This window comes from Onychostruthus taczanowskii, unplaced genomic scaffold (assembly GCF_017590055.1).
Source record: "Onychostruthus taczanowskii isolate IOZ18803 unplaced genomic scaffold, ASM1759005v1 scaffold1, whole genome shotgun sequence".
In the NCBI taxonomy this organism is placed as follows: Eukaryota; Metazoa; Chordata; class Aves; order Passeriformes; family Passeridae; genus Onychostruthus; species Onychostruthus taczanowskii.
In genome coordinates, this window is record NW_024496525.1 from 5,719,890 (window position 1) to 6,241,903 (window position 522,014).

Consider the following 522,014-nt stretch of genomic DNA (forward strand, 5'->3'; position numbering starts at 1 on the left):
ATATATGAACTTCAAATTTCTAAAAATAAGAAATATCTGATCTTGAAATCAAAGGTTTGGTTTTGTAAAGGGTTTCCAATTATATTATTGGTTTTGGCTTTTTTAGAGTACTAGAAACTGAATGACACACTAGTATTTCTGATAAGTCAGTTTATGTACTGTAACTGGCTTCCTTAAATACATGTCTTGTAGGCTTCGTTGGTTCTACAGGCTCTAACTAAGGTGACATGTTATTTGGGACATGCACTATAAATTCTGGGTGACCCCAAATACAGGTTGTTAGTCTTTATTTAAAGATTGTCTTATGGTGAAAAAATACCAAACTTTATTTATGTCTTGTATGTTTTTCATCCTTCTCTTACCTGATTGTTCCTGACTAAAAATTTTGGCATGCAAACACTACCTTATGTGTAGGTGTTCCTCTGATCCTTTTGTTTTTCACCTGAAGCGTCATCATCATCCCTGTGAAATCAGACTTGGCTGCTGTATGAATAATATGAGTGTTACAAACAGAACTGTGATTTCAAGTGAACAGAGAAAATGCAGATAAAACACTTCAAAAAATGGCTTTCAAGGAGCATCTCTGTACCAGTAAAGCAAAGTGAAAATAACTAATAATGCTGTGTATATAGCAATGATTTTTTAAAAAGTTGTTCTCAGATGTAGATTTGAGATTGTCCCAAGGCTTCTGGAACGATTTCAAAGGTTAATTAATAGTCTGTGCATGCCAAAATGCTGAGAGGGATTGTGTATGTGTGTGTGTGTATGTAAAAATAATGGTCCAAATACAAGTCTTGAGGTGTAACCTCTTTGTCCTAGTGCTAGGGCAGGGTACACATGTATTTACAGTTCTGTGGAAAAGCAGAATGGTACACAATACTCCATCACAGCTATATATAGATATGATACTATATATACAACATATTAGAAAATGTAAATAGTAGTATAATGTCAAAGTCTAGGCCCCATACCTCCCCCCCCCAAAAAAAAAATAGGAGATGCCAGAACAAAGGTTTTCTTAGCAGCCTTAATTCCACTCCTTTGTCTGGATTACATTATAATTCATCCCAGCAACTGGAAACTGAATCCATTCTCCCACTGCCCTGCTGCCCTTGTACTTTAGCAGAGAAAATGCACAGAGCAGAAGTGTGCTGGTCTTCCCCTCCGCTACCTGCTGCAAGTGTGACTTCCGGATGAGGAACAAATACTGCAGGAATACAGGTGCAGTCCGTGGGAGCGTTTGGCTGCTGCATCCCAGCAGCTTTCTGATGCTGGGTTTTCATGACTCGGGTGTTTGCAGGTGTTTTCTGCAGAAAATTTGTAAAGCCAAATACCTCGCACCAAATTCATTGAGTTGTCAGAACTTGGAGGTCATGGAGACATAGAGTCACTCGACCTTATGACTGCTAAACTTAAGGCACTTCCGTCACTCTCCCTGCTGGAAAGGCTGGAATTGTTGGAACGCCGGAGCTTCTCTGAGGGCGCTGCCGGCAGTGCCGCGCGGGGGCGCCCGGGGCCGGGCCCAGGTGCGCGGGCGGAGCGGGGCCGGGAGGACACGGGCGGAGAGGCAGGAAAGCGCCGTGCAGGGTTCTCCGTGACCGCAAACGCCTCACGCCCAGAGGTACTCACCGCACGTAATACACATCGAGTCTTAACTCGGACACACCCGCAGTATCGTATTGTGCGTTTGGGGAGTTAACAGATAAATTAAGCAATGGCTGCGTAGCAGGAGAGTTGTATGCACGTTGCTCTTAGCAGGTTTTCTTTAAACTGTCTTTTTGTTTTTATTAAGACCATTCTTTCATGACGAATTACTGTATCTAGGCCCAATTCTGCACTTACGGATTTAAAGAAATGCTGATTCTTTTCAGGTCACGACTCTTGACACTGATGTTAGATAGTGCCCCTTTCGCCTCTGGGCTGACTTTGAGAACAGTATATGAAAATTTGCACAGAAGATCTGAATAGAAACATACATGTTTTAAAAGCTCTATATAGGCATAGAATATTTTCTGCTTTAGTTTACACCACTAAAAATGCAGAATAAATCTTACTGACAGAATAAACTGGATTTGATCATGACAGTGTTGGACAACCCTTCTTCCTGTTGAAGATGACTTTGGCAGAACCAAGCCTTTAGGTTAGAATTGCATGTTAAAAATGGGAACAGAACCTGACTGGCAGGGATTTTTCTGTTTGTTTTTAACATCTATAGCCCAAAAGTTCAGCCTTAAGGAGACTAAGCCTAGGCCCCTGAATCCAATAACTCCCAGAGTTACCTAATAGGAAACACTAGACACAGGGACCCATATATGGAATTTAGGCTATGTGAGTTGAGACTTACACAGCTATATTGCAGCACTCTAAAATACTCCACTCTGCTTTTCCAAGGTGTCCTATTGTTATGGGCTCTTAAGACTTAGTGACTTGGCATTAGTCATGCAATCCTCTGAATCTAGATAATTTATTTGTAATATCCAAATCTCAGCAGCCATTGCTTCCTAGTTATTTTCCAGTCCTGTCTGATACCTGTGTGACTTCTCTTCCCAGGCTTGTTTCCACAAGGTATTTAGCAGTATTGCTCACCTCTAGCAAATGGCTAGTATCGCTGATTATGTGTACACAAACGTCTTGGTGTTTTGCTGAACCAGGGTATGCTTTTCTTGGTATGATTTTTGAAAATGGTATAGGCCTTCCAAAAGCCTTTAAGCAGATGTTTTAGGATATTTTGGTAAGAATTGCACAGGAAACAGAGCTTTGCTAGTGGGTTAGAGTATGTCTTAGATGGGGGGGAGAGAGAGACAGTTAAATCTACAGCAGCTTTAGAATGAATGCCTATGGTTCCAGCATGTTGGGTGCTATGCTAACAAGTAGGCTAAACTTGGATGTCCCCAGCACTCCAGTTTGGAATAGCTCCCAGCTTTGGAATATAACATGCTTGCATTTGTATCTAGAATACAACTGGGATTCTCATGTTCAATAATCAGAAGAAGGGAGTGTGAGTGAGGGAAACAGCTGCATATCTCTGGCACTAGGCTTTGCATGCTGACCCTTGTTGTGTAACCTCCATGCTTCAGAAGCTTGAATTAATTTCAGGAGGTTGGCTTGCATTTAGCTGGGAAAAGTGTTAGCTAGTGAATTATTCCAATTATATAAATAGAGTAAGAGAAACCATTGCTTGTCTGATTATGAGAATGATCTTAAGCAATAAGCACCTCTCCTGTAAGAAATGCAAGCACAACTCAGACTGTTTTTGGTATCCTTCCCTTTCTCCCTAAGTGGATTTGGCCAATGCCTCTGTCTAGAAGAGTGATAAGAGTAGATGGTCATGATTGCTAGGAGAAATTGTTACTGTGTGGGGAGATAAAAGGTTTTAATAAAAAGAACTTGAAGAAGAACTAGCCAATGGCTTGGAAAGAATAAGAAGCTGTTGCAGCTCCAAAGGGGAGTGGAAAAGATTGCAGGTCAGTTATGCTTGCTATACCATTTCTGAAGTGTCATAACCTGGGTAATCAATCATAAGGCTTTATTTTGTGGCTGTTGGTTGCACAGGGTTCCTGAAAGCTGAACTCCCACTGCTTGCATTTTGTAGTGAGATACTGATGCTTGCAGGAACCAAGCAGGGAGAATCCTCCCTAAGATAATATTTTGGTAAGCTGCTCTACTTTCTGCAAGCTGGATCGTTGCAGCAGCAACTGCAGTATTCTTTGTAGATGCTTTTATTCTATCAGACTTGTTCTAGTGCTTTTAAAGAATATTGCATAAGGACCTTATGCATAGACACCAGATGAGAGGAAACATTCTGCTATGTGTGAGATCGGCAAACCCTTTGGGTTTTGCAAGGGAGTGCAGAATTCAACATATATAAGATGCTGTTCTTAGTAGGTGACTGATCTTACATGCAGCTTTACAAAGTTTTGCCCAGTTTAAAAGCTGTAGTGCTTGATCATTCCTGGGCATGACAGGTGTGAAAATATTCTAAGTGCTGTAAGGTTTCCTTTCGCAGGTTTCTTATTTTTCTGATGCTGAAGATGCTTGTGCCTTCTTTTCTCAAAAAGGCTGTACAGGCTGGCATGCTCCCAGCTGGCTGTTGACCTTTAAAACAAACTAGAAAAGCCCCATCACAAGCAGGCACTGGAAGGAATAGCAAAGCAGGGAACTTGAATTTTCTGCATGTGGCACAGTTGGCCTGATGGAGTTTTATGTGATGATTTTGTATTTATCACTCTCAGCTCTTGGGTAGGAATCCTTCCTGTCTTGTCAGCCTGGGATCTGAAGATGGGTTCAATATGTATCTGTGAGTGCTGCTTGTAGCACTGTGAGGGAAAGAGTGTATGGTTTGTGGGCATACTGGGTAGGAAGCTGGAGCCTCTATAGCCTGTCTGGGCACACTGGAAACTGGTCCATATCAGTAATACACTTGAAATATGAGAATCTGTCCCTATGTCTATATAGATGCCTGGTAAATCTGGTACTAGGAGTCTGTCTTGGAACGGCGCAAGGATTCCACAGGATAGTCTTAGAAACAGCCTAATAAACATCATCAGTGGGAGCAAAAGTCTAGGCCTTGCATCAAGCAGTATCTCGTCAGCCTTTTATGTCACTTGGGATTTCATAATAAACTTTGACAAGTTCTTCTTAGGTGCTTTCTGCTGAGGCAGCACAGAGTCCCAGTGTCAGCAAAGGCCTGTCAACTCTAGCAAAAGCCTGAGCAAGTAGAAGACTTGACACAAGGGCTTAGGTGTGAGGAGAGTGGCTGGAGCAAGACGTGTGTCACAGAGCTTCCTGTTGCAGACGTGGCTACTGCATTTGAAGGAGGTGTCCTGACAGCAAAGCTGATCTACCTTTGCTTAAAAAACAAGAGCAAACTAAAAAGCCCAACAAATAACACGTTGCCTGTGGCAGTGCTGGTTTTATGTAAAGGAAGTTACTAATGTGGTTATCTTGGTTAAAAAGTATCAGCAAAATTATACTGAATTCTGATCTGAGATCCTGTTTGGCTTGGGGAAGTTTATATCAGATTATTTCCACAGGCTCCAGTTGGGGAGACTTGGGAGCAAGTAAATCAGGGCTGGCTTCATTGTGACATTGACTGCAATAATTGACTGATGGGTTCCCAGGATCATTTTATGTTATACCAGTACTGCATTTGTTCACTGAAATTTGCAGTCATCAGCTTTTAAAGTTGACCCAAACTGGTATTTTAGGCAGGTCAATGCACAATTCTCTGTTGTTTCTCCTCTCTACCAAGGTAAAGTTGGATGGGAAATGGAAGAACAGTTTTGTGACACTTTTGAAGCTGTTTCTGTTTAGCAGGATTTAAGATATAGCTAAAATAATCTTATTTCCCCCTTACTACCATTTTCCTCTGGTTTTTGGCCAATCAATGCAATAAATGAGCTAGTGCCTTCTTACCCCCTCAGTAATTCTAAACTGCTGTTTATGTGGATGTTTTTCTTTCCAGTGCAACCATCTCATCAGATTTTATTTTTCTTACTTTACATTTTTACAAAGTGAAAAATATTTTAAGTTACAGATTGTTTTGGAAATAGTGGAACAAAATACAAGGAAAGAAAAAAAAAAAGAATGCAATACTATAATTCTTTTGTATTTATATGGAAGAGGGGGTGAAACTATTGAAGGTGTTATTAAAAATATTTTTAAATGCCTTGAAATTAAAAGCATTTCACAAAAAATATTGAACTAAAAAAAAAATTAGCCAGTGAGATATTTTTATGCTGAATCTAATTTTCCATGTAGTTAAAAAGACTGGTATTGTTGTTAGCTGATAGAACAAAATACAAGGAAAGAAAAGAAAAAGAATGCAATACTATAATTATTTTGTATTTATATGGAAGAGGGGGTGAAACTATTGAAGGTGTTATTAAAAATATTTTTAAATGCCTTGAAATTAAAAGCATTTCACAAAAAATATTGAACTAAAAAAAAAATTAGCCAGTGAGATATTTTTATGCTGAATCTAATTTTCCATGTAGTTAAAAAGACTGGTATTGTTGTTAGCTGTATAACTCCTGCATGTGCTACAAAAGCAGCCTACTTATGATAGTGTTTGTTCCAAAGACCAAAATTCACTCTGTAAACAAGAAAACTTAAAAACTGCAAGAAAACAATTGCAGTCATTACATTTAAACTGTGTCTGGACAGCTCACTTCTGCCTACTCTATTAAAAAAAAATCACCATAGTGGAGTAAGCAGATAGTCACAGCAAAATACTCATTCCTTTCTTTGAGGTGGTGTCATCAGTAAGGAAGGAAAGGTGAAGCAGTTCAACAGCAGATTCAAAGTTAGCACTTTCTTTGGATGAGTGTGGCAATTTGTTTTTCTCAGCTGTTAATTTTCTCAGGTAGGGTGCTATTCATTATGCTCAATCCAAATGTTAAACCTGTCTTAGAATCATAATTATATTGTGTGCACTGGGCTTATAAGAGATAAGATTGATTAGCAGGGTGTTATATTCCATTTTCTCATTGTGGGCAAGAGGAGGTCATGTTGTACCACATTTGAAGTTTTTGTTTAAAGGTGGTTGAAACCATAGCTTGACAGTACCCCTGAACTCCATTCAGAGTAGCAATGAGGAACTTCTCTAGGGAGGGTCAGATCATCTATTGAGTGTTCCCTAATCTATACTACCTGCTCCTGCCAAGGTTTAAGTCACCTTCGAAACTCACTTTCATCTTTGCACTGGGAATAAGAGGATGGAGACAGCATTATTTCAGATGCATCAAGGTACCACCTCTGTATCCCATTGATGGATGTAATGTAAAAACATTTCCTCCTACCTTTAATGAAGGAAAGAGTGAAAAGGACTCCCAAAGTATTTACCTTTTCTTTATTTTTAATTTTTTTTCTTTATTCTTTTATTTTATTTTTTCCCCAACTAGTTTCTCAAGAAATATGGCAGCCACACTAAATAGATTTTCAGCAGTTTATTAAACTGGGGACAGACTTGAGCCAGGCTTTGGGTACTTACATAACTTCTGTCTCCCCAAATTTTTGAAAGCTTCAGTTTGAGGCCTCCAGGTACATCTTACCAGTAGAGACTCAGCTTTAGTATTAAAATGTATTTTATCAGAACATCCCATTAAAAAATAAAGGGCTTGAGTCCAGACATCAGCATACAGGTAATTCAGGTGTACTTGATAAAAAACTGAATAGTGCATACAATAAAGAAAACTGGGTAACAGAATCAGGCCTGAAATCTAGATGCACTAAAGACATCAAGAATTGTTGCTATAGGTTTAGAGGGGAAATTTAGCTTTAAAAAAAAGCTAAAAATTTGAGATCCCTTTCGTAGATACAATTTCCCAAGTTGTGAAGAATGACTTGTTGGTGCCAATTTTTACACTGTCTAGCTCCATAGTTATCTTTGTTATGCTGACTACGTAAATTTTTTGGGGGATGTGTCTGTAGAAGGCTGGTGTTGAGTCTGAAACACTGACACTCTGATATCTTTTCCTCCTCTTTCAGCTAAGCAACTATTGGTAAAGATCAAAGAAAGGGAGGAGGAGGGCTGACAAGAAACAGTGTATGAGAGATGCCTGCACAGCTTTAATAAATAAAAAGGGGTTAAGGCTTCAAATCTCTTGCAGGATATCTGTGCATGTGGGGCCCTGTTTTGCTGTAACAAGCTGCATTACAGCACACTGTCTTATTTAGACCTATATGACTCTGATACTTTGAATATTAGTATATATTAAGAAAAGAAAATTATAAATCACTGGAAATACCTGAGAATATTAAACACTTGCTAATCTACCAGAAATTACTTATTTTTCAGCTCTGTTTTTTGTTTCCCTCCATAGCAAAATTAGATTTGTGGCTTTTAATGTGGGTGTCTAGTTTGTTTCACTTTCCAATTCACAAGAGTTGGGGAATGTATGATAAGAACCTAACTTTCCTTCCCTCCAGAAAACAGCAACTCTATGTTGAAACTCAGCAAGATAAAAAGGAAAACAGAAGATAATAAATACAAGGTAAAAATACTTTCACAGTTTGAAATATTGTCAGCTAAAATAAGGCTTTTCAGGGTGTACAGGAATATTAATGAGACCTCACAGAAGTATCAATGTGCTTGTGTTGCATAAATAGTAAAAATGTTTGAAACAGGTGGATCAGGAGAGCAGCATTATGATCCATGAGACATGACACTTCCCAATACACTGAGAAGGTATGACACTGTGTTTCTTCTTCTTGAGTAGAGACAAGCTGCAGTTCTATATGAGGGACTGGAGGTGAGGTGGACTCTCTTCTGAAACCCTGCTCACTCTGACCCTATAGATGCAGTATGCTTAGGCCTTGTGTTAATGTTGTAGATATTACCCCAACAGATTTGTGTCAAAACTTACCTTCTATTTTCAAAATTTATGTGCTGGCTGTCCAAACATTTGGCAAGCTCTTGTTAAGAATATGCCCACCTAGGGTTTTTTATGCCATATACTTTTAAATTATTTATACTTTCTTGCAGCCTCCTTGCTATGTTTCAGGTGGGCGTGAATAAAACTAACGGTAACTAAGTACAAATGTAAAGATCCTGAGGACGTGATTTAGTGTATATATAACTGAGTGTTTTTCAGCTTTGTTGGTCCTTCAGGATGTAAAACAATAGTAAAATTACTGATTAGTGACTTACGGTACACTAAAATCAGGAGAAAAATTAATCCAAAATTTAAGTCCTAAATGATCTACCAACAATGGACTGGTGTATATGTGAAAATGGAGATAACTATGGTGTGGCGTGAAATTTTTATTATACAGGTTTGTGATGTTCTCCCTGCTTGCAAGTAGTGAACATGTAAGCAAGTTCTGTAGTTCATTACAAGCAAACTGCCAGTCAGTGCTCTGTGCTTTTTCTTTCAGCTAAAATGGTAATCTAGCTCTTGTGGGATTCTACATGAAAAACACTGTGGACAAATTATATGGACACGTGAGCAAAGCCTGATGTCTTCGTTCCCGTGGGTGAGACGTCCCACTGCTCTGATATGGCAGCTCTGTCCTTGGGTGTCCTGGAGATTCCTTTGAGCAAGGCAGTGCTGCTGACTGGTTCTCCTAGCCAGGAACGTGGGGTCTGCCTGGGAAAAGGGCTATCAACAATCCAAGGTCATCTGTGCCTGTTCTCACTGTTTGTTTCTTTTGCTGGTAGCTGATAAAGGCCCAATGTCTGAGTAACAGGAGCAGCCAGGGAAGCATGTGTGGCTTCATCCCATTTTTGCAATACACTCCCTGCCAAGCTGCACCAAGAGCTCTTTGCCTGCAGAGCAGGAATGGGCCTATATATCCAACAAAACAGGACCAGAGGGACTCATTACACTTCTAAACATGACCTCAAACAGGGTTTCTTAATTATCTGAAAATGTCACCAGTTTGCATTAGAAAATCTCAGGGCTTTCTAGGGCTTGGCCAGATTTTGGTACCTTCTCTCAGTAACACAAATCTATTTCCTGTTCTGCAGTGTGATACAGTCCTAGGCTATTTTTTTTTTAATGTGCGAAGCAAAATCATTATCCCACAAGTGAATATTGCCCATCCTACAGTAAGTACTCAAGTGTTTGCCATTAAATGAATATCACAGCAACAAGTGAAGTCGAACCAGAAATCCTCGTAGTAGTGAGATGGAGTGTAGGTTGCTAGTTGGTGGTCACCAGTTCAGGTGCATGCTATGCCATTTGTTTCCTTGCAGCACACACATCAACTGTGTGCTTGTGACAAGTTGGCAGTTTGTGCTTAGCTTTTCCTGTGAGCAGTGAGAGTACTGAGCAGGGAGGGTCTGAAGTCACATTCGATGTCACCTGGACCACTACAATATTAAATAATATAATGTAATATGATAATGGAAACGTTCTTAAAGATTGCTTCCCAGAACTGTTTTGGGATAGATCTCAGCATCTTGGCAACTCTCCAGCTAGCAGAAAGCTTATTTCTCCTAAGCAGTGCCTGTAACCAAATGGCTTAGATTGCTTTGATGGAAGAGATGCTTCCCTCCAGGGATATATGCCTGGCACAGTACCGAAGCTGACCTAGTAGTTGGAATAGGCAAAGTTTTGGAAAGAGGAACCCTAGACAGATCCTAAATTTTAACTTTTTTGCAAACTTCTGATGATCTTTAATGAATGGGAAACCACTGCATTGTGTACCTGTCCTCACTGTGAGTAAAAATTATACTCTTTCTCTTCTCCATTCCTCTTCCTTTTCTCTTTTGCCCCAGTATTGGAAAGTTTTATTTTGTAAAGTAGTTGAGAAGCAAGAGAGATTTTGGTTTTCTTTGCTTTTTCAAGTTCAGCCCAGGAAGACCGCTATTTCTACTTCTGGTAACATCTCACAAACATCAGTACTTCCATTCTGTTATTCAGTAAGTTGTGAATGAATATGTTTTTCTAGTTTCCTTACTTTTACTGCTTTGAGAGTAGTGTGCTTTAATTGTCTTTAGTTGAGTTTCTTCTGGATGTATAGATGCAAAGAATGGGGATGCAGGCTTAGTTTTGGTGGTGCTGGTTTGTGTTTTTTAGAAGGATAGAGGATGCCTGAAGAGAGATGAGACCTTTGAGAGTGGGAGAAAAGTATGAGATGACAAAGCTGACTATTATCAGACAAGTAAAAAACTTTTTTGTTTGATTCTGCTCTTGTTGGCACGCAATTTACACTGGAGCAATTTTGTGAACTTCAGCGAGTTTACTTCTGAGAGTGACATCAGGATCTGAGAGTGAGATCAGGATTGACACCTCTTAAATCACTTGGGTCATGCTCCACAATTCATTCGCAAGTTCCTTTAATTAGTTGCAGGTAAACCCAGGCTTCCTGGAATTCGCTGCCTCCCCAGGAATGGGCTCTGCCTGCTGCTCCCTGCCGCGCTCCGGGGTCCAGCCTCCGCCTTCTGTCTCATCGCAGGGCTGCACGTCCGCTGAAACGCAGGTCAGGGCTCTTTCCCCCGCGGCTCCCTGTGCCGGACGGAGACGGGGCCCGGCTCCCGGCGCGCCACAAGTTGCTCCGTGGGAGAGAGGAGCGGGGCTGTGCAGGGCCGGCCGGGCGGTCCGGCCGCCGCGCGTTATGTAAGGGCGCAGGGGCTGCGGGCCGGGATGACTGACAGGGAGAGGGAAATTCCTGGGGGAGGGGGAGCGGCGCTGCCCTGAAGCCGCTGCCAGAACCGGCGGCTCACGGAGACCTGGCGGGGAGCGCGGCTGTGCAGAAAGGGAAGCAGCGCGGGAGGGACGCCGCCGGGCAGCGTGCGGACCGAGCGGGCGGCGTGGGCTCGTTCCCCCGGCGGGGCAAGCCGCCTGGGAAGCAGGGGGGCAGCAGCTGCGGAGCGAGGGGATGCGGAGCGAGCCCGGCTTCCCTTCTCCCGGCGCGGCGCGTTCGAGCTGGGGCCGGAGCGCGGCGGGGAAGTGCCGCGCTGGAGCGCGGGGTGCCCCCGGCGCGGCGGCGGCCCCGGCGGCGGCGCTGCCCCTTTAAGACCTGCTCGCCGCCAGTTCCAGGGAGAGGGAGTGACCTCTGGGCTTTGACAGCTCCCCTAATAACTAGCAGCGCCCGGGCCCCGCCCCCACCGCGCCATTGGCCGGCGGGCCGGTATGCCGCGCTGCCATTGGCTGGCCGCTTCCCCTGAGCGAACCTTTAGAACTCCGAGACACAATATTCTGTTACATTGTAGCAAAATGGCGACTGTCATTCACAACCCCCTGAAAGCGTAAGTAGGAATCAAAAATGTACATATTCCGCGTGGTTTAAATATGAAAAAAGGCGCCTTTCCGGCGCCGGCTGCCAGCCGGAGCCGGGTGCCGGCAGCCTCTCGGCGGGTCCCTCCTCCCGCCCTCCTTTCTGCCCCAGCGACTCGCTCGTTTTTTGTGCAACACATCCCCGCGGCTCGCGCCGAAATTAACGAGGAAAAAATTGTTGGGTTAATTGGCGCCCGGGCGCGGGCCGGGGGGCGGCGGGCCGGGGGGCGGCGCTGCCCCGGCGGGCTGGCCCCGCCACCGCGCTCGGCGGGGCACGGACCGGCCCGCGGGGGCGCTCGGTGCGCGGTGCCGCCGCGCTCCCACCGCGGCTCGGAGTTGCCTCCGCAAATCTTTGGGGAGTTGGGATGTCTTGGCGAAGCAACCCTCCTCGCTTCTCGGCTGGGCGGTCGGAAAGCGGGGCGGCGGGGACTCTGCCGGTGCGCCTCGGCGCTCGTGCAGGAGAGGGAGCGAGGAGGAGAGGCAGGGAAGCAGACTTGGGTGAAATGAATGACTCGCGACTGCCGGTCGCCGATTTTGGGCAGGAAGTCCGGAGATCTGTTTTGCATATGACAGGCTTTCGCTTTTCAAAGTGGCAAAGAGAGTTGATTGTGTTTCCATCTTGAGAGCGGGCACGAGCCGCCGAGGGCTGTGCGGACGGGGTCTGACCCCAGTTTGAGAGAGGGAGGGGGCAGGTACTTCTGCTGCGGAGCTATTCCGGGCTTCCCGATCTGGAAATAAGGCTGATTTCTGAGGGGCACCGCGGGAGCCGGTTGTAGTCTTCTGGATCGCGTCCTTTATTTTCCTTGTGGTCTGCAGCGCACGCCGCTAATCCCCGAAGGCATTAGGGAGAGTGGGATTTGGCACCGTATGTGGGGAGCGGAGCTATCTTAACCTTTTTCAAACGACTTCCTTGCTAACGGGGGCAGCGCTCTTGCTAGTAAAGCAGGGAAGCAGAGTACCTGGCGGTGACGCTTCGCTTGCACTTTCTGGCTGCGCTGAGTGGGTGTTTTTATACCTTTGAGTTTTGTGAGATGAAATTAGGGCTGCGAGGTTTTTTCTTTTTCTTTTATTTTTTTTTCCCCGCGATTCGAGTCTCTCCGGCTGGAGTTGGAAAAACACTTGAATGTTTTTCCAGGGATTTCTGCCGCTGTCTCTCTGCGATCCGAAGGAAAGGAAAAGCCTCGAGCTGGGAAGGGGTGCTGACATGTTTATCAGCTCTCCTGCTCTGTCCTGGCAGAAAAACCTTTTGCTTTCATTTACTCGCCCTCTCGGATATAAAAATCCGCGGCGAGAGGGGAGCGCAGTTGCAGGGGGTTAATCTAAGAAGTCCGAGTGTCCTCATGGGTGGGTGGCGAGGGACTGAGCGCGCTCTGAAAACCGCGCGGCAGAGGCAGCGTTCCCCCCCGTTCCACAGCAGGCTTGACGCTTGTGCGGGCGACAGCGATTTCTCCCCGCGCTCCTCCCGGCCGCCGGGCGGGACCGCTCGGCTTTGCACCTGGGCACGGAGCGCCGCGGATGTGCGCGCCGTTCGCCGCCGCTGCCGGCAGCGGGGAAGCCCGGGCTCGGTGGCCTCGGGGGACGGCGCGGGGGAGGCGGGGAGCTCCCAGGAGCGGCCACGGCCCCCGCCCCGCCGGCGGACGGGACCTTGCCGCCTCGCCTCGCACTTCGTGGCACCGTGGGGCTCCCGGCAGCCGCGGCAGATCCTGCCGAAGGGCTGCTCGTGCCGAAATGAATCGGGGCCCGATCCCGCTGCTGCTAAAGTCGGGAAGGACAGGATGAGGCCATTTATAATTAGCTCCCTTCTCCTCCCCTCGCCCCTGGGGGGTGTGAGAGGAGGAAACAATAGACATCAAGTGCTGGTTTCGCTTTTCTCTGTGTGCTTTTTAAATTACTAAGGCTATGTGGAGGAAGCAGAATTGGTACTGGCTGTCTGACACCATCTATAATTTTGTTGACAACTTGTTTAATAAAACATTTTATAATTTTCACTTATTCTTTAAAGTTGCTGATCGGGAAACAATACACATGTAAATAAATTATGCATGGGATAAATTAGGACAAAAGCAGTAGGACACATAATAGGGGAGGGATGCAGTGCACAGTGTTTTATCCTCATGTGTCCTTCCTGACAATGAACGGGAGCTGAATGACATTTGCATTTCCTCTGTCTGCGTTTTGATTGTATCTCAGAACCCACAAACGCCCCCTACAGAAACCGGCCACACAAAGGTTTTGCTCCGAAATGGGGGACAATGTAGGGACTGAGAAATCCGGGCTCAGGTATCAAGCAGCTCCTTGTGTGTGCTTGTGTGTTTAAGAGTGTCCAATATTCAGTTTGTCTCTGGCACTTGGACACACAAGTGGCCTTGTTCATGTTAGACTAGTCTTTCTGAATAATGTATTCCAGTACCTGAGCATCTGTGGGAATGCATTTCATAGAACAGCTCAGTGTGTGGAGTCCTTTATTAATGATTGGTTTCTCCCTACTCAACTTGCCTCTTTCTCTGTCACTTTCTGGTTCTCTTTTGTTGCTTTCTTCCCTTTGCTCTTCTCCCCTTCACTTCCTCTGGTGAACCAGCCAACCTGACATGACTGTTATTTCTGCCATTTATTAGCTTGTTTACCAACACGGTGCTACAGACAAAAATATCTGAGATCTAAGTTTAACAGATCTGCAAGGTAAAGGTAGCAGGTGTTTGGACAAGCACATGCTTCTTCATCTGTAGAAATGGCAGTATTCTGACAGCTTTGATGGGACAAAAGTAGATTCGAAGTGCTGAAGTTGTTGTTGATGAGTTTTTCCCCCACTAGTTTGTGTGTATATCTCCATATTTTTTGTTTCTGTGTTCTTCTCCTTTGGATATTTTAATATGAAGACATTTGAGTGGTGCAAGACATCACTCAAATGAAAGAAGAAACAAATGCATTTGGAAAGTATTCTGAATTACTTCAAATGTCAGTCAGAAATCTCAGTGGACTTTGTAAACATTAATTAATTAAACCTCTCAACGCCCCTGTGAAGTAAGGATTATTGCCTTTGTTTTATAGATGGCTAAACTAGGACAAAGTGGTTCAGAATCTCTCTAAAAGATGAAGTCTAGAATGCAGGCATTCAACTTCCAGCTTTAGCATTTAGTCCCATCTCCTCCATCTCTTCCTTATTAGTGATGTGCATATGGTACCATAATGCACTTAATGTAATTAAGACCTTGTAATTTACACAGTCTTGTCTAGAAGCAGAGCTGGTTTCCTCCCACCCCTTCTCTGTCTTTACTCCCACGAATGACTTTTATTTCAGGTTTTCAATTAAACACAGTAAGTGGAGCATAGGTTAGGTTGTTGCCATTTCGGCGTGTGAGGTTTCCCCCATGCCATACAGTGCTCTGCCTGGACACTCACCAGAAGGCTGTTGCCTCCCAGGAATTTCGCAGTGCCAGTGCTCTCCCTTTAGCTCAGGGAATCCTCTGGGACAAAAGAAGGTAACTCAGGCTCAGCTGCTAGGCTAGCTCACTTCTATACCAACTGCATTGTTGGATAACTTTGGCATACTTGGGATCACTTATTCTCTGCCAGGTATTTGGGGAGCAGATCATCACAGATTTGTGTGCACAGTGCTAGATCTACAACACAGAGCTGATCTACCAGGCCTGTTCTGTCTCTGCTTTCCCACTGCAAACAGCAGCAGTTGGGTTTTCAATTGCTGTACCTTCTCAGATAAAATTGCCTTGACAGCCAACTCTGACCTTTGGGCTGCAAATGACCTTCCTTGTGGTGATGAATTCATGTCATGAGACACCTGTGAAGAAGTGGTCTGTGTTTGCATTCCTGTTTCACATTGGCAAGAGACCAGTGTGGGTCTTGGGGTCTTGTATGGCAAGAGTATTTCATTAGTGATTACTCTGGCTTGAACTCAGGCTGGGGACTCTTAACTGGAAGGTCCTGTATCCCATTACACATCCCTGAAACAGCCCTATGTCCTGATTAAGTGCTGATGAAGACTGATTTTTTTTAATGGACATTGTTGCATAAGCATCTGGTTGCTGATTTTTAATATTAAAGTGAAAGTGTAATGTGCAGTGCTGCTTTCAGCAGGTGGAAGCAATAAAATAGACAGACAGGTTGCCAGTTCAGTATTTACAAGTGATGTGGAGGTGATTTTAATGTGGCCTTGCAAAAGGGAATTTTCTTTTGCTTAACAGAACAGGGTTTGTTTGGCACATTAAACCACATACCAAAATCTCCACAGCAATTCCAGTGTGGCTCTGATGTTACTTAAAAACATAAATGAGCCCTAATGCGACACACTTCAAATGAAAAACTGTTGTCCACATGAAAACTGTATTTTCTAATATCTCAGCAGCAGCTTTCAGAGAAAATGGGATGAATGTTACTGTGTTTACATGAGGAAATGTAAGCATAAAACCAAAGTCATTGGAAGGCAGAAAAGGAAAGTTAAGAAGAGCTGAGAATACACTGGTTTTGATGATGAGAGGCTCTGATAAATGGCATGTTGCTTGTTACAGTGTTATGTCTGATTCCACCAGTCACTTATGCATGATTAGTTGTTGCAGTGCTTTTGTAATTTTGTTTTGTTGGTCTTTCAGTCTTTCACAGTCTGTCTAGATGTGTGGATGGATGGAGGTTGTATCTCAAAGTTGCCACTGAAGAAAAAGTTTTTAAAACATATTATTTCTGGTGTGTGAAAGCAATATTGAACCATCTGGGTTGTGCTACAGAGGCCTAAAGGTATGATGTTTTGGAGGGTGTTATAATTTCAAGGTAAGCACTTGTCCAATGGGCTGGATGCATGATACCCATTAGATAGGATTCACAGTGTCCGAGCGGGAATACTTCAGGCAGAAGTCAGGTACGCAGAACAAAGTGGGGATCTGTGTCATTCTGAGTCATGGGGAAGGTCGTGTGGCTCATCCTTTGCGGAGCCTGATGAAAATTGATTTCCTCCTCTGCTTTCCTAAAACTGGAAGCATGGTATTTGAAGGTTGCTCTCAAGAGCAGACTTTGTCCATCTTGTATGTCTGTCTTCTACAGCTTATGACAGTTGGCTGTACATCTTCTGTCCTGAAATGAGGCATTCCAAAGCCCCCACTGGCTGTGAATAAGCCTTCTTTTAGCATTGTAATTTGCCGAATCTGGAATTTTCTCACTCTGGTTTGTCTTTCATGTCAGAGCTGAATTTCTTTGCTTAGTAGATCAATTTTACAATCTCGGTATTTATTCTGGGCTCATCAGCGTGTTGTCTGTATGTGATGTTGCCTTGAGCAAGAACCATTCCTGTAGTGTTTATCCCTGAGGACTTGTAGGAGTGGAATGAATCTGTTCCGGGAGCTGATGTTTTTTTCCCTTGGAGAGACCAACCTCTGATCTGAGGTTTCCCTGTCTGGGGTGACATACTCCCATGTGCAGACAGGCAGCACCAAGGCAGTGTTGCTTGAGGCCTGTTCTGAGGGCTTCATTAGGACTGTGCTGCTCTTCTGGCTTTGCCTGGCAATTTTGCCCAGGATGCAGAGACTGAGGAGTGTTAATCACTGCCTTAGTGCAGGTCTCAGTTTTTGCACTGGTTTGTTTCTTAAAGGGAAAGTTATCTCATCAACATGATCTAAAAGGAATCATACTTTAAGAATACTTTTCTTTTTCAAAACCAAAAATTTTCAGATGGAAGGGCTTCTTTTTTTTTAAATTTCTCTACAGTTTGTGGAACAAACCCATATACACTGGATGAGTGCATGAGAAGCAGAAAGTGGTTTTCTTCTTTCTTATTTCAAAAGAAAGAAGAGAACCGCACAGTGTGTTTTTACTGTCCCAACTGAGTGACATGTAACACAAATATCATAAGTGAATGCTTGAACACCGAAAATTTAAAATCCTTATTTATCTTTAATAGCCTAAATTATTCAAAGCATGATACTTTAAAAAAAAATTGTTATATATGGTTTATTTCCCAGCAGAGCATATTTTAACCACAGATTCCCAGCAGATGTCTCAAAAAAGAATAATGCAGTGTCTCAATGGCTGCTGGCAGATACCTTCTCACAGCAGCATCCTCTCCAGTGTGGGAATAGCAGGAGTATCTCAGCACGTGTCTCAGTTTTCAGGTTAGCTGCCTGAGCCGGGTGTGGTCAGAGAGTTACGATTCCAGCCGCATGGAAGGTTTTACTGGCACTCCAGCCTTGTCTGAGGGGAGGCTGCACAGGGAACCAGTGGAGCAGCAAGAGCAGGGGAGGGACGGGTACTGATGAGTGTGCACTAGGTGGCTGTGATCAGCAGCCTGTGCTTGCCAAATCCTGATGCATTAATTTCATTTTCTGCTGAGCTGTAGCTGGGAGAGAGTCTCCTGCTCAGGTGTTGATGGGGACACTGACTACATCAGTGTTCTCTCTGGTGAGAAAGGCTAGATGTGATATTTAATGTCACAGTCTGTTGTGACAAAACTGATCCAACAGGAGGATCATCTCTCTGTTCATACAAAACTGTGAGTTCTATTAGTCTGATAACTTTCTACTTGCTTTCTGATAATTTTCACGAATAAGTGTAAAATGCCAACTGTAACATATATGAAATTTTAGTATGCAAAAGAAAGGAACTCTATGTAACTTATAGTTTCTCTCCCTTGTTTTTGCTCGGATTCCTGCTTGCGGTACAATATACAAAGCCTTTGTTAAGACCCATTGCTGACTTTTCTACCAACACATGGTTTTATTCTTCCTGCCTTTTAGTTCTCAAAAATCTAGATAGGTTGGACCGTGCAAAGAAAATCAAGTGCAGAGCAGTGAAATAAGGCCATGCCCCGACTTGGTTAATTTCAGCCTGCCCTACCGCATCATCTGGCAGGGCTGATTTGATCTGATCAGATGCGGGCATGCTACTTCTGCCAAAATGCAAAGTACAGTGCTTATGCTGCTTTTATGCTTGGAGTTGGCTTCATGAGAGCCACAGGAAGACAGATTATGGCTGCTGGAACAAAATTCCCTCTTGTAAACGTTTTGGGTTCTTTTCATGTTTTGGAAGAGTAAGTGAACACCAGTTCAGTGCTTTGTGTCACAGGGCTGTGAAGTTTTTGGTCTGCTTCTAGGAACTTTGGAGTTTCTGGTATTCCTGTGGATCTACAACCTCATGTGACTACTCAAGAAGTTGGGAGAAAAATCATAATGGCTGGAGTTATAGCCCAGATAATTCACTATCCAGTGAACACTGTGAAAAAGAAACTTATTGTGGAGACAAAAAGTTAGTATTATTTCTTCAAGGGAAAAGTCATGTCTATATTTTCATTCCACTTCCATTTCAAGAACAGTTTTGAAGAAAGTAATCCATGGATTCGTGACTACTTAAGTATTTTGGTCTCAATATTGTTTCCTGAAAGACTGTGTTTAGTCAATGATGGGGGCAAATACATTTTATTTTTATGATTACTTTAAAACCTGTGCAGTTTGAATAAGGAATAATGGAAACAGTGGCTCATAAAGCTATTTTACTGCTAAACTCTTTTGGTGGGCATTGTGTGTGAGGCTGCACTCCTGAGTGTTCAGAAAAATCACTACCCTGTGTCCAACATCAGAAATCATATCATGAACCCACTTGTATCTACAAGCTTACCCTGATTGCTTGTGCCTTTTTTTTCTGAACTACTAAAAGCTGCTTTGAAGACTGTAGGCTTCTGTGTTTTCTAGGGATTGTTTATCCTCAAAATTTTTAGTTCATTAACATATACCTATTGATTTGAAATGTGGATTAAATAATGATCACAATTTTAATTCAGAGATTAGAACCTTTTATAGCTGGGGTAGTACAAATTAAGAGGCATGTGAGATGTGATGGATGAGGGTTGGTGATGGGAACTTCTACTGCTTCATCATATCTGACTGATCCTTTAATTTTTAGGATCTGCTTCTCCAAAAATGATGTTTCTGTTAATGCTGGTGATGTTACCCTTCAGTGATCTAATGGCATGTGGATGAAAACGATGTTAATACCTCCACAGGCAGGATGGGGCCTCAAAGGCTTCTTGCTTCTCTCTCCTCCTGTGCTGATGCAAATGAATGGGAACTCAGTCAGGTTACTGGTGTTATGTTGGTGGCAAACAGGCATTCCTGAGGTCGAAATCTAACAAAATAGTGTTGGTGGGGGAAATACATTGAAAAGTCTTCTCTGTTTTCTGTCACCAGATCCAATTTGTTTTTATCAGTAGTCTCAGCTAAATGTTTTATCTTCTCCTTGCTTTCCCCTGCCTCCCAACCTCTTTCCCCCATTGACCTCTATGAGCACAGTCCTGGCTGCTGATTTATCAGTTCAGGCTGGCTCAGCACTGTGTGGAGATTGCTTTTAATTAACTCTCTTCGTTTTGCCAACCTTCAGGGAGCAGCAACCCTTTAATGATTATAATACTTTATCTGGATTTATATCCGCCTTATGTGTTGTTTGTTGCTCTGCTTCCTCACATGTTCTTCCTGAGTCATTTCCCAAAATGAAAGGTTTGTTTCAGGTCCCTCATACAGGATGAGGAAGAGAGGCTTTAATGGCTTCTGGACTGGAAGGATGGACTCTCTATGATCTACCTGAGTGTTTTGGAGGTGGATGGGGATTATGAGGTGATGCATTTTGGGGCTGTCTGGGAGCAAGACTCATTTCAGTGACTTACCTCTATGCACAGGGAGAGGCAGCTTTGTTTTGTAGTTGCAGCATGGCAGATGGATGCCTACTAAATTAAATCTGCCCCCTGACTTGTTTTATGACATGGCTAAGTCATGAACTCATTGTCACAGTTAGGTTTAACTCTAGTGACTTCTCTTCTCAGCCTGACTAGCTGGAATGTTGCTAAAATGTAGTTAATGTCTTATATACAAACACACGTCTAAAGGAGAGTCTCTCTTTACCTGCAAAAGTCTAGCTTGGCCTTCTGTGAGTAGCTCTACCAAGTGGAGTTTCTTTAAACTGAGCAGACAGCAGCTATATGAAATCTCTCTCACATGCAATTTCCTCTTTGCATATCCTACAATGAGGATTTCAGGAGACTCCAGCATGAAATAATTAGAAAAAGTATGTTATTTGCAATGTAAAGTATGTGTCACTTTTGTGCCCAGAAAAATGCTTTATAATCATGCTTTAATTAAGCGTCATACTCCCTTTTGTGGTGTAATTTCCTCCATTTTTCTATGGGAAAAATGGCATGCACTGTCTGACTTGGTGATGGTCACACTAGTCACACCATCAACCATTGACTCAGCGTTGCTTTGCTTTTGGTGTTGAGCATAAGAGTGATGTTTTGAAGGTGAATGGGAATCCTTACTTGTTAGCACTTGCGTGACCAAACTGAGGAGTGGAAAAGTGAGTTAAGACTTCCTGCCGGGTTCTGATGGAAGAAGGTCACCAAAAATTATTGTTATACCATCCTTAATGGCAGTGATCTATGACCAGAGCTGATAAAGGCTTTTTTGGGATGCAAAAACTTTACCATGTGAATGAACCAAGTGGCAACTACTTTTGCATTTCAAAACATAAATGCTGTGCACCAGTCGGCTCAGTATGATTTCAAAGTCATCGGTGTGAGAAGTTTTACGTGGCTGCTTGTAAATATGTGTGTTTAAAGCCCCTTTGTTAAAATGGCAGAGGAAATTAAGAAGTTCCCAGATCTAGTCCTCCCTTACTGAGGAAAAAGAGACACCAGCTGAAAGGAATACAGTCGTGGGTGCTACTTATCCAAATGCTGGCAGCACATCACTGAGTAAGATCATCTGTGTCATCTGGTCTGTGGTTTGTGTTTGTGTCTTTCCTATCTTCTCCTGCAGTCAGCTTTACTTGAAAAAATGGTTGTTTGAATTTATATTTTTATGTGTTGTTGCTGCGATTCCACAGTAACTAACTCCTGGCATTCTCATCTGACCGGATTGCAAACATATCTGGTTCAGGTACTCATTCTGCTGAGATCTGAAAGTAAATTCCCTTCTCCCCTATTATTAACTTTCTTGTTTTGTTTCCACAACTAACTTATCCACAAAGTTCTAGGGTTAGAAGAGGCTGTCTCCTGACACATCTTCTGAATTCCTCACTGCAAAACACACTCACCATGCAAAGTTGAAACCTGGCTGGCCCTCAAAGGACAATGTATTTCCCAGACTGCTGTTTTCAGCTACCTTCTCCTCCATGCATCCCTCAGAACAGAAGAAGAGGAATGGATGAGGGGTGAGCACTCTGCCTTTGGGAAAGGCTCTGACCTGAAAATGGATTGCAATTCCAGCCGAATTCCTACCCTTGGTAACAGAATTGCACGCCTGGGCTCTGAGCTCTTTGCATTAATTTCATCTCTGCTAAACTTTCCCAGTCAATTAACCATGTCCATCTCCTGCTCTAGCAGCCACATGTGCCTTTTCTGCTGCAGGAGGGTTTTGAAGAAGTAACTCCCTGCAGCCTTTGCTGCAGCAGTTTTCCTTGAGCATCTTCCCTCAACATGGTTATCAATCAGGACCTGTCAGGTTTTTTCCTTCCAATGCATCTATTTTCAGAGCTGTAGGAGTTTGACCTATTGCTTTTGTCTTTATAAGTGCTGCTTTTTACAACAGGGCCCAAAGCTGCATGAAAATTTCAGTCTTAGTATGAGGAGATTCTGCTAAACCTGGATATTTCTTTTGCCTCCTGTCATTTTGCCTCCCTTGGGTTTTAATTTTGCTTGTCCAAAAGGCCTTGTTAAGCTGACCAGTAGTTCTTGTGTGGCTGTTCCAGGCAGCACCTGCAGTGCAGAGTACTCCTCTGAGTACTTGGCTAACAGGATTTAATGAAAGAGCAGTGAGTTCTCAGAGGCTGGAGCGTGTGGGAGATGCTCAGCCCTGGGGTTTGATGTAGGCTACCTTTGAAGGGAGTTCTGCACCCAGCTCTGGAAGAACGGTTTGGATGCTGGCACTAGTGGTCCCTTGGAAAAGCATCTAAGGGGCCATGAGTGTCTTGAACATGATTTCCTTGCATGTTGTGCTATGATCAGGCTGGGCTAGAGTGCCTATTAAAGCAAAAGTCTATGCTTTTTGTCTTGAGCATATGGGTGAGCCTGGTTCTGTTTCCATAGGTACCTATATCATAAAGGCTGCCATCCTAGTTGCCACTAATTGGGTCCTGTGTGGGCACTTTCAGACAAGAACACAAAGACCAAATTAGCCACAGTGGCTCAGTTAATGGAAATGTAGGTTTAAAGAAAGGGTTTCTGGGTCTTATGTCCAGTTCTCTGGTACCATGTCAGATAATCTCTTTCATAAACTGAAAAGTCCTTGTCTTAAATCCCCACTTGGACTGTTTGTTCCCATTACTCCTCTTGGGAGGGTTCCAGAACCCACTGCTCTGGTGACTGGAAATAGCATTTTAATCCCTAGCCTAGCCCTACTTGTGACCAGTTTATTCCCATTTGTTCTGGTGCCAGCATGGAGTTGTTAGTTTAAATACTATTGCTCCCTCCATGTCTTCCTCTCCACTATGACTTGTACATTTGTGCAACACTATTATAAGCCCTGTCAGTCTTTGTTTTGATATACTAGACTGTCTGTGCTATCTTTTCCTTTCCTTTGGTCACTGAAGTATTTATTGGCTTTGTTGTCTCTACCCCAGCTTGGATTACTCGCGTTCAGCTTTCTTGAGTGTGAGTAGACAGACTTGTACTTTGTTCCACGTGGTTTTGCCCTCTACAATAACTTTCTTTTTTAACCTCTTCTGGGAAAACCTTGCTTTTGCATTTGTTTGTGGTTCTATAGTGCTGCTGGTTCATAGTTATCTTGTGGTAGACTAATACTGTTATGTTTCTTCTGTTCTTTCAGCTGTCGTTGAGATGATGATCTGCAAGTTATTAAGTGAAATTTATACTGAATTCACTCCATCCAATTCTTCTTGTCTGATGCTTTTAATTTCCTTGGTGTCCCTTCAGCTTATGTAAGTGGCTAGCTTTTCTCAACACACACTTTTTGTGCCAAGGCCATTAATGGAAATACTGATTTCAGCTCCCAGAACTCCAGAAGTAACTTCTCATCAGCACTGTCTCTGTGTTCAACCCTCTTTCAGTAGTTTTTCAGTCTTCTCACCATTCTTTTAATAATTCTGATCTTCTCCATTTTCAGTAATTTCTCATATGCTACTGTATGAAACATTCTCTAGAAGTCCAAATAGCTAAGAAGTATCTTATGGAAGCAAGATGTCAAGTTACTCTGTCACAAGGTATCAATTTTGCATCTTTGTAATTTCCTTATTCAAGACTGTTCTTGATCATTTTGCCCTTAAAAAACTATGTGTTAAGAAACTCTAGTTCAGTTAGACTTACTGAAATAATTCCCAAGGCCTGTGTTCTATAACACTTAACAATGAGTATCTAATTTTGCTTGTTATACTCTGGTAATACAGTAGCAACCATGATGTGCAGTATCTGTTTAAAGAACTTGCTAGTAGATGTATGGTTTCATGTCGCAGTTCTTGGGCAGAGATGATTCAGAATTTATGCCATGACTGCACAAATGTCATTGTGGCTTCCACTGCAGTCATTCCAGTGAAGCACAGCATTCCTTTAGTTCTGTGCTTGTACCTACATTGTATTTAATCTACGTACCATTCTAACTGCAAACCAGCTGAACTTTCTTTGATTGTTTTATTTTGATGCCTGAAAAATATTGCTGGTTTTTAGTAGCTTTTGCAAGTTATAACTCTTGACTTTGGCAATTCTCCCTATACATCCTGACCTTTAAGATGCATTTTAAAAATTCTGTTACTACTGTTTTCTGCTCCTGAAGGGTGTCTGTTTAATTCTGATGTCCTTTTCCAAGGCAATTATTCAGCCAATAACTTCTCCAGTCTTTCCATATGAGTTTCAAACAATTCTTGCGTTTTTCTCTAAAAGAAATTCCTGACGTTCTGCAGTATTCTGCTGCTCTCATGCTTAAGGAACAGGTTTGAGGAACTTTGTGATGGTGATGAGTACTGTTCAATTTTGTACTTATTCTTGGACTGCAGAAGACTTAGGCCATGTGGACATAGGGAAAGGAGGGGTGATTCTGTTTAATACTAAGTTGTTTTACTTAATTTGATGATGCCTCAATGTGACTTTTAAGATTTCATCAGTGTGAAACAATGTTGCATCTTTCACCAGAGTTGCAACCATTAAGTAGAAATCCAAAAGAGCAACATAAAGTTGATTTTTTTAAAATCACTTTATTCCATTTTTCTCCAGAGTTATTGGTCTTATTCAGAGAAAACTGTGTGTAGTAAACACCTAAATACACGTATATTAGGTATAATATAAGAAAGAAGGTATGTATTTACACATGGTGTTTAGGGAAACGTGGTATTGTTCGTTAATCAAGGTCCTTGCATTTTAAACATTTCCATATGCCCCTTACTGATTTATAGCAGTACATGATTCAAGCCTTTTCTCCTGGCCAGTTTCACAAACTCATAGAAATAGGAAAAAAAGATACATATATCATTTTTTTTCCTTACTATAGGACTCTGGGAACTTTTAAAATATAACAGTCTTTGGATCAATGCATATCCCAGCAAGACCTTGCATAAGTGACCTAAAATCGTGTGATCAAACCTCTTCTCCCCTCCCCATCCCTAGAGAGATATTTGTAATTAGATAAAATGAGGACAGAATATGCATAAGTATCTGTTATGCTGGGATTCCTGCCCAGAAAGGAAACTAATGGCCTGAGCTGGCCATAATCTTTTGCACCCTGTGTACTATTGACAAGGCTATGGCTTGAGATGTTGGGAGTTCAGGGGCAGATTTTTGCTGCTGTCTTATGGTAACCTTTCTAAATTGACTGCTTTCCAAAACAAGTGGAATTACACAGCCTGTATTTTGCTCATCATTCATTGTCAGGGACATTTTGATTGTAAGAGAGGGCCTGATTCTTCAGTTTTCTGCCTAATGCAGTGGAAGTGTGTTTAAATTACTGCTTCTCTGGTTTGGAAGTGTTACACATTCACTTTGCCCAGATGTAAATGACCACATGAAATGCAAGACAGTGGAGAACTTGAAGTAGATTTGGTAATTTTTTTTCCTATTTCATCTATCAATTTGCTGCTAGTCACTGGTTCTTCAGAGTGGAGCTCTGTGAACAAATTCATCTCTCTCTAGTTAAATCAAGTAGCCCTATAAAGCCTGTGTGGCAAGTTGTCTAATACTGTGATACTACACAATGTAAGAGGATGGCAGATGGATAGCACTTCAGGAATCTGGAGGTTGCTTCATGTACTGTTGCTGTTTTCTTCTTTCTCCCAATGCATATGGTAGGTGTCAACTTGCCCCTCACAAAATTCTAGTTTTGCAGTCCTCTCCTAGGTTTGTGGGTTCTGTCTCATGACTTGGCAACAATAAAACAGAAACCCTGGGCACTTACAGTTCTGTCAGTCATCCTCAGATATCCAAGTTAGTAAATCCACTAATGAAAAGCTTTTCTTGGAGCAGGCAGGTGGTGTGCATGCTAGTTTTCCTCTCTTACTTTGCTTCAGTGTCCTTGGGGTAAATGTCAGTGAAAGTAAGAAGTATTTTGATAAAGAGGGGCAAGGACACATGAAAAGTATGCCCTCTTCCATATTCCCAAGGAAGGTATGTTCCCAGCATTTCCATTGTTTTGTCCTGCCTAGCTAAATCAGGAAAAGAGCCAAGGCTCTACTGAAATTTGATTCCGTTTTGAAATTATGTCCATTTTGGCACCTTTCTGAGCTGAGAAAGTTTGGCTTGCTCTTCTTTTCCATGCACAATATTTTGCAGAATGGGAGATTTGGGGTGAATCTCTGTTTTCTGTGCTTACAAGGCAGCAGGAGCTTCTATGGCTGGACTGGAATGTGTTGTTTCAACACACTGAATGTGAAAAAAACCCCTTCAGCTTCATACAGACTGTGGTTTTTGTTTGTACTCAGTCAGTGTGATTTCACTGAAGCCCAAAAGTTATGCCAGTGTGAGACACAAACCAAGTCTATGTTATTTCAAGACAACAGTACCACCAGAGAAAATTCCTTTTATTCTACCCACCCTCCTCCCCCCCTTAATTTTTCAGACTCTCTGTCCTTCTCAGATATTCAGTAGTGCCTGATGCTTATAATTTGGCAGCAAATGTTGACAGCAGTAGCCACCTATGAGATCCTTAGCAGAAGTCTATAGCTCAACAAACAGGACAGACAGCAGATAGCTTCTTTGTAACAGGGGTGGGCCAGAGCAAAATCCTGGATCTCAGCACTTCTTGTGAGCTTTGAAGATTGAACCTGGATCTGAAGTTAAATGTCTTTAATGGACAGGATCCAAACACCCACATGCTTTGGCAGAGCTCAGACCCAGATTCTGTCTACCTAAAGAATCAAGGTTCTGTTTTCATTCTTTTCACTTCTACCAGTGAAAAGCAAGAGAAGGGATAAGACAGAAAATATGACACATTGGCAAAATTGTTTTTCAATAATATGTTTTTCAAAGTTTTTTCCATGAGGCGTCAGCAGCTCTTAAAAAATCACAGGGAGAGCATACAGTTGTCAATGAGCCAGAACAGTTAAATGTTTTTAAATATTTGAGTTGGGTTATTCCTTCACCTTTCTTTCTCACAAACATGCCTAGTAAAACTCCAGTAATAAAAACACTTGCTTGGGGAGGGGGATAAAATCCTTTTCAGCAAATAATGATGGTGACATATTAATTGCATCATAACAACACTGTTAGCAATGGTTTAGGTTTGGCATTGAACTTATACACAACATTTGTTCTTTTATACAGTATTGGTATTGCATAGTAAAAATAGCACAATTGCAAAACTCATTTGTTACTCTTCTGCCAACTTTGTTCAGCTGACAATTGCTGTTTGAACTTTTAAAGCAATGTTTTATCCATATGTTAATACCAACTGTACAATTAATTCTCTCTGCTTTCAAATTATTCTCTTGTGCCTTAGTGGTTATTTTCCAGTTTGAGCTACCTGCAAAACTGCTTCTGTCAGATGAGCTGTGCTCATCCTGAGTAGTTCCCTACATTGAGATGATAAAGAGCAGCCACTGCCTTTAAATTTCCCAGTACATTCCTGCACAGAAGTTGTTGCAGGCACTTTGCTTCACTAAGCCATTTCAGGATGGGACTGTTCAGAATTTTTCGTATTTCTAATGTGAGATTTGGACCTACTCTGTGATACTTTGGATACCATATATCCTCAGACTATTTTCTATCTGTGAAGGATTAATTAAAAAAATCAAGAGGACAAAACCAAGACCAAGAGCATTCATAAATGAACACTATAAGTAATGGTATCTAGTACCAAGGGACAGCTGGCACTGGAAGTCTCTACTGGATCACAATTAAACTAGTTTTGGAATAAGGGAGTAAAGAAATCAACCCACTGAATAGGGAGGGGGAAGAACCCTCCCCAGGTGACATGGTGCTTCTTTGGGTAGTTTCTAGCTGGGAACAGGCTGACATGCAGCTAGACCTGCTGCTGCATCTTCATGGGAGGTTAGAATTCAGACAGAGAAGGCACAAGTAAATGTTAATTTAAAATCTTTTTAATTCTTCCTTGTTCCTACTGTTACACTTAAACTGCACTTTATTTTGGGAAGTTTTTTTTCCCCTTCATTTGTTTCTTAACAGTTTCTCATGGGTGAAACTTAAAATGGGAAAGAATCATTATAAAACAGTTTGAGTGTGGACTAGAATCTAATCCCAGAGAGGGGAATCAATGGGGTTTCACACTAGGAAGGGCATGAGAGGGGGATACACTTAGAGAGATCAGAGAGGAGCTAAAAGTGCTGTTGGTTCCTAAGAAGTGTCTCTTACTTACGGGTTAAATGGAGTGGTTTTGTTTCCTGACAGGCCTGCTCAGAGTTTCACTCAATGTTTCCTTTTACATATATATGAACATAAAATGTGATGGTGAACTTAAGTGTACTGACTGAGATTGGACCCAATCCTTATTTGCTCCAGGATATCACTAAGGAGTCCTGGAACTGGATTTGCTTAGTAGGAGTTTGAATGGTGATGAAAGTTACGCTGTAATAAAACTGTGGCTACACAGTAGGGGACAGTGGTTGTGTGGAGCATTTTGTTCTGCTTTAAGTTGGTCACACAGCTCTATAGCAATGACTCTTACAAAATCCCTCATCAGCATGCTCACGTAGGGCATCACCTACTCCAGTGGCACGGTGCTCCCTGGGGCTGCCTGTGCTCTAAGGTAATCTGGGGCTTCCTGGCAGTGCAGGCAAAGCTCCATTTTGTCTCTCCAAGGATAAGGAGTCAAGGCCTGTGCTAGTCCAGCAATGGAGAAAAAAGAAGTAGGAAGAGCAGAGACGGAGAACAAGGGGAGGATGGCTCCTGCTTCTCTTTTTCTAGCCAGGAGGGTAGGGAAAATAGGAATGGCACATGCAGCTGGGAGCTGCACTGGGAGTGCCTCCAGTGGCAGCCACTCCCTCTTGGCAGCCATCAGCATGCTCAGCTTGGTTTGCAGATGGCTTTGATGGCTTTGATAATGTTCTTCTCTTGGAGCTTTTAAAGAACCTAAGCTGCTTTGAGAAGTCCTCCTGAGGCACACTTGGTTAAAATCTTCAAAACATTGGCTAGGAGCAACTGGTCAGGTCACCTATGGAGGCTCTGTGGGATCAGTAACTGGGCCTGTGCTGCCTGATAAATGCAAATGGTCTGGGAAAGAATGTGAAGAGGAGGTGGCAAACTAAGCTGATAATACTAAGGATGCTCCATGTGGGAAGAATACACGGTTGCTGCAAAGTGTTGAAGAAGAACCCCATGAAACTGTATTATTTGGGTCATTAAAATGACTGGTTAAGTTCAGTTTAGAGAAATGTGAATTAAGACACATAGGGAAAAATATCTCAAATTAATATATACAGGAATGGGGACAGAATTAGTTAGTGGCACTGAACACAAAAATTTTGGACTTATAATAGAGCTACCAAAATATGATATTTGTGCTCAGTAATAGGTAAAGATAATAATAAGGTAATAATTAAAAGAAGAGGAGAGAGGAAGGAAGAAATACAGGCTGAATGTTAGGAGTTAGTATCAAAGGAAGGAAAACAAACATCATTACTATGAGAATATATTTGACACATTACTGATCTTTTCCATCCTAAATGATTCTATGTTTCTGTAATTCTGTATAAGTCCAAGGTTTGAAGCATGCTGGAATACTGTGAGCAGTTTGGTCTCCCTGGGTTGAAAAGGATACAATAAGCTGAAAGACATACTGAGAAAGAAACAAGGAGGATCAAAAGGAATGACTTCTGTATGAAGAATTACTGAATTGGTTTGGGTCTTCCAGTCTGTAAAAAGATTTCAGAGTGTCTCTCTATGAGAGAGGTTCCTGAGATCAGGAGCATAGTGGAAGGGGCAAATAGGGGATGGATATATGTTCATTCTCCCTCTTGAAGTCAAAAGTTAGGACATCAAACAAGATTATCAAGAGGCTGGTTCAAAAGGAACAAAAGGAGATACATTTTTGCTAAATGTTAAATAAACCTATGAAACTCTTTACAATGGGATGTATGGGATATTGAAGTTTACCTGGGCTCAAAAAACATCAGCATTACAGAAGGCAGATCCTTCAATGGCTGTTGATTTTTTGATACCTGAATCACAGTTTGCCAGAGGCTGAGATGAGATACAGGTACATTTCCTGCAGAATATCACTGTATCCATATTTTGTGTGCCTCCTTAGGGATTCCATACTGGCCTAAGTTTAAGACCATGTTAGATGGACCTTTGGTCTGACCTGATATGGCCATTTTTGTTTCAAGGTCTCTGGCAGTCACATAGTACTTAGCAGTGTTGCAAGAAAGGCCTTGAGAAGTTTCAAAATAAGAGACTCAGAAATGCAAGATGGAATTATGATTACTGGCTGAATAACCAGAGCTTTATTTTGTTCTTTGCAATGTTTGCTCCTGCATGTCAACCCTAGGGGGAAGTCGGTGTGCCAGTTCACCCAGGTCTTGCAACAACCTGAGACAACCTGTTTATTAAACATACACTTTGGCTTCTGTACAGAGGAAATGGCATGATCCAGACTGGTAATGCAGAGACTTGCATTTAGTTTCTGCCTACACCACTGACTTTCTGTATATTTTCAGACAAGTCCTGTGCTGTAGTGTTTCCCTATGGAAAGAAAATATAGAATCCTTTGTCTCTTCCTAAAGAGAAGTTTGAGATACATGGTTATAAAGTGATAAATAAGTGCTGAAACTTGAGAGTGAATGCAAAGTGTTTGATGCTGATTTTTTAAATGGGGATTACATTTAAGAAATTTACCATCTCTTATGTCTGTTCATAGGCCTCTCATTCAGACTGAGTATGAAGTAAAACCTATATTCAGATTCATTCTAGAGAAAAAAAATCTTCATTGGTTGTTCCTATATTTATTAGTCACCCATTTGTTTGGGTGTGTGTGTCAAAGCTGTCAGGGTGAACCACTGGGAAATCTGCAGTGGTCTGATCTGACTAGAGGAAACATTATTTTTATTGTCTTTTCTGTCCTCTTCCAGTTTCATTTTGCTTTTTTAAAATTTTGCTCTCACTAGGTCACTGTTTGTGGAATGAATTTTCCAGTCATGTCTCAGATTCACAATCATAGGCGACCTTTGGTCTTCCATGTGGCTCTCTTTCTGCTCCTGTGGCCATTTGCAGACATGTCTTATAAGTTAATATTTATAATGAAAGGCAACTGATGGCACTTGCACATAAGGTGGTTGTCCTCTCTTCATGCTGTGCAGTAGCAGGCCTGAATTCTGATGAGAAGACAGAGATTCTCTTGTTCAAAATTAAAGGCATTCAGTGGAATGATTAATAATTGCATGTTAGGCACTTAGCAGATATCTGTAGATGATCCCAGGACACTGTACACACTGGGGAAAAGACATAACAAAATCCATCTTTCTCAGTGTGCTAGCTAGGTGTTCACACAGCTTTCTACAGTTGGGAGGAAGCTCTGATGTGATCCTTTTATGTATCAGCATTTGAGCTCTCAGGTATCACGTTTTTGAGAAATCTTTAGAGATGAAACAAACTTTGGCAGCACGACCAAGAAGACCTACCTGATGGCCTTCACTACCGGGATTCAAGTGCTGGGGTTGCATCAGCACTCTGCCTCAAAGCTGCTGCAGGTCAGGAAGTGGGGCAGAGGACCCAGGTGCTTGTGCAAAGCTCCTCTAAGTCTCACTAATAAACTTCTAAACACTTTTCAAGTGAAATAGCTGGGACTGTGATGTTCCTTAGAGAACCTTAGCACAGCAGAAGAAATCAGCAGGTCCTATTAATGTATCTGCTTCGTGCTTCCACGTGGAATACTCCTACTGGATACGGGGGCAGTGACAATGTGAATGCAAGTCTACATTTCAAATGTAAGGCAAAAGATGTGCAATTGCTTCTTGATATTACTGCATGTTTGCAGTGCTTGCTGATGGGTTCACAGGGCCACTGCAGCTGGCTGCTAGGAAGACGTGTGGATTGTGAGGAGTGGCTGGCAGTAAAATAATTAGTATTGGTATTAATATATTTTATATTGTGCCAATTATTTAACTGTTCTTATCTGAACTCATGAGTTTTACTTTTTTTTTTTTTTTTTTTTTTTTTTTTTTTTTTTTTTTTTTTTTTACCTGATTCTATTCCCCACTGCAGGCTGTGTGTAGAGTGAGTGAGTGTTTGTGTGGTACTTAGTTGCCAGCTGGGATTAAACCATGACACCCTGGAATTTGTTTCCACTTACACTCTAAGCTGCTTGTGTGCCAGTTACAGCTACTTTTTGACTTGGAAAAAAATGGTTATTTGAATTACATCTTACTCTCAATTTTATGTCATTTTCTCTTGCTCACATGTAAATTCTGCATGAAGGCCACCATGCCCTCTTGTTCTTTGCATAAGTGCAGAGAGGCACCTAAACATGGCCTAGCAAACAGATATTCTATGCTATGCAAACAGTGGCTCCGTGCAAAGGGCATCCACCCAACCTGTGCTGCCAGGGAGTGTGCTCAGAGGGTGGTCTTGTCTCAGGCTTCCCTTGTTAATGTGATTTCTGATTTTGTCTGTGTGTTGCACTGCTTCACTCTCTGCCCAGTGACCAAAGGCATCCAGTTATGAAGCAGAATCACAGATTAAAAAAACCCAAAACAACCACAACCAAAACCCAGCACACACCACACCCAGCCCTCCAAGGAAACAAACATTCTGGTTGAAGATATGCCACTTCTTGAGTGAAGTACTGAAGGGTGTATGGAACAGCTGAATTGCCCATGAAAATGAAGCAAAATATGTTAAGCAAAATACAAACACAAACACTAATTTAGTGTTAATATTTCAGTTTAAGTGAGTATTGTGCCTTTGTTTCACTTTCCTTTATCCGTGTGCAATCCCAGTTCTAGTTAAAGATTTTCTCTGTCTTTTGGGTCTCTGAAAAACCATAATCTAGAAGTTTTAAGGCAGTTGATAACACTGTGAAAGGGTTAATTTTGGGTCCCCTCCTGCAGTTTAACCCTTCTTTTTAAGAGGACTAGTGATAGTCTCCTTGCCAATCTTCAAGCTCAATCCCAGTTTTTCCTCACCTGATGTTATTTTTAGTGGAAGAAAATAGATTTTTTTCTAGGTATTAGGATATTCTCCTTCTTTAATCCCTGGAAAGGCCAAAATGAGATGGAGAAAGATAGGCAAACCTGTGACAAAATGAAGTGATGAGTTACCACTGTTGAAGCAGGGCAACAGGTCAGGACTGAGGGAAGGATTGAAAAGAAAATGTGTGTGCATACATGTGTGTGCTACTTTGCTTTGAGAATAAGTCAAAGAAAAGGACTGCAGATAAGAAGGCATACAGTCCTTTAAAGTGTTTGCAGATTTTTGATTTGAAGAAACTGGTATGCTCATGGGTTAGGGGCATGTGTGCAGGTTTTTTCCTCACTAATCTCTTGGTTTCCCTGTAATTGCAATAGGGACTCTTCCAAAATGTAAGTTCACATGGCAGTGCTCTCGTTGTATACTAATAAAGAATAAGATAGTGGGGCAAACTCTCATGTCCTTTGGAAGGTATGAAAACAAATCCAAGGGCTGGTTACAAGGAATGGTGACACAGGAAAACTTGGAGAAGATGATTGCCTGGATTCTAAGGCAGAAGTGTTTTATTGAAGAAGAGCTGATTAGGGAAGGCCCTGTTTGGGGAAGTGACTGGCAAAAGGACATTGGGGAATGAATAGGAAGCATGGTAGAGACAAGGTAATGTATGAAAAGAGGTTTTGTAGGCCAGAAGGGAAATGAGGACACAGAAAGACAGATTGTAATACAAATTAAAGACATTTCCTTTAATTAATTCCTTTAAAAATTACTATTAACTAGAAATTAGTATTGTAAGTGGCTCCCACTAGGCTGTGATTTCCTTGTACTAATTGAGCAGTTTCTGACCCAAAGAACTTCCAGCTGGCAGCTACCACTGGTCCTGGTCCCTGAGAACTACTGGGGTGGGCATACCTTAGCAAAAGAAGAACATGAGAGCAATTAGCTGTCCACTGTGTTCCCTGGAGAGGATAGCTTGTGGGGCCTGGAGTGGTGTCCTTGGGCATAAAGTTGGGATTTTGGATGAGAAGACTCATGTCTGGAAAAACAACAAGACTTCTTTTCCAAACCCAATGTGAAAAAGTGGAAAGACAGAGTTTGGGAAGGTGCAGTGGGAACAGTGGGAGAGCTCTTATGGCAAAAGAGAGTAAAACACATCTTCAGCAGCAGGTGCCAAAGCTGGTGATAATTGTATTCTCGTTCCTGAGGGGAGGTGGGAGGCAGAAGCTCTTCTCTGCATTCAGGGTTGTATAGACTCAATGGCTCGGGGCATCTGCTTTTGTGCCCACTGGTAATGGAAGGAAATCCCTCTTCCTCCTACTCCTTCCAATGAAGAATGGGGGCAGGAAAGGACAAGAGAGTGCTAGGGATACCTCTGCACCAGGGTGTTGCAGTGTGGACACAAACTGCACAACTGTCCTGTTGAGGTTACTGCTGTGGGAGGAAGCAGAAGCAAAGAGCCTGCTGCTCTGGCTCATAGCCTTAACCCTTGGGCTGCTAAGCAGGATTTGTCATGCCGAGTTAGGCCTGTTGTCTGCTTCATCCAGAGTCTTATTCTGGCAAGATTTTTTGAAGCTGGATTTCAAATGTCTACTAGGGGTCTTAAGTGAAAGCTTTATCATGAGAGCCCCATTATTTAGGCTAAACAGACAGTGAATGCTTCTTCAGAGGTGCTGTTTGCTCTAACAGCTCTGGTGCCTTTCTCATTCCCACTTCCTTCTCTCAGGAACCGGAAGGGACTTAGAAATGTAATCCTGTTTATTTTGCTCATTGGTTCACAGGTCCTGTGCCCACTGAGTTTGGCAAGGAGATCTCGAGGGGAAGCCTGAGAGTAAATCCTTTGGGGTCTGCCTGCCTGTGAGCAGCTAAACTGACCTGACCAGATTCTGAACTGACTGACTGAACTGAACTGACTCTTCTCCCTCCCCACTTCTCTCAGACAGACTTTCTCAAAAAGATCCTGTAGGCTTTATGTCACCTGGATGCATTTAGTCCTAAATGCCCAACAACAGCTCTCAACATAATTCATCATCAAACACAACAAAGGCAACCTCCCACCCTTACCACCCATCTGTTTCTACTAGAGTAATTTGAGTTGTTCCCTACTTTGTGCTTTTTTGTATTCCAAACTGATCAGTATAAATTAGAATCTGGTAAGTGAGCTTCAGTCTCCATTGTTTTCCTGATATGGTGGTTTGTTCACCAACAGAGCATGTAAAATACTTCATTTTGAAACCTGTCACATCCTGACCAGGTGTTAACAACAGCCCAAGGTATGCCAAGGGGGGTTAGATGGGACTCAGGCTCTGTTTGTATATAAAATATTGGCATTAGAATCAACTTTCATGTTGCCCTAAATGACTGTTTCAGCCTTGCACTCTCATTTTTGCGATAATGATTAGCACACACAAGGAAAGCATATTCTTGTCTTTTACATCATACATGTAAGACAAAGGGATGGAGAAGCCCAGCCCATGAGTTACAGGTGCATAAAAGTGGAATGTAGGCATCGTGCTGTTCATCTTTAAGGGGGAAGAATAAAGCTAGTTTGTCACAGGAAAGGTTTTTCAGGAGGTTGGTATTTGCAGTGTTCCCAAGGACTTACTCTTCCAGATATGATTTGGAGGGATGCTCATCTATAATGAAAAAAAAAATTCAATTTGCTACACAATGTTCAAGTTTGCCATACAAATTTCTTGTAGAAATTTGGTGGATGACTTTACTGCCCTGTTAGTTCTGTCCCTGGTCCAGGACAGGGCTTCAAAACTGGCAGTGGACATTGTGCTGGTGATCAGGACAGCTCTGAGCAGGAAACCTCTGTACCCTGTGCAATGTGCCTCAGGGACTCCTTCCTCTGCTGCCACTATCCTAACACACCTCCTTAAGAAAGGAGCAACAATCTGCCCTATATTTTCTTCTCTTCATTGCAGACATGGTAGTAAAGAGCCACACCTTCTTACGGTCACAGCTTAAATACTACCATGCCTTTCACTACATCCACAGGAACTGTGGGTGGGAGAGTAGCTTCAAGAAAGCAACTCTGTTTTCAAGGACTGTACTGGTGAATTTTGTGCAGCCAGTGAACAGACTTACCAGGCTTTATGCTGAATCTAGTCCATGCTGTACAGGATTTTGCATGTTTAATCACTGCTGTGTGACTCTGTGTGTAGTGCAGAAATAGTCCAAAAAGTGTGTTATTATGATGCCTCTTATTGTCCACTCTTCATGCCTTGAATTAAAGTGCTCAGAGTAGCAGTTCACATCTTCAAAGCACACCACCAGTTATAATATGAAAATTATTGTGATGGAGCCATGTAATGGTATTCTGATTTTTAAAACTGGGGAATTGAAAGAGAGAGAGCAGGAAGGGTGAACTGAATTCAGAGGCCTGGGACATGAGAAAGATTTACATAGCATTTAGGAGTTGCTGGTTCCTATACTTATGTTAAGCATGATGAAACATGCCTCTCTCTGGATATTATTTATGTAATCTTATATGCATATGTATATTACAATTCCTTATGACTGCCAGTCATCTTGGAGACAGCTTGTTGAGAGCCACACTGAGGTGTTCCCATAGAGGTTCACCTAATTGCATCATTTCATCAGACCCTCTCTGAAACTGTTGTCACTGGTGTCAATAGAGATACTTTAAGTGAGTGCTGGAGGCAGTAGGTTTTGTGTGGGACAGGATGTTGTATTTGCCATTTTTGATCATGTATTCTGAAGTGGCTAGATGAATTTGAAACAGTTATTCTTGGAAAAACTGCACTGTACAGAGAAAAAGTCACAATCTAAGAAAAATATAATGCCAGAAATAAAGTGTACAGGTACAGAGTAACAACAGTTGAGTTGGATACACGGGAGGTAGCAATGCAATGATAATGGTTTGAAATTTGGAAAGAACTGCATGAAATCTTTACCATGCTTCCCTTTACCCTGTTCTGCCCCAGTTGGTATTGCTCTTTGAACATGTTGCTTAGCTGTTCCCATTTTTCTGTGAAAGCAAGGCTTTTAAACAGAAAGAGAACCTCTGACCCTCTCACATGCCTGCTAAAGTTATATAGCATGAGACTCTCCACTTACCACTGCGAAAGAGAACCTCTGACCCTCTCACCTGATGCCTGCTAAAGTTATATAGCATGAGACTCTCCACTTACCACTGAACACCTGAAGCTGTAAGAGGACAAGTCTCCTTTGCTAGGATGAGGTTCCAAAAAGCTTAGAAACCTGTCTTTCTTTTCCCTTGAGCCCAGAGAATACTATTTGGACAGAAATACTGAGGCTGAGATGTAAGTACATAAAAGATGAGCCTCCTTCCTCTTCTCTGTCTAGTCAAGTTGGACAATTCAGATTCTGTGTTTCCTGAAAACGTTAATGAACTCTGCAAGCTGCCTGGAGAAACTAGAATGAGAAGCCTAGCAGTTGGATTTCAGGCATCATGAGTCAGAACAACCAACTTGTGTTTCTTGCATCCTTAGTGTCCTTGGACAGATTATTTAACTGCTCAAGGATTCAGTTTCATTTCCTATATAAGGAAAACAATAAACCTCATATGCACTAAAGGAGTGTTTAAGGGTTAGTTGATGCATACTTGTAAAAAGCCTTAAAAGGGCCTATTGAGAGACAACCTGTAATTATCATGTGCATCATGATTACCTGAGATTGCTCCTCATGATTAGCTGAGATTGTTTCTACATGTGTATATGTACATGTATGCACCCAGCTGGTTCAGGTATACAGTCTGCTGAGGGCACCTGTGCAGCAGCAGATTCAAAAAGGAATTCTGAGATTTGGAGATGAAGTCTTCTGCTAATGTTAAATTACTTGCTTCAGTGGGAGTTGACATTTACTGAGGTATGAACTTTAGGAAAAGGAGGGGATGATGAAGGAGGAAAATAAGTACTCCTCCTTGTATTTTGGTGGTTGCAGGTTCTTTCCTTTATCTACAGCATGCTTACAGGCAAGATCTTACTAGACACCCTCACCTAGCCTTAAAAGATCAAAGGCTCCTTCATTCAAAGGAATTAGAAGATGTTTTATTCTCCACAACCCTTTTAAGCCAGTGGCTTCTCTCCAAGGGAGGTAGCTCTAATGGTGTTTCTAGTGATGTGTCTGCTTGTCCACGGGAAACTAAATTGAAGCACCTCACCTCTCCAGCTTACAAACTCTGTGCTATGCATACCATACGTGCAAGAATAGGTCACTGTCATGAGAAGCTGTGTGGAAAAGGCAAAGATGAATTTTGGTAACTCAAGCTCTACAGCAGATGTTTAATAGAAAGGTGTGGACTTTGTTTCAGTTCAGTGATATTACTGACCATGGAGAAATACAAAGAAATTAAAGGTGTGGTTGAAGGTGGAGTCTTTTAGTAGGGCAGCTTCCCCCTTTCTGGATTTCATATGTATTTTTAGCTTTCTTACTTCTAATACCTTGAAAAGAAATGGAAGACCTCAAAGAAACACTGATTTATTCTTTAACTGAAAATTTTAATGTTCACATGTCCATAATCAGAGAATGTTTAAGACACATATAAATGCAGGACTGGACCTTCTTATTGAAGAGTTACCTGAACCTTCTTTAGGGTTTGACCAAGAACAGAATGATGTGTGTTTAACTTGTGAGATAGATGGAGGCAGCAGGGAGTTTCTGAGGTGATTATTTGAAAGCTAGAGAAGACTGCGGGCTGTTTTCACTGAGTGTTTTGGAGTGGAGTATGCCAATTCATCAAAACCAATCCAATTTGCAGAACACAGTTGATTTTTGAATTAATTTCCTAATTCACATGGTTGAAGTTGTTTTTTGGAAAAGTTTTAGAACACGTAAGAACATTCCATTTTGATATTTTCTGATTTATTTCTTTTTAAGTGGAAATTACTTAATAATTCACAAGGCGCCAGAGGTTAAAATCAAAGCAAAGAACTGTAATTGACTTAAAAACATTTTTTTAATGTATTGTCAGTTTATGCCCTTTTCTAAGACTTTTAGATTCTTGTGCTGTTGTGGGAGAGGGCAACAAATCTCCAGAGGTGAGAAAATAATTTTGCAAACAGATTTAGTAAATGAGAGATGTTAAACCAAGAAGTTCTAATCATAGTTCTCTGACTATCTGTGCCATGTTGAACAGAGCAGAAGCTTGTATTATAACCAGGACTACTGCTGCTCACAGAATCACTTAGGTTGGAAAAGACCTCTAAGATCATCGAGTTCAGCCTCTGACCAATCACGCCAATCACCACCTTGTCTAACTAGACCATAGCATAGACCATAGCCATATCCACTAACGTTTGCTCACCTCTAGGGAGGGTGACTCCACCACCACCCTGGTAAGTCTGTTCCAATACTTAACAACCACTTCTGTGAAGAAGTTCTTCCTGATGTCCAACCTGACTCTCCTGTGGTGCAGGTTGCGGTCATTTCCTCTCTTTGTGTCACTTGTTGGGACAAGAGGCCGATCCCCACCTGGCTACAATCTTTCAGGGAGTTGTAGGGACTGATAAGGCAACACCTGGGACTCCTTTTTTCCAGGCTGAACAACCCAAGCTGCCTCAGCTGCTCCTCGTAGCACTTATGTTCTAGACCCTTTGCCAGCTCCATTGGACTTTTATACTTGCTCCAGCACCTCAATGCCTTTCTTGCAGTGAGGGGCTCAAAACTGGACACAGGATTCAAGGTGTGGCCTCAGCGTGCTGAGTACAGGGGGACAATCACTGCTCTGGTCCTGCTGGCCACACTATTGCTGATCCAAGGCAGAATGCCACTGGCCTTCATGGCCACCTGGGCACACTGCTAGGTCATGTTCAGATTCATTGTATAGGGTTGCAGTACTGGTCATCTGAAAATTGTGACACAGGCTGATCCTTCTCTTCGGGAAGGTTAAAAAACATTTTTTAATACTTTTTAAAATAATTTTTAAATGCTTGTCTTCACATATTGGATTTTGAGCCTGTAGGTTACAAGTTCAAGGTATTCCCTGCAAACCTGAGTTGGAAATACTTTTATACCTATGAAAGTTACAGCTGTGTTAATCATAAGACTCTGGAGCAGAACTTTGAGGAAGAACACTACATTGTGCAAAACATGAAATCAGTCCATGGCAACTGGTAAGACCTGCTTTATGCTTTTTTGATACTGAAAGTGAGTTGAGAACTGCTGATAGCTTCTGAGAATCAAGGTAGGCACTTGACCATTCCTGTTTATTGACTGACTGACTACACAGAAGGCATGTGAAAATGAATAATATTCTTCTTAATAAAGTTGCCTGGAGTTGCAAAGAGAACACGATTCATGCAGAGTTTATTGGCTGGCCCTTGTATGATGATAACCTATCTCAAACTGAAACAAAGTGAGGCTCTTTCATGCTTGCCAGAATATATTTAGCTTTCCATAACTTATTCACCTGGTTTGGAAACTAGCTTGATTGTTTTTTTTTTTTTTCAGGAAAAGTGCCTGCTTTTGCCCCATTTCTTGATCAAAATGCAAAGAAGATGAGTAGCTGATGCAAGGTCACACACTGAACTGTCTGCTTGGCTGCCTTTTGCACTGTAGACCAGTCTGACTTATGGTCAGGCAAATGAGGACCAGCAGTACTTATCTTCTTTCTCCTCTCTTTCCTCTTTCCTCACATGCAAATCAGTCCCCCTCACAGCCAGGGATTTCTTGCTTAGATTCAATGTTTTGTACAAAAGGCACCAGAAAGGACATGTCAATTCACGGGATGTCTCCTGGCATTGTGCTGGGCTGACTTCCAAACCCAAGGGAATGAATGAAGTAGAACTGGATTGGAGACTATATGAGGGACAGAGAGCTGGTCATAGGGAGATAACAATTGGGCAGAGGGCAACTTCTGCTAATCTTTCATGAATCAACAAATGATGATACAACTCTATAACAGGATCTGGGCTCACTAAAGTTTCTCAGTCAGGAAAGTTAAGCCTTTAGATATGCTTGGCAGGACAGAGGGGGGCCCTGGGGACATTCTGAAGACAGCTTTTTCCCTCTTTTACTGTTGTGTCCAAAGACAAATAATTAATGTACTATTCCTGCTGACAGGGTTCTCTTAAAAAACATACACTTCATTGTGTGTAACTTAGTTTTCAGAGTGGCTGTTAAAGATTAGGCTCACTGTGGAGGCTGGGATGGGCAACTGCTGTTGATGTAGAGTGAATAGTACTCCTGTGCCTTTTGGAGGGGCAATTTGGATCTCCTCCCTTGGTGCTTTTGTAGCATGCTCTTGGCATGGCACTTGCCTGACTGCTGCTCTCCCAGGCTGATCCCTGCTTCTTCAGGTAGGTCACCATTTCAGCTGTTTTCTGTTGGACAGATCAAACAGTATCCAGTTTTATGTGCTGTGTTTTATCTCCTGTCATGAAAATCAATTCTCCCATCCCCATGTGAGACAGACTATTCCCTCATGAAATGCCTCATGTCTTCCTCCCTCAAACTCTTATTTTAACTTGTTTATGGTTTGACCAGGTAGTTTGTTATATTGCTATGTGTGGTTTATACAGCTGGGCCTCTGAAAGGGAAAGAACCCTCCCAAACCTGTAGCTCACATACTTCTTTCTCCACCTCCTCTTCCTTCTCTCCTCCCTGCCCCCCCACACCGGAAAAAAAAATTTCAACTAATCAACGGTTGTATCTATTAAAATATTAGTCTGTGGGATACTACATGCAAGAGCAAATCCTACAGAAACCTCTTGCACCTGCAGGGGAAATGTTCCATATATGGCATCAAGGCTGGCAGAGACTTGATTCGGAATAAAATTTAAATGATTCTGGTCGTTGTGCCACATCCTGTTTCTCTCACTTATGCATGCACTATTTTGATAACCAGCAAATACTTCTCAGTTTGCTGGAGCTAAAGATAGCCTTGAATTGTAGCACTAGTACCCTGCTCCTTTAGAAGTGCTCAGGCTCTCTCCCCTTGGGGCCAGCCACAAAAACTGGGGTGAGACTAAGTTTCCTTTCTGCCATTTCTTTAGGTTTAGCATGATTTCATAACTGCTTTTGAAGTGTTTCAGAGTAACCCAAAGAGGAGGTGCTGCAGAGTTTCAATTTCTGGTTACTCAATGACCAGTGTCATCTCTGTTTCTTGTGATCCTTTTTTTTTGTATGAGATATGAAGTAGATGAAGAAAAGCAGTCGGTATGCTTCAATTTCCTGACACTGCCTGGGGGCCTTCCCATGTTAACTCTGTTTCTAGGATTAGGGCTTTTTTTGGTATGTGAACCATTATCTAGATCCCTCGGCTGAAACTTAGAGTTTACCTTGATCTGATAACACATGTTAATAGTGTAAATGCTTTGTATAGAGCTTTGACTTGGACTAGTGTTTTCCTAATGAAGAAAATATGGCATCTCTCCTGTGAAGACAGACTAAGAGAGTAGAACTTGTTCTCTATTGAGAAGAGAAGGCTCCAAGGAGACGTTACTGCACCTTCCAGTGCCTAAAGAGGACTTAAAAGAAGGCTGGAGAGGGACTTTTTACATGGGCATGTAGTGATAGGTCAAGGGGGAATGGCTATAAACTGAAAGAAAGTAGAATTAGATTGGATAAATTAGGAAAAAAATCTTTATTTTGTGGGTGGTGAGGCACTGGAACAGATTACCCAGAGAAGTTGTGGGTGCCCCATTCCTGGAAGTGTCTGAGCTGGATGGAGCTCTGAGCAACTTGGTCTAGTGGAAGGTGTCTCTGCCCATGCAGGGGGGTTGGAACGAGATGATCCTTCCAATCCAAACCATTTGATGATTCTATGAAATGAGGAGGAACACTACAAATCCAGTTGAATAACTGTCAGGAATTAAAATGGAAAATTGGCTTAATAGTGCTCCACTGCTGGAAAATCCCAGTTTGGGCTCCAGAGCAGTTTGTGTGCACACTCAGATGCTTACCTGTGCTGTTGCATTCAGCCCTAGTGAATACAGGCCTCCTCTTGAAGCTGAGATCTAGTTATAATTAATATTTTGTTACTTAAGTTTGAAGAATGACTAGGCTGGGGTTTTATGCAGTTTGTCACACATTTTGAAAACAAAGCTCTTTCTGACATTTGATGCTTTCTAGGCCTTTCATACAATCTATGTTAAGATGGCGCAGACTTTGGTCTATGCATGCTTTTGTTCTTCCCAAGAGGAATGGAGAAGTATATTTTAACTAGATACTTACAGAAGATTTTCATAGGACAAGAGTGATAAGGAGCTCCTGCTACAGGCTTATAACTTCTTCATGCTTCTTTTCTGTGGTGTATCAGGAGATGCTAGCCATCCTAATGCACTGCAGCCATTTAAGTAGCACAAAATCCTTGGCAGTGCAGTGCCCGATGGCGCAGAATGCTGCAGCTCCCATGCGGCAGCTGGGAGCCCAGCACTGGGCACATTTGCCTTTACCACCAGTCATTTGCTATCTGTGGATGATCTGGAGTGAGGATGAAGTCAGTGAGACTGTTCAGGTAAGCAAGTCCAGTATTTTGGGGTGCCTTGCTCTCAGCAATCCTGGAATTACTCAGCTAAGTGGGACTAATAACATTTGGCTCTGTGTGTGGAGAGTTGTGTTCTTTCCATTAAACAAAACGTGACCTCTACAGGTTCTCCTTTTCTGGTGTAAACATGATGTCTACACCAACTGGAGAACCTCTGTACTAGTGCTGCTGATTCCAAATAAAGTAATAGTGACAGGACCCTTCCCTGGAACTTACTCTGTTAAATTCATAATGCAGCAGTGCAAGAAAATGAACTCATTGGACCAGATCCTTACAACTGTTGTAAATCTTGGTCACCTTATGGACTTTGCTGGAAGAGTTCCAGAGTACACAAGGAAATGAATGGGATCATTCTCCTTCTTTATTCCCTATCAGGACCACCACCATGTATATTTTATTTTACTTTTTAGTATTTGTTTATTTAGTATATACGTGGCTGATGCTTCCTGTCCATGGCAGGGAAGTTGGAACTAAGTGATCCTTAAAGTGCCTTCCAACCCAAACCATTCTGTGATTCTAAAAAATATTTGCTTGCCTATTTTTTCCTCAGTGCTGCTGCTGACGTTCTATGAGCAGTTTTGCAGGGTAGAGATGCAGTTTGTTACCAAGTTTCAGCTTGTGTTGCCCATCCCTTCCCCTTTCTCCTCCTTCTCTGCTTTGTGGAGCAGATGGTGTTAATTCCCATGATGGCTCTTGATACAGCTGAAGTCTCTTCTCTGATGCCTCTACTGTACCAGGGAAACTCCCTTTGGTATTCTTGGAGAAGAGAACACACAGTTGATTATTATTTTTTGTTTATGATTTTTAAGATCCTATTAGGATTATATTTCTTTTTGCTATGCTCTTTCACTTCCCCTTCCAACATGTCCCAAAGATCTGTGGTCTGAAATTCTCTGCAACCTGGGGAATATTGCTTTTCAATACTGTTGTAAGTTACATTATTTTGCATTCCTACAGATATCTACCCACCCACTGCATGTTTACCTTTGTAAACATCCTCTCATGTTGATTGTACTTACATTTTTTTCAAGCAGAAATGCTGACTCTTTCATGTAACAAAGGTCATTCTATTGCTTTCTGTTTCAATTAAGAGGCTGAAGCGCCCGTAATTGCCATTTTTAATTAGCCCATTCTTTAGTGCCCCTTTTTTCATCCTTTGGGCCTCCCCCTCTCTTGTATTATACAAGAACAACAGGATGGTTGTTAAAACACATCTTCCTCTCCCCTGGGCTGCCAGTGTCTCCTGCCCACACCTGGCAGAGCCCCTGTGATGTTTTTTGGACTCCTCCAGCTCTAGCACCACATCCCTGTCTTCAATATACTTCACCGCTCTTGCCTGACCTTTCTGATTCTTTTCAACTATATATTTTTCTCTTTGCAGTTAAGTCAGTGCCTTTATATAGGTGAAATCAGGACTAGAATTTCACCTCCTGTATCCGAATGCTTTATTTATTGTGCCAGCTTTTTCTCCTAATTCAGCTTGCTGAGTTGCTCCAGCATTTTCCTGCCATGAAGGTTTCTATGCATTTTCATGTGTCATATAACAAAGCCTCTTCGACCCTGTGCGTTGTGCTGCTCAACTTTCCTCCAAACCATTCATAAAATCCACTCCTTTCAGGCTAGCCTGCCTTTGCTGCGCTGCACCCCAGGCTTTCATGCCACATATGAAGCCAAATCCTGATGCTACTGATTTGAAATGTTGCCATTTGCTTCTCTGAGATGAAGACTGAGTTCACTGTCTGCAGATTTAAATATTATGAATGGGGGGAAGTGGGGAGTGAAATGACAGGAGAAAAAGAATCATTAAGTTCATTACGCCTGCTGAACAGATCCTGTAAGCTCTTGCTGTTGAGGCATGTGTCCTCCCATGCTGCTGGTTTTTGTCACCTTTGCTGTGCTATGCTTAATTTAGATTGTAAATTCCTCACATTAGAGCCCTTCTGTTTCATTTGTCCTTAATGCGGCATGCCCACGGATGGAATTGTACAAATGGAGTAACTCAAGGAGAAGATGTAGTATTCTGAAAATTTTACCCAGTTTAAGCAATTTTCAAAAAATAATCATAAATAAATCACCTTTTCATAGTACCAAACAGGAAATCTCTGGGCAGTGGTCAGGATCTCAGTGGAAAGTCTGGCTTCACTGTGTGATGGTGTAATGACCACAGTAAGGTAGAGAACAGAAGCCTGTGAAGGAACATTTTGTTCATCACCTTTGTATCTGTGCCAGGTTGAGGGATAAAAATCCTTAAAATTCTTTGTATGGGCAGATGTAGTTTTCCTTTGAAAATATGCACACAGGACTAACCCCAGTATGGCCTCCAGCAAGTGTTCTCTGTGGTTCTGTGTTATTTGAGAGGACAAACAGCGATCCTGTGCTTTTTCTTACAGTACTATGCACAGTTTCCTATATCCTGTCTCAGGTGAATCCTCAAAGGCCTGAGCCATCCCAGTGACATAATGCTTTAGAGTAGCTGTGGTTTTGTGGAGAGCAGTGGGTTTGGCTCAGGCAGTCTTAATGATGTACTGAGTGGTGCTTATGGCTGAAATGAAAGAGGCAAGAATTGCTCCGTACAGCCAGAGCTCAGAGTGGAGGTGGGGGAGCAGAGCAGGATGTTTCTGGGGAGCTGCATGACTCTGCTATTCACCCACTTGTTCATTAGTAAGTGGCCTATGCCCCTTGTGGGTTACAGAGCAATGTATTCCAGTTACATCAAACTCTGATACTGCCTGATAGCAATGGCACAATGGATTCAACTTTATTTTGCAGCTATCACAAGCTAATTTCATTCTTGCTGAAGTCATTGGCTAAACAAAGCCAACATTCCTCTCTGACACATGTGAGATTATTTCCCCCGCTTCTTTTTCTTTGTCTGCTTAAGGTTCATTTTAAAACACCAAAGACCTGATTCTCCTGTTGTTCCTGGATTTCACTGGTTTAATTCCTACAACTTGCACAGTTCTCTTGGTTTAGAGAGGTGATAAAAGAAAACCAGAGTCTCTTTCATGTTATGTGACAAGCCAGTGGTGGCATGGTGCACTGGGATAGAGCTGCTTTAGCTGCCAGTGAAGGTCTGTCTGTCTTGCTGCATCTGTTGCTTTGATATTTGAACAGGACTCTTCTGAGCCAGTCTCTGTCACTCCTTAATTAGCCTGTCACTCCAGGGAGGAAAGAAGAAACTCAACAAAAAAGCCTGAGACAGGAATCTAATGTGGCTTTACTGAGTGACAGGGCACAGCACAAGGCTGGCCAAAGAAGAAGTATGTATTTAAACAAATTACTTCACATTTACACATCAGCCCTTGAGTGAGCGTCTTGCGTAATCTAAGATGGAATGCTGGGAAGCAGTTTCCAGCAGGAATCTCAGTACATCTCTTGTAAGGACCAAGGTACCCGTGAGAATAGTGGGGAAGGGAAGTCAGGGATCTGCAGCTGGAAGACCCTGTGCCACGGCTGTCCTGAATGATGCTGGTGAAAGCACTGTATGACTGGTTGGGAATTTCTGTCTCCACGTGATGGGCTCCTGTTCACCTGAAAAACAGCTTCACTCACTGTCCCTAGGATTTGCACTGGAACAAAATGTATCACAGGAGTAAGTAAAAATTTTCAACCAGGCTGGAATTCCTGCTGTGTGAGAGACCAGAGTTTAGTGAGAACGAGTCTCAGGCTCCAGAGCGTGTTTGAGCCAAGGATAAGAATGGCCATTGAGGGATTTAAAACAAATGCAGAACACAGGCTTGGTTATTGTTTCAGTCACTTCTGAACATTGAGTGGTCTGTCCATTTAATTCTTATGAACAGGTGTTGTTTTTTTTGCAAGAGGCAAGAGTTCAAGTTCTCAAGTATATAGCTCAATTAGAGTGCTCTCACCTAGTATTTTTAGCTAATACAACAAGTGTAACTCTGATATTCTGCAAAGCAAGTGCTGAAGTCTTAATATGTACCTTGATTTTCTTCCTAAGGTCAGCTGCCACTTTAATTTCTCCACAATCCTGTTTTTTCTGCTAGAAAATATACTTAACAGTTACACAGTGTGAAATCTTCTTTTGTTTTGTTCCTGTAACACGGTATTTTCTCCAAACAATATTTAACCAGGGCGTTCATCTTTGGCATTACTCTTACTTCAGTGGAACTACATCAGAAAAAAAAATTGTCCCTAGAAACCAAGTAATGGGTCAAAGATTTATCATTAGAATATCTTGTACTCTGTGACGCTGTAAATGCTTTCCACATCAGAGGCAAGGCCTTCTTTAGGACAAATGAGATAACACACTTTACTATAGTTTGTTGTAGGCTTGTTTATTTCCACATTTAAATGGATTTGACTGAAGTTAGTTCATTTATTGCTGGATTTACAGAACTGTTGGGTTAAATCTTCTTCCTGATGAGCTCGTCTAATATTGTCATCAGGAATGGAAGCTTTCCCACAGGCTACCCTGCTAATCTGTACCATTACTAGGCCTTGAATGTGTGAGCTAAGTGAATTCTTATTATTTCAGCTAGAAAGTAAATTGCTAAGCAGCTGATTTAAGGTAAATCAATGTATTACTTATCTAAAGCAAAATAAAGTCATATAGAAGACACTGAGTTAAACACTTACATGTTTTAACCAATGCAGTTAGTCCAGAAATAGACACCTTTTGATGAGTGATGTTGCAATTATAAGCGACTTGTGACTTCCTTGCTTCCAGAAATTACTGCTGCCACAGCCTCCTAGCAGAGCAGTTTGTGTGCTTTCATTTCAGGTGACATCAATCAGTTTAGTTCTGGCCACCACTTTAAACCATTCAACCTAACCCAGTTTCTTTTGCTCAAGGAAAATTGGAAACCCTCTTCAACAAAACTGGGTCAGTAACCTCTGGTATAGTGGTACCATCACCATTGCAGCTGATGCTAGATGAGGACTTCTATGCCCAGCAGAAATTGATACAGTCTCTTTAGGTAACTTGCTTTTTGGCACATGTGGTCCTGAAGAAACACGCTTACTGTAGTAAGGTGCTGATGGTATTGTAATCTGACTGCTATTGATGGGGTTTTGATTCCCAAGACACTGTGTGAGGATGCAAGTTTCATTAAATTCTCTCAATGTATTTCTTTGTGGTTTTCCCTCCTCCTCTTTATTTAAAAGTGTGGCTGAAAAACTTGAGTTTTTCAGTCTTCACTGCAGATTTAAATGGCTCAAAACTGGGGCTTTTCGTGTTTCACAAGGATGCTATTACTTGCTAGTAACTTTTTTGTTAATGGATCTTCCTAGTTAACTATGAACCACACAGAGAAAAATATGGTGGTCAAGGTGTCTGTTGACCTACACCAGTTGATGGTACTTTGGCATCTAACAGATAAAGTACAGCTCTGGGTTCACTTCTCACTTGTCCCATCAGTATAAATGACAAAAGTTAGGTACACTAGGCAGAGGCAGTTGTGCAAATTCTCATTTTTGTACTATACATCAGGGAGCCTGGGGTTGGAATAGCAAAATAAGTTCAGATATAATAAGAAAATGGAGTCTTTACTAGAATTGAAGCATCTTGGATGACAAATTTCTGAAAAGTAAAAACTACTTCCTCTATCGCTTTTACATTCCTGCTTGCAAAAAGGAGTAGCCAAAGAATAGCCAAAATAGTGTGAAAATGCTGTTGTGGGATAGTGAGCCTGCAGGAAAGGCAGATGTTTCTGCTCTCTCAGAGCAGGGCTGTGCTCAAGTGGAATCTTAGCTCAAACTAGGCAGTGCCAGACCAGGCAGTTTGCATCCAAATCACAACTGAAACGATTTGCTAGTGAGATTCCAAGGTGGCTGGCTAGAGGGCTGAAATAAAACCTCCCAAAGCAGTAAGTTAGACCTGAAACAATTAGCCACCTTTGTGTGCTTGCCTCAAATTGCTGGTGTGTGAGAGAAGGCAGTTTATTTTAGTTCACAGAGTTATCTATGGGCTAAAAATTTAGTTATTAATTTCATATATAGGATTTATTCAAGTACAAGTATATGTGCATTGTAAAATATTTATAAGGGTAGTTACAACATGGAAATATGGTGTCTGTTTCTGGCTGTACAAATTTTGGAGGAAGAAAATGGAAAAATATTCTGAACTGGAGGCATTAAAAGGGACTGCTAGCATGAAATTCAAAGTCAGAAAACTCAGGCATTACATTTGCCTTCTAGTTGTTTTAAACTATTTTTTTTCCTTCAACTCTGTATGAAAGTTGTGAAAAATGACAATATCCAGATTTAAGCAAAGAATTGTCAAAACTGCAGTGTAAGCAAACAGAGGTGCATTAGCTTTTCTTTTCCCAGTGTCTTCTGTACAGTGACCTTCAGTATGACTTCTGTTAACAGGAGGTTAAAAAGCTTTTGATAGGAACATGAACTTTGAAGTTGGTTGTATTCCTATTACTGGAAGCTTTGTTACAAGAGATTTCCACCCTTCCCACCCCACTGTAGAGGGGTTTTCTTGTGGATGGAACAGAAGACCAGTGCTTTTCCCGGGAGAGCTCACAGCCTAGCATGAATATTAAAAAATCACCACTCAGGTCCTCTTCCTTCTTCCTATAGGAGTAAGTTTTTCTTTTGTTTCCATGAGGCCAAATTCACTGATGAGTTTTAGTGGAGTGTGGTCTGCCCCCGGTGTCCCTTTTACTCATGATAATTTATACAGGATCTCAAACAATCATGGTCTGTCAGGACCTCCACCTCAGGAGCGTTTTGGGCATCTGCTCAGTGTTCCATTAACATCAAGTGTGGGCTTTGATTCAACAGTGACTCAGAACTGAGGGCAGAATGTTGCTTCATGAAATGCCAGCTATGCACTCTGTACCGCCTGGGATTTTTTATAAACTGCAGAGCATCCCAAGAGATTCTGATTTATTTCTTGAGTCAACGGGGCTTTGGTAGTTAGGGGTTGTTCTGAAATCCTTGTGCTGGTGATGTACTTGAGACATTACCAAGTACTTGATGTACAAGTACTTGGTGGTTGTACTGGAAGCAGTGTGAGCTGATCCAGAAGCAGCAGTTTTTGTCTGTTTGTTTGTTTTAACACATAACAGAAGATTGTTGAGGCTACCGAGAGCATTGGAGAGGCATATTTATTTATTTATAGACAGACTGTTTACATATCATAGCTTGATGAAAAGCTGAAGTCATTACACTTGAACCAAACATGTGACTGTAGTTATCTGCATCACGCTGCATGGCTGTAGGCCAAGGCAATATATGTATGTATTCTGAGCAGCAGTTGTGCAGCTGAAGCAGTTGTTCCTTTAGGTTGCCTTTGCTTCTCTGCTGAAAGTTAATATCCCCTTGGTGTGCCACCTAAACTCCTTTTAGATATATCTTTTAAAAGTAATTCAGATTAGCATAAGCAAATAATTTAAGCAGCAGGTCTCTTTACTTGAGTTTGTCTCAACTGATGGTTAGGGAATGCTTGCACAAGCCCCTTGGCTAGTGGCAAGGGTGGTAACTTTTGGCAAAGGCCTTGGGAATGAAGTGGGAAGTGGCAGACTCTCCATGTAATGTGATGGCACTTAGAGGACATGTGACAAAGTAATTTCCTTTCATAGTTTTTTACATAAGCCTTGTTTTGCCTATGTAGCTTCCACTGGCAGCAACATTAATTTAAATGGAATAAAATGTTCATAAGTTTTCCTTTCTGAATCACCACTGTGATTTAGTATAATGGGATTCTGCAGTGTGCAGAGGTGGAGAGAGGGGGTAAAAAGTCACAGTACATCCAGAGTCAAACTCCATATTCTACTATGGTGCATCCACTGTGAGCAATATCACAAGGGTTATGCCTGTTTCTTATGAATGGTTCTTTATGAAAGAGAGATACTTTTTTGCTGATAAGCTGACAAATGCACAAGAGTAATTGTTCTTCCTGGTGACAGGGTTGTGCAGATTATCCATTTTGAAGGAAATTTTGTTCTGTCTCTCAGGTGAACTCTCTTACTAAACACTGCCTCTTTCTTCTTTAGTGGCTCTATTGGTGCACCTTCACAATATCATCTAGGTGAATAGGGAACCACATCTGGGCTTCTGTCAAGGGTAGTCTCTTAATGAGAGATCCAGCCATGTTTTTTGTTATATTTGTTCTTGGAAGTACGTTAATGTCTTGCTTGCATGCAGAGATAAACAGGACAGAGTGGATAGATAGAAGGATGTATGGTTGGTAGTGCAGGATGAGAGAAAAGAGGGTAGACCAACAGCACTGCAAGAAAAAATAGCAGGAAAGTTGAACTTTGTGGCCTCATGGAAGGCCCAAGGTAGTGGGCACAGTAGCATTGACTGATATTCCTGGGAAGACTGTCTTGTCCTCTTCAGAGTGTCTGTATGATCCCACTTGTTTTGTGGCATGGATGGCAGAAACTGTGAAGGGGCTAATGAGTAAAATGAGGCTGAGTTAACAAGTTAATGACTTCTGAGAGTGAAGATCCTTGAAATATATTGAAACAACAGAGACAACTCCTAAAACCTCCTTGCTTCCATCTCTTTCAAAATATGAAAAAAAAAAAAAAAAAAAAAAAAAAGAAAAGCTGGATCAGTGCAGGATGTGTAGGACTTACTGACTGATGGTGTAGGTCTGTAATTGGTTTTAGTCAGGGCTGCAGTCTTGCTGCCAGCAGTTCCTGACCATATGTCCCAACCTGACACTGCCTTTCCTTGTTCCAGATGTGAAGTGGTTAAGACATGAGAACCCATTGCCCTTAAAACATTTTACTTAGTTTTTACATCATTCTTTTACATTTACTGATTGTGTGAGAGCTTGTGTGGCATAGGGGAGAAGACAGACGTGATGGGAACAGTGGGAGGAGAAGGGTAGAGGACATTTATTTCAAGGTCAGTGCAAGCTACTTCTGTCTTTAACTGATTGTGCGACTGTGGCATAGAAGGCACAGAATGGCCATGTAGTAGGCAAGGAAGCAGATAAAGCATGTCTGGTTGATTAAAATAGTGCAGGTGTTGAAGGTAATGTAGCAGGTCCTGTGCTTGCAGACAGTTCATGTCCCTGTGCCTTTAGCTCCTCTATCAGCAGAAGAGTAGATAAATCCCTCAAGGGGCTCCAGTGGGGTATAATTCAGTAAAGCCCTCAAGAGGAGAGGTTTGTAGAGATAGGCAGTGTTTGTAGATTGAAAGCAGGTGCCTGTGTTGACCAAAAAGTTTGCAGCATTTACACTTGGCTGGAAGTGAGCAAGTTTCTCTGGCCTGGTGCAGACCTTTCTTCAGGAACTGGGACTGCCACTTTGTAATGCTGAGTTTGTGCTGCACATTTTGGTCTGCAGCCTTCAGTGATGAAAAATAGAGCTCAGCAGCCTTCGGTGTTGCATATTTGTCCTCGTATGTGTGGCAGAGTGTTGACTTTCACTGAGAGTCTACCCTAAAGTAGGTTATATCAGGTAGCACCTGCAGGATAGGGAGATGCCACAAAGCAATTGATCTAGCAGCCCACAGCTGGGAGAACAAGGGCAGGATGTTGTCTGAAATGTCTCAGTAGTGAAACTGACTACTGTTTGCTTCTTTTTGGTATATATCCCTAGGCCCTGTGTAGTCTCCAGACCCTCCAGAAGGGGAAGAACAAGCCACAGTGCCAACAGGAAAAAAGTATTGATGATATGGAGGGGCATGAAGAGGTGGTGTTTAATTTTATTTCAAACAGGGACTGTTGTGATATTAATGAAAATGCACAGAGGTCTGGAGAAGGGGCCTACTTGCTTCTCTCTTGCTTCCTTGTAGCTCTGCTAAGCAGACATTTCTGCTGGCTTCTAGTTTTCCCCACTAAAAATTCCCACGTGCAATGATTTTGTTTAGACCTGTTTCTGTTAAAGAGGGCAAAGAGAGAGCATTATGAGTCCTCCAGAATGTGCTATGTTTAAAGAAAAAGCTGAGGTCTTGGTTTTACAATAAGACTGACTCTTCAGTTTGTTTCCAGTGTATTTCCAGTGCTACTAATCAGTTATGTGCTGTTTTACTATTTTAACATATTCTCAGGTCAAAAACTACTCTTGCACATAATATTGACTGTCATAAAAGCATATAGGTTGGAAATAGCCATTGAGATCATTCAGTCCAACTAGATGTGGAACTCAGCACCTGAGTTCCACATCTAAATGTCTTTTAAATACCTCTGAGGATTGTGACTCAACCACTTTTCTGGGCAGTCTGTTCCAATGCTTGATAACCCTTTTGGTGAAAAACTTTTTCCAAATATCCAACCTAGACCTGTCCTGGTCCAGCTTGAAGCCATTTCCTCTCTTCCTGACCCTTGTTAATTGGGTAAAGAAACTCACACCGTAAAGGAGCTTCCTCCAGGAAGACACATTTTATATCTTTTTATCTACCAGACATATAACAGATGCACTTTTACCTTCTCCCTTGGTGAAGTAGACCGGCCATAACAAAATTTTAAGCATGAAATTTTGTTACTTTGCAAAACTGTTCTGCTCAGTACTGTAATTTGAGTGAGTCCTGGCTTTCTGGCTGCATCTCTTTTGTTCCAGAGATGTTCCCTTTTTCCAACATTACACATGTGTGAGTGGAGTGGATGTCAAATACCATAGTATTTGGTGTACTTTTGTTTCTTGCTGTTCCTTATCACTGCAGTTTAGCACTTTTTTTTTAATATTCTCGTTCTTATAAAAATGTACGGGAACAGTGGGTGAGAAGGAAAGTTCTTACAAGAGGAGGTGTGATGAGTTGTGGGGACATCCTGCCTGGGAGTCTGCCTGGGGCTCGTGACAGGCTCCCCATGCCTTGCCAGGCTTCTCATCAGCGAGTGCCCAGCTCCCTGCTTTAGTAGGAAGGGCAAGCAGTTGGTCAGCGCTTGCAGTCCAGGAGGTTTTCCACATAACAAAGCCTGTGGTGCTTCTGGGCTGGCTTCCTCTCGGGCTCTCATCTGATCTAAGTCAAAAAAGGATGTAAAGGTAGAGTGATTTCTGCTGAAAAAAATGGAAAGCATGAGAATAAACCTGCAAGACATTGCTTTGACTGAAGTCAGAACAGGGCAAGAGGAAGGGAATTACTACTTCTAGAAAATCAAAAGACATTCATCAAAAGGCAGTGCTGTGAATCCACCTGGCAGGAACACACAAGTTTATTTTTGTCCTGGGAAGCTGTTTCTGAATCTTTGAAATATAACCCTTGTTACTGCAAGTTTGAGGAGTTTGCTGAGTATCAGACTGCTGAGCGATTCACTTTGCTACATTTTTGTCTCCTTCCTTCTTCTCCTCCCCAAGGAAAACATCTTTCCAAGCTCCTTCCCCCTCCCAAAATACCGTAGTAACCCACCAGCTTTGCCAGAAAATGCTTAGCACATTAGCGGGTTTAAGTTTCATAGTTGTAATGGTTCAGAAGGCCAAAGAGCTGCATAGATTTCATTCCAGTATCCTTTCCAGCCTTTTGACAACACTTGGTGGGCAGAGTTACAAATGAAGCCCGCAGTACAGATGAAATATGAGTTGCTGCTCTGCCCAGAGTAGCAAGTTGTGTATGTGTGGATGTGGCAGAGGGAGGAGGGCTATGAGGTCAGCTGGGTGTCTGTAGTGAGAGAAGTGTGAATGGCAGAGTAAGTTTTCCATTACATAGTGTCCAAATAAAAATGGTTGTAGTTATTGAGGTTATCTGTTCTAGAGTGAAAAGAAAGGATCAGCACTGCCCTATCCAGCATTCTCTTTAAATAAGCTGTATTTTTGCCCTGTTGTTTTGGCTGTCTTAGACGATTCCTGTAATTCTCTAAATTACTTCTGTAATTGCTTGTGTGCCGGATTCTGCTCACAGCTTCAGGAGCATGACATCAGGAACTATTCTTCCCATGTTAATGGAGTGATGCTAATTTTTTTCTTCCTAATGTGATGCAACTGAGAGCACTTCTTGGTCCCTTCTGTATTAACACCTGTTAGCAAGAACAGAGAGGCCCCCACTGCTGAATGGGGACAGAGAGTGGCTTATCTTTCTTGCAGATGTTACTGTCTTTTTGTCTGCTTGGTGTGAGGAGGCATGATGGAGCACAGGAATGTATCATATCTTTTCCATTCCTCTCCCTGCTGGTTTGGGGCAGCAAAAAATGAGAGGGGATTGGGGACCCATTAGCAAAGTGAATGGGAGAATGCTTAATAAACTCCTATTTTCTAGAGCATGGGATCTGACTTTTAGGTGGTGGCTGCAGGCAGGGCTTCAAGTGGCGTATATGCAGAGAGAATGCATACACCTACTTTCTTTTCCCAAAATTACAATACTGGAGGCCTTTGGTGTGCAAAAGCTGCTTTCAGGTTCTCTGACTGCCTGCCAAGTTCAGGCTCAGCCCCACTCTCACATCCCCTTGCAGTAGGCTGGCTCAGGAGCTGACACCCAGTTACAAAGACTGATGGTCATACAGCTGAAGGACAGGACCTCACTTCTTAAGAGTCAGTAACCCAGTCCCAAATTACATCCAGCCTGGGAGCTCATCCCTTGAGCAGGGAAAATTTAACTTTTACCTCCATGCAAAACAGTCCCTTCCAGTTCCCTTTGCCTTTTTAGCTCCACAGGAGCTTCCCTCACAAAGGTGAGGTACTGCTGATTTTCTCCTGTACTGCTGCAGGGCCACACAGTTTCTGCGAAATTTGGTCTTTGCCCCATTCTGGGCCTAGGTGGACTCAGCAGCAGCTCCGAGCCCTTCCTACAGAGGTTAAACACTATCAGCTGGCTGGTCAGAGGTGTCCTGCTTTGTGTCAAGTAGGTGTTGCTCTATTCCCTTTCCAACACTGCACAATAATGAGGTCTGAATCCATTAGGGAACAGTGCTTGAGTGCTGCCCTGCAACGTAGGCTGTCACTACAGGGCTGTAAATACCCTGAATAACTGTTTGTATTGGTATTTCCTTGCTGCAGTGCAGAACCACCCTGTAGCTCATTGGAAGTGTGTCTGACCATGCTGCAGTCAGGTGGCCTTCACAGGAACACACAGGCTTGTGTGCAGCTGAGTACAAGTTGTGTGGTAACATCCTAAAAGGGCTGATCTTCAGCATTTCAGGATTTTTTAAAAAATCTTTGCTCATTATTTGGAGACATGGTGTGCTGGAGTGATTGGACATTCTCTCTGGAGCAAGAGCTCAATCAGTAGTATCTACAGGAAGGAGCAGGGTTCACTTAGAAGGACTAAAGAAAAAGGGCTTATATTTGTCTGCTTTTTTTGCATAACCCTTCATTGTCCATGGACCAAGTGATAATTGTTTATACCAGGTGGGCATAGTTACTATTGTATTAAAAGAAAAATCAAGAAAGAACATTCAGATTTTTGCAGAATTGATAGGTTACTCCACTCTTTTTGGGTCAAGGATGTGTCTAATGTAACATACTGTCTCTTAAAAACAAACAGACAGAAGAAGAAAAAACCCACATAACTCCAAGTCTTTATTTCAGCACTTCCCTGATATTGCATAGCTTTACGAATGCAAGTGGCATGTTTTAAACAGGTGTAGAATTGTGCCTCACTGCTTCCTGTATTTCAAACCCTGCTATCTGATTGGAATGGGAGCACAGGTATTGCATGCCTGTGTGCCTTGTGCCTTGGTAACCCTGGATTATGCATTCACTGAATCGCCGGCCCCTTTGCTTTTCTGTGTCCGGAGCTGGCGCTCATCTCCATCCACTGCTCACCTCCTGCTGCTTCTGCACATGGTGCAGTCATGCACCGGCCTGAGCTCCTGCTCATGCCAAATCCACCATGCTGTTGAAGGAGGATGTTACAGTGCTGGAACCAATTGCAGCATAAAGAAGCCAAGAAATACATGAAAAAGGGAACTGTGTTTAAATCATCACATCAAATTAAAGAAAAACCCAAATAAATGTGAAGAGAACATGAAATTTTGTCGTTGGTGTTCTGTGCTGGGAAGGTTTCAATCTCTTTTTAAAGCTCCTCCACCACCCTCTTGCTTCTTATGGGATTGTATCCAATATTCCAGTGTTCATGTAATGCCTTGACTTTGCTATCATTCTTCTTGGGATAATTATAGGTTAGTATAATGTACCTATTGTTCTGTTCCACAAAGCAGCACTGTCATACAGATGGCAGGGGTGAGGTGGGGGGGATCTTTGTGTGTTCTCCTGCATCCACATTTTGTCTTTAATTAATGTTCTTCCTTGTCTTTTTTATTTTAATTTTTTTCCTTCCCATGGTACATGCTAAGTACTTCCCCTTTTCAGACTGTTGGTCTCTTTTTCCAGTTATACTGGTGCCCTGTTTTTTTGGTTTTGGCTGAGTTCATTCCCATCATAGCAGGTTTGCCTTTCAGATGAAAATAACATGAAAACCAAGTAATGAGTTACTGGTGTTTACAGAGAAAGCAGATAAATTATTCTTTCCTAAACCATATTTGTTGGGTCTTTGTTATTTTATATGATTTTTCCTAAATTCAGAGAGAAGAAGAAATCTAGCCTGTGCCCAAGGGCTCCGCTCTGCATTTGGGCCTTTCTGCAGAAGGCATTGCATAAACATGTACTAACATGGTCCCTGACTGGAGTGCTCACACGTTTTTCTGTAACAGGATTTGTCTTTGCCCTCCAGGTGCAGGTGTGGGAGACTGCTGTTGAGAGTTGTACAGTGGTTTTAGTGCTGGGTCTTCCATTGTGTTTGCTAGACAAGGTGCTGAGGATAGTATTGGGTGCTTGAGCAATGTTAAGGAGAGGCTGAAGGGCCCAGTTAATCTCAGTTGTTGTACCCAGGAGATAACGTTGGTTCCTAATTGGTGGAGAAGCTGTGTCATCAATTGCTTGCTTTCTATTGTTGCCACCTCCAAGATAATATTCAGAGCTGGGAGCTGGTGATGTATTTTAACCCATAGGTTCATCTAGATTAGGTGCTGTGTATTTTGCTGTAAACTACTTTTTAATTTTGAGTCAACTAAATGGTCTGGATGGATGGATCCTAACTAGACCATCAAAGTAAAACAGTAGTGGGCTGTTTTTTTTATTTTTCAGGACTTCACACAACTTCCTTCCCTTTGAGTAGGTTTACCAGAATGATGAAACGGGAAACCTCCAAATGATTGTGTTTTTGAAGCCTATTGTTATAAAGGAGGGGATTATAGATTTTGGAAAAATCTGGATTAAAACCTCTCTGCTAACAATGAGTGTGCCTTGAGTACATGCAGCTTCCCTTCTGTGAAAGGATACAAGTGTGTTCTGTGGTCAGAACTTAGTCTCCTCTTCTGCAGTTCCTGGGCTTCCTCTTGCTCCTGATGCACAAAGCCAAAACACTTGGTTTCAACTTGAATGTTTCTTTTAAAATGCCTTACAGGAATCTTGGAAAGATCTGAAGGCTCATCCAACTTTGTCATTGCGAAGTTCTTCTGTGACAGGGACTGACTTCTACTGTGAAGTGTTTAAAATCATCAGTGTCTGTACACCTTCACATATTTGCAAGTCTGAAAAAGAATGGTGTCCCTCTCTGAGTGTGTGGAATGGAGTAAAACAGACTTAGTGGATGGAAGTGGACTTCTTGAGAATATGATCTTTCTACGAGTAAAATTAACCTCTTTCATAACGATAATTTGTAGAATTTTATCTCCAAAACAAAAGAACCAACACAGATGTACAATTTGGCAAGCCACAAATGTTAAGCAGCCAGCCTCTTTCTCTCTGGTGTAATTCCATGGACTTCAAGGGAATTACACCAGTGGCAGCGAATCTGGCCTTTGACTAATATTTGTTGGTTTCTCTCTGGTGTCCTGAGTAATGCCAAATCAGATATGATGTTTTAGAAATGGATGAACTCTTGTGCGTTCAGTGCTGCAGGGTGAGAAACACCCCCTGGTGCAAGCACACACTCATCCACACACACATATGGAGTGCTTTCTGGGGATGTTCCCAGAACCAGGGCGCTTGCCAGGTGTGATTGCAAGCCAGCTCTGCTGTGTTGTGTGTGTTGGAGAAGCAAAGGGATGTTCCTCACAACTGCTTGCCTTGTGCTTGCTTATTGTATTTCCCCTTTGTATCCTGAAATGGAAACCACAGGTTAATCCCAGTCAGATCCTGTAAATGTTTGCCCCTTTTGGACCAGACCCAGAAAAATTCCTCCTGCTGGCTTCAGTATATTTACATACCACAGGTCATTACAAGGTGGTGCTCACCTTTGTATTCATTCCCACATGTCAAAGCAGAGATATTAGTTCATTTTTCTTTTTTCCCCCATATTTCTTCTATTTTCTAGGTTACTTTTTTTTTTTAAGAGATAAGAAAGCGAAAGGAGTGATCCCCATGGGTCCTGACATCTGCTGCAGTCATTCTTACAGACTCAAAGGAGATTTAGGGAAGGAGAGGAAACAGTCTGGCTGCAGTCTCTTATTGTTTCTCTTTCGTGGGCCCCCACCCTGCACCCTCCTGGGTCTGCAATCCACTAACTAGCTCCTCCTGACTCCAGCTGTCATTTTTCCTTTTTATCTATTCCTCTCTCAAAGCACCAAATGTCATCTCTTGTGGTTCCCTTAGCTGGGGTCAGAGACTTCTTTATGTGCATTACGCTGATCAAGGATTTTTAACTGGGAATGAGAGCGGTAATCAACTGCATGGTTGGGGAAGGGGAGAGATTAAATCTGAGAATTGCCAGTGATTGCCCCACGTGAAGAACAGCAAGCAGCTAGCACAACACATGCTATCATTATGCTCTTATGATTATTTTATTCCCTCAGTGACAGTAAAATGCTATCTATAGCAGAAAGGTAGGACAAAGTCCACCCTTGTTCAGCCCTGTGGTATTCAATGGATTTTCTGTGGGGTAGAATTGGGAGCAATTAGATTTACTATTTGGAGTGACTCATGTTTTCTGGACCCTCTACCTGGGAGATTTCAAGAAAGGGAGAAGGGAAATCAAAGGTTTGTTTGTGATCTAAATTGAGAGGCCATTTTTGTTCAGAAAAGAGCAGCCATTTTTATATCCAGTCTTGACTCTGTAGCTGTGGAGAAGTCATTGGAGGGTGTTGTGGGATGGGACTTCTGCTGTGTCCTGGCACTTCAGCTTTGTCAGTAAGTTTTGGAGCATGATGGCTGAATAAAAGTGGGATGAATAAAATATAAGAATGGTTTCTGATGCTGCTTCAAGCTCTGCCCATGGTTGATTTTTCTGTTTGTTCAATACAGAATCATGCTCCAGGGACTGCAACAGATTGCAAACTTTAAGTTTCACAGTCTGTGAAGGCATAAGTTACACAATGAGAATTACCTTTGGATTGATTAATTACTTTAATTTAGTAGCCTAAACTGTCTCCTTCAGTACACCCTTTTAAAAGTCTTGTCAGTCCCTCTAAAATGTCCTCTGTTGTAACAGAGCTTCAGGAAGAATAGTACAAAGTGTCTTGATTCTCCTTTTGCACTGATGTAAGTCAAGAGTGCGCTGAAGTACACAGAAAGTTGTTAAGTCCTCTTCTAGAAGAGCATTTTCTTCATAAGAACTGTAGTTAGAGTTTGTTTATTTGAGGGAGACCTTCCTGGTGGAGAAAGAGGTTTCCCTCAACTCAAATTGCCAGTTTTGGCTAAGATGTGTGCTAGTGTCTAACATACTAGTATTATTCTGGTTTTATTTTCTAGGCATTTGACAGTGATTCTGCTAAGCATTTAGTGATGCTTTCAAAATATGTTGCTTTCTTAGTAACTCCAGATCCTAGAAACTGGGGACTACATGAAATTTCTAGGGTTTTTTTTCCTGAAATTTCTGTTTCTGCAGACTGTAGAAATATTTACAACTAAAATAATCTACTAGTTCAGAAATAGGATCCAACTCCTGACTTTTTGAGTGGTTTGATTTGGAAATACTGTAAATACTTCACTGCTTTGAAAGATGAAAATATGAAAATAACCTGGTTTAGTGGAAGGTGTCCCTGCCCATGGCTGGGCATTGGAACTAGATTATCTTTAAGGGCCCTTCCAACAGAAATCTTTTTGTGATTCTGTTAAATGCCAGATGTGGGTTGCAGCTGGAATACAGGAAGAAAGGTGGCAATACCAGGATAAAAAAGGCTTACTTCCCATAGGTCAGGAGCTAAGCTCCTTGAACTCGGACTTAGTCCCTTTCCTGCCTACCTTTCCAGTTAGAATAGATGTGCCTGAATCTCAAGTTTAAGAGGGAACCTATTGGTAAAGATCCAATCAAATACTACATTGTGAAGCTTCCAAATCTGTCCAGATTTGGAGCTATATCTGACCTGACTTTTCCTACTTCCCTCTACCATGATGGTTCAGCTCTATCATTTGGAATGGACCTTTATATAAATTTTTGAAGTCTGATCATCTCTTGTATGCATTGTGATATGAAAAGAAGGATGAATAGGAGGAGTCCACAGTCCTAGAGATACTTAGATACTTTGTCATCTACAGTCTTCTTGGTCTTCTTCTTTGCTTTTCTCTGTAGCATGGGATGTCGATCACCTCCTGACATGAGCAGGTGATCACATTTGCCTCACAAATCCCTTGGAATTTTGCATGCCCTAGAGTACTGGTGATGCCAGCTTTGTTTTTCTTGTGCAGCTCATAGGACTTGAGGATCCTGGCAATTTATTTATTTTTTTACTATAGATCTGAAGTGTTTTTAGAATACTGGGAATTTGTACCCTGTTTTTGTGGACCTTTGTGTGCTAAATGCCTCGTACATTATTTTGTAGGGTTGGTAGAGACGGGGCTCCACTTTTCAGTTTGTAATTTCCAGTCCTTTGTTGTTCAAAGACACACAGTCCCTGCTGTGTGCTGTTCCATTTGCTGCTCCCTTTTCAGTCTTTTCTTGCCATCTTTCCTTACTTATTCAAATGTGTCATTCCCAATGGTATTGCTGTTTTGTTCAGTGGGAGCCATGATTAAAAGTTTACCCACTGGACTGATTTGATTTGATACCTGTCTTTTCAACCTCACAGTCTTTGAACAAATCCCCCAGTACATAGGCAAATACCAACACCAATGCTGTGGCCTCATTCTTCTTCCATCCTGTGCAGCTTTTTACCTTAGTAAAATGAGTGTAAATCTAGGAGAAATTGAAACACAGTCATTGCAAACTTTAATGGCAACCAAATGTACAATGGCATGGGGAAATTATGTTTCTGAAGTTCAGGCCTTAAACCCAGACTGAAGGTGAACTGTAATTTATCATAATTTACCTGTTGTTACAACATTAAATGCTTTACAAAAGCAAGTTGCATTTTTTTCTGCTTCTACCCTTTACAAATTTTTTGTACTGTTCCTCTATTCAAATGTACTGACAGTTACAATCACACGGAACAATATTACTGCAGTAGCCATTTGGTCCTTCAGGACATTATATAAATGTGTTCTTCAAGTGACTATAGAACATGCAATTCTGAAGGAAGCACATAATTGCAGAGACAAGCTATATTTTTACTGCCATTTTTGGAGGACTAACAATGCTCTAAAAAGTGGATATTGCTAGAACTTATTCCTTTCTGTAGAACCAGGTGTTCTGGGATTCTTCTCCAATATTTTATCAAGATTACCTCCTTTAAGTAGGCAGAATTAACAGAAAACAGACATCAAAGAAAACTAAGCACAAGCATGCAGCATAAAGATTCTGTAAAGTGTCAGATTTGGGATATTAAAAACAATCTCAAAACCATGTCATCCTCTAGTAAATTATAGCCATACCAGTTATCACCTCAAAATCCTCTAGGAATTTTTGCCACAGATGCTTTCCAGATGCTGCAGCAGTTTCCAGCTGTTTCTCCACTTTTGCATGCACCAGACAAAACTGAGAAACCCTATCAGCTGATGGGCAAATTTATGAAGGGTAAAATGGAGTAGGAGGTACTTAGTAGGAATAGACAGAATTTAGTCTAAGACGCCACTGGCTGAAGGCACAGATGCCAAGCATTTATCAGCTGGCTTCATACTGAAGGTTTGTTTTAGTTTAGTGTGCTCTGCACTTGGACTTGCCCTATTTCCTTCAGTCTTCTGGCTTGCTAGACCAAAAGGAGGAGAGAAAACAGAGAGCCGTGAAATTATCATTCATATAAGTGTATTGTTTTCTTATAATTGATCTTCTCTCTGGCAAGAAGTCACATGAAAATCAAGTTATGAGATTGCCCCAGCTCTGCATTACTCCCACAACAACCAAAGACCTGGAAGAGTTGTAGCTCAACACATAAAATGTCAAATGAGCACCAGGCATTCTTTGTATTGAAAACCCATATATCTCCTCTTAAGTAAAGTATTCAGAGTCATTCATGGAAGCCTTATACCCAAGAATCCACGTGGCAGTGATTAATTTATAAATATATGCAATCTGTGTAGAGGCAGTGCTGTAGATGAGTGATAGTCAAACCTGAAAAGTTTGCTTCTTGAATGGGCTGAGAGGGAGCAGCATGATCAGCAGGGCGTGGTACCTGCTGCTGTGCTGTGGTTGATGCTTTGCCATCATTGTTGTGTGTTGGTGGTGAGCTGTGAGCAGATGCTTTAGAGCACTGTCAGGCCCTCACACCGCCACTAGCTTGTACAGCAATTGTGTTTTCTTGCTGACTGCTGCAGAGAAGAGTTCCTTTCCATCTCTCCATCTTTGTGTTTCTCTCTTTGACTACATCAGAGTAAAGAACAATCACTAGTTCTTCGAAATATTGGCTAAGCCTGCTTGTTTGTTGTGCAGAGAGGTTCTGATTAAGCTACTGATTCCTTCAGAGCTCAGATGCGATGTTTTAAGGAACTCAAGCTGAGCTATGTAATACGTTCGATTGTTTCCCATTTTCTGCAAAAGCGTCCTGTGTCACATGGTGCTGTCTCCTAGTTTTTATGCTGAGAAAAATTTAGTGTGTAACTGATAGTGTATGTTACACAAAATGTCCAAAGAGGATCTCAGGGGCTTTTCTTTCATAACCCTCACTAATGATGATTAGATTTTTAGCTTTCCATGCATGTGGCTTGTGGTTATCTTTGGGGAGAAGAGGGGACATTTTGGAGAGAAAGGAGACCATCATTCTGTTGTTCAAGTGATACAGCCAACGGTGCTGCTATCAAATAATAACAGTTCCTAAGCTAACCACAAAGGAGAGCACCCCACAGAGAGCAGAGGGCATTTACCTGCCTGCTTTTGCGCAGTAGCAACTACACCAAGAGGATTCATCTATGTGTGATAGTCCTTGGAAGAAGACTTCCATGCCCTCCTTACATGTGACCTTTTTGCAGATCCTTTATTTTCATTCCCTTCTCAACTCCTGCCCATGGAGACACTCTTCCCTTCCCCCTCCCACTGCCTTGGAGCGGTTTTGTCTCTCCTGATGAATGTCAAGTGTTTTGGGCCTGCAGCCCTAATGGGTGGGGGCTAAGACTTGGATCTACCCCTGAGACACAGTGGAGCCAGCAAAGATGGAGTTTTTTTAAATTGTGTGGTGACAAGTCTTTCCCCCCTCTCCCTTTTTGTTCACAGAGGATAGCTGGGGAAGTTTGCTGTGCCAAATGGTTGGAATGTGTTTTTTCTCCTCTTCCTCCCCCTTTAAAACAAAAAGAGAAAACTTTATGCTGTGAATTCTGTTAATTGGGAAACATAAATCCAAACTGTAGTGCAGCATTGCTGGGCTTAGGCACCTATTGAAGTTTAATGAGGGAACAGCAGCTTTCTCTTGCCCTTCCCTCTTATGCTCTCCCTGCATCAAACTCTTTCTTGTGGTGCCATCCTGTTCCTATGGGAGTATGGGAATGCCTGGAAGAGTGTGTGCATTTGTCCAAAGTTCTCATGGGTCTGAATGCAATATATTACTCCTTTAAAATAATGCAGCCAGAGTGAAGCATGGACATTATTCCAGGCTGAAGTTAATTGGGTAGCCAGTGTAGGAAGAAGAAAGAAAGAGTCTTCTGGGTTCCTGCCCTAAGTGGCTGCAAGCCCACTGAGGAAAATCCACTCTGCAACAGAGATTTAATGGTTTATGTGCCCTGACCATATGTTTTGGACTGATGACAGGGTTCCATGATGAATGTTACACAACTTTTTACTTCTTGTATCAGGCCTGATATTTTCTCTGAACTTGATAATGAAGTACTTCCTTATAACTACTGACTGGCTGAAGAGATATCTCATTAAATCCAAAATACAAAATAAGAATCCTTCTCCTTGTTCTGGCTGTGATAATGGGAACAAATTGGTTCCCATCAGCTTGTACTGGATGTAATGGAGTCCCTTACACAAAAAGCCAACCTGAGAGGGCCTTGATCAGAGCATGAATGGGAGTGTAATTAAACTGAGTGTAATAACATATACTTTAGCAAAGATAGACAAGTTCATCTGAAATGGCTCTGGAGTGAATGCCAAAAGCAAAAGCTTCCCTTTGGCACTGATGTTTCAAGAAGAAAAGCAATTCACATAGTGGCGGAAAGGTAGCTTGGAAGGGTAACAGGAAGAGAGCTTAATTAGAGGGCCTTGAGAGTCCCAAAATTTATTAAAGCCAATGCTGACAGGCTCTGATATCTGCTGCAGTAAAAAAAATAAAACTTACTCTCAGGTAAAAATCCTTCTTATGGTGGTGCAAAACAATCGTTCATCTTAAGTTCTGATAATATAGTGTTACCACACAAGGTATTTTAACCTGCTGGTAATATTTTACTGCTTTTCCCTGCTAGCTCATCTATGTTTATGTAACATTAAGGATTGAAACTCTTATTTTTATCAACTTTGCCAAGCAATTTTATCAACCGCTGCTGATGCAGCACTGGAAGTCTGGGAAGGGCTGCTTGTTTTTGCTTTGAGAGATGGGATGTAAGGTTAGAGGAGGTGGATGGTGATTGCATGAGCAATGCAGGTCAGGTTACTGTTGGATTCCTCTTGCAAGATAAGTGAGAGCCCTCTGAAAGGTAATTATTGGAAAGCATAAATTCCTGAGATAACCTGTCCAAGAAGAAATACTGACAGGAGCAGAGGCCGTGTGTTAAAGGCTAGCCATTACTCCAGGGCAATGGGCAAACCTCTCTCTCTCTCTTTTTCTGTAACCTCACTTTGCTCTGACAGTTGACTCCTGCAGTTCTTTTCCTTCAGTTACTTGTCAATCTTCTTCTTGTCCTGTTTATAGACCACTGTGATGCTTGTCTCCATTCTCTGCTAATTGGGGTGCAGACAAGTGGAGACTGTATGCAGTTTAGTTCCATGTCCAAACTCTTGTTTAGTCATTGTCTTTGCTTGTCATTGTTATTGTCACTGCAGTGTTCAGGTAGCTTTTACAGGATATCTGAAAAAAAAGGAAAGGTTGCTTTTGTATTTCTGTAACAGATTTTTATATTGAAGAGCTTCAACTAGCTTTCAGCATGATCTGGTGTCAGCTTTGTCTCTGAACCAAGAAAATTACTGGATGGCAGTTGGGGAAGGAAGTCTTGCAGAGTGAGAAAACAAATTTCAGAAGATGGAGCAAAACTGGGAAATAAGAAAAGTGACTTCTCTTTCTCTATGGCTTTGTTATGCAAACTCTCTTGTCTCATCTGTAATGTAGAGATAATGATATCTACCCAGCTCCTATTTCCACTGGTTGATTGATTAATGACTGTCTCATGATCCCTAGGTTACACTTTTGCGACCTTCATCTTTAACTACTGCAGTGTATTACATACAGAAAGAAAATGGAACCAATGTGTTAGCTCTGGCTAGTTCCAGCTGGGAAAACATGATAAACTGACCTGAACAGCCTTGCCCACGTGTATCTGCTTCTAAGACCTCATTCTAAAAGTGCACTGAAGCATGTGCTCTCTGTTCAGCTGCCATCTCTGTTCAGCAAGACATTCAAGTATCTGCCTAACTTTGAGTTGAAGGGGACTTGCACTCTGAATAATGTGCTGTGCTGAACTGGGACCTGATGCTTGGTCACAGGCAGGGTTTCATCACAAGTGTTTGAAGACCTTAGTCAACACATGGGGCCAAAAGTGAATTTGAGGTCTGCCCTAGCATGATGGGGATGTGCATAAAACAACTGGAGTCTTTCAGACTTGCCGAAAGAGTAAGTTATTTGAGCAGAAGAAAGGATTGTTATTTTGCAGTGATAATTGCAGCAAAACAGTATTTCAGGCTTTGCTAATTGTTAAGTGAATTACAAAGCTTTTCTATTTAATTTAACTGTTCTACAGTAATAACCACCTCAACCTGATACTGGAATTAAGGTGGGTTGAGGAAGCAAGGCAGAAGAAAAAGAGGTGCAAGGAAAGTCCATTTGTATGGGAATGACCATCAGATATTTGAGTTTCCGAAAGCTGATTGTGGCAAGTACTTTTTCTTGACTTTATCAGAGAGTTCCTCTTGGGTGCTGCATAAATATCTACAGAAACCAGGGCACAGGTGTTTGAAACACCACTCCTCAGAATCATATGTTAGTATTTGCAATGATGGCTTGCCCTGCTCCCATGGGATGTGCTCCAGGTGCAGAAGATCCTGTGCCTAGACCTTTGAGTTAGTTCCAGTGTGCTCTCAATACAGGGCATTCTTTATGCTGGGGGAGCTGTGAGATGATGTGTTGGATGCGTCTGTTTCACCTCTTACAATTTTTATTGTTTCTCTTTGAGGAGTAATAATAAAACTTTAGCAAAGGAATGACCGTAATCTGCCCTACTTCCATTTGTGTGTAGAGCTGGGGGAAGGAGGTGAGAAAAGGAAATCTAATTCACAGTTATCTTGGGAATTCCCCTATGCAGCATGAGTCAAGTATATCCCTGCTGTATGTCTGCCAAGGCCAGCAGATTTATACAAGTACCAGAATGGTTGTTCCTGTGTATTTAAGAGAAATAATAACTCAAAGAAACATAACTTTAGTTATCGAGGCATGAGATGACTTTATAGAGAACAGAAAATATAATTTCCTCTTTTGATAATTATTGACTAGGTACAGTAAATTTTAGTGTTTTCTTACATGTGTATTCAGTTTGTCACACATAGATCGTGACCAAGGACCTGAAAGTGCTACCCATTCAAGATTAGTAACTTCAAAGTATTGGCTCTAGCTGATTTTTTTCCAAAGGCTGACTTCAGAGGTGAAGTAAACTCTAATAATTATGTGGTTTTATGTTAGATCTATGTAAATCTCTGCTTTGCTACTTGTGTGATCATTTTCACCTGTGCAAAAAGGATTGTTTCCTGGAGTGGCATTTCCTTTGCAGCAGGAGATACAAGGCTCCTACAAAAGAGACAAGCCAGCAGAAAAATGTGAGCTTACTAACCCTTTCTAGTCAAAGGACATAAAGTATCTAAAATATTAATGTAGTAACAGTTCAGTGTAGTGGGAAAGCTTGCATGCCATTTAGGAACATTTGTACTACTCTTCTACCTGCATGTTTATTTTAATATCTTTTAAATTCTGCCACCTGGATCGAATGGCACTCTATATTTGTCTACTAAATAACTGCACAAGGTGCAGGGGAAATCCCAGCCTGAGAACTTCCAAGAGGTCTAACAGAGGTCATTCAGATCAGGACCATGCTGTAGAACTTGGACAGTTGGGACTCTGACATGGCTTAAAGCATGGGGCAAAACCTCCCTGGCCTTTCCTGGCATCTCACTGCCTGTTGAGCTCTGGTGGAGATATGTAGCTTCATGAAAGATGAGATACTTAGAGACACATGAAAACAAATGCTCTTGTCAGCTTAGCTGATGTCATTTGGACCAATGATGTAACTTCCATTTGCATTTGCCGTGTCTCCCAAAAGGGCTGTGCTGGCTGTGACCTAGCTGGCACCACTGATGGTGTGGAAAGACTTTTTCCCATTGTAAGCAAACAGGTGTGCCACTTGAAGACTAACCCAAGCTGGTTGTACTGCTGGAAATACTTCTGGAGGCAGAAGGGGTTTTGTGAACTTGCCCTCAGCTCTTCCAGGCAATGTCAGCTGGGTTTGCTCGAACAGATCGAATGGCCTTGCTTGAACTGAGTCAGGGAGCGCTCACACAAACATTGCCACTGGCAGGAGGTGTGGGAGCACTAAGCTCTAGGAGACAAGCAGTGAAAAGCAGCAGGGTAGGAGGGAATGGGTGATATTTTTAGCTGGCACAGCTAGAGCTAGGAGAGGATTTCTGTTCATGATCTGAGCATCTTTTTAGTACAGACAGTGCCTGAAGTAATGCACACGATTTATTATTGAGGTAAGTGTAGGGTGTTACCGGTGTTCTGCAGGGGAACTATTAAAGCTACAAAGGAAGTCACGGCAGAGTAATTTGTAGAAGTCTGGTTTGCTGTCTTCCTGGTGCCAGCTTGGGTGATAGATTATGGTTTTTACCAGGAATGCAAAAGATAGGATCACTGTGGGAAATCAGAACCATGGGAGCTGAGTGGATAGACTTTGTCTTTGACTACATCTGGCCTGTAAGACTATTGTTGCACTGAGCCAAACAGAATTCTGGTGACCCCAGGCCCCAGCAGCTTGAGTTGCTTTTCTAGAAATATATAAAAAGAAATCCCTTAGATGTTGTCATGTCCAATCTAATGCTGTTGCTGAAGTTTTCGTTAGTTCATTCCTTTAGTAATTGGAGAGAGTTTTTGACCTTTTAGGGAAGGTTAGGACCAAGCTGAATTCTGAGTGCTGTCTTCAGACACAAAAGAGGTCTAGGTTATTACCTTTCACACCTGTTGTTCATTTAATTGGATGATGCTGCATCTCTTTAAAACAGAAACTCTGGCCTGAGAAAGAATAGATGCTCTGAGATATCCCCAAGGAGTCTGCCTCTGAGATTAACCTAATTGGTCACTGTGCTGAGTCTAATAGAGATTGTATGCAATGTCTGTCTCTGGAAACAACTTAGGTAGCCTGATGTATGACATGGAAATTGCTGCTGATGCCTCTTCATGGAAATGAAAGTAAAGTAAGAGAAGATGTGGACAGATTACCACATGCAATGTAGTATAATTGTTCACGGCCCAGTGTATTTGAATGGGGCTGGTAAATTAATCTTCTGAAATACCTGATTTCAAAAGTACATATCAGCTTGTACCATACACAGATACCACTTGTATCCAGCCAACAACTCTGCATGTTAACAGGTGAGTGAGATGGGCAGAATGATCCCACTTTTTTGGCTTTGAGAACTGGGAATGTGGCTGCAGGTCCTGAGCAGGGCCATGCACAGCTGCAGGAAGAGGAGCACCTCTTGCTCTAATCCTTATTCCTGCACAAAGAGGGCTGCAGCTCTTTACCCTGAAAGCCAGATTTTTGTCAGCAAGATACCATCATGTACCACTCTCTTCTTGGCAGTATTAACTTGTGCTGCTGTTTCTTTTCTGTAAATGGAAATGCCAGCAGAGCTCTCATACTTCTACAATACCTGTGAGGATGGGGATAATCAGATCGATTTTCCTCAAATTGTAAGTTAAGCCTACCTTTTGTCATTTTTCTTCAAAGACAGACTTTTTGCATGACATGATACCTGTAGTTTCACAGTGGATTAAATTACAGCCTAAGCCTGTTTCCAGAGCAGTGAATGTAGCTCACTCTACGAGGCTGCGCTCTCTGTTGCGAATCAGCATCACACTGTGATTCAAGCAGTGAGTACCCTGTTGATTCTGGCCACAAGTAGCCAGCAGGGATTTCCAACCCATCAGGGGAAGTCTTCCAGTAAATACCTGCAAAAGGGGATTTCTTTGCTCTTCTATGTAGAATGCTAATGCTGAGTGCTTGGAGGAGGATGCTTAAAAACCTCACATTGCTTTTACACTGATTTGAGATTCAACCCAGACTTGTAGCTGAGGGCATCTTCTTGATTGCTGTAATGTCTGGTCTGTGCCAGTGCTGACTCAGGGGCTTGTCATCAGTTCTCTGATGGCTCCTAATCCCTTGAACCACGTACAGTCTCTGCACCTGCCACAGAACAGTGAGCAAGTGCTAGAAGCTTGTCTATTTTGACCTGTCTGCATGAGTTCTTCCAGAGAAAGGCGTTAACTCTCCTGGAAAGTCTTTTGTTTATCCTTGGATCATTGCTGCTCCAGCAACACTGTCTGCTTTGTATACTGTTTAGTGGTCTGATTTGTGTAGTCTACCTACTACCAGAAGAGTCCTGCTAGCCATTGTTTCTCTGACATTGCTTCCCAGGCTGGGGAAAGTTATACAGTCTTCCTTTGTCCACCAGGTGAAATTATGTATAGAAATGAAATAGCTGTCTCAATGACTCTGCTTCTTGGAGACTGTAGATATGTGTTTAGAAAGCTGCCAAGTTTATGTTAAAAAACTGAGAGCCCAGTAAGTTTGAGTCATTCTGTAGCACATCTGGAAATCCTGTTTTGCCTTTGCTCACATTCACACCCCTTACATCATTAGAAAATGTTGTGCAGGGACAGATGCAGTGGACCACTATGAGAAAACTGAATCTGCACATTCCTGCACTTTCTGGCTTGCCATCAGATTTTGTGGTAGATTTTCGAGCAGTCTGTTATGCTTCACCTAACACCAGGAAAACGGTTCTCTATTTCTCTGGAATCTCCACGTCCTACCTTGATGCAGTTGCAAAGGGTGCATGCTTGTAGCAATTAAGCACTGCCTATAAACTAGAAATTCCAGAGAGTGCAGCCAAAGGAGGGGCCTAGCCAGCCCTTTGTTGTTTAATGCTCGATAGTTGTCTGACACTCTTGAATATGTCATATTTTATTTTGCTTGGATCTTTTGATGAATGTTATGTTAGCATCTTGCAATATAATTTGAGGATGAGCAAAGCAGAATGCTTTATCTCTTCTGGGAAGATGCTCTGGAGCTGAGGATCTGCTGTCTGAAGCTGCCACGGGAGCCTGGTGATGCTGGACTCTGCTAAGCACAGGTTTTCGGCTGCATCTTGGTGTAGAAAGGAGAAGCAGATGTTCAAGCAGCATGAACTTAGTCCACTGTGCTCTTCATGAAAATCAGTTTGGCTTTGCTTTGGCTTGCTTCATGACAGGGGAGGTACCACAGTTTTGCAACTAGCTCTGTCTTTGTTGCTTATCTAGCCTGAGGTAGAGAGTCAGAGTAGGCCAGTCCAGATGGGAGAAACACATGAGCATGGCCAGGCTTCAGCTTGAGATGACAATTATGCTGACTGGAGAGGGAGAGGAAGGCCCTTTTGGTGATTGTGTCTGTAAGATTGTCCACATTAACAATGTTAGTGCATAGTTTGTAATGCTTCCCACTTCCAGTCAATCTCATTCAGATCTCCTCTGACTTCAGCCTTTGCCAGCTATGCTGCCCTTGCTTTCAACACTGTGAGGTTTGGGAGAGTGCTGTCAGCATGAGGGGGAAAAAGATACATAAACTGCATGTCATCAATGTCATGGCTGGCATTGCTGCCTAGATACTTCATCATATTCCCTGAAGGTTTTGCACAGATATTAAACAGAAGTGGCTGAAGAATTGAGCCCTGTGGCATTCTTTGTGTCACAGGTCATAGAGAGAAGGAGCAGCTGCCTGTCAGGGGCCTCATGGGACCTGCTGGAAAGGAATAGTATAGCCAGCTCAGTGCAGCTCTCTCAACACTTGCCAAGACACATAGTTGTCCAGGATGGTGTCCTGTGTTGCAGGCAACTGATAACTCAGGTGCTGCCTTGTGTGATTTCTTAGTCTCTGTTCAACTTTGTGAGAAGGCCTAAGACCTCACTGGTGCTTTATTTCCAGATTCATTCATGAGTGTCTCCAAAAGGAGAGTAAAAAGTATTTTCTGAAGCTGCATTGCACCCTTCTCTCATACCACTTCTCAGATCTCACCCAGTTTGAAACTGGATGGCAGTGCTGCTCCAAAACAAGTTCTGATTTAAAAGGTCTTTTTTGGTTGTCCTTGCTGTACCTCACAGTGTCAAATGATCTAAAATGTAAGACTAGAGACTAAATGTATAGTAAACAAAAAGTCCATGGTCTTAAGGAAAGCAGGGCCCACATTTTTATTGTGGCTGAGGACCACTGCAAACTGTAGAAGAAAAAGTCTGTTGCTTTCTGTTACATGACTAGTTATTTCTTCCTGTGCTATCAGGTTTTTATTTGCCTAGTCATGTAGTGAGCATGGTTTTAGAGGGAAATTACTAGAATGAGGCCTGGCCTCAAGAACTGGAGACAATTTGGATTCGTACTCAGAGGTGTCTGTTGGAAATTTAAGAACTGCACTTGAGGAGGACTGGTTCTTAGTTATACAATTTTTCCCAGGGTAATGTGGACCTGTAATTATTGTTGAGCATGACTGGTTATAGGTGTTCAGCGAGTGCTCACCTTCTCTGGGTACTAACCTGAATTGTGTTAGGCACTGCAGCAGGGGCACTCTGGATTCTGCCTGTTTTGTAGCTGTTTTAAAAGGTGTAAGTGCACACAAAAATACGGGACTTTGCAGGATGGACTGCAAAGTAGTGGTGGAGAGCTGCTGTGCTGCTTTCGGGGCCCATCAGGATCCCTTGTCAGCACAGAAACATCTTGAACATCTGGAGTGAAGTCAGGCTTCTGGTCCTTGTTGCAAATTTATGGGCTTATAAGATAGGCAAGTTCTTGGGTTTCTTTTTTTTTTTTTCCCCCTTATTGAAAGCATGCCTAGACAGCAGAGTCATGGTGCTAGGTACTATAGAGAGAAGTGGTAAGTTGGAGTCTGCTCAGAAACCTTATGGTCTAGCTAGAGCAAGCAGGCAAAGATTGAGGAAAGGGAGGAATTGTTCTTCCCTGGCTTTGTTATTAGCTGACCTGATTCCATGATAGAAAACCTCAGTTTCTTAACACTTAAAAGAAAAGTGACCTCAAGGAAATCTCAGAGCCTGATCTTCCATGCTGGTGCTTGCTGTCATGGCAGTGACTACCTGCAAGGCTGCACAGAATTGCACCAGGCTCAGTGGCAGTCCCAGCACCCACAGGGCTGCTGGTGTTTTCAGAGTGCTCACCTCCCCATTCACACCGAGCTTCCAGTGCTCCCAGCCTGCTGTTTAGTTTCAGTCCCACTTTTTTTTTACCAATAAAGAGCCCCTAACCTCACAAAACATTTACACCTCCTATGCAGCTTTGGAGGAGTGTGCAATAGTATAGATTGATCTTTTCCAAGTGCAGGAGCTTTTATCAGTCAGCCAGAACTGGGTTATTTTAGTGTTCTTGGTATGTAAGTGCAAAGCCCGTGTGTATGCCAGCAGTGTCAATGGCACGCCTGTCCCAAACATCTGTGGTTTCACCTGGGGCTCTGTACTGAAGGGCTGTGTGATTTTCACAGTGTGCTAACAACTACATTCTGTATTTCCAGTTGTGCTGCCTTCAGTAAGATTTGCCTTCCTTGTCCAGCAGTTGTTCACGTCTGCTTCTTGCTTTTTCCCAGCATCCTTAAAATCCGCACATATGCTGATGATTTTGTGTCATTAATATCAATCTAGACAAGTCTGTGTGACCTTTAACTCCCCTGTCCAAAGGGAAGAATTGACCCTTGCGGTCAGTCACAGCACAGCACTGACTCATACATACTTTTCATAAAAATAATGAGGAAATTCCCCATAGTTTTTACAGATACTTTTTCAGGAGTTGAAGTGGAAGTCTTCCATAGCAACACAGTTTGGGAAAACTGTGAAGCATGTAACAGATAATTAATCTTTTTTCTGACATATGATACATTTTATAATTTTTTTTCTCTTCTTGTATCTCACTTGCTCAAACTCAACAGATCTGTTTAAGTTTCATTGGAGCTCATGTGCTTTCCAGTCTTATTCCCACCCTTGTCTGTTCTCCAGCTCCATTGTAAACCTCCTGGGAGGGGACTGGGATTTGTCCCACCTCCCTGACTCTGCAATGAGGAACACAATAGCACCGTACTTCTCCTTTTTTGCTCTGATTTTAATACACTTTCTGTTTTTTCCTGCTAAGATAAAACATGCTGTGTTTAGATATGTAGCACAAAAGAAGAAAAAAATATCTCTAAGTTTGAAGTTCCTTAAAAAAAACCTAACTGTAGTTTGGAATGAGTCAGAATACTTCCAATAAAGACTAATGGTAAAACATAACTAGGCACCCAAAAGTAATTTCAGGGGAGCTGTTTCCCACTGACATATGAGTGTCATAAGGAAATACTATTTCTTTACTTTCCTATATTTGATTATTTGTCACTTTAAAAAAAATCTATTTATAATTAAGGCCAGGGTAATTCCTCATGGTCTCAGTATCTGAATATTTCCAGTGAATTCTTAGAAAACTTCACTTTTTGACCATGCTTGTGGTAGTGGAGACAAGGCAAGCATGCTTAAAATGTGGAGATGACTGAATACTTCTAAATTGTAATTTTTCTTTAAGGCAAAAAATACATATTTAAAATCTTTAAAATAAATGTAATGAAACAGCTAGACTGCAAGATTTTGTCAAGAGTGAATTTGACCCATTAGCTTGGTTGCTTCTCTGCCATTAGGATCTCAAATGCCCTTTTCTTCCTCTTTGAAAAATCTGAAATTTGCTCTACTCGATAGTGTGATTTAAAGCCAAATATTTTATACTTGAAGACTTATAGTTATTTTCAGTCTTAGAGCAAGGTAGAAACTGAAGCAATCTCCAATCAGATCCTGTATCTGAGTTGCTGAGATGTATTGTTTTTGTTAATATTGATGCTTTGTGGTGTGCATATTCTAATGACTGAAGTGATTTTTGGCATAAGGAAGACTTGTGCAGTGGTGGCAGTTTTTTGTCACACAGCTATGCTTTTCTTCCCAGTAAACTCCTTAGAGTGAGAGAGCATCCCTGGTTTAATATAGAAGGAATCTGACATAGCTCTGAGGAAGCTCAAGTGTTTGTGGAAAGAGCTGTTAATCTTTGATCAACTGGGGTCTCCTTGTTACTGACTTTGATTACACAAGTGTACAACTTTAATTACAGCTTTTAATAAGATTTCATTTCTTCCTAGTCACATTCTTTGTATAGTAGAGCAGCTTATCTTTCCTTTCTCCCCTGCTCCCCTTCCCTTCCCCCTGCATTTTTATGGAAAAGGGTGTTTGAGGTCATTGCAGGGGATTCAGTGTCTGGAGGGATCCTGCTGTAAGCGCTCTGCCCATGCTGCACCCTCCACTTGCTTGCACAGCCCAGAGAGCTCTCTCCTTCAGCTGCCCTCCACATATCCCTGCACTGGCAGCTGCCCAGGAGCTGGTGGTCAGCAGGGGAGGACAGGTCTGGGAGGCACAATGTTCACACAGATGTTCACTGCTGCACGAAACATCTGAAAAACCCTTAGGAAGTCTCTGTAGGTGAAGGAAGTTCTGACCTCCCCATCATTGGATAACCTGAGACTTGAGTAAATTGAGTTCTGATCATCAGAATTGAGAAGGGGGAACTTGAAGTGCCTCCCTTGGTATTTGTTGTGTTTTTGCTATTCCCTAAGCCTCTGCTTTTGGCCTCTGTCAGCGATAGGATGTTGGTCCAAGATGAGAAGAGTTTGACTTCCGTGTAAATAATAAGGTACAACTGAGGAGTCACTTAAAAGATGTGAGTTACAAAAAAGATACAAAAGATGGCAAAACAGAGCAATTTGCACTGATTTGACATTCAGAGGTGTGCAAAATTTTAAAATGCCAGTTGTGCCTATGGAAGACGATAGTGGGGAAAACAACAGAAAAGGGAACTCCTTTTATCTCTGTGCATGCATCCCTTTGGCTCACTTGCTTCATGTGCTATACTCTTTTTGCACACTAATGAATATCAGAGTCAGAGCAAGTTATGCCATCTATCACTCTGCTCCTGTTTTCTAATGAACTTACCCCTAACAGGTAGCTTTCCTAGCTATTCGTGTCACGAGTGAATTTCACCTTGACAATAGATCAAGAATGAGGTTCAGCAGTGGCCCACCTACTTTGCAATACTCCAGCGTGACAGCTGCTTTGTGTCCTCAGGGTAGCTTTACTTTGATGCTTTTCCCTGTTTAGAAAAATTTGGTGGGAGGATTTTGGTAATCTCCAGCAGGCAGAGTTTTTAAACCTGTCTCAAGGGAAGATGAAGATTCTACAGAATTTTTGAACAAACAGTTATTTATGAAGTAAGTGACATTGTCTTTAGAACTGTTATTCCCACTGGGCTCCAGAGAAAAACAGCATTTGCCATGCTGGATCTGACTGGTTGCTGCTGTAGCCTGCTGCTCCTGGCACCTCAGGCTTCACTGTGGAAAACTCTGGAAGGCTTATGACAAAACATCTAGTCTGACCACTGCAGATATGGCTCTAGTTATTAAGGGGTGTGTTTTCATGCCTCAGAAGCACACAATAAGAGAGCTATGGTCTTTGCTCTTATGGGCTCTTTGGCACCAGAAATGCGGAGCGAAGTTCTTCTAAACTTGGCTGGCTTTCTGGTTGCCTAAAACATACTGCAGCAGTTGCTGTAACATGGGATTGAAACGACTGGTTTGCTGAATTGGCTGGACAAACTACAGGAGAAGAGAAACAATCAAATGAGTTCACTGTGGTGTACATGGGCCTGACCCAGGGTCATGGGGCAGTGTGATTGCATCATTTGCTCATTCAGTAGCCACGCTGCTACTGAAAAGATCTGTGTCTGGTTCCTGACAGCCTGATCTTTTGATGAATTTGCCATCACTTTCTGCATGGTCTGCTTCATCAGTGTCTCGTGTCACCAAGATTTGCATCTGTCCAGGCAAAGTTTTTCTGTTTGTCCATTTTCAAATCACCCTCACGTCCCCTTTTCCTACTCTTGTTGGAGGGGGCAGCACAATCATTCTCACTGTGCCCTGTCTCTCTTGGCAGCCTCGGGGACCAGTTCTACAAAGAAGCAATTGAGCACTGTCGCAGCTACAACTCTCGGCTCTGTGCCGAGCGCAGCGTCCGCCTTCCCTTCCTGGATTCGCAGACTGGGGTAGCTCAGAACAACTGCTACATCTGGATGGAGAAGAGGCACAGGGGACCAGGTTGGTAGTGCTGTGTCTGTGGATGCACGTGCATGTATGGAGGGCTGGCCACTGAGCCCTCATGGGGTTTAATTAATAGGAGCTCAAACCTGCTACAGGCCACACAGAAGAGAAACTGCCTAAACCTCGGTGCCTGCAGGGGATTTCCTTTGGTAACTGCAGAGAGCTCATGCTAATTACTCTCTCTCTATGCAAAGAGGTGCCTGACATGGTAGTTTCTAAGGCTGCATCATTGTAGCTCTTTTCATGCTATCAATCCCAGTCTATAGCGGAAGATTCAATGCTCTGCTCTAAGACTGGAAATACCTCAAAGACGGAGGTGGGAGTTTCTCAGATGAATGCTGAAAATAAGGAACTATATTAGGAAGGATATAAAACTGCAGTAAAATATAGGAGAGTCCATTAATTGAATGAATGTTGTTCTAATGGTTAGAAATATACCTAAAAATCCTGGTTCTGCTTTGGATAGGTTAACTGGGATATAGGTTCTGGAGCTGTGGTTCCCTAGGGTACAGAAAGAATTTGGTACATTTCCTTAAGGAGCTTTGGCTAATGCCTGTTCCATAGCTCAGTGAAACTCAAGGGAAAAGAGCACTGTTATTTTTGTAGACTTTGGTCAGTTGTTCCTTTGTTAGACTAAATCCATCAGAAATCCGTTTTTGAAAGGCAAAAGACAGTCACCAGTCACCAAAGACTGGAGATATTGCTTAGACAGAAGTCCTTCTGAACACCAAGGGGAATTTGGCTGTGTTGTAACTCAGTATCTGACCAATAATTAGCTCAGGGAACTGATTTTTAACAGCACCAAAATGTATTTCTAGCTTTTCTTCCCCCCATCACCTCCATGCAGTCCAGAGAATCCAGGCAGGAAGGGACCTGGGGTACATGGGCACTGGAAGTATGACATGCACACATGTGCATAAATATGTGCCAGTTCTCTAAACAATATTTACACTCTCCCACCTTCACCCTCCACCCCCTCAAATTCTAGATCTGAAATTATGTGAAGGTGAAGCCTGCTCTAATGTCCTCCACTGTCTGGTTTACAGGAGATGAAGTGGGAGGAACACATAGGATATTCCTTTACGCTCCTGGGGCTAAGAAAACAATTGCTGCTTCTGAAAAGTGCCTAGCTGAGTCTTAGCTGAAACTTTCCTTCTCCCTTTCTAGGATATACTAAAGGAAGGATCCTTGTGCTCCTCCTATTATAAAATATCTAAAGTAGATTTAGTGTTGTCTTGCAGTACTACCAGAAAACTGTTTATATAATAAAATGCAGCCACTTCTGGTGCAGGAGACAACAGGTCTTTTTACACTGTTAAAAATATCCAAAGAATATTTTAGCTACAAAAACTGCTGGGGTAATTCAGGACTGTTGAATGCAGTTCACAAGATGGGAGTTTTCTAAACTTCTGGACTAACCCTTCTTTGATAGGGTTGCTTCATGACCACAAGTTTTTTGTTTCAGCTGAAAATTCTCTAATCCTAAGCGATTATGCTTTGCATAAACCCTTCCCATCCCTTCCCTTCCCTTCCCTTCCCCTTGTTATGAGTAAGGTGCTGCTATTTTTATCCTTCTGAACACAGTCAGAAGATATTGATATATATATACACATATACACACACACAGAGAGGTATAAATCCATATACATCCATTGTGTTCATAAGCAGTGTTTTCTCAACAGCATCTTCCACAAAGACAGACATAGATAGTCTTGTGTGGGTCTCATTGGCATCTGTACATGTGCAAAAGGAATCATCATAACTGTGTTACAGCATCACACCAGGAACCAAGATGTCTTAATTCTTTGCCTTTCTCAGTCATAAGCTTTGTGGACTACTTTGAGCAAATTCATTCCGCAAATCTTTCTCTCCTCATTTCTAATAGTGAACTGTTTGGCAGCTGGCCCTGCAGAAGGGGATAGGTGGCATTTCTCCTGCAGGTCTGCACTGGAGACTAATGGTGGAACATTCTTCACAGAAAGTATCAAGTGAAAGGAGCCTCCTGCATCGGCGTTGGCCACCAAATCTGATGACTTTGTTGTTTTGAATTAGAATAATCAGTGTGAAATGAACCAGCCCTCCTCCTCCATATTTGCTTTGCTCTTTCTTGATTTTATTAGCCCATTTAGTGCTTCCCTGAATGTCTTTGTGTCATCTATTTCTTGTAGTATTATGGTGAGTTAAGGCATCCCTCTACAATTCTAGCATGCCTAGTTTTGGTCTGTACACAATGTGCTCGTGCCCATACTAAAGGGCTCTGAAAATTCTCTGCCAGCCTTCCCAGTATCTGTCTTGTGTGCTGTGCTCACTACCATTTACTATCCCTAACCTGAAAAACTAGATAAAGACAAATGGCAAAGCTCCAGGACAGCTTTTCACTTACACAGACTTGAAAAACACAGAAGAGTCAGGAACTCAGCATATTAACCTGAGTTCTTGCTGTTCTCTTTGTTAAAGGAGTCAGAACTCTGCATTTCATGATAAACAGTTCAGGGTTAATTTCACACAATACTGCACATAACTCCCTCCTTTTCCCCTCCTCCCCTGGCCTTTCACATGAGCTTTGAGTTATGACTCTCCTACACTAATGAGATAAACAACATAACTCACTGCAGGTTCTGCTATTTCCTCTGTAAGCAAATGGTTGGAACCTTCTCTGGTTGCCCTATAAGGTACCAGAGAGAGAGACAACCCACAGAGGGCTGAAGATGGTAATATGCATTATTTCCATATTCACTGCAGGATTGCCTGTGAAGGAGCTATATTCAGAGCATTCAGAACTGACCCTTTCCTTGTTGCCTCTCCTTTGTGTAAGATCTACACTTCATGTGAGCCAGCACAGGGACAGATGAGGAACAGGGTAGAGAAGTGAAGGTAGCATTGGTGGGTTGAATGAAGTGAAAATCTGGTACGTATTTTAAGTTCATTGGATGGCAGTATATTAATGAACAGGTGTACTACAAGTAGCAACAGAGAGTTTACCTGAAGGGTTGCAGAGGTGGATGTTGGATCATCTGTTTTTAATGATCTACCTGCCACTCTCTAAGAAAGAGGCTCTCCCAATTCTCCTTTTAAATTTCTAAATTTGGGCTTTCAGCATGTGTAGTTGGCTTTGCTGTCCTGGCTGAATCCAGAACTGCTCTTTTGTATAGGAGTGCTCACATTAGCAGATATTCCCGCAGACTAATAGATCTTTGCTCGTCTCTGTCTGGCACAAAAGCTTTGGTAATTATACCTTCAAATGGCTCCTCTGTGGAGGCCCGTGCAATGGAGAGCTGATTCTCTGTCCTATTGCTTTGATCTGGCAATTGCCATTTCAATGTTGTCTTCAAGTCCTTGCACAGAACCTGCTGAGAAAGGGTGGGGCTTCTTGCCTCCACCTCTTTAATTACTCACATCAGAGCCAGACACAATCCACCTCATCATTATAGCAATTGTTTGCAGTGGTTAATGTTTGCAAAGTGGCGTGAAGAAGGGTGCCCAAATACTGTATAAGTGCTAGTTATTCCCATTTTTATTTCCAAACCGGTCTTAGGCAACTTGTTCTGAAATGTGTTCTTCTTGGCATGTGCACAATGCCCAGCTTTCTGGGCATCAGTGAAAGAAGGGCATGAAAAGTCCAAGTCAAATAGCATTCTCTGCCCTGAAACAGCCAGAATCTCTGCAGATACTCATCACTTGGCCATACTCAGGCAGTATGCCATAGATGCTCCAAGGCCTTGGAAGTCGGTGGAAGATGCTGGGGTCTGAACTGACATTCCCAACAGTTGAAATATTTAAAACTAGGAAATTAGGTCTCACCTGCAGAATTTGATGAGCACGTTCCTTCAAGGTGAATTATGTTATTGTGTCTTCCTCCCCACCCCCAAGTAAGAGGATATTGTTTTTTTTTGAAATTATCCTCATTTGGTCTGGTGAGTTGCTTTTGTTCCCCAGCTGATATTCTCTCCTGGCTGCTTCAGAAGAGAGGAGAGAACTCTTTGGCCATCCTCCTGCCCTTCAGCTGTTCTGCTTTACTGGCACCCCCTTGATGCTGTCCAGCTGTTCACTGTCAGTACAGTTTCAGATATAGCAACACCACTCCTCTTCTCCCTCTTATGTGGTCTTACCTGGTTTTTGAGAACAATGAGTCTGGAATTGAAGTCATGCTTTGTAGCCCCTTCAAGACAACAGGAACAGCAGAAGGGCAGAGGAGCCAAACCAGAACTGGTGGACAGAGAGGGCAGAAAAAGCAGAGGAGAGAATTAAATTCCTCCAACTTTTCTTGCTGAGTATTTCTGTGTGTCATGACTATCTGGGGCAGTTGAGGACACTTTGAAGCACTTGTCAGTGTGCTTCTGTGCCCTAAGTAGCGATGCGTTCACAAAGCCCTGCTGTGTCCTGAATGCAGGAGAGAAAAGTACAGCTCAAACATTGGCTGAAGGGTGTCTGTCAGGAGAGCCAGGGCAGCTCAAAAACCCAGTGATGCCAAATGTGATTTAAGGGAACAGGCAATGATATAAACATTATTGGTGTATTTCCTCCCTCATTCAGAATATTGGCATGAGGAAGTAAGAGTCAAAATGAAGAATTAGTATTCAAACAAAAGTCCAGAATGTAAACAAAAATACAGAGTCAGACCTCTTGGGTCTTGGTTTGCTCCCGTTTGGAAGACACAAATTTCCTGACCTGCTCTGTGCATCAGGGCCTCAAGATTTGCATGTCAGAACTTCATCTCTTCTCTCTCAAGGGGCTTTCTCTGCCTGTGGAGGAGGCATCGCCCTTGTGACCCAGGAGAGTCTGAAATTCTATTTACCCTGAAGAAATCACAAATTATTTATGTGCAGCTCTGGTTTCACTGAGCTGAGTGAAGTATCTAAGTGAGACCTAGATTCTCTGTAGGCCTGATCCCAAGAGGTGCTGAAGAGCCTCAGGAGCACTGGATGCCTTGAGTGTGTAGCTCTGCCTCATGATTTGCAGGATTGAACTCTCAAACAAGAAGATGCTGGAAGGGCAAGAACAAAGATGCTAGAGACAGTGCTTGTGGTTTACAAACTGAAATGTGATTAATTTTTTGCCTTTAATCTTCAGGCCTGGCCCCAGGTCAGCTGTACACATACCCAGCACGTTGCTGGCGCAAAAAGAGGCGTTTGCATCCCCCTGAGGATTCCAGGCTGAAGCTGCTGGAAATCAAACCTGGTAAGTATTTGTTTGCCTGCCCATCCCAAGCTGCAGAGCAGCTGGCATACATGCAAACCTGGCATTTAGACCTTGGACTTTATCTTTGCTGCTTTCCAACCATCTCTCATTGCATCTGTTGCATCTTACTTGATTTGCTGTAACCATAACCACCAAACCCTCTGCATACAACTCATCCCTTACAAAAATGTGAACAACTTGTACTGAGTGCAAGGGGAGCTGAATTTACCTTCTGTAGGGCTGAATCCTGGCTTCTATTAGAAAATTAACACGGATGTAAAGAATCAATGTATTACTAACTTTTCCTCAGTGAATTACTAATACAAACTCTCACTGGTATCTGCTGCCTAATCTTTGTGAAAGGGACCACTGTGTGTGTGAAACAGTAAGTATAAGATAAGATTTTTCTTGGTGGGGCTGGTGATGAGGGCTATGACCAGATTATGAACAACAAATAATAAAAAATAGGAACCATATGCCTCATTTGTGTATTTCTGTCTGACAGTATATGTATCTTTGTCTATTATTCTTCCATTCTTCTTGTCCTTGCTACTCTTCCACAATTAAACTATGTGAAGTGATGAGTCTGGATGCTGAATGAGTGACTGTAAAGCAGATGTGGAGGAGCTGCAGCTGTGTCAGGTAGAGCCTAGTGTTGTGCATTCTTCCTTGCAGTTAGCAATAAAGGCTTGCTGTCTCTGGGGTCAGCTATTATGAGAAAGAGGAAACACATATACTCACAGCTGTATGTGGTTTTTAAGAGGTGAGACACTGTCAGTATGAAAAGTACAGGAGAAAACCCCCAAATGTAAATTAGAATATTTAAAAAACCTGTTTGACAGAAGAAGGTGCCTGGGAACTGAGCTATGCTCAGCAATACTGATGACTTTGCTTCTATGCAGTAGTTGGTGAAGAGAGAGGAAAGGGCAACAGAGACAAGTTCAAAACCCATTAAAATCAGAGGCAAAATTCCTGTTGATTCTGGTAGAACAGTTTTTCAAAACTCTCTACCTTCAGTATAGGAGACGTCAGTGGACAGCTGGAAAAGAGGAAGACATTCCTATTACCACTCAGTTGGGGTTCAAACCAAGGGCAAAATTTCAGCCAGAAAACAGAACTAGACCTCACAGCAGAGCTGCTTAGAAAGAGCTGATGAAATCAGGCACATACATTGATGAAAATGAGACTGGACTCTAGGAAGAGGGTGATGTTGGCTCATAAAAGTGCCTACCTTAGACTTTGTGATGATGCTAATACTGCTGTGCCTTGGTAATTTTGTAAGGTAAAGCAGCAGGGTAGAGTTTGACTCTTTTTTGTTTGCATTACTCTTCTTTGCTGTACTCACTGAATGCCAAATTAGTGCATCCCACATGCCACAGGGCATGAAAGGCAATTACCACAAAGTTATCAGATAAAGAGACCTCAGCATGTCTGTCTCTGCGTTGTTCTCCCTGCTGTAAACATCTCCTCTGCATCTCAGGAGTGCTACTTTTGTTGCATTGCCGGTGGCAACCAAATAAGGCGAGTTATATTGCTCTGCCATTTAAATCTATTTTCCAACCAATTTCTATCTAGTGATTAACTTTTCTTATCAGTTATACCACAAAACAGTTTCACTCCATCTGTGCATATCCAGAATAGACTCACTAGCCAAAAGTGGGATTTTCCCCTTCTCTGATTTGAATGTGTAAAACCTATGGAACACCTTGGACCTCCATTTAAAGGTAGCTTTTTAGAATTTAGGAGAAAGAGAGTATAATTTATTTGCAACATGGACAGCAGAAATACTGTAGGTTTTGGAGGGGAATACTGTTGTAAAACCTAGTGCTGAACCTAGGAAGCTACCTAATGCTGACTTCTTTGTCCTCAGTTAAACATCAGATGGTTGTGTGGGGAAAAGATGTGGAAATTTAAGATATATTAAAAAGCAGAGAGATGACAGCTGTAGGACATATAAAATAAATCTGAAAGAAATCTAATCTATATGTTCCATAGTTTCACTACACCTAGGACTTGGGCATTCTGTTAATTCCTTAGAGCTGTTCTCAGCAGCTAGAGAGTGCTTATGCTTGGTTAATATGCAAATAGTTGATTTTTATAGAGGAGGATGTGAAATTGTTAATATATTTTTATAGATTTATATAATCGTTATATGGCATGTGCAAGCAATACACTTCTACAACATCAAATTAGAGCTAAACCTTAGTTGTATTATGTTAACTGCATAGAAGTACTTCTTGTAAGACAACCACTGTAACAAACACAGAAGAGGATCTTTTATCCAAAAGTTGCTATTCCAGCAGTCAATGGGGTTGGCACCAGGGGTGTGAATACTTGCTTGGACTACACCTGGGCTTTCACAGTGGCTTATTATAGGAACAAGTTGTATTCAGAAGTTCCTGTATTCAGAAGACGCCTACATAACTCAGGAGATACACAGACCTAGGATTTTTGTTTTGGTAAGTCATAGCTAGTCATTGGCTGGTCAGTAAGTAGAATCAAACTATTGTCTTGCCAGCAGTTCAAGGGTACAATAGATCATTTAGTAATAGTATAGTATACTATTTTAGTTTATAAAATAGTATACTATATTTATTTAGTTTTTAGGTTTACAGTTATAACCTACTTTTGTAGTTTATGTAGTGCATGACACCATTCAGTGAGCAAGAGTTTCACATTTAGTAATACCAAAATCTAATGAAGAAAATAATCATGCTCCAATGGTCTGCTGTTTTTTGTAAAATGGAAGGTGCACTGTAATGTTTTTCCTGGGGTGAGTTGATGCCTGCTTCTTAAGAGAAGATGGTAGTTTTGTTGTCCTGAATGTTGGTTTTATTTGGTTTAAAATAAAGGTATTTGGTTTTAAGAATAGTTACAGTCAAAGTTGTGCAGGTGTGAACACTGGAATAGGAATTGCTGATGCAGCCTTTAAATATCTATTTTCTTCTGCCACTGTATTCAGGGTTACATGGATGCATTGCCCCCCCTAAAGTGGTTTGTTCAAAGGTCTAGCAGTGTTCATGTTTGTGCTATTTCTATGCATCTTCCCTCCCATCCACTGGCCTATCCAGTAGATATTCAGGAGAAATAAAGTATTGCCAACACTTATTTATGACAGTGCCTTTACTGACAATACAGTCAATATTACAACCAGATCTTCAGGATTTTTACTAAGTGTTCCTGACATTTACTTTCATATTCTTATCATCAAAACCAAGCATTATGGCTCAAGTGTAGCCTAGAGTTCACTGTTGTAATGGGTATGAGCTGTTACTTGAGTCATTATAGCGTAGCAGTCAAGACTCCTATGAAAATTGGTACAGATTTGAAACAAATCCTGGGCCATGGGTGATATATTATGATGTTGCCAATACTGTGATTTCATAGGTTCATAAAATAGAAGATTGAAAGGGTCCTCAAGGATCATCTGGTCCAACCTTTCTTGGCAAGAGCAAGGTCTAGACAAGATGTCCCAGCACCCTGTCCAGCCAAATCTTAAAACTGTCCAGTGTTGGGGAATCTACCACTTCCCTGGGCAGATTATTCCAATGGCTGATTGTTCTCACTGTGAAAAATTTTCCCCTTGTGTCCAACTGGAATTTCCATAGGAGTAACCTGTACCTACTAGCCCTCATACTGTTCATATAACTCTGCAAAAAGGGTGTCTCCATCTTTGTAGCCACTCTTTAAATACTGGAACATGGTTATAAAGTCTCCCTTAAGCCTTCTCTTCTCAAGTCTGAACAAACCCAGTTCTCTCAGACAGCCATATGGCAGGCTTCCCAGGACTCGGATCATCTTTGTAGCCCTTCCCTTCACCCCCTCCAGACTGTCCACACCTCTTTTGTACAGCAGGGACAAAAACTGATCACAGTATTCCAGGTGTAGCCTGACAAGCACTGATTAGGATAATTACTTATCTCGGCTGGTGATGTCCTTGCTGATGCAACTCAGCATCCTGTTGGCTTTATTTTTTTTATTGCCCCAGCAGCACACTGTTCATTCATATTGAGCTCATGGTCCACCAAGATGCTGAGGTCCCTGAGCTGCTCCCTAGCCAGGCAGATCACAGCCTGTCCTGCACTCCTGGATTATGTTTTCCCAGATACATTCCCTAAGTGCAGAATTTTAAGCTTACTAGGTGTTGATACTCATATAATATTTGTGAAACTAGACTTCTGTTCAACCAAGTACAGGAAACCTGGTTCTCTGCAGAATCGAGCTGTGGTATTTGCATGGCACTTCAGCACAGAGCAGTGGGAGGGCTGTAAGCAGCTCATGCTTCCATGTTCACCCAGCTGCCTGTTCTGCCCAGTAAAAGAGGAAGAACAGGGCTGAGCTCCTGTGCTTGAGAAGTCTGGGAATGGGTGAGGGAGAGGGTTGAGTTAGGTAGCCTGACTTCCAGTGAAGTGTAAGAAAAAGGAGAATTTTTAGCTCTACCACTACTGTGAACTGCAAGTGGTGTGAATGTGAGCAGTATGGTTCTGGCCCTTGGCAAAATCAGAGCAGTTGGAAAGAGGAGGGTTAGAAATGAGAGGGAGATCCTGGATTAGACCCAAGGCCCCTTGAAATCATAACTGATCTTGTCCTATATACTTAGTGGTTTCATGATGCTGGGTAGTATCATGATTCTGTGTTGGGTCAGCTATCAAAATTGTGGTAGTGCTATTGCCTACAGTAAACCCTGCTGACAGGCAGGTATTACCCAAGCTTTGCACCTATGCAGATGAGAACAGATACAGTGAGTGTGGCCAAAAACTCCGTGGAGTTTGAATTGGTAGTGTCCTACTTTAGTCTTACAAGATGGCTAAATATAGCACACATACATACCTACAGAGCTTTTATTTCACATGGTGTGTAAGTCTAAGGAATATGACTGTAATGCTTTTGTGTCAATTTACTGACGTCCTTTGGTTTTGGACTGAAAGCCCACAGTGAACTTTCAGAGTCGGCAGCCTTCCCACTCAGAAGGTGTGAAGTAGAGTTTGTTTATGCTACTAATGTGCTGAGAATGAGCTGGGGTCCTGTGCTAGTGTCTGTCCTCTTTCTTATATCTGGGCAGTCTGGTGTTCAGCTGAGCTACAGAAATGGGATTTTTTTACCTGTTGTTGGATAGTAAAAGCAAACAAAAGTATTTTTCATTTGCTATTATGAGCCATAGTAGTTGTCTGAAGCAAGTATTGAAAACAGATTTTTAGTTCCAGTTGCCTGATCTGTTTTTAGTCTGACATATGGGGTATACCTCGGTGAGTGTGCTTGTGGATGAATGAACTAAATCCTTACAGATAAGCTATTATCTTTTAAAAGCATCTCTATTTACTTTGTGGAGACTGTGACTGATTGTACAAGGTACTGTGTGTTTCCTGGGAAGTGAGGAATGCTCCCAACTCTTGGGGGAGATTCTCAGCATGTCTGTGGAGGTCTTTAAGATGGGGCGCTTCACCAAGATAAAGTTAAGATGACATTAAAAAGCAAAGAACATAATTTGCAGTAGTATCACTTGTACGATAGCATCTCGAGGCTCAAGCAGCATGTTAGATCATCATCCCAGGGGTTGTGAAGTCCTCTTAGCCATATACTTACTGTCCAGATACACAAAATACAGCGAATTCCAAAACCTTGATTATACTTTGATTCCAAAATGGAGAAATGAGCGACAAAGGGCATAAACTACTTCTATGATGTTTTAGCCAGAGGTTTGTGGTACAGCTGGAAATCAAACCCAAGAACACAGAAAGAACACAGTGCTGCTGAGTTCCATATTATTTTTTTCTGCTTCTGGTTGCTATGCCCAGTTTCACTCCAAGATATTGGAGCCTAAAAAAATAATTCAAAACTAATTTCATGAGAATTTTCTTTTACAGTTTTTCTCCCATATGCCAATTAATATTGACTGGTTTCACTTTTGATTTCAGCAATTTCTACACAATCACAGGTTGGTTCCTGTTCTGTACTACAAGACAGCAGTGTTGTTTCGCTATGAACACTATAAAGAGAGGCACATCTCTTCTTAACAAAAACGTTTTCTACTATTTGACAGTTTTCCTATTATTTCTGTAATTAAAGGTCATGTTATGTTATAGACATGGCTCCTTTTTAAGGTCCATTAAGACCATCTTAGGATCATAACTGGAAGAATAATTCTGGTGCCAAATAAGAGTATGTCTATAATATGCAGATGAATTGGATACAGTATTCCTGAAGGAGGCTTTATCAGCTGTTCAGACTGCTGACAGATCTCTGCAGATGTGAGTTTATCAAAGATAAACTGTGTAGAGTTTATTTTAGGTTTTTTTAAATTGTTCATGGCTTTTATTAACATTTGCCATAACGAGCCCTGCATTTAGGGTGGACCTGGCTCGAGAGGAGCAGGTTTGTTTCTCTGATGATTTGGTCTGGATTTCTCATGTAAGATGGATTTTAATAGCCTGTTAGCAAACTTCTGTGAGTTTTGCTCCTGGCTCTCCAAAATTCTGAAATTAAAATGTCATTTAAAGTCTGCGTTTAATTCAAGTCGATCTGCACTCCGAAGTACTTTGTGTTAGAAAGCAAACAGAACCCCCAGCTCTCCCCGTCCCTTGTGCTACGTTCTTTGAACTATCCCTGATTTTAGGGCGTTGGATCCCCGCGGCCGGCAGCGCCGGCGCGGCTGTGGCGGGGCCGGGAGCGGCTGCAGCGGCGCGGCGGGGCCGGCAGAGGGCGCGGCGGGCAGCGGGAGCTCCGCGCCCGGGCCGCTCCCAGCGGGAATTCCCCCGCGGCTGGAGCGGCCCGCGCTCCGAGCGGCGTGTGCTGGGAGCAGCGCCCGGGCCGCCTTAGCCGAGAGCACGTCTCATTCTCACCCGTACTCACCCGTCCTTATTCTTGTCACCTCATGTAGAGCAAAACAAAACAAAAACAACTTTAAGGTTTTTTTTGGGACGGGGAGGGTGGATGGTTTTCAGTTCCCATTCGATTTGTTGGAAAGCACATCTGCACCCTGCCCATGCTGAGTCCTGAGCTTGGTCTGTCATGTACCTATGTGTGTCACACTTCTGTAGCACTTCGGAACAAAATGAAGCTTTCCATTGTGAATCTAGTCTGGGAGTGGGGATGACAGAGGTGTTTGGTTTTTGTCTTTGCTGGGTTTTTTGTACAAGTATAAATATTGAATTCTGCTGGGCCTTTTCTTTTGGGTTTCTGGCCTAAATTTTAGTATGTGTTTACTCATCAGCTAAACTGCAGCTTACAGGTGCGTCCTTCAATGCTCCTGAATCGAAATAGTAGGCTCCAATTCTCCACTAATCTTGTGCTCACAGCAGGACATGGCACCACAGGCAAGAACTGCTGCTTTAAGGCACACATCCAGCTATGACTTGTGTGACAGAAAAAGTGACTTTCTGTCACCAAGAGAAAACTCATCAATGTTTTGTATCAGCTTGTGTATCAGCTTCTTTCTATTATACACACATTTAGCCTCTTTATTCCATCTCATCTACCACCTTTCAATTCTACCTAAAACAGGGACCTTTGCTGGTCCAGATCTCTGGCCAGATAAAGTTTTCTTTTCTTTTCTTACATGGCACTAAGAATAACAGAGAACCTGTCTGGTTTTGCATGTATTCACTGTCACAGAATCATGATATAGAAGTGCTGCAGTAAAATATGCATTTGTGCTGTTGCCAATCTGTAGTAGAGGTGCCCATCTCTGCACTTCAAGTCATACCACACCATCACATCCTTGCATCTCCTATGCCCCACACAGGACCAGGGCCAAAGGAATTTGTCTTTTTCTCTCAGCTTCTCAGTGTGTGAAATGGAGGTACTAAAACATCAGTCTCCTTTGACTCAGAAAAGTACCTAACAGATATTTAATAAATACTTTTAGAGAGATTGGAAGGGGTATGGGAGGCCTCTAAATAAAAAGAAATTAATGAATAAATCATGCCATTTACCAAGCCCTCAAAGTGCCAGTGTTAAATGTTTTGGCCATCTGCAGAAATCCTTGCAAAACTGGTATGGAAGTGTACCAGCTCTGGTGCACAGCCTGGGCTTATATGTACCAGGATGATGATGAAAAAATAAGGAATTTGTTACACACCCATATATACAAATAAAGAGACTCGCCACAGGTGAATTGTTGAGCCAGTTTTTGCAAGGCTGGCTGTGCAGTATAATTGCTGGAAAGATATCTTGAGTTTTGCACAGTGTAATTCTTCTTGCTTTGTTTTTCTGGCCAGTGGGGAGCCAGCCTTCTGTATGTCATGGCTGCCAGGGCTGCGCTAACCTTTCCTTCAAATCATGCACTGCTCTTGCTTGGTGTTGTTACATGTCATAAGCTGCAAATTCTTAGACTAACTGAGCTCAGTGACTGTAAGTAAATATGTATTTTCCCCCAAATGGAATTTCGTGATTTTGCAGTTATGGAAGTAAAACACTCATTTCTAGAAAAGCAGATAATATTCTATAAATAGTCCAGCCAAGAAATCAAAAACATTGTTTCTGCTGTTTAACTCCACAGTCATGCTGTTAGAATTTACAGGACTAACTTTGTGTAAATAGTTTCTCTTTCATTTGTAAGATCTGGAACAGGTCACTACACGTATTTTATATTCAAAGTTTTACCAGGAGAACTCTGTTGTTTAGCTGAGATGGCTTGTATGAATCACCCAGGATTACTCCTGGTTCTTGTGTGGCTGAGCCAGTTTGCATAATTAGGAGAGAGATGCATGAAAAAGCTATTGGGCTTTGGAACCCCTCTGGGTTTTGATCAAAAGCCCACTGAAGCCAAACCCTTTGGCTCTAGTCATCAGACTAAGGAAGCAGTAGCAACTGAACAAGATAAGGCAATTTTGGAAGCTGTTAAATCTAGTTTTCTGAGTTCTCTGGATCTTATCACTGGGAATGGAACATAGGCTGCATGTGTAGTGCCCCACAGACACAAGGCTGTTGTAATTTCAGAAGCAGTGCAGCCACTTACAGGTATTTTTTTCCACTGCTGTGTCATCTTAGCTGTATTTAGTATATTTGTGAAAATAGAGTTATGATGACTTCGGAGGAAGGCTGTTCTGAAAAAATGTTCTGGTCATTACAGTGGGCCATTAAATGGAAGAAATGAATTGTGCTGTTGATCTCCTTGAAGCCTCTACTTCAGTAGAGGAGTGTGACTGCAGGTCATCTCTTGGGGCTTGATCTGCAAGACATGATGGGGAGGTCTCAGGCAGCTGAGATGGCATTGGCTTGAAATACCTGGACTGTTTGAGAGAGAGCTTTCTTGTGGTGCCACCACCCTCTCTGAGCTATCCAGCCCATTATTTTGCTCTTTCATTGTTCTTGGCTACTGTGTTTGACCTACATCTGGCTGCTAGGATGTGTCTTTGGGGAAAGGTTATTCCGCATGTGCCTCTCAAGCTGCCAAGGTCTGACTGAGAGTGCTGTGTCTCCAGGAGACACATTATTCCTCCTGGAGAGGTAGAACACTGTGGGATTTATCCTCCTGCTATGAAATTAACCTCGATGTGTGTAAGCAACTATCAGGATTATTTATTTATGAAATAAACAGATTTAACCTTAAAATGAAGAGGGAGTGAAGGTAAGCTCAAAGCTTACCAGAAGAAAGGGTTATGGGAAGCACTGGGGAAGCACCAGGGGATGGTGCCTGGGGAAATGCTGGAACCTGTCAGATCCGTTTCCCTCAAGGCACAAATCACCAGCTCTCCAGCATGGGGAGGGGCAAACAGGAAGCTGTGTACCCTGTAGGAGTCTTGGAGCTAAAACTGAACCTGAACAGCTTTCCTGGCAAACCTACTGCCCCTTTTCTAAGTATAGCCGGTAAAAATGGCTGAGAAAAGATAAGCCACATCATCAAAAGGGTTTTTGCAGTGCACAGGTACTGTTCACATGCAAGTACTGGACACAAGATCCTAGGAAATGGGTATTTTTGATCTAATTCATTGCATCTATTTTGCGCGTTCATATGAGTAATTCTGGGAATTCTCTGGTAATCACATGAAAAACGGCTTATAGGATCAAGTCCCCAGGACTTAGTCTCATAAGATGCCAAGCTGTCTAACCCCAGCAAAGGAAAGCACCTGAGCCTGGGCTTTAGGAGCATGAGTGATCTTTTAGTAATTAATGGGACTTGTCACGTGCTTAAAGTTAAGTTATGTGTAAAGTACTGGGTTGGACCAGACTTGCAGGTCTGGTACTCAACATCCTGCACAGAGCCCAGTGAAGTCACTGGCCTACTAGGTCATCAGCATGGTAGTACCTATGTGCTGCTTTATAGAAGAAAATGTTAGCAAAACCCAGCAAAGATATTATGGAATATAATTACATAAAATATGGTTTTAAACTCCCTATTTATTAAATTTTATTGTTCTCATGACACACAGCAAATTAAATTGATTTGTAGCATGAAATATTCTAATATTTATAGCAGATGTTATTTTCCTGGTGCATAATATAACGGAATGAGCAATAAATGTTAATATAATGTTCAGTTTCAACTCTTACAAGCCAAGCTTTATAGAATTGCTGAGAGTAGAATGGAGAGAGTATGATGACTTCCCCTCCCACATCCCTGTACCTCCTACCAACTTTCCCTGGTGGAAATTTCCATTCTGCATTCCCATTCTCTGTAGTAAACATTTTACAGCCTCACACCCAAGAGATATTAAGTATGTTTTTACTAGATTATGATTAATTTCAGTATTCCCTGCATTTTGCATTTGATTGACTAATAGTTTATTACAGGTGTTTTATTCTTCAGGATTCTGACACCATTAGTGTTTGCAATAGCATCCGTTCCCAGTAAGAACTCCATTGGGGAAAGAGGTTTGATGCAATACACTGGAATAGGTAGATATGGCTTTTATGTGCAATGTCTTCTAGACAAATGATCTCATTTACAATGCACTTGGACCATGGTTCCCCTTAAACAAACCAGGTAATTTAGGCCTGGGACCTTGGCTGTTGTAGGTATTAGTTCTGATGAAGACAACAGCAAGCAGTGGTTTCCATCAGCTAAAGCTATGGTTCTTGGTGTAAGAGAAAGGATGAAAACTTTACCTCTCTTGATGGAAATTATGTCATTCTGAATGCATGTGATTGCCCTTGGCAAGTATGGGGTTTATGTCTTAGGAAAACACATGGTCATGATTAATATCCTATGCATGTCCTAAAGAGCTGTAGTGAAAATCCTTTTGTTGCTGGCCTAAAATAAACAGCATAGCATGATGGGAACAAAGGACAAATCTTCAAAGCTGGCTCAGATAGAGCACTAAAACTACATATAAACACTTGAAGCAAGTGACTCATTTCTTTGTGTTTTTGAGGGATGGTGAATGCTTTTATCTTCTCATGATTTCCTTGGTGCAATGTCTGTAAATGACACAGTTACAGACATGTGCTACTCTGACAAAGTGAGGTTCGTGGTTACAGGAATTTCTGCAGTGATGCTAATTTGTAAGTGATGCTATGGATACATCTGCCATGTAATGCTCACTGCCTAAGTGAGGTAGCAGCACGGCAGGAGAACTGGAAACACAGAGGCTGTATCTGTGAGCAGTGCTATAGACCAGGACAGCATCAGCAACAAAGACACTATTAACTAAATAGAAAGGACTCAGGATTAAGTGCTTTGTGCCTCTGAAGCTGCTATACCAGGGCTGGCACTATAAATATACTTACAGTATATTCTTCCAGGGAGCTTTCTGTTAATATCTGAGTGGGCAAAATAAAAAAATTAACCTCTTTCTGCTAGAGATGATGCCCCAAGTACATCTGAACTCTCAGCAAGTGCTACAGATGGAACAAGAGTGCATCCAACTTTTTTGTTTTGCCTTCCAATCCTGAATCTTAATTAGTTCCCTACTGCTTTAGTACATGCACAACATTTTAATAGTCATAAGGACTTACTCAATCCACACTGCCATTTCCACAATTCCCTCCTTCATACCAGCAGCAGTTCTGTCGTCCCCCCCCCACTCCCCCCCGTATTTAGGAATAGTGTAAAGAAAACTAAATAGCCAAGCGTGTAGCTGTAGATTGATGAGGTTGTCACGCCATTCTCTTCACCGTTTTCTTCCAACCTGCGCTGTGCTCTAATAGATGGATGATTGCCGGGGGAGAGAGAGACTTAGCAAATCCCACAGCCAGATGTTCAGGGATGGACAGAGCGACCTTCTCAAGGAACCCAGAGGACTATAGCTGTGTCCTTCTGAGGGAGAAGGACAGTCAGGTGCCTCTGGCTGCCTGTGTTTATCTATCATTTCAAAAGGAGCACAAATGGCCTCAGCATGGCTGCAAGGATGGATGTTTTTCAGTGCATCGCGGGAAATGACCAGTCATCCGTCTCTTCACTGTGGAGTCTGCCTGCAGCCATCAATCTTGAAGCCCAGCATGGCAGCTCCTTTTGGCTTAGTTTGGCTCAGTGTTAGATGAACAAAGGGAAATGAAAGCTGAGCAGAAGGAAAGGAGAGAAGAGCAGCTATTCTCTATTTCACTTTGTTTTCCCCTTGCATGGCTCTCTCTCTCTCTTCCCCATTATCATCTATTTTCACTGTATTTTGTAAGGTGTGGAAATGTATATTTTCAGGGTCTGGGAGTTTACAGTCTTTCTCTGTTAGCAGAGAGGAGAAAGGAGAGGGATATTGAAAAGACATAATTCAAGGCCCAGAGTCCATTTTTTCAGACTTTTCTGTAGCAGTTTTCAGAAAAAGCATGTTCTAGTTAGCTGCAGCAGACAGGGAGAAGGAGTATAGTACCTTTCCTCCATCTTACTGTTTTTCTTCCTTTTTTTCCTGATTCCTTCTTAACTGCCACATTAGTGTTTTCAGGTATGTCTCTCCATTCCTGTTCTATTCAAAAAGCAATCAACAGAGCCATATGATGGGACCTTCTGGATACATGTGTGTACTCATGCCTAGAGCCACTGGGCAGCTCCTGCTGCCAGCCAAGCTTGCTTGGGTCAAGCCTTCTTGATGTAACAGCACTGGGCTGTGCAGGCTTTGCGTGAGCTGCCTGACCTCATCCAGCACCTGTGGTTCCTACTGTGAAACCAGAGGTCATGGCAATATCTTCATTGGTATGCAGCCCATCAGAAGAAAACACATTCAGACATGTCTGTTTACACATCTAGCACTGAATTAGCTGGTTTCAGCACTGAACTCATATGGGCCACTTTTTGCCTGAAATACTCAGATTTGATTTACTTGGAGCCAGGCTGAAAGGAAAAAAAAGTGTGTGAATACTCTGCCTGCTGGACTCCTATAGCTAGGGTCTGCTTTTTTCCCACAGTGAGCTGTAGTGCTGTAATGTTGTTTCTTATTCTGTTTTCCCCTAATATTCTTGCCGCTGGATACCATAACAGTTCATGTTTGGCTTATTCTGTACAAGGCTTATGCAGAGATAGCATTGTTCCCCTTAGCACTGCCCCACTGTGGTGTTTGATTAAAAAAAAATGTGTGATTGCATTTACCTTTTAATTTTCCTGGCTGATCACAATGATCTAAGCATCAGGCCTGACAGAGCCAGGATTCCCTGCAGAACTGTGATAGATTTCTCTCTCCCAGTTTTTACTGTAGGCAAAGAACTGAGATCTCCCAGGCATACAGAAGGACCAACTAAGCACTGAGGCAGAGCAAGGGAACTCTGTAAATACTGGACATAGAGATCTCTGAGAAATCTTTACCTGCTTTCAACCCAAATGTGCCATCTGGAGTGAACAGACTTATGCCAAGATGGGGAAAATTTATACCATCATGGGCTTAAAGAGCTGCTTTGCAGTATGTGCTGAGGTTTTTTTTTTTTTTTTTTTTTCCTTCTTACCATAAAATTAAAGCATAAACCCTCAAGGAAAACATTTGTTTGGTGAAAACCAGTTTCTCCTCTCCCACACCTTGCCTGAGCAGGCTTTACAAGTGGGCACAAGACCTTTCTGAGTGGGGATATTCAGGGAATTCTTTTGTATTTTCTTTGCAAAATGGAAGGCATCCTTTTCCTACCTGTGCATTTAATTGTGCCACTTCTGAATGAATGGTCATATTTTCTGCCACTACCCGTATTGCCTCCCTGCAAATTCTGAAGAAGACAAATCTTGTTCCCGTTGTCATGAGACCGCCTCCCCCAGCTGGCACATCTGTGTCTCGGGATGCCCTCTGGCTGGCCTGTTGGCAGGCATTCCCGTGGCTTTGAAGGTCACCTTGTTTACACCTTGCCTTTTCCCCCCTCCCTCTTTGGAGGCTTGCTGAGCCTGCAGGCTGGGCTTCACCATCTGCATTTTCTCTGGTGCCATTAATCTTCCTGTTTACCATTCTGTTATTAATTCTAGGTTCACCTTTTTGTCTAAACCCTTTATAGGCCTCTTGAAATTGCTTGCCTTTTTGTGGCAAGAGACCTGAGCATCTCAGAGATAATTTGCTTTGTTCTTTCCCATTTTTGAAAGGCTACCTACCAGCATCTAATGCCATTTTTCTATTACAAGCCTTCCTTCTTATAATAACATTTTTCACTTATATAGCTTCATTTGTCAGATGTATCTTAACATAGGAGTAAATATTATCTTTGTCCTTTGGAATTTGTGAATTGGCCACTGAAATCTGGTATCTGTGGAAATAGTCCTACTTTTTGAGTGCTTTTCTTGGCTGTAAAGAAAATATGTTGAAATCTGTCTTTGTGAGAGCCTGTAAGACCACCTTGCATTTTTGGTGCCCTTTATTTGAATGCCTGAATGCCTATGAATATTAAACAAGCCTTACCAAACCCCAGAGGATAGGTGAAGACTATCTCCATTTGACAGATGATGGAAAAGCAGAGAGTGCCTCTGTTAGTACTTGGCTCAGCATCACTTGGTGGGACAGCAGAGATGCCGAAGGCAGCATCTGGGGTGGTTGCTTCCTATCCCAAGCTAAAATCATTGCCTTGCTGTTCTCCGTTGGTGTGTGTAGCTCAGCACTCGGTGAGCCAGGGAAGCTGCCCCAGGTGTGCGTGGCTGAGCCTCAGGCAGAGCTGTGCTGCTCCGCTGCCTTCCCGCACGTGGCAGCTCTGCAGGGGCCACGCAGGACCGGGGCTGGCACAGCTGGCATCAGGCTGAGCGCTCTCAGAAGCCCTGCCCTGCCCTGCTGAAGCCTCGGGGTGAGCGGGGGTCTCTGCCAGCTGCCCAGAACTCTGGGTGTTAGAAAGGCCTCGCTAGCGGAGCTGCCCCTCCATGCAGAGCCAGGCAGAGCTGAGCACAAACCCCCTGAGCAGGGAGCAGCAGAACGTGCAGAGCAGGTTCCCAAGGATCCCTGCAGGACTCAGATTGGCTTTGGCAGGTTTATCAGCTCTGGCTTAGTGCCGGCTCTGCTAGGCCTGGACTGAATTAATTGGGATGCTTGTGCACTGCAGCTGAGAGATAACTGCATTACAGAGATTTATCTGTTACTAAAGGTATCCCCTCCACTGTCCTCGATAAGGACGAGAAGCTATGCAGAATCTCACAGAATTTGCAGGAAGGTTGGCATGGCTGGCTCTGCACATGGTTTATGTATGAGTTTGTGTGCAGTACAAGTGTTTTTATTCAGTTCTGTCACACCTAGTGCAGTTGCTTGCGGTGGAGGTCCACTCCCTGCTACCCTTTGCAGAGTGTGCAATGTGGGCATGACTATCCCACCTGTGGGGAGGGGGACACTGGTGTTTGCTGATAACTGTCTGGTTAATTATTTAATTCTGGTGCTTTGGAGGGGTCAAAATGTCCATCAACTGTCTGTGTGAGTGATTCTATATGACCATTTACAGATAGCCCAAGTTATTATTGTACTCCCAACAGACCAGAAGCCCTGTTGGGGTGGCACAAAGCTGAAAGGAACAGCTTTTTACTTTACATTTTTCTCTAAATTGTATCAGTTATATTGCCCCTGTCCCTTGATAGTGCCTACAGTGTTGCTGCAGAAGTCGTGGTGCAGTGTGAGCCCATAAATGCAGGAGTTACCAGAACAAAAATAAGTGCTAGAAAAATCCTATTGAATGGAGATATTTCTGAATGGAGATGATTTCAGCCCTGAGGGTAGTTACTTGATCCAACATTTAGTCTGATACTGTAATTTGGCAGTCTTTGAGAAGCAGGTACAGCTTATTATATGTGACAATGATTTATATCTGTGTTGAGAAATAAATCTGTAGAAAACTTGCAAGAGACAACTGACAAGAGGGCTGTTTTGTTTTGTTTTACCTTTTTTTTTTTTTTTTTTTTTTTTTGAGAGGGATTTTATGGAGACATTCTAGTCTGCCAGAGAAATACAGCTGCTTGTAAAGACCACATTTTGGTAGCGGATTGAACTAAACAATGCTTAACCTTATGTGTAAGGGCCTCTGCAGTTTCCTGCAGCCCTATTTCTCCCTTCTGTTGTCTTGTAGCTTCCTGGGACATATTTTAACTAGGGGCTGATGGAAGCTTTCCACTGAATCCCAGTCTCAAAACTCAAGGTTGTCCTCTGATATTTCTGCAGTTATGCTCAGGCTAAAGACTGAGAGTGTACAGTCCCACCCACATAAGATCTTCCTCTGTCTTTCCTTTCTCCCCCTCCTCCAACCATCCCCTAGCCTCATCATGACACTAGCAGCTTTCCTTAAAGAGGTGCGAGGGAGACAGTGGGATTTTCCAGTCTTCCTGTGCTCCCTAGAGCAAACCTCAGTAGTGCCTATAATTTAAAACATTTGCTAAGATTGTCAGATCTTTACAGGATAGAGGGTCCTGTAAACTATTTTTTTCATTCAAAATGGTTTGTTTCTGTGGAAATAAATGCTCTAATATTTTCAAGTGGTCTTCTAGAAGTGGTTTATCATTGTCAGTTGTTGGATTCTTGTTCTCACCACAGCCCAGTTTACCTTGAGAGTGCAATAATATACATGAGGTTTAGAGTGAGATAGGTGGGAGAGACAAATAATTACTGGAGTAGCCTTACAGTCTCTAGTACAGCATGGCTATTTTGCAGCTTGGATTAAAAATAAAGTGAATTTGATGGTTACTACTCTCTAGGGACTTTTGTTTGGCTTTATGGACTCATTGTGAGAGTCTGTGTTATCAGTAATCTTTCCCAGGGGAGGGCCAGGGCTGGGCTGACAGGAGGTTCTGTGGACCATGTATGTGTAGAACTGGCAGTGACAAGTTTGCTGCAGATGGGTGCTGAATTGCAGGAGTGTTGGGAGAAAAGGGTGGGATATCAGGGGCCATGGAAGATCAGCATTAAATCATAATAGCAATAACATGAGCATCTGCCCCTGGAATAACAGGATGTGGTGTAGTGAAAGAAGGGTTTTGGAGATCTGGATCTGCAGAAGGAGTGAAGGGCTGTGCTGTGCTGTGCTGGCAGGGGCAGAGCCCTGCCTTTAGTATGCCCGGTTCTGGTCGCTGCTGTGAATATATCAGTTCCAAGGATGCTAACAAGTCACTGTGCTGGCCATGGACACAACAAGCAAGCAAGCAAACAAGCTAAGGAGAGTCTGGCCGTGCATCCACAGAAAAGCTACAGAATGCAGCTATTCACGTAAGGCATTGTCTCCCCATTCTTTCTTAAGGGATTCCATCCCCCTGCCCCCACCCTTTGCACTCTAACGCTATATTTGTGCCTTGGAGATGTAGAGATGAGCGTATGATGGATGGATGGATGCTGCTTGTCTGGGTTTTTCACCACCATTTCCCCTGGGGCACTCAGTCTGCTGGCAGAGAGCACCATCCCAAAAGATGGTATCTTTTGCAAACTCGACAGCTAACAGACAGCTTCTCTCTCTGCATATTTCCCCAAAGAAGAGCAGGCTTAATCTGGTTTTTATATGGCATATTTCATTATAATCTTTTTGACTTCCCATGTTCCCAATACACCATAATAAATAAAACGCTGGGGGTGGGAACAGCGGAGATGCTGAGGCTTCACACTCTTGTGACACTGATGGATTCTCATTTTAAACTGTCATGGGATTTAATTGCTTGCTGAGCCACTGCACTGCACTTTCAGACACATCCTGCCACATCCTCTTAATGAGCTTAGTGGCTGCATTCACTCAGCAGTAGTTCTGTTTACTGTGAATTAGGTGGCTTTTTTAGACCACCTATATGATTTTAAAGAGGTAGTGGTTATTAAGGTACTACCCTTGGATTTATCCATCCTAAACAGCACTTCATGGACTCGTAACGTATAGTTTCCTCTGACACTTTTTATGTTCCAAAAGAATGGCACCAAGAAACAAAAACGCAAGAATCTATGTGCAAAGTCAGTGTTTGTCTAAGAGTGTTTTTGGAAGCTGGATTGCTTTGGTTTGCATAGTAGCTGTCTCTGGCGTGATAGATCATGCTGGAACTCACCCAATAAGTATCTCTGTTCCCAATTATAACTGGAAATGGAGCTGCTTACGAGTGCACAGAGATGATGGTTTGGGTGGCAGCTGCTACTGTGGCGATGGAAATGATCCATTGTAAAACAAATACATTGCACTGTATAGAAAAAGGGATGATTGTTTTAAATTTATGTTTCAAAGAGACACTGAAAAGTTGCTTAGCTCTCAGTGCATTGCAAACCAAATGTAGCTTATTTAAGGACAGGAATTTGCAGCTATTTTGCTATTTTGGCAAATCGAAACTTGAAAAATCCCACCATTTTGTGGGATTTGTGAAAATGTGCTTCTTTTGGAGGCAGCATTTCAATAGAAAACAGATACAGGAATGATACTGGCATGGGTGCTTGTTCAGATTCTACCACTGCAATCTCAGGGCCTTAATAAATAGGGAGGTTGCTGCACTGAGCTGGTAAGCAGAAATAACCATGTTAATTTAATCACTATGAAAGGGACTCTGCCAAGTTAAGGAACATAAATTATAATTATATGCACACACACACATGCACATTTGAATTATAATATATGCTCAATATTTAGCTGTGACACCAAGAATATGATGGTTTACTAAAACAGGAAGAATTCTTAAATAACAGGGTTTTTTTCATTGATGATTTTTATTGATTTGACATTTCCATTTTGTATAGTTCTTACTACTTCTTGTATCTGCTATATTAACCATGTGCTATTGTATTTGTGGTACTAATCAAAAGGAAATTTATCTACAAACCTTCTTAAAATTTTCATATTAAAGAGTAAGCTTTTAATTATAGTGACTTTACTGGTAGTTATTACTTGTAATAAAGATTATGTTCCCTGAAATGCTAATGTTTGGAGAAGAGCTTGTGATACAAACTAGAAGTTACAATGAATGTAGAACAATTAGTGGGTAGCAAATGCTATTACCTATATTTAAAAAGGATTTGGATGTGATTCAGAGATTTAAAGACACATAAATTCTACATGAACATCTGAGAAATTGATTGAAACAGTAATTACATATAAGCAGTAAAGCACCTGGGAAATGATGATATAGGAGGTTCTAACCAAGTACATATTTCCTACCAAAGAAAAACATGCTTCACTACTTTCTTAAAATTCTTTACATCATATGTAAAAAACTAATAGGTAGGGGGTTGACAATTTTCTTAAACTTTCTGAAGACCTTTGGTATGTCTCCAGAGAGAAGCTAAGAATTGTCTTGGATCAAACCATTTGAAATAAAAGATAATGGAAGAAAGAACTTTCATAGTTAGATAAAGGCTTACAGCTGGTGTATCAATGTTTAGTGCTTGGCCCTGTGTTGTGTAATACAGTAATGAACAAGCTGCAGAGTGGGAATACCTTGTCAACTACAAAGATTTGCACATACTATGAAGTTATTGAGAGCAATCATGGCTGGGAAGGTTTTGCAGAGCACTCTGGGGAGATGTGAGTGTGCCTGGGGAGTGGGCAGTGGGACTGGCAGTATAATATGGTACCTGAGTGTTTGAATGTATTCCTTATGGGAAGTTCTTGTCCCCGTTACAAGATTCCTAATTCTTCTGCTTAATAAGTAACTTGGCCATTGAAAGACACAGCCTGAGGAGTAATCTAAAGAATACCATAACTCATTTGTTTAAATGGGGGATGTGGCTTCATCTGAAAATGCCAGATGCAGTATCTTGGGAAGACTGATGTATAATAAGAGAAAGGTCAGAGAGGTTTGTCAGAACCATATGGAAAACTTCCCACAGCAGAGTAATAGAAAAGATTGTGACTGTTTATCCTTGGAAGGAGAGGAATTAAAAGAAATTACAAAAGTGTTGGTCAAGAACTTCTGTTTTCCCCAGTAAGAACAAGGGGGCGGGCAACAGATAAAGTGAAACACTCCTTCTTTCGAACCATAGTTAAACTGTTGAACTCTATCAGGTGGGAAAACATCGAGGTAAAAGTGTATCAAATTCAGTAAGGGCTGGGCTATTCTGTATATTCTCAGAAGAGCCAGATTTAGGATAACTGGAGGGGATACTGTATTTATCTCTCAGGATGAAACACAGTATTAGGGTAGGTAAGTTCTTTTGCATTTCTCTCGTGGCAGACATTCATAGATTCTACAGTAACATGTGAGGTGACTGCATAGGGTGGCATGAGCAATATCAAAGTAGAGGTAAGCACAGGGTCACAGCTTAATTTCTTAAGCCCAGAAGAGTCTCCCTCTGGCCTTGTTTGAAGCTTCAGGCACTGGCTGGTACCTTTATAAGCAGGACAGTGAGTGGAACGGACCCCATCTTAGTTCCAAATAGCAGTTCCTGTAGTATGGGGAAGGCTTTGACTTTCACATGAAAACTAAATTTCAGTTTTGGGTTGATTCCTCAGTTTTCCTTAGGATACTGGTGCAAGAGTAAAAGATACTTCTCTTGCTTTTGTGGGAAAATAATGGATAGTTAAATAGGAAAGAGAAAATAAGGAATTTAGTGAAATTAATTTAATGATCCCTGGTAGTGTTTAACTATTTCTGTAGGTTAACTGAAGTATCTTTTTGATTTTAGAAGACTTTCATCTGTGGGGGTTCAAAAACTGGTTTGGAAACATAATTTCCTGTCTTCATTACTGTACCCTTTACAGACTAACCATCTTCAGGAAGAATTTGATTTATTACAGAGACTGAATTCATTATGAAGGGTTGTCTTTGGACCTCCGAAGGTTTTTATACTGTAGGCTTTACATTCTAGATAAGACAGTGTCTGCTTTTTCCCATTTTCTAGAGCTATTTAGGAATTAAAATGTGTTCATGGAAGCTACCAGTGGGGAAGAAAATGAAGGAGTTGAATGGCAGTCAGCTTAGTGGGGAAATGGGTGTCAGAGACTGAGTTTATTTTCCCCGGATGCCCAGCTCACTAACTTCTTGGTGATTCAATCTCCCCATCAACTGTGAATAAAAATATTACCTTACAACGCCTTGTCAGTGGGATGTTAAATTTAGTAATTAGAAAATGCTCTGAGAGTTTTGGATGAAAAGTCCTCCTTGAGTGTTGTTGTTGGGAAGTAGCAATGCCACACAGAACAAACATGCCTATTAAAGACAGCTGCCTGTTTTGACCTTAAAACCTACCTTTCCCTCTTTTCAAACTTAGTTTTTGCTATCTCTGGAACAAATGGAGTGTAGTTCCACCTTCATATATGTTCTACTTATGCCTCAGCCTTTCCTTTCTCGTTTCCTTTTCTAATGCATTCCTTTGCTGAATGTATTGGTATCCAGAGACAGGCATAGCCTGTCTCAGTGAGGACATGTTTGTTTCCAATGCCCTTGAGCTTGCTTGAAGTTTCTTTGCTTGCTGAATATATGATGACCCCTTGGGGTTTGCAGTCCCTCAAGGTTCTAAATACAGAGCAAATGCCCTTTTGCACCCAAGCACAGGACTTTGAACCTAAGCCAAGCCCACATCCAGAGATGATTATGGAGGTTCCTCAGTGACTACAGATTCAAGCATTGGGATTTGCACATAAATCATGTCGAAAATCTCTTCTTTCTATTGAAATGTCTGGATCCAGAGGGAGGTACTAGGCGTTCATACAGGGAAATTCAATCTGTATAATTCTCTTTTGACTTTTCTGTCTATTTTATAGCTCAAGCAAGGGAGAAGTTGGGGGAGGGGCCATAATGGGATACGTATGCAGAGCTTAATGCTGAAAACAGAGGCCTGATTGAATAGAGCTCCTTGTGATGAGAAGGGGGATCAATTCACAGTTGACCCATCCCATTGTGTGGGTTGTCCTGGGAGTTTCCTTTAAAATCCCAGTGGTTTGGTTTTTCTGCATGGTTTGTACCCAGCCTTTCCCTCCATGAATAGAATAGCTTTTTCTGGAATTTCTGCTGGATTTTCTGTGGTTATTGGCTGAGCAATGCTCTCCCACTTCAGAAGACTGGAGCAAGTACATTGTGGAAGTACAGATCAGGGATGCTGAATCATTTGATAACTGAAAATTTTTCATATAAAGAACAAACATATTCCTGGGATGCAACAGCCCCCAAGAAACAGATTATACTTTACTGTCCCAGGTGGAGGTGCTCATTCATTATTTGGTTTGCAGGAGTGATTTGGAACTTTAAAAACACACGAATTTCTGCCCTGCAGAATTTACAGCTCATTGTGATAGAAAGGCAGGGAGCTTCAGGCAGACTGGGGAACAAAACACAGTTCTTAAAGCATAAGTAGACAGAACTGTGAATTAAGGACAACAGATGCTGATTTGTAAGCACCATTCTTGTACATTATTACTTGTAAATATACCTGTCTAGAGAAAGGAATTCATTTTAGAAGGGAGGGCGTACTTCAGAAATCCATACTTGGCAGTGTCAGGTAAAGACATGTGCAGGATGTTTCCCTGCCAGGGGATTGCTCTAAATGAGCTCCTGTATGAGTGGGGTAGAGGCTAGGGTCTACAAGGAAAACTAGATTGTTTCCAGGTATATTTTAACATCTTGCTAAAGTTAACATACTGTGTTTGCCTGTCTGCTGCATTGCCTCATAATCTAGTGGCAGTATTTGAAAGGGGAATAAGGTTCTGTTCCTTCACTTCTCCAGCACGTTGCATCAAACTTCCTCATAAATCCAGTGTCTTTGGAGCTCTGTCCCCAGCCTGTTTCCAAGGCAGCCTGTGGCTCTTCCTGCAGTGACTGGGTGTTGTGCCATTTTATGAGCAAGATTCTGCACTCATAACTGGGTTTCTTTGCTGGTATTGCCAGCTAGAGCCAACCGGAGATTTTATCTAGTCAGTGTGACGGGGAAATTCAAGACACGTCTCTTTGTTTTTCAGTGTAAGGTCTCAGCATTGGCCTCCCACAAAAGCTTTCTGTTTTCCCACATGTGGAACATGCCCTGGTGTAGGAGAATGAGGATTGAAGCTGTGCTACATAAACTGTGCCAGATGCTAAATTGCATTAAACTACTTTTCTTCTTCAGGAGATCAGTCTTCATATTTGTTATATCAGTATCTTAAAAAGTCCTGGTTTTGTTCTTTATTTAAAGCATAGGGAGTTTACACATAGAAAAGGGGTTTATCCCCATTTATTTCCTCCTGATACAATATATCCAGCCTTTTTTTTCCTGTAAACAAGCACAGCAAATGAAAAGATACCAGGTTTTCAGTAGGATAGAAATCAATTGTAAGTGGAATTTCTTAGAGGTTAAATGAACTTGAAGAGCTCCCCTTCCAGACAGGAACAAGTTTAAAAGTCTGTTCATCATCTGCTTGACATCTCTGTCCTTCTTGTTAGCCTGTTGGGGGAAGACACACAGTGAGTATGTTTTGTTTTTCAGAAGTTGATCTGCCTCTGAAAAAAGATGGATTCACCTCAGAAAGTACAACTCTGGAAGCCTTGCTGCGTGGAGAGGCAATAGAGAAAAAAACAGACACTAAAGAGGAAGACACTATACAAGAAATCCAGGTAAAGGAGAGCCCCATGCCCTGACATCAGGGGTGGATTTTACAATTTGTCTCTAAGTCTAAGAGTCTTTTGTCCTGTGGCAAAACAGTGTATCTGTTGGTAGTTGTGTCATTCTACTGCCAAAATGTTGTCAAACCTTTGTGCTATGCTGTGATGCTCAAAATGATATCAGTATCTCACACGCTTCTCTTGTCACAAGAATCATTGTTGTTGACTGTTCTGCACAGGTCCTGTGTTGGAATTCATTTTGCAGCACTATGAGATAATTACATTAAAAAAAAAAGAGAAGCTGAAGTGGATCCCAACTGTAAACTGAATTTTAATGGTTCACATTTAAAGTGAATTTCATGGATTTCAATTTAGATTCACAGCTGCTGTAGATTAAAACATGTCATTGCCTTGCCTGTGTGGTTTTTTTTGTTTTTTTTTTTTTTTTTAATAGTAGGTGACCTTCTGGAGGTATATAAGAAAAACAAATATCTTAAAAAAATGTAATCTTAAATATTTCAATTATTATTAGTTATGCAGTATGAGAAATATTGCCTCTTCACATGCATTATTGTTTGAAAATTGACAAGATTTCATTTCACCAAAGATGAAACACAATTGTAGGTTTGTTATAGAAGGAATTCAGCTAATATAAGGGGTTCTTGTATAAGTCCATGTCACTTTTAAAACATCTTAAATCACTAGGAAAGTGGGCCTCTCCCACAGCAGCACATCTTTGCTGACGCTAAAACACCAGTGTGTCATGAGTCTTTTTAGGGATTTTTAGTGAGAGTTATTAGCAATGTGTCAAATTTGGTAATTTTGGGTGAGATACAAAATGTTGCATCTATACCTAAAAGTTGTAAAAATTTGAGGGGTCAGTCCCATGCAAAGTGAAACAGAAAAGCATAAACATGAAATCTGTATTTCCTGGAGTTCAGTCCTACAGCTCTATTTGTTGGACATTTAGACAGGTAAGGGCAGCACAACTAGGTCTCCCATTCCCAGTAGCACAGGTAAAAGAGCACCATCAAAGAGGAAGCATGCCATGCTTATGGACTGGGGAAAAGCTTGGCATGAGCCCTGCTCTGTGTTTGCTTCTTCAGTAGTAATATGGATCTGTTAAGCTGGGAGCCCTTACCAAAGGTCTGTTTTTACCTGCTTTCAAGGTCACAAGGAGTCATGGTGCAGCATCCTTGTGAAATTGGCAAGTGCCTTTGAATGTTGCTGTGTGATCTGAGCTCCCAAATTATCCCCAGCAGCAGTCTGAGGAAAGAGACCTCAGAAATGGTGGAAGTCACATAAATCCAGGCATTGCAGAGCAGGGAGAGGGTGCAAAAAAACCAGAACAGATTTTCAGCTAAACTGCTGTAGCTGTGACCTGTCAACTGGATGCTAGTTTCATCAGAACAGATGCAAAAGGCATGTCTTGCTGCTTTATGCAGGCATTGCTTATCTGGATTCAGTCTGTAGAAAAATGATTGCCAAAGCCTTCACTAGTAGGCAGCTTTCAGTGTGTGTACTTTGGCACCTGGCAGCTAGACTGTACCAGATGAAAATCACAATCAGTGCCTTTATCGGTATGACAAATAAGAGAATGCAAATCTCTCCTTTGTTCCTTTGCATTCTTGTCTGTGCTGTAACTCTAAAGGACCCAGCCTCAATGGTGGTGAGAGGGAGCAGGTGGGATAGACATCATTGCAATTCCCACCTCAGACCCAGCCACTTGCCACCCTCCCAAATTCATAGTATCTGTCAAGAGAAGATGACTTGGTGCTTGGCAGCACCAAAGTACATAGGGCTGGAAACTTTTAGAAAGACATAATAGGAAAAGAAGTGTTACTCTGCTAAAACATATAAGGGTTCCCCCTGCTAAACAGATGCAGGCATTGGGAGCTGATGTACAGTTGGTATGTAACAAGATTGACAATTTTACCCTACAGTAAATTAGTATTGAATGTGTATCTCCATTGTTTGATGGAGAAGAGTTAGAGTACCCTTCTAACCACACAGCAGAAAGGTTATGCCTCTTCTATCAAGGATTAAAGTAATTACTCTGGCATTGTCACCAAATTCACACTTGGTTACATATTATCTCTTTCCTAAATTGATGCTTCAGTTTTAAAGGAAGAAAGTGGTTTTTAATATTTCTCTTAACTCTTGTGTAGTATTATTGTTGTAAATTATCTTCTTTCTCTCCCACATACAATGTGGTTGCCCCTGTTTTGTTGGGGATTTTTTGAGATACTTTAAGATATGAAGCAATGGAAAAATACAAACTCATATCAGTAAGTTTGCTTATTTTCTTACATACATTCTTACAGTCTCCTCATGTACAACATTTTTCAAGCACTTCAGTCTTAAGATTAATTCAATTAATGTATGCAGTTGTATGAATTTTGAAGAAACATTTTATGTATGCAGAACTGGAACATGTTTAACTTTTACACCTTTAGTATTTAGTACCTCCAGTATTATGTGAAATTGTATTTCATGATGGTCAGAGCTCATTAATAGCCTCCTGATATTCAAAAATAGAAGAAGCAAAAATTAAATGAAGACTTGATCCTTGTCATGTGCTACAACGTGTTTGAAATGCACTGACCAGTATTAGTCTTAGAAATTTATTTGATAAAGTAAGAACAAATTTTTTAGCTGGTCTTCTAGATACAGACTTTTTGAAATGTGAAATTTCTGTTGTATTCTTTCCAACAAATTCAGAATTTGGTGCTTGAGGTACATAGAAAGGAGAGAAAGAAACTGATTTGCTCCTATTCCCCCTTTGCTGGCTCTCAAATAGTTTTTAAGTAGAAATTAGAGAGAACGGACAAATACAGTAAGACTGAAGCACATTCCTATCAGTTTAATCTGCATTGTGGCTGTAATTTAAATGAATGTTGGCATGGCAAAGGTAAGTTAGTGATTCCAGATTAGTCCCTTGCTAAATGGCACAGCACCATGAATGGCAGGAGTGTCTGGGGCCAATTTCTGTGTTTCTAGCAGACGTGCCAAGGGTTGAGGGAATTTCAATGGGACTTCTTCCCACATTAGTGTTGTGATGATTTGTCTGGCCTTTTTCCATGTGATGTCTGACTCGTGCATGTTTTCATGCAGGACAGCCAGCCTGCGTTTGGTTCTGTAGCGTTTCAAAAGATCAAGTTAAAAGATTGAAATTGTCTAGCCCAGGCATCTCACAGTTATGTGATCTGATGAATATTATTCCTAATAAATAATTAGCTGAACAAATTATTGCTGTTGGTGCTGTTAACCTCAATGAGACCTGTAATTCCTCAGCATTCTCATGCAACAAATTTCCTGCTTCCAGATTAGAGTTGTACCTGTGGTGCAGGCCCTAAAAAACATGGCTTTCTAGATCCATTCTGGAATATATGGGGAATTTTCTCTATTTTTGGTAAAGAAAGAAGATTATGAGCTACCAAGGAGAAAATGACTGGTTTTGTATGCCTGAAGTGCACTCTCAACATTAGAAGAAAACAAAACAATTTAAATTGCAACAAATGAAAATAAAAAGCCCAGGCAAACAAATTCCCAGACAGGGCCTGCAGTTATGCATACTAATATTTGTGTTGTCTTGGAATATTGGTGCTCAGTGCTGCCAGTATTTGTTCTTAGGAACCTTTTAACAATAGTTGACTGATATCAGTAGTAGTTTTTTAGTAGGAATTCCCTGGAGATCTTAGGGTGGAAAAGAGAGCAAATTTTGCTTTGGTAGAGGAAGCAGGGGTACTGGAATCTGATTTGGCTTTATATCAACTGTAATAACCCACAGTCACTGTGGTAAAGAGCAGTAGTTGGTTGTATGTGTCCTCCTTTTTTCCTCTAACCATTCATGTTTGTTGTTCAACCACAGAGGGTTTTAGAAAATGACGAAAATGCAGATGAAGTGAACGAGGAAGAAGATTTGGAAGAAGATATTCCAAAACGAAAGAACAGGCCTAGAGGACGGGTAAGTGGAGAGTTTATTGGAATGGAAAGGAAGGAAGCAAACCTCTACTTTCTAGTGTTTATTTCTTATGTGTGTTATGTATGCAAAGTATTTATTCATTAATATATGATAGTGATAACACTATAGGTAATTTTCAGTCATATCTAATAGAGTTTTAATATTTTTTCACTTTACTTTTGTGAATTGCTGTGAAAGAAAAGGACTATTTTGAGAGTAAAAATGTGGGGGAAATTTATTTTAGTATTGTATTTACAATTGTAATGTAAACTGTAATAACTATGATGACATCCTGCTATTACAATGCTCCTTAAAAAAGCCTTTACTAATTACAGAAAAGCAGCAAATTCAGTCATGACAGCCAAAAAAATATTAATAAAAGTAACTTGAACTGTGTTAATAAGTTTTGCAGCTTTCTCCAGGGTAGCATTTTGTGGCTGACACTGGCTCTCTTGAGCCCATGGCAAATCTTCCATTTGTTTGAAAAGGGAAATATTTTATCTTTAGGGGACTCTGTGTCCCTTCTCTTACCTAAGATGTCTTCACAATTCATCAGGGTACCAGTTAAGTAATGCGGCCAACATTTTAAACTTGGAATCAACTTTTTCAATTGTGGGCCCGTAAACTAGGCATCTAAATAAACGTGAACACAAGTCTCAGAAGTTTTGAGCATTTTCATCTCTCTTTGGCTCCAGTGGATGCTGCAGGGGCACAGGAGCTCCAGATGTACCTTTTGATGTGTTTATAGAAGTCAAGCAAGAAGGGCCACATTTTTGGCCAAATGAGCAGAATATAATAGCTTTGAATAAGAGACATGAAAGCACATTGAATACTTGCAATGTACTTATGCATCAGACCCTCTCTTTTGGTTTCTTCTTTGGTTGTTGTGTTGTTTCAGTTTTCTGCTCCTCTTTATTTTGGAGCTTGAGTCCTTTAATATAAGATCAAAGCACTTTAATAATTGGATAAGTATATATTTCATCTTCCTTATTCTCAAAATCACCTGAACCAGTTTCTTTCTTTCTTTCTTTCTTAGCCAAAGACCCCCACCTGGAAAAAAATTTTCCAGAAAAATGTAAGTTTCAGAAAATTTGTGTGAACCAGTAACCAAAACCAGGAGATAGAATCAATACATGCACATAAGCTTGACTGTAGCAATCAACTAATATTCCAGGCTAACAACTCTTTTCTAATAAGTTGCTCTCACGTAAATTGCACATGCTGGTTAGGGTGAGTGAAAGGGAGTGAAGAGCTACAAGAGATATACTGCTCAGGAGAAGGGGATTTGGTGTATTAATATGTCCCAGACCTGTACAAACAAAGTTCTGAAGTTAGTGTTACATGCAAGATTTTGCTTCCCTGTTCAGGAAAATGTTACAGATTTTTTTCTCTGTTACTGTAAGGAAAGAGTTGGAGCATACTAGATGTCCCATTCATTTTGAAGCATACATTTATGTTTTATTTTCTGCCCTAGAACTTGCCCCCTATTAAGTACAGGAGCATCAGGATTGCTTGCTTTTTTCTTGCAACTAACTCCTGCTCTGCTAGTGCCCTGGCTTCTTTCAGCTAAAAAGAGAAATCTGAATAATGCCACATACTTCAAGCAAATTTTAGTTTTATTTGATGGTATCAATAACCAAAGCAAAATGTGGTAGAAATTAGAATTTCAAAATTGGGGCCAGGTTATCTAGCTGCTGAAAACTGGCAAGCCTGAATTGCATCTGGTCACAAGAGCTTTGCCAGTTTCCTAAAGGCAGCCCTTTTCTAACCTGACTCAGTATAGGGAATTGAGGCTAAGGATTTAAAATTAGGTGACATGAAACCTAGGCTGCTCTTTGTTTCTGGGAAGGACTTGGTTAGGGTATTTTTAGATGGCAGAAGTGGAGAAGGACTTGCATTGGAAACAAGATCCTGTGGAGTGTGACCTTTGGGGATTCAGAGGAGTGAGAAGGACTAACAGCATAAATGCCAGATTAATGCAACAGAACTATTGCTCTGGACTTTCCAAATTGCACATGCCCCTTCCTTTCCCTGCAGCATAATTTTATTTTTAATCCTGAACTCTCCGTCTGTCTTTTTGGCTACTCTCTCTGGCTGCTTCAAGGTTGCTGGGCCATGGGTCCAGGCCTCACACATCAAGTCTTGTAGTCTTTGCTGCATCCTGTCAGGAGAATAAAGGCAGCCGTGGATGACTGAATTCAAGAGCCTGGAGCACAGACAGAAAGCATGGGGCATTCAGTTTATTGCCTCTGGGGCAGCTGCTTGGTTTCCTGTCCCCTCAGGGCTAGCCCATGAAATCATGGGGGCATAGGAAGGACACTGAAGGTTGAAGAGGTAGATCTACAGAAAGATTTTTAGTGTTTTTGCAGGACAGGGGCAATGTGGTAAGAGGTGGCAGGGTAGTTTTGTAGGAGATATGAGATGTACGCAGATGCACCTGCACAGATTGTCTGCTCATCAGCTGGATATCCCATGGGACAATTTCAAAGGCACCGAGCACACTTAGGAGCCCAAGTCCCATTGAAAGTCATTGACTTGAAAAATCTCCCCCTCTGTGTTCATTGCATGAAAAAGTGTATCTGACACGTGGTCATGCCATGCATGACTGCTGTGCCCCAGCATTTCTGTTGAGAACAGTTTGAAATGGAACAGCTGACTGTAAGACTAGCAAAATTCTGAGTAACAAACCTTAAATTAGTATCATATTCTGAAATGTACCTATGTAAAATAGTACCTTCTTACTCAACAGGTATGTTCCCAGAGTGTGAATAGAATCAGAGCTACTGACTAGTGACAAATATAAGACTTTACATCTTTTTCATAGCCCTGAAAAGCCAATGCAGCTGGTAAAATGGGGAAATTGCATCCTAATCTGGCTACCAGCAGAAATATTTATAAGGGCAAATCACTTGTCTATGTGAAGACTCCCCGATGAGTTGAGGGTTGTGGAGGAGCTGCCATGGACTAAAATGCAGCTTGCAGCACATTTAGCAGTAGTAAGGGAAGAAAAGAACTAGCCTGGGATTGATTTCATTGCCCAGAGAGGGTTTAAAGAGCTGGCAGTCAGAGAAAAAATAGTGCAGACTAGTAAAATGATTTTATATGATATGGTCAGTAAAGAAGCTTCCACCAAACAATTGTTGCTGAGGCCATTTATAGGGTGAAACTGCTTTTCGGTTCACCCTTACAAATCTTGCTCTGCACATGTGTGCTGGACTGCACAGAGGTCTTTGCAGAAGGCAGAGTTATCCTTGTCATACATAATAGTATTTACCCCATCCAGATAGCTTCAAATCCATGTCTTTCCTTTGGGACTGTGTTAAGAGTTAGACCTGAGCAATCCCAGGGAAATAACATGTGAAGTTTTTATAAATCCCTGTTTTGAAAGACTTTGTCAGGCCAGTGTAAAACTGTTCCTTATTCTCTTTAGATATCCAGTGGAATACAATTCTAATACTGCTAGTTCTGTTCCAAGCTCATAGAAGAGGGATGGAGTTTCTATGGTCCCTTTATGGCTGGGTGCAAATTTTCTCAGGATTTCCACACCTTCTTCAGCTTTACCTAACAAAGCTCTGTCCTTTTCTTATTTTCACAGGAAAAGGCTTGCAGGATTTGAGTCAGGTGGCCTTGTCTAGAGTGAGAAATATGAACAGCTAAATAAGAGGAGCAGCAGAAGTGATTGTCATTTTTTTCCAGGAATAGAGTAGTTAGCAGAATTAATAAAGAGCTATTTAGCCATCCACCTGTGATCACTTCCTCAAACAAAGATCAAGTCTAAAATTATTGTCATTTACAGACTGTACATTAGTGAACATGAAAGAATTGAAGGCCTTGGCTCAGTTCCCAGTTTCACATCACAACTGCAGCATTGGACAGATATGAGCTGTTTCCTTGTTGGCATCTCAGCTGAGAAGGATCAGGATTGAGTAGTTTTGATGCTGAATTCCACTCTCACCCCTGGAGCTCAAGACAGAGCAGTCTGTGCTGTGAAGAAACAGTTTTTCAGTTTCCATAGCTGCCAGTATGGTCCATTTTAGGAACAGAGAACTGCAGAGAGATATTTCTGGGTAATTTCTGTTATTGCAGGTAGCCACATAATCTAATATTTTCCACTAACTGACCAAAGCTCCATTTTATAATTAGCCATGGTATCTTTGTCCTAGAAGGCCATTTCAAAACACTGCTTTTCAGTTAGAAAACAAAACATAGCAACACAAACAATGCCTCTTTGAAAATACTGAAGGAAATAACTCGACCTCTCTTTTATTTGTGGCCTGTTTTCTGGCTGATTTAATGTTTGTATATATCCTTCAACACCTGTTCATCTATTCATTCGTTCATATTCAGTTCAGAAGGTATTTGAACATCTTCAGAAATGGATGTGTGATGATACTTGACTGAATATGTGCTGGCAGTGACCTACTGCTATGGATGAACAGCTTGAGCTATCTGTGGAGAGGATCTCCATTGCTTTACAAGGTCCATTAACATAGAGCACATCTTAGGAGATGGAGGGTCAAGACCACTTTGAGAAACCTGTATGGAAGCTGAGGATTTGTTTAGTTTATACTGCACATCTTTCATAGGAGGGTGTGGGGTGCAAGGAGACCTGGGGGATGATGGAAGAATGCTAACATTCCTCTTGTCCTTGCAGGCTCGGGGATCTGGAGGTGGCAGGAGACGGAATGATGCTGCCTCCCAAGATGATCATGACAAACCCTATGTTTGTGACAGTAAGTAGCAACCAGACAGCTTATTCTGCTTCCAGCCTGGTCCTACCAGCTCAGTGCACTCAGGGCTTCATATATTACAGCAAAAGATTCTGCTGCTCTCTGACTTGCATGTTTGCCACCTGCTGCTGATGCTCTTGGTGTTTTTGCATGAAGGAAATAAAATTAAGTTCTCGGCAAGACTCCACTTTCCTTTGCCCTTTAATAAATCATCTCTTTTCTTTCTCTCTCTCTTTTTCTGGCTTCTCTGCCTTTTGTATTCTTTTCACCCATGTAAGTTTCACCCTCTATTTCTTTCTCTGTTTCAGATAGTTACAAACAAAAGCATAACTCAAAAATCTCCGACAAAGGTACTTCATCCTTGTTGTGTCTCTTGATATATTTGGTGATTCTCTTCCCTTCAGTCCTTTTAAAATCTCACTGGACTAAATTCTGAAGTCTTATCCCTCACCAGATGTCTTGTGACATCATCAAAAGCTGAGCCCTTCTAAGAAACAAAATAACATCTTGAATGATTTGTTTTGGTACATATTCCCTTGAATACAGTCCTGCTGTTTGGCATCTTGCAGTTGGACAGCAGGTGAAGCAAGGCATTGTCTGAATGGAAAACTTATACTAGAGCCCAGCATCAACACTGAAGGAGGGTACCAGAGTCCCAGTATGAGCGAGGAGTCTAATATTTGTTACACAGTGGTTTGGGGTTTTTTTTACAGTCTAGTCCTTGATGCCTTCCTTCTTCTTTTGATATTCTTTTTTGCTTCATTTCTGTGAAGGGCACTTATCTTACCCACATATTTTTGAGATATCCCATCTTAAGGCTTACTCTAGAATGTACATCCAATTGTAATTTTTGCTACCAGGTGCCTTCTAGCCTGTAAGAAAATAACCTAAAAAAAGTTAATAGAAGTAGGAGAATAGCAGGTCTTCACTTCTGTGATCCAAATCAGCTGGTTTTGAGGACAACTAGAACCCCCTTTTCTATTATTTACCTATCTTGCAACATTACCAACCTTAAAAGAATAACTCTTGCTATCAATCTTTGGGGGTACTTTCTGCTGATTTTTTAAAAACCTGAGGAAATAAGGAGCTTGCATGGTGAATAAGAGCTATATTCCATGTGATGAAATCATATTCTTGTATGGTGAGACCAGGTGACTGTATGTGCTCAGAAATGGAAAGACTTGCATATGAATGGGACATGGCAGATGATAAAAACATGGTCAAGGAGGAAGAGCCCTTAAAGTTATGAAGAGTCAGAAGACCTGTCCTGTGGTTAAATAGCAGTCCTAATGCACTGGAAGAACTAAAATTTGTCTTCTAAGACCTCCGAGAGCACAAGATATATCTTGCTGAAATCCATGGGTTTCCTTTGCTGGTATCTTTGCGTATCTTTCTTTATCTCTTTTCTGGAACATCCTTCTAAATCCAAGGACACTTGTCAGTGGTGGTCATTTTGAACATGATGACTCTATATTGTCTGGGCTTGCACTGCTTTTGGGTTTTACCGAGTGCTCCCAATGTGCATAGCAGTGATTTGCAAAGAGTAGATTAACATTGAAGATATCAAAGCAGGCAGAAGAAATCTGGCCTGAAGTCAAGACTCTCATACATTGTTGTATTGACAGAATTTGCCTTGGCTTACATTTTGGAGCATAAATTTCATCTTTAGTGTTGGAAATATAAACTTTTCCTATTTAATTTGGCTGACACTTTTCACTTTTAGGAAACTTACAGTTACAGGTGAGTCATAAGGAATTTTGGACTCCAGACTTTGCACAGTGACTTCTCATTTTCCACTGTAGATAGTTGAGAAAAAGGGTTATATGAGAGCAGAACTCTTTTATCTGAGCGTAAAGCAGAAGGGAAGAACTGTCCCAGTTATAATGTCATCATTCTGAAGAATATCCTGCCCTTGTTAAATTTCTATACAAACATGACATACTATTAATTATGAGTAATTGGCCTATTATCCTGCTTGGGTGGATTCTTGGATTAATTTTTTTCTTTGAAATTATGTGATGAATATTTTTATAGATAAAACTCAATCTAATTGTGGTAGGTTAGAAATTGGTTTGCAGTACTCCTTGTGCAGATGTTTTGGGCAGATAAGTTTGTTTTACATGGAAACATGCAGGTGAAACAGTGTATGCATTTCCTGTTTGGGAAAGCATTATTCCCTCAATTGCATTATTGGTATAAATAATTAGCTTAATGGGCCAACAGTTTGCTTTTTCTGTAGTTCATTTAATTTGCCTCCTTTTCTGCAAGTATTCTGATATTCAAGTTTTGAAAATGACCAGAGAGAAGAAAGCATAAACACAGCTAATCCAAATTAATTTTCTTATAAAACTGCATGGGCACAAAAAAGATTTGTGGTCAAAAACTACTGTGCCCTTTTATCATATTTACACATTCATATTTATGGTAAACAAGAATATATCAACAGATCTCATCAGTTATAAAAAGGTTTTAGAAAAAAACTAGGCTGTGTGCCAGTAAGATGATGCAAGAGTGATGCCAAGTGGCATTGCCCCTTGTGCTGGAAAATAGCAATGTTATCTCTGAAAAGACCTGCCTTTTTCTGTAAGAGGCATTCAGACCTACATCAGTATAAAACTTGGTCCCAATATTAAAGCTGCCTGGAAACATGCAATTTCTATGTGGTAAAGGTTTTCAAAGCTCAAAATATTTTGTCCTCCTGTGTTTTTAAGGAGAGGTGGTTGGATGCCTGTTTTGTGGAATGAAATACTCTGAAATACTTCAGCTGTTTTTATTGAGCATATACTGCAGTATAAGTTCAGAAAAAAATATTTGATCAAAGCATCAATAAAATTGCTAGGATAATCATGAAATGCATTGTTTCATCACATCACCAAGTAGAAAACTTGGAGGTCAGATTTTCAGCCAATTGCACTGGATAGTGCTGTGCTTTGAGCTGCCTTGGGATAGCTTCAATAACAGCAGTGGCAGGCAAGCCTGGTGGGAGATGGGTATAAACTGCATATGGTAACATAGCCAAATGGCTTAGCAGTCCCAAAAATATCTTGAGCACCTGGCAAGGAGCGGCAGCAGGTGCCTCAAAGAAGAGTGGAAAGTAGAGTTTGGAAAGCAAAGCAAAGCCTCTAATGTCAAGCAAGAGGAAGGTAAACCACCACCACTGTTCCTGACGAACAGGGCATGTGATTTTTAAAGGAGGAACAGAGTGAATGAATGAATGAATACCTACATGTTTAATAAGAATTCATGTTATTTCACAGTCACATATTTAGCTGGGGAATCATTATTCCTACTGAGCAGTCTTTTTGAAAATCCTTCTACTATTTTAATTGTGTTTATTATATACTACTTACTACTTTTTCAAAAGTAAAACCATCTCTGAATTTGTATCTAGAAATTTGTATTCTGGTTTAAAAGTTGCAATCAGTTGTAGCACTTGAGTTCCATGATTCCAAATGTCTACTTCCTTTAGCCAGAGAAGTTAGTCTGTGCTGAATCTCTGCAAGTAATTAACTTTCCTGTTGCCCCTCCTCACTTTTATGCTTTCATTCTCAAGGTCCCATGGAGACATGGGACTATGTACACACTTCCACCTTGTTTTCTGTTCCTCTGTCTATGGAAGATTTCCCTTGCCCACCTCTAAAAGAAATTATTTCTTTTCCTTTTACCAATATGTCCTCATCTCCTTTTAGTTTTATTTCCATATAAACTCCTACTTTAGCATAGCAACTTATATTTGTATTGTATCCTTTTTTTGTATCCTTCTGAGACTGAACTGTATATTCAGATCCATTCCTTGTGCAAAATGAGCATTGAATGAAACCTTCCCAGGATCTCTGATGGATCAGTGGCTAATGCAACATTGTATGTACCCAGAGGCACTGATCTTGTAGTATTTTGTAGAAGCTGATTCTTTCCTCAAGAACTTAATTTCAAGGTTTCTCTAGTTATTTACCAAATTCTCTCTGCTGAAGTCCAAGACTAGCAGTCCTTGTACTGTTCTCAAGGGATCACAATGTCTTCTATGTCTGTAAACAGTTACTGGGACTTCTTTCAGCTGTGTTTTCTTCAGCTCTCCTACTAAGCTTGCTTCTTTCATGTGGAAAAACTCCAAAGGGCCTTTTTAAAGTAGTAGTGGCCAGAACAAAGTTTAACGTGCTTCTTCTGAGGATAGAAGTATTTCTAAAGATGAGTGGTTGATAGATTTACTTGTACTTACAATTACTTTTAGAAACTGGATTTAAGCAACTTGCTCTGTTATGTATCCGTGAGAGGCACAGAGATGGCTGACCTAACAGTCATCAGTATTACTCAGTTATTCAGGTTATTCAGTAATCATTTCCTGGTATTATCCTTTCTGGTGAATCCCTAAATAGATAAGCAGTAAGATCTAGAATAAATGCTTGTTCAGATAAACTCAACAAACAACTCTCCCACCATACCTGGTATTCTTGGCATCCATTGACTACATTATTGGTAGAAAAGACAAAATTAGATAGGTAAGGACATTTAAAAAAAAAAAAAACAACTGAATAACATAGATGTTGAATAGAGCACATGGTAAAACGGGAACAGAGTTTACTCTGGCAGTTGAACATTTTCTGCTCATGTAGGATATTTGTTTTCTCCTTTGCTCTGGCACGAACCCAGGTATTGAAATGTGCACAGCTGTATTGTTGAGCTGTACATGTTTTGGGGTTTGAACTGGGGTTCAGAGTTACTGTGATCTTAATACAGCAGCTAGATTCTGGGGTTGTCCTTGTTCCTGTGAAAGAAGGGCTATTTACCTCCCTATTCTACCTGCAGAAAATTCTCCATGGAATGGGTTAGTAAATAGCTGCTCTTATACTACAGGTGTATTGTGTGACAGTGCTGGTCAAAGAGGGATGAATGTGAAGTCTTTCCATCAGTAGAGGTCAAAAAGCTTGAAATCTCTAGATGTGCCAGAATTTGTACACAACTGTAACAGGGGAGAATATATTACCAAACCAGTGCAAAACAAGGACAGGGGGGTTGTTTGACCCTTTTTTTTTTTTTTTTTGAGTGGAGTGAATGGTAGGACAGGAAGATAACTTTGAGGAATGATTGCCTGCCAGAAGTTAACTGAAGATTTCATATTTGATACAGCGCAGATGAGAACAAGGAACAGGAGGCAACAGAGAAAAGCAAAGAAAGACAATGAGGGGGAGAAAATTCAGTGACCAAAAAAAAAAAACCCAAAAAAAAAAAACCCTCCAGTGCTCCTCCAGTTTCCTGTTTCCACTGAAAACATGGATTGTTTCCTTCTGTCTCATACTGGTGACAGATTGTGCAAAATGTACGTGGAGAGCTGGCTGGAACACAGCTCACAGGCTGCCAAGGACCAAATGTGTAACTATTTCAAAATGACAGCAACACAGCCATTAGATATTTGATGAGGAAGTCTTTTAAGTCATAGATTTCAAATCCCCCTTTTAACAGGGGAAGTATTTTATATTAATATTAATCATCAAGAAATACAAACTGAGTGAGAATTTGCTTATCCAAAGAATTGCAGGGTGCTACAGTCCAGAACATAGAAGAGATCTCTCTTTTGTGAAACACTCAGTGCTTGCAATTACACTGTTCCCCCTCATAATGCAGTTTTGTAACATCTTAATATCAGTCTTCAAATTTGAAGGAAAGTAAGGTTCATCATAGGAGACTGTTTGGTGGCCTCATAAAAAAAAAACTCTCCGTCTTCCCCATTTGTGACATTTGGTCTGCACTGCTGTATTACTACTTATTTACCCAGCTTGTTCCTCAGGCAGCATTCACATCAGCTCATAGCAAAAATATATCCTTTGAACGCAGGAGGAATTGGAGTGGGTTATGTTCTACAAACTCCCACTGTTTTTATTGAGCTTGGCCACCTAATTAAAGATCAAGTCAACTTCCCAGTGTTGAGATTCAGGATGAAATCTACCACATGCAAGGATGATGAGCCTATCCAGCAAGGGAAATTGAAGATAAAAAAGTCAAAGCTGCTGAAAGGAAGGCCACTGGACAAAGTTTATGAAAGGCACACTCTCACTTGCTATGTGTGAGCTGTATAGTGTTAAAAACTAATCAACAGCATGCATTTCAGACTGGGAGAACCAGTTCTCATTATGCTTTTGTCAGCTCTAAGAATGAGAAAGATGTGCTGTAAAGCACTAGTGTGGATGCTGTAACTCATGGATTCCAGTCCTGGTAATGAAAAAAGATCACTGTGTGGGCAACTCAGCCCCTCTGTGGTTCTCTTTTTTCATAACTGAAATGAGAATAGTATTTCCCACTCAGGAATGTGGAGGAAGATTAATTAATGTTTGAAAAGCCAGTCTGCAGTAGGAAGAGTTATATAAGAGCTAAGTGTTTATTAATGATCACCCTTTTATAGAAACTACTTCTTAGCACAGTGGTACAGTATATTAACAAAATGTGCTCTTACCTGGAAAATAAGAGATTTGGGTGAATTCAGGAAGATTCAATCTGTTGGAGAAACCATGAAGTTTTGACTTAGCTTTCATTCTAGCAAAGTCTCATTGAAGCCAATGGTTCTTTTGCCTGACTGATATCATGACCCTTTTCCCCCTGCAAAAGTCTGATTTGTTTGAGGAACGTGAAATCTCCACAGTTTCAATTCATGGCATTGCTTCGGACTCTTTTATGACACAAAGTGAATTTGAAAAATGGAAAAATCTAGACCAAGAACAAAGGCTGCTGGAACTGCAAATCTTTGGTCCTACAAAGGATCTACTAGGACAATGTAAACCAAACTTATTTGCCTCAGTTCTGGTTATAAAGTCCTCCAAATCAATTTCTCACAAGGTGTGTCTGAGACTGCTGTCACTCTTGAAGACCACCTGCAAATCCTCACAATGGAAAGGACTCAGCTGCAGAATTACTACTGCCTCAGCTCTTATTGATAATTGTTTTTTCCTGGTGAGCTGATACTTTTTTGCTGAAGAAGGACAAGTCTGCAGACCCATCTGATTTCCTATGTCATCCTTAACACCATACCTAAAATCCCTGCAGGATCCTGTAAGGAATGAAGTAAACACCACCCTTTTGGGACTTGCTGCAGGGAATGCCAGTTTCCTTTTATACATTGATCACCTGATAGTGTCCTGGAAATAATTTGGCAGAAGTCTTTAAGCAGTATTGGTAATTCATAGAAATAGAATTATTTTTTTAACTTTCTTCTTCAAACACATAAAAGTAAGTGGGATAGAGTAGGATACTTGATGAGCCTATCCAGCTCATCTAGCAGATGGTCAATCTGCTAGAAATGTAAATCTCTTTCTCCATTCTAAGTAAAGCTGCAACATTTATGTAATTAGAGGAGGTTATGATTCTAAAAGAATTTAAGCAGTGAGCTCTTTCTGGGATGATAATTACTTAAGTGTTATGCTTTTCCACTATTCAAAACATGGGGAAAGTCATACAGAACTGCTGATATCATGTTGTTTTGACTCTTGTTCAGCATCTGTTCCACTGCTTGTCCTTTGCCCTGCAGGACCACAGAGAAGGAGAAGTAGTTTCCCTCTCCAGAATGCACTGGAAGAAAACAAGGATGGTACTAGAAGAGGGAGTCTGAACTGATGTTTTGTGGAGAGCATGCATCTAACAACAGTCTAGTTCTTCAGAATGTCTGGCAATTGTGTTAGGTTTACATATGAAAAATGAAGCCAGATGCTTCAAAGAATGGATGTGCATATCTATATGAGTATTTTATTTCTCTCAATATTCCCTCTTCCCTCCTGCAGGAGGTCTCATTTCTAAATCAAGGCCATTCAAAGACTTAAAAAATCTGTGACTAAGGACAGGACATATTGCACTTCAAAGAAACTTCTGTCTTGTTATGATGATTCTGTGATCATCAACTTGCACAATGAAGAAAACTGGGAAAAAGTATCCAATATTCCAGATCACTCATACATATCATGAGCTTGTTTTCCATGTTTCTAATAAAAAAAAGCATTTTCCTTGAGGGAGTTTGTAAATCAGTTACAAGAGATTAAGAATGAAATATATTATTGTAATAAGCTTTTATTTACAACTTTTTATAATTGGTTCCAAAAGGCGGAACATCAGTTGGTGTTTTCTGAGTAGTAGCAGAAAGGAATAAAATTTTAAGTTTTATTTATATGTAAATGAATAAATGGGATGAGGGTGGTCATTGTGTGGTTTGGTTTTTTTGGTTTTTTTTTTTGGTTTTTTGTTTTTTTTTTTTTTTTTTAAATTTTTTTAAAATTTATTTGTGGAGTCTTTGACATTCCCAGACTTTGGTGTCTGGAGGAAGTAAGTATCTATATATGTTGCAGGATACATATTGGGGCTGACTTAAGTTTTTAGGAGTGGATGGTCACTGTGCAGGACAGACTGCTGGACATGACATTTATTCCTGTGTGAAATCCTTGAGGTTAATTAAGGTAATAAAGTGACTGAAAATGTCTCTGGGAGGAAAAACTTGAAAGAAGGGCACTAAGCTTTTTGTCTTTGTTTTCTAGTCTTTTAAAATGGCAGTATTTGTATTTGGTAGACAAAATAGCTGTATAAAAGAAAATGAACATTCAAAGAATGCTTTGAAGATGAAAAGTGATACATTTTTGAGACAATACTATAAATTAAAAACTCTATAGAAAATCAATTCATATGTAATGAATCTTATGAGGTTGCCTGCCCTTGCTAAGCTCCCTGTGAAAGTGTAGACCTTTCATCACCCCAAGTTGTTTGACTCTGTCCTTAATATCTGTTGACTTAATCCTAAAATAAATGAAAGTTCAGAAGCAGGATTCTCTGTCACGTATTGTATTGTTCATTGGGATGCTGAATATGGAGTTTACCTGGGCAAATAAGTATCACTGCCACATGTTTTTTTTAGCAAGAAACTGTGGATGATTTCCATCTCCTTGTCTTAACTGGGAATCTGTGAATAAAGCTATTTATTAACCTTTTAGAGAAAGTATTTAAAAAAAATCCCAGCTGTTTCCTTTTTTCAGAGATCAGTAATGAAGAAAATAATGTTGTTTCTTCTCAGTCTTGTTCCTATTGCTGTGCACTGTGCAGCACCACCACTGGAACTGGCATTTCATTTCATTTTATGTGCAGTCTTGTTAATAATCTTAGCAGAGAGGATTAGGGTCTGTGATCTGCAGGGACTGAATGCATTTGCCTAGGCCTGTGAGAAGGACTGCTGGCAGCATGGTGGGAAGAAAGCTTGTTTGGAGACCTGCAGCTGTAGGGCTGCCTCGTCACCTTTCACCAGTGCCAGCTGGAAGGATTTTGGGCAGATGCATGGAGTGCATGGTGCTGTTCTCAGGGGAAAGGGAGCATTATTAGAGAGGATGCTGCTGTGGTTGTAGATTACACTGATGTTTCCATTCTCTCTTCCCCTCCCTCATATCTCTTTTCCCTCCAGTCTGTGGCAAGCGTTACAAGAACAGGCCTGGGCTGAGCTACCACTATGCTCACACCCACCTCGCCAGTGAAGAGGGTGATGAAGCCCGTGAGCAGGAGACCCGCTCTTCCCCTGTCCACCGAAATGAAAACCACAAACGTGAGTAGGATCTTCCCTTTGCCTTTGAGATCCTTCTTTGCCCTGGGGAGGCTGGTGTTATTGCCTAGCTCAGTTGTGAGTGATTGGGACCTGGATGCTTGGAGCTAATCAGCCACAGCTCACACGGGTGCTGGCTCAGCTAGTCAGAAATTCATTTCAAACCCAGCATTATCTCTGCAGCAAGTCACTTTTCCATTACTGCTCCTGTGGGGAGGAGGTGGCAAGGAGACGGGGGAAAAGAAGAGATGCCCAACCTGCCCATCATCAAGCAGCCTCCCAGTGGCTCTTAGTAAGGATGCCAAGGAAATACACATCCAGTATTTTCAGGGGGCTGCCTTTGTTTTGCCTTTAAATAAGAGATATTTGTCAATGTCTCAGTTTTTCAGTATGAAAATAACAGTACCTTTCTCCCTTATACCTTCACCTGATGCATAAACAGATTACCCTCAACTTTGCCAAAAGCTGCTCCTTAGTTATAGTTTGACAAAAGCTATGAAAACGCATCAGTACTGCAAGGAGGAGAGCAGGAACGTGAAAGGGGAATGTGCCTCAATTTCCCACACTGGTACAGTGCTGAAGGAGATCTAAGTGGTCTGAATTTTTATGTGATGAATCACATATGCTCAGTGTGAGCATAAGGTCCATCACCCTGTTAGACTGTCCCTTCTATGCTCCTTAGGCACAGAACAGGAAGTCAAGGATACTATGTTCTATTACTGATTTTCCAAGTCACTAATCCCCTGTTCCTCACTTTTACATATTATGTGATGTTTGCTGTGACCTTGGGATTTGTGTAAATAACTTTGTTCACTTTCAAAAAGTTATTTTGGATCAGCATATGACCTGTGTTATTTTAGTTCACAGTAATAAAGCAATAAAATGCTTATAGGGAAAAATATGCAGGAAAACACTTTCTATACCTTAAAAACTGCAAGAAATATGGAAGTAGGAAAACATTTTCTTTCTAAGCAGTATAATTGATAATTGTCCTTAGGGAAGAGTGGGAGGGGGTTTCCTTCCTCCAAAGTATCTGCTACTAGCCACTGTCTGAGCTTGAAGGACTGTTTAGTGTGTTCCCATTTGGCAAGATCTACGCTTCTGTCACTTTTATGCACTACCTTTTAGTTATTCACATGTTTGGTAGATTTGCAGTAAAAGTGATTTTGACTCCTCTAGCTGTTGATAAACTTGAGCTATCAATGCACTAAGAGTGACTGCTTGGGCAGGCAGGGGAATGTCAGTGTTCACCCAGTAGCTTTTGTTTTCTTAGAATTTACATCCGTTTTGGGGCTTTTTTGGTCGGTTGGTTGGTTGGTTTTGTCCTGTGCAGTAGTCAGTAATAGTTACATACCTGAGAGGAATATTGTAAATCTGTATTAAGTTAATATTGATAATGGTCATGCAAGAGATACCCAGAAAAAGAAAGGCAGAGTCCCATACCCTGAATTCAGCTTGACATAGGTGCCAAGGGGTCTCAGTCCTTGTGTCTGGTGCTTAGGAAATGATAGAAATTAACAAGAAGAGCTAGAAGAGCTGTGGTAAGGTTGGGAGCAACTGACTTTGACCCATGATAAAAAAGGTGCATTCTACACTGTGGGAAAGAGTTGCATGATAGCTGCTTGGGTTTGTGTTCCCCCAGAGCGTGTGGCAAAGGGAAGCTGCTGATGCACAGATCCACAAGCAGGCAGAAATTTAGAACCATTGGGGTAAACCTCTCTGATGCCTGGATTCCTGAGTGGAAAGAATAACCAGCCAGGAGACAGTGAGCTATGGGCAACAGCCATGCAAATGTGCAGATCAGCCTTGGGGAAAGTCCCAGATGCTGGAAGGTAACTGTCCCAAATGGCTGAGCTGTCACAGTGGCTGTTTGTTCCTTTTTTGCCTGTTTGTTTGTTTAGAGCCTTGAGCTCAGATCTTGCATCTTTGCTCTTCCACTTGGCAATATTTAATTTATGCTGCCATTTATCTTCCATGTGAATGCTAATTGTCCACGTTGCTAATGTGCAGTCATTAAATGGTCCCTTTGTACAGAGGGATGGTGGGGACCCAGAGCATCAGATCCTTCCTCTCCCCTAAGAACTGCTAGGCTTGTGTTATGAATTAGATTTGACAGGTCTGCAGCATCATAGGTCTCGAGCTTCAAGAGTCCTCACTGCATGGGCTTGGGGGTGGGGGTAGGTGGGAGGGTTAGGGTTAGGAGATGTTAATCCAAACAGCTAATCTGCAACCCACTGAGCAGGAGGACCAGAGATATGTGTAGAGTAGGATCTGGTTATTTGCTGAGCAGTGTGTCAGAGATATGAGCAGCCTGATTTAAAAAAGGCAAGGCAAGTCAAACCAGCCATTTGGAATTTGCTGAGCTGTGGGAGGTGAGCACTAGGTCAATAAAGTTCAGGCAGGCGGCTGCAGCATGAACTTCCTTCCTTTGTACCCATGTCTCCTCTGAAGCTTCCACTCCTTGCAGAACCTGCAGTAACAGCAGCCCTGGTGACGCACAAGGGAGCAGGGCTTCTGCAGGATTCAACTGATGCCCTAACTGGTGCCAGATCAAGACCTGAAAGCCTCTTGTCTTTCTGCACATTCAGTCCCCTCTATTTCATGCACAGACCAATTTGAGTAGGCCAGAAAATTATCCAGAGATTGGAAAAGAGATGTAGATAAGAGCAACCTACCTAAAACTGAGACCCGTTGAATAGGTGTGCATCAAAGAACTGGGACTGGCCCAAGTCCCACATCTCACCTCCTCGGCACATCTGACTGTCCTTGACTGTGTAGAAGGTTTGTCTGTTTACATTTCTTTACATCTCTCTCTCCTTCTGTTTTTTCTCACATATAGATTACCTGTTGCAACATGAAAGATAGTTCACCAGTCAACACCCTAGCCTGTGTTTTGTTTGAGCTTTAGTGGCTTGCTTTTTATACTTTATCTAGCCCTTTAACACAAATAAATGTGTCCTCAGTGTCTAGTCTTGCCTCTGCCTATACAAACATTTATTTCTGATTTACTCTCTGATTTTTTTACCTGAGTATTGAACTGTGAAAAGGAAATTATAGAAAACGCTTTAAAAAGTCAACTTCCCATTTCCTCAACTCCACTGAAAAAATAAATGATCCCACACCATTTTCAGACTTCTTTTCTGCTGGCTTTTCCTCTACATGTTGGCACTGAGACCGTGAGATTTGTGAGCCCAGGCCTGCCACAAAACACCTGCTGTTTTATTCCATCTCTTTCCATGGGTACAGGCCAGCTCTAGGGGCAGCTGGTGCTCACAAATTTTGAGGCACTTCTGATATAGGAATTACATTAGACTTCTATCTATTGAAATGTCTCTGTGAATGAGTGTACTAGTATAAATGCTCTTTCTTAATTCCTGGGAGAATAGGATAGTGTATCTACATGGAGAAAAACTTCCTCTCCTTTAAAGGAGAAGAGTTCTCAGTGACATTTTGCTGTGTAAAATGTTGATTGCAGGCGGCTGTTTAGAAAGATCAACTGAACAGGATCTTATGCCCATAAGCACTTTGGCCAATGACAACCCTAAATGAAGTACATTGTGCTGAGTGCAGGTTGATCCATTGTGCAATGCATGTAGTTAAGGAGGATGCATTCCTGTGCCCTCCTGCTCTTCTGCTAGCTTAAGCATCTGCCCTGAAAAACCACCTCTGTACATTATTTCATGGCATCAGCCTGTTGTGCCCAGTTCCATCACAGATTTTATTATGTGGATAAATCTCTACTGGAGAGACCAGCCAAAGTTGTTTGTGTACTCTAAGCATAATTGGATACCCAGTCTCCAGAGATAAAAAATTAATGTGCTAACCTCAGTGTGCCTCCAAGCTGTCCTCCAGCTCCCCCACACAGTCATCTTTGAAACATTTTTATTTCCATCCAGGCAGGGGGCTGGCCATGAATAAATGAGGAGAGTCAGCCCCTCAGTTGGAGACGAGCTGTTTGTTCCTCTCCACAAGCAGCATCAATTTGAAAAGCTACATCAGGCCTACTTTTTCCCTGCCTCAGTGCTGATCCTTGCTGGGGCCATGGTGGGAGCTACTTCTGAATGCAAGGATGCATCAATGCCCTCCTTGCAACAAGATGCCCTGCAGCAGGTGCTTTTCAGTGAAAATATGTACATTACCTTGAGTTGACTTAGTCATTTAATCTGTTTGGGTTTTTTCTCTTTTCAGAGTTTGTTTTCATAAGGAAAAACACTCAAAATGCTGAAAGAAACAGTAGTGACTGGAGAGTTTGAACTGTGTAAAGATCTCCCTTAAATCCTTTTTGCAGCTGTAAATTACTGAGACTTTGTGTGTGTATTTTGCAATGCTGAATTAAAAAACAGATCAGTTGTTTAGAGTTATGGCATAGTGGAAAATCCCAAAATTGTCTCCTATGTAGATGGAGAGCTAATCTGCAACCCACTTTTTTTCTTTGTTTGTTTTGATTGGAGTCATGGGGTGGTTGTTTTGTTAGTTTGGTGTTTCTTTTCTATACTGCTTGGACAGGGACTAAAATGTTGCTGTTGATGTGGAAATGTCATTGAAGAGAAGCACCGAGTGCTTCTCAGTAGTTTATGGGAAAATATTTCCAATCTGACAAATTGGTTTTTGAAACACATGTGTTGCTTCAACAGCACATCAGGTCTTGATTTAGGATAGCATAATTAATATATTTGTAGAGTTTTTTTTTCTTTTTCTACTATCTCTCTGCTTTTTCTGCCTTTTTTCCCCCTTCTTAATGTAGAATATGAACCAAGTAAAATCCAAATGCTTTGACTGAATTTGAACTGAATAGATGCTCTCTGTCTTCTCACACTCCTCCAGTGAGTAATTTCCAGATAAAAGCCTACAATATGTTGCAGGGACCCAATTCATGGCACTGGCCATTCTCACCTGAATATTGAGGGATGCTGCCAGATGGGGCTGTATATTGGGCATTACAACACCTTCCTGAGGTGGGATATATTCCCTTAGCTGATGGGAATGATGTTCTTCAGTGGCCAGGTGCCAAGTCTCTAGAGAGGTACCCCTTAAAGTCAGGAAATCTGCATGTTAAGAAGTCAGACTCTTTTGTCTGCCTACTCTATATCTCCTATTGTTTATCCTCATGAGGCACTAGACAGTTACAATGTTTTACTCCTAGCAGTGGGCTTTTGGCTGATGCTTTAGGAGCTCCTGCAGAAGACTCTATAAGGTCAGTGCACAGAAATTCTATTAAATGCTGCCTTAAGGTGGAAGAACACTGATTCCCTAAATCTACTGAATCCAATCAGTTGATGCTGTATTTTCCTAGCTGTACCTTCCAGCTACCTAGCTCACCTTACACCTCTTTCATTAGCTGTTCAACTTAAGGGCCACACTGATTCCTGTAAAAGAGATCATCAAATTATCTTCCTTTCCCTACACTTAGAGGCTTCCTCTGGCTTTGACAGATGTACCTCCTTCTCCTAGCACTTGTAGTGCTCCTTGGCTGCGCTTCTCTGTGAGCAAGGGCTGTAGGAAAGGCAAACCTTTCAGAGTTGCTAAAAGTTGTGCAAAAGCAACAGCTTCTTCTATCCCCACACTACCAGCTAACTCAAAAAAGGAGATAAAATCCAGTTACTAGAGAGACCTGGCAATACTTTGGGTGCGTGGTTTGCACTCTCAGTAGCATATCCTGCTTCTCTGGCTGCCAGCAAAGGGCATGCCCATCCCATGCGGGGGAGTGCAGCATGGGGAGTCAGAGCTAGTGGAGGCCATAGGGCTGTGCAAGCTGATTAGCACGACTCTGGGAACAGAACAGCAGCCATTTCCCAGCGTTACACCCAAGTTCCAAGTGTGTTTGGTAGAAAAACAGCACCACATTGACACAGATGTGCCGCCTCCAGCCTGCTGCAGGGGCCTGTATCAAGTGCCCCAACACTTCCCAGTTTCGGGCCAGCCAACATGCTTATCTCTGGTGCTAACAACAGAGTAAGTGACTGGCAGTTTCCTCTCATTCAGTTTGATTTACACTTCTTCCTGAAAAATGGTAATGAAAAACCCATGCACTTAATTCACGGTGAGGAGTCTGCAGAAATGCCTGCACACATCCCTGCCTGGCTGTGTATGTGTGAGAGAGCAAGAGCCTTGAGCGCCCTTGAGCTGTGCGTGGCTTGCTCCTCACCACACCAGCAGTTGTGTTCTTTTACTGTTCCTCCCCAGGGCAGGGTCTAGCCTTGAGCACAGAAGCAGCTCCCTAGTCCACCTCTCTGCCCACCATTGCTCGCTGTACCCAGCAATAACAGGGACAGAAGGGGCTGCATGCCCAGCCAGCCATCTCCCTCCTCTTCCATCAAAGAAAGCCACAGTCCAAGCACTGCTTTTCTTTTGCCTTCTCCTTAAAGCCATGTTTTTATTTAATCATCACAGTGTAATTTCTCTCGTGAGCCTGCCTCCCCTGCACTGAAGCATTGTGAGCAGCAAGCGGAGGGGCCGCGCTGCGATTCCTTACACTGGAGAGCCGAGGCAGGCAGGTGGCAAGGCCAGCGCAGCCAGCCGGGCCCACGGTCACCATGGAGACGGGCCAGGCCTGCCAGGGAGGAGCGCTGGCAGCCGGGGGGCGAGGACAGGCACATGGAGACATGGGTTGGGATTATCTGTCACCGAGGCCTCCAAGGGGCTTGATGACTGCAAGCGCAGGCTCTTGGCTGGCGTTCTCCTGCTCAGGCAGACAGACATTGGGCTTGCTTGCCCTTTGCCAGGGAGAAAAAGGGAGGAGCTGGAAAGGAAAACTGGCCCCTTCTCAGACAAAGAGTCTTGTAAATTAAACAAAAAAACCCAACAAACTAAACACTAAAAAAAAAAAAAAAAAAAAAAAAAAAAAAAAAAAAAAAAAAAGCAAATCCACCCCTTTTCCTCCCCTCCATCGTGAAATGCTCTGGCTTGACTCAGGCCTACATGCAGGGTCCTGTGGTCTCTATTGTGTTTTGAAGATTCTTGTTGCAAACAGAGTAAATGGCCTGATTCAAAGCCCTTTGAATTGAATTGAAAACCTCTAGTGTGCTTTATTGGTTTTGGATCAAACCCAGAAGAAACAGGTAAGAGCTGGACAAAATGTGCTAGGAAAAATCCCTTTGTGAATGCCTGCATCTCTGACTGTAGCCAATTCACTGTAATCATTAAAATAAATGATGCACCCCAGCAGCAAGGCATGCACTCCATGCATTCTCCATTACCTTCCCAGCAATGTGCATATCACAAAAAACAGGGATAAAATGCTGCCAAACCTAGATGCATATCTTAAATTATGGTTCATTATTGTGCCTTATTACCCACAGGCTGAAGAAATATATGTGACAGTGATTTTTTACCAAGGAGCAGAAAACCAGTATTCCTTTTAAGCACTGGTTCCACCTCACAAGTTTTTGAAGATTGTGATCCAAATAATCAAAATAATTTCACATAGAAATCAGAAAAATTGATAGATACGGGGTTCAAATATTTATTTGGGCGTTTGTTTGTATATCTTTAAGGGTCGCATTTTGAAGAAAAACTATTTAAAATATCTGTACTGTGAGTTTTCTATTTAAAAAGCAGAGACAAGAATTCCTTCTTCTGAACTTGCCTTCCATCCAAGATATTTTCTGCAACCCTGAGAAGTAGAAAACTTCCACTTCTAGTCTCTAAAAAGAGATTTTTATTGAGTCATGTGGCTCCAGGAGGTGATGTAGAAAAGAAAATTCCTTATTTCTTGATGTTATTTCATTATAAGCAGCTTGCTCTTATTATTAAACTGAAACTATATGGAAGATAACTTACAGGGTTTTTTTGGTTTCTTGGGAGGGGCAAAGGGAAGTTAGTATTCTGTTTAGAGCCTCTGCCTTCAAAATCAAGAATGCACATAAGGTATTTTATATATTTGAACTCAGTCAACTTGTTTAGTTTTCGGGTTTTGTCTACAGAACAAAGTTACTGTGCAATATGCTACATAATTTATGTAATTTAACGAACTTACTTTGCTAAAAGACTACTGTGAATGATGAGACCATATTTTAAGTAGTTCTTTATTCTGCTCAGCTTGTTATAGCTTGAAATTAACTTGATTAGACTGAGAAGAAAAAAAAAAATTCAGAATAAGTGCATACCAAATTTATTTGGAAAGACTGACTTTATTTTCACTCTGCATCCTGTCTTCACGTGAATCACCTTTCAGGTGATTTCAGGTTCAGGGAAGCTATTATTTGAACTGTACAGATCTTTCCATGTGTCTCCTTAATCAATTTTTTAAAGTTTTTAAAGTTTTAAAGTATTTTTTAAAAATTGTATACTCAATTTTAGGGGAGATGTAGATGAAGACAGGGCTTTTGATGAAACCTGAAAACAACCCTAAGTTGAAATGGCAAGAGAAACTGACTTAAGTACACCTCCTATAAGTAAACCTTAGCTCAGGCAATACTCAAAGCTTCTCAGAGCTTTTGATCTGTTTTTGCAGTTTGCAATGTAAAAGAAAGTCAGAAGAGTTTTGAGTAAGATAGGGCAAGGCCATGGCTGGTTTTCAAGCCTTTGCTTTAAAACAGTTTCTAATATGGGTGAGTTTTTTTTTTTTTTTTTTACCAAATCCTGGGATGAAGTCACCTGATCTAAATGAGTCAACTCTCTGCTAGGGAGTTATTTCTTGGTAGTTGAGCTGTTTTGCTTAAACTTGCACCTTCTATTTGTTGATCACCTTATGCAAAAAGTGAAAACCTAGTTAATTACTATGTCTCAGATGAAAAGCAGCAACATTACTCCATAGGAAATGAATTGTTTTTTCTTGTGAATCCATAGTTTATTGTTTTTGGGGTGAGATTAGGATCGGGTTTTCCTGCACGATACCCTGTTCATGAAGATTATACGTTAAATCTTGCCATTTTTCCTTTGTTTTCTAATTCCTTCATCATTTCTTAATGACAGTAAAATAGAACCAGAAGCTCTGAGGATATATGCAAAAGAAGTTCCTTTGAAAGTAAGAACTCTGCCATCTGAAAATATCTTTGTTCTCAAACCTTCTGTGATTTAGCCTGTGACTTAATTCACTGTATGGTAGTGATCAAGAAAACAAGCTTAAGTCAGGTTTGGTTCTAATTTTTGCATGTGTTAGAATGAAAAAAAAAATTGAAGAGAATAGCATTATTGGTTTGTTTGGTTCTAGAGATACATCATTTAAGATACAATTAATGTAACTTCAGAAACTTCTATCTATGACTTTTCAGGCTTGATATCTCTCTCACACTACTGAGCCAGCTTAATAAGTGAGCACACACACTCAGATTAAAAATTAGATGAATTGGAAGAAAACTAGGAATAAAAGAAAGGGAGGGAAAAGGAAAAGAAAGAGAAAAAAGAATAAGAGAAGAGCAATCAAACCTGATGTTTATTCACTTTCCAATGGTCTGGGAGAATCCCTTCAGCTTTATCATACTCAGCACCTCCCCCTCTCTCACACACTGCAGACGAATTGAGCAGCGTATGTATTTTTGAGTCGCCCTGTCCCATTTCCAGTTTGACAGTCAGTGGATCTTATGGTCATAATCCATGTTGAAAAAATTTAAGTCAGTATATACAGAGTGTTCATTACAGCACTGTGTGCAGTGGTAGAAGTGGAGCTTTTTCCTAGGTCTGCTGGCTGGCACCCTGACTGCTTGTTTTTATTTGTGGCCTTGCCACAGGATTTTTGTGTGTTTGAGAATAAGCCAGTTTACCACTCTACCTCCAAGTCTTTCAGCTTTAAAATGCAACGCAACCTCACCATGAGACTTAATTAGGGTCCAGAACACTTTGGTTAGAATCAATGACAAAAAGAGGCTTTTGACCTCACTGAAGGTTAATAATAGGATCTTCATGTCTGTAAGGCACTGTAAGAAACTTGGATGAAAGGTGAAATAATTTAATAAGGGACATCAACAAAAAAAAGTCACTGGATTCTGAGCTTGCTGAGTTTGCATTGCATGTGGTCTGTCTGTAGATGCAGAATAATATAAAGAGGTAATTACTTAACTTTTTCAAAATGGGGCTGCAGTGGGAAATATGAATGCTAAGGAGGTCTGTTTTTTATACACAAAATATGTAGCAGCAACAACTTTATGATCATTTTGTTACAGCTCTTAAAATGAACTGGTGTGCTAGACTTCAACCTGGTTCCTGTTCTTTTTTTTTTGCTTATCTTGCATGCATATATTAAATGCCTTCCTGGAACAGACAAAATGCTAATCTAACACTGGAAGCTTCTCTTGTTTTTTGAGAGAGTTGGGAATCTGTCAACCAGGATCATTTCAGAGCAAAGTCCATTGTTTAGTAAATACTGTCAGGATCTCCATGACCACAGAGAAAGATAGGGATGTATTTGCAGCCTTATAGGTTTTAATTTTCTCCTTAATTTCACTTTACCTGGAATCCTTTAGTTACCAATCTCCAAAAGTTCAGCTGATCAACATCTGGAAATAAATGAATAACTAGATGCACTCAAACCAGAAAAGGAGATTGAACTTGGATGAAATTTTAATTTTAAGTGTATGTCTTGGACTGCTACCAGAAGCCCTTTAGAATGTCATTGTTCTTTGGGGGAAATTTGAATGTGGACAAAAAGACCATTAATAAACGCTGTCAAAACATCTGTTAAAAATCTGCAAGTTACAAAATATGCATTAAAAAGATAATTGAATAAAGATGGTACAGTTTAAAGCTCTTCATTTTCTCATTTGTAAAGTTCATGTGGTAGGTTTAGGCTAGGTATACCTACTGGCATATAGCTGGGTTTTTATGTTCAGAGAGATGGAACAAAGACAAATACCAACCATTACCTCCACTCCCTTCCCCAGGCCATATTTAGAGTGTACAGGAAGATGTTTTCCTTCTCTGGAGAGCAGAGGAGGGAAATGGCAGTTGTGAGCAAGAAAAAGAGGACATTGCTGTTCTGCTCAACTAAGAGGAATGGAGAAGACCTCTGTCTTTCTCTTCTTCCTAAGGGATCTGCATCCCCCTCTACTTAAGATCAGTGTGTGTCTTCTCCTTTCCAAGTATACCTAGCCAGAAAATAATAATATAATCTCGCTCCTTTTTTCTTGGCTGAAAAAGGTTTTAACTCTGCTGGTTGGGATGTCTGCCTCAGGCTCACTCTGCACCTGTGCTGGGTGCTGAGGTACTGTTGGATCCTTTCTGCTCATCCCAGGGAACATGACTGCTGCAGGGACCTTAAGTCTTGGGTGAAACATCCCCAGATGGCTTTGCCTGTGAATATTCAGGAACATTTGAACCAACCTTCTGGCTAAAGACACGCTGCTACTTAGAGATGTAGTCCCCTAAGCTACTTGAAATAAAACCAGTAAGGGTACCTATCCCCCATCTTCCCACTGTTGATTTTGGAGTTTTGGAGACTGTATTTTTCCTTTATGAATTGGTGTTTTGTGGGATTATGATGATGACTGCTGCCTGAAAAACCAAATTTGGCTTACTGACAGCATAGGTCTTATCCTGCCTTAGGGATTGCCTCTATGCCTGTATGTTGCCAGCCCCTGAACTGACATGCATCTCTGGAAGCATGTCCTTGAGAAGGAGCAGCCTGGCTGGGATTATAAAGGAAATAGTAAAGGGCATTTCAGGCAAAATAGATACAACCCAGAGTGTACTTAAAATGGAGGTGGTTTATGCAGTTCACTTTTTGTTGTGATTGACAATGTTTTGGGAAGACTCTGGCCTGCAAACTCACTGAGCTAACACCATATCAAGGATAAGGGGCAATGTCCAAGTGAATGCTCTTGTAGTAAATCTGATTTCTAACCCAACTACAGCCCAGAAAGGACCAGACGGGGTCATCATTCCCAATAACTACTGTGACTTCTGCCTCGGAGGCTCCAATATGAACAAAAAAAGTGGCCGGCCTGAGGAACTTGTATCATGCTCAGACTGTGGGCGCTCTGGTAGGTGACTCCTTCTTGCATCTTTCTTGTACAATGGCATTTGTGTGATTTGGTTTTTGCACCTTCTGAAAGTGTTGAAGAAAGGCAGCATATTTGAGAAGGGATAGAAGATGGAATCTTACCTCTTCTCTGTGTTTATGGGAAAGGATGACTGAAATTTTTTTTATAATATAAACCCCATTGTTGGATTCACATATTTAAGCTAATGGGGTCTTATGAAATAATGAAGTTTTAGTTTATTTATTGGCTTTTGGGAACATTGGTACATGTACTAATTGTTCTTCACATGGAAGGAGAAAATCCTATGACAATTTTACAGAATGGTCTCTGTCTTTAAATGCTGTAATTACAACTATAAATTACTTAGAAGATTTATGAAAGTTGCATGACAAGCATTCCCATTGATTACACATTTCATGCATTTCTTCATCCAAAAAAGAAAGAGGGAGAAAATTACAGGGTAGGTATGGGGCTAACTGTCAAGAATTATCCTCTTACAAGATGACTATCATTAGTTTTGTTTAAAGAGGTTTTTATTTCTCCCTTTACTTCTCTCTTTTTAAATGTAGACAATTATGTCTTTCCCTTTTTGAGTTGTCTTTATTTCTGGGCTGTTGTTTTCTTCCTTCCTTTCTTACTTTTTTTTTTTTTTTTTTTTTTTTTCCCTTTTTTTTTTTTTTTTTTTTTAATTTTATACCAGCTGAACAGTTATTTATAACTCACATAGGAGGTAGTGGTGGTGGTAGAGGGAATTGGAAAACCTTTAACAACTGCATATTCCAGCATTGGTCCAAGTTTCCACTTGTGATATTTTTGTTTTGTGGTGATACTAGTGGTAATAAGATGGTGATATAGAAATTTGAAAACCAAGGAGGCCTTGAAATTCAGTATGAATGCTGCTCCTTCTACACTGTAGTCACTGAAAGATGTCTGTTGCTTCATGGCTGAAATGTGATATGGAATGTTCTCATGCCAAGGAAATGGCTTTTTTATGCTCCTGCTAAAACTCATAGTAAGCCTATTACCACATTCATTGGGAGAACGATTAGACTCTCATTGAAATTGCCTTCTGCAGTTGTTGTGACCTCAGAAGACATTCTGAAATGATACTGGCCACCAGAGGATCAATGGCAACTCCTTTGGTTTTCTGCAGGGGCATCCTTACGAATGCTGTGCAGTCAGAGACATGGACCTTTTAGTGTACATGTGATTGCTTCTAATAACTGAAGGGGAAAGTCCATGGGGTCTGTCGTGCCATCTTGGAAGATCATTGCCCTTCGCCTTGATTGTTATATCTCAATATAACTAATTTCAGCATTGTCCTGATATGGTACAGTGAGATGGAGCCGTATTTTATTGCTACTTAAACATTGCTATGGTGGTTATATCAGATTGCAACACAAATACATTAATTCCCTTGATTCCTTAGTGCGATAGAACAAGTAGATCAGCCTGTAGCCTAAACTGTGCCAAATCAGTTCCATCAAATGCTATCCTTGTACAAATTCTGACCCACTTGGGTCATTCATAGGGTCTGCAATGCTGTGACTGATGTGTGATGAAAGTCATTAAGGTATAACCACACACTAATATCTGAACTAAAACAATGAAACCTCTTTGGTGTCTGCCATCTTTCTCTTTTATAATAACGGAGAATATTTTCATTACACTGAAAAAGAGGTCATGGAAATTATATTGCTTCTTCTGTTCACAAAGTCAGTAAAATCACATTTCTACAATATGGTTTATCTGCCAGTTATTTTGTTATATCCATTTTATTTTTTGTGAACAGGATTTACTTCTTTCTGTCTCAAGCAATGCAGTGTACTTGTTATGTGGCTGCTTCCTCTAGCTGGAGCAGGGACCCAACAGTTGGTTGCTTAATACCATGCTACTGTTTGTGAATAACAAAATAGCTGTTCCCTAAAATCTCACACTTCAATTTTGCTGGGGCACAAGAGATATCTTTTTCTCTACCATCCCTAAAGAGGGAATTTGAAGGTCATACTATTAATCACAGAAAAAGTTTGTCTGGGAGAGAAAACAAACCTCAATTTCACAGATTTCAGTATATGACTTCTCTTTTTAGGAGTCTTCTTATGGTTGTTGTTGCCATTATTGGTATTGTGTGGAGAATTTCCTGTTCCATCTTGAAAGTTGGATTGACTCACACAAATTTGAACTTTCCAGTGTTTCCCAAGACGGGTTACTTCTCTGTTGTTTTAGTCGTTGACCTGTATATATGGGGTTTTCTTTATTTTTGAAGGATGTGCCATGAAATTTGTATTAAAGTGTTGGTTTAGGTTACTTTCACTTAGTCTTCAAAATGTATTTAATTTTGTCTACAGAGGAGGTTCTGTAGCATCAGGTGAAGAACAGGGATAAAAAGTAGTCCTGAGGTTGATCAGGCTTATCTAGTGGCTTACATTTCCATAGCAGAAAATTTGTGACTGTTGATGCCGTTGTGCTTAGAGCTAACAGTGTCTCATTACTTACACGGTCTAAAAATATTTAAAATTGATCTAAGTAATCATGAGGAAATATTTTACTGTCTTTTGAAGAGAGGAAAACATGATTAACCCTTTCGCTGCTGTAGCTATGGGCACCTGTGGTGTTTGTAGATATTTTCTTGGAAAGAGAAACTGATCCTTTGTTATTTTTCTTACTGCAGTTCTACCTATGCTATGTTGTTGGGGTGCGCGGGCACATACAAGCACACACCTATGAGCTTGATAGTCTGACTTGCTTAATGATAATGAAAATGATGAAAAAAATGATGATGATGATGATGCCTGTTGCTTAACCCATGTGCTGATATATTCATCATACATGTCAGCTCATTTGGGAAGAGAAGGCAGGAGGGACGAAGCAGCGCCAGCACGCACTACGGAGGACTTGTTCGGTTCCACGTCAGAAAGCGACACCTCGACCTTTCACGGCTTTGACGAGGACGATGCAGAAGAGCCTCTCTTGAGCCGAGGAGGTGGCTGTGGTGGCAGGTCTCCCTCTGCAGACAAAAAGGGCGGCTGCTAAAATAACTAAAAAGACACAGAAACTCTGAGCTGTCCTTTTCACTACTAAGATTATTATTACATTTTTCGTTTTTCTAATTTTAGGTCCTCTTGGGTTTTTGGTTGGTTGTTTTTTTTCCCTCCTCCTTTTTTTTTTTTTTTTTTTGCCTTTTTTGGCTTTTTTTTTTTTTGTTTGTTTTATATGTTTTCCCTGTGGGGTGTACACTGAAAGCACAAGCATTCAAAACTCTTGACAACTCCTTTGAAGAGACAGAAGGTTTTTGATTTTCCTGTTTTGTTTTTTTTCTTTCTCTTTTTTTCATTTTTATTTGGTTTTATCACACCTCCCCTCCTTCTCTTTCTCTTTAGAAACATAAAAAGTGGATTTAATATTTTTTTTAATAGTGAGCAGAGTTGATTTTCTTGTCTTTTAATATATATATATCAGCAAACCACAAAAAATACAGATGGGTTGGAGAACAGAAAGTAAACCCAAATAGTTTTTTTTAATTATTATTATTATTTATATATTCTATGTATTATTAGAAAAACTACTTTTTAAATAAAAAAATAGAAAAAAAAAACAACAAAAAAGCAATGGATGTCTACTTGATAATAGAACTGTTACTAGAGAACCACTGTGGGCGGACTCTATCAGGGGATAAGAAAACCCTTGATGTGATGGCATCTGCGTCTTGAGATTTTGCACTTACTGTAGCATGTGAAGTCTGACTCTTCTCACACATCTGCTACGCTACAGCCTGAAAATACAAGCGGCACCATTGAAGACCATGGCCTTGGGGAACACATTTCCATCTCCTTTGGACACCTTTACACTCAATAAATCTCCTCTGTGCATCCCTTCATGTCTTCCCCACACCGTTCCACTTTTTTTTGCTTTTCCTTCACCTTTCACTTGATGGACAGCAATTTCCAAGCATAGGGATGGCATATGAATGGCAAGTCATAGACATCACAGAAAAAACAAAACGAGAAGCAGAATCCTGGAAGAAATGACATGGAAAAATACCTCACCTGTACTTTTCTTTCCATTTTTAAATTTCAATTCACAGCATTTTTTCCTGTGTTGCCCTGTTTTTTCTCTCAGTAGTGTCTCACGAGACACTTTATTTGCTTTTTAATGGCTTCTTTTGAAATAAACCAAAGCAATACTAATTAAAGTTCCAAGGGCAATGGAGAAGAGAGTGACTCCCTTCCCAGCGACTTTCCCAGAAAGGAGGAAACATGCAGCAAGATTTGAAAGGTATGTCTGAGCTGAAATGTCTTTCACTCAATTGTGCAATTTCTTGCCCTGGCTTTTCGGCAGACCCCTGACTGAGCTTTGTTGTAGCAGAAAGTCCCATGGATTAAATTGTATTATACGTATGTGCCACATTCGTGCCCCTGGTGAAACTAATGGAAGTTTTGTGAGAGCAGGATCCAGACTTGCGTACAGTCAGAAGTGATGCAAAAGGAGTCAGTGTGTAGTTATGTTTTGCTGTCCCAGTGCAGGCAAAAATCTCCCTGGAGCAGGGGCAAGGTTAAGTTGTAAAGATCTATTTTTACTGATGGACACAATGCAAACAGGGTGAAATCATGACCTGATTTAGAGCAAAGGCAAAAGAGACATTTCTCTGGATAGTGCCTAATCCTTAAACTGTAGGTGTGTGTTATTGATATCAGAGTAAAAGTCTTAGCCTTGCAATAAGGAATTTGGATATGTACAATGAAACAAGCCAGACCAAATGGACTCCATTTTTCCTGCTTCTTTGCTAGAATATTCTGTCTGTGAGAGCAACTTCAACTCCCTCCCCCACCTTCCAACCTTGTAGAAAAAAGAGAAACAATTCAGTCTCTTGAATTTTTATTGTTCTCTTTAGACATGGAATGAGCAGTGGCCAAATTCTCCTTTTAGGTATACAGGCATAAATCCAGAATATAAGCTAACTGATATCTAGATTACATTAATAATCTGCCTTCAGATGCTGTTAGAAAACATTACAAATACGTTTGTATATGTACATCAAAGGACAGTGCATGCCAGAGCCATGCACACTTGCCGGGGGAGAGCCTTGTTTAAGATTTCCCCATTTTGATAATTCCTTTCTGTTGCTATTGTGTTACTCCTGATTTATTATAATCAGTCAAGTGTCAAATCAATTATATTTTGACATAATGTTGTCAATGAGAGGTGTACTTTAACTGAAAAACATTCATTTCTTCCACAACCAGTCCTTTTTTTCCTCTGAAATATTGCAAGATAAATAGATAATGTTTTGGTACTCTTCTGTATTTACTAAAGCTCAGTTCTTGCAGCACCTGAATTAGGTAGCTGAAACCTATCCAAGTACATCTTCCTGAAGAACTCCTATCACTGTATAAACTGCAGAACAGGCATACTCTAAATGGAGTTTTTCCAAGTGGAGTCCTTAACATTGTCTTTTGTGAACCATGCCTAATGCATTGTGGGCTCTTTTGGAATACAAACAATAATCAGATGCCCATAACTCATTAAGTCTTGAATTAGTTTCACAAATGCAGTTACTGTAACAATGCATACAGTCTTAATCCTTTTGCAACCAAACCACCCATCTTTGTGACAACTGGGTAGCACAGTACTCTCAGAAAGAAGTCACAACAGCTCATGAAGTGCATAAAAATTGCTAGCTGACATTTATTACAGATAGCGTAGAAAATATCCTCACAGTTATCTATATCATTAATGTGTATATAGATGCTCACTCATTCAATATAGTCCTAAAAGATCAAGTAAGATAAAATTAATTCACTTTTATTTAGTGATAGTAGTTCTTGGATTCCTCAAGATGCCTTATGAGATTGAGATAACCAACATGAGTTTAGTCCAGCAGGATGAGCAGTGTGGTGCTGACCATAGGAAGGAATTGATCATAGCAAGGAAATTAGGATGTAAGTTGGTAGCTAAAAAAGTACTTCTTTAAGCTAGGTTGTAAAGTAGAGTTAATGGTGAATATGGCATGGAGTGCTAATATAGAAAGAAAATATTCTCAGCATATGTAGTGCTGGAGTGAAGGCTGGGAACAGGGAAAGAAGGTTGGTAGTTCCTGAGTTGAAGGAAGGTGAAAATAAAGCAAAGGGGCTGCTACACAAGACCCTCTCATGAGGGGAAGATGTTGATGAGGCAGAAAATATATAGGAGAATGTTTCATAAGTGCAATTAAAAAAAAAAAGAAAAAGAAAGTACGCTGACACTAGCATAACCAACTCAGAAATGAGAGAACTGCACAGTATCAATTGTATCTTAAAAGGGCACATAGGTCCCAAACCAAACTAGGGAGGCATAAAAAAAGTTTGCAATGTGAGTTCTGTTTTGTAACTAAACATTTTCTTTGAAATCAGAATGAATTGTGATGCTTTTTACTCCCCAGTGATTTCAGCAGTTTGATGAAACTTTCTGTTCTTCATAAATTCTTCAAAGTTGTAGCCCTTCAACTAATCACAACCCTGGCTATTCCAGTTCTTCTCCAGAGATGTCCTTCTTTTTACAGGAAGGTTGGCACAAGGCTTTCTAAAGGGTCTCCTGAAACACATGTTCCCAATAAACCACATACCAAAACAAGACAACCCCAATGTGAAACGTGAACAAAGGGGTGTTTCATTTCAGGCTCTCAATGCAGACTTTTCTGTGTTAAATCATACAAGCTGACTCCTCAGGCACCTTTCCACTGCTCCATACTGAAGGATCTTAGAAAACACACATAGTTTCTGAAGTTGTCCTCTGCTAAGTCTGATTCACAGATGGGAGCAGGAGAATAAAGGAAGTGGCGTGCTGCTTAAGCAGCTGATAAGGGACAAGAAAGGCTAGACGGAGTGGGCACTGATTCTTAGCCTATTCCCTTCTGAGGCATTTAATTAGTTGAAATTTTAACAGGGACAGACCTCAGCTCTTCCACAAAAACAGTATAAAATTTCAAGCATTATAATAATTGAGAAATTTTTAAGCAAATACAGGATTCTGACATAAAAGTTAAAAAGTAAAAGGAGAAACAGGCATGGTAGAAGAGGAATGGAACTGAAATCTGACTTGCTTCACTTTGCATCTCTTCCCTTCACCTAGACACCCCCCAGTTTTGTGGGCTGTATATTTATTTCTTGAATATGTAATGGTGCTTGGAATAACATGGTATGTATGTGGTAAGGTCATAAATGATGAGCCTAGGCTGCTGAAGCAAGGGCCAGAAAGAACTTTACTACTGACTTCAGAAGGATTACCACTGGGCTTTCTTAGCTATTGCTTTTATTGAGTGAAACCTCTCTGTTAATACGCTTGCTGGTATGGTGTAGACAAGCTCTGAGATGGCCATTTGTTTCAGCAGAATGTGTTATTAGAGTCCCCTCCCCGCATTGTTTTGCCTTTGAGCTTTTACATTAGTTATTCATTTTGAGTTCCAGTTTGCCATGTTACAGACCTTAGCTTAGGCTCTTGATTGAAGACAGACTCAGTTTGCTGCCTGCTGATGCATGGAGCAAACAAGAACTGCACCCAGAGAGTCAGAGTCTGGACAGTGGTGGGGCACCACTGTGTTCTCTCATGCCCGCTTTGCCTTTCTTTGGTTAATTCTTGCAATGATATTTTGAGGTAGGCCCTAAAATAATAGTTCAAATACCATAAAACTATGGATTTTTCAAAGCCTGGCTCTTCATGCAATTTGCCTCTTTCCCATGGCAAACAGTTTTACTGAATCAAATTCTCAAACAAACATTGTATTGACCCCACTGGGAGTCGTCGTATTATAAAAAGTGCAAAATATGCCCAGTGTGTTTTGTGCTGCTATATATGTAGATGTTTCCAATTAACACCCACTTTTTTTCTTATTTATATGAAATTTGTAGCTATAAGTAAAGTATGAGGCACATGCATGAGTTCATGCTCACATGGGGTTGTTTTGATAAACCTCTCAGTGCAGAATTCAGCTGGGATGAGTTTTTGCTGACTAAGCCATTACAATAACCCTACCAATCTTTGTTCTCTTTACCATATAGCTACCAGTGCTGAAAAAACCCCCAACCTGTATAAATACCATACCATACTGAAATTGAGTCAGAACTATTTTGATGTCCCTGCCTGTATTTCCATGAATGCTAACTTGCCAATTTCAGAGAAGGCAAGTGGCAATAATATTTAGGACAAAACACAGCTCTTGGGATTTCCAGGCCGGATAGCTCTGTTAAGTGGATGCTGCCAGTTCATATCTTTGACTTATTCTTTTGGTGTCTGGCAGTTCCTAAGATTTTGGACCTTCATTTATTCTAGAACTGATATGAGAGATGTGGGAAGCTATGGGAAGAGGCACTTGCATTTTGTGAAAATAAAGAAATTATTTTATTTGCTATCTAATCCTGCTCAGGATCTTAGCAGTATGTAACTTAGTTGATTCATGGAACAATTGCAATGAAAAATGCAATCTTTCATTCTTTCCAGAGGCTGTTGCATTACTGCCACCCCATGTGTATCGTTTAGACTTCTGAAAATGTCTTTTGTGCCATGCTGTATATGCTTGTGGCTCCCTACAAATAATTAGTAATAGAGGAAGGTAATTAGAGCAGGATTTCTTCAGCAAAGGTCTTAACCTCTACTGAAGAGACAGCTATCTAAGCTGAATGATGAAGGTTATTTAATAATGTTCCCAATAAGAAATATTGACAGTGTGCAGTGCCTTTCTTTTCAATATGCTTTTTTAAATCCTATTTGTTTTCTTTGTGTTCATTTGTGGCTTCCACAATCAGTTGAAACTGAGTCTGTTGAACTATATTTTCAAGGAACTAGAATGCAAGCAATGTTGGAAGTTTGGTTTGTGCTGTTTCTGATTTTTTTTCTGAATACGTGCTTTTTTTTTCTGCTTGAGTTTGTTTAGTTTTACTTTGTATTGCCTTTCCCTCTGCAGTCAGCCCTGCCCTTGTGGATTCCAGCAGCCTTCAAGCAAAACATTTCAGAAGAAGACCGAGAGAAGCCAGGATGCTTTGATACTTCTTTCCTTGCCCTGAGTCTTCTGTACCTGAGTTCCATCTGGCACAGGAGTGTGGACTATGGGAAGTTAGCTGCCAACTTTTGAGAGAAGTTTTGGGGATGCCCTAAGCTGGTGCAATACAAAGAAGTTTCTTGAAGTCTTGATTTCACTTTCTTTTAAGTGTGTGTATAAACCCAGGTCAGACTGGAATTGATCTACAGTAGAACTGACTGAAAAACAAACAAACTGAAAAAGACAACTATTTTATTTATTTTGATATTTAAGAAAGAAGTGCTGAAGTTGCACAGTATTTTTGTTTGAAATACATTTTACTTCAAATTTTAAATGCAATTTTGTGAAGACATGAAATTTTAAAAAGCACTTACTGTAAAATAAAGACTGAATATTTACTTTAAGGAAAAACCTTTTTTAAAATAATGAAAATAAAGGTCAACTCTGCTCTCTCTCTTACTTTAAAGAAGCCATTCATACATGTGCTGGGTATCTTTGTTTTTTGAAAATTGGATGTGGTAAGTGAAGATTGTTCTGGTTTATTTTCTCTTTAATAATATTATCCTGTTAGATGCTTAAAACCTACTTTGCTGTACTGTGTTAGGCACAAAAACTGTTGGAGTAGTGAAGACCAGGCTCAGTGGTTGAATATTTTTGTTACCAGATTTAGTGTCCATTTCAAAGGACTGTCTTCTCCCAGTAGGACTGATGTGTGTCTTCTGCATGGTGAAAGAGGTTTGCTCTTGAGCATCTCTGTGAAATACTTCTGCTGAGAGAGGGCTTTAAGAATTGAAAACAACTCTGATCATTTTTTGCATTATTTTTTGCTTTGGTAATTCCACAGCTGATTGTGAGTTGGTTGTAAGGGAAGTATCTAAATGTTAGGTGCTCTTGGCATGGATCTTGCTGTCAAGGGTGATGTCATGTGTAGAGACTTGTGTATTTCTCAGCCATTTCTGAAGTGGTAGTGGACTTTGAAAAGCATACAGGTGCAACCACACGTCTGCAATAAGCAACAGGGATTACTATGCAGGAGAAAAATATGAGTTCCCACAGCTGCAATCCTAAATTGTCCTGTGTGGCAGCAGGGAGGGATGGTCACATCCCAAATTCTGAATCGTTAGGCATTTTCCCAGTGAAAAAGGAGGGTTTTGTTGGCCACCAGATCTGCTTGCAGTGGATAGCACAGGTCTGCTCAGTGTCATGTGTGATGCAATCTAGTAGGGATGCAGGATAGCCTCGTGTCCTAGGAGAAGAGTATTGGACTTGGCTCTGTCTGGCATGCCTGTTACAGAGGAGAAGCAAACTGAGGGCAAAGCACACCAACAATTATTGGGATTGACCCTCAGGGTTTAGGCAGAAAAAAAGTAGTTTTATTAATGTGGCTTACCTTGTCTTTCAGAATGAAAAAACAATGTCTACAAAATTGCATGCTGACTAGGTGAAGCTGACAGAAAACCTGATACTGTCTTGTGTTTCCTGCACATCTAGAATGCAGAATCACCTCACTGAGACGTTTCCATGTGTCAATAGCAGCAGATTTTTTTACTCTTCTCCCTTTCCCTTCTCCCACTTCTTCCCAGATTAAAACATAAAGGCAAAAATAACCATGTAAGGTTGTCCTGCTCGAACTGAATTAAATGACAATTTGTGTCCTAATTGGGCTCTTTAGCAGGATGGGTTTGCTTTTCTCATGTTGTTGATTTCTAAACATGCAGTGGAGAACTGCCTCTAGAGGGAAAAAAAAAAGAAATCATTTCATCAAAATATAAGACGCACAACTGTAATGAAGATTTGAAAACTGTAGGGTCTGTGTTCAGTTTGTGTAATATTCCTTCCAAATAAAAATTCTGCTTCTAGCATCCCTACTGTATATTCCTCTGTAAATATTACTTTCCCAAAGCAATTCCACAACATCTTTTTTAGTGCAAATAATCTTCTTTTAAAAAGACATTGTTGAGTAACATATATGTACATTTACTTTTCTAAGCTCTCCATTGTTTATAATACTCTCATTGAAGCTTAAAATAAAACTTCCTCCTCTATTGGTTTTGTTTCCCTTTTCCATTTTGTTAATGATGACTTTTGTCCCTGGATTTTGTTTTGTATTTCCTAATGAACCATTACATTAACCAAGAATTATCTTAATTTTTCTCTTTTACTTTCTCTTCTGCATTCATTGGACTGCAGAAAATGGTCCTGTTTTTTGCTATAGTGAAGGTAGGCAGGAAATAAAAAAGTCTTTCTGTATAGGAGTCATTATAAGAGTGTTTTCTATCATTTGGTGGTAATAGAGGATCTTCCTAAATGTGTTTGTATTTTAACTGCCTTCTTCATGAGATTAGTAGAGTTGCATTAAGGTAGTCTGAAGTCAAAGGTGGAGTCTAAGCTATGTGATAGCTGCTTGTGTAGATTTTAGTGGCATTGCTTTAAGGAGTCCTGCCCCTGCCTATGCAGTTTCCAGTCCAGCCACTGGAGAAACTGGAAGCTGTGGTTCCCTTTGCATTTCACAGTGCTGGCATGAACCTTCCCTTTCCCCTTCCATGTATTAGATTAATGATGTGGCTGAATGAAAAGAGAAAGAGGAAATACTGTTTTAGATTAGATGCTATCTTTTTAGGAAACTCTGTGTGTGACCTCTTCCCTAATGTATTATTTTTTATAAAGCTCTGTTATACAGATGGGCTCTTACCTGCCTGACTCTTAACATCTGTGTGTGTCTTTGTGGTGGAAAGAAGGAAAGAAGGAAGGAAGGAAGGAAGGAAGGAAGGAAGGAAGGAAGGAAGGAAGGAAGGAAGGAAGGAAGGAAGGGCTTGTGGCATCAGTGCACTAAGTCATCTCCCATTCTAACATCCATTGCCATTTTCATTGTCCTCAGTGTGATGATGCACAGTGCAGAGTGAGACATTTTTCCTAAGTTAGCCAGGACTGAACATGTATGTTGAAATTGGCCTTTATGGATGTCTGTCAACACCTGGTTTAGATGAACGGGATCCTTTCCACCACAGCACAGCTCTTGTTATAGGCTGTCAGATGCCAAGGAATGTCTCTACATAAGTCTTATTACTTTGAATATTTATATGCCCTTTTCTTTTCATGTTTTCTTTCTATTTTTTTAAAGCCACAGGCATGGAATTAGAAATGTTAAAGAAAAATTTTAGTTTTGCAGAAATTATCTGAACAGATAAGCCCCTGACAGATTTATGCTGACATAAATAGATCTTCTTTTCCTGTTTGGAGAATGGCTCTTGCCAGTGAGAGTGAGGGATGGCAGCAGGAGGGACTAAAAGTGTCTTTCAGCACTGCAGCAGTTAATGGGTGCCCCCAAAGCTGTGTTTCCCTGGACTGAGACTGAGCTGAAGGCCAGCAAGTCTGAAGGCTGGAATCCTGTTTTCTCTGGGTGGAGTGAAAACAGCATCAACTAATTTGCTTTGGCCTGAACTAAAATGTTGCACTGGTTTAAGATTTATTCCAAATTTTTCCCTGCAATCAGAAAAAAAAAAATCTGATTAAATTTGCATCTTGGATTTGTGAGCCCTACTTGTATTTAAATCCATCAGCCCATAGATGATAAAGAAAACCCATAATACTTTCTCTCTAAACCCAAGATTTTAATTCTCATTAGCAATGGCATAGACCTCTCTGTACCCCATCCCATCCCTGGTGTTGAAGATGAATAAGACCTCAGCTACATCAGGCATGCATAGCAGAGCATATAAGCAATGACTACTGGGCTGGGTGTGTCCAAATTGTGGCTTGATGTTTTTAAGACCTCCATTATCCCTTGGAAATTGTTGTATAAAGATTGTATTGTTTGCTGCACTAAAGCTGGACGTTTGCCACAGTTAAGCCCTACCTTTGATTTTAACGACATGAGAGCCATCCATCTGTGGCACCTCACCAGAATATTTTGAAGACCTAACTACATTGTCTGCCAAATGCTTTTGCAGAGCGTGTTAGAAACTTCTACTATCACATCTGTCATTTCATGTTTTGTCTTTGCAGCGTGTAACTCTGCATGATTCTATGGGGGGCTGAACCATGGTGGGAGAAGGATGGCATTTACCTTCATGAAAGCACAGTTTTCTGGAGCACGGTGTTGTGGCTAATGTTGCCATCCATAATTAGAAACAGGTTTGCTTAATGTTGCCTGAGGCAGCTGTGGTAACTTTAAATGATCTGCAAGCCGACCATGGCACTGCTAAGGAAAAGGCAACATGGTTTAAACACTGAAGCTGGGCAGTGGGCTGAAGCTCTTGGAACTTCTGCTGCTTGCCTGGGAGAGCTTGCAGAAGGTACTTTATTTTTTTTGTTTGGCAGCTTAACTGAGGGATGGTACCTCTTGAGTAGAAACAGACAGTCTCCCTTCAATGTCTTCAGACTGAGTGGTTTGGGATTTTTTGGAGTGGGGTTTAATTTCTCAGTGCTGATCATCTTCCACAACCAATTCTCAGTAATACCTAGTTTATATCTAGGTTTGCATAGGTGTTAAGAGTAATTTTTTATTTAGACTGAAGCCTCTTCCTATTACATTTCTTCAGTCTTTGCTGTTAAGTGTCCTCATGACAGTAACTTCATTGTGGACTACAGGAAGTGAATGTAGATGACCAAATTTTTTTATACAGCCTCCTTTGAAACAGAATAGAGATTTTAAGTAATACTGGATATAGTTTTGTCAAACATTGCTGCAGACTTAGCTTGCTGTTTTGTATTTCTTTCTGTAGCCAACAGCCATTAAATTCTTCATATGATGATTTCAGGAATCAGTATTGAGGCAAACTCCCCAAGGTGATGGGAAGTCATTGGATGGGAAATAGTGGAAAGCCATTCTGTCACTAAAGGGGTATTTTTATTTTAGTGTTAACCTGTGTGACACAGCTTTTAAATTCATGTAGCACTTTGTGCAATAGAGTTTGCATGGAATGGTTTTAAGTCTATGTTGGAAAAATTATTTTCCCCTGTACAAAACATAGCTGCTTCACATCAGTGCTCTGCTGGGAGTGGCTTAAATATGTTAAACAACACTAAAGTCTTTCAGCCCTTTCCCTGGGCTCAACAACTTGTTTTACAGTACAGTGAATTCTGCGTCAGAATTCTCATCCATTGCTGGAATATCTGGATTTTGGATTAAAGAGAAGGTTCCAGGACTTCTCAGAGCTTTCTGTATTGATGAGTATAGATGAATATTTTGATGAATAATATGAATCTGAGTGCATCCATCAGCCTATGGGCTCAGGATAGTTTTTAACCGGCCACAAACTCTCTAGGTTGAATTTGCCTGTTCAAGCATGCAGATGGTCTAGAATTGTGTATTCCTTCATATGGAGAAAAGGACCCTCCCTGGTTTAGGGGACTTCATTTCCCTTGCAGCCTCTTCATTAACTTCCTCTCCAAAACCCTTTCCTGACTTCCATTAAGGGTGAGATTTTACAAGTACTTGGTGAGCTGAAAGAACAGAGATGAATTTCCTAAGGGCATCCACAGCCATTATATTCCTCTGTGACTGTTTACATGTTTACAGGTCTGTAAACATGTAAACAGTCACAGAAGAAGAAGAAGTTTTAATTTGAAGAAGAATTAGTCCCCATTAGGCTCAGTGCAGCTATCACTGAGAATTGACAGACATCTTGTGGGTGGTGGGATCCCACCTAACAAGTGAACTTTGCAGCTGATGAACACCTCAACAACTGTTTAAAGTGAGAGGATTTGGGGTACTCAGATCTTGGTCAGACCAGGAGAGGATTTCCCAACTTCCTGGCCATAACAGAGCACTGAGCAACAGTCCTGCTGGCCAATGGAACAGCCAGTTAAAAGCACAGCGAGAAGAGTCAGAGATTGTTGTACTACTGTAGAAGATAACTTTCTTTAATTAAATACAATAATATTCTACTTTTGTATAGGCTTTATTAAAGTATTCCTTTGGTGTTGAAAAATAGCAAGACTAGTGAACTGTTTAATGAGGGACATTAGTGTCCACTGCCATGGAACTAGCTGATTTCTTGTTTGGTCTGAGAAGGTATTTAGCTGCTATGAGTTATTGGTTGGGTAGGTTAAAGCAGCACTACTCACTTGTTACGAATGGTCAGGACTTTGACTTGACTAATCTGGTGTGGAAGGTCTGGTGAGCTCTAAGAAAAGAGATAATGGATTTTAATCAGGTGGTCTTCCACTGGAAAAAAAAAAATCCTACTTTTTGAATCTCTGTCAGCATTTTGTTGGACATTTACTCAAAAAATCCATTGAAACAACTGAACTGAAAAATACCGTGGTGAGGATAAAAGATTTTGGTTTAATTCAAAATGAAACACAATCTCTCCTCAATGAAATGACCCTTTCCCACTGCCAACTGTGCACAGGCTTGAATGAAACATTTCATTTGTGACTATTTTTTCTCTTTCTTAAAAAGAATTCCCTTGAGTTCACTTTTGAAGCAAGGTACTGCTCCAAAATGAAAGTCCAGCTTCTTATTTGTGAGACACTGGTACAAAATGTCTCAACCTTTCTGAAAATCAGTTTTTTGCCCTGCCACCTCTTAATCCTTTCTTCTCTCACACTTACTTTTGACTGAAACTACTTTGTTCAAATTCACTCCTTCACTCAGATGTTTAGATCACCTTGAAAGTGCATTTTTTTAGAGAGTAAACAAAGACATTTCACTCCCTCCTACCATGCTCATACTGATGCTCTTCAGCATGTGGTTGTAGCACTTACTTCCCTCTAGATATTGATGTTGCTGGGAGTTTGGTGGGGAAGCAAAAACTGGCTGTCTTGTTGATGAAATCTCTATTGGCACATTAAAATTCCCAACCAAACAGGGGCTTTCACTGACAGAGAAGGGGAAAAATCAGTGTTTTCCTGTTTCTGGCACTGCATTACAAACAATGGAGAGTGTGCATGGGGATCACTGCCTGTTTGGCAGCTGAAAGGGATTCCTTAACTCAACAAGAGACTGAAGTAACTTGCTCCAAATTGGTCTTGTTTGTGTTGAGTGAAGCAGTTCTACTTATGTCTGAATATACAGTCAAATTAACAACAGTGTAAATTGTGCTTCTTTGAGAAAGACAGACCTCTTGCATTTTCAGTATGTCCACATCAATTATCAGTCATTTACCCATCATCTGCTGAATATCTTTACCTAGATGGTATGTGGTTACCTCATGTAAGAGCAGCAAGGTCACTGTCTATGCAATGGCATGGTGTCTTCTGCATAGTTAAGTTTCTTTAATGTTAAAATAATGACATTTAAATAATTTCTCTGGAGTTTGCCATTTGATTTGAAATTTCTGGAAATGTGCTGGCAGGGAGTTACTCTAGAGTAATTCCTTAATCTTTCTAGGAAGTTAGTCCAGAGATTAGTAATACTCTCTCCTTTTCCCCTTTTCTTTCCCCAAATTAATCAGCTTACCCTGTTTCCAAGTGACAGTTGTGTTTATGAGATGTCTGTTCTGTGACTCATGGGTGAAATCACCTCTGAAGTTCTCCCCACAGTCCTTGGTGCTTGAGGAGGGCCACAGTGGTGCAGTGGGGTTGTCTTGGTGCTCTCTGAACTGACTGGGTGAGCATGGCCTGTTTTTGGTGAAGAGGTGTCCTTGTCATGACACATCACCTTTGTCACTCTCTCCTGCTTAATCCCAGTGGAGAAGCCCCTGTTGGAGTGCTCTGGGGAAATGGCATGTCCCATCCACTGCTGCCACTGGCTCAGGTCAGACCCCCTGTGTTGGGTCAGTGTGGAAACTCTGGAATCTTTTCAAACGCTGCCTTGATACCACGAGCAGCTCTGGGCAGTGCCGGGCATCCCTGCAGGCGTGCTGCCATCTGTGGCTGTGTTAGCAGGGCAGTTTAACACGAGAGCTACTGGGGTGGGACCAGGTATTTGGACAGCAAACGTGGGTTCAAGCAGGTAGCAGAGACCTTGTTCATGTTAAAGAGAGGGGAGGAGGGGCAGTGCTGATATCTTTCATGGGGGGATTTAACAAAGGCACTGTGCTTGCAGAAGGCTATTCAGACTGCCATTTCCCTAGCATTTTAACTACCACCCTACTTCTCTCATTACAGCTGGGGATTTTGGCTCTCCCCGGGGGGAGGAGATGTTCTAAATGGGCTGCCAGGGAGGTGGATTTAATGCAGTAGGAAGAGCTGGCTTCACCAAGTTAAAAAGCAAAACAAAACCCAATCCTCCATTCCTATTTTTAGTGTTTATGACCAAGTATTTTTGCTTGGTTGCTCAATTTGAAAGGGTTTAGTGAGCCTGCCAGTTGATTGAAAGCTCTGTGGTGTGTGAGCTGGCCTGGCTGGGGAGCCTGCAGTGCATAGCGACGAGGTCGGAGCTGTGCCGGAGGTTTTTTTCCACTGCAGTTTGTTGAAGGGTAACGAAAATGTCCCCAGGGCAAAGGGGATGTTGGCTTTCCAGGTTGTGGTGATTCATCTTGCCTGGATAAGCAGTCTTTCTCCCACTCCTGCATTTTCATCTCCATCTACCTCACCCCCTCTTCACAGTGCAACCAAATGCAAAGCCAGCCCCTCTCCACGCAGGGGTTTTGCTGGGGGTCTCCAGCAGCAATCCCGGGGAGCTGCACCGCCCGGGCAGCATTAGCATTCAGTGCCTGTCCTCCTGCCCAGTTCATGTTCTATAAATGGGTTTATTCTCGTTATTAGGAGCGATGTCCCCGGCATATGGAGTCCGTGCGGTGCCTGCAGGCAGGTTTCCTTCCTGTTGGTGTTGGTAAGCAGCCCAAGCGCCTCCTGGCAATTAGCAGATCGTTACCCATAATGCAGCACGCAGCGATGCAGCCTGCTGGTTTTTCTGGAGGTCACTCTGACCTAATTCACCCCCAGGAATTGTACAGCGCTGGCATGACTTACCAGTGCATTAACAAGCTGATGCTTCAGTGCAAGGTTATTTGAGTGCTCCCACATTATGTTTCTTAGGCAAGAACTAGCCATTTTGTCTAGCGGCCAACAGTGGTTAATAGGGGCTAGTCTGGAAGGAGAGGGGGCCGAGTGCTGTCTGGTTTTGAGATGAGACATCAGGGAGTGTGGCACCTCCTTTGGCTTTAAAGCTGGGCACTGTTTCTGGTAGCCCAGGTTGCAAATGCCCACGGCTCAGTTTGCCACCTCAGTTCTGAGCTACCACAGCGGGTTTGCGATGAAAAGAGCGGCCTGTGTCAGGTGGGCCTGAGTCCCCCCGGCTCAGCTTCAGAGGGGAGCACAGAGGGACGGGCCTGTGCCCCAGATCTGCCCCAGTCCAAACCTCTGGGAGATATGAAATGCAGGTGCAGATTTCAGCCTGATCCCAGCAGTTTTGGAAGGGCAGGTGTGCCTGGCCGGAGGGGGACACCCACACAGCAGCAGAAACGCTGGCAGGGCTCATCCTCCTCCTGGCAAACCTGAACACAGGACAGAGGGCCTGGCTGCAGCATCACCAGCCCAAATCACGGTGCTCTCCCAGGGCAACGATTTGTGTGCACCAAAGTTAATTGTTGGCAGTTTTTAGAGACTTTTTAAATCTCTAATTTGTTTTTATTTCTCCCTGCTAACATATGTGTGGCTGGATTGTGCATGCTGAGGCAGTGGTGTACTCAGGGAGAGGCACACACAGACCTATTGCAGTAAAACTGTTTTAAAACATTTCTCAAGGAGTTTTCCTGTAAGATACGGGGTATCTGCTGTCATGGGCATGGTGTGTGGGGGGTGATTTGACTGACAAACCATTAGGAAGCCCAGAATAACTCACTCCTGGCTTGTCCCTTTGCATGCTCCAGAGGTCACCCCTGAATCCCACCCAGCTCCTCCTGCCACCCTGTGCCAGAGTTACACTGCCTTGTGCACAGCCGATCTCCTTGGGTACATGTGGGTCTGTGCGTACACATTTGTGCATATTGTTTATGCACGTGAGTGGCCTGAGCCAAGCTTTGCTCTTCATACACCCTCTGTAACCCAGGCACTGCCTTGTGTACAGCCGATCTCCTTGGGTGCATGTGGGTCTGTGCGTACACAGACCCACATGTGCATATTGTTTATGCACATGAGTGGCCTGAGCCAAGCTTTGCTCTTCATATACCCTCTGTAACCCAGGTTCCTTTTTCCAGCTGATGCTCTTGATACTTAAAATGATTTCAGAGGAAATTATGCAGCACTGTAGAGTCAAAGCTATGCATGAGTAGAGCTGGTGAGTGGACTTTCCTCAAGCAATTAAATTTTCTGGAGAGTGCCTGGAGATGAGGGGTCTTTTCGCAGGAGCTTACTCCTTTGCTCCCCATGCCCTTAGGTGTTTTCACGGCTAAAGAAACAGCAGGGCAGTGCAGGAGAGTGAGCTGCAAGTGCTACCTGCCTCACTCCACCATTTTATAATTCCCCAAGGTCCTTGGCCTTGCTTTCAAACACAGGTCTGTCCTGCTTTCTCCAATTACACCTGCCAAACTGCAGCTGGGGCTGAACCACTACCATTTGCACAGGGGTTTTATTTATCCCTTGGGCGAACAATTAAAGTGGACTCTCTTGATCAGTGCCAAATATTTGAGCAATTGCTTGTAATTTATATAAGTCCTTCCTCTGGAACTGGCAGTACTGAGAAGCAAACCACCACCTCCGGAGTGCAGCTGGCCACCAGTCCTGGTGCTAATGCAGCAGAGTGCCCCTTCTCTTTTTGTGGACTCAGTTTTAGCTCTGTCCATGCTGGCCAGAACAACTGTAGAGCCAGAAAATGAAATAATAGGAACTATAAGCTCTTCTACAGCTGAGTGGTTTCAGAGATCCATCAATTATTAAAGGCATTAATTCTTCCACAATTACTGGCACGTTGTGACATATTAGAATAGAGGAGAGTTGGTCTCTGACCAAATCAGACCGACCAGACTATTCAGTGAAACCACTGAGTCCTTTTGGACTCACTTCTTTAGCAGAGTTGGCAGTGCTGGAACACACTGGGAGAAACAGCTAGGTTTTCTCACTTCAGCCAGGACACAGAAATTCACAGTGATAATATTTCCTGTCCTGTCTGATAATAGCGAACCCCAATGTGGTGCCTATGAACTTTCTTATGTTTGTTTGTATGCTTTTCTTAAAAAGCTGGATTCAGTAGGGCCCTGTACTGAAGGGCGTGAGACAAGAGCTCTTCACCTGCAGCCTCCAACATCTTCCCCTGCCCTGGCTGCCAGGAAAGCTGTTTTATTTTTCTGTAATGAAATACATCATAGAGATAGTGTGGCAGGTGTTGCCTTGGATCCTCACCCCATGAACACTTTTGAAGGCTTCTGTTCATGAGTATTTATCTATATGTCTCTACACTGTAACACCTTCACAGTACAAGATGGAAAGGGCCAGGAAATGCCAAGAGCTCCCCAACATCCTCAGGAATGTTTGGTCTTTTTCTGAGAGTTGTAGATTCTTGAGCCCTGGGATTCTGGCAGAGCCAAGTTCTTCAGTGTGCTTGGATAGTCTGAGTTTTAAAGGGCCTTTTCTAATCTGAATTGTTGATACTGTATATCTGTGAACAAGCCTTCTTGACAGACAAATGAAGGGTATATTTTAAAATCACAACCATAAAATTATATCACTTATTAGAATGACAAGTTTCCCTTCTTTTGTACAGGTAATGGTAATAATTCTGTTTAATGATGGTAATGGCCACAAGAAACCTTATTCAATCTTAGCAGGAGGAAATCATGCATTTTCTTTGCATGTAAACTTCCATTATATGGATGGGGCTCCTGTGACATAGGCCATTATATCTGTAATATGTATTTATAGTTGTTTAAACACCTGAAAGTTTATGGAATAAATGTGATGCAATATAACCAGGAGGCCTGTGAGTTTTCATCACACTATTGATTAAAAAGCCCACCACTACACTGTGAAGATAATGGAAAGAATTGGAAACTGGGTAAAAATTCCTTTTATTCTGTATAAATAATTTCACATTTGTTTTAAAAAAAGAGTATTTGCTTATTTTTTTCCCTCAAGATAATCTCTGCCTTTGTTTGGAAGAGGTTATTGATTGGATTGTTAACTTAAATAGTCTGTGGCGGGTGTGACAGAGCACATGGCTGCAATTAATCTTGCAATGCAGAATCCATTATTGAAAAAGCACTAATGAGCCCTTCTAAGGCCTTCACTGGTCACAGAGCGACTGGAAGCAGCAGATTGCTCCTGCCCTTTAATGTCAGTTTTGGTCCTTAGTGTTCTACAACCAGTGTAAGCAGAAGAGATTTTTGGATATTTTTAGGGTATTTATGTTGAAATTATCCTCCCCATCAGCCTGCAATTGTAGCAGGTGCAGGATACAAGGAATGGTCTCTGAATGTGCTCACCTCCCTGCTTCTCTGACCAGCTGTCTGGTGGACATAATGTACAATTAAAGCCAGTGGCATGTGAAACACTGATGTCACTATAAAATATGGCCTCAGTCTCAAAGTTCAGATCCAGAGGAGAGTTTTGACAAAGATGAGGGAGCTTTCAAACCTGATCTACACCTTAAAATATTGTTTTAGGACAAAGGGATGAGCTGTTTAAAAGCTCACTGCAAGTTTTATTGTCTCTGTCTGTTGTTTATAGCTATTGCAGCATAGCAAAAGTTTAGGTAGAGAATAGTTATGGTAGATTAGAAACCGTCAATGTTAACATATTGCCTTCTCCTTCAACAGAGCTGCTCCCAGGGTGTATTTTAGAGGTCTGTCTGTTGACTTCGGTGACACCATAAATATGTGTTACTTCCTCTCCCTATTAGATCTGCAGAGCTGATACAGACTGGTGAGAGTGACCCAGGGTTTGCCAGGGTGGAGCCACCACCTGAATTATTAACTGGGTTTCAGCTGCAGGCTCTGCTGCACACCTTAGCCACAGCAAACACTGTTCATCACACAATTAGGTGAAATAAGACTGCTTCTCCATCTCAAACACATAGCAAGAAGACTGTCAGCTCTCTGGCTTGTGTGCTACCGCAGTGTCTGTAACTTGAATCACATTTTGGACTGCTCTGTGTGTAAAAGAAAATTGTGGCCTGAAGTTGCCTTTTTATTTTTAAGGAAAAAAGAAAGGGAATTTGAATCTACCTGTAGTAGCTTGCCATGTGCAGCTACAGGACTTTGTGTTCAGGTATTCTGGCACAGAAGGAATGCTATGAAATTCTGTGATATGGAGCAGGGATGGTGTTCACTAACACTGCCTCAGGAAGTCTTGGATGTGTGAATTTTCTCATACCATGTAAAACACTAGGTTTTGAACCAAAGTAGCAGGAAAAGAAAGAGATCATGAAGAAGGAGAAACCAGGGAGGAAAGGAAAAAGAATTTTAATATTTTGAGTATGTAGTGGCATGCTTGCCATATACTACAGTGCCTCACCATGCTGATAGCATAAGTAAAAATAGTCTTTCCAATGACATTAACTTGGGGTCATGGTACCACAAGGAATGTTGTTTAATGTGAAAGAGCATGTGACTTAAAGGCTGAAGAAAGACATTCTTTTTACCTTACACATGGTATAAGCCCTGGGCTAGCAGAGAGCAACCTGCAGCTATGCAGACTCTGCTCTTGCAGTCACAGTACTTGGAGAGAGAGCCTATTGGAGTGAATGAATTGGTATGTTCTTGCAAAATACTTCTGCCTTGTTACTAGAAAGAAACCACTGTGGCCCTCGCTCTATTCCTAATTTTTCTAAGGAATCCTCAACCCACAGGAGACCATTTCTTTTAGGCTTGTGGTAGGTGTGGTTTTTAAGAAGTGCTCTGCAATATAGGTAGGATGTATCACTTCAAGGATGAAGCACCACTGATGTGAGATGCCACACAGGAGACCTGCAGAGGTGTTTTTGAGGCAAATGAGAGCAGGAATGGCTATGAAGGGACAGAGATAAAATAGTGAACAGGACCTGACCCTCATGTTGTGTTAGAAAGGGAGGGTCCTCAGCTGGACTCTCTGCAATGAGCAATGTGTATGCACAGGCAAATGAGCATGTGAAGATGTGCATGTATTTAGCTGGGATTTATTTCTGTAAGTTTGATTCCATTCTTTCTGTTTCTTTTCAAATGTGACTGAAGCTATTTAACTCTCTGATTAATTCACCTCCCTATATGAGTTGTTTTCTGTGATATATTCCAGCACTGTACAACATTTCTGGAAGCAACTCTCTGCTGTTGGGATGAATTCCTCCCTAATGTGTAGCATGGCACATTTGTTCTATTTACTGGTGTTGGAATAAGGTTTGCATTCAATGTAAATCAGATCTGGAGGAACATTTCAGTGTCATGTCAGGTTCTGCTAGTTTGGTAGTATCAGAAAGTATATGTGGTCCTCTCAGCAAGAAAAGGTATCTTGTCACATCTCCTTTTGCTTAGTTGCAGTTTCAGGGCCCCCAGAATTTTAGTTGGTCCACTGTAAATCTCAGTTAAAAACTGTCACTTTTTTTTGTGCTGACATTTCAAGGGCTCCAAAACCCTGTGATCTTCTTAGCCCATCTGAGCTCATCAGTATTGTCAAGATGTTTCATTATTCAAAGGCTTAAGAGTGTTATGAGCAATTTCATTGATCCCTCCTTCTCTAAATATCTCCTTTATTTTCTATTCAATTTCTTTAATAAATATGCATATACATTTCTTTGCTGGACAGGCTTAGATGTTGTATCACAACCACACAAATATAACTGGTGAACAAAAATTCTTATTACAGCATTTGGTGGTATGATGGACACATAAAAGAAATATATCCCCTACAGCATTACTTCCTTATTCAGCAATTCACAGCAACTGTTTGTTTCACTAGCTGGAATATACAGAAACTTTTTGTATGGTGGTGATGGCTGCTGTGATGACACAGTAAAATATTGCTGATAGGTCTGGCAATGAAGATGACACATCTGTGCCCACATTACCATAGACATGCCTTTTTTTTCTTATTGGAGAAACAGCCTTTCTTTCTCCACTCTTAAAAAGGCACTTAGGCTGGTGGAAGTGGAAAAGATTTTTTTCCAATCCATTGGTTGTAGTCTAAGAACAGCAGACTGGGTAGAGGTGAAAAACCCCACACAACTTATGGTGCCAGTTTCTAGAAGAAACAGGCAACAGTGCAAGATGTGCATACCTGTGTTCCTAGTGTTTCTGCAGATGAGCAATTGACTCTCCCTGCCCTGACTATGCACAGTGTTAATGTTTAAGTGTGTCAGAGAAGGATTCTAAATGTGGGGCTTTCCAAGAAGGCAGGCAGGAGCTTATTGCAGGAGACTTAGGCAATGTCTCAGCCAGGTAAGGGTGGTTTGGGAGTACAGTACTTTATTTCAGCGGTGTGTTTGTCTTGTTTTGTTTTGCAGAAGGAACACTGATCCTACCTTTGGTTTGTTTGTTTGTTTGTATTTTCCCCTCCAGAAAGCCCATTGCTGACCCTGCTACTGTGATACCGCTGTTTTGCAAAGCTGAAGTCGACACGCATGTAGGGGCGGGGGTTGTAACTCTGGCAATTTGTCCTTCCCGATTAGATGTGACTGTTCTGCTAGCTTTCCCTTCTCTATTCCTTTCATTTAGTTCATTGTGGGAATTGGCTTGGGATTTTTTTTCCTTTCGGTTTCCTGTTTTGATCCTGGAAGGTTAGCTGTGCAATTTGGTTTCTTCTGTGCCAACCAACTTTAGTGGCAGAGCTCTTAAAAAAAAATTAAAAGCTATATCCTTCCATCCAGTCTTGCGTCTTCTCTGTACGCTACTGCTTCCATTTAAGCAAAGTTTACAGAATTGCTCCACCCATTTGGACACCAGGAAAGGAAGCTGTGAAATGGAGAATAACCTCATTTCCACCAGGTCCTTCGTTCCGGTCGAAACAACGCTAATTGAAACTGTAGTCCAATTTCTATTAAGACGGATGGTCTCTCTTTGAAATTTGGTTTGTTTCTGATTTCATGCTTTTTCTTGTTTCCTTTAAAAAAAAATCCCCACAAAAACCAACTCAAAGCCAAACCATTTTTAAGAGCTCTGAATAAAACTGCTTTGCCGATGGGGTGGAGATGACTCTGATTTTCTCTTGTGCCCGGCAGCGAAAGGGTTAATGCCTGCTTTCCTCTTTGGTATCTGTTAGTTGCAGCCCATGTTGTGATCAGTCCATGTCCATGTGTGTTTTGTTCCCAAATTTAATACCGGTTAATTAACAAGCAATAAGTGAGCCTTAACAATGACCGTTGTTTCCGATCTTCCTCAGGACACCCGACCTGCCTGCAGTTCACCACAAACATGACTGAGGCTGTTAAAACCTATCAGTGGCAATGCATTGAGTGCAAATCCTGCAGCCTTTGTGGGACCTCAGAGAACGATGTGAGTCCATTTACCTTTTCATGCAAATAAGCATCACTGCAAGCTGCTGCTGTGCCCACCCTTGAGCAGCATGTGGCACTGGTGTGGGTCCATTGTTTTACTTCTGCTTCTGTGCATCTCCAAGGAAGAGCCACCTCTGAGCACAGAGATTCTCCCCAGTGCCCCCATTCAGCTACTGGTCTCTGCTGAAATTACCAGGGGTATCATATAGGGCCACTTAAGATGCTGATACTTGTGGTTTGTGTACTTATTCAATAGAAATTAGCTGGGGGCCATGAATTCCTGTTGCAGGGAGCTTTCAGCATGATAGAAGTAGATGTGAATACATGATAACCCAAGAGAGGCAAGTATGCGCCTTCTGTCCCTGATTTTCTTTACTTTCTTGGTATGATTTTTTAAACTTAATTACAAGCCTTGAGAAACATGAAACCATTTGAAGTGGGATGGCTAAGCCTCACCTAATCATCAACTCCAGTGATTTCCAGAGCCTACAGCTGAGCAATGTCCACCCTCCGGGGTTTGCAGTTAAAATCTGATGCTAAGGGTCCTTGGTGGCCTGTGAGAACCTTGGAAAATTGACAGTGGCTGGAGAACTTTGGAGGTGATTAGCTAACACTATATTCCCTACAGCAGAATAAATTTTAAGCCTGAGATTTTGTTTTTGCTTAGCATAAAAAAAAATCTGAACCCGGGGAGCTTAGGAATGACAGGATACTTCAGAGCAGCTTTTTTCACCCCAAATATATGAAAGAGTTGCAGACCACACGGTGGGGTCATGTAACTTCCATCTGTTTCGCAAAAAATTTACTCAGCTGAGTTTTGGAAAACTGTCTAAGTCAAAGGCTTCCTCTGAAGAAATGAGATCAGCACATGGTGACACCGGAGCCCAGCAAAGCCTCTCCTCTTCTCTCAGAAGAGCATATCCCCAGCATAACAGCTTTTATTCCTGCATCGTGAGGCCATCTAGGACTGGAACTGCTCCACTTCTCATAGTGATTTTCTACTTAGAAAGTGAGCTGTCTTGTGCTGAGAGAGGCTTTCTGCAGCCTCTCAGGAATATGGTGGCTAATCATGGATGAACAAAAGTGATGTTTGTAGCCTTTACATTCCCAGCAGTCTCTTAGTCTCTGTTGTTGCAGCTCTGCATTCCCAGCTGAACATTGCTGGTTACCCTACTTAAGTTTTCATCTTGGCAAGAGACTAATTTACATAATTTTCTCTCTTCTCCTCTCCTTCTCTCCCTGTTTCCCTACTGTCTCTCCAACAAACCTGCCTCAGGACCAGCTGCTCTTCTGTGATGACTGTGACCGTGGCTATCACATGTATTGCTTGAATCCACCAGTCTTTGAGCCCCCAGAAGGTAACATATGACTGAAGTCTGCTTTGAAAGTCAAAATAAAGTCTTTGTGGAGAAGGGCAAAATTTCAGAAAGGTGTTTTGAACCATGCAGGGTTAAAGAAACAGTTGCGAAGCAAAGGGAGGTAGCACTGGAAAGAAACAAAATTAATAGATGTGAAGCGTGATCTGTGGTATCCTATTCAATCTTGCCTGGTCTCCTCCTCTTCCAGAACATGGTTCTTTTGTGGGTCGTGGGTGTCCCCCTCTGGATGTCCCACATGTCACTGGTCACCTCAATTTAGTCAACTGAATTGAGCGCCTGTGAAATGTGACTTTGGACTTCTTAAGAAGTCAAAGTCCTGGAGGGAAAGCCTCAGACAGGGAGGCTGGAACACCTAAGAGCCTGTTGGCAGGAGACTGGATTAAAGGGAATTACCTTCCTTGCTCTATGATATGTTTCTGTTTAGGCAGGGTGAGGGTTTTGTGGTCTGTATTACATTTGGAATGCAGTTATGACCTCTGCAGGGGGTTCAATTGGACTATACTATGACTGGTTGGAGTTTGTCCAACTTTGGCTGTGGAGCAGAGGGAACCAGTCTCTTACCATTAGAGGTTCTCTGACTAAAATCCTCAGAGAGCAGTAGAATTGGAGAAGGAGGCTTGTGAGTGCGAGTGACTGCGGTTTACATGAGGGGCCGGACAAGAATAATTACAAATTAATCATGCATTCAGGAGCTAATGTTTGTAACTTTGGTAAAAAGGAAGCTAAATCAGGAGGGGAAAATCTTGAAATGCAGCTAATAATTATCTAAAGGTTTCTGTTCCACTGGGAAGTGGTTTATTGGAAGTGTGAAAATATAAAACACCTCGTTGCAATGCACACCCCAGGAGCATTGCAGCTCATGTAGAAAGCCTATGGACACAAAAGCAAGGGCAGCAGAGTCTGCTTCACAAAAATACAAGCAATTCCAATATTAGGAATATCTCATATATTATTCAAGCCAATCTTGACATAAACTCTGAGTTTCATGTCATTCCTATAAGAAGGATTTCTTCATTTGCAGGGAGCTGGAGTTGTCATTTGTGCCAGGAGCTGCTCAGAGAGAGAGCGTCAGCTTTTGGCTACCAGGCCTGAGGAGCTCCAGCAGTCAAGAAACACCTTGCTCCTGGTGTTGCCATACCAGCACACAATTCCCACCCAGAACACAAAGACACGACCCACATCCAAACGAACGGACACTCAAATACAGGAAGAGGTATCTGTGGTATCCACTGTCACTAATGCCAGACCTCCTGGGCTCTGCTAGGACTGTGTACTTTCCCAATGATCTGGATGAAATCTCTTCACTGCTGTGCATGGTTGCTGCTTGCCATGAACAGGCTCACATGCACCATGGAAGAAGGGGGAGGGTTGTTATATCAACGCGGAGAAGTCAATTTTGTGGCCTTGTGCTTTCTGTTTAGTCTTTTGTTTTTAGTGAAAAAGTAGTAAGATATTTCCCAAGGAATTATTGGTGAGTACTTCAGCTGGGAGCAGCACCAGGTGTTTCTCTTCAAACGCTTGACTGGAAATCTCTTTACTGCAACCACTCTGTAGATGCATGGGTGCTTAAGAGGGGTGCTCTGAGAGTTGTGTTTAGTTCAATACTTCCCAGTTCATGAACAGCACATTGTCACTAAGAGAAGCATTGATCAAAACTTTTTGGGGTGACACTTTCTCCATTGAATCAAATGCCCTGATTTGGCAGATCATTAGGAATCTGTTTTAAGTGTAAGGAAGAGCAGTACTGTTAGGTACACACTCCGATGCTTAGAAATGCCTTTGGTTTTCAGTGTATTCAGGCATGCTGTCCCACTGCAATGCCAGCAGTACCTTCCAGACACATCAATTCTTTCTGTTCAGAAAATTCTGAGTGAAAAATCGTACGTATATGCAACTGACTTTCTGTTTAGCTCAGAAAATTGGACAAAATAAAAATTCTCATCTTAAGTTGATCACAGAAAGCAAAAAATTGTTAGCTTTCCAAGCAATCTTACGTAAGTTGCAAAAAGGAACAATTTTGGCTTAAGGTCAAATGAAGCACTTTGATTAATTTTTTGAAATTTCTAAACTAAAATGTTCTGCAAGTGAAAGCTGCATTTTCTGTGCATTGCCTAATCCGGGCTTTCAGCATTTCCAAAGTGTTACTGTTTTTTGTCAAAGTAATTATCAAGATCTAACTAAATTTCCCAATATTTTTCCCCCACATTCTCTGCAACTGCATCATTGGCCAATGACATAATTTTTCTAAAAACCTTCCCCAGCTCTAAAGAAAAGAATAATTTACTGAACCTAACATGAAAAGAAGAATTTTCATAATTATTAAAAAATTTAAAGAGGAACAGTTCTACTTTATTTAAACAAAGCTTTACACATGAAATGAAAAAATTTTAAGTGAGACCATACATTGAAAAAACAAATTATTGCAGTTGAATCTCTTTGAACAATTTAAGAGATTACTAGGAGAATGAGTGCATCAAATATTTTCTAAAAAATACATCTTTAAGGTTAAAACCCTACCACTCCCTGAACTGCCAAGTAGCCCAGAATAATTATTTTTTTGGGCATGATGTATATCACTTTCTATGCATAGTTTTAAGTGGGTTTATAATATAAATTTATGAGAGCAGCATGTGACTCATGTTGCTGGTACAAGTAGGTAAGGATACTGAAGATTATATTTGGCATGTTTATATTGGTTGAAACTCTTCTGCAAAATGAAATGTCCCCAAACACTTGAAAGACATTGTGAAACAATATTGGTGAGCTATTTTTTCTTCCTTCTCCTGCTAATTACACTTAGTTAGGATGAGCTATACTGACCTAGTGCACTTTTTCTCATTATTTAGATAGTTTCTTCCCCTTTTGTTCAGCTTACACGCCAAAAGTAGCTGTGTCAGCTACTGGATTCTCCCATCTAATGCTGCAGACTCTTCTCAGGCTGCAGCAGGAGTATTTTAACCTGTTAGGGGGAAAAAAAAAAAGTAGAAAGTATTTATCCTAATTTTATTGGACCAAATCTCTCCTGGAGCAGCTGCACTGGCTCCCTGTAAAATTCATTCAATAGCTTGTGCTTTCCATGTGACAGCCCTTCAATGAGCTGAGAACACAAAGAAATTTGAGCATCAAGTCTGGAGAGAGCAAAGTGGAAGCCTGTGCACTTGCATCAGGTACCCGTTGGGACAAGACCCTTGAACAAATATAAAATAAAGGATCTTCCTCCCAGTCTGGAACTGCCCTGGCCCTGGGGAGCACTTGGAGGACACAGCTGATCTGCATGAGCACTTACACCCATCTGCTGGTGTGGTTGAACCCTGCTGATCTGGCATTTTGGGACCATCACATGGTTCAGTCTGATACAAAATCCTGTTGCTGTTGTGGCCAGGAGGGCAAGAGTGTATTCACCAGAGACACCACTGGGCTCTCTTACAGAAAATGGGTGTTTTGGGAAGAGTGACTGGAAATGAGAAGTGTGTGTGCTGCAGGAAACTTCTGTGGTGGTGCTGCTGGTGCGATCAGCAGATGTGGGTTAGTGTTTGGGTTGGTCCTCAGCTACCAGGACCTGGAGATTTCCATCATAAAAATCACCTTGCCTTCCAGTGTCCTGACATTTACACTGACCTTGGAGGAGTAGGACAATGTCTGCATTCCTAAACAGAGAGGACACGCATGTTGTTTTGGCTTGTGCGTTTAGCAGACACTGGTAGCTCGTCATGTGAGTCTCAGGTAGCCTGGTTGGTGGAACCAGCTGGTGCAGAACTTCTGGTCTCCATCCCTGTGACAGAGACATTGCTAAAGGAGCTGTGTCTGTGCACACCTGCTTTCCTATTTTGTGGTTTTGATCCAGAGCTGTTTTTTCTTCTCACAACCATTCTGCAGCCAACAATATCTTTCATGTTCAGAAACACTCCTCTGTGGCCTTGCTGAGGTTTCATCACTAATGAGGTATGACAGAAGGACAGATTGCTAGATCTTCGATGCCAAAGCATTGTTTGCCATGTGACAGGGTACTTGCCCACAGTGGACCAGCTGTATTTCATCTCTCCAGCTTTGTGCTGCGTGCTGTGTAGCCAGGCAGCTCCAGGTAACTTTGGCACCAGATTAGATACAAGCTCTCCCATGCAGAGAACTTCCTCCAGCTATAGCCTCCCTTCCTCACTAGCTGAGTCCAAGATAAGGGGCTGGAATGGACCTCTCAGTGACGTTTTTAGCATCCATTCGGAGCCATGTGTGTCGGTGCACTTCAGAATTACTGACTGACCTCCCAGGTGAAAAATGCACCAGCTTTGCTGAGATGTGGAGACATTGTGGCACTACCATGGGGGTGAGGAAGAGGAGTGTAGGAAGTCTGATAACTGATTCCTTGTCACCTGCTGCCCCAATGGGGATAGTCCTCCTGCATGTTTGCTGGGATGTGTGACTGGGGCAACACCATCTGCTGTCAGGCAAATCCTGCCACTGATCTGGTCTGGCCGCTAAACAGTGTGAGGGCTCTGGCTCAGTGTGCTGCTCTCTCTCTTGCTATGGCAGGACATGCAAGTTTGTTGGCAGTCCCTGAGGTGAACAAACTCTAGTGTTTTTCAAAACTCTTCTGTATAGGCAAAGCAATTAATATTTTAGCACAAATCAGGGCAAACTACCAGGAGATGGTAGACCCTGCATGCCTCGAAGACTTCAAATCAAGAACGGACAGATTCCTAGATGTATTTTAATTAAACACAATCTTATTTAATCACAGGAATGTCTGACTGAAAAAGGTTTCTGTTATAAAGGAAGTCAGGCTGGATGATGCAATTGTTCTTCCTGGCCTTATTATAAAAACAGATGTTTACTGTGGGAGAGGATGTATTTAAATCCAAGTGTGTCTGCATAATGGCCTTAAAGTATGTTAGTTAAACATATGCACGTGATCCTTATACTTATAACTCCTTTTGGATAACCTAAAAAAGGTCAGAAAATCATCTTTACTGATGCAGTAAATTGCACATTACCTCCTTCATGCCCACAATGGCATCTACTTTGGTATTGGCTACCTCGGGCTGTTCCAGAGACTGTACAATTCAGACTGTATTGTGTGAAACCATGGCTTGCCTCTGGCTCTCCCTCCATCCCATTTGTGTGCTGCTCTGCCCAGTTTTCTGTCCATGGTGGGAAAGCTGGCCGGGGAGGGCAGCACCTGCAGGGGCAGACTGAGAAACCAGAGGGGTGGAGAAATGGCCACTGAACAGGGGCATCCAAGTGGTACCACTGAGGAAGTGGACTCATGTTGCCAGCACAGAGCCTCCCCCATAGCTTGGAAAAGGCACTACCTTTGAGAAACATGAGATGGGTCCTAATCTGCCCCCAAACTGTGCTTCCATAGCATCATGTTTACAGTGCACAGAGTTTACATTCTGTAAATGTACCTCAGACCAGCTCTTGAGCTAAGAAAGCCACCATTAAGTGTGTTCTTTTGAAGTAAATGTTACTCTAAATAACTTTGAAATCATGATTTTTCATCTCTCTTTAGAAGGAGCTTAGTCAATTCTGCCCCAAAGGAAGATTCTCCTGCACCATGCAGTGTTATGGGGCTGTAGCATTTTCTTTACACCTACAGCATGTGTTTTGACAGGGGTCATTTGGGAGGTGAGGAGTGGATGGGGGTAGAAAGGAATATTAATTAAGCTTGTCACTGCTAGAGGGATAGTATGCATTGTGGGCAAGAAAATTCCAGGTAGAGCAGGGCATGATTTTTATGTGTGGAGTGAATTTATTTTTAAAAAATGTGCTTTTGAGAGAACCATAATTATTCATCTATCGAAGTCCAATCTGGCAAATTATTCCATACCAAAACTAAGGGAGAATAATCAAAAGAGTTGAAAATTGTTTCAATCTTTTTAGAAAAAAATCACTTCAATATTTGAATTTTAAAGTTAATATAATTTATATTGGGAAAAAATCTGACACCAGTTTGTGAGGGAAGAAAATGTAGATCTTATGGAGGATATGAGCAAAAGACAGATTATCTTTTCAATGTTGCTATGGGAGGCTGTGGGATGATCACAAGGAGGTCATCTGACATTTTAACAGTTGACCAGTTCTATAATTTTGGGAAAATAATAGAGAGGCATCTCCTCTCTGTGGAGAGGAGCAGGCAGACAGGTCAGGAAAGCCTTTCTCTAACCAGTTCTGGGTTCATTATGATCTTACCATCTCCCACTTTTGCACGACAGGAGGAGGAGAGCGTGCAGCTGAGCAGGGTGACCACGGCTGCCGGCCAGGAGCAGGGGGGGCTGCCCCAGCCCCCCAAATAAGGGGTGTCTGCAGAAGGAGCCCCCAGCCAAACTGGCAGGGATGCTCACGGACTGAGGGCCAAAGCTGGAGCTCAGTTCCCAGCTGCTGTCCCGGATGGGGACAGCCTGTCCTGCTGGGGGCTGTGCCCTGCTGCCCATCACAGGGGCACTCAGAGCTGCTCTGAGCCAGCCTGGATATTCCCCACACCCCACCTATGGGGAGTTATGAAGCATGGGGCTTATTTCCACTTACAACAAGGATTGTGGCACTGCTGTGGGCAGGTGCTCAAATCTGTACCTCGCTTCTGGAGAAAAGGCAGGATGGCAATTCTTAGCTGCTCCTGCAAAGCCCTTTGAGGCTACAAACAGTGTGCAACCCCTAAGTGCTGCTATTTACCACAGTGCTGCACACCCAGGCTGTGGCAGAGCAAGAAGAGCCAGCTCTTCTGGGCTGTTCCTTACACCATTTATTTCTGCCAGCCACAGACTTGTGACACTGCCTGGGAGATAGGCACATGTGACAAGATATGAGTTGGATGCAAAAGATCCAAAACCCTGCAGAAGGAACAAAAAAGTTTAGTTTCTGTAGCAGTCCTTCTCCTCTGGTAAAAGAGGGCAGGAATTGTGAGTGGCAGGCAGCCAAATCCATCTTTGGTGGTGATACAATTACTAGCAATGACCTCCAGCCACAACAGTAGTTAAATGGCTTTTCAGGGCAGGCACCAAACCTGGTTTGGTTTACATAAGATAAACTCAGGTTTGCTAGAGGGGCAGGGAAAGGAGAGGGGTGTCTGTGGTTTGAAGGGGACTGATTTACAAGTGCAGCTGCCCAGCCCACTCCCCATCTTGCTCCCTGGCTCTGCAGGCTCAGGCAATGTCCCCATCCTACCAGTGCCCGTGCCATCGTCTGTGGCCAAAGCATCATGTCCCTGCTCCTGGGAGCAGTTTGCAGAGAGTGCTGGCACTGTCCCAGCTCTGTCTCTGGCAGTGCTGCCTGGGCCACAAGGTCTCACTGCTCTGCAGACAAGGGCGAGAGTGACTGACACTCCCAGGCAGTGTCCTCGGCCCCTGGGGTCAGTGGGGTGTGGAAGGAGGCAAGGCTGCAGATTGTGCAAGCACAATTCTGCTGTCCTGATGGCCAAGCCTTAGCACAGGGTAGAGGTGCATCACTCTCCTGTCACTCCAGCTGCACTGCTGGGGTGTTTGGACATCCCTCCACCACTGTGCATTGAGGCACTTAACTGAGGGGAAAGGGGAAGGTAAAGAACAGCAAGTGCCTCCAGGGGACAGAAGGGATTTTAGGTTTTACCCTTTTATGGCCTGCCAGTGAGAATGCCAAGCGTTTAGCAGCTGGGGAATTGAGCCAACAGTTTATTAATATTTGTTGTGTATTTCTGCCATGTTGGGTGAAAATGTAAAGTGTTATTGCATTAGTGCATTTAGAATATATGTTGTTACTGATGTTTTGAAATAAGAAAACTACTATTTTCAGATCAGCTTACTTCCCTTTGTGTGCATAGTTTTATTTTTAACTACACATACTTTGTGTGTGTAGTTAAAAATAAAACTCTTCGTACCTGAAAATTGCTGATTTTTCAGGTATTGATATTTTCTTTAAGACTCCTGTCAGTCTAGTTATCCATCTGATTCAGTTCATTGTAGCAAACTATAGGTTTCACCTCCATAGTGACTCAGGAAATATTTCATCTCTTCCCACTTTCAGAAGCTAGGGAGAAAGAAGGGCAGGTTTTATTCTCTGTATTTGGAAAGACTGATAAAGGATGACACATTCATTTCATCTCCTTTCCATGTCTTGAATGATTGAATGGGTTGGCTGGAGAGCATTCCTTTCTGTAGTGGTCTAAGTGCTGCCATAGCTCACCTCTGGATGAGAAGGCACAGTTCAGCATTTTGTCTGCTGCGATAGGACTCCTCCTGCTATTACCATATAAGACTTTGGAACTGATAATTCTCATCAGGGATCCTTGTGCCTACAAGATAAGGTCTTCCATTTCTCAAGATCTGCTGCTTGGAAGGCCAAACCCCCTGCTGCCCGTGAACTCTGATTGAGCACAGATCTGTTTCCAGCCCCAACATGTGCTTCTGCTGGACACAGGACCACATTGGGATGCCCACAATGTACTCCCACTGCAGAATTTGTGAGCAGCAGTGAAAAAGGAAGTATCTGCTGAAAAATAAAGGATAAGACATGAATGTTATATCTAACCTGCTCTTCCTTTATAGCTCCCCTGGAGTGCAACACTAGAGATGTGCCCCTGCATACTTTTGGGAAGGCTCTGCATGAAGAATTTCCAAGTGTCATCTCCTTTGAACTTCATTACAGAATATCTTTCCTTGTTCACTCTCATTTTCTTAGAGTATTTCAGAGACAGTGTATAGTAAAACTGATTTGAAAGGTTTAGAACAATTCAAAAATAGACAGGTCCAAATCAAACCATCAGCTTTTATCTGTCTCTTAGAAGTGTTCAACAAACCTTTGATCATTGCAGAGAATCAAGCTTGTGTGCTTATTTAATCTCAACTCAGCATTAGGGCCATACAGTAGTTCATAAAGACTTTTCAGTCATAAAATGATGTTTTAAAAAAGCAAGAGATATCTCCTCTTTACCTTATTGACTTTCCATTTCTTCTGCTGCAGCAGATATCAACAGTTTTACCTGTTTACTTAGACTTCCTTCCAGTGCTACAGCCTGGGTCAGAAGTGATGGGCTTAGGCCTGGAAATAATGCATTTCATTGAACTGCAGATGTAAAGAGAAACTCAGAATATTAAGTAAATTGTCATCTGTGCGATTCAGTCAGATCTTCTAAGAACCAGAAGCTTGTGCACATGCTAATTTATTGGATCACCTTTTCTTCATCTGCCATTTTCAGGCTGAACGTGCCATCAGTGTACACTTTTTTTTTTTCCCCACTAGAAGTGATTAAAAAGAAAAACACAACAATTAAAATTGGGGGTGAGGATGATTGAGTTACAGTCTTTGCTGTTGTTCCTTTATTTGATTTGAGACAACATTGTCTCCATTATTCTAAAGCAAAATAGAAGGAGAATGAATCTGTGACATCATAGCTCTTCTCCCAGATAAAAGCTGTTTTGTCATCATCTTGTAAGTTCACTTTTAAAATGCTGAAATAATGATCTCTGAATAGGAACACTGTCACAGCCTTGCTGTGTGATGCTATAGTATTCATTTTTAGTTAGGAGATTTTAAGTTATATATACAAATATATATACACATATGAATTTGTGTATCACCCTACTATTATTTACTGTAAACATTGCTCACTGATTGGGAATAGATCTAGAGTCCTATAGTATTACTGAAAAAGAAGGAAAGAGAAAATCCTACTTGTTTTGGAAAGGTGTGTCAGAATTCTAAAAAAAATAGGGCAAAACATTATCCCTTACAACTTAATCTGAATTGTATTTGGAGCATGACTTATCAAGACATGAAAGAGAACCAGTGCTCTAAAATGTGGGACTGATTCTCAGCTGCTCTTAGTCAACATTCATCCACTGACTTTGTGGTTGGCCTTGTATCCTTAAAGATGCCAAGTCTAAGTCTTGGACTTTAGTTTTTATGAAAAGGTGTGTGGCTGTTTAATAGTTGAGCACACTCAACACATGCAAGAAAACAGTTATTTTTTTTCTCTAAGTCTGGCCTGTTTATGCCCTGTTCTGGCTCAGCCTGGCTCTGGTGATGCCATGTCACAAGCTCCAAAGGAAAATGAGAAATCTCAGCAAAATATAATGATGGAACAGTCAGCAACCAGGGCAAATTTCTCTCTGACTTCATGGAGTTTGAGCTTGTTTCATCGGTTTTCAGTATATTGCCTTCTGATTTTCTATAAACAGTTCCTCACTGCTAAATCAGAAAACTGTGGACATCAGCATATTATCTTCCTCACCTGTATGAGACGTCACTTCAGCCAGCTCCATCCTCCCCTCTCTTACTGATTTCTAATCTGTTCTGGTATTTTTGATCTCTCTGTCTCTTCACATGGAAATCTTTCCCAGCCCCTCTCATTTTTAGCATCTCTCCCTGGAGTCAGTCCTCTTCAGCATCATTTGCTCTGAGACAGCCACCCAGGATACACCACAGGTGTTTAAAGCTTTACTTCCAAGCTTTACTTCTCTCCCAACAGTGTGTCCTGACAGTATGTCTTTGCTTTTTAGCCATCTCATGAGTAGGCCCATGGTCATCTCTGGGATATTTTTCCTTTGTGATTACAGCTCATCCAAAAGGAACCTGTGTTACAGCCAAGCAAAGCCATGCAGCCTTGCTGCTGGCACACACACCCTCCTTCCCCAGTGCTCCAGCTGGGGATGTGGTCAGGCTGCCCGTGCATGAGATCACAACCAGCAGGGCTACTCCCTGGAAGCCAAAGTGTTGCTTAGTAACCCACTCATGGAAGTACCAGAAGCATTTTTCAATCTGTCACATTGGCAAAGAACACTGGCTTCTTGATTTAGAGGCATTCTGCTGTGCGTGGCAGGGCCATGCTCCATTATCTTGCATCCAGCACTATCTGCAAGCAAGGAAACGAACCTCCCATTTAATGGAGGGGCTGGGAGAAGGTGGGGGTGTGAGGCACAGAAAATATTTTCCTAGGAACATGACGCTTTTAGCTGCTTCTCCTGGCATCTAGTCCTCATCTTAACTCCCTTCCCATGGGAGATATTCTTTGCTTATGAAATGCACTCTGGGGTCCTATAGCAATTGGCCAAACAGGACCCTGCAGCACCTTCATCTATTATGAGACATTACTGCAATAAAACTTGGTGTGTCATACAGAAACTGGATGAGGTATTGCAATATTTATGCTGTAAGCCTCAGTGTCATGGACAATTGCTACAGAATAATGTATGTCTTTTCTTAATGCAGTGGAGTCACAGCAGCTTCAGCAGAGCACACTGAACACAGATCATCTGTGATTGCATGATTTCCTCAGTTATTTTCAAATTACTCTGTTACAGACACTTAAATGAAAAATATCCTCTCATTTAAAAATAGACTGTAAAGGCTCTTAGGTTACTCCCCCTTTTAAGAACAATTCAGTCTGAGAGCAAAACATCCAAGAACTGGGCTCTGACTTGAGGGGATTACTCCTTTGTCTGGCACTGGTTTATCATTTAAAACGGCTTAAAAAAGAAACTTGAGGGTTTTTATTTGAGGTACCTTATTGAATTTGCTATCACATCTTCTCATTTTGGAAATGAAAAGGTATTTTAAACAATGTCTAGCTTTGAGCTCTGGGGACCAGCTGGACTCTTCCCATCATACTTCTTGATGTCAAAGACAGTAGAACCATAGAGTGTGTCCAGCCATGGCATCACCCATTTCTGTGGCTTGCCTCCTGTTGACAGATTGTGTCCTGGAAGCCCTCTGCAAAAAATTGAAGGGCTTTTATATGGGTCATTGAAGGTCCAGGGTGGTCTGAAGATGAGGTTGTTAGACAAATGTACCCAAGGGCTCTTTTGGTCTTTGGAATGTCATTTACCTGGTATGATGGTCAGTGTTGCAGTGATGAAATCTGCAAGTTTCATTACATTTTTTTGTGTAAGGCCTTGTCAGTGCAAGGCCAGTGACATGCACAATAGTCGTGTGCTAAATCTTGGCTCAGCATAAAGATGAAAAAACATCCTACAGCTTCAGAAGCTCCTGACTTAATTTCTGAGACCTTTTGGAGGAGCTGAGTACCTTCCTGTGCTCTTTCTCAGTCTAATAAATACATTTGGCTAAGGGATAAAGAATCCTTCAAATTTATTGTATGTAGTTGTATTTTTATTGTGTATAGTTTAAGAAATACAGAGAGCGGTCAAAAATGCTCCTGATGACTGACCAGCATGAGAGCATTTGATGATCTGCTGTGGATCCCAGAGCAGAAGTGTCTACATCACATCACAGAAATATTCAGAATGAACTGTTTTCTCCAGGGGGCAGGGAGCATTCTTGGCAGGGAAGCAAAGACTCTGAAGGTTTTAACTCTTAGAACTGGCTGTGCCAGGTCAGAACTATGAAAAGTTTGCCATTGTGATGCTTGGCTCTGTGGAAAAAGGATTCAGAGAATCACTAAGTGTACAATGCATTATTGTTTTAAAAGAATCAGGGTATCTGTTTCCAGTCTTCTAATACATTAACCTTGAAGTTTGTTTGTAATCAAATAGTCTAGCCTTACCAGTTAGGCACTGAAGGAAGGGACTTCTTGTTATAAAGACAGTGGGTTAGGGAAGAGCAGGTGTATTGGGTAACACCTAGGCAATACTGAGAAAGCACATCCACTCCATGCATTCACAGGGGAGGACACCTCTTTCTTTGCACTTACTGCACATCCTGCATCTTAAAATTATTTGAGGTGAGAACCATTTTAGAGCAACTGAGTTAACTACAAAGCAGAAGATGTTCCATTAGCGTTAATTCTTGTTGTTTAGGTTTTGGGGTTTCTATCTGCTCATATACTCACAGCCTTCTATTCAACATTTGAGGATGCTCTAGATTACTTCTCACCTAACTGGGATCTGCCTGCTCTTATGGAAACAACAAATTGTGGGTTGGAAGCTGCCCCACTTCCTGGCTGTACATACCCCTATCTATACACCATGTATGTGTATGTTGAGTGATTGCATTGTAGTGGCTTTTGTAATGCAATAACTGTGGTATCAAGAAAATATGGTTGGATAAAACTACACTTAAAAATTAACATGAATAGAAAATCAAAGTCACTAAAAAGGCAATACAGCTGAAGAATTCTTACTGTGAGCCACCACCACGTTTTCCACAATATGCCAACTTCTGTATCCTCTAAATAGCCTTTTATCCTCTTTGCAGCAGAAGTGAAGTTTAATTTTGTGTCTGTACTCTGAACTGAAGACATTGGTACTCAGTCTTTTCATAATGTGCTGATGAATTGAAATGCTGACCTTGTCATGGGTTTGCCAGCTTCCATAGCTTCCCACTAAAATGATGCAATGCCAGTTGGTGAATAGCCTGGAGGAGTTTTGGGCGCTTACTGAAGCATGCCATTGAAATGCTGGTCTTCAGGACCACGAGGTTTTGTATTGATGCCTGTAAGAAAAACCCCACAGTCTCAGATGAACCCAAATGTCCTATTAGTCACATGGCAGGTACAGAGACAAGTCAAAACAACTGAGTGAGGGAAAAAAATAAGGGCTCCTGCCTGAAGAAAACCCCACATACCACTCTCATTTCAGAGGAAAAACTCCTGTGACCAATCCTGGGTGACAAGTAGGTGGGCTCAAAGGCTGGAAAGACCCATTTCTGTAATGTGTTTGTCACTGTGTCTTTGCTTATGTACATGTACCAGAATAGGAGAAAATGCCAGTCTTTCTTTCAAATTCCTTTTCAGCTTTGTACACTGCCTCCAGGTTGCCTGTTGCTACACCCTGTGAGGCCTCATTGGAGTGTACACTGTCTTGCTTGGTATTCGTTTACTTTTGGCAGCCACAGATTAAGGTCACAGGTTTGGGAACCAGTACATAATTGTAAGGACAGCTTCCTGTGTTACTTTTCTCCCCCCTCTTCCTCTTTTGTAAAGTGTGAACCTTTCTTTGGAACTCTGAAGTGACTGTATCGTTACAATGTTTGTATGTAGAGATTTGTTTTAACATGGCTTGTGTGGAGTATCTTTGCTCTTCTTAACTCACATTCAGTTTTATTAAGTGCTTGATAGCTTTGCCAGCCTTCTGTGGAGGAGGAGAGGTGATGGGGTGGCTTCAAACCTTGGCTTTTTTTAAGGGAAATTTGCCCAGCTTTACCTAGAGCAGTATGAGAATCTGGGGTGCTCCTGACTGTTCTGCAGTCATCCTGATCTAACTGCTTCTTGGAGACAGAGATCAGCCTTGAAACCCTCAGATAACACCAGATTGTTTAATGCGCTAAGCCAGCACCGACCAAGAAGGCCCATCAGTTTGTCATGCATGGAAACCTGCATGATGTTTCACCCTGCCAGAAGGTGCTGTTGAGCACAGAGTGAATCATGGCAACTCACACTGCTCTGCAGAGGCCAATGGAGCCACCACAGCTTGCACCAGCCAAGGATCGGCCCTTCTGTGTTTTGGTGGTTAGGAAACCTGTGAGCGAAATCCTACCGAGGTTTGAGAGGAGAGGAAAATGGGTGTTGGAAGCCTCTCAACTTTGCAGGATTTCTTTGGTATTCATACACATTTGCAAGAATGTATTCCAAGCATCTTGTACTGTTATTAGTAACTTGTTCTGTAGTTTGTTAGCAGTGTTGACTACCTACATAGCTAATATTCTGTTGCAACTTAGAAAACGTGTAAACAACTGCAGAAAACAGGAGTTTAGAACTTGTATGTACTGGTTTTTTTATATTAAAGCACTTCAATTAAAAGTTCAAGGAAAAAATGCTTCTGTAGCCTTTGTATCTGTTTGGATAATAGATGAGTGGAAAGAGATGGGAGTGCCCTCTTCCCAAGATCTTCCCTGTTTGCTGTGGTATTAATCAAAAGAGATGGTTTAAATTTTGGGAAGAACTTTGTGTGTTAAAGTTTATTCAGCAAACAGAAGGTGCCAACAACCTAGTCCAGAAGACATTCTAATCTTACAGAGTCCCTACAACCAAGGCTGAAGTGTCTGAGGGATGGCTGAGCCATCGCCGAGTGCTGATTCACACAGTGAGTATCTGCAAAAGAGGTTTTCAACGGGGAGCAGTTAATGAATGAGTCCACGTGTAGTATATTAGATTTCCTTTATTTTTATCATGAAGTCCCTCAGAGATCACTGGAAGCCTTTCACAAGTTCATGTGAAAGTGAAGGAAAAGCATCCCCAGTCCAGGGTTATTTCAGGGGCACTGGAAAGTGGTGGGTTTGAGTACCAGCAGAGTTGTGTTGGAAAACAGCAGCACACACAGGCAACAAATGGTCCTCACCACACACCCCAGAAACTGTTTCTCTCTCCTCCCTGCCCCCTGGCCCCTCTCAGTGTGCATATCCAAATACTTTCCTGGATCACATCACTGTGGGATCGGCGTGCATAAACAGACATCTCTAAAGCAGCTTGTGATTTGGTGATCTCAGCCCAGCTCTTAGTAGCCAGATGCCCATAATATGAAAACAACCATCAAAACTGTCTCTTTTGCTGGCACTGTTTAATCAAAGGGACAATGGGAGAGAATGGCAGTCTTATTTCTACAAAGAGCCCTTCAATGTCAAATTTGCCATACAGTAGAGTAGCATTCACCTCTGTGGCACAGACCACAGCCACTCCGGAGGGGAACAAAAGCTCTCAGACAGCACGCAATTAATCCAGCATCTATTAAACCAAGCACGGGTAATTTTGAAGGAACGTAACAGATTTCTGCTTTAAATTATTCTAAGCACTACTTTTTTTTTTAACTCTACACAGTGTGCGCAGCTCAAAGTACAAACCAGAAGGCTCTGTTTCTGGCAGCTGTTGTCTTCCTGGTAGCTGTTTTACATCCCTGGCATCTCATAATCCTGAGACAAAAATCAAGTGAAACACAGCAGAGGAATAGCACTAAAATGCCTCTGGTTTTCCTGCTGCCCAAAGCCATGTTCAGGTGCTCAATGCCAGAGCAAACAATTAATTCCATTACCAAGGGAACTAATGAAATCTGGTTTCCTGTGGATTGATGACAAGATATTACCTTGGTGCCAGAGACTTAAGAAGTTAGTCTTTCTGCCAATATCTTGAATCCAGATGAGGATTTTATCAGCACTAGTCTCTGGAATGGCATAATGAACTTTGAAATGGATACATTAAAAAAAAAAAAAAGAAACTATATTACACAGCATACAGTGAGAGATTAAATTTACTGCTGATGGGAATTTACAAGATAATTAAAATAAAAGATCAAAACAAATATACCTTGTCTGCTAAGTCCTATAAATGGGACTGGTGCTTGTTTTATTTCTATTATGTCTGTCCCCACTTTTTCCAATGCAATGCTATTGAATAACAATGTGATTGCCAGTGGAATGATTGCAATAAAAGACAAAAAGTATTTGTAATAGTCGAGCAAAAGGTGTAAATAAATAATATGCTTTCACAGAGGAGGAAAATTACTCAAAGATCTAAGATGGACATGTATTTTTTAAATATTTTTAGAAGTGATTTGGAAAAGAAGACGAAAACTGAGGTGAGAAGTTTACTGAGAATGAAAAACTGTTCTGGGCAGTCAAAACAAGAGTTGACTGTGAAGAGCTGCAGAAGTTTTTCATGATAATGAGGAACTGGGTTGTGAAATGACAGATGAAATCTACTGTTGATAAATGCACAGTAATGCTTCTGGGGGGAAAAACCACCCTAATTATACATGCATAATGAGGGGCTCTAAATCACCCATCAGTGCACAGGAAAATGATCTCAGCATTGTCCCTAATTTTGATAAAATGACAGGTCAAGGCTGAGCAGGTGTCAAAAAAGCAAGTGCAATGGTAGGAGTAACTAGGAAGGGATGAAAAAAAAAAAAGACAAAACAGAAAACATCATTAAGTTTCTGCATAAATCTGTGGTGTGGTCCTGTGCTAGGCAGTGTTTGCAGCTTCTCCATGCACCGATCCTCCCATCTCCACAGCCCAGAACACACCCAAAGAGCCAGAAGAGGCACAGCCAGAAAGAAGTGGCACTCTGGGAGAGCTGCCATGCAAGGAGAGAACCAGTGTGCTGGGACTCACTGGCTGTCAAGAGTGATGGCAAAGGAGAGACAGGTTTGCAGGTTTGCCAGGAACGAGCTGCCACAGAGAACAAACTGCACTTCCAGCCCCAGCCATACTGAAGCATCTGGCTCCCTGCAGCTGAGCAGACACAGCCCAGCTGTGAGGTACGTGCTCTATATGCACCTTGGTCCTCAAATTTGTGGCCCCCAAACTTCTTAGAAGTCATTATTAGGGAAGGTTATCTCCACATCCAATCCCATACTTTGATTCTCACATCTTATTTTAATAGAGTTTATCCCTCATCTCAGATTTATTTTACTACCCCCTTAGTATCTGTCTATAGGGGGAGAAAAACTATTTGACACTTCAACCACAGTTTCTTCAGGGAGTTAAGCTGTGCCTGCTTATTTAATTCACTACAGTTGATAAAGATAATCAAACAGCTTGTGGTTGAAGCCTTCACCATTTTTCTGGTACAAAAGCCATATGAAACAATAAACCAAAATTCAGCAAACTACACCTAAACTCCAGGTGGATGCAAGCAACACACCAGAAGAGGGTGAACCTCCCATCCACTTCTGTGGGACCAGGATTTTATCTGTAAGTGTAGAAGCTTCCTAAGAAGATACAACAGTGATTGCAAAGACTAAAGGTGGCTCTTCATCACAGCAGAAATCGATTCAGTGCCTTTTTGCTATGTGCTCCTGCAATGCCCTAGTGCGTCTTTCTGTTCTGATACCACAATAGCTCACTGTTGTGCAGCCTCTGCTTTAGTGATTTGTTTACATGCCCATCTTATTCTTGGGAAATACGAATCCACAGGAACTGAAAGAGCATCCTTCCCAAGGCTGGCTGGCTGTGCTGAATGGAAGAAAGACCCATCAGTCTCAAAGAGATGTTATGGAGAGCAAAAGTATCTCCCCAGCAGCCTGACCTTGGCAAGGAGACAGGAGACTCACCATTTGCGACAGGCAGCAGTTCCCTTTAATAAATATTTCATGGCAGAGAACGGCAGACTTGGGGAGAAAATGGAGGGCAGGGTTCAGCCTGTGACGCAAGGTGATGTGACCAGACCCTGTCTAGCAGGGCTGGAGGCCACCTAATTGGCATTCCCACACCATGCTTACGAAGAGCACTCTGTAGTCCTCTGGGAACACAAAAATAATTAAAAGGCCCCTCAGCATGCAGTGTTGCTAATGGGCTATTGCCTGCCATGGGATGTTTTTGTGCTCAATTAGAGCTGAGCAACACAGACTGCTCAAAATTCCCATCTCCCTCTGAGAGACACCTGGGTGGACCGAGCCTCCTTTTCTGCTGCACGATGGCCCTTGCTGTGCATTGCCCTGCAGCGTTTGTGACGAGGAGCTGAAGGCTGGGGCGGCAGCGGAGCTCCGTGCAGCAGAGCACACGGGGCTGCACTCAGGTGCTGCAGACGGAGCTCTGGCAGCGGGGCAGAGCACACAGGGCTGCACTCAGGTGCCGCAGGACAGAGCTCTGGCAGCGGGCAGAGCACACGGGGCTGCACTCAGGTGCCGCAGGACAGAGCTCTGGCAGCGGGGCAGAGCACACGGGGCTGCACTCAGGTGCCGCAGGACAGAGCTCTGGCAGCGGGCAGAGCACACAGGGCTGCACTCAGGTGCTGCAGACGGAGCTCTGGCAGCGGGCAGAGCACACAGGGCTGCACTCAGGTGCTGCAGACGGAGCTCTGGCAGCGGGCAGAGCGCCCGGCGCTGCTCGGGGCACAGCGCTCATCCTCGCAGCTCCGGGCACTCCGCGGTGTCCCGGAGCTGCGGCAGGACTGCGCGTACGGCACAAAGCAAAGGCCCTGCATCTCCTCCAGGCAAGGCCTCGCTCATTGCATATGTGTGTAGACTTCTGGCTTCTCCTAGCACAGTGCAAGGCTCAGTTGGTGCCAGCCACAGCTGCCTGGCAAACAATTCCTTCAATATTCTCCCCCTTTTCTCTGCGTAGATCCTTTACAGGATGATGCTGAGAGACCTATCGACAACTTTTGTGCTTTCTTAGGAGGGATTTGGCCACCTGAAGGCAATTTCTCTCTGCAATCTCAGATTGCCTTCTGTCCAGGCACCTGTTTCATTTACCAGCCCTGCTGTGGAGGCTGCCTTGCCAGGTCTCTGTGCCTAATGCTGTCTCTGCTGCTCTCACAAGCCTTGATTCACTTTGCAAGCCATCGGTGCAAGCCATTGCTGCCTCGTTTGGGCCAAAACAACAATTCGTCTCCAAGGTATGATTGTTTGAGTATTCATGGGCTAAACTTTAGGTAATTAGCATTGTTAATGTTCTCTGTGTGATATTACAGCTGAGGGCCTCATTAAAATATTCTCCTGGGAGAAGTCAGGTGAAGAGTCAGGTGTCAGCTTTGCTTCATGTGGAAAAGCCTGCCTGTTATTCTGAGAGAATTATTTGTTTAAACACTGGATTTACACATGATGGTGTATTTAATCCCCAGAGCTTCTGACAGCCGGAGAGCTGGGCTGAGCTGCTGAGCAGCACTGGCTTGGAACCCAGCAGCAAGGATCGCCATTTCTTCTGCCTAAGAAAGGCTTGGGCTTGTGGGCTCCTGCCCAGGACACCGGCAGCAGGCAGGAGTCTGCAGGTTGGTCTCCCCAGTGCCTACTGCCCCACCCCACCATAGGGCCCTGCCAGATCCTGCCCACTGCCTGGCCAGCCCCAGCCCCAGCAGCCTCCCTGAGCAGCAGGGGCCTGAGGAGTGCTTTGAAAGGAAAGGACAGTGACAAAAGGCCACAGAGGAGCTCAAACTGATCTGAACCAATGGCAGTTCAGGTGATGAGAAGAGAAACAAAGAAACAGCCCCTGCTCCTCAGCCAGGGGACGGCATGGCCCAGGACCATTTTTCTATGGCACTACCAGGCACAGTGGTAGTCATCCCATCCTGTCTCTGTATTTTGTACAAGGAGTGGGAGATTTCAGCATGTTCCCCCTGGCAGTGGGGGAGTTATGCCCCAGTAAGGGCCTGGAGGAGACCATACAGCTCAGACATGGGGCACGACACATCAGTGCTCTGCAGAAGGCTCTGCATTTTCTCTGTGACCTTCCCGAGTTCTTTTCCCCAGGCCTGTCAGCAGCTGCTTGGCCAATTATTTATGAACAGGAGTTGAGCTTCTCCAGCTGAAGGAGGTGGCTGTGGACAGATGTCAGTGCAACAAATGGGCACATACCAGCTGTTTGCAGGCTCTGAGCAGCAGCAGGCAGAGATGCCCACTGACAGAAACAGAGATGTAGAGAGATGCATGCTGGCTCTAGACCTGGCCTGCTGTAGCTGCACAGAAGGTAAAGCATAAATGGTGGTGGATTTGTTTGTTTATTTTTTTGGGTTTTGTTGGTTTTTTGTTTGTTTTTCTGTTGGGTTTTTGTTGGTTTTTTTTGTTTGTTTGTTTGGTTTGGTTTGGTTTGTTTTTTTAATGTTTCACGCAGTATGCCTCTAGTCTCACTTACTGGGTTGACCTCGGGAGCACAGAGAGTTTTTCTTGTGCCTGGGGACAACAGCCACCACTGTGGCTAGGCTGAGCGCTCAGTCCCAGGCAAAGCCTTGTGTTTTGAGATGCTACACATGACTGTCACCTGGCTGCCATCTGAAACCAATGGCTGCAGCCTTTAGGTATGGTTCTCCAGGAACAGATTTTGTTGTGGTTTCCCCTGGGGGGTTTGGCAGGCTGTTTGATGGGTAATGACTGTTTGAAAGTCTCCCCCTTCCTTTCCATTTCACTTACTGAAATGTCCTCCTTTCTCATGGATCTTTCTGCCTGTGGGAGTGGTAGGTAGGTGGCTGGAAGAGCAGAGAGGTGGAGACATGCAATGGAGGTATCAGGTTCCTGGTGTGAAGAGAAGCTGAGGGGCTGGGTGGGAATGAAGGATGGCAACGAGTGAGTAGGAGGAAGACTCACAGGAAAGTAGGAACGAAGACACTGCAGGATGAAGATGGGAATAAAAGATTACCTGACTGCAGGGAGAGGATTTGTACAGCAGGATGCTGCTTTGTGTTGATTACGCAAATCACCTGTGCGTGCTGTGCTGTCCTTCCTTGGCTTTGCTGTTTTGGTAGAGGATGGCTGGCTGCTCCTCATCCTGCTGCTGCAGCCCCTGCCATGGTGGGCAGCATCAGGCCAAGGGCCCAGGAGGTAAATGGAATTACCTTGGTCAGCTTTTCTGGGAAACACCTCAGCTGGTTCATACTGGACTACTTCCACTGAGTCTGCTATGATGCTTCACACCTGCCAAAAATCTGACCCATCAAATTTTGTGCTGAGGGAAGTGTTTAGTTCTTCTTTCCCTAGTAAAATTATCAGCAAAATTACCTGTTATACCATATGCTTGCTCTTTTAGGAGCATTTTGCCAGAACTAACTAAATCCAGTCAACATCCCTGTTCTGAACTTTCTCAGAGCTGGGAGGAGCCTGGGGCAGAGGAATCAGACAGTATAAAACTCAGGAAGATCCACTTTTTGCCTTGGGCCTGTCCATATATGCATAGTCCAACCTTGTCTTACTCTTCATTGTGCAAGAGCTGTGTACAGCACTCTCTGCCTTTGTGCAGAGAGCACAAATGGCTCTTGGAAAAATTTGACTCCTTCTGTAGCCAGACCATGCAGCCAAGTCAAACTGCAAAATTTGGGTCCACATTTTGTTTGATGCCTCGGCAGGGTATTCAGAGTAGAGCTTAACTTTGCTTCATGAGTTAGAGGCAAATAGCAGAACTGAGAGGTGGCAGTGCTTGCTGCAAAGCCTGTGCCAGACCTTCATATACCTAGAGCAGAAGCCATGGACAGAAATTCCTTGTAAGAAGGGGAATCACGCAAGAAAAGCAGTTTTGTCTCAGAATAATTCAGAGCAGGATTCTATACATTGGTAGAGGCCAGAACAGTGTGATATCGACTACTAACATCTTTACTAATAACACCAACTTTGGAGAATTGCTGGGCACAGGGATTTTATCTAATTTAAATGTAGTTCTCCTGTGCTTCCTTTGCTGTGATCTTGTGCAGATGAAAGAGGAATAACTATCTCACAGACAAGCAGTTCCACGTACCAGAGATTAGCAGAGGCACCGGTGAGGAGCAGGGCTCCTGCCAGGTGCTGACATTCCTGCGGCGCTGAGCAGAGCCTGCATTCAAATTATTCTGAGGAGAGCTGACTCTTCTGCAGGGGCAGCACACGAAATGCATCAGGGACTGGGCAAAGGGGTGCCTGTCCCTCACAACTCACTGAGCACAGGAACGTCCGCTCATTATCTGCCTGACAGACTGGTGTGCGACTCCTTTCCTCCCGCCCTGCTGCACATGTGTGTTTCCGTGTGTGTCTGTGTGTCTGTTCCAGGGCTGGCATGTTCATCTGATGATACATATTTAAATAATGTAAATAATTGACATGCAATAAGGAAATGCTTTATCAAATGAAGCGAGACCAGGCAAGGCCCAGCATCAATTCATATTCATACGCTGTGCATTTCCTCCCTGTTTAATCTGTGTTTTAAAGGAACCTGTCCCTACTGGGAATTCCACTGCCAGCCCTCACTGGCCTCATTTTGTGCCTACTATGCCTTCAAAACTAATCCATACTCAAAGCCAGAGCCTCATGTCAGCTTCATTTTGAGAGTGAGCATTTAATTTCTGCGTGCTCCTATCCTTTAAAAAACCCCAACATTTAAGCTAATAAAGGGGAAGAGCAGTGGGGGGAGTAGAGAAACAGCAATATGACTCTCCGTCCATCTGTCCCAGCTAAACCCAGTATTTTACTATGAAAACAAGAATCTCCTTGTCCTCGATTTACCATATTGACATTAGGACTCTGTGCAAACAAACTCACAAGATCCATTTCTCCTGGACTTCAACTCAATTCCCCTGCACTGCTTACACCTGGCTTTAAAAGTTTCTTTGTAGGCACACAGCTTGTGGTAATTGGGAGTGGGGCTGTGCCGAGCCTCATCCCCAGTGGGCTGCAGCTGTGTGGGTCAGGTGAGCAGCATTGAAGGTAGTGAGACCTGGAGTGCTGAGGGGCACTGAACAATCACCAAAGGGAACAGAGAGCACACAAGTGCAATGTGTGAACCATGAGGAGTATAAAAGGTTGGGCTAAAGAACAAGAAGAACAGCTGCTTGAAGCCTTCTGAAGTGATATGATGTGGCTCTGTCTGGGCAGAGGCCTGAAGCCTTCTGAGGAGGTAGGTGTTGCTCAGTTTGGGCAAATGTTTAAAGCCTTCTGAAATTGTATGGTGATGCTCTGTGTATTGTGGCTGTCTCAACTGTGACATATGCTGTGATATTTCCTCTCTCCTCTGCTTATTTTGTAATGGCAGCATAAAGTTATGAATTATGAAAGAGGGCTTGAATTTACAGTGATTGATGATCCTGATGCCAAGTGCCAGGTGAACAGTAGAAATCTTCCCTAAATCCAGTTTGCCTTTGATCCAGACATGTGTGGACCCCTTCTGCTCTCTGTGCCTCCAAATATTCCTTCTTTGGTTTTGGGAATGCACGAAACAGCAGTTTCATTAATTGAGTGCTGAAGCCTGGGAACAAATTAGCATCTACACACAAAGGTGCTCCCGTGGCCACCCTGTCTGTGCTGCTACACTTAATTGGTGTGAGCGTGGCAAGGGAGGAAGCCAGCAGGCAGACACTGCATTTAGCTTCCCTCTTTCTTCCCCCTCTCACCCAGAGATTCCTCTACATTATTTTTGATTCAGGGTCTCCATACATCTTGTTTAATTTATGCTACAACTTTCTTATTGTCCCTGGAAATGGATTTGCAAAGAAAGAAATCCATGTAGTGGATCTTTAGGAGAGGGCAAGGGAAGCTGCCAATGGTGATTATACAGTGAGACAATCAGCATGAAGTGGCTAGTGCCCCTGAACAAAGAAGTTATTGGCAAAAAAATGGCAGCTTTGATCAATTTATGTTTTCATTTGCCTCCATGGGAGGCTGTAACCCTTTAACTTCAAGTCCAGCCATCAAACTCAGTCTGCCCTCCCCTGAAAAGGGTTATGTGGAAAAAACACCATTGGACAGATTTAGGATTAGCATGGCATCTCCAATCTTATGCCTGGTGTTTCTTCACCTCCTTCTGAGTCTGGATTGTTGTCTTTGGCCTGCAACTGTGCTTCCCTGTGCTTTGTCCTGCTCTCACATACAGACCACGAAGAACCTGCACATCTTCAGTGTTTTCAAGGGGGTGTTGATGAAGGCACTTCTGTCCAGGGAATACACCTGAAGGAAACTGGAGCAAGATCTGAGCTCTTCAACACAACAAGAGGGAGCAGTTCTATGCCCTCTGCCTTGGGTACTGACAAAGCTGCAATCCAGAGAGACAGCTTCTGCTGCCTGCATGGAAATGTGTCCCCCTCCTCAGCAACAGCCTCCAGGGCTTGTGCTTCCTGTGAGGGTGAGGGGAGAGAAGTCTGCAGCCATCTCTCAGCCAGGGTGTCCCCTAGTCTGGAAATCCTGCCACAGCAGGGGAACTTGGCATCCCGCCTCTCGCAGGGGTACAGCTTGCAGTGGCACAGCATCATCAGCATCCTTTCCCAGCAGCACTGCTTTTACAGAGTCAATGGCCCAGCAGCACATGCTGAGCCTTAGGACTGCAGGAGAAAGGGGAAAGCAGCATGCATGTCCCTGTGCCTCTTGGGCCCACAGCATCCAGGTCTCATAACTCTCCCTTTCTTTGTGCTGTCCTGCCACTATTGTTTCTCATCAGCTCTCAGTATGTTGATTTAATGTCTTCTGCCTTCCTGATGCAGAAATAACACTTGTCCTTTCCCCTCATCTTGAAGATGATGCTGTGCAGCTGTGGAGAGTCCTTGAGAGTGCATTAGTGGCATTACTGGCAGCTCTGACCCACAACTGTCTCTTACTTGTCTGCTCCAGACAAGAGACTGAATTCTCCAATCCTACAAACTGTAATGAAAAGATGAACAGAAGAGCAGAGTTGTTTCCTGGCCATAGCAGAGGTGTGATGCTCTCTGCAGAGGCACAGGTTCACCTTCCCCTCAGTACTCCCACTCAGTGATGTTGATGACAATCAGAGGAGTTGGTTTTTGTACTGTCAGAACAGTGCCAGTTGCCTGTTCAGCCATGTGTAATGAGCAGGACCTCCTCCAGATGCAAAATCCCTGGGAAGTGCAAGATTTTGGCTCCTCCATGCTGCTGGCTTTTCTGGTGCTGGGCACGTGCAAAGCAGGGAGCACTGCCCAGGCACTCAGTGGAGAAAGAGACTGAGGGATACTGTGGTGTGCCTCAAGAGTGGCACAGGAATAGCAGGTTCAGTTTGTGCTGAACGCACAAACACATCACTGTCCCAAGGCCACACAGTGTTACAGAGGAGTCATTCACCACAAAGCTTTGGCTCACTTGAAATGCAGGGCTTGCTGGAAAACACTATCCCCAAGGTCACTGAAAGATATTGCTGGACTCAACAGCTCAACACCTCCTGTTGAGCTGTTCAGAAGGTAACAACAAACTCATTTGAAGTGTGGCCCGAGGCTTGCTGGGAAGCCAAGCTCTGGGCTGAGCAGTGTGCTCTGCCCAGCACCCTGGGCCAGTGCTAACTGCAGCCTGCCTCCACCTGAGTAGACTTGCTTGTAAGGCACCTCCGGGCTCCCTGCAAACCCAGGCCTCCTGTGAACATTCATCAGTCCTGGACAGCCTGCAGCTGAGCCTGAGCTTAGCTTTGTGTCTTGCATGAAGTAAAAAGCCAAGAGTGTTTTCCTTGGCTCCACCTTGCCTCCTGGTCTTGTCCTTGCCTCTGCTGTGCACTGCCACTGCTGTTTGTTTGCTCCTAGGGATGAGTCAGACAGGCAGTGGCATCTTGTCCTGATGTTCCTGGACCCACCAAGTTTTCAGCAGCTTTTTGCTGAGGTGGTCCCAACTCCTCTGGGTTGCATCAGCTTCTCCTTCCCTCTCCCATTTCAAGGCAGCTAGAGCCATGATTTTCTGTTGGTATTTGCATGTGGAACCCAAGGGAACCCATGCAGGAGCTGGAAGCTGGCCATTTCTGGGTTGGAAATTTTGTGAGCATAGAAGGCTGGAATGCCAGGGCTCTGGCTCAGACAAGAGCCACCCTGGTTCCCTGCCAGAAGTTCTTCATTATCCCTGCCATTTAGGTTTCTCCCTGCTTGAGGAGGCAAGTGAGTTATGATCTTGAGGAACTGGCATGGGCACAGCGCCAGAGGAGACCAAAAGCAAGCAGAAATAATGAGAGTTCTCAAAAGAGTAGGTCAAAGACAGGAGGACAGAGAAAAGAGGGAAGAAAATTCAGTCTTCTACTGCAGTTTCTGAGGAAGACAACTTCATTCCCAGCAATTAAAAGGTTAATTCCCTTGACAATACCTCCCTCTCCTTCCCAAAGTCTATCTCAGAAATAATCAAAGTATTTAATTAATATTGCACTAGTCCAAATAAGTACAATCATCTTCCAGGAGTATTTACATGTCAGGCTATAATTAGCAGCCTCCTTGGCACCAGCCCACATGAGGTGATAGGTCACAGTTTCCATTACATGCTGCATTTTTCCATATCACTGCTCCTTCCCGAGTGACTATGAAATGAGTTAACCAAACTCAGCAAGGATCATGGATTGAGTGAGCCATGGTGGCAATGAGAAGAAGAGCAACTGATTTTTCTTGTCAGGAACTTGCTGACAATAATCAACACTTTAGTTAAGTGATAATCTCTTTTTTTATTTTATTTTTTTTCTTTAAGTATGGTTTTCAAGTAGTCTGAGAAGTGGAATTTCAAGATTTTGCTATTTCCTAGTGATGATGAACCATTTCTACCTTGACTGAACTTCCTTCTCCTACTTAGGAGGGAAGTGCTTTGTCCATCCTACTGGATGATGTCTCTTGTTCCAACAGAGGCAGATGGGTGAAAGACTGGCTGTACTTAAAAAAGCAAAATTGTTCTTGAATACCTTTTACTCCTAGACCTTGCTGTTAGCCACTCAAATGTGACAGGACATGCAAGGAGGCACAATGAAGCTTCAGACCACCAATGAACTGTCTGTGGAGAAAAATTATTGGGCTATGATCAGAGCTGCAGGAGGTTGAGTCCAGGAGCACTGGCTTCTGCCACTGCATTTACTGAGATTTTCCTATTTTTGCTATAATTTTACTCAAAAAAAACCTATTCATAATGGAGCAAAACAGATACATGCATAAATCTAGAAGAAAATATCAATGAGCAAATTCCCACCTTTTCTCTTACAAGAATGTAAGCATTGTTATTTTCTCACTCAGATGTGTGTTGTTTATTTGCAAGAGCAACTGGATGGGAAAAGGCCCAGTGAAGTGGGCACCGACACTCAGGAGTCCTCTGGTCTCCCTGGGCGCTTTTTGAATTTCTTCCTGGAACTTCTTCCCTACATAATGTACAAGGGTTTTACAGAAACTGTGGTTTCGGGTGTTGGTACTATGTCAGATCCTCATTTAGCTGGTTTTCTGCTTGGATGTGAAACTCCAAAGACTTGTTTTGCTTCTCACTGACTACTCAGAAATCCCATGTTCCATTTTGGGTAGAAATGTGGGTGCAGTATGTTTGAGGGAGAGGAGGAAAAGGAAGGATGGAGCATTCAGGGTGCATGCAGATTTCGAGCTGATATCCTGCCTGGTTGCTGTGAGGCTGCAGGAACATTAATGCTGAGCCCCATCTATGAGCTCTCTTACAGCTGCAGCTGGAGAAAGATGTGAACAAGTAAAAGTGCCTCCTCGGGCAAGAGGAAGCCAGAGGGATAAGGAAATACAAATCAGATGTTTTTGCAGTGAAGTTTCCTGCTGAACCTCTGGTCTGGGCCTCCCCCCAGTGCCTCATGTGTGGCTGCTGCTCTGCTGGTCCCCTGTGCTGGCAGCAGTGGACTGCCCTTCATGCCTTGGAGCATGCAGGGCTCAGTCATGCACTTACATGCCTTCCTCAAAGTTGGACCATCTGGACCACCACCTGAATGTCATTTTTTTCCTGCACAGCTTCTCACATGATTTGCCAGCTTGTGTTTGTGATTTGGAGGGGGGATGTCTGTGAAAGGTGGTGAGATCTGGCACAGATTTTTTGCATAAGCAGTGCCACTGACAGAACTTTTATTTAGGATTTAATTGATGGCTGCACCTCCTTGGAAACCTGTGCCACTTATTGAGAGGAACTCCTAAATCTGTGTCAACCTCCAACAGGGCTAAGTTTATTCCTCTAAAAGAATAAACACATTAATCACTCTAAGGATAACCTCAGAAATAAGCAGCTTCTTGCTTGAAATGCTTCCACAGGGAAAAGAGAGTGTACCAGGACAGGACTTGGAGAGGCCAGTCTCTGTTGAGTGGTTCAGGTAGCATAGGCACCCAAACAGCATCTACAGATCTACAGATCAGTTCTTACAATCTCCTCCAGGATGCTCAGGTGAAACAAGTATTGCTCCATCACAGTATTGCTACAGCACAGCTGAAACTGATTATACAAAAGTAGCCACAATCACAATCTTCATTTTAGGTATTTGCTGTATTCCAGGACACAGACTCCTAAATCAAATTATGATTACATAAATCTGACTAATCCAGGCTGTTGGCCTGTTGCTGCAGAGTACATTCTTGTAACCAATGCTGCCTCTGCCACCAGCCAGTGGCTGTATGCACAGGAAAGAAGGCCACTATTCGTAGAGGCTGTACTCAGGTGGTACCTAAACACACCGTCCAGCTGTACAGTATGCAATCATGGCCTCTTTCTGGGGTGAATGTTGGTTCACAGGGTATGAAATTATTTGCATGCACCAGTAAAAAGCATTCATTGATGACTTTTTAAAAATATGGATGTTTTAATAATATTAAATTTTACTTCTTATAGGGAAACTTGGAAAGTTCAGTGCCTGCTGCCTTCACAGAGGCCATGAGGAAATGAGTTGGTTGCATTGTAACCAATAAACCACAAACTTCTAGTTAAAACCTATTTGAAATCATGTTGCCTGATAGTGTAATACAGGTTGAAAACCCAAATAAGGGTTTTCAGTGTTTTAGCATATGCAGACACACAGTCCTTGTCACTACATGTGGCACCACTAGCGAGCTAACCCGAGAGTCACTCCCTCTGCCTTCCTGGCATCAAGGGCTGTGCAGCTGGCATCATTGTGGAAGCCCTGCAAATGCACAGGTGTTTTCTAGATACCTGTGAGGGCTGATCCTCAAGGACAAGGAGGGCTAGATATCTTCTCACCAATGAAGCTCAAGGAAAACCAGAAGCCATGGAGAATGGCACTACCTCCAGGTGGGGACTAGTGATGCAAAAACTAGGTGACACCTTCACTAGTATGGAGAGGAGGATTTGCCATTTCAGTTTGGCCTAATGGTCAATACATTAAAAAACAGAAGAGGCCAGGTTGGCTCCCCTTCTAGGAAGAAGAAAGCAGGTGCCTTGCTGTGAGGGCTCATGAAAGAGTCTGCAGAGGCTATGTGTACCCTCTGTAGAAACACTTCCCTTCATAATCTCACTGCAACAGGCAATTACAGGAAGTCCTTCAATATGTCTAGGGTAAGGGAAGCTTCCAGAAGAAATGTTGCCTCTACTACTAAGGAAATTCTACACCATTCTTTGTGTGGGTAATGAGTAATGTCTGACTGCCACAATTCTTTGTTTACCATTAACTCACAACAATCTGCTTATATACTTTCAGTTTTGGGTAAGTGATCCCTCTAGGCATACTGCTCCCCTCATTTTTCCAGTCAGCAAGGCTGTTTCATGAGCTCTATTTTTTGCATCCTCCACATTTACAAGTAAGTTAACTCCACTATCCAACAGCCAAGTAGTCTTTCTGGTGGCCTGTAGCATTCACATTCTCTGAAAAAATCCCTTTGCCCAGGGTTTTTCTCCTGGGAAGCTGAAAGGCAGGGAGAGAGGCCTCAGAGAAAGGAAAACAATTCTTCTCATTTGCTTCTCCTGTGTTGTGCTCATGTGGAATGTGTTTGGAAATTGTTTACCCATAGGTGATTGCCTGATTGCACTCCCGTGTGAGTTGTTTTGACTCATTGGCCAATTAGGGCCAAGCTGTGTCCGGACTCTTTCCAGAGTCACGTGTTATTATCTTTTTAGCATTGAGTATCTTTTCTGTATTGTATAGTATAGTATTCTTTAATATAATAGAGTATAATAAAGTAATAAATTCTGATAAGATGGAGTCAGATGCATTGTTCTTCCCTGCCACAGGGCTTGCCTGCATTTACAACAGTGACCTTCTGGTGCAGTCTCTGTAAAAACTCTCCTAATTTACAACAAGCATATATATTTTAGAGATCAAGACAAAACATATCTATTCCTAACTACAGGGAGGAGAAAGGCATATGCTCCTCTTCAGGGGAGCTTAGGTTCACAGCTACACCACAGGTAAGTAGGGTAGGGCTGCAGGACTGTACTAACAAAAGGATTTGCCTTGTCCTTTTGGGAACCAAGCAGGTCTAGGTCAGCCAGAAGAAGCTCTGCCAGAGAAGGCTCATGGGTCTCAGCCTTTTATTTGAAACTTAACTTGATCGCAATGTCAAGCACAATGCTAATTAAAACTGTATCTTTCATCCCTTTAATGACTGCTTTAACAAACGGGAGCAGGAATTGACTGGATACCTGAAGTCTGTTAGTTTTGGCTGTTCCAGGAAAACAGGAGCAGTACGTGCACATTGCTGTGAAATAGCTCTTAGCCAGACACACAAACAGATCAGCACACATGTGGAATTAACTCCAAAGAAACTTTAAGGAAAGCATGCTTTTGCTCAAGGTGCTGAGAGAAGAGGTCCTTTTCCTTCTTAAGTGCCTATCCTAAGTTTGAGTAGAGGATGGATGGAATAAGACAAGACAAATTATTGAAATCCCTGATATTTGACTCATTTTTAACAGACTGGGTGGTTTTTTTTCTTTTGTTTTGTTGGTTTTTGGGTTTGTTTTTTTTCTTTTTTTTTCTTTTTTTTTTTTTTTTAATAATGAACCACCTCTTCCATGAAGTCCAGGGGGCCAGCAATTGCTCTTTTCCACCTAAAAATTGAGTGTTGGAGTGGTGCCAACTCTCAAAGAAATGAAGTGCTAGCCAGTGGCAAGAAAATGCAGTTTGATTTATTCTAAACCTTTAAAGTGACTGGTAGGCCTGTACATTAAACCCAGCAGCCTTTTAATTATGGATTGGCTATTTCTAGTAGCCTTAAGATACAATCATCTGGCTGAATGAAAAAACAGCTGGGTGGCAAGGTTGAAATACAGGCTTTGCTGATTTTTATTTTGCATATATACTGTAGGCACCTACCCTGCAGCTGGATACAGGCCCATATATCACCTACATCTGGAGCACAGAGACTGACACTGACTACAGTTTTTCAGCAAATGCATAAACAATGATTAGGTTGGACTGTGTTCATACCCCTTTTCTTTCCAGAAATATTTTGAATTAGAGCTTGGTTTAGAAGAATGTTTCTGGAACATAGAATTAAAACAGATATCAGAGAAGGATTGAGCAAACCCCACTGTAACAGTTGTATCCATATTCTTAAGTGACAGAGACAGTACCAGGTGACCTGAATATCCAAGAAAAACTGAACATAGTTCCTTGCACTTCAACTATCCAATGTCGGTAGCAAACTCTGTGAATGAGATGCAGATTAACAATTTCCCTAGGAATAACTCTCTGGCAAGTAAATATTTGGCAATTATATTCAAATAGTGAATGAATGTTGGAGATACTGCAATCTACTTGTGGGTAATTTGTTAACACCAGAAGAAATAGAGTTCGTCAAAAACATCTTTGCCCAGGAATGACAGGCTCATAGGCTAATAGAAATTAATTTTCCATCTCTAATATTGGGCACTACTTCTGTGTGGTATCATAGACCCTGACAGTTCTCTGGCATGTGATGTTGAAAACAGCCAGTTGCAATTTGTGTTTGCTTTTAAGTTTACAGTTTAGCCAAAGGGATAGAAAAATGCTTCCTGTTGGGAGCAAATTCACACCTCTACTGGCCCACACAGACTCTGCCCCGTGCTTTGAAGTTCCCTGTAAAATTGTGGAATTGGTGCATGGTCCCCACCTGACTAGGGGGAGGTCATCTCTTTATGTGAGCTCTCAGGATGTGACTGAGGCAGGGATGGGTTGCCTCCAGCATGTTTGAGGTTAACACTTTGTGCTCTTGTGCTCTGACTGCAATTTTGAGTCTCCCATCATCACTGTTGTTAGCAGTAATGAGCCCACTATGGATGGTGGTATCCTCCTCTGTGACAGTCATGAATTGCATCCCTGATAGAAGGAAATGATCCTGTATCCAGGCTGTTATCCAAGCAAGCTGGAGAGGCAGGAGGTGATGGCCAAGATTTACACAAGAAGGAGCTCAGCAGCCTCAGGGGAGCTGAAATGGTGAGAAGGCAGCAGGCCAGGAAGATCAAAGGGCTTTCTGAGCCACAAGCTCATCAGCTGTGTTCTTGCTTCCTAGGATGGGGACAAAGTGGGAAGGGGACTGACTCACTGGGACCTCTTTCTCAGCCTCCTCTCCCATGGGGATCTTCCATCAGCCAAAGTGCACCTCCTATTTCTGCCCTGCTGAGGTGAAGTCTGCTGTACCAAGTCAAACTCTGCTCCCTCTGCTGTATCTTTTGGCAGCAGAGTGCAGTGGGTGCTCCTGTGGTCTTCCAGGAGAATGAGTAAATAGGATAATTTCAAGTGCACCCCCACACAACTGCTCGGCTGGGATGAGTCACCAGGAGCAGGCTGGGAATCTCAGCAATGTCTGCCTGGCTGCAGTGCTTGTGCAGCACCAAGGGGAACACACGGTATCTCTGTGCCAGAGCTCCTGCAGGGCACGCTACAGGAAAAAACACATTTGTCTTATTTTATGGGGCACTTGTGCATGGAAAATCCACACAGGTATTGCCACTGAATTTGGGAATATCTGCTTATGTACATGTATATATATTGACCAAGTATGATGGTCAATACTTCACACAGCAGTGTTATATAAAGCTTTCTCTTAACATAACTGCAGGATGGTTGTATTACATGCAAACAAAAAAATCCCTGTGCATATTGCACAAGACCTTTCTGTGGAAAAACTTATTCCAGGAGTGATGCAGATGGCTTTAACATGTTTTATTGGAACTGTTTTCAAAAAGACCTTCACTCTGCAGCCAGGTGCACTAGTTGCTGCGAAGACAAATGTGTATGTGAGAATGCCACGTATGTCAATAATAGAATTCTTTTCAGATACTACAGATTTTACATTTTTAAAGCCTTTAATGATATGCCCATCCTGGACTGGGCACAACTGCTGATCCCTCTTGCAGTGTTGGGCATGCCCCTTTCTGATAGGAGTCAGCTCCCCCTTTCAGCTACTGTGACAGAATTGAAAATGTGCCTAACAGGAAAGCTAGAGTGGGTTTGGCATTGACTCTGACTCCCCTTGGCACTCTTGCTAGAGTAAATTTGCAACTGAAATTCCAAATTTGGCAAGAAAAGGAGGAACCATTTTCCTGGCAGCCCTCCACAGGTACTCAGGAGAGTAGATGGGGGGTGGTAGCCACAAAACAGATGGCAGTGTGGGATGAAGGTGTAGGTAAAGTGGTCAAAGATGTGCAATAAATAGATTTAACAAATATGTTACACCACAACATGTGTGACACATGTATGCAGTTTTCCACGAAGAGCACAATGCCAGGGTGATACCCCACTTACACAAACTGGGTAATTGTGCTGTATGGACAAGCACAGCCCTTCTGTCTTCACATTACTATGTTTTTCCTGAGTGATCTTTTAAAGAAAGACAAAGGCAGGAAAATCAATAGCGGTCTTTGAAAAACTGGCATATGAGAAAAGCCTCAGCCATTACAGTCTGAGGTGTGGAAAAGGCTGAAATGAGACATGATAATCCACAAATATTTACACTTTTCATGATGAGGAATGGATGTTGATAAAAAAATGCAATAAACTCAAGACTATGCAAAAAATACATTAAGGGAAATACCAAAGGGAAAAAAAAATCTATTGTGCTAAACACTTTTGCTATTTGTGGCCTACAGATGGCTCTCCCTGTTTTTAAACTTACTCAAGAGATGACATTTTATGTTGTATATCAGACTTCTTTTTTTCCTTGCAGTAAATGTTTCAAGTATGGAAAAATGTGTTCCTGAGGGCATCTGCTAAGGTCCCATCCATGGAGGTTTCAAAGGTGTGCTAGATAAAGCAACCACAGTGAATATTCAGTAGGGAAAATCCTGTTGATTAAAGGGAGCAGTGCAAGATGAGCTGCCAGGTCTTTTATTATCTATGACTCCAGGACTATTGGTAGTGAAGGGAGTTCTTGCATAAAAGCCTTTACTGGCTTTATTTATGCCAAGGCTGCTTCCAGGAAGGGAGAATCCATCATGTCAGAGATGAATGCAAACACAGAGCTTTCTCTCTCCATTTGGACTGTCCTTTCATTTGACATAGAGACTCTGGTGTTCTGTGTATACTCTGCAACCTGATTTGCTCAAGGCTCCCCAGAAACAAAGAGACAGTGAGGGCGGGATCACCTTAACACAGTGACTTGACTGTTTCTGGGAACTACTTGCTGGGTCAGAAGAGAAAGTCAGGGAGGGAACGCCAAGTCCCATGAGAGTGGGCTCCAGTGATGCCCTGACAGGCAGGGAGCCAAGGGAAAGATGCTGATCCAGGTCTCTCCACCTGCAGCCAGGCACATCTTTCCTGTGACCCATTAGAGAACTCAAACCCCTGGCAGATGAGAAGAAAGGTCACCCCCAAACCACTGTTAAGAGTAATGCAGAATTGCCACCATATTCATCAGGTCAATAATACCCTATTTCAATAATACCCACACTATGAATTTAATTTCCTATTTTCCTAGCACTGCTCTCGACATTGCTTCCACATTTTAGAAGTCTGTGGTTTGCTGTGCTGCTTTTCATAAAGCTCTGACAAGTTTCTAATTAAAGGATGGCAGAAGGCAGCTAAGCTCTGCCCAGCTCTGGCTGTGAGGGCAGTTTTGCAGAGGGGAAGGCAGGGTCCATGAAAGGAGTTCAGCATCATGGCAGAGTATCTCTGTATCCAGAGGCAGGTCATCACAGGAGGACAGGCATTTTTGGGTAGGGTAATACCTATCCAAAATGCATGACATGCAGAAGGTCAGAAGTTTAGTTACAAGATAGGGTTTGCAGGTGGCCCACAGTGGATGATCTATTACACAAGGCAGGGAAAGATTTTTATGGTTTTTTTCCCCCATATGTTGGATGTGGGAGTATATGTATAGGGCTGGCTGAAGAAACTGGCAAGACAAATTTTTTTCAGACTGTGGAAGCTAACAAATCAAGTTAGCTTGATTTGTCCAGACCATGCCCCAAATCTCTCTGTGCCCCAGCATGGAGGATCTAACATGGTATCAGACTTTTATCAGCTGAGGGAAGGGTTTGAGTCTGTATAAACTAATATGCAGCTGCACTGATAGACAAACATAAAGAAAAGGTCCCAGAGGTGACAGCACAGCTGGACAGTCTTGAACACAGTATTCAGGCAAATGCTACAAACTTGCTTTTGCCAAGGTGCTGCCCCTGCCTGAGCTCAGGATGTACCACTTCAGCTCTCAGCCCCAGTTGCAGCGTGGGGTTGAGATTCAAAGAGGGGTGAATCCAAAGCACTTATGCATCCCCCTCATGCCACTTTAGGAATTTCAGAGCTCAGTAGCCCTGCAAATGGCGGCCCGTGAGGAGTGTTTATTTTAGTGAGTAGACTGATTCTTCAGCCAGCTTTTGTAAGAAAATATTAGTTTAACAATCCCTTCATGAGCTGTACAGACCAGCCTCTCTAAGAGGAGGTCAGGGAAAGCAAGAGTTAAGGAAGGGCAGCTGAGAACCGCAGATGCTGAAGCAAGGGGATGGGGGGAAGATCCAGGGCAATGGTGATGTAGTGTGCTGGCAGCATGATGGGTGGAGGAGCAGGGATGCTCTGATGAGCAGAGCTGCAGGACGGCTTGAAGGCAAACGCACAAAGCAAATAAGCCTGTCAAGCAAGACAAGGGACTGCACATTGCAACTCTCTGAGTCTGACTCCCAAGATATTAATGACGGACTCTGTGTGCACTAAGCACGGGGTCTAGTTGAGGAAGGTAATGACTTCCCTGGCCTGTACTGGTCCCTTCCTGCAAAACCAGCAAATGTTACACATCCTGCAGAGACAAATGGCACACAGAAAACAAAGATGATCTGAAGGATGTAAGCCCAGCAGCTCTGAGCTCCCGTGGGGGGTCACAGGGAGGTCTGGGAAGCAGCACAACCCTCGAGCAGGGTCGCTGGCAGTCACACCTCCTGGCTCTGCAGGTGACTTTGCTGGGGAGGAGGGCTTGGGCTGCTAACACTGCTCGTCTCTGGGACCATCAAATCCTGAGAGCCACAGGTCTTGTCCTCCTCTGAAGCAGTGCACCGAGCTTGCTGATGGGCGACTTTCCGGCTTATTTGGGAGGAGCACAGCCATGCCTGGGTGCTGGTGCCAGAGGGTGCGGGGTGAGGGTCACTGAGCGGCACGGACACCCGCTGCAGCACAGCAGGTGCCTTTTGCAGCCCCTGGCATGGCACCGAGCTTCCACGCTCGGCGCGCAGCCTTTGTTTGCGGTGTTAGCTGCGGCTGGGCATTGTCCATGCGGCTGGACACGATGAGCTTCCTCGAGAAGGGTTCAGGCCCGCGGGGGAGCAGCCGGGCCGCGCTCCCGCAGCGCCCAGGCCGGCGCGCTCCCTCCCGCGGCGGGCGCAGCTGCGGCCCGGCCCGGCCCGGCCCGGCCCGGCCCAGCCAGCTGGCTGCGGGCCCTGCCCGCATCCCGAGCGGCTCCGTGCCTGTGCCAGGTCAGAAACACTGGGCGGCAGCGCCGGCCAGCCCCGTCCCGCTGCCCCTCCTGTCGCGGGCCGCAGTGCGGGGTGGTGCCCGTGTCCCCGTGTGCAGCACGGATCCCCAGAGCCCACATGCCCTGCCCAGCGCCCCTCCGCTGACCGCCGCTGCTCCCGGCGCCCTCCGCCCTCCCCGGCTCTTGCCCTCTGCCGGCACCGGGATGTGGCCTTGTGGAGAAGCAGCTCTGGCTGCCTCCAGTCACACCACAGGGGCAGGAGACCCTTCAGAATTTTTCCCTTGTAGAGGAAAATCCCACAGTGTCTCCTTTGGCCCCAAATGATCCCCGAAGAGCAAATTCCAGAATCCAGATGTTTTTAGGAGAAATGATGCGTTGTATAAAGCATCATTTGATTTTTTTTTTTTTTTTTTTTTTTTTTTTTTTCAACCTGTGTGTGCCTTAATCCACGTGGCATGAGGCTCATGTAGAACCATGGCAAGAACCAGGCATCCACAGTTCTGGGCTGTGAAGCTGTGCAGCATGCAGGAGTAACCTGCACATGGATGGACATGAGAAATATTGTTGAGGATCCAATAGGAAACAACCACTCCAGAAATCCCAGTCCACACTATTCCACTTCCTAGTCCACCTATAGAAGGTGCTGCTCAGGGCTAGCTAGCTGTCACCTACCATTTGTGTAAGGATGGCATGGTTTAAGTCCCCAAAGATGAGAGAGAGAAGCTCCATTTAGTATCTCTGCTGACAGCAATATCCAAGGAACAATGCCATTGCCCACAAGAGAACTGTCCTTTGCCAGATGAGATGTTTCAGCATATCATTTGGGTCCCCAGACAGGAAGGTACTAATGCATCCCTAAATTCTGCCCACTAACATCCACCCTCTGTGTGGGGTGAATCCACAATTTCCTCTTTCAAATACAGAGGGCAACTACACTGACACTTGTGGCAATAGCCATAAATTCACATTAAAAGCCTTCAAGTAATAGCATTGCTGTGTAAAGACAGCCTTTGAAAAGCTTGTTTCCAAAGCTTAGCAGCAGGATTAGGAGGTTGCTGGCTCTTAGCTGCAAGCTTTGCAGATGCTAGGGGCTGGCAAAGCAAAATCTGTATCACATGAAAAAGTTGATCAGGTCTGACTCTCCCCTGCCGTGAGATTACTTTTCTCACTACAAAGCATTTCTCCTCAGCAGTAAGTTCAAAGTACGTGTGGGCATGAAGATAGTGTATTGTTCACCAGCTCACTGTTCTGCTGAGCAGCCACGTCGCTTGCTCCCCGTCTCAGGTTATAAACAGTGCTGAGAAGCTCAAAATTGCTCACAGCTTAAACGACGTAATCATGATAACCTAGCCTATCTTACCCTACTGTGAGCTCTACTTTAATAATCCTGCTTAATCATTAAACCAATAAAAGCAAGCCAAGGAGTTTAAGGCAAGAGCCAAGCCAAGGTGTATCAGAGCACTGCTCCAAACTTGAACTGAGCAGACACCTAGAGACAGAAGAAGCCAAACAAAGGGATAGCAAAGTTGTTGTGCAAAGGGTCAGAAAGATGTAGCAGAAGATTTGTATCCGTTGAGACTTGTGAAGCTGTGAGCTGTTCTTGCTAGTTAGGACTCTGCAGTTGTGCCCTATTTACATCCTTTACCCAGGAGACCATCTTGTGATCTAGCACACACACTCCACTCAAGTCGTGTTGTTGACGTAGATGCTCTGACTAAACCCTTATTCCTGCTGATTATCGAGTATAACAGTGGTTGCCGGTTATTTTTCAGAATGCTTTACCCCTCTACTGAAGAGTACAAAGACAGCAAATTCCTTGGACAGACCTGTTCCTTGCCCATGATACTGCATATTGTGTTATGGCAAATGAATTTTTTTCCAAGACCATTTCATACACAGGGTGAGGTTAGATTAAAAAAAAAAAAAATGGAAAAACAGGAAAGGAGAGACACACTGCTTCTGTCACTCTGCTGGGAACACTGAGAACAGGGTTAGGCCAAGTCCTGCCCATGGATGCACCCAGGGCTTGCACTGGTTCCAGGAGGATTATTTTTGTGTGCATGAGTGCATGACAGACAGAACAGGTGTGTGCCTTGTTGCTTTGACTTTTCCAGGATGCTCCATTTATTTGTGCATTTTAGGAAACAGACTGGTACAGTCAGATGTTCTGTACCTGGGTTCCCCTTCTCCCACCCAAACCATTAATAATTTTAGGCTAAAAGCATCACCTATGCCAGAAGATGAGAGCGCCAAATCCTTTCGAAGGCAAAGGACTTACCAAAACCACCAGGGTTTCACCTGAGTAGGACTAAACAAAGAACTTCACCACAGTCTGTGACAATTTGGCTGAAGAGACAATGAGTCAATTTTGTATTTTCAGACCAAAATAATTGTCTGGGACGGGGGGGAACACTGTTGCCTCAGCTTCCTTGAAAGCAGGAATGAGAAGATTGGTATTGCTGAGATCATTCCAGAATCTGGGTTATGGTGCAGAAAAGTGATTCACATTCTGCAGTCAGAAATGGGGTATATTTTGTCTTCATTGTCTCACTACACCTCTTGTAGGATTTAACTGCAGCATGGAAGCATCCTGATATAACTTTACAGTGCATCATATTGTTGTTACTGTAGTAACTTATTACTAGGACATCTTGTGTTATCTTTATTGCTGCAGTACCTGGTACAAATGTACCACTGTTTGTCCACACATGCTGTTATTACTGCTTTATTCCCCAAACTAATTTACTGCAGCATCCTGTTGTGTCTTATTGCTGCATTATCAAAATGCTACTTTACTGCAGTGGCCTGTGTTACCTTATTGCTACATTTATTCTGGTATTATTATGTCAGCTTACTGCCACTTTTTATGGCGGCCCTGCTACCATTTTATTATAGTACTCTATGGGACCTTAGTGCTGAGTTATACTGAGAGTACATTAATCCATTTGCTTCAGCCTAACGCTGTCTGCACTGGCTCGTCAAACCTTTCCTAGTGCTTGTCCTGCTGCTGTTTTGCCACAATAGCCGTGAGTGCTCTGGATACTCTATTATCCAAATAACAGTGCACAGCCATATTTCACAGCTATACCCCTGTAAGTATGGGTAGTTTTGTAGCTAGCTTGCACAGCTTGGACATTGTAGAAGCTTTCCAAACTGTCTTTCCTTGAATTGATGCCATTTAGAACATAAACAGAGGTGGAAAGATGATTTCCTAACTCATCTTCAGCATGATGAGGTAGTTGGAAGACACCGGACAATTAGAAAGCAGCAGATTACAGCTTGCAATGCTCGATGGGATACCACTGGGTGTAAAAAAGTAGCATCACTTGGAATAAGCAAGGTCATTAAAAAGCAATAATTCAAGGATGTGGTTCATGTGGAAGTAGTTACATGTTAGTATCACCATATGTGAAGTAAAAGACATGTGAAGAAAGGTTAATATGTATTCCCAGGAGGAGGCCTTGTCTACTCTCATGTTTGTTTTGGAGAAATTTAGTCAGGAAATGAGGAGCAGAGCTTTCTTCCCTCCAGAGGATATGCAGCTCTGTCCGCTCAGCTAGCCATTGCTGAGCAGATTAGTTTGCACGAGTGTGCATTTAAATGGCAAGCTGTTCAGCATCCAGGCCCCCTGATGCACGCCCATATGCACACTCTCCGTGTCTGTAAGAATTCCCTCCATGTGCTCAACTGTTCAAACACGGAATATTCCCCACAGGCAAATACTGTGGCAGCCAACATGACCGTCCTGCAGGAATAAAGCTGAAAGACAAAGCAGAGTGTGTTGCTCACAGGGCAGCAGCACATCTCCAGGTTAAAGTCTGGCATTTCTGCTGCCTGCACAGACCATAACCCAAATTCCACCTGTCCCATCACCCACCAGCACTCTCCAGTCCTGCCCACATGTGTCCCCATGCTGCAGGACCTGAGAAGTACCTCCATGGAGCTACCCCATCCTTCTCCCAGGATACAAGATCTCCAGTGTCAGGAACTCACTGCAAAGCAAGAACCACATACACCACTTTACTATCCCTGCTGCTTGCTACACACCAGTTTCATGTTTTATACGTACGTCTTGCTCAGGAATGCTCCGCAGACCAGTTGGAGGGTTCACAAGACAGACCTCCCATGGGAAATGCCTTGTGGCTGGGCAGCACTGGCAGCAGAGTAGCTTGGAGTGTAAGCAGCTGTTGGTTTACAGAGCTCCAGTGATGCATGGCACTGGAGGGTTTGACAGAGGTAAAAACACCATCTACAAGGCTCTGAGAAGAGATGACTTCTGCATTTTCCTAGGGATGACCAAGGAGGCACATATGCATATCCATGAATGGACATGTGAACTTATTACACAAAGACCTGCTATTTTCCAAGGGGACCCTTGAGCTGGGTGGGCAACAGAGGACAAATAGGTCCTGCAAGGACAGCTAAGTGACAATATGGAGGGGACCCAATGTCCTCTTCAGAGACAGAGGACCACAAGAATGTCAGGGACATTTATGGTTCTGCAGCCCTGGAACTTGCTTGTGTTTCATGTATATGTAGGATGAATTTGGACTGAAGACCTCAGACAGCAGGCTGTTTAGGGTGTAGGCACGTGTAAAGAACAAAGGTCATACTCAGGAGTCTACTGTACATTCATGCAGGTGAATGGACCTTAGGTATAATTGATATGAGGACTTTTCTGCAGGAAGGAAAAGAGGTATCAGAATGAGAATTGTCATGGGCAAAGAGGAAGGTTCTTTTTCTGACAGAAACTATGCTGGCATGTTTTTGTGCATACATAGGCCTTAGATATTAGAATAATACTTGCCTCAGAAGTGAATGTTGTCGATAGCCAGCTGTCTACTTAGCTAGATGGTTTTGCCTAGGTAGGAATACAGACTTGTAGCCATATAGCATTTTCTAACACCTGTACAAAAAGCCAGTTTGCCTTGGCATGAGTGAAGAAGACCAAGAAATGTCTAGTTTCATGTATGCTTCAGATCTGAACTGCTTACAAAATAGAGGAGATTTTGTGAGTCAGCTGAGTCTTGAAATTCCTTTTATAGATAGTATATTGTATGTGAATGCAGGCCATTTTCCTATCTGCAGCTAGTATAAGTGGATTTCATAATAAAGTCACTTCAGTCCTGTCCTCATCCTAACTGCCATACCTACAACAGCTTGAAACAAGCTACTGGGCCATCTTTTGCTGTTGCATTCATGGGCTGCAGGTCAGATGAGTTTTAGTGGAAGCTCATTTCCTCCAGTGGTGCAATTTCACTCTCAGAATGATGCTTCTCAGCAGGGTCAGTTATCTGAGCATGATATCACAGCTGGGTATGCTGCTGTTTAGGGAGAGTCACTTGGCACCCAGTGCCCTGCCCATTCATGCCAACAATTCCCTCCGCACTGTAGGCTGAATTTTGACACCTGCCCACATCAGAGTTGCGTTTCCCTGGACACAAGTGAATGGATTTTGGCCCTCTCTGATTGGAGAGCTGGAGTCCTGTTTGGTTTGCTCAGAGAAAAGTTTGAACATCCATCATTGATTAGATATGCAAAATCTTAAAGAAATAGAAAATTAAATAAAATATAAACCAACTCACTTTAAAATACTGTGTGTGTGTGTGTGTGTGTGTGTGTGTGCGCACTTGTGTGTGCATTGCACATCTCAAATATTTCTTTTTGAGCATCAGGCAGAGTCCAAATTTGCACTATGTGCACATGCAGAACGATTCCGCCGACGTCAGAGAATTTGCACCAGGATCAGTCTGGTTCAAGGGGGAAGATCCTCAGGCGATGAAAACCACTCTTGCTTTCCTGACTTCAGCTGAGGATCTGGCCATCATCTCTGGATGTGCTACATGCTATTGGACAGTGAGTGATGAACTTAAAATAGTGCTTTTCTTTTTTTTTTTCTCATTGTTTTAAAGGAGGAGAAACATAGGAAAGAAAAACCAAGTCAAAGTCAGTGAATCTGCAGGCAAAATGCATTTGGGATTTAGTGAGAAGGAGAAGCAGCTTCCAGCTAAAATATCCAGATATTTTATTGGATCCAGACAGCCACATGAAAGGGAGTAAGTGAGATTGTGGCGCCATCTTATTACAGTCATATTTGTGCCAGGGAGAAGAGAGATGTGGAAAAACACTGATCTCTCTCAGCTCTTCGTTCTCCAAGCTGTGGTTGGGTCTGTTTCCTCAAATAACAAGACAGCAAGCCCTCGCCTTGTTGACCTCCCATGTATGGTGAAGTGTTCTCCAAACCTCAGTTGGGAACAAAGTACCTGCACAGAGCTCAGGGTCCTTAAGGAGCTGTGCAGACGGGGAAGTGTTGGTGTAAACTGTGAAGAGAGGTGCTCCACTGGCATGTGGCTCTCTGCTTCCACTTGCTCAGGCTGTCTCCCCTGCAGGGACCTGCTCTCCCTGAAATGCCCCGTCCCCGGCAGTGGTCCCAGCTGTCTGTCCCGCGGGGCGGTCGGCTGCAGCTGTCAGGAGGACTGCATCAGGCCTGTGAGGCGCTTGCTTGCCAGAGACTTTCCCTGGAGGGAGGGACAAAGAGACAGAAGAGATCCAGAGGTGTAAGTGATGTCTGGAATGGTTTCTCTGGGAGTGAGGAGCAGGGGCCTTCCCCCAGAGTGGGACACAAGGCTCTTGTGACAAGGGAGGCAGGTGGGGTGCGCCTGCCTCTAGAATTTCATGTGCCTACAGTTTTGCCCCAGGAAAGTAGTTTGGCAAGGAGGAGTTGTGCCTAATGATGTCCAGTGGCTATCACTCAAGGCTGTGCCCTGGGACCCTGTCTCATGAAGATACTTGCTTTCTCCAGTTTCATGGGAACTGATAAAAGCAAAGCCCTGTTCTACAGTCACTGCTACTCGTTCTGCCCAGTGCTCTCCTGCTGGTGCAGAGCTCTACGCAGCTTGGGGAGGGATGCACAACCAAGGCTACTGTGGAAACTGGGATGTTTCTCCCACAGTCTGAATCAGTATCAGCTGCACAGCATCCACCAGGTCTAGGTAAAAAGTAATTTCAGAAACAGTTTAGTCTGTTCCTGTCCTGCTATCACTCACCTTGGCACACTCCTTGGTCACTTGCCTCATGGGTTGGTGCCTGTTCTCTCCTGCTTACCCTCCCTGCCCTCCCTGTGCTCTCCTCCAAGCTACCAGTGCAATAGTTGGCTGTGGCAGCCCTGTTGTCACCCACATGAGCTTTCCTACTGGCAGGACCAAGGACTAGGAAGAAGGAAGGTCACTTGCACATCTGAACTCCTTCCCTAACTTAGACCATGCAGCACCTGCTTTCAGGAGCAAAGGACCTACAGGACCTATTTAAGGAGCTGCAGCCAGTGTTCTCCATTTGCAGACAGGGATATCCACATAGGGAATACTGATGGCTTTGCAATTACTGATACAACAGTGAAAAATTATCTCAGGTATTGCACCAGTTGCTGTATTTCTTTGGTGAGCTTTCCTCTTGAAAAGACTATGTTTTTCTTAAAGGAAAAAAAAGTCTTGCTTGAAATAAATGTTCAGGGAATACCAGAGAGCTATAGAATACCTAGCAGCTCTTAAACAACCTCCTCTTCTTTACTATATTTAGCCAAGATTTCCTTTGCAATAGGAAATCTTACTGATTGCTGTTTCAAAGAAAGAGCCACAAAAAGAGCAAGAGAAGCAGATTATTCAGTGAAAATGAGTAAGCGCAAAATGTAGAAAAATTTGAAATGTAAAAATTAGCAGGCTATTTGAAAGAAATATTTTTAAACAAGTTAACACTCTAGGAAAAGAGAAACACTTCCCACCTCCCTTTGATTTCTAATCTCTTTCCATGTAGGGCTGTTCCAGGAGGATGTAGCTGTTCCCTACAGAAGCAGCATTTCATTACTGAGATGTGTGACTTTCACCAAATAATTTGTTCAGCTGCATGAGCACACACGGCCTAATCTGTCTGTGTTCTGTATACCAGCAGCTGGCTGAGGGAAACACTGTCATCGTGCCGATTGTCCTGCCTGGCAGGAGAGCCCCACAGCCATTGCTCTGTGCCTCACAGACAGGGCTCAGCATGGGAATGGCCACCTCCATCCCAGAGCTCTGCAGACACACCATTCAAGATATGCAGGTTTGTTTTGTTGTTGCTGTTGTTGTTTGTTTTTTGCAGTATAAATCAAATTTTTGATTATCACTATTTTTAAATGCACTGTTGTAAAGCTTGGCCCAGTGATACCCCAGGGGGTGGCCAAGTCTTCTGCAGGGCAACATGGCTTGGGGGGCTAAGGCCAGAGCTGTCATTTTGAGGCTCTTGAGGAATACCACAGAGAGAATGCTAAGGAATTATCAGTCCTGAATCCTTTTTATAGGAAGAAGAAGGTAAAGATATGGATGCTAATTCCTGGAAGAATAACATGGCTGAGTTTATAGAAAAGAAAAAAAAAAAAAAGTTCCTTTCCACCAATATTTGGGTACTTCCTTAGAGGAAAAAAACCCCAAATAATCCCTGGTTTATATAATGCCTATTCAGTCAGACTCTAACTAATCTGTGACAGGCAGCTCCTCTTGTTATCTTCTCACAGGCAGGTGGCTTGGGGCTACGCCAGCTCCCTGCGTCAGGTTCCAGCAGGGCTGAGGAGCAAACACTGTTCCACATCCCCCATTTCAACATTCCTGTGTTCAAAGCAGGAAGGAGAAATGCCAGTAACAGGTCAGGCTGAGGAGAGGGGACAGCTGCCCTGGAGAAGGTGGTGGGCTGGAAACAAAGCCAATGGCCATGATTTGCACCAAGCAAAACTTTGCTCTTGGGTTTCCCAGTGGAAACTGCGTCTCGTTGCGGGGAAAAGCAGTGGCCTCCATCTGCAGCTCCCCCGTCTCATGGGAAAGGCGTTACCCTGGGAACTGCAGCAAACTTCCCGCCTGCAGGCTGGGATGAGTCCCCAGTGCAAAGCCCGTCTGCCTGGGAGGATAAATGCGCCAGGGAATGGCCTCATGGGCAGGGACATGCAAACAGATGGGTGCAAGTAGCTCTGTTTTAAGACAGCAAGAAGCAGGCAGCAATGTTGTCTGCTCGGCTGTTGTGCTCACCTCTGTGTTAGGACAGATGGCAAAAGGATCCCTGAAATTGCATAAAGGGATTAATGCTGTGACATTTCTGACTACAAGCAAAAGTGCTGTAATGTTCAGCCCCCAACTAGAGGCATACTGATGCAGGGGATTTTGTTTCAACCCAATGCAGGGCTAAGTGTCAGCCTCACAGCATGGGTCCGAGTGATACGGATATCTACAGGCTGGGCTTGGGTGGGATGCAGGTGTTTGGTTTAGGACTCTCTCATCTTAGACCTCCTCATTAAAATAAAAGAGGATCAGGAAAAAACTGCATTTCATTAGGAAAATTGGTATCTCTTTCCTATTACTAAAATGAACAAGGAGGGAGTAAAACAGTGTGTAACAGGTGGAAAAGCTGGATGGGATCTGCAATCCACCTGCTGATATAAATGAACATGACTCAGTTGTTTTCACAGAAGTGCTGCTGATTTACACCACTTGAGGGGCTGGCCCATGGTATCTCTGTTTCAGGTTTAGCCCTAAAGGGCTTCTAAGGCACAAAGCCCATCAGGAGACACAGAAGGTTTGCATCAGCTGACTGAGAAAAGCCTAAGTGCAGCACACACAATGGCTTTGGAATGGGGCAGTCTCACCCCAGAATCCCCAGCCAGTCCATCCAAACCTGCCTGCCCCTGCTTGCCAAGAGGGTGTCCATGGCCAAAGAGTCCAGGATGGTGACAGCATGCTTTTGTGTCATTGCTTAGTGTCTGGAAAAGAGGCATCTGGTTAACCGAGAGGGTGGCCTGTGCCCACCTTGAGACAGCAGAGGTGAGATGCACTCCTGTGTTCTTTGTGATCCCACAACCTTTCCCTGAAACTGCATAGTGTGAGGGCCTGAGTCAGTCAGGTGAAAGGCTGCTCTGAGAAGCTGGAGGTGACTGAAATAGTTCTTAATTGGCTACAACACATGCCAAAAAAGTTCAGATCGAGGAGAGCGTGTTGGGTCTCATCCCCCACGTGGAATGGATGGAATTCCCTTGGGGATATATCTGACAGAGCAAGGATGTTTCTGATTATTATGATGTGAAAGTTTGGCATAAGCAACACCAAATTTCTTTAAAAAGGTTCAACCAAAATAAACTATGTTTCCCTTCCATGCATCTTTGTTTAGCATGAAACCAGTGTCTGTCTCTACCTCTCCTTTTCCCACTGGAAGAGAATGTCAACAACAACTGCTGTATTTCCAGGAGAAATTTCATCTGTGCCAGGCTGGCAGGGGATTTGGAAAGTGTACCATCTCAAGCTCAGCACACTTCAGTGCTTCTTTTACTGTGCCACATGTATATGCTGAATAACTTAAGGCAAGATTAGAGTGGATGTAAGGAGTGAACTTTTTACAGGGGGTCTAAAGTCTATAAGAAATCCCCAGTCCTCCAGTCCCAAAATATTTGTCACTACTAATTAGGGTTACAACAATTAAAAGCCCAGACTGTTGTCACTGAAACAGCATAGCACAAGCAGTAGGGCATATGTTGTACGGCATATGTTGTGTGTTGTCTGGGATGCAGGAAGGCTTCCTTCTCTCTCATGTCCTGCAAGAAATTGAGCTGTTCCACAGCTTACAGGCAAGGATGACATGGAGCTTCACTGGATCTGGTAAAGGTAACGTCCAGTTCTCTCTATACTGCTGAATGAATCTGTTTTTTGTTGGTTTTTTTTGCCCTTGAACATCCCCATGACAGGAGCCATTTCTTAAAGACAGTGTAAAATCTGAATCTGGAGTATCCTAAGGAAAAAAAAATCTGGGAATTCTTAATAAACCTAATGAAACTGTCCCCTAGAATATGACTTCCAAGCATGTGGCCATCCTAACTGCTTGATTACATGTCCAGCAGATGATTGGATCTCAGCACTTGTGGACCATCAGGACTCACTGAGGCCTGAATAAAGGAAATAAATATTAACCTGCAGGTCACAGGAGATGGTTAGCATCTTCAGTGGCTGAGCCTTTGCTGAACAGCTACTAAGCTAAAGTGTTACATGCAATCAGCAATTATTTTAATGAAGCAAAAGTCAGCAATTTAACATAGCCAAGAAGCCAAGTAACAAGGAAAAAAGGGTGTCTGGGATTTGATGCAAAAAAGGGACAGCACTCCTTTCAAACCTACTGTATGAGCCAGCAGAGTTTCCGTCTTGCTCCTTGCTTTTATCTGCCAAAACTAGCACTTTGCACAGTTGGGAGAGAAGCAAAGAGTGGGAACTTTAAAAAATATTTTTAAATGCAAAGTTTAGTTCTGTCCAGTACCCATGACTTCACACAATGTTGGTATGCTCTGCCCAGCACAGTGCAATTCAGCATGCAGACATTCCCCACCCCAGCATGCACAAGCCAGAGCTCCCATGCATGTTGTCAACAACTTACCTGAACACCAGGCAGGATTTATCCCATAAGGAGCTTTGTGGCTGCAGCAGTGGGAGAGAGGAGAGATGGCAGCACGGGCTCCCCTTTGCCATGTCAGTACAGACCAAAGTGCTTTCATGCTGACTGCTCACCTCCACAATTTCCACCCACCAGCTTGGGGTTTTGTTTGCTACAGCTGGCCCCATTTCTTGCTTTCTACCCCTCATTTGTGCTCAGGGCTCTCCTTTTCCCAGTCTGCTGCACAATCTGCTCCAGCCAGAAGTATCACCTTCCTGGAAGAGAAGTCATCTCCTGGGGAGCACTGTTGCCCCATCTCCCTTTGCAGAGAACTGGCGCTAGTCTGCATCTCCAGTGGAGGTGAGGTAATTCTCCTTCCATGGGCTTGAATCTGAGGTTTTTCACATCATCACAGGCAATGCTCAGTATTCCTATCTTTTAGCTAACATACTACAAGAAATTTGGCAGTGGACAGACAACATCCTGCAACCAAATTTTACTTCTGAAGAGATTGTCATGGCCCTAGCACTGCCAGCACTGTTTGGTTTTCAATGTTATATTACAATGCAGAGCTTGGGGAAGCTTTATTTTTGTGCCATTTAAAAATATTCTTTTTATTAGATTTTTTCAGTAAGATATACATTGTCAACATAAGATAAGCGTAACATAAATTAATGAAGTTAAATAAGAAACTGAATTAAAAACATAATACTGGAAAATAACTTAGTTCAGCACAAAATAAACACAGACATATAAACTATGAACATAAGTAACATAACACAGAAAATGTGGCGGACAATACCACCGATTACACACTGACACAAACTGAAAACAGGAGCTGCAAAGTGGCTGTAGAGCGTAAGGTGGGGCCAGATGCTCCCAGCATGTGGAGTGCTCACCTGTTCTTGCCAGCACAGCCTCATGAGTTACCTCCAAATTCCTGCAGAGTGGGCGCCACTCCTCTTCTAAGGCTTGACTGACAAGTTACCTGAGCTTCTTGCCATCCCTGCCCATCACAGTGAAGCTCGACCACCATGGGTTACATTCCCACATTTGATATTGCTTTTTTGCTCTTCTAACTCACATCTCTTATGGGAACAGTTCAGAGCTTCAGTCCAATTAAAACCAGTATCATCTATTCCCATTTTAAGTTGTGAGGATTTCTTACACTTCCTCAATGAGGCATTGCACTTTGCTTGGAGAAAAACTGGCACACCACTGCATATGGCACAAACCAGGATCTGTGTATTCACCCACTCCTAGCACAGCTTCATAATAGCTGCAGCCCTCCTCTACCATCCCACCAGCACCACAAGTAAGATCCTCTTCTTTTGTGGTACAGACTGGGCTCCTTACAGCTGAAAGTGAACCAGTTGTGGCATTGGTTGAAGCTGTCTATGGACTGCAAATTCAGCATGTTTTCCTCCCTTTGACAAAAACACAGGAAGACAGAGAAGCAGATGGATCACTGCAGCCAGTACACAATGGTGTAGCAGAATGCTTTTTCAAGCCACCTCAGAAATGCCCTAACTGAATGTTGCTGGTCTGCCTCTAGGGCAGGGTGTGATTCTGTACAAAGGACTCAGCTTGTTTGACAGCTTTCAGCACGACTGGGAACCAGAAATGTAAATGTTTTCTACAGAGGAATATGAATGCACCACTGAAATATCAAATCTTTCTGGAGTATCAAAATAAACTTGGCTGAAATCACAGCAGGGGCTAAGCACACCTCCCTCCCAAACACCTTGCTAAGGTCATGGTTTAGTATCTGCAGCTAGACCTGTCTGTAGTGAGAAGGTACCTGCTTTTGTCTTCCAGGGTTTGTGTATGGCTCAAATAAAATACAGCAAATTATATATATATAAATAGTGGGTGTGTTTAAACTCTGTATAGTGCCTTTCATCCAGAAGGGTCCCCAAGCACTTTCACAAATGGTATGCACAAAGATCACTCACTGACTTTGCCCTTGCAGGGGCAAAAGGAAGCTGCCATCCTGTGCCAGCAGCACTACACAGCAGTGCCTTTAGGAAGTGAAGGATAACTCATCAACTAGAAACAATGGATACTTACCCCTTAAAGGAAGCCCTGTACCTAGAGCAGACTGTGCAGCACACAGGTGACACATGCACTTACCCCTGACCAAAGCGGGTAAGGTACCAGGACAATACCAAGAGCAGATGCGGCATGTTCCAGCTTGCAGCGGCGAGTCAGTGCATGCGCCGTGCAGGCCATGCATGCGGCCCTCTGCAGCCCCAGCTGTGCACACTGGCTGGCTGTCACACCAAGGGAACAACCACAGGGCACGCTGCAAACACGGGCTGCAGCCCCTTTGCGCTTTGGGTACATTCTGATGCTTCCCACCACCTCAGTAATAATGCAAGTTCCTTTTCTCAGCACAAGCCAGTGTAATGATTAGAATAGTTAAATGAGCACATTTTCTTTTAAAGCAAAATACCTTCTGAAGATAAAAAGAACCCTTTTTCCAGATGTCTTTTCTTGATGACAAATCTAAAGAACTCTGGAATCCACTCCTGTATCCTTTCCCTTCTCGCTGTCTATTCTGATAGCCACTTCATCAGCATATCAGTTTATCATCTTTTTATACTTTCCACTTTTTCAACCACTATTCTTTACCAATACTGGCTTAAACCTTTGCCATTATTGGAGGTTGTGAATACTTTCCATATTCTCAAATGCTTTGATTTATTTATGCAAGCTGGTAGAGCTGGGAAAGTGAAAAAGTGGGAAAAGTGGTAAATATTGACAGCTTTATGAGATTATCAAGGAACTAGTTAAAAAGATGACATTGGGCAGCAATTCTTTCTCCAGCCTTACACCCTCTTCACTGCTTTCATGGTTACTATTTATAATACATCATAGTGACACAGCTGTGCAAAACATCACACAGTTCACCTGAGAAAGATAAGATTCCATCAACACATTTCACTTGTGTGACACTGCTCTCATGAATTAAGAATAGAACCGAGTTTGACTCGAACTCTGATCCAACAGTACACAAACCAAGAAGACATAAAAAAGAGCATGAGTAGCAGTGGCCAAGGGATGAAGCTCAGGGTCAAGAAGATGGGGAAGCAGCAGCAGGGAAAAACAAAAGTGCCAACATGGAGCTGGGAGACAGCTGAGAACATCAAGGAAGGGACAGCCAGGAAATCAGGGTAGAAACTAAAGCTTTCACAGCTATATAATGCAAGAGAGCAGATACATATGGAACTGAAATTAAATATGCAACTGTGGATTTCTCTGGGCACTGAACTGGGATGCATTTATATCCTGAAACAAGAATTGTTCAATATAAAATTACCAAAAGATATCAGAAAACTAAAGCAAAAGAAATGCTACCATGATAATGTCAGTTTGCATCACTACAAGGAGGAGAAGGGCATTTTAGGCCCCAGACAAAAAGCATCTTGGGCAGTGAGCATGATAAATACATTGACTACAAGATCTCCTATCATTCTTGTTTCTAGAAAAGTTATCCTTACATGAGAAACCCAGGTGGAGCACTGGCTCCAAAGCCGTTAAGGATGTCACGTGGGACTTTGCCTACAATGCTTCTGGGTGAAAACACAAAATCACTAGACTGGTGCTGCTAACACAAGGATGACAGCAGCTCCTGCTTCCCAGCTTCTCCTTTTGCCTATGCTATGGTTAATGAAGCTGGACCAGTCTGTCGATTCAGTTATTAACCTGTGCCTAGGAACTGAGACAATCTTCAATCTTCATTGATGTGCTGTACAAAATGTTCCATCCAAAATGTCCAGGATTCTTTGAAGAAGGGTCATTTGAAAACCCTTATTCTTACATCCTTAATCTACAGTCTACTTCCCACACAGTTCAAACACAGACCATCTCATCCTTCACCTTATTTTCTTTCAACACTGCATTGAATTTACACAAGAGATTCTTTGCCTTCTTCAGCTAAAGACCTTTTCCAGTCCAGGAACATAATGTGTTACAGTGTCCCACATCCGTCAGTTCAGCCAGAATTTGTAAAAATTCTGCCTGAAGAATAGATCGCTGCTCTGGTCACTTTCTTGTCCTTTAAAGCACAAAGACTGAGAATTCTTATCCTCTAAAAAGTGGTACATATGGGTGTGCCTTTTTTTTTTTCTTAAAGAACTATCAGTTGGGAATAAAATCCAGAGGTCTTGGCACTGAGTCACCACCTGGACACTGAGTCAGAAATTTTAACACTTGTTTTCTTCCAGGGAAAATTCCTTCCCTGGAATATAGCCATTTTAGGAAAGGTTGAATTCAAGTTTGGGTATGATGGCCCAGGCTTATCTAAGTTACCTGCTGAGGCTAGTATCCATAGGTTTAATCCCTGCTATTGCTGAAGTACCCATTGCTGCTTTCAGAGATAATGCTCAAGATGCAACAAAGGACCCCCCGCCTATTTCCTCCTTTATTAAATGCAAATGGCTACCAGCGCAAGTTAGGCAGAGACTTGGTGGCTTCCTTTGTGAGACAAAAAGCAGCAGTAGTTCCCCTAAATGTACTCATTAAAATATATTTTCCTTCTATACTTGGCCCTGAAGGATCATCTCAGCTTATGAGAACTAAGCTTCTGTCTATCTGATTATTAAATAATTTCTAAAGCAGATGGGAAACTACAGTGGTTTAAACAGCTAGGCTGAGGCTGCAGGGCTAAAAATAGTATAGCAGGCTCCTTTTAATTAGTGAGATGATGAAATATGACACGAGAGAGATGTAGATATATGGATTTGTGTGTATGTGTGTCTTTAAAATTAAGTTATTACCTCAATACTAGATATTATTTATAACATATATGATACATGGTGTCTGATTTTTATGATGCCATTTATCTTCACTTGGGAGAGAAGACAGGCTAACTCTCCTTTCATAATGTCAATCCTTGTTGTATTCAAAAGGAAAATTGTAATAAGATAAACCTGCCACCATGCACAGTGCCATCCTTTTTGAAACAAGATGGATTAATAAGTGCTTCCAAGCAATAGACTGTCAGCTCTGCAGCTCCGGGATATCGACCATTCCCCTGGGCACCTTGGAGAGCATGGAAGAGCCAGCCTAGTTTTGTACCTGTGATTCCAGAGCATGGGAGCCTGACACAGGGCCAAAAGGGCCTGGTACTGTGATGTTTATCCTACCACTGTGCTGCCTATGTATTTCTGAGGACTCTTCAAAACCTGAAGAGAGGAGAAAAGACATCTGCCACCCCTCTGCTCCAGCAGCGCTGGGCAGCATGTGCCCTGTAGTGTTCTGTTGCTCCACCATGCAGATGTGGCCCTTTGATGCTCACCAGATGACTGATGACCATGTTTGGTCCTGGGACTACAAAGCTGCCATGAAACACATGGACATCACAGCTTTAGACTTCTGTCAGGTGAGTTGAGGAGGCTGAGGGTGCCTGGCTTGTTGAGGGCTGGATGAGACAGATGTTCCCTCGCTCCAAGGGGAATCCAGACAGGCACTGCAAACTATGTCCTTTGGTACAGAAGGACCTGACCGCAGTGGGCACAAGCCCCTTTTGGCTACTGCACTAAGGTGCTAAGGTGTCAGCTGATTCTTTGTAAGGACCTGGAAGTAAAAGGTGAACCGTCACCACAGTGAAAATTGCCCTGTCAAAAGCTTGCTCTTAGTGTCATGCTTAATGTGGACCAGGCAGCACGTGGCTTTCAGAAAGATGTGGTGCAAAAACTCAGTGCATTCATTAGTCACGAGATGCCTTCCGTTGGTCAAAAGTATCAAGTCAAGGAAGACAAGACAGTGGGTCTTGAAGGAGTTGAAGACTGGTATAAAAAAATCATATAAAGCCCTATTCTTTCTTATTCCCCATTGATCCATGTGAAGGTGGAAAGCCTCTGGTTGCCTAGCAGAACTTCATGGTGTCTTGTTATAGTATGTCAAATGGTCTGGAGCTAATCCCTGACTCCTGAGTTATGACTGAGATAAGCAGGAGCCGGGTGGGTAAAACAACTTCCATTTGCTCCAAGTCTGTGCTCCCAAAACCAGGTGTACATCTTTCCACCCAGTGCAGGAGACCAGTTTGGAAGCACTGTAAGATTTTTCACAGGTGGGGCTTAACTCAAATAAGATATAAAAAGCCTGCAATACTCTTTGTAGTTTGTCAACACAAAGCTTTACTGTTTCTCTTTTGTTTCTCTTTCTGAAATGTTGCATTTTTTTCCTGTCTTTGTCAATCAAGAGATGATGAGAAATAAGAAACCAGAAAAGGCAAACTTAGAGAGTCTGATTTTTTTCACTCAGGTGAAGACTCCCTGTCTAAGATGCTGGACACGTCTGGTCTTCTGGCTGCAAGTCAGCTTTCTCTGATATGGAAAGCAACACTGTAAATACAGTATTTCCAGCAAGGAAAGGATCATGAACCTCTACCCCCATGCTCTTGCTCTGGCTCTATGCCACCTGCAATGTTCCCCAAAGTTCCCCAGATTTGAGTACAATGATGTAAAAGGAAGGGCTCTAGAAGAAAGGGGGTCCAAGTGAGCTGGTCAATATTCAAGCATCACTTTTTCCAAGCTCAAGACCAGTGTATCACCATGAGCAAGAAATCAAGCAAAGGGGGCAGGAGACCCTTTTGGATGAGCAGGGAGCTTCTAATAAATCTCAAACAGATTCTGGGATGTAGAAAAAGGGACTGGCCATGTGGGAGGACTGAAGGAACAGTCAGAGTATGTGGGGATGTGACACAGAAGGCCAAAGCCTATTTGGAATTAAGTCTGGCAAGGGATATGAAGGACAACAAGGTTTTCTAACGTACATCAGCAGCAAAAGGAAGATCTGGGGAAATGTGGGGCTACTGCTCAATCAGATGCATGTCCTGGTGACAGAAGACACAGAGAAGGCCCAGTTACTGAATGTCTCAGTTTTTAGTGCTGAGGTTGGGAATCCCAGACTTTGGAAGTAAGAGAGGAAGGGTGGAGAAAGGGAGACTTCCCCTTGGACAGAGAGGGATGGGTTAGAGATTGGCTTGGCAGACTTATGTCCCATAAACTTCTTTACATTGTTGGTAGCAGAGCACTGGAATAGGCTGCCCAAGGAAGCCATGGAGTCTCCCTCTGGAGACAGTCCAAATCCACCTGGACACATTCCTGTGTAACTTGCTATAGGTGACCCTGCCTTAGCAGGAGAATTGGACTAGGTGATCTCCAAAGGTCCCTTCCAATTGTAACTATTCTGTGATTTCCCAAAATGCTGGGTCACATGCTATAGCCAAATCTGAAAATTGTCCCAGGGGTCTACTGGCCCTCCCGGTGCCAGGCAGAGAAGCACAGTCTGGAGTCTAATTGCCCAGATCCACAGACAATTAATAGTTCAGTCAATCTGGGAAACTATTTCACTTCAACTATGGCTACTTAAGGCAAATAAACTTTTAGCCCTTACTTGTTTTGAGATTTATCTTACAGTCATCACTGGAAATGTGACCTCATAATAATCTGCTTGCAAAATAGGCTCAGTGCTCCTCCCTTGAAGAGAGCCAAATTGGGGGTCTGTTCCAGCCAAACCTTAAGCATACACTTAACTTCTTCACGCCTGTGCAGGGCCGGCTTGAATATGTGATCCTGTAATGAGCAATCACAAAGCACAGTGGAGCTCTGGAAGTATGGACTGCTGAACTGCTCCACTCCCACACAGTCAGGGAGCTGCAGTGCATATTGGAGAACTAGAGCATACAGAATTAACTTCATCTTAATTCAGTCCCCTGACTATGCCATAACATTCTCACTGGTGATACTGTCCTCTGAGGACATTATGACATGTCGACATAGTGACTGTTTTCTCATCTGATGGCAATGACAAACTGCCATAATGCAAAGTATAAAAAATTCAGACTCTTCCTAGTTCTGGTAACTACCATGCCATCAGAAGATGAGATTTTATATCTGTATTAAGAGAAATGAAAAAAAAATATTTACAGCATGCTCATCAGTAAGACAAAAATGCACTAAAGTGCCAACCAATCTACTACAATTTTCTTTACAGCTACTTACATTCTAATCATAGCATCCCAAACTTAGCTTCTCAAGTTACCCTTCAAATCAAATGCAAGAGAAAAATCCATCCTTGGCTGTGCAACTGTAAACCCAGCCAGTCTAGTAAAGTGAGAGTTACTCTTCCATGTACTTGGCAAATCTGGGAGCAGAATTTACCACTCGATGTAAATATTTCTGCATAGTTTGTTTTAAAAAAAAAATTTAAAAAATCTTTCCTACTCCTCTCCCTGGCAGACTCTTAGAAAGTAGTAAATATGCAGATGGGCATAGTGATATATTTTGTATCAACATATTTTAAATGTGTGCATATGCATTAGCTATATAAATACATTTCCCAGGAAGTCTGCCAGTGGATGTACTACAAAGCCTTGTATGTTACATTTGGGTTTGCTTGTGCAGTAGCACAGCAGTGTCAGGAAGAACTGCTCTCAGCTTATTTGCTCTACAGCAGCTCACACTTACCTGCACAGCTTCCTGTTTCTCTCAGGATTTACAAAGGTGCTGTATTTATATGCCATGTGTGTGTATGTAGAGTACCTATAAATATACATATCTATATATATACACATGGAAGAATGTCACAGACTCATAGAATGCTTTGGGTGGGAACCTTAAAGATCACCTAGTTCCAACCCCCCTGTCACAGGCAGGGATACCTTTTATTAGACCAGGTTGTTCAGAGCTCCATCAACCCTGTCCTTGAACACCTCCTGGGATGAAGCATCTGCAGGTTCTCTGGGTAGCCTGTTCCAGTGCCTCACCACCCTCACAGTAAAGATTTTTTTCCTAACATGCAATCTAAACCTACTGTTTTAGTTTGAATTCATTCGCCCTTGTCCTGTCACAACGTGCTCTTATAAAAAGTCCCTCTCGTCTTTCTTGTAGGCTCCTTTAAAGTACTGGATGGCCACAATTAAATAACCCCAAAGTCTTCACTTTTCAGAACAAACATACCCAATTTTTTCAACCATTCCTTGTAGAAGAGGTACTCTATTCCTCTAATCAACTTTGTGGTCCTCCTCTGGATTCAGTCGATGTCTTTCCTGTCCTGGGGACTCCAGAGCTGGATGCAACACTCCAGGTGAGGTTCTCACAAGAGCAGAGTAGATGACCAGAATCCCCTTTCCCAACATGCTGGTCACGCTGCTTTTGATGCAGCTCAAAACACAGCCTGTGCTGTCCAGTATCCCTGCTACTCCACTCCACTTGCAGCATCTGCCTCTGGTCCTGCCCCCTCTCCCTGCTTTTCTTGCTCTGTAGAAAAACTGCTGCACAGACAGATCCCTGAATGCAAGTGTGGCAAGCAGGCCCTGGCCAAGCTCTGGACACACTGGCTGAAGGCTGGAGATTAATGAAGGACAAAGAGGGAGCACATCTGCCCTTGAGGTCCTGCTGTCTCCTTGTCTAAAAGATGTAACAGTGTCATGTTTCCTGCTGTGACTGTGCTCCTTTTCCGGTATCAGTATCATGAACGAGGCAAAGGGTATCGCACATCACTATTTACATGAGCACTGACAGATGGGGCAACGGAGGAAGCGGCCGCAGTGCTGTGGGTGGATATGTGTGTGGGGTATCATTATCCATGCACTAGGAACCGTACAGATACTGTTGCAATGGAGCTATGAGAACCATGCTCTTCTACTTCATTGTGCAAGGAAAAGCCACAACAAACACTGTAGTGGGAATGTAGCAAAAAGGCAACTTTGTATTTAATTCTAGACAAAAAAATCAATTTGCTTTTGCAATGATGATAAGCTAGAATGAGCATTATGCCATTTCTCCCCCACCCCCAGCCCCTTCTTTAGAGCTACTATTTAGATGAGCTACGGTATTAAGAGAGAAGCTGCAAAGATGCTAGCTGCAAAAATAAAGGATGAAATAAAAAGTCAAGCATCCACATTTCCCCCAGCTGAAAATGAAGTTCTGAGGAAAGGGAGGAGGGAAAAGAAAAGGAACTTACCACGCTGCGAGTGAACTTTTCTAGAGAAGTTCTACGACCTTGCTCATTCTCTGGCTTAACAGGGAACGAAGTAGGGAGATAAAAATACAGAAAAAACCCTTCAGCTTAAATGCAGTCTTTTAAAACAGCAGCAAAATATAAGGAAGTAGCAAGAAGAAAAAAGTTGTAAAAAAATGTAAAAAGCAGAAATCAATGTTTGCAACAGCAAACATAAAAAATCAAAACACCTTAAAGAATGAGAGACATCACTACTTGTACTCTCAGAGAATGTCACTTTTCTCCTGTGAGTTTTTTTAATGGTCCATATATGTCTGTGCATTGCTGTGTCTTACAGCTGTTGGTATTGATTTCTTGTTCACTGAATTTTCCTTCTGTTACTGTTCAAGCTGAGATGTCTGATTCTGGTTAACATCTGCCAAACACCTATCAGAGGCTCCCATCTACTTGTGTAGAGAGATGGAAAAACCACAGTAGCCTTCACAATATTAAAAAGCAATGTCTGAGTGGATACAGCACTGGAAGAAAACCACCACTGCACTCACTGCCAGTGAACCTACACTCTTCTATTTATCCAAAGAGTAGAGGCATATTTCCAGTAAGTCAAAACACAAGACAGCATATGCGTGTCTTTGCAAGACAATGGAAAGATACAGAGCAGTTCGGGGCACTGATATTTTTGTACCTGGAGTACAGGACTATTCATATGTAAGAAGACATTCATTTGCACTGTGAGAAAAACAATTGTGTGCATCATGGCTTTATTAACATATCCCTGAGAAGGCTGCTCACTGCAGTGCTTTGTTCATTTGGCACAAGGGAGATCTAATCGCCACTAACAAGGAAGAACTAAATAATTTATTGGCATGTTTGCTGGAATATCTAAGAGAAAAAAATAGTTATAGAGAAGAGAAGAAACTCAGTGCTACAAAGAAAGCTCACTGCAGCCAGAAAGCTGTGAGCACTGCAGATTTCCAGAAGGGACACTTATTTTAATGTGGTGAGCCAGCAAAATGGGGGTGGTAAGATGGAAGTAAAACTGCCATGAAGGAAATAAGGAGCTACATGTAAGGGAAAACCAAAGTAATGTGGTGCATCACAGTGCACTGGAAACAAGCACTGCACTGGAGAGGCACCTACCTGACATACCATCTGCCACACATTCAGCTGCAGTAACAATCCCCAGGGCAAAGGACCAGTGCAAAAATCAGATAGAGAAGACATAAAGAAGCCAAAACCATACCAGATAAATTGGATGAGAAGTTGTGTAGCTGAATCTAGGCAAAGTCTTTTGATTCTTCTGTATGTTTACCACAGCTTTCACTGTTCTCTGATGTCTACAAGGTTAGTCTTAAGCATCTCATGGAGAAATGGGGCAGATTGTCCCTGCTGCATCACTAAATATGAGACCAAAACATAAGGCCCTTTTAAGACAAGCAATATTCTTTATCCAGAAGAAAGAAATAAGCAACCTCCACACTTAGAACCATTTGAGGAAGCCACAGAATCAGCTCTGATGTCCCAAAGTGCTATCAAAAGTGAAAGCTAGAGGCACATCATTTTAGCCCACACAGAGGATGGAGCCAAAGCCTCAAAGCAAGTACCAAGGAATAAAGGAGCCTTCCTGGCTGGCAGGAAGGCAGTGATGTACCCAGTCCAATGGGCCCCAAAGGACTATTTAACATGCACTAATCCAAGGGTTAATTGTCTCTACTTGCATGTGAGAGGAGAGAAAAGGCAAAAGAAACATCAGCCCCACTCTTTGGCTGAATATTAGAGCCATGCATGTGCTCAGAACATCACAAATTCCCTCTTGGAAGTAGCCTCAGTGGTGTCTCTACACCCCAAGACAACAGAGGTGACAGAGACATGTCCACTTGGCTGGACATGTCCCAGTGAGCAGGACTGAGGAGGGCAGTGCCCAGCTGGGCACTGAGCCTCTACACAGGTCATAAGACCCACCAGCAGCCAAGTTAAAGACACAACTTCAGGAGAAGAAATACCTGAACAAAAGACTGAGTGTTCTGCAAGGCTCAGGGGAGCAAGGCACTTGGAGTCTGTGGTATGATATTGCTGCAGGCTGGAAAGTCAGTGTCTGACCCAATTGCATTTTGAAATGGAGCTCTGGTGTGCACTGGGGTCAAAGGACAGTGAGCTGCTATACAGGCCACACTGCACCCCTGCACTCACTGTCAAAATTTAGTATCTCTGTTACAGAGCAGGGTGATGCATCTTCCCACCCAGCAGAAAGGAAGGATGGTGGTCTTTAAAGACCACGAGCACCTTGTTGAGGTGCTGAGAGCTCATCCGGCACAGGGGCCCCACACAGGCTGTTTGCTGCCTACCTCAGCTGAGGACGTGTGGGGAAGCAGCTGCACAGAGCACCACCAGTGTCTCACAGAAGCCTTGCAAAGCACGGTCTGCAGTCACTCTGCACATTTGGCATGGCGGTGGCAGGCTGGGACCAGCTGGATGCGTGGAAAGCTCATCCCCATAGCATCCAGCTCTGAGTCAAAGCATGACATTTTCTAGTGAAATAAAAAGCAGCTGAGGCAGGCTGGCTGCAGAGTGATGAGCTGGCTTGAGCAGTTTGAATGTCCGTGGGTGTGGGTGCTGGCTGTTCAGCTCGCTGGCTCTTCCTGTCTGCTTGCCCGTGTGGCTGGCTGCCTGCCGTGCAGGGAATGCCTGCCCACAGCTCTGCAGCACGGGGCTGAGCTGGTGAGGCTGCCTTGCACACCAGATAAAGGAAATTTAAAAATAACAAAGTACAGAAAAGAAAAAAAATAATTGAAAGAGTGAATCACACCTATCCCAGTCCTGGGAACAGACCTGGGGTGCGGACCCTGGAGCCATTGCCTGCTGCAGCAGCCACAGCAGCCTTTGCACAAACATACACTGTGTGTGCAAAGGGGCAAAGGCAGATAAACACGTGTGCATGCCAAGTCATGCAGTCCTCCCAGGTGCAAAAAATGCAATCTTTGCCAGTAAATACACCAACAGACTCCAAATGGCAAAGGACATATGCATTTGGATAAAATATGAAACAACCATCAGATGAAAATCTCTCAGCCCAGGCAGACAACAGAAAAATACAGCTCACCACATAGAAGCCATTCACTAATTATTGACTAGCTTCTCTGATTTTTCCTTTTTTTTTAAATCATTTACTCAGCCATCCGAACTTTAAGTTCCTTTGTGTAGATTCTGCTTGCATGGAAATTAAGTAGAAGAAAACTTAAGAAAACCAGCTCACATTGACTATTAAAAGTAATTGTGAGAAAATTGCTCAGCATCTCTATAACATTCAAGACAAGTCCTGCCACTGAACCGAAATAGCCATGTGTGCCCTGATGGGACTGAGAAGGGGGCATAATCTGCAACAGGAACCTTCCTGGACAATACAGAGCAGCTGGCAACAGGGGGTGTGGTTAAAAGCAATGCTTCAAAAGGTGTGTGCAGGAAATGGAGCCTGCTCCTCATGGCATGAAGCTCCTAAGTATCCCCTTGCTGACACTTTTTGCCAGGGACTTGAAAAGGGCAAGGGAAATACATATAGAAACTCAGTCTTCTGAACATAAGGTCTGCAAAATTCTCTACCACCCTCCCTCCATGGATTTATTTTGTTGGCTACTGAATTCTTTTTTTGGTATGAGGCTTTGGGGTGTGAAGTGGGGTTTATTTTGAACTTGATGAAAAAGAATGTGTTCCAGAGGGTATGGGATCAGATAAAAATAAAGAATAATAATATCCCTGACCCTGGGTTCAGAAAAGGCCAGGAGCAGATCCTGGGCTTCTCAGCCAGTCACATCTACCTGTCCAAAGTGAGAAAACAAAGGGCATGTACAGTGCTACCAAGTGGCCAGAGTATTTTGTATATATTGTGTGTTCATTTGAATAGAATCATGGTGAATTCACACTTCCCTGAACCAGCTGGAGAACAAAACAATACTCTAAACCAAGAAAATACCAACCTGCTCTTCCCTCAGTGCTGCAGGGCTCACTCCCATAGCTTCACAGCCTGTCTGCACTACAGCTGTGGCTGTCTTTCCAGGATGCTTCCCTGCCTATGGGCAGGGCTGGGTGACAGGAAGCCACCTCATCCCAGGCTGACATGAACACCAGCACTGTGACAGTTCAGCTGCCGCTTCAGTAATGCAGAGATGCCAACCAATGTCATTGTTTCACCTTTACAGTGAGTAATGGAAAGTACCTCGAGGTCTTTTCTGTTCCTTTCGCTCCCTTCTCTGCAAAAATAACTAGCAGAGCACGTGTCTGGCTGCTTCTTCACCATTAACAAAAGTTCCTGTGCACTCACATCCCCTTCAATGGTGCACTAACTAATCCACAATGCTCTTTCTCCAGGGAATAAGCCCCTGCTCTGCTGCCAAGTCACCCTGCCAAAATGCCTCCTTGCCTTGACTGAGGAGGTTTATCACAGCACTTGTCCTGACAGGTGGATCACTGCTGTCTAAGGACATCTAGCCACCATTTTGGCTACTGTGGAGAAGGGCTGGAGGGCAATGCAGTGGTGATTACCTACTGTAAGTATCCTGCAACAAAGTGCATATCAGCAGAAACAGGAGCAGGTCAGAGCTTGACTCTGCGTAGCACCAGTGGGGCATGTTGCATACATACACAAATAAAACGCAGCGAGTCGCTCAGGGATCTCAGCACATCCAACCCTTCACTGCCCAGCCAGACACCTTCAGCAGATCCATGATTTCTACCTGCTGCAGAGAGGGGGCTGGGAATGGAGGCACAGAGCTCCAGTTGGGCTGGGCATATGGCCATTCCTCCTGAGGACAGGGCTGTGCTCTCATCTCTCCTCCAGCCTGGCAGGGAGGAGGCCTTCTGTTCAAGGCAGAAGGCTACACCCAGTTTTTCCCCTCTGCAGCTCACTGCTTCTAATCACACCCTTGCTGGAGGCCAACCTCATGTTCCCTGCTGAGCACCATGAATCTGCAGGATTGAGGCCAGTAGTACTGTGGTTACTTGCAATAATGACACTGGGAAGAACGGAGAAAAAACATCTAAAATGGATTAACAAAATATGTATGTCTGGCCTGTACACAGCCTATGTCTGCTGTCTTGCATCAGTTAGTGGTGTGAACAATATGTTCCCCTCATAATTCTGTCACTGTATCTCAATCTCAACCCAGAAGTTCTTCTCTCTCCATTACTGTACTCCCAGAGCAGGCATGGAAAGCTCTCACATCTGTGGTTATTGTATGGTGCGGAAGAAAGTAACTCTTCAAACTTACAGTATTTTACAAATACCAGAAATGTGAAGTATGTTTTGAAGCACTAATCAAGCTTTGGCATCTCTCTTGCTGAGCAGGTCACTATAATAAATTGCCCTTTGAAAAAGAGGAGGATATAGGACAGGCAAGGTTGAACTTTTTTTCCCCAAGCTCACACATAAAATTATGTAGGGTAACCAGGGAAAGCATACAGATTTTATGGCTTGAAGTTCTGTGCTCTAGCCACACAGTCTACCTTTCCCTTTTGCTTGCCCTCTCAGTTTGCTATAACCCAGTGCTGGAGGGCAAAAGATCCCAAATAACACAAACTTATCCACAAAACATTAATGTGGGAATCTGAAGCCATAGTTTATTTGCTTAGTGCAAGCAATTCTTTTTACCCCACGTCCATCACGCTGTGCTTCTGACAGAACTTATTTTCGGTAATGAAAGTAAGCTATGTCATATCAGTGTGGTGTACAAGCCATGTGAGGATAATGACTTTGGGGAAAGACAGGCCTCAGAGAGATGTATTCACCACAACTTAAAGAACTGCACTGAATTTCTATTTACATCAGTAAATCCAGGACTTTATTTGCAGGCTCTAATGTGTCACTGGGTTCCTCTTTTCATTCCCTTGCTTTCTAGCTATTTAGAGGAATTTTAAAAGGCTGCCTCTCAAAGCTGCACCAAACATCCTAAAGATAGGACCATGTGGCTCAGTGTACAGAAATGTCATGTTCTTTCTATCATCATCTCCATACCTACTGTTTCCAAAACATTCACTTGCCCAACACAGTGTAATGTGGTTGCAAAGAGCTTTAAAGACTCCGGAGTAACACCAACCCCCCTCCTGCATAATGTGCAGCTGATGAACAGCACATCTGCACTGATCTAGTCCTGCCTTTTTTGTGCCTTCATATGTTTACTTGTGCACCCACAGCTCTTTCTAAAAGAAACTTGATTCTTACTTTCACGGTTGTGTTAACATGACACCAAAACCTGCTCCTGCGGCAGTTTGCGGGGGGATGAGGATGTCATGCTGACACATCCAGGGCTTGATCTGACAGCAAACAAGGATTGCAAAAAAATAAACCTTTGGTTTGAATGGGTTTGGCTGGGAGGAGAAAGCTCTTCTGGCTTTCAAGCACATGAACCCTCAAGTATTCAATGGAGACTGGGGGGTAGGGGGGTCATAAGCTGCTGGGGGTAGGAAGATGGCAGAGGCTTTTATGGTTTATACCGTCAGAAGACTTTGCCTCACATCTCTTTCATTCTCCAGTCTCTGAGCTAAGTCAGGTCCAACTCTTCTAAATGTAAGCAGCACTGGTTTATGCTGTCTCAGACCAGACATTTTGAAACACAAGGCTGACTGCTGCCCTCCACTACCTTTTGCTAATCCACCTGCCAGTAGTCTCAGGCACAGCAGACAGAGGGGCTTGTCTCCTTTTGTCACCATATGCATGCTTTTAGGGCACACAATGACAATCGGGACAAAAATACCACTGGGATTTCATTGTATTGTGCCGATGCAATGTAATTTGGCAGCACACAGAGAATGCAGCAGAAAAACAGCAGGGAAGATGGTGATGAGAAACCACACACTCAGGCTGCAGGAGTCAGGAGTCAGTTTATGTACAGTCCTGGGAGCCAAATGCAAGTAGGACACACACACGTGTACATGGCATGCACATGCACACAGAGACACACATAGAGCTATGGGAATTAATCAGGAGTTGCAGAAAGCATTTGAGCACAGCCACAAACGCAGAAATCAGTAGTTTATCTCCTAGACCCCTTAGAAAGAGGGGACTCGAGGACAGGAGGTGTAACTCTACATTTGCTCCTTTGCTACCCTGATCTGGAGGCTCCTGACAGAATCATGGTGCTGGCAGAGCTCATGCAGATATCAAAAAGGCTAAGAAGAGCTCAAACCCAGATTTCTTGTAGACAATGTGGCTGGAATTTTTGATTACTACATGCATTACAATTATTCCCTGTCTCTGAGGAAAAGGAAGCATCTCTGGGGAAGAAAAAGCAAGGGAAAGGAGTATGGGAATTGCTGCAGGGGGATCTATAGGTAAGGCATCCAAAGGGAATATCACATGGTGAGACTAGGGAGTGCATTTTGCAGTAATGAAAAGATTGATGGGTTCTGCTTCTCATATCGCATGCCATCTTTTCCATGAGGAAGAGGTAATACAATTTGTATTGTCTGCACTGAGTTTGGGAGACAGCAGTGCAAGATAAACACCTTCCCACACTACTTTTACCTTGAATCACCATGTTTTCCCCAAAACTCATGCTGAGGCTGTGCACATGGATGCCATGCCCCCAGTGAAGAAGATAAAAGTGCTCATTCCCTTCTTAAAGGAAAAAAATGCGAACAATATTTTCACTTTCACACTAGCAGCAAGCAGCAGGCGAGAATCAAGACGTGCTAAGAGATGCAAGCATGTCCTTTCCAACAGATACCTTCTTCTTTGCCAGCAGTAAGTCCTGGTAAGCATTCGAACGCAGAAAGCGCGCGTAGCTGTCACTCTTCATCAGCTTGTAAATGTGCTCCTGTGGGATAGGGGGAATGAGAGACAGAGAGTTGTTATCAAACCTCATTTAGACATTGCAGGAACTTAAAACATGGAGAATTGGAAGGAAGAGAGACTGATCAGAGTTCTAATTAAGTCTGCTGTTATTGATTATCTGTGTTGTGGTAGTGTACACGAGGTCCATCCTGGGGCAGGACCCTGCTGTGCCTGGGGCTGTATGAACACAAAACAGAGAGACGGCCCTCACCCCAAAGGCTGGCACGCATTATCCACTCATCAGAATTATTCTGCAAAGATTGCAACACTCTGAAGTCCCCAGATTATAAGAAAGTGCCTACCCTGGAAAGAAAAAATAAAGACCAGAAATTGTCTCATAGATTAGGTTTCATTTTACCAGCTACAGATACTTGAACAGTCACTCAGCACTCCCTTTCTGTTCATGGAGGGGAACTGATACTTGCACACATTCCATCTCCACTTCAGACATGCACTCAAGTAAGCCAATGCGTTAATGTCCTGAAAAAGCCCGTATCTGAGGTGACTATGCAGGGAAGTTATATGACTAGTTCTGATGTGGATGGCTACATCCCATGTATAAAGTTACATTGGATGAGTCTCTCTTAGGGTCATCTCTTAAGGCAAACTGCTGTTACCAGTTTGCTCTGAGAGCATTTACTATGTGTATCTTCAAATTTAAAAAGTGGTGTTTCATTGCAGCAGAACTTAATACATACCTTGCTAAGCTTTACTTTCCTGCTGAGAATCCCTTAACATGGCTTTTCTCCTAGTTATCCCTGGATTTACAAAAGATATTATCCCAAACACCAGGAAAATCAAATTAAAATACTTTGACCAAACAATGACTGAGAACACACTAAAGGGCTCAAGAGAAAAAAAGGCACCTTGGACCTTTCTCTTAGACTTTGCCCAAGGAAGCACTTTTATAGAGTCAATGAGCAGTTTTATCTCTAGTGAATTATACAATGTGAAATATTCTCTCCTGCCCTAAAGCCATTGTACGTGAAACTTTAGAAGAACCAAGCCAGACAGAAGTCGCATAGCTTATTTCAGTGTGTTAACAAGCCAAGCAGAATTCCCGTATCTTCACCATCATGGGTAATTAGCAATGACCTGTCTATACACAGAAGAACTGCTTAATTCAGCTTTCTTACACTAGTTGGTGTAGTCCTATGAGGGCCACTGGTTTTCCTTCGACACAGCATAAATTTTCTTTGAGCTACATGCTGGTGTGGAACAATTTTTACTGGTTAATTTCCATACTTGCTTTTAGTCTTGACAGATCCTCATTTGTGCAGCGCTATCTATCCAAAGGACAGCACAAGATTTTGCAATAGAATCGTTCATATAAAGCTATTTAGCAACTGTCACCCTTCTTGCTTCAGAAAAAACACATGGTAGGGCACAGTTTCATAGTGCTCCTGTACAACATTTCCATGAGATTTGACATCCAGCTGTGGGACATTTGTTCTATTTATGCAGGACAGAATGAGCCAAGAACACCCTAAGACAAGAAGAGGGAAAATAATGCACATCATGGATATGATCATCAAAAGGTTTGTATTCTCTCGCATGAATAAGGATTTTCAACATCAGTTCTCTCTTAAATATTTCAACTAGCATAAACTCAATACTCTGCTGCTTTAAACCACACCTCAACCAGTTGTACTGTTACATCTTAAGGTTTCCAAGGAGACTCCATGTCCTCCTAATGAGTTCTTTGTAACTACTTGGAAACAAACCCACCTAACTGGTGCTTTTCCAGGACCATGAGGAGACTGATGAGTAAGTGGGAGCCTTGTAGCCCTTCAACAGTAAAGGGCCTGAGGGGTCTCCAGAGCCTTCATCCTCTTAGTGATCCTCTTTACAGCAGCCATATCTGCAGGGTGCTGGTGGGACAGCTGCTGAGTGGGACAGGAAGGTGCTGTGGCTGAGGCAACATGGTGGGTGACAGGGATATTTATATTGACATTTTGCTAGACATGATTAATTTTTTACTGTCTTTGGGCTCCAAATGGTTTCTTTACCAGTGGTCAGACAACTGTGTCTGGTCAGAAACATGATGATAACATTTTTGGAAAATAACTTCCAGTTTTCATTGCCACACAGACAGAGGCAAAGGACAACACACGAGGCTGGCCATACAACCCACCTGTATGCCAGCGACAACTATCATTCTTGCTCATGTCAAGACAACTTCATGTATTTGACCTTAAAACAGTACAAACTCAGTAACTGGCGGTCAGAAGGAGAAAAAATTGCTTTCATGCTGAAATGAAATAAACCACAAGCTGCCTTTTTAACTGAAGCTCTTCCCTGAAACAGGACTATTGCACAGCCACAGCTCTGCTGCCACTGCAGTTAGCTAATTGGTATGAAGCATTTTCTCTGCTTTTCACATCTTGGAATCACTAAACAGCAACAGTGCTGCCTTTCAGCTGATCACCACAGATATAATCAAACAGGGAATAACTATTCCTAGGTTTTGAATGTTAATGAAGAAAGAAGGTTGGGCATAGGAAAAGGAGAGACATGTACAGCTACAGAAGAAAACTTTACTTTTTAATTGTAAGAATGCAAAGGGCTTGCTTTCAACAGTCTCTAGACTGAAGGCATGAATGATACACTAGTAATTTATTTTACAACACTGCATTTCTGAAGCACCTACTGGAAATATGAGCCAGTTGCTCAGATCAGCAAAGACTGACTTACAATTTGCAACAGTACAGGACAACTTGCATTGCTACAGTGAAAATCCCTACTGAGACTGCACCATGAAGATTTCCGCTAAAATTGTGGCTGCAGTGTGTGTCCATCCCATTTACACTCCAAATCTAGCTGCAGGATGGGAAAAGCCAGTGGCTAAAACATTTGTTTTGATCTGTAGCCTACTCTGTTCTTTGCCACCAAGCTATTTTCTCTTATGCATTCTAGAATCTGCAACTTCCTAGAGAGAACCTACAGCTAGTGTTTAGCAGCTCCTCATTCCATAAATATATTGAAGGCTACTGGAGGTCTAACAACTGATTGTATTCTCCTGTGGAAGCCTGAGCAACAGGCACAGATGTGGGCTTGGATTTAGTTGCTCTGTGCAACATGTGCAAATTGTCATGTCCTTTTCTGACATGGATTTTTAGCTCACTTTGGATCACTGCAACCCAATGGTCTCTCACTTCTTATTTTACTGAGCAGATGGGTTTTTTTCCCACCTTTTTATCACATGGTGGAAAGAAAGGACACCCACACAGAAATTTCCCAGTGCAATGCAGTTTATAAACATGCACAATCTCCCTGACATTACGCGACAGTGCTGATAAGAAGTTTGAGCTTTTCCATCTCTATACTGAGATAATTCTCCATTTTTAAGTTGTTTATTACAGGGTGATGAGCACACTACTGCTGGTTCCCTAAACAGAAAAAGTAAATGCACTACCTGTGCAACTTTTAACAATGCAGCTGCAGACATTCTAGTCTCTTGCACTGTGAGCAGTCTGTCCAGAATTATCACTGCAACACTTCCTTACAAGTGCCAAGGGAAGTTCCTGTGCCCCATCTGCACAAGAGCAGGAGGACCATTTCTTCTAGGTGGTGTAGGCTCTCCCAGCCATTGCCATGTACCACTTCCCAAGTATGGCTCAGTCTCACAGTTCCCTGCTCCAGCCCTAAGACAGCAATCCTTTAGGGAGTTACATTGCAAACCCAAGGATGTAAAACAATCATCTAACACAACTGCCCAAGTGATCTATTAAACCATTAAACAAGGTAGCCCATAAAACCAGATAAAAGGCAGGGAAAAAAAGTCTTTAAATATTTGGCCAGCAGCTGACAGGAATCACATCTCCCACTGGTCTCCCCTGCAACCTTGCCAGCTCTTTCTGAGCACCGAGCTGCCATCTCAGGCCACTGCAGTGGCAGCTGCAGGTGGAGACACTGACTTGACATGTGTGAGGGAGCCCTGGCAAGCTGGTTTTTTGAGTTGACCAGTCACTCAGTCCCTCACACAGCATGCTGCTGATGAGTGCTGGCTGTACTAATACTCCCCTGTGACAATGGGTGCACATTAGGAAATGTCAGTCTAACATGGAGAGTGACAAAAGAACCTGTTTTTCTAAGTGCAGTGGATTTCATCTCCAGGAAGCAAACAAATCCCTTACAAGACTCCTGCAAGCAGAGCAGGTTTGCTATCAAATGTCCACATGACTGTTGTTTCCCAACTCTTGAAGCAAGAAAACAGAGGAAATGGGGTCTGCTTGCATCTCGTTGTGAGAAAAAGGAGACCCTCTTTTGTGTTTTATGCACCTGAATCACATCTCCTCCACGGTGAGGAAAATATGCAGTGGTCCTGGGGGCTGTCCAGCTTCACTGAGCATACTGTCTGTACATGGTCTTCTGTCATGAGAGTTACACTTCAGACAACATAACCATTCCACTTGCCACAACCATTACATGATATAAAGAAGAACAAACAGTACATTTAAAAGGGGGAAATGTTGTCCCTTCTAGAAAAGAAAGGAACCAATGAAATAAAGCACAAAAAAATTCTATTTTGCAATGATGTGAAACCAACAGGAAATCCCACCCCTGACAGCTGACAGCTTAAGTGCAGGGAAATAACCCTGATAAGGTTCAGCATCTCTTGGCTATTTTCCTTCCACAAGCTTTACCTTTGGAAAGAGATGAAGGACAGGCTTAGTAAATTATTCCTGACAAGAGGGGAAAAGGGGAGGAAAAAATAAAGTTTGCAATCCAGACGGGAATGTAGGAGGTGGCTGAGATAGCAGAAACCATCTCAAAGCTGCACCTGCTCCAAATCAATGTGCTGCAATGTGATCTCAGGTCTCTCTTCCCCCTACCAGTCAAAGCACAGTGACCCTGAGGAGGGCATGAGTGCCAGATAAGCAGAACACTGGGAACATTAAAAAAAAAAGGTGGGAAAAAACCTGAATGATAAAAAAATAACAACATCTAACTTGCATAAGGCACGTGGTAGATCCCAGGAATTACCTTCTCTGTTAAGAATGTTTCTTTTTAGCAGAAAACCTTGGATCTTTCCTCTGATTTGTGTATATGAGACAAGAGGAGAATCTACTAGTATTTTACTCATCTTGATATTTTGTGACTGGTTTGAGATTTTTTTTGAGTTGTAAAGGCCAAGAGCAGAGTTCTCATGAACTCTGAACACCAGCTAAGATTCCATAAAGGCCTTACATTTGAACTTGCTGATATAAATTTTTCCCTGTTTGTGCCTAAACAGAGCTGCAAACTTTAGGTGATGATGGGGAATAAGGAAATGGCCAATTCTTTGCTCACTTCAAGCACAGGTTTCCCATTTAGCACATTTATAGAACAGATTATCTTGACTACCATTACACAGCACATACAGAACAAGTGATCAGGCCCAGCTAGCATGGGCACAGGAAAAGCACATCCTGCCTGACCAACCTGATCTCCTTTTATGACCAGGTGACCTGCCTGGTGGATGAGGGAAAAGCTGTGGATTAAGTCTACTTGTAATTCAAAAAAGCCTTCAATACTGTCTCCCACGGCCTTCTCCTGGAGAAGCTAGCAGTCCCTGGTTTGGAGAGGTGCACTCTTTGCTGGGTTACAAACTACCAAAATGGCTGGGCTGAGAGAGTGGTGGTGAATGGCAGCCAATCACCAGTGGTGGCCCCAGAGCTCAGTACTGGGGTCAGCCCTGTTTAATGTCTTTATTGATGATTTGGATGAGGGGATCCAGTGCACCATCAGCCAGTTCACAGATGACACTAAGCTGTGTGGAATTGTTGATCTGTTGGAGGGCAGGAAGGATCTGCAGAGGGATCTGGACTGGCCAGATCAACGAGCCAAGGCCAGTGGTAAGAGGTTCAGCAAGGTCAAGTCTCACACTTGGGTCACAACAGCCCCATGCAGCACTACAGGATGGGAGTGAGTGACTGGAAAGCTGCCTGGCAGAAAAGGACCTGAGAGAGCTGGTCTGCAGCAGCTGAACATGGGCCAGAGTGTGCCCAGGTGGCCAAGAAGACCAATGGCATCCCGGCCTGCATCTACAATAGCATGGCCAGCAGGGCCAGGGCAGTGATTGTCCCCCTCTACTTGGCACTGGTGAGGCCCCACTTTGAGTCCTGTGTCCAATTTTGAGTCCCTCACTGGAAGAAAGAAATTGAGTTGTTGGAGCATGTCCAGAGAAGGGCATGAAAATGGTGATGGGTCTAGAAAGTTACTCAGATAAGGAGCAGCTGAGGGAGGTGGGATTGTTCAGGAGAGAGAAAAGGAGGCTCAGAGGAGACCTTATCGCTCTACAACTGTCTGAAAGGATGGTGAAGACATGTAGGGGTCAGCATCTTCTCCAAGGCAGCCAGCGACAGAATAAGAAATGGCCTCAAGCTATACCAGCAGAAGTTCAGGCTGGACATCAGGAATAATTTTTTCACTGAAAGGGTGGTTAAGAAATGGAATGGGCTGTCCAGGGAGTCAGTGGAGTCACCAGCCCTGGAAGTGTTCAAGAAATGAATGGAGATGGCACTTAGTGCTGTGATTTAATTGACATGGTGGCATTTGGTCAAAGGCTGTACTTCATGATCTTTGGGTTATTTGCCCACCTTAATGATTCTATTCCATGATTTTTAGCTCAGTTTAAACTAAGGCTAGATAGCTGTTGAGATGCACTTGAGCTGCAAGGGTCCACTTTGCCTTTCATAAACTGGTCAGAAACCTCCTTGCTGTAGCTATCCCACTAACATCTGGATTCTTTTGGAGCACTCCTTTACCCTGTCGTCAGCACCTGATATTAACTAGTGAGAGCTGATTTGGAGAGCCCTTTTGTATTGCAATCATGCAGCCGAACCTCTGGCCAACTCCAAAGGAGATTTGCAGCATGTCAGACAAATCCATTAAAAGGAAAGGCCATAAGCAATGTAAAGCAGTAGATTTAACAACTAAATAAATAACAGCATACTGCAATGAATGCTAATATTTGTGCCACCTGTATGCTTGGCAATGGGGAGGAATTTACTGCAGATTCACACATGAGAGAGTGCTGCCTGAGTGAAGACCTTGTGGCCTTTGCTGGAAGGATGGGAAGAGATGCCAACTGAGAACCTGCCTGGAGTTTGTTTTTGGAAGAGCTGTCTCTATAGCACAAAGAGGACGTGGGAAGGAGAAAGCAGACACTTCTGCAAGCACATGGTGTGTGACTGCTGCACCTTCCAATTAGACTTGGCAGCAGCCTAGTGCCTGTCTGTCAGCACCTCTGCTCTGCACAGACATTTGTGGCAAAGGAACCGAGGTTAACCCTGGTACCAGCACACACACATACTGCAGTCAGCAAAACCTGCTGTCCATGGGTTGTTAGAGATGTGTCCTGTTAACTCTGCTGAACTCCTCCTAGCTCATCCTCAAGAATCCTGTTTGACCAGCAGAACCCCCTACTACACCACCACCAGAATTTCCCAAAAAGCCAAAGAAAGGAAAGGACACCTATTCCCTTTAGCAGCTGCTTGTGCCAAAACTGAATGTAACACTTTTTAGGAGCAATTATGATCAAATGCATTCAACCTAAATGATGGTGCTAAAATGTGCTTTGAAAAAAGCAGTAAAAATTGCTGCATCAGCTCTGGAAGCTGAAGTATTTGGTAGCAGGCACAGTTGAGATGAGCCAAACAGTGAAGAAGCTGCAGAAGAGACCTTCACATTTGCCCTGATTGAACTTGAAGGGAAAACACCAGTAGGGGTGAGAAAGCAGGGAAACACGTATTTTTTATTCTAATTCCCTTTAATGTTTCCAAATCCCCACTAAGAGCGCTTCTGGATCTGCTTATTCTGGTCTCTGCATTCAGGATTTCACTCTTCTCAAAATGCTGTAGTGGCTGTTTGAGCTGCCTGCCTGCATGAACCAGGGTGAGCCCCTTCCCGGAGCCTCTGCGCTAGCCGGCAGTGCTGCCATCTAGCAGGGCCAGGCGGGACTGGGTGCTCTGGCTTCTGCGGGACTGCGTGGGTTTCCTGGATTTACAGTTGGAAAAGAAATGCTTCAGGCTACTAAATGGCACACAAGGGTCTTGGTCAAGAATGAATTGCTCTGGAAAATCTTTTTTGCCAGTCTCAAGTATTCAAGGCACAAAATTTACACCAAGTTTTAGCTGGTGCATTTTCTTCACACTCAAGCAAGTTGCTTTTACTACTAAGGGAAAAAAAGATGAATAAATATCCTATAATATAGACCAATCTCCCTGCTAAACTAAAAAGCATAATTTTTTTTCAGCCCACAAAATGAAATTACACTGGGCTGAAGGCACAGGAATGTAAGAAAGAGCCTTAGCAAGAGGGATAACTGTAAGCAATGAGAGCTCATTTTGAGTAATACACAGAAATCCTTTGTTTAGCCCTGTAGATACATAGTTGGAAACACAATGTAAATCCTTCATAGAAAAGCACATTGATAAAAGAAACACATAAATTTAGCAATGGCTCCTCTATAAATTGATGAGACAACTGGTTTGCTTCATATCTTCAAACACAAATGTGAGGGCAGAGCTGTTGAGGGTCAATGGCAGACACAGTGCAGAGGACTAGAGGCAAAGGGCTGTTGAGTGCTGTGCAGTTAAGGGGTCAGCCTGGTACTGCAGGAGGATTTAGTCCTAAATATAGCAAGGGCTATCCTGGGAGACAAGAGTGGGCTGCCGGGAGTCTAACGCCATATGAGCAGCTTTAGGTTTTGGGAACAATGATCATGGCTAAGAGGCTGATTCTCTCAATATGGGCCAAATCCTGGCTACTGGCAAAAAGCCCAAGCGAAAAGGTTTTGCCTGGGAGGAGGGGACAACCTTCTGTAGCATTCAGGAGACTGGCATTTCTTTTCCAAACAATACAATATGTAGGACTTGCAGCAATGAAGATCAGGTTTTTCCCTCCTGTGCATGCTGTGGTACAGCTATGAGGTGTAAGTACTTAACCTTTTGGTCAACACCTTGACACCTGCAGGCTGTCAGCAACTTCCTCCTTGTTTTCTCTGTGAAAAACCCGGCCAAAAAGCTGAACTGTACCAAGAAGAGGAACATGCAGAACCCCTCACACAGTAGAAGGAAATTATATTTCAATGGGGCATTCTGTGTTCCATAGGGCAGGATACAGCCCTACAGAAACAAGCAGAACACAGCTTCTGAGTAAAGGCAGCTATGCTGAGATAGAGAACACCAACCCTGCTTGGATGCCTACCTAGAAAACACGTACTGGATAAACAGTTTTCCATGCCTCATCAACATTTTGACTGTAAGATATCTGCTGCTGTGTCATCTTGGGCTGCCATTAAGTGGTTGAACTCAAGATTTCAGAGTCCAAATGTATATTGAAATCTTTTAACTGTTTGCAAGCAAACCCCATCCTGACAGCCCACATTCATACCTGCTGTGGGCTGAGCAGAGATATTAAATGCATTGCTGATAGATCTTCCCAGGGATTTTTTTCTTAAATTTTTAACTAGCAATGTGAACACTCGAAAAGGTAACAACCCCTTAAAAAAATTAAAGACCACAGTGTTCCTGCAGTGCATGGGTTTAGCAGGAAAAGACCATAACCCCGAAGTCCATGAGAAGTGGACTCCTGGAGTTCTGGCGTCTTGATTAGATAAAAGGATGCACTTGCAAGCACTTTCACTCCCTATATGGGAGCAAAGAAACACTATCAGCCGCTTCCTGACCTTCACATGAAGAGGAAATTCTCCTGCTCTGGATCTGACATGCAGTTGTTTCTTGCTTTCAAGAAGCACAGTGCACACTACTGACACAAGAGTCCTAGGGTCTCAGTGCTGAATTCAATTTTTGAGCAAGCTAGAGACTTTCCCATGTAATCCATCTAAAGGTATTTTTTTGAGGTATGAAATGTCTGGCACTGAGGAACTGTTAATACTCATGCATGTAGTTTAAGACAGCTTGGCAGGATCAGCACCCTGAATAACAGGCAGACTATTGTCCTGTGGGAATATGCTGACTGTTCTTGTTACTCCATTCTCATGATCTTTCATTTGAAGAGATCTGTTGCCTTCTGTCACTGTGTCTGCAAGGAGAGGGGTCACTTGTGACTTTTTCCTGGCCCTTTTTCTGCTCGTGTGTGACAGAAGGACATTAGCTTAGACAGTAGGTTTGATCCCTGATGCCTTCAGAGACAGAAAGGGAACAGCAAGACAAAGGATGGATGGTAGATGTTTTTCATATAACATGACTGCTAAACTACAAATTAAAATGGAAGGCAAAAGATAAGTATTTTCTGATGTGTGGTGCATACATTAAAAAAAAAAAACAAAAAAGTCCCAACAAAGCAAAAGAGAAAAATAATAACATAAAGTATCTGCTCAAATGTAAACCTCTGCTTCAAGTCTTTTGTTTCCTGCTTTGCACAGCACCTGGCACACCTGCATAAGCTCCACCATCACTTTCTATTTTTGCTCCAGACACGTAACTACTCTTCTGGCTGTATTTGTGGGGCTCTTGATTTTAGATTCCATTGTAAGTTGTTTTGTGAAATCCACAAGGGAAGGAGCTTACACTTTTGCTTCTAATTGTAATGAACACACAACAGTGCATGTTTTCTGCAGTCACCATAACCCAAATACAAGGAAGAGAACCAGACTGCAGTGAAAGGAAGGATTTTTTCCTCCAGCCCCACAGAATCAGAGCCAAAGGAGGAGAAGGGAATAAAGGTCAAGTCCTTGTGCAGTCCCTAACTTCCACAGGAAGGTGCAGGCTGTCAAAAGCCCCCAGGACCTCTGGGCACACCATTCATGTGTAAATACTGATGTCATGTAATAATGCTTTCAATTCCCCACAGCACAGGCCCAATGTCTCTCAACAGCACTGGTTCAGGTGGACTTGATCCCCTCTTAGAGGCAGAGGACCTTAGTCTGCTCCATGTCCCCTTGCTGGCTGCCTGCACTGCTAACCCACCCTTAGTTGTTGTCCTCTACACACATGCATGTAACTGGGGTGACTGGACAAAACTTTAAGAAAACACGAATAATGCTTCTCCAAGTTCTTACACGAAAGATGATACAGACACACAATGAATGATTATTTTCACATCTTCCTTCCATGCTGTCATTTTGCTCCAGACCTATAAAACGAATTCTCTATGCCCACTGAATAGACACCAGGCCTTTCACATCCTGTGCATGCTTGAAAATACAAAGTTAGGAGAAGTCCCCCCTCATTTTCCCTTCTTGGTGAAAAATAACATTTCACTTCCAAGAGATCCTTGTTTAAACTTGGGAGTTTGGTTTTGAATTCAACAGGTTCCTGTCAAATTCTGTCAGCACCTTGAGCTTCCTGATACAACCAGAATGCAAACTGATGACTGACCACTGATGAATCCTGCAAGGACTCGTATCTCTGTCGCAGTCCAGAACAGATGGAACTACACATGAGGCAGCTGAGAGCATGAAGTGGGCTCAAATCTCAAGATTAGATTTAAGGAAGAAAGTTTGTATAATGAAGATAATGAAGCCCTGGCCAAGATTGTCCAGAGAGGCGGCAGATTCACTATCTCTGGAAACACTCAAGGTCAAGTTGAACAGGGCTCTGAGAAACCTGATCTAGTTGAAGATCTACCCTGCTCATTTCAGGGGAGCTGGACTAGATGAACTTTAAAGGTGTCTTCTGTCTCAAATTATTCTATGTTTCAAATCTGGGACAGGTACATTTCTGGTTTGAGCTGCCTGGAATTTAGCATTATGGTCTAAATCTGCTCTGGAATTAGCCAAGGATCTGAAAGTAACAGTTAAATTCCTAACAGAGCCTGGGTTAGAACTCAATTTCCCTGAATTATCTTTATAGAAACAACAGCTGGTTAGTTCAGGTAAAAGAATATCAATCTAAAACTCTATTTTATTTATTAAAGAATAAAAATATTTATAAAAAATAAACAAAGAAAACAGGAAAGGAATTCCAAAGACAACTGTGTGGCTTACCTGACTCTGGTACACCTAGCTCTGAAGTCTACCAGTAAATGTAGACTAAATGTCCCTACAAACATTACTGTGAGGAAGCACAATGCATCCTGGTGATACTAGCTCCTAACACCAAGGGACAGAGGAAGGGATTAAAGATTTTCTGAAGGCAGAAAGACACTACAGGGGAGGCAAAGAGATGCTTGATGAGGGTAGGGGAAGAATGGTTAAAAAACTAATAACATACAGATAAGTCATAATTGTCATACTCACAGCTCTGTGTTCCCATATAAAGATGAATTACTTTGGCTGTCAGCAGCTTCATTAGCCAAAAGAGGCCATTCAGATGGACCCAAACCTATTTACTTTCCAGAGCTGGTGGTGCCTGCTTCATATTGCAGGGCCCCACATTGGTTGTTCAATGATTCTGAAAACTCCTGTGGGAGCTTACATCCTGCTAAGTACTTCACTGTTTAATTGAACTGACCTTTCCTGACGATGCCCCTTGTATTAAAAGCTGTTTTGCTCCCCAGTGAAAATGGTTTGATAATCATAATATTTTACTCAGAGGACAGTTGTCTAAGAGCAGAAATAATCAGCTAAATTGGTAGGCTCCCCTCTGGAGGGGCCCAGGACTAAAATGACAGAAGGTGCTGCGGACCAAGATAGCTGGCAGAGCTGATGATGAGGACAGAGCCAGAAGCAGCACTGGGCTGCTCAAGGACAGAAACACCAACAAACTGGACAGCTGGGGAGGGGAGCGCAGGCTGAGCCAGCACAGCACACTCTGCTCAGAGCTGAGGTGTGCTGGCACAGCTTGAGCCGGGCACGGGGTGGGCGATGGCACCTGAGGGAGCCACATCAGGAGGGGCAGCTCCATGCAAATCCAGCAGTGCAGGACTGTGGAGTGCAGCAGCACTGAGGGACACAGCAAGTATCTTAAGCTGAGATGGAGAAATGGCACAACATTTGCTTCTGTGGAACAGGAATCCATCTCAGAGAGACGTTTGTCTGAAATAATAAATGCACACCAAATTCAGGTTTGGATTAGGAGCACTTTGGGGACTGAAATTTGGAGCTGAGATTTTCTTAAACAGAGCACGCATTTGCTTTCAGACCATGACTGGCCTGGGGACAAAGAGGTTTGAAGTGAGAGGAATGTTTGCCAAGAGCCTCTTTTCTCCCTGTTTTTATCCAGGCTAGTTGCTCAACCAGATGGTTGAGCAGCATCTGGGAGAGCTCTTTGGGGCTGGGAGCCAAGGGTGTGCAAAGAAGCACATCAAATGTAGACTATTAAGCACCTGATAACAAATGATGCTTTGCTTTCAACTTTCTGTTATAAAGCATTTGCTGGCCTCAGTGTGCTCTGCTACACCTTGCCCTTCCCAAGTACAGCAATGTGTCCATTTCCAGTGCTTTTTATACAGAATTGGCATTTTGTGGATCTCTCAAGTCATGACTAGAGTGCCACATCACTTTCTCCTATTCTTCCACTGCAGGAGTATCGAACTAATTCTCTCAGATCAGCCAACACCCTTCCTCTTAGTGGCTCAGATCTGAAGTCATTCAAAGAATATGTTGTTGAGTAAACTGATTTTCTAATTTTTTTCTTGTTCTTCACTTACAAGGACATTTCAGTTGCTTTCCTCTTTGTGCTGAAACTACTCAGCATAGGACAACACTTGTATTTTCCCCTCCCACAGAGAGTGTTTTGATTAGTTGTATCTGGTTGAGTCCCTAGGAATGTGGGATGTGTGGGAGCTCCCATGGACTCCTGGTGCCAGGGTGCTGAGATAAAGCAGCTGCTGCAGATTCATGGATGAGAGCCTCTGTGGTGGCAGGGCTGACCTGTGAGAAACACCACAGCAGGTCCTGGGAGATTTACAGCATCCTGGGGCAATCTGCATTGGCTTCCATGAAGTGAATGTGCAAACAAAAACTTCCCTTCTCCAGGATGAGCCAGTAAAAACTGTACTAGGGCACTGCACCCTTCAGCAATGTCCTGCTTCTTCCTGCTTGTGTCAGAACACCTTCTCAGCTATCCACTCAAGCAGTCACAAACAGCTTGCTTGGCCTTTGGAGAGCTACCAGAAGCCCACTGCCCAAGAAGGTAACTCGGTTCACCTTCCACATTGTGCTATCCTCTCTTGAGGATTCAATAGACTCAATCTCCAAGATAACCATAGCTGGCCCTTGAAGGTCTACTTTTGCCTCATATTTCTGTGTCCATGAACTACAACAGATGAATTGAAGAGATCTGTCAGTGTAAAAATCCACTGAAATAAAATCAACCCAAGGAGATAAAATTTCAGTCTAGCTGCCAGGGCTCCAGCTTGATTGTATCAACTCCCCTTTGAATGGTAATTACATAGTGAACTGATCAGTTCAAGGCTAAATTCTCCATGTCGTCTTCTAATTAAATACTCATCATCTAAACATTTGTCTTATTCTTAGTACTTCTACTTATCAATTTAATAAATTCTCCCATTATTCACCTATCTACTTTCGCCTGTATTTTGCCATCATCATTTTTTCAGGTGATGCATGCAATTCTTTTTCACTACAACTGCCAAGCAAAGAATATATCTTATCCAGAATGTCTTCACACTCCTGTATCTCTCAGCTTTAGAAAGGGCATTTAAGTTGCCTGATATTCACAGGGGACTGCCTTGTAACTTCGTGTACATTCCTTCTATGCTGGCCCCAAGGAGCAAGATTGCATTCAGGAAAATAGAGTATTTGATGCTGGTTTGAAAAATTCATTGCCTAACCTTGTATAAGTGGTCCACAACATCTCCCCCGAGATGAAAGTATTTTGTTAGTGGAGTATTTTGAAGAATTGCCTTTGAATGCCAATTAAAAAATCCCCAAACCCTGGAATTCTTTTCATTTGCTGATGGTTTTACTACATCTTGTGAAAAAATGATTATGAGGAGGATATCTTTTAATTTGTGTTCCCAGTAATATTTTCCAAATGATCCCTTCATCTTTCTTTTTTAAAAATTAGAAAATTATGTTTTCACTTTCCAAAAGGTTATGCAGCTTTACCCTTGCTTATAGCAGTTTTTCCTCAAATTATCTGCTTTCCTCAAGGCATTTTCTGTGTACAGTTTATCTGTAAAATTTCCCTGATAAATCTGGAGCCTTAGGAGGGAAGGATTAAGCTCACTGCATTGCCTACTGCCCTATCATTACTCTAAGGTATTGTCTGGTGGACAAATTCCCAGCTGTGTTGGAGTGAGCTGCTGCTTTTGGGGTTTGGCAGTGGAACATAATTAGCTATAAATAAATAAAATATAAAAAAAGTGTATTAGCTAGGGTTTTGATATGACATTGGCCATTCTGTAACTATGCCAGACTTTAGTGACAGGTAGCACAGACAGACAAGCTGAACTGTATAGCACTTTTTCATCTGTGCTTTCTCTGAGACATGGCTCCAGCTTGCAGCACCTTGCAGACTTGTAGATTTTGGAACATTTGTTCCCAGAGGAGCCTTAGCCTGTTATAACAGATAGATTCAATGAAAATATAATTTACCCAGCTTGAACAGATATCCTCAAAGTCACTTCAAACTGTGCATCTTCTTTTTCTTACAAGTGAGCAGTGACAAAGTGATAGTGGAATATCATATTAAAACAGAGAGTTTCATTAGCAGTAGTTCCATAAAACCAAAAACTAACCTGTGCATCTTCATATGTATATCTTCCTGGGTCTTTGACATTTTGGCTTGTTTTCTCATAGCTGTGGGAATCCAGGTTAATGGCACTTTGGGCCCCAGGAGCTAGAAACTCTTGCCAGATTTCTTCCACTCTCGTGGTCACATCCTGTAAAGGTCGTTTCTTGAGATCTTGGACAGCCAACCAAAACCTGTACTAGGCAAAATTAAAAGAGCAGAAAAGAGAAAAACATAGAAATCTAGGTAAGATTTTGGGAATAAGCCTAGGCAGAGTCCTAAAACAGATATAGAACCTAATCCTGCATCTATTAGAATTCACAGAAGACTCTCCATGTTAGCATGATTTCAAGGGGAAGGGGTGATGTATTTTACACCAACCCCTTATATTTTGGCTAACATCAGGACACTGACTTTAAGAAGAGATACATTCTTATTCAAACTGCCCCTGCAGAAGTGTCAGATTAGGCAGGCAAACAGGAAACTTCCAGAGCTATGCAGCTGGAGGAGAGGAGAAGGCTCTGCCTCCCACAGCCCTGCGGCAATGTGCTGGTCATTCCTGCCTGCAGGATTGGTCATCCACAGGGGACGTAAAATGAAGAACAAACTTAACATTCATATCATTTCCAGTGTGAAGTTGTAGCAATGCCACTTAGAGTTGGTTGTTTTTTTTTTCACTTGTAAACTGACCAGCATTCAGATGGATGCCATAAGAAAAGACGACTCTTGTCATGCCATACTCCAATTTAACAGTGGTATTTCTTTGATTAGGCTATGCTTACAGACTAAAGTAAGTTCATAAACACTGAGAAGATAATCCCTTTGATAGCTAAGGACATAATCCATATGTTGATCTGTGAAAACAAAGACCACAGAATATTTTGCAAGAGTGACATGCATGTCTTTTGTCTTTTATCCTAGGAAAAAGAAAATACATTTTGTTGGTGATGCTGGTTTTATTTATTGCTGAAAGAGATATGCTCTTTCAGGTGATTAATTCAGAAGATGCATGGTGCCCAGTAGCGTTTTGTTTTGGTCAACTCTATCTTCCAGCAAGAAGGTATCCCTGAAGGTTATCTGCCCTGAGTACCTGGGCCCTGCAACCTGGTTGAGCAAGCACAATAGGGCTCTGCAGGGAGTGCTGAGGGCTACGGGGCAAACAGGTACTGAAGGCACCTTTGCAGCCACCTGCAACAGCCAGCTCTTTCCTACCCCCTGGCAAAGGTGCCCATTGTCCAGGGCGACAAGGAGGGCAGGGTTCACCCTGGCTGTCCCTGCCCTGCTCTTATGCACTCCCTCAGCTGGGCAGACTGTGCAGAGGGGACAGGGATTGGCTGGGTCACTGCTTGTTCAGGGCATCTACAAAAGCTGCACTTGGAAAATCCTGTGTGTTCCTTATAAACCAGTAGAACTGTAACTGAAGTCCTGATTTCTCACCCTGAATGATTCAGTGGTTTCAGTGCTGCCACTAAGGTAAATATTCCTCCAGGGTGGAAGGAGGACTATAGAGTCTGTCCCAAACAAAAATCCTGATGGCAGTGAGGGTGGACAGCAGCCTGATGACTCCTGTGCTGTTCCTGACCCTCGCTTCCTTAATGGCTGCAGGCAGTACCTAAACACCCTGGAATCAGTGGTGTTATTGCAAGCAAATGAGGCTGCTACTCCATTTAGCCTGGTATCCTACCTGCAACAGAGGCAAACAGTCAATTTGGGGAGAAAATGACATCCACATGACATGCAAGGCCAGGCTAAATCCTCCTTGCCTGTCTGCTGCTTCTTCCCGACCATCAGGGGGCCTCATGCCACAGCCCTGACTCACCCAAGCCATCAGACGAAACTCCTTCATATGGTTTTCCCATTTCCTTGGCAGGCTCAGTAAAAAAGACTGAGGTACACTCCAACATTACATCAGTACCTATAGAGTCACATACGTGTGGTTCTAACAAAGTGACATTTGATTTTATAAACTGAAATAGAGTATCTGGGGTTGGTGGAGGAATGTGCATGGTTGGTGCTTTTCCATCTTTGAGAGTTTAAGTGCACCTGATATCCTGCCTTGTCATTTGAGCAGTGACACCCCCACTTATCGCATGCATTCAGAGAGCGAAGGGTGGCACTCACAGCGCAGTAATCTGATGCCATATGTGGCTTCCGTTATTTGAAAATACTTTATCATTCCATTTCAGATGTAATAGGAACATGTGAATGCAGAAAAGGCATAGGGAGAAAAGATGCTAATCATTCCAGAGTAGCTGGGACACTTCAGACAAACACTTGGCTAGAGAGAACCTTTTCTTCTGGCTTATCTTCTGCCCCTGGAGCTGGGGAGGCGGGCTGGGAAAGCACGCTTGTGAGGGAACTGGGATCACTGTGAAGTGACAGCTTGCCAGAACAGGAGCACCATCCATTTTAATAACCATTTGGCTCAATCTGAAAACCAACCAACCAGACCAACCTGACAGTAAAAAGAACAAGCTCTTTTTACTGCAAGCAATTGTGAATTCATGGCCAAGGCTGGATGTCCTCTTCAAGGCAAAGGGGAGTTTTGTCTTGGTAAAGATTTCAAAGCTATTCACTATAGCTAGCATCTGAAAATCAACATCAAAGAGGGGTACCCAGCCCCACAGCTTCAATTCCAAGGCAAATTCTCTGCCACAAGGAAGAGCCAACACATAAGCAGGGCTTCCTGTAGGATTTATAGCATTTGCAACAGTGAAGCAGGTATTTCTACTTAGGAGAGGAGCTGACATACAATGACCGTGCTGGAAATTCTGCTCAGTTATAAAGTGCAAATGCACTCCCTGAATCACTCCTGCAATTTCTGAAGCACAAGCCCAGCCGCAAGTTCACAAGGAGTCAGTTGAAAATCCTGCATTGCCCCCTCTCTTTCTGCAGGAGACAGATGTCCAGCAGACACCTTTGCACAGGGCAGGGGAGAAGGGAGATCTCCCTGTGTGTCCTCTCCACAGGTGCACTTTAAACAGAGCAGAACTGGCACAGGGACTGTCTGCACAGAGGGAACAGCAGCATTGATCACAGGTTCTTTGTCCTTTATAAAACAGCATGTAAGGACTGGAGAAGGCTGATAATATGGTGTCCTAAAGTGTTGTCAGTGGCAAAAACCATTTCAGCCTCATCCAGCTTGTAATTAAACTGCTGTCACTGGCAGAAGATATCCCACAATGGCATGCATTTGTCCTCCACAGCTCCCCCAAGGCACAGAGAGCTCCTGGACCTCAGCGTGTGCGCTCTGCCTCCCTGCAGGGCACTGCAGCCGTGCTTGGTCACTGCTGTTCAAAGACAGCGAAAAAGCTGCTGGGGAAAGACAGGGTGAGTAGCGGGGGAGCGGTCTCTTCTGTGGTACACTGTAAAACAAAAATTAATTTTAAATCCTGATCAGAAGGCAAAATATGGATGACTCCAGAAACTGAAAAACAACAGTCAAGATAAGGGCAGTGTGGTATCCCTGTCTTGGGGGTGGACACAATACCCCTAGCTTGACAGCAAATTTAAGTGACTGACTATCTGAGGTCGGAATCCAAGCACACGTCTCTCCTTGCCTCTGTAACTCCATGCCAGTATCCCACGCCCCAGCAGCCTCACATCTCTAACCATTCACAAACCTTCTTCCATTCACCAAGAACTAACTTTGAACATCTCAGCCAGGAAATTAATGAAGCAAAATGATAAAAATCAAAATGCATTTCAGACAGGGCCAATATTCACATCTTTGTATTGTTTAATGGTCAGATCTTTGGCGTGGTGAGCTTGGCATGGCCAAGACCAACAAAAATCTGTCCTTGGTGAGCAAGCTGGGGGCAGGCAGATGCTGCAAAGCTGTACGCTGGGGCACTGGGGACCTGTCAAGGACACCTCAGTGCCGGTGGAAAGGGGGCAAGCATCCCGCAGGCCTCCCCCTCACCGCCCTTCCTCCCCTCCCCTCCTCTCCCACGCGGTGCACGCCGGCGTCCACGGTGCAAGTCCCTTCTGCTGAAAGTCCTTTGGGTGCTGTGGGGCAGGAAAGCCCTTTTGTCTCTGCCGCGGGGCAGCGCCCGCCGGCCGTGCGCAGCGCCCGCCGAGCGGCCCTGCCCGGGCCCGCTGAGGGGCCCCTGCACCATCCCGGCACTGGCCGCACCCCGCTTAGCCCTAAGGCGCGGGCACTGCATCGGAACTGCTGGGGGAACGTTCTTTATTTAGAGAACACGGGGCTTTGGGCGGCTCGGTGTGTTTACTGCATATATGACCTCTCCTCACTGCCCGAACTTCTCCTTTCCTGGTGAAAACTGGGGGGGAAAAAACCTGGCAACAAGTTTCAACCATCAGGAGTCATGTAGGATATAAACACTTCCTGCAGGTAAAACTCCTTTCCCGCGATCTCCATGTTCAACATATGCTCACAAGCAATAAGGCCCGGGGCACCTGCATCCATGCACTGCCAGCTCCACAGTGCATTCCCACAAATGTCACGTGTTTCCCACTGAGGTCTATAAACAGGTGTGCAGCCTCCTTTCCCTTCGGGTGAAATCCCCATGTCCCATATTTCCACTTTGCTGTTTCCAGCTGACACTCTTTAAAGTTAGGAGGGAAAAAAATTCAATCCACCAGCTAAATGAACATCTCAGCAATCTCAAGATGTCTCAGAAGGTTCCCAGGTCATAAAAAATGTGTAATAACTCTCTGATGCCCATTCTTTTCTTATCCTTTCTTATTTATTTTGTTTTAATTTTAATTTATCAGCTGTATTTTGGGTACTCCAAAAATCACCCGAGTCAAAACAAATTGCAGATGAAAGATAACAACAGAGAGGAGAAAGAAAACAGAGCAAGAAAGAGTTAAAATAAAAACAGAGAGAAATATAACCAACTCACTGGCTTTCCTGCTTCCACATAAATAATGGACAGCCAATAAATAAGTAAGTTACAGGGCTCAGCGGAGCCCAGGAGACTGGTGGACAAGATCCTGCAAGTTTATCAGAACACAGACACACAGCTGGAAGGTGATCTGGGAGGTCATCGAGTCTAGTCTGCTGCTATCTCTGGCAGTGCCTCACCCAAGACCCCACGGGGACCAATTTTCCTCAGCTAGGAAGAGATGGAAATACCCCACCACCATCAGCCCTGTGATTTGGGACCTGAGCCACAAGGTATAAGAGCAGAATTTGGTCCCCTTGCTGTATTACTAAATTACATTCATTTCAAGGCATTCTCGAGCACACACTTAACAAAATCTTTTCTAGTGCTACCATGAATTTCTAGGTTTTCCAGCAGTCAATTTCTCAGATCTGCCTTAAATTCAACATAGGGGCCCTATAGGGCTCCCACCAGCGTTAATCCTAAGGATACTCCCAAGATCTTACTGACACTCCCAAGAGATAGCACATCCCTGCTACAACAGTTCCAAGATGTCTGGGTAGTTACTGGAAGAGAGTCCTAACAAGATTAACTTTTGTTAATCTGAATGTTACTTTTCTAGCAAGGTGCTAAGTGCTGTGTTCTCAGAAAATTTCTTACACCTTTCCAGGGCTTGGGTGGGATGTATCTCACTGTAGCTGTCTGCCATGGACTCATTTCAATCAGTCTCTCCAAGTTTATGATAACAAGAGACGAGTGCTTTCTAGTGTAATTTAGCTGCTTTTAGTTTTGTTTCCACTTAAAGCTGAAACAAATCCTTCTCAGGTGATTCACTGACTCCTCTCTCCAGAAGGATACTTGATAAAAAGAAAGCATGGGCTTCTGAGCTATCAGCTTAGGTGAGGCAGATCCCAACTTTGCTGTTGAGTGTAACTTAGATTTTGCTTACATGTGTAAGCATCCAGCAGTTGCTTTTTTTAATGGTACATACTCCAAGTGAGAATTAAGGAGCTTTCTCTGCCTCACCTGAACCCTTCTTCTCTCTAGCATTACTGCTAATAATTCACTCTGTTCCAGTTTTCTACATTAATATTTCTGCCTTTGCATCCTTTTATTTAAAGCTTTAAGAAGGCTTGATAATGTATCCAATATGAGATAATAATACCACATAAGCCAATACCATCATGATGATACCATAAGAATGATAGCAAAGTTCCCATACTAAGAGTGATGCCAATGTCTTCCACAAAGGAAGCAGGATTTAACCTGTCTGTGCCAGCCCACTGATTTTGTCACCTCCCTTCACTACATCTCAAAATCAAAGAGAATGTGCATCAGCAGGAGGAGCAGCTACGACTGACCAAGGAAGGTACAAGTTTGCCTCCTCATAATCAAACTTTCTCCATTTGTTTGAGTATGATGAACATGGGGGAAGGACACTAGTCATAAAACCTGCTGGATTTCATTAGCACAACTCCAGATTAATTTCAGAACACTAATTTGAAGAGTATTTTAATACAGTATATTAATTTTGCACTTCACTACAATTTAATTGCAAATGAATGTTGCAGCACATAACTGCAGTAAGCATATGCAAGTTCAGTACCTGTTTAGCAATAAAATTTCAAGCTCATTTGTGTAATTAGTAACACTCCCTTGTTTTCTTACAGGTTATCTTTCAGATTTTTCAAAACAATAAAGTGCATTGAGTTTTCACTGTTTTGCTGCTGGCATGCTTTCTGTACTTCTCCTTACCCAGGGAAACCTGATAAATAGGATGGTAAGTTCCAATGTCATTAAAAATCACTTTCTGGGGAATTCCTCTTTCAGATCTTGCAGGCTAGTCAACTGCACAACACTGACAATTGTTCACATGCTTTAGTAATGTATTTTATTTTCTAAATGAAATAGCATGAAAAACCATAACTAAAAAAGGCTGTGCAGTCAGGTTCATATCTACTGTAAAAAGAGAACATCAAGCCTGCTCACTACGACCAAAGGCCAAAGCCGGACTGACTGTGTCATCCCTGACAGCAGATTTCCTCAGCCCAAGAGCAGGCACAGTTCTGCCAGCGAGCCTGCAAGCTTCTCTGGCCTTCCCTACAAATGCTTACTCAGCCTTCTGGAACACGACTGCCACAAAAAACCCCACAAGAACCTGTCCCTTTACCCATCCTCATGCTGAGACATAACCACAGCACCACAACAGCACCTCTGTAGTGTTATTCAGTAAAAAAGTGGGGTTTACTGGCTCTCAGCCTGATGAAGGACCATGTGCGTATCTACATAATGTTTCATAATAGAAGTTTTGACTTGTTCACAACTTGAGAAGTCAGATACTCAGAATCCCCACACAGAGAGTCCTGTTAAGGTGAGACAAGCTGTTGGATAGTCAGCACATGCCAAAATTAAAAGTAGTTGTTGGAAACCTGACTGCAACTAAGAACTGCCAAGTTCTTAGCCACATCACGTCCATACTATTTTCTTCACACAAGCCCTGCCGCACAGACACACACAATATAGAAATCCTATATATTGTTAGGGGGCTCAGGAGTGATGTGCTGCATCTCATCACATCATGCAAGTCTGCAAGCCCTTGCATGCAGAAGATACCTGACAACACTGGCTCTGGTAAAACACTGCTTCTGAGACTACTCACATAGGTCTAGTACAGGCGTATGTAGCAGCGCTATGGGTCAAACCCTGCCATTCTCATCTTTATTCAAATGGGTGTTTTTAGCAGTTCAAGACACACCAAATACTGCATTTCACCTATGCAAGAGTGTAGGACCAGGCCCATTCATTTAATCAAGTCAGAAAAGGTTTCACCTGAGGTTTTCTGAGCTGAATTCTGATTCCAAGAAACGAAGGAACTGGTCTCGTCCTACTGGGTCCTTCAGCACCTCATCCATGGAGAAACCCCATCTTTTCACACGCTGCTGACTAGGTTCTTTGCTGTTTGGAGAGAGAAGGGGAAAAACAGATGGAATGTGCATCTCTGCCTGCTGTCCGAGCAGCTGCTGCTGTTTCTGCTAAGTGAAGGGAGGAAGATTATTAGATGAGATGTTGTTTCTTCTCACGATTTTTCAGAAATACAAGTTAGCAAATAACAAAGAAACCTATAAAGACCAGGATCATCATTAAAGCAACTGGAGGAGTTTAAATCATTACATCATTTGACGCTTTAAAGGACACTATTTGGGCACTACATACACGGTGAAATAAGAGAGAATTATATGATTTTCAGAGCAATTTCTGGTAGGTTTCATTTGGAAGAACAGCATACCATGCCTAAACGATTATTCATTAAGCACTTCTTGCACATCTCCTCAAATGTACCTTAGGATTTCTTATGCATCACAGCAGAAATTTCCCAGCAATGTTCCCTGGGTCACTGGTGAGCTCCAGAGCATTTCCTTGGGTCCCACACAGTACTGCCTGGTCACTTGGAACTGGCTTTGGATTTTCAGATCCACATTTGCATTAGAAAAGCAGCTCCACCAAGAAGCAATGCAGGCAAAGTATCTAAAATGATTACTGGTTTGTAGTCTTTCGTTTTTTAGTGCCTCTGATTTTTGCATGCCTAAGTCTCAGAAGACTAAAAAGCATCTTCCTCCTACTCTCCATGATAATCAGACTTTTATTTTGTGTCTCAGCTGGGATACTGAGATGCAGAGGTACCCAAATTCACCAGCAACCTTTCTCCTTAATTATTTCTTAACACAGCCCAACTTACATAAGCTGTTGTTTGAACTGCCAGACATGTTGCAGAGATGCCTATGGGCAGAGGAGGTGCCTGGGAATCACAACGAGGATCCTATGAGACAGCCTGCATCAGAGCGTAATCTGGGTTCACAAAGTGCTTGAAAGCTTCTGGTGTGATGGCGTCATACTATGAGACAACCATTAGAGCACAGCCCAGCTGCTCACATTTGTGACAGCAGAGCCATTGTTAACAGTACATATCTATTAAACTATGTGTCTCGTCATGTCCACAGCGATTCCTAATCATGGAGCCTTAGGGGACAGTGGCGATCTGTGCTGAAGACAAATAAGCCAAAGGGGTAAATAAAATGCCTGCTTTCATTTTCTCTTGGTGTAAAGGCTAAGCAAAATTGATAGGCATGTCCTCACTCGAGGAGCAGCACACTCGGGATGGCTTCTCCTGCGCTCCCTCAGGAGCCAGCAGTGCTGCAGACAAAGGTGCAGATCCAGCCTGTTACGTGAACCAGCCTGGACGTCGGACACAAAAGCCATGCTTGTGCAGAGCCATGCACAATCTAAGCTCAGGGAATTTCCTGCTGAATCCAGAGATCTGTACCTGCTCTTCTTGCAGCTTCACAATGTTGTGACACACACACAAAAAAGGCCAAAGTGCTGTCTAAAACGGAATGCTTTCCGTGGCATTTCCTGAGTCCTGATTGCCATGGAGGATGAACTCTAGTGCCACGGGGCTGCCCATACTCAGCAGCCAGCCTTGCCACTGGCAGTGAGAGCTCTTTGTTTTCCTGCACAAGGCCTCTGCCCTCCTAACTGAGGAAACAGCTTTGCAGGCAACACAAGGGGATCTTGGGGATCATTTAATTATTCATGCAAGTTGCAACTAGATGCAGATGCAGTTAGATTTTTTACAACAGAGAATAAAATGGAAAACCATAGCTGTTTGTTTTTCCATCTTCTCATGCTACAGCTTTCTCTTTTTCATCTGCAGGAAAATCACCTTCCTTAACTCTGAAATCATAGCAGAAGCCAAGCATTTATTTTAAATTCCTATAAGGCTGTGACATCAGGTTAATTGTATTCTTCAGGGACACAGACATCTTTTCTGGGATTTGCAGCTACGTCAACAGATGCAGAAATAATGGATGCCTGGATTACCTTGTGGGTGAGGGTTTCTACAAAGCAGTATTTTGCAAGGGCTGTATCTGGTACTAGTCCTACTAGGGAGGATGGAGAAAATGAGAGAAATTAGCTAAGAAAAAAACAACAAATACTAAAATTATGGGAAGAGGGGCAGAGGTTAGGAAAATAATGGATTTCTGTAGATGAAAACAACTTTCACATCCCAAACTACTTGGTTTTTAAATGGGGAAAAATCTTGTCCTTTTCCTGGAACGCTGATTCCCTATGAATCAGTTTTCTTAGGCCAATAACATCTCTAAATTATTATTCAAGAACACACAGAATTAGATTTGGCATTCTCTTATTAAAGATTTGCTGAAGCGAACTCCAAATTCAGATTTGGTGCCAAATGGCAGCAACTAAACACTGGAGAAGTTGCTGAGTCCTTGCAGTTGCTGGCCACAGGATGTGATTGAGTAGTGAAGGTAATGTGGGGCATGGGAGTGCCATTGAAATTTGCTGAGGGAGCTGTTAGGCATAGTGGCAGGCAGGACAATTTGAGCCCCTTTAGGAGGATTATGGATAGACTGTGAGGGCAAGAGACACAGACACAGGGAGACTTCCCTTGCACCAGCATCGCTGGGGCAAAACATCATCTCTGTTGCAGTGTTCTGCTTGTTTGTTTTTTTAGAAACTCTCTGAGGTGCAAGGCATTGAATATCCTACAGACTTTTCCTCCCTTTTCCCATCTATTTGACATCATAGAGATGTCAAATAGATGGGAAAAGGGAGGAAAAGAGACAAGCCAGCTTGTTCACCAACAGATGAGGCCCAAACTCACTCTATCAACCCATTACAATTCTGACCTGCCAAGTCTCACACATCACACCCGAGCTACACTCTTCTGGCTCCTGTGCCAAACTCACTCTGCACAGCAGTAATGGCCACCGCTTATAACTCATCCCATTTTCCAGCAGCATCTTTCATGGGATTCCATGGTAGGAGCAGGGCTGGAGCATTGCAGCTGGGAAGAGCAGGCTCCCAAGAGTCAAGTAAGATGTGCTGGAACAAGTTTGCCTTAGCAGTATCCTACAGCTTTAGGCTCCTAGACCTGAGTCTGGGCATGTGTTTGATAGGTATGTGAACATCCATTACCTGAGTTAGAGAGTCACATACATCAAGCCATATGGAAGTGGAAGGGCTGAATAATTCTTAGATACCAGTGATAAACTTTAGCTAAGTTCTTGAATCTTGTAGTACAGACATACAACTTTCTTTTCAAACAGGACAGTGTGAAGAGCATACAAACAAAATGCCAAGACAACTCTCACATTAGTTAAAACCACCAATTAATTTTTACCTCATTTCAATGTCCCACAGTGCTGCATCATCACTTATCCAGGGATTGGAAGGCTCAGCAGGAGTTATAAAGGGGTCATATTCCACATACTGCTCTGTGTAGGCTATTAAACTGACAGGGAAAAAAAAAAAGGGAAAAAAAGAATAAAGAAAGGGTTTGAATGCTTAGTCACATGTCAGAAAAGTACAGCTCTTCTTTTTATCCTGTTGGTTTTTTTTTTAATGGAAGTTTTTTGTTTTGTTTTTGTGTGTGCTTCTTTTTATTTATAGGGATTAGTCAGTTTCTCAACAGTCACAGGAGACCCTTTTCCCAGGGATGATGCATGCAAGAATTTCTCTGCAAACAGTCACCAGCTCACTGCAGTATTTTCCTCAACAGCAGCATTTTTCTCAAGTTTCTGTCTGTTGAGATGCCCTCAAAAAACCTGATGAAGCAACAACTGGATTGCTATGGCAGGACTTCCCCCAGAGAGCCATGGGAAGAGTATGAAGTATGTGTCATCCTGCTCATTTGCTGCATGTTACTATTTACTCTCATCCTTTTCATTTTTGCAAACTTTTGCACCCACATACATTTATGCACTATGAGAAACTCACCTAAACAGGGTCAAGGGCTGCAGCTAAGAATATGCTTAAATCTTTGGAGGATCATAGCCCTAAACATCAAAGCTTTGCCTATAGATAATTTTTTAGTTATGTTGGAATAGTATTTAGTCTAACAGCACTCTTGTAAAATACTTCAACAGTAATAATTAACTTAGAGAACAGTAAATAATATGCATGTTGGAAAAACTCCTGGCCTTTACACTGGCTTGCTTCATGGTGAGTCAGTTAAGGCATATAGCCTCTCATCCTCACTAGGATGAGAATCAAAGAGCTTTCTGGGGAAAGGACTGTGCCTGCTTGCATAAATGATTCAGGAATTCCACTGGGGTTGGGGCTAGGGGCGCATTTTTACAAAAGAAAGACAGCAAATATGAAATAAATCAAAATACATTTCTTCTAGTCTATATTGGAAATACTCTAAGGCACTTTATTTTTTTGCCTACGTCTGCCAAGTAATTAACTAAGTTAATTATGTCTCATCATACTAAACACCCAATGTACTTGCACTGTGATTGTCCATGCTAAACTTTACCTCTGGTCCTCCATATCTCAAAAAGGCAGGCAAATGAAAAGACCCTGTGAAACAAAGGGTCATAAAAGGCAGAAAGTTTCCCTGAACTGCTCTATAGTAATTATTTCTTTTTGTTTGTCCTAGCTCTTATCATGAGGCATTAAAATCATACACTTTTGTAACCACAGCAGGTTCCCATTGCCCCTTAGGGCACTCGGGGCTGTCTCATCTCATTTCATTAATTACATTTCATGACTGCTGTGGGTCAAGGGTTAGAGGAGGGAGCAGCGTCCAATTTCACAGAGCAGCAGCAGTCCCTCAGACATCAATGAAAGAGAGGGTTGGTTAAAAAAGAAAAGAAAGCCAAAAAGGATCAATCAGGAGATATCTGCTGTGAAACCTCAATTGCTCCTAATAAAATACTAAGAAGGCATCAGAGGTGCTAATACAAGTACCAGCAAAAAGGAAAGGGAGAAAAAACAAAAATGAAACAAGGGGAGATTTTTAAGCACATTTTGCTGATTCAGTATAATGGCACCAGTAGAATCATTGTCTCATGGTATAAAGCAGGCTACAGGCAGGGACTGCTAAGGAAAAGCATTTTTGTCAAAATGCAAACCTGGTCTTTTGGGTGATAAACTGAATACCCAGTAGAAGACGTGGTAGGAACAGTTGACTGAAGGGTGCAGAGCTTGCCTTGAGAATCCAGCTCTCTCTCAATCAAGGGGGCCTGCTGAGCCTTCACAGGAACTTTGATGAGAAGCTGAAAAGATAGCTTTTCATCAGATTTTCGTCTAGGGAACTGAGATTGCTTCTGGTAGGAAGATGCTCACTTTTCCCCAGCCATTTCGGTGATGCCGTGTCTAATGAAATAGTACTAACACTGCACAATGAAGTCAGGGAAAACAATAGGTAGAATATATTGACAGTTTTGCTCAACAGTTCTCAAAGCTCAGTGGTTAAAACTGACAGTGCACAGGTCCCAAGTGGGGAGAAAGGATGTGGAAGAAAGACAGTTTCCAAGGTGTGTGGAGCAGCTGAGGGATGCCTGTTCCCACAGTTGGTAAAGATCTACTCCTGGAAGCAGAACAGGGAGGAAGGGAAAGAAAATCTTTAGCAGCGAGCATTTATCTCACAGAAGCTGCAGATATCCTTTGGAGACCCTTCCTCTTCTGACAGACAAGAGCTATCCCAAGAATAGCGTGAATTAATATAAAATAAATACCATTGATCTATGGTATTTATTTTATGGTATAAAATAAATACCATTGAAACAATTTATATCTTATTTCTGTAACTTGTTTGCCCTAGTGCTTCCTGATTTATTTGCTCCTTGTTACTTCCCTCATCCTCTCTGAAAGTGCCTTTGTGCTATACTGAAAAATTGGCAGTCAGGCTTGACTGTTGAAGGGAGTGTGCCAAAAAGTCATCTCCTGTACCCTGATCTGCCCGTCACCTAAACTGCCCGAGAGCAGGGTCCAGCCTGAAAATGGACATGATAATAACAGCATCTCCTTACACAGCAACCTTGTTCCTAGTGCTAGTAATCAGTGTTTTCATGGGGTTTTCAAGGCTGCACAGGATTTTTTCCAGGCAATTGTGCAAGTCAGGTCATCCATGTTCATTCCTCCTCACCAGCCACTGGACCTATCAGCTCTTCTGCTTCCCTCCTACCTGCTCTGCAATGCTCCACATCCAGGCTGCACATCCCACCACTCTCCACATCAAGTCCTGGGACTCTCAAATCAATATTGCCAATATTCAAATCAATATTCAAAGTCATCACATGTCCAAACACCTCCTCACAAGAAATAAAGATCACAACCATGATTTTCATTCTTTATAATTATTAATAATTATTTAGAAATATAAGTTTCTTCACACAGAGGGTGTCTGGGCTCTGGAACAGCCTCCCCAGGGAAGCAGTCCTGGCACTAATCCTGCCAGAGCTCAAGAAGTGTTTGGTCAATGCTCTCTGGCACATGGTGTGATTCTTGGGCTCCCTCTCCTGTGCAGGGCCAGGGGTTGGACTTGATGATCCTGGTGGACCCCTCCAACTCAGCTTATTCTGTCATTGTGTAATTTGACTGTTCTCATTTTATTTGCTTTTCTCCTGTTATTATTTTGCACAGGTTTTGATAGCAACATTTTTTTTCTCCAACTTGAGAGCAATTAAAAAAGAAAAAAAAAAGAAACCCCTTTCAAACCAGGAAAATTACTGTCTCAATATATTAAGGTCATTGTAAATAACATTCAGTACAATAACTTTTTTTTTTTTTAAAGTACAAGTATATGTTCTTAATTGAAAAGATCCAAAAGCCCAAAACATAAATATAAATGGGCTCATTTTAATCATACAATGTATTGCATGCAGGATTTCAGGGAGCCTCTAAATATTTTCTCTTTAATTGGACACATTTTCATTTTAATTGCTAAACTTGATGAGCCAATAAGAACTTACATTGAGCCTCTCACCATTTAATTTAGCTGGTTTAGTACATGCATGCTAACTACAGGTGCAGGCACTGCAAAGCACATTTCATGGGGTATTCCCGTTTTGCTTTGCTGAAATAAAAACTCCTCTATTATTTCTCTAGAAGGAACCAGCCCTTATCCTATCCTTCATTTCAACACAGTTTTGCTTTAAAAGTGGTATCACTGAAGAGCATGGCTATCCCTACCTTCATCTCAGTGACTATCCTGCAAATGTGCATAACTTACAAGTACCTAAGAAAATGCGTTGTCATACTCAATTAAATTTGAGCTTGTTCTTCACCTATTCATACTTTTCTACCAAAACTAAATACTCTGCAAGTCAAATTGTGCCTTGATTTACTTCTTAGAAATCTACTCCTTAAAACACTGCCTTGAACAGTCCAGGTACAACCCCAGTACTTCTCTAAGGGTTTCATATACATGTAAGTGGGAGCAGGAACTGGTCCTACAACCCCAGTATGAACAGAGATGTGAACACCATGTGCAACAAATGCAAACAAGCTCCTTTCCCAGGGCTGTGCCAGACTAACAAGAGATAAGCACGGAGAGTTCAGCCAAAAAGGGAAAAAAGGCTATTGAGACAGGAATTACTTTTCTAAAAATAAACCACAGGGTAGTGAAGGGGTAGGAAACAAGTCATACAAGGGTTTTTTCTTTTGTTAATGCTTCTTTTCTTTTGCAGTATTACAGGTCCTCACTTCTCACCTATTTTTGCTCAGTGGCAGAAGAGTGAGTACAGAAGTGTCAGCAGCCAGCAGACAGGCAGCAAGGTCTGGTCAAGGAGGGGAAAGGATTGATGCACAGAAAGGAGTAAAGCCTTTGCACTTTGCTGCCTGCTCTGTTTCTAGAAATGCCAAACTGGAGATGAGGAAAGAATAGGAAATCATCAAAATGGGGACACTCACCTTTCTGCTACTTTGGACATCTTTAAACAATGTCTCTCTATCTGCATGTTCAGAAAAGTTATCTGAGGAGAGAGATGACAAGGATATTAACAATTTATGAGTTCTGCAGCATGCACTGACAATATCCCAACACACTATTGATTTCTCCTTCCAAACAGCTTGAAAGTAACTCAGAAGGAAATGGGACCCTTCCCTAGGTATCAGAAACTTATTAACTGCTTCCAATAGCAGGCTCCATTGCCAAAGGCAAAGCCCCAGGGGAAGCTTAAGAAGACATAACTGAAAGTAGAAAAGACACATACATGGGGCCAAGGCTCCTAGACTACTCAGGGTACAATATGATCTGCTTTTTCCAAACACACTCTGCTCTCCCATTCCTCTTACTGACTGGCATCACAAGACCAGTAACATTTTACAGCACACTTTCATTCTGCTATGAACCAGTTCTTTAACCTATTATAAAAAAGCTCAAGAAATGTAGCATCCAGGTTTAGTTCAGAAGACCACCCAAAAACTGGTTGCTGCATTAGTAAAATGCTGATCCAGTGATTCCTGTTTGTCTTTCAATGAGGGCTGCTTATTGCAGCAAAGTAATTTTGAGGGAGAGCTCTTCGTGCCAGTTCAAGGACATGTGAGTTGGCTGGTCATTCCTTGGCATGATTGTCCAAATAACTCTTTCCTAGTTTCCTAAAAGCTCTGACCGTGCAGTCTAACAGTCTAAACTATGCCTTTCCTCACCACTCATCCCCAGCCTGTGCCCAGCTACACTGGCCTTTGTCACTGGCCACTTTACAGACATCCTCAATGAACTGGAATTATTGCCTTATTGTCTCTGGTCCACAGAAAATAAAAGTAGTTTCAAAGGTCAGTGTTACTCATAATACATATCACCATACAACCGCAGTGCTCAATGAATACTTACTAATACTTTACATAAGTGAGAATCAAGGATAAGTATGCGAGGATCATGGGCAGGTAAAGCATACAATTGGTTTTGCTGGTATCTCAGTAACTTTCTAGGCTTTTTTTTCTGGGAGCAGTTCTCAGAAGAGTTGCCATGCAGCCACCTACTTACCTGCTTCCGGAAATCCTCTTTTGTTGTTTTGCGCACCGGTTGGGAGGGCAGGTGAACGGGGCTTTGGGGCTGAGACTCCTCTGTAACCCCATACACTGACTGGGAGGAACCAAGGAACAAACCAAAGGATTACAGCATTTTTCTGTTACGCAATGAGGAGCAGTGCAGTATGCAAAGCAGTAAGGTATCAAGCCAACAATTTCCTACTGTTTATACCCACACAGGTAAATAATTATTCAGCCCTGAGCAAAATTTACAGATCAGACCATTCTTGCTGATGCCTGTACTTAGAAGGCCTGTAGGTTAAGAGGAGAGTTTGTTTTAAATGTTTAAATGATAATTTTTAGGAACTCTGAAGGCTGTGTGCACTACACTTGCAGGATGAACACTGGGAGGGAACCAAGTGGCAAAAGAAAATACTAGAACCTAATTCTATGCCGTTGTCTTTCACTTGATTTAATTTCTTGATGTACAACTACATATTGAAGAAAGTGCTTAACCAGGTCAAGTCAAGGGGTCACATGAACTTCTCTAAACAAAAACCTGCAGACTGATCTGTAGCCATTCATTTTCAGGACAGACACCTGCACTGAAAGTAATACCATTTGCCCTTTTATTTAGTGCTTTTGCTTTTCAGTAAAACTTCTAATAGACATGTGAATAGCTCTGCTGCAGTTTAACTACTTTTGGAAGTTCAGGAGTCCAGTGTTCTGTCCAAAAACATAACAAGAGATAAGATAAAAAGAAACAGCCTGAAGATGTGCCAAGGGAGGCTAAGATATTAGGAAAAAAATCTTCTCTGAAATGGTTATCAAGCAGTGGAACAAGGCTGCCCAGAGAAGTTGCTGAGCCACCATCCTTGAAACTATTTAAAAGACAGGAACATGGTTTAGTGAAGGTTTAGTTTGGTTAGGTCAAGGTTTTGAGTCACTGATCTTAATGGTTTTCTTCAATCTAATTGATTCTATGAATTCATACACAAAGAAGAGCTCAAACTTGCTGGAAGTGAAAGACACCCAAGTTGCTAATGATCCAGCCTTTAAAATGATTAAGGCAGGTAAACATCTCATTATCTGTGACCAGATAATTTCTTAAAAAGGGACCTAGGTATTTTTGCCAATTTGTTTTAATTTTATGGGACTGCAGAGCCATCAGACATTTGGGACACAGAGATCCTCAATGCCCTCCTCAGCTCCACTCATCACCCATCAAGTCAGTACAACTTTGCTGGTAAAGCTGAAATAATAAATTCACCAAGGAGAACAAAACAGAACTTGTACTAACAAACCACTTTTTTTTTTTGCTCCTCCTGGGTAAGTCTCATATACAGTAAGTGTCAAGTATGACTTACATTAAAAGAAAACAAAAACAGTGAACCAACCAACTCCAAACAAGCAAAAACCAAAACCAGGAACTCAAACTGACCTTTTTCACTTTTTGTGGGTTTTTCATACGGCGACACTTTCTAATGTCCATTTCTGTGGTGTTCACACAGCCTGGCTGAAAAGCGATGGTAATTGTGTTATTCCTCTGTTAAGAATCTTCATCCTACCTTACCTTTATAAAGTATATTATTAGATCTTGTCCAAAACTCTTTCTTGAGGTTTGTGTCCCATAAATTACTCTTGCTAAATAAGAGACTGCATATACCCAAGGATGCCATGTCAGAATTCAATCCACTTACTCTTAACTTTGGCACCAAAAGGAAATACCTAACAGGGGGGAGCTTTTTGCTAAGAAGTCTGAGACAAACTGAGTAAGCTGCTTTTCTTTCATAAGCCCAGTAAATAATTTTCCAAAGTTCATACTTTTCACATATTTCCAAACCAACAGTTCCATAGGTACAGAAGTTCAGAATGTCTCAAATAATCTTGCAGACACTTGGTGCATTTTGAACAAGTCACCATGAGGAAAATCCATGTGGTGACTGTAAGGACAATGTTTTTGTGCATAAAACATTTACTAGTAATAAAACTTTTCCTGTCAAAACCTGGAAAGTCTCTTAATTCAAAAATAGCCTTACCACAGGCCTGTGCACATCCCAGAATGCTCTTTCCTGGCTGTCTAAAATCTTTCTTTCTGTTTTATCCTTTTTCCTGTCAATTCTGAAAACAAAAGCATACGTGAGTATGAGTCAATGTACAAGTCATGCTTTCTTCTTTGATATAATTCCTAGCTGTGGTTCTTAACCCCAAGACAAAAAATTTCAGAAATCCACTTTTTTTGTACAGTGATGTCACACTTGCACGGGCACACGCCATGAACAAAATAACACTGATGTTTACTCCAACATGGGTCAAAAGAGATTTTCCTATTAATGTGGAAAAATTTAACAGCTGTTTTTCATCAGGTGAGGAAAACTCTTCCTGGTACCCTGTTCCAGTACTCTGATTTGACAGGCTGGGAATGTTTGTAGTTTTGTCTGTGTAAGGATATAAGGATACCCACCAGGACCTGTTTGCTCCAGGTGAGGCTCCTGGCTGATGCTGAACTGAGGTCCCCATCAGGAGACCCCACTGCACCTAAATGCCCCATCATCAACACTCAATGAATACAGATTACAAAGAAGCATCTATCCCAGACATTCCCAGAAGCAACAGCATGGGCAGAACTTGTGGCCACTCCTCCTCCGAGCTTTCAACTCAAAGACTGTCTTTGTCTCTGTGCCCCCATGCTGGCCAAGGGTGAGCTTGCTGCATGGCCCCTACAAACCAGCACCCACCCCAGAGAGACGTGACTGGGCTGGTACAACAGGAACTCTGTAATTCCAGCCCTGATGCCTTCACTTCCAGAGCAGGACTGAGTAAAGCTTTGCGTCCCTGTGCTGGGTTCCCACTTTGCTGCCACCAGGAAAATCAAAGCAGTGAGGAAAAAAATCCCAGGCCAGCTGTGATTTCTGACCACCAGGTTCTCTCCCATCTGTTTTTGTTTTCGAGGGGCAGTGACCCCTGCCTAAGTCTATGCTAGAAATGTACCAAGAGGATAGCAATCAGGGGAGAAAAACTGAAGTTTATGAGCAGCCCTCCCCAGAAAAAGACCAAATTCTCCACATCACTAGCTGATTTCCCCCTTGGAAGGCAAAGATGGGAAACAAGCTCTGGCACAAGCTCTGTCCCCACACAAAGCCAGAGCAGCTGCTTTACTGCACTAAGGACACCCAGCCCAAAACTGCTTTTCAGAGTGAGTCCTTTACACCTGGCCAAAGGGGAAGGTGAAGCCTATTCCAATCTTACACCACACAGCACACACAGACTGAAGGGACTCTTTGGAGGCTTCATGAATTCTCTCAATCAACATTTCATGCTCAACACAGATTGTCAGCTCCTATCTTCAGACTTACTGATAACTCAGTATTTCACATTTTAAACTATGAAGACCCAAAGCAGCTAGATGCTCTATGGCTGCAGTTTTTGAAGCAATGTGGGTATAGCAATGGGAATCCTGTGTGCAAACAAAAATGTGGAAAACAAAGCAAACTTGGTAAGCAGGAGGAATGTTTTCAGGTATTTTTTTTCCCTCCCTTTTCTAGTTAACTTAAACTTTTAGTTAACTGTGAATTACTATGTGAATTCTATCCCTGCCTTTCTGGAAACCTGAAGACTGAACCATCACATGAACTGTGAACCAAGAATCTGAAACTCTCCAGCAAAAAAAGTTGATAGTGGCGAGTTCATGCTCATCCTTCAAAGAAAACCGTATGAAGAAAAGATGAATAACTAACAGTGATCAAATGAGTCTGATATTCACATTTCTTTCTTAGGTGATAATTATATGTTTTAGACAGAATGCAGACTTTTGTTTTGACTTACACTTTTTTTTTTTAATCTTGGCAATAGCCTTTAAGTAACTGAAAGTACAATTGCTATCCTAAGTTCTAATTTTCTCTTCCAAATGGAACACTGCTATTCTGGTTGGGAAAAAATCCTTTAATTACCCTGCAGTTTAAAAGATAATTACCATATATTTAAATGGTACATAATTGCAATGTTATTAAGCAAAGAATTTATCAAAATTCCAAAGGGTTAATCAAAGATAGAGACATATACCTCACAGAGACACCTTCAAGAAATTATATTCCTTAACTTTTTAGCATCTAATACTGAAACTGCAAATTCTTTCCAATGGAACCATTTTGGTACTTGTGTTCTCATGTGTCATCTTCACCAAGCTTTCCATTTTATTAATGACAATGGCATGCACAAAATGGACACTCAGAGTTTTAGGTATTAGTTTGTAGACAATCATACACAAACCCTAGACCATATCCATTTACTAGCAGTAATGAAAACACACTCAAAATATAGACGCCTCACACTGCTTTCACAAGGGAAGATGAGAAGAAATACCTGTTGTAAATACCACCCTTATAATCACATGGAAGTGACAGTATTTTTAGACTCAGAAATACTCTGCAAGCATAGAGTAACACAGACAGATGACAAAATTCTGTTCTTTCCATTCATACAAAACAAAAATACTCCACAAATGTAGAAGCACAATGGGCTTGGTCCCATGGTGAATACAGGCTTAGGAGCTCCAGACCAGTGTTTCCATGTACAGATAATTAAACCCATCTTTCAGTTTCTGGCACAGACCTTCAAAATTGGCTCTCTACTGTTTCTAGTCTGCCAGTGATTAAAATTCACCAACACCTTCTGAGCTTAGTCACAGTAAAGATTTTGACAAAGAAGTTTTATCTGTTCAGAATCCCCTTCCCTTCACAGCTCTAAACACTGGTGCAATTCAGTGCTCCAGGATTACTCACTTCACTTGGGCCTCTGCTTGCATGAAGATGAATTCCCACTTTCTTGCAAATGCTCTCTGAAGTCTTGCTAAGTTTTCCTGTCAAAAGATCAAAATAGTAAGAACAACTAATTTCTGTAATTATAACAATTGCTTGAGAATACATTTAGCATGGTGGGTATTATTTTATTCCTTTTTTTTTTTTTTAACTGCGCAACTAAAGACATGAAAGTCAGTGTTGGTTTCAGGTGAACTACAGTGCAGGCAAAGCAAGGCTGTAACACATCTTTTTGGGCTGCAACCCAAAGGGCCCTGCCAGGCATAAGTAATGGAGTGTGATGAAGACAGCTTGAGCTCTAGTATGAAAAAAATTATGGACTTGTTCCCAAAAGATAACACTGAGAAGCTTTGTGAAGCTGATGACTTTAATTTCTGATAGCAGATGGCTGCCAGCTGCACGTTTCCTTCTCATCCTCACTTCCCCTCCTCTCTGCACTGTTCTCTTCTCTTCAGGCTTTTGTGAAGGTGCAAAGCCTGAGCGTCCCCTGCTTTGCTCAGTCCTGGTCGCTGCTGAGAGCATTATGCAGCTGCACAGCACTGAAGGCTGGGGATTGCCAGGATGATTCACAAAAGGAAATAGCTTGTTTGTCTGAACAATGAACACAGTTACTGCAAAGAATGGCTCCAGATGCAGTTTTGCTCTACACCTGAAGTAACAGCTCTGGTCCAGACCCATTCCAGAGAGCGTAGCGATCTGAACATTTGGATATGGATGTGGCTTCATCACAGCTTGAGGTTAAACTTAGAACATGCCTGGAATTTCAGGCTTAAATTGCACCCTGAAGTTACATACCCATACCCCCCCCAAGAAAGCAGGCCTGAGAGCCAATTAACAGGACATTCTTCTCCATTACAGCTGATTTAACTGCTTCAAATTTACACTGAAAACAAACACTTGTAGTTCTACTCTTGTTCTCCTTATACTTAGCACCTTTATTTTGAGAAACATTTTTCAGGCACACACATTTCAATGCAAGAAATCTTCCTACTAGTTACTTTAAACTCTTATATAACACAAGGCATAAAGCTTGGCCCTGTTACCACCAAGTCCATGTAACAGTTTCAGTCTGTACATATGGAGGAAAAAAGTTAAACAAATGATTTACAGCTGTACTGAAGAATGATGATTTCCTTAACTGTGGCTACAAAGAACAACAACTTGTAATTATCTTAACACAAATTTTTGTGGCTATTTATTTCATTATTTTTATTTTTTTTTAAATTATGTTCACATGTGCCCTGTGAAGTAAATATGCTGAAGCAAATGAAACATCACCAACGGAAGCTATATTTGAATTGTGCTTATGTTTAACCAATTATTAAAAAACCTGAATGCAACTATACAAGCTTAATCATATCATCAAGACCCCTGCTCTAATCAGCATAAATGTGGGTTGGGGGACTGTCTGTAAATGCTGCAAGCAGAACTTAAAAATGAAATTCTATTCTCTTGAAGCTCCAGGTCACAGCTGATATCTGTGGAGAAGCATTCTCATGCTGCATCTCCAAAGGTATGAGAAGCACTGCTTCTCACTCCTGCAAATGTGTTTCTCTCACTTGTGCTGAGCTTACATCCCTTGCTGGATCTGCTTCAGCTCCCATAATGCTTAGGAAGAGCTGGTGCCATTCTTATCTGAATGTCTCTAATTAAGAGAACAAAGTTTGAATGCAGAAGTAACCTCTAATTGTGCAATGCAATATTCACAAGAAAAATGAGAGACTGCCAAGATCTAATTATTTACCATCACTGGAGCATTGCTACTCTCAGTAGGCAACAATGTGCAAAAGTACTTAGCCAAAGCCTGACTGCATGTGTGTGGGAGTATGTGCGCTGCTGAACAGCCTTTTGTTGCTTTATGGTAGATCTTTGGAGTACTTACACTTAATTGGTTGGATGTGAGCAATTTTAATGGTTTTAATAATGAAATCAACAATATGCAGAAGAGAAAACTCAGCAAAAGGACATGTAAGTGCATGCAAGTTGTTATATTCCTTCCTTTGTGCCTGAGATTAGAACTCTTGGGAAGTCGGAAGGCATTTCCAGGGTGGACTAGATGAGTGGCAATTTTTGCATGCTCTGCACTGAAAGGACCAAATGGCATATCTCTCTATGTGCACAAATATTCCAAAATGTAGAAGGTAAAGAAGAAGGGAAAACTTCAATCTTGAGGAAAAAAAACCCAAAAAAACCCATTCTAAAATATATGCAAATATATGCAACATAAATGTTTTCATTGTAACAAACACGACCACGTAAGTCCACTAGACTTGTAAACAAACCCTCTAACGAAAAACTCCATGTATAAAATTCTGCTATTACACTGCTGAGCAAGTAAACAGAAGAAAGTCAATATGACAGAAAGAAAAGTTTAGCCGCTCATAGTGCTACACTGCTGGTATTTAAAGAAATACTCAGCCCTGCCCCTCCTGCCTCCATCTTCCCACTCCTCTCCACCCTGCAGTCTGACACCAAAGTTTGAGATATTTTTATTGATAGTAACTCTGTATCAGAAAACGCACTCTAAATAAAGTTCAGTAATACTTTTCATATGGCATATAGAAAATGTTCCAAGTCTAATATCTGAGAACTTTTGTAACAAGATGTGTTATTGACAATTTAATTGCCCAGTGGCACACCTGAAAAATCCATCATTTTCCTGTGCTGAAATCTGCTATATAAACCAGGATTTCCTAACTGAAAACAGGACACCAAGCTAAACTTCTGTGTAATTTGCTCCACTCTTGAAGGGCTCATTATACAGCAGATGCTTTAATGTGGGACACTGCAAAGCCAGGGACATTCATCAGTCTTGTTCCTGATGCTGTCTTCATACCAGCCTTCACACAGTTCTGACAGCTAAGGAAAAGATATAGTCAAGGCTGACCCCAAAGCACAAAATTGCAGCATTCAGTTGGCAAGCAAAGCTATCCCTGCATCCCCAGCTTTAAACTCTAGCAGCAGTGTACCTACGGCTTCATAATCCGCCAGCTCCAGCCTAGCTTTGTTCTGCATGGTCCGTTTGCAAAGATAGATGGCTAAAGGGAGAAACAGAATGGAAAACAATTACAGACAGATTATTAGTACTAGATCTTAAAAGAAAAAAAAAAAAGAAAAAAAGAAGGAAAAAACGTAGTCTAATGACAGTTTGTTTTCATCAGAAAGCACCATGAGTCAAGGAATGAGAGGGCTGGACACCCAGCTGACATTGCTTACGACTAATCTCAGAGACCCTGAACATCTGGGACATCTCATTTAAAAGTGCTGAGAGCAGATGCCAGGACCTAACAGGATGTCCACAAAAGACACAATTGCTCCTGGGTCTGGTAAAAGATATAGTATAAGCAACCTATTCCCTAAGTAGTTTGGGAATATGCATGCCAAAGTGACCATCCCTGCATTTCTTTTCTGCTAAGAAAATATAAAAATAAATCAGGATATTGAAGTGAAAACAAAAATATGGGCCAGACCTTAAAAGCATGATGTGAGCATTTTTTAATATGTTCCATCCTCTTATTCTTACACATCTCAAATGGTTAAGAGAAGCCTTGTCACATTTTGCTACAGGCAGAGGCTGCTGAAACTGATGTGGTTTGGAATTCTGAGGGTCAAGATGAGCCCAGCACACACCACCAAACCAGTCCCAGGCTGCCTTGTGGGAAAGTGCCACCTGGATCAGCTAAGCTCACCCCATTTCCATTAAAGGCTGAAACACAAGGTCCACAGCACACTCTGTGTATGCAGTCAGGTCTGAACTTAATAGAGGCCCAGTGCTACTCATGTAATTCTACTCCATGCTGTTTCTGTAATTTAAACATTCATATAATGAGCCAGAGTTGATCAGTTCATTTATATTTACACATCTCAAGGGCAGTTTTCTCCGTAAGGTGCTTATGACACCAAATGAAGTGAGTCAGTTGTCTCACAGTGTTTTTTCATGCAAGGCAGTGAACTGCCATTAGCAAGTTAGTTCCTCTCCTGTAAGTGGACACATGCAAATAAAAAAAGTATGAAGTAGTCCTGGGATTTCAGTTTTATTTGGGTCTACTGCTAGTTTGGGATTAATTCCTGGGAAGACTCCATCTGTACAGGCCTCTGATATGCAAAGTCTGATTATAAGCATATGTTGGAGGTTTCTGGGACAGATGAAAATCTGTCACTACAGGGCTCAGCTAATGCAGCTGAAGCTTGTCCAGCTGTGGGTAAGCTCATAGAGGGCTTTATTTTGGGGTGTACAGTTCCACTCAGCGCCATTGCATCACAATAATCTGACTGCCAAAACCAATTATTTATCTGACACTGCAGGAAAAAAACAGAACCTCCCTCTTCACATTATTTTTCTGGTATTTAAAGAATACATATGAGGCACAGTCACACAGTAATATAGGGTGACTGTAAAATCTGGACTTTTTTTTTTGCAAATACAAAACAGCATCGTGTTTTCTCTTTAACCATTCCCTCACTGGGATAAACATGTAAGTCTAGCTCATCTGCAGATGAGGATTGCAAATGAACTATCACATGACACACCATTGCAGGCTACTTCTTCACCCCAGCAAATGATTTCCAGGATCCATAATGATGAGTAATTATTGCACGGGAAAGAAAAAACCCCAAACTGATTATTCAGGGAGGAGCTCTAAACCAATCTTAGATTATGAGATAAAGGACTTCCAGAAGCTCCCGTTTAATGACTGCACACATGGATACACTTCCTCCTCCAAAGCCACACCAGGATGCAACAATTAATTTTATCACTTAACTGTGAAAGCAGTGCAGTTCTGGAAGAGACAGCAATATTGCATGCAGACAGCTAAAGACAACAACACTGACATATTTTCTTTATGTATTATCCCTGTCTGCAGGCACTCACATGTTTAAAACACCATGTTGCACTTTATTAACTCATAAACCATGCTCAGTCTTCTCTTTTACCATATAATCTGGTAATCTTTAAAAAATGCGAAAATAAGTGTGATGTCATGTATCAGAGAACTTTTAACTATAGGCTGCTGTTAGTTATGTACTGGTTTATTGATCAGTCAGTAAGTGCCCAGATGAAGTAAATTTTATTGATCCACATAACGGATTCAGCAACAGATCAGAGGATAGTCTCCCACAAAAGCAATATCAGTATTATTTAAGATTCCCAAGAACCAGTATTCTGCTTGCCACAAATCCTGCTGAAATGAACAGAGCTATGGGAGAAGGAAGGCAACGGATGGCAAAATCCTGACCCCACTGAGCTTCAGGGGCTTGAGACACCCCAGGGTTTCAGTCTGTGCATTTGAGATGGGCACAGATCTACCTCTGATGCTGCTGCCTGACAAGAAACTCCGCACATGAAGGGTGCATGTGGCCAGCGGTCATTATTTTAAGGACAACTGTTTACATCACAAACTAACTTTCTATAATGAATCAATCATACTCTCACCATAATCTGTGTTTTCTGGTTCCCAGCAGTTTGAAGGCCAAAAGTATGGTGCCTAAGAAAAAACATAGACATTTTTGTAATTTAAGAGATGGAAACCGATTCAGATGCAGAAAAACATTAAAAGTTCAAAAAGAAGAATCACAAAATCTACCACCCAGATTCTGCCCTCAGGGGAAACACTGCTACAGATTACAGTAAAAGTGAGGATGCTGCAAAAACTTTTCATAGTCCTCACTGCAGGTAAACAGAGATGCTGTAATGCAAGCACCTCTTGTGGAGGATGTCCAGTGTCCTGATGAAATTTCAGACACTGTTGCCAGTTCATCTGAATGTGGACATCTTATCCACTATCCGCAGAACCTCCTCTTTCCCCAAGAATTCACAGGCAACCTGAATACATACAGTTCTTTAAGTGCATGATGCTAAGCCTTGTGGTCTTAGCTATATGCTACATATCCCCTTGCTTTTCTGGAGCAGCTACTAATGCGGTTGGCAGACTCCAAAACAATTTCGGAACCTTGTGGTCTTATCTATATGCTACATATCCCTTGCTTTTCTGGAGCAGCTACTAATGCGGTTGGCAGACTCCAAAACAATTTCCTTTTTAGTTGTAACAGATGGCAGAGGTCAAAACTCAGCTGTTTAGAGTCATTCCGAAAGCAGAAGTCCTGCTATACTTAGTGCTTTTGGTTTTTTATCCAGGACTGCATATTGCAGTTGCTACAATTAACTACAAGCTATATATGACTGCGTTTCAGTTTTAACATTAATGAAAAATAACATACCAGCATCACACAAATTACAGAACACTGATGTGTTACTGATTACACATTGCTTTACTGATGTAATGCTACAGATGGGTATAAGACATTAACACACAGAGTTAAAATCCTTCCACTAAAGTACAGTGAGAAAACATGGAGGATTCAAACAATACAGGGTTCAATGCTCCTACTGATATGTATCTTATGAATTCCAGAAGATAAAGAGCTACTGTTAAAGGGGCGACTGAGGTTGATGTAAAAAGTAACAAGAAGAGAATAATGGAAAAAAAGCATGATTCTATCAGGCTATTTTTATAGAAAACAGCTAAGGAGGTGTGTTGGAGGAAATGAAAACAGGCAAAGAATATGCAAAAGTTGTAAGAACAGACAAGGGAAAGAAAAGTCAATAAGCAGTCAGTTTGATGATGTGGTTTACACAGGCTGAAAACAATAAAAAGAAATTAAGTTATATTGATTTGTAGCTCCTGAAAACTGCAGAGGACAAGTTCTTAGAGTGCCATTCTTTTAAAACAGAGAAAAATACAGCTAAATGGACAGCCAGTATTACCCCTGCTTCTGTTGTGTCTTACACAACAGGAGGATCAGGACTTTCAGAAAAGGAAGGGAATTGTAAGGAAAAATCTGAGTTTGAACTATCCCTTGCAACCAGAAGGTGGGGTGAGATAAGAGGACATCTGTGATCTCCTGGGCTTCTTTTTTCACCACGACATTGGTCACATATGATAACACAATACCACAGTAGCAGTAGGCATGAGCAGCTGCAACATCAGATGCAAAGAGCAGAACTGGCTTTTCAAATAAAAGCTAAAAAAGAGTAAAAAAATGTAAAGGAGGAACAGGAGGGTGAACAGAAGAGATGTGACAGGAAAGATAAAAGAGCTGGCTGAGACAATGTAGCAGAAAAACACAAATTCAGCCAGCAGGATGAGGCAGTAGCACTCTAAGTTTAGACTTACTGCTTCTTCTAAATCAGTTCAGAAGGAGTTGTTGCAGCATAAGCACTCAGTTATCTAGTGAGCTGACAGTGGCAGATTTTGGACAGGGCATGGAACACAAGCACTGGGTGCTTAAAAAATTCAGCACATCTGGAGGCACAGGAACACTGAGGGATTGAGATGTCCCAGTTTAGGTGATTGCTAAGGTTACACATCCTTTGTAGAAGAGCCAAAGCCTTAAAGTTGCCCGCTCCCACACCATTCCATAAGCAAGAGGTGACAAAAATTTGAATTTCTTGCTGTGCCAAAGCTTGAATGTCCAGCTCCTAAGTTTGCCCTGGTCCATTTTGCACAGGAGAATGGCTACTTAATTCTGCATCAGAGTTAGGACCTGAAAGCCTTCTTCTTCCTCCTGGTTCAGTTCAAATTGGAGTAAAACAGCTGTGCATTCGGGTATTAGAAACAGTCACAAGAGGCAGCCATTCATTTATGTAAAAAACTAAGTCAGAAGGTAGATGAGAGTGATTTGGGATTCTAAAGCAATTTTTTTTGCAGGGACTTCATAATTTCCTAGGGCCTCTACGAAGATAGCCTTAATTCCTGGCTTCATAGATCTAATGGCTGCTTAGGTATAAAGAGTGGGTGATTTCAGCAGTATTACTGCAGGGACAGAAGAAGGGGCCACAGGGGAGTCTGGGTGCTCACCAACCTGGAAACGATAGAACGTCCCATCATCCTTAAGGGTAAGGACATGGTCTGAGATGGGAAAGACGTAACCCTGCGCAGCAATAAGACTTCCCAAGTGTATTGCTTCCCCTGTGAAAGAGAAAAAACAGCAGGGATGCGTCAACAAGACATGCACCACACATTTCTCTGCTTTCAACTGCAGCTCTAGTGATGACTCATGTGAAATCCGGTGCCCTCATGCCTCTCTGTACCCACACCACATCCCTACTATTTCCAGCCAAACCCTGTAAAGCAGGGGTGCAGAAATCAGCCTTACAATACAGATGAAGCACCGCTTAAATGTTAACCCGTTAGGTTTTTGTTTACAAAATTCACACACCAGTTCAGCCCTAGAGTATGAAATTAATTTCAAAGTACATTATCCACCACAAGTGACAGCTGACAAGAAGCCTGTTCCACCAGCGACCCTCACTTGCTTCTACCAAATCCAACAAGCACCTGGCAACACCAGTTCATTAGCAGGATATTTATTCATAAAGACACATCCTCACACTGTAGCACTGCCCTTTGTTAGAGAAAATGTTGCAAAGGGGAGTTACAAATCCTAGTGCTGCCCAGGCAACCTTCCCCAATGCAGAAGACCATCTGTGCAGATTTTCAAGCAATGCCAGCTGTCAAAAACTACATCATCTTTCACAGAATTGAAAAATCATCTGCTTGTGCATGTCCAGATAGATAAGAAAGCTGCTGTCTGCAGCTGAAATTCAGATTTGGGACCTGACAGGACTCATGAGAAAGGATATGCGTACGGGGATGCCTTGCTGGGTGATTCAACACCGCCTCTATCTCTGTTTTTACATGGTGACAGTAAGGCAACTTAAAAACTGGTAGGTGAGAGTCTGGATTTTTCCCCTTTTCTGAAAAGGAAAAGAAACTTCTGGACCTGCAGATGTTTTCTTCCCCTTTTCTCAATAGGTCTTCACTTGCCTAAATAATTTTGGTTTCTCTGAAGAGTGAGCTATTTGAATTGTGCCCATGCACTGATCACTCTTTATAGCTGATTATCCATTTATCTATCTGCTGATTTATCTATTTGCTTTTTGTGATAAATTAAAAACCATCATCAAATTCTATGACCCTGGCCAAGAATGACACAGACACTATGTCCTGTCAGCTGAGGCTACTTTTCTTCACACCATGAAAAACTGACGCTGCATTTGCCTGCTTAACCGCACATCCACCAACTTCTTTTTGAAGTCTAGGAACAAAATCTAAAATCAATCAGTCTTTGTAGGTAGCAACAGCTTCACAGACAGGCTAAAATTCCTGCAATAGTATTTCAGTGTGTTGCAGTATAACGCATTAGACTTAATTAAGATGTTGACCCTTAAATCCTTTCCTACTCCTCCCCTCCAATGTTTAAATCAACCATGTTCTTTTACTGCCATTTTAGACTGCAGCAATATAGTATTTACTGTCTAATGGTACACACAATACAAATGGAGCACCTATTTCTCCCCAACTGTGGTCACCTTACCTGCATCCTCAATGCTGAGGTTCTTCATAAGCCACTGCACAATATCAGAACCTTAACAAACAAATGAACAAAAATTTAAGAAAGCATTAGACACTGAGACCACAGGGTTTGAGTGCCCTAGAGAGAGATAACATTGAGATAGATACAATAGAACCGGCATGAGCTTTATTCCATTTTGCTTTTTATTTCCACTGAGGTTTCAGAATGTTTTTCCTTCTTGTGCCACACTGCAGCTACATGGTTACTGACAGGTACTAATTCCCAAGGGACTTTCTGTGCAATAGTAGACTTGATATACCTGAAGTCAGATATTAGTCTAATGGTTCTCTGTAACTGTTCTCTCCCATTTTATTCTCACCTCAGCATACAGAGATAAGTTTCTGCAGGCACTGGTTAGCAAACAGACAAAGGAGAATTTACTAGCACCTCACACCTGTAACATGCAAATGTATAGAACTGAAATATCAGTCAAAAACAGACAGGAGGGCCTTGCTTATGCCAAAGACAAGCAATGTCTTAAAGAAGGAGGTGGTATTCAAAGAGCCTGTAACCACAGCCCCTGTGAATGGTGGCTGGAAGAGTGAGCCTTTAAGATCCATCAGGAAGTCCATTAAGTTTTCAGGGCCCATCCAGTACTATGAAAGTTGTTGCAATCATACAAATAACATCAGATTCTCTAGGACTGATCCTCTGCATACAACCTCTGTTGCTTGCGTGGAGATCAGAGAAGTGGAAAACTTGTCACCATTCAGTAGAAAGCCCTGTTACCAAAATATATCTGACAGAGCAGCAAAATTTAGTTAAATGTCATACTCAGAAAGTTAAGCTTAAAATTAAACATTATGGTGTGTATAAATCAGCTAACTGGAGTTCTCCATAGTCAAAGGCAATCAGCAAAGACACTTGGATGCAATATGGCAAGCCCATACTAAATTACAACAGCATTCATCACAACCTACCAATGTCATGTCTGGATGCAGACATAACACCAAGCCCTTCTCAGCACACAGTCAATTTCCGCAGAAATATTTGCATTCACATACAGTAGGCTAATAACCCCAGTAACACTTCATAGAATCATAGAATGGCTTGGGCCAGAAGGCACCTAAATTATATCCAGTTCCAACTCCCCTGCCAGGGGCAGGGATGCTATCCACTAGACCAGGCTGCTCAAAGCCCCATCCAAACTGGTTCAGGCTTACAAAACAAATCCCAGAGGATCTTATTTGTGTGGAGCACTTCCGAGCTCAGATATGAATGGGACTTCAAGGAGCAGCATAATCACCATGCTTGCTCCAGAAGAACATTTTGCCTCCCACAGGACCAAAGCATTCCCACACCCTCAGCAAACCTGAAATATAATAAAGGCTAGGAGTCACAGTATGCCACAGAGAGAGACAATAGGTACTGCTAGTGCTCCAGGTTCCTGCAATTATCTGCACCTCTGACTTCCCATACAGGTGACATTCCCATTAGAAATGCGAGCTCTACCCCACACAGAAAGGGACAGCCGCACCCACTCCCCTGACAATGGAAGTTGACCCAGAACACTACAAAGAGCAGCACCAGCAAACCCTCTTCAGACAGGTTTCAGCAGCAGGCAGCAATATGGACCTGACCTACCTCATCCTCCACCCAAGGCAGATGAAATGACAGACCTGGCCCCTGCAGAGAATCAGCAGGGCTCCTGAAGATCAGGGAAGCATCTGATTTCACTTATACATTGGGCAAGCAGATATGGTCAACAAGCAGCAGCTGGGTATTGTCTCAACATGCCTCCAAGGCAAACCAGATACTAAAGGACCAATCTCATGATCTTGTATTCGCAGCAGTATGGTCGTTTTCCACACCTCCCAGCTTCACCTAGGAGCATTTTCAGTTGCCACTACCCTATCTGGAGAATTATTCCAGATTTTTTTTTAAATAGATTGAATTCTTCCTGTAACTTCACAACCTAAGTTTGTTAATGTGCAATTTATATGCATTTTATAAGTGTATTATGATTGAAGGAAAATAATGATTCTTCTTCCTTGACTGTTTCTCCTGAGTGTATCTATGGAGGGCTGACACATTGCCTCCCTGCCTCCATCTCATTAAACCAACCCAACCCTTCCTATGTCCTCTTAAGGTGGTCTCTCCTTATACTTTACCATTCAGCAACTTCTCAAATTTAAATCAGCTTCTTTGCACTGAGCTCACCAAAACTGCAGTCAGTACCTTGCACTACAGCAAACCAATGCCTCTGGCAATGGTGCCAGCACTTTCTTTTCTCTACTAAAACTATCATGCCAGATGCATCCTGAGGTCATGTAATTTTCTTGAACAATAAATTTATTTAGAAAAATATGTACAAGGGGTGCAAAATTATCTGCTAAATGAAAAGGCATCTAGTGAACACTGTTAGCTGAATGACATATGGGGAATATGTTCAGAGCCATGTTGTTTTGACAAGTTTGTTAATAAAATATTGTATTTTATAAACACGGGTGTTCCCTTTTACCTTTTACCAAAAAAAATATTTTGAAGACAGAGTACAACATTTATGGTTAGAACGATAATTCAAGAAGATTCAAACTGTAGTGTTTCCGTATTTGTTAGAAACAAAACCTCACAAAATGCTGTCTTGGTTCAAACCAAGAATCTTTCTTGATTTTTCAATTAATTCCCTAAACAAAAAAAATCCACTGTTTCGTGAAACCAGAATCTTTCTTGATTTTTCAATTAATTCCCTAAACAAAAAAATCCACTGTTTCTCCTGATTTTGGTCTCTGGTTGCAGGTTTGTAGTGATCTCTTAGGCATTGTATTCCCAAGTGATGTGAGAGCTGATACTTGACAATCATCTACAGTATTGCATTGCTTTGCTCACAGAAGTGAAGTCTGCATGATCTCCCTTTCCAGATCATTTCCCTTTCCAGTACAGAAACACTTAGTTCCTGATTTAGGACTAAGTCCCACTACATTTTAACATGGAATGATAACATCCCCAGCTGTGGGACACTTCTGAGGATTTCATTCAATTTCTGTCAAACAACAACGAAAAACTCAAGTAATGCTGAATACTAGTTCCCCAGTCTTTCTCACCCCTCATAAGAAAGGTTTAAATGGGCAGGAAAGGCTTAAAGGGGTGAGTAAACTGAAGGCATTGACTCAACCAGAACTCCTGTGATCAGCCACTCCAGAATATAAGTAGCAATTGAGATCAGGAATTTTAATTTGTCTCCGTTAAAAACATGAAGTCATTCCTGAATGCTGCCAAGAGTCTGGAAGATGTTATAGCTGTTCTCCAGTTGTCCTGAGGCAGACAGATTATCTTTCTGCTGAGCTTGCTGAACCATTATTTATCACCTGCCAAGACTGATTACTCACCCTCTGGACAATGACAAGTCTTTCCTTCCTCTGTTAATTACTGTCATCGTTAATAGCCATGTCACTAATTAATATTCAGTCATAATGAAAACTCTTTACTGTCATCTCCCATAACACCTTCAGTTTTTGGGGTTACCCTTACACATTGGCTTTGCATTTGCTTGTGGCTGTTTCTATCACTGCAACCTGCTTTTGCCTACCTAGAAATACTACGTATACCCTTCTTCAAATAAGGAAATTTAGATTTATCCTTCAAAGACACAGTGAAGATTTGAGTGATTCCTTTACAACACTGTTGTCTGCCAGACCAAGACACGGATACCTTTATCTGTAAGTTTTCCAGAAAACATCATCTTCACCTCTCCTTTAGATTAAGCCTGGTAGATGGTCCTCACGTAACTCATCTTCCCAGAAGGATATTTTCTCACATGTCACAAGCTCTTTCAGAGGACACCCAAGGAAAACCTTTGACTCTGATATGTTTCCACTGTACCCTAATGGGGCATTTGAAATCCTCTGAAAACAAATAATCAGTCATGTCTTCATAACAGGAAGTGTTACCGAATCCAGGTAGAGGAATAGCTTCCATCTTCTCTGTACTCCTCTCTACACATCTACATTTCCTCTGAGTCAGAATGCTCAGTTCAAGAACAGCCAACATCCTCTGAACACCTATTTCCTCCTCATCTATAATGAAACATATATTTTTGCCTTAGGCTCTTCTTTGAAGCTGAAGTTGCTTAACACCAACAGAATAGCTGTATTTCTACCTGCAAACATATTCACAATGACCATTTATCCAGCTATGTATTTCGAAACAGACCAGCAGTTTTATATTTATTGCTATTTTCTACATTTTCTCTTCCACCTCGGTGACCCCATAATAGTAGCTAGTGTTCTCTGCTGGCCGTTGCCTGTCAACATGACAAATGAGTGGTAAGACATTGAAAGATTTATTTAAAAAATTCACAAGGTGTGAGGCCATTGGCAAGATGCAGTTGGTGAGGTGAGTCACCATCCCTGTATTTGATACCTTATCTACTCAACCTGTGCTGTTCTACCTCTTCCAGAAAATGCAGAAAGAAAGACTTGCCCATCTTTCACATGCTGAAATGACAAAGGCAGACAGGACAACTTACCATCCTCCAAATATTTCTAAAGATTTACTGCTGGAGTGGTAGCACTGTACCTCTGAGGTACAAGGACCACCGAGGTCTGCTTGTCACCCAGTGGACTAAGCATGTCCCTGACAAGGCCTACAACTGTACACACACAAGTATATGTACACAAATAAAAAATACAGGAGTATTTCTGAAACCTCAGCAAATGTGTGCATCTTTATTTGTCTTTTTAGGCCTGGAAAGACAACTGTTTTTTTTGCTGTGTCCCAAGATGGCAGAGCTGACAAGCACTGACAAGTGGAGCTCTACAGGGATTTGACATGTGACACCTTATGCGGTCAGGTGTGGCACCGGTGACCAAGGACTGAAGTTTGTCCTGTCTCATGGGACTTGTTAAGCTGAGCCCTGACCACTGGATGCCATCAGCATGGCATGGGGTGGGTTATCCTGGATGGGGTGGGTTATCCTGGATCTCAGATCATTCACAGCCTCACACTGCACTGACAGATAGTATCACTGAAGCAAAGGAGGTCTTGAAAACATTTAAAAGTGCCACCTGATCATGACATGAGAGAATGTGTTATACACGCCTGTATACAGAAGGATACAGAAGATTGCTTGGTTATTTCCTGTCTTTTTCTCAGTATTACTGTAACCTTAATATTCTCTGAACATATTTTGATGGTTGAAAAAAATATTATGTACTGTTGTACGGCAGGGGAAGGTTTTCAGTCTGGTTGGGATAGGTTTTTTTTTGTTTGTTTGCTTTGTTGGGTTTTTTCCATGAAAAATGTGAACTGTTCAGCTCCTTCCTAGACCTTATCTACACACTTCATGGGCAAACAAGCCATGTGTCTGGCCTCTGATGTCAATCACCTCCAAACTCACAGTCTTTTGCTGCAAGGGTAAAAATATGTCCCCCTTCCTGTCACTTCATTCCTGAAAATAGATGAACCCATTTTAGCATCAAATATTCTAAACACTTTGCTCCTGAACTCAGAGCAATCTTTAAATATTTCTATAAGAAAAGCAAGAGAAAAAAAAATTGCAAGCAGTTGAAATTATATAAAAATACAAGCACAGGTGTACGAGCAGACACTCAAGCTGCTGTTTATGCTGCCAATCATGGCAATCACACTATTAAATGAAAATAATGTCTTGGGTCCTTCCCCAACCAGTTCTGAGTCCTTGGTAAATCTAGGACAAACAGGTTACTTATACCCACTTTTACCACTGGGTTTGCAAAAATAAAAAAATTAACATCCCCCATGATAAAGGGCAAAATGATTTCATACAAAATTTTCTCAAGGCCTTTAGCACTCTTTGCTACAATTTGTCTTACACAGAGCCCCCCACTGACGCCCACAATGATTTCAGCTAAGTTTTAAGTACAGACTCCCACTCACAGTAGGGATTTAACACAAAGCAACAATTTTTATGGTAGGGGAAAAAAAAGAGGAACACCTAGGTCTCTCTCTAGTATTCTGTCACAAATATCAAGGAAGTGTTTTATAAAATTTACCTTCAATGAGTATATAAATAAATACCAATGCCAACTAAAAAAATAGCTCTGAGTCTCAGTTGACTCACAAAGTGTGGTAATTGCAGCTCTCCTTCATCAGCATGTGGTAATTGCACCACTCAGTGTCAGCAAGGAGCATCATCAAAGCTACAACAGCTTAAGGAGCATCATCAAAGCTACAACAGCTCAGAGCTTCTAGCAATAGCAGTTTTCCTTTATGTTATATTCACTTTAAATCTTGTTTGTGAATTATTAACAACCATTAGCAGCAGGAGCGTTACCCCTTTTTGATAAAGCAGCCAAAGTTGCTAAGGAGTCTTTTTGTTCAGTGTAAACTTGAGATCTTGAATTTACAATTTACTTTTCTTGTAATAAAAAGATTTAAAACATAGTACTCTACGTGAAGTAAAAACAAGGCTTGGTGGGAAGGTGGAATACAAAATTTGAAAGATGGAGGTTTAGAATTGCAAAATCCAAATTCCTGTCTACTTTCAACCCTGCTAATTCCTCCTCCCTCTGACCTGCTATCCAGAGGGGCTTTTTTGCCTTCTCATCATATGGGCCAGGTAACAACACACTCCCTCCACAATGCAGACCTGTAGAGGAAGATTTTCACTAAGCACTAATAAATGACATGATGGTGCAGAGCTCCATGTGGGCTAATTTACCCAGGTAACAAAGATAAATTAGATGTTAAGAGCTCAGAGATACCACAGCCAGACTTCTTTCCTTACAAGGCTGCCCATCTAAAAATAGCTCAGGCAGCTTTACAAGGCATGAGAGAAAGTAGCAGCAACATGCCCGAAGACATTGCAATACCCTCCCATCACCAAAACCTAGAAGCAAGCAGCCATGCTGAGGAGCAGAAGGATGCTACTCACCAAGAGCCCTGGATTTAAAATGATTGCTCTACAGTGGTGTCAGTAAGGCTGAGTTAGCAAACCTCTTAATGGCTGCACAGTTAATCTCAGTGAAAGAGGTCTGCCAGGGCAGCTTAAACCAGATCCTCAACAGGAAAAAAAGTGACACCAGCAAAGGGTCTTTTTCCAGGTGAGCCGCCCAGCCCATAAAGGGTTTGGTGTTACGCCAGCCTCAGTGTTGTTCTCACTGCACTTTGACAGAGCTGTGCCACATCAGCCCAGCCCTCACACCTGACACTCAGCACCTTTGACGCTCGCTGGCCTTTGCTCACGCTGAGATGCCAAGCCCTGGCCTTAGCACAGAGCAGCCACACTGATTTGCTAAACACCCCTCACCTGACTTGGAAAACCTGAGCTGCCATCATGTATATCTGTGCTACCTAAAGACAGGCCTGGCATCAACAAACACGCAGGTAAACCTGAATGCACACACCCTCCAGAAGCCAGGACACACCAATAACCCCAGTTCAATCTCCACTGCTGTTGCTTCACTTGGTTAGAATTTGGCCTAAATTAGAGATATACCATGTGACCTGTACCCAAATCATATTCTCTCCTCAAATACAACCCATACCAAATTGCTGTTACTACAAGTATGGGAGGAAATTGCAAGACAAAAAGAATTAGCAGTTCCACACTTAGTGTCATTCAAACACATATGTCCTACAACCCACAGAAGATGAGCACATTGCCTCAAGAGCCCTTGTAGAGGTGTGCAAGAGGCAGGAAAGTGGTACCTTGCAATCCCAGCAGCACCAGTAACAGAATTTTGTAGTAGCATCTGAAATTACCACCTTTACAAATCACTAAGAACTGCGGATGTGTGGAGATGCACCTGTACACCTACAATTGATCATAAATTTCCAGCTGCTTTTCAGGGCGCTCTGCCTTTGCATTACTCAGACTACTGAAGTGGCTCATACAGCTTAGCAATTTGGCTCTCTGCCATATAATCGTGTTTAGGCGCTGTTCCTCACATTGTCAAGATGATTTGGCAACAAAACAGCAAAGGAAGCAACTCTGAGCACTGCTGGAATCGAGGCTTTTGAAGACTCCTGTGTTAGATCTTGTTAGGGATGAAACATTTTTACTTCAATTCATGTGAACAGCCTTTAAATCAAATGCAATGTTTCTGTCATTTCAATCATATATTAATATTTTTAATAGCTAATTTCCTTCTCCAGGAAAGAAGAAAATTGATAAAATGTTGAAGGCGACTGGTGTATTTCAGCATGCGACTATCAGGTCACTTCACACCACGTCCTCATTCACAAACAGAATTTCAAAGGCTGTTACATCAAGGTCCTCCTTTCCCTCACCAGTGTTATAACAGCTTCTCTGCAAAGGTGTAAAGGTCACCAAGTGGTGCAAGACAGCAAAGTGCTCTGAAAGCTGCAGCAGTTTAATGATTTTGGCACATTTATTTATTAAGAGATCTGGAATTGTAGCACTCACCTATGCCAGATTCCTATGAATTTATGCAGTAATTCTGTTGGCAAACGTCAATTTTTAAATCTCCTACAGAGCCCTGGTGACAACAGATCTATCCCAGGATCACACACTTCTGTGTTAACTGCAGCTACATGATCATCTGTGATCTCTATTACAGAGAAGGGTAGTTACCTTCATTAAATTCCCTAAGAAAGTAAATTCCTCCTGACACATTGCTACTTTTTTCCCCTTCATGTTCTTTAGGAAAGGTTGAGAACCACACAGAATGTCTGCAGTGATGCAGTAACAGTACCATCACCTGGAAAATTAAATTATCCAATGTCTGTAACTCTTTTCCCTCCAGGAGTTCATAGTTCTTAAAATAAAATAATCAGTATTGTACAGCTTTCCCACCCCTTTTCCTGCTAGGTCATTCAATCACACGTAATCATCACAGTAGAGTTAGGGTTCCTAAAACCACAAAGCCCAGAGCTCCAGGCACAGTGCAGCTACAAAAGGCATGCCAAGGGGAACACAGAACTGCCACAACACGGCTTCCCCCACAGCTTTCTCCTTTGAGCCAGCCTTAGCCCTAGGCCGCTTTTACTGCTCTGTTAGGGTTAGGGTTACACTGCCCTGGAGTGCAGCTGGCCTCACTGGAGCTCTGTACTGGTGCAGCAGAAAATCAAGGACAATTCTCCAGCAGGATTAAGGTAGCACATGCAATTTCTTTTAGTCAAGGGTAAAGCCAAATGAATTACAGCTCTATAGCAATTGCTGACAATTTACTTAGTGCCATGTAAAACAAAGAGACAATATTGGCACGAACACTAGAGGCCTTATTTTAAACAGGGCTCCTTAAGCCATGTGTTAAAAGGAACTTCTACTGGCAAGGCGCAGTTGATTTTGCTGGCAATAGCTTGTTCCAGCATTTCATTTTGGGCAGAAATATGTAACAGTGGAAATGTTAGAATGTGCAGAACAATTTAATGATGACACTGAAACAACCAACAAGCAAAAATCTGTCGGCCATAATTAACAAGTTCAAAATAGGTACATTATTTGTTCTTTCTTATATTTGATTGATTTCCCAAGGATATGCATAACACAAGCATTAAACAGAACAATCACCATTTCTTTAAAATCTATACTTAAAAATTGTATTTCCTGTCTGATATACCTTTCAAGTTTATTTCACCAAATAACCTCTGAAAGTAAGAAGCATTTTGAAAAGCTGAAAGCTGCACTGAACTACCACCATTCAGTTTAAATAATGGAATCTAATGTCAAAACACCATGTATCTTATCTGTCTACAAAGTTTAGAAAGCATTTTTGTTTTCATTCTAAGATAGAGAGAATGTAGCAAAATATTTTCCTTCCTTTTTTCTTTCTCACCAAGAATTTGAAGACCAACATTTTATTTAACTCTTTTCGATGCAAGCCTGGCTTTGGAGTTGGAAAAGTTGATGGGCTGCTCCAAAGCAGCAATGATTTCTGATAGCAACAGGTTCTGAAAGCAGGATGGGCACAGCTGTGTATTTGGTTGCTACCCAAGCGCAAAGTGCAGCCTTCATAAAGCCTGGATCAGAGCAGCTCTGCTGTTTTGGAGAGCTTTGTGGTGCAACACCTGCCAGCAGTCAGACACACCTGACAGTGCTGCTGCTTTCCTACTGCCATCCAACAGTGCCTGCTCTGAGACCCAGCAGCTGCACTCACTTCTTTCTGGAAACCTCAAGAGCATCAGGGTGTTTTATCACCCCCACAGACTCCTGACAAACCCAGTCTGGTTTGGCTCTCTAGAAATATATCCCTGGGCACATCAGCCGCTCTGAGCACGCTGAACTCAGCCGTGTCCTGGTGAGTGTGGCAGGAACAACCTCGGACCTCACGGCGTTCCTCAGCAGTTTGCCTGGGCAGATTTGCACATAACAGCCTTGCAGAGCAGCAGAACACATGCATGCTGCTTTTAGTTTCCAGATTGTAAAGCTCAAAATCCTTTCTATGTAAAGCTAAAGCTTTTTCTTAGGCTGTGTTCCGCAAGGTCTTGTTAACTATTTTCGCTAATCAGACATTCTGGGGGAGAACTCTCAAAATACTTTCAGAGAATAGTTTCACGAGTGACTGTAGAAACTAGAACAATGTAAATACTCTTAAAAAAAAATCTTCCTGTAAACACTGAAATGTAAAATAAAGTAGAAGCAAACACGCCTCCCTGGCGACCACACAAGGCCCGTGCGCTCGCCCCGCGGCCGCCTCAGGTTTGAGCCGCCATGCCGCACGGCCGCGCCAGGGGGCGCTGCGCCAGCACGGACGGCGCCGGCCGCGCGCCCGAGTCCCATGGCGACCGCGGGGCGGCGACGGGCCCGGCCTGAGGGGCGGCGACGGACTGCCAGGGGTGGGCTACGGGCGGGAGCACAGCTGCTGGAAAGCTGCTTTCCAACGTTCCGGACACCGGCCACGGACCCCGGACCGCACAGCCTGGTGTTACGGCAAATCAACGCTTATTGCGAGGAAAACAAACCTTTCTTGGTATTACACACATTCTTCCGATGCTTTCCGATCATTCTCACTTCAGACCACCTGCTCATTTAAAATGCATCGCTCCTTCCCTCCTTTCACCTTTTGTGCATCCTCCCTCCTCCTCGCAGCACGAGCCCGAGGCAGGCGGGAGGCACCGGACCGCGGCCGGGAGGTGGCGGTGCTGCCCAGGGAATGGGAGGCGGCGGTGTTAACCACGGAATGGGAGGCGAGGCCTCTGGAACACCGGATGGGAGAATGCACCGCTCTGCTAAGTGCCGCTCATGGTGTTCAGGTGTGACCGATTTCGGAGGTAAGGAGGGCAAACACAGACGCCGGGCGGAAAGGAGCGGTGATTCTCCTGTCCTCTCCACACCCCGGGAGACACACGGCAGAGAACGCTGAGTCCACTGAATTCACTCACACGGAAGAGAAGTGAGAGGAAAAGGCTCCAGGCAATCAAGACACAGAATTGCAGTAAAACAGTAAAATCCAACAGGTCACACCATCAGGCTGTATCTGGAAACAGGCAGAGCAGGGGAATACCTTGCTTATCTTCTGCTGATTTTTCACTTTCACCCTAGGACCACGTGCTCAGCAGGAACACATTCAGATGTGCAATATCCTATTTTTCCTCAACAAGTCATCAGCATCTTGCATCAAGTCCCTGAGAAAGACGACAACAAAGCAGACACAGCACTTGGATCACTGCGCCGTTGGCCTGGGAGAGGTGCCAAGCAGTCGCCTGTCCCGGCACAGCCAGCTCACTGGCTGCTCCCAGAACAAAGTCAGGTACACGTGGAAATATTTGCAGGACATAGTGGGAATGCTGAGCATTTTGCTGCACTGTAGACCTTGTCTTTTATAAACATATTCAATTATGTTGCACTGGGGAGGCAAAGGCAAAGCCTGCACACAAGAAGAAAACCCACATGGCTGAACATCTGTAACCTGAACTTCTTTTGTTCTCCCAGATGAAAATAAAACATCTAAAACAGGTTAATCACCCACAACGGTTAAAGCTATGACCTTATGAATTAAATTGAATCAAGAGAGGGGAAATGTAAGCAGCGAAAGGTACACAATGTATTGAGGAACAAAAGTTTGGAAGAAGAAAAATAAATCTGGAAGTATTACAACAAATTTTTTATGCAAAGTAATGCAATAAAAACAAGTAAAGGAAGTCAGATCCAAAAAGAGATCATGTTAAACTGAGGGGAAAAAATTATAAAGAAGTCACTTCTGTCTAACAAAATGTTTTGTCACATAGAACCAGGCACTAAAACTTAGATTAAAATACAGGAATCCATGGCTTTGTCTCTGTATATTCATATAGTCTCTCCTCAGGAGCACAATAATTGCTGGATTGTTCATTGTATGGTCCCCTCTGCAAGAACAAGCACGCAAATTATGTTTGGAGGATCTGGGACCAGAAACCCCACTGTACAAAAAGCAAGGTAACTCAGTGACACCAGATTAAGTGGAAGAATAGTGAATATGCACATATACTACATTGATCTCAGTACAAAATACTCTTCCAAAGGCCATATAAAAAATTACAGGTCAAAATAACTGACACAGCAAAGACATCCCAAGTGGCATATTTTTCTATGAAAACATAAAATTACCAAGTCTGAAACCCAGAGTTATACGGGAAAAGAACTGTCTACCCTCCTCCTCCTCCACACAGTAACGGTGTAGAATAACTCTTGGTTAAAAGAGTAGGTTCCTTGGTTAAAAATTGCCAAGTTTCTTCAGACAGCTGCCCCAGCAGGTCTGGCTGTGCCTGCTCCTGCCCTTGCTGTATCCAGCATTTTGGGTATTGTACCAATTGCACTGCTAAGGGCACTGACACAACTCTGATGAAGCCAGCTGAAAGCATGTCAGGTCACTTTATACACCATGCTATCTCACAAGCTCAGAAGATTCTGTCCAACATAGTGATTTATTCTGAAATAAACTTCTCAGCCTCTTCATACTCCATTAGCTTATGCTGCGTGTACAGAGACAAGTTAGAAGGGAAAAAGAGTAGTAGAAGTCAATGGAAAAAATATATAAGAAGCAAGAGGATAAGCCTGTAAAAAACAGGCCCAAGAAATAAGAACATTGATGTTAAAAACAATGACAGCAAAAATAAATTTTGCTTACAAAATCTAAATGGTCAAATGCTAATCTAAGATATGTGCACATGCTTTCCACTGAATTCTGTAACAGTCCATACATATACCTGAATGTGAAACACAAAAAATGGCAAAGTTCTTTCTGCTACTGGATGTACTTGAACTTCATCAGTGATATCCAAACTTCCATTCTGGTATATTCCTGTATGGCTTGGGAAAGACCACATAGAATGTTCCTGAAAGAAAAATACATGGCTGAAGGAAATATAAAGTCTTTCGGGAGAGCTTGTAAAGATTAATGAATTGATTTTTACCTAACACTGTGAAAACATAAAATGACTTACAGCTTCATAGTGTAGAACATTAATACCAATTCCTGCCAATAAAGTTTCCCCAGTCCTACTCTCCTGTACAGAATCCCTGCTCTGTAAAGGCTCATTTCTGGTTTTATTTTCACAGACTGATACCTGTCAGTGCTGTGCAAATTTTGCTAACACTGTTCTCAGAGCAAACTACAGTAGGTCCCAAGGCACGTAACTCAAAATATTGTTTCCAACTTGAGAGAACAAATTGAAAGAGCAGTATTTACATTCTGTCACCAGCTTACTCACAGACTGTCTTGTGCAAACATGATCAGACTACAACAACGTGATGCAAGTTTAAAACCAAGGACACACTCAAGTAGCAGCTTCCCTTCATTGCTCTGACCACACTTGCAGCAAAACCCAAGCAAAGGCTGCCAGACTATGGCTGAACCAACAATTTCCTACCAGGAGCTGGTCTAGTGAGAGAAGAGGTTAAAACAAGAGATTATATTTGCTTCCTAAAGTTATGAGGGTGTCCTTGAAAACACATAGAGAGTCATGTCAGATGTGGAGATGACAGCCTTATTATAAAGTGCAGTACAGCATGACAAATTATTGACCTACTTCTTAAAGAAACTTCTCTCATGGCAATGACTTATCCTCATCCTTCAACACACCCTCCCAGTATCCAAAATTATGAGATAAAACCAGCATTTCCAGCTTTCCCTTAATGTCCCACTACAAATAAAAAAAATTTCTTCAAATTACACTTGAAAAAACCCACAATGCTGGCCTCCAATCAAACTGAATGTGTTTCTGCCAGAGATGCTTTTGGTATTGTCACTTTAACTCTCCTTAGATTTAGAGTTAGATGTTAAAAATACCTGTCTTAGCAGGTCTTGTGAGTCCAAGTCTGGAGTCTATTCTTGTGAGGTTTCGCTGAGGCTATCAGTTCACAGTAAAAAACAAGCACTTCATGCACATGGATCGGCTTGGCATGACAAGGTTTTGGCAGAGGGAGGGCTACACACATGGCTTCTGTGAGAAGCTGCTGGAAGTTTCCCCTGTGTCCGATGGAGCCAGTGCCTGCTGGCTCCAAGATGGGTCTGCCACGGTTGGCCAAGGCTGAGTCAATCAGTGGAGGTGGTAGTGCCTCTGGGATAAGGTCATTAAGAGATTTGGGGTTATTTCTCATTATCCTACTCTGATTGATAATAAATTCAATTAATTTCCCCAAGGTGAGTCTGTTTTGCCTGTGACAGTAACTGGTGAGTGATCTCTCCCTATCCTGATCTTGACCTGTGAGATTTTTGTTGTATTTTCTCTCTCCTGTTCAGCTAGGGAGAAAGAATGATGGTGCATTGGTGGACACCTGGTGTCCAGCCAGGGTCAGCCTGTTACAATACATCATAGAAACGTCCAGAAAAATACAACAAAGGCCAACAAACTTCTAGCCTCTTCCTAGTGACTGTGCATTTTATGAGTAGATCATAAAGAGATCTAAAGAACACAAGATACTTTTTTCAACATGGTTAAACTGATTTCCTGCTCTTCCTGCAGCCCATGGGAAACAGAATTCTGGCCTCCAATCAAGACAAGAAGCCGAGGGGTTGTTTAGCCTGGAGAAAAGGAAGCCTACGGGTGATCTTATCTACAATTATCTGAAAGGGGGTTGTAGCAAGGGGGGGGTTGGCCTCTTCTCTCATGTAACAAGTGATAAAGCTAGAAGATTAGATATTAGGAAAAATTTCTCTACTGACAAGGTTATCGATCATCAGGACAGGCAGAGTTACCATCTCTGGAGGTGTTCAAAAGACATATGGATGGGACACTCAGAGATATGGTTTAACTAAGGACTTGGCAGTGTTATTGGCTGGAATCAATAATCTTAAAGGTCTTTTACAACCTAAAAAATTCTATGATTCTATAAGGGAGTGCAGATTTTTCCATTATTTGAAATGAAAACACAAAATGGAAAGGATGTGTTTATTTCACTACCACTTCAGATTAAGTGTGAAAAGAAACTGATTCAGGATATGCAATCAAGTCCTGGAAGCAGAGCAGAAGAACATAGAGCAGGTTTACCATGGGCAACAACAAGAAGAAAAATTTTCAAGCATTTGCAAATGTTCAAGAACTAGACAGTTGTTGGCAATTCCCATGTGAAGCACTATGGGCAGACATGGCCAGTTAGCACCTTTTGGGCCATGTGGCACACAAGTGATTCAAGTGGGGTTCCCACCCTGCAAGAGTCCCCTGTACAGGAGCTTCTAGATCACCTGAATCTCTGGCTGCAGGAGAAAGGGTGTCTGCACTGCCAGACTGCCATGAGGGCCAGCAATCCAGAATGGGGAAGTGGGTACCACGGGAGGCACCTCTAGCTGCTAATCACTTTTTCAACTCTTTCACTTTTGAGGCTTTTCATACAGGGTCAGAAGTTGGTGCCTTTGGTGTGACCCTGTCTAGCCTCTCCGTAGCACCAGAGCTGCCTCCTTAGCCCAGGAAATGCTTTGACTTCTCACCACACCAAGCTGTCATGGCTGGGCAGCAGCATCTTAGCTCAGTTCTGGTATTAGGGAAGTAAATAACTACTTCTAAATACAGCCCAGTTTGACCATTAGTGAATCCCTCCCTGTGCAGACTGAGAGCTCCATACAAACCCACAACAACCTCTGCCAAAGCACATGGCAATGAAAACAGCCACATGTGGATGGGGCTTGATTGCTTTCTCTGTATTAAAATAATGCAAGAAAGTTGATCTGTAGAAAAAAAAAAATAATAGGGGCTTTTATCCTTTTAGCAGGATGTATAATCAGTGGCTATCAGGATATCAGGAATGGACATAAGTAAGTCTCCAGCCAGCTTAGATTCAACTGAATTTTTCTTTTTCTATTAAGATTTCATCAATTTTATCATCTGGTTATTAAATGAACATTTTTGTCTTAAACCTATTTTGAAGCAATTATATGTTTATGCTGGTATAGAATGCTCCCTTTATGCTCCCAGCTAAATTGCTGGGTATTTGTATGCTGTCTGTAGTTTGGTATTCTAAAGTAGTAATTCTGAAAGTAAAACAAATGCACTTCCTGGCCTGTTTCTCCTTTTCTTCTCTCTGTTGTTTGCACCCCTTAGCCTCCCTGAATACACAAAGACATGGACATTGCCTCAGATTAAAACCAGGTCATGGCAGGCTAATAACCGTCAGTGGTTTTGAGAACTACCCCGGACAGATTTGTTACATCTCTTAACTACAAAGGATGTCAACCCCAGACAAACGACCAGCATAACAAAAAGTCGTCCTAAGGACAACCTTTCTGAATTTTTAAAAAATATACTGGACACAAGTTTCAGAAATTACTTTAGAGCCTTTTCTTCCATTTTCAAAACTGAAAAGCTCTCAGGAGCCTACACCTAACCAGCTTTCGACAAGATGTATTGGCATAATGTTAGACCCATTTTTTAATGCCAGGCTTATTTCAAGGGCACTTCAAGTGTTTCACCTAGCTACAAAGATATTGGAGGAGCCTGAGCTTGGTTTCAAGCATTCATCTCTTTCTTGAGCTGGAATATAAGCCCAGAATAAATTCTATAATTCATTGGATTGGGGGTTTTTTGCCTTACAATTCAGAAGTCAAAACTTTGTAAAACAATTTAAGATTTATAGGAAAACCTGGACACATTTTTTTCTTTAGTTATGCTTCCACGGGTAAAATTATACATTAAAAGAACAAAAAAAAACAAAAAAAAAAAAAAAAAAAAAAAAAACCAAAAACCAAACCCACCCACAATGTAGGAACATTTTAGTTCAGACACAGTAAAATAAAGAGCTACATAATTCATATCAGTCTTCCAGTACTGCAGAGATTTCTTTTAAAATGACCAATGATACACATCAAAACTATCCCTTAAGGGTAAGTGGGTAATTTCTTTCATGAAAGTACTCAATAATGCAACATTAAAGGAACAAAACATTCTGCAAGGCATGTATTTGATTAACTGTAAACTGCACACTTGGTGGATTTTTAGATTTTTTTTGTATATTCCAATATATATGTATATAGATGTAGCTATATCTATAAATCCAAAATAAAATTAAAAAAAAAAAAGCCAAACATAACAAGTTTTGTATCAAAATGACACCAATCACCATGATCCTAAACAAGCATAAAATGCTAAAACCACCCATGTGACTTAAGCACAGCTCAGAGATAAGAAAACAGGAGTGATGTCAAGTGGCAAACAAGGGCAGTGACAGGTTGAGCACGTTCAGGTGGGATGTGATGGGATAAGGAAGGCTGACCAATTTCCCTGAACTGCAGAGGAAGATGAAACCTTCAAGCATGCTGAGACAGTACAGGTGAGATGTCGTGGGTGCTGAAGGCAATCAGTGCAGGATATTTCTGCACAGAGCAGTTGGTTCTCCATAGCACTAGCACCACAAAAGCATGTTCTCAGCCAGTCTCTCCAGCTAACTAACTGGGATGATTACTTGACTAGAATACAACAGAATATTTCATTTCAAAGGGATCTACAGTGTTAATCTAGTCCAACTCTTGGTCTGTATTAGTCAGAAAAGGAGTGTGTTTTACACATCTACACATTAACCTGAAAATGCTTCCAGTCAAACACCAAAATCCATGTCTATGACAGTGCAGCTTTGTGTCTGCCACACACAAACTAAAAAGTACATTACGTGTACATTTTCAGGATTTTATGTATGTCAATGTAAAACACTGAAAATATTTAGTAATATTCCAAACTACTTCCTATAAGGCATTTTTGCCCCCTCTACTGTGAGGTAAAACCATTTATTCCATATATCTGAAAAATGTAAACACAATCAAATCAGTGCAGAATGGCAAAATACCTATGATTCCCACCATGTCTCTCTCAGTCCAGACAGCTGGAATTGAGCAACATATCTCCACAATATTGCTAAACATTGCCTTTTTCCTTATATACTACCCTAGATATCCACTACAGGATCCATGGCCAGAGGGTCACTGGTGGCCACTGGTTTGACACAAAGTGGGCATTCTTACTTTACCCATTAGGGCCTGCCTTTTGCAGCTCCCATCTGCCAACTTGCCCCATATTAGCCAAGAGCATCACTTCAGAGAAACCTTACACTCACATCTCAGTAGGTGAGACTGGTCCCTTCAGCAGCTGCAGGGTATGAGGAAAAAAGGCAGAAGCAGGAGAAATGCCCTATCTTCCGTCCCTCCCAGCACACACAGGGAGCTTGCAACGATACAGTTGTCACCACAAGGGTTCCAAGTGCAGCTGCATGTATGGGTACCCACTGTAGCCTGGCTTTGCTAGAAGCTACCCCTTGAAAACTTGTATCCCAACACCAGCAGGGGTCCTTCAGAGTCTTGCTCACAACTGTTCTGCAGAAACCCACCTCAGAACAGAGCACTTGCAGCAAATTCCCTAAACAGATACAGTGCAAGCCCTCTGGATGCCAAAGGCCCTTCAGCATGTTCTTACTCAAAATATGGTATTGCACATTATCATCACTACTACCTGGCACCTCTGATTATTTACAGAGAGTAGGTTGTAAATTATCCCATGCCCCCAAAACATGCATGAAATTACCATTTTCATCACCAAAAGCTTAATATACAAAGTTCAAGAATAAAAATAGGGGTAAGTTTATGCAACAAAACAAAATGCAGCTGCCATTCATATTACTGTTTGAGTCTATATAGGTTTTCATTAGGACAGCAGAATTCCACAATACTTCTCCAGAAATAAAGTTTGCTATGCAACAGGACAAGACATGGTGAACTGTGAGTGACACAGGCAGGAACAGGCTCACAGACTCAGTCAAGCAGATCAGGTACTGCCAAGTGACACAGCTGAAGAGCAGATGCTACCTTCCTTTAATTTAGCAAAGCCAGCCAGGTGGCTCCATGGGCCCATGCAGACATGACACAAAGCATCTGCAGGTTTTACCTCTCACTGTGGCAGCATATTAATCCACATCTCTGAGTACCATCTGCAAAGGACACCCTCCTGTTCTGCAGGGCAAACCTACAGGTCCCCATAAACAATCACTCTTACCCAAAAATGAAAATATGCAATCACAGATGGCCATCACAATCAAGGTGTGACAGCTTTTCAACCTCTCTTCACACACATCCCAAGCTCCCATTCCTGTGTGCTGTTTTGCCACACATTAGAGCATGTTTGCTTTAATCCCTGAGAAATCTGGACTATTTTCATCAGGTGGCTTGGGTTGGGAAGGGACCTTAAAAATCATCGAGTTCCAACCCCCCTAACCATAAGCACGGACACCCTTCACCAGGCTGCTCAGAGCCTCATCCAGCCTATACCTGGAACACCTCCAGGGATGGGGAATCCACAGCTTCTCCAAGAAAACTGTTCCAGTGCCTTGCCACCCTCACAGTAAGGAATTTTTTTCCTAATATCTAATTCAAACCTACTCTGTTTTAGTTTGAGCCATTCCCTCTTGTCCTCCCACAACATGCTCTTGTAAAAAGTTCCTCTCCATCCTTCTTGTAGGCTCCTTTCAGAGGTGGGCTTGAAGAAACCACAGTGAGCAAAGCCAGTGGTGGAAGGTACCACACACAAAAGGGTGAATTAGGAGGAGCAGCATCAGGATTTCTTAATTTTAAAAGAGAATAAAAATGGGATAGTGAGGCACCTACTGCAATATGCAGATGCAATTCTCAAATAAACTGTCCCTAAAACGGGCATTGCCTTTTCTAGGAACAGAATAGCCCAGGAATCCCAGAAAAGAGGAGTGAGTATTGACAAAATTATACATCTTTTTTTAAAACTTTCTTTCAACAGCATGGGGTCTAATGTAATGAACCCTGCTTTAACAACAGGAGTCTCAGAATGACAAATCTCCAGTATGTTACTGCACATGCAAAGTTTTTTCCTGGTCTGGTGCTCTATACCCCAGCATAACTTTTCCAGCACTCTCACAATCTGCACCTAAAGTGCTGTGACTAGTTTAGCTCACATAATGTGAATCCCTGTTTCAGAAAATGCTTCATGGCCTGAGACTATTTCAAGAAAATTCATGCAACTCATCCCTGAATCTATCCAGACTGGTAACAAATCCTCTGACTGCTGAAAAGAAGTAATGAAAAGGAATTTAATCTTGACATTTCTGGATTGACAGGCAAGGCCTAGAGGACTCAGTGGAACAGAGGACAGCTGTTTCCAGAGCTGCACCTAAATTAACAAAGTCTAGATGTTATGAATGAGAGCTCAGCAGAGCTAAAGAAGCTTGTCACAGCAGAGATGGGAATCCAAATTTTAATGATTCCATTAAGGAATGCCAAGGCTGGTGTAAAATGCTGAGCTATTTCTACTTTTGTGTCCCTATGACTGGCCTCACACTGCTGTGGGTGTAATTACATAAGATACACAATCCTTTAGTGGAAAGTGGAATTATTTAAGGAAAACAGCTGGCAAATATAGAGCTAAGTAGGAGCACAGAAACGTCAATGCCGAACCAAGAGCATGTCAAACATGACCCAGATACCTAATTAGAAGTTGTGTTCAAATCTAACTTGCACAGGGCTCCAGAAGCAAGCTGACTACAGTAGAGAGGCTGCAAGAGGTACATTCTTGATCTTTATTCCCTTGATTGGATTAGATACTGTTCTGATCTCTCCCCACTCTTCCCCAACTTTAATGTCACAACCCTTACAAATTTGCCAGGAATGGGAAGGGTAGACCAGTACTACAGAATAATGATTCTAAGAGCCTCAGGAAGGCATCAAGGCTGCCAGAGGACTTCCCCCAGCACAGAGAGGAGGGAGCTCAAGGCTTCATGTCTATTCCCAGCTGACCTGCTTTGAGCCAGCACCAAGCCATGGGGATTCCTGAGCTGTGAGAGGGATGCTCTCCCTCTATGATGCTGCTTACAGTAACATCTCTGCCTCAGGCACCTCAGCCTAATGGGCTGAGCAGGGAGCAAATGAGCAGGAAGTCATTGACAGAGATGGCGCCTAGACATGCTAACATACTACAGGAATACCCCACAGCTGGCACAAACAGATCCAAAAGATCCCCAGAACACCTGGATGATAACTTCATGATACAGGTACTAAGGGTGACAACTAGGAAAGATGCCTTCCTTGATCTGCTGCTTGTCAACAGCAATAATTTCCTTTCATAACAAGGTAACCCACCTAGTTGATCAAAGAAAGGCAATTGATGTAATTTTATGGATTTCAGTAAAGCTTTTGATACTGCCTCTCACAGGATCCTTCTGGACAAAATGTCCAGCACCCAGCAGGATAAACACATCAAGTGATGTGTGAGCAACTGGCTCATGGGTCGGGTGGATTGGCTGGCATCAGACTGGTGACTGGTCACTAGTGGGGCTCCCCAGAGCTCCATTTTATGGCCAATTCTTGTCAACATCTTCAAAAATTACTTGGATTCAGGACTTGAAGGCATACTGATTCAGTTTGCTGAATCCAAGTCCAATTTGACTGGGAGGAGCTGCTGACTCCCTTGAAGACAGAGATGTCCTGCAGAGAGACCAGGACAAATCACAGGGCTGGGCAATCACCAATTGGATGAAGTTTTAACAAAGACAAGTGCTGGATTCTGCATCTCGGATGGGGCAACCCTGAATGTACAGACAGACTGGGGAACAAGAAGCTGGAGTGACCTAATGCACTTTGGAGCTCTAAAATCAACCCTTCCTACTTAAAAAACCACAAAAACACAAAACCAAATTCTAATGTACTGCCCATGACGTAAACAATGAACATGAGATGCTACAGTGCAAAATTATAAATCATATTTCAAAATATTTAGTCTTCAGATTCTGGGGTTTTAATGCTTGACAAAAGAAATAAACTTTGATGAATATGCCACTGTCCCATTCATTAGCATCAGTAATGATAGCCTTGTGATCAAAATTTTATCAGAACATAGTAACTTTTATTTTCTATGGCTACTACTGCTTCCTTAGAAAGCACACCTATCACTGTCTCTCTCATAAGAGAAAAAACATAGTCAGCATTCAGCAAAACACTGGACATTTGGCAGATCTCATTCGTTTAAAAGTGTGGTTTCCCATCAGTCTAACCTATTCAGGAAATAGGAATGAAACTTACTGAATAGTTAGGGCAAAAATATCATGAAAGGAAAACTTATCAGAAATTATTCACACAGTGATTTTGACAACCATTTTGGTATCAGCCAGCAAGCAATTGAGTTTACAAACAAACTAACAAACAAACAATAAAAACACTGAGACAATCCTATCCACAATAAAATAGTTTCAAAAATAAAAGAATTTCTATGCAATACCACACAACACCCTCCAATAATTTTATCTAAAACCTTCCACTGCTAGAAACACGAGTTACTGTTCTCATCAGTCTATGCTATTTTTTTGCCTATGAGTATACTTAGCATATTACATTATCAACTTCACAAAGTTTCCTGTCAGTTTTATTATTCATTCCTAGGTAGGAGTTAGTCTGCAGTCTTGGTCATATTGTAGAGTTATCTACATGGAGAAAATTCTTACAGTGCAAGTGACCTTGCAAGGGCTGAATCCTGAGACTCTCTTCTGGGGAAAGCACCCAGCCACCAAACAGGAATTAACTGAACGAAGACCTAATTGCTTAGTTTTATTGCTCTGCAGGACCAAAATACAATTTTCTTCTCTGCATGTGGTAGTGAATCATACATCAAAAATATCCAAGCTCATCAGTTCACACCATACTCAAAACAAATCCATGGGAAGCCAGCATGCAGTTTTGAGAGATTTATCCACACAGGAGAAAAAAAAAAAAAAAAAACCAAAGAAAACATGCAAATGTATATATTTATAGCAATGGATATGCATGGAAAGCCTGATAGCTTTTTGTTGTCCTCTTTGCCTTTTCTTATAGAAGGTTCTAAAACCAAATCTATGGCGCTTTCAGGTGCAAATACATGAAAGACCAAAGAGCTGTGTATTCGTGCTGGAACAGGTAGAATAAAACAAGGTATTCACCAACCATTGAGGGATTCACACGAACCAGGCCCTAGAATTTGTCCAATCTAGAACCATGCCAACCTCCTTCGCCCACAGCCTCTTGTGGAGATGTATTCTCACTGCCCAGTGCAGCTTTCAGCCACAGTGAAAATTTCTGGCTATTTATAGTAGTAAAAATAAACTGGTGGTCTATGTAATTCTTTGTACTATTTAAAGCAAAAAAGCAAAGCCAACCCTTCCTTTTCACCTCACCCCCAAGAGTTACATTAATAGTAACTTCAATGTTGTAACTGAAGTATATCAAACATACAATACTCACCTAGCAAACCTAACATGTAGAAATTATTTATGAGCCTGAATTTACAGTTATTGAAGCTAACTTCTGCATTTCTTTAAAACAACACACTGATTAAAGTCAGGAAATTTAAGTCCTAGAAGAAACTCTTGGGCTTTTTTGCAAAATAAACTTTAATTAAAATGCAAGTTAGAATCTGTCCAATAAATAATACCCTAAATATTACATTGACTTAAAAAAGCCAAAGAATGCTAGATAACAATGAAGAGAATCTATGCATGGAATAAAGAGGAAGATGTATTCACCCAATAATATGAGTTGGTTATTTTTCTAATGGTTGGAATGGCATTGAATTAAAGCAACAGATTCAAAGTAATGGCTATCAATCTATACTCAAAGATTTGTACCTTCTCATTGCTATTGATTATCATTGTGCTTTCATATATTGTTGCCTTTACACTACCTCAAAGTAAAAATGGCTTGTCAAAGGTCAGGGCCCCACATGCTCCTCGGGGGGATGTGGCTTCTCGGGCACAGCAGGAGCAAAGCTGCTCTGCTGTGAATCTGATGCTTTGCAGCCCACAGGAATGCTGGAGGAAGGGCCAAAGCAAGAGGTGTGAAAAAACAAAACTGTGTTGGTAGATCCTTCACCACACAACTCCCAGGTTGCTGTGAAGACAGGAGAGGCAAAGTATTGCAGCTGGAGTACAGCCTGCTCAACACTCCCATCCAAAAAACAAAGCCACACAGTTCTTATAATTAATCTCTGCTCTTTTGCTGTGTCATTCAGATCTGGAAACAACCTTCTGTAATAAAGCTGTGCTTTTGAAGATGAGATGAATGCAGCAAAGCATTAATCATTCATCCCTATGTATTTCTACAGGCATTGAAATATCATGTACTTTTCTTTTTAATGCTTTATTTATTAGCCACAATATTCCATCAGCTAAATACTGTGTTTCACAATAAAACTACAGTCAGCAACCTGATAATAATACTAGATATTAAGACCCTTCTTAATATCTAGTATTTTTTGTTATTGTGGCTGAATTACCAATTCATCTAAACACTGGAATTCAACAGGTAATTTGTCATGCAATCTGTCTCTATTCCAGCTTTTTCTCAACTGAAAGACTGAAAAGTCCTTCAGCAAAAAGCAAATTTGGTAGAGAAAAAATACTAGGCAATTTTTAATTGATTTGCTTTGTTCCAGACTCATAGCTCTCATTTATTGCTTTCCAGTCCAGCAACTTTTATAATCATGTTTGTAAATAAGAAAAATTGTAATTTTGTGCTCTAATTTCTGCCCACATGACTGGAAGGTTGTCTTGGGTCTACTTTTCTTTCTGACATCATCTCTGATATCCAGAAAAAGCAGGCAAGTCACTGCAGAAAGATAAAGCTAGATCATTTGGTGATTTGGGTGATTTTTCATTGTAGTTTCCTTGGCCACAGGAATATCCATGCAGCATAATTATTTATGTCTCTGATTTATCATAGCTTCACTTGACAGAGGCAGAGGTTCAAATACAGCAAGGACAAGCAGGATCAGGAAGGGCCTTCACAATACTAATGTACAGAAGTTAAATTTCTCATAATGGTCTGGGCTTTAGCACTTAAGAAACCTTTTTTATTGACTGAAATAATACTAAAGCCTCAGGATGGGTTTTGTAAATGTTTCAGTGGCCTAAGCCAAATTTTAATGCACCCCCCTGCTGTGATGTGCACTTCCTCCAATATTTTTCATCTCAGGTGCAACTACTTTCAAGTGCTATCATATGAAACAACATAGTTACGAAGAGTGTCCAATTTTGGAAATTTTAAGTGATGGTTAATTTTATTTAATATTTTCTGATTTATCCCACAGTGCATGCATGCATTTTTATGGGCTATATAAGCTTCATGTGATGTACAAGCATGCTTTTTTGGAGATGAGCAGTCCTGAAGAGGATGAAGAATTATGAAAGACACACATGGAACAGCTAGCTCTGAAAACCATCCTTCTTCTCCAAGCCCAGAGTAGCTGTCAAGTCACACATACCCCAATATTTGGGCTAGCTATATGCCACACAGCACAGAAGGACCACTGCTATGGAACAAGCAGGACACAAAACACACCACATGCACTCCCCCTGAGCTGGGAAAGCACAACACAGACACAGCACTTGTGAGGAAGGTGAGCAGCTGCATGATGTGAACTGAACAGTAGCTTGGCTGCAGCAGAGGGCAGTGATACACAAACACCAGCAGTCCTCACTCTGTACAGTGCCTATAAATGCATAAATGTGTCCTTGGTTATTTCTAGCATGTAACACTTAACCACTCTTGGGCTTATTCTTAACAAAACTTGCAGCCTATTACATGTATTTAGGTGTAGGCATGTGCAGATGCACAGAGAGATATATTGAATATCTACTGTTTCAAATGTTTATTCTGATTGCTTTCTCTTATTTCTTTGATGACCATGTCCTATTTGATTAATCTGCTATCCCCCTTGTCCTCTGCAATCAAATCCTTTAAACTTCTGCTACACAAGGTGTTGCTTTGCATCTTTACAACAGGCAGAAAATTGCTACACTTCAGGGAGCTGATTTCCATCTTCTCCTCCCTCATCCTTCTCACCATTTGAAAGGTAGGAAGCTGGATGCAGTTAAGGAGCAAAAGGGAGGGAGGCGGGAGCTGAGGATGAACACAGTGTAAGAGTTTGACTCCTTAACTGGGTTAATTTGTCTCCTGGCAGGCACGTAGAAAGCTTAAGAGAAAGCTACAGGAAAAAAAGTAATTGCAAGACATGCGCTACTCATGTAATTGCTGACATGTCTAATGCTGTTATTCAGGGAAGCTTTGAAATACTAGACTTCTTATTGAGGGATGGAGGGATTACATTTCCACTGGGTGCAATTAGAAGAGATGCATAAAAGAAGGAAATGTAAGTTGTTATGAAGAAGCCTAGTCTTGACTTGAATTAGTTTAAATGCAACTTGTTCAGAACAATTGATTTTTTATGATAAATAAATGGATTTGTATGCCCAACCAAGTTTTATTTGGCAAGCCAGTTTCCACCAAGCAATTGCTAAACTGTTGAATTTATTGTGCAGCATCTGCTCTTTAGAAATATGGAAAACCTTAAAAAATATATAGTATGCACATATAAACATATGTCAATTTTAAACCATGAGCATATTCTTTATATCCTTCACAAACCTGTAAACACCCAGTATTAATTTGGATATTGCTTTAAATTTTGGAAATGTTTTTGTTTGTCTGTTAGTGGCTTTTGTTTGCTTGTTTTAACTAAATAGAATAATTGATGCTTAGCAGAAGATTGAAGTTGGTTTAGATTTGGGACTATCTACATCTATTAACTGAAACAGAGCCAGTACCACTTTTCAAGTGTTCTCTTTTTCAAAGCAGAACTACAGAGGAAAGTCAGACTATCTAGGACAAAACTACCCAAATGCTGAGGGAAATCTGTATCAGACTCAGTCCTGCAGTGAAAGCCCTGTGTTAAGGTGATGCAAGCAGCTGGACAGAAAGCCTGGGGAAGCCAAATCTTTTGGTAGTCATCTCATGGAGGCTTTGGTCCCAATGACCTTACTTTCCGTAAGGCACCAAGGCAAGTTCTGCCCCTGAAAAGAAGCATCAAGAAAGCAAACGTTCTGCCCAAGCACTCAGCCTTGCAGCCTGCTCCCCAGGCCCTGCTAGGTGATGGGCGCTGGCTCTTGCCACCATTGCCAGTCCTGGACCTGTTCCCCATGCCACAACAACCTTTTTTTTTGCACAGTTCACCTGAACAGGGGCCTTTCAAACTCTGGACATGAGGAACTTATTTCTCCCGTGGGCCTGTGGCTGCTATATCTGGATGAGAGATGTGCTTGACCTCCTCTGAAGGGAAAAGGCAACAAACACCCTCTCAGGATGGCCCCAAGGGAATTTCTCAATTCTCAATTTCTCAATGGGTGTATAAAGTTCTCCAGCAGAACTTGACTGTTTTGAACTACATCATCAGGGAACATTTTCAATAATGAAGTCTCTCTTTCACAACACCATGGGATTTCCATACTCCAGCCAAATGCATTTTCTTTGAGTAAGTGACATTCCGATGTGTTCTGGGACAACTCCATGGGCACTTGCCAAGACACATGCTGGCTTCTTCAGACAGAGACACACAGCAGTTTAAACTTGGTTTAGCTCACGAGTCTCTAGTAGCGACAGGCCATCTGGCACATTTCAGTGAAACTGGCGCTTTCTGCTGGGAGAGGTCCAGGGCTTATGTAAGACAGATATGGCAGGACAGGAGTGAAATGCCCTGTCAGGGCTGTGTGCACTAAGCTTGCATGGCAGCACTCAATCCAAGCCAGCAAAGCCAGGATGTAACTCATCAATCCACCCGCAGCGACAGAGGCAGCGCTGGGAGCAGAGCAGGAAGACAAGGAATGCTGGGGTGAGGCTCAGGAGCAGTGCAGGAGCAAGGGACTGGCCATGGGACTGCTGCTGGGAGGAGGTATCGTTCCAAATGGAGCTGTGGGGAAAGCCATGCTTGAAGTCAGGGGGTATGGATCAGAATGAAGGTGTATCGAAACCTCTTGGGAGGTGGGCAGACTAGTGCAAAGATTTTAGACTGCATGTCTCCTTTGGATTATGGTAGCAAAGATGCTGATACACAGGATCAGACAGTTCACAAAACAGGAGAATCTGCAATGAGGTTGGGAATGTGTGGCAAGCTGGGAAGCGTGAAGGAGGCTTTTTGTACTGAAAAGCTCTGCTGTTGCAGCATTGACTTCCTTCTGACTTGTTTTGGCAATGTTGTATACGACCAAGTCTGAACCAGTGGGAGAAAAAAGTATTTTGTGTTTGGTCATCCTGCCAAGAATGAGGTTACTTTTAAGATGCAATTATATGAAAATCAAAAAGAAGATAAGAAAGCCAGGTTTGTTTCTGGTTAGTATAATGAGATGTTCCTACAACAGTCTGATAACTGCAAAAACAGAATTAACAATTCATCTACAGAAACTAAAGATTTACTGAGAAAATTTTTCCTCACTAGATGAGAAATGTGCAACTCCATTTATTGCAGCAGCTGCCATTATGTGCATTGGCTGACAACACATTCTGGGCATGCATCACAGCACTACTCAAAATCTGCCCTCAGGCATTCTTCTCTATTCCATACTCTAAACTGAACATTGGACAATGTCTGACACATGCACACAGGTGCCACACAGACTGGTCCCATCCTACTTTCTTTCTCTGTGGCTTGCCCATAAAAGTGCAAATGTAACCAAGAAGATAATGGTGTGATGTGTTCTCCTTTGACTGACCTACTGAGAGCCAAAAGACTGGGAAGGGGATAGGAAAATCTACTTCCAGAGCAGATTGAAATGTGTCTTTGGCACAGCATACCTGCACAAATTCATCATACATTCAAAAAAAGTTGTTTAATCCTTTTCCCCAGATTTCTGTTGCCAAGAGAGGACCATTATTGATAACTCCCTGAGGCTTCTTCTCCTTGTGTTACCCAATACCTCATTCACACCTCAGGCATCAGGACAGATGAAAGGAAAACAGAGATGAGCAGTTCTCTCCCTGGTATTCAAACTTTAAATCAAACACCCACTTTGCTGTACTATAAACAGAGCTGCCTGTTAGGTGCACCAAGGCACTCCTGTAATATTTCTTTTCCTTTAAGATTTTATATTTCTCCTGTGAGAAGCAATTACAATAGAAGTGTCAAGCAAAAATAAATCCCTGTTAATCACAGTCACTGTGAGCCTGCCAAGTAAATCACATCTCAGCGTTGCTGTTCCATTTCTCAGGTAGAAATAAAAAGTGTGTGAGAATCCCATGGTCTAGAATTGAGCTCTTCCCAAGAGGAAGTACAAAGTTTTTGGAAATACAAGTTCTTCTCCTGTGTTCATTACATTGTGTAGACATTAGACAAGCAATAAAACTGAGTATCCACTGACCATAAGAGTAATTCAGGTTGGAAGGATTCTCTGAAAGTTGTCTAGTCCAACCCTCACACAAAGCCAGGCCAAATGAACAGTTAGGTCAGACTGCTCAGTTCATCTGGGCCCAGAGGTTTCTGAACAGCTGCAAACCACTGGTTCCACAGCTCCTCCGGGACACTGGGCCCATGCTCACCTGCTCTGAACATAAACAACTTTCTTCCTATATGTAAATCTAGTTGGGATTTCTTTTCCTGCAACTTACGTAGATTGTCTTTGGTACTTTCAACATGCACTTCTGAGAAAGGATCTGAACCTGTCTTTGCAGCCTCTCATTCCCTTCAGCTTTTTCTTCCCCAGACTGAACAAACCCAGTGCCCTCAGATTCCATTCAAATGCAGGTGCTCCTGCCTCTTCACCTGTCTATTACAGTCAATCACTAATAGCATACATACTTTGATTTGGTTTTGGTCTAAAAATAGGCAGGTCTATGCATCTGAAAGGAAAAATAACAAATGGAGAAAACTTTGGGCTGTCCACTGGACTGTTATTTTCCCATACTTTTCAAATTCAGAGGCTTCATGAACTGTCCATGGGAGCTGCCTTCAAATCACCTGAAGAGAATGGTACTGAGCTTGCTCCCCTCAAAATATAAGATTGAGAGAGGTTTTGTTCTTATTTTATCTTTATCTTTTCACAGTTCTCTGTGTTGTGAAAACCAGCTATTTCAAGATGATGCAATTGCAGCTGATGTTCCAGAACTGGAAGCAGTTTCCATCATGCCAGAGAACTGCTAACCATGGTTTAAAAATCCTGTGAGGTCTCCTATTTCCTTTTGAGTAACACGCAGTGGCTTGGTGACTAGATGGATTACCTTTTTAATGCTAAGAATTTTAACCAGAATTTCAGAAACCTCTTTTAGCCGAGTCAATCTTAAGACATCCAGACTATGTAGTGCAGACTTGAGCTTATGGGAATGAGTTTTCAAATCAGATAAATGGTCATTTTCCCCAGGAACCTTCAGGAACACTACTACTGAGTCAGTGAAAACAGGTACCAGAAACCCAAGTACAAATCCTCCATACAATTTACATCACCCAGAATAAACTCATCATCTATCAATGGCAGAGGGTCTTTGTTGCACTGGAACAGAACTCTGCCTGGAAATACGTGGAGGAATGGTCTTGTACTCTGACTCCCCGTTTCTGCACCATCCACACTTTTGTACACAGAACTTTAACAAAGCAGTACACATGCATAAAAAGTATTTCACATTCCTCTACCTGTGATCACAGTCCAGTAAGAGTGCTGGGGTACGCGCAAGGAAACAATTTCAATTTTTTTTCCAGACCTCTTACCTAAGATTGTCCTACTCCTGTCATAGGGAATGACTCTGACTGGTGATACTTTGATACGGAACATTTTTTAATAACTCACCCCAAGGAAATATAAATGCTTGTTTACTAAAACAGAACAAAGGGATCTTTGTTCAGGTGTAAGGAATCTTACTTCAGCATGTAACAGAACAACATATAGAAAAATTAAGCAGAGGAGATTATTTTTTCCTCACATGCCTTCTTTTTTGTGGCTTTAGTATGTTTGTTTAGAGCCAGCAAGTACCAGCTCACATTCTCTTCTCTGCCATTTGCAGTTCTTACCAGTGACCACGCTGGGGATTTTGGACAGAAAGCTCTTGACAGTGCGGATGGGAACTCCACCTGTTTTGTCATCTTGCATTCTTGTAACGATGTCTTCAATCTGTCAAAAGAAAGGAAAAACACTGTGATTTATGCAAAATGGTGACTTTAACACTTATATACCATGAGTCCTTTGGCACCCTGCAGGCAGAATGGGTTTCAAATATACCATGTGTATAATTGCACAAAAACAGAGACGCTGCTACCCGCCCATTAGATTTGCTTTGAAGACAATGGTTGGATACTGACAATCCAGCTGAAACTGTGCTTTTTCTGCTGGCCAGGGGTGATAGAAAGGTGGTGTTTGCTCCACAGATGAACTGGACTGCACTTCAACCAGTTTAAGGAGGTTCACATCCAGTCCACTTTCCCCTATGCCCCCTCATTAATTTGAATCCTCAGTACTGTTACCTTGGGAGAGCTTTCATTTTCCCAAGGATCCCAGACAGTCACCAACTTTCTATGGCTTGAGAAGAGTCTAAGGTAGAACAGCTTCAGGACTTCCCCTGCCTCTTTTTTTTTGCTAGAATGCTACATATCCCACGGTCAGCACACAAAGTAAATAACCAAAAGTAAAACAATTATAGGGGAAAACTCATTGGATTTTCAAAGCCAAGCTACCTTTTAGTTCACAGGCACGCACATAATCTATCACACACAGAAAGATACACTATCATCTTCAAAAGCCATGGCAATCAGAGGATCCAATTACTGGGGGAAGGAGCTTAATCCTCCTCCTGCTTACTCTGAAATGGGAAGGGATTTTTGTTCCTTGTAAGGCTACTTTCCATACATTTACTCGAAGGCAGAGCCAGGGAGAACAAAAAGTATAAGCACAATACAGAAATTCAGTATCTCCAAAAACTCCTTTCAAGTTAATAAGGTCTCAGAAGCCCAACAAAAATAACCCCAAAGCTGTTGTCTCTGTTAGCTCAAGCAGTCAACAGTACAGCCCCACTTGCTGTTGTTGACGGGTGGCTCAGGGCAGCCAGACAGGGAGCACAGCCCTGATTTTACCTAACGATTGCCTCCTCACAGATGCTACAAAACAGAACCACAGCAGAGAGGTTACAGGATGAGAGCACAGCCTCTCTGTCTCCTAAAGGCAGCCTAGAGCTCAACATGCTCTCTTCATCTCTGGGAAGCCACTTCATTTGCATACGCAAGTGAGGTTTTTTTCCACAGATTTAACACCTACATTTAAAAACAAGTTTAATTTCAAGCCTTCCCGAGGTGGTAAGACAATCTCCCTGCCAACTTCAGGCACTGAATTTGATCGCTGTGTTTTTAACCTCAGGTTACCACTTAACTGAACTGTTCGCACCTTGTTTATATATTGCTTTTAATTTAACACTTCCTGAACAAATTCTCAGTAGGAATGAAATCACAAAGATGAAAATATCCTGACATTTTCCATATATTACATGAGCTTTGGGTACTTAGACAGTTAATTTGTGATAGAATAACAATACTTTCTCCACAAACGAATCACTATGAAAATTAATACCACTTTTCCATTTTGCCTTATGCAAAGTTGTTTGCTGATCAGTGCACTCGGCTTTTTTCCAGTCTGAGGATATCTGGAGAAGTAACTGCTAATCTCTGATACCTGGAGAGGTAATTTCTCTCCTAAAGAGTGGAAAAAAGCATTTCATTTTGTGGAGAGGAGCCTGACAGCATCCCGTGTTATCAACCCAGACCTGCAAGGCTGCAGCACTCCAGCATCAGACCTATGGGGTGACAGGGCAGCTCAGTCACCTGTGAAGCGTGGACACAAAATTTCAGGATGGGTCAGGCCAAAAGAGACCACAGTGGCTCATCTGGTGCAACCTCCCTGCTCAAGCAGGGTCATCCTAGAGCACATGGCACAGGACTGTGTCCAGGTTCTTGAATATCTCCAGTGAGGGAGACTCCACAACCTCTCTGGACAACCTGTTCCAGTACTCAGTCACCCACACACTAAAAACACTTTTCCTCATGTTCAGGTGGAACTTCCTGTGCATCAATTTCTGCCCTTTGCCTCTTGTCCTGTTGCTTGGCACCACTGAAAAGAACCTGACTCCATTCTGAGTCTTAGACTTCTTCCAGGAAGGGCAGCAAGACTATGAACTGTTTCTGCAAGACAATGAAAATCCCTCTGTGTTACCAACTACTTATGTGTCTTCATCTGTATGTACTTGTAGCTGACATTTTCCATGCATATTAGGAGGAAACTGCTCTGAAATGTGCCAGGAGTACACCATGTCTTCAGGAACACTTCAGGGCTTCAAGAATCACAAGAATAACATTCAGTAAAATAGTTGTTTTCTCTTTTTCTATTTGAACAAAAAGTTCCAAATTAAAATGAGCAAGAATAATTACTTCAATGTGGGAAAAACTTTTTGCTCTTTTGCTTGCTGTAAGCTAAAGGAATCCCAACATGATTTTTGTCATTAACACTACAAGAAAAGTTTAATTTCAAGCAAAATAAAACTTTAATTAACTTTAAAAAAAGATACATTGTTTTTACCTAAACTATTCCCCATTTCAATCAATCAAGCAGGCACTAGTGTCTCAAATGGGGCCATTAATTTCAGTTACAATTACAAATACCTACTGCATTTTTCCCAAAAGGCTCCTTCTTACTGTTGTCTTCTAGCCTGACTACACTAGTGGCACTTACTGCTCTCCTTATTTCAAATTGTTGGATGTTTCTCTTCTCCTTCCCTTTCTACTCAAATGCCACACCTCCGTTCTCTTCTGTCCTCTCATCTGATCCCGACATGAATACATGGCATCCTCCTACAGGCTGCCCAGAATTTTCACTCTGCTACCCAGAACCCACAGGATTACAACCCCCTGGTTGTACATAATCTTTCTATTCCCAACAAGCTTTTCTTGTGCTCTCCAGCAAATTTCTGCCCTGCTCAAAGAAGACAGCATGGCATACTCACAGAAAAATGTGATGATAATTTTATCCTTTCTTAAAGTTATAATCAAGTATTAAAATATTAAAAACCTGTGTCTAGCAATGTTTCCAGGTTTTGTTCAGCTCTCTACAAATAGAAGATCTGACCCTTTACACCAGCCTTTGTTTTGCACCCACCCAATAACTGCAGATACAGTATCTGGAAGCCAGATCCACCCTGGATCCAAATTCCAGCTGAGCTATGGAAATACTTCACAAAATAAGTTCTGTAGGGACAAAGCAGGAAAAAAATTGTTCATTAGAGCTTCAAGCATGGAGGAAAACAAAGAGGGCAAATGAAGTGTGAAGGTCACTTTCATCAAAGCTTTTAATCTTAACTTTTAAGAGATTTACCTAGACACTCAAGTGCTAATGACTCTCTTTTCAGCTTCTGCATGTTATTAAATACCCCTTAGGCTTCCCTCGTTGAAGCCTGGGAATGAGAGTCCTTGGACAGCTCATTTCATTGGGCTAGGAGGCAGCAAAAAGTGCAACAAAGCATTCCTCATTTATCTCTCCTAAATGAGCAAGCTTCAGTGAACTAATTTCTGCCCAGTAAAAGTCATGGTAAGAATGAGCAATACTTTTTGGGTTTTTTCCTACGTTGGGGGTCACCACTATTTCAATCTATTCTCATTTTGCAAAGGGAATTGTTATTCTTCCATCCAAGTGGATTCCGGGTCAGTATCTCCACAGGAAAGGCAGAGAAATTAATGTATCTGCTGTCACTGTTAGCTATACACTGTAATGTATGCCTAACAAACTAGATCTGTTTTTCCTCCTGACTGGTTGCTGACAAGTCTGCTCCCTACATTTATCCAGAACGTTTTTATTTCTCATTATCCCACTCTCAATGCACTGAAAAGGGCCTCTGGCTGCAGGACCACATTAGTGGAGACATAAACTACTGCAGGTAGTTTATAAGAGGTTACCAGCATATTCTGTTACACACAATGTGATGGGAATTTAATGCATATATTACTAGTATTTATTAGACCTTCTTTTCCACCATCATTTTCTGCTGGCCTAAGGGGGCTGAAGGCACAAAGTAGAAGACCTTGAATTCCTGTCAGAGCGAAGATGTCTATCACTGGAAGATGAGAAGTCCTTTTTCTGAGGCAGGACAGAACACAAGATGGTATTTGTTGATGCATTAGAATAACTAAGTCATAATACAACAACAAATGTAACAACCACAGCCTGACAACTTCGGGTCAGTGTCACCCAACACCCCATTACCATTTAAGAGGGAAAACAACTCTCAACTTTGCAGTAGCTTTTCTTTCTCCCAGCACCAAGCCAAGCAGGCACCCCTCCTGCAGCAAGTTAGCACACACAGCCTTGCTGAGCCCTGGTCAAGGCTGGCCTTGAAGGTGACACACTGAGGGAAGGGCAAGTTACACACAGAGAAGAAAAGCCACCAGTTCCCATCTCCTGCAGCCCCACACCCAGACATCACCAGCAGCTAATGGAACTCCCCGGCTCAACTCACTCAGTTGTGGCTGAGTGACACATAATGAGGTCAGAGGCCCTCACGGTCCCATTTTTCCATTTTATTTTGTGAGTTAGTGAGGAAAACAGTGCCCTTTTCATATTCTAGCATTTGAGTTAGATGTACATATTCCCTTGGACCCAGGAAAGCTCCTGCAGTCTATTTCTGAATATTTCAGTATGTACCAGGTGCCTGTCTGATTACTCACAGCAGCTACCCTACCCCTGGGGCCTCCTGTCACCAGCTAACCTGTGGCTGGAGAGTCTCCAGGCATCACTCATCAGTGCCAGCATTAAATGTATACGGTTAGAGAGCACTGTGCAGTTGCAGAGATCCTCTCTGACCTGGCCAATGACAGCTCTCATGCGTATTGGGGGAGCTGGATGGTACACGGAGCAAAGGATCAGTCTGTTAGCAGCTAGCCTGATGGCAATGATTACAAGCACATTTGATCTTTTCACTGAAATACTAGTTTAAAAGAGCCTGTTTCTCACAGTGCCAGCTCTTACTCCCATAAGTGCCTCTGACACTACCAGTGTGCCTGTGCATTCTGCACCTGCTGACTCCTGCCACACAGCCCACACATGCACAGACAAGGAAAGTTAATTTGACAAGATGCCTGAAGCCAACTTGCTTCACTGGTCCAGACAATTACACTCTGCTCAAAAATAAAGAAGAAAAAGCTGAAAAATAAGGGCTATACAGCTCCCTTTGACACCCTCAAGGGAGAAAGAACAACCTTGCCTCTGAGACAATGCTGGAAAGCAGCAGAGCAGCACTGATGGAAAATTGTGGTGTGGCCTTCAGCAGTCAGCATCATCTGCTTCTGTCCCAGTCTCCTCTCCAGCGTAACAGAGATAATACTGAACTAGACAGGGGTGCTGAGACTTAATTCAAAGAAGTCCAAGGACTTGGGATGCCTTGAATAGCAGATGCCACACAACTATGAAAGATATTTCCAACAACCTTCCACAGTCCCAGGAAAATCAAAGGGCAGCAGAGCACAGATGTGTCAGCTGGCAGGGCCATTTGGCTGCTTCCCACCTGACCAACATCCAGTGATAGCTGAAATCAGGACACTTGTGGAACCTGTGATCTTCCTAATGGAGTTCCCTCTGCTTCTTTTCAAATTTCAGAGCTTATTTCAGAAAAAGGCAGCGTATACCACATATCTCACTCAATTTTGAGTGTGCTTCACAAAGTGTTAACTGTGATCTTGATGTTTATTGGGCTGGTGAAACACAGCTAATAACCACCTTGAAAACAGTAACATGCTTTAGCATTTATATATCTCTACTGTCAGTAGGAAGGTACCAGTGAAGAACAACCACCAAGGCATTTGTCATGATTAACTGTCTGCTGCTGCTAATCCAGCTAGAGCTTCACAAAAGTGAGCAGCTACTCACAAGTCATCACATGGAGGGACAGGTTTCACCATGTCAATTGGATTATACAAAACAATCCCTAGGGAAAAACTGTGACACTCAGCTGCTGAGGTGCAGCACCAGAGTCTGGCAAGCACCAGGCAGCAGTTTTTTGATCAGACCGTGCCTCCCCTAACACAGCCTACAGTGTCAGCTCTGCACAGCACCCCCAGCTCAGGCCTGGGCTGAGTTACAAGAAAACATAGTCATGGAAAATGAGAGCTGGAGCTATTCCCCTCAGGCACTATATGCACAGTTGGAAAACAGGGTTTAATATTCAGCAGGAAAAAAAAGCATAGCAAATTAATTCAGCAAACAGAGATTCTCCAAACGAGCTGAACTAATGCAATTTTCTCCCTCCCCAAAAATCAAGCTTTTAGCCCATCAGTGTCAACAGTGAGAAGCAGAAGACATCAATGTGTCAGTGTTATGCAAACTCAATTTTTCATTAAAAACATTTTGACAGACAACTCCCGATGAGCTCAATTTCTACATGAGCTATAATTGCTTAAAAGAGGAAGCTATTTTGGCATGTTAGAAAGCTGTGTAAAAATAAAAAACTCTTGCTTATTGATTGTGCTACTGTAATTACAGTTGCAAATGCTTGGGCCTCTGTTCTACTATGTATCATAACAGAAATGTCTTGTGAACAGTGCTGCATTTTTTCCCCATGCTTTCTACATTTATGGCAAAGATGCCACATATATGCACATAATCAGCTTGAGAGATCTTACACCATTGAAAGGATAGCTGCTCTAATTAGAAACCTTCTAAGGCTAGCTCCAAAACAGACCAAATATTTACTTTGTTCTACAAGCAGAAGTATTAAGCTTTTTAAAATAGTAGAAAAGTATCATAAATATCCAATGAAAAGGCAATATGAATATTAAATAAAAACTCAGTGGAAACCAAGGGGCCGCAGAAGTGTCACAGAGGTGTGAAGAAAGCCACACTTTAAAAAAAATACCACCTCTGCCACACAGTATTTATTGAATGGATGAGGCTTTTATTTAACTTACGCACTATGCAAACCGATGCACAGAAAAACACATAAATGCAAAGATTATTTCAGGCAGGAAACCTGTAGGATGGAATGATCTACACATTGTTTCTCAGTGTGTCATCTGAATTAAAGGAATCACCACTTTGGGGGAAAAAAAGGACGAAGTTAGTCCCTGTGTCCTTTTAACAGTGCTGCTAAGGGAAGGCACTGGTGCTGGCACCATTTGGGCTGTTTGTATCTGCCAGCTTGTGACAGAATGGAACCTTCCAGACCATTTCTCACAGGTCACCAGTCACCTTGTACTAACTGCATCTGACCATGCCATCCTCAGCAACATTTGAACAGATAAACCTGAAGTGCTCTACAATGAATATCTGCAGAAAGAAGACTGAATCAAAACAAAACAGCAGCATGGGTTGAAATATGAAGATGTGAAGTTATAACAAGAAATCTAGAGCTGCACTGCTGGTAACATATGCACCATAGTCCCCATATAGCAAGAAGTGTTTGGAGTAGCTTGGAATAGATGCTTTCCTTTGATGTGGTTTACTGAAGTCACTGACTGCAGGGACTGACAGCATCCTGCTGCCTCGCTCCAGCCAGGGTCCGACGCACAAGCTGCCATGGAAACAGTAGAGATTTTCTCTTCTGTTGCATCACTGCCCTGAATGTAAAACCATGCAGGTCTCCAGACTGCTCACACAGTGACGAATGAGGAGCGGAGCAGATGTCTACCACAGCCCTCATGGGGATACTGCAGCAGGGCAGGACACTGCACAGGACCTGCCAGAGCCCTCCCACGCACACAGGCAAGGCACTGGGTGAAGCCCATTAACTGAATCTCAGGAATGCTCAGAAGCAAATCTGTGACTGCTGCCATCCAAAATAACCCTGCACAAACCAGCTTGAACTGTCAAATTCCAGAAGTAAGTTTAGTTTCAACAGCTTTGATTTTGCCAGGTCTTCTTTTGGGGGTTAGCTCCCACACCCTGAATTTCACTTTGAGTTCTGGCCATCAATTAATCATTCTCATGTAGGACAAAGCTATGCTGAGCCTTGGGGTTTTTTTATTCTAAAACAATTGAGAAAGTTTCTGAAATCTTAAATCTTCCAGCAACACTGGGTTGAGTCTCCAATTTGTAACATTATTCAAGGACAGTTATTCAAGCACTTTTAAAGCAGCACATAAGAATCTTAGTATTACACTGTGGTCTGTGCCTGAGCTGGCATGAGAAAACAGCACCTCATGTGATGATGAACTGAAGATTTATAGACACAGTCCTCGAAGAAAAGCTCACTTTCCTCTGGAGCATGAAATATAGGGCACTTCCAGACAGTCAGTGGTGGGTCACTAATCTTTTCCATGCAGGAACTTGCAGCCCCCAAATCTTGATAAAGTGAAGAGCTGATTACTGCAGCCAGATAACTTCAAACCAAATCCACAGCCCCAAATGAACTCACATCCACACTTTCCAAAGCCGGGAATTGGACAATATTCTCATGGCCCATCATCCTACTCAGGAACTGGAATCACAGAGCTGCCCACCTCCCATCACAACTGCTTGGGGGAGGCAGGGGAGGAAAGGACTACCCAGCCACCTTCTTCCAGCTCCCCTGGCATGTGACAGTGACCCTTCCAAAGCAACAGGGTGCAAAAGGCCATCCCTGAGTCTGGCAAAAATTACTTTAAACAGTCCTGAGCAAATGTAAAAAGACATGTTGTTCCTCATGAGTGTTTTCTCCCTTTGCTACAAAATGCAGCAACTGTTACCTAACTGCTCTGAAGTATTTAATTAAATACATTATTTATTGAAATGAAATAGAGATGCATAAATATTAAGCAGATAAGAAGCTGGGATGCAGTTGGTAGATGCTCAATCAGGGTTTTGGCATTGCTAGCGCTTTCTTTAAATATCTGAATAATGATGAGCATTCTATCACCTCAAACTCTCAGGGAAGGCTGTGTTGTTCTCTGGATCACACTTTTTAAAAGCAAAATAGATCTTCTATGCCACTAACAAATCTTTAACAGGGAGCAAACTCTGCAGTTGAAGGGGGAAAAATTATCTGCTGCATTCCTGACCTTATTCTGCATATAGGGGAAGAAAACAAAAAAACCCAGTCCAATTTAAAGGGACTGTTTTCTACTTAAAATGGTATGGTCTCAATTTGCACTTTTTTAGGCAAAACAAGATGAAACTAAGTAGAACAAACTTGAGAATATTATTATTTAATAAAAATGCAGTGTACTACCATTTATGTTCTTTTTGCAAAGCTGCATAAGGATGTTCCTAACTTCTCCCACAGTAGTGAAGATACTTGGAGCCATGCAGGAAATAGTTTGCAAGTTATTTGTGGTATGAGACACAAAAGTTGGGATTTGTTGTTCCTGAAGGGAAGCTGTAGCACTGGCACCAAATCTCTACCATTACCTTTCCTAATGAATTGATGAGGGAAACTATCCAGCATATCTCTTCTTTCTATTCTGACAGGCTTCTGTGGCTTAGCTAAAATAAATTATGCAGAAATATATATACTTGCTCACAAACCCAAATGTTTTTCTTCAAAACAAGAACAAAGTGGGGCTTCAGGAATATTTTTCTACCTTTTTTTTTCCCCGAGTATTCCTCTGTGACACATAATACTGTGACACATAATACAGTGTGACAGGTCATTTCATGCATCGTTTAATTCTTTGCACTGCAAAGTGCCCTACCACAGTAAAGACAAGCTACATCCCTCTTGCCTCCAAATGCTCTGGACAATACAAAGCAGAGAAGTTCATAAACTACAGGAAAGAAAAGAAATCCTACTCACAATCAAAAGTTTCTATTTGGTTTCTCTTCCTCTCTTTGAGATAGTGTCACCTTGTAATTTCTAATATTGTTTTTACACATAAAAAATAAAAAAAATACTCAGGAATAAAAGGCAAAGACAAAGAAAAACCCACCAAAGTTTCCACTCAGGATGAAAAGATACCACTACATAAGAAAATGTAAATTTTTTGAGTTTCAGAACAGAGGTAGAGGCTTTGCGAAGATTTGTCAGAGAGTGAAAGAATGAAGTTTTAATTATTTTTTTATACCTCTAAATCCATATATTTTCTTCATATTGCTTTTTAATACCTTTTAAATACATCTATTAAAAAAAAGAGATTGGTTTGTGACCACAAATACATACAAGATTACCAGTTTGGAAACACCTTGGTTTAGCCCACAAAGAGACAATGTTGAAGAGTTTAGCACTTTGAGACTTTCTGTACTAGCTCTGGGAAGGAGTTCCAAACAAAAAGCAGTCCCACTGCTGTCCACCCACACCATGGCTAAACACTACAAAGTACAGATGCAATTTTCTTAGTGAGGTTATAACATTTGGGCAGTTAGCAATTATCAAAGAAATGTTTTTCAAGTACTCTACTTCACTCTCTGAGCAGTACTAAAATGAAAAATATTAAATAAAATTTAAAATCGGAGCATTAATCAAAACAGATTGCATATTGTCTGACAAAGGTTATCTTCATTTGGCAATCCATTTATTCAAATATGCTAAATTATGCTAAAAGGGAAGTTTGCATAACATAGGACTCAGAGAGGTTCTTTCACTGAGCCACTCAAGTGCTTTGGTCCTTGACTTTGATAGCAGCTATTGCTAGAATGAAACACCCAAACCTCACAGATTGCTCAGTAGAATGCATACATTAAGAGTGCACATGATTCTCATAACATGATCATCAGTACAGGACTTGATAATATTTTCATGCACTGAAACTACCATTTATTATGCCAAGACTGACTGGTGCTTTCCCTTTGGCAAAGAAAATGTTGCAGATCAAACAGTAGTTATGAGTTCTGCCACAGCTCAATTACAGTCCTCACCATGGGTGAAGTTATTTACTTCAGCACCAATTTTATGATTTATTCAGTAGTTCCATTCCTGTTAGTTCTGAACTTTTTAGTAATGATATTGCTAAAGACAAAAAAATTTATAACACCTTAGAAAAAGAATAATTTTTCTTCTTGATGTAAAAAGAGTTATAAACTTCACCTCCCCACTCCTAGAGTTTTCCTTCCCAATTCCTGTTAATAATAAATCAAAGAACACACTGCAGTAAACATGTGGCAGTTAATAAAAATGATGCCACATCAGCTTTTTTTTTTTTTTTTTTTTAAATATCAAACTCAAACTGCTGTTTGATTGAACTCTGGCACTTAATGCAGCTAATGCACAAATGGGGCTCTGCTGTTTTAACCCCCTATTTAAATTACTTGTCAAAAATTTTGTGACAAGAATCATAGGTGTCCCAGCCCTGCAGAACACTCATGCACTTTTCTTGAGCAGAAATGGCTAAAAATGAACCCTGCCAGACAGTGATTTTAAAGACTTCTACCTCTTGACACCTAACCAGTACTTTTCCTAATTTGAGGGGAGGATGAGGAGGAATTACATGTGGACTGGAAGTCAGAAACTCTGCAAAGAAAAGTATTGCTTACTTTTGGTACTTTATGATACAATCTTCTCTTCAGGGCACTGTGTAAGAGACAACTGAAGACACAGCTCACAACACAGAATTGCCCAGCAAGAACACAAGGCACTCTCACCTGCCTCTCCTGCCAGCAGACAACACAAAAGGTCATCTCTGGCCCTGTAATGCCAACTTGCTCTTTTATTCACTGGGAAAGGACAGGACAGAATAAAAAGAACAGACACTGCATCCTGTGGCTACAGCCTGGTGGCTGTTCCAACATGTGAACACGGCAAATGAGGGAGAGTGAGCTGCCTCCAGAATACAAAACATCCACTCTTACCCTTTCTTATACCACTGTCATATGATATCTGTATCTAAACATGGGTAGATTTCTTTCCTTTCAAATGAAGAAAGCATTTGCTCCAGAACATAAATAGTAAATAATCCTTCTGCATTACATACATAAGTTTTTTCATGGATTTTGTGTTCAATTAGCTCTGTTTTCATGGTGTGGAGTGAAAACATCTAGCACAAGTAATAACACCATAAACATACTAAATTTTATTATACAGGAGCAACTGGTCTACAACACGGTTTTGACTTTAACTCTACCTTACTTTCCCAACCAATGGCTTCTGTACTAGTATATTTTGCTTGTAGAATATTGCTTGATTAAAGAAAAAAATGTTAAACACCTATACATCTCAGTTGTACAAGAGTGGTTAGCCAGAATATCTTTTTCACTACATTTTTAATGTTAATGCTTGATGCCAAAAGATGGAATTGTCAAATACATAACTATGTTACAAGAGTTGATTTTTTTTTTTTAAATTGTAGAATGGCAGCTGAGAGACAGATGTTGTATTTGGTTGCAGTTCACATGTATTTAACTACTGAAACAGAGCAACATCACAGATCACATTAAAATTATTTGCCTTCCTCATTCCAGGATAGAATGAAAGTAATTTTACACATAGATAGGAAATACATTTAATGGTTTTCTAAATAAACTGGGATCATAGTTTTATGATGCTTAAATTGTTTTGCCATTCCAGCTTTCATAAAAACACTTAGGATCCTCAGAAATATGACTTTGACTTTTAGATACAAAGGACTTACATGTCAGCATGCCTGACTTGTACCTCTATGCTTTTAAATCTTATTAGTGCCAACTCTGACACCAATGTTTCATGGAAAATCATTAGCAAAAGAGTATAAGGGGGTTTCACTTTGCTATAAAATCATTTTCCTACCAGTTGAGGTCACTGAAGTGTTGATTTATTCACTGTTGAGGCAGATTCCAAGTTTACCTCTTCTATAATTTCCTTTTTCTAAGGTATTATCTCCCAAGTTTTTTTTTCTGTTCAACTACAAAGCAGCAAAAGTAGCTCTGAAACATGATTAAAAGTTATCTAGCATGCTTTCCAGTAATTCGTGTTTCAGTGCAATAACTTTTTGTAGCAATACAGCTACAGGTTGATCAAAAAAAGAACAGAAACAAGAGTATGATAATTATTCTTGTTGATAAGAACAAAACTTGCACAAAGAAATTTATTTAGTATGCCCTTGTCTCACAAAAAAATTACATTTTTAACCATAAATTCTACCCTAAACTAAAACTCTGTAGTGGGTTGCAGCAGTGGGTTGAGTTTCTGTAACTTTTGTTTTCCAACTCACATAGCAAGAAAAAAACCCATCAACAAAAGAACTCAAGAAACTTACTCCAGAGTATTTTTTCCTTTATGTTCCTCCCTCCTCAGCAACCTGTTGTACCCCTTTTATCCATCCTGGTTTGATCTTCCATCCAACTGCCAGATTCTGCCCCTAAGCCTCCACTATCTCCCGCCTTCATTTTTGCAGTTGTCCAAGGACTTGAGGACACACAGCACTTAAGGGCTAAGTGCTGTTTGCATTGAAATATGGTGCCACATTTCACTCTCCTTCGTTTTTCCACACACGAAAACTAGATAAGCAGCTCAGGAGCCTTCTGTCTGAAACCTTTCCTGGGGAAGGAGAGGAGCACAGTAACCATGAGTCCTTTCAAACTGAAAGCCAAATGTGGTAGCTCACACCAGTGCTGCAGTGGATATCTGCTCCCTCCTGGAGTGCAGCTCTGAGGCAGAAGATGGTGCTGTGACAGGAAATGGTAGGTGGAAAAAACACTTCTGCAGCACCAAAGGTGCAGCCACTCCACCCTCAGTCACAGAGAAAGAGAATTGACTTGGGCTGCCTGTGTCCAACATCAGGCAGCAGAAAAAACCATGGCTGGGCTCTGGGCTCAGTGCTGCTGTACACTCTGCTTACTGGATTCTTGAAGCTTATTATGCTATTAGTCTTTGTCTATTACCAGAGGAGATTGGCACAAATCAATAAGCAAAGCCTTTGTTTAGTGTCTGTCCCTTTAATTAGCTGAACACCATAAATAGACGTTTCTCATTTAAACATCTTGATTATAGACTTCTGGGGCACTTTGTTCCTAACTTGCTAACAGAGAGCAGATAAAGATGTTTAAGCTACAGCCTCGTTTTGATGAACATTTTGCATTTTGACCAGCTCCTGAAGCCAAAAAGTTATTATGTTTTTCAGGTAGATTGAGTAATGAGCCTTTCAGTAAGCTTCAGTAACGCTTCAGAGCAGTTCAGTTACTCTCCTCTCTTGCCACTTTATTTCTACTATGAGCCATTTCTTGCTCTGACATGATGTCACATTTTTGTTAAGATGGAAAGAACAAATGTGGATCCTTCTGTTAATACATGAACCCTGCAACTTGCAAAAAGCCAAGAACACTTATTTGAAGTAAAATACTTCTCTAAGGACAGATGCACATAATTCTCACCTGTGTGAGCATGCTTGGCTAATGGGAAATATATGCATGTATGCACACACACACTGTAAAGAAAATCAAACTTCAAATATGAACGAGCATGAATCAAGTGAAATTTCTTTATTCAGCCATAGCTGAATGCTGGGTCTATTCATGTTTTCACAAGAAAAACTAAATGCAAAGGGTATACCGTAAACTACTTCTCTTCACAATGTTTAATACAGAGCATTCCTTCAGAAGTGATGTTTTATGTTCTACGTAAAGGAGACTAACTAAGAAAGTAAAGAAATCTTCTGAAATAAGTAGTGTTGACAGATTTTTTTTCACTACTTACTTTACCATAAGTCAAAGTAAGCGAGCAGGATTTGGTACTTAATGCTAACAACTTCATTAAAAAAAAACAAATAAAAGCAACACTAGTGAAAAATCAACAGGAATTAAGACACTTATCCTCCATCTAACATGTCTCACAGCACTAGCTGTCTGAAGCACAAAGGTAGGAAACACAAGACTTCATAAATCTGTTATTTAACCAGGGTGGTGAGGCAACAGAATCCTTATACCTGGAGTCAACTCAGCAAGACACAGCTCTGTCTTTCTCACCCACCAGGAAGACATTCATAAGAAAATTAGTAATGGCTGAATAACTGGATAAAGAAGTTTAAAAAAAAAATTCTCTGCAAGCCCTCTTCAGTTTTGTACCAATATCAAGTGGCCCCTATTAGTGCTAGGAAGTATGCATGAAAAGAAACAAGACCCGACAGCCTGGAGATCAGCAGCTCCGGCTCCACGCTGGCCTCTGCACCTGCTCCAGCTCAGCAGTGCACAAGAGCTCTGCAGGAGCAGGGTGGGAGGGGAGCGTGGAAGGCCATCAATAATTCATGGCTGAACAGCCAGACGGAAGACGAAGGGCCTGCACACTGCGTGGTGATTTCAAAGCTGGCGTTCTTGAGAGTGTTCAAGGCTGTTAATGTGAGCATGGCCAGCAGGTATTTACTGGTGTCTTCCAGCACATAAATGAGCTGCTGGAAGGGGCTTATGCTAGACTGCACCCCAGACCTGAGCAGCTCTCCAAGGTGCTTGCTGAGATGGGTCAGTCCCTACCAGAAATTCAACACCAATTTGCCTCCATCACATTCAGGAATCAAGTTCATAATCAGAGAGGTCTGACTGCTTTCTCACATTTAACACTTATCAGAATTAGGCTTCTGATACATAGGCTACTACAGGTTTTCAGGTGAGGCAACTAATACTGCAAAATAAACAAAAAACAATCATAGATTTTTATTCTCTGCTCATAGTCCTTTCTCGGACAAAAGATTAGCCACCAACTTCCATGTATCATTTGTCTGGTCACTTCTGTTACTATCTTGAATCCATGGAGTCAGTAACAGCCTTTTCAATGTAATATCAACTTCAATATACCTGGATGCAAAGATTTGTGTCACTCAATCACTGCCTCTGAATTTCAGGTCACCCTGATTTAATGCTCAGGTCACCCTGGTTTAATGCTCATCTTTCTGGTGTGGGCTGTTTCCCACCTTGTTTAGATTTCTGTCCTTCCCACTACCTTGTTATTAGCAACAAGTGACTGTCACAAGCATTTTGCTTTGTTTTCCAGAGGTAGTAAGAGAGGAATTTGGATTCTCTTGATTCTCTTACTTCAGAACATGCAGCTCCACTTTACTGGTTCCCTGGACTTAGAGGAGGTTACCTCCCGCCTCGCTGCATCTTTACGTCCAAGTGCCTCAGTCTCCTCACCTCCTTTGTCATCCTGCTCCGCAGCACACACCTGTTCCTCTGAAAGTATGAGAATTTCTCATTCTCTAGCCCCAAGATTGGAGAGCTCTCTGGGAAGTACCAAACATGCTGAGGAGGGAGAGGCCTCCAAAAACTGCTGCTTATTCAGTCTTGCTCAATATATTTGGTGCACCCTCTCAAACTCGTGGTTTGTACACCTTTTGAACCCACTGTCACACGCACATTTGGTGGGGACAGGAGATCTCAGATACAATTACAATTCTGCGGTTCTACAAAAACAAGTGGTTACATATTAGAGAGTTCATCCTCATGTCAGTGCCAGGGCTATAGGAATTCCTGCACTGAGCACCCAACACCTATTTGCCCTCAGACAACACACACACACACAAGACCTTATGTACGACCCAGATATATGGGAACAGCTCCTGCTAAAATTTGCAGTCAACACAGAGAGGCAAACCTGAGATAAGCTGTGTTTCTGTTACTCACCAGACTACCTAACATGCCTTTCCTGTCTCAGCAGTCTACGGTGCACCCAGTTTACGACCAGCACCAGTTACATGCCTCCACCCCAGTTCGGGAATGTTTGTTCTTGCCTCTGCTTCAGAGCTTGCTGTCCTTGCCAAGGTTCCAACACATCTGGCTGTGAGTCAGGGCACAGGAAAAGCTCTGCTTGGTTGTAGAGCACAGAGTTGGAAGACAGCTGCTTATAAACCTTTGGGGCACACAGGAGGGCAAAGTCTTGAACAGGAAGGCAACCAGCTCAGAGTTCATTATTTAAAATGCATTTGGTTACCTGCTGAGAAACTCACAGGAACCTTTCCCTCAACTTCAGAAAACAGCAAAAGTTACACTGGTTTCATATGAACAATACATGCTTCATACCTTAATAACAAATGAAAAAGGAACTATTACGTTAATAGGTAAGTGCCACTGGATACCTCCAAGTTAATGCTGGCTTTTCATCAAGGGAACTGTACTAGAGACTTCAAGCACTGCAGGAATCCATATTTGCAGTTTTAGTCAATATCTGCTGAAATACCCATTCACACAGCACAAACACAGGTATGTGCCCCCCATTCACCATCACTTTTCACACCACATTTTCATGTGGCAGATTTAAGAACAAGAGACACTAAATTTGTGACATCTCTAACGGCTCCTCCCTGTTGTTAGAAATTAAACTGCTCAGTTACCATATAGTATCTTTCAGTGGTTCTAATTCTGAGAAGGTTTTCATGTTCATGGGAGTTCCAACAGGCCATGAAGTTTTTTTCCATAAAATACCATAACATTTCAATTTGTTATTCCTTTATTATTAAAAAATTCCTCTTGATGATAAAAATCTCAGGTTTTCCATATATTTTTGCATTCACAGCTCCAAGTATTTCCTGATCATTTTCATTGATAAGTTTGCATTTCATTAGTTTTTATGAGTAATTCTATGGAAGTGTCATACCACTGAAGTTGTGTGCAGTTGTTCACTCATCACAGCACTGTTCCTACATATGTCAGTCTTAGGTATACAGAAAATTTCAGGTCACTTCTGCCCCAATTTATTGAGAAAATACTGACAAAGTATTAAGTAGATATTAACAGTATGCTGAGTATTACCTAGCTGAAAAGATCAGTTTAAAGGATCTGTGATGAGTAGGAGGCAGGAATACATTCACGCCAATCTGTTGAACTACACTGGTTGCCATTGCCAACAGCTATGCTTTGGCTGATAAAAGTCTTTAAGCAACAACAATGGCTACATGCTCTGGACAAGGAAGTACAAAAATGAATTATCCACAAGTAGTATTATTCTGAATTGCTGTTGGATTTTTCTTTACTACAGCCTTCCTCAGATCTCTTGTATTATTTAAAACTAATGATGTTTCAGTCATTCAAAAATGCTACGTGTAATTTGGTGCACTTGCTTCATCTGAATGATGCTAAAGGCAACTTCTGGCATGCCCCAGTTGCTGAGCTCAAAACAATTTTTTTAGTGTTGTTGCATGAACAGGGTTTTGCTGCTATATAGCCCTGTCCTAAATGGAAATATCAAAAAAAGCTTGTCTTTTTAGATTGAGACCTCTGGGAACTGAAAACTAAACTAGCATAAAATACCCCTCTCTCCCCTTCTTTGAGGTGAGACACCTGGCCAGTGGCTGCAGATATAGGCAGAGGTGAGCAGTGGGACACTGGAAGAGACCTCACATCACAAATTTGGGACAATACATTTAAAAGTCTGAACCTGGCCTCCTATACTTGTATTCCTATCCTTGTTGCTGTTGCTTTATCTGCTAAATTCTTTATCTTAATTCCCTCCTGTGGAAAGCAAAATGAGAAATCTCTCTTTGCTGCAGTTTATTCAACCAACCAGCCTCAGCAGCTGAGGTCAAGCGGGGACAGAACCACAGCTCCTCTGCCAGCTCCCCCCATGGCCTGCTTTGCCCTCCACAGCTGATCCAATGGGGCTGTGCAAGCAGCAGCTGGACTTGAGATGCTGTCTCTTAAAGCATGCTGTTGAGGGATCAATCTCATGCTCCATTTTCTTGCACTGTCTTGGGTCGATCAGGCCTCTTAAACCAGTAGCAGCCCTTCTACAAGTTTTTATTTTTCTCAGTAAGGATCTCAAGGAATTGTAGAAACACACGGCTTGGATGTTTTTCTCTTTTAAAACAGAAATTTAGGAAAAGTATGTTCTGTCTTTTCAGCTTTATCTGTCTGCACAATTTTTAAAATAACTTGTGACTGTGCATGTTCAGAGGATGCTATTTCTTACAAACTTTTATTGCCTATATTACACTAAATTCCATTTATGAATTAGGTCTTATCATCACCAAGGCATAAGCAAGCTATAAATATAACACCAACTGCTATTACTATTAGCTCTGGGAGGCCAAAACTTAGTCCAGGGACATTTCTAATTTAAACTAAAATGAACCTTTGATTTTTGCTCTAATTAACAGAATGAGTAGTGAACATCAGATCATATTTTGGAAGAGAAAAGTTGCCTTACAAACCTATTCCTTTCCTGTCTGGCAACAGTTCAGTGACCTTCACAGCTGGGTGAAGAGTTACAGAAGAGCAAAACCCAGGAAGATGGAGCCTCCCTGACTCAGACAGAAACCAGGGAATTACACCTATTTGCTTCAAGTCACAGACAGCAATCAGACATGAACAGGAGAATCACTTGCTCATCTTCTCTTGGATTTTAAAGGTGCTTCCCCAACACAATTAAAATCGAATGACCAAATATCACTCAAACCTTGCCTTTCCTTGCCTCAGCCAGCCTCAAGGAGGGGGAAAGACCACCACCATTCCAGCTCCTCAAGACCAGTGGCTTTTTGCCAGTGAGCATTTCTGGCTCTTAGAAAGAGGGCTCTAGTTCTTGGCACAGGAATACTGTGCCCCTGGGGACAGGTGTGCCTCCTCAGTCCTGTTTGAACCTGCTGCATGTATTAATGCAGATAAATCAAGTTTTACTCACCCATCCATGCATGTGGGACAGCTAATGGAAATGGATGCAGCTTTCTGCACAGACAAGGCACATAAAATGACTCTTGCACATCCAAGCAAAGTATCTTTAATTAGCAACACACCTCCATTATAGGCTTTAAAAGGAAAATTCAATTTGCACCTAATTTGAGAGCTTTTTACAATCTTTAATTAGTAGCAAATATCTTAGCTAATAAAACTAAATACCTCCTGCACATGCTGTTACCTAACAGGGCATGAGGTGCAGCTGCTCAAGCTATCAGACTTTCACAAGAGCACTCTGGAGACAGCAAGAGTAAGGAAACCTGGAGCCCTCCAAGGGGCCGTGCTACCACTGCAGCAGCTTCTTGCAGGGTGCCTGGCCAAGCCCTCTGTGCAGCTCTGCTCTCCACAGCTCCTTTGACAGGCTCTTCCAAGAAATGAAGAAATGGCATTTCTCTTGCAAGAAAAGTCCCAGCTGAAAGAGGCAGGCTGCCCTAGCCAGAGCACTTTGTGGCAGAGGAAAAGCTGTTGCATTGCCTTGCCCTGTGTCCATCCCACCATGCTGAGCAGCTCAGTGTTTCCAAGCTCATCATCTTCCCTGAGCAAAGAGGAACGTTTGCAGATAGTGTGGGGCTGCTGCAGCAGTTTAGGATATCAGTGCCCTCGGCTGTGTGTATGGTAGGATTTGCGAATTCCCCCCAGAAACCTCTGCAGAAGCAGATCAGACTGCAGATTGTATTCTTATGTCTTAATGCAAACACCACTTCAAAATAGCTTTAGTCTATTACCCTGAGGTGCAGCTAAGGCTGAAGCCACTTTTTCACCACTTTTTCTCAGCTAAGGCTGAGACCACTTTACTCTTTCCAGTCTCTCGTGCAGAGTAATTACACCGAAAGCCACTCTAGCAAGGTTCCCTTCAAGCTCAGGCTATGGCAAGATAAAGGGTGCAAGACATGCAGTGGACACTTGCAGACAAAATTTCTGTTTGTTCATCGTCTTCTCCTCCTCCTCTAGATCTGACCTGTAGCACTGCAGTGGTGTTCTAAACAAAGATAGCTGTTCATCTGCTAAAAGCCCTGCCTCTCCTCTTTTCCAGCTGTGAACCCCCTGCAGTCAGTGTGCCAGGTGTGGCTGTCACCTGCATCCCTGGTGTTGTGCAGGTGACTCTGCCTCTAAGCAGTGAGTCACAGTAGCCAGGTAACTTTGGTTCCTAAGTGGCACAACCCACAAATGTAGAAACTTGAAAGCCTCAGAAGGCTAGGTAGATTGAAGTAGAGCAAGTGTGTGTGCTCTGTGAGACCCTTCACTTACCTTCTCCCTCAAGAGAAAGCCTATCAGCTGAGAGCAGACTCACAAAAACCCCAAACCTCTGGGCACATCTCTGGGATCTTCTTTTATCACAAAGGGCACATCTCTTCTGCACGGTGATTGGAAAAAACCCAAATGCCTCTCTGTTCTCAGTGTCTCAGCCTTCTTTAGAGCCTCCAGCAACCTGAACTTTGAGCTACACAACTTCAGCAATTTTCCCAAGTACAAGTCTTTAATTAAGCAATATGTTCAGTTCATCAAAATAGCCTGCATTAGCAAAAATCAAGTCTTTGCCTTGGAACACCCATTTCAGAGGATTGCTCATTTTCTTTAGCTGTGCATTTTGTGGGGAATGTATGAACTGCCTTTGGCAAAGATCTGGCAGCAGAGTCTATGACAGTGTTCTGAGAAGTGACTTCTTATCTGAGTACAGCAAGACTGCTGGTCACATCTCTTCCCTGACAGCTCAGATGATGAAAAAACTGCTGTATTTTGTTCTGTCCTTTGTTTTTGTTGTTATTTTCATTGTCATACTACTCATACCTGTCAGCTTCTTCCCACTCTAAACAGTTTAGGGTTTTGGGTTTTTTATTTAAGTGTTCATTTTAACACTGAGAGCAAAGGAAGCAGTTACATAGGCATTATATTATCCTGAATGCTTGTTTTATTCACCACCTAGATAACAGGCACTTCCTCATTCAAAGCAGCATCTGAAAACTGCATGCTTATTTTAAAAGATACTTCAAACTATTGAAGAGTACACTAAAACAGAGTTTGCTATCAAACTCTGGTTCATTTGACAATAGCAAATATTTTAACTACTTAAAAACTTAATGGAAAATTGTAGAATTAAACAAGTGCCTTTGAAGCTCTCTACACACTTGCATGAAAATACAGACAATTTTAAAAACACTCAACCTCCTGTGGCCACACTGACCTAAGAAAGCATATTTGCTGAATCTATTGCTATTGGCAATATTCAGTAAACCAGAGCAAAGCAAATCAAAATCAAATTCTTGTTCTCTGCTACAATTTTAGCCAGTGTCTCTCAACAAGACCTGGAAAGCCCAAAGCCAGCCCTTGCTTCCTTTCACAGTGCAGGTGAAAGCCAGCTGGTCCTATCAGGATTTCTTCTGTCCTTCAGTTACAAGAACTGAACCATGAATACCTACATAATGGTGATTCTCAAGGTTTCAGAGCACAAAACAAAAATCACACCAAATTTACTCATTATTCAGCAGCACTTTCTCTCTCCTTGGCACTTTTTTGATCACTGATTGTTGATCACTGTAAATTATCAATGTTATCCTTTTCCATTTTCTGTGCTACAGTCACTGAACATAAATAACAGAACAAACGTGAGCATATAGTTTAAGGAGGGCTCTCTGCTTCATTTTGTTATCAGCACAAATTTCAGCACTGCATTTGCTCTGGGCACCTCTTACCCCAAGAGCAGTGCCATGTCATTCCTGATTAAAATTTTGTAATGACTTTAAGAAATAAGTGTAGCTTTAAGCTAATTTATACTAATAAAACCTTTTCCTCTCCACGTTAATCTACATTGTGCCCTCTGCCACAGTACTGCAGACTTGAACATCAGCAGTGGTTTATGAGCAGCAAAAAGCTGTGCTGCAGATCAGATCCAACTTATGTTGGCAGATCAGTTTGGAAGCCTGGGCTGGAATAAAAACGTGGCGCAAGGGAGGCACACTGCCAGAGCCATGTACGTGTACGCATGTTTACATGCCTGGTAATGGCCAGGATGGGGAGGAGGTCCAAGGCTGAAATTGCACAGGATTAAGATGCACTGCTAGGGCTATGAAGGAAACCTTTCACATATGCTGCCTACACTGTGCCTGACTTGGAGCCCTTAGCCACATTTCCATGAATAAGATCAAATGCAACTTACATGGAACAGTATCTGTGTCACTGGGCTTATTCAAACAGTGTAAGCAACCCTCTCCTCTCCAAGTCATTCATGATGACTGCAGCATTTGCAAAACCTGCAGTTTCAGATGCTGCAGGAGGCATCAGAAAGATATTAGGATATACATTATTATCATCCTTTAACTGATGAACCTAAATAAAAATAAACCATGGGGGAAAGTGCAGGGAAACGTGCAGCAGAGACCCAAGCTGTTCTGCACAGCATGCTCCTCCCTGATCTATATTATTCTCCAAGATCACTTACGGACCTTTTCTACTGATATAGAAAATTCACATTTATTAATGAGCTCCAAACACACATCAGCAGTAAATAGAAGAAAAAGATCTCACTGGGAAGTAACCAAATGAAAAGGGTATGGTTAGAGTGAGGCAGGCATGGGCAAAGAAGGTAAAGGCTGCTCTGGGATTCCACCACCCCATGGCTTCAGGCAAGGCTGCAGACAGCCTGGGAACAAAGGTGAGAGGCCAGGCTCTCAATAAGGTCAGTAGGTGCTGGAGGTGTGGGCCCAGGTACTAAGCCATCAGTCCAGAAACACACTCAAACACATTAACAGAGCTGCTGAGACTTCCTTTGCTCCCACGTGTCGCATGGGAGGCAAGATGCCTGTAAATGCAGAGCCCTTAAATTTTTTGGTCTTTGGCAAGAAAACAGTGCTCAGTCGCAGTGACTTATCTGGTGGGACCCTATCTGCCTTGGCTCCTCCAAATCTCTACTTCAGACAAAAATCTTCTTTCTCTGAAAGGCAGCCCCAAGGCAGGTGACTCTTCCTCACCTTTAAAATAGATTACTTGTCAATCTATTTCAACTCCAGTCAAAAACCTCAACATATTTCAGTAACTCCGGTCCCACAGTTACTGTGCAATATGAATCTGAACCAACAGCCTTGCTCAGCCTCACACATGAATGTGAATACCTGACACAGGATTTTCATTTACTTTTTAACCACAGGCCAGGATTCAGCTTGGCTCTGCAAGATTCTAGCAGGGGTGATGGGAGGACAAGCAAATGTCTGAAAAGCTTGTACCAGCAGTCTTTTAGTGACAACAGCACTCAGCTGCAGAGCTTCTTCAAGGAATAATAACTAAGATATTTTATAATATCTACTGTACAAGATTATTCCAGGGAATACAGCTACTAGAAACTAATCATTCCCATAGGATTAGAAGCAGTCTTCTGAGCCTAATGCCTGTTAAGGCATCTGAGAATTATTCATCATCTCATGATAACCCTATTTTCTCTAATGTATTATTACTTACATGTTAATAGCACCCTTACAACATTTAAAAGCCTACTGCACCCAGCACCACGCTGCCATTTATTCCTGTATGTGTACCGCTTCCTGTCATCAGTCTCTCTTCTCAAGCCTTTTTAGCTGTTGACCCAATTTAATAGTTCCTGGAGACTGCCATCCTAGCTGTAATTACAGTAAAGAAGGACTTCACAATAAATGCATTTCTCCAGAATCCACAGCATCTGTTAACTCTTCTCTTAGTGTATGTGCCTGCCTACCAGGCATATTACAAAAAGATACAGGAAACATTTGGAAGCAGAAACTCTGTGTCTTGCCAGTACAATCCACCTAAGAATAAATATTTAGATACTATTAATGAAAACCAAGCTAATGCTTTAGTTAGGATTTTGCAGTGCTACACAGGCTTAGAGAAGAATTTGGGTGTTGTAGCAGTTTGTGGTATATTACTCATGACACTGCTATCTAGCTCTACCTCAGTGGTGATTACAGCATGGCCATCACTCAACCTAATTTGGGTGCTCTTTCTCTGACACTAAGGTTGCAATGAGCCCTATCTACAACATGATAATTGTAACACATGTTAGAATAAGATAGACCATACACTACACTCACTAGCAACCTCTAAGTTTACTTGAGCTGTATGACCTTCAGGTACAGCCTAACTCTGTAAAGTAATATATGCTTGGTGTTTGTTCACAATTTCCTGTCGTTTTCCAGTAGTCTTCCCTTTCTGCAACTCAGATCTGCACTGGAAGTAGTTAATATGCTGACAACTTGCCAGATGATCCTGGTAATTAATTTATCATTCATAGTGTCAGACCAGGAACTCCAAATGTTAAAAAAACCCCAACAAATGAACAGGCCACTACTACTTATTGCCCACCACTCCCTACAGAAGAAACCAGGAAAGAAAACTGCTTTGAAGTAACCCTCATGGTTTTTCTCTTCCTGTGCTCTGTTTCCATGTAGGAAGGGCATCATCTACTCTTTCCCTCTTCATGGAAAAGTATTTCCATGCCCATATGAACCCACTGGAGCTTAGAAAACAATTTGCACAATTTCCCAGTCAGCAGTAGGAGCTCCAAAGCTGGGGCACAGAGCTGATGGGGCTGTGCTGTCCTGTGCAGGGGAGATACCAGCTTCAAACACAGGATGAGCACATCCAGCCAGGCTCGCACGTCTCACATTTCATTTCATTCCATCCATAAGCAAGCAACTGACAGAGGTGTCAATCCCAACAATAGGTGAATGTATCCTTTGAAATCAAGACACCCAGAACAGAAGGATGCAGAGCTTCCTAGGCATCCGTAACAGTTCATCAGATTTGGACACACAGCACTCAGACAAAACTTGAGAGAGATGAGGAAAGGAAACAGGGCTAGACACCAGCAGGGGGTGATGAGAACAAGTCAGGCATGTCAATCCCCACAGCGTTAACTGAAGTGCTATTCTCTATTAACTATTAATTAACTAACAGCTAGGAAGCACTGACCAGTAAGGAACAAATACAACAAATGAAAATTCACCAAAACACAAAGCCTGTGTCAGTCTTGCACAAAGTTTTACATTTACCCCAAACTCCAGTAGAAGACCCAAGAGCCACTATGCACATTCAAAACATCACAGGTGTGTCTCTCCAGCATCACAACTCCAGGATTTAGCAGTTCTTCAAGTCACTAGGTAAGAGATATTAAGCTGCATTCAGGCACTAAAGAAAGCAATTACCACTATTCAATAAAATTTGCAGCTCTGCAGTCTTATGCAATGTGACAGGTTAATCATGCTTCAAGGCACAATATGATTGCCTAGGGGATGTGGAAAGTACTTCTTGCCCATAGTGTTTTATGAACAGTTATCTTTCTCCAAAACAGGAAGAGAAATAGATGTTAGAAATATGGACAAATCAAATTATGTCAAATCATATGTAGGGCACTAATTTGCAGAAAAGAACTATCAGAACCTTTTAATATTTGCTTCTTTTTTAGTAAAGAAGTAATTGATGGAAAAGGCTGAAGTTCTACAAAATATTAAGAGAAACTTGATAAAAAATGTTCTAGTTTGTGCCTTCTCTATTTTTAACGTAACCTGAGTTTGTTCACAGTCTGTTGATTAAAACTATTTACATGCAGGTTTTGTTTCACCTCCCATTAAAAGACTGATTGCAGCTATGGCACAACTAACAAAATATTCTCCTCTGCTAAATGAACAAGCATGAAAAAAACAATGAAAATTTAAAAGATTTCCATAATAGTTAGCAGATAAAATTTATATGGGAAGCATCCCCTGAAGAATGAGTTTTACTTCTCAAATATAATATGAATAATATATGACAAAAGTGGAGCAGAAAAAGGTACCTCTTTCTTTATGGCAATATCACTGCATGGATGGCAAGGAGCTCTTATTTTAACCACAATAACAATATTCCATTCTTTTCACAGTAATCTAAAACTTCAAGAGGAAGACTTCAATGCCAACATTGTTTAACTATCCAGTTTTTTCCTAAGTTGCCAGCCCACTTTTCACACGATAATTTTACTTTTAAAGGAACAACTTCCACCAAAACCAGACACAGTGTAAAATGCACACTGGATAGAGTTGTTCCAGACTGTTTATTAGCACCATGTCATACAAACTATTATAAGGTTTGCATGGATAAATCAAAGTTAAGACCAGAGATGAAATTCCTAGAAAACACAGGATTAATTTATCCAATCAGTTTAGAGGATTTTCATGGCTGATGGTGATTTTATGCTATTTTCCAGTCCCTTTCCATTCACTCATATGAGAGAGTATGGGGAATACAGATCTTATGAATACCTGACTTTTGCTCATATCCTGATTAAAACTGGGTGGTTTCCCATGGAGGGTACAAAGAGCTAATACAATAGCATAAGATTTTTTTTTCTTTTGTCTGTGTAGATAATCCAGGCACTTGTTCTGAAAAGAAAAAAGTGCAGAACTGTCAGCTAAGCAGAGTCCAGGAGAGCAGAGAACATTTTTTAAAGTCTGCCAACATTGAAACCTGTAACAGAAACATCCAGGTTTTTTTACTTTCAGGAGAGAGTGCACTTGTAAGAATTACTGTCAAAGCTCTGAGATCACATCTCTTGGGGACAGCTGACATTAAGCCTTTTTTTTCTGAGTTGCTGAAATTAGGTCAGTCTTTTTACTACTGTCACCCCTTAGCAGAGGAAAGTTTCTTTTATCAAAGCCATATCTTCTCACAAATGCACTTCAGAGAAAACTTTCCATCAATGTTTTTTCTGTTTGGATTTTGTAGGGAAACTTGCACAACTATGGAAATTTTTTTCCAAACAGAGCCACCATATAAAAAAAAAAAATGTATCAGAGTTACTGTGCTTTGAATCTATGTATTTTTCTTCTGGAGCTCAAAATTTTAAAAAAAGTACCTAGCAGAGCAAGCTCCTCACACAATATGCACCATTCTCATTGGAAGTTTTCAAAAAGTGCTGAAACAGTCAAAATTATTCTGCCATATTCATGGCACATCACTAGTATTTCATTGACTTACACCAAAGTACTCTAAACTTGCATCAGCATAGGTAACCTGAAACTCAGGACACATGCACCAAATGGATACAGGAATACCTGGGGGCATCCTGCACTGAAATTTCTAGGATTTTTTTCCTGAAGTCATCTGTGCATGAACCTATGGCACTGTGTCCTGCGGTACCAACCATATCATGCTGCCTCAGCTTCCCACTTGTGGGTGGATGTTCAACCCTTGCTCCATTACATACCATAAACATTCCACATTCATGGTCCCTGCACTGATTAAATGTCATAGGTTATGATTTAGAAGCATATTGATTCCTATTTCTTGTTGATCAAATCCTGTTGGTTTTATTAGGATTAGTTCAGATTCAGACAAGCCTGAAGCAGCAATAAATCCAAGCACTTCTGAACTTCAATTCCATAGAAGACCAAGCTCTACCATTCCTTTTTTATTCCTAAGATGGGAGGGGAACAGGGTTTAGAAGTTTTTAAGTTTTTTTCAACTGAACAACATAATTATGTTGCTGGGTAGATGCTGGTTTGCCTCCTACACAATCCTCTGAAATAACTCTAAAACATTTTCTAGTTCTTTAAAACAGGCGATCAATTTCAAAATATCATGTAAAATTTGGTATAGGAATAGAATTCAGAAACTGCCTTTTATTCTCATCACATCATTGTATTGAGGAGGCAGATTACAAATATGTTTCTCATATCAAAAAACAGATAATCCAGAAGTAACTGGCCATTTCTTCCTTCTGTGCAATTGCAGCATTGCAGCAAATAATTTTCCATCTGGCAGCTGGTCTACCTGTACCATTTTCTTCCCATTAGTCCTGCTTTAGGTTCAGAGGTATCAGCACCAAGCAGAACACCACTGTTACACAGAAGAGATCTTCCAGTTCCCAGTTAATGGATGACCCCCTCAGGGCACTACCACCAAGATGAGGCCAGGCATCCTGAGAGGAGAGCCTGAGTGAGGAACATACAACTTCTGCACTGTGCAGTTCTTCAGGGAGAACAGGCTCTGCTCTACATAAGAACCAACAGAAAAATAAGTTTCTCCATCTCCAAATTGTATGCTGTTCACATTTTACAGTTCTTAGTAGTCTCTGCAAAATCCTGCTCTGACTTTGTGGGATGTGGAGTTAAGGCCGTTAGGACTACGGACAGAATGCATACTAGGAAGTAAATGTCTGGAAAGATCCTGTGTAGGGAATACACTAATTTAGAGACTTTCCAATGGAATTATGCACTGTACCTTGCACATAGTAGGCTGAACAATGGGAAAACATTTACAGCTATTCCAGGAGCCATAAAGAATTAGCAGTTGTTTTTGAGTTGCCAACACTTAACTGAGGAGTAGGAACCTTTTGGCAGAAATGCTTGTTTCAGGTGAACACAGCAAAGCACAGCTTGGAAGAAATGTCACTCTTCTCCACATCAGCCCTAAAAAGGAGCTGGGAGTTTTCAGAACTGGCGATTCGGCCATAAATACACCCATATGTTATTCTATATAATTCTTCTATAATAAGAACAACCATCTAAGTGACAATAGGGCCCAGAATACCTTTTCCACCTAACCATTTCCTGCAGGGGAAGAAAGAGAAGCACAGAGGCCAGAGGCTATAAAGGGATCAGATTAAATACTGCTGTGCTCCTGCACCCAGGGATTATGGGAGACTGCCACACAGCCATAGCCCACGGGGTCCTCTCCACTTGAGACCTAGATGATAAAGGGGAGCTCATGGATGACTTCCCTTTCATGCAGTAAAACACAAAATGAAAGAACACAAAGCAGTGGGGTGGGATCTGACCAGAAATCTACCCACTCCTGCACTCTCTAAAACACTGATCAATACACATGTCTAGACAAAAGTGCAAGAACGAGGTGACTGTGAACAACGTAATTCTAAGTCTATTTGGTACTCAGGCTTGAGGGATTTTATTATTTTATTTTAAAGGACTCCTTTCAGTGACTACAGAAGAGCATGTTTAAAGGCATGGACATGATGGAGCAAGTATTATCCTTGCTCCAACTGCCCCTTGTAACACAGAAATGTTACAGCTGATAGTTTCATGCTGCTTCATATTTAAGGTATGCCTTCCAGCACTCAAACCAGTTCATAAAGCTGGAGGGAGAGGGAATCACCTGCCCACAGATATGAGAAAAGCTAGCAAGAAAGCTAGCTTTGGAGTTTTAATTTTGCTTTTAAGACAGTGTCTTTCCTTACTTCTACAGTTCACTCATGCAGCCTTCAAAAAACACTAGAGAAACTAAAAACTGTTATTGCTTTCACATTATGCCTGACAGTGCCACTTTCATGGCTGTACAGACAATGACATTACACATGGTCAAGGTAATGGTTTGTGAAGTGTTGAGTACTGCCTGTTTAACTGCCCAGTGACAAAGCCATCAGTAAGATGTTCATTCAGAGAAGCATGGAAGCACAGACCTTCACCACTCCTATTAAGTAGAGCATGTAAACATGCACTTAACTTCAAGCACCTGCTTATGTTCTGAAGGGCTTATGTGGGGAGTAGGTGTACATTAAGAGACCTTTCAGAGAGGGATGGTTTGCAGATGTGCTAACTACGTTAGATCCTAAAATGTAACCACAAAGGAAAGTAATTCAGGGTTTTTCGTGAATACCATCTCGCCGCACAAGCTAATGGACTGGGCTTTAAAAGTTGAACCAGTAGAGGGAACCCAAATGCCATGCACTTCGGCTGCCTCCCTGCAGAAGCAACATTCCTCATAGGAACACACAGGGTTGGCAGCTCCCAGGTTTTAGGCTGCACCACACTTGCTTTTGCTACAACCACCTAGAAAGACACCGCGTTCATCATTACCGCATGATCTATCATGGATATACAGACCTTTCAGAACTACATACATTGCATTTCTTAAAATAATTTTTAAAGGACAAATATATTCAATGTATTGTGCTTGTACAGCCTAGGCTAGCCAATTAATGTTTTCCAACTTTACTGCTTCATTCACATTATGCCTGTCTTCTGTTATACCATATAAACTAATGTTCACAGTATGCACAATAATAAAGAACACCTGAAAGAAAGGAAGACATGTAAGGACTCAATCCACAACTTTGCTGTCTTCATTTTTTTTTATATATATATAACTGTTTGGTAGCACATTTGTACCATTTTCTCACTGTATACATTGGTTTGGGGGTGGGGGTAGTTGCCCTTGATACAGATTTTTCTGGCACAAAAATCTTGCAAGTGGGAGTTTTTCCCCCACTGCCTGAGATCTTCTTCTGCTTAAGTGTTTTGGAAAAGCTACAGTGTGTTTCCCATGCATTTTCTGGCAGCCTACATGAATCCCTTTTCAGCATCTTGAACTGAATTTGCATGTGAAAACAGATTACCCTAAGACAATTACAATGTCAACTATTAAGAAACTCCTGCATAGCTAGGATTGTGGTATTTATTTAAAAAGGACAGTGAGGACTTTGTTGAAAAGTGAACACACTTGAAAGACTTCAGAAAACTTGGAAACTCTTTTTTCTTTTTCTTTTCTTTTAGTATCACATTCTGTGGGAGAGCTATTGGCTAAGTTAAATTCACTCAACACACCATTTCTTTCCTGTTTAAGTGTCCAGAGGGAAGTTTCACATAGGGAAGTTTCACGTACACTTCTTAAAAACAAATGCAACTGTATCTGTTTCTCCTGAGGATGCAAGCACTAACAGATAATCCAGAGTAATAAAGGCAGCAGAGCCACATGAGAAAAAACAGAGTTGGATCCTAATAGTAACTCTGCACTCATTTTACCCACTGCCTACATGCTTTCATCAAACATGACCAACCCTCTTTCAGCCTTCTCTCCAAACTGAGGACTCTCACACGATTCAGCATCAATTTGTAAGACAGCTGGCTTTATGTGCTTGATTTTTTGAGTTGCTGCTCTTCTTATTTTCTTGAGTGCCACAAACCTTGAGATGCCAGAAGCATTAGCTTTCATAGATTTCACATTAGAAGCAAAATTATTTGCTGGTTTCCCTACTGTCATCTCTGTGAAAAATCTGTAATTCCCTCCAGCTCAGTTTCCTCTAAAAGGATAATCTGCTGCTGACACCTGTTGTCAGCAGTGAGGGTAGTTTAGCAGGGAGTGAACATTACCTAGGGAAAATATTCTCAGGACCACACTGCATGCAGCTGGATTTCAGAAACTGCAACTGGGTTATGCCCTCTCCAAGATGAAAAGGGAAAAACAAGGCTTTCAGCATAGATGCAAAACCAGCAAATTTGTCACAGTTGATATTTGCACAACTCTGTGATTTGCTGGAGACAAAGGATGAACTCAAAGGGCTGGGAACCATGTAGTGCAATGTTCATTATCCTAATGTTTATACAGAGAAAGAAAAGTACAGCTCTCTTGTATTTTTAGACCACAAACTTGGGACCAAATCCATTACGTCAAGCACTGATGTAGGTTTAGGGAAGGGGAAAAAAATTAGGTTCTGGCTTAATTTGAAAGCACACTGGATGAATTCAAAAGCAGGTCTGCTTATGTGATTTATAATAGGATACTGTAATTCCTGGACTGAAGTAGATTTATAATGTATGTGTATAATTTAGATCCAAAAGGAGAAGCAGTGTCACTTCCAGTGAAACTTAACTGTGAGGTACGTCCCCCATTCTCCTGCTTGTCAGGCATTTCAATTATCTCTCTGGTACTTTGTTATAAATAATGCTGCAAGGAGATCTTCTAATCCAGGCTGTCTGGAAAAAACCAAGGGCTCAGAGGACCCAAGATTCATGAGTATTATAATTGGGTTTTAACTCAAATCTACCCAAACCTGTGATTACATTTATAAACAGAAAAATCCCAAAGTGTTATACTGCCACAAAAGCACAGCATTTATCCACCCAGTCATACTCAACAGCCACCACCAGTCTTCATCAACCTCCTATCATTAACATTCTCCAATCCTTTCTCCCTTACTTATCTGCAGGCAGCCTTTGCTAACATTTATCTTTTGTTCATTAAAAATCTTTTTCAGAATATTACTTACAATCTACAGAGTCTGAAAGGCAGTTCTTGAACAGACAAGATTGTGATCTTCTCATCTTCGCATCCACCCAGACCACTGAGATCCCAGGAAACCCAGCCCATAACAGCAGCTTATACACAGAGCACGCCTAATTAAAAAAAGGCGGCAAGGCGTGGAGAAGAGACTAAATCCCCAATGTGAACCACACCCAGAAACAGGGTGGGTTAATCCACCTGCACTGATTTCACCTGAGCAGTTGCTTTCCAGGAGCCTTCCTAGAGAGATGTCTCTAGGTAGCCAACCAGGAAGCATGAAGTACAGATAATTCTAAACTGTTCAGACAGCCACATCTACCTCTAAAATGCAATCCTGAAAGGTCCTATACAATGTTACATTACCAGAGGACACCTTCTGTCTTTATCTCTTGAAATTCAAAGCACTAATTAAGGATGTTTTGGTTTTCTGTGACTGGAGGGTAGGTTAAATTTAACCTAATCCTCGGCCACAGAAGGTGACAGCATTTATAGACATCAACACCAGCACTTTCCTGCTCTCAGTTACTTATGCTTCTGGACTTACTGGTAGTAAAGGAAGTATGTACTGCTCACTACCAACTTGTTCCAAATTTAAACTAAGAGTTAAATTCCCTATGGTAGCCTCAAACATCACACAGCACTTGTGAACTTGCGTACCTTTTCAACCAGGAGACAGTATGTGGATTCACTGTATACTTTTCATCTGACACTGCTGTGTTACAAAATTTCATTACCCTTCCAGAACAAGATGAGAACTGCTAAATTAATAACCTGTACTGCTTTGGGATAGTGTCTTTAGGACCCCAGTAAAGGTCTGGTCAGTGAATTTTTCCACCCTGGGGATGGTTAAATGCTTGGAGGAAGATGTTCACACAAAACTGAGAATTATTGAACCAAAGGGTGTCTTGCAGTGGCAAGTTGCTAAGCTAAGGCCAGGTCAGGCCCCCCAAAAGCCCCCAGGGCTTTTTGGAAAACATCTTTATTAGAAGAGCTGTATGGACACACTGGCAGATATCTCATAAAAAAGGTATAAGCCATTTCATAGTTGTAAAAATATTTTTCAAGAGTGCTGCTGTTCACAGAAATTACACTTCATTTTAAAAAGGCTGATGAACCACTGCTTATCATCTGCACATTTGCAACAAATAACATAAATAATATTTACTATGGATGTGATCTGGATTTACCAGCTCCTCAGTCATGCTGGTAATCTGTCTCCTAAACAGTCTGCTAAATAAAAAAGGTAACTTCAGTCCAGTACAACATTTCTACATAGTATTGCTAATTTTGTGAATTAGCAATTTTGTGCTAGAAAAGAGAGAAAAATTAAGTTCACCCATACTTCTTTAAGTTTGGAGCACATTTTGGAGTTGTGCTAAGCCATGAAAGTACAGGGGCTTAAAATACCTGAAGGAATTGGCTGTACTTGCAGTGGATGCCCTGGAACTTCCTAGCTTGGCACAGGTGATGAGCAAGCATATAGACATACATACAGACATGTATACACCTGCATGAAGGTGTGCCCCTCCTTAAAGATGGCTTTGCAAAGAGGGTGGGAAGCAGAGAGTTTGCAATTTTTCTGTTTTGAAGTGTCTGCCTAAAAACATTTTAATTGTCTAGCAGCTACAAATAAATGTATTGTAAATGGACATAAATATAGATTGATTTTGAGGCATTTGGCATGATTACTTTCCTTAACTGATGAAAATTGCTACGTAAACCAAAGTCATAATCTGAGTGAAATGACTGACTCTCAAACCACCATCCAAGCATTAAAACCTCTAAATAGATAGTAAAACAATTTTATATTCAAGTATTTCTTCCCCCTGCTTAGACCTTGTAATTCTTGGTGGAAATAGTTGTCACTAGAACTTTTTATCAACAGAATTAATAATGAAAAAATCATCAGACACAACTGCTAATTATTATGCTATAAGTTTAATTAGCAGCAATGAAAAATGTGTCATTTTAATTGACTCAGGTGTCATAAACAAGTGAAATACAGGACAGTCAGGCAACCATAGGACTATAATAATCCCTGTGATAATAGTAAAATGCTAACTGAGAGGGTGATGGACCACTTTTTTTTTTTTTTTTTTTTTTTTTTTGTCCTGAAAATCATATAGATAAGGCATGTCATCTATATTTGTATGGCAAGTTAAAGTTTGATTAGGTGCTGGGACAACTTATAAAAAACACTTCATAAAAAGTATAGAAAGTATAGCAGTAATCTGAAAGACACTGAAACCTCCCCGAAGTCATCCTAAAAGAGAAACTATGGGAACTGTAAGAGAAAAGAACCACATGTTAGAAATTGCTAGGGCTTCTAAAACTGAATTTATGTAATTTAAAATATTCAGAAAATTAGTGGAGAAGAAGTACAAGTGAGAGTGAGGAAAGGGTTTATATCTTTCATAAATGCATAAATGTTGTGAGGATGCATTTTCCCAGAGAGGTCAGAAGAGCAAAGCATCCCCTAAGCAGAAAACAGGAGCTTCCCAACCCACAATCTGTATAGCTACAGCAATACTGAGTGGGGGGTCGGCGTCTTTCAGCACTGCCCAGAACTTGCACTGGCTGTTTTAGATTTCCTTGTGTAAGGAACTGAAGCTTCGCATGCAATAATAGCAGCCACTTTTCTACATTCTATCTCTTAATTTTTTAAGTTTGCTTGAGGATATTATTGCAAGACAACTTGCAATAAGCTGGGAGTAATGCATCACCACAGTAAAGGGCTAAGAATTCAGCAAGATGTTTCCTGCTTCAGTCTGATTTTACGTAGAGCATACAATGGCACAGAATTGCCAATGACAGTACTTTTAAATGTGGGGGGCTTGCATAAATTAGACTTTAGAAAAGTGTCATTCATTGCTATACTCCACAGTTGGCATGATTTGAGGAGCAGCCTTGGCTTTGACACCGCAAGCCGGCATGGGTAGCTCAGTTCTAACCCCACAGACCATCCCCAAAGGCAGGGCAGAGTGACAGGAGCCTCCCAGTTCCTCTGGGGTCCCTGCAATATCTGCAGCACATGCAGCACCTCGCTCCCTCCTCTAGGCTCTGCAGATGCTGTAATCACCGGTCCTTGTCTTCTTTCTCTGCCTTCTCCTGCTCCCACCGGCTCTTCCCTGGCCCAATGTACTTCCGAGAAAAAAAATTAAAGAGTCTAATTCAGGCTGGATTTCTAGGTATGAATCTGGAAAGACAAAAATGAGCACAGAACACAACCCAAAGCATCCACTGAGGAAGAAGCCAGCCCCTGGTGGGATCCACCACCCCTGACAGGGAGCTCTGCCATCAGGCCAAACCTCACTGCACCGCATCATGGAGAGCAGCCACAGCCTTCCTGACCTCTGCCTGTGCCGCTCCCTCCATACAGTTGTCCAGAGGAAACGTTTGGATACAAGTGTGTCTGCTCTGCCTAGGGCTCAGAGCTGCAGTGCGAACAGTGACATCCCCTGCCCAGCGCTCCACTGGCCAGGGACACAAGCTGCACAAATGCCAGGGACAGCCTTTATCCAAGGTCCTCACTCAGGCTGCTGCTCTACCCCATCACCAGTGCTGTCTGCTAAGGACTACCAATCCATTTACAGTAAGTATGGCCCCACACATTTTGTGGAGACTTTCTGCAAAACCCAGGATATTGAGTTTTCTACCATATTAGTGGTGTAATCCTGCAGACAAGGGGCTGGGTACCAGATTACTCCCACTGTCTCCTCTGGAACAGAAAGCTCTGTTGCCTTCTGTCGCGTGAGGCAGGGAATTTTTGCTCAGGCTCCTCTGTCATACCTATCTGGATTTCTAACTTGTGAATCCTCTACTGTTTAATTAAAAGGAGGCTGTTAATTATAGAACAAAAGTTTAAATCTTGGAATTATTTGTTTGTGGTGGTTTATTTATTTGCTGATCTAAATCAGGTGCCTGATACGCACCTTCTTGCTACTCGGCAGCCCAGAAGTTGTAGTAACAATGCTGTCTTGCTGTGCTGAAGAAAGCAACCCATTTTGAGGTTTTCTTTTTCTAAATTGTCATGTCATCAATTCCTGATGAAAAGATAGCTGTTTACTTCCTTCACACAAAACAACAGCAATAGAAATTTTCAACAGTCTCTGGTGTCTAAACCTCCTGCTGTCACAGGGCTGTCCCCCCAACCCCCTCTTCCAGTCCATCCACCACAGAAACTACAAAAAGGCATGAACAATCCCATGCTATCTTGAAAATAATAATTCCTATTTACACTGATCACACACTTCCAACATAGTAATTAACACAACATTTTCTAGCAAAAAGCAAACCTTCTGGCCAACAACAGTCATATATCAATAGTTTCTAGGGCTGGCAGCTCACAAAAAACCACACCTCACTATAGCAATTTCCCCTTCAAAATGGGGGGAAATACACATTAATCACAATAATGTACAAAAAAATGTTCAGAAAGTAACATACTGCTGTGATTTTCTTGTGTTGCAGCTGTTTTGTGGTCAGCTGTGGCTTCTGGGGTAGAAATACTAAAGCAGAAAGGGAAATGTATGTTACACAATATCCATGGGCAGGAACCTAAATCACAGAACATGCTCAGTGGACTTTCCCTTTCACAAATATTACTTGTTACTTATTACAGTAGTTCAAATGATAAACCAAAATATTAGTCTCTAAAGGTAATTTTTTGGCTGTAGTTACAATCTCTATCAAAAGACCAGAACTCTGCTTGGAAGACATCTAGAGGCAAGGGAAACAACAAAGCCACATTACTTCTGAATTGACAAAAAGTGAGGCACTGCTGATATTGGTTCTCTTCATGCTTCTTATTGAAGCCTCCTGCTTTCTCTAGCTCTAGAATTGGTGACTATGAAGAAATTACAATTCAGATGAGATTTTTTCTAAGCTCATCCTTACATGACAATTTTCACAAAAAATGTATTAAAATGTGTTTTAAATGTGTCATCTGCTTTCCAAAAACCTTTGCAGATAACAAGCTAGATGACTTTTTTTCTCACATTCAGTTTCCCAGTTGATATATTAAAATATAAAACCTGAACTGCAGTGTAAAGATAAAGAAGCAACTTGATAAAACATGGTAGGAATTTAAATAAACTCATTACACAAATAATTGTATTAGGTTTACAGAGGCCAATCTTTTGTTTAAAGGAAAGGAGATTATATTTAGCAAATGGCAAAGACCCAGAAGCAGAAAAGATTACAGCAGCATACACAGCTATTAGACAAATTGTAATTGTGCAAAAAGCTGTAATGAAACCCTCAGCCTTCATCTCCAGAGGTACAGCAATCCCACACTGTAGCTAAAAGCTTCTGCAGCCCACAGCAGCACACATTTCCTCATCCCCTCTTCTGACCCTCTCTGGCTGGGAAGCACTCACAGAAGCTGATCCTTGCTGTTTCTCCAGGAAAGCTGGTGGATTCCTCCAGCACCCAGTGAGACTCTGAGACCACTGCTAGAAGCATTTCTGTGCTTTACACCCTCTAATTTACCTGTGTGCATACATAACCCTGTCCCCATGCAGCCAGCCACACACAGGTGGACACTGCAGCAATTCCTGCTCCAACTACAGGAGCCAGTTTCGTGCTCCTGGCATAACCAGGCTGAATTGATGAGCTAACTGCTAAAACAGGTGCAGGAGGCTTCTGTGAATTGGGGGTATATGACAATGGTATTTTCATTCATGCTCATCTAAAAGCCATCATTAATGTGGGACTCTGAGCATTGTAGGTGTCAGACTTTCCCAGCCCCAGTGGACCTTTCCCTCATTCTTTCTCACATCATGAGAACAAGGGACAAAAATCACTTTCCCACCAAGCCCACCAAATTTGACACAGCTCAGAGCTGTCTTCAAGCTTGTAATTTCCTGCACTCTTCTTGCAACCAAACAATTCTTATTCATAACAGATGTTAATTATTGTTTCCTTATAATCAGGGTTACATGCAATCTGATTTGTGTATCTGTAAGACTCATGGTGGCATCTCTTTCTTTGTTTGTTAGTGACTAATTTAAAATGTTTCATTAAGCCTGAAACAAAAGAACTGAGGCAGGAGGTTAAAGCATCACTGCAGGATTCCTTGGTTCTTTGACTACTATTGGTATCTGAAAAGGACTGAAAATTCTTTGTATGTTGCATATGTAATCAGACAGCACAGCCTCTTCCCCACACTGAGTTTACAATGTCAAGTTGTAGCCTTTACAGTTTGACATCCCTTCAATCCCTTTGCATAACAGAACTGTCATTACAGTTCACGCTCTTCAACATCAAGTCAAGTAATATAACAGAATTATCACTTAATATAACAGAATTATACTGTGTTATCTTCTGTCTGAGTAGGGCCACACATTGCCCCAGCCAATACATACACTGAGGCTAGACAGGATTTGCTTAAAAGGAACAACACCGTTTTGGCATCTCACAGCCTTCAAAAGTCTAGATTGTTTCACAGATGCCATCTTCCAGGTGTCCTTGAGCCATGGCTCTAGTGTTGTTTATCCCAGATGCTTCAACTTCATACTCTACTAGAGAAAGCTTTTCTGTAGCTTTAATTATGTATTTCTAGAAACCTCCACGTTCTGTGCAAGTGCATTTGTATGAGTACAGGTGCACAGAAAGATGGCAGGAGATCCTCTCTGTTGCTGAGTGTCTTGTTGTATTAAGCAACCTTTTCTTTTGGGGAAGGGTTGGCAAGGAGGCATGCAAAAGGGAAAAGAAACCTCTCTTTTCTCATTAATATTTTTCTTTCCAATTGCCCTCTTTCACAAAATGCAATAGAACAATAACAACAGAATATAAATATTTGTGCAATTGGAAAGCTTTAATTAGTGTTTCTTTAAGAGAAGCAAGATGTGAAAACTCGTGTCTGCTGATTTGCCAACAACATTGAGCTTGATCTCCAACAGAGGTGTTTTACACCAAGGGTTATAAGTAGTAGCAATGGAAATGCTGTTGCTTTCTACTAATGGGACAAAGAAACCCGTCCTGCTGAAGGGCCTAGCCTCAAAGATGACCTTGATCTACCAGCAGCCCTAACTCCTGAGCAGGGAGAGGGACAGATGAATGCTGAAGCCAGCAATAGGCACTGCAGCTGAGGAAATCAAAGTGCTTTATTATTTTCCTGCCCTTGTTCATTTTAAATCAACAGAGGAAGGGAATTTATGCTCCCACTACAGACCAAGAGATGCAGTTCCAACAGCATCAAGTGGGTTTTTTTTTGTTTTTTTTTTTTTATAAATATGATTAAAATGCATTTTTTTTAAAAAATATGATTAAAATGCATTTTCTATACAAAAATAAATTGAATATTCAGAGTCTACTAACTAGAAGAATGCATGCTCTAAAAGCCTTCGGGAAGGCCTTGACAACTTACTGAACCAGGTTTCCTTAAAAAGTACCTCCTTACTCTTAACAGAATCGCTACACCATGATATGGAATCCATGAAGCTGGATTTCTCCCTTCCACACCTCTGTCCCATGCTTTCTCAGACAGATGTCAGATTTCTGTGGAGGCATGAGTCCCTGTACGATGTTGCTTGCAAGTGATAAACAAATCAACTCTGGTGGTCCTTTTACAATACAAAATCTATTTAAATATTAAACATTGTCAAGGGTTTCCCACCTTCAGGACAACATAGAAAAATAAATTTTCTGTGAATAACCTGTGTCTGAGTTAAACACACACATACAAAAAATCATACAAGCACAATAGTGAGGATTTTTTCCCCCCTGAAGGCAGAAAAAAAGCAAGGAGGGAAGCTGGCAGGTACTGTTACAACTGGCAGTTGCCATGCTGCAGCATTAATTTAAGCAGTTGCTGCTCCACCCTTTTCTTGGTCTTTAGAAACAGGAACATAATGACTAATAGTTGCTTTTTAAAACTTCTGGGGCAATTCAGGCACAACCACAGCAAATGCTGTGCGCAGTGATATGTGTGCAGCTCTTAGCATCCCTGCAGTAGCTGCCACTTGCTATTGCAGTGGGGCACAGAGAAGTGAAGTGCTTTATCCATCTTCACAGACGAAATCACAGGTAAGAATAAAGAACCAGGAATACTGGCCTATACCTGTAATCACTGAGAATTTCTTTCTTTCTTTCCTGAATCTCCACTGTGCTTTCATATTCATTCAGAAGTCCTTTTATTTCACCACTAACAGCTACCTGCTAACAGTGACACAACTTAAATAGCAAATGATTAAAAAAATATTCTCACTGACTCATTTCCCTTAATGAGACAATCAGTCTTATTCAGAGCTAGTAGGCCCAAGCTAATAAACACACACTTATTGACTGCAAGCAAATAATGGCCAACATCATGAACCGATACATTTTCTTCCAGATTCTTCTTATAAATACAAAAGCAGTTGTCAGGTCTCTTGATGAGGTCTGACTGCCGCCGTCACTGTGTTGTGCTGCATGACGCACATCGAGATTCCGGTCTCACTGCCCTCATTAAGATGCTCGCAGGTAAGCCTGGTTGGCAACTCTGTCAGCCCTTATAGCAACTGCAGGGAATAAATGTTCTGAGTGGTTTTTCAGCTTTCTGAAAATGTTTCTTAATCTACATGACCTACCACACAGTGGAAACTATTTATGCAGAAGGAAAATTTAACTCCATCTCAGTAAGCAATTTTATGACAGCAAAGAGGCGTCCCTCAGAGAGCAACAAATTCATTAAGTAGTTCAGATTTAACACAAAATTACAATTCATCATACTGTTTTCTTGGAGGTGGGATTTAAATACCAATAAAGTTGTTAGATAATGATGAGAGAATATTCAGCTTTCAATGGCATTTGAAATACACAAGACTGTGTGTGGCAGCTGGGAGCTACAACTTAAAACTCCTGAGAGAAAACAATAAAGTCCTGAGACCAATTAATCTGGGTTCAATGGACTGAGTACAAACCATCAGCTACTCTGAGCAGGACTCTTTTATAACCCTTGACAATAATAGTTTGTCCAGCAAACTAGACTAGCTATATGAGACACAGACATTTAGGTTTCATCCTGACGGTAATTCTGAGAGCCAGGAGAGATGATACACTAAGTACTTGTGTGGTTGCAGATTACATGTCCCCAGGGCCTGGCAGTGGTAGAGCACATGGACTGAGAGAATGAGTGTCACTGACCTCAGTGAATTATTTCAGTCCAGCCATGAGCAGCTGGACTGAAATAATTCACAGAATTACAGACAATTCATGCCCACATCTAAAAAATTATTTCTTCCAGTGAGAAGCATTTGTTTAGTGTAGATTAAAATGTAGATGGTTTAAGGCAGATGGGCTTGTTCTGTAATTTGCCACACAGAAGAGGAAATCCCTAATTCATCAATTTCCAGTTTACCACTATCCTCACACCACAGGCTTCCTCATTAAGATGAAGGTACTGAATCTCTGCTACAGGTGGAGAAAGCTGCATGAGCTATTCTGCTTTTCAGTGAATCAAGGCTATTGAATTGCCTAAATAAAGCAGCATTAGCAATACAGTAGCAGAGCACTTTACTGCTGCAGAAACCAAAATGCTTCATGAAGATGTAGGTTACAAAATTCCTGCCTCTACATGAGTCTGGGAATAAATTATCATATTTCTGATTAAACGCTCTTGTGGGTTTTGGCTGACTTTCAGCCTTAAATTCAAAAAATTGTAGTTCACAGCTACTGCTTCTGTGAGGTAACCTTAATTTTGCTTTGTTTTTGACCTCTGAGTAAAAAGGGTCTTTTTTCTTCACTTAGTCAAGTAAAGGGAATGCAATGTATTAGTGAAATGTGAATTACCTAGCAGTCTCCTGGTCAAGTGCAGTAATAAGCTCAGGCATCTCTGATATCCATCTCTGATCCCCAACTCTATTGCATATCAGCAACATTTAGAGTTAGTCACAAACTAGCAGCATAAAGACAACCCACTGGCTCATAAGGAGGAGGATAGAAGTGGCAAGAACAACCCTGACTGTGTGGATTAGAATCCCTGAACCACTGAACAGCCCAAGTTGGAAGGGATCTAGAAACAGCATCCATTCCATTCTGGAGGTTTTAAATAACAATTTAGACAAGATTCTGCTGAAATCTCCTGAGCTGATTTCATTTTGGAGTTTGGTATATGTTGGAGACTTTTCCTCAGTTTCCTACATTCCAGGAAAAGGAAGCAAAGGGAAGCAATGGCGTGGTAACAAGAGAGTATAAACAGAGAGAGGCTCCTGCAGAGACTAACTGGAGGAGAACTGCATCAATGGCCACATTTCCTTGCACCGCCCCTTCAGCCAAGGACTAGCTTTTGCTCTGTGTTTGTGCTGGGCTTAGCACTCCTAGTCCACTACTGCTCTCTTCAGCAGACAGTCAAGCTCAAATTTCAAGCAGATGACACACGATCCTTATTTCCCCTTTTTCTACTCCCACAGTCCTCACCTCTATCTCTTACCCCATAAGGGAGTTGTACTGCTTCCTCACCACATTATTTACTTGTTTCACACACATCACCCTACTCTTCAAACCCTTCCTTCTCTGAATCAATCAAGTCTCTAACTCATGGATTTGTGTGAAGTTCTTCTCAGTACAGCAAAGCCACTAGTGTTAATTAGGATCTTTAAAGGCCAACATAACTTTTATCTCTCTTACTACTACTAAAAGGAGCTAAATGTAATGGATTCTTTTCTCAATTGTCCAACTGACAAGTCACTTACATACACACTACTTCCGCCAATTACGAAATAAGGAAAATAGTTTTGCCTAATCATTGAAAAACACATCTTTTCTACCAAAATCTCAAAAGGGAGAAACAGCTGGTTTACAGCTCAGTGGTAATTATTTCTGCAAAAGAATAAAGGAGGATGAAGAGAGAAGAAAATTGTTCTCCCTTGGTTTACACACCTTTGTCATTACAAGAAGCTTTCCAATACCTGGTTTTAAGCACGTGCCTGCAGTCATACCTGTACAAAGAGCTACTTTGGCAGAGGTTCTTCAAGTCCTCCACTCTTTACACATACTGATGAAAAAGATGGAATCATGGCTGGTTTGAGTGATAATGGCAAGTGCAACTGAACACTAATTTTATAATGAAATTTTAAATATGACATTTACAGTATAGAAAAAACACCTTAAATAAACAAAGCACACTATGTGTAACATCCATATTTTGAACCAGTTCCTCCCAAGCATATTTTCAAAAAGGAAGTCTGATCTGGTAGATTTTTAAGATCTGCAGTTACACCTGGAAATGAGCAATCAGTGCTCACCCCAGAGAAGCAGCACAGTAGCGAAGGAGCACAGTTCTCAGAAGGTATCATCCAAGGTGCTCTAATAGGGGGATGTCCTGGGCTCTGGTGGCCTCCCAAGGGGAACAGCAAAATTCCAGATGTGATGCATTCTGAATGAGACTGCATAAAAAAGAGGCAAACAAGACTGCAAGGAACAAAATGGATGGGCTTGACGGGACTCGGTAAAATGGCTTAGTGTATTTGTCTAATTTTTAGCCTCTACAGTTCTGAACCATTGCGTGACTATACGAAGCTTTGCTTTTCATGTCCTGCAGCACTTTCTACAGCACAAAAAGTCACAGCATGTCTGATTAGAGTGGCTCAGGGCATGCGTTAATAAAAATGCTCCCACAGAGGACCTATCACCTATCACCATAAAAGTGATCTGGGAAAGACCAGCCATGGTCTGACATACTGCTGAGTAGTTTTTATTCTAGCCAAATGGAGAATGTGAGAACAAAAGCAATATAATTTTTAAAAAGAGAATGAGAAAGAGCTCAGAATATACAGATGAACAGCCACTCTGTTGGCAGATGATGGTAATGAACAGTGAAGCACAAGAGTTTGTAATTTCCCTTTCAATTAGCAAAGGCAACAATTGCCATCCAAGTGGCTCTCAAATCCCAGCTCCGTTTCCTGTGGCCTAAGCTGTAAGTTGTTTAACTAAAAAACCAGAACTTGTATGCAAATAAGGTATCTGAATGCTTGGTCAGGGGATAACTTCACAGTACTCAAATGAAAACATATGATGAAACATATGGTACTTGAAATAAGTGAAAGCTCCTAAACCTGCATACAAGCAATGCTGATGGCCAGTGGCCATAACTGTATCTTTTGTAACTATGGCACAAAATATTATGGAGGTAATTTTATTACTGACAATAATGAACACACATACAAGGGGGAAAAAACAGCCAAAAAACCCACACACCAAAACCCAGATACCTCAGTTCCATTTGCAGATCCCAGGCTGAATGCAAGAATCTGACAGGTAAAAACATTATCTTATGGATGAGCACACTTACAGAAAATATTGGGGGGGGGGGGGGGGGGGAATTCTAAAATCCTGTTGTGAAATTTTTATTGTTTATTTTAACATTTGGAAGGAGCAGATCTGAAGGCACTTAAGCAAGATGTTGACTAAGACATGCTCTAAGATCTACCCTAGTCCCAGACTGAGAACTATTATAATATATGGCTTGTTCCCCTGCTACTGAGTTGTGCTGGCTCTTAGATAAAATGGGTTCCAAGCCAATATTTCCATTTCCTCTTTAACAAACTTATTAATGAAACGTTGTCATCTTTGACGGCCCATTGCTCTTCTGCAACACTAGTGCCAGCTGGGTTGCTCCCACATCTTAGCAGCAGTGACCACCTGAGGTAGCGGGTATTTTTCTGACTCAGGCTGTACTAAACAAACTATCACAGCTCCCTGGGACTCAGTGAAGGAATACATCTGAGATGATGGAAAGCAGTGAATAAATAGTGGAAGGCTGTGAGAAACACCTCTTGGCTTTTCCATGCCAGTCTTCCCTGCAAGCCCCCATAAAAGGGATGGAGAGACACACAGACTGCAAACACAAACTTTTAAGAGTGGTAATAGGGAACTACATTGCTGGATGACAACATCTCACCAGTATTTCTGCATTAGAACATGGCAAGTAAATGCACATAAATGTACCCAGTTATACAGATAAGTACTTAAAGAATTCAGGAAGAATCCATGATCTTACTTTTGAAGCCACTTTCAACTTTGTCCGCTCCCCATCATTTAACTTGTTGTTTTGTCTAAACACTGAAATATGGATGGGATTTATGCATTACAAACAAAAATTTTATCTCAGCCACCCCATCTTCCAACTGCTTACAAAACTACAAGACCTGCATGGACCACTAACAATTGTTCAGCTCCAAGTCCACACTGCTGGGAGGGAGCTCACTTCTCCCTCTTCATTCAGGAGAAGAACCCCTCAGACAAATGTGAAAATGCACCACCTCCATTTTTATTTTCAAGTCAGAATTACAAACTAGTGTATGGAACAACATCAGACATGTCCTGTTGTTAATGGTCCAGACTGCAGAACATCAAATATAAGGTGAAATACTTGATTCTTTGTAAAGGCGTGATCAGCTCTTCTAGCTACTGTTGATACCATTAAGAGGAGAACATTTATGCTTCCTAACTGCTAGATAGCTGGATATGATAAACAAACACTATGATAGACTTCACTGAGTAACACTAGCAAATATGTGAAATTCCATCTGTATTTAAATCTGAAGGTGAACTGAAACATTGCTATTACTAGGAAAATAAAAAGCTCAGATATTATGACAACAGCCTAGACTTAGGAAAACGAAACAGGGGCAGAAAGATTTTTCTATTTACTTGGAAAGTGGACATTATACTTTTTAACACTGGTTGTGAACCATGTGAAAAAAATGATAACTGGATAAGTAGTGATTTTAAGTAAGACTGCTGCATTAAAGGCCACATGCTGAGGCAAGTGATGGATTTTATTGCTTAAAAGATTGGAGGCTCTTAGTGAATTGTTAAAATGTTATTACAAAAATTGTTTAGAGGTCCACACTCTAGAGATGTAAAGTCATTATCTCTACACACCAATGCATCTCAAGTGTGTGCATGGCCGTGCACAGAGTGCTTTAATATCGTGGGGGTTTACTGTGGTGAACGTAGAGTGTAGGGCCACTTAAAAGCAGCAAAAGCCTATTCAGTACCTTGTGTGAAGCACATCTTTACAGTCATACCTACATGGATATGACTAAATAAACAAGTTTGATTTCAATCTTGGAATGGGATTGCACACCACAAAACTGTGCAAACTTGATATCCTGCATGGCACCAGGAAGCTTTCTAGTGTTAACAACCAACTTTCTTTTCATCTCCCATCTCTATACCAAAATGCTGACAAGCCTTGCTGATGGGGCCTTTCTGATGATCCTTAAGAACACAAAAAAATACACAGATGTATAAAATCCAAAGATAAGAAACTTCTGGGGGGGAAAAAAGGTGCATTTACAACCTGCATGATTGAGAGAAGTTCTCATCCAGTGCCAGGCATCTGGTTTCAGCTGCTAGCCCATGTTCCCAAAGGGGCTGGTCACAAATACCAGAGGCAAGACATCAAACTTCTTCTTGTGGATGCAAGCTATTTTTAGTAGCAGTTTAAAGTTCAGGAACAGTGATATGATTCTGAATCTATCTCCATGTTTGGTACTCTTGACTGTCAGCTTCTACAGGGTGGTGAAATATGGAGTGGTCTAAACATGCTGACATCTCTGCCACCCCTTGAAGTGGTCACAGTCAACTAAAAAAGAAAGGATAGCTTGGGGAAAGCTGGTATCCATCTGGTGGTATTGTCAGCAAAACCGTGAATTTATCTCCCCATTTAAGTCCTCAGTTTTGCATGACCCAAAGCTGGTTTTTTTCCCCCTAACACCAAGTTTTATTCCAGCTTCATTTTTTTTTGTCAGCCTCACAACTACAAATCTCCCATTCCACAAGGAGATTCCCTGACTGGCTGCACTATTAGTGAATCAGGACAGGATATTGTCTTTCTTCAGATCTTATCAAATGTGTTACAATTATCATAGAGATATGTCATCTGAATAGTTATGCAAATAAATGTCTCCTCAAGGGAGATATTTTCAGACTCAATTGTACCTGACGAAGCAATGCTCATATGGTAATATGGTCTATTGATGGGCCTGTGTGTGTACTCCAGACCTCTTCAATCATCAGTTTGCCTCTTTCAATCCAGTTAAATAGACTGGTAAGAGCTCAGAAATGCCAAGCTTATAGATGTGTTTGGAAAATACAAGTGACCAGGTGCAAGGGAAACTCCATTAGTTGCACACTGAGGGAAAGGCAGGGAGGGAATGGAAAATCAAATATCATCAGATAATTACCATCAACACAGGCTTTGGGGGTTTTGCCTCATGTAACTATTTCTTAGTTATCCTCTTTAAGAAGGACCAAAATTCCCAGTACTGTATCAAAATTGAACCATGACTATACGTTGCAAGTATTCAAACCAGTGGTAAGCGATGTTCCTTCTCCTTTTTCCCTACCCACAATAAGGTGGTGATTTCCTACTATTCATGTAGTACCCACCTTATTCTGAGCCTTAGCAGCTCCATCTCACCAAAATACAGTAATTACACAAATCTACTCAAGAAAAAAATTAGTTTGGACCTGTGCAACCTCTGAAAGCCAACACCTTGAAAAACATCAGGAAAATATTCTAGCAAGAGAAACATATAATGTCAATGATAATACACACAATCTTTGCTGCTTATTTTTCTTCTGTCCTAAATGTGGAAGATTAAAAAAAAAAACAGTGCCATCTGCCAAAGCTAATCCTAACCCCCCAAGACAACCTTGTGGTCGACAGCTTGCCAGTGAAGAGGGAGTAATTTTCAACAGCAATCAGTACCAGGATGCTCTCCACTGGGCAAAATACATTACCCAGGCAAAGACCCACAGTGGTAGCTGTCTGCAGGCAGAGATTACAGGAAGCAGGGACTGCTCTGCCTGCCTGGCACCTTCATGTAGCACCTTCTGACAGCAGACTTACTCCTGTCAAGCTCTTCAGAAACAGGGTAGCAGAAGTTTGGGGAGCAAAATTACAAAAGGGATGGATCCTCAGCACAGGAAGGACATTGACCCACTGGAATGAGCCCAGAGGAGACATGAAGATGATCAGAGGAGTGGAGCACCTCTCCTATGAAGGAAGGCTAAAAGAGCTGGGGCTGTTCAGCCTGGAGAAGGGAAGACTACAGGGAGGCCTTACTGTAACCTTTCAGTAGTTAAAATGGACTCACAAGAAAGAAGAAAACAAACTTTTTAGGAAAGCCTGTAGCAGTAAGACAAAGGCTAATGGTTTTAAACTAAAAGAGAGTGGACTTAAACTAGATATAAGGAAGAAGTTTTGTACAATAAGGGTAGTGAGACACTGGTTCAGATTGCCCAGAGAAGTGGTGGATGCCACATCCCTGACAACATCAAAGGTCAGGTTGGATAGGGCTCTGAGCAATCTTCTAGTTGAGGGTGTCCCTGCTTATTGCAGGTTGATTGGACTAAATGAAATTTGAAGTTCCTTCCAACTGAAACTATTCTGTCATTCTGTGAAAATATTTGTCAATACCTGCAAGATACTTTTGAGTTAAAGAGATAAGCAACCATAAAATTTGTGTCACTGAAGATAGAGGATGCCACAGAAGTACAAAATATTCACTCATAGTCACTTGTTTCCACATGTTTTTCTGAAATAAAGATACTGCAGTACTTTTCTACAAAACAAGAATAGTCTCAATCTCTGCTCCCTTATGCTTTCAGGAGTGCCTTGCTTTTTCCTTCCATGAAAAATGGTGTCATGAAACTAAGTTTAGGTTTAACTTGTGGCCTCTAGCCCACTCAAACACCCTAGGTTGCTGCAGAAAGCAACTGATTCTGAGATGCTCACCTGCTTCCCCCAAGACCACACACGGACCAACATTAGGAAGCACCAGGGCTGGCTGAATCTGGTTGTCCTCATCTCCACAATTGTTTTAAGGGTGCAGAAACAGAGCCACAGAAGAAAACAAACTAAGAACACTTTAGTAACTGCCCAATGAGCTTGAAAAAGAGAAATTCTTAATGCAAGGGCAGACTTTATAACTTTACACAGTGAAGATACTAACTGCAAATCTTGAACTTTTACTGGGATGGATATACAATCCTCCCATGAGGAGGAGAAGGAGGGCCAACAAAACACAAGACTGAAAGATGGGATGGCCTTTGGGGATATTTGGTAATTAAAAGACTGGTATGTCATGCTCAACACATCTTTGTTAAAAGTGACACAATCTGGCCAAATCCTTGGTGTACAAGCCAATGAACCTAGAGAAAATAGAAAGTAGACACAAAATTCCCGTTTAGTTTAAGTCTATTGTTATTAATTAATTGTCATTTTGTGGTTTTAATTTAAGCAAAACATTCTGTACATTTTAATAAGTTGTCAACAGATCTAATTTTAACTCCACATTATACAATATTGCTATGCTTTTTTGTTTGCTTTGCCTTCAGTCAAACACATGGTTTATTTCATAGTTCATGGACACAGAAATGGAAACTGCCTTCCATCATAACAGCTAGTATACTTGAGTGAAGGAAATACTAGACCAAGTTTTCAGATTAATTAATGTATCTAAAGAACTGGTCCTTCCTGCTCCCAAGCACACTACTGCCTGGGCTCCCTGGTAGTGCTCACTGTTCCAGAGCTATTTATCAGCTTCAGCAACACCTGTTGTATTATACCCAAGCTGAGGCAAAGAAAAAGATGAGAGTCATAGGGAAGGTGTCTCCCACTCTCTTCTTCTGTTAACTTTCATTCTCCTAGAGTTAGAAATGCCCATGTTTCCAGTGAACCTCCTGAAATTATCAAATGTTCCTCAAATGCTATAAACAAGCTGGAGCATTTCATATGGGGCAGGGAAGTTCCCCATGGGACATACAGGGAGCCCTGGATCTTCCCAAGTGGTGGGGAGAAATATGAAGTGTTCCCATCTCATGTCTAACACCGGGCAAGGTGCAAATACACCCTGTGCACCAGAATTCTGGCCAGGCATCATTTGCTGCCCAAATGCAGCTCTGACCCCAAGGCAAGGCACATAACAATCATATGCTGAGTCACACTGGCACTTTTTATGATTCATTGACGTTTTCTGACTGCATTAATCACCACAATCTTTGGAGGAAGGAGCTGAAGTCCCCCCGCTGGAGTTTTACATAGCAACTCAAAACAAAGATGACTGGAGATTTTGCTGCATGCTTGGTTAAAAGAAAATTAAATGTAGATCTCAGACATTCTGAGATCTGCTACCTCTGCTTCCACAGAGGTAGCTTCCTCTGCTACTGTACAGCCACTGAGACTACCATAAAAAAAAAAAAAATCTGACAGTGTAAACCTCCTCTCTTACTTTATGGATCTTCAAATGAGCATATATATGTATGCTTTTATGTATGTATTCATATGTAGGTGTAACTATATAGAGAGATATATAAATCTTTTTATCTCAGTAAGGTTGGAATATTTTCTAAAATATTCACCACTGAAAGATCTCTGGTTGTTAATCACCCAATTCTGTTGACAGGCAAGTGCAGTTTCACTTCTGTCATGTCCTACACCTTATCCCGTTAGAAGAGAAAGCTACAGTGGTCCCAGAACTCTGTTCCTCAGACTGCAAACCTGTTAGCACTTCTGGGAAACATTTTGCTGATACACGCTTAAATGAAATGTGTTTGAAAGGACAGCAGCTTAAGGATTCCCAAGGCTTCCCAAAAGGGCCATTATTGGGAAATGGAAATATGTGCTGCTCTGCCTGCAGAAAGGAGGATAAATGCTTTGTGAAACATTACAGAAAACAGTATGTCAGGCCAAAGTATATGGCAACAACTTCATTAACATCTAATTAATGCAAAGCATCCAGCAGCAAATGCAGGGCCCGGTATGTAATACTGGCCTCATTTTGAGATCCGTGTTATGAAAAATTATCTTCTTACATTTCTTCACTATGGTACACACTGTTAGCAGACTTGCAATGAACTTTTGCTGCTATCTCAAAGCATGCCGTAGTGGCTCTCATCTCTAAAAGGGCATTTTGGTTTACTAATTGCTTCTCAAAAGAGCAGCTTGCTCCTGAACAAAACCACTAATGATAAAGAACACAATCACACACTACTTTCATCATGATCATCTCACTAAAGTTACCATTTCACTAATTTTATTCACCAAATATGAAACACAAGCTGTTTATGCACCTATGCAACTTTGATTTTGTGCAAAGTGTCAGTCTGTTTCCATCACCAACAACCTGTAGAGGCTGTGGATTTCAAAGGCTCCCTTGTTCCCTTTTATCATTTGCTTACATTAAAGGAGCTGCTTTGAGTACAAGCTTCCAGCTTTGGGGCAATTTATGGAAGAAGAAAAATTATTTGAAGTCACAAGAGGGACCACCTGGCAAGGACAGATTAAAAATTAACATGGGGAGTTTGACCCAACATGTCCCTGAAAGAAGGGTCACATAATGTCACATGTCCCTTAGGATGAAAACAAATGGTTCATAAATGTGGAATAAGAAATACCAAAACAGAATTAAAGCAAGGGAAGCATTAGAAAAAATAGAGAATATTACCATTAGAAAAAATAGAGAATATTACTAATGGCAGAGTCTGTTTCCTTTAAAATATATTTCTATTGGCTGCTTAATAAATGGGGTTTGCAGATGACAAGGACATGGCTCACAGGTCAGGCACAAAAAGTTGCAGTAAATTGTGCTACATCAAGTTGACTCCCTCAAAGGCATAGAAGCCCTGCAGAGAGATCATGACAAATTGGAGGGCTGAGAAAGCACCAAGCTACATCAGGGGATGTTTAAGCTCTACATTAGGAAAAGGTTCTTCACCCAGAGGGTGTCTGGGCACTGGAACAGGCTCCCCAGGAAGTGGTCACAGCACCAAGCCTGACAAGAGCTCAAGAAACATTTGGACAACGCTCTCAGGAGCATGGTGTGATTCCTGGTGCTGTCTTGCACAGGACCAGGAGCTGAATTTGATGTTCCTTGTGGATCTCTTTCAACTCAGGATATTCTATAATTTTATAGGGTTTTTTCCCCTTTCCCCGCTTTAAACAGAAAAGTCAGCAGCCCACCTCCACTCCAAATGCTCTCCTAAAAAGATAAATCCAGCTGTTAAAATCTGTTTCATAGCAACTTCTCTTACCTGACTTTCTGAAGTCATTTCAGGACAAATCACTGTGTCCTGCCAACTGACCAGTACAAATCAGGAAGGCTGTAATGTGCAAGCTACTTTCAGTGTTAAAAGTCAGTCCTCAGGTCTTGCTTTGCAAAGCTGATGTAGAATACAATCAATACACAGTTTTACTGAAGTTGCATTTTTGAGCTGTAACCTGTGTTAGAGACAAATTTTTCAGTTCATGAATGTTACACACATCTCTTCCTAAGCAGACACTATTTTCATTTACATCTTTTCCTAAGCACACACTATTTTCATTTACTTTGAAGAACTTCACAGAATTCCAGGAAAATTCACATTGAAAGGGACATTAGAAAGTTTTGAGCACAATCTTCTCAAGCCACACTTGGCTGTGAGGTGTGACCAGATTACTTAGAATTTTGTCCCCTTGGGGATCAAAGATCTCTGAGGAAGGAGACATGGCATGATCTCTTTGGGCAATCTGTTCCTTGCCTGACTGTCCTCATGGGGAAGAAGTTTGCAGCAAAATTATGAGAAATACTGCTTTTTGTATGAAGCCTGTATCAGAAGGTATTTGCATAGATTTGCTTTATAATGGCTGGGTTTCTTTTCATTTTTTTATTCATTAGTGTAGTTCCACTATTAAGGAGCTCTGTCAGGTTAAAATGAGGTCAGACTCTGATGATGAACACATGGCTGAAATGGTCCTGTGCTGCAGTTAGAAATAGGTCATCTCGACATACCTTCCCATTTTTATCTCAGCTAAAATGAAACAAGAGTTTGTGAACATTTCAAAGGCTGAATTTTACTGAGCATACTATAACATTATGTAGTGTAAGCTGACAAACTTACACTGTAAGTTTTTTACTTTAAGTTATTTTTACTATAAGGGCAGTAAAAAGATGGTTATCATGAAATTTGAGCAAAGTTTTTCCCAGTGAGAGGTTGGCCTGTGGGGGCTGTGAAATCCACCTTTCCAGAAATCCATCTTTCTAGAAAGGAAGAGATTGGAACCTGGTAGATCAGCAGTACCTGTATGTTCAGTCACATGCTTAACTCCACGTGATAATTTAAGTTGCCATGCTGTGATGACTGTAAGTCCACTGATGGATTGTTTTTTTTCCTCTACTACACACTAGAGCACAGATGCTGTGCCAAGACAAGTGAATCCATCATGCACCAGGGATTACCATCTGCACTGGGGACAAGGACTTCAACCATCTCCATTCCCATGTTGTTCCACATTTCAGATAGACCCTAAAATAAAACTTTATGCCAAAGACATGATCAGTTACAGTTGCTGATTTCATACTCCACAGTTAAGGCACAAGGAATGCAGGAGTTTATCAAGTATAGTTCTTCTAATGTTATTTCATAGAAAACTATCTAAAATCCACTTGGACTTAAGCTTGGTGCATCACTGAATATCTCAGCATTTAAATGATCCAATAGTTCACAGAAATGCTTTTTAAAGTAGTGAATATTATCATTATTTATTACTGAGCACCAGCATATGCTCTCAAACATTAGACTGCCACCAATCACATGGTCTGCTGAAAGAGAATCTCCATGTTAGGCACCACTATCACTCAAGGAGAAGACACAGGGCATTAGTTAATCTGGTTTCTGGTCTTCCTGCACATATTGCTCAGGAGAAAAATTTGTCCTGAATGGCACCTGTTCCCTCTCTTCCTTGGTAACATCAGGAGCAAGGGTTTGTTCAATGGATGGATACAGGGAAACAAATGAGCCCACAGATTGTCCCTTCTGACAGCACTTCTACCACAGACACTGGGGAATTTAACTGAGACAAAGTTCTGGTTCAGGCCACCAACTTTTTTTCCCCCAAGAGACCACATGTTGGCATTTACAATTTCAGCAAGTCATGCTGGAGAAAACTCAAGGCCTTTCAATGAGAAAGCAGATGTGAAGCAATGAGAAAGGCATTAATGTGTTGTTGGAGTTGCTTGTTATACCAGTAGCGCCAGGCATTTGTTCCACTAATAGCTAAAGAAGGGGCAAGAGGGCAAGAATTGACTTCTTACAGCACAGCTTAAAGAAAAAAAGGGACATAGTAATGTATCATTAATACCATTGTACTTAAAATACATTCATTTTCTTGTTTCTCACTACTGACACTGCAGTAATGTGTTCCACAAATTCATAATAAAGCCTACAGTTTCAGAGGTAACTTTTGGCCACAGCTTCCATTTTTTGTAGACAGGCCATTAACCTGGTAACACTTTAAAACATTTCCTTTTCAGATTTGACTGTATTTTGGCAAAATGCATGAATATCATGTTCTAGTGTTTTTTTTTTCTGCTTGTCGTAGAAGGACGTATAAAAACTTTTTTTTTTTTTTTCCACTTATAATTGGTTCTTGTCAGCTGTTACTCTGTAATGTGGTGAGCGCTCCTGGGAAGGCAGGGAATGTGAAATCAATCAGGATTCTTCACAGTGCCAGTAGTGAAAATTCCTTCCATCTCTATGAAATCCTCAGGCTTTTAATTTTCTTAGTAGAGTATTTCAGAAATCCCTACAAACTCTGTAAGGCACAGAACTGAAACACACAGAGCTTACAGCTAGGCATAGTGGGGGTGAAAAAGGAAGAAGCATGCTCGCCACATCATTGCAAAGGCCATATATTTCAGACTGTTTATTGATGGAATGACCTGGTTTTACTTTTGAAATCTTTCATTAGGTTACCCATATCCTTTAAACTACCTTTTCCCCCTACAGTATTATAAACTGGTGTACTGCTTATACATCAATGGTGAACTGCATATTGTGCCTTTGGCAGGAACCATACTTCATAATTTTTCCTGAAGAAATGAGTGATAAAACACTGCTGTTACTGAATAACACAAAAATGCAGTTTATTTCCAGCCTTACTACCTAGAATTATTTCTACTAGTAGTTTAATAGTAATTTACAGACCAGTGTTGGCAGTTATAGGCCAGCTCTCTGGCCCACTAACAAGCCAAATATATAAGAAATTCAGATAATAATGACTTCATGTTTTCATCTAGGCTAGGCATGAATGCACAATTCAGACATATAAGACGAAACAGTTCTGAGAGCGGCAGCAATTCATATAGACACCAAAATAAATGAACAGAAGGAAAAATCAGAGAGTGCAAATAATGCCATAGCACATTTTCATCTGCACATTTTCTGTTTGATGGTATTAAAATGGTAACTTTACCTTTCAGCCCTTTCTCATATATAACTTTGTTTCTGTTCTTCTGATGTGCACAGATGTAGGAAGATGGACAGAGAAATTCACTCATCTTCCAGCCTAACAACAACTGCAAAAAAATGTAGCCTTTGCCTTGTCCCCTAAATTCCTACACAAATATTTTGAGAGACCCACAGATGTTAGAAGACAACTTCCAATGGATTGGTATGGCATTTGGTTACTTCACACATACCTGTGTGTGGAATCCTCTGATTCAACCCCCATGATGCTACAGCTGTGTCTTTCAAATCCCCAAATCTTCTGACTAAAATGAGCAAACAGCCATGTCAACAAGGAGGGGAAGGGCTGAGAACACCACTCCATTCAAGGGTTTCACTGGTCACCAGGGCTTGAAAAACATCATAAACTTTCAAATGATGTGATCACCTGTAGCCTCTCATGACTTTTCAAGACAATGATATATAGATTAATTGAAAGCTGAAAAACTCCTTGAAGTCTTGACAACACAAAAGGCCACTATTTTTTCCTTCACTTTTATGCTTGCAATTGTGTATCTTAAGATCTTGGACTTTATCACCTTCCTTTTCTCTCCTTATCCCACCTCCCCTTTCAGATTTCAGCTTGCTGCATTCATAAACAGTGACACCTTTCATTCTTCCTTTTGCCCAAAAGCATGACCATGGTACACTACTCTCACACTGATCTGAACTGAGCATCAAGTCACAATTATTTCAAGCTGTAGCTCATGACTGCACATTCAGCATCTACAGTCTCTCTGCTCTCCATTTTGATTTAACATTTGGTTCTTGTTGGCCCATATAGTTCATCTTGTTGCAGTTAAATACAGTAGCATCTCTCTCTGCAAACCCTGCCATCTGGAACAGTTCTTTACTTACGTTTCAGTAAATCACTTGCTTTCAAAAATCTGGAACCATTTCTTGTCTCCCCTTGCTTGAAAGGAAATTCCTTTCTTTATCACTGAGAAACTGATACCATTGCATGTAGCACTGGTTTGTCCCTCATAACCAAATGTACTCCTAAACTGCTGTCATGAACTGCCCTCTTCAAAATTACAGACATATAAACCAAGAATCAGGTCTTTCAGATTGGGTTCACCTCTTTTTGGTGTTTTGTTATTTTTTTTTTTTTTAAACAGACCATATGACAAAACCATGAGGCATCTGGGGATACAGTCTGCATGAAATCTTTTACACAAAATAAAGCTGTCTTACTGTCTTAACCATCCAGTATTGGGTGTTCCCTAAATTGCTTGCGATTAAAGAAGCAGACTCCAAATAAACAGCAAAAGTCACTTATTTGTGTCATCTACTTTGAAAAAAATTGCCTAAAATAGAGCAATTAGTAATCTGTCAAACAAATTGTGAAAGCTGATAACTGCTGCTAATGTACTGCCTGGCATTACTCCCCTGTTTTGGAATAAAAAAACAGACAGTACATATATAACATATATTTCTGTTATTTATGCATTAGTAGCGGTCTCTTTCAGGACTCAATATGTGATCTGACTTTTAATTGAACAGCTCTCACTCTTACATCATTACTCTGTAAATATGACATTATAGTAAGAGTGCAGCATTAGCCCTGGCTTTGGATAGCTAACAAGATAACCTTAGAATGGCAATGAGGGATACAGACAAAGGTTTATGGTAAAGATTCTCAAGGGGTGAAGCCTCTCTGCATTAGGCCAAATATTTTTACTCAGTCATAAGCTGAAGAGCTATTTTTAAAGAGAGTATTCACTGTCCTGAAGAATCAGGAACTGAGAGCCATGAAACACGTTTGATACAGGTATGACCAGCTGTCACAGGGAAACTACAGCAGCTTTAACAAGTGATGGAAAGGTATGGGATTCCAAGCCCTTTTCCTAGCTTCCACAGAAAATCTTTTTATCGTATGACATTGTTAACCTGGCCTTTAACTGGGGAGTTCAAATCACCACCATGGAGATGGGTCCAGGTGTGAGTTATCACCCTGCACAAATCCAGTGAGACAAAGAGAAAGAACTGTAGTAAGAGAAAAGAGATCCTTTTCTTTAGGGCAGCATCTCCTGCCCTAGGTGCTGAGGTGAACAGCACAGTCAGCAGTCAGATCTTTTCTGGAGTACTGCTCCATCTTGGCCGGTTCTGCTTGGTGACCTCGTCAAGGGCAAGCACCTTGTGTCAGCGTGTGTGGCCCTGGCTGAGGTCTGATGTAGGACTGCAGGAGCTTCCAGCTCTTTCCATGGAGTCTTTAGGGCAGGCTGAACTTGTTTTTCTCTTCTGTGCTTTTAAGAGATGCATTCATTTTTAGAAGTTAAAATGTTAACTTAATTTCTCTTGCAGCTATGGTACCATAACAATAGCTAAGATGCTATATTAGGAGATATACTTTCTAATTTAGTTTATCTTATATTTTATCTTATCACTGTAAATCACAGAATATATTAATTATTTAGCAGAATATGACTATCCCCAGTCTCTAATACAAGAACCAGAAGTAGGAAAATAAAACTCAGAAGTTTCTTTTCTGCTATGGTTGCAAAACTTAATTTAGAAGAATGCCAGCCAATGGAATAAAGCTGCTATTTTTAACCTTTGGGCACACAAAATTTATCATTAAAACTTACAATTAGATAAAGGATCTGAAAGCAATATAGATTTTAAGATGGAAAATTCTTCTCAGGGAAAAAGCCGCAGCATCAATTTAAAGCTAATCACAGCCTGAGATCTGATAGAAAGAGAACAGTACATAGAGGGGCAGAAAAATAATTGGAGAGTCCTGGTCCAGGACTCTTGTACATGTACAGAACAGTAAGTTTTATCAACACCTGACCTATACCACTGCCCATAAGATATGTGAGTGTCTGCACTGCAACAGCAACTTTTTGCATAGGCACACAAGTTAGGGCAGTGGCCTTGGGAAATCCTGGCCTGGAATACACGACCAAGGACAAACAATAAGCCTTCTCCAGAAATTCTCATATGTGCAAGCAGTATTGCATATATTTCGCCTTGATTCCAAGTTTTTTTGACATCCCAAGAAAATCTCTTCTAGGAACTATAGCTCTGTTTGGCATGCTTGTATGTGCTTTAGAAATTGACTTGAAAATACAATTTTACAAATAAAGTAACTTTTAATTCCTGTTTATAGAAAAAATATTGCCACTCTCTGAGAGTCAGAAACTATCCTTTCCCTTGCTTTTAACCACTCTCCTCATCCATTACACAGCTATTCTTCCCAAGGAACAAAATCCCAGCTCCTCAATTCCATCTCTACATTAGAAGGAGTAGTTCTTAATCAGATGTGAAATGGGAAAAAACATGAATTGATGTCACTTGAACTGCACAGACAAGAGAAATTAATTAATATAATAAGTATTTTCTGCTCTCAAGGCAGTAAATTGTAGGCTGGCTGAACACAAATAAAGACAACACATTCCAAAAAATGGCTGATTTTTTCTTCTCGACTGCCAAAAAGCAGCTCAGGATTCACCAAGAGAGAATTTCTGCAGCCGGAAAAATTATTTCTGATGATGACAAGAATAAAAGAAAGGAATCTCTCCACTCCCATCCTGGCCACCCCAAGCTGAAAAATACCTACATGTTCTGGTATTAAGAACAAAATCACATTGAAATACATTAAAGACAGATTAAATTAATAGATTGCATGTACTTATTGATGTACTATTTGATTACTTGGGAATTACTATAAAATGCATATTTTAAAATACATTGTTTGGTGTTTCTGATATTTTGCTTATGCTTCTTCACAAGTATCAGAACAATAGAGTTTCAGTTAGGGCTTTGTTTATGTCCTGCATGTAAAAGTTTATTTCAGTAACCTCACTGAAAAAACACTGTGGCCTTTTTGTTAGGAACGCATTTGAGGAGAGAATTTTCCTTTTTTTGCAGCCAAAGATAATGTTGTAAGTAATGATTTTTTAAAAATCTATTTAAAAGAAACACCACAAATTTTACTGGAGTTTGCTACCCACAGTGCAGTACTAGAAGCTGCCTGACAGTGGCTCCATGCTCAGTTCTGAAAGCCTTGTATGAAGGGAAGGAGACCAGAAAAAATGGGAATACTGCATCCCCTAGAAATTCTGGATCTAAGCCTTGCATACACTCCTACCAAAGCCTGAAGAAAACCACAAATTTCTCCTTTAAGCTTTGTTATTCTAGGCTTCTCTTAACAAATATGTGGAAATACTTAGACATTCAAATAACTTTAGGAGACCATACCTTATATGCAGGGCACTTCCTCTGCACATGCATGTTCTTGGCAAGCTCAGCAGTGATTGTACACTGGGTGATTAAATGGAGCTGGCCAGCAGGACCCCAAGCAGTGCCAGCCCACTTGAGATAAGTGCAACATGACAGTGCCCAGACCCATCATGACTCTGGGCAGAACAGCGAGCTCAGCCTTGCAGCAATCCAGTTCTGACAAACAGTGTCTTCAAAGCACATAAATAAACTCTGCTAGTAATTATACATGTATTTATAGTGCGTCTTTCCTCCAGGAATTACACAGAGCTTTACAAATATCTGCCCATTCTCTGTAAGAGACTTCTTGTTTAGCAGTCCCAGGTTTGCCAGTGTAATTGGTAAATGACATTTCACTTGAATGAGAGATACTTCAGTGGCATCATCACTTGCTGGTTTAACAGAACTACTCTGTCTTTCTTCAAACTAGCATTTAGACACAATCCCTGTGCTTTTTGAATGAATAAAACAACTGAAGTCCCATCTCTGGCTTAAAGGCTGTTGTCTAGGTTAAGTGAAAAGGCTATTTCATTCGAACTGGTAACATCTGGGAATAAGAGTTATCTCACAACAACATATGGGAACACATGAATACCCTGGATTCCATCCTGTTCTTTCACTGGTAAAATTCAGCTGAAGCTGTATGGCTATATATCCAATCAGGATAATGGGACTGTGTTGCCAAACATGTTTATTCTTTTAAGGACACCTAAGCTTTAAAGCTCAAGGAGCATTTGCATCATGATTTAGTGAAACCATAGCTGATTTGAGCAGAGTGATTAAGACTTCAGAACTATTTGTACAGTAGGTTACTTGCTGTTGCCTGTTCTAATACCCAGAAGATACAATTTGTTCTCAATTATTTTTCCCCATGCTCAAAGAGTGTCTGATCTAAACAAAGTGATTTTTTTTCCATTATCTCAATGACTGATATGTTTTCTAGCCAGCCAACCACAGGCACAAAGGCAAGCATTTTCTTTATGACCAACACTTCATGACCTTGAAAAAACCAGCAACAGCAGCCTGTGGGAAGTCTACGGAGATCAAAGAAACAATTCATGTTTGTATTCATTTGAGTACCATTCTATGTCTAGCTCTGTCTGGAGTTTTGCTACAAGAGCTGCATATTACTAGTGTGCTCTGCAAGCACAGTGACATAGCTGCAGAGGCCAGGAAATAAAAAGCACTGTGCAGCACTGAGTGCTCCATCTCTGTCAGCAAATCGCCAGAAATCCCTAAAGAACAAAAATTATATTGTGTACATCTAGGTAAGTTATATCCACTACCTCAGATGTTCTAAAAATATCGTAACAGTGCATACTTGAGATAGACTGGGGGGGCCAGGGGACCTGTGTAGGTACCACATCACTTATTCAAAATAAATTGCTTCCAGGATGGTGCTACATAGAGTGCTGTTATGCAGCTGCTTAACATCAGATTTGTAGAACACCCTAACTTATTCAAAGCACCACAAAATTTTATGAAATTAATATGAAACTGAAGCTAGACCCATCTATAGCTTTACAACTTTCTTATTTATACAGTTTCTTTAATGAGACCTGATATCCAAGACCTTAGCTTTATGTTTCAGGCAGGTGTTTTTGCCTTTTGGAACAAAAGGTCTCTAGCCCAGCCAGGCTGTCCTGTCTGGAGAGATGAGAAAAGAGAAGCCAGGCACACTGATAAATCTCAACACAGGCTGCTTCAGAAAGTCAGCAATAAATAACTAAAACTGTGTAGCATTTATATTACTCAGGGAGTGTTTAAGTATCTGTCTACTCCCATCTACCCACACAGGACAGCAGACAAGCACCATGGTGAATAGCAGGAACTTCAGAAGGACAGCTGGGATGCAATTCAAAATTATATGAGTTGTTCGGCAGAAAATAGCTAAAATCCATGATTGGGAATAAGGAAGTCCAGCCAGAAGTGTTAATTCTCTGGTGCAAGGACCGAGAGTTTGCACTTTGCCTAGTGCAATCACTTCTGTAACAGTCAAACAGTGCTTAAAAAGCATATCTGGAAAAATTCCCAGATTCCACATTTGATCCTTTAATTTAAACCTCCAAGAACGAGGGCGGCCACAGAAGCAATGAGAAGGATTAAAGGACTGGCTTCCTTCTGCCTCTCCAGCTCTGTTAGAAGAGGGTGAGTCACGTACATCTTTTCTTAATCACCGAGCTACAAACCACCTCCCCCCATTTTCTTCTCCTACTTCTCCAAGCCTCTGCTCCCAAACATGTCTGCTACCACCAGGCAAATACCAGAGCAGCCCTTCCCCACAGATGTGTACAGCCCTCAGTACACAGTGGTAAAATAACCTACAGTTTCCATTTCATGTGACTCATACTGTAACTATTCCTGTGTGAGGCAGTAAAACAATTCAGTACTCCTCATGGAAAGGAAGTTAAATTCGCCTAATTAAAACAGGAGGTGAATCAATGATACCATTATCACAAGTGAAACATGGCCAAGATACCAAAATGAGCAACCTTACTGTCATGCTGAAGGAATGCCTGTGCCATTTCTTATGTTCAGGACATAAAGGGATGCATTTGCAGTGACTTTAGCTAATTTGCCAGCTTCTTCTTTTGCCATTGGAGAGAGAGAGGCTGCTCCAAGGAGAAAATTCAGAAAAAACAGAAGTTAATCTCTTTCTCTGAATTGTCTTTTCTAGGAATCTCATGTATTGTGGCTGACAGGCAGTCATACCCATCACCCAAGTCTTAAGCTATCCCTTGTACATATTCTTTGAAAAAGACTATAACATTTGTGATTTCCTATGTAAAACCCAGGGGAGCATGTTTTCCCATACTTCAGGCCTCTCAAAATACCAAACCCTTATTTTAACCTTGCATGCTTTGAAAATTGCTCATGCTGAAATTTCCCAAGTAGCCTGCAGACTCACTGGACACTTTTTGGACTAAGAACAAAAGAAAAAAAAAAATTAAAATCATCGCTACAGCCAAAAATTCAAGGGTTATAAAATAATCACACCCTGAAAAACAGGTCGCAGATGACAGAGTAAGAAGCTCATTGTCAAACATCCATGGCAAAAGTGCACATAATCTTGTAGCTCTTATGGGTTAAACAAACACGTTCTCTGGCCCCCAAAGCTTTTTGCAAGCAAAATACAACTGGTAATTCCATTATCACCAGAGCTACACAACGTGGTGCACCACATTCAGCATAGGGTACCTTATATGCTTTGTAATAGCTCAGAACAGTACTTGTAGATGTTCTGATATCTCTAGTAACAGCTGCCCCAATACAAAAAGTATCCTATTTTAGTGCACTCAACATGCACCACTGGTGTACAGAACCTTAAAACAAGATTACCCTGATACATTTAAAACATGCCCACATATGGATATGTCTTCAAATCCAGACTCCTTAGCCTCCTCATTTTCAGCACCATGTCAATTTTAAATGATTCTGGCTGAGAGAGATGGCAGGATGCTGAAAACCCTGTCAGCAACTGGCAGGCAGACTCCATTAAAGTACTCAATATTGCTAACACTGGTTCAACAGGACTTAAAAATCGCTCCCCTGTGAAATCAAATTCATCAGGTTCTCTCTCACGCTGCTCACAACACAGATTTCAATCCACAAAAGCACGGGGTCTAAACAGTCCACTGACCATGGGTCATTTTGCTTTCACGGTTCAAACAAAAACAAAATTTCAAGTGGAAAAACTATTGGAACCATAGAGGATAGAATTTCAACCATTAGTAAAAATCTGTGCAAGTTCATAGAGAACACAAGCTGATTAAGATGCCATCTTCGCAATGATATCCACAGTGAAGCTAAGGGTGGGGAGTGTGGAAAAGAGGTACCACGTTTTAATGAAAAGTCTTTTTTGAGCTATAGCAGTGTCAGCCTTCCTTAGATAAAAAGTAGTTTTAAGGCTCAGAATTACATTCTCAACTCCACAGAGGGTTGCAGGAGATTAGGCCACCCGGAGACTAGGGTCCATGTTTAAATGTATCTAACCACTGAATTGCATATGGCTCCAAAGTACAAAAATATCCTTCTGATCCTGGTAAAAACCCATTTAAAAACCCATGCATTGTCTAAAAATAGCAATTTTGAAATTACCAATTCTGACTATTTAAGAACACTGGAATGCCTCCACTGTGTGTGGCCTTGAAGGAGTGCACAAATCTGCAGGGGTGTACTACAGAATCAATCTGGCCACGGCCTCAATCTCCACTTCTGAATAATCTCTGAAATCAAATGAAAACACAAATTCTCTGCTTGGCTCCTCTATGAAGCTTTACGGCCTATGACATGTACAAGCTGGAACAGACAGTGTTAATGGCCCAGCTTTTAAACCTACTTATTTGAGCTTGAAAACTGCACAAGGCAAACATTTCCTTTTACATTGTCTCACTGAGTATGTAGCTTTGGAAGTCCTAAACCCCTTGGAGGTGCTGTCCTTACTGCTCATGTCAGCTGCAGGAACATGATGCCTAATTTATCTCTGCATTGTTAGATCAATAACATCAGCACTCCACCTCAAGCAAGCCGCCTGTCTGTAGCTTTGTAAGAGTTCAAGCTTACACAATCTTTCTTTATCTGAAACATTTTGCATTCTGCTGGTGTTTAGGCTAGACTCAAATATTCAGTTCTTCAGTGGGATTGCTCTATTTCTGTACGACAAGAGCTCCTTGAAGAAGAAAAACAACCTCTGTGGAATCTTGGGAACATATAAATCCAAGCCTTCTTTTACTTTATATACAAGTTGTAAAGGCAAAATCACAATGAGAACCTTATGAGAAAAAAGACAATCTGAGCTTCTCAACCCAGTGCCCTCATTGATCAAAGCCCTTTAGTTCCCAAAATACTTCCTAACCCAGACATCAGAGTTCTTGTCCCAGACAGCCTCATGCCTCCAGTAGTCTCTTAGGTCTCTCCATCCCTGGCCTCCTCCAGCTGGTCAATGTGGCTATATAAGCCCACCCTGATACTCTCTGGAGTGCTTTTAGGGGTAGTCCAAATATTCAGAACCAGTCTGCTGCTGGGACTGCTACCCACCAAGGTACAACCTAAAGAGCAGAAAAACAGAAGAGACAGAAGAGGCAGCCCCACCTGAGAAGGATTCTCTATTGACTGATACCATTGCAACCCAGACAGCCAGGCTAGGGAGAAAGAAGGTGCACATCTGCACTTATAATTGGAGGCATTACACTTGCAAGACCAGAAGCTGGAACATGACTAACGCATCTAAGAAAGTTGATAGGTGTCCTGGAGGCAGCTTATGTTTTATTCTACCCTTAAGCAAAAAAGTAGGCAGCAGAGGGAAGGAATGATCACAGCCACCTGTTTTTCTTTATGGCAGCCCCTTTATTTCCAGAGGGTACTTTTTGTCAGCATGAGTCCCCTCCCATGCTATAGCCTGCAGATTAGAGAGCAGCCAGGCAACTTACACAAATGCCTTATTTTGACAGCAAGTCTCCATAGCTTCAGCACCTTGCATTACTTTCATATTTTTTCCCTTTTTCTTCAGTTCTGACTAATTATTTTCTTAATGGCAGTGAGCAAAGAATTAAAAGTCATTATTAGAGGACAGAGATAACATCTAGAAAATGGTATACATCATACTAAACAAGCTTTGCAACAGATTCCTGCACTACTCATCTTGATTTATTTGTATATATTTGATCAGACAAGTGTATTTTATTCTGTATCCAGGCCAATGTTTTATCATGATGTATAAAGATAGGTAGCTAGCTGGGTGTTCATCAAACCTCAAAAATAAAATTGCTGAAACCATGTCAAATGAAATTGAGTCAGGGGAAGCTGGAACCAAAAACTGCACAGCGGCAGAGCAGTGTTCATGATCCTCTGAGTCACACAACAAAGAAGGCATTTAAAATATAATACCAGTTTATCATTTTCAAGATGTAAGGCAGTCCGGCTTTTTTGAATTGTGCAAGCTTTGTAATACATAGGCAATGAAAATTTACAGTTTCCTGACCAGTGAAATTTCTGTCTCAGTAAGTAAAGCCTCTTGTATTCCTGTAAAATAAGTGTGGTCTAGTTTCAAGATCTCTAAAAAGCAGTTGGTTGTGTTTTCAGGACAAAGCATATAGTAGCTGTATAGAAATCCCATTCCATGAGCAATATGCCCAGAAACTTGGAGCTTCTATAGATATGTGCACATGGAGACTTCAGTGGCAATAGTATCTAAAGGTAAATGGCTGGGCATTTCTGATCTACAGAAGGCAGGGCAATAAATGCAAACATACTTCTTTTTCTCTCTGAGAGTGAAGGAAATTCAGCATTTCACAGAGGCAGTTCCTTTCTGTTGCTGAAGCTCTGTCAGTGGACACTTTGGAAGACATATGCCAAACGGGGAAGTCCAAGAGCACTGTACTTCCCAAGCTTGCTGTCTCCTGCAGTCCCTGCAACCCTGTGGCTGCCTCTTCTCCAAAAGACTCCCTCAAGCACTTCCACTCAATCATACCAGTATCCTTATCACCTTTCTACCCACAGCCACTCTGCACAAAAAAACCAATATCCCAGGACACTCATCTAGAGGTAGTGTCAGAAATAGAAACACATTTTTAACTACAATCACAGATCTATCCAGCCTCCTGATCTCCAAGAGAAACATAATAGGATACAACACATTGCAACAGAAGTAGTAAAACAGTAGAATTATCTCTTCAACAGCTGAAAACTTTGAGGAAAGAAGTGCTACTGTGCCCACCCTTTTGGATATTTCAGTCTGTATACTTGTTTGGACTAAAATGTCAACAAGTTTCTTTCTCCAGGAGAAATTGGAAAATTTGTTTTATCCTAAAACAAATACCCCTGCTACATGACAGGCACTGTGTTAAGGAGCCATGCCAGCAGAGAATTAAAAAAAACCAGCAACATTAGCTATTTCTCATCCACCGTTCTGTAAAAACCTGCCACAATCAGCTTGAAATTAAGCTCTCGAAGGAACTGCACTGTTTTAACTGCCCTAATTCTCTACTGCCCTATACTTCTCCATGTTTTGAGATGTGGCCTGATACCTGTGCATTTGGACAGTGAAATGTTACTTAGTTTCCCATGTATTCATAATTTTTCTTGGGTAAAACAGCAGTAGAGGTTTGGATCTATGATGTTCATGAAATAAGGAAATTTATTTCTACCAAACCCCTCCCACTACTGTCGGCAGTACTCCTTATTAGCTGTAACCAGTTCTGATAGCTGTAGGGAAAACACTTCTGATTGAGATGTGAGTGCAAAATAAAGTTTCAGATGGACTTCCTTTTTGCTGTTGATCGTGATTATCTTCACAGAGTAACCCAGCACTTGCAGGTAGCAGTGTTCTCATCAGAAGTGGGCCTGGCGCTTGAAGTCTCAGGGAAAAGAAATCTTCCTGACAGTGAATAAGTGTCTCTTTTGCAAGAGACCTGTGTGAATTCTGAAGAACAGTACAAAAAAAACCACCAACAAACAAGCACTGTCTACTAGCGAGCAACTACTTGCAACTAAGTTGCTTTACAAGCAACTTCTTTCAGCACAATTCACTTCCTGGTAAGCTGGCACAGCACAGATGCAGCCTCAGAACCGAAACTGCAGAAACACAGTTGCAAGTGCAGGTAAATCAGAGAGATAAGGAAGGGTCCAGCCACATAGTATAACCAGATCTCCACAGCCTTCTTTTGCATCAGTAACGATGCTACAGACAGAAGAGCCCATTGCACAGCAGAAACTGTGCCCATCTCATACAGCAGACCACTTCTTGTCTCATCTGGGTGAGAACATAAAGGAACAGCCATGCAATTCCCTTTGCTTTCACCAGTGCCACCACATTGAGTCTGCTCCACGAGCCAGCCACGGGCCAGTCGCAATGTGTGTTCCATATTCACTTGAATTAATACATGAAAAAACAGACGCTACACAACAAGTGGCACATTTTCAGCTAGAATGTTCTTATTTTCTAATAAGATTTTAAGACACAGATGCATGTTTATGTTTAAGACAGATTTTTCACCTATGGGTCCGGTCAAGTCAGTAGATAGCCCCAATTTTAAAATAAGCACAGGCTTTTCTCCTCTACAGAAACTTCATAAAGGTTTCCTGCAAGCACATCAATACCTACTTGGTACTTTCTTTGACCCCAACAGCTTTTACTCACCTGAAAAATTAGTGAGAATTAGTGAACTTTCCTGTTTCAGATTTCAATACAACTTCACTAAAATGTAACCTGTAAGTTTTACGGTAATTAATTATTTCAATTACTTTTTGGGTTTTGTACTCTACTTTGTATCTTACCTCACTCCTGCTCTTCCTGATGCACGTGTGCAAGAGCAGCAGCTAGTGACTGGAGACATAGAGATTCTCTTTCTTGTGAAGAAAAAAAAAAAAAAAAGCCAGAAAGTGAAATATTTCAAGGCTCTACATGCACAGTTAATGAAACACTTAGATGCATTTTCCTTTCAGAAATTCCTACCTTGCATCAGTCCTCAGCTCCCATGGCGGGACTTTACCTTAATGGCTGAGTCTGATTGGAGACTGTGGCTGGCCCTGAGACATTCTCCAAACTCTTCCCCTCACAGCCAGCATGGTGTAAGTAGCTACACACTAAAAATGCTTTTCCAAGACTGAACTTTCCTCCAAGAGAAGGGAAGGGACCTAGCACGCCATAAGAGCACAAGCTGACTCTTGGCACACCACGCTGGCTGGGCCATACAGGTGATGATCTGTCCTGCACGAGTTCCCACAAATGGTGCGAGAGGCCAGAGAACACAAGAAAATGGATTAAGAAGACGTTTATGTCTAAGCTCCTCAACAACCTAAATACCATCAGAAAAAAAAAAAAAAAAAAAAAAAATGAAAAAAAAAAGAAAGAAACAAAATCACGAGTTTGGGTGGCCTCTGGTTAATGTTACATTCTCTCTTGACCAGCTCCTACTTTTGAAGTCTCTTTTAGGGCTGTAGTTTTTTCTTTATGTTGCCAGTCTAATGCATTCAAGAAACTAAAACTGATTAACAACACGAATTGCTTTCCATCGCCATCTTTTATGGAAACAAAACCTTTTAAAATCAGGGTGAGCCAAGTAATATAGCTCCAAATTTATAAGTGGGAAACAGAAGCAGAGCAGCGATTTATTCAGAGGAGTCAAGGCAGGGAGACAGGCTTGAACTGTGTGGGACGGTCTCAATCCCTAAGCAGAAGATTATGCATAATGTGAAACAAAGGTTGTTCCTCTCTTTCTAGACAACAAACTTCTGAAGGCATTCCAAGCACAAGCTAAAATTTTCCCCCTCTTCAGAGTACTTTAAAAAAAAAATTAGAGACAGGCAATGAAATGGATCATTGAAAGAAGCGAGCTTGCTAACTGTTCTGAAATGAAAAAAGAAGCCTGTCTCCTGCTACAGCAAGCCCAATATTTTAGAAACCTCCATGTGTTTGACAGAGCATCCAGACCAGCACTATTGGCAGGGGAAGCATAAACAAACGCTGCCTGTAAATCACATTCAGCAAAATTACATTTTTTTTTTCTGGAATATGGAACTTGATTCCCTGTAGCCTGGTATCTTCTGTAGTAATTTACATCAGCATAAAGTAATATACTGATGGCCTGTAGAACCACCTCTTCGATGTAGCAGCATTTTACCCACATGACACAGACATATGCTGTCTATGTCTCAAAGAAGTAACAGTATACTCAATCCATTGGACAGCACACGAGCACACAAATATTAAAAAAAAAGAAAAACAAACCAAGTATTGACATCGAAAGTCTTCCTATATATTAAAAGTAAGTTAAAATGGGAACAAGACAGATAGAGTGGACAGAGTCAGTCTTTACTGTTTTATGATGTTTACACACAACACTTTACACGTGGAACAACTTAAAAGAATGCTACATTATAAGACTGTGCAAGTTTCAAACTTGCAACTTAAAGCCTGCATTTCAAAGCTTTAAATAGATGTCTGAATTACAGTTGCTTCAGCAGCCTAAATCCAGCTCACAAGCATATTTTGGAATACAAACTTTAAAAGCTCATTTAAGTTTTTCTCCACAGAGCCCTTTCCGCAATCAGTGCACAGAAGTTATAGCTTCTATAGTTTCTAGACAACTATTGAGTGTGACTGCTTTCTCATCATACTTCTACATTTATGCACAGGTCTTGCACACCATGCACTATTCACATTCTGCTCAGAAGCCTGAAGAATTAATTTCCTGCTGACTGTGTCTGTGTTATGATCACAACTGAGCCCAACTGCTTCACAAATATTAGGTGGTTTTTTGCACTGTATCATCCATGTTTTATGTATTTGTAACCGATTTACACAGAGATCACGGTAAAAAATCTATCCACTGACTTTCAGGAACCCTGGTGAGAAGCATGGGACACGATCCCTCTGGTATAGGTATGACTTAATTTGTGGCTGTGGTGCTTAACCTTTCTGAATACCAGGAACCAAATCTCATTCAGTGAAAGAGGATCTTATCTTACAAGTGAGAAAGTTTGGTTTAAGGCGCCTTAAAAGGGTAGAAACATGATGCAGCTCTCCAGGGCAGCAACAGCTCTCAGCTGCCTTGAACTGTACCATTTCTTCCTGCAGTCTCTTGTTTCAGTTGTCAAGCATTTCTCAACCTCTCTTCTGTACTATACAGGACCCAAGCATCGTGGAAAATTCAGAGTGCAATCTTTGAGTTTGAAAGACTCTACCACAATTTAGAAACAACAGTAGGAAATGCAGAGACATGGATATAAATCTTATTCTAGCATTTCACAGTCTTTTGAGCACTGGCCTTCATAGCCTTAATAATAATATTCTTTCAACTACCTAGTTACCTGCACAGCAATCCAGGAAGTTCAGTGGGTTTTTTAATTGAGTAATTTTCTTTAAAGCCCAAAGATTCAGTCATGAGGCATAAAATCAATGCCCAAATCTGCTTTAAATCTTGTGATATTTGCAATTGAGTTAGACAACCTTTTTCTAGACACTGCATGGAAACCCAGGGAGCTTATGAATAAATCAGGCTTCATCTCAGTGTTGTTTAAGACTCAGTGAGGGACTCAGTGTTGAAGCCCAGGGTGGCAGAAGAAGGGACAGTGAGGGTCAGTCTTGTGAAATCTTAAGTTATTTAAATTAAATTACTTTAAAGCATAGTGTATGGATTTCCATCTAGCTCACAGAAAGACCAAGACCTTATCTGAAAGTCATATTCTTGCTCCAAAGGACTAGACTGCTGTTCTTAAAATTAAAGTTCACGAAAATATTTACTTGGTAGAGAGAATATATTCTTTAATTGTGTAAATTGTGATTAAAATTTTAAACACCTGAAAACAGGGTCTAAATAGTTATGAAATACAGGTAGTATATCAATGTTTTCCAGTTTTCAACATATTCTTACACTATTGCTTCTTTAGTCTCTTCTGATAAATTTGATCTAACTAAGGTATCAGTTCTGCTCTGAACAGGGAGCTGGACTAGATAACTTCTGGAGGTCCTTTCCAACTTTACAATGGGAGTTTTGGATACACAGCTCTTTTCAGAGACAAATCCAGCATTTTTTATAGGAACAAGTGACATCAACATCAAGTCAAGTACTACAAATAATGATTACAAAATCTAAGCATGGGATTTCACCAAATAAAACATTGACATGCTTGAGCTCACTGACGGCATTAATTTTCCAAAACCTGGCTTTTCACTGTAGGCAGTTCTAGACAGGAATTAATTTAATTAATTAATTTCTTAAGTACCACCTTGCTAGCCAGCAACTACAGGTAAAAGTAACTCACCAAATTCTATGATCACTCGGTGTTCTGAACTACTGTCTGAGAAAAACAGATCTGTATAGTACCTCGGTCAATTTATTCCAAGGACAAAACAATCCAGGAGGCACCAGATTACTATTTCAGTGCTGATTCTCTAAATGCACTGAAGCTGCAGTGAGGTTTTCCAATTTGTCATTTGGTCCCCTGTGTGCCCTTAGAGGCAAAGTGCACTTATTCTATATGTAGCTGCATCCTTAAGCTTGACTGAAATGTGCTTATCATCAGACATGCTGAAAAGAATTTCAGCGTAGCTGCTTTCATTAACACAAGCACCTATGCAGCTAGAATTTCAGATCAAGCCCCTGCAACATGGGAAATCACCATTCTCTCCTTGGGCTTGCTACAAAAAAGCACATCATAAGGAAAAGCAGAGGGATGAAAAAAAAATGGAGGATTAGTTAATAACATACCTTCCTGACGCATAAAAGCCTTTCTGTGCTCCGAAGTGTGTTGCCAGATTTAGAGTTTATCTGCAGTATGAGCTAGACTCTTAAAGTTATTTTCAGAATATTAAAAATTTCTGATTTTTAGTTTTAAGGATACAATAAATTTTCTGTAAATCAGCAAGGTAACAGAACAATGGAATGCTTTTCCAACAAACAGTAATATTCATCAGTTATGAGAGATGCATTTCATGATATTATATATATTGATGAGGGGAACTTACATACAGAGGTAGGAGAATAGTGAAGGTGTACCCTGAATTTCGGATCTGGACTGCTGTTTACCTCACTCACTTTATTACCAGAACCTTAAACTATGCTTCCCTACTGAAATTCTCTTCTCCTGATGTTTCCATACACTTGCAAGAGTGAAATAGACTAAACTCTAATCTTGGAATACCATGGACTGTATTCTTCCCCAGTGCTATTAACTCTTTCCAAACAGAAAAATATTTAATTACAGCACTGCAAGTGAGAGAGTGGGAGAGAGAAGAGAATATTCCCTCAGGAAAAATTTTGAGATAATGAATGACAAGGGAAATGTCACAGTGAGGAAGCTCATCTCAAAAAAAAAGGCTGCACAGCGCCAAAGACAGGATCCTCCTAGGAGAAAAGTTCAAATGAAGAAAGTAGATCTGAAATGAGTGACTGACAAGCATGATGGGATGTGCAAGTATCAAGATTTAGCACTATTAATGCAAAAATGCTGAGCTCTGACTGCTATTATGCCTTACATATAGCTCCTGAAGAAGGAAAGCACAGTCTCTGATAGTTAAAGGAGAATATGCAAGGAAAGGGTGAAGGATGCTCTGGAAAAAAAAGTGGAGAGACATACAGTAAGAACAATATAGGATGATGGCATGCTAAGCAGGTCTTAATAATTTACCAAGGTTTTTGAGGGTAGGAGAGGAAAAATGAATATATTAAAATCACCTGTATTTAAAAACAAAACAGCACAGAAGGCATGCATGAATAAGATATGGAAAAATCCATCTCTAATCTCTCCACTGGCAAGCAGAAATATTCTGGCCTGAGGAATAATGATCTGAGCTTCATCATAATAAATGTCTGTCTAGAATGAGAAGGAAGATTCTTTACCACTGTTACATGATGAATATATTCAAGCACTGCTAAATCAAGCTATAGGACAGGCATCCTTTCTGCTGCTTCTCCATATTAATCATGTAATGTGTACTGTTCCCATTGTGAGTTGGGTTTCAGAAGGTGTTTGACTTTGCATTAAGCATCCAGAGTTCAGTATGTGCAGCACACAGGATTTACACAAAGCATTTTCTCTCCCATGTTTCTTTATTTATACAGTGAAATGCAAACTACTGCACTCCATCATTCCTCTTACTCAAAACTCCGCATCTCTGAGCCTCATCCCAGTGACACTGAAAGCATTACAGAAACAATAGTCCCCAAAAAGAAGTGATCCCTTTCTGCATTGTCCCATTACCACTCCTTGCTACCTGAAGACTTCAAGGGTATCCAAAGTATTTGTAAGGCAGCAAATGGCAAGTCTCCGATGTGTTTAAAGTGAGGTGTTGGGCAAACGCAATACCAAGAGCTGTGTAATTTGCACCACAGACCCGCTGCTAGGAAAAGTAACCCACAACACGTAGCTTCCCCCTCCAGCCACTCCAAGCAAACTGCATTTCTGGCTATCACTTGCTATTGACAAGAATGCACAAGACTTCTGATTCTCTTCTTTACCCTTCTCCCCCACACCCCTAGATATTGCTTCTTAGTAAAAGTTTTGCTTCTTGATTTTTGTAGAGTTACTTCTCTGCAAGCAACTGGCACCAACTGCAGTGCCTCTGATGATTACATTCAGCCACTGGCTACTTAGGGACATATGAGAGTAGAAGGCCGTGGCCTGTGGGTCCAAATTCCACTGTCTTTGCTGTCAGCAGAGCTTGTTTATGAAGATTGATCAAAGGGGGAATTTAGCCAAATGCCCCTTGCTCTGGAATAACAGCAATTAATCACAGATCAGCAGCACAGTAAAATGTAAATCATCAAGAATTAAACAGTGTCAGATAGCAAACTCTAGAAATGCAGCTATGGGAGAGGGGATAAGATAGGATAGGGTCTTCCTATAGAGCTACTTGGAGCTACAGGGAGGCTGCTACTATGCTTTCCAGCTAACAAAAGGTGACTAGGGAAGGGTGGATGGGTGGGAGGCATGCAGCTTCTGGGCAGTGGCTGCAGCCAGGCAATGCCATGTAGAAAACAGAGCTGCATGCCAGCACACTGCAGCAGTGGAAAGGCACTCCTGCTGCCTCATGTCTCACCCCAGTGATCTGGGTTCTCTTAGTTTGCTGCTGTACCTTAATGAGAAATGAAAAACAGAGGTGGAGTAGAAAGAGATGCAGAAGGCATTGGAGAAAAGTCAAGTTTTCTCCCCTCTATAGGCAGCTGTCTTCCAATTTGGAAAGCTGAAAGATTATGCAAGAAATCAGTGTCAAAGGAGACCACAGCTCCCAGTTTCTTTGGGGGAAGTCTGGCAAATGTTTATGGGTCTCACTTTGACATGTGAGAGTGTCACTCTGAGGTAAGTGACAACTGTACTTCAGCTGTCTTCAAGAAACAGACTGAATAAATAAAATGGAACATCTGTAAACTATCACATGTTCCAATTCTCAGCTTTTTCCCATGCTAAGAAAAAATAATCAAACATTTAAAGTTGCCATGAGCTAGCTATGCTGTAACACGGTTGGGGCTGTACCCACGAGAACCCATATGAACAGTGAATTATGCCACAACATTTTAAATGAACCAAAAATACAGCCCTGGAAGAAAAGAAAAACCATGGTTCTCAAGAATTGGTGCTGCCACACAGTCATAGCATATGCCACGTAAAACACATAGCCTACTGTCTTTTATGAACTGTTTTAATTACTATCTTCACATTAATATAGACATGAAAACCACTGCCAACAGTGTCCCAGTGTCTGTGAAAGTCTCTGTTCTGCAGCAAGGTCTTAAAGTGAGGATCTCTGCCTGGTATGTGCCAATCTGTCAAATCCCATACAACTGGTACAAGACATCAGCACCCCTGACATCAGCCTGCAGTGCAGCCTGAACCTCACGCAATTAAACCCTGGCTCCTGCTCCAAGCCCCGTGCCACAGCCTATCACACAGGCAGGCCAGGAGCCCATTCATTCCCACAGAAGAAAGATACCAGGTCTGCATTTGCACAGTGCCTTATACAGGGGCTAGCACCAGGGAAGGCTCCAATGGATAAAGAATGGCTCCTATGGATGTAAGACTGTAAAATGGGTGTTGCTGCTGCTTGCCAGAGTCCTCTCTGTCTCTTTTTCCAGCAAATGCCTACCTGAAACAGCAGTGATGGGGAAGTCCTCAGAAAATCCTTACTTTAGAAGTGCTGCTCAAGTGTTTGTAACATTAACTTAGCAGGTTGCCAACTTTTATTGTTTCTTTCCTCTTAGTAGGATTCACACAGCTGATCTCTTGAAAGCAATTAATCAGTGTCCTAAATTCCACACACCAATGAGCCCCTGCACACAGGTTTCTTAAGAGGAAAAAAATGAAACTTTTTAATTAAGTTTTTCCATAAAAAATCCAGTCCTGCTGATAATGGTCAGGAAGGTATGCAAAAGTAATTAATCACACAATCTGTTTGTCACACACTTGCCACTCTCTTCTGGGGCATCTAACATTCTTCTTCCAATTCATTAGCACCCCTGCCCTACCCACAGTGCCTCAGGAACAGGATGCCCCTGTTTTCCTTGACTGGATTAAACACTCCTGTACATTCACAGGTCAAGAATTTGGATGCCTTTTCCCACACAACTGAATAAGCATATCTACATTTGTAGCCTGTTTACAGGAGCCTGAGAATAAAGGAGGAATCCAAGCCACTCACTTCCCTGGTGAGTTTAATTAGCATGTCAGACAAAAACCCGAGGAAGAAAATTTTATTAAGAAGCTATTTTAAAAATTGCAGCCACCTGCTAGACAGTGAAACTCTTTAGCCTTTCCTCAAACAAGGAGGGACTGCTGGCTTGGAGCAACCTTTGCTTCTCATCTTCCAAAGGTACAGCACCAGTCAATTAGTCTTAACTGAAACTGTGAATTTTTTTGACTTAATGGTAAAAACCCAAAGGCAACATGATTACCTTCACTCTAGTGACTCATCTCCTTGACCCTTCAAGGGAGAAAGAAATGATCAATAACAACTCTCCCACTTTATGATGACCATTTAACTTTCAATATTTGCTACAGCAGATGACAGGCATCTTGGTTTATTATTTTTGTCAGAAAACACTGTACTGCATGGTTTGCTGTATAACCTGTGTTGTTCACCACTGTCAAAATGGAAGCCAGTTAAATCATCAAGGCAACTCTGCTGGTTTGACGTCACTGCTTGCAATAAAACCACTTTGCCATTAGGGAAACGATAAGCAGGGTACTCAGACATCCCCCACTGCTCAGCACATAGATTTTGCAGAATTTTACAGTAAGAAGTGACAACAACACTTCAGCTCATTTGTGAAATAAAACCCATGTCCCCTCCTCCCTGGGGAGGAGGGGCTTTCACACAGGTAATCTACGGCCCTTCGGCCATCTCTGACCCCCTTTATATGGAAAATATTGTACCAAATACCACTCAGTTAAGCAGCAATGTAGGAGCTCTCACAAATAAATTCAGGGCATACTATCACTCTGGTTATCAATAGCTACACTGAAACAATCCTCCACTAACTGAAAATGGAAGTGCCCACCTGTCAGTCTGAGCCTGCTTATCTTTCTTAATCCACAAGCATCCCAAAGGATCAGACTGGTGGCACTGCAGAGTTGCTCAAGCATGCATTCATCGTGCAATGTAACTCCCAGAACAGCAGCAGATCCTGCTTATGGAAGCATGGCTGGAAGATCTCCAGCAACATTCCTACCCAGCTCCTCAAGCCAAGAAGCCTGGGAGCCAGAGTAATGCTCTCACATAAAGACTAGTCCTTGAAAATTTCAGTGGAGAGGTTGCAAAGGGCTTTTGGGCTCCTCAAACATGAGAGGAAACACACAAGTTATAAGAAGGATGGGAGCAAATTGCTTTTTCCTCAAAACCTTTCTGCCCACTCCTGAAGAATCCCTACATCCTGCTTTGCTAGGCCTACACAAAACACCTGAGAGAGGACCAGAAATCCTACGACCATATTTTTAGTTTTGAAGTTGGAAGAAAATACCAAACCCCTCCATTTTCCCTAGCTTCTTCTCTAAATTGCTCAACCGGTACTGCTCCTGTTGACAAATCCAGGCACTGTCTCCACAAACACATCTTAATACCCAGCAAATTGGCCAAAATCATGACAGCTGGTGCAGTGTTACACCTCAGCAGTATAAAAGGAGGCAACTAGAGGCAACATAACCTACTACAACCCAAAGAGACACATCACATGTGTAGAGGCTGGAGTTTGCAGCTTCCTGCAATTAAACCTATTTCTGGGAACTATGAAGGTAGTCCTGTTCTAAGCAAAAAACAAAAGGTACTTCTCTCTCCTCAGTTCAAAGCCAATTCAAGCAGAAAGCCTCCAGCCAGTATCCCTAAGAAACCCAGGCTATTAATTCAATTCCCTGAGTTTAGACACTGACACCTGACAGTTTGGTCTTAGCTTTTACAAAATACGGTCTTTTATGGACAACATCATAAAAATGTGATGGAGTAGCAAGAGTTAAGGTTGTCACCCTGAAGTCTCATCCTGTTTCTATTTTATGTACTGAAAAAAAAAACCCTGAGTGTTTCACTCAAATCCTATTTTCAGAATTTCTGTTGAAGGCAGTTGGGAGTACAGTATTCCTTGTTTGTTTTGTCTAAACTTTCAGACTTTTTGGCATCAGATCAGAATCTGCAAATCTGAGGTCCCTAAGGTGGCTATTAATACATTATTAGGGCTGAGTTAATGACCCAGCATTCATCTGCTGCATATATTTCTCTAAACAAAGACATAGATTAAATGCTACTGGTACAAATACTATGTTTTCTAGATAAAATACTCTGTAGATTATGGGTCTGTATGCATTGCTAGATCTGAAATTAGATTGATCCCTTTAGGGTAAAAATAAAGGAAGGATGAAAATCTCATGACCTACTTTTTCCTTCTAAATTTGAAAGCAGTATTTTTACAGTATCCTTATCTTCCTCTCCCTAAAATACACAGCAAATATTATAATCTTGAGTATGTCAGTTGATTTTTAGAAATACAGCTGACTTTGCATCTTTGAGTTACTTTCAGGAAAGCCTGGCTCACTGCTTACTATTTTTACTTTATAGATGTTCCTACCCCATAGCACCTTTGTGACTATCCAAAGAGGTTTATTTCACAAACTCATAAATCCATCCATAGACAGACACATCAGGGCTATCTTTTGTTTAGTTTCAGCTATGGGATTTCTGCCCTTTCTGTCTAATTTAAACTGTTTCCTGAATATTCATGTTTCCCTTTGACACAGCTTTACCTTGTTTGCTGTATGCCACTTCTTTACACATTGATAAGGCTTTTCACCTTGCCTTCCTTGGATAATTCAACAGCAGTTATCCAAGATCCTAATAAATTTTTGCATTCCCACTTTAAGCAATTAAGGATACCTAAGTGTTCAGCAGTCTCATAAGCACAATTTTGCCACAAGTTGTTGCTATTTAATGAACTGCTGATTAGAAGGTACTCTTTCCTTCTGTCTCTCTAATGGTCTTTACATAAAACTTCTTTTCCAGTAATTCCAAGCTGATAGTCAGGCACCACGACACTGTGAGTGTGCATGGCAGCACACATATTCACAAGTATTTGTGTGGAGAAAGAGCAAAGATACATAAAAACAAAAACTAATGTAAATCAAACACAGGAAATACTTCTATGCAGGTCTCTGACAAGACATGGCAAGAAGAAACAAGATGATTGTTTATAGCTCTACATAGATCCAAAGAGCAAAGAAAATTGAACAAAAGCACTGATGGACATAGAGAGAACATTTTGGAGCTGCATCATCAGTACATAGTAAAGGAACCTTTATTCTGATCCCCACTACTTAAGTATCCCCCAGTTGTATCCTCCATCTCCAAAAATAAGGGAATAAACACAACTGCACCTCTTGGGAGGGAGGGAGAGAGAGAGAGGGAGGGTGCACTACCACAAAGCTATCAGTCCATGTCAGGGTTATTACTATTGCTCTATTGCTGCAGGTGACATTCCTGCAAGCTCACACCTCAGCTGCTCAACTCTGCTCCTCCTGCATGGAGCAAAAGGGGGTCAGATGGAGAAGCTCTCCAGTATGCTTCCTTCTCTCCATTCAGTATACAGGAATACAAAATAAACACGATAAAACTGTATTAAATAAAAGTAGAATATTCAAACACTGGTGACGTGATGTTTAAAGCCAGATGAAACTGAATTACTTTGTGTTTTAGGGTTCCCTCCCCCTTAAAGAGAGCACTTATACGTTCACTGGGGAAACATGGCAAGTCTTTCAAAGCCCTCAGACAAGCTGCTGCACCACAGAACAGCTTGTTTAGGGTATGAACTTTTTCCACCACATGCTGTGTAGTGGGCGTTGCATTAAAGCCAATAGAAAACCATGTGGCATCTCAACTAACACCTGCACAGTTCTGGACAGGCTTCTGGACCATTTCCAGCTGCCTGAATCATTTTAGGACCAGGTCAGATGCATCCATTTTACTTTATTTTATGTATGTGTTAAAAGCCACTGCACTTTCATTCAAGACCTTCCATTTGCCAACCTCAAAAATACTTAATTAGTCAGTGCATGAGGTAAACAGGAATAGGCAATTTAATGCATTAAGTGTAAATACTGATTTTTATCATTGCTGTTCAGCAGAAAACCAAAATGCTCCTGTTGTCTCCTGATTCAAGGTATTTAATTCATTAGAAAGTATTCCACCTCTCACACAGAGCAGCAGAAGCACAAATGACTGCTCTGTGCAGCTATGCAGACTTTATACACATCCACTGCAATTGCTGTCAAATTCAAGTTTGTTTTCCATAGGCAAGGATATTTCTCATCAAGTGGTAAATCAAATACCAGTTCTACAGAAAAACCTGAAATGGGGGCACTGAAAGCAGCAACTTTGGATACAGATGAAACCATAATAATCATAGGAGAGCAGAGGGTTAACTAAGGGGATTTGCTGCCAGAGGAAACCATTCAGGGACAAAATCAGAGGGACTTAAGTGGTTTGAACATTTACAAGAACAAAACCAGTATCTGTATTCCAACTGTAGTGGACTCCATTTTTTTTTTTTGTTAATCTATTTTTAAATTAATGAAACTTTAAACTGAACCCACAGTGGCTTTAGTGAAAAGCAGAGGATGCAGCCAAATGGGGCAAGGACCCACTCCATGAGATATGGGATGCAGCCTGGCACCATCACCTGATTTTACCACCCTGCATTACTGTGCCCCAGTAGTGCAGTAATGCAGAGCAGCCAAAGACATTGTCACCAAAAACATTCCAACAGTTCAACTGCTTCTCAGGATTCTGGTCAGCTCTTTGCCTCTCCCACTGCCAGAAACATCTGCTCACATGTGACCTTGTGCAGACAGTGTCCCTCTGAATCCTTCACAGTGCTAAGTGCCATGAAACTGCTGAGTTTACTGTGAAAGTGAGGGAGCTAACATCACATCCATGCAACTAAGGTCGCTACTCGCATTATGCTGTAGCTTACCAAGCTACTCCCAGCAAATCTGACCTCACAAAAGTCTTTCATACCTAAGTATGGAGGAAGGCTGGGTAGAAAGGTCCTTTCTGGATGGTTCATCTCCCATTTTTATTTGGAGACTTGTCACAGTTTTTTTGAGTACACAGAAAAGGCACAGAACCAACATTATAAAAAGCATGCCTGTGCAGAAAACTCCTGCATTTGTATTTTCCTTACAATAATAAAAAATGAAAACAAAATGAAACACACACATACACACAACCTCTACCAACAACAAAAAAATGAAACATTTACTTGAACTGTTACCTCCTCTAGCCTTGAATGATTGAGGACCTCACACAGACAAAGTGGCAGGGCAGGACAGACGAGCACAATGAATTGGAAAGTGAATTTGGACACTGCAGTTCTCTACCTCTATGCAGAAGCCCTGCATGTCTGGGAATGCCTTCCAGATCTCAGTTCTCCTTCTGAGTTCCTATTCTTCAGCGCCAGACCTTTCCATTTCCAACACTACTGGGCCAGAGAGAAATCTAAACACACTTCTCTCATTTCTTTATGGAAGCCTGATACAATAGAAGAAACAAATCTGAATTGAGATACTGATGAAATACTGATGTAAGCAACTTAGAAACAACCTAAGTATTTTTTACTTTAGTGTTTCCCTAGTTAGCTTTAAAAATTAAAGGAAAAAAGAGGCTAAATTTAAAAGTTCAAAAGACATTTCATTTTAATTTCTCCCTCCTCTTTTTTCTTTTTGCTCCTACTCCCCCCTTTCATTTGTACAACAAATCTCAGGTACTCTTCAGGTACAAAGACTACTCAAGTCTGATTTTTAATATTTTGAAATTTAGTTATTCATCAAAATCAATGAGATTTGGGATTTTTAATAAAAGAAAACCACATGTTTTCTTGCTAGTTGGTTGGAATTCCTTTTTTAAAAACGTGAAGTGAAAAAACCAAACAATTGTCAGTTTAACCTGCTAAATGTTTGATTGCAGTTTGGAACAGCTTTACAGTAAGAAAATCTTACAAGTCTCATCAAGAAAGAAACCATATACTGATCTATCTGAGATCTGCTCAGCACTATGACATTTCTGTCACTTGAGAAGTTGAATCTCACTCTCCTCCCTTATCCATTTTCCAGTCAGACATAGCAATTTGTGTAAAATTCAGAAATGTCAAATATAAAGAACCAAAACTAGATCTCAGGCAATCTCTCAGAGAGTCAGCATTTTTCCAGAGGATGAGAAGAAAGGTTGCATCAAAGCAGTGAACCATAGGAGTGGTCACTTGTGAAAGCAGAAATCTGTCCAGCCCAATACTGCTCCCTCTGACAACAGATAGGAGCAAACATCTGAGGAAGAGTGCAAAAGTCCTATCATAGCATATAATGACATTATCATTATTAAACTTGCTTTATGTTTGATGAGGGAAGAAATGTAATATGATCAGAACTCATAGAAAATTTTCCTTTCAGTAGCAGAATGATTTTTTTAGAAAATTTCTTTTAAAAAAATATTTCCTGTATCATAACAACTAAGAGGGAGCACAGTTCACAAACACCTAGCATAAAACCCTCAAATGAGAGAAAGGCACATGTGTTTCCTGGTTTAATGCGATATCTATATATAGAAGGGAGTGGGAGTATTAAGACATAGTAACACTTAAGAGATACTACATGAAAAAAAAGTCCTCCTTTCACCCCAAGTAACACAGCTGACTCAGTGTCAGTTAAAATTGTGTCTGAACTTCACTGAGTTTTCACTAACATAATGTTATTATAACATATTAGTAGGTGGCATGAAAAAGGAGAGGGAATGAAAATTTCCAGCTATTTGGATTAAAGAGCCTGGGTCAAGCAATAAAAGCTTGATACTTGATACAGCTGATACTGGATTGTTGAGAAGACTCACTAGTTTATACAATGTACAGCATGAAAATCTATTTGGTAAGTATAATTTCTCTACCTTTTCCCTATTAAAAATAAGCAAGCAGCTGTAAATGCTGATAGGTGTTATGTGAGAGTTTTTCTCTGAAAGCACTACCCTGGGATAAGCTGTAAAGCATTCCTGAAACAAAGTGATTCATATCAAGTACCTCAAAGGGACCGTGTTTTAGTCTGCAGCTAAAACCTCCATCTACTGAGGGGAAAAACAAAGCATTGCACAGTGTCTTGTCTTCTGCTGCTGAGGGGGGAATGGGAGGAAACCACAGTGACAGAAAGAAAAATAAAGCAAGCTAGGGATTGGACTCAGTGACCCTAAAGTTCCCTTCCAACCCAAACTATTTGATGGCCTCATTACACAGGCCTAGAACTGCATCTCCGTAGCAGATTACTGTGTCATGCTCACCTGCTAGACCCCAGCACACTCTGCTTGGGTAGCAAAGAAGGTCCTTAGATTTCCTAAGAGATTTCTAAAGCTGGAGGTGAAATGTTTTATTAACATTTGCCCGAAAATAGTACTGCTCAAGTTTAATTACTTAAATACTTCCATTTATAATGACACTATTTTTCCACCCAACAGGAGATACAAGAATAGACAGCTACCAGAACACATACCAAATGCTATTCTTTGCAAACATGTATTTTTAAAAAACAAATACAAAGAAACTAGCACTTAGTTGACAGCTTCTGATCCCAGAAGGGCATAACTAATCCACAAAGACTTGTACACTGTAGTAATACCAAGAGCACCAATACTTGAGAGGTACAAGATGCATCTTGCTGGTGTTGCAGCCCATGCACCACAACCATCCATCCAGATGTTCTGGAGCTGCTCAGCCTCAGAGGGGCAGGAGTTCCCATGCTGATGGATGCTGCAGGTGCTAGCAAGAGGGAAAGTGCTGTGTCCCTGTTGTGAATTTGTGGTCTCACTGGTGCAAAAGACACCATTGTGTCCATTAGATTGCTTCTGTTTGTGGTGCCTGCTTGGGGACACAGCAAAGAGAAAAAAGAATGGGAAGAGTGGTAGAACAAAATACTCCTCATCAACATTCTTAAATTGACCTTGATTCAATAATGCTTTAGGATTGCACTCATCTTTTCTGCCTGTTCCTAAACACTTATAACACCTTTCTAACAGAGACACATATTTTGTATTTAAAATGTACTGCTAAGAGTGTAGAATGAGCAGGAATCAATGGCTCAGCAACATTACGGTGTTGTTTTCATAGACCCCCAAAACTGATCGCAAAAGGCATTTCTTTCAATATGCATTAAGACAGTGGATTGTTCTGGTCTGCTCAGGATACTTCTGAGAGCTCTCCCACAGCAGGCACAGTGACCTAAAACTGGAACTAACCAGGCAGAGAGATGCTCACCTTCCAACACATGGGCCACTCCCAGAAGGTACCTGCTTCAGAGCACTTAAGCACCTGCACCTGGATCAAGACAGAAACACTAAGGGGACTGATATAGCCGGATTCAACATAAAATTACACATGTCTGAGGAATGTCATAAAGTAAGACAGGATAAACAAGAGAGAACTCATAGAGAAAATACAGTTCAGAAGCAGAAACTGTTGTAAAAATATTACTTTTGAAACAGACCAAAAAAGCCTGGCAATGCTGAAGTGCTGGGAGAGGAATATTTGCAAGCCATATAATATTAAGCATCCCATAAGAAATATCCCTAAAAACCACAAATTTGGCAACAACATCATTTTTAAGCCTGAAAATGTGATCAGTATTTTATAGATTTTTAAATGTTTTTTTCTGCAAACATTCTGTGAATTCCAAAATATAGATAAATTACAAAATAAGAAAATTAATAGAAAGCAATAATAAAAGCTGTTACCCAGTTGTCTGGCATTAGTATTCTTCTGCAGAAACCTCTCAAAAGAATGAAAATAATGCCAAGGATTATTTTTTATAAGACATGAACAGTGATCACGGCTGCATTTCTTAACATTAGGAGATATGAAGTGACAGAAACACGCACAGTGAGACACCTCATCTCTAGGTGATGATCTTGCCAAATATCACCTCAAGTATTACTGAAATACTGCAATAAAAGACAATTCATGAGAGGGAAAAATTCCATTTCTTTCATATAGCCTTCTTTGTTACACTTGGTGGCTCTATTAGTACCTCGTATGTATGAAAATGCATTTGTGATCATAAACATCCTCTTGTGTTCATCATTTAACTGTCCTCTACATTAATAAAGACCATAACCGTGCACATTTACTGAGGTGAGAATAATGTTGAGATGACCCTGGATTTAAAGAAACAACATGCTTTCTATGATTTTAAACATCATGACATCCTGACTCTTCTGCTATGCTACCCTGGTTGCACATGGAAAGTATTTTTCTGTTACATAAACTGTACCAGAGAGAGAAGAAATCTGTTTTGTTATTTTTATTTGATTTGCCAAAAATGAACATTAATTATTCAGTTTGTATAATTAACTCCCAACACAGACAATATTCTGCATGCAGGCAGACTCTCCTTTGGGCAACCAAACTGAGTTAAGCAGTTCCACTTGAGCAACTTACCGAATAATTCAAAAGCATCATTCAAATTCAGAAGTGTGTATAGGAAGCATGCAAGATGCCAAAGCCTTCCCTCACTGCACTTACACTGTGCATCACTAAGGATACTCCATCACTGTACATCCATCCTTTCCATGTGCTCTCCTCTCATTCCTGCATGGACAATTCTCCTTTGCCGCCCACTACAGCCCACAGCACTTTGTTCTCTCCTGCCATGCCCTTCCCCATCACCTTGAGATAGGGCAGTATGAACAAGCTCTCAGCAGGTCACCAGACACAAGGGAGACATTTGAAAATGCTTTCTAACATAAAGAACATCACAGGGCTGGTATGTGTTGCTCAGGTTATATGCAACTGTGGAGATAGGGAGGGCAAATGAAAGTCCATCAGAAATGATGTAGTCACAGGTAATATGTAGGCAGGCAAATTCTATTGGAATAGAGTATATATATAGTATATATGCAAGTGTGGGCATGTGGACAAACACAGAATGCCATCTTTGGGGATTTTTTTTCCTCTAAATTTTAAACTAATTCAAGTATTAAAAACCATTACACACATCAATACAATTAATGGGGAAAAAAGCAGAGCTAGCATATTTGCCCTTCAAAAGCTTCCTGAGTCTAGCAAGCTCCAGGAAAACATGAATGAAGCTTAGACCTATTCAGAAAATATATTGTTTGCACATATACATTCCAAGATGTCTGAGAAACAATGAAATTAAATAGCGAGACTGGCTGGCTCTGCTCTTCCCTCCACCACCCTTATCTAGAACTCTCCAATGAAGCACATCCACAAACGCTTGACTCCAGGTATGCTTCATCCTTTCTGACTTTAACAGGCATTCTTCCCATGCCCTGAATTTAGAGCAGTAGAAGCTCACTCTACAATAGTGAGACATGACAATCATGCATTTGAAGTTTTCAGACCATCTCTAGTTGAGCTTCTACAAAGATTCTGCAAAAATCAGGTATTTGAGAAATATTATGCCTTAATCTGAAGATAAGCAAGCTGAAGTACAGATCAGAAATGTAACTTTTCCAAGGTTATTATGTGCACTGGTAAGACCTCAGGTTTTCCCAGCTGCATTACCAAAATCTGACCCACCTGCAGCATATAGTAATATTACCTTCAAGAGATGAAGGCAGATTTGATTTTATAAATAATTTTTTCAGAACTCCCCCATCCTCGATTTAAATCACTGGCTAAAAGTGCTTTTTTCTAACATGACATTTGCTTTTTTCACTCATTCTGTGAACACATTTTAAGCCTCCATTGCTAATGATGTAAAGCAGAAACAGTAACTCTTCCAAAAAGCTGTAACAGTATAAAGGATTTTGAATACAGATGGCTGGAGAGAAGGGAAAGCACAGAGGATTGACGCAATTCACCGCATGGATCAGATTCAAAATCAGCTCTAGGTCACAAGTGAAGGGAAATGTGAACAATGGTATGGTGAGCTCAGTCTAAATGTCACCAAGATGACAGAATCAATGTGGCACTATGGGTCATCTCTTAGTGGACTAAAACAACAGCTTATATTACAGCTCAGCAAGAAGACAAACCTAGAGGATGGGAGCAGAGATTGTGTTTGCAGATACATGCAGTTTGCATGCACCATGCAAAGAAAAATTTCTCACTTCAAAAGTGATACATTTGCACAGAAGTCCTCAAAATATACAAGTCAGGAAAACAGAAAAAAAAATGAACAAATAAAATCTTTAAAATACATTTAAAAGGGAAAAAAGTAAAGAAAAAGTAAAATGCTTTATCCCAATAGGTCTTACAGACAGTGTTTATAAGCTATGGAGAACACAGAGTGACACAAGGGATTTTTTCCTATATCCTCATAATTTACATTTCTTCCAGAAAACACGTACATCACTAACCCCACTGTCTGAGTGAAGCCCTAGCTGAAATCAGAAACCTGCTGTTCTACTTTATTTATTTTTCATCATCATCGTCACCTTCTTCTCCTTCTAACTGACCAGTGCCTTTCAAGTATTACCTATCAGGAAACTACCCAAGCCTAACTAGAACACTTCCTTAGCATCTAGTTTTAAATGAAATAATCATAAAACTGTTGCTAATTCAACTTTCACTAAACACATTTCTTGATTTTGTTCAAAGGTTACAAGTGAAAATACTAACTACATTTGCTCTCAAAACTGGTCCTTGACAAGTCTTGTTAGGAAATCTTCTAGCAAGTACTTCCTTCCTACAAATGTTATCCCTTCAGGTCATAAATTTCTGCTCACCTAATTCTCATATTAATCCCCATCCTTTCCATTTCAAATGCTTTAATGAAGTCACTTCTGCACTTTTCTATACAAAAACCTATTTATACTCAGAGAAATTTGTAAGTAGTTTGGAAGAATAGTCCAAATACCACTTTTCACTTGGCTTTGTGTCTTTAATTAATCTTCCCTTCAAAAGTGAATCAAGAGCCTCACATAGAGTGAGTGAATACATACAGTCATGTGGTGAATTCAGCCACCCTGGGTCTGGAGAAATAGCCAAGGAGATTATTTCTGTGCCTGACAGGCACTGAGACACACAGTGTATACATAAAGACCGAGTGATGCAGAAGGCTGCGGAGATTTTGGGGTGTAAAAATGGAGAAACAAGAAACATGCAGTAACAGCAAGTTATGGAACAAATCCCACGAATAATATTATCTTTGCTCTTTAGGAAAATCAGGGAATACCTCCTAATTTCCTGCTGTCTTATCTAATTACCCTTCTGTGGTTTTTCTTCTGTTAAAATCACAGAGCAGTTGTCAAACTGCTGGTGTAGTTCCCTTGCTTGTGTCAGCAATGCATTCAATAAGCTTCATTTGAATGTAATGATTTCCATATCAATAGTGAGCAAGCACAACACTCCTCCATATCCTCAGCCAGAGTAGCAGCAGCATGGAAAAGCTCTTCCTTTAGCACCTGGGTAAACAGCAAACTCATCTTTGATGTTTCTCTTTGAAGTCAAGGCAGAGTTAGCTTTTTAGTAGCATTAGGAATGACTCATTCACTATGGATGCCAACTAGGATACTCTGACATTTTCATTTTTTTAAATTTTTGTGCTGTCAGGGAAAACAGCTCTCCTGCTAATTCCTCCAGGAATAATTATTATCTTAAGGACTCTGCATCCATCTCTAAGTTAATGACCCTTAAAAAGGTTAAAAGAATCCTCCCATATCCATGCATTAGAATTCACTCTAAACTAATACCAAATAGATCAAATAGTCAATAGTCAGACCCCAACAGCATGAGATGAGGTCCCCAAGCACAGAGCTGATGGCATAGCCAAAATCTCTGTGCTGGAGCAGCCCACCTCTCAAACCAAACTGTAAAGGAGGCAAGTGCACAGTAATTCTCCACAGCAAAAGCCTTCTATTTCTGAGACCATTCTACTACCCTGCTATTCTGATAGTGTTAAGGATGGACTTAGGACCCTACAAATTGGATTTACATCTGTAAATGTAAATCCATTCTGTTCTCCCAGTGTGCAGAAGAATGAATCTTTGGTGTGGGAGTTCAAAGATGTGCTGACATTTCTTCAGGGTCTACCATCACCATGCAGATGTCCAGTCAACATTTGCACACATCCAGTTAAAACACCACCAGTCATCAGCATTTCTGCAAGAAAACCTGTCACTGCAGAGGTGATCAGAACAATTTCCTCTGATCCAAACAGACATTTGTGCCCACATACACAAACAGGGCCAGTAATGATGTTGGTGTACGCTTAATTAGTGGGTCATGGGAAATGGCTGTTCTTTGCAGCAGATGGAAAGGGCACCCATCCATCATTGAACCAGAACCAGATCGTTACCATAACTGTGTGTTCTACTTTGCCTGAAAGATTCCTTTAAAGACTGGCATTTCTTCAGCTGCACAAAGACCAAAAACCCCTGCTGCTCTTTTCCTCCCACAGTAGCCAATAAGGAAGTGGATTAGAGAAGGACAGTAATCCCAGGAAACAGAATCTTGTGCATGAAGGACAAGATTTCTTTCATAAAGTACTTAGGAGCCACTGTAACAAAGTCTTCTTAGAATGAGAACAAAGTCATTTTCTCTCTACAGTAAAGAAATACTATTACCCTTCATGCCTGAGATATTCTTCCTTCTCAGTGGGATTAATTTCAGAGTATTTTAAATTAAAACTTCTGTCTTTAAACACAGCTGGCACCTAGAGAAAATGAAACATGAGGGAAAAAGAATCTATGAATTTTGCTAATTAAAAAAAAAATTAAAAAAGGAGAATGTCCCAAACCACAGCTTTGCTCTGATATTTTAAATTCTAACATTTAGGTTTGTTTGGGGGAGGAGACATGAGTGCTAATCACATTTTCTTTGGCTTTTTTACTTCAAAAGAAAGATACAACAAAATATCTTACTGGAATTAAGCAAGAACTTTTGCTGGAAGCACTCACCCAGCCACTTTCTATCATTTACCAGCAGTCCTGGCTAACCAGGGAGGTCCCAGTTGACTGGAAGTTACCCAATGTAATACCCATGTACAAAAAGAGCCAGAAAGAGGATCTGGGGAACTACAGACCTGTCAGCCTGCACTCAGTGCCTTCTCACTGCCAGAGAAGGTCATGGAGCAGATCATTTTGCAAGCCCCCACACTGATCCTTGCAGATTCCTTCCAACGCCAAATATTCTATGATTCTCTGATTCAATGTGTAGGAAAACATACAGGGTATCAGGCCCAGCCAGCATAGGTTTATGAAAAGCAAGTCCTGCTTAATAAAGCCTGAGGATCTCTCTAATTAGGAATGTCATTCAAACAAGAAACACAGCTTCAAGTATTACAGAAAAGTACGAACAGAACTCTACAACCTTTACATCTAGAAAGACTGCAAAGAGTCATAGAGTTGCTAAGAATCCCCACTGGGTAGAAGCATGCGAAAATAAACCATATTGGGCAGACTCCTGCACAATGCCTAAAAATAACCCAGAGAGAACACTGAAACCAGAATCCCCCCTGTGCAGAATGGTGGTATTTATACCATTAAAGATTTTTCTTTCATCCCTAAAGATGAAAAATTAGTATCTTCATAAAATTACCATTTTCAGTAAACTCTGTATTTATTCTTGGCAGATCTGATAATCAAATTGCCCCTGGCATAGGACTGATTTCTGCAGACCCAGGCTTCAGTGCCTCGCTATCCACATATGCCTAAGGAACTGCTGCTGCTGTTACATCCCTCAGACTGTGAGAACAACTGGTTCTGAAGTGAGAGGGAAGCCCAGTTTTTAGTGTTGGAGCTGCAAAGGTCTTAGAAGCAGGGGCTAAGTTGGCACATACTGCCAATGCCGCTTTTTTTGGTACACCTGGGTAAGGACTCTCACAGATGGTACAAGAGCAGCAGTGGACAGAGCACGAACTACAGACGTTTTCCAGGGGACAAAAATACCTATTGTTATCTTCTAAATAGCTCTGAGCCAGCTCCAAAGTATATCTTTTAATAGTCAATAACTGAAAGGTTCCCAAATGTCAAGAGGAATGGTCAGACACCTGGGGCCCAATGTCTAGGCAGCTCTAGAGGTCTTCCTTCCAGGATGAAGGAGAATACACATCTTTTGAAAACTTGAACATACCCTAAACCACAGGGTTAAAAGGACTTTCAATAAGAGAGAAGCCTCACATAATCATCTATGCTAATGCAAAAGTTCACTACATTCATCCTTGCCCCTTTCACCACAGTAGGAAATACAGATGTAAATCTCGTTTAGGACAAACCAGTGGAGAACTTGGTGTACAGAAGAGAAAGATCAAAGGCTGTGGCCTACACCAGAGAAGATGCTTTTGGACAGGAACCTGCTACATCCCAGCAGACTCCTAATTAGCAGATTATCCTGCAGTTACAGTATTTTTACAAAAGATCAGAAGTTTATATCAATTCAGTGACCAGGAAGATATTTTGCTTCAAATCTTGAAATTTTATGCAAAAAACAAAAGGAACACATCCATATGAAAAATCTAATTTTCAATGAACTAGAATTTTGACCCAAACTCTTTCCCCTATCTCTAAATTCAACCTTTGTAGAAACATTCCTGTTTTCTTAGATATCTCAGAGCTTTTGCCATCTAAGACAGATTCAAAATTGTCACCAAATCTTAGTCTGGCCCAATATTTTCTAACTACACTGGAATGGAGTCTTTGAAAACAATGAAAGTCACTATTAGAGTGGGAGAACCATCAACTTAGCATATTTGCATTCCTAGCCAACATAAAATTATAAAAATAAACAAAGATTTCCCTTGGAAGTAACATTCAGAAGTTCAACATTTTCATCTCAATGGCATGCTACAGGGCTGCTCCCTTTCTACCATGTATATGGTTGAAAAATGTGGGCATGCACAGGCAGTTAAGTGATCTCTAGCATAATTAGCTATAACCTTTCAAGCATGACTATTTCTGCTAATTTCTAAATGCAATTTTGCTTTAATTACTGATTGTACATTGTGTAGAAGTGTTGAAGTCAAGATTGGCTGTTCCCCTGATAACATACTATGTCTGACAAGTCTTCATGGCCAATTTTTGCCACCTTTTTCATATGTATATAGTTGATTTCAGCAGATTTCTCTGTCTATTTTGGGTGCAAAAATTCTAAAGCTATAAATTCCCCAACCAGATCAACATCTGGCTTTATAGCCCTGGGCTAATTCATATAGTTTTCTCTGTGTTTCTTCACAGAACAACAGGTCAGGAATTACATTATTTCAATTTTTTAATTAAAGGAAGCTAATCTAGTAAAACACAAACTGCTGTGGGAAAAGTAGAAAACTGAGAGGATATAATTAACTGAATACAAAATGAGTTGCACACATTTTCCCAACACTTCCAACATCCCTTAACTAAAACTAAACAGAGGTTTTCAACCAAAGGCAAAGGTTGCTCAACAACTGCTATGTATTTTTAGGGACAGAAAACCAGAAGAAACCCACGAGTCTATAAATTAAGTCCTGTGCTTTCACAGACTATCTTTTTTTCAGGGAAGTTACAATTCCATGTTCCTCCTACTCAAAAACTCCTGAGGAGCTCCCTCCTTAGAAATGTCTTCTACAGTCTAGCCCAAAGTTTCTTACAGCTATCAATTTCCAGGTAGTCACTCTTGGTACTAAACTAAAAAGTTCTTCTCTCTGTGCATTTCCCAGCTCTCTGCACATGGTTGTCATTCCAGTTCTCTGTCCCTTGCCTTTCCTGCTAGCCCTCTTCTGCATCAATTCCAACTTTAGCTACTTTTCTTGAAAGCATGAGCTATTAAACATGAGGCTGTGGATACAGCAACTTGGTCTTACATTTTGAGTCCTCAACTAGAATGTTATGTGGTCCTACTCTCATCTGGTTTTTTATATCACATTGGTCCTTCACAACTCCTTTTATCTTTACTACCTTCTGATCTTCAAGAAATGCATTTACTGCAGATGAAAAAAGAAATCAATGGTTTTGATTCAACATGCACTGGCTTGCACTTTGGACCAGTCAGTTCTACAGATTTATTGGGGTTTTTTACTGTTTTAATCATCAAGGTCATCCAATTCTTGCCAGAGCATCCTTCAGCATTTTCCTATACTGACTACAGCTGTTAGAATTGTATTGTCTGAGTATTTTTACTCACATCATCAAGGAAAGCACACACATATACAAAATAGTTCTTTATAAAGTATCCATAATCCTTTAGTTAGTATTGCAATTTATGTTATGTTTGGGCAGTAATGTACCCAAAGGAAAAAGAGTGCAGTTCTGCAGCCACAGCAGAGCAGAGCAGAAACACTGGAACTGCAATGTCTGGGGAAGTCTTTCCTGGAATATGCATGCAAAAAAGCAGAATTTTGGATAAGAAGGGTAGAAAGGCTTGCTGGAACAGATTTACTCCTTCAGGTTTAAAAAAAAATTATCTAGAAATGGAGATTAATTTCCAGTGATCAATATTACTGTTGTATCTGCCTTCAAATAGGAACCTCAATTATTTAGATCAATATCTAGTCAGGTTAATCAGCTTTCCAATTGCTGGAAGGACACTTGATAAAGTGTCCAGGAAATACTATTTTAAAACTTCTTATTGTAATCTCCACATCTCCCTCTGTGTATCACAATTTGGTTCTTTCTGCTCTGAGAGGTCTTTCAATTAAATCCAAAATGTGTGCAATTTAAGTCCAAAATGTATTTCTTTCACATTTGCTTCATTCAAATGCAAGATGTTCACAATATGATAACCAAACAGAGGTAGCAAACCAGGCCTGAATAGTTACATAATCATATTTTTTATGAAATTTATTATTATTAATTATTTTAAATTTTTTTAAAGTAATTTAATGTCTTACTTAACCACACAACAGAAAAGAACTAAAGCCTGGAATGAAAAGGAGGCATTTCGAACATGCAGTAACAACAGTTAATATGTTGCAGACATCAAGTGAGGTTCTTCTACAATAGTGCAGCTTTGGCAAAAGAAAAAAATTATTACAGCTTTGTCAGACCTGAAATAAATCTGCCTACAATAGATTTTTCAAGACAGAGTCTGTACATCAACAAACTATTGACATGTTATTTGTCACTGCTGGAAACATCGTTTTCCAGCCCATAATAAGTTATTTACTTTCATAAAGATGTTATAACATGATTCTTTTGCTTTTTTCTTTTTTTGTTGGGTTGCTCTTGTTTGGTTTTTTGTTTGTTCTGTTGGTTTTCTTTTGTTTGGTTTGGTTTGCTTTTTGATTTTTGGGGGGTTTTGTTTGTTTGTTTTTGTTTTATTTTTGTTTGAGTGGGGTTATTAAGGTTTCTGCTGCAGCTCGGCAGTGATACAGTCTGGGAGAAGAGGAAAAAGTTTACAGCTTTTAGAAGATTCCCTGGGTGGTCTTGTGAAGAACTGGCTTCATTCAGTCTACTCTTACCCTGTTATAAATGCAAGACCCAAAGTAGAGTAAGCTACCTACTACTTACCATGCAAAAAGTACACAGAGAGAGAGAGGCAGGAATTGTGGTGTCATCAATGAGCTGTGAATCCACAGCATAGCTTTCTCATTACTTCCCTGTTTATCTGTATCATAGACAATATCTCCTGCCTAAAATAGTTTTTTAATAATTAGTACTATTTTAACTGAGTGGATACATAGTGTTATAGTGAGGCATAGTCCATCTTCTCAAGTCTAGTGCTGCACACAGCACCATATGAATGTTAACTAATAAAAAGACAAAACAAAATTTTCAGAGGCCAAACCAGCACTAAAGAATTAGACATGGCAAGCAGTTGTTTCTCTCCCTAATTTAAAAGTAAAAACCAGAAAAACTGCAATAAAATGCATTTCTCCTCTTTTCTTAAGCAGCTTGTTTCTACCGAGTAATCACAAACCGAGCTAAATGAACTCTTCAGTATTCAAGTCATGAGAGGTTTGAATTCACACCCCAAGGATTCAGCCTGCAAGGTCTGTAGATGAAAGCTTCCTTGGAAGCTCAGTTTCGTAATAGTGTTGCCACATGACCCTATTGCCCCCCCCAGCCAAACCCTAACATAGCCAGACTTTTAAGGTAGAAATGCTTGAGACTTCTCTAGCATAAATTTCCCATGTCCAGGCAGAATTGAAGAGTTTAAAATTAGAAAATCCTGGGTTTATATTTATTAAAAACTCAAAATTTAATTTTAAAATCAATTTAAGGCAACTAGAGAAGATGGAAAATAAATGAAAAAGTTTGTGCAAAATGTTTCCCCAAATCTCACAGACCTTGAAGGCAATTCCTTGCTTCTGTGCTCACAGCTGCAATGAATTCAATAAGCAGCTCACCAATTCTGTGTAGTTAAACAGTTTGTCTTTCCAAACCAAACAAAACATTTGCCTTTTTTTTTATTCACTCTTACTCATTCTTTGCAACTCATCCTTCTCTTACACATTCTTCAGACAGTACAAGCAGGACATGATTTGAATATACACTGGAGCAGGAAAGGAGAGATGTGGGGCTTAGTTCTTTCCTAGTCTACCACAGAAAGGGATGCTTTCCCTGCATCTCTACCTTGTGGCCTTTGCCACCTCTGAGAAGGTGCTAGGGAAGCACAGCCTGTGACTACAGTGTTTGTGTACTCCTAGAAACTGTCCCCTAGAAACAGCTTCAAAAAACAAGTTTTGATTATAGCAGCAGAATAAAAAACAACTGTTACTAAACTATACAAGAACATATTTCTCCAAATATATGGAAAGTAACAAAGAGGTTAGAAGTCACAACAAAGTCTATGATTCAGAGCACACAGTAGAGCTCAATCTGCCACCATACTCATCCAAAAATAAGAAAACACTTCTGAATCAGAAAGTAGTAAAATATCAGATAAAAAGGTCACCCCTAGAAAGCAACAAACATCTGCAATTATTGGTAAAAGCAGAAAAAAGCTACAAACTAACAGATCTGCACGTAATAGAGCTCACAGTGACTGATATGATCATGATGAACAGTTTGCACACGAGCTACGAACCCACACCTGACACCTTGCACTGCATGACAACAGCAGGAGCTGCCAGGAGCTCCTTACCTCCCCATAATAGTTAGCTCATGCCCACAGTGGAAGGAAATTAATTCTGACTGAAAAAATGAAGTGTTCCAAAACAGATGTGTCATTCCACAGGAGATGATATCCTGCCCAAAGGCACAAGCCTACATTAATTTCATGGTACAGCCAGGAAAGGCGCTCAGGCTGACCAAGCAGACAGGCAGGCAGAGACCTTCAGGAGTCTGCCATACAGACCTTATCATCTTCATCACTGTGGCAAAAACAACAAAATATCTTTATATCTACTCTTACTCCTGTGATAACAACCTTGTTAAATTTGAATGGCCCTATTTATAAAATTTTAAGTGCTGAAAAAGGATAGGGCTCACATGAAGTTTTATAAAGAGCTAGAGAAGACAAACACTAAAAAAAAAAAAAGAGATGCTCAACTGTCTCATATGATTTAGAAGCATGTCCCTCAGGACTTTCTTAGTAATCCTAAAATTTAGTCCCGATATGCAATCTTTCATATATTTTAGGCTCTGCTATGACTGGTGTTGCAAGGTCGGAACTACTTAAGATTTATCAATGCTCATACTACCTTATGAAGCATTCACACAGAATTGGACTGGTCTCAAAAAAGCCTGCACCATTCCAGACTCAAAACTTGCATCCATGTGTCTGCTGTTGCCACTTCTATGTCCAAGGATTTTTTTTAAATTTTTTTTTTTCCTGAGCATTTAAGATCCTGAACAGAAGGCACTGGAATTCCTCCACCATACATCAGAAATGGTTCTTCCCTGTTGATCTAGTGAGTCACGCAGCTATTGCAAAAATTACTGTAGTTTTGAAGAAATCCCAGAGATGAAGGTGACACTGCCAATTGCTGCGACATGGATTGTCACTGGCGGAAACATTCCAGTACTGGCAGCAGCTCAACTGACCAAGGTGAGGCAGAAGAATTCACCTGTGACAACTTCTGCAGGAACTTTTCTTTGAGCACTGACAATGAGCTGTCACTTCCAGACTCAGCCAAGTGGCATGGATGGGAAGTGCAGCAAATCTGGCAGTTAAGCTACGTCCCCAGACATGATTAGAACACAGAAGGTGCTGGTGAGACCACTCTGACTCTGTCCATCAACAGCAGCATCCACATGCCAAGCTATTCCAAAACACTTCCTTTCAGGGTGGCTTTGTTTTTGTTCCATGGAAGGATTAAATAAGCAACAGAGAGATACAAAATTCACAGTGGTAATTTTAACTTCATTAAGAAGTCTTTAAGATTCCATAAATAGCCTAATGAACTGATGGGAAGAAATGATTACCTGAGTGATGTTATCCTCCAAAACAGTATTTGAATAGGCTCATTTATCAATAAGTTCTATGCAACATCACTTCTCCTCTTTGTCCTCTTTCTGGGTTTAATCTCCTGAGGATGGAATGATTTATTCTAATTTAGGGATTAATATAAGAAATTAATTTTCTAAAATACATTTGCCTGTCATACCCAAGTGGTCAAATCAGCTCACCTCACTGCCCTTTCTAGTCTTAAAAGGTAAGACATTATCCATCTACTAAAATTGCTACAAAAATATGACAAATTTCAGAATGAGTCAGTAAATAGCTTAGATCGCCACTATATTTAAAATTACTGTAGGTGGTAAAAACAGATAAAGTCTCAAGGCAAAGTTATTCTTTGCCCAATAAAATCAATTCTTTCAAGGACTTCTTTGCTCAGCTTTGCAGTATCAGAAATGCTATGTACTGTAGTATATACAATTTCAATATTTCATTGTAACTGGTTCACATAACACCACTGAATTTTTAGGAATAAGCTTAATTTGAAACGGACAGCCATTCTCAATCTGGTTAGGGAATATCTACCTAGGAAATTATCTTCTCACTTTTCAGGCAGCTCTATGCTACGAATTATTTGCTTGTCTTCAAACACTATCATTCTAATTGGGTTGGAAGTGTAGAAATTGATGAAAAATGTTTACTTTAAGGAGAAAAAGGCCTTCTGGAGTCTCAGAAGGACGAGAAGCCTAGAACAGTCTCCTTTCAGTAAGTCACATTACAAAAAAAAGCAGCTAAGAAAGTCTACAGGGTTGGGGGAGGGATAAAATGCTAAAAGGGAAAGAAAACTCACAGCAACTGACCAAATGTTTCCTCTCTGGTGCAAATGCAAAGAAGTATCTGACATTATTGACAAATAACTACAAGCTACAGAGTGGCTGTGTGGCGCCCAAGAAGGAGGTGGAAGAGTGTTCAACTAAAAGCTCCCAAAATAGGCACCAGTGCTTGCAACTGCAGATATTCTGGTAAAAGATCTGGGAAGGAGAATGAAATGTACAGGGAAGGAAATGGCTGAAAGCAATGCACAAAATAGATGAAAAAAAATTTCGAAATTTGGGGATTTGCTCAAAACAAAACACCACCACCACTGACTTTCTCCCCTCTCTGGATGGGAAAAGAGCCTAAAAAAAAGTTTTGATAACCAATCCATTTTAGAGATACTGTCTGCTTACTTTACCAAAGAAAATAATTTGCTTTCATAGACCCTAGGCAAGTTAGATTCAATTAGTGATCAGTTAATGCTCCCTTAATGCTCCGTACTCTGTGATGGATTTCTGCATATGATAGAACACATTCCTCCAGCACAGCTTTGCACAGCACTTAAAATGAAAAAATCGCAAATAAAAATAGGAAATAAAAAATTAGCAAATCCTGAAGATCAAAGGCCCGTTGTGCTACTGGCACCACTGCTCTTGTTAAAAATAATCTCCAAAATGAGGATTTAATGTTCTGTGTCATCACTGTTGCCATGGCAAAACTAAAAAAAAACCCTCCAAAATAAAACCAACAAATAAAAAACCCCAAACAACCAAAAAAAAACAACAAAAAAATTGGTTAGACAGTGAGTATCACTGTGCAATTCCCACTTTCTCTGTTTCAGTTCAGCAAGCAGAGCATTAAAAACACTGTCCATTGATGTTAATGAATCACAACTGTAATTGCATTAGCTGTGATGAGCTGTTCATAACTAGTTGATGCAGTACGAAAGAATTCCAAGGACATTCACAATCAAAAAAATCTGTAGGAGATGCAAAACAATGGAGAATATCAGTAAAAAATAGCAGTTCTCTTTCTCTCAATTTGTACTGGAACCGCATGCAGTGATGAGGCAAGCCCCTTCAGGTTCACTGAAAGCCAGAGCTTCCTCCCTAACAGAAACCTTTACCAGTTCCCCAAATCAAAGTATCAAAGGGCATGGAGTTGGAAACAGCGGTGAGAAATAACTTCTCCTCCCCACCACCCTGCTGTATCAGCCGGAGGAGAGCAGAAGAGTTCAAATTTAGCAGAACATTCGACAGGATGATACGAACTATGGCACCACCTGAGAGGATGCTACACATCTCACTCCACCCCACAGAAAGTGGCAACTGCAGGATTATATTCTGAAATTGATGTGGCTCTGGAGAGTGAGGACTTCTCATTCCAACCCATGCACAGACCTCCTTGAACGGCTCTCTGGTGTTCAGAGCATCCTTCAAACCAGAAGGAAGACAAATGGGGGTGTATATAACCAGATGGAAGAAAGGGATAGGTATCACCAAAACAGGTTACCTCTCCACAGGTCAGCTGAAATACCACTTTAATTGTAAAAATAGAAGACATAATTTCTAAGACCACAATGCACTGCTGTTTCTAGAAGTGAAAAATCCTTCCTACTCCACCAACCCCATTACCAAACATTTTAAAGTGAAGCTGTGCACCACTCATCACATTCCCCCTTTGAGGGTGATACTATATCTAACCATGTGGTCTTGCTGTATCTGAAATACCACCATACATCCACTCCATTTTAACAGTTATATTTGTCAAGCATTGCAGATTTTAGTGAATATGGAACTGTGAAAAAAGGATAGCAAAATTTTAAAACTGATAAATTGAGCATTTTTCCAGTAAAAGTGCAAATTTAATTTTACATAGTATAATTTCTTAAAAATTAATATTATACATTTTTCCCCAGCTTAAGAAGAATCCGTTTCCTATTGAGACAAGGAACAAACTTTTTAAAGATCTAACATGCAAGGGAAATTCCTGAACTTTCAAAATATGTATTTTATTAATAAACATACCTGCTCTTACAGTAGTACCCAAGACAAATGCAAAAAAAAACCAAAAAAACAAAACAAGCACTAAAAAGAGGCATAAATATCACTGCAGTTTACCTTATTCTTGCCCCTCTCCATAAAAATGAATAATCTTCACAGAGATGGAATACACTCACAACCAACGGGTTTTGTAATTATCAAGTGTCTCAGCTTCACTATACAATTAATCACCTGCAAACACCATTCACCGCCTCATACTCCTCCACTGTGAACATTATCTCATAATTAAGCAAGACAAAAGTAAACAATGTCCTAATAACATAATTTTATACAGTGCAGCCTTAAAAAAAAGAAAAATTACTAGAAAGAAAATTCAAAATGTCATCCCACACATTCAAAGATGGCAACTGACCAAGCGAGGCATCTAGAGAAAAAGTATTCAAAGCATAACATGCCAACTGGCAAACTTACAGCTTTCATAGTGCAAGATGAATTACAAATTAAAAACAAGTAAATAAATAAATATTTAGTATATAAGTCTGCTGTAGACATAGCTTTGGGTCTTTCTAAACTTAAACAATGCATTACTTTGTCCCTGTAATTTCTTGGGTTAATGATACAGAAATGCAAGTCCTCAATCTTTGCTCCTTTTGAATTTTGAGTATGCTATTATTTATTAATCCCTCTATATTTCTTTTATGAAGTGCTTCTGTTAATGATCCTGTGCTATATCAGGAATGATAATGATAGTGCATAAGGAAATTGAAGACATAAAAGCATACTTAGAAAAATAGCTCAAAACTTTATAGAATTACATATCCATGTTACTGAAATGAGTGACCTTTATAAAGGAAGACAATTGTATAATGCTATAAAGATACCCAGAAGCTCTCAGCATATAATATGAATGTACATTTTTGATCTGAGGTTTCATTACCTGAAACAGTAGAGTGACTTAGACTGCATCAATCTAGAGCTCAGTGCATCCAGTAATGATTCCAATATCTGGTAGATTTTGAGGTTATCTGCTACAAACAGAACACCAAAATAATACAGGAAACCAGTAGGCTGGCTGGCCATAAAGACAACCTACAGTTAACCTTAGGCTAGCCAGCCACATTGATGCCACCAGATTTTTAGCATAGAGGAACTAACAGTCAATGCCACAACTCTTATTCTGAAGACTGAGATGTCATTTCTGCACCTTTCACCCAAGCCATCATTCAGAGAGGATAACACTACTCAAAGAAAACATGAAAAAAAGAAAACCCACACTGTCTGCCAGCCTGACAGGATCTTCTGGGGCACCACAGAGATGCTACCACAGAACACTTTGGCAAAGCCCTATCTGAAATATTTTTTATCAGGTCACTCCTTTTAAAAAAAAATTATATATATATATGTGTGTGTGTGTGTGTATATATATATATATATATATACACACACACACATATGTATTTGAACTGCAAAAGGTGCAGAGAAAGGATTTGAGGACAATAAGAAAAGTGAAGAGCACATTTTTACCAGAGATTACAAGCTTGACTTGTTTAGTCCTACAGACCAAAAGCCAAGAGAAACCAGGATTGCTCTTGCAGCATAATCACTGGGGAGGCAGAAAGCATGATTAAGTCAAAGGACAAAAAAAGCAGTGGAGTAAATGGCTGTAAACTTACCCATTAAGAAGCTTAGCCTGAAGACATGAAGAGCATTTCTAAACAGGTTTGGACTTGAGATTGATTACTTTATAAAAGAAATGAGATGCAAAACCAGGGACTGGAGTCAAAAGTCCTTATGTTCTTGTACTTTGCTGATTTTAAGTAGCTCAGATTAGGGCTTTCTCCTTTCTTTTCCCTGGGTGAAAAAATGGGCAAATGAGCACCCTCGGGGCTCCTGTCTCCTCTAGGCACACTCAGCTCACTGGGCAGCCCAGGCAGCTCCAATATCTCAGCCACCACCCAAAGACCAGTTCCTGACTTCTGCCTTCTTGTCCAGCTCCTGAGAAACCGGGAGGGCAGCCTGCACTGCCATCAAAACCACCCAAGGATCTCTCCAGGCTCTGGCAAAAATTCTTGACTTTTCAATAGCTAGAAAAATATTCAATATCAGTGCAGCACACTAGAATCTGTAACAACACCAGGAGAGCTTACACCTTAACACTTTGCTTCAGACTTCTTGCAGATTGAATGCTCCAAGGCATTTTAGAGATTGTACATATTTTCAAGTTTGTTTTGGATTTTTTTTTTCTCCCCAAAGCATAAGGAATAATTAAGAAATAAAAGACCCTGAAAATTCAGAGCACAGTTCTACAACCCAGGATTAACTCTGTATTGCAAGGTCAGCCCTGAACTGTAGAATGATTTGCATACTACTTTCTTTTTCATGTGAAATGGCACAGTTTGGATATTAAAACTTCATTAACTGTGTGGCTGTATGCAGTTGGGCCATACTTGTCATTCCCCTGTATACAATGCCAAGTAGGTAGTAGCAGGTGCTGCAAGCAGAATGTTATTTCACTGTGATTATTTTTAATCTTCCAATAAAGAACAAAAGCCAGTCTCATTAAAAGACAAATAGGACTACATGACCACTTGAGGTAAAAGAAGAAACAAAATTAGAGAAAATAGAGACCCATGAGTGTTTCTATCAAAGCACCACCACTCCTCACAGTCTCTGCTTGTGTGCTGAGCACGGCTTAAACAAACCGGGGTTAATATATATCACCCGACTACCTTCACTGTTTTGCTCAAACCCAGAGGAGCTGGGATTGCTCTGTAACAGAACTAAATTACTGAGGTTTATTAGTTAGTAAACTAAGAAGCCCCGAAAGGAGAAACAGTTTCCAGTCATTATAGGAATCTTCACAGATGGTGTGGAAGAACTAGGTGTGCCAGCAGCAATGCAAGGAAAGTTACAGGAATAGCCTCTGTCTGCGTTTAAAACTGCCATAGGTAAAGTATTAAACTGTGGAATATCACCTGTAGTAAAGGCAGTGACAGCAGCACAAGAAAGGTGGAAAGCAGCAAGACTCTTGCCCAGGGCCTTAAAACTTTTAAGGCCACACAAATCTAGGATACAGCCAGTCGAGGACCTGTAGTTTCCACAATCAGCACACTGAAATGATACTTGTTTTGAGACACTACAGGAGTAAACATTATCATTAAAAAATCTCACTGGAGTTCATTTGTGCTTTACAGGTGTACTTTTACCATCAAATTTCTGAACAGAAAAGTATATTAATTACTATTTAAGAGACAAAACCATCCCCAGTCCTTTACCCAAGGCCCAAACCAATGAATCGCACTGGTACTTTCTGCAGGAGCTGACCCACTGCCTCTGACTCCCAGAGAGCTGCTCAGGAATGTGTGCTAAGCAAGGAGTGCCTGAAGTTGAACTGGCTGAAGAGCCATTGCATGGATGCTCTCTAATGAGAACAGTGTGACACTGTGCAACAGAGGAAGAACAGCTGTGACTCATTTCACAGTCTACTGAACATGAAATGAGTTTGTTTCCATCTGTGATAAACGGTGATACCACTTGTGATCCATATTAGGCATTGCTGCTACCATATCTTCTAATAACATGTAAAAATTAAAGATTAAGCAGCAGTGAGTTCTCTAGTTTCTGCTGCATGAGACAGTGACACAGTTTTGGCTGCCCTGGTCTCATTTCTAGACTCAGTAATCAGCCCTGCAAAAACAACAGAGGGACAAGTGCTGGTCTGTTGTTTGTCAAAATGCCCCATTCACATTGACACTAAAGTTTGTCCCCTGCTCATTGTGAATCCCTAGCTGGGACACAGTGGGAGATATGCATTTCCAATTATTAAGAGAAAAGGTATTTTAGCAGTTACTCCAAACACGTATCACTTTTCTAGCACCAGATCATGAAACCTTATAGCAGGACATCACTGAATCCCTCTTCCAAGGAACTGCAGTAAATCTTGCAGTTCCCAGCAACCAAAATACGTTAATCCCAAGTGCATTTCAAAGTCAAGTGTGGTTGCCTCATTATGCTCCTTTCTTTAACCCTGAGCAGGCTAAAAATGATACATCCTTACAAGTTCCCATAGCCATGTTTCTACCACATCGGCCTAGGGCAGCACCAGACCCCCCAGCAATGAACACCGCCCAAGCCAATATTAGTGCCATAAACAGGGGGACCCTTCTGCATTTGTGGGGTTACAAGTCTCCATGTGGTTGATTTGAGAGTAAAAATGGGATGGCACACAAAAGTCTAATGAATACACACTGATTTCAGTAAATATTTAATGGAGTGGCATCCAAATGAATCATAAATAATATAATGAAACTAAATATTTTGACAGTCAAACAGTTGGATTCATTACTACTGTCACCCTTCTTATTCAATTATATAATTTCATGTCATGACAGTTAAAACAAGTTTCTGTGTTAAGACAAAAACAGATAACAGCTTTTCTTTCCAATTCTGAACGGAAAAAGCTGAAGCATTGTGATTTCCAGTACAGTGCAAATTTCAGTTTGTGGCTAACTCAAACTGTCAAATCTTGCCAAGTCAGCAGACCACCTCTCTTCCCCTGAAGATGCATTCTGTCAGCAGAAAGTACAGGTGCTTCTAATGAAGAAATAAAGCTTCAACAGAAGCTTTTCAGAGTTGGGTGCATTTGTGCAACAATTGTGCCAGTAATATACTTGTTTTATTCACCTTAGTACAAAAAGCCATCAAAATTAAAGGAAGAAAAAATTACTTTTTCTCCAGACCAGTACATTTCATGGGTTTCAGAAACGCAACCTCCACACTTCCCTCCCTCTTTGATAAGATGCCAAAATATGTGACAGTTCCAGTATAGCTATGGGAGGTTTCCAAACAGTTGTACCACAATCTACCTCAAAGGGGTACCCAAACACTGCTTCAAGAGCCTAACATCTCTTCCTGAGCTCAAGCCCAGCTAGGCACAGAGCCAGGAGCTGCTGCTACTGACAACAGTAGCATCCTTGCAAATCTAATTCAGGAAAGCAAATTTTTTAGTGTAGGATTGGAAGTCACAGATATCTGAAGTTTAATTGCAGTCTAAAAATGATTCCCAGAGCATTCTCAGGTGCATAACTGTCTTTCATCTGTCTAATACTTAAACCCTTACTTTTCCTCACGATTTCATCCTGGTGCCTTTTTCAGCTAGGCATAAGATAAGATTTCACGCAACCAAATTCAAACACCTTGAAAATATCAAGCATTGTGCTTCACATATTCTTATAAAAAGGTCAACAAACAAATGACCAAGCATTCCTTCTGCTTTTGTATCACACTGCACTGGCTTCTTAGGAATCAGAAGAGTCAAATTTCATGTATTGTTGTTAAAGTAATTTTAAAAGGAAAAGCAAATTAACAAAATGCAGGGGTCAAATACTGTGGAAGATTTTAGACATTTAGGAAAACTTTTGCTCTTTAAGTCAGAAAAAAATTGCAGCCCAAACACTAAAATAGGGCTCTCTCCATGAACACCATGCCCCAACCCTAATGCAGTTTCCTGACAGAGGGCCCAGACACAGCAGTGCTTGCAGAGGGGAAAAACAAAAGCCCAGGACGACCATGTTTTGTGGGTCAGGCTAGACCCCAACAGACAGTGAAAGAGTGATGAAGAATAATTTTAATTTTTTGGCACTTTACTAGGAGCATTTTTACACTGAAACTTGTTAGATACACAGGCGAACTAAAAGCACCCAAGCTTGGATAATTGGAAATAAGGTAATGCCCTATGCCTGGGAAGGACTGCCTTCCCTCAGGGAAATCCTGCCACAGCCTTGCCTATTTCAGAAGCAAAAAAAATTCTCTGGAGAAATTATTTTTACGAGCTATCAATGATTCATCCTTGGCAGAGGGATTTAACTTTAGTCAGCAAAGCTGAACTCCAGTACGAAGAGGAAAATCACCCTGGTCTTTCTGTCATTGCAGTGGCAGAACTGAATACCTTCTTGTTAGCAAGTCCCCTCCAGAGCGTCGTTGCATGCAAGGAACATTAGAAATACAATTTACCAAGGACACACCAACGCTGGCAGTAAGAAGCTCATTAAGGGGAGTAGCTATCATCGTGCGACAGGTAGTCCCACCTCCAGGATTTTCTGTGGCACAAAGCTCCTACCACTCAGCTTGTCTCCAAGGGTTTAATTACCTTCTGGAAATGAAGCGTGGTCGTAAGGGGAAAACTTCTGGGAAAGATTTGATTTCAAGCAAGTCAGTTAAATCCCGGAGGCTTTACATGTGCTAAAAGGCTTTAAAAGGCCATGTCATTTTGTCAGGGGGCTGTTTAGCAGCAGACGTTTACTGTATAAAAATCATTATCTCATTTAGTCTTTTATTAGCTTTGTCACCATTCCAGAGAAATGAGATGAACTAATACCATCACAGTTGCTGTTTCACAAGAGTACAATATAGCTCAAAATTAGCCAACAGCTCCTTCATAACAACCAGGTCTATTCTGACTTTAGCAAAAATCATTAGAAGAGGTTTGAGGGTATGGTAATCATCTCATTTTTTCTTCAGCTAGAATTACTTAAATATGGAAAAGATCCGTTGCTGAGAAGGACTAACAGCAGCAAAGACAGCATGTCAAAGATAATGACTTGCACAGCTAATCCCCATGTATCACACTGCATATTTACCCCTTGATGTAATAAGATCTGTGTTTCTCTAAATAAGAATTCATCAACACTAATATCACTGGCAGAAATAGGACAGAGAATGTAAATCTTGCAAATAGGTTTTATAAATAATATCAATAATTTTTTTGCTTTCCATCTAGCTTCCATTCCAAAACCTATTTGTCACAATGCAATAAAACAGTAATGCTGTCAGTCTACAGGTGATGGTAAAAAACCTACCACCTTCAACTAGAAGACACATGCATGATGCAGCCCACTCATCACTGCAACTTCCTTTCTAATCTCAGATGTCTTGGGCAACCTTAGTATCTCTAAGCAAGACATGGCTTTCACAAATCCCAAATTGGATTTTCAAACATATTTGGTGGGTGGACAACTAGCACGTGTCTATCTACAGCTTCCACATGCAAGTTGGCTCAGTGGCAGCCCAAAAGCAGCACACATTCAGGTCAGCACAGACTAACAAACGGCTCACTCTCCCCAAAACTTTGTTTCCCAGCATATTTCCCTTCTGTAATCCAGTTCTGGGGAATAAATCAGGTCTCATTTTCAGTTCCAGTTGAGGAGGAATGAATCTCAGGTGTTTGGTGGTAAAATCAACACCTACACCTTCATTCCTCTTTCAAAGTCAGCTTTGGTTGGGAGTGAAAAGGCCTCTCTTCTCCTGTGGCACAGGGGAAAGAGGATGATATCCCACCCTTGCTGTACCCTGAGGGACAAGGACAGGACAGCATGGTTCCCTCAATATCCCTTTTCACAGAGTCTGGTGCAGATCAAAAATATTCATGTACCCATGTGTCCAGTGGCTACCTGTGCAGTATCCGTGGTTAATGCCATGCAGTAACCAGAGAGTACAGGAAAGGAAGCAAGGATGTTCACGTTGCCAAGGGCAGACAGGTTCCTGTCACAGGTCCCCCATCCTCATTCTACAGCTTCTCAAATCAGCACCAGACTTCCATTCACAGCATGAATCACAATCCATTTATCCTTCTTCCTAACAGAAATCACAGACTTGTTAGAACCATACCAATAAAGGGAAAGAAACTGTTTACTGAAGTTAAGGAGATGAGCTGGAAGACAGCTGAGCAAATTGAAATGTTTGTTAACACTAATATTTCAGCAGTCTACTAGAGGAATAGTACAGAGCACTGCTGCTTGGAGTAATTTGAAATAAGCTGGAAAAGTTTCAAATATAAATGAATATGAGACTATTATCAGAATAGCACAGATCTTGGAACTTGTGCCACTCAGAAAACCTGTTCTCCAGTCTCCTTTAAAGTAGTTATTTAATTCCTTAGACAAATAGAGAATTATCTAATTTTCCAAGTTTTTTTTAGAAAACAAGAAGGGTATGTTTTCAAACAGCAGGAGAATCCACATCAAAGTGATTTGTGGACATATTTTGATGTAATTCATCCCAATTTCTCTACGTAAATTTCACTGTTTAATTGCTTTATGGCAAAGACTACTAATCTTGTGAAAATCCAATGAATGTGTCTTCTGTAAAACAGTAGCTTTTTAACTTCAGAGAAAAGGTGGAAGGGTTCAACACACTCTACATCCCACAAAAAATATATCACCAATTTACAGTCATCTACTCTTAGGATAAATTCCTACTCATCTCTTTGCCATATCATGAACCAACAAATAGAAATTAATCCAAATTATCTGAATACCTCAGTACAAGCACCAATGAACTCCAAAACTGTCAACTCAAGACCAAAGGATCTGACCCCAAATGCTTCACTACATAATAAGGAGTGAAAACATAACTAAGTCACATTTTCCATTTCAGAATTTTAAAAAATTAATAGCTTATACTGCTTCATGTAGTCATCCAATGCTCCCATCCCCCAAAAAGGAAAGGAAAGGAGAGAATGATAGGTTTTTTTGCATAAATCATCACAGAACTGATGTATCCTGGCAAAGTATCTTTCAGTATAAATTGATTTTAAACTGCAGTACTTCCAGAAGTAGACTACCCTGTATCATGTCCAAAAGTAAATATAAACATTAGGGAAAAACTTACAAGATTGCTGAAGCTAAGTTAATTTTTTTTTCTCTTTTTCCTTCAACATTTATATTTTATTATAACTGTTTTACTTCTGCATTTGAGGGGACACAGCCAAAAAAAAGACATTTAAATATGAGCTCCCAATTGTATTACATTATGTTTTGACAGGGATGGAATTACTTCTTTCACTAACTCCACATCTGAATTACTGACAGCCCATTCCCTGCATACTAATTTATTGCTAATGATGACACAGTGGGTGAGACCATTTCTAGATACTACCAAAATATTCAGCTGAACAACTTCATTCAAAACATCAACACTTTGTTACTGTATATTTTCTCCACCTTCAAAAACAAAAGCAACAATCATTGGTTTAAACTGAAAAAAAACCAAAATAAAAGAACAAACTCATTCCCGCCCCAGGTTTCCTTCCACTTTTGCTGCCTTTAGCACAGCAACTGACAGTAAATTGAAGCCTTTGTGAAACTGTTCTTCAGGACAGAAACAGACAAAGCTATTATAAATTCTAAATATAGCATTTTAGATACAAAAAGTTAAGCAGTTGCATAGAATTATTATTAGCATGCATATTCTTACAAACCAATACTTACACTTCAAACCAGAAAAACAAATGTAAAATTATACAGCTAATGAGCTACTAGTAAGTGAGTACTTTAATCCACATCAGAACAGGACAGCTGAAAGAAAACTCAAGGTAATGAAACACATTGCAACCTGTGTTGCACTTCGTGGACGTTGCTGAGAAGAATAAACACTTGCCATTTATAACCCCACACTTAGCACACATCTCTCCTACACTATGGCTAAATGGAAGGCACTTTGTTATTGTGCACTAGCTATTATTTAGGTTTTACATTTCAAATTTGTTTCAAATTAATTCATAGAGATTCAGGCCTGTGCAAATATTGCAACCATTAATTCCTGTTGATTTCTTCATCACTGTTTCCCGCAGGTAAAGGTATCTCCAGTGAAGCAAAGGACCTACAAGGGATGGATTCAAGCTGAACAGTGAGGTGATCTTTCCAGAGAAAAAGAATAGCTTACAAGCAGAACAGACAGATCCCAATCAACTGATAAGAAATTTTCTCCTAGTGATTTCACTGCTCACATAGTATTACATGTGCCTCACTTTCATGTAATGAACAATGAAGACGGGTACAGAAGAACTGACAGCTTGACACTGCCTGAGAGAAGGTACTCACACACAAAGTCGTGGTTCAGTGGTAAAATCCTGCTGGATGCATCCCAGGCACAAGGACATGTTGCAAAGAAAGATGGGGAAAGCATATCCTTGCACCAGCTGAGCTTTCCAATGGGTTACAGCACAATGACTGTGAGCCAGTGACACACACAGAGCCCTGGCCCCTGTACTCCCAACAGATACCAAACCCTGCATCTGGAAAGGCTGCTCAGCTGCTCTCTAAGTACTAAATGGTGACATCCATTACTCCATGTGAAGCATGGTGGGAAAAGAAAAGCATAAATCCTGATTTACCTCCAGAAAGGCACCCATGGTGGTGTGACAGCAGCCACAAACACTTAGAGACCATGTCTGAAACCTTTGAGCTAGCCAGAGGCAAAGCCTGTGCCACACCGAGTCTGGCTCATGCAAAACCAAGAAGTTTTGGGATCTTTCTTATCCCCTGCCTTGTGTTTATCTTCTCAGTGCACTTGTGGCTTCATCAGGTGAAGCTCTGAAGCCCCTGCTGTTGATGCAGCTCAGCAGACAGATTTGGCTGTTGGGGACCAGCATGTACCCACCAGCCCAGTGACAGCAGGCTCAATACAAACAAAAAAACAACCACAGAAAAAAAAGCTTTTAAATAAGTCTGCACCAGAACCTTTCAAAAAGAGCTTCTTTCATGAAGGGTTTAAAATCAATAGAACAGCAATCTTGCTGTAATTACTCACTGATAGTTCAGGACGGAAGTACTGCAATGGGAAGAGAGGCAGAAGGCCAAATGCACATCTGATGTAAGCAAAAAGCCTGTTCAGAGTACAGCAAGAACTGTAACCTCTCCTTACATGTTAGATCTGAGCCACAGTGCTCAAAGATTACTGTTGCTGATCACTCAGATAAGACTATGGTGAGACTCAGGCACTGGCATTAATCAAAAAAGACCAAAAAACCTGAAAAGTACCATTCATTCACTTTATGATTTATTTACTCTTTTAAAGAATAGTTGCAGCCCTAATAGAGTATTTTTGATTCATTCAAATGGTTTCTGAAGTTCTTGCATATCCTCCATTTTTCTGATGTAACTCATTTACAGCTGAGGAAAGCCTCCATTTACAAGGCTACGACTCTCCTCTTCGTCAGAGTTAACAGCAATTCCCACCACCACCAACATGCAAGCTGTCAGTCAGACAGACATTTGCTATAAACATCTTCATTTCCTTTTATTTCTGCAGACACACTTAAACAGCACCACTGCTCAATTCATAAGCCATATTAGTGCAACATCTCTCTAGACAGTCTCGCATAAAATTAAATGCCCATTTAGCAGCTTACAAACCTTACAGCAGTCGGTTTATTTTCACTCATTATTGTAACAGAGCAATCAAGAACAACAGACTATTACAGCATCATATAACATGGCCCCTCAGTCAACCCACTGGCATAAAATTAAATAGCTATCTGAAAGATGAAGTAAAACCCTTATTTATATCTGAACAGTTTTGTGACGCTACTAAGCAAATAATGGCTGCAGACACATTTCTAAAATCAGGACAGCTCAACTCACCAAGGGTTAACCTGCTAACGCACCAGGACCTAAGCCTTTCTCTTGCTTAAGGACTGTTTAATTATGTATACCAAGTGCAGCAGCTCCAGGATTAAAACAGACTCTCTCAGCCTAATGCGAGGATATTTAACCAGAACACTGCAAAGCTACAGACCAGTGTCTCCCAGGTTCATGTGGGTATCAAAAGAATCAGAGCAAAAAATTTAATTTTCCAATAAAATAAATTAATGCATAAATAAACAAACCAACAAATAAATTTAAAGGGTCTTAGCTAGACACAGAAGTAAAGTTTAGAAAACAGCTTTCATATGAAACTAGAGTTTTTGTTCCTGACCATCTCATGAAGCGCTTAAAAAGTGCTTGGATGCTTTTGAAGTACCAAAGAGCACCTGCAGCATGCCCACCAAGTGATATTTTCACTTGCATGGCTATAATAAGGTCCTTTAACTTAAAACCAATTTTCATAGAGAACAAAAGCTCTCAGAACCAACATTTAGGATGCTTCATGGCACCTCTCATTTATTCCATCAGTTTGCCCTCAATCCATAATCATTAAGAATACTACTTGAAACACTCAAAACAGCCCACAAGTGATAGAGGACATCCTCATGTTACATATTTTTGTTTGTGCAATATAATCTGCATTAAGCACATTCTTTTGACTAAACCACCTGAATCACTGTCTTCATTGTCCAGCCTGATCAGGCCTGTTTTAACATTTGAAGTTTCAGAGCAGTTTGATGGTTAATATTTATGAAAACTAGAGAAAAAGCCTTCCATGCAACTATAAACCCCAAACCCATCACCTTTAGTTAAAATAAAAAATAAAAAAATTAAAAGTCAACAGATAACCCCATCTCTAGAATAATGCCCAAAACAGCTCACACCTGCTAACAGATACAGTAATATGCCATAAAATGGGGTGGGGATGCACAGCAGTGGCAGGTGTGGGGCCAGTCCACAGAAGGAAACTGCTCCTTCACCAGTCCCAGAGAGGACCAAGGCCTTGTAGAGCCTCTAAGGAGCTGAACAGAGTTACCCTGGGCTCAGTGTATGGAGCAAACAACTTCTGGCTGACACTGCAAGCCCTGAATGATGCTTGGAAACTAGCAATAGCGTGGTACAGCTTTTCTCCCTTGTGCCATTCTTTATCTGACTACTGCACCATTTTCTTTTACAAGTACTGTAGCAACATGTTTGGAACAAGATTAAACAATCATGCATATGAATTTGCAGTTCTCTGCAGAAGATATTAAAATTATTTCTGGACTGCTTTCCTGCCAGACAAAATCTGGTTAAAGAAAATGAAATTTTCTATAAATCAGTGTAAAGCAAAAATAATGTATATGGTCACCAGATAATGAGAAAAAAAATATAATAATAGAAGCAAAATGTCCCTTTTACCATCTCCCAGCAGAAAAGTCAAGAAACTCTCAATAAAGATCTCCTTTTTTTGCACCCTTTCTACTGATCACATTACATTTCAGAGAGAGGAAGCATCTACAATTTTATTTTACAAGCCCTTCGGAAAAATAAGATAGATTTCTCAAGCAAATGGAACTCTTGAAGTCTTTCATATCTCTTTTCTTACCAATACATGCCTTCAGGGAGCTCCTCCTGCCCCCTTTTTAAGCCCAAGCACTGATACAAAAATCAGGAACTCTGGGACAGACAAACAGCAGATTCCCAGAAGTCCAGGGTATATGAATATGAAGCTCTATGACAAGGTCTCAGAACTTCCCAGAGCAGTTTTACTTTCTGTAATTTAAGGTGAAATTGTTACAACTAGAACACAAGCAGTAAGAGGAGGGTAATGTGCACTGGGCACTTGCAACAACCTTCTTTAGACTTTGTTAGCTCTGTACTAACAGCTACACTTTCCAAGCCCTGTTCACTGCAGGGTTTGTATTAAAAATTAAATTAACAAAAACATAAAACGCTGCACAGAGCCAGTGTAAAAATTATGGTAATGGATCATATGTGCTCATTTAGTGCAACTTTTTTAATAAACATTAAACAAATTCTGAAAAGCAAACTACTACCAAAGCAGTGAAATACTTGCATGACCCTCTCCATATCACATTTTAATCTATGCATTCAAGTCCATTCTCTTATGGAACTCCATTTTTAAGTATTCAACAGCAACATGAAGCTGCCCAAGCTCTTCAGTTCCCTAAACACATTAATTTCAACTTGAAATGCTGAAATGAGGTCGAGGGAAACCAGTTGATGTAATTTTATGGATCTCTGTAAAGCTTTTGATACAGTCTCTCCAGGATCCTTCTGGACAAAATGCTCGTCACACAGCTGGATAAACACATCAAGTGATGGGTGAGCCTGGCTCACAGTCCGGGTGCAAAGGGTAACAGGGAATGGGGTGACATCAGACTGGTCATGGTCACTAGTGGGGTTCCCCAGGGCTCCATTTTAGTGTCAGTTCTCTTCAGCATCTTTATAAACAGCCTGGATGCAGGACTGGAAGGCATACTGAGTAAGTTTGCTGATGATATTAAATTGGGAGGAGCTGCTGACTGCTTCAAAAACAGAGACGTCCTGAAGAGAAACCAGGACAGAGTTCAAGAAACCTTTGGAAAATGCTCTCAAATGCACAGTAGCATTCTCAGGGTTATCCTGTGCAGAGCCAGCAGCTGGACTTTAATAATCCTTGTGGCTCCCTTCCAACTCAGGATGTTCTATGATTTTATGGATATCCCTTCAGGGTAGGTTACTGGCAGCTACATTCATGGGAAGCAAAAAATCAGAGTACAAAGTTATCAAAATTACAGTGGAGCTTCATTTGTGGCTCTTGACAGACTGGAAGCAATGTTACTGGGCTGCACCAGCCCCTCACAGCTGGGTGCCCAATCTCACATCTGCCTGTACGGTAGCGTGCATTCCCATCAGTGAACCCCTTGTCACCACGTGCTGCTCACTGATCCCTAGCTAACAAATATTTAGAGAGCTCTGGGCAGCCCAGTTTTGCATCAAACAGAAAACCTGCCAAGCTTAGCCAGCACTGAGTGCTCTGTCATTAGGGGCATACCTTACTCAAGATTTAGAAATGCTAACTGCTGCAGTGCAAGAGTAGCAGTACCATTTATTCTGAGTGCAGCACATTTCTGAGCACAGTATTAAATGCCAGAAACTTTAATTTATATCTAATATAAAAGTATCCAGCTGGGCTGTCAAAATTTTCCTAAGAACATAACTATATTATGTTCTTCTTTTTGTATTGTTTCCTAAGAACATAACTATATTACTTGCAATATAAACCCACTTCTACACTTGTTTCATATTTTTGAGCTCGGACTTGTTTCTGAATTCAATAGGACAGCCCTGTAAAGTAACTATAAGTTTCTGTTCATGCTCATTCCTATTCAAACCTAAACATTCCCTTCTAAGGATCTGGCTCTCACAATGCTGAATCTTGTGGTGATTCAGTAAAAACAAATGGTAAGACTAGTATTACATAACAGTTCTCAATAGTTAATAGCTCAAAAAATCCACATTACTCTAAGGAAAGGGCTAAGAAAACAGAAAGAAAAATGAAATCACTTCCTGAAGATGTTTAAGCTGATCAGTTGCAGGAGTGGCAACAACAGAAATTTAAGCCTGCTTCCTCTTCCTTCAGCATTCAAGTGACCATAGTAAGTATTAATGCAAGCTCTCTCTTAATCCCACCTTCCACAGCAGACATAAACCAAACCAACTTGAAAGCCTCAAGTTAAAGGACAACAATAAGTCAAGAGTAAAGTGCATGTGAATAGCAGTTGTCACTTCTCTCACTGACAATATGAGGTCCAAATGTCAGCTCATCACACCAAGGGCACCTCCAAGATATAAGCAGGCCCTGCTGCAGTTTTCTGACTTAGCTCTCCAGGTGATGAACAGTAGTCCAGTTACAAGCATTGAAGAGGATAATAAGCAGAGCCTGACCAGCTTGCCATAAAAGTTCAGCATTTCTAGACAAGCAAAGACAAATTTAGATGCAGGTCAGCAGGTCTTGCAACATCAGAGACACTTTCCTCAACATTTCATCACCCAAGTGTGACTACCAGGCCATGTTTAAAGCCTTGACTTAAAATCGGGGATTACTACATCCTTTTTTGAACATGAGTGCTCCTAAGACGTGAGGAGGGATGAAGACTGTTCCTGCACAAATATTTTGCAGTTCAGGGTAATGTTATCATTGCAAAAGCATTCCATTTCCTGGACAAGAACAAGAAAATTAGGACATTTTATCCAAAAGTTTGGAACTCAAACATTAAAGATGGTTAATATAGCAAAATGTTTACATGCATTTTTTTTCCAGCCAACTGTGGTATGCAAAAGCTGTTTTGTTTACTCTGTTACGGTAGGCAGGCAAGTTGCCAAATTCAGTCTTATGCCTATCCTTTCGATTCTTCCATCAGTATGGATAGGACTAAACAAATATCATCTGTTCAGATCCTCATCAGGAACCACTCATCAGTGGAATTTTCACCAGTATTGAGGGGAAGAACTTTGCCACTGGTACCATTCTATTTCCTTTAACATACATCTTAGGTTTGCACCTAATTTTTAAAAACCGTAACAGATAAAAATTTGAACCCTCTGTTGGGACTGTGACAGAATCTCAGCTCTTTTAACCACTCATTCAGCTCTGTTTTGTATTTCTCAGAGCACTTCCATGTAGATCTACCATGACTTGAATGAAGATCATTATTATGTTTGCAGTTGCATTTATGAACCCTAGCACTGTCTCAGAAAGAGATGAAAATGTGCAACATTGTTATAACACTAAAATAAGTCTACTTAGATATCTATATACATCTAAGATATACAGATATATATGGATATAAGATATATATAGATATAAATATCTATCTAGATATATATATATATATCTATAGATATATCTATATCTATCTACATTTATATAGATATGAGAATATAGATACATATATTTATATATATATGTTTGTGTGTGTATGTATATACATACATTTTTTTACATAGTCAAATTCTAGGTAGACAATAACGGGAAGGGAAAACGGCATAAAATCAGAGCTTCTTTTGTACCAAGATTAAGTTATCATAAATAAAACTGAATCATGAAACAGTTTCTTCTGTATTCGTTGCTGACTTAAGCAACAAACTGTGCCTGAAAGTTTGTAGCAGTGTCTGGTTTAGCAGCAATCCCAAAACAGGCCTTCAGTAACTGTGAATGATGCAATCCATCTTGACAAAGCACTGAAGCCTAGAGCTCTTCACCACTGCTTTGGGGACCATGGAGCAAGGCACATTGTGACACCTGGACATCCTTTCAGACCAAGTAGCTCCTGTTCCCAGGACAGAAGCAACACTCCCTTGAACATCCTCAAAAAAAGATCCATTTTTCCTTTAAGAAAGACATCTGTTGTAAACACAACTGCAGATGAACAAGAAACAAGAGCATGCAAATAGTGTATTTAAGAGAGTTTTGCACTTAGCAGCACAGGTGAGTTTCTCCTGACTAATCACCTTGTTACCCCTTCCATTTAAAAAAAAAATCCAATATGCATGGAATTTGAAATTAAGTAAGCTAGTCTTGTTAAAAGGATTTATCATGCCACATTCAAACTAAATTTTCTGGAGAATCAATGTGAAAGAAAATAAATTTCCAAACATCTCATTTTTTTCATATGGAGTAGAATTGTCTGGCCACCTTCAGGTCTCTTCACAGGAAAAAAGAGAGATACCATCCAGGAAAACAGAAAACAGAGCTGCTCTTCATGTTTTTAATACAATGTTCAGGAAATAAAGATAACAATAAATGCCTGATAAAGTACTCTAAGACTATAATTTGTAAGATATTTACTGTTCAAAATAACTGAAATCTTTCCAAGCCTCATTCAAGTAACTGGAAAGACGAGCTTTCAGTGATGGTATTTCTGACAAAACTTTCCTGTCTGCCTGGAGGTCAATGTGCATTTTTTTTTAATCCAGAGTCAGTTAAACGTGGCATGAAGAGTTATCTTGATTTAAAGGCTCAAAGGTGATTGAATCAATTTGTAGTTGCTGAATTTTTCTTTTAAAGATCCTCAGACTTAAGAAATAGCACTGGGTGGCAATCTGAATTAATAAAAGTATTTGAGCACCTACTGAACACCGACAATTTCATCAACAAAATTTGAATAGTATAACTGATCCATTTCCAAAAGACACAGTTCATTTTTGCACACAGTTCTGAAAGAGATTTCCTGGCCTCAGTCTCACTCAAAAAAAATGAGACAAAAATTCCCAAACCACCAAAACCTTCAACTAATTCAAATACATTAGCAGCTTAGGTAAACATAGGTCTAGTATCCTTGCCAAAAGGTCACTGTTAAACAACTTTGTCCAGGGTATTACACAAGTCTGAAAGTCTTCAGATCTTCACACCTAGGAGAGTAGGAAGAACTACAGATGAGCTGAATGAAAATGCTGACTAACCTCTGCCCTGTGGGAAAGCACTACATTCCATACTGCTTAAGAGAGCTACCCTCTGATCAACAGAAATAAAATATGTTTAAAAATTAAGTAGAAGAAAGGGTGAGAGAAGTGGAGTAGCGGAGAGGAAGACAAGAGAGAAAAAGAGAGAAAGAAGCAGTGCCTTCAAACACCAAATCGTCCTGCTTAACAAACAAATTAAGAAATTCAGTAAGGACTGGTGGTTTGATTTGAAAGACATCCCAGAGCCTCAGACGCTGCACTCGTCCTAAACAGCCCATGCACACATGGTGGGGCCTGAAGACACAGTAAGCTAGTGAATGCCAACCTGATGAGCAACTTACTACCAATTCACAAGCATCCTTATAGATGCCTTCAAAGTGAAGTAAATAAGAATGTTTGCAAAGGAAAGACAGTTGAAGCTCTGTGAGCTCACACATTACCCCACCACACTGGACATGACCTTACCTGGGCAGAAGAGCACAAAGCACCAAGATCAACTAGCATCACAGAATACAGGAAAGAAATTATTATATTAAAACGCAGTATCTTTTATTCTGAAAGCTTATTTGCATGGTAGAGTCATTCTTGTGAGGGCCAAGAAGCTGTTTGTACTGATCAGCTGGATGAAATTGCTACAGATCAGAAATAGTCCCTTGTGCTTCCATCTCATCTAATTCATCTCCAGGGTAAGAAGAGGAATGAGAAGGCATAAACATGATACTTCGTAGGTATTAAGTTTCGGTCATTCCAGTGGTCTCCACTATAGGGGAACAATATCTTCATACTTTTTCAAGTAGAAAATAATCCTCCAAATGTTCCTCATAGTGATCTCAACACACCTCCAATACTAGCAGTAAGCACTAAGTAACTGAAAGAAAATGAGATAATAATGATTTGACAAGTCAAGCTCCTTTAAGTCTTGGTAATAACTACGGTACTTCGACTATGTAGGAAGCCATGCCTCTTATTCCTCACAGGTCAAGGAGAGAAAGGCTTATTATATACCCAACCAACCCAAAAATAAGGATGTGCTGCCATGGCAAAGACAAACAATAGACACAAATGTATGTTCAAAAACAAGGGATATCTCACGCTGTAGTCAATAAACACAGAAACATTGTTTTGCATAGACATGCATAAGCCTAGTTATACTTAATGATACATACATGTCAGAGTACTGAATTAGATCAAGGGAAAAGGCAATCTAACATAGTCAGGTTTCACCTTTGGTAAGATTGCACATCTCTAAAAACACATTCTTGATAAATCCACTAACAACTGAAACACAAAAACATTTCTGAATAAAGTAAGTAGTGTTAACTTTGTAGTAGTCAAAAAGCATCTAAACTTGAATCTTGCTTACACAGATTTCACAGGGAAATTAGCCCACATCTGAAGCATAAGTAATAAGTAAATCTTGTAACTTATTAAGCATGACTACCCCATCCTCAGCAGGTTATGCAGAGGTCAGCAGACACCAGCAGTGCATCTTCAGCCTTACAAGAAAGTCATCAGTTATTTCTCTCTGAGTAGATGACAGCTTCACAACAGACATCCTTCCCCAAAGAAGTCACCCGTAAGGTCTGACCAGCAAGCAGAGCCCAGCACTTGACACAGTGCCAATGAAGCCAACTGCTACATCTGACAGAGAACATCAAATGTTCATGGCCATCCTACTGATAGCCTTTGAGGGAGCAGCCCAACCCCACACTATCCTCTTGAGCAGTACGTGCTCCTGGTAAACCTGTTATTGCCCACTACAAACAATAGCCACCGTGTTTAAGGCACAAAAATCCTAAACCACCAGTACACTGCTGAGGAAGTTAAAACATAGGTAAGATATGTCTTGCACCACTACCTAGTCTGTAATATCTCACTTTCTCTTTGTAAAAGTAACTAATATGCCTCTTCAGAAAAGTTTACTGACAACACCATGTGAATAAAGCCATTGCCAATGCCCATTGCACTTCTGTTGTGCTGATGATAGGGTTTAGAGTCTTTGGTGCAATGCAAATGTAAAAACAGAAAAAGCATTTCACAGAATTTCATGTATGGAAAATTTGTACTTTGAGACAACTGTATTCCTCTTTTCATATTTCAGACGTACAGTTTTTATGAAGTAGAAATAAACTTTCAAGAAGGGTCTATGAATTACCTAGGGGAAAAAATCTAGAAAATTGTTTAAATGCCAATCCTTTTGATATTGACACTCTTGTTCCACGCTAACTTATTTGTCTTAGATGAGTTTATCCAATTTTCAAATGGATTATACAAAATTACAAAAAGGGAGCATAACACTTAGGTTGGGACTAATCCTAAAATAAATTCGCAGTGTTTGGATTTCTTACTATCCCTATTCATATTGTGAAGACAATTTCCCCTGGTTTTAGCATTCATAATATTTTGAAAAAATAAACTATTTTCTTTGGAATAATTTCCTCAGAGTTGAAAGAACACTGATGGGAATACTTTTGGTAAATAGAGTAGACAGCAACATGTTCCATAGGTTTGTACATGGAGAAGGACACGCACCTACATAGGATTCAAGTAAATGAGAATGGGGACGTTTCTGACTTAGTACCAACTAAACTCTGCAAAATTAGAGCCACCCAGACATCATCCTTCCTAAGCAGAATACATGCCTTCCACAGCTTTGCTGTTCTGAAGATGACAGAGTATGATCCCCACCTCCATGCTGTTTAAAACCAGCAAGCAGGGAAGCTATTAGAGTCCTTATCAAGGGTATTTGCATTTTAGATAATCACTCTGGTAGTAGCACCACACTAATGCAATCTAAGGCACTAAGCAATCATTCAGGTCCCAAAAACCATGCTCATACCACCCACTAAGGAAAGAGGTATTAAGAAAGTGGATGTTTACACCACAGGTTAACATGAACATCAGACATCATACTGAAGCACAACCCTGACATTTTTTCAGACTCTCTGTGTTCACACTGTATTTCCACTATAAGAGCTTTAATTATCATAAGTTAATCACATCCTCGAGGCATTACAATGCAACAGGCAATGGTGGATGCCTCTAATCCCTCTGGGGTGTAATTATTTCATAACCACTACATTTCAGGGTTACCTGATTGCCATTATGGAAAATTTCATACTCTCTCCTTTCTCAACCCAAGCCTTTTAAAATTAAATACATCTCTGACCTATTTTACACAATCCTAATTCTTTCCCTTAAAATGCAGTGCAGGACTTAGTTCTTTTCTTCAGACAGCAGACACAGGCTAATCTTCTCCCTCCACCTTCTTCTCCCACCACCTCCCTCCACTCTTCATGGCACATCCAGCACAGTATATACTTTTTGGAGGCAGTATTTTTGAAGATGACAGATGGTATTTCAACAGAGATTTGTTCATTGTTTGATGTAGGAAGGATTATGACTCTCAGCTCCACAATGAGAATTCTGTAAAGACTTGTTGCTGTAAGAAACCAGGGTCAAACACATGCAGACACATTTTTGGCTACATCTTATCACTTTCTAGTGGAAGGGATTTTTGACATCATGATTGGTTCCTCTCAAGTTTCTTCCATCTAAGATAAAAACAAGATGTAGATCCACAAGATGTGTCATTATTAAGCTTTGTTTTGTCCATTTTCAATCTCAAAATCCTGAAAGAAGTATCACCAAAAGACACATAAGTAAAAGAAATATAAGAAATTCTGCTTGCAGGATAGACCTTTCTATTTTTAGAGATTGCCAATGGCAGAAGAAAATGCCATTTTCCTCACCAGGAAAAGACCAGGTTGGAAGCACAAGGAACTTTAGAGAATACAAGACAAATTAATCCTCCTTTCCTCACCTGGAACCTGGCAGAGTATCCTAGCAAGTCCCCAAATTATATCAGGGCCTCTGAATGGGAACAATGAGGCCAAAGCCAAGATTTTTAAACCAGTGCAGTGCCATTTCTAGGTCTCTCCAGGACCCATCTATGCAGATCTGGAAGAAACTACAAGCCAAAAAATTGCCAAGACACAGTTCCCACAGTGACACAAACAATAACTGAGTAGAGCAAAAACTGGCAGTGATGTCATGGCCTTGGTGAGATTAGGTAGTGTTGAGACATGGGCAGAGAAGAATGAACTAGACTCCATTTGATCTGATGATAGAAATCTTGGAATATGCTAAAAATACCATTCTTTTACTTAAACTTTAAAGATCTCAAAACTTGTTAGTATTTCAGGCTTTTCTCTCCCCTCTTAACAGGTCTGAGGTCCTTATGCATTTGTTTGGTTGAGTACACACAAAAGATAAGAGCAAAGAATAAGTAACAAAAGCAAAGGGTGAAATAAAAGGGAGGAAAGTACATTTCAGACAAGTCTGCTTGCTCAGTGAGACACCAGGCAAGAACACTGTTGCTCCTTGACAGAAGCAATAAAATAATCAATATAACTGTAAAGATGTCATTAGATGTCGCATACCTCAGCCAAGTCCTACAGTATCCACCATTTGATCTTGGATCCTGACATCTATGACTCTAAAAAAATGCTTTCCCTTGCACCATTTTTTTATTCTGTATATTTTATTTGTGTTATGCAGCTCAATTATTATAAACACTGCATTTATCAGTTTCAAAGCATTGATTTAGACATTAAGGAGATCTTAAATATTCAGGACCTTAAGTGCTCTGATTTTCAGAAACAACACTCAAGAGTCTCCTTTCTAAACTCAATCAGATCTCCAAATCATCACTTCTTTACAATACCTGGATATCTAAATAAAATCTTGGGGGCTGAGTTTTTCAGAGTCTGTTTTAAAATTCTGGCTGCAGGATAAATCTTCATCTCTTTTTCTCTACTGATGGTTTAAGGTGACACACAAGGAGTTTAGAATAAGCTCTGCAGTCCAATTTGCAAGCTCTCTCCTTTAAGGATGACTGAGGCAAGATGAGAGGCTGTAAAGGTAATTTGCCTGCAACATTTCTGAGGCAAATTCAGATTCATTAGATAGGAGGAAATTTTTTTTAAAAATGCCTGAAGCTCATTGTTTTCTTTAAGATATTATTAAGAAATCTCCTACAGATACATTATAATAAGATTTCAGATAAATTAGGGCAATAGAGACAAAGATGTCATGATTTTAAAAATAATTATCTTATGTAATGTGGACTATAAAACAGGAATCTTCAGTAAACTCTGTAAAAGTTGGAAAAGGGATCTATCCATGACTCTCTTAAACATCCTTCCATTTTCTGTTCACAAGTGATTTCTTAAAGCACTTTTATAAATATTAAAACAAAATACTGATCTCCTTGACAATGGAAACATTTTCTCTAAGATTAATGACCAAAACAGGGAAGTGCTTGAGTTCACTGGCTTGCAAGTCTGTAACAAAGTAATGTGAATGCTGTTTCATCACCAAATCAAGCAAAGGGCGGGGGGGACGGACCAGGTTTAGGTATTTAATCCTATTCCGAGAAAACGGCAGGATTGATAGCCATCTAAATCATGAAAACTGAGTGCCTTATCTTTCAAATGATTCCACTTTACACAGAATTATAAACACCACTCTAGAAGCCTGAAAATAACACTTTATCAGGTGTTGGACTTTCTCCTCTGATTTAGTTATTTGACACTGTTTCTTTCTTCTCAAATGGAGCAAAAATGACAGCTAGTCAGGACAGGAAGAAATCACACTGGTAAAAATAAACAATTCAACACAATTATAGATATAGTCTTCAATATCCCTATAAATGCTTGGAGTCTGACACTGAGAGAGCAAGTAAGAAAAAAACATATTTCTATTTCATTAAGCAAGCACTAATCAGAATGTCCTGATTTGATGGGGCTGTCATTGTGCAAATCAGAGGCAGTGTAACACCAACATTACAACACCAGAGTTACCACGTGAATCACTGGATCTGTCAATTGCAGAGGTGAGTGATGGACCGGCAGGAAATTGAAATGAACCATCTATTGTAAAACACAAGCAAACATGAAGACAAACCTCAAAAGAAGAAAAACTCACAGATGTTTAATCAGAGGACTTTAAACTCAAACACTGCCACAGCAGCAAGTTCCACCAATATTTTGATGCTTGGAAGAAGAAGAGAAACAGAAACCAGGTGCTGGAATAGGCATTGTCTCCTCTTTCTGTTTGTACATCTCAAGATGGTTCAGGCCCAGTCCAAACATTCATTAGCTTCTCCTAGGGCACAAGTTTTCATTTGGAATTATAAAATACATAATTTCAAATATATATATAATTTCATACTATTTGCCAATGAAGAGCAAGCACTCAGCAGAACATTTAAGAATATTTAAGACATAGTGGAGCCCACACACCTGCTGTCTGCTAAGCACTAGGGATGATGAAGAGGAGATAGCTGGTAGAGGGCAGCTCCATAAGCCAAAAGGCTGGTTCAGAAATACAGTCAATCCCAGTAAGTCACAACTGTTTGCTCTACTGGCTTTAAACTGCAGTTCCACAAACCAAAGTTACTCAAAACACAAAGATAATTAAATTTTCAGATTTCTGTTAACACTACACAGCAGACAGATGGTCAAATTAGCTATGTTTTAAATTTGTGTAGTAGAGAGAATATAAGCTATTTTTTAAATCAGGATTTCAGTTAGTCTTTCATTTGATTTCTGCTTCTATAGGAATACAAAAACACTTTGTTTTGCTTTAAAAATTACATCTACATGGCAAACCATATGTGCATCTCAATTAACAAAAAACATTATGATCCATCAGAAGGCAAATGCTACTCTCACTTTACAAGACAGCTGTAATTAAAGTATTCTAAGAGTCTCCCCTTGGGACGGGGCTCCTTCTTCCCAGTTTGGAACAAGGACTGAGTTTAAGTCAGGGGCCATTAGGGTAAATGCTGTGCAGGCACAGGCAGAAAGGACATTCCTCTTATAAAGAATTGGCAGAAAATATGCCAGAAGGGATGTAGTAATGCTAACAGACTTCTGCAGAGTTGTTCTCAGTTTTGTCTTTTTTGTTTTGTGGGTTTTCTTAATTCTTTAGAATTTAAAGCTTTCAGCCTAAGTAAGATAAGGCAAAAAGAATTATCAGATGAAAAAGAATGAAGGGAAGCAGTTGCAGACAAGAAGCTGTAGAAGGAGAAAAACATATGCAGCACAAACTGAGTAGCTTTGACAGAGCAAACTAGGTCAAAGGCTAGACTTAGTTTGCTGAGATACAGAAAGATACAAATATAATGAACAATTTCTTCAATTCCTTAATGAAGATTTATACTGGTAATTAAAAACAATGAGGGGGCCGTGCCAGTAGACAGAGCTTCTTCCTGCAGTGCTGACCCTGGGCTCCTCCCAAGTGCCTGCCTGCCTGCAGGGCCAATGGAAACAAGACCCGGCACTTGAGGCCAAGCTTCAGTGAGGGTGGGGTATTCACCTAGTAGTTACCTGATTCTTCAAAACTTACAGAAATCCTATTACTACCTTAGGTTTATAAGATTATGCCACATAAGTGCAGAAATGCTTTCATGCAATATGATTATGACTTTATTTTAATTCCAGGATGGTGACTCTAGAGGAGCATCTTGATTTCATTTTTGATATTTTTATAGTGTCTTGGTTTTCCTTGGCATCAGAACAGAAACAAATGCCAAAGCCTTCTCAAAAACAAAACATGAGTTATCTTCTGGCAAACCGTACTAGCAAGAAGTCGTGACTGAGAGAGGATGGGAAGGATACAGGAAAAGCAGTACTTTTAATAGTTTTCATTGAACGGACTGAGGCACAGTGAAGGCAACTGAACTGAAGTAAGAAAGAAAAACAGAATCCGAGATCTGTGAAATTTCTCTCTGCTACCTACATCACAGGATATTTCTCCATCTCTTTTCATATATGATAAATCCTATACATATATTCATATCCTGTACTTATGCAAAACTCTGTGCATATAAAATGCATGTTATACACACATATATATGCACACACTTTTATGTTTTACATGCAAAATATGTATATTGCCCATAAATATACAGTATTTACTAATAGAGGACATTTTCTATACTGCTTATATCTAACAGTTCAATGATTACTACTCTTAAATTTCCTTTTCCTGATTAACTTTCTACCATATTAATATTCAGAAATTGCATATAGAGGATTTAGACTTATATAACTGAAAAAAAAAATCTCCCAGTCTTCTGCTGCAAAATTATAGAAAGAATTTATACTTCTGCTGGACACATCTAGAAGGATTCAATAATCAAAATAATTTTATTATATGAAGCAAATTAGAATGATGTCATTGAATGACACAGCAGCTGCCAGCCCCCTCCCACAAGGTGAGACAGAATAGTCAAGAGGTAGCAGAAGGTGCTGCAAGCTTTATTTTCTCAAGTCACTTCTGCCCATTTTCAGATGTGTACCTAGAGAACCAGGCTGGCCAGGAGGGAGGACAGGAGGGCCTTTCACCTGCAGAACAGGCTGCCATGGTCAGAAAACCTCCTCAGACACCACATCCTGCCCCTCTGGTAACACAGTCAAGTGCAGCACTGCACTTCTAGTCAAATTTTCTCTCCCTGGCATTCAACCCTAGCTTCCTAAACTGTAATTCCCACCCCATGTTTTGCTAGATCATCTGGCTTTACTGAGAGATGCTTGGCTCCTTTGACTCTGATTCCTCCTCAATGCTCTGCAGACTGCTGCTGGATTTCCTCCTGCCGAACAACCTAGCTCCTGCAGCGTGCCTTCATAGGACATATGGCTCCTGATCACCTCGGTAGCCTGTGCTTTCAGGCATGAAGCTTTCCACTGAACCTGCTTTACCTTCCTTGGGGTGGCAGAACTCAAGTTTCAATATTCATATTGCCCTAACTTTAAAAAACACACAAGAATATCCCAGTTCCTACCATAGCCAAGAAGGTCTCTCAGTAAAGGCAGACTTTGACTTTTTCACTTTTTCTCTGCATTTCCAGCTGCCACTCAAGAATAAATATAGTTCAGCAAACATCAAAACACACATACACAAACATATGTTTCTTCATTAAAAAAAATCCGGCAAAATCCAGTGATTCTTTTCATTTGTAGCAGCACAAGTTCCAATCAAAAGCTTGCTGAAGGCAAGGGAAGTATATCCAGTGACTCACAGTTTTCAGGTAGAGCCATGAACAATCCTAAAGACAAATCAATTTGAATTAACATTTTTGCAAGGACAAGTCCAATTAGTAGATGGGAGAAGTCCAAAGTAGATGTGGTGTGCCTCAGAAGCTGTGCTGGTAATACACTGGGTAAGATCAAATCCCTTGCTCAGTACAGTATTAAGGCATCTCTAAGACTTTAATGTCAGCTACTGACTGAATACTTACATTTTAATGATAGCAAAGGTATCAGTCCCAGTATCTGGGAGAAATTCCAGTTTGAGTTACTACACTCTAATCCAGCTGAATCTTGCTACAGCATCCTCACACACAGAATACTTCTTCAGCTTTTAATGTTAAGCAGCTTCTAGCTCTGAGCTCTATACTTACTCAAGCAAGAGTGGCTGAATTTCACTAGTCTATGAAATTATTATCTACAGTAAAGTTTCTAAAAACATTATGGTATTATTTCATTGTAATTTGAACCCATAATTTAGAAAGAAGCCCCATTCTATAGAGATACATCCAATTCAGCAAACTTAGCTTTGATTTTTTTTTAACATTATTACCACTAATATACTTTTCTCTGAAATTAGAGTGGGTGGAAGCACGATATTAATTTTTTTCTGAGACTAAACTACATACTGGAAGACTGACCACTTTAATTAGTTCAGCACTCCCAAAATCATTACAATAAAAAAAAAAAGGAGATGAAACAAAGAAGCTAGAACACCACATGCCTAATTTTGCCTGTAGTTTCATACTGCAAATTTGATGTCAAAATATTAGTTAATCAGCCACAACAAGGTACCCAAATGTGGTTTTTGCACAAACAAGCCAAATCATAAATAAAAACATAGTAACTTAAAATGCAGGTGACAGAACAGAGATAGCAGTGTGACTAAGAGGAAGAAAAAGCACAAGTGGTAGAGAAGGCAGAAGACAGTTTATTTACCCTGGTCAAAATAACCAAACCTTCCACCCCCTTCCCAATATTAAAAAGCTACTCTTTGTCTCCATGATGTCAAATTCCTCAACTGCCTTTCAGCACATTCACTATTCAGAGACTGCCACACAAGGTTTTTGCATTTATTTCTTCAAAGCTTTGCTCTCAAAGGCTCTGTTGACAGAGTCAGATTATCACCACTACTCATGCTGTTAGTATTACTGATACCTCAGCTGTCTTGCATATAGATAAACAGTACCAGCTTTTTTCTTCCCAAGGACTTGAAGCATTTTCACTGCAGTAGAGGCACAAACAAGCAAACTTCTGTAAAAGCTGAAAGCCCTGTGAGCTTTAAAATGGGTCCCCAGCTTCCCCACATATCATCCAGGAACCAAATCAGGCACAGATGGACACGGAGATCAGCAACAAACATGCAGACTAAGTAGCCTCTTGGATCCTCCTATTCTTATGCCACAATTATTTATAAAGATACTCTTGCACAGACAAGTTGGAAGATGTAGAGACAAAATGTGAGTGTCCTAAGCTGACATTCCCTACACCATCTCAAAGTAGGAAAAGCCACTGACCTCAGTTTCCCTTTACTTGTACATAAGGTTTCAAGACAGTAATTTTAAAGGTGCAGCTGGGAACACCAGCACAGGCTCTAATTGGGCTTCATGCACATCTTCAGCTGCCTGTCCTGGGAGAGCCCTTGCTGCAGCAATGGAGAAACCATTATGTTTAAGTAATAAATTTGATGCTAGCAAGTATTTCCCCTTTTAAGAACGAGCAACACTAGGGTGCAATTTAATCAGACCACCACCTATCTTGAGCATTCCCAAACGAAGCAAATCCAACAAATTATTCTTTTCTCTCTGTTTTAAAGACAAGTGGGGGAAAATCCACAATGAAAACGTTACAAAAAGCCATTAAAGTAAGAGATAACTGACTGTGTCATCAAATTCTTTATACACTGGACACAGACCTTGGACAACAGTACCACAAAAGCATTACCCATCTGAGATTTCCAATGCCTCTAACAACCCTTGATTTACCAATTTAAAAAGTTGGAGACACATTTTAGAATCCACAACAACAAAACCCCCCAAACGTCACATGCATAAATTGAGGCCACTGTATCCCAAATGATTAAACCAGAGTGATCTAATATTCATACATTCCCTAGAGTATCTCTTTGTTTTTGAGTACCATCTTGAGACTCCTTGGCAGAGAGGAAGACTATGGAGCACAGCTGAGCAGCTCTCTTGCCTGAACTGCTCTCAAGACAGCACTTTGATAACAGGAAGAGACAGGACTCAGGAGAACATATAAATATCTTATAAGCTGCTGGAACACTCAGTAATTAATTTTTCAGCAAGGAGAAGCTTTTATTTCAGCAACGTGTAAAAAATAAATTTCTATTTCCATACCCACAGCCTGGCTACTCACGCTCTGACCCAATGTAATAGCAGAAACAGAAAAGTCACAACTAAGAAACATGTACAAAAGAGGCCAAGAGCCCCTGCCCTTTTACTTAACCTAATTTCCACAGCAATACATGAAAGCTGTATTCCCACTACAGAATTCTGTGGAAATTTATTTCTTTCTGTGTGAACCTAAGAGAAAAAGAGAACTTTGGCTTTAATTAGGACATAAAGAGGGGGGTGAAAGATCCTGAAAGCTTCACCTGCTTCAACACAGACATGCTTTTATTGTTCTGAGGTAGGTTAAACAAAGCACAGAAGCATTAGTCACACCAAATGGAAATGTCCAACTCTGACGGGAACAATACATTAAAAGTTACAGTGAGCCAGAGTCAACACATAATCTGATGGGAAAAAGCATATTCCTCCACCTCTCCTCTCCTTCCTGAGCATTGATTTTGCCTGAGACTCTACCTAGAAAATTTTAACCCTTCTCTTCTGGCTTTATTGCTCTTTCAACGTGCAAGACCACTTGCCCTGTTCCAAGCTCTTTTCTGTGGTCTCGAGTAAACAATTAGTAATAGCCTAAATTAGTGCCATGACCTGCTGTGTCTGGCCAGATCCAGAGAACAGCTTCGGACATAAGCCTAAATACTTTGCTACACATTTCCACTTTAAGCCAGGAAGCCACAGAGAAGAAAATCTGTTTGTTGTGATGATTCTGGAAAAATTTCCAAGAGCAAGAAGTCATTTAACTGGAATACGAATTCAAAACACATTGAGGTTCCCCACTCTCTTGATCTTACTGGAAATAAGAAAGAAATTAAGTTCCTACACCTCTCCTCTTTCATTTCACAAAACAGAAAAGATATTTGTTAAAAACGAAAAAAAAAAAAAAAGAGTCATTGTAGGATGGAAAAATGTCAAGAGAAGTCAGGAGTCAAGCTATGTACCTCATGCCACAGGACTGGGTTGAAATACCTGCCCTCACTGAGAAGGCATAATAATCAAAATAAATTGAAATCTAAATTTTGGGTGGAAGCATTACAATACTTAAGCTAGTCTTGGTGTCCATTTCTGGATTTGATAAACAGACCACCAGAAACCCAATAAAAATCCTTACTGGTGTCCTGTTCACAAGTTTTCATAAACAGTTTTGTTTTTTTTTTTTTAAATTCACATCCCCAAACAAATGTACCTTGCAGCATTTAGTTCACCTGTGAATTATAGAGTCATTTTATAATAATTCAACTATTTATTCAGCCGCTTACAAACTTACTGAGCTAACAATGAACAACAATTCTTACTAAATATTTCAGATATTTCCTTCAAGGGTCTCACTCTTAGGAATCCAGGAAGATAATACTGATTTCCATTAGGTAAACATTTTATCAGCAGTAATTCAAGTTTTGTACACTAAGCATTCCACAGACGTAAAAAGACATTTCTTGGATCAGATTTCAGCACTCACAATGAACGTTTACAATCTAAGGCAGTAACGTTCCAAGGAAGAAACCAAAGCTAAAAACCCCAAACTTAGTAAATGCATATAGACACAGACAATGAGGTCACTTGATTGCCAAAGACAAAATATCATAAAACAGATAAAACATTCAGTGCTCCAGGTAAAAGCAGCCACACTGCCTGTCACCTTCTTCCTTGTATCAGTTACAAACTGGCAGTGGAACAATCCTTTTCCACCAATCCCAAATCACTGTTTTAGGCACTGTGACCATAGTTACCCATTCTATTCAGTTGATGGAGGTGTTTTTCTCTGGGTTTCATTTTGTTGTTTTGGGGGGTTTTTTTGCGTGGTTTTGTTTTGGTTTGTTTTTTTAACATGAGAGGCAGCTTAATGAAGTTTTGGCTTCCTGGATGTCAACAACACAAACAACACAAATAACAAGGGGTTGTGCACTTCACACTCTCCTGCCTAGGGTTGGGGTTTGACCTTTCAAAGAGCTCTCCTTAAAACTGCCTGAAGTGAAATTTCAAGGTAACTTTAGATATGATTTTCATCCAAACTGCTGAGCACAAGGGGGACAAACAGAACATCTAAGGAGCCTCTTCAGAAGTTAGACCTGGTGAGGTGTCTCAGGAGCCAGACTGATTTCTTTGTGCTGAGGTGGCAGTCTTCCCTTCTAAGTCACTGATTTTGCATAGAATCAAAACGTCAGGTCCTGTGAATACAGAAGCCAAAACCATCACAGCCAAGACAGACAGACTGGTATTGTCTGGACATCTCAATTCATATTACTTCAGAATCTCCAGGGTAATTTGTTTTGCAAGGGGTATGTGTCTGCTACAAAATCAACTAGAATTAATTGATTTCCAATAGACCCAGCAAGCCATGGAAAAATATCATTTTGTTACTCTTTGGATCACATCTGGCTGTGAGGTGTAAGGGCAGAAGCTAAAACCATCACCTCCTCTCTCACTACAATCTCCGTTTATTAACCAGTTTCCCATCCCAAGGATTTTACTCGCCCTATTCAAAATATTCTTGAAGTAGCACAGCTGCCACAGAGAAAATTGCTCAACTGCCATAATAAATATGAAAAAAATTAAGACACTATAGAGAAAATAATTAAAGTAATGAAGCCAGTGTTTCAATTCCTGCATGGTTTTGTAATACATTTAGAAAGAAGCATCTGAGCCGCTTGTCCTTGAATGCCCCAGGAAGCTTTCTGCAACTTGACGTAATTTAAACAGTTTCTCTGGTCACTGAGTCTATTTCTTAGCACTTCACCTGAATGCATCAGAATCAAGGGTGTGAAGCAGTGTCCACCATGGGGTATATGCCCCAGTATATGACATGTCTCCCGTTCATCACTCTCCCTTAGTCTGGCAGACAAACTCAGTGCTATTGAGACAATAGTGGCACAAAGAGCCCTCAGCCTCCAGTTAATTTTCACCAAGTTAAAATAGCTGCACTGTGAGAATGGTCAGATTGTCAAATGAAACAATTATGGGAGGAAAAAAAAGGCAGGAAGCTGTAAAATGGAGTAGGAGCATGCAGCTTATGTGTGCCTTTGCCTGAACCTCAGAGGTGACCCAGGGCCTCATTCTACAGCCAAATGTTTCTCAAATAAATTCAGTTTATTCAATTAAGGACAATTAACTTCATCTACAGCTACATTAATGCTTGCATGCAGCCCACAGTGGACTCAAATACTTCTAAGACTGCTGAAAAACTGCTTTAAGAACTGGGATTGTTTAGTCTGAAGAAGAGGATGCTCGGGGGTATACCTCATTGCTCTCTACAGCTACCTGAAAGGTCATAGCCATGTGGGAGCCAAGTCTCAAGCAACAGGACAAGAGGAAATGGCCTCAAGTTGCGCCAGAGGAGGTTCAGATTAGATATTTGAAAAATGTTTTTCACTGGAAGAGTGGTTAGGCATTGGAATAAATTGCCCAGGGAGGTGGTACAGTCACTGTCTCTGAAAGTGTTCAGAAGGGGGCAGAATAGGGCACTTGAGGATGTTGTTGAGGGGTGATTATGGTGGTGTTGACATCTGGACTAGATTATCTTGAAGGTATCTTCCAACTCTGATGATTCTGTAAATAACTCTTGCAATTCTAAGTCAGCAAATACTGTTGTTTTTTTTTTAAAGCAGTATTGAGACTTAACTCTTTCTCCAAAAGGGTTCACCCTTCCATTTGATTTATCCTTTCTGCCTACTTTTGGTGCATTATCCTTGAATCCTCTACCTTTCCCTTCAAATACTATCAGTCATAAGTGTGTGTAACACATAAGAAAAACAGTTTAGCAAAGGCAAAACCAGAGCACAGGCCATCCCACAAAAATTTAGTCACAATTTTATGCAGGTTTGGGTCAAAGGTATGCTATGCTCCCTGAAACCCTAAGACATCTCTTGAGTGGGAAGAGAGCACCACTGATGTGAAATACACTATGAATGACCTGAACATCATTTTCATTTTTGAAAGTGGAGGTTTCATACTTGCAAGCAGAAAGGAAAACTTCTTATAACTCAACATGCTTGAAGTGTTTTCCAGTAAAAAATAGCTTAAAAAAATCCTTACCAAAGTATATCACGTTTCCTGCTAAGAGGACCAAGAAAAAAAGCAATTGGGCTCCCTGTTTCCAAACAGATGCTTTCATGTTATTAAAAAATGTGGTTTAATCACTGTTTGTCCACACATAACTTTCCAGATACAAGCCAATGTATCAACATACAAGCAGACAACAGTAGTGCCATTATTGTAGCTCTGTTTCTCTACACACAGCAAAATATAATAAACAGAGCTTCAGTTAATTTTACTATTCAGAGCCCAGAGGGGACAGTGAAAGTGACAAGAACCCAGAGCATCCAAGGTTTTGTGACATTTTGCCCAAGTTAACTAATGAGCTAATTCATATGTAGCTACAAGCAATGTTGAACAAAATTGGGTGGATTCACTGATGGGGAAAGGCAACTAATTATAGCACCAGTGAATGAAATATTCCCTTTATTTGGGGCATTACACCAAAACAGCTCCTGCCACCAGTCATGCCAACAAGCAGAGGAGAATTGTGCCTGCAAACAGAGGCAAACAGTCTCCACAGCCCCCCAGCTGTGGTCTCCTCACTACAACTTCCAACTAATACAAGACATAAGGAAAAATGTGAAATGGTAAGAAAACCAAAGGAAAATTCTTAATATGCAATGGCCACCACACCTACTTTCATCAAAAGCTGACATGCTAGAGAACAGGTGACACTTCCAGCACTAAACTCTGAGAAGACTCTGGTACACAAAATCATCTCTATCTAGAGCATAAAAACATAACAACAGAAACATTTACTTGACTTCTAAATCACAGAACTGTATTTTCACAAAACTGAAGTGTGAATGAAATTGGAGTTGATGTCCTTTCTCTCTCAAACAAGAAATAAATCTGATTAGTTCACTAATGCGTTCCTTGATTAAGTTCTCTTCTTACCTATTCCACTTATTCTACTCCCAATTAAACCACTACAATATCTTGTCATTTTTTCTTGTATATGCCACAAGTATGTTTCACTTTACTTTCAGAGACCCTTAATTATTGGTCCAAAGTATAATTTCCAAACACTATAATGCAAGGTAAAAATAATGAGCTCCATTAATACTTAAAAAAAGTAAAGTACAGAGAGCTGACATGCAATTTAAATTAACACTTTTGCCCTCCCTCACCACCCCAAAAGACATGTAGCCTTTGAACTAAAATATCAAATATACTCAAGAATTAGAATGCAATTCTTTGTTAAGCAGATCTGTGTAATTCAGTGTCTCATTAACTGGTTACTTTCTACTTTCTTCATTTCAGTTAACTTTGGAGAGACAAGGAAAAATAAGATACAATATAACAGCAGCAGTGATAAAGCAAAAATAATAAAAGTAATTGCTGCCCCTTGAATATGGCATAACAGCTTCTCATTAAAAAAGAGAAACATTCTTCAAAATGTCTTGGGATGCAAATCATGAGTTTTTTAATGGAACCTCATTTGCATATTTTCATGGTCCCGCACATGTAATTCTATTTATTGAACTGAATCCTCCCACTCAAACTTATTGCAGAGCCTTTTGAAATAAGTTCATAATCCCCTGAAGTGATATTTTATTAATCAGGATAGAATAAGGGTTTAGTTGAAGTTCTATAAAAAAAAAAACAAAAACAAAAAAAACCCAAAAAAACCAACAGTTTCATGTACATTTCATCTAATTCCATCCAAACTATTTTGTCTTAATATTAAGGTTCAAGATTGCATCTGAAATGGCTAGAAGCTGCCTTCTGCAATAACTCAGACTGGCAGCTCCATTCTGCTTCACCACTTCATTTTGGTTTGTTTCTAGTAAACGAAACAAGCCCAGGGCTAAAATAAAGTTTTAGGCAGAAAGAAAATGCTCATATTCAGCATTTTGCCCAAAACAAAATGCAAAAGTAAATCATCAAATACTGCAAATACTTCAAGACCATCACTTAAAATGCTCACAACAAATACAAAGCAAATGGCATGAGAAAAATGCTAAGGGAATAAAAGAGAACCATTTTCAAAAATGCAAGGCACTAAGTGCTACAGATAGAATAGCATAATCTTACCCTCTAGCTGAACCTTCCCTTTTTATCTCTGTATTCTATATTTGCACTAGTTGCTTTGCTAAAAATATACTTTGAAGTTGTCATAGCTATTGGTCCTGGCTCGTCTTTTTTTCTGCCTCTGAGAACAGTTAAAGTAATAGATCACTGTAATTAGACTTTTATGGGTACAAGAGACAGTTTGTTTCAGTCACAAACAGGAACAGAGAAATTATGAGACAGAGAGAGAAGAAAATTAAAGAAGTTTAAATAAGGCAACTGCTAGGGAAATGTGAAGAGAAAAAAAAACCACACTATACGTTTATCACTGAAACCTCTAACTCCAAGGAAGTATACAATACACAAGAGCTCAGGACAGCTTTACACTTGGGCTAAGGCCATGTGTGAAATGCAAACCAATGAATGAATGCAGGCATTATTTGAATAGAAAAACTTTAAGGCACATTAGATATATCAGAAAGAGCATCATATAATGTAGATGTATGCATGATGTCCTTTAACATATCTCTTTAACATATTTCCTACATTGTGCATGTTAGGCTTTACCATATAACCAGGGTAAAACAAGGGTTATTTGTTCTTTCTCATGACTTTTAAGCACGAAAATATGTGTCTGTATACATATGCATGCATTTATATACCAGAAAATACAAACACAAAATAGTTATTTGAGGCTTTACCTACATACCACATTACATGTATTTCCCTATTTGTAACTTTGCACACTACCTACTAATCCGAATCTCTAATCTCCAATAAATCTTAACTATTACTACTAGACAAATAATGGAAAGAAACAACAAACCACAAAGTATCCAAGAGTCCTTCTTCCCGGTGGATGACCTCCACCTGATTCTAAAAACACATTTCTGCCACTGGTATGACAGCCTTATTTGCATCTACGCAACAATGCAAGTCAGCTTCTGAAGCCCTCCAGGAAGAAGCTGCTTGCAATTTCACACTAATGCCTTCGATCATTAATCATTCATATCGTCTAACTGCTGTGGAAATCAAACCCACAGGCCCCAGCTTTACCACAAGGCTTCCCTGACAGCTACAGTCAAGGTCAGTAGCATTAGCTTTGTTCAAGGACACTGACACGTGTCAAACTTCAGCAGTACAAAGTCTGCTATTGCATGAATAAAGGGTGTTTGAAGGTATTTAATTTACAAATACACACATATATTTAGGAGGTATTTTAGGTATTATTACCTACTCAAGGTAATCTGAAGAAGGTATACATAAAGCTAGAGAAACTTCTTGGCTCTCTGTGTCTCCTTCTCCACTTTTGCAAAATACCATGTCATACATGCCTCTTCAAAAACATGCCTTCAGCTATGTGAAGCCATATGGCTTCCTGGGCCTCACTACTCTCTGCAGTAACTTCTCCAGAACCTCACTTTTCTAAGAATTAGGAACCACCCTCTAACTCCAAAATTGCTGATATCCATCACAAATTTACCAAAATTTGTGTGCACACCAGTACTAGTTTTTGCTCAGCTAAATATATACCACTTGTTTCTAGTCCATTCTGTGCAACCAGGACATGTTTTCTGAAGACAGGAGATGACAAAAGAGAAGACTATACCATGAGCTAGAAGAGGCCATTACCACTGGCCTTTTACATAATACTGCTGACATCTATCCCTGCCCTGGAAAGACTTCTCCAATACACTCTGGGATTTGTGATTTTCGTTGCCATTGCTCATAACTGGACTATGACTTCCCTATGACTTACCACTACACTTTGGACTCTCTGCTGCTCCTACCTGACAGGTTTGCTGAACACAGCCATTCCCACTTCTGTTCCCCACTGTACAGCCTCTCTCTCTGTAAAATTAACTGTGATTACTATCCCCAGGATTTTACTGTATGAGGTATGGAAAGGAGAATTAGTGACTGCTAGCCCTGTTATTATAGGCAATGCCAAGAGGGAATCCCCTAAATAAAAATCAGTCAGCTCTGTCATAATTACAGTCACAATTTAACAGTAGCCCACCTTGCACACAGGCATTTCCCCCTCTCTATGCAACACCCTATGCAAAGTTGTTGACACAGTAAACCAGCTGAATAGACAAACTAGCAAGGTTTCAAGAAATGGCAGCCTCTGTTTACAAGCAAGGCATATGAGTATTTGCAGTGATAAATTACCTGAAACCTCCTTGTCAATGTGCAATACAGAAGTGCAGAGTTAAAGGTGCCCCACTGCCTAACCTGTGTCAACACATTTTGGTAATGATACTGGGTTTGAATTTATTTTCCAGCAGTAACAATGCTAGTTTGGAGATTATTTATCCAAAATTGTGCATCTTTCAGTTTCTAAAGCCCCAATACATAGTCTCAAATTCAGTCCTAGTTTAATCTTGGCTTACTGCTTTTAGTCTGGAAACAGAGTCAAAAAAAAAAGAAAAAGAAATCAGGAAATATTAAGAGTAAGATAACTTAAAATGCCATAAGGTAATCTCTAATGACAGTACAGAAGAATCCTTGAGTAAACTTTGAAGTCTGGAGGTCTGCATTGTTATTAACTCACACATTATCATCATCAATTTACAGTTTTATGTTAAAGAACCAGCTACAAAACAGAAGCAACTGTGTGAAAAACTCAGATTTCATGTATAAAAATAAGGCTCAGAAGGCCTCTACATGTAGCAGAATCCTAAAATATAACTCAAGAGACTCAAAAAAAAGAAAGCTAAAAGTAATCAACACTTAAAATACATTTTAAGTTCTGCTGCCCCTCATAAAAACAGCATGAAACCTCAAAGGGGCTAGGAAGCCTCAAAAAAAGATATGGACTGCTTTCTTTTAATAAAAAACTAAGCTGTATGCATGAAACCCATTTCACTTTAAAACACCTCAGTGTTTTCTTTCTTTACGAAATTTCATCATTTTGACTATACCTTTATGAGGCTCACCTGCTTTTGGTTGCTTGGACAATGTCCTATTGAGATGGTTTTTCATAGCACAACTTAAGAGCAATCAAATTGCAGCCTCACTTTTCTGACTAGCTCAAAATACCAGTACCATATTTTTTAATGTGAACAGTCAATTTAACAGCAGTCTCTTCCCCATCCTTCTGCTTTGTGGTCCACACATTTTTTTGGATGCATACACCTCTCTTCACAACTGCTTGTTCTCTTATTTCCTGCCCAATCAGCCAGGTCTGACAGCAACACAACTGCTACTTGACATGACTGGAGGACTGGAATTTGCCTGGAGAAAATCTGCAAATGTAAGGCTGCTTTCTTTTTGGTTGAGTTTGGTTTTGGGTTTTTTTTTTTGGTTTTTTTTTTTGGTTTTTTGGGGTTTTTTTAATTACTCCAATTCAGATCTTAAATCAGCATTTAAAAAGACATGAAGGCTGCCAAGTACTGAAGGTAGCAAACAACTCAGATTTTCTGAAAGCATCTTGTGGCAGCTGCAAGTTTGTGTTATATTACTTAGAGCAGTAATTGCCTTTGGAAATTATATTTTCCTGCTTGTTCAAAAGATTTACCATGAGTAACCATAAAAATTCAAAATTTAACTCAGTAAGTGCCAACACTTGCAAGCAGACATAGAGGATATGTCTGGCAAAAAATAAGCAGAAATGGAAATCTACCATCAGATAATGCACATCATTTCTTTGACAGTATACTTTGATATCCCTCAGAACACATATGCTCCAGTGGTTCTAAAACTCTCTAAACAACACAGTTTGAAAACTCTTCCCTGTCATAGGAGATCTCTCTCAGAAACAAGTACACCTTGCTATCCAATTTAGATTTTAATTTCTGTGTCTTCATCTTTCTTGTTATATTCCCCAGGTACTCCTCCTTTTTGGTATTTTCAGCTCATATTTAGTCAAGCTCTAAATAGTGTGGATTTTTTTACAGTGACATAACAATTTTCCACCATCCTTTATGTAAGAAAATCTGATTTGCCAAATTATTTTGACAATAGGTCACTTAATAGGTCTGGTGTCAAGAGGTGTCCATGAACTATTTGTCTTTCGAAACTGCCTGCAGAAGAGGAATTTTCAGATGTGGATTATTGTAACAATGAGCCAAAGGGCCCCTGAGACACAGTCACCAGCATTTGCAAGAAAGACTATTCAAAGGTGGCTGGATTTCAAGGGAATGTGACCAGCATTTAAAATCAATTTATATTTTTTGCTACTATTTGGCTAGTAGAGTTTCTTCTCCTCTCCTGGCTTTTATTGCTTTTTTTCCTTCCATGCTGCAGTACCCACACAATGCTCACAGACTGAAGTGAGGATGGGGATGTCACTCCCTGCTCCCATGAAAAGTAGTGTAGTGCATTTCAGTCTTTTTAAGCACTTTGCATCACTCTTCCAGTAGTAATTCCATTAAAAAAATACATCAGCATCTCCTCCAGATGTGGCCAGATTTAGTGTGCTTGCAGAGTACTTAAGTGGCAATGCAGTATCTGCAGCACCCTTCCACCTCCATTGGGTACCACTGTGTCACAGATAAATGACAGCTCACCCTTCCTGCAGCCCTCTGAGAGCCCAGGACTCAGCACTGAGATGCACAGAGAGACAAGAGAACACACAGTTCCACAAGAGTGGAATGCAGCTTGCTTAATTATAAATGTCTATCCTATGACTTAAGTACCTGACAGCTAGGTACTCATGATTGCCACTGGAGACCTGGTCAATACAGCTCGTGTAGTTTGGGCTACAGCTCGTCTTAACAAGGGTAGGGTGAGGCAAATCATACCCTAAACACTGGTTACTGTAACAAATGCACCTGCACTTCTTAATTCACACACAGGTGTCATCCAAAACAGTGGAGCAACACTGAGTATTTTGGATTTAAAAAACAACATACCTCACAAATTGATAAATAGCAACACCTGAAAGGTTAACACTGAAGGTAGAAGAAAATAAGACTTATCTCATTGAGACCATCTGCTGTAGCAATCAAAGCAGTTAGAACTCATTTGCTTGCAGGAGCCCATAGAGAATATCATAAAGTAACTAGAGTCAAAATAAATTAGTTTATTTTGTTCTGCATGACCAAAACCCATCCCACTTAGTTTTACCTACCTAAAGAAAAGCCTGGAACAGACTGTGCTCTTTCTCCATAAACAAAACTGAGAGAGGTTGGTCCAAAGGAACACTCCAATACCACCTAAGATCTGGTTTGTTCTCTAAATGTCTCTACCTTGCATTAGTGACTAAAAGAAAACCAGGCTTCAACAAAGATGTTGGCACATGAACTTCAAACAGACCCCAGTAAACAAAGTATTAAAGAAAGTATTAACAATCTCAGGTTCCACTTGGTTCTCCCCCAAAACCCTCAAACATGACAGTAATGAAAAGCAACAAAACAGCTCACACTCAGAGCAGGATTTACTGTGGTTCCACTGTTAAAGACCACTCTTATTTATTCTTCCTAAAGGGGATCTACAATTGCACCTTGGAATCCCTGCTGTGAGAAGCAAACCTTTCCTTCTACTGTGACACAGTACCGACCCTGAACTGTAGGGCATTCTGGCAGACTGTGTTCAATATTTCTGAGAGTCCACTGCAGTGTTTTTCTCATTCATTACTGGCAATCAAGCCATTTGAAAGCAAATGAGAGATGAAGAGCTAAACATTCATTTGGAGAGAGCTGAGATAATCAAAAGAATAATAGTCTTGTCTCAGATTTTGCATATGATTTTTCAACACTAAGAAACATAAAATTGATGTGTAATACATCTAATTAATATCAAACTAATATAAAAATATCAAATAATACCAACTACTAATATTAAAACTAATATCTAAAATAATGTAAATTACATTTAGAAAGTCAATCACCAATGAAAATTTACTCTGAAAAATAGGTAATATCCATGGTTTTTGTTCACAAAACAACAGAAACACTCAGCAAAAAAACCTGACAGATGTGTTAGCTTAAAACTGACAATACAGAATACACCATTACTGCACAATGCATAGGGCGTGCTATTCTAAAAGACAACTATGTATTTTGACAGGTGACTGTACTAGGAAAGTCTGGCAATACTGACATCAGAGGAAAACCAGTAAGGAGAGATTAATCAAATAGTATGAGTATATTCCCCATTGATACCACAGAACTCACAACCTCTATTCTACATGACAATAAGGAAATATTGAAAGGCAAAGAAATGGAGAAATCATAAAGTAGAAATGCCACAAGATGAACAGAAAGTGAGGCACACAAATAAAATAATGTTTTCAAGAACAGGTAAGTGGATACTCTGCAGAGTCACAGATTTAATGTCCTAATTCTAGATCATGCAACCAAACATTTCCTTCACACCCTGTATCTACTTCAGCCTACTGGGGTGTTGGACTTCTCAACAAACAGGTTGGAAAAAAATAATCTGACTAACCGACTAGTGCTACTTCCAAATTAGCAGCCAAAGTGTGTTCATAACACATTCAAAACAAACAAGCCTACACATTACCCAGAAATTTTTCCCATGTTAACAATTCCAGATTCCAAACCAAATACACAACAACTAAACCAAACTTATGGATATCAAAAAGTAACACTTTAAACAACTCATGCTCCATACGAAACCTAAATTATTTTCTCAGCATATGAAAGTCATCAAGATTGCAGTCAAGCAGAAAACATAACCATGTACCTCCAACACATTTCAGTAATTTTACCCAGGATCATACTACACAAGGAAACCTGATCTGAGCCAGCAGTGTAGACCTTAAGTTAACAGAATGGTCGCTTATTTAAGCTGTGCTAGAAATTTCTGTCAGAACCATACAGCACTTCTGCATACTACATAAGACATATTCTGCAGGCTAAATAAAATGTATTTACATTATTTCATTAAATTACAAAAATACTAATTTTTCAAGATGAAGGATACACCTACCCCAAAATAAAAGAATGCCTTTGCAAATGGGTCAACAGATAGCTTTCCTTCATCTTTTATGCTACCTCCAAAGTACTTCAGAATAAGACATTTTATCATGGTGAAAAAATGCTCTCTAACATCATACATTGCTGTTGTTTCACCTTTGTCTAATTCATTTTTCCCTAGCACTTGAGAAAACACTCTTTTTTCATTTAAGCAAGGCATGGGAAGTAAGAAAAATGACCTATAAAGAATCAAACTGCTAATTATTCTAAAAGAAACACAGAATGAATATAGGAAAAAAAGTACTAAAAGACTGCTGTATGGAGTCTGCTTTGTGCTTACTATGATAGAACTTGAAAGATATCTACGCTTATTTTACCTAGCTGCAGTAAACGTGAACAATTACCTAAAGTCATATGACAAAAAGTTACAAATTTCAAGTTATTAGCTTGTCATCAAATATTTCATACTAACAAGCTCAGGTGCTTCCACTGAATAGAATTCAGCTTCCAAGCTCTCAAATGCTATAGTTTGAAACACTTACTTTTCTGAAAACTCTTTCAGCTATGCATCCAAACAGTCAAATATATCTCTGACTTCAAAAGGGGCAAGGGATTCTTCTACAAGCCAGCCACACAGAAAAAGGATGGTTGCCACAGGTCCAAATCCTTACCTTTCTGTAGACTATCATGTTTGGAGAACTCTCCTCTGGGTCAGCAGTTTCCGCACTACTCGGATCAGTGGGTGCTTGGGCCATGTTTGCCTCTCGTCGCTCAGACTGCAAGGACAGGAGCAAAAGTCAGCATCACTCCAGGCTGCAACGGAGCGTGGTAAGGACATGCATCTGCCTCCCAGGCAGACATACAAGGATGGTACAGAGGGAATCACACTCCATGGGTCTTCACCTCACGCAGGATTTTATCACACTGTGTCAGAACTGATAGGTTTGTGGGATAACATCCCAAGAACAAGGACCACCAAGTCACACACAGCTGTGGTTTGGGTCATCACATACACACATTTCTCCCACAGTTCTGAACTTTTATCATAAGCCCTTATTCAACAGAAGAATATCCAATTAATACTTCACACACTTCCCTTCCTCACTATATAGCACAAACAGCCTTGACTTTTCTAGATGCTTTGAGGTATCTACAAAGAAAAAGCCAAGGCACCTTGCTGTGAGGCAGAGTGAAACCCCACTGTAACAGGCGGGTGCAGCAGACTGTCAGGCACACTGACAGTTCTCACCTGCAGACACTCCAAGCCCCTTCCAGCTCTCCACAACCCCGGAGCAGCAGCCAAGAACCAGGGAGGCATAGCTGCTTGCTCAGAGTAAACACCTTCCCTCACCTCTTCTCATGACACAGCCAGCAAGAGGCAACAGGATACAGGCAGACAACCACACATAATACTCCTTATCTTCTAGAAGCACAGAACTGGAACTGCTGCCTCATCTCCTCCAGGTCATGCCAGCCTTGAGGCAAGTTTTATTAAAAAAAAAAAAAAAATGAAAAAAAGAAAAGAAAAAAGAAAAAAAGGGACCTGGTGCAGAGTCAAATGCTATATTTTTTCTTCCACCAGCACATTTGACAAGTAACATTTAAATTAGAGGCTGCTGTGGAGCCGTGTGGTGACCTTTCCTAACCTAAGAAGTAACATTGCCTTGTACAGACATTGGCATTAAAACTGTCTGACAAGTTCAATTTCTTTAACATTGAAAGTACTGAAATATCCCATCTCAACCTATTTCATTAAAAACTGAGAACAAAAAACAAACAAACAAACAAAAAAAAACCCCACTATGTTCACACGAGCATAACCTATGTGTTAATTTCTAAAACACAGCTCACCATTAAACAGTCTCCCTTATTTAAGGAAAAAGATACTTTCCTATTCCTTCCTTTACCCCCTTTCACATTGCCAGAGGCAACAACGTGCCCCAGCATACAATATACATACATAGCATACAATTATATGTATAATACATCCTTGAGTCACTCTAGCTGTCAGTTACCAGCTCCCAAGGACAAGTCAAGAGGCTAGAATCAGACAAGCTCAGACTACATCCCAGCTCTGTCCTTTCTCAGCAGTGAAAAGGCTACTGCGGTAACATGGCATCCATCACTAGAGCCAGAAGCAGCTGACATACCCCCTTTAAGAAAACATACAAGAAACCAAGGTTAAATAATCTACATCAATCCAGAGGCATTAATTTTTTTTTTTATAATGTATGCATGCACACACACAAGTGGGCAGAAATGCATATGTACATACATAAACCAATTTGGAAATTCAGTAATACAGTTCAAGGTTGAGTTAAACAATATATATAGATCACCCTTTAAAGGCATGTTCAGACCAGTTTAGACACTATTTTATATTTAAAGATAATACATTTAATAAATAAAAATAAATTTATTTTAAGCCCTATTAAACCTCATGTCTTCCTAGAAGCCCAAACACTACACTGTTGTGCCAGGCTGTCAGCTAGACAGGAAACGAAATAAATTCTCTAAGTAAAATTATTAGATGTAGAAACAATTAAACAGCACAAATGATGAAGGGTAAAGCATTTTCAAATTACAGCACTTCAAATTATTTACGCAAATGTGCATTTTCACAATACTTCTTGGTCATGATTTCAAGGCACTGAAGAATTAGGCTCTAGGTTATCCTCACTCAATTGAATGGAGCAGGAACTGGGTTGAGATTTTATGTAACTTTCTGAAGCAAATTACAAAGCAGAGTTGAAAGCATATGTCAAGTCACACAAGTTTCAGCTTCACCTGCAGTATATAAAGACCACATTCGCCACTAACATTATGTGAGATTTTATATGCATGCTTTAAAAGAAAACAATTGCAACTTTCAATTCAGAACCGCTCTTAAAAGAACAAAATGACAATTTCTAACTGAAAAACCCTCTGCAGCATTACTTACCTGTGCTTCACTCATTGCATTATTCACTTTGAACGTCCACATTTACAAATTCTGTTGTTCTTGTTATACTGTCAGCTCACTTGATCTTTTTTGGTACTTCCAGATTTTCCCCATAGCACGTCTTCAAGCTTTTCATCTACTCCAGTACAACAAGACGATAACATCATGTACAAGATGCAGTAGTAGCTGGGATGCTGTTCACAGTGACATTGAGGGAGCCACTAACTTTGAAGATCTACACAAGCCTAACACGGAGATCTACATAACATCTACATGAGGTAATCAATGCAAGTGAACCAATCAGTTGTTGGAAGCCATAAATTGGCAAGTGTGATTCCCATGAGTCCCCAGCATCTGCTGCTGGATTTCAGCCAGGAACAGCAGGAGCAGAGCCACCTTTGCAAGAGTGGCAGCAGGATGTACATCTCAGAGAGCAAGGCTGGAGACAAGATAGGACTGAGGTGCAGTGTGAAGCAGAGACAAGTGTGGGCATACCCTCCACATAGCCCAGGCACTGCTGCTGCTGCTGTGATGAGCCTTAGCAGGCCAAGCCAGGGCACCTGAGGAATTGTGAGGACTCTGACCATTCTCCAATTTTCTTCTCTTTCCTTTACACCCTTTTTAAAAGCACAAAACTCATTCTCATTGGTATTCTACAAGAAAAACTACAGACAAAATAAGACAGTGATATGACACAGGTATGTTCTTGGCTCTTCAAGATGAAAGCACAGCAATGCTGGGTCCCATGGATTCTACTACACCTGTGCTTTTTAACTTATAGGAGTTGAATGGAGCTCAGCACCCAGTGATGCAGGACTGTTTCACAAAACCACAGAATGGCTAGTGTTGAAAGAGACCACTGGAGGTCATCTGGTCCAACCTTCCTTCTCACATAGGGCTTCCTACAGCACATTACTCAGGATTGAGTACTGACAGCTTTTGAGTATCTCCAAAAGTGAGAGAGACTCTGCAACCTCTGCGGGCAACTGTTCCAGTGCATGCTCACCCGCACAGTAAAGAAGTTCTTCCTCATGTTCAGGTGGAGCTTCCAAGGCAGCAGTTTCTGCCCATTGCCTCTTGTCCTATTGCTTTGGCACACCAGAGAAGAGCCTGGCTCCACCTTCTTGGTACCCTCCCTTCGGATACTTAAATACATTGATGAGGTCCTCTCTCACTTGTCTCTCCTTGAGGCTGAACAGGCCCAGCTCCCTCAGTCTTTCCTAACAAAGAGATGCTCAGTCCCTTCCATCTTTGTAGCCCTTTGCTGGCCTTGCTCCAGGAGCGCAATGTCTCTCTTATACTGAGGAGTCCATAACGGGACACAGCAGTCCAGATTTGGCCTCACCAGGGCTGAGTAGAGGGGAAAGATCACCTCCCTGGACCTTCTGGCAGTGTTCTTCTTAATGCAGCTCAGGATGTCATTGTCCTTCTTGCTCACAAGGGCACTGCTGGCTCATGGACAGCTTGTCCACTAGGATCTCCCTATCCCTCTCCAGAGAGCTGCCTGCTGCAAACACAAATGAGACTCCCCACGGTCAAAGCACAGCTTTTTTTACCCTACTACAATGTTAACATGCTGCATTTGCAACCCTTTAATTAATGTAATTGTATGTAAAAAGTCCACATCTGATTTGCACAGTCCTCTCTTAAGAAACGAGCCAAAAAAACCTACACAGTTTTTTCCTCACTTTCAGCCCAGTCTACTCCAGATGCAAGCAGGAAGTCAATCATACAATACTACACAGAGCGAAAACAGTTTGCCCCCTGAATCTTTCTCTAAACACATGTTTATGATGTATCAGCCAGAAGTGAATCCAGCTTAGCCTTATAAAGAAATTTCAGCTACACTTAGCTGAGAATAGTGAAAACAAAGATTTTATGCAGGTTGTTTTTTGTTTTTTGGGTTTTTTTTTACTTTATTTTAAATAAGCCTCTAGCTTAATTAAGACAGCCTCCAGCTAAGAATCTCATCAGTTACTATCTGAACAGTGCTGTCAGCTCCTCCCTCCACTGGGTAGTTTGCTGTATTATCAGGGCTAACTCTTCCCAGCCTGAAGCCACACACCAGCAATCTAAATCCAAATGCATGTCTTCAAAAAAATAAATCATCTCTAAATTTCAAATATCATGTTCAAAGACGCTGTTTTCCCACAGCTGTTTTTCTGACAATAGCCATGCTTGCAGCAATCTAGACTCCTCAGCACCAAAAGTGATAAAAATTGAAAACCATTTGTGCTAACCATTCTCTCACTCTGCCACACACAAGGACAAAATCAGCAGTCTTTAACTTCTTCTTTATGGATAAGATGGCCTATTAAGCCTTTGAAAAATATTACCAAAAATATGCTAAAAAGAGAGGGTACATTCTCCTCTCATTGATTTTTTTTTTCCTTTTTATGTTTTATTCTTTATTATAGAGCACTTCTGCTTCTCCCCTAAGAAACATAAGCACACTGGATTAGACAGGCAGCTGCTGACAAAATGCACTGAATCACAGTAAGAGTTCTCTCTCTCGCTCTTATCTGATCAGGCTCCTCACTCTCCCAAAAACCAGAAGCCACAGAGATAAGGGTCCCATATGTCATGAAAGGATGAGTGAACTTTAAGGTGGAATAACCAATTAAAAATATGCTCTGAAAATCAAGAAAATAATTTTTTCCAGTTTATCTTTTTAGAGTTTCTTATACAGAACTGTAATTAGAAAATTTCAAGGAAAACCACCTTTACATTTTAATCCATAAATACTGCCAGCATTTAATCTCTGTGTATGTGTAAATTCAATGAAAGCATCTGAACAGTAAATTAAGAGATTCCCCTTACTGTTCCCAAACCTTGACTGCTGTTAGAAAAGACCATTGGAAACAAGTCTGCTGTAAGAAACCTCTTATAGACACAAAACCCCATGTGTTCCATAGAAATAACACATCTAGAAGTCCTTACAGACTCTGGGGTTTTTACACAGAGAAAGAAAGAAGTACATTAGAAGAAATCCCGCAAAACTATGTCTTGAAAATATTACCTGGATTTAACAAAATAACACAAGGTCATAGTCAACTCCTATTCTGCATCGTAATAAATATATTGTAAACTTGATATGCAAAATTTGCAGTGCAAAACATTTCTTGCACATATGAGATAAAATAAGATCACTTTTTAAAATAGGGGAAAACTGAATCACAGAAAACCAAACCAGCTAAATTAATTCCCATGGAGATATATATCAGGACTATTCAGCTGGAATATAATTTTGGGTGACAACATGTGAAAATTACCTTTATGCTATGTAATTAATCTATTTCAAGGGCAGCTTATAATTGACATGTAGTGTTAATATCAAATCATGAGAGATTTGGTGCTTTAGCACACAATCATAGAGTAAATTTCAATTTCATGTCATTAATACCTAGGCAATTTTTTTCTAATTAGTGAAATACAACTAGACTACATGACTTTTCACATGCCTGAGAAATCATATAACCACATGCCTTGCTGAACTTATAATTACCTAATAGAAAAAATCTCTACCTGATCTGCTAGAATATTTAAATCAAAAAGGTCATTATTAAGGTGACAGGAGGGAAGAGACGGAAGGAAAAAATCACGCTGAATTCAATTAATCTCCATTAATATTAAGTTGATATTTCACATCCATTACATAAATCTCTCTAAAATTGCACTGGGAAGAAATACTTGTCTTCATGTTCTTTTTCAGGTTAATTATTACTTCATTAAACCAGGACTTGGGCATGCCATGCAAGTTGTGTATGCTGGAAGGCAACACAGAGCCTATCATTAAGCTGATCCTGTTGACCAAGGTGAATACACTAGCCAGTGGATCCCCAGGACCTACCTGGGATATTCTCTGCTTCTCAGTGGTGTAGCTCAGTCCAAGCACTGCACAATTCATCTCCACTCCTCCTTCAGAAGTAAACCCACATAATTAGTGAAATAACTTTCCAAAGAGGAACAGATACAACACCCATCAGAATGGACCAAAGCCAGGAAGGCTGGAGCTGAGACCAAAACTCCACCATCTTTGCCAGCTCCTTTATGGGAAACTCTGAAGCTACACATGGTCACCACCATGCCCAGTGGGTCAAGACTCTGCAAGTATGTCCTCCCCTGAGCCTAATGAGCAGGACATAAGGGCTACACACAGAGAGCCATGCCACAGTCAACAGTGACAGAGCAAAGGTCTGGCCCTACCCTGGATACCATGGCACTGCTCCCCCGCAGTGGAGGGGCAAAGAGGGAAGTCTGCTTTCAGACAGTGAAGTATAGCTCCCAAAGCACCTAAAAATCCTTCAATCCTTAGTTTTGGACATCAAATGGTAACTGAAGTTGCTCCAAAAATAGTTTCCTAGTAGAAGATCATCCCAGATCTTCTGCCCCTCCTTGCAAGTGGTGAGCATTGCAGTACTATCAACAATACTCAGTCTGTTGCCTTTTTTAAGGAACAAAGTATAAACATTTCCAGCAGCTGCACTTAATGTTGAAATTTTTGCCAAACAAATTCCTCTTTGTTTGTGGGAAAGCAGTTTTGTTCACACTGGGAGAATTCAAGGGCTCTAAAGGACCCCATTCCTCCTCTTTCTAAGGTACAAGCTCAAAGGGAGCTCCATGCTGAAGCACAGGAGCTCAACACTTTTCTCACTCTGCAACCGGCAGGAGGAAGGATGGGCACACATCTAGGTCAGGGAATAAGCCAAGATTCTTTTGCCTCACTCTGAGAGAGCAGGAAGAGAGGACCCAGTTCCAGGACACCCCCTTTTTCTTCTTTGTAGGGAAACTGGGATCCTGATAAAGGCTGGGATTTCCCATTCCACTACTCTTACAGACATTTCCTAAAGACGCAGTGCCCTTCCATAACTAAGTGCTTCTCCTGTGAAAAACTTGCCTCAGAACATACTACAGGTATGTCTACATTTCCATACAGTACTAGGGCAGAGAGCAAGCTCTGGGCTCCTGATCACCCACAGTGCTTAATTGCTGGTTTACTCCCAGGTTCTCTTTTGTAGAGCTCCAAACCTAAGCAGACACATTTGGGAACACAGTTCTCCACCATCAGCACTTGCTCTCAAGAGTCAGCATGGATCATCTTACACAAGGTTGGGGTTCCTACCTCTTATCCATGTCTGTATCAGTCTCCCAATAGGTTCTGCAACACCCTGCAGCTTCCCAACATGTCCCAAGTCCTACAGTGCATAACCTCGTCCTTCTGGTGGGCTGCAGGACAATCTCACTTTTTTTTTTTAAACATTGTGCTTGAAAAGAAAACCATCCACAACAATCATGTATCTTCAGGCCACAGAGGTATCAGCTAAGGGCCTGAGACCCCTCTGGCCAAGAATATGCAGTATGAACACAGCCATCTTTTAGACCAAACTAGCTCTCAGACATGAGTCAATCTAAGTCACTTGGCTCCCTGCAGGTACACAGAAATTTAAACTCCGCCCCTGAGTAATCTAATGTGTAGATGCCTGTAGGTACTTCTCACCAATCACTTGCTGTTCCCAATTGTGTACATCAGCTAATAAACAAAAGTAAATGCTAATGGTTTAGTGGTCTAAGCAGAATATTGTTAACCAGGGATCACCAAGGCTTCACACCACCTCCAAAAGGGTGCTCTCCGTGGTCTTGAGCAATTTTCTCTCCATCTGAGACACCTGTGCTAGTGTTCACGCTGTTACTGTCTAACAGACAGCTCTCAGTACGGACAGTTCCAGTTGTTCCATTTGTGTGAGCCACTGGCGATCTGCCTCAGTCACCTGGCAGGCAATCAGACTGCTTCTTCATGTGCCATAGAAGGGGATTACTTCTCTTCCCTTTGCCTAGGTTGCCACACACTCCATTTTGATGTTATATATTTCCAAATCTGCACATATTCTTAGCTATTCTAGAATGCTGAAAATACTGTCTGGATCTGGATGTTACATCCAAGAAATATAGGGGTGGAAGTCAATATAAAGTAATTTTTGGCATCTAACTTTGACTAGGTCCTGACTTCCCAAGATAACCAGAAGAAAAAATGGAATGGAGATGGATTGTAGTGAATATTGACATACAAATTGCTGGTTAACTAGGCAATTTTTTCCCTTTATGAAATCAATTGTTAAAATAGACACTTGCATACTAAATTTACTTTTAATGGACCAGAACTATGTTATACCAGGAAGAAACTGCTTCCAATACATCCACCCCTCTTCCAAAGAATTCAGGGGGAAAAAAATGCGGCATTCACCAGTAATCAATCTCCCTTCCAATAAAATAATACTGCTGTGAGTGCAAGGCCTCTTGGAAAGGCTCTGAGCCAACATGCTGTTACCAAGGATAGATACAAAGAATATGATAGCAAGTATACGCTGAATATTTTACTAAAACAAGTGTCAGTGCTATATAAATTTAGAAATGCAAAGAGATAGCTATAGCTCAACTTTGAACTTTATGTGAATTGGTGATCCCAAACTACAGCAGTAATTATTCAGCACTATCAGCCTGCAAGGAGCACCAGTTACAAAGCTGAATCTGTATTTTGTTGTTTTGCAACAATGCCAACTTATTGGTCAGTATCATTCCCTGTAGAAAATGAGTAACTGTACTGATAATACAGAGCTTGAGGGTAGACTTCTAATCTATTCTCCAATATAAATCTTCTACTTGATCAGTTAAGGTGTGCTAAGAGCATCCTTTTCTTTGAAGCTGCTCCATCAAATACACCATCTCTGAAAGTGCCTTGCCTTTACGTACCATAGGAAATACTAATTGCAAGTACAGTAAACTACTTCTGGGGCATGGGCTGCAGTTTGTATTTTACATTGTATCCAGTAAGCTGGAAACAACTGAAGAAAATTGATTCAAATATAAAACTGAATGAGAAGATGTACAAAATAATGGATGCTGTAATACAGACTGGTAAAAAAACCACTAAAATTAAAAAAAAAAACCTAAACAAACAAAACATAGGCCTCAGTTCTTGTTAGATTCCAAATTCAGATTTACTCCACCTAAACTCCCTGTTCCCAATAGAGGTTACTGAAATTAAGTTCCCTTCAAGCAATCTTATGCAAGTTCCTAGAAGCAATCCAGCCCTGCATTGATCAGCGACTGCATAATCTCATTTAAAATGCCCCAAAATGCTGAGAGTTCTTGCTGGTTGTTCATTCTCAAGATGATGGAAAATTGCAAGTACCCTTGCAATCAAATAAAATAGGAAATTTGCTACCCAAAAGCACAGATGTCCTTGAAGATGTGGCACCATGAAATACCCTTGGTGCAAATGAACACAAGTGGTGGTATCCCACCTACTTCAAGGACATGATGCAATATACTGTGATTTCACTGCCCTGCTGTTTATCATAACAGCACACAGCCTTTTCAGATGCAAATTACACACAAATCACTTCAGTAATTGCAATGTAAAAAGCACTTAAGCCACTCCTGAATTAGCTAGCTCAAGTCCAAACACCACACATCCACACAGTTCAGCAAAGCCTACAAATCCCAGTGCTGTGGTTCATTTAACCTGAACTTCACAATGCCATATCTGAAGCACTACAAATACTAATACAGGCTACATACACTATAAATACTGATATACTTGACTACTGCTACTGTTATACTATAATATTCCTATTAAAGACAGTTAGTTTAATTGAACTAATACATGTCTTTGCCAGATTGCTCTTAGACTGATGAAGGCAATCTAAAACTAGTTGCTCATCTGTGACACAAGCAAATAGCATTTTATTTTACAAAATGATAAATTAAATCACAGTGAAATTAAGCAGCTTCCCACATTCACACAACAAATGACAGAGCAATAAACTGGCATCTGAACACGGACTTCCAAGCCATTAGTTATCATTTGCTCAACACACATCCTCATAGCATAGTAGGCCTGCAGCGTGAGGATTAAACTAACTGTCCTAACTATCCCATGAACCTTTCACTGCTGATGCCAGGTCCTATAAGCACAATGAAGAAGATGAAATATTGTCCTTTACCATCGGGATAATGTTTATAGTGTGTAACTGAAGATTCCTACAAAAGTGCAGCACTAATTCCTGCTCACTGCCTCATGGTGCTCACCACCCCTGTGCAGGCAAAGGGGCAAACCTGTGCTGCTGAGTCTAGGAATACACAGCTGCTTCCAGCATGACAATGCAGAGCTCCTGGGATGTCAGAGTGTCAGAACCTTATCGCTCACTGAAATTTTAATCTTCTTCTCTTTCCTCCTTTCCACATTCTTTGCCACCCGCTGCAGAGATGTTAAAAAATAGTATGAGATGTGATGCAACATAAGTGGGTAGCAGCAGTCTCTCTTGACTCCACAATCTTTCTAGAGCTTGACAACCAACAAGAAAAACACAAATTAGCTCCTCTTTCTTGCTCCTCTTCATAGATAGAACACAACAACAGAAATTAGCTCATTCCTCATTCACCACAATATGCTGGAAACATTAACTGAAATCATGGAAATGCCTTTTCATGGCAAAACTTATACAGATTAAGAAAACACTGTGGATACACTGACACTAATATCATCCTGTGTAAACCTTAAATGCCACTATATTATTGAGGGAAAGTTGCAATCAGACCATTTAGAACTCTCCATGATACATCTATTATTATCTTTTAAAAGATATAAAGATACAGCAAATTTTTCAAAGTACTCTAGCCACCTCTAAACCCCTATAAATCTGCCACCACCAAAATGCAAGCACTGATCTCACAGTCATCAGACAGAAAGCTAAAAGATGAAGAATGGAGGCAGAAATTGCAGGAAATATAAAACAGATTTAGAGACGTAGGAACATAATAATTCAGTTCAGAATACAAAGACATGCAACTATATGTAAGTGCTCAAAGATGCAAAGAGGAAATGTTGTAGCTTGAGGAAGTCAGATGTGTAACTCCACAGGAACAAAGTGACTGACCAGATGCTTCTGACAAAAAACCACCATCACCACCTACAGTTTCTGAAATGTGCTTGGCCAGCACAGCTCTGGTCAGCTTGTCTCATGCAGACCAAGCTGCAAATGAACAGGGTTAAATGTACTATTACACCTTCAGTAACAGCACAGGGCCACCATGCTGCTTGGTAACTTGGCAGAGTGCTATGTTACACCGCACTGGGGACAGCAGTTCAAAGTCTGAATTGAAGAAGCATCCTTCCAAATCATCAACATCATTTTCTTATTCTACCCAGGTTTTCTTTGTAATTATAATGCCATGGTGTGAACTGACATAAATAATAATGCAGCCATGAAGATGTTGAAAAGAGTGTCAGGAGGCAACAGGAGCACTTCAGTTCTGACAATTAAGTGCATATTTGTTACCTGAAATAGCCCAGGGCTGCTCAGTGAAGTGGACCTGTTTGTTCCTACAATATCTCCTCTAGAGAGCCAAGGTGTGCTTTCAGAAACTGAAGCTCCAGTTAGTGAGCACAAACAACACAATAACCCATCATAAGGGTAGAACTGTACTCTTGTAACATTGGGCATGGGAAGAGCGGTTTGCCCTTGTTCTGCTGTCACTGTGCTACTGGAGTGTTTGATTTAGATATCAAAGGTCCTGCCTTAATTACCCCAAAGCCTCTGAGTTAATTACCCCTCGTTCTTGAAAAGCAGAAGACTCATACAGTTATTGAGGAAAGAAAAAAATCATCACCCCACAACACCTTTGTATTTCTGTTAGGAAGCCTGAGCCACGCACTGCAAGATCGTGAAGTTTCACCACAGACTAACATAGCATCCCAACGCACCATGTTAAAACAACACACTGCAGCTATTTTCTCTTCCTGCTACTCCACATATATTAGCTTCTTCTCTTCCCTGCCATCTGTTAGTTTGCTGCAGTCTGCTGGGACAGGACTGCCCTCTCCTTTTCTCCCCTTCTTGCCTGCTCGAATGGATGACAACAAAGCCAGGCATTTCCTGTCCATACATTCAGCTTTCCTCAGCTGCCTCAGAAGCATTACCAAATGCAGTTACTGCCATGAATTAAAAGTGCTCTGCTCACCTCTGTTCTATCAGTGTGCTCACCAGAATTACATTCTAGACACTGAAACACCTTGTAAGTGGTTGGCAAGGTGGTAACTGCTGCTTTAAGAGGACACACCTTTTCGTCTTATCCACGGGCATCACTGATTAAAACAGGTATCTGTGCTATGTGCACCACAGGAACTGTCACAGAGAAACTAAGGTAAGCAGCATTGACAATTACTCTATGCAGCAACCTGCTGCAACTTTTCTTAGAGGGAAGGCTAGCAAGGAAAAAAAACACAAAAAAATCAGGTGAACAGCAGTATCTTCTACTACCATAAATTTCAGTGTAAAATGTGTAGCAAATCACTGTTTTTTCCTCTAATACAGTTCAGAATGGAAAAAAGAACAGCTATCTAATCCATCACACTTGTAGCCAGTTAGGAAGGAAATTGGAATGTTTGTCATCAATTGTTCTATCAGTCAGCTCATTAGAAAAAGGGAACAGCTCATCTAAAAATAAAGTCAATATTGGCTGAGTCTAAACATCTTCTTCAGCATTTCACACACATATTCAAGCAATGAACACTATTATTCTGTGCTGGTAACAATATGCCCCCTAGCCAATAACTGCTCTTCAACATCTGACCTCTTTTTAAAGCAGATGTACAAGGAAGTATAGTGGAAGTGTTCCAAATCAGCTGGTGAGAAAGTATTATAGATCATAACCCCACAATAAACAATTCCTATTTCTTCTGATCTGCAAGATTAGAATAAATCTAGCATTACAAAAAAAAAAATAGAAAAGAAAACTTACAATATCAAAAATACTTCTATTGAAAAATAAAAATAAATCCCACATTAACAGCTCACAAAGCACTTCCTCCAGAAACGAAAAGGAAAAGTAGCTTTCTTTGGGAAGAGAAACCACCAATATCTGCTGCAACACGCCAACACAAAGGTAAGTTTTACAGTATGAATTTATTGATCCAAGACAGATTTTCCTGCTTTCCAATCCCTATACACTGCCAGTCAGCAAATATAATTCAATCGAGAGCAAATCATGCATACCTTTGATTTCAGGGAAGCATCACGTAGCACACAGGCTACAATTGGGAAGCAGTTCTGCCAAGTCCCTTACAGGTCAGCCGAAGGAAGCCCCGGCTTACCCAGGCCGTCCCAGCGAGGGCAGCGCCGGTGCAGGCGGGACGCCAAGCTCGGAGCCACAGGCGTAGCCAGCTCCTCGGAGCAGCAGCCCTGGCTGAAATTACGTCTGCAGCGTACGAGCGGCAGCGTGCCGTTTTTTATACAAAAATCAGCATCTTCCTCAGGGGAAAAAAAAAAAACCCAAAACCACTTGAAGCTTCTTACTGGCCCTGCAACACACTCCTGTACTCATGCCATCACATCTAGTGACTAAGAAGATGCTTTCAGTGTCACAGGAGATTAAGATTCTGGGAGGAGAGTGCCTGGCAGCTTTACTCTAGCACACCAATCTGTCTTCAAGCAAACGCACTTTGTCGGCGGATGGAAGTGTATTATTGCAGTACGCTACCGAAGCGAAAGAGTTTCCAAGTTTTCCCACAGGGCATCAGCTCCCCCATCAAGCTGCACCCCAGCACTTGCTCCCCCTCGTCCTTCCGCGAAAAGATCTGCGTTTTCTGGGCATCACAACTTGTCCTATGTCCCCGCCGAGCTCCGGCTCCCCTGCGCTGCCCGCACACCTGCCGGGACACCGCGTCCCCTGAGCCGCGCCCCGCGGGGCGTGGGCAGCCCCGCGCGGCCCGGACAGCGCCCACGCACCTCCCGCGCCCTGCGCCGGGGCCCGAGGCCGGGCCCCCTTCCTCCGAACCCCGCGGGACGGCGAACCGCAGCCACGGTGCTCTCGGGGGTCCGCACGGCCCGGGCAGGGCACGGCCTGTCCCCGGCCCGGCACCACAGACACAGACACACACGTAACACACACGCCTTGCACCTGTCCGCTACTACCGACCGGGAGCGAACTCCCACCCCCGGGGCTCGGGGATCCCGCTGCCAGGGCACAGCGGAGTGACAACCACTCGCCACACAGATGCGGATAAGCAGGAAAAAGCCGGCGAGAGGGAGCAGCTCACTTCCATTACCTTAGCAATCGCGTCGCCGCTGTCCCCTGACGCCCCTTCGCCTCTCCTCAGAGACGGGGAAGCGCCCGCAGCATGGCGCGAGCCTGCGGGCGGGGCCGGCGGTCAGCCCGGGGCTCCTCTGTGCGCCTCTTCCAAAAACCTCCCGTTCTCCCCAGCGCCCCTCCTGCTGCGGCGAGGACGGCGGCCGGGGCGAGTCTGCCGCGGGCACCCCGCTACGGGCGGCCCGGGCGCGCCGCCCCTGCCCGGCCCCAGCGCCCCGCCGGCTGCCCTTTGGCGGTGATGCGGGGGCACTTCAGCTCCCATGTCCCGCCACCCCGGCCGCTGCTGGGGCACTCGGCGCAGCCCCGAAGAGAGGCATGGTGCCGGAGGCAAGCCTCGTCTCTCTCTCGCAATCTTATTTATACGCTGAGTCGCACAATTAAAGTGTTTGGCTAAAGTCCTCCATCTGAAACCGGGAAAGCCTCATCTTTTGATCACCTTCCTCCAACAGCCCAGGATTCTCTAAATAACACCTGGGTTCTGCACACCATCATCGATCTTAACAGGCACCACAACTCCAACAAAACAGCTTGGAGACCCAGCTCTTTTACACAGATCTGTCCTATGGGCAAAAGACATTGCTGTTGGTTAGGATGAATTTCCACACATTAACTTCGTTGGCAAAGTAGCTCGCATACGTCTTAGGGCTATTATCCACCGATTTCTCTATTGGATGAGATTTTCACTCCTTTTTCTCCAGATGGCAAGTTAAGCCCACCTTGCCCCGAGCTCACCCTCAGGTCTGAGAGCCTTGTGCCGGGAGGCACTAGGGCAGACCATTAACAGGAGGTAGCCACACCCATCTCCGTGCCAAAGTTTGTGAATTTCCAAGGTTTGCTTCCCACGCATCAGACTCATTATTGCTGTTGAAACTCTTCACAAGGCTGCAAGCTGTACAGAGGAAAGGCTCCTTTACCCACCCGTGTAGCCTGCCTTAAAAGCCCTTGTGTGGTGCTGTATCTGGTGCCCCGTGTGTGGAGACGCGAATCTCGCCTCCATGTTTCAGAAGACTGGTTTATTGTATTATGATATATATTATATTAAAATGATACATTAAAACTATACTAAAAGAATAGAGAGAAAAGGATTCATCAGAAGGCTAGAAAGAACAAGAATGGAATGAATAACAAAGACTCCTGACTCTCAGAGTCCGATGCAGCTGCCTCTGTGATTGGCCATTAATTAGAAACAACCAACATGCACCAATCACAGCTGCACCTGTTGCATTCCACAGCAGCAGATAGTTATTGTGTACATTTCTCTCCTGAGGCTCCTCAGCTTCCTAGGAGGGAAAAATCCTAGCAAAGGCGTTTTCATAAAATATCATGGTGACAGTGTGGTGTCTCTGTTCCCTCAATTTCCTAACATCCAGGATCATACCAAAACCAGGTTTATATTTCATAAGCCTGCTGACTGACACCAGAAGCTATCATATGCAGGGATGTCCTGTTATTTCATGCTGTAGTCTGCCCAGCACAATTTCTGGTGATATCTGGTACACTAAACTGCTGCAGTAATTCAAATATTAAATTAATAAGAAAAAAAAAATCTGGATCAACTGTGCATCCCTTCCATTTTTACTGGATCCATATGTCCATCTTTACTGTTACTGGCTACTCCTTCCTTAGTCTTGCAAATGCCAGTTTCTAGCTTGCAGAGTTTACATGCTTCTTCAGAAAGGTCCTTCATCAACACAGACTGTATGTTTATTTCCTTGTCACACTCAAAATTGTATCTTAGTGGCAAAATTCTGCAGTTGTGCCTCACACAAGTTCATTGACCATAACTAGACTTTACAGGGTGTTGATTCAATTGATTTGCTTCAGATTTCAGCTGTGAGAATTTAAAAGCTTCTGTGACAGGTTAAAACATCTTGATTAATCTAAAAAATATTTCCCTTTATATCAAGTTTAAATTTAAACTAATTTTCATTCTCTTTGGATTAAACCAAGCATATTATATATTATTTGCTACACAAAGCTCTCTGGCAAAGGGAAGAAAGAAGGAATGACCACCTATGAAATAAAGATTTATTTTTTTAGAGATTTTATCAGCAAAGCATTTTAAATCACTAGTTATATTGAGTTATGCTGGGGTATGACTATATGTAATATCAACAGTGAAGTATTTCAGTGTCTTATATCGGGTCTGTTCAGGAAAAACTGTTTCAAGACTACTCTACACAGTCTTTGTTCTCACAGCTCCCTCAAATGAGTGTGCATGCAGTAGCCAACAAATCTAAGTGCTTGAATATATCAGGTTAACTCAGACTAAAAGGCAAATTCCATAGAAACGCTGTTTTCAAAGTAGAAGACAGAGAGAAAATATTTCACATGTGTATTTTCACATGTGTATTAACATTATAATTCAAAGAAATTACCAGTCTGTTTTCTGGAAGTATATACAGCCTGAGTGTTACCATACTCCAGCAGCCCATGATGTTGAGAAAGGAAGCTGAATGGAAACATTAAAATAAAAGTGACGTCTATGCTTATTTTAGTCATGCTCAGCAGAAAAAATTGTAACCAAAAATTACAAATAAATCGAAAGGCAAATAATAAATAAATACAATTTAAATGGTATTTCAAGTTTGGATAATATTCCATGCCCTATTTCTGCATTTTATACTATAAATAAATGAATCTTTGCCTAGTGGCTTCTCTCAAGCAACAATGATTCTCTGGTCCCTTGAAGGAATAAATGGTATGAAGCAAAATGGCATAGCAACATTTTTTACTTTCATGCATTAACTACTAAAATAAATTATACATAATTAAAACCTGATAAAACCGAGCCAGCTTTGTATTTACATTGATCTTTATGCTGAAAACAATGTAGCCAAAGTTGGTTCATCACAGCAACCGTTTCTTAGTTTAGCCTCTTTCCCAGCGGGAGAGTCCAGCAGTTTGATGAGTGTGATTAGAGATGCAGAAACAGTTCCGTTTAGATCAGTGGGACATCTCAAGTTGATGTACAACTACACACGTACAGCAATGTTAGCAGAAAAAGACCTTGCATCTGAACACTGCTATGCTTAGTAAGCACTGGAGAAGAATGTGTGGGGAGGGACTGTCATGCATTTTCTGGCCAGGAGTACAGAGTTTTATTGTTCCCCTTCCTCTGTATTATATGATGAGATCTAAAAGCCAGAAGAGACCACCATGGTCCACACCAGGCATGGAACACCACCTTATTGATACAACATTCTTAATGATACATCATTAAAACTGACGAACCTGAGCTAGAATTTTCATTTTCACTAACGTTTCCTATTGAAAATATTTGGTCAGCTTTTCTTTATCCCAGAGACGGATTTCAATGACAAAATCACACATTTTATAAAATTATATCTTCTATTGAAGACTGCAGTGGAAGAAAACTTCCCTCATACCTAGTGATGCTGTCCCAAAGCTCTATGATCCTCGTTGCTTTAAAGAGGTCCTTTTATCAGCTTCAGAACGTACAGCTTTGAACCCCACATATCGTGGCTGACACCAGAGTTACACACGCTCACAGGGCTTCTGCTAACTCTTACTCACAGCTCAACAGTGGGAGTCTCCAGGGTATTCCAACAGATTCTTTACATGGCAAAGAGTCACAGCACAGCATGTTCCCCTGTGATCATCTGAAAAAAAAGGAGGAGAAGATACCGATAACTTTCTGCCAGTAGCATCCTCCTCTCCTGGTGCTTGAAAAGCTCAGAAAGGCAGAAGCTGCTGCAGCTGCAGTGGTTGCAGTGCTTTGAGGTAGGGCCAGTGTTTTCCTTTCAGTTTGCAAACCAACAGCATTGTTGATCGAATGAGTAAGTGTTACCCCATAGCACTTACTTAATAAATATTCAATAGCTGTTAATTACAAGAAAAAATGGAGCTGCTGCCTCGAGGTGAGTGCTGAAACATCACTAAAGCAGTGCTTTTTCTCATGAAGGCAATAAAGAGGAGTAAGTGTCTCTCTCTGGCAGAGGGCATGAAAAAAAGCAAAGAGGTTTTCAGAGTTGTTCAAGGCAGGTTCTATTTTTCATAAAATGTTTAATTTAACAGTGACCTAGTTTTACGACAGCTTTCAGTGTCTTGGCTTTTCTGATCTCCTGTGTCTTAGCCTACATCATTAGAACAGCAGAGCAATAGGCTCTACAGATTTTGTTAAAGCAAACTAAATAAGGTCTTGCCAGGTGGATTAATTCTTCTCTCCTGTTTTGTTTCAGGCAGCTGGTATGTTACAGTTTCTTTGTAGTTTTAAAGAGGTTTTAGCACATCTTTTATTGCACATATTATAGATTTTTTTTTTTTTTTAATTTCAGTTCAAAGCCCTAGCTTATTTCATGTTACATTTTTGAGTATCAGACTGCAGAGGTACTCTTGAATTCCTCAGCCTTTTTCCAAAAGGATCCTTTGTTTTGTAAACATTAAATTAACTGTATGAATTTGGTGGCTAGCTTGACTAGCAGATTTGGACATTTACAGGCAGTACAGACTCATGCCAGCTTTCAGCAGGAGCAAGTCGTGGGGTGCCATTAATTTTACTTACCTTGCTTCACCTACCAGAAGAAAAAAGTTATTGTGCACCCTGTCATTGTGACCAATAAACAGCAGGTCAAACGATGTTTGCTCCCTTTTTCACTATCTTCTACATTCGATGTTTCACAGTACCACTCTGTCACTCCTAGGTTGTCTTTATGAAAGTGTGTTTTAAAAACCCCTAAATCTCTATTGTGTGTGCTGTGTTCCACATGGATTCAGCAGAAAAAGGGAGCAATTAGAAAAATGATACTTCAGCCATGCAGCACCGAAACACACTAACTCTGCTGAAAGACGTCTCTTCCTTCCACCTCCACCTCAGAGATTCTCAGGAAATTTTATCCTTCGAGAGTCAAGTGTGAGGAGCCTTGCTGTGGTTGAATCCCTCCTTCATACCCTTTAAGGAAGGGAACACAGCGTAGGAGATGATGCCACATCTGCCAGGTTTATAGAAGTGTGAGTGCTTTCTCTACAGGGAGAATTTCCCTGTGGGGATCTCAGCCCACAGAGGTTTCCATTGATCCTCGTTAACGTGTTTCACAGAAATTGAATATGTCAGACTGAAAAATGCAAGTAATGTATACTGGCAGTTTCAGAGCCGTGACTTAAACAGTATCAAGCCCAATGTCTACTTCTACACCTACGAGGATCATGCAAGCTAAAAGAACAAAGACAACTTAATAGGAACCATTTAGAGGCAGCATGTACCGGCCTTGTTGAGCTTCACTTAATTCCTCCCTTTGTGCAAAGGGACTTCAGTTGCCTTTGCAAACATGAAATTTGTGCCAGCTCTAATGCTTTTTAAATTTTGGCTCACTTACAACAAACTTCTTGGTGACTTGTTATCATTGGCGGAAAAAGCCATGGTGGTGAATTTCAGGTATGGAAGAACTTGAATCCCACATCTAGGAAAATCACATAACCAAAAGTTTTTTTTTTTTAATATAAAGCTAAAGACATCAGAAGATCATTAACAGCAGCTCTTCTGCTCATTTTTATCAATGAATAACACTGTAGGAAAGTAAAATTCACAGTCTTTGTAAATCCACCTAGGAAACTCTGGAAGACCCTGTATGCTGAAACTATTGAAAAGAGATTTGTGTAAGAAGCTTTGCTTCACTTTGTTTTACCTGGAAGCCCAAAATGGACAAAAAGCAATACAACTAATCCAAAGAGGAGGGGCTCCATTCCCTCAATATTCAGGTTCTTGCTCAAATATAGCAGAGGCATGCTTTTCTCTTCTGCCTTGGCAATCTCAAATCTGAGCAAGTCAGAGCACTGGCCAAGTGAGGAAATTAGCATGGTCTCATACTTTCCTGTGTTAAAGAGAGGACTGTAGAGGGGATTTTAGATTCTTCTATAGCATCTATAAATTGCTAACATCTCTCCACATCTTCTTTTAGTTCATCAGGAGATCAGTTTTTTATATCTATCCATGTTTATTCTTTTCTGTGCTTTAGTCAAGAACAGCCTTCTGCCTGCACTCCATCTGAACTTGTAAAGTTTTCCTGAACATGGCAGAGCCTGAACTTCTGCCATGTCAGGTAGCCAAATATTATGAAAACTCATGGCACTAAATGGCAGAAATGTGTGAATTCCCATAGAATTCAGGTTTTCTCCAACTGGTCTTTACCCACTGGTCTGGAAAAGCTGCAGAAGTAGTACTCACTTTGAGTACATCATAACATTCTTGACTTTTTTCTTCTGTGATATTGCAGAAGTTTCCTTTGGACTTTTTTTTCTGTTTGAAATACATTTTATGATTGATTAATTACATGAGCAGTGATGGGAGCTGCTGCGCAGTGGGAATGAGGAACCTGAAGTGTGGAGGAAGGCATGAAATATGTTTTAAAAAACCCTTAAATCCAGAAAGATGCAGTATGTGCCTTTCCTATCCCTGATCATATTGTTTGTATGTTATATCTCTCTCTCACCAGCATTTATCTGTGTCTTATTAAAATATGCATTTTTCACAGCAGAAACTATATTATCTCATGGTTTTGAAAAAGCATTTCCCATATGGAAGAAACTGCAAACATCACCATGAACCATGTTTTCTTTTCTGTACTTGGATGATTTATAGTACCCACCAACACAGTTCAAGTATTGAAACACGTCTCTGTGTTTCTGTATCTATCTATGTTCAATTTATGTACACAGACATTTTTATATATAAAATCTTTTCTCTAATAGTTACAAAAAATGTACAGGGTGTTGATGGTTTATCTAAATCAGATGGTACCACTTCTCCCTCTTTGGCTAATTTATGTAGCTAAACACCACACTGCATGCTCTGGTTTTGGCAGGAAAGTTCAACATTTGACGTGCTTTTGGCAAATATTCAGTTACTTAATTTTGTTTATTTTTATTTTTTCCCTATTTACATCAGTTAAACCTGAGCAGTCAAATATTTCTACATTTTGCAAGAGAAAAGTCCTTAAACTCACCTTCAAGTGACAATTAACATTTCTTTATTATATTTATAATAATTTTCAATTATTGTCTTAGCCTGTCTACTGCTGAGAAGGTACTGCACAGGGAAGAGATCTGACTGAGTCAGGGTCAGCTGTACAGCATTCACTAAAATATATTGGTGGAAAAAGGGCTCAAAAACCAGATAATAGCCTAGGAAACCTGGTATTTCTAGGCTCACAGTAGGGACAGTGGGAAAAGACACTCAGAGATTCAAAGCTGGAGCATAACCTCAGATGCTCATATCTGTGACAAGAAGAATCTTTCTTTCTCTCTGCTGGGCACAAGAAGAACTTAAGAGGGTTTGTCTCAATGGAGCGCTGTCATTCTTTCCTAGGTTTGTGAATCTCCCTTCTCTACAAAGCCAGGGACCCAGATGCCAGTTTTGCAGATCTCAGCAGTGTGAAATATGAGGTGGATCCCAGGGCTCAGTTTTGGTCTCATCTTCCCCCTCTCCAGCCAGAAAACACCACCAGCATCTCTCTGCTTGAAATGCAGTTTTTACTTGAATGCTTAGCCTGTTAAACTATGACAGTAAAGAGACTAATACAGCCCAATTCAATTCAAACACATTTCAGACTGGTCTGTTCTGTTCTCACTAGAATGTGAGAACAAAACACTTGCACAATGCATAATTCAAAATCATGCATAAGGCTGATTTTCAAAAAACATTCGTTTAATGATTTTTTCCTTAATTATCCAAGAAACTGCTTTAAATCTGCATTGCCATTAACAATTCCACAAAACTTTAAAAGATGTAATACACATCATGTCAGGATCTCAAAGTGCCTTATAAATGATAATGAAACAGCGAGTCTTCAAATCTTTCAAGTAAGTACCTGTGGCAGGCATGGTTGAGAATCTTCCATCTTCAACTGCTTGGGCCACAATGTTTCACTATATGAATCAGCAAAAGTCTGGATTGTTTGTTTTTTTTAAATTTATTTTTAATGTTACAGCAAAATCAGCTTAACCAGTTGCAAGGAGATCTGATGAAAAAAGGCTTTTGCCCATGTTAAATATATTTTTATAACTGAATATGCCCATGTTTTGAGACTATTGTTAAAAATGTATCAGGGAGATGGGCCTTGGTGACAAGGATATGCTATTTTTTGAAAATCTGCCCAAATTTTGACAAGTTACAAATTCTAAAATTTTCAAGTTGTTCCTGCTTACATTCTTAGAGACTGAAGGCTAAATTCCTCAGAAGCTGCTTGCAGTGATGCACATTCAGAATAGTACAGTTAATTTTAACTAAATGTGTAAATTATTCAGTAGAAGGTGGGGGTCTGCTTCTTATAAATTTGTAGCCTAGGAGGGGACTAAAAATCACTGAGTCTGTCTCACTGCTCAGGGTAGGCTCAACTACACCTAAGTTTACAAGTTCTTACAGACATTCAGGGCTGGACATTCCATATTTATTCTACTATTTAGTGAAATATTATCTGTACAAGGCTTCATCCTAACACTGAAGATGAATCTTGTGTTAAAACAGGAGCGCTTTATTTCTTGTCCTCCATTATAGATGTAGAAAGCAGATTACTACTGTTCTCTTAGGAGCAGAATTCCACTTTTTTTTTTTTTTTTTCTCATTTTTCCATGTCAGATTAGACACTATAACATTTCTTTCCTTACAGCTTGTTTTCTCAATGCCTTACCATTCTGATCACTGTCCTCTGGACTACCTCCAGGCGCTTCACATTTATGTTGTGTCCACAACTGTACACACCACTTTTGCTGATGCCTCACCAGTGCTGAGCAGAGCAATCTGCACCTGCAAAGACAGCCCAGGGCAGCATCCTCCTGTTTTGTACTAGCTCAGCATTATTTCATTCTGTTCAATTTATGTTCTAGGAAGCCTGCTAAATATTTTCCCACAATATTGCTTTGAGAAGAGTTTCTTGCTGTCCTGTGTTTCTGCAGTTTCTTGATCCTGTCTAAATGTAGCTCTTATTCATCCTGAATTCTACCCACACTTTTCAGATCATACCTGCAATTTATCAAGATCACTGTATTTTAATCATCTTCTCTACAATACGTGCAGTCTCTTGCTGCTTGAAATTATCTGCAAATTTAATAATGATTCGTTTTGTGTCATCATCCAACCCATTAATGAGTACTATGAGACCTATAGCAATCCTCTGTGGAGCTTCGTGGAATTCATCCTTATATTTTGACAATGAAGTATCTGTAACTGCTGTTTGAGCATGGTCTGCTAGTGCAACTCAGCACATATTTTCAGTCCAAATATTTACAGGTTCACAATTTACCTTCTGCAAAATTGTTGTTTAAAACTGAGTCTTTCTTCTTTCTTTTTTTTTATATTTGTCTTAGGAAATTCTTTTATTAAAACATTAACAGAACTCCAGCTTTGAAGGAGATTGGACAGAGGTAAAGAGATTTCACGTTTCATTCAAATACATAATTGTGGGAAATATCCTGAGGTGCACTTTCATTAGTATTCACAGAACACTAATAACTCTGTATCTAACAATAATAATAACTCAGTATCTAACAGTATCAGTGTACTAATAACTCAGTATCTAAGTTGGATACTGCCTGTCTCTGTTCCTCATTGCCCTCCCTCCCAAAAGCCTTTTTCAGATTTAGCTCAGCAGCTAATGGCAATATCACATGGGAAAGTGTAAGTATTGAAAGATGGAGAAAGAAAGTCCTTAGTACTCCATTGAGCAATCTTGCTTTGAGTTAAATATCTGTATTTGCAGTGACTTAGAGATCTTATGCTAATTTTGCTCCTTTAAATCACATGTCCAAACAAATAATACCCTTCATGACAGGTAGAACATATTTAGAAAATGCTCACAGATCAGTTCATGTGGTTGTGAGCTACAATTTACCAACACAAGCTAAAAAAACAGGTCTACTCACCCTGTTATAATCAGCTGATCCTCCTCACCCTTTCAGAATATAAAACATCCCTCCTCCTAGATGCTCAACTGTTCAGTTTATTGAATGATCAGGAAAACCCAGAAGTATTTCTATTGTCTCTACCTCTTGAGCAGGCTAAGTCTTCATTGCTTTTGCATGTCTGATACTTTGACATTCCAAACTGCATAGTAGAAGTACAGTACCACGAATCAAAAGTCTAGCAACAACATTTGGAGATACAGATACAGCCTAGCTGCGAGGTCACTTGTCACCTTGAAATGACAGCCAAGTTTCTGTTATTTAATAGGCCTCATGCTTTTTTTTTTTTTTTTTTTTTTTTTTTTGCTGTGCAACCCTGAAAACTCTCAGCAAAGATGAAATTTTACCATCCTGTCCACAGCTACAAGCAGCTGTGTGTTCACCCAGTACTACGGCCATGGATGCAGCCTCCAACAATCAGTCCAACTCACCAGCCCACCAAGGTAAGGAGCACAAGTTCAGTGTACACCTTATCTAACACAGGCATCTGCTACCAAAATGTCCTTTTCACCCAAGGCCTGGCCACACACATTTCCTGCACTTCCATCAGATGACCTAGCAGCCACACAGCTACAGGACAGGTCCATTTGGCTGGCAGATCCAAAAGTAACAAATGAAGATGACTGCAGCTGGAACAGGGGAACAAGACTGCATTTTAAACAGGCTACTAGGTTTTAGTTCAATTAGATGCAACTCAAAAATCTACATCTGCCTTCAATCTACATATTTATCTCCTTCCTACCTTCTCTAGCCTCCATGCATATACCATGCCCCTGTGTTTTAAGTAATATTTTTTAAATTATTTTCAGGAGTTCTAATTTTTATTCTACAGTTAAAAAACCTATGCTCCATGACAAAACCCAGCCTTGTTTGTATGCTGTCTTCTCTGGCAATGCATCTTCTGAAAACAGAGGCACTTGTTTGGTCTTTGCTAGACCAAACAAGTCTTTCTGTATGTTAATCTTCCAGTCAATTTCACAGGAATTTACATTATCAGAAATTAATTTCAAACAGAGGTAAAAATACTCTGTTCATTCTCCAGCTCATCCTTGAAGAACTGTGTTATATGATGGGGATGGTGCACAGACACAGCTAGTAGGACTTCTACATGAAGAGACTGATTCATCTCATCATCTCAAATGGGCATAAAGTTAGGTCCTCCTGCAACAGAATTTCCCAGAGTTCCTCTATAGTGGCCTGGGGAAAAGTAACTCACCTATTTTAGATCCAGATTTTGTGCGCCCTCTGGAGTGGGCACCATCTCTTCCTTCTTTTGGTGAGAGTCTGGACAACCAGCTCAGACCAGCTGTTAAAGGGTGGGATCTGGGAGTGAAGAAACACAGATGATTGAACAAGAAACTCAAAGACTTGTGCCTGCAAAGCACTCTGAACTCTCACTGAAATTTTGCACAAACCATTACCCTTCAACATTGTTTCCTAAACTTGAGAAGATACCAAACATTAAAAGACTGGGCTGAATCATGCACACTTAGTTCTTGGGGGATTAAACCTTGTTTTTTGAAATTTAATGATCTATCCTCTTACATATTTTTTAAATAAAATTGCAAAAATTATGAAGGAAAATGCAAAAATGTCCAAATATTGCAACATGCTTATAGATGTCATATAGGAGATCTCAAGAAATCCAAGGTTTCTAGATTTGCAGTCACCATTAAAATAAGATCATGAGACCAGCAATATAATGCGTGACATATACATCAACATGAAGTACTATACTAGGAAAAATTAGGACCAGCTTCAGAGATATTTTATACACAGCATTGGCTGCAGGCTTAGTCTGCCAGTAATATCAAATTATTTTTCTCTGACCCTGCAGATGACAGTTTTCAGTTTCTGTATGCTGCATTGCTAGTTACTATCACTGAACTGTAGGAGCTTCCAAAAACATAAAATTGATAACCACAAAAAAAAAAAAAAAAAAACCCCAAAAAAAAAAAAAAAAAAACCCCAAAAAAAAAAAAAAAAAAACCCCAAAAAAAAAAAAAAAAAAACCCAAAAAAAAACCAACCAAACAAACAAAAATAAAAAGCACATGAGAGATGAAAACACAACTGAGAGAGACTAATAAAATTTCAGTTTCCTTCTTCCTGACACATTCACTTGCTGCCTTAGGCCATCCTTTCATGGTTAAAATGTAGGAAGATATTTACCTAGTGTTCACCTGATTATCTTAAAGTTATTTTTTCACCACAGTAGTGTCTCAACACTGTATAAGACCAACATGTAAAAATATCCTATGCAGGTCTTGAATTCTTTGCTATTGCAGTTTAAGAAGAAAATTTTGGCAATATTTTAGCAGCCTGCTTTATCAGTGAGTTTCAAATAGTTGGAAATGATCTGGTTTTAATACAGCATCTACATGCATCTCTACACTGAAAGCATTTTTGTTCCAAGGCAGATTAAGGTTTTAAACAGCCTTAGGCAGGGAAAAATACTGTGGGGGGGATATATGAGAATATTCTGTAGTCTTAAACCACCCATTCCCTATCCCACAAATTTATGCAGAGAACACTTCTACAGCAACTGCTGAAAAATATCCAGAGCCAGTGAAAAAGAATGAAGAGTAAAATATACTTTTGAGAAGTGGTATGACATCTGGTTGTTGCCATACATGTAATTACCACTCCTTTAGGAAAACTCCCTGCAGTATCACAGGCTTTACTCAGTCTCTTCTTCCTTCAGGGCTTCTGCCTTAGTTTTAACAGGTACTACAGATTCTGGAAATATCTATGTATGTAGGCTACCAACATCTTCTTCTTTTCATTCTTAAGGAGAAAATTGCAATGTCTCTTTCATAAGAAATTATCATTCCTAGTTAAACCTGTGCTTTCACAGATCTGGGATATTTCATGTAGGCTGCTGTTTATTGCAATTAAAACTCTCCAGAAATAAAGACCACAACTAATTTTGTGTTCCATCAGGATTCCTATTTCTCATTCTATCTTTCTTTGGGAAGCAAATGCAATGCTGTTTGCCACAATTTTTTCCTGTCTTTTATTTTTCAAAAGCAGGTAGTTCTGATCTTAATTAATTAAGTCTCTTAACTGAAGCTCAGTGGGAATGACAACATTCATTCATTCATTCATTCATTCATTCATTCATTCATTCATTCATTCTCTACTGCCATGATACACCTGCTCTCTCAGATGCTACCCAGTTCATGTGCCCTCCCACCCCTACTCCCCATCACCAAGGGTTGTCTCTGACCCTCCATATCTGGATAAAAACATGGTCTCCCATTCCTGACCCTCCTATACATCATGTCAGGACTTTGGACAGACCTTCGGACAGGAGTGTGGCACAGCACCACCCTTTGCTTTTTCATCAGACGCCTTAATAAACGTGGGAAAGTTCAGATAAAAAGTGATCCCCTGAACACTTCTGTTGTGTGCTGTGTGAAGTGCTCAGTTTTTCAACCGTCATAATCTCATACTTGCCACAACGGTAGCACCCATTGTCCTGTAAGTTATTTCTTTCATGAACTTAGCATGGAATGATGCATTTCTCTGAAAAGAAATGGGAAGATGTGCATCATGCTTGCAGGAAAACTGCTAATTCTGCTGCTGATGGGGCAAGAAAATAGCATGTGTCTCAATTCTGGCACTAAGAAAACTTACACATTGATTTTCTTTACAGTCCAAAAATTGTAACAACACTCCTAAACACAGATTTGGGTCTAGATTTGCAGAATTCATATTCTGAATTCAGAATACACAGTTCATGTATGAACTATGGCTCATAAATACAGAGTAAATAAATGCAGTAAATACATCTTACAGAAATACAGTTCATAAACAAAAAATTCATAAAATTCATAGTTCCTATTCCCCCCCACCAAACAACTGTGTTCTGTCTGCAATGCTCATTTATACAGAACAATTGTGAAGAGGCCATGGCAAGGAGACTGGAACTCAAAATTCATGTTACCACCTAGACAGTGAATGCCCTCCGTATTTGGGAGAGTCCGTTTCCTCAGGGAGTCGTTGTTGTTCCCTCTGGGAGCTTCCCTCGGGAGAAAGCTTCCAAGAAATATTGTGCTAGAACAAATGCTGTATCTGTGAGTGTTTGTGCATCACTTTGTCAGGAATTGTGGGCAGGGAGTGCTGCAGCAGAACTGATGCTCTGGTGGGATCTGGCTTCTCTGATGCTGTAAATAAGGCTCTCCAAAATGTCCATTCTGGCATTTGGGGAAATTTGTCACCCCTTAATGCTGTGCACAACAGATCAACTGTCCTGTACAGCACATGGAGCAGATAACCCCAGACAAGATCTGTGTGGCCTGGGGATCCATGTTTAGGAATGTCTTGCAGCAGCAGTGGATATGAGCTTTTATTCTATTCCATGTCCTGCTGTTAGGGCTCTGCTGGTGTCTCAAGAAATGGAATTGTCAGGATCTCAGCAGCAGCTAGAAGAAGTGCACCAACAGTGACACTGTAATCTAGGACTGGGGAATTCAGAGGACCTGAGAAAGAGACCAGATCCAGGAAAAGCCAAGTACTTAAAGCTGAGCCACACCAGACCCCACCACCCATCTTAGAATCAGTGTCACCAGGAAAACACCTCAGAAGTTAGCATTTGGAGATTCTTTAATGAGAGATGCAGCAGCACCTGTTTGACAGCCAGGAAATACGTCCAAGTTAGTTTGCTGCACAGCAGGAGCTCAAAAACATGATAACCCTGACATGATATGAACTTGCTAAACACTTGAGTTTATCATTCATTCCTACTCTGCAATGCAGGATCTAAAGATGCTGTGATAAGGCAACTTAGAAACATGAGAGACCATATGGGCCATGAAGACATCATAAGTACAGGTCATGTTGTCCCCTAACCTCCAAGTCAAAAGTGGTCAGGAAGCAGGAAATGAACTGAACAGAAAATGCCAGATAAATTAGGTAATACTCAAGTTTTTGACCTCCGTGGATCCAGATATACTGTGCAGATGCTATTGGAATTGGATGGCATTCACCTAACCTCATACTACAGGCAAAAAGAGGGGAGGATGTGGGACTAAGCAAGGAAAGAGAAACTCGTGGGCAGCAAGAGTCCTCCTGTCAATGTTCTCCTTGGTGCAGCAGCCACTGAAGACCATGGTGGCTACAAAGACAATTTTCTCCCTGTGTTCCCCTTGCACTCTCAGTGCTGGCCACTTCACATGAGCTATGAAACTCCCTGGAAGCTCTGGCTGGGCAGGGACGAAACAAGAGGCACCATCGCTGTTCCTCCATGTTTACTGGGAGACAGTGAAGATCCTGCTCATCCCAGACCCTCTCCGGGGCTTTGGCACCGCAGAAAAGAACTTATCGGACATGTAGAACACTGTGTTCTGTCGGCAGCAGGAGTTGCCCACTGGGAATCACCCCCCACATCTGCCCATCATCCCTGGAAAATATCTCTATGGAGTCAAGGTCCTCTTGCAGCAGCACAGCAGGAATAGAAATCCTGCCATGGAGAAGCCCCATGTCACCACCAGGATATTCAGCACTACACACCCAGGGTGCCACTTAGGTCCCAAGACCACCCCCACAAGCATACAGATCAGCACCAAGGGAACTGGTTCCATCTCACAGCAGGAGATTTCCAAGAACAGAGCATTCCTGGGTCATGTCACCCAATTTCAGATTGAAAATGGTTCGGGGGGGAGGGGTGGGGGGGGGGGCGGTGTTTCTGCCTGTTTTCTCAAGGGAACCCCTGGGAGGTTCCCTTAGGACCCGTGCGACTGCTCTTCCAGGGTATCAGGCCTTTGGCTGCCCGGGGCCATTAGGAGTCCCAGAGCTGAGTTCGAGATGGAGGACAGGGATGGCCTGGCCTGGCCGGGATGCACCGTGGCACCTGTGACATCACAGCCCCAGTGTCACAATGGGGGCAGCTATCAACCGAAGCAGCAAGGGGCGCTGCCCCAGTACAGCCTCGGCGAGCGGCGAGCGTGCACGCAGACAGGAGGCTGTGCTGAACGCTGAACAAGGGCACGGCAGAAACGCAAGTACTCGGGGAGCCGCTTCTCACCGAGCACCCAGAGGCCGGTCCCTCGCAGGAGTGTCTTTGGCGGGGCACAGTGCTGCGGCTGGGGCAGCGGCACAGGCCCCCGCTTTCCTGCCATCAGATCCCTTGGGCTTCTGTCCCCACTTCCCCTATCTCCCTACGTCCCTCCCATCCCCACTCAGCCCCTGCTCAACTCCTTAAGGCCATGCTTGCCACCACGTTCCTTTTCTTGCTTGCTCAAGCCCTCTTCCAGTACCCGCAGCAGGTCGGGGATGGGCTGGATGAATCTGTGCTGGAGCGCATGCAGCAGCGTGCCGAGTATCTGAACCAGCAGATGACTCAGCTCATTCTGGAGCTGGAGCAGATGAAGATGGAGCAGAGCGGTGGGGTCTGGCTCATGTGGCAGTTCTCAGCTCTGACTGGAATCCTCGTCCTACTCTTGGTGCTGCGCTATGGACTCAAGAAAATTAGATGTGATCCAGACAACAGTGGCCACAAGGAGAGGTCCAGCAGCAACTTGGTGGAGGAAGAAGAAGAAGAAGACGAAGGACACGATGTATCTGCAGAGGAAGATACAGAAAGCCACGATGCAAATGTGGAAGAGGACAATAAGGACGGAAACGAAGAAGACAGCAACCTTGATGAAAAGTCAGAAAGCAGTATTGGACATGAAGCAGAAGAAGGCTATGATGATGCAAAGGAAGAAGTAAACTACGATGACGAAGTGGAGGAAGTCAATGCTGCCGGAAACGGAGAAGACAAAGGTGATGCATATGAAGATGACGACTACAGTGTCAAAGGAAACCCTGGAAGGCTTTCAGAGGAGTGCATAGAGTTGTCCCTTCTGGATCTGGACAAAGGCTGCTCCGTGGTTATGGACCTTATGGACAAATTCATACACCTCTCTAGACAATGCTTGTGTGACAGCTTCTATCCGGTGCTACAACAAGCCATCGGAGTGGGCAGCGCCTTTGAAGGCTGGAGTCTCCGCACACAAGATGTTGTGTACTGCATGCTTGTACCCCTGAGTCCTCCTCCAGGACATGCCTTCCACCTGGAGCTGGACACTGCAGGGAAGCTCCAGAGGAACTTCAGTGTCCGTGTGGAGCTGCTGTGCACCTGCATGAGGGAGAGGCTGGGGGAGCACATGCTATGTTTCCTCCACCACCCTGAGGAGGAGCTGAGAAGGAAACAGAACCCCAGCCTGCTGCACACCCTCTGCACTGGCTCCTATCTAGATGTGGAGAAAACTGTCAAGTGGTTCTATGAATTCATGAGACAAGCCTGGATGATTTTGCCTCAGTCCTGCCACTGGAGTTTAATGTTGCAGCCCTGCGGCCGCACATGTAAATTTCACATAAGCAATGACAAGGAAACCTTCATGGTTGAGCTGATCTTTGGAGTGCAGCAAGGAAGCTCAGATACCTTTGTGGGCAGCCAGCCTGCAGAAGTAGGCATCCCAAGCACAACGTGGTTTGAGACTTATGCCGTGGCAGAGACAAAATTCTTCAGGCAGGTTTCCAGACAAGCCAGGACATCTGACATTGCAAGTGTCTGCAGCTCCTAAGCAGCATCCTGATGGGTGAAGATTTTTCCAGCTATGTCCTGAAGACCGTGGTGATACGCCTGCTGAACAGCATACCCCTGACACGGTGGAGCAGAAGGGATTTCCGGCAGCAACTGATGGATATCCTGAAGTACCTCCACTGCTCACTGGACACGACACAACTTAACCACTTTGTCATAGGCAACGAGAGGCTTCCTAAGGAGATCAGTTTGCCCTCCAACTTCCGGGTGCCTCAACCACCCAACCTCTTCCAGCACCTGGCCAGCAGTCTGGATGCCCACACCAAGGCCGTGCAGGAGTACGTTCGCCTGCTGCATCGGCTCAAACAACTGCTGGTGCATGGCCAGTGAAAGAGATCCTCACACACAGAGCTGTGCTTCTGGGGCCCCTGTATATATGACCTTCCTGTAGTTAGTGCATTTACAGTATATATTAATACCCTGTAATTAGTGCATTTGCTACACTTGCTAATACCCTCTAGTTATTGAATTTACTATATATATTAGGACCCTCTAGTTAGTGTTTTTACTATATATATTTACACACTCTAGTTATTGAATTTACTATATATATTAAGACCCTCTAGTTAGTGCTCTTACTATATATATTAACACACTCTAGTTAGATAATTTACTATATATATTAGTACAGTCTAGGTAGTGCTTTTACTCTATATATTAATACCCTCTAGTTAGTGCATTCAGCAATCCCAAATCCTCTTTGTTATTGTTTCAATAAACTGGAAAATTCCAGGGTCTGGATGGTGCAAGCTCTCCTTTAACTCGACCAGACCTAGAGCATTTGTAAATTCCACTGGTTGTGAATTTATGACTGGCTGGGAGTAGGCACTGTTTCAGCAAGCCTTCTTTAACAAACACACACACTTCTCACTCCCTACTGCTTACAGCCTGTCATTGCACAGGCTCTCCATGTCTCCCTTGCATACAAGCTCAAGTTTACTTTGCATAGCTGCCTTTTCTGCCTCAAGCTGGGGAGACGGATACCATATCCAGGTCCTATGACAAGTGTGGTAACTCAGACTGTGAAATTTTTGATGTTCTGGGTACAAATAACACAGCATGGGCAAGACCAGAACATAGAGAGATAAAGCAAAAGCATTTCTTTTTCCAGAGCATAAACTAAACCCTTACAGCATATACTCCTTTTAATCATAGAAGCAAGGTAATATATTCTATATTCATCTCAAGATGACAAAGTGCTAGAGATGAAGATCCTCCTTTGTAGAGCATCAATCATCCTCTCTAGAAAGGTGAGGAGAATCATAGGCAGCATCTGCCAAGTTGATCCGTCTCATGTCAGCAGAGAATTGGTCACTAAAGCACTCCCTAAAAGCAAAAAAGTCAGTAATTAGCAAAACCCTAAACATGTTGTCACAACTAAGTGGAATTTGTATCTGAAGCCTCTCAAACTCATGACTTCCTGTGAATAGCGAAAGAAGGGAAATTTTTTAAGCAGTCTTCAAATCACGCAACACACTGTTTAGTAATTTCCAGGGTTTTCAAAGAGGTTGGATCATGATACAATCTTGCTGGTCACAACATCAGTTGTGGTCATGCAGTTACTTAAATGCCTCAAGGAAAGCAACTGCAGCTTTGTTAGTGATTGCTGGACTTGAACTCCACAAACCTCCTGAAGATAAGTTACTTATGGTATAGATAAAAGTATCCCCTTCTCTCTTATTTTTTTTCATTGGTTGTCCTCCCTGTTGCTTCAGCAAGCTCTCCCTCTCCTGTTACTGCACTCAGGAAGCTTGCACAGGACTCACAGGAAATTTCTCTCTATTATTTGGCACCCTGCAGACCATATACACTGTAACTCATCTTCTCAGTGAAATACACACTTCATCTCCTCCATCTATTTTCATAGGGAAATCTTGCCATTCTCTAAATTGTTCTTGTTACCTGTTTTGAAGGCATTCTTTGTTTCGTGGATATATTTTGATTGGTAGCCAGATCTGAGGGCCACATCCTGGGAGAAGATGAGGTATTTTTTCCAGTGACAGCTGTATTCTTCGCCTTCCCAGGGGCAGTGGCTGTGTTTTCTGCTAGTTAATATTAAAAAAAAAAAAAAAAAAAAAAAAAAAAAAAAAAACTTTCAGAATGTGATTTTCTTTCTGGTTCCTGGCTTCCTAGGCCAAGAGGGAGTTTTCTCTACCAGATATAGGGAGAAGCCTGGGAGCAGCTAAGATGGGGCCACAAGAGAAAGGGACTTCAGAGCCAGGAGAAGCAGTACCACATCCCCTCCTTGCTTGCTGCAGCTCCTCCAGAGACGCCACAGCCCTGGGACATTGGCCAAAATTGCACTTACCTTGCAGAGACTGGCAAACTCCACACATTGCCTGACCTAATGGAGAACATCCGCAGCTCCACCTGCCAAAAAGCAACGTGCAAGTTTTTGGCTGTTGGTATGAGCCCTCCACTTCTGGAACCAAATTCTGTAGCCTGAGTACCACAAACCAGCATGAGACTCCTTGTGTCTAAAGAGAAGGGGGTTAAATCATTGCTAACAACAGAAACACACTTTCATCCTCCCCACTAACCACTTTGAGGACAAATAAATGCAACTGCTCCCAGAAAAGCTGCAATTAACTATTTCTGAAACTATTTCCCTTCTTTATATATCAACAGGAAAAAAGTTTTCTCTCCTTGATATGGTAAGCTGAGCACCCTAATTTGTAATTTTACAGAAAGGCATATCTTAGAATAAAACTTCAGTGTCTCATACTGTGCTAGATTTGTGTAGAAATAAATTTTCAAAAGAACTTTTTTTGTGCTTTTCTTTCATAATGGGTGGGATTTTTCTTTAGTACTTCAAGTAGCTGGGGAGAAGAAAACCCTATCCCTCTTATCCCCTCAGGGCCCCTGAATCCCATCCAAAAAGGGTAAATATAAAACCATTAGAAAAAAAAAGATCAATTTTCTAACATGCTTTATTACTTATAGGGACAGACCAGTTATCTTTTCTTTGAATTTATTAGGGGATTGATTAAACATAGCATGTATTAGACATTATGTCTCTGTCTTTCTTACCACTCTTCTAGAGAAGCTAAAAACTGTAATACACATGTATTCTGTTCTGATCATTCTTGGACGACATATCAAAAAATAGGTTCTCAGGGAGAACCTAAAAGTTCAGAGAATCATTTCCTAACATTCCAGTTCTTACCAGGGCTTGCAAAACCTCACTATAACACCCATCCAGAAGGCAGGCTGAGAGCCTGCCATCAGCCTTACTCTTGCTCTGATTCAATGCTGCTTTGATATTTTGCAAAAGGTTGAACTGAAAGAAACTAAAATTGCTTTTCTGCTTGCTGAAGATGTATAAACAGAGCATTGTCATAGTAAACTACGGATGAGAAATGGCTGTATTCTTATCTCACAGACATCATTAATCCAGAATATATCTCCATCTTCCTGAAGTGCAAGAATGTACTTTAAAACAGATCAAGAAGAAAAAACATAGGCAACCAGGAATATTATAAAATGCTCTACTTTAAAAAGGAGCATCTTAATCCAGCTCTGGTTCCACGGACAGAACAGACTTATTGGCCCAAATGAAATGCAGCATCAAAGCAGCAGATGAGATTCCACTGTGGCATTCAGCTGAAGCAGCATGGGCTGGGAAATACAGGCTGGGTGAGGAAATACAAGCTGATGACTGTCTTGTTACATACCACCTTGCCCAAATGAAAGGCTCATTAACCCCAACAAGAAATAACAGAAGTTTGTTAATTTACTCAAAATGCATGCACCAGAGAAGTGGCTTGAGAACTGTTTGCTTGTTTGATTTTCATTCAAGAAAGGATGACACAAGTACAGACAATTGTTATAGCTGATAACTACTAATTTTGATTTGTGCAAAGATGTAAACCTCCTGGCTCCAGGGAAAAGTCTTTGCTCTCAGCTTTTGCTACTGGTCAGAGCAAGGGTCTGCAGGGTCTCATCGTGCTCACAGTGCCTTGGCCCTGTGAAACTGGGTCCTTCCCAGGCACAGCAGCTACACCTAGTGCCACACCTCTCCAAACCCAGTCCCTGCAGTGCAGATGCACGTAGGTACACTGGCTACTCTCTTGTCCTATTCGAGGCCTGCAAAATCATGATGCAAGCACTCATAAATACTTAATAATAGTACTAAAAACTGCTCTAACAGGCACAATATTGAACAACAATATTGAAGATAACATCTCTCCAAAACTGGAACTGTAGAGAAAAAGGTAGGTAAATGTATCTGACCAAAATCCCCTTGGCCTGGTGATAGAATTTTCTATGGGGGATGTGCTGAGCAAGCTTTTAAGTGTCCAACTTATGCAAGGAGAGCTTGATGCCAAAGAGTAATGTGTGGAACACTGGGGACACCAGTGATTTTGGCCATCTCAGTTAAAAGCAGAACTGATAATTTAAACAGTCCTGTATTTTCTTTTAACTTGGTTTTAATAGCTAAAGCCCTTCAGAGCATAACTAATGTTTATGTATCCACTCTTGTGAACAAATTAATCTGTTCCTCAGAAAGACCATTAAGTTTTTTGCCTCTGTGCATTGTAACCAATTATGAATCCAACATTCACAGCTATTAGCTTCACCTAGAAATTCAGAAGTTGCCAATGTATTAATTGCAATTTAATAAAGAATTAACAAAAGATGGACAAATTAATTCAGATGGAATAAGAAATTAATTTTGATGAAATATTAAAAATAGCACAATTAGAAGTAGGAATGTCTAAGTTTCTCTCTTCTTTAAGTAGTTTACACTTCATTCATACTGATTTGTTATATCCATTTTATTCCACAGAAAAGTCCCCATGATTCCAAAGTACAGATGGATTGTGCTTTTAACTGTACACTGCACAATTTATGTGTCATAGACAACATACAACATAGCAGTTCTTGCTCTGTGTTTGGGGATTCTGTGGTCTCCAGGAATCCAAGCTACTAATAATAACAACTGAAGCACTGAATCACAGAAAAATGGGAAAAAATTCAAAAGCTGTTGGAGCATCTATCTCAAATAAGAGATGGAAATGTGCAAGGAAGAGTGTGCATAGAGCTGCCTTTCATTTATTTCTTAAACTGAAGTCACAATGCATAATGTGTGATGTCATAAAAAGCCCTACTTCGAATATTTCTTTCTCTGTTGAGATTTCCTGGTAACATATCACAATGCCAACACTGCAGGCCAGATGCTCTGTTTCCATATTCTACCTTTGCAATGAATTGATCTATGCTTCCAGTTTAGAGTCACATTTCATGTTTTCATTACATTAAAATATAATTAATATGCTCTAAGTTGTGTTTTTAAGGGGTGTAACTGACTAATCAGAACTTATAGAAGAGGGCTGTGTTTTCTTTCCAAGGTATCACCTTTAGTGAATGGAGGCTGTACAAGCTGCAGGACATGGATGTAAGGGATTGGTACTGACTCAGTTTCCTTACATATTCCTCTCTAGGTTTCTTTCTGTGCTTCCCCATATCTTTTGAATGCATATCATGAATAAGGTCAAATGCTGGCTATAGAATAAGAATAGCCATTACAAAAATCCACCTGTCTTACAATGCCAGAGATCCCTAGGTCAGCTGGACTAGTGGTGACACAAAATAGGACCAATATAGGGATATACTAAGTCTTTACACTGCACTAAACAGCCAAACTCCTTTTGCTCAAAAACTGGGCCAGAGAGTGAGAGATGGAGGTTTGGAAAGAAAGTGAGAGAGAGATTAAACAGCCTCTGGTATCCAATGCCTACGGATGACAGTTTCAAAAATATTTCTGGGGATATACTTGGCAGGCAGTAGCCTGCAATTTCCTTCTGGATACATATAAACAGCAAAAGCACACAAACAGCTTCTTTTTATAAGAGATTTAATTATCTTAATTTTCATGCATGTACAAAGTTAATTTGCAAACTAGCTAAGGCACAGCTCCCATCACTGGCCCCTTCCTCCTCCCTCGACCCCAGGGCAACCTCCCAGAAAGCAGCTGGTACTCACTTGAAGTGGAAAGTCAAGACTTAAGACCAAGCCTCTTGGCATGACAAACTGGAGTAGTTCATGATCTCCCTGACCTTTCACAGCACCTACCATTCCAAAGTTTCAGACAGGGTCCTGGACTCCTGAGAGTTTTAGGGGATGAGTTCCCAATACTTTTAAAAAAGATATGACTGCCTCTGTGCTCCAAGACTGATCCTCTGAAAATCCTGCAGTCACAGATGCAAAAAAAATAAAAACCAATTGACAATTTCCTACATTGTGCAGAGTCAGTTTGTGTCTGGGCTTGAAATCTAATTCCCCAGGAGAAAAATACCTTTTTTTTACCTGAAAAATTTACAGGCATCCAAGAGAAAAGGAATTGGGGAGTCTGAGACAGAATAGATGCAACCAACTCCTGATGGCTCCCATGCCAGCTGTGCAGGAGAAGTGCACAGCCATCCCTTCTTTCTGATCTGTGCTGGATACCCAACTCAGGGAGCTGAGGGAAGAAAAGAGGGGCAGAGGCTAAGGGGAGAGAAGACATAGCAGCAAGGGAAGGGGAGTGAGGTGCACAGTCCTTAGGGAGGAAGTCCTGCCTGGGGGGAGGTAGTGAAGCAGAGGAAAAGCATAAAGGAAGAGACTGATTGGTATGGCCATACTGCAGTGGCTCCAGGCTGGCTGAGGAAGCTTTGCATCAATGTATGGCATATTATCTCTGCTGTCTGAGATGCTGCTGCTGGTTCTGTCAGCAACTTTATCTGAGGATAAAGAACAAAGTCAGGAGAAGAGGGGAAGCAAGGATGCAGGGAGCTAGCTGCCTCCTGCCACCTTCTAACATCAAATGGCTGCAAGACTTCAGCCTTTGAAGTGTGGGAAACCTTTGAAGTGTGATTGATCTCATAAGCTACTAAACTGGGAAAACCTTTTTCATTAAAAAAAAAAATTATCATTAAACTGATCTCACCACTGCAAATGCAAAAAATGCAAAGCCATATTCCTTGAGTGGAAGTCAAGACCTGCTGAATCCAGCAAATAATACTCAGAAAATACCTGGGCTGTATGAAATGGGCAGGAAGAGGAACAGCAATGTTCTTCATGGCTTTTCTCCCAGTTCCAAGGATTTGCCATATGTCATGACCCTTGCCTATCATTTGAAATGTAGGCAGCTCTGGATCACCTCAAGAGCAGTGCACGTAAAACAAGGAGGCTCATAAAACTAAGAGTCAACTCCATTGCCCTCTTCATACCGCTCATGTTTCAGCAGTGCATGGATTTCATGTAGGACTGATAAGTGTGCCTTACAGTTTGGATGCTGATCTTTTTTTTTTTCACCCAATATACTACTGCCACACAAAAGACCCCCACGTAGTTGTAAACAGGCTGAATTCAACCAGAAGTTTAACCTCATACAAATGACTGTCACACTGTGAACCCTCAGATGTATGTACAAAAAGTACAATTGCAATTAAAATGTGAGATAGTAACTCTGAAAGCAGACTGATAAGTAATATGTACACTGAATGAACTAACCTCCTAGCTACATGAATGAACAGTAATTATAGGTATCATGAAACAGAGTCACGGAGTGTAACTGCACTGTAATTATATTTGCTGTATGAAAGGGTGACCCAGGTATTACACTGATGAATGAGATGAAAAGTAGAAGAAAAATCCCAGCTCAGGATCCAAGCAGGTAGAACAAAGCCAGAATGATACCCATTCAGCAGCTTTTACTGCCTTACCATCTCCCTGCCAGAGGAATATTCCACATATCTCTGGAGGGACAGTGCTGGTACATGTGTCAGTACTGGGATAACATGTACAGTGCTCTGCCTTAGTATCATCCCTGGAATTGCTACCCTGAGCTATTAGCATTGACAGGCAAACTCCATAACAGGAGTAAACTGTCAGCCACACAAATTCATTTTTTTTCCTGCAGTATATTTGGTTCTATCAAGCTTAATGTTAAATGTACATTTACTGGGCTAATGTCAAGTCACTCTGCCCCTCCTGGTCATTTCTGCCTAAAGATAAAGAACTGGAAGGAGGAAAAGACATTGGTTTTTGTTGGGTTTACGGTTCTTGGGTTTTATATATTGCTTTTGCATTAGCAAAGCTTTGCTGTTTATCTCTGACCTTTTCAGTACTCGGCCAGCTCAGAAAAGGCATGGGAAACACCTCAATACACATTTAAAAAAGAGAACTGGTAGAAAAGACAGCATGGGAAAGTAGTCTCCAAAGAATACAGACAGGATAGGAAATGGAAATTAAGGGAGTCTGGTCAAGTACATCCCACTAGGATGGACAGATTCCCCCTCCAAATCCCATACATTTCCAGTCACAGGCATGGCATGCTTTTTGCCTTTATTGCTAAACCTAAAAGAAGCTGTTTGAACTTGTGTAACACTGCCATCCAGTGCTGCTGGTGTGCCCCAGGCTGCAACCCCTCCTCTGCACCCTGAGCTAGCCCATGTGGGAGCAAGGCCATCATCTCAGCAGGGCCCAGTTATCAACATCCTTGGGGCAATCTTCCAAGCTGTATTCCCTCACCTGTGGAAGTCCTGGCATGGCTCTAACCTACTGGATGAAGAGAGGATTGGAGGGCACAACTATCTTCAGTCACTGGGACGTCTGAAGCACTGTAGATCACATCATCTCAAAAGGGGAACCCATCCACACGTTTTCACCTCTGTTCTCCAGTCTTTTAACAACTCTAGAATGAAGGTTTCTTATTTGATAAATATAATGCTTACAAGTTGCTTGCTCTTGGGCTTGAGAACTGTGATGTAACTGGTGTCCTTCTTCTGAGAAAGGGCATGGTTGTTCAGCCTACAAGGGAGACAGAATAACAGCCATGAGGATGTTGCTTAGGTTTTGCACTAATGGTCAACATAGTTAAATTTGAGGAGAGGCAGATTTCCTATATTTTTTTAATAAACAAAAAAGTTCATATCCCTCAAGCAGCCAGAAGGGATATTCTCAGACATTTTTCAGTGTGGCCCTGGGTTTTTTTTCTTTGAACTTGCTAAAACCCTCAGACTCATATTTTGAGACCCATTTCAAGACCTGTCTCATAATAAATATAACAGGTTGATTAATACAATACCAAATAACTTACATGCAAATTCCTCAGCATACGCAAAAGACAGTCTTTGTCCTTCTGTTGCTTCGAAGCAGAGCTTTTGGTTTTTGCATCACTAGTGCAGAACTCTGTGCAAGTGTCACCCAGACCAGCTCACTCCCTTTAGCAGAGAACAGATTTCTTCTGGATTTATCAACCTTCATCATAGATGTCTGGAACTTTGTCACTACTCACTAAATTGGTACAGTTGCTACAAAATAGCAAAATTACAAAAATAACTTCCTTCAACTGAACAGCAGCAGAATGGACTGCAATGACTCACAAAAATAGATCCGTTGGCTTTTAAACATGCTTCAGCAAGAAAGGTGCAGCTGAATTTGATAAAATACAGACACTTTCTCTGCTAACTTGCACAGTCAGGAGAAACTCTACCTTTCAAATCAGGTGAATTTGAAAGGAAATCTTTGATGTAACACATATAATAATATCCTGTAAAAACAAACAAATGTTTCTTCTCTATTTTACTGTAGCCATATTTAGTTAATATTGATGATTTGAAAATTTAATGTAAGGATTAATAGTGGGGATGGTACTTTTATTCTTGATCTGCAGAGATACATTATTATTAATTAAAGCAGATACTGTACCTGAAGCCAAATAGATAGCAGACAGTATTTTCCATTTCTTTATGCTTCAGATTTTTCAATAAAATTTCTTGAATATGTAGAGTCATAACAATGGTTATGAATAAAAAAATCTAACTACCAATTGATGTAGATGGAAAGACATAGTAATTATTCTATTAACTTCAGAAAGCGCACCCCAAATATTGGCTTTGTTTCTGTGCTGCTTCTGGGCATTAATTTTGGCTTAATACATGGAAAATTTTTAAATTCCAGAAATCTTTCAGGTAAAATATTTTAATCAAAGCTTTCAGGACTTTCAGGTTTCCATCTTTCCTCAGCCTCCAGACTTTTCCTGATCTACTTACATCCTTTCACCTGCTCTGATAATCTTCAGCCATTACTACCCACTTCTGGTAAATACAGGGGCCCTCTTCTAGAGTTTGATAGCAAAGGAGCACAGCACTAAGCATCATCTGTGATGTGTTTCCTGCACCAGCTTCATCTAAGATACATAAATTATGGTCTCTGTGCTTCACCAACCCAGCCACTTTCTGATGAGGATAACATATGCCAGAATGAAAATGCCATTCTGAGAATTATGAGCAATCCAATTAGAAAAAAAACCACAATTATCATTACTCTTAGTATGCCAGAGGGCTACTGTCCTAGTTTTCTTAGTTTCCAACTTGGAAGAGCCACTTGGGCACATCGATCTCTGACACTTTGTAACTTCAAGAAAAGCAACATGGAAGAACAGCAGATCCTGGATACTAATGTGTATGCTACCAAGCCCAGGAATGACAAGGTGTAAATCCTCACTCACAGAGAGCTCATCTTTAAGGACTGAAATGGAAACCATGCACTCATTTGTGTCAAAGAGGGTTGCTGATCCCTGCTAGTATCAGTCTATTACTGCACTGCTGTCAGTGTGGGCAGTGAAACCTGCTGGATTGATTCCTACCATTGCTGGCTCCCTTATCCCTGCTAGGAAACGTGATAGAGAAATATTTTGTCTTAAATGTGAAGGTGAGCCCTTCTGTTCTTAGGTTTCAAACATCAGTACCTAGGCAGAACCTGATTAACAGAAGCAGTACCTCTCCAAACATCTGGGGTGTGAAACAGCTCAGCTGGACAACAAGTGGTAGGAAGTACCAAAGCCTGACCTTAGGAAAAGGTCAAGTTGGGTATTTTCCCAGGGCAACACAGATCCATGAGACAGAGACCCTCAAGGCTCACAGCAGCTGGAGGGTCCAGCTCCAGTGACTTCCCAGGCAGAGGGACACCAAGCCCAAACAAGTTACCCTGACCTCCCTGGCTACTCATCCTGCTCTGCCCATCTTTTCATCTTTGCCAGATAAACCAGCAGAATAAGTTATTCCTCTATGACAGCAAATCCAAGCCTTGTGCAAATCACTGACCTTGAGCAGCCCTGCTCATGGATGTCTCTAATGGGAACTAACAGGTGTTTAATCCTCTTTAGTCCTTATTTCATAAAATTTTACTAAAATCTCAATTTTTAATCTCAGCCAAATGATGGTCCTCCAAATATATAATTAAAATGAGTCTTTCACAGACCTTTTTTCTTTTTCTGCCATCATCCAAGGACAATTGATTGCTTTTCCCACCACTGCACTGTTCCCAATATAGCATTATATTCCACAGTTATCTCCTGCAGGAATCTAGACTTTAATACTCCATCTTTATATAAGCCTTCAAAGTCTTTTGGTGCCAGAAATGCTCCCAATTCAATAATGTAATTACATTGAAAGACACAGGAATAAAGTAAAGCAACTAAATTTCTGTGAAGTGGAATAAATTTGAAGCAGATTTATTTATTTTAACTACTTGTAGTGCTTATCTTGTAATCTTGACCCACAGTCATGAAGGGTCATGATGGGAAGTCAGTGCTCTGACTGATGGGAAAGGAAGAGAAGGAATGCTGTCCACAGGGCATCTTGGAGAACTTTGTCACATGCATTTCTAGATTAAACAGTCTTCATCTTTCAAACAAGAAGCCTGACAGACAGAAGAGCACTGAGGGGAATTATAGTCTTCACTTTGCTGAGACAATTAATACAATATAATGGGCTGCCTCCCTATTGCCTCCCATCCTGCATAGTTATGCAGTCTGAATCTACCGAGATTTTTTCCTTCATTCAAAATGCAGTTCCTCAGAGTCCCTTCTTCAGCTTTTGCCTGACTTTGGCACTGGCTGTATCCCCATGACACCTAAGATCCCATCAGTAAAGTTCTCTGGTTGCTTAAATTTCTGCTTCTGGATCTGCCCAAAAATACTCAAGTCCTAACAGCACTGGAAAACACAATATTTCAGTTCTATAGGGATTCACAGATAAGCCATTGCTGTTTTAGCAGCTGTATCTGCTAACTGGGATCCCGTGGGAATTTCAACCCAGAGCTAGCAGAGAGCTGCAATAAGAGGGTGGTGGGCTGGTCTAAACTACCACTGCTACAATAAGGAAGATGGGGAAAGAAAGAGGAGCCAAGGATTTCGAAAGAGCTAGTTGTGGTGTGTTTCTGTCACTCCTGAATATACCAGCAAATCCTGGTAAGGACTTTTTTGCAGGACGATTTCACTTAACCAGTGAATATGATGGGTAATAGCTGGGCCAGCTCCCTAGGTAATCAATGCTTGGCATGAGCAGCATGAATGAAGGGAAACACCCACATAATTCAAAATTATATATGTGGCTCCTCCTCCTTTCTTGGCATTTGTTGCTGACCATCTCAGAGAGTCTCCGACTGCATGGTAGCTTTTGTAGCTCTAATTAGGCAACTAAATATCCACTTAGCCAAGCTTTTCATTTCACTGGGCATCAGGGCACCTAAGTGCTAAGCACTGCAGCACTAAAATTGAGTTTTCTGCATCACTCAGCCTCTACTTTGCAAGTGAACTTTGCCTGGGAATCCCACTTTTCCCCTTGGGTAATAAAAAGCTTGCAAAGCAGCAAATTAGCTCTCTGGATTTAATTATGCGTATACACTAGTAATGGAAGTAATTGCACTTTCTCAGTCACATTACACAGTGCACTTACTTGAAATCAAGCTGAAGAAATACTACTGGCAGCTATAGGAAGACAGACTGGATAAGAGGACACGAGGTGCAGTGAGACTACAAGATCATCGTCTCACCTGCTGTGGTAATTAACAGCCACAACTCTCACCCTACAGATCACAGTTCTCTCTGCCACTCCCTTCTCATGAAGGGATACTATCAGATAGTCATGCCTCTGAAAGACATCCTCCTGTATGAAAGCTAAAGGGCTGCAAGAGGAAATGGATCTCCTTACTGTATACTCACTAAGAGCCTCAAATTACCTGACTGCTACCTGCAGCTGTCTGTAGAACTGGGGCATGCACTGGGTATTTGTGGTCTGAGCTGAAATATCCCAGGGCTCCTGTCTGCTCTGCTAATCCTGTGCTGCTATGCAAAAGGAAAATCAAATATGCAGGGAAATATTACTCCTCATCCACCAAGTTCTTGCAGGACACAACTCTCTTCCTGCACCTAGCCTGGCAACACAATACTCAGCAATACAGGGCTCCAGCCATATATTGACTCCACAAATTATTTAAGTTGAACTGAACGAGGGAAGCAAACAACAAGTGTTTCCCACGGGCATTGTGTGGTGCTAGGAAGTACTGGACATGGTCCATGTGTGTGACTAACAAAGTCTCAGAAAGGGAAGATTGGATTAGTCTGAATTTGTGGGGAAACATCTCTATTTGCTTCTTGGTATAAGCACTTGCTGAGGCAGAACACTCTCCAACACAGTTTTGCCTAGTTTGCTGTCAAACCTTGCTGGTCCTCTGTGGTCTCCCCCAGAACAGTCAGCACTGCCATCCTGTTTCAAAATAGTCACTCACCTCCCACATCCTTCTCCTTTCTGGAGGCCTGAAGGTGTTTTCATCTTCTTTGACACCATGCCAGGTTTTAATTCCTTGATGCCTGCAGTAGCCTTGAAGGTCTCCAAACATACCCAGCGTCCTCCAAGCTCACCTTCCTCCTGCCTGTAATTTTATACTTAGTAACTCAGAAAATAGCAAGTAATGGAAATTTAGCAGTTATCTTGTCATTTGCCTTCATCAGATACAGTCAAGTTTAATGATCCAAAACAAACTACTGAAGAAACATGTTCAGATGACACAAAAATATATTCAAAGAGGGATGTGTAACTGCACTTGGGAATGAAAAAGTAGACCATACACTCATGAAAAAACAATGCTACTGTCAGCTTGAGGTTTTATTCAAAATAAAAGGTGAAATAACAAAATTTAAAGAGTTGAATTTTTTGCAATATTGACACCACAGAAGGAAAATTCTTGGGCAGGTCACAGCCATCTGTGCTAACATTATCAAAGTCAGTCATCTGCAGTTTTGGAGTGTGTACATATAAAAGCATGCATGGTGATCTGGAACAAAGACCAATCCTTTTGGTAAAAGTAGTGTGTCTGTCACAAAGCATAGGTAGGTCTCACAAAGTGAGGTGCTGATGGTAAGGATTGATTGATTTATGGATCTAAAACATGTAGTGGAAATTGTACCAATTCTAAGGACAGCAAGCAGATCACACCATTCAGCTGTGGGGCATGTTGTGTACGGGTGACAGAGTAATAAAGTGACTTGACAGAAGCTCTTTAATGCAAAAACACTTTACTATCTGATTGTCCATCATCTTTAGTGTTTGGCTGACATTTTTCTTGCCAAAAAGAGCTCAAAATGAGCACATAACACATCTCTATCTGCAGTGAGTGGAAAACTCTGAATAATTATGTATGTGCTCAAAACCTATTTTCCATAACTATAAGTAAATATAAAGATTACATGACAAGAAAGAGTCAACACATTTATGTTTGGAGTTCAAGTGAGTGACACCAACCCAAGAACAAAAAAGATCAAAGTGCCACTCTGCACACATGCTAACTGGGAAAAAACCTATCATATTTATAGTCAACAAACCTTCCAGGGTTTTATATTTCAAGTAAATTTGTACACTACTGGATAAAACATGCTCATGTCACTTTTTGCTTATATCTATCCTGTAAAGCCAGGATAGATTAATTATCTGCATCACCTTAACTTAAATACCTTTGGCCAAGACACTAGAACAGAGGAGATTTATGAAGAATAGAAAACCTGTTCTTCATTTACCTAAAACACATCCCTACAGTCATAACTGTGGAGTGAGATAATGCCATTTAGCAAACTGATCATCCAGAGTCTGGCATTTCTCTTTGGGCATTAAAGCAGAGACAAAAAAAATGCATATACAACCCAAGATCTAAATAATGGAAGGGACTTACAGCACAATTGACTAAGCGCTGAGGTAGTTACCTGCCAATGTCCCACCCATCACAAAAGGAAATACTGCCCTTCTTTAAAGGCTCAAAATTTTTCAGAACACAAATGCATTTTATCCTCCTCCTTTCCTCTGCCCACTTCTGCCCATTCCTGCAGAGATTTGTTTTTCTTCTGAGAAGAATGATATTTCACCATCCTTTTTAAAATATTTATTAGTGAATTTAGTGTTCTTTAGTACTCCTTATCATTCCAGCTTCCCCTATCATTTCACGAGAGTACATTACTCTTGATGGGTGAAGATTAGAAAAATGTTGTGGGTGTTTGCTGTTTTGTTGGGTTTTTTTACCCTTGCTCGAATCAGTGTGTTATAAACATCATCCTCAGCCAGTGAATCCTGGGATTCTTCCTCAACAAAAGGAGCAAACAAAGCCAGGATTACTGGCCTACAGGAAGCTCCAGCTAAAACACTGGCAAACTTCTGCTGTTACCCTCGGTGAGGGTATATATGCATACTTAAAGAAGGCGAATATACATATATGCATATGTCTATATGTATGTGCATTCATAAATATATATATACACACACACACACACACAAACACACAGTGTAAAAAGAAAAGACAGGAGACAGGTGAATTTGCAAAGTGATGGCTCTCTCTTCAGAGAATTATCTGAATAGCAAAACCACCATGGAAGGGTCCCATAAAGCTGAAGTGCTGGCCAGAGTGATAAAGCTGGTAGGGTCCATCTGAAGCAATTTGCTGCACATATAAGAAGCATATGATCTGAGAGCCAGCAACACACAGGATGAAATCATAAGGAAGAGATAGGCAGAGCAGGCACATGCTGCCCTAAAACTGCTTCCCTGTATTCCCCTGCTGAATTTGTTCATGACATTTAAGAGCTGCCACTCCTATCACCAGTGCTGGATAGAGGGCAGAGCCTGCTTCCAGATAGCTGGGAGAAGGTATCTGCCATTTAGAACTGCAGGGATAAGCAGGGTATGGAGGAAAAAAAGGTCCAGCCATTCTTTTCCAGTTCAGGGGACACTCTTGAGGCTCACTTTGTGGGTTCTTCTAATAGGTGACCTAAAGAAAATTTGTTCTGCATTACACTTTTATTAAGCATTAGTGTCCTAACTAAAATTATTTACAGCTGTGTTTTGGGTTATTGTTTTTATTTTGTTTTGGCTCTGTGTTATCCCAGCTGGTGGTGGAAAACAGGATGAAGAAGGGATTATAGTACCTCTTTATGTGTCTGACAAGAGACAGTTTATCTGCTCTATCCCAAGAGTCCTGTCCAGCTTTCAGTTCTGCTGCCACCACTGGCACATCAAATATCCTTGACTTTTAGGGCCAGATTTCCTTTCCAGGGTGGAAAAGATGGCAAAGGACAAAGAGAACTCTTACCCCCTCAGCCAACATGCTGGCAGGCAGCTCCATCCCACTGGCACTGAGTTGCTGCATGGTCAGCCCAGGGCTTGAGGTGTTGTGAAAAAGGACTGTGGTGGCCCAGCCATCCTGCAGCAAAAGAATGGGCCCATGGTGATGCTGTACACCAGCCAGCTGCCACCTGCACCCTCTGCCCTGGGAGCCAAGTCATTTTCTTACAGGAAGAAAAGTGCAGTTGGTGCTGTAGCCAAATACTGCAGGTAGGGAGCAAATACTAAATCATCCTATTTAAACAACATCAGACGTTGGAAACTACATGCCTGATGCTGATGTGACATCTCAGGATGGAGAATTTCAGGTTTTCCTGTAGGTGAGAACAAAGTTCAAGACTGAGATGTTGACCCCCAAAATAGCCCAGACCTGCTCGTACAGAGAGCTTACATTGTTACCCCAGTGACAAAGCCCAAAGGCATCATAGGTTTTACTAGCTCGAAGCTCCATATTTTACCTCAAATTTCTGAAGCAGTTTTTCAACACTTTACTGTACTATTGGGTGACTTATTTATAGTTTGACCTCAAAACCAGTTCAGATTTCAAATGAGTTTCAAAAAAATTTCAGGAGGGTCAAACCCATAAAGACTATATGGAAATGGTTGATCACAATTCTCAGAAAAAATCCCTGGGCTTTCTACAGCTTTTATCTAAACAGTGGACAAAGACTGCAATTGTATGATGCAGAATCTATGGTATTAACTCTCCACTACCCCTTCAATATATACCCTTAAAATACAATTTTCAGAATGGATCCAGAAGGGTTGTAAATACAAAATACAGCAAATATACTAAGCTGAAGTACTAATTTCCAGATATTTCAGACCACAACAAAAACAGTAGCACTCATACAAAATAAATCAGATGAAAAAGCAAATAAATAATTATACAAAAGGAGTGAGAGTAAAACAGAAATGATGAAAGAGGGATGCCTGTGTAAAGTTCAAGGTCTCTTCAGAGCTCAGTTTGCATTGTGTCCCAGGTTCTGTGCTCAGATAGAGCCATGTGAACCTCTTGGTCTGTCTACAAAGAGAAACAAAATTTCTGCTGTCAACCCGCAGTCACCAGCTATATTTATTTTGGGGCTCAGTGCAAACAGATTTTGTGAAGGAGCACTGATGAAGGGAGCAAGATAAAGGCTATCACCTCCAACATCTACACACATTGAAGTGGGAGTTACTGCAGTAACAACATGAGCAGTACAAACCCCAACACAAGTCCTGTCAGTTCTCCTTACAATTGTCCCTTAGCCTGATTCTTTGCTTCACCTCCTCCTTACCCAGGCAATATTTAGCAATAATCTGATAGCTGTGTATCTCAGAAGATACGTGCTGAAAATTTTCCATACAGGAGAAGCACTCACTGATAGAGCATAATTTCATGGGGGGGCGGGGGTCATCCCTTGCTCTGGCAAGGAGCTCCACTGAAGCAACAAAGCCAGTGGGATGACACTGTGGATGACCTAACTTACATTTAAGAAATCAGCCATGACCATAAGAAAACTCAGTGTAAACGGTACTCCCTGGTAATAAAAATATGTATGGTACCCGTGAACTCTGGTGAATGCCATGCCTAACTGCTTTCTGGTATTTTTACTAAGAGGATTTACTTACGGATGATATTAATGAAAGAGGTCTAAGATTTTGGTGACACAAATAAGCAGCAGCAAGAGATGTGGAATGGGTAATAATTTAAACCATAGATCATAACAAACTTCTATTACAGCCACAGTAGAAGGTTACAAAGAGAACATGAAAACAAACTGATAGCTAATCTTTTTTTAATGGCAAATGATTCTTTTGATGCAGTGGTTAGTGTGAGTTAAAATGAACATAGCGTATAAATTATAGACAGTCTTTGCCATTGTCCCTGTATTTTTAGGAAGCACCATTTCCATAAATTTTCTTGGCAAAACAGGAATATCTTTAAGGGCACACATTAAATAAGAGAATGTCTTCCACTTCTCTGATAAGTATAAAGAAGACCAGTAAATTAAAAGTGTATGTCAGACTTCAAATACTTATATAAAGGAATTTTATACCAACTCCGAAAAGAGGATAAAAAGAACCTATGTTATAAACATTTCCAAGGGTTCTCAGGTGACATCACACGAGTCAGGAATGAACTGGTGCCACACTAGGAATCCCTGTGATGGAGCTGAGGCAGTTGCTGGTCCTGAAAGTGTGCACATCAGGATGTCTGCGTGTGACAGTGCCCAGCTCTCCCGGCTGTGTTAGGCAGAGCCAGCAGGATGACTCTAAGTTGGTTAATTCATATAAGTTTACTCTTAAAGTGTGTTTGAAATGGTACTGTGTCCGTGTCCATCCCTCTGTTTCTGGGGGACACATGCAAATGTGAAATGACTCCCTGGTTTAGCCAGCAGCAAGTAAAATGTTCTTAAGCTGCTCAGCCCTGCCAGGAACTTGCATTAGCCACTGGCTCTGGCAGGTGCTGTAGTTCCCCCACCTCATGGAGAGAGAACTATGACGGTTTTTTGAAAATCTTTGTGCTTTCTACAGTTATTGGATTGTGTCATGAAAAGGCCTGCATTTATTGTCAGCCTTAAGATGCTTTCAGCTCTCTCCTTGAGCACACAGCTTTCTGTTGCCTTTCCAAAAAGTAGAGCTGCTAAGCAAGGAAATTGCTGGGAAAGCTTCCATAAGTACATCTAGTCCCCAGCAAATCACAGCAATTGGTCTAATAGAGAAATTTAACAGAATCTAAGTAACTTTGCTGTACTAACTGCACATTACCAAGGTTACTCATAGTAATTCAACAGTGCTGTAAATCACATCACTGTAACACCCTGGCTTTCCTGCCACCTGCCTTGCTCCTCAGTCATTAACTGACACGAGGTTCAGACATTCTATCCTTACCCCACTTGCCATGCTGCTCCAGAGGTGAGGAGCAGACACAGCAGGGAGGGAAAGACATTAACAATGCAAATGTCCTAGAGAAAGCAGATTAGGAGCTACATTTATTCATTTCTCTGCTACACCAATGCATGTAAATATAAATCTGACTTACTGTCAGCAGGCAAACACTGCTCGAATACAACAAACTCCCTAAAAAGATGAGAGCAGGGAAGATATCCTGGAGCCACAGGAGGGCAGAATGGACTAGCTGCAAACTGGTGTTGGACCTTCCAACAGGATGCTGCCAGTCCTGCAGCTCAAGATGAGCACAGGGGAAGGTGGGCTGATGAAGCAACACCATGTCTAGCCCACAGCACACAAGACAATGTATGGAATTCCTACACATGTAAAGTGTTAATGAAACACAGATTGCTTTTGCACAAAGAGGAAAAACTGAGACCTTGGAGAACTAATTTCCTTAAGACAACCTAATGTGTACGTCACTTTTAAGCACAAGCTATTTACTACATTTTTCTTACACTGCTGTAATTTCCTCTTTTTAATGGCTTTGCTATTGTAAAACATTCCTATTGCAGTTGATTGTTACAAGCTGTCCTCATGAAGAAAAAAAGATAGCCAAGTGTGCAAGGCAAGAGAACACCCCTAAGTTAAATGCATGGTTAAAGAGCTTGGATGAATGGCTGAAGTGCTCCCCAGTTCTGAGTCTTGAGCACAAGAAAACTTCCCAGTCTTCCTTAGGGGCAGCTCAGCCTTGGGGTCCTGGGACGGTGTCTACAGCATAGCTCAAACTTCCCAACAGCAAGACATGCCAAGGTTGGATTATAAAACTGATTGATGCTTAGACCCTCAGGAAATCAACAGGTCTTTAAGAAACCAACAATAGCTGCATCAGAAGAGTAGCAGTGATGATAAAAAGGAAACTTTACCATTTTTCCTTTTTTCCTCAGGGTGGGGCAATCCTGTAAGAGCACTTTTCTAAAACTGGCAGATATATGTGGAACTGCTTTCATCTGATAGATGCTGTGATTTTCTTGCTCCCTGTAAAGAGGTAAAGTATGGTACAGTTGTCACTCCATTGATGCTCCCAGATAGGAAAAGGGTGATGCAGGAATCAAGTATCATCTCATGGTTATACTGCTTCTCCAGCTGGAAAATACCTGCATATACATAAGCATCAATTCACTAAAAATAGGTTCAGAATTAAGTTAACACTATCACAATGTAGTCAAACCCATTATTTGCCACCATGTGGCACAGCTTCCGTGCCACTTTCAGTAGCTGTGGCAGGGAGGTGGGGTGGACTATGCACTGCTGACTTCCACACATGTTACAAGTCCCCTTCCAACTTGCCTAATAATGAGAACTTAATGTGGAGTATCCACAGAAGGAAAAAAACCTAAATGCAATTGTGCCATTTCAATGAGCCTAATTAGCTAATAAAGGTCAGTCTCATTAGAAACTCTTCAGGGAAGGAGCCACTGAAGGAAATTAAGCAGCAAAAGAATTTTAACATCATGTCCTCCCTTACCTGCACCACACACTTGAAGGAGGATTTGATGAAAAACCAAATTACTTGAATAAGCGATGAAAGTGTTAATACACAGGTGTTCTGTGACAATAGAAATGCATTTCTAAGCTGCCAGAAGATCACTTAGTGCCATCCAGAGGGTCTCTGCTTGCCCCTGCACAGGACATAGTGGCTGCCCTGGGTCCATAAAGGAAGCTTGTCTCTGAAGTAAATCTCCTAATTACCTCTCTACTGCCCAGTACCCACAATCCCATCTCCCTCCCTGTCCCAGGTAGTCAAGCTCCTACACAGCACCCTGATATGCCATTTCCTTTGATTTCTGCATATTCTTCCTCCTTCAACTATGTGTTACTAGAAGCTGCTCTCTACTCATGGGTATGACATCCTACTCTGGAGTAACTCCATTCACTTCTGTAAAGACGATTCATGAGTTATGACTACCTCCTACTACCCACCTCAGGAAAACCTACTTCCAGAAGTTATAATGTGTTTCAGTACAAAAGCATGGAATTAAGTTACAAGAAATTTTTTTTTTTTCAAAACATAGAATGGACCTTTACCAGGTCTCCACATTGATCACCTCAGCTAAAGAAATGCTTTTAGCTTTTTTCCTGCTCTGGAAGGGCTTAAATCAGAACTAGGTGGGTTAGATTTTCTCCTCCCGTGATACCAGAAATTCCTACAGCATAAAGGAAGGCAAACAGGCCAGTCTAGTTTTAAAGTCAGAAGTTTAACTGAGAAAGGAACTGACACCTCTCTGGTTTGCACTGGAAAAAAAATGCAGTGAGGAAGGAAGAGAATATGATCCTCCATTGTTTCTACTGCTAAGCCAGAAGAATGCAGCAGCAGCACTCCTAATGTTCTCATTACAGCTGTTCTCTCATCTTTTATGGTCCTTCTGTCATGGGACTAATGGGGAAGCAGTGGTTTCTCTGGGCCCAGAATGTGCACTGGTGTTAATGAAGACTCATACCTTTTTAATGAGACATTAAGATATTTTATAGTTGGGCTGAGTTCATGGGCTCCCATCAGAAGAGCTTTACCATATTGTGCTGGATTTGGCTGGGGTAGAGTTAAGCTAGATCTGTTAGAGCTAGATCTAGAAAGGTCTAGAAGAAGAGACAACTGGTTCAAGAGATCTATAAATGTGAGATGCAGAGCTGTCACACAGAAAAAGAGAGGAGTAAGGGGAGAGTAACTTCTTTATCAACATTGAAGTTGAACTTCCTTACCACTGATCCTAGAGAGCTCAGCAAGCCCTGAGGATCCTGCGTCATGCTTCATTGGACACCTTCTCCATGGGATGGAGCTTTTGGTGGCTGCAGCATCATTTGTTCCTGTGGGGTTTTTCTCTAGATGCTTTATGGAACTTCAGGGGAAAAGAAAGAGAAGAGACTGTAAAAAGCTCCTGAGTATTCTTTAAATGCTGCGTCTGTGACAGGATGCATGTGGGAATGTCTTCCATACCCTGCTGTGGAAATGTTTTGAATTTGTTAATTTTGTGGTAATCATAACAAAGATGAAGAAAATTTATCTAAGTTGACATTTTTAGGTAGGCAACATTTTAAAAAATTCCCTGCAATCTTTTGCCTGAAGAGGAGAATAAATGGAGGAATCAGGGATTTATTAGGCAAATGAATAAAGTGACCACCATACATTCAGATTTTTTAAATTTCCTGTCAAACTGCTTTTTCTTTTCTTTGTTTACTTCGGTTGCCAAAATAAAAGCTTAAAACCTTCCTAAATATTCACCTTAATATCCAAATTTTACAGAAAATTATTTTGATTCAACCATCTTGACTGGTTCTTTTCATGGCCTTTGTGGCTCATGCCCCGCCTTAACTGCTACAGCACCAAGTGAATGGGGTCATGGGGCTTATAATAGTAACATTTGTGTTTGCTTGTTTGCTGTTCTTAAAGACAGATTTAAAGGGGCTTTAGAGCCCTGTACTGGCTCTTGATAATCAATAGCTGTTCATGGAGACTTGTTTTCCCTACCTTGTTTTTTATAGTATGTACCAGCCTTTTTTTCTGGTAAAATTCAGCTTTGCTCTATCTGGCCAGAAACAGTTCTTCATTCACCGTTGCTTTGCCCCTTGTCTGCCTCTGCTTTCTCTGATTTTTTGGAACCCAGCCTTTCAGGACGGGGATATGCAGGCAGCAGACATTAAGCAGTGAGCTGCTCCACCCAGTGGGTGCAAGCAGCAGGCACCACACGCTTCTTTAGCAGAAAAGTGCGTAGGAAACCTAGCACGGAGGTGTTTGAGCAAAGGATGCATACCCCTGTTCCTCGGGGAGATCACATCCCACCACATCCCATCTTCAGCTGCTCCAAGTGACACGATGCGGCTGGAAAATCAGGTCTGAACCCACAGAAGAGCTACACACAATACAGAGTTGCTCATAATGCTGGATGCTGGTTTCTTGCCTTGGGCCTGTCCACAAAGGCTGGACAGCTGCACAGTTCCTGCCCTGGACATCCGAGGGTCCCCAGGCTGATATCAGTGGGTCTGGAGCCCCAGTCAGCCGACCCAGCTGAGAGGACATAGTGCACAAAGCCCTGGCAAGGGAATGATGGGGCCGCCACAGCTGAGGCCAGGCAGGGCTCCTTAGACCAAAAGCAGCAGAGTGCAAATCTCTTTGAGCTAGTCTAACCGCATGAAACCAGGCTGTGAACCAAAGAATCCCTTACTTTGAGTAGTACAGCATATCAAAGTTTCTGTGTTGAGCACACATTCCCCTAAAACATCACTATAATACACTAATAGGTGAGGGCTAGGGAAACCTGCTTCTGTTCACGACCTGGCCCTTCCCTCTCATGAGCCTGGCACCACGCAGGCACAGCCAGGCAGGCTTTTGTATCAGTCAGTACTGGGGGCTCTGCAAACAGAGATGTGAAGCTGGGGCAGAAGCACCTCTGCTCTGCTGCTTCACCTCGGCAGGCAGTCCAGGCCAGTCTCGTGAGCATCAGCTCTGAAATGTTAAGGGCTGAGTCCCTTGCGGGGTGGGTAATAACTCACAGGAGGGACAAGGTCAGAGGATACACAGTTTATAGAAATACTTTAAGGTTGTAACCAAGTACAGCACTATTTTGGGAGGAAGCAAACTTGGGCAATAAACTACTGAACAACAGAGGCTACTGAGAATTAGTTTGATTTCCGTCTACCTCTTTCTGCAAAGAGACAAACCTGAGGGAGATTTTTTAAAGCGTGTTGTGTCACAAGCACCCCTGGATATAAAGAGAAGACTTCTGTGTTCTTCATGTAAAGCAGCTTGACTCTCAAGTATACTTTGCAGGAGACTAGAAAGACTCCAGGCCACCCTCTGCCAAAACACATCTTAGTTCATGGTCTAATCCTTGTATTTTCAGCCAAGAGTTCACAGCGTTATTCTGTTTCCTGTTTTAAGCAGAGTACTGTTACTATTATTATTTTATAGCTTTATACTGTAATGGCTGTGAGAGCATCAGGAAAGATTATCTGAATTGTACAAGATGCTGCACAGATTTATAATTGATGGTGCCCCCTTGAACCATCTCCAATGCCTTATACCACATGGTTCAGTCTGGTGCATAACAAAGCATGGCAGGCATTGTTCTCTGACCAGAAACCAAGGCTGGTGCTCTTTGATGCCTTGCTTTCTCGTGTTACATAGATGGTCAATCAATATCAGGCAACTTCTCTGCTCCACCAAGCTTCTGAAAGCATGCTGAACACACCACAGCAGAGATCTGGGGGAGTGCTGGAGCCTGGGGTCACTTCAGGATCAGAGTTTCACAGGTAAAAAGGCTTCTTACTCCTGAAAGGACCTGGGCTAGAGAAGAAGGATAAAGAATCAGGGGAACTCATCCCAAGCACGCTGTGACTACATCATTAACGTAAGGTTTTAAGCGGGGCAGCCTCTCTCCACTCCTCTCCAAATTCATATCGGGCTTTAACAGTGCTTCTGACTTGGGCTAGCTGGCCCACTCACTCAGCTGATTGTTTTTGCATAATTAAAAATCTATTCATGATGAACAAATCATTGTAGGAAGGTGTAAATATTCCCAACCACAACTACATGTGTATTTTTTCTCTGCTCTGTAACATTGTGCAGTTCTGGCTGTGCACTGACTGCCAAGTACTTGTGGGACTGATGAGCCTTTTCAAACTGGTTTCAAATGCTGAGAATTCTATGGAGCAGAGGAACACAACCTGTTGGAGGTAGCTAAAGAGAGGATTTTGATTTGAAGGATGAGCCCAGCATGAAAATGAGATGATGTGTTGTGAGTGACAATGTGATCTCTGGACCAGCCTTACTCAGAACATAACATTTGGCCTTCTGACAGACCCTTAGGTTCCTCATGTGCAGCTGATGGCCCCCCCAAGAACAGCTAGAGGACCTCAAATATCTTTCATTTGCTGAGCAGAGAGAAAGACTTCTGTGTTTAAATACCCTGTGTCCTCCTTGCTGGTTGCAGCACTTGCAAACATTATGTAGGATAAGGACCAACCTCATGTCATTGTGGCAGCACTGATGACAAGAAATGCTGCAGCTTCTGGCAGGACAGGCACGAGTTGCCACTGGTATTATACAGTCTCTTTCCCACAACAGCGCATTAGCAGGACATCAGGGAATTGCATTTGCTCGCATGGAGTCCAAGAATTTGATTCTCAAAACATTTCTTACAGGCAGGAGGATAATGAGGATAGAAGAAGCAAATCCATCAGAGAAAGATAGCAGCTTGGCAGGTTACCTGTTGGCATGCTTTGACCTCCTTTTTGAAGACAGGAATGGAGTTTGTTTTTGGAAGTACTTGGAGTTTTCCTGAGCCACATTTTCTTTTAGCAGAAATGAGATAGGTGTAGAAGGATAAGCTTCCAGCAGAAGGTGAGTTAAGTTTTGTCTTCCATTCTTGCTTGTTGTTGCCAGCAGGCTAGGGCTCACTACACACTTCATTACTGAAGTGTTTGTATTGCCCTGGGGGGACCACAGAGATAGAATGCTCTTCAGCAAAATCTGTAAGGACAAATTTTTCACCACTCATCAAACTGCTTGTTCTTTTTTCAGCTTGTTCAACTGAATACAGCTGCATGCTTCAGCTCTGAGCCTGTGGAGAAAAAGGGCTGAAAGAATGTGATGATGATAGCAATAGACATAGACAGGGGGAAGAGCAGGCTGGCCTTCAGGACATTGTTGGGGCACAGGCGCACAGAGTGCACCAACTCCTGTTGCCCTTTCTTTTTAATTAATGTACCCAGTGTGGCTGCCAATTTGTGGTCCCAGGCAGCAGTGGCAGCCACACACAGCACCCAGCTGCTCCTTGGGTCCAGTGGACTGCCAGCTGCCGCTAGGAAAGAACCTCCTAATCAGGCAAAAGCTCTGTTTCATAAACCATGTGAGAAAACCAGCTCTTCACATACAGATGAATGCATTCCAGCATTATTTTTATACTTACCTTCCTTACATCATTTTGAAATGCATCAAAAAACAGTCAGCAATTTTCTTTTAGTTGACAAATATTTGCAGCAGCAATTTTACAGATGATGCTTATTGGTTAAAGTGACTGCACCTCCACTTTACACCCAGCTGAACAACTAAAAACTTCATCTCAAGAAACACTAAACTGTAGCTGAGGTAGGTTGTGCTGCTGCTTTAAGATTAGCAACCACATCCATTAGTCCACAACAGTGAATGTAAAAAGCAGAAACTGCACATTTCTTATCACTTGACAGCTGATTCTACCCGCTGAGAAGAAACTCTGCTGTCTGCAGCCTTGATTCTGCACAGCAGGAGGAAAATGGCCTATGACAATCACATTACACATCTCAAACTCCTTACAACCTTGAAAAGGTAGGAGGAGAAAGAGGGATTGAGCAGAGTCGCCACTTACAAAAAGTTCAAAGAGCATTCCTGAGAAAAGTGAGTTTTTCTAGAAAACCAGGATGTGTAATTCTTTTACTCTCTAGCCTTCATCTGTGGAAGATATGGAACAAGAGGAAAAATAGGGAAATCATGCAATAAGATCATTATATGCTTTCTTTTACTAGGGAACTGCTGCCAAACTACCAGCATGTCGTCTCCTTTCTCATGACAGCCATGTAATATCAAGAGCATTTACTTGCTGAGAAACACAGTTACCCCTCAGAAACACAGCTGAAAACCAAAGATAAATCAGCCCTGGTTTCTTAAAGAAAACACAACATTTATTCTGGAAGTAACATATGGACACACCAATTAAAAATTATAATTGTAGGCTTTGGGATCTTTTCCCCAGCAGACAGGATTTAGGTCTGCAAAGAAGAGCAGTTTATTGTAATCTGGGCTTCAACGCAGTCCCCAAGTGTGGCTGCACCACGTCTTTTCACAATTCCAGTAACATGCTACTGCACAATGGATTTTATTAGCAGAGAGCACTGTTCCTACTCGACATCTTTTACAAGCAGATTTCAAAGCACTTCACTGCCCTCACCGGGAATCCGAGAGGGTGGAATGACTCGTCCAAGACTGCTGTCCCCAAAGCGGCGGCGCAGGCCGGGCCGGCCCGGGCGGACCCCGCTGCAGCCAGGCGCCAGCAGAGGGCGCTCCGCGCCTTCCCAGCCCTCACGGCCCTTCCCAGCGCAGGGAGGGCTGTAGGAGCCTCCCTGCCCTTTTCTTGCCTTTTACCTCGTGGGAAAGGAAAAAAGTCCACCACGTGGCTTAGCAGGGTCCCTGTCGCCAAGCAGCCCTGCACAGCTTTCCTGCCGGGCTTCTCCACGCCGCTCCCTGAGACGCTCTGCGGCCCATAGCGAGAGGAGCCCCGCAGCTGCCCCACAGGGCAGGAGGCGCAGCGAGGGAAGGATCCGCCTGATCCCAGCGGCAGTCTGCTGCCCGGCCAAGTGCTGCGTGTCCAGCTGAGAAAGTTTCCACGTCTGCATCCACACGTACTTTCAGCTACCTGCGGCGGGGAGGAGGACTGGGTGTCCTGCAGGGCCAGCTGGAAAAGCCTTCAGGGGTGCCTGAAACCTTGAGGGAGGCTGAATCAGAAGCAGCTGAAAGCAGTCTCTTACAGAGCACCAGTCCCACTAAAATAGAACTTCTCCGAGATACATTAGACACATTCTGGTCACACTCTCGACATACACAGAACATGGCCCGATTTCATGTGGTCGAGGTCAAAGATCTTGCTGTGATCACTGAACCAGTGGACTTCAGCTAGAAGAAGTCCGAACTAAGCTGCCACAGGAAAAATATTTCTAAGACCTCCTTGCCGCTGTATGCAAATATTGCTTGGCAAACGTTGGGAATTTCTCAGATGTTACATTCTTCATTTTTCCGAGGGTCTGTTGTTTTTCTTTGTCAGACTTGTGGTCAGAAAAACATGCTAAAGACAAGGCTAGGATTTTGGGGCTGGTACCCACCTCCCATTCATCATTACTCAAGTTGGTGTTCTCAGCCATCTATGATCCCTCCTATTGCATCAGGCGACTTCCCAGCTGCCTGGCAGGCCACAATCTGCTCTTCTCCCAGTTCCTGTCTGCCTTTGAAAGCATATAACATTGCAATCTGACAGCCATGCAAGCTGCCAAAATCCTACCCAATGTGAGCCAGCACATCCTGAATTCAGTGCAGATCTTATTAGCTTCATCCGGCATGGATCAGAAATCCTCTCCACAGCTGAAAATCCTTTCCAAGTCAAGGAGTTTTTGCCACCATCTGAGCAGCTCCCAGCCATCAGAAGGCTGTTCCCAGGACTGGGTGCTTGGTAAGGGCAGTGACTGGAATGTGAAACAGAATCAACCTTGTGGCATTCCAAAAGCCTCTTGGACCTGGCAATATCCAAGAGCTTTGAGTACATCTGAAGAAATCATTGTAGTGGTGGGAGAAGCAGCTAGGTCCAAATTATTATGAGGCCAAGGATATTAAAAGAGTACTGAAGCCAAGTTCCTGGGTCTGTCTTGGCAATAGCTTACTGCTTTCTCCTGCCTTTTTAAAAAACATGGAGGAAAGCTACCATGCATAAACAATTTTTTCATCGTCTCTCAATTTCCACTGTACCTGACACAGCAAGAAGAAACCTCTCCATGGAGACCACACAGTCCTGAAGCACATTGTGGAAATGGCTGTCAAGCCTCATGAATAAAAAGTGAATTACAAAGTGCATCAGAGTATCATTGTATTGGCTAATAACCTACAAAGGGTTTCTGGTTTTATCTCAGACAATAGGTACAAAAAAAGTCTCATTATACCTAGCTCATCCTAAGGGAACACAGCAGGATTAGTCTCTCTGGGATAAGTGCAAGTGCTTTGTTTTACCCAGGCAAGAGAGAGCTGTGATTTGCAGCTGGAAGGTTCTAAGGACAGAAGTGCCAAAGGGCTCAGCCCCTATCCAGAGCTTCACATCATTACTGTAAACCAAAAGGTTAAACAGTTCCTTGCTGATCAGCTGTCATTTGACTTCATTGTAACCCTCCTATACCTACCTGGTTTCAGCTACATCCTTGTCCCCCCATCACCTGGTAGTGTTCATTCCTGCTTTCCCTTCCTCAGCAGGGGGTTGTGAATATCCACAAGACACTTGCTCAGAGCAGTGACATCCACAAGAAAGGGAAATGCTCTGAAGATCAAACCAAGGCCAAAAAGTGGAGCTGAAATTGGCTTGCAGCTTGCCAGAGTATTGGGGGAATCTCAGACATGGTGAGGGGTTAACAGGGGGCTCCCAGGACATGACACTAGCTCCGAGATCTTCATGCCTCTCAGCATCTCCCCATTTATTTTCCTACCTGCTATATCCTGTTCTTGATTTCAAGGAGTACTTGCAGGTCCTGCACCAAGGACCTCACACCATGTGTGCCTCAAACCTGCCATTTCCCTATGCTGGTTTTTTTTTTTTTAATTGGGTTTTCCAACTTCTCCAAGTACAGCACAGGATTTGGTAATCCTGTTTCTCAGGTTTCTCCTTCATACTTAACTGCTAGATGTTAGGTCCCCATCTCTTTCCCCATTGTAGGAGTTCTGGGCATGCACACCCCTGCATTATTCCTCTTCCAGTGGTTTTCTCTCCAACATTTTTCCCATGTGCATCAAAGTATCTGAAGACACTGCACAACTGTTCAATAGTTTAGGTGTTCTCTGGGAGGAAAAGGAGCAGGTGGATGATGGAGACTGGACTTCATTTGAAGGAGGTAGTTGAAAGAAGCCTTTTCAGTTCTATATCTTTCACTCTCAATCTTCCTCATGTGTGGGCTGCATGCAATTCTGTCAGTCATTTTCATTGCAATTGGTTCCACTTTCAACTGGAGGAACCCAATGCTCACTGAAACAGCAGTGGATAAAATAGAACTTAAAGGACAGTCACCAGGCTATAAATTCCCATTCCTGAGTCAATGTATATTTTAAGCCAAATGAAAGAGATCTGTCAAGAAAAGCTGAGAGAAAATAGAAGCTAAACTAATAGTCTGAGATGCTTCCCTGGAAGATGCAATATCAAATCCCCTTGGAGAGAGGAGGCAATGAAGCAGTCTTCCAGCATCCTGCATGAACTCTGTACCCACTGGAATGTCTGTAGAAGAGAGAGAGACTGGAAGAGACTGGCATATTCCCTGTCTCCCACTTTTCATCTCCGATGTTGTCTTCTTGCTGGAAACTATTAGAAGCCTTTGAAGTGGCCATGAAGGACATGGACAAAAAAGGCTCAGTGCATAAAAGCACCTGCTTATCCTACTAGAAGTCCATGAAGCAAGCTGCTTTCCCAAAGAATCCCTAGGAATATAAACTCACAGAATAATTAGTGGATGAATGATTAAAGGACAGGAAATAAAAGGTGGATATAAGGAGCAAACTTTCATGACAGAGGGAGTTCACCAGGGCAGTATCAGAGGGATGAGTGTTGAAGGCTTTTGTTTGGAACTTAATAAATTACCTGGCAAATGAGTGAGTAATAAATGTGACAAAGCTCCTGACGGCATGAGGATATGCTGAGTAAAACAGAAGGGTTATCTGTGAAGAGCTTCAAAACAACCATATGCTAGCAAATGACAAGGTGAGAAGACAGCAGGAAAACTGCAACCTGGACTGAAATTCGAAAGAAAGGACATGGGAAAAACACTTCTGACCTCATTGTATCAACATGGGCTCTTGGGCCTGTTCTTTAAAACAATGTCAACTTAGTTTATGTTCCATAGCAGTTAGAAAATTAAGTGTTTGTGATGCTTTGGGAAGAGATAGAGAACACAATGGAGAATGTACAATGGCGGATTGCACAGCAGTGTATCTGCATCCCAAAGACTGCACTTCTGGTCCTGCCATCTGCAGAAGGTATAGCAGAAAGTACAGGGCTCAGAGAAGAGCAGTGGGAAAGATTTAAAAGTGCTTCCATACAAAAGGAAAGATTAAGGCCAGACTAAGATTGGAAAAGAGACAACTGAAGGTGTTTATGTACAAACCTGAGTGACTCCTTTGGTCAAGAAGTCCCTAAACCAAATTGCTGCAGGTATATTCTAGGGAAATAACCATGTCTGCCTGCCCTGTTCTTGGATCTGTACCTGGATGCCCAGTGCTGAACACTGAGCCAGGCTGGCTTCCATCCCATCTAATATTACCAACCCCTGAGCTCAGCTGCACCCCAGATGGGGAGTACTGCTTCAGATCAACTAGACTACTAAATAAAATTTTAAAAATTATTTTATTGGGATTTAGTGATGTCCAGATAAGGATAACAAAGATTTTTCAGTTAAATAAGAACTAATTTATTGATATATCTACTCTCAGAAATCAACCCTCACAGCATAGATATGGTGTCAGCAGAAACTTTCAGCTGCCATCAGACAAAGCAGATGGCTATGGATAGACCAGAAGCGTAACAACCCATGTCTCTACATTTTGATTTCTTTTAAAAAAAATTATTTCAAAAGCAATTTGGTTCTGTCTGTGATGCTACATCATTGCCTGAAAGTGGGAAAACAAATCCATTCGAACATTTTTTTCATGGCAGGGGTGTGTACACAGTATTAGGATTTAAGATGTATCTGCATGACTGGCTGATAAATACCTTTAAAAGGCACCGAATAGTTTGATTACCAAGGTCTTGTATGGATAGACAGTGGACTGCTGTACATCCCACAATCTGCCTGTCAGCTTCAGGTATGTGTTATCAGACTAAGACCATAGAGAACTTGTTAAATATACAGATGGCTATGGACAGACCAGAAGCGTAACAACCCATGTCTCTATATTTTGATTTCTTTAAAAAAAATTATTTCAAAAGCAATTTGGTTCTGTCTGTGATGCTACATCATTGCCTGAAAATGGGAAAACAAATCCATTAGAACATTTTTTTCATGGCAGGGGTGTGTACACAGTATTAGGATTTAAGATGTATCTGCATGACTGGCTGATAAATACCTTTAAAAGGCACCGAATAGTTTGATTACCAAGGTCTTGTATGGATAGACAGTGGACTGCTGTACATCCCACAATCTGCCTGTCAGCTTCAGGTATGTGTTATCAGACTAAGACCATAGAGAACTTGGAGGAAAGTGGAAGACACTGAGATTAAGGTGTCTCAGAAGTTGCTACTAATTTTGAATGCCTTGAGCTGTGAACTTATTGCAGGAAAGGATTTTTGATCATGCCTTATATACAAGGATTGGATGTGTCTGCATACACAATGGCAGTTACACGATGAACGCTGGTGCCTTGAAGACTGGGTGTACAGAACTACTGAACTACCCAGTGCCCAATGCAATGGGATAAGAAGCAGTTCAGCCAGCCTTTCCTGAGCTCAGTCTGGAGCCTTGGCCCAGGACCACTGGAGCACAGAGCTGCCCTGTGCTCCTGGCAGGCCTGCCAGGTTTGCTGCCATCTGGGTACCCCGCCTGCACCAGGCCCTTGGGGAGATCTTTGTTCAACTTCATAGCCAGTCCTGTGGTGCCTTTGAAAAATCTAGGCCTGTTTTCTCATTTTGCAGCCTTTTCTCAGGTCCCAAAGGACTCAAATTCTTCTGGTTTCTTTCCCAGTCCACAGAGAAGCACTTCACAAAGCACGGCCCCTTCCCTTCAAACCTCCTGTTTAGAACTGATTGTGGCTAAAAGCCCATAAGTACAACGCTATGTAAGGGAAGCCCATAAGTACAAAGCTTGGGGAAATATTACTGGTTTTCCCCCTCATGTGAGGACACAGGTGAGTTCAGAAGCCTGCAGAAATTCAGCATTTAACCCAGTTCAGCACCTTTTGAAACTGGTCCAGCCTTTATCTGTGCATTTAGACACTGACACTTGATCTTTTCAAATCTGCTCTGTATAAAAGCCCTAAGAAGTCTATTTTAAAACAGACTACACTGAAAGTATCCCTTAAACTCTCTCCCCTGCTCTTGACACCTCACGAAGCTTTACTAAAATATTCTATTTTCCCACAGGCATGCTCTAAGACTACTTGGCCACTTCCTACTTGAGAAACTTCAGTGAGAGAGAAACTAGTGTGCACTTACACGCAGAGTTTCGTTCTGTCTCTCCCTTTTCTTGTCATGAAATGGTTCACATCTCACACCAAGCAGCCCTGGTTTTTCCTGTTCTGCTGGCCCCTAGATTGCTGGGAAAACACCTCAAGGGCTCTTGTCCAGGACTGCTGCAGCTCCTCCAGTGACTGTTGTGTGAAGAACTTGTCTGCCTTTTCTTGACCTCAGATGGGGATGTCTGTGCCTGCCAGCACCTTTCTCTGAGGCACTTCCCATCATTTCTGCCCACTCCAGCCACAAAGACAACAGGATGCAGGTTGCACGCCTGAGACTGCAGGACTTGGGGATGATATCTTACAGCAGACCAGAGACCCACACTACATGCTGTGATTCCAATGACTCTCCCCTATGTAAGCTATAACCCATATTTTGACTGTCTAATAAAGATGGCTCACTTAAAAATCAAATATGGCTAAAAACTACAGGGTTTTAGTGGGGAACTGAGATCTAACTGCAAAATCAGACCAAACAGCTATGGAACTAATGCTGGTTTGAGTGTTGCTTTTAGGCCAGGGAAGCACTGAAAGAAAAATCACAAAGAGGGAGACTCACATTTCCATGCTACAGGTGTAACCTCATCAAGTTTTCACCAAGGAGGCAATTCCTTGTTTGCTTGAACAGTTAGTGGAACACAGTGCAGCTCACACATATTTGACCTCCATGAGCGACTTTCTAGCAGACTAGATCAGCTAGAAAATGGCACATATGTAAAATTCTCCAATTTCAACAGCTCTAAGTATGGCAGAACACAAGCAAGCATGAAGAGGGAAATACTGAGTAGGCAAGAAGCCAGTTCTATGTACTCCTCTCTGCCCCTTCTTTTTCCCCAGGCTGTGTGTTGAGCCTGACCTGAGGAAGAATATAAAGCAGAAGATGTCACAAAACAATCTACTAGTCAGTAATGCTATTAGGACTTGCAGATGGTGATGACTGACCAGTATACTAATGTGAAGCATAACATGGAAGAATGGCTTTTGTCAGATGCTTGTGCACAGCTTGAAAACACGTAACCTATTTTCTAAAAAAATGTAAAGGTGCTATAAAGAATGATAAAAGCAAACAGATGTACACTTATATTATCCCACTGTTAGGATCAAATGGCATGGGTCATAGAGGAAACAAGAGAGCCAAGTGTTCCCTGTCCCCCATCCATGCAATGCCTGCAGCAGAAGCTGGCACGGCAGAGGTCTGGGCTGCTCCCCGGGGTAGAGCTGAATTGAGCCAGAAGCCTTGAAGGAGGAGGGGCCAGGCAAGCACACAGTGGTTGTTTCTGCTGTGCGTGGGCAGACACATCCCAGGCGTTATCCCTGGCACACTGCAATTTGGGCATGACATAGCTTGTTCCTTCCATACAACGGAAGTTATCGCTGAGCCTCTCAGCTCTGGCTAAGCAAACTCCCTATGGGTGTGAGATAGAAAGAGATGCAAATGTGCCTCGGCTCCTTTCACAAAATAAGTGAGCAGCCAAGCTCTTCAATTCAGCCAAGTCCTTCAATTGCTCAACTCAGTCTCAGCTCAGCCACAGGCAGACATAGCTTCACTGCCAGGACCATTGGAGCAGCCCCTCTTCCTGCATCAGATCCCAGGAGGCAGAACAGCGGGCAGCAGCCACCAAAGTGAACAAACTGCCAGAAAAGTGCAGGAGAGAAAGCAAGAGGAAAACACAGAAATGAACTTTCAAACAGAACTGGGACAAGTCCCTGTTTTTTGCCTTGTGGTGTGAAACCTCGTTTTAGTTACTAGTTGATGGCATTTGCCACTATCACAACAAGAGGTTAGGAAACTATATTTAGTCCTAGTCCTGGAATACACCCTTGCTTCAGACTCTGACATCTTTGCATGCCAATAGCTGATAAGCTTCTTCAGCTGCCAGGAGCATCCTCTGCACACAGCTGTGGCTCCCCAGCATGTGAGTCCCTGCAGGCAACACAGAGTGAAGGAAAACCAGGGCGCTCAGTCTAGGCCCTGATTAAAGCATGAGCAAGCAATACCAAGTACAGAAAAAAGAAATCCCTAGAAATGAATCAGAACTGGACTGTAGGAAGTTGGTTAGTGGAGTGGAGCAAACAGCACTCAGCATCCACCAAGCTCCAGGCTTCTCCTTTCTGCCAGGCTAACCAAAGGGAAAATGGCAAATGTGAGTTCTCTGCTGCCAGCCACAGACAGAGGACATGTTGTGGACTTTCAAGGAGGGTACAGACTCCTGCGTCATAACCTTTTGGAATGCAGGCAAAACACATCAGCATCTGCTGCTGAGGTTACGTCTTTCTTCTAATAACCCTGAAAATAGAAACCTTTTCATGTTGAACAAAGTAATGCATGGCCCAGAGAGACCATGCATCTCCATGCTCAAAGGTTTTTCTTGAAGACTCAACTGGGCACAGAGGAACTGGCTGGACAAGAGACTGCCTGAAGATCCTTCCAACCTGAGTTACCTTGTGAGAGATCATAAATTCTGCAGCCCCCAGCCCTGCAGTTTGGCAAGAATGTACAGATTACTGCAGCACGCTGGTTTTAGTTCCCGTAGGAGTTCTCCAGTTGTCCACACTTTGCTGTACCACAGACAGCCCAGTCCACTTTAAATCACTGACACAAAACATTGGGAAAAACACAAGCAGGTTGTGGTACTCTGAAATTACCTTCTGAAAGGAGACAGGTCCATCCTGCAAACACAGGAAAAGCTGGACAGAGGGACTTGATTCCTGAGACCTTGCTTAATGAGAGGGGCAAAACCCCACAAAGTCCCCAGCAGCTCGGTCTCCCCAAAGCTGACTCTGATTCCTGAGGCTGCTGCTGTAGAAAGTGGGAGAGGATCTGCCTTTCCCAGACGGTGGCTGCAGCTGGTCTTCCTTACAGAAAGGAGGTGCAAGGGGCTGCCATGACCCACAGCCTTTCTTGGGGCTCCAGCAAGTTCAACTCACAACCTCCTAGCCCCACCCCCCTCATGCCCAGCTAAAGCTGCTGGGTGAAGGGGATCTTACTGCAGAGGTTTGAATATTTCTGTGAGCTTCTTTTTCCCCTAGCATTTCCTTAAAAAGCCCAGCAAGGATTTCCTCACCACTGCCACTATCAGGAAGAGGTAAAAGCATCTGCACAAGCCTCATTATCTCTTGTGCTCAACTTCCCTCCATTAGTAACCACCTCAGCACAGCGCATGTCTGCTCCAGCTGCAGCAGTGGAGAAGGGACAGTATCATCTCTCCACCAGAGAATCCAGCTTTGGATGCCATACCAGCAGATAAACTGCAACCTCCTGTTCTCCTGCTGTCTTGCAGCAAAGCAATTTGCTCACATACAGGACTAACACCATGCCAGGAGAGAGCTGACTGCTTAAAAAGAGGATTTGTTAGCTGTCAGCCCAAAGGAAGGCACTAAGTGATGAGAGAATTACATAAAGGTTTTAGAAGCAGATCAGTCAATCCTCCCAGGCTGTGCCTGGTTTATGGGAACCTTTCCCTCGACAGAAAGAGCTGGGGAAAAGGCTCTCACACTACTTGTTCACTGAGTTGGAACACAGCCTCCCACAGAACAACAAGCTATCATCTGTAACCACGCCTTCAGAGGAGTGAAACCTGAACGTGTTACATTTCATCCCATCTCCTCTCCCTTAACCCCATAACAAGCTCCTCCAGGCCCCTTCCCACCAGCCTCTCCCCTCACAATCCCTGCCCTTATGTGCCTCACAGCTCGTCCCTAACCACACCCAGTTACCACCCTCTGGCCTGTTAGCCATGCCCAGCACCACTTCTGGGACAAGTATTATCCATCATGCAGGCTGCAGCCCCTCTGTGGTGACATCCCACACCCTGACTGGGGGATTTTGAAAGAAGGCAGATTGCTGCTGCTGTACCAGCCACATCCAGCTATCCAAAAACCTGTCACAGGGAAACAGCACCTTTGCACGGGAACATAGACAAGGAACAGTACTTGTTTCCAGGAACATAAAACATTGCTCTCTGGGAGAAATGGGTGAAACAGGAAGGCAGTCCTTATCGCCCACACTGCTTCCACAGCCACCCACCTGCTGAGGCCGCTCACTGCTCCAGCTGCAAGGAGATGTCTGCAAGTTGGATCCTGCCCTGGCTGACCTAGCACTGTGTGTGGTGGAGTGTGGGAACCTCTAGCATGAACTCATTATGAATGTGGACAGGGCAACTCCTTGACTTGAAGGAAGCTTTCTCCTTCAGCTCAGCTACCAGGATCCAATTACAAATGGTAAGACAGCATCTAGTTTTCTTTCCAAGATTCAACCTCAATTTTTCATCAGATGTTTCTATTTGCTCTTGCTGCTTCACAGCTCTCTTGGTCCAGTAACTTCACTGCTAGAAAGATGAATTTTCTTTCCCCACATGCCTTGTAGGGATTTATTCAGTGAACTGGAAGACACTTTCCCGCAGACTGACCTAGTTCCACATTTTTGAGCTGTGTGGAATGCTGATCCGGTGGGCCAAAAACACATCTGTTCAAAACACTTCCAAGGTCATCGCCCAAGTGAAAGATGGAGATCTGGAAAACAAAACAAATGGATTATTTGCCCCACCCCCCCAAACCTAAAACCTAATGTTGCACACTTGCAGGTTTGGCTCTGGGATGCTGAAAGCTGTGTGTGTCCTTGGGCAGATGAGTTAGGATGGTTTGGTTTTCACCTACGTCATCTTCAGTCCAAGTCAGTTCTAAAATCCTGATAAATTTTAAAAAAAACCACTGCCTCTGCTTTACATCATTCTGGTGAAGCCCAGAGCAACTGTTAAAGGCAGCAAACACTTGTAAATGGGGGAAGAAGATATATTTGTGCAATAATACAAGTAAAAAGCCAAGGAATTAATTTTTAACATATCAAGTAATGGCCTTCGAAGGGATAAAAATTAGGAATCTAATAAGAATGGAACTCCTGTATCAATGATAAGTACTGAGAAGAGTGGTACATGAAGAAAGCAGGAAGAAATGGGACACTCTGGAAAGTCTTAACAAATCCAACAAAATCAGAAAATGGTTTAGAAGAACCTTTAAAATGAGTTTTATTGTCAGAATTTTACAAGTAGCCTTCAGTGGCATCATACAAGAAGAACTCTGTTGCAAAACTCTAATAAATAGTCTGCCCCAAGTCCCAAAATATTTTTTGAAATAAAATAAAACCAAACTTAAAAAGAAAAGAGAATAAAAGCAAGACTTCAGGATGCTCAGAGATGTTAGCAATATTTCCCATTTACAAATAATATCAGGCATTTATATAAATCTCCTTCATTACAAGTCATTAAAAAACCCAAGACATTCTAAACCTTTACAAAAGCACTCCAGAAATAGTTCCAAAGAGATCCATTTCCATGACAAAACATTAGAGAAGAACTCCATGGGGATTAGCATCACAAATGAAGTTTGAGGTTGAAGTGTAGTGTGTACTTGTGTGCAGCAAGATTAAAGATCATGAAAAAGGGATTTGAAGAGAGCATGAAAGTCTTTGACAAGACCGTACCAGTGATTTTAATCTGTGTATTTGAGAATGTGATAAAGGGGAGTGAGAGGATGCTCTCGAAATTAACCCCCAAATACACTGCACTTTATGGAAGGCAATATTTACTAAGGTAGTAACTATATCCTCAGAAGGGAGTAGAAAAGGTTTCTCAGCACACTGCACAGTTCAATGCCTGTGCAGACTGCGGTGCTTAAAAGCTGTATTTTGACACCTACAAGGTATTTTCTGTAGAGGTAATACGTTGTGGCAAGTTAGGTTCCTTCAAAGAACAAGAAATCAACTTTGCTGGCATGAAGCAGTTTGGGAAATCTCATGAGAGACTATTTCACTGGGGACTCAGGATTTCAGAGCTCCAATCCTGTCCCAGTGCTTTGAAAAATACACTTCTCTAATTCCCCTTTACATATTCCTCTATCTTCC

General features: G+C 41.5%; 3 protein-coding genes across 7 annotated transcripts; 2 read left to right on the forward strand and 1 right to left on the reverse strand.

Annotated features, from left to right (window-relative positions):
* The first annotated feature begins 11,670 nt into the window (after positions 1-11,670).
* DPF3 (double PHD fingers 3) lies at positions 11,671-178,948 on the forward strand. Of its 4 annotated transcripts, none has more exons than XM_041416632.1 (12): positions 11,671-11,695; positions 78,354-78,514; positions 83,588-83,695; positions 107,344-107,471; positions 111,331-111,426; positions 112,460-112,498; positions 116,078-116,156; positions 125,572-125,709; positions 137,493-137,621; positions 162,805-162,917; positions 164,196-164,277; positions 165,320-178,948. In XM_041416632.1, the coding sequence occupies exons 2-12, from the start codon at positions 78,490-78,492 to the stop codon at positions 165,388-165,390; spliced, it is 1,008 nt and encodes a 335-aa protein (XP_041272566.1). In that variant the 5' UTR covers positions 11,671-11,695; positions 78,354-78,489; the 3' UTR covers positions 165,391-178,948. The 4 variants fall into 4 exon arrangements, with proteins under 4 accessions (XP_041272566.1, XP_041272647.1, XP_041272402.1 ...); XM_041416468.1 differs by lacking the exon at positions 11,671-11,695 and adding an exon at positions 69,428-69,444; XM_041416713.1 differs by lacking the exons at positions 162,805-162,917; positions 164,196-164,277; positions 165,320-178,948 and adding an exon at positions 140,458-140,767.
* Positions 178,949-207,104: 28,156 nt separating this feature from the next.
* Positions 207,105-465,429, reverse strand: RGS6 (regulator of G protein signaling 6). 2 transcript variants are annotated; one of them, XM_041401146.1, is made up of 18 exons: positions 465,267-465,429; positions 450,891-450,995; positions 307,929-308,028; positions 276,738-276,788; positions 275,223-275,329; positions 272,794-272,845; positions 270,333-270,397; positions 267,324-267,400; positions 264,582-264,663; positions 263,984-264,058; positions 262,559-262,657; positions 261,484-261,545; positions 256,967-257,077; positions 253,594-253,719; positions 245,922-246,108; positions 230,221-230,310; positions 222,509-222,562; positions 207,105-207,621 (listed from the first exon to the last, which is right to left on the reverse strand). In XM_041401146.1, exons 2-18 carry the CDS (start codon positions 450,972-450,974, stop codon positions 207,571-207,573), a joined length of 1,473 nt encoding a protein of 490 aa, XP_041257080.1. In that variant the 5' UTR covers positions 450,975-450,995; positions 465,267-465,429; the 3' UTR covers positions 207,105-207,570. The 2 variants fall into 2 exon arrangements, with proteins under 2 accessions (XP_041257080.1, XP_041257090.1); XM_041401156.1 differs by lacking the exon at positions 222,509-222,562.
* A 16,001-nt stretch (positions 465,430-481,430) lies between these two features.
* Positions 481,431-483,142, forward strand: LOC121335299 (inositol 1,4,5-trisphosphate receptor-interacting protein-like 1). The gene is given in 2 exon segments (XM_041403275.1): positions 481,431-482,763; positions 482,766-483,142. Coding segments are annotated over 2 exon segments (1,710 nt in total).
* The last annotated feature ends 38,872 nt before the right edge of the window (positions 483,143-522,014 follow it).

What these genes read in the sequence shown, in the direction of transcription:
- DPF3 (XM_041416632.1), top strand. Translation starts at nt 78,490, where the DNA reads ATGGAGAAGAGGCACAGGGGACCAG. An exon ending in ACACTATACAAGAAATCCAG is followed by an intron (nt 107,472 to 111,330) that starts GTAAAGGAGAGC and finishes GTTCAACCACAG; the next exon opens with AGGGTTTTAGAAAATGACGA. An exon ending in GTGGGACCTCAGAGAACGAT is followed by an intron (nt 162,918 to 164,195) that starts GTGAGTCCATTT and finishes AACCTGCCTCAG; the next exon opens with GACCAGCTGCTCTTCTGTGA.
- RGS6 (XM_041401146.1), bottom strand. Translation starts at nt 450,974, where the DNA reads ATGGCCCAAGCACCCACTGATCCGAGTAGTGCGGAAACTGCTGACCCA. An exon ending in GGGATGTGCACAGGCCTGTG is followed by an intron (nt 264,059 to 264,581) that starts GTAAGGCTATTT and finishes ATCGCTTTTCAG; the next exon opens with CCAGGCTGTGTGAACACCAC. An exon ending in TTCAGCTCAGAAAACCTCAG is followed by an intron (nt 246,109 to 253,593) that starts GTGAAACCTTTT and finishes TGCCTAGTACAG; the next exon opens with GTTTTGGTTGGCTGTCCAAG.